This window comes from Pleurodeles waltl, chromosome 8 (assembly GCF_031143425.1).
Source record: "Pleurodeles waltl isolate 20211129_DDA chromosome 8, aPleWal1.hap1.20221129, whole genome shotgun sequence".
NCBI lineage: Eukaryota > Metazoa > Chordata > Amphibia > Caudata > Salamandridae > Pleurodeles > Pleurodeles waltl.
In genome coordinates this window covers 159497029-160073744 of record NC_090447.1, presented here as the reverse complement: position 1 = coordinate 160073744, position 576716 = coordinate 159497029, and the positions used below count along the sequence as shown (strand labels likewise).

Below are 576716 nucleotides of genomic sequence, written 5' to 3'. Positions count from 1 at the left end.
TTGGCTATTGTAGCGCTCAGGGGGGAGACAGTCTGAGTTAGTTTTGTAGGGCAGGCAGAGGATCCCTAGTGTCCCTGGGAGAAAGAGAGATGGTGCCTAAAACCCACATGCCAGAAAATACTTCAAAGTATAGGCAGTGGGTCACCACTGATGGGCAAATGGTGGAGGCTCTGCGTGACACAGGAGCCAGTATGACTACTGTCAAGAGTCAGCTGGTGTCAGCAGAGCAGATAGTCCCTAATACATTCCAACAGGTCATAGTCGCTGACAATCAGGAGAGTCACCTACCGATGGCTCTGGTTCCCTTTAATTGGGGGGGGTGTCACTGGTACTCTGAAAGTAGCTGTGAGTCCTGTAATGCCTGAAGATTGTCTGTTAGGCAACGATCTTGAGCATACTGCCTGGAAGGAGGTAGAGCTCAGATCCCACCTGGAGATGTTAGGTTTGCCTGAGTGGGTCTGCATGACCACAAGGTCCATGGCTGTTCTCAGAGAGATTGCCTCTGGATAGCGGGTAGCATGGTCCGTCAAAACCAGGATAAACCTGTTGCCCAAGGCAATTTTGGGGTCCAAGGGACCAACAATGTTGATGCCCGGGTAGGGAGTCAATGGCATCTGGAGCCTGGAACAATGGCCCAGACAGCTGCAAAGAGGAAGGGCAAGTGGCGTGGGAAACCCGCCTCAGATGGTCCCACGGTGGTGGACGGGGCCCCTGAGCCAACTGGGGAGGACATAGCTGACCTGGGCAACCTACCTGAACTTGCTGGCTGGCAAGTAAAGAGTGGGCCAACCAGGGCAGAATTCTGCAAGGCGCAGAAGGAATGCCCCACCCTTGATGGTCTGAGGCCACAGCCCAAGCAGCAGGTGAAGCCTCTGGCGCTCACCATATTTACTGGGAGAATGATCTCCTTTACAGTGAGCCTAAGGTTCCGGGCCCTGGGGCAGCACGTGTGCTGGTGGTCCCGCGTTGTTACCGAGCCTTCCTACTGGGTCTGGCTCATGATATTCCCCTGGCAGGACATCTGGGCCAAGACAAGACATTTAACAGGCTTGACACCCACTTCCATTGGCCCAGAATGAGGGTAGCCTCAGATAATTTCTGCAGAGCTTGCCCCTCCTGCCAGGCTAGTAGGAAGACAGGGAAAAAGATTAAAGCTCCCCTGATCCCGATCCCCGTCATTGGCACCCCTTTTGAAAGGGTGGGCATCAACATTGTTGGTCCCTTGGACCCCAAAATTGCCTTGGGCAACAGGTTTATCCTGGTTTTGACGGACCATGCTACCCGCTATCCAGAGGCAATCCCTCTGAGAACAGTGACTGCACCGGTGGTGACCAGAGCCCTGTTGGGAATATTTACCCATGTGGGATTTCCTAAGGAAGTTGTGTCTGACAGGGGCACAAACTTCTTGTCTGCGTACATGAAGTCCATGTGGGGTGACCTACCGGTTTACCACCCCTTATCATCCTCAATCCAATGGTCTTGTTAAGAGATTCAACAAGAATCTTAAAGGCATGATTAGTGGCCTGATTGGAGCCATGAGGCGTAAGTGGGATGTCCTCTTACCATGCCTGCTGTTTGCTTACAGGGAGGTGCCCCAGAAATGGGTGGGGATCAGCCCCTTTGAACTTATCTATGGTCACCCTGTCAGGGGACCACTGAGCATAGTTAAAGAGGGCTGGGAGAAATCTCCCAAGACACCTCCCCAGGATGTGGTCAGCTACATGCTAGCACTCCGCAACCAAACCCAACGCTTCTGGAAGCAGGCCAAAAGTAACCTTGAGGCCAGTCAAGAGGTGATGAAGGAGTGGTACGACCGGAAGACTACTCTGGTTGAGTCCTCACCTGGAGATAAGGTTTGGGTGATGGAGCCAGTAGAGCCTAGGGCTGTCCAGGACCGCTGGACTGGACCATTTGAGATTAAGGAGCGTAAGGGAGAGGCCACTTACCTAGTGGACCTCAAGACCCCTAGGCACCTCCTAAGGGGTCTCCATCACAACAGACTCAAACCTCACTTTGACAGGTCTGAGGTCAGTATGCTCCTAGTCACAGATGAGGGCATGACAGAGGAGAGTGAACCTCTCTCCGACCTCCTCTCTGCCAAGGAAGGTGATGGGTCAGTGGAGGGTGTAATTCTCTCTGATTCCCTGACTCTAGACCAGAGAGGAGACTGCTATGAGTTGTTAGAGCAGTTTTCTTCCCTGTTCTCCCTTACTCCTGGACTTTCCCATCTCTGTGTCCATGATATTGACATGGGAGACAGTCTCCCTGTGAAGAATAAAATTGACAGGTTATTGGATAAGGCGAAGGCCAGCATCAAGGAGGAGGTCTCCAAGATATTGACCTTAGGGGTTATTGAGAAATCCAGTAGTCCCTGGGCCAGCCCTGTGGTGCTGGTTGCTAAGGCTGCTGCCCATGGTGCAAAGCCAGAACTCCGATTCTGTGTGGACTACCAGGGTCTCAGCTCAGTCACAAGGACTGATGCTCATCCCATCCCCCAAGCTGATGAGCTCATTGACAGGCTCGGCGCTGCCAAGTTCCTGAGTACGTTTGATCTAACATCAGGGTACTGGCATATCACCCTGACTGAGGGGGCCAAAGAGAGATGTGCATTTTCCACACCTGATGGCCATTACCAGTTCCAGGTGATGCCCTTTGGGTTGAAAAATGCCCCTGCTACCTTCCAATGGTTGGTTAACGGGGTCCTCGCTGGCAAGGATGCCTACTGCGCAACCTACCTAGATTACATAGCTGTCTATAGTTCCAGCTGGGAGGAACACCTGTTACACCTCAAGGAGGTGCTTCAGGCCCTGGAACAGTGTCAAGACCCAGTTCCTCGGGATCTGGGTGTTGCTAGTCAAGGGGCCCTCCTCCAGGCAGCACCAACTCAGTTGCCACAATTGCGCTGAGGATTGGAGAGGCCAGGCGGGGGGAAGGGAAGGAAGGGAACAGCCAGGAGGGAGATCTGAAAGAGAAATTGTTAAGCACAAAATATCACTACATTATCATATGCTCAAAAGTAATGACATATGAAAACAGAAAACAGAGGTCCGAAAGGAGATTCAAGGATCTAATGATGGCACCCAGGCCAAAATCACAAGACTAAGCTACTATCGCCAAAAGCCTATCAAGAGCATATGTCAGTATCTCGAAAGGAGCACCGCTAACTAAATAAGAAGTAATAGCAGTTTTTTCAATCAGCAATGTCGATAAGCATGATCATCACACGATGATAAGAAATGTCTCTCTCAATGCACGATCAGCAATAATACTGTTTCTTAATAAACACGCAAACATTATAAAAACAACATAACAGTAACTCGCACATAAGATTACTATTATTCACATAGAGACAGTATTAATCTGAACTGTGCCAAAAGATAATTGTCTCTTCCCCTGAGCAAAACGCGTTACCAAGGGAAAAATGCCGACTGAAAGAATCCAGTTGCTATGACAACCAGAGCTCCGCTAGCCTCCGAGAATCCAGGAGAAGCGGATACAAAGTAGCAAGATTTCACAAATCCGGCGGGGAAGCCTCCATTGGAACACTCTTACCAGTGCGAGTCCATCCACTCGTTGAAAGAGAATCCTTTCTCCGGATGACAGGAGGGAGAGATGAAAAGCTCTTACCCAAGGAGGTTCCAGAATAGCAAGCACTGGAACAGGGTTGGGGCTGGCTTATATAGCCTGACCACACCCAAACCACACCCAAAGATGATTGCAATGTGGGACTGCTGGGAGTTGTAGTCCTAGGCTGGGGGGCAATGCAACCACCACTTACTATGGCCTCCAGGCAGATGGAACTTGCCACAAAAAGGGTGCGAACGGTGCGATCTGCAGCATAGAAGAGCTGGGCAGACGCGCATCGCATCAGAGAGATCGTGGCAAACTTTACAGGGTTTGTTGCTGAGACCGCGCCAAGGTGCGAGAGCGCGCTGAACCCAAGTCCTGACAGTACACCCCCTCCCCGGCCGCGGTCGTGGGCCGGGCCGAGAGGGTGAAGAAGGTGGAAACGTCTCACCAAACGAGGTGCACTGATGCGCGCTGCGGGCTCCCAGGAATTTTCCTCAGGTCCATAGCCTTTTCAGGCCACCAAGTACCACAAGGAGGAACCGTGGAGTCGGGAGTCCAGGATGGCTTGTACCTCATATTCCCATTGTCCACATACAAGTATTGGGGCTGGTCGAGGTGTGCTGGACGAGGCAGCGGGCTTTAATAAAGACGTATGGAATACTGGGTGTATTTTCAATGTGGGAGGCAATTTCAGCTTGTACGTTACTGGATTAACTTGGCCAAGGACTTCGTAAGGTCCAATGAACTTAGGGTGAAACATGTTTTTATCTTTGAATGTGAAATGCTTCGTAGATAACCAGACCCAGTCCTTTTCTTTATGTGAGGGGCCAGGTTGATGTCTTTTATCATACTGCAGTTTGTACTTGGTCTTTGCCTGCTGCAGATTTTTTTGCAACTGAGAGTGTATTTTGTGCATATGGGATAGTACATCTTGGACTGCAGGCATGGCTTGGTTTGCGATTGGTAAAGTAACCGGCAAGACATGTGGATGTCGACCGTACAGGCCACAAAAAGGACTTTGCTTTGTTGATGAGTGATAGGAATTATTGTATGCCAGTTCAGCGATCCAGAGAAGATCAGGCCATGTTGTTGGGGTGTCGGAGGCGTAACACCATAGGTATTGCTTTAGTGTCTGGTTTAGTCTTTCGGTTTGACCGTCTGTTTGTGGGTGGTAACTGATGGATAAGGCAGAGTCTATGTGTAGAGCTCGACACCATGTTTTCCAGAAGTGGGCAGAAAACCTCTTCCTCTATCAGATAAAATAGTTCTCGGGAGTCCATGAAGACATACAAAGTTATGAAGGATTAGAGTGGCCAAAGTACTAGATGTTGGGAGTCCTTTACAGGCTATGAAGTGAGCGTACTTTGTGAGGCAGTCTATAACTACCAAGATAGCATTCAAGCGATTTACTTCAGGGAGTCCGGTAATGAATTCCATAGTAATGCGTTCCCAAGGACTGGTGGGCGTTTGTAGAGGAATTAATAGCCCCTTTAGTTTGTTATGTGAACTTTTGCATCGAGCACAGGTTTCATATGATTGTACTAATCGTTTAATGTCCTTGGAGAAAGTGGGCCACCAGAAATACCTCTTCATTAGTTCTATGGTCTTTTGGGGAACTGGATGTCCTGCCATGGGGTGTGCGTGCAACCAATTAAAGGCAGTTTGTCTTAGATCTGTAGTTGGTAGATAGACTCAAGATTCGTAGAATGGCAAACCTTGCTGGATAGAATGTTTGGTGTCTTATTTTAACCAGTTCTGCCACTTGGTGATGTGAAAGTGAGTATGGATGAGGTCAAGAAAATCGTCGGCTGCTATATGACATAAGATCTTGGAGGGATCTATAATTGACTGTGGTTTTATTTCTTGGTGTGAGAGGGAAGCAGCTTGCCTAGTTAAAGCATCAGCTTTCCTGTTTTCTGTGCCGGGTCTGAAAGTTACAACAAAGTCAAATTCGGCAAAGAAGAGCATCCACCTTAGTTGTCTAGGAGTCAATACCCTAGCTGAACTCATGAACTGTAGGTTTCGGTGATTGGAATACACAGTGATCTTGTGCTCTGTTCCAGACAGGTAGTGTCTCCACTCCTTGAAAGCATCTCGAATAGCCAAAAGTTATTTCTCTGTGATGGTGTAATTTTGTTCTGCAGCATTTAACTTTCTTGACATATAGGCGACCGGGTGTAGTTGTCCAGTATGAGGGTGACGTTGAGACAATATGACTCCTAATGCTACATCCGATGCATCTGCTTCCACTATGAAAGGTTCTGTGACTCTTGGATGGGCTAAAACGGGTGCAGTAGTGAAAGCCTTTTTTAGCGAGGTGAAAGGCTCGTCAGCTTCTGCTGACCAACAAAAGGCAGTGTTCTTGCGCAATAGTCGGGTGATTGGTGCTACTTTCTCAGAGAACTGTTCGATAAATCGGCGGTAGAAATTCGTGAAGCCTAAGAAACATTGTACATCATGAACCGATTTAGGTGTGGGCCACTCTATCACTGCTTGTATTTTTCGTTGGGTCATCTGCATTCCTTTCGGAGTCACAGTGACACCTAGAAATTCCACTGTTCTAATGTGGAATTCGCATTTGCTCAGTTTGCAGTATAAGCAATGTGTTTGCAAGGTATGTAGTACTCTAGCTACATGTTCTTCATGGAGTTCATCTAAATTAGAGTAAATTAGAATATCATCGATGTAAACAGTTCCAAAGATGTCAAGATATTCCCTTAACACATCGTTGAGAAAATACTGGAAGGCCGCAGGGGCATTGTATAGTCCAAAAGGCATTACCTGGTATTCATATAGCCCATAACGGGTCTTAAATGCCGTCTTCCATTCGTCCCCTTCACGGATACGTACCAAGTGATAGGCTCCATGCCGATCACGTTTAGTATATATAACAGCATTTTTTACTTGGTCTAACAGTACTGGGATTAAGGGCAATGGGTACTTCTTCTTCACCGTAATTTTGTTCATTGCTCTGTAGTCTATGCAAGGTCTTAACTCTCCGTTTGCTTTAGGTACGAAGAACAATGGAGAAGCATCAGGAGAACGTGAGGGACGAATCAGATAGTTTGCTAGACATTGGTCAAGATACTTTCGCAAATGTAGATTCTCTTTTTTGGAGAGGGCATAAATTCTGCAGTTTGGTATGATGGTCCCCGGTAGCAGGTCTATCTGACAATTGTATGGTCTATGGGAGGGCAAGGTACTTGCTCCTTGTTCACTAAAGACGTCTGTGTACTTTGCATACCTGTCCGCCAAGATAGTCGCTTTTTCTACTGCAGTAGCGATATGTTGACAAGGTTTTTCCTTTGCAAAGTTCAAACAGTTCTCTTGACAAAACACAGAGGAGAAACGTAGCATTTGTTTTTGCTAGTCGATATGGGGATTATGCAGCATTAACCAGGGCATGCCTAATATGAAACCATACTGGGGTGCCTGGATGATATCAAAGGATAGTCTCTCCCGATGTTAAAAACCATCAACGTCTTGGCATTTGATGTGTGTTTGAGAGGTACACATGGTGACTGGGCCTCCTGATAACTCGCTACCATCCACTGCTTGAACAATTTCTGGTGACTTATTTTTAAGGGAAAAATGCCGACTGAAAGAATCCAGTCGCTATGACAACCAGAGCTCCGCTAGTCTCCGAGAATCCAGGAGAAGCTGATACAAAGTAGCAAGATTTCACAAATCCGGCGGGGAAGCCTTCGTCGGAACACTCTTACCAGTGCGAGTCCGTCCACTCGCTGAAAGAGAATACTTTCTCCGGATGACAGGAGGGAGGGATGGAAAGCTCTTACCCAAGGAGGTTCCAGAATAGCAAGCACTGGAACAGGGGTGGGGCTGGCTTATATAGCCTGACCACACCCAAACCACACCCAAAGATGATTCCAATGTGGGACTGCTGGGAGTTGTAGTCCTAGGCCGGGGGCAATGCAACCACCACTTACTATGGCCTCCAGGGAGATGGAACTTGCCACAAAGAGGGTGCGAATGGCACGATCTGCAGCATAGAAGAGCTGGGAGATGCCCATCGCATCAGGGAAATCGTGGCAACCTTTAAAGGGTTTGTTGCTGTGACCGCACCAAGGTGCGAGAGCGCGCTGAACCCAAGTCCTGACAAACAGGCAGGCCTGACCATCAAGGCTAGTAAGTGCCAGATTGGGCAGGGTTCTGTGGTGTACTTGGGACACCTAGTAGGTGGTGGCAAGGTACAGCCACTCCAAGCCAAGATTGCAACTAACAAGGCCTGGCAATCACCTGGAACACAGACTGAAGTGAGAGCCTTCTTAGGCCTCTCTGGATACTACCGCAGATTTGTCAAGGGCTATGGTACCATTGTGTCACCCTTGACAGAACTTACTTCCAAAAAGCAACCTAGGTTGGGGAATTGGACAGGGGCTTGTCAGAAAGCCTTTGATTCTCTGAAGGAAGCCATGTGCACGGCCCCCGTGCTCAAGGCCCCTGACTACTCCCAGGAATGTGTTGTGCACACAGACGCTTCAGAGCATCGCATAGGGGCTGTTCTAGCACAGCTAAATGAGGAGGGCTCAGACCAACCAGTAGTCTTTATTAGCAGAAGACTATTACCACGAGAACAGAGGTGGAGTGCTATTGAGAGAGAAGCATCTGCTGTGGTCTGGGTACTGAAGAAGCTGAGACCATACCTGTTTGGGACTCACTTCCGGGTTCATACAGACAACAGGCCCCTCAGATGGCTCATGCAGATAAGGGGTGAGAATTCTAAACTCTTGAGGTGGTCCATTTCCCTACAGGGGATGGACTTTACAGTGGAGCATCGCCTGGGGATTGACCACGCCAAAACTGATGGTCTCTCCAGTTACTTCCGCCTTAGCGTTGAGAGCTTCAAGGAGGTTGGGTAGCTCTCCCCACTTTCAGCTAGGGGGGACACATTAGAACTGACAGCTTTAGGGTGGGCACCCCTAACTTTTTGCCTTCCTCCCTCCACTTTTTGGACACTGCTTTTGCTGGTTTTAAGACTCTGCGCACTTTACCACTGCTAACCAGTGCTAAAGTGCATATGCTCTCTCCCTTTAAACATGGTAACATTGGATCATACCCAATTGTACTATTTAATTTACTTATAAGTCCCTAGTAGAGTGCACTATGTGTGCCCAGGGCCTGTAGATTAAATGCTACTAGTTGGTCTGCAGCACTGATTGTACCACCCACTTAAGTGGCCCCTCAACCTTGTCTCAGGACTGCCATTGCAAGGCCTGTGTGTGCAGTTTCACTGCCAATTTGACTTTCCATTTAAAAGTACTTGCCAAGCCTAAAACTACCTTTATTCTACATATAAGACACCCCTAAGATATGGCCTAGGTAACCCATAGGGCAGGGTGCTGTGTAGGCCTATGTAGTTTACATGTCCTGGTAATGTAAAACTCCTAAATTCGTTTTTACACTGCTGTGAGGCCTGCTCCCTTCATGGGCTAACATTGGGACTGACCTCATTCATTGCTTGAGTGGTAGCTGCTGATCTGAAAGGAGTAGGAATGTCATATTTAGTATGGCCAGAATGGTGATACAAAATCCTGCTGACTAGTGAAGTTGGATTTGATATTAGTATTTTAAAAATGGTACTTTTAGAAAGTGACTGTTAGAAATGGGGTTTTTGGTTGGCAGTCAGGTTACCCTCTGTCCAAGCAAGAATCCTCACTCTAGTCAGGGTAAGTCACACACAATCCAAAATTAGCCTGTGCCCACCCTCTGGTAGCTTGGCACGAGCAGTCAGGCTTAACTTAGAAGGCAATGTGTAAAGCATTTGTGCAATAAATCATACAATACCATAATATAGCACCACAAAAATACACCACACAGTGTTTAGAAAAATATATAATATTTATCTGGGTATATGCAGGTCAAAACGATCAAAGATGCAATATGAATTTGTAGAGATATCACTGAAAAGTGATATAAAGTGTCTTAAGTCTTTGAAAAGCAAAAAAGTCTCTTTCAAGCACAAAGTACCTGGTTTGGAGTGGAAAATCTCTGCAAAAAATGGTGTGTGCGTCGATTTCTCCCCAGCACACACAGACTTGCGTTGTTATTTTTCATGCGGGGAAGTTGTGCGTCGTTTTCCGGCGCGCGGACAGTCTCTTTCTGTGGGTCGCGGGGATTACCAGATGTCCCGGGTCTGTGCGTGGATTCTCCTGCTTGTTTTCCGGCTACGCGTCATTCTGCTGGGTTGTGCGTCGAAGCTTCGCTCTCACAGCAGGCGTCGCGTTGATTTCCCCTCTGGAAGTCGGACGGCAGTGTCCTTGTGAAGCCGTGCGTCGAAATTCCAGTCGCCCCGAAGGCGTCGCGTCGATCAGCGTCGGTGTGCAGCGTTTTTCTTGCTGCGGAACAAGCTGTGCGTCGAAATTTTCGGCGCACGAACAGTCCAAATGAAAAAGAGAAGTCTTTTTGGTCCTGAGACTTCAGGGAACAGGAGGCAAGCTCTATCCAAGCACTTGGAGAGCACTTTTACAGCCAGACAAGAGTTCAGCAAGGCAGCAGGCCATCAGCAAGGCAGCAGTCCTTTGTAGAAAAGCAGACAGGTGAGTCCTTTGAGCAGCCAGGCAGTTCTTCTTGGCAGGATGTAGTTTCTGGTTCAGGTTTCTTCTCCAGCAAGTGTCTAATGAGGTAGGGCAGAGGCCCTGTTTTATACTAAATTGTGCCTTTGAAGTGGGGGTGACTTCAAAGAGTGTCTAAGAAATGCACCAGGTCCCCTTTCAGTTCAATCCTGTCTGCCAGTGTCCCAGTAGGGGGTGTGGCAGTCCTTTGTGTGAGGGCAGGCCCTCCACCCTCCCAGCCCAGGAAGACCCATTCAAAATGCAGATGTATGCAAGTGAGGCTGAGTACCCTGTGTTTGGGGTGTGTCTGAGTGAATGCACAGTTATCAGTTCTGGTAGCAGAGTACGGTTTGGCCCTTGGGGGCCCTAGGACGAAGTTTTATTGTTTAATTTGTTTTCTTGTGAAAATACAATTTGGAAAGATGATGAGTTGCTAGATTCGCCATGGGCTTTCCCGGGATCTCGGAGCCTGCCTAAATGAGTTGGGAATGTTCTCGGCGCCATAGTATGTGTGGTTAGGGTCTTTTTTGCTTATTAAATCTTATGCACTTTGCAGGTGATTGTGAATATTTGAGTGTGATTAGGCCAAATTAAGTGTTGTTTAGAAGGTGTGGGCGTACTCCACAGTATGAGAGTAGGGAAGTCGGCGTACTTCATGTGAATGCAGCGCTTGTTGCTCAAAATTATCCACGTGGTTGGTTGTTGTATACGGACCTATTGAGGTCTAAGACTCCGGAGTATGATGTTAAAATGGTTTATGTCGTAATCTGTGCGGTTTAATAGGTCAATCGGGCGTGGTTGACAAGTCGAGTTTCGAGTTATGATGCATGTGTGTAATCTTCGATGGAGATTTGACAAGTTCTAAAGTGCACTAGAAGGAGTCATTGACAAGTCGAGAGTAGGATTTGCAGGTCGAATTCTGCTTGCGTATGAGGGAACTGAGAAGGAGAGAGTAGCGGCCGAGGCTTCAAGTGAAATCTCTGTAAAGTTCTGAAGCGAATGTGTTACCTTTCCTGTAGTAAACCGGCAGATTTGTGTTGTCATTTAAGTGCTAGCAATAATTCGCATTAGTTTGTATGAGTTGTAAGGAGTTAGCGAGGTGTGGACAAGCCGCAAGACTTTGTCAGCTGCAGTGTGTGTGAGTGTGACGTCAGTGGTGCCGCGCTGAGATAGGTCAGATGCTGAGAGGGGTCGCGCACGGATTGGCTGGCGTTCGTGAGAGGCAATAGGTTGAGAAAAGGGTAGGTGAAGAGTGTCCTGGGAACAAAGCTGTTTTCTGACTAAATATCAAATAAAATGAATTTTGTTAAGGCATTTAAAAGCGCTTTGAAAGGAGATGTGTATATTGTTGCAACTGATGGGGAACCTACACCACCTGAGGGTACACCAGCTTACACGGTTATGGAGGAAAAGGGTGTTGCACCATGTTTATGGATAAAACAATGGCGCAAATTAACTGAAAAAGAGGGGTATCTAGCGTTTCCGGAACATGGAACGTTCAATCAAAAGGTGTTAGAAAATCTGAGGTGGATGTTAAGTACGCAGAAACCACCTCCTCGACCAGCACAATATGAGGCTTTGGCAATTTGGGACCTGATGGCTCTTAAACATAGACAAGAAAGGTTTCACAGAAGATTGACAAGAGCAGAAAAGTCCTATGCAGAGGCTAGATGGGACAATGAGAATAAAATGTGGAGACAAGGAATAGTGGATGGGTTGAAGCTGTTTCCGGCAATAACCCAGGGAGAGGAGACACAGGGAAAGAAAGCTTCCTGCAAAACTGACAAAAAATTAGGCAAACACAAAGAGAATAAAAAATCCTGGGAAGAGGAGGATGATTCAGATGATGAGGCGTTTATGGATAGATTGTTACATGATCGTCCGCCACCATACGTGGTGAACGACAGTGCTCCAAGTACTAGCTTGGATCCTGGGAACCAGACGAAGGAGAAGGGTGTTACTGATACAGTGCAGACTAGCGATACAGCTTTGATACAGAATGGTGTCAGTGTACCCACTGCACCAGACTCGCCGATACAGTTACAGCCTCCACCACAGATAAAAAGAATTTATCCCGATGTTCCAGTACTCAAGACTACTACAAACTTGGTGGTGCCGCCAGACCCGATATATACAAAGCCAAGGTTAGTACAGATCGAGTCAACTCCACAGTTAGTGTCACAACCGCCACAACTGATACCTGGGTATAACCCAGTAGCGGGTCCTTTGAAAGAACCTGCACCAGGATTATTAGAGCAGACTTATGGTGTTGAAGCTCCAAGAAGCTTGGGAGCAGGCCAGACATCTGCCGCTATATCACTACCCATTACGGTTGGTCCCCCGGTGCCGTTATATGCACAGGAGAAAACAAGGACGTGTGAACAGGGAGTTATGACTCATGAAATGGTAAGAGGAGGGCCTATTAGAACTCCACAAATAATGGCCCAGGGAGGACAGGTTTGCGAACAATCAAGACCCTTAATGGACCTTAGTCCAATAGGGGCACCTCTTGAGGCAATGCGACAAGCAGGGTTCGGAGTCCTGACTCCCCAAACTATGAGTACAAATACCTCATACACTCCAATGATACATGCAGGAAATATTTCACTGCAGGGTTTTACAGTACAACAGTTAAATGAGTGGTTAGAGAAAACTTGCACATCACAAAAGACTACAGCGATTACAATCGAACCTGAAAAAGAAAAACAAGATGAATACCTAAATCTAGTACGACTAGGAGCAGAAGCTGCTGAGTTGGTGGATGGAACAATGGGAGTAAATAGGTTGGAGTCTTACACTGAGGCAGAATTAAGATACTTATGCCCTAAAATTACCAAAGAGGTAGGCAAAGTACACCAGAAATTAACGAATTTGACAGACAAATACAATATCGACATTGGAAACACGAAACATTTGAAACGAAGTTATAGGTTAGATTTTGACACGAAAGACTTCGAACACATGAGATCCGCAGGCATGAAGACACATTTGAAAGAGTTGCTGCAAAGCGCACAAATTTGGGGAGCACTAGAGAAATGGGAAGGCCGATGGATGATGAAAAGAGATAAGGGGAAAAGAGATAGTTCGAGATCTAATGAAACAACAGTCACACCTAATTTAGATACAGTAAAGATCCTACCTATGAGAGAAACAGCTGGTGGTGTTTTGGTGCATGTGCCTTGGTCCAGGGGAGACATTTTGTCTTTTACGAATGACTATCCTAGGTTAAGGGAAAAACCGATCGAGTGGTATCAACAGACAGATAGATTTGTGAAGCTTGCAAAATGTCTCTGGGAAGATTTAAATACATTGTTTGAGATTATTGTTCCGCCAGACTTGTGGCTTGAGTGCAAGAGAGGGGTAGATTGGCCCACAAAGGAACCGGCAAGGGATAAGGTGACTGGAGCACCTTCTGAAGAGGTGATGAAATATTATCATAAAGTAATTGAGTTTTTGAAACAAAAGGTGTCGCCGAAGGTGACCGATTGGCAGAAAATCGACCGGACCTCTCAAGAGGTTAAAGAGTCAATACATGCGTATTATGAAAGGTTGTTGAAAGCATTCAAACATTACAGTGGTACTGAAACAATTGAACCGAAGGACATGAACCATCTTGTGTTCAGATTCGTCGAAGGGCTGAGACCGGAGGTCAGCCAAATGATTAAAAATCATCTGATTTGTTGGCAAGCTAAACCGATTGATGAAGTATTACAGTATGCGAAATACTGTAGTGACGAAATTGAGTTGAAGCAGAAAAAGTTGAAGGAGAAAGTGATGGTGATGCAGATAAGGGCTGCACAAGCTGGAATACAGGGAAATGGTGTTCAGCAAATGATACAGCAACAACCGCAATTGAATGGTGTGTTTCAGGCACAGCCGAGAGGTAGAGGTCGAGGGTTTGTGAACCGTGGTTCGGACATGAATAATGTTGTTAATCAAAATGATGGTCAAGGAGTGAAAAGGATGTCACCATGTCATGCGTGCGGGGGCGTGGGACATTGGAAACGGGATTGTCCGAATATAATGCAGGATGGTACGGTTCAGCAGAGTATTAATGCCGGTACACTACAAAATTCACGAGGTCCAAGAATGAGACACCAGAATCAGAACTATCAAAATAATTTGGTGCAAATGTCAGGGGTGCAACCCATGCAGCAAATGCAGATGCCGCGTTTCCAAACAGTGCCAGTACAACCAATACAACAGCAGATCCCTATGGTGCCTAGACAGCAAATGCAGTTACCCCTAGCTCCGATGGGACAGCAACAGGTGACGCTTCCTCAGCAGGTCACAGGTCAGGTAACAAATCAAAACAACACTGTACAACAATTCCCATTACGAGGTGAAAATGATATGAGTGAGGATTGGTCAGATGACAGTTCAGACAGTGAAGAGTGCAGACTCGCAGCATCCCTAGAGGTAGACCAGAGAGGCCCATATGTGGAGGGAAAAGTAATGGGCTATAAGGTCTCATTTTTAGTTGATACGGGAGCTACACGCTCTACGGTTCGCAGTGCAGAGGTACCAAGATTACCTCTCTCGGGGCGCACCATACGAGTGGTTGGTGTGGCTAACCAGTACCTGACTAATCCAATCACTGACCCAGTGCAGGTTGAAATCGGAAATTTCCAGGGCCTGCATAGATTTGTTGTATGTGATTCAAGTCCAGTATCCTTATTAGGAAGAGACTTATTGTGCAAAACCAAATGTTCAATTACCTGTTCCAATGGTGGAATAGAGGTTCAGACAAACAGTGATGATGAGGCAGATGAGGGTCAACTCATAGAAGAAGGAGGAGAGATGAATGAAGATTACCCTCTAATTACTTTATTCCCAGTGTTTACCCTGATCGATCTACCTGCTGACCTGCAAGGATCAGTAACAGAGAAAGTATGGGATTTGACTGGAAAGGAAGTTGGATTAATCAAGGGGGTAGGTCCAGTCAAAGTGCAGATAAAGCAGGATGCAGCGTTCCCACAAGTACCACAATATCACATGACTCAGGATGTCCTTATTGAAGTGACACAGATAATTGCGGATTTTCTCAGACAGGGAGTTCTGAAAGAGGTCTTGAGCAGTCCATGTAACTCTCCTATTATGGATTTGAGAAAACCCTGTGGGAAAGTTCGAATTGTGCCGGATTTGAGAAAAATAAATGAAATTGTGATAAAATGCTGCCCTGTGGTTCCCAACCCAGCGGTAATAATGTTCCAGGTTCCTTGTGATGCTGAATGGTTTACCGTAGTAGACCTATCACAAGCGTTTTTCTCAATACCACTTCACGAAGACAGCCAGTTTTTGTTCAGTTTCAAATTCCTGGATAAGGTATACAGTTGGTGCAGAATTCCTCAGGGGTTTTCTGAGTCACCATCCATCTTCAATCAGATATTGAAGAAGGATCTGGAACCTCTCGTGTTACCTTACAATTCGACTCTTATACAGTACATTGTAATTGTAATTGTAATTGTAATCGTATTTATATAGCGCTTACTACCCCTGACGAGGCGTTGAAGCGCTTTTCGATGAGTAGCACGCTACTCCGGTACCCAACAAGAATTAGTGATGGATTAGTATAATTTAATAAGGAGTACAGTTTTAGTATTATTATGAGTTAATTTGAGTTGCGGATATGAGAGTTTGTTAGTTAGATTGACTGGAGTAATGGAGGGGTGGAGGAGGAAAGAAATCCAGAAGTGTTAATTGGGAGTTTATCCTTCATTTGCTCAATCCAAAGGCTTGAGATGAATAAAAGGGGGGCGGAGGGGAAAGAGGATGTGGAAGGGTTAGGGAGAGCATAGTAGCAGGGTGAGATGAATGCAGGAGAATTTAGTAGGGTTGTGTGGGAGGTCACAGAGGTAGAGTGAGGTTTGGTGAGTTAGATGTGGGGGTGGAGGGATGAGCTTAGGCAGAGATATTTAGGAGATGGAAGTGGTCGAAGGGATTTGGGATGAGTCCGAGTGAGAATGGAGGATAGTTTGATAGAGACATGACATAAGAGCGATGAGTAGATAAGTGTGATAAAAAGAGAGCAGAAATTCATAGAAACATGCCAGGCACAGAGACAACATATACACATATATATATATATTTATACACACACACACACATGACTATACACACACATCTGCATATACAATACATAATTAGAAACATGGGTAAAAAATACTTAGTCGTCCATCCATCATCCTGGTAAAAAGGCGGGAACTCCCCCACCTACCTCGAGGGTTGACGGGGCGTGGCCCAGCGGGCGGAGCCCACAGGTGCTCCACAAAGGGAGAAACCCTCCACTCTGTGTCTCCAGCAGAGGAAGACAGAAACCGCGCGTCCCAGTCAGACACAGACCACGCTCCAGCACATCATCAGCTCACCTCCAGGAAGGATTCCAGATCCCCTCCGCCATGGGATCTCTGAGCGCACAGCCCCGCCCCGCCCCATCCCTGCTAAGCCCATGAGCCAGGGTGGGCCGTCCTTTCCAGAAGGTGAGCTTCAATCCACATTGTACACTAGGGTACGTGATGGGCCACGGGGGCAAAACGTCTTCAGCAACCTTGTGTGCCCCCGGCAATGTCATTGCCACTAGTGCGTCCCCGCGGAGATGTCCTCGCGCCCCTGCGCATCAACAACGCACCACGCGAGTCGGCGGCAAACGCAGTGGGGTCGCATTGGAAAGCTGTCCATCATTCTGGCAAGAGGCGGGAATTCCCCTACCTACTTCGAGGGTTGACGGGGCGTGGCTCAGCGGGCGGAGCTTACAGGTGCTTCATAAAGGGAGAACTTTCTACTCTGTGTCTCCAGGAGAGGAAGATAGAAACCGCGCGTCACAGTCAGATACAGATTACGCTCCAGTACATCATCAGTTCACCTCCAGGAAGGATTCTGGATCTTCCTCTGCTATGGGATCTCTGAGCGCACAGCCTTGCTTTATCTTTGCCAAGCCCGAGAGTTAGGGTGGCTTGTCCTTTCCAGAAGCTGAGCTTCGACTGCGGCACCTGCTACGTTTATATTGGTAAGTGCTTCCTTTGAGGTTTAGTTTCTGTAAAATGAGCATCGTGGCCTACACAACCGGAGCACTTTCCACGAGCATGTCAGTAAGCGTTACCTAGCATGTTCTACATACCCCGTCCACACTGTACACCAGGGGTACGCGATGGGCCACGGGGCAAAACGTCCCCAGCAACCCCGTGTGCCCCCGGCAATGTTACCGTCACCAGTGCGTCCCCGCGGAGGCGTCCCCGCGCCTCCGCGCATCAACAACACACCACCGGAATCGGCGGCAAACGCAGCGGGGTCGCCCCGGAAAGCCGTCCATCATCCTGGCAAGAGGCGGGAATTCCCCTACCTACTTCGAGGGTGGACGGGGGCGTGGCTCAGCGGGCGGAGCTTACAGGTGCTTCATAAAGGGTGGAACCTTCTACTCTGTGTCTCCAGGAGAGGAAGATAGAACCCGCGCGTCACAGTCAGACACAGACCACGCTCCAGCACACCATCAGTTCACCTCCAGGAAGGACTCCAGATCTTCTTCTGCTATGGGATCTCTGAGCGCACAGCCGTGCTTCATCCTTGCCAAGCCCAAGAGCCAGGGTGGCTTGTCCTTTCCAGAGGCTGAGCTTCGACTGCGGCACCTGCTACGTTTATATTGGTAAGTGCTTCCTGTTGAGGTTTAGTTTCTGTAAATGAGCATCGTGGCCTACACAACCGGAGTATTTTCTACGAGTATGTCAGTAAGCGTTACCTAGCATGTTTTACACACCCTGTTTATATTGTACACTAGGGGTACGTGATGGGTAGAGTAGCATGAAGGACTGTAACAAGTATAATGAGGTTGTACGTGTTGTTACACTGGGTGTGTCTGATCGGAGGGATGTCGCGTTTATGTCGCCAAATATACTTTATGGAGTGAGCTGCTTACAGACGATCGCAGGCGCTACAAGAGACATCAGTTTCTACATGGCTGCATGACCAATCGTATACCGTGGAGCACTAAAAACCATCTATTACAACCTCCTCCCAACAACCCCGAGACTTAGGTGACTGAGCATAGCACCTTCCTCTCGCCCGTATACATTGTCCACTCTCACTTGTCCCCTTTCCTTAAGAAACGCTCCTCCCTCCCGCGCGCCTCATGTCCCCTGCATACCGCCGTCGCTCAGGTCCCGGGTCAGGCTCCTCTTGGGTCTGCTCAGTGGCACCTGGTCTATCCATTGATGATTTGTTGATTGCATCCAAAACCAGAGACAGCTGCAAATATGATACCATTGCATTATTGAATCATTTAGGGAAAAACTGACATAAGGTGTCACCTAAAAAGCTGCAGTACTGTCAAAAAGAAGTGAAGTATTTGGGGCATCTGCTTGAAAAAGGGTCCCGAAGAATATCAAGAGAGAATAACAGCTGTTTTACAAATGAATCCCCCAACAACAAAGAGAGATGTCAGGATGTTCTTGGGAATGGTGGGCTACTGTCGCCAGTGGATACCCAACTTCTCGATTATTTCAAAACCATTAATAAAACTGACAGGAAAAGAAGTTAAGGATGAACCATACACAATCACATTAACAAAAGAAGAGCTTGAGTCATTTTTAGAGCTGAAGGAATGCATGTGCAGGGCTCCAGCATTAGGAATGCCTGATTATGAGAAACCATTTCTGTTGTTCTGTCATGAACGTGATGCTTGTTCTTTGTCTGTTTTAACACAGGTCCATGGAGATGCAAATCGCCCTGTAGCATATTTTTCAGCTACTTTGGCCCCTGTCGCAGCAGCCTTACCAGGTTGTTTGCGAGCAGTCGCAGCAGTTGGTCAAAGCCTTTCACAATGTGAGGGCATAGTCATGGGATACCCTTTGACAGTTTTGGTTCCACATTCTGTTGAAATTCTGCTGACACGAACTAAGACACAACATATGACAAATGCACGACTTACCAAATATGAGACGATTATTCTGGGGTCACCCAATGTTACGTTGAAAAGGTGCACTGTGCTGAACCCGGCAACTCTACTTCCCAATGAGAATACAGAAATAAAAGATGGGGAAGAGTTTGAGCATGATTGTCTGGAGGTGACTGAGCTTAGTACCAAACCTCGCTCAGATATACGGGATACCCAGTTAAAGGAAAACGATTGCATTATGTTCGTTGATGGGTCCTGCTTAAGAGATTCGACAGGAACCTTGAGAGCTGGTTATGCAGTATGTACCATATCTGGCATAGTAGAAGCCTCCTGGCTCGAGAAAGTGTTTTCTGCACAGGTGGCAGAATTAATAGCTCTCACAAAAGCCTGCCATGCTGCTGTAAATCTGAAAGTCACAATCTATACAGACAGCAGATACGGATTTGGAATTGTACACGATTTTGGTCAACTCTGGTTACAGAGAGGGTTTATGACATCCTCTGGTTCACCAGTGAAAAATGGAGAACAAATAAGAGATTTGTTACATGCGATTCAGTTGCCTCTTGAAATTGCCGTGGTGAAGTGCAGTGCTCACACCAGATCACAAGATTTTGTTTCAATGGGGAATGGTTATGCAGACCAAGTTGCCAGAGTTTGTGCATTAAACTGTATATCTTTTAAGGAGCAGTGGGAACTGTTACCACAACCTGAGAATGACACAACCTTAAGCCTAGCATTACAAGTGGTTGATACCTTAGACGAATTAAAAACATTACAAAGCCACGTTGGTAGAGAAGAAAAACGTTCCTGGCAGAAGATGCAGTGTGTACAAAGAGCAGATGATATTTGGGTGTCAGAAGAGGGAAAACTGGTTTTGCCAAACAGTCTTCTGTCACAATTTGCCCGACTGTACCATGGGCAGGCACATTTAGGAAGAGATGCCATGATCAGATCCTTTAAGATTGATTGGTTCAATCCAAAATTCAGACATGCCGCAGAAATTACTTGTCACCGGTGCGTCATTTGTCAACAGATGAACGCTGGAAAAGGAACCGTGGTAACTTTGAGCCACATTGGGAGAGCTGGTGGTCCCTTTAATAAGATACAAATGGATTTCATTGAAATGCCTGTTTGCGGAGGTTTGAGGTACGTGTTGGTGATTGTATGTGTTTTTAGTCATTGGATTGAGGCATATCCCACACGTAGGAATGACAGTCTTACGGTTGCAAAACTACTACTCAGAGAATTAATACCCAGGTTCGGGTTTCCGGTTTCTATAGAATCAGATAGGGGAAGACACTTCGACAATGAGGTGATTAAACTTCTGTGTGCCGCACTCAACATTGAACAAAAGCTGCATTGTAGCTATCGCCCTGAAGCCTCAGGACTAGTCGAGCAGATGAATGGTACTCTGAAATCAAGAATAGCAAAAATGTGTGCAGCAACAAACATGAAGTGGCCAGATGCATTACCTCTAGTGCTGATGTCTATGAGAAACACGCCAGATAAGAAAACAGGATTGTCCCCACATGAAATACTCATGGGCAGAGCAATGAGGTTACCAGCAGTACCTGCAAACACACTAGTGAATATTACAGATGATATGGTGTTGGATTACTGCAAGAGTTTGGCTCACGTGATTCACTCTTTCTCTCACCAGGTGGAAGCTAACACGTTACCACCAATCGGCGAACCAGGACACTCTCTGCAAGCTGGAGATTGGGTGGTTGTCAAGAAGCACGTAAGGAAATCGTGTCTTGAGCCGCGTTGGAAAGGGCCATATCAAGTAATACTAAGAACAACTACTGCTGTAAAGTGTGCCGGGGTTCCCAACTGGATACATGCCAGCCATACAAAAAGGGTAACGTGTCCTGTTGAAGAGGAACTTGAAAATTCCGGTACAGCAACTTCAAGAGAAGAAGTCTCAGAGTCAGAGATCAGTCAAGAAAGATCTGAGACTGCAGGAGAGCCCGCTGAGAACAGCTGTGTCCCTCAAACTATCAGTGAGTTCGAGAGAGGTGACAGAGTGCCAATCTCAGTGGAGGCAGCAGGAGAACAAAGACAAGAAGAAGTTCTCCCAGAAGCAGACGATTACAATTCAGAATCTGAATACAGTGTCGAACAAGAAGGAGAAAGAGACGGAGAAGTGGTAAATTTTAATCAGAACGAATCAGAATCTCCCGAACAAATCCCAAGCCTATCAGAAGAAAACACCATATCACCAGAGGAGGGTGCTGTCCAAAGTACTGAAGGGAAACGCCGAAGTAAGACAAACAGAGGTGACCATTGGCCAGACAAATCACACTTTAGAATAAGAGAAATAGCAAACGAAACAATAATAGAGGAAAGCGATACCTCACGAGCAGACGATCTGAGTGAAGGAGAACAGCAAGGAGAATGAAAATTAAAAAGAAAAAGAATAGCAAACAGAAGATATACAGGTCCTGAATGGGCATATGCTACAACTTCTGAATGGCAACAAGAATTCTTAGCGTTCTGTTTTGATCGAGAAATACCAGGCCAGTACTACGGTACCTGAAGAATATACAACAAGAAAGCTGAGATAAAGATTGAAATTGTAAAAGCTGAAAAATAATAATTAAAGAGTCTTAAGAAAAAAAACTACCGGAAAGTGACATTAAACCTGGATTTGACTTATAGAAACCTGATTACGACAAGCTGCTAACCTGAATTGACGAAAAGGGTCCTGGAGTGAGTGAAGACGCTGTAAATTATGCAGAAAGAGTTTGCTGCTAGGAGTTGATTGTTGATCTGCTATCCTGATTCTATACAAACATGGCTTATAGTAACAAAGGGAGTAAAGTGTGTGGTTGGTTAGGACTTATGATAGGTGTTGTATGTGCAATAATGATTGTGGGAGTGATTGTAGGAATGCCATGGAGAGAGAGTGAAACCATTAATGCAACTTTAAAACCTGAGACTACTACTACAACTAATAAACTATCACCATGGGAGAAATTTGAGCAAGACGCAAGACATCTGCATGAGGGAACTAATACAAAAGGGGAACTTTCTACTAATGTTTTCTATCGCTTACTAAATGAGTATGTGGAAACTATGGATGCGAAAGACTGTTATGTATGTACTAAAATTCCTTCATCTGTGCAGGAGGGAGTTACTTATCATAGCCTCCCTCTTACGTATGGGATCAGCTGTAGCTTGCTACTAACAAGATTTTATGATCAAGAGCATGTGCAATATTTTTATTCAAACTTAGATGTTGTGTTTTCTTTTGTGCCTGTTATTGAATTCTTAAATAAGCTAGCTAAAGAACATGATATAAAATTAGTTAGAGGATTATTTGAGCCAACACTAACATTTGGAACTGCTTATGCACATCGCAACAATTTAACATGCTTACTGTCTCCTGTGGAGAAAAGCTTTTTAGATCATACAGATGATAGACGCAAAGCATTAAAAGAAAAATTAGAAAAAGGTTTAGAAAAACGCACTTATGCGAATGATTACGCTTATACTGCAATTAAAACACAAGGCAAGTTAGCTATAGATGCATTACACGTAGGTAGACTCTGTATATATAGACCAAAATCTGATCAAGATCATTTGTTTGTGGGAACGAGTGAATGTAGGCATGTGTTTTTGTTCCAGAGCAAATGGACCTTTATGTTAAATGGACAAGACCCAGCGATTCCTGGAATCTACTACATTTGTGGGTTAAATGCATATTACCGTCTCCCTAAGGGATGGTATGGGACATCTTATTTGGGAATAGTATTCCCAAAGATTTACCAGATTGATGACTTAAAACAACTACCTAAAACGTCTGAATTACAACATGCCAGACAAAAACGAGAATCAGTGGCGGCTGTCATTGGTGACATATTTGGAGCTATAATCCCTTCAGTAGGGGTTATCCTAAATTCTATGAAAATTCAAAAGTTGTCTACTATTGTGGACAACATGCTGACAAATTTTACAGGAGCCATACTCCTGATGGATACTGAACTTGCTGCAGAAAGAGCTATGACTCTTCAAAACCGGCTTGCTTTAGACATTCTTTTAGCAAAGAGTGGAGGTGTGTGCAAGATGCTTAATGAACGTCATTGCTGCTCATACATGCCTGATAACAGTAAGAAAATTAGAAACATGCTCACTAACCTGACTAAAGATAGTACAGATTTGAAGGATCTAAAAGAAACTGGTGTTTGGGAGAAATTTGGGAAGGGAATTGCCCGAGTGGGAAGCTGGTTTACCAACATTTGGAATGGGGTACTTGCAACAATTATGATGGGATTATTAATTGTTCTGTTTTGTTTATTGGGATTTAGGGGAATATGCAAAATTAATGACAAGGTGAAAAGAAATTGGACTAAAAGAACAAAAAGAAATGAAGAAAGTGAAAGAGAGAAAATGTTCAATTAAATATGGGAAAGCTCACATAAAGGAAAAGATGTTGAAATGCGTATTATGCGCAAGGTGAAAAATTAAGATCTAAAGATTGTGTGATGACGAGCGTCATCAGAGGAGGGACTGAGAGAGCGTAGTTTAAATATTACATATTATAGACGTGAAATGCTTATGTCTAACAATGCTGTATTAATAAAATATTCATTGAAGCGTATTCATAAATATGGAGAATTGTTCATATGTATAAACTAATGTCGACTGTAAGAAATAATCGTTTATAGTTTGCCTAACTGAGCACATTAACACGTATAAAACTGCATTCATTGGAACCATATATCCTAAGTTAGCATGAGTCGAGAACTAGCTGTGTAACTCTCATATTAAAGCATATTTTTCTGTTTCTCCAGTGTGCTGACTTGCAAAAGACCATGACCCAGCGATTGTTCTTTTCCCTTATTAGTTTGCAACATCACCCAACTCTCCCATCCGCATGCTACTAGCTTTCATATCGAATTATGCGCTTTAAAACATTATTGGACACTTCCAAGGACAATGGAGCGAGGAGAAGAGAACTTTTGACCTGACGAGTGCCAAGGAGATGAAGTAACCCCGGATATGCTACCTACGAAATACGTCAATTATGATGACCAATTAGAACCAAATAAAGTATCCAAAACGACAAAATGCATTACTTAATGTATAATGTGATAGGTTGACAATGGTAGGGTGTATTGACTGACCAATAGAATTTTGGGGGAATGAATTACGAAAAAGGGATAAAAACCCATGACACAGGAAATAGAACACATTAGGTAGGGAATGATATCGATTGCATCTCGAAACTCTGTCACTCTATTTGGTGACCTGAGACTTAGAGAAAACCATCCTTGCCCATTAGACTGCCCCTACACTTTTCTCCTTATGAGGAGAGTGTCTTTGCTTTTAAACTTAGATAGACTGACGGCGATCTAACTGATGTCCTGAAGACGAAGACTAATCCTGAATGCTGACCTAATCAGAGGAGGGTAATTATATGTTGCTAATGAACAATTCTTTATTTGCCTTTCTTTCTAGGTACCAACTGCTGTATGTTTTTTTTATTAGAGACCTTAGTTAGATGTTTTCCAAATTGGTGTTCAAAATTGTTTTGCATGACGCCCAACATGCTAATGCTAATTAGAGGTTAGACGAGGTATTCATTTTGACTGACAAACTGACGTGACTGACATGATGCTATGCTGAACTTGTATCTTAGAACATTTAATGTATTGTGATCTGGTTATACTCATCTGATTATCTATGCTTCTGATTTCTGCACTATCGAAAGCTTACTGTGGCTGTCATCTTGTAATTGTGCTTATATGCTTCTTGACTTTGAGATTGATACCTTTGCTACTAGATTGTAATCAATAGGGAATAAAACTCATAAAACTTCATTAAGGTGTGGTTATTCATGACTGAAAGGTCATGGTTGCGCCGAATGTTTATTAATGCCTAAAACAAGATATATCTTGGTGTTGAATATTGACAATGTTATTGACATATTGATTGGTGTTTTGATCAGTTATCTCGTCCTACGGTGTCTCACCACTGGGTCCAAAGATTAATTGGCCTAAAACGAGTCCTGATGTGTATAGATTAACATAGACGGACGCGTTAACAGTTCCATTGTATGATTTATTGCACAAATACTTTACACTTTGCCTTCTTAGCTAAGCCGGACTGCTTAGTGCCTAGCTACCAGAGGGTGGGCACAGGATAATTTGGATTGTGTGTGACTTACCCTGACTAGAATGAGGGTCCTTGCTTTGACAGGGGGTAACCTGACTGCCAACCAAAGCCAATTGCTAACAGTTGGCATCAGAGGTAGACTTCACCATCATTGTCCTGAAGACAGAGAGCAAGGACGGCCAAGGACTTTTGTCTGTCTCTATCTTGGAAGAATTACATCATTTTAATTTTGGGCAAGGGACTCACTTTAGGACTATTCGTGGATTTTTTACTTCGTTTTTTTCCCTTTTGTACATAGGCTACTTGTCCTAATAAATGTTCGTTATTTGCACACCCCCTCCTAATTTGCTTTTCCTCTCTGCCGTAAGATTACATTTTATATTTCCCTTTCCCCAGGACAGTTTTTGGTTTCCCTATAATTAATATATTGTTAGATACATGTAATTTTCATTCTCTATATAAAATCCTTATATTTCAAACATTACCTTACTTGCTGTTTACACATTTTGCAGATTAATACATTGTATGTCAGCCAAAATAAATATTTAGTTAGTTGGAAGATGCTTTCAATGTCAGAATTAGATGTTGGAATGGAATACACGTTGAAGGTAATCATAAAACAGAGCATACTTAGCACTTTCCTATTTAGTAAGTGCAACACCAAACGTTCAACACAGATAATAATTCGAAACATGTTTGTGGGTAAAAAAAGTTCACACATTTTGATTACTGAAAATTTATTAAAGTGCTTGACTTACGGATAGAGTTGCTATCTTTCACACATCAAAAATTATTTTGTGGGGTATCTTCTGCTACTCTGTCTATGGAATGCTGATTTTTAGATTGATTGAAACCTTGCTTGCATTGCGGGTGGTTGAGTTGGTGGTTGACTTGGAGGTGCTGGAGCTTTAGGTGGAGGAGGTGGTACAAATGATTGTGGAAGAGTTGTGAGTTTGGCCGGTGAAGTGTTTCTCCTACGTTGAGGTGCTGTACAGCATCTCCTGCATGTGTTGGCTTAGAAGAGTTACATTGGTATTTTTTGCTCATTGTCTCTATCATCTTTAGTGCCAAGGCAGGTTGCCCTGCACTCGTTTTCCTAAAAGTTGGGAGATGTTATTGGTGTAAGTTGCCATGTCTTGGTAGCATTTTACAACATTATCAAAGTCACTAGTCTGCCTGCCAGTGATCAGAGGGAGTCTTTAAAGGGAGGCAGCTGTCTCGCGTAGAGTATACCCCAAAGAATGAATATCCTCAGCACATTAAACTGCTGTTGGAAAAAGGCACAACATTATCAAAGGCACTGCTCTGCCTGTCAATGATCAGAGACAGTCTTTAAAGGGAGGCAGCAATCTCACGGATACCCCATTCATTAACATTATCCACACATTAAACTGCTTTTGGAAAAATGTATGTACCCAGATAGCAGCTTTAGATCATGCCACCCCCTCTACATTTACAGCCATCTAACATGGCCATCAGTATGGAGGATTGCCATCTGGGAAGTTGTGTGGGGGGGTGATGAATGGGGGATGCCTGCCCCTCACCCGGGGTGCTCTCTCCATTAGATCATCAGATGATTGAGAGAAGACCGGAGGTGCACCTTCATGGAAGGGGCTTGTAGGAGATTGTATAGAGATACCTATTGGTTGAGGGATGCGCCAAGATGAGTGTTGTGTAGGTGAAACACAAATTTATGGCTGCTTAGCTAATGTTTAGTGTAGGAAATCCACCTTTTCTGCATGGTCAGATTTTTCGCCTTTTGCTGGACCCAGAACTCTGTGCACTTTACCCCTGCTAAACAGTGATAAAGAGCTTGTCCTCCTCCTTTCAACATGATAGAGTTAGGATACTCCAAATTGCCATTTAATTTACCTCTAAGTCCATAGTATATGGTACAATTTGTACCTACAGCCTGTAACTGTAAGTTAAATGTCACTAGTAGACTCCATTACACTTTGTGCCATTCAATACAATGATAGTGCAAACATGACTGCAGGCCTATCCTCTGTCACCTGGCTATGCAGATTTTAACTGCAAATTTAACCTGTGATATAACTCCTTTTGACAGTCCTAAAGCTTCCTTTTAAATATTTATGTTACTCCTGTGTAGCCTTATTGTTCATAAGGCAGGCTACGTGGTATTTAAATGTAGGACATACGTCCTACAGTACAAAGGCCCCAAAAGCTATTTTCATTGTAGCAATGCCTGCTGTTCCAGAGAAAACACAATAATAAATAATAAGTACTAAAACTGTATCTCTAGAATGGGACTAGCTGGACAAATAAGATAACACCTATGTTTAATAGTTATTAAAAATCCAATCCAATGGTGAAGTTGGACTTTTGCTAAATATTACAGAAAATAACTTTAAGAAAGCTACCTCTTCCTTGCCTTCGGTTGCTGGAGGCTAATCTGAATTTTGCCAGTAATTAGTATTTGAATTAGCATTTTAATAAGTGTGAATTGGTATGAAAAGCATTCCAGGTGAGTACTATAAGCTGTCCTGAATGGGAAGAGGTAACACCTCTAAACATGACAGAATATATATAGAGTGAAACTGTGAGAACCCTTTTTGACAGTAGAGTGTCAAAACCTGCTTCAATGTCAAATCCTGCTTGACAGGTTTTTTGTTTTAGAGTTTTTAGTTTTTCATACAACACTTAGGGCATGCTCCAAATAGGTCCCCCTGTCATAGGCAAATGTTAGCTGGCATTTGGGCTAGGCCCTTGTTTTGCCCCCCAAGCTAGGAAGGCTCCAATCACACTGGGCCTGTTTTTAACATTACTGTGTAAAAGCCTGTTTGACAGGTCTGCTGGATTTACTTATAACACTTTGGGTGCATTTCAAAGGAGGAAAACAAGATGCCAAAACAATTCTTATGTATCTGTCTTTCTGCTGAAAATGCATCATTTTTTACCAGACGTCTGTTTCTGAGGTTGTTGTGGCTACAAGACCTGTCTCAAATTGGATATTAGTGTTAGATGTGGAACAACACTGCGAGTCCAAAAGTACATGCCCCACACACAATCTCAACCCTCAGAGCCCACGTTTAATGTGTTAGAAGACTTTTGCCATTTTGAAAATGCACAAGGTGGATACAGTGAGCTCTGGGAACCTTTACCCCATTGGTTCAGGCATCTACAGGGGACATTCCCAACCACTAGCTTATGTGAGGCACAAATGTGGCATCTCCAGTGACCCAGTTCATTACACTTCTGAACCTGTGGAAGATCAGAAAAGGACTGATCCTGCCGTCTGAAACTTGTGAAAAGCCTTGAAGGACTGGACCTGCTCTCCCTCTTGTATTAAAGGCTAAGAAGTGCACTCCAAGGATTCATACAGCTGACCTCCTGTTCAAGCTACGGGGATACAACGAGCTACAAGAGGCCTCTTACTCAGCTGAACAATGGCAACAGAATACTCATGTGGTGGATTGGGGCTTAAAGTACTAAGGGCCTAATTTATATGCTGATGGAGAAGGAACTCTGTTGTAGCGGTGTTCCCTCCCGCCAACACAGTTGCCCGTCTGCCTGATTTAAATGTGAGCGGTCATAGTTTGGCCATGACAGTGAGTACTCTGTCACTGACGTGGCCAACTTTCTCCAACGGCCGGATGGAGTAATGACTGTAGGAGAATTGCTATATCTCCATCCGCCCAATTAGGATGTGCAGACATATAGCTGATTTTACTCGCTATCACTGCCAGGCAAACCGTAGGGGGTAAAAGTAAAAACACAAAATTCCCCTCTCACCTACTTGGTTCTCATTTCTAAATCTGGTGGATGGTACCTCCTTCAGACTGAGAGATTAATTTTCTCCATCGCCATGGAAGAGAAACACACCATCCACTAGGGTCCTAAATTGGTTGAAGGTTACATTTCACTACAATTAAAAGCCATTTCAAATCACATTTTCAAATATAGTGTTAGGGTTTCACAAAACTAGTGCTAGAAGTCCTCTATAGTTTGTTAGTGAGATTATTAGCATAAGGACATACCTGTGTGTGTAGGTGGATTGTGTTGTGAGACCAGCCTTGTGTGTTGCCTTGCTGCACTTGCAATGACTCCTGCCCCAGGTGAAGCAACCAATCTACTTGAAAAAGTGACAGCATGAAACCAGTATAAAAACAATATTAATAAAATATGTAGGAATTTATAAGTCTTTTGTTTGAACTTGTTTATTGAGGGGTATATCTGTGATGTGTTCTAACTGTACATGTATACATGTATGTGTACAGACATTGGTGAGTGATTTTATGTTTGCATTTAGTGAGTGGGTTACACTCTAAGCTGGTACAACTTTAGTGTTGTCGGCAATATGCAGTCCACATAGCAGGTGAGGGTGTATTGTGGAGAGGACAACCCCCTCGAAGGGGGTGAACCAGTGACAAGATCTGGCTCAGAGGTACACATATACCTCAGCGAATTGTTCAAGTCTTATTAATGTACAAGAGTCATAAAATTGTCCTATCCTAGACATCCATGCACTGGACCATGCTTCCCGGCCTATTGTGCCTGCAATTGGTCTAAATATTGTCGAGCACTACAGTGGCACTACAGACGCGTATATTGCACGTTTGTGCCTGTTCCTATTCCAGCTGTCCTAGCCGGTCTTAGGCGAGTTGAGTTGGTCTTGGCCTGTGTTCAAATACTTTCGTGTTTAGGCACAGTGCTTCCGACAAGTTTTGGAGGAATCTTTTATGAGAGGCTATCAATATCTTTTTTACATTTCCCTGAAAACTTCAGTGTCTAATGACTCGATTCCTTCAGAACAAAATACAATTTCAACAGTCTCCTAAGAAGACCTATTCATCATTTTGACAACTCTTGTGGCCTAAATCTGATGTTCAGGGAGTGATGTTCTATTTCTCTTTAAAAAAGTTCAGTTCATGAATACCAGACATTGCCGAGATATTGGGTGATTTCGGATTTAGAACACTGCCTTCTGCTGCAACTCATCCGACTCTATCGCCTTCCTCTGTGAACTGATCTTTACCTACCCAGGCATGAGCTACAGCTCTGCTGAACAAACGTGGGAATGATTTGTTTCCTGCTTATAGTGAGGCACTCAATGTATTTTATTTTACCAAAGAAGGCAAATAAATTAGTTTCCTTCACCCGTTAGAATTCGGACCCGTGAGAATAGGACGCAACACAAGCCCTGTAGCCCCTTGCAGAGCAGGGGAGCCCTCACCCTTCTCGGGCCCCAACCCTCCAGGGGGGGCCATTTAGGGCAAGGTCAAAGAACATAATTGAGATAAATAAACGCAGGGGGCTTTCATCGCATTCTTTTGGGGGTGGGGGCGTCAATTTGCATTATGCCACTGTTTACATCTCAATATTTTAGGAGGGCATTTAGAGATGGGTGGAAAAGGGACATCCAATATAAATCATTAGATATCTGGGGCCAGATGTATCATCAAGGCCATTTGCGATTCGGAAATAGCGATTTTTAAGAAATCGCTATTTCCGACTCGCAAAGTGCCATGTATCACATTTGCGAATCGGTAATAGCGATTTCTTAAAAATCGCAAATGCTATTACCGAATCGCAAATTGCGATACCGGTCCCATTCGCAGCTATGGGCCTCTTAGCCCATATCTGCGAATTTTTTGCATTTCCAAAATTGTGATTTCTGAACCAGAAATCGCAATTTTGGAAATGCAAAACCCCAGGGTGCTGGGAGCCTAAGGCCCCCTCTTCTGCACCCCAATTTTTTTTGGGGGGGACGTGTAAGGTGCACACATGCCAAAAGGGCATGTGTGCTTTACATGTACAATTTAAAAATGCATTTTAAATGCATTTTTAAATTTTGCACATGGTTACCACCAAGTTCAACTTGGTGGTAATTAGCGATTCCTAAATGCCAAAATCGCATTTAGGAATTGCTTCATACATGTGCTAAGGAATCGCAAATAAGGAATCCTTATCTGCGATTTCTAATTTAAAGAGTCGCAATTTGCGACTCTCTAAACAGGGTCGCAATTTTAAGGAATCGCTATTTTAGCGATTCCTTAAAATTGCGTTCACAATGTATTTCATACATTCTGAAATGGCATTTTGCATTCGCAAACGGGCATTCGCACCGTTTGCGAATGCAAAATGCTTTCATACATCTGGCCCCTGGTTCCGCTCCCCCCTCAGTTTCCACACCTCATTTACAGGTGGGGATTCACTAACGTCAGAGCCTTAGTTCGAAACCCCTTGTTGGAAACTCATCAGCCACAGGTCTCCAAGCTCAACCAGATAGGAAGGCCTGTTCTATTAAGGAGAGGCCTAATTATTTTTTTCTGTTTGTGTCTGCCGTATAAAGCATGGTGGTTATGACCAGGAAACATGCAGAATTGTCCTCCCTGCAATAGGAGAAAACGGGCAGTGCATCAGTGTATTTCCTTTTCTTTTTTTACAAACAAACCCCTATTTGGGGGTATGTTTCTGAAAAACAAAAGCAATGCAGAGGATGCTACCATGATATGGTGGCTCACTCTGCAGCCCACTGGTCGCCAACACCTAGGCCTAAATGATCTACCTAACAATCTTGTGTGCCAGTAGCAACGTTAGTTTCATAAGTTATGTTTAAAAATCAACACACGCCTTTCAGCTGTATATTTACACCCTCTTGTTGCCTCAAGGTTGTTTGTCTCATCTGGTACACCCATTGCCACAATTCTTGCAAAGGTTCTGTATGTCTGGTAAGGAAGCTGCTCTTGCAAATTCTTCCCTGTAGTAAGTATTTCCTAAGATGCTGGTGCAGCAAACATCGTTAATGTTTTATTTTCTTGGGTGGTGTGGTCAATTCTGATCTTTTTGACCTTCACTGAACCTGGACGTTATCACCAACAATAACATTTATTTTTTATGGTGGAATTTATGTAGCACTTACTGCCTCTATGTGACAGAGCTGAAGCACTTACCCACACAAATAGGCTATACATGTGGGGTATGGGGTTAGAAGGGTGTCTTTTTTGTTTAAGCTTATTTGGGGAACATTTTCATTCTGTGCATGATCACCATTAAGGTGTGGTTTATTGTGTTATGGAATGCAGTGCCTGGTGGTATGATGGGTGAGGGTATATGAGAGATTGACTTCCAAATGATAATTGTATTAAGGACTAAAACATATAGGTAACTATACAGCACCAGCCTAGCCTAGGAGCAGCAAGTCGCCTTGCACCATCTGTAATAGCAATGATTGTTGCAGGAGGTTCCTCTATCCTTTTCTGATCAACATGATCGTTTTGCTTGTTTATTCCCACTTCTGGGATGCCAGCTGAGAATTGTGGCATGTGAAACGAGGAAAACCTCTGCTCCGTAATGCTTACTATTGTGAAATCTGTGCACTTTAAAACATTAGAATCTTGACTATAGTGAGAAAGTGTACTTTGAACAGAAACAATATGAACTTGAAAGGAAGTTGGAAGTAGGCACTTCCTACTTTGGAAAAAATGATCCTAAGCTGCATCAAATTCTAGATCAACATTTCATCTAATTTTTATTTAGGCAATTTCTATGGCCAACTATACTAATACAAAGCTTCAACCCATTGTTAATAATCTTTTTAGGTTTCACCTGCACAGCGCTTGTGCTGTAATTGTGAAATCTATTGTATTTAATATATCTTAAAAGGGGCTTGCATCCTGCCTTCAGTTTTTATTCACTACTTATTTTTCTGTGGGCTTGCCACTTTAGTTTTCCTTAGTTTCTATTGGTTGAACGTTGTACTTCCTTTTTAGGGTCGAGCCTGCGTTGCATGCGCTCGCGCATGCGTATCGCAGCAAGATGCTTTAGTTATTAGAAAAGGGCTCGGAGCCCTGCCGACATCACGTCAGTGTTTTTCATTGGTTCGTGGGCTTGCTTATTAAAATCCGCTTGCTTTCATTAGTCGAAGGCATGCACATGTCATGCCTTTTGCGGTGGCTAGCCCTCCTCGAGGCGCATCGACCAAGTACAGAAAACATGTGAGGCTCGCTGTTTTCTGTCCGGCTCGTGGACTACTTTTTCTCTATTGTATTAGCGCGATTTCGCTTGGCAGAAGTCGATCGCTTTACACAGTTAATTGCACTTTTTCGGGTTACGTACATAAATACACTTTTGCCGATAGGTGAAAAGTCGGGTTAGGAGTTTACAACGCTATCAGCTCTAACATGAGCAAACGCGAGACCGGTTGCATTACAAATGCTTGTTTTTGGTGTGTTTCTCTTACCAGTATCCTGAGGCCTAATTACTCATTCTCACCCGCTTTGATGGCTGAAATTACTTTTGCTGATGCAGTTGAAGAATTCTTTGTATGGCCGCATGCATGGCTACATTTGCCTGCACAGCGTTTTTTTTGTTTATCTTTTCCTAATCTTTTTTTTCTTTGTCCAATATCTTTTATTTAATGTCCTTGTGTCACCACGCATTTCAAGCATGCTTGTAAGCAGCATGGTTTTTGTTTTGTTGCTCCAATGCCTTTTAAGTAACTTTCTCGTTTTGTCTGTCCGATGTATTTTATATAATGACCTTGTGTCAGCATGCATTTCAACTGTTTTTTTTTTTTTGCTTCTCCTATGCCTTTTCATCAACGGGGAGCGGTGGGGGCTCCCAGAATGAGGCTGTCTTCTCTCCTCCCCAGCTCTCGAAGAGTCCGAGGTGCTTGGCTGCTTAGTTTACATTTCTCAACCAGCGTAGCGGGGATGCCATCTCTGTCTGTGAAAAGCTGCTGTTGCTGTGGTTTGCCTCTCTTCCATTTGCCTCAGAGGAAATTGAAGCTACTCCCCTCCCCTCTCCTCCATTGGTCACACTCGGAGATTGACATCTTCAATCCATCACTGACAGAACTGATTTTGTTATTCCTGCCACATGTTTATTCCACATGGGCCACTAATGTGACATTACCTTCTTTGAAGATTACGGGCTTTAAAGCTCCCTTCGCCCGTTCCCTTTATTGATGGCAGGGAGAGTTTTATTTTTAGTTTTTACTCCACAGACCTCTCCCGGGTCAGCCTTTCATGCTTTCATCTGCTAGTTTTATTTTATGTTCCAACATACACTCATTTGCTGCTCCTTCAACTGAAACCCTGGCTGCAATTTGATCCATGTCTCAGTGAGTTGCTGTACGGAGGGAGGTTTATGGTCGTTTCTGGCCCTCTAAACATCTAAAGTTAAATTCCAAGTGGTGCACTTTTAAGATGGAAATTGCCCTCTAAGCATCTAAAGTTAGAATCCATGCAGGGCACTTTTAATGTGTAGATTGTGCAGTGTCCACGAGGTGCCCATTTTACTGTCTACTGCTTATGGCCTGTGCGTGGAGGCAGGCTCACACAAGGAGCTAATTTATTTTGCTTTTTATCTTAATGACACTCAATTGCCATTAAACATGTTTTTTTCAACATTATACTTGATAAAGATTCTTTACATGTTATTAGCGTACTTCTTGTGTACAGTATTGTTTTCACGTTTTACAAATTATGCTTCAATTTTTTATCATTTACTTTGTTATTATGTAACAGTACTGTATCACGACACAAGCCTGGTGTCAGGGTGGAGTAAATATATTTGCAAACTTTTGCCCTGGCGCACCAGGAATTTCGCAATCCCACTGCTTGTGATTAAAGTCTCTCGAGCTCAAAAGCTATGGCTTGCAAAGGTCTGGGTTGCAACCATGCCTCTTTAAGTGCTCGCCTCCAAACATGGCTACATGGTGCAGAAATCAAGTGTTGTGCCCTTTCCTGTCTTTACATGGCTGCCTCAGTAGGGGAAAATACAAAGTGAATATTTTAGTGAACGCTATAATGGAAAAGTTAGCGCAATTGTTACACTACAAGAATTATCAATTTTTCTAAGTGAAATATCCAGGCGTTTTTGAGGAATTGATTTATTAATGTAATATGAGTCAAAATGTATTAGACTGTGCAGTCTTAAAGACATCACAAATCCGAAGGGTTTCAATGCTAGAAAGATGCTATTTTATCATCTAGTATATCATCACTGAAAATGGCAAGATATTTTTTGCTTGGCCCTTCCCCACCCCCCTGCCCTCATGCTGTTTTTACCCATGTAGCAGAGCAGGTCTGGCTGCTGTGCAACATGGCTCAAAGGCAAAAAAGCTCTATGACGCGGTCAATGCTGACTGTATCATAGCACTTTTTTTTTTGCTTAAAGCCATCTTGCACAGCAGTTCCCACTACTGTACAATGTGTAGAAAAAGGAATAGCAATGCCAATAGATCTTGCATTGACGAAACCTATTGGCTTTGCAGTGCTTGTTTAGAAGATTCCTCCCCTTTAATAAACTACTTACGAGAGTCTGGCTTACTCTGCTAATGAGGCCCCATGCAATATTTCCCGAGTGCCCCATTCAAATCAGTCTTTAAGATCTTCGCCTTTTTTCAGCAAATGTATTTGTAATACTCTGCAAAAGGCACAAAATGGCTAAACTTTTTTTTTTTCTCAAAAAAGTGTCAGGAGATCCTCCAAAACCCTTTCTAATGGCTCAGTTTAGCTAGCTTTACTCACGATTCGGTACAGTATTGGCACCCAGTCTGTTTGAAAGCTCACAAACCACACATGTCCTTTGGATATTGAAACAAAGACACCTCAATAAAACTAGGAAAACCGGGATTTTCCTACCAGTGGCAGTCAGTTTTCAGAAGCGTAGTCAAAAGTGTAAAGAGTGAACGGAGAGCCATGCGGGCTCTCCGTGTTTGTGTAGCGTGCTCAACGTGTCCGGGAGGGGCACTGAGCACTAAGGTATAAATAAAGGACGGAACTGTGGTGACGCAGTTCCGAGTGTGGCAGCTAAGATACTGGTCTGTGCGTGGTTCTTAAATAGCACTGCGCCGAAACTACAATGGCGACGAGCGGGATGCGAGTCATCGCGAAATAAGTGCCGAACATATAAGGTTGTAAGAAAAAAAAAAAAAACGACGTACCGGACGAATGTGCAGACAGCTGCTGTGGCAGTTAACCAAGCGGTGCGGTGTCAACCTCGGGGAGGAGCGAAGCGAAGCCCGTGGCCTCCTGGTGTGCCTCGCATCAGCGGAGGCTGGTGCCATCTGATTTCCCGATCGGGGAAATCCTGAAAGGTGAGCCCTGCCCCGCTCCGCCCCCAGAAGAGGATCGTGGGGGAGCGAATCGCTCCGAAGAGCGCCCTGCCCTAGGGCGTGCCCTTGCTGCCGGGAGAGCAGCTGAAATTGACGAGGCTCGTCAATTTCAGCTGTGCGCTCGCTTTGGGAGCGTCTCAGGACGGAGGAGGAGCGGCGAGTGAGGAGCGTTTTCCCCGAGGCTGGGGAAGGTTCTAGAATCGACGGAGCGTTTTTTTTTCCCGAGGCTGGGGAAATAGTTGAAATCGACGTGCCTTCAAAATAAAAGCTGGGGAAGTGTTAAATAAAGGACAGCAGTAAAAAAAAAAAAAAAAAAAAAAAAAAAAAAAATGGACACATGTGCTCTCCGAGACTGAGGAGATATATATAAAAAAAAAAAGAATAAAGGATAACAGAAGGTAGAAGACCTGCCAAAAGAGAAAAAAACCAGAAAAGGGCAGGAGATATCTTAACTTGTGCAAAGCACTAGAGTGAGACAGTGCAAATATGAGTGTCCCACCACAAGACAACGCGAATAATGCCAATCCTCCTCAACCACCAGGCAATCTTCAACTTCCAGCGCAACTAAATAATAGTATTCACTCCTCGCTCACTTCTTTACCACCGTTTAGCCAGCTGATTGACCCAGCCACAGCTGCGCCAAGGTGGCGTCTGTGGATAAATCGCCTAGAAAATTATTTTTGTGCTACCCGAGAGACGGATGGAGCAGTGCGCAGGTCTGTGATGCTTTTGATGGGTGGAGATGAGTACAGGAGCTTTTTGATTCTCTCCCTGATACAGGGGATAGATCTGATTTTGACGCAGCGGTGACTGCTTTGAATAGACATTTTGATCCTCAGCTTAACTCCGATTATGAACGTTTTAAGCTCAGACAGGCGCAACAGACCGAGGTCGAATCGATGGATATGTTTTATGCCAGGTTGAGAAAACTGGTAAGCTCGTGCACGGGTCTCAACCAACAAGAAGAGATCCGAGCACAGATCATTCAAGGATGTCGATCGAATGCGTTGAGGAAACTTATCCTTCGGCAACAGGGAATGTCCCTTGATGACATTCTGATTCTGGCGAGGTCGCATGAATTATCGGCGGTACGGGCAGATGCCATGGCGGCAGTGAGAGGTCAGTCAATGGCTGCAGCGTCATCGACTCGCATGGTTCAAGTCAAGGAGGAACAAGTAGATGCCGTCCAGACACGTCCGACAACACCTCGTAAGCAGAACCCCGCTAAACCTAGCGAGAGAGCCTGCGGAAGTTGTGGCTATGAACATCGATCGAATGCTGGGTGTCCCGCAAAAGGGCAATCATGTAACCGCTGTGGTAAGCCGAACCATTTTGCTAAAATGTGCAGGTCCAGGAGAAACAAGCCAGGTGAACAGAAAGGAAGAGAAACTAATGTCAGAGCTGTATCCAAATGTGCGGAGGAAGCGAGGGATCAGGCGACAGCGTGTGGTCCAGTGTTTGAGGAAGATGAAGATGAGGACATTTTTGTTATATCTTTCACGGGAGGAAAACCAGGGAGAAAGAGGCCGCCGCCTATGAGTGATGTCTATGTCAATGGCACGCGGGTTTCTGTACTTATTGACACTGGAGCGTCTGTCAATGTCATGGATGAAACCCTTTACAAAAAATTAGTACCTGCCCCGCCACTTATGTCAACAGCTACTAAAATATATAATTATGGGGGAAGAGAGCCACTTCCCCTCAAAGGAATCGTGGAAGTAGCCGTAAGCAGTGGAGATAGGTCAGCAGATGCAAAATTCTATGTCGTAGCCGGGGATCGCGGCACATTGCTAGGGTGTCACACGGCTGAAGAGTTAGAGCTGGTATTCTTTGCGCGTCAAATATATGACACTCAAGTGGAACGCCTCCTCCAGGAATTCTCACAGTTGTTTGTGGGACTAGGACGTTTGAAAGGAAAACGTATCAAGTTGCACATAGACCACACAGTGATTCCTGTGGCTCTACGACATCGGAGGGTGCCTTTTCATTTACGGCCAGTTGTGGAGGAAGAGTTGCGGTTGTTGGAAGAACAAGGAGTCATTGAAAAGGTGGATGGGCCTACGCCGTGGGTGTCCCCGTTGGTGATCGCCCCGAAACCGAAACAGCCGGGAGCGATTCGTCTATGTGTTGACATGCGCCTGCCAAACAAGGCCATTAAGAGAGAGAGGCACATAACCCCCACCATGGATGACATTATTGCGGATCTGAATGGGGCCCAATGGTTCTCCAAGTTAGATCTTAATGCAGGGTATCATCAGTTGGAGCTGGACCCTGAAAGCAGGAATATTACTACTTTCTCGACACATGTGGGGCTAAGAAGGTACAAGAGACTGAGTTTTGGAGTGTCGTCAGCCGCTGAAGTATTTCAGAATGCGATTCGAGAAACATTGTCTGGACTGCCCGGGGTCATTAACTTAAGTGATGATATCTTGATATACTCCAAAACGAGGGAAGAGCATCATCGTCATTTAAGGTCAATGTTGAAACGATTGATGGAAGCAGGGCTAACACTTCATAAGAAAAAGTGTGCTTTCTATCAAAACTCGGTAGAATTTTTCGGATATGTGTTTTCAAAAGATGGTTTGCAAGTGGACCCACGGAAAGCTGAAGCGATCCGTCAAGCCGCTGTTCCGCAAAATCCAACGGAAGTTCGTAGTTTTCTAGGGATGGCCACGTATTGTGGAAGGTTTATACCACAACTTGCCACCATGTCTGAACCTCTTCGACGACTCACAAAAGGGCAGCACAGGTGGGACTGGACCCCGGATGCGCAACAGGCCTTTGTGGACATTAAAAACGCGTTGCTGGATAAAGCGACTATGGCTTATTTCAACCCTGGGAGGAAAACTGAAGTAGTGGTGGATGCGAGCCCCGTTGGGCTTGGAGCTGTGCTCTTACAAGAACAAAGGCATCAAGAGTGGGTCCCTGTTGCCTACGCTAGTAGGGCGCTGTCGACCGTGGAATCCCGGTATGCGCAAATAGAGCGGGAAGCTCTAGCCATTCGCTGGGCGTGCCGCCATTTCCACCTATATTTGTATGGGCATGAGTTTCAAGTAGTGACTGACCACAAGCCGTTGGTTCCTTTGTTTGCGGGTAGTCCACGTTTGGCACCTCCCAGGATTGAACGGTGGGCTGTTCTACTTCAGCCGTATAGGTTCACAGTTGTATATCGGCCTGGGGTGAACAATCCTGCAGATTATCTGTCGCGACACCCGCCTCCGAAGGTGTTTGATGATCATCAAGAACGAGATGAAGAAAACACTGAGCTTTTTGTTAGCATGGTTGTGCAGTCGGCATGCCCAAATGCACTTCTTGTAACTGACATTGTGAACGCTACCCAGGAAGATGTAGTGTTGAGTCACGTCAAGGAGGCAGTAAGTCAGAAAAGGTGGAAATATTTCCTCGAGAAGACCAACATGTCCAGCCCTGATCAAAGAGTCGCTATGCAGAGTATTTGGAAGGTGCGGGATGAGTTATCAACTGACAATGATGGGTTGGTTCTGAGAGGAAGGCGAATCGTGCTTCCTCAATGTCTCTGGTCGAAGGTGATTGAGCTGGCTCATCAAGGGCACCAAGGAGCGGCTAAAACCAAAGCAAGACTACGGGCGAAAGTTTGGTTTCCAGGTATGGATGCACAGGTTGATGAGATGGTAGCGAAATGTCATTCCTGCATTATCACGTCAACAGAACCTTCTAGCTGCCCAGTAATAACGGAACCGGCCACCCTGAAACCATGGGCAAAAGTGAGCATGGACTTTGGGAGTTTCCCAGATGGCCGGCTGACTGCTGTTTTGATTGATTCATATACCAAGTTCCCAGTGGTAGAAGTGATAGCGTCAACAGCGTTTGAAAATGTACGACCCGTTCTACAAAAGACGTTTGGTTTGTTTGGTTTGCCGGACGAAATCCGAACTGATAATGGTCCTCCTTTCCAAGGTCAAGAGTTCAGATCCTACCTTGACTGTCTGGCAATTCGTCATCGTAAGATAATGCCTTACTGGCCCCAGGCAAACGGGGATGTGGAAAGGTTCATGCGAACTTTGAACAGAGCTCTAAGAATTGGAGTAGAACAGAATGAAAATAGTGAACAATGTCTACATCAATTCCTGAGTGCATATCGTCAAACGCCTCATAGCACCACTGGCTGTGCTCCCTCCTCTTTGATGTTCAAGGTGTCTCCACGTGATTGTATTCCTTCCGGTTCTAAATGGAAACCTCCTGCATTAGACGTGAAAGCCACTCAGAACCGGCGAGAAGCCACCAACCAACGAGCGAGTGTCCGACGGCGAGCGAAGTATCGAGGGTTCCAAGAAGGGGATCGAGTGGTCGTGAAACATCGACGAGGAGGAGGAAAATTCCGAACGCCGTTCGAGCCCGACGTGTGGGAAGTAATTGGCGTAAAAGGGTCCATGATAACTGCAGCAAAAGGGAGACAAAGGGTAACACGAAATGTTTCGCATTTTAAGAGGGCTGGTCGGAAAGAGTCAGCCAGTGATGATGGAGAGATAGAGGACTTTTCCGATGATTTACCACTACCGGCTGAGGAAAGGACGGATGCTACAGAGCCAACAAGGATTGAGCAAACCAGATCTCGTTGTGCTTTTGAACACGGGACTGGTAGCACCAGAAGTGGGAGGTATAACTTACGCCCTAATCCTGTGCCGAATAGTCAGCTGAGAGACTTTGCTTGTTGAACAAGGTGCAATGACTGCCCGCCATCTAATTTGGACCTTGTGAGTGACATGAAGGGTTAGGGTGCTAAGAAACAAGTTTGTAGTGTTCTCAGTTATTAATTCAGTGTGGTTATTCATTTAATTTTATATTGAGGGCGGTTCAAATGGACATGTTTTCGTTATTTGTTTAAGTTCATCTTGTTTGTCCCCTTCCCTGTGGAGCAAAACATGGGAGGGATGTAAAGAGTGAACGGAGAGCCATGCGGGCTCTCCGTGTTTGTGTAGCGTGCTCAACGTGTCCGGGAGGGGCACTGAGCACTAAGGTATAAATAAAGGACGGAACTGTGGTGACGCAGTTCCGAGTGTGGCAGCTAAGATACTGGTCTGTGCGTGGTTCTTAAATAGCACTGCGCCGAAACTACAAAAAGCATAGGATGTGTGTGGGTGCACTGCCCCTCTCGCACATTACCTTCCTCAACAATGTTTTCTATGCATTGGGTTAATTAATTGATGCCAGAAGTCAATTAAATAGCTTCTTAATTAGAACAATCGTCTTAGAGCTCCCCCTGTTAATGGCGTTTCTAACCATGTGGAATTTCGAAAGCCTCACTGTATCTACGATCAGCTGAAAAATAATTCTGCGCCGTCCCCGTGGAAGAAGCCATTTGCAAACAAATATCTTAACATCTACAGAGAGATTTCCTTTGCTATGTAATTAAAACAAGAGAGACACGTCCCACTGCCCATGACGGCACTCTTCGCTCCTCTTTGAAATATGCGTGTGCTTTGAACCTTAAATACAGGCCATCTCCAAACATTTGTCAACACTCTTCGGAAATCTGATTTATAGCATATCTGCTGAACTGTCAGCAGGGAGCTATGGCAACCAGGGGGAGAAGCGCTGGTAAGGGTGCCATGTTGCCTAGCAGCAAGTCTATTCCAGGTGTGAACAATTTCATAGTAATTTTCAGAAACAAAAGTAGGAATGGAAAAAGGCTGTCAAACCGATGATGGCCGGGCTGCTTGCTAGCAGAGCAAAAGAGTGCTACTAATAACGGTGCCCAAATTTCTCTTTGGATTTCTTAGTCTTCCCTCGTGTCGCTGAAGCAGATAAGCGACCTTGTCTTTTTTTTGTTTTGTTTGAACAATTCCTTAATAGTAGTTTCAAAGAATAGAGCACAATTAGCAGGCTAGGAAACAATCAGCAGGCTATCACCGCCATGGAAAGCCATAAGTAGGGCCAGAGGCTCACATGCACACTTTATTAGGAGACACTTTGCCTCCAGAGACTCGAGCTCTAATAGTAACACTTGTAAAGAGGCAGCCACATAGTGAGAAGAGACCGACATCAAAGTCATATGCAGATTATGTACGTATTTCAAGCACAATGGATGATCCTCCAAGAGTGAAACCTCTGTGGTCCCAGAAGTGCACTTCCACCACCACTAGACGCCCAAAAGTGCAAGTGGACTGTCTCCAGACAATATCACCTTTCAATCCTGTACAGTCACCTCTTTCTAGGGCACCATGAACTGCACAGTTGTAAGGATTTGTATTCAGCACTCATCCTACCCCATCCTACCAGGATAGATTATATCATAACATTCTAGACCTTCACGCGTCACATCCCACCTTAACACATCATAGCAGCTCACCTCCTGACGCAAACGTAGTAGGTCCCTCCTGACGCAAACGTCGTAGGTCACTTATTCAGAGTGGTGGTCCGTTGCCTAGGGAGCAGTTAGCGGATATCTGCTGACCAGGTTAATTCAGAGGTTTAATGAACGGTTCCCAGATTGCGTCTAGGAAAGGCATCTAATCATTAATCGTATAAATTATGTGCTTACATTCAGCAACACTGGTGAACTCCAAGAGCCATTCCAAAAGTGTGGGAAGGGTTGGTGCCCTCCAGTACCTCAATTTGCACACGTTAACCATGGCCAAGGCCATAGTCAGCCAATGCTGGGAATGTTTGTTGGGTATGGCTCAATCAGTCATGTCATGGATGAGAACTAGGTGTATCGAAAGGGGGATCTTCAGCCCAGGGGCAGGGCCTAACACTGGCCATACTACTGTCTATTATCAAATTAGTGTTGCACAATGCCATAGAATATGTGGTAAATCACTGCCCTCTGCTGCACTGCTCCAGCAAGAGTCATGAAGAAGGAGAACTGCCCCATTGAGTCTCCTTGGGAACCTATATTGGTTGGGGGGGGATTCTTGAAGAAAGTGAATTTTAATTTGGCCTCTTGAAGAAAGATATCATGAGTGTCTAAAAGGTCCATCCTTACCTCTGGGGCATTATCTTGATTGAGCCTATGTTGCCAAACAGCCCTAGCAACTTCCCTCGTGGGTGTCAAGAAGAGTTTACCAATTGGTAAACTGTACATCCTGGAGACAACCCTCTCATATCTACCACACTTCTCTAAGTAATGTCGAATATGAGAGCATTTAAGGTCATAGGGCGCAACCCCAAGTTGGCCCCTCGTGCAGTCTTTCAGCTACACATAGACCATAGTTGAGACTGAGGTGGGTGGAATTCCATACAGAGGTGTAGGAATGTCTTAAGGGTATCCGACAATATAATGGTCACAAAGGGAATCCAGCAAGTATGCCATGTTGGCCAGTGCACCGAGGACTTCCCTATTTGGATGCTGCAATTATGCAAGACAGGGGCAGAATGGTGGGGCCAGGGGCTGACCCCAAACAGTTTATGCACAGATTTCCAGATTGTCTCTGTGACGCTAATCACCAGACTATCTGCATGGGGTGGGGGCATGGTATGCAAATGGCCCCCAGAGATTTACCACATAGTAGCATTTATTTTTCCATGTTGATCCATAATGAGAGGTCTGGGTAGGTAAGCAACCAGTGGCCAAGCTGTGAAAGATTATAAAGTAGCTTGTGAACTAATATCCATACTTCAGAGTAATGCATGTACCACTTAGTTTGCAGGTTTAGATCCCATGGGAACAGCCCATCTTTTGCTCCTGATGAGGCTGATGAAATAAGTACCAGCAAATGGTAACACCTAATTTAATAATGTATTTTATTGCTTTGTATAAGGTGGATCATTCAATTAGGAGAATAATTTTGCAAACTGTAGTAGATGTTCTGGGAAGGCTCTGTGCAGAGAATGAAAGATGACAAATCTTGTAGAATACACCACAGAGTCGCTCAGGCATTTGACAAACAGCCCTAAACTGACCAGAATAATAAAAAAAAAACATTCAGATGACTACAGATCAAACATTAAGCTAGTGACAAAGAGGCTAACTCAGCCCTTTTCCAGTGAAAGTCTCCTTTAAACTGTGGAGTCCTTTGAGGATCATTTGTGAGCCATACCCTCTTGAACATTTACATGGTGCCACTCACCCATATCATAGGATCTAATAGAATCAACATTGTGTCCTACACAAACACAATTCTGCTCATCCTCTCCATCACTGACAATAACCACACCACTAGGACCAGTTTCAACACTTGAATGTCTAACGTAGCAAACTGGATGAAACAAAACAGCATAAAGCTTAGCACAGATAAAACTGAAGTCCTAATCTTCGAGAACAAGAGCGCTCCATGTGACTCATCCTGGTGGGCAAGGGACCTGGGACCCCCATTCACTCTCACTGACTACAACAAAAACCTCAGCATCATTGTGGACAACAGACTCACGATGGCCAAACAAGTGAACACCATCACCTCCTCCTGCTTCTTCATTCTACATATACACTCCAAATTATTTCATGGGCTCACCACCTACACCAAACACACGGTCACCCAGGCCCTCATCTTCAGCAGTGTAGACTACGGCAATGCACTCTACACCAGACTCTGAATCAACTCATACAAAGGCTCCAGACCACTCAGAACACCATCGCCAAACTCATACTCAACCTCTACTGCAACCCACACATCACGCCCCACCACAGAGAGCTAAACTGGCTACCAATCCAGGAGCAATGCCAATTCAAACTGCTCACCCACGCATAAAAAGCCCTCCACAACTTTGGACTGGCCTACCTCAACCACAGATTCAACTTCGACCAATCCACCAGGCAACTGTGCTCAGCCTTACTCCACACTACAAATTCCTTGCATCTGCAGGAGCAAGTCAGGAGGACGCTTCTTTTCCTATACCACTCCCAAATCCTGGACTAACCTTCCACACCATGTCAGGACCTTCCCATCCTTTCTTGGATTCCGCAAGAAATTGAAGACCTGGCTATTCATCTAGGAGCCCGATAGGCATACTCATCCAATCTAGTGCCAAGACACTCCTTGGGCGATAAGCGTGCTCTACAAATCCTCATAACATCTCTCTATCATACATTGAGTACTTGTTTACATTTCCAGGCTCCTAAAAAGGAATACCGCTTATGTAGCTTTTGAGTTTGCACATCTAGCATAATAAGGCAGAAAGATATTGACAACAACAAACATATTCTGACTCCATGATCCACTCCAAACTACCCATGATAGCCGACTATCCGTGGAGAATGGAACACCTGTTGTGTATGATAACCAAAATACAAAAAAAGAAACACGAAAATTGTGTCCTGTTCTCTATTTTCCAGTGACTCACTCGGTTATCAAATGGTTTAGATTTACTAAGCTTGGTTCAATGATGTGTGAAAGTCTGTAGTGCTGTGTTACCCCAACGGTAAGGAATTACGCATCAGCATAGCTGTTAAGTTGGGCATCCATAATGTCATCAGCCAGTTGTGCAAATGAAGTTGTTTTTGTGCATCGCTAATCTACAGTGCAAGAGAAACCCATCCTGGCATAAGATTTGCAATCAAGGTAAACCTCTTAGGAGAAATTTCAACGCAAGAGTACCCTTCCAAGGTTAAGCCATGTAAAATCTATAAATTCCCAGTAATGACACACTTTACACATACTGCTATCATGTGCTATACCACTTGGCCTTTGTGCACCTAGTTTCATTTTTTTGGTGGAATTTCACACAAAGACAGGTCAGGCTTGCACTAAAAGCTTTGGGTGTTTAGCTGTTCCCACCCCACTGCACCTACATTGTATTGATAATCAACTTTTCAGTGCAAGATATATTTTAAGCTGGAAAGTTGATGAACTTGCTATTTTTGCCAATGTGTTATTACATGCAATAGGCCATGGTACAGTAAAACTGGGCTTACCTGCTAATTGTGAGAGTTCCATTGATCTAACGAACATTAAGGCATTCATTACGAGTTTGGTGGTTTTCAGGCAAGACCACCATGCGAAATGGCACCACCATGCAGCCAGTTATGGCAGTATAGCAACCGCTGGATTACGAGTCACAAAACACAAATTGCCCAAAAACAGACACAAAACCAACCCCGCCAGGCCAACCCACGGCAAAAGAGTGACTGAACAACGCCACGCCGACACCATTCCGACCATCATATTTAGAGGCAAACTCCAGCACACCGGTACATGCACGGCGGTAAGCCGTTGGAGGTTCACTCCGCAGAGGTACGAAAAGACACCACCGAAAGTAGCCAACACCACATTGATCAGTTCGAATATCCTACACCTGAAACCCATACACACACCACGCACACCTGCACACGCCACCATATAACACCCCCACACACACACTCACAATTCATAGAGACAAATACAAGCAGACACACTCGACACAAAGCACACCCCAACCACAACAAAGACAATCACACTGCACACATTGTTCAAATTACCACCACAGCCCAGCCCAGCCCAGCCCAGCCAAACACTCCTGCATTACCACACACCCAGCACTGCACCTGACACGCACACTACATTTCACCTCACAACATGTCACAGCAGAAGCACCCACAGTTCACCGACAATGAGTTGTGGGTCATAGTGGACAAGATCACCAGAGTAGAGCCACAGCTCATTGGAGACCAGGTACAGCAAAAATCGATCTGCAGGAAAACGGAGTTATGGCAGAGGATCGTTGACAGGGTCAATGCAGTCGGCACCTACCCACTCACAATGGAGGACATCAGGAAGAGTTGGAATGACCTCAGGGGGAAGGTCCGTGCCATGGCGTCCAGGCATCAGATAGCTATCAACCTGACTGGCGGTGGGCCCCCACCTCCTCCCCTTCAGTTGACATCCTGGGAGGAGAAGGTCCTGGACATCATGCAACCCAAGGGCCTGACTGGCATCAGCGGAGGTCTCGACTCTGGTAAATCCACAGTACCCCCCAAGCACTAATAAACCCTTCCCTGCATGCATCCCCACGACACACCACCTACTACACACCACCCCACTGCACCCGTCCCAAACACCCCACACCACTCCTCTGCATGCCACACCACCCCTACTCACTTACTCCTAATGCATAGATGACAACTACAATGTGGAGAACCACAGCTCCCACAATCCTGCACAACCCACACAGCAACACACCACAGACCCACAGCACAGTGGAGCACCTGCATGGACAACCATACCACAGCCCACACCAACTGGCTGCCCTGACTTCATCCCAACACATGGCAATGACAGCAATGCCAAACGCCATCCACAATCCCACATGCCACATGGAACCCATGCCACAAACACCTACACCAAATCAATGTCTGCAGTGCAGCAGCTGTCATTGCCATCACTGGGAAGCAAGTCGAGCCACTGCATGCATCACAACAAGGACATGACAACTACAGTTACACAACAAATCTCTACCATTTACATCCACAGGTACCCCTGCCACCCTGCAGAGGATGCCAGGCTCATACAGCCCTCCCCAGGATGAAGGCCCCACTGGATGTTTGGATGGTAGAGACGACTTGCCTGGGCAATCTGGGGCCACTGGACAGTCCACCAACAGCAGACCCACCATGGACACATCGGACGCCCCCACCAATGTGGCAACAACACCCACCACAGCCAGCCCCTGAACCCTAAACCTGTTCTCCAGGGACCTCACAATCAGAGGTGTGCCCCATAGTTCAAGGGCCAGAGTCAAGGGCACACACCGCAGACAATGAAGGCCCTTCAGCTACTGGAAGTGGGCACTCTGTACCAGGGGCACAGTCACAGGGGGTCAGGGGTAGTGAGAGGGGGACTGTGGTCCAGGGCTCGGGCAGCCACACCAACTGACTGCCCAGAAGGCTCTCAACCAAGTCCTGGGTATATACCAGCAGACCCAGGACACAGTGGCCCAGATCCTCCTACCATGCTGGAGACCAAGAGGTTGCAGGGGGAATACCATCAGAAGGTCATGCAACAGTGGCAGGTCCACAATGCCACCATGGCCTCATAGCAGGGGTGCTCAAGGACATGACCACCATCATGGGTGAGTCCACCACCCACCAGCAGGCCTCTTCCACTGGCCACATCCCATCAGAGCCCTCCACTTCAGTGGCAGCCAGCGGTATGGAGGCCCAGCCACAGGACCCGCAGGACTCCAGCACCCCTACCCCTGTAGCTGAGGAACCCCCACACAAGCGAGGATGTCCAACTAGACATACAGCCAGACATGATGACCACGACCACCGCCAGGAAGTGACCCTCTCCTGAACATTCTCCTTTGTGTGTGACTGAGACACCCTGTCCACTGTCCACTCTCATAACTCTATTTTCCTATGACCAGCATACTGGACTATCCACAGCTGGCCTCACCACTCTGATGACCTCAGCCGACATGACCCCACTCATCACCCCTTGCACTTGTCCCTCCCAAAAAACAACATTGAGCACAGTTACTACCTATGTCTTTATTTGTCATGAGTACAAATGGAACTGCCAATACAAGTGCAACTGGCAACCCATCGCCTAGCACATGCATGGAAGGGTGACAGAGGGGGGAGCAAAATGCATGGAGATTGATCATGGAGCAGCCAGTGGCTGGAGATATGTGTCAAGGGAGGCAACAGGTCAGACAGGGACCACTACAATATCCTGAACATAGAGCAAGACAGGGACAATAATCACCGTAGGAGTCACAGATGCCAACTCAACACAAATGCACTGTAGGAGCAGTTATCCAAGGAGGATATCAAAGTCAAGCCCACAACCATATGGCCAGTACCAACACACAAAAACAACACATATCGACCCAATGATACCACCCTCACAGCACCCAGCTCCAGACCTGACCTCATACCCACTGCCACCAACAACAATGTAGCACTGCCACCCAGTGTTGACTCCCAGGATAGAGGCTGCACAGATGCAACAACCCTGTGTGGCACACATATAGCACTTGAACTGGCAGCTCAGGGAACATCTTACTTACACGTTGATGGCACTAGTGCACCAACACAACATCTGCCTGACTATAGGCCTGACCTGTACACTGTGACTACCTAAGTCATGGGTCCATGTGACACCTCCAACCCACCCAGAGGCCGAGCTGCAACCAATACCGACAGTGGTCACAGACAACAGGTTGTATCAGGGACAAGGCAGACAGTTGAGCGGACACATACCAGACAGTTGACACATGCATGCATCTCAGTCAAATCACTGTTGAATCAGCTCTGCCCTGGAGTCAGCTGCATCCTCATCATCCTCCTCTTCATCACTCCCCATGTCCCCTTCATCAGCCACTGGTACAGCTACCCCCTCCTCTGCATCCAGCAATGGGATGTGACAGCTCAGGCCTAGATTGTGCAGCATGCAGCAGGCCACAATGATCTGGCACACCTTCTGTGGGTTGTAGAGCAGGGTACCCCCGGAGATATGCAGGCAATGGAATCTGGCATTCAGCAGGCCGAAGCACCTCTCAATGACCCATCTGGTATGACCGTGGGCCTCATTGTAACAGTCCTCTCCATCTGCAGTTGAATGCCTCACAGGTGTCAGGAGCCAAGGCAGGTTGGGATAGCCAGATTCACCTGTGTGCCTTAGGTAAGAGGCATGTCAAGACCGGGAGTGCGATAGGGCAGGGACGCAAGAGTGCAGAGAATTGAGGGGCACACATATGCAGGGGTACATACCGATGATCCAAGCCCGGTCCCTCATAAGTGGTGCCATCATATGTGGGATGTTGCTGTTCTGCAGGATGAAGGAATCATGCACAGAGCCTGGGAACTTGGCCGTCACCTGGGAGATGTATTGGTCTGCGAGACACACCAACTGCACGTTAACCGAATTAATGTTTTTGCGGTTTCTATAGATCTGTTCACTCCACCTTAGTGGCATCAGGCCTATGTGGGTGCCATCATTGCCCTCAATGACAAGAGGGATGTGTGCCACTCCATAGAATGCAGCCTTGACAGTGGTCAATTTTGCACGTTGGGGGAACCAGATGTAGCTGCCCAGATGTTTGAGCAGGGAAGATAGTACATCCCTCAGGACATTGCTAAACATGGACTGCGACATCCCTGCTGCCAGGCTCACTGTGACCTGGAAGGAGCCTGAGGCAAGGTAGTGGAGGACTGACAACACCTGCACTGTGGGAGGGATGGCATTGGGATGGCGAATGTCAGGTAACAGATCTGGCTCCAACTGGCCCACCAGTTCCATGATGGTCTCACGGTTCAGGCAATAGGTCTGGATGACGTGACACTCCCCTAGGGTGGCAAGGTCAACTAGGGGCCTGTACACTGGTGCATTCCTCATCCTCAACCTTACATCATACCTGGGAACAGGAGAGAGTGGGTATTATGTTGTGCACCATAGACTGTGTAGACGGTGTTGATGTGCCCACAGGTCAACAAATGTCACATATTATGCACTGACATTTCACCCACAACACACATTGGACATGTAAAATGGCAGGTGCCTGTCCTGCATGCATGGGACAGGTGGAAGTGAGCTCATCCCGCCGGTGAAACATGTCATGGCGCTAGGCAGTCACGACCGTTGTGAAACTCACCATTGGTTACCACTGTTGCCTATTGGAGGCAGGAGCCAATGGTGATCGCTGCCAGCGGTGACTGTGATGTCTGCGGTGGCCGTGACTGCCATTTCATGTGCTCATGCTCACTTGACTCCTGAACCTCGTGCACTGAAAACCTCCACTGTGTGTACTGATGTGTTCTGACTCTGGTAGCCAAGATGCCATGTCCTGCAGGAGACAGGGCCCCGGCCTTCACACAGGAAGTGTTGGAGCGGCTCGTGGATGGGGTTCTGCCCCTGTATGGACAGTTGTATGGGGCACCAGAGCAGCAGGTGAGCCCAATGTCATTGTCCTGTATGTGAGTTGTGCGCATGGGGATGGGGACATTGGTGGGTGGCAGTGTGTGTGGAGCATGGACATGGGTGAGGGGCCTAAGGTTACAAGGCGTAACGATGTGTGTGTCCCAGAGATGCCACTCTACATGATTGTGTCCTTCTGTCTGTGTCTCCCATGCAGGTCAGCACCCATCAGAAGAAGGGGATTTGGCTTGCCATCGCCAAGCAAGTGCGGACCCTGCGGGTCCATGCCCGCCAGAGCACCCACTGCAGAAAGTGGTGGGAGAACCTGAGATGCTGGTTCCTGAAGACCGCTGAGGCCCAGCTGGGGACGTCCTCCCAACAAGGGAGTTGTGCCCATCAGACCCTGACACCCCCTAATGGCACACACATTGGGAGTGACCTACCCTGAGGTGGATAGGAGCTTGAGGGCAGCACAGCAGCCACATGGGGATAAGTACCCACTCTCACTTGCTACATGTATTGCCATAGTGTCTCTGGGTGGGCACCATTGGGTGGCTGTGGAATGGATGCTTGGTACAATGATGTCCACTATGGGTATGGGACCTCATTCAGCTGGCAGGCACTGCATGTGTAGTGGGGTAGGGTGCACCAAGTGGTCAGAGTGCAAATTGACAATAGCCATGTAGGCCTGCCAACTAGCCATGCAGGATTCTGTTGGGTGTGCAGTCCATCACATGCCTGTCTTAACGGCAATGGGTAGTGGGCAGGTACTGGACAGGTGTAGCTGGTATGCCACTCCTCATGTAGATGTTTGCATCAGTCAGACCATCAGTGGTTGACATGTGCATTGTTGTGGTTTCCCCCATGGTGTTCCCTAGTTGTAGTATATGCATGGGTGGGCATAGTGTATCATGGCATGGCATCAAATGCTGATGTACAACTCTGTGTTACTGTTGTGCTGGCATTGCCCGATTGCACACTGTCTCTCTCTCTCTCCTTCCCTCCCTGTCCTCCTCTGTCTTTGTGTGCATCAGCATCATCTGGCGAAGGAGAAGGGGAATCGGCGAGTGGGGAAGCTGCAGCCCATTTGACCCAGTTGGCTGACACCAGCAGAGCTGAGGGGGTCAGTGGGACAGACGGCAAGGGGAGTGCCATGTAGGAGACTGGATCGACCACTACATCTCCAGATTCCTCCTCTGATGGCGACTCCCTGGCGGTGGCGGACCCATCTAGGACCATCCCAGCACCATCCTTGTCCGCCACCTCCCCTTGCCAGCACCGCCCTCCCTGTAGCTCCCCACCCAGTTGCCCGTGCCCGCTCACCCAAGAGGGTGGGCATCTCCTTCGCCACAGGCACCTCTGCTCCTGCCCCAGTCAGCCCTGCTGCCCTCAATGAGGAGGGTATTGACCTCCTGAGGTCCATCTCTGTGGGGGCAGACAACTATTGTGAATGCCATCCAGGGACTGGCATCCCAGATCCAACAGACCAATGCGTTCCTGGAAGGCATTCACGGTGCCTTGTCTGGCCTACAGAGATCGTTTCAGGCTCTGGCCCCCTCCTTGACGGTAGCCAGTGTCCCTTCTTCTTCCTTCCCCCCACCAGCTACCTATTCCAATTCCCACATCCCTCTCTCCTCACCCTTCCAAGGCACACTTACTGACCCACATGCATCCACATCAACAAACACGGTACGCAAGGACAGACATATGCAGCACAAAGGCCACAACCGCCATGCACACACTCAAGACACATGCAGAGATGGCAACATCCACACCCTGCACCGACTCCCCAACCACCTCCTCCCTCACAGTCAGTACACCACTCACACCTGCAGTCAGCACCACATCAATCACTGATCTTGCCATGTGTGCCCTAACTGCCACCATCACCACATTATCTGACCCCCATTCATGCACCCCATACACCACTGGCACAGAGATCACGACTGTCAACACACCCATATGCAGCACATCCATCCTACCTGCAGACTGTCTGCATCTCCTCTCCACCTCCTCCCAGTACAGCTAAACACCTGCGGGTACCCAACAGTTCCCCCGAACACACATTTCATCCACCCATGCACCCGCACCCAAGGCACATCCACGTATACCCCTCTCAACCATACCCACTCCCTCTACTCCTAAACATCTTTACCTTGACCTCCCTTGTGTCCCCAAAAACGTTTCCTCCGAGAGTTTTCTGTGTTCCCCACCACTTCCTCAGTCCCTGTTCTCCCCCAGGGCCCTGCTACCCTTCCGAGGTCCCTGCCTTCCGCCTCTCAGTCCACCACTGCCCCTCTACCATCTGCCACTTCAAAACCTGTCACGCCCACTGCTCCTCCTGCCAAACCCAAGCCCATGCTTCCTCCCTCCACTTCCAAGGCCAAGCCCACTTCCTCCAGTTCCAAGGCCAAGCCCAAACCCCATCCCTGGCTAAACCCACCCCTCTCCAAGGGCAAGCCCAAGGACCCCGCCTCCAAGCCTAGACCAAAGGACCCCTCCTCCAAGCCCAAAGAACCCCCCCAGACAACCACTAAGGTACCTGCATACCCCATTGATCCCCCTGCCCTGAGGAGGCCTGCACTTTGCAGTCAGGAATCAAGTTGGGGCGTCACCTTGTGCCCAGTGTACTCAGGGCACTGTGGGACTTTTGGACCGACCCTTGGGCCTGTGTCTACATAGTTTTATTCAAGATTTTACCATTTATAATATATCAAAGCAGCACGACACCTTTGGTATCGATGGCACCTACCTAGTCCTGGCTTTCCTTCCACATGTATGTGTGGTGGTTGTGGGTATTAGCGTGTATGCATGTGTGTGTGTGTTGGTATGGGTGTTTGTTTGCTTGTGTGTGTGTGTGGGCGTGGCTTCAGTGTTGTGTGTGTGTACTAACTTCGTTCCCGCTAGTGTGTGCTAGGCTGGTGTACTTACGGTTGGTATCTTGGTCGCCGTCGATGGTCTGGGACTCGCATGGCAAGGTAGAGCATTAGGAGGAGTTGCAATTTGCATGCCATGAAGCCTACGGACATGCCAGTGTTCCAAAAGATGGGTGTTCCCTTTTATATTGTTCCTTTCTGCCAGGCTTTTGGTGCTGGTGGATCCGTCCCGGAAATCCTGGCGGTGTGCAACCTTGTAATGTGGTCGTGGGATACTGCTTGACCACCAGCCTGCAGATGGCTGCCGCCAGCCGCGCCAGCCAAATGGTAACTTGGCTGTGTTCTGCAGGTGCCTTCCCAGTACTTGTCATATGGCAGTCTTCACTGCCTGGCCCGTGGCTGTACGATCGCCAACTCCACTGTGGAGGTTTACTAACCACTGAACTCCTAATGAGGGCCTATGTGTATTCCATAAAAGTAGCATGTGGATGGAAAAAAATGGGTATTAATGTGGTTTTTGGTATTCTTATTGTTGATCCATTCCAAAGTGGTCATGTTACATCTAGATGTGACGTTAAGGCCGTCTTAGAAGTATAAATATTCCCAGGTCGCCACTTGCTGCAGTAGGTGTTGCTAGTGCTTGTGCCACAGTTCTACAAACAGTAGCAAAGCCATTGCTAGCAGTGAACAAGTTAAGGCTTCCTCCGTTACACATGCACGTTATGCCATTATTTTGCCAGCTCAGCCTACTTGAGAAAAAGCACAGGAGAATAATATATGCAGGCAGGCCTAACTGGCCTTAAAACAGCACAGTGGCTGTCAATACACACACATGAGCACACACATACACAGACACACATTCACACAGACACACAAAAACTGCCCCCCACGGCTACAGCAATGTCCACTGCAATGTAAGACCAGTGTCGCCCTTTTCCTGAGGGGCATTCACAACCTGGTGGAAGTTTAACAAACATCCCTTTAGTGTGTGGTCCACCTGACAATTGGTGCAATAGGTCAATGTTCACACGTTCATAATTTTCTTGCCCCTGTGGACCTTTATCACTCTCACAGCATGTTATCCGCGTGCCACTTATACATACCTGAAACTGTTTGGAAATTGTGGGGGGTTCTGCAGGGTATGTTTCTAACATCCATATTTTGTACCAGTTTGCAGGGTCCTCAAACCGTTTTTTATAAACAATTCTACGACGACAGGGCTAGGGCCATCAGTTTAGTCTTAGTTCTTTCTCGCTGCCCTTCCTGAGCCAACATATCTCTGTGGGAGTGGGAAAACCTACTCTTTCCAGTGGGTGCCTAAATATTGTGTTGCTACTCACTAGTTAGACTTAAGCCATGCTTCCTGTCAGTATTCAGGGGCATAGCTTCATGGTAGGAGGATCACACCCCCTAACACCCAATAAATGTATTTTCTGCCAAAAAGGTGGGTAGAGGTGCTTTCAGTCGGGCATGGTCACTTGTCTGTCGGCTTTCAACAATAATTTCTACATACACTCAGACAAAAACGCACATACACTTTCTTTTCCTCTCTGTTTTGAAAGTCTTCTACAAGGTTGGTTATTTTACAAAATAATGTATTCTCTCTCTTACCCCTACCAATTCGCATTTGCCTCCCACTGCCCCTAAAGCCCCTCTCTTGCACCCTGCTTGTCAAATAATGTATTTTAACATTGTATGCCAGTGCCACTGTTGGGAAATCTGAAGCTGGCCCCCCCTCCAATCTTACTGCCCAAGCTCCCTGTAGTACCCATGCCCGGCACACAGTATCTACCTGGCATCGGCTGTGATAGGTTTAATATACAGGGCACAAAATTATGCCTTTTGCCAACCTCTGTGCTCAATGCCCATTCACCAAGTACTAACCAGATATATCAAAACAGCCATGCCTAGTCAATAATCAAGAAATTACATTCAGAAACACTCATTGCCCATTACAATGTCCAAGTACCTGTTGTGCATGACCAGTGGACATCAACAACGTCTCTATGCATGGTGTGGTTTTTCCATGTACCCAATACCCAGTACCTCTACCCCAGTACCTTCTGGACAGGAGGTGTCTTCTTTGGTTAAGCCTTGTGCCCAGTAATTTTCTCCTTAAACGGCATATTCAGGGAAGCTTTTTGTTTTCTAGCTTTCTTCAAATTCCATTTAAGAAATATTAATGCAAAATACTGCTTGTGAAATCCCATCTGGTTCCGTCATCTCAAGAGCAATCCATATGCAACCCTCCCAAATCAAATTTAGATTGAGATATTTTATTTTTAGGAGGTTTTATGAAGGCATCATATAGGGCAAAGTTATAAATAATGTACTAAATGTTGTTTTGTACAAGTGCATGCATTATCAATAAATACTAGTACCAAAAATACTGGTAAAAGGGCCATGTGAGCAGTGCATGCTGTTAACTATGCAGAATTATGATTAGCATTATGATTAGAATATGGGTTATGTGGGAAATTAGGGCTAACCATTATTTTAAAGTCCAATTAATTTGGCACTCATGATACGTGTTTGGTGGATGGGGGATGGGGGTTACCAGCTATGTTCCAAGGCAGACTAGGGTCACACAATCATTACAGGTAGGGGCCATTGAGCAGCTTATCACAGTAAAAGCGTTTCATGGTGGCATATATAAAGATCACGGGCCATACATTGCCACATTGTTTCACACTAGAACCTTGAGAAGTGGGATTTATAGTACCTTCTCTTTATAGGCCCAGTCTCTTCTTTTTCTTTACACCAGAATATCTCTGAAGGCAATATGGTTACAGAAATGTTAATATGGTTATAGAATCAGGACAACCAGCTCCATCCATCTAGGATGCAAAACTAAGGCTTAGATTAAACTGAATAACTCTGTGGCCATCTTTTATTCAGCATGGGGTGAGACAGGACACACACTGTCGGAATATATTTGGTAGGTCAGTGAGAGGAAGGCTCACCAACATTACAGTCTGGGAACAATGTCTCCTTCAGGCCCTCAATATTGCATGGACAGACTCTGCGTAAAACAGCTTCAGCCTCCCAAACCTTTTGAAAGCCCACTCTATAGTTTTAGCATCTACACATTATAATGTAAATGCACTTTCCACAGTATTATACAATTTCCTCTCTCCACAGTCTTACTCGTGAGTGCATATTTTATGGAGGCTTTCCCTCCCATGTCTCACCTTACTCATGGATATAAACTTTGGGGTTTCTTTGTTCACAATTCTCGCTCTCCACTGCATACTTTCTGGACTCTCACCCACTCCAAGTCCCAAATACTCACAGGCGTAGATGGTACCTGATTAAGCTTTTCCTTCTTGACGCTCCGTGTCCTAAAATATTGAGCACACACCTCTGCTCCATAGTCCTGTAGTAGCAAATGGGATTAGGGATAGCTCTGTCCCAGGATCCCAGACTAGCACAAGCATTGGCAAAGCCAATAGGTCTCACATATGCAAGAGCTACTGGTTTTGCCTATGCATTTTAGCCTTGCTGTACACCAGTGTTCAGCATGTCTAAAAGTTAGTGTAATAGAGGAGAGTGGCATGGAATGTCATAGAGTGGAACGGCGAAGGGTGGAGTAGAGTGTTGTAGAGTGGAGAGGCAGAGAGCGTGGTGTGCTGGAGTGGCAAAGGGCCTGATACAGATTTCGGCGGACAGGTTACTCTGTCACAAAGGTGACTGAAATCCCGTCCGCTGAAATAGAAATCCAATTATTTCCTATAGGATTTATATTTCAGTGGACAGGATATCCGTCAGCGTTGTGAAAGAGTAACCCTTCTGACAAAATCTAAATCAAAGGCCATAGTGTGGAGTTGTGTAGAGTGGCACACACTGGAGTGGCATAGAGTAGAATGGACTGGTGTAGAGTGCATACGTTTTGCAGAGTATAGTAGCGTAGAGTGCAGTGATTTCAGCAGCATTCTACAGCATCGTAAAATGCAGTGGTGTAGATTAGAGTGGTGCATAGTAGAGTTCAGCAGTACAGAGAGCAGTGGGGCAGAGTGGAGGGGCGCAGAGTGGAGTGGCTCAGGCAGTGCTTGATTTGTAAAAGAATAAGTGTCGGGCCCACAATTTTTCAGAAGCCTGCCACTTCTCAATGCCTGGGTTGCCGAATGCCAAGCTATCTGGACTTGATTCCACTTCATGCCTTTTTATATCACCACAATACTCTCTAGTTCTGCGCCTTTATAAACATTCTGTGCAGCGCCGGCTTAGACTATTCTCAAGCCTGCAAGTTATAGGCACTGATGCACAATGAGATGTGTGAGGTGTTCAGGATCATATAGAGCCATGTTTACAAGGCCCTATTGCCTCCTTGCACCACACTCGCATCATTATCTTTATGCTAATGTGGCTCAAGGAGCCAATATTCACCTCGCTATATTTACAATGTGCCTACGTTCCGGCGTTAGGAGTCCCAGAAAAATGGTGCAGTGAAATCTACATGATTTCACTGCACCATTTTTGGTGTTATTTTTAATGCCTGTTCACAGCAGGCATTAAAGTGACGCACCCATTTTAATCAGTTGGCCTCCTTGCACTTTGCCACAATAGCGTCAACATTTTAGACACTACTGCATCAAAGTGCCACAATAGCATTGAAAATGTTGACGCTATTGGTCTAACATGTGCCATGGTGCACCGTATTGTAAATAAGGCGTACCCGTGGTGTTGTTAGATGGGGCAGCGGTGAAGCAAGAAAACTGGTGCATCAGTGCTGATGCACCAGTTTCTTATAAATCTGCCCCATAGTTTTGCCAAAGTGGGAAAGCTGAGATTCGTCTGCTGATTCCTCAGACCACAAATGAAGATATTGTTCATTTCATTTTGAATTCGGGTCCATCAGCAAATGATGAAAAAATCTCTAGACCTGGCCCTGTAAAGAAAGTTCGGGTGCTGAGCACTGGAAACCACTGGCTCAAGTTAAGCACTGGGCTCAGAGTGGAGTAGTGCAGAGTGGAGTGGCGTAGAGATGAGTGATGCAGAAGGCAGTGGCACATAGTAGAGTTGATGGCTTAGAGGGCAGAGTAGAACTGAGTGGCATGGAGTGCAGTGGCATAGATTGGTGCAGAGTAGAGTAGTACAGAGTGGTGTAGAGTAGAGCGTAGTGTCTTGGAGTGCAGTGTCAATGAGTGGAATAGGGTAGAGTGGAGTAGTACAGAGTACAGTAGTGTAGAGTTGAGTGGCGGAGAGTGCAGGGTTGCAGCGTTGCGTGTCAGAGTGCAGTGGTGTAGAGTAGAGTAGAGTGGGGTAGAGAGCAGTAGCATAGAGTACAGTGATGCAGAGATGAGTGCTGTGGTGTAGAGTGCAGAGACAGAGAGTGCAATTGTGAAGAGAGCATTGGTGTTGAGTGCAGTGGTTAAGAGTAGAGTGGCATAGAGTGCAGTGACATAAAGTGGAGTGGCATAGAGTAGAGTGGCGTAAAGTGCTGTAGTGTACAGGAGCTTGTTTCAGAGTAGAGTGAAGTGGTGTAGAGTGGAGTGATGCAGGGTAGAGTGCAGTTGGGTTGAGTGGCATAGAGTTTAAATAGCATAGGACAAAGTGGTTAGAGTGCAGTGGCATAGAGTGCAGTGTTGCAGAATAGATTAGAGTGGCATATACTGAATTGGCATGGAGTGCAGGGGCATAGAATTGAGTGTAACAGAGTAAAGTGCATGGTCTGTATTGGCATAGAGTGCAGTGCTGTAGAGTGCAGTTTTGCAGAATCACATAGAGTACAGTGGTGTAGAGTGAAGTTGTGCAGAGTAGGCTGGTGTGGCCTAGACTGAAGGTGAAGAATGCAGTGGCGAACAGTGCAGTGGTGTAGAGTAGAGTGGTGAAGCAAGCATTGGCATAGAGTAGAGTGGTGCATGGCACAGTGGAGAGGCATTGCAGAAAGTGGCATAGAGTGAAGTGACATAGAGTTTAGTGGTGCAGAATGCAGTGGCATGGAGTAGTGCAAAGTAGAGTGGTGCAGAGTAGAGTGTAGTGGGGTAGACTGGAGTATTCATGGTGTTGTAGCACACTGTCATTACAGGCAACACATTTTCAATTGAAATTACCATTATATTTGCACAGACATTCAATTTTACTAATAAAACTATACAGTGTACAGATGAAAAATGTGTGGAAATTACATTGATTTGTTTTGAACAGATTAAAGTATTTGTTTATAACACACTTCAGAAAGGAATAACAAATAATATACTTCATTTGTGGTCCTAATTCTGATATATTCTGAAATACAGAGTTTATTTAAATGTTGTGTGCTGGAAAAAAATATTTTCTACCCCTAGAATCAAGAAAGATTGTCACATAAACTATCTCACTCTGGAGTCAGAGAAAGAAAAGTAAACAAGCTTAGCCAGAAGACAGCACCTGAAATTTGACCTCGGCCTTTGAATGCACAGCAATGTGAGAAGATAAGAACAAGTTTTACAGGCCTGTTCACCGAAAGGAAGCACTCTGAAGGATACTGTGAATAAGATTTAGGCAAGGGACGGTAGGAACTCAAGTTACAAACCACAAAGCCAATGGAAAGGAAAGGACAGAATGCATTCCTAGATTGGCATTCCTAGGTCAGCCTACTGAATGTCCCCAAAATGTCTTTAGAAAACCAGAGAGCTGCGCTGTTTGGTAGGCTGCAACCTAAAAAAGGACTGGGGACAAATCTCTCTCTCTCTCTCAGAAGAGGTGACTGGAGACACAGTTAGTTTCCAGGATCCCACACTGGCCAAAGGGACTGTGTACAAAGCTCCCTTGTAGAATCCCTCACAAGCCAAAGGGTTACGGGACAACCTATCATACACTTGCACCCATATTAACAGGCTTACTCCTACTGGGCTCTGAGAATATAAGAATCACTGAAGTCCTGTGTACAGCCTGCATTGTACACAGTTTACAGGCAACATTTTCCTCTCTATTGTAGAGTCCAGAATGGCTTTTATCCAGGTGGAAAGTGGCTCCCTCACAATAGGTGCAACTATTTGCTGGACTAATGCTCATATTGGAGTGTCACAAAATATTTGACTCCACGCTATGCAGCATGGATCATACTTACATTTGGGGGTTAGTTTTCCATGTTTTGTTCTCCATTTCAATCCTTCCTAAATAGTAGGGCATTTATGAACATAGCCACCTTTCTTAATTGAGCACCGGTAACCTGGGATACACTAATCAGCCCGATTCCCAGATCACAGCATCATACCTTATAACTTTTCTGCTTCATGATACTTCTTTGGATACAAATAAAAGAAAACTAGATTAAAATGTTACATCATACAACTTTTGTAATAAACCCTTGCTGTTATCTGATGCGGATAACATGATGGTTGCCTTATCTGATTCCTAATCAGAGGGTCTACCTATACTACTTTCCCACTCTGAATCTGGGCAAATCCAAGAATTAGATGAGGTAGACTTACTCACATAGGCCCTCATTATGACCCTGGCGGTAAGTGATAAAGTGGCGGTGATACCTCCAACAGGCTGGCGGTAAGTACCGCCAAATTATGACCATGGCGGTGATAACTCCCATAGACAGCAAATGTACCACACCAACTGCCAGGGTGGACACAACACTCACCACGGCGGTAGCCACCAAGAGCCAGGCGGAAGACAAACTACCGCCCACCATGTTATGACACAGCACACCGCCACCTTTTCCGGGGCGGTACCAAAACCATCAAAAACCTGGCAGAAGAAAAAGGACTCATCATCGGAGACACAGGGAAAAACAACGCCGTCATAGAACCCGAACTGCAAGTTTTCCTGATGATCTTCTATGTTATACTCCACCTGGAACACCAACGCCAACAAAGACGATGACGGTGAGTACAGCCACCTAGCACACAAGGGAGAGAGGGAGGAAAACAAGAGCAACACACATACGCAGGACACACACCTGACACACACACACCTGACACACACACACCATACACACAACCAGCTACACCCAAAAAGAAATTCCCCTGATACACGGCAGAATAATGCAAGGACAACAGGAATGGACGAATGTGATTGTAATCAAATCAACAGCAAGATCAGCAAGCTGGGCCTCCAGATATGCCAAATCCCACCTTAACACCTTCAGCACACTGTGCTGTTTAGAGAGGCAGATCCCGCGGATTACTACCTTGAAAGCCTCCCATATGGTGCCAGCAGAGGTCACAGACCTCTGATTCTCAGCAAAGTAGTGTACGATGGCGTCACGGATCTCATCCCTAAATACCTGATCCCTAAGCGCACCATGGGGAAGCCTCCACATAAAAGCACGACTAGGGCCTCCAAGAACAGCCAACTCCAACATGACTGGCGAATGATCTGACATGGTACGGGCCCTATGCTCAATTCACTCTGTCCATAGCTCAACATCCCTGGCGCCGAGCCGTCTGTCTATATAGGACCAACTGCCATGCACATAACTGACGCAGGTACCTTCCCTGTCAGTTTCATACTTTGCCCTCCATAGGTCCACCAAAGCACCCTCAGCCATCACAAGAGACAAGACCCTGGCTGCCGCCATATGCTGTGGCCTAGCCTGGCTTTCATGATCCGCCACAAAGTCCAGTACCACGTTGAAGTCCCCCCCCAACAGCAGGGACCCGGGACCCAGTGAGCCAATCAGCCACCACACTTCCCCAAAAAGTTCAGGGTCACCGGTGTTTGGGCCGTAAATCGACACCAATCTGCATGGCCTATCTAGCAGCATACCTCGCAGCATAACATAGTGACCGTTCGGATTCACAAGTACCTTGTCAGTGCACCACTGCAGCCCCTTCCGAATCAAAATCGCCACACCTCTTGCATATCGCGATTACATCGCAGCATGACACTCACCGATCCAACCAGCTTTTATCCGGTGTTTTGTGGCTTCCACCAGGTGCATCTCCTGCAGCTTACAAATGTCAATCGCATGTCGCTGCATATAGGCAGACAGCAATCTCCTCTTACGCCCATCATTCAGCCCACGAACATTCCAAGTGAGGAGGCGCACAGGCGTCACGCTTTTTTGCGCCATCCGAAGCAACCTATCCAAACATATATCTCCCCATACCATCACAATAGAGGCATCGGTGGCATGCAGGGGAAGGAGCAGAAGTGAAAGAAAAAAGACAGAGGGAGTAAACCAAGGATAGAACATTACCAACCACCACCCACGCTGACCCCCCAAATGGGTCAGTACTACAATCCCTCCCAACCCCGAATACATATCCCACAACATAACAATAAACAATTGGAATAGACTCATCCAATGGGGCGTCAGCGAGGCCATCCGAAAACCATCTCAAACAGAATGGATGGGTGAGGGGACTTACAATGTAGGGTATGTAACACAACAGCCTGCACTAGCATTTAAATCAGTAACAGCAAATTTGCAGGCCACGAGGCACCGTGCAAGGCCACAGGGGTCAAACAGTAGAATGTATTTAGTCATTGTCACTTAGAGCATCTTCCTCTCTACCAGCAGCCCACAGGTACTCCAACGGTGCCTTTTAAGGGGCAGATTTAGCATATTTAGGAGCCAATTTCGGGTCAGTGAAGAAGTGCAGCTTCCCTTATGCTGCACTCGCAGTTTAGCTGGGTAAATGAGGGAGTATTTGGCATTGGTTTGGAGTGTGTTTGGCCTGCAAGAAAGCCTTACGGGACGCCTGCACTCCAGGCGTGTAGTCAGGGAAGCTACTCAGTTCTGTATTGTTATAAATCACAGGTCTATGCTCTCTGGCCAGTCTAAGTAAAATGTTCCTATCTCTGTAGTTCAGTAAGCTTACAATAATAGGGCACGCCGGAGCTCCCGGCAGAGGTCGCGGCCCCAGGGATATGTGAGCCCTCTCCACCACCAGAACACAAGAGAGCTCGCTGGGGAATAACGCAGAATGCATGGTTTTCACATAGTCCCCCATGCGCCCCATGGCCGTCGACTCCGGGAGGTCCAGTATGCGGATGCCTCAAGCTCCTCTTTCTTTTTCCTAATCACCTCCAGCACTCGCTCCATGCGCAGCAACTGTTCTCCGTCTCTGCGGTGACCATCCTCCAAATCCGAGGTGCGAGATTCCAGCTGCTCAAAGCGGGCGTCATGACCATCTACCCGTTCCTTTAGAGGATCCATTTGCTCAGTTAAATGGTCAAGCTTGGCGTCGATGCTACCCAGGCAATGCTTGAGGTCTAGGAACATAGCCTTCACGGATGATGTAGAAGTCTCCTCCTATAGCAGCAGGTCATCTGCCGACCGGCCGGACGCGCCACTTTTCTTTTTCCCACCATCAAAGGTGAGCTTAGGCTGTTTCTGGTCCGCCTTCCCCAACCAGGCCGGCATCCAGCGAGGCGCCACCGCACCACACCAGCAGAAATCACCTGACAAGTAGGACCATCGAAAGACAGAAGCTCCACGCAGGCACTCACTCAGCTCGTCACTCATATTACAGTAAAGCAGAAGGGAGGAGGGGGGGCGCCATGTACCAGAGCTAGGCCCACGTCCATCCTCGCACGACTGGCCACAGTCACAGAAGCAAATTACAGCAGCCCAAGACAGCAGCACTCCCATCCATGGGGCCACTTGGCTCGAGTCCCACCGCCAACCAGGCACTGCAGGTCGCTAATGGTAGGGCCCCAGCTGAGCCAGAAGGGCCAGGTCAGGTTCGCCGGCCGGCCACCACTAGGAAATGATAAAAAAAGGGGGTTAAATCCACACCTCATATGCCACAGAGAACGCCCCCACCGCCACAGGGCATCAGCAGCCCACCTGAGGCCACCAAAACAAGGGGGAGGGCGACAGGTGGCACCAGCCCCCAAATCCAACAGCACAAGAACTCCCGCAGGAGCCTGCGGCCCGATCCAGCCACCGAATGGGTCCCCAAGAGCAGGATGACAAGAGGTCATCCTAGTAGGCCGGGGAGGCCACCCACAGGTCTCTGGCCTCCGGAACGAGATGTGAAAAATAGGAAGGAGCCACCCCTGCGGCACTCACCAGCTTGGCCTCCTGCAAGCAGGCTGGCAAGCGCCACGGAGGCCCGCGCGCACCATGCACCTACTCAGGCCTCCCAGCAAGGCCGAGCAGGCCAGCGTGGCCCCCGGCGCCCGACCGGTGGTCAACTGCATCCAACAGGCTTAGAAGGCAGGTGGCTGTTCTGAAGGAGAATCATGTTGTTTAGGTCCCCCGCCGGGCAGAGCCTCACGGTGTGGCGGCCATCTTGCAGGACAGCTGGCCACACCCCAAGTGACAGTGGGCTTGGCAGCAGGAATGTCACAGCCAATGTTCTCAATTGTGCTGGCAAGAGTGTTGTGTGCCCTGGTAAAAAACATGTGCAGCTACATTGCTTTCCCCCCGGTGGATTATTTGGCCGCTGTGAAGGCCGGATTCTATGCAATGGGACATATCCGCAGTATTATTGGGGCGACTGATGGTACACATATTGCGTTTGCCCCCCCCGCCAGAATGAACAGGTGTACAGGAATCATAAGAGTTTCCACTCCCTGAATGTGCAGATGGTGTGCCTAGCGGACCAGTACATCTCCCACGTCAATGCTAAGTATCCTGGGTCAGTGCATGATGCCTTTGTTCTGAGGAATAGCAGCATCCCACATGTGATGGCCCAACTACAGAGGCACAGGATGTGGCTAATAGGTGAGCTTTGTTCCCCACCCACTGTATGTTAGTGTATGCTTCTGGTGTTAACCCCATAGGATTGTGTATGGTTAAATGTGCTCCCTGAATACTTGCAGGTGACTCTGGCTACACAAACCTATCGTGGCAGCTAACCCCTATGAGGAATGCCAGACAGGGGCAGAGGAACATTATAATGAGGCACATGGGCGAACCAGACGGACCGTCAAAAGGACCTTTGGCCTCCTGAAGGCCAGGTTCATGTGCCTCCGTCTGACAGGTGGATCCCTGTGCTACTCACCAGAGAAGGTCTGCCAGATAGTAGTGGCATGCTGCATGTTGCACAACCTGGCCCTCAGACACCATGTACCCTTTCTGCAGGAGGAGGAGACAGCAGATGCTTCTGTGGCAGCAGTAGACCCTGACGACAGTGAGGATGAAGAGGCTGAGGATGTGGATGAGGACAACAGAGCATCAGATATCCGTCAGTACTTCCAATGACACACAGGTGAGACAGTGCAACTTCACATTTCTATGACTATTTGTGTATTCTGTGTAGCTGTAGCATGATGGCATTAACTTTCTTTTACCTCTACTTACTGTCACCTATGGTTTGTCATTTTACAGATGGTGATATCACAACTGTTTACTGATGTGCAGACTACAGCCAGCTACAGGTCATTATTTCTATGCTCTCACAGTGTACAGTTCATTTGCAATGGATGTGACTGTTTTCATTAATACACATTTTCGCCACATAAAATACTAGTAGTCGAATTGTGTTCAAGGGTGTTTATGGTAGTGCTAAGAAATTTAGTGGAAAGTGCAATGGAATGGGGTGATGATGGAGGAAAGTCCAGGGTATTGTTCCAGTCTGTTTGTAGCACAGTGTCCATGTCCATGGGGCCATTGGAAGGGGAGCAACAGCAGTTCAAAGTGGACAAGGTGACTGAGTGGGTCAAAAGGGGGACAATCAGGAGAGTCTTATTTCCTGGTGGGGGTCTTGGCAAGTGTCTCTGGCTTCTGTCTGGGCCACAGGGAACGTTTGCGGGGTGGTTCACCTTCTGCAGGAGGAGGGGTGCTGGTGGCCTGTGGGTCCTGTGGTGTTGCCTCCTGCCCACTAGCCGCAACGGAAGTGGACGGCTGGTCAATGGACTGGCTAGTGGTAGGGGCCCACTGGTGTGCTGTTGCCTTCCTCATGATGTTGGGCATGTCTGCCAGCACCCCTGCTATGGAGATCAGGGTGGTGTTAATGGCCTGCAATTCCTCCCTGATCCCCTGATACTGTCCCTCCTGCAGCCGCCTGTTCTCCTGCACTTTGTCAAGGATCTGGCCCAACGTGTCCTGGGAATGTTGGTAGGCTCCCAGGATCTCAGAGAGTGCCTCTTGGAGAGTCTGTTCCCTGGTCCTGTCCTTCCCCTGGTGCACATCAGTCCTCCCAGTGTCCCTGTTGGCCTGTGCCTCTGTCCCCTGAATGGTGTGCCCACTGTCAATGACCCCAGGTCCCTGATTGTCTTGGGGCGAGATGTGGACTGGGGTCCCTGTACAGGTGGGCACACTGCTGATTGACGTGTCTTGGGGACAGAGGTGTGGGTACACTGGGTGGGTGCTGTGGTGTTGGATACTGAAGGGGGAGACTCTGTGGTGGTCTGTGAGTGGGCTTGGGTGACCGGTTGCCCATTGGTCCCTGATGGGCCATGTAGGTCATCCAGATCTTAAAGTCCAGAGTTACTGGGGGTATCTTCTGTTGGGGGACTGGATAGCACCTCCTCTCCACTGACATTGGCTAGGGTACCTGTGGGATTGTAAGGGGTGTATTATGCTTCATGTGTATGACATATTGTACTTCCCTGGCTTCACCCCTATCGTTGGTGTTGCCCTGCCACCTTTGATTGTTTATGGTGATGTATTGTGGGATTGTTAGTTTTCCTATGTTGTGCATGCTGTGGTGATGGATGTTCATGCAGGGCTGGGAGGGCTCTCCATGCATTGGTATTGCATACTTGGCCTGGCATTGGTGTTGGTCATATGTGTAGGTGCAGTATGCGGGATGGAGTGGAGTGATGGGAGTGAGGGTGAGGGGATGTGATGGCATGCAGGAATGGGAGGTGATAAGTGGTAAATGTTGACTTCTCAGTGTCCAGTCCTCCGGCTACTCCGGTGAGTCCCTCAGGATGCAGGATGCCAAGACTTGCTCCTCCCATGCTGTGAGCTGTGGGGAAGGAGGTGGGGGTCCACCGCCAGTCCTCTGTATAGAGACCTGGGGTCTTGCTGCTATGGAACGTACCTTCCCCATAGGTCATTCCACCTCTTCCTGATGTCGTCCCTTGTTCTTGGGTGCTGTCCCACGGCGTAAACCCTGCCCATGATTCTCCACCATAGCTCCATCTTCCTTGCAATGGATATTTGCTGTACCTGTGCTCCAAACAGCTGTGGCTCTACCCTGACAATTTCCTCCACCATGACCCTTAACTCCTCATCAGTGAAACGGGGGTGCCTTAGTGGGGACATGGGTGTTGTGTGTTGGTGAGAGCGTGTTGAGTAATGTGGTTGGGTGTGCGTAGTGGTGTGCGTGAGGGATGTATGGGTGTAAGTGATGTGTGTGCCCAGTTGTTGCAGTGGTCTTGGTGTCTTTGTGATTTTTATTCATACAGGTTTGTGGGTAATGTGGGTGTGTGTTTTATAGTGTTGTGAGTGTGTGGGTGTGGTGTGTGTATGAGTGTCAGGTGTGTGTTTTTAGTATTGGCCAATGTGGTGTTGTTTTGTATGTGAGTGTCCGTTCTGAGCGCAGCGGTTTGTACCGCCAATGGTTCACCGCCGTTTAATGTCCGCCGTGATGATTCGTGGGTCATAATGTGGTGGGCGTTGTTCTGCTGGCATAACGGTATAGGTGTTGGTACCGCCACTTTATCACTGACCTTTGGGCTGGCGGATTTGTGTATGTGCCTGTATTCTGTCAGATTGGTGTGTGTGTGTCATAATATGGCGAACAGATATTTGCCACCACGGTGGTATGTTGGTGGCCATCAGCGTGGCGGTAAGCAGCATTTACTGCCAATGTCATAATGAAGGCCATAATGTGGCAAGCTTCATCCTATGCCACCTCATTCCACCCTGGTAAGTTGATACTACCACAGCAGACTCAACCTCAATTTGGACTATCTTGAGGGAGTTCTTAGAAATTATTAATGTGGATAGTTATCTGGGATCCAGTTATCTTAGCTAAAATACCTTGGGGTAAACCACAAGAAATCCTCCATTAAGTAAGCCAACCTCATCCAATTCTTGGAATTGCCCATATTCAGAAAAGGAAAGTAGTATAGGCAGAGAAGAATTTCTGATTAGGCACAAATAAACATAGGTGTATCTATCCAACTTGCTACCACGTCAACGTCCGATGTGATGTATTATTTTAACCACTTTTCCTCCCATGGTGATTAATATGCCTTATCTGATGCCCCATTCTCGAGTGTGCAAGGATCACGTTTTGTTCCTACAAGCAAAACTAACAAGCATTTGCAATGAAATAGGTCTTGCATTTGCTTGAGTTAGAGCTATTGGCATTGTACATTCATATCTGGACTTTTCCTGCCACATAAATTGGTCAACCCTGCCTCAAAATTTCATCTTTTCCTGCCATATAGTTCCAGATAATTCATATAACTAAAACACTTCCATTTACCTTCTTCCTCTAGCTGCAGCAAAAAATGAAAATGTTTAGCATGCTTATTTAAATCTGCCTTGCTAATTCCAACAGAATACCACTTGTACCACTCAACCACCAGAGCTGCTGGTTGGTAACACAATTCCCCCCAAAAAGGCACAACACAGCCACAGAGAAGAAATAAACTAGAACAGTCACCCAAACATATCAAGCATGTAATAAGGATGTTAAATTGACCTGAATCATTGTCATAATTGTAATAAGGACAGATTATTAAAACATATACAATCATCTTATAAACCTTTATCGGAAATAAACTTTTGGCATTAGACTGTAATGCTCAAAAGAGCCTTTAGAGGGTACCATAACAAAAATATAATTTATGAAAAACATGGTAACCCTATAAAAAAAACAAGAGACTGTAATACAGTGTAACCATATAATGAGCCTCTGGAAGGCATTTTCATGGCTAGCAGGCTTACTGCAATGATATTACAAACAAGGTCATTAAAGCAAAACTTCTCCCAGCTGTAAAAAAAAAAAAAGGTTCTAGCAATGAGGAAGCTCACTCTAGTCAGGGTAAGCCACAAACAATCCAAATTATCATGTGCCCACCCTCTGGAAGCTTGGCACTGAGCAGTCAGGCTCAACTTAGAAGGTAATATGTAAAGTATTTGTGCAATAAATCATACAATAACACAGTATAGCACCACAAAAATACACCACACAGTGTTTAGAAAAATATATAATATTTTTTCTGGACAAATGCAGGTCAAAACTATTAAGATGCAATAAATATATGTTTCAAATATCACTGTAGAAATGAAATAAAGTGTCTTAAGTCTCTTAAAAGCAACAAATGTCTCTTGCAAGCACAAAGTACCTGGTTTGCGTTAAAAATCTCCGCAAGGAACCGCAGAGGAGGAGAAGCGTGGAAAACAGGGAGGTGTGCGTCAATTTCTCAGGCCGCACATGACGATGCGTCGTTTATTTTCCATGCAGGGAAGGCTTTGTGTCAAAATCCGGCGTGCAAACTTGGATACTCTTCGAGTTGCGGGGCTTTCGGACACCCCGAGGGCGCTGCGTTGAATTCCGGCACTTGCAGGATGAAGTCACAGAGGCTGCATCGATCCAGTGGGCGTTGCGTGGAAACCTCTACTGCAAGGCAGGCGCTGCATCAATTCTTCTCAGGAAGTCGGGCTGCTTCGTTCCGGCTCGGCTTTGTGTCAAACCAGTGGGCCGTGCGTCGAATATCCGGTGGCCACGTTGGCGATGCGTTGATCTTCTCCTTGCGAAGTTTGGGCTGTGCTGTTCCGGTTCGGCATTCAGTGAATTTTTCACTGGGATGCAGGCTGTGCGTCGTTTTCTGCATGCTGTGCGTCGATTTCCGCCGCACAGGGAGTTCTTCTTGCAGGAATTAAGTCTTTCTGGTCCTGAGACTTCAGGGAATAGGAGGCAGGCTCTATCCAAGCCCTTGGAGAGCACAGCAAGAGAGCAGCAAGGCAGCAGGGCAAGAGCAAGGCAGCCGTCTTTCTTAGAAAAGCAGTCAGTTGAGTCCTTTGGCCAGCCAGGCAGTTCTTCTTGGTAGGCTGCAGGTTCTGGTCCAGGTTGTTCTCCAGGAAGTGTCTGAGTTGGTAGGGGCAGAGGCCCTGTTTAAATATCCAAATGTGCCTTTGAAGTGGGGGAGACTTCAAAGAGTGGCTTAGAAGTGCACAAGGTCACCTTTCAGTTCAATCCTGTCTGCCAGGGTCCCAGTAGGAGGTGTGACAATCCTTTGTGTGAGGGCAGGCTACTGTCCTTTGTTATGTAAGTGTCAGGCCCTCCACCCTCCCAGCCCAGGAAGACCCATTTAATATGCATGTGAGGCTTTGTTTGGGGTTTGTCTGAGTGAATGCACAAGGGAGCTGTCAACTGAACCTAGCCAGACGTGGATTGTAAGGCACAGAAGGATTTAAGTGCAGAGAAATGCTCACTTTCTAAAAGTGGTATTTCTAAAATAGTAATATTAAATCTAGCTTCACCAGTCAGCAACATTTTGTAGTACCATTCTGGCCATACTAAGTATGACCTTCCTACTCCTTTCAGATCAGAAGCTACCACTCAAACAGTATATGAGGGTAGCCCTAATGTTAGACTATAAAAGGAGCAGGCCTCACAGCAGTGCAAAACGAATTTAGGAGTTTTACACTACCAGGACATGTAAACTACACAGGTACATGTCCTGCCATTTGTCTACACAGCACCCTGCCCTATGGGTTACCTCGGGCCTACCTGAAGGGTGTCTTATATGTAGAAAAAGGGGAATGACAAGTACTTTTAAATGCCAAGTCGAATTGGCAGTTAAACTGCACAGACAGGCCTTGCAATGGCAGGCCTGAGACATGGTTAAGGGACTACTTAAGTGGGTGGCACAAGCAGTGCTGCAGGCCCAATAGTAGCATTTAATCTACAGGCCCTGGATACATATAGTGCACTTTACTAGGGACTTTTAAGTAAATTAAATAAGCCAATTGCGTATGATCCAATGTCATCATACTTAAGTGAGAGAGCATATGCATTTCCGCACTCCTTAGTAGTGGTTAAGTGCGCAGAGTCCTAAAACCAGCAAAAACAGTGTCCAAAAAGTGGAGGGAGGCAGGCAAAAAGTTAGGGGTGACCACCCTAAGGCTGTCAGGTCTAACATATCTGTGGGTAAAGCCATTGTCAACGATTGTGACTAGCCTCAAAGTTGCAACTATTTGAGTTTTTCTAGTTCCCATAGTATCAAGAAAGAGAACATCCCTTTTCTGGCCTCCAATCCACACCTACCATTCTGGAAACCCTGCTCAAGTGCTAGATGTTTCACAGTAGTAAGTGCCATCTCCAAGTGAAAAAAAATCCAAAACCTTGTGGCATAATTAAGAAAAGTGGCGCTGCACACAATGGAGCACTATTTTTCTTGCACCGTTTAGTGCCCCCCTACCACCACCATGTGTGCGCTGTATTTAAAATACGGCTAACCATGGCGCAGGATAGGGGGCGATAGCGTAATTGTTTTTTACACTATTGATGTACTAAGCAGGAGTAGCGACAACATTTTGGCACTACTCCTGCAGAGTACATTAGGGCCCATTGTATTCAATGGCATGCCACTTTTTAACGCCTGCTCTGAGCAGGCGTTAAAAGTGCCCCAAAAAAAAAACGCAAGGAAATCTACTTGATTCCCTTGCGCCATTTTTTTGGACCCCCAAAGGGTACGCCCCCTTGGCATACATTATGCCTGGCGCAGGCATAATGTAGCGCAAACGTTACAAAGTGGCACAATGCATGCATTGTGCCACTTTGTAAATATGGCACAGCATTTTTGGCCTTTCAACGCCACATTAGCATGAAAAAAGTACACTACTGTGGCGTTAGAATGGCGCTAGTGGCTCTTAAATATGCCCCCTTGTGATTTTGTAATCATCTGCCCTTTTGTTCACAAACATTTCAGATAATTGTGTAAAGATTTTTAAGAGTAAGCGTCACTGTTGCTGCTTAATTCACTCCAGATCTAACCACTGAGTAGACAGTATCTTCCCTCTCCAAACCATTTGGCCAAATGCACAATCCCTTTTCCTCAAACTGCTCTAGTACACATAGAGTAAAATATCCTTGTGACATCCCAAAGGCAGCATGTAAGCAGTAAGCCGAACAAAAACATATCCATCCATTCAGAGAGCTACCCGCTTTATAGACTGTGTTTTATAAATTACAGAAATATAAATGAATACTTTAAATAATTATAGTAACACTGATAACAACACTAATAAAAACGATAATAATAGTCATATTTGTTTCTTGTTTTTGTTGTTATTATTTTACATTTGCATTTTATTGTTATAGTTTATTATTATTATTATTATTATTATTAGCTACAGTGCTATTAGCATTATTATTAATTTTCAGAACACTAATTATTATTGTCAATATTAACACTGCTTAATATCAACGTCACATATAACTATAATATTAGCATTATATTATTATAATTGAAACAAATCATGTAGATGAAAAGACTGAACTTCAATGGTGTCCCTTTCGAACGTTGTGCACTCAATCAATCAATCAATCAATCAGTGTATTTGTAGAGTGCACTACCACCCGTGAGGGTCCTAAGGCGCAGGGGGGCGGCTGCTACTGCTCAAATAGACAGGTTTTTAGCTGCTTCCTGAAAGTCAGCAGGTCTTCGGTCTGTCGTAGGGGCAAGGGAAGGGTGTTCCAGGTCTTGGCGGCGAGGTGGGAGAAGGATCTGCCTCCGATAGTCGCTCTTCGGATGCAGTGGACGGTGGCGAGGTCTGCTGAGCGGAGTTGGCGGGACGGGGTGTAGAAGGTGAGTCGTCTGTTGAGGTAGGCTGGACCGGTGTTGTGGAGCACCTTGTGTGCGTGGGTGAGGAGCTTGAAGGTTATCCTTTTGTTGACGGGGAGCCAGTGTAGGTATCTCAGAAGGGGAGTGATGTGGCTGTGGTGGTGGAAATCGAGGATCAGGCGCGTGGAGGCGTTTTGTATGCGTTGCAGTCGTTTGAGGAGTTTGGCCGGGGCTCCTGCGTAGAGGGCATTTCCGTAGTCAAGTTTGCTGCTGACGAGGGCTTGGGTGACTGTTCTTCTTGTATCTGTGGGGATCCATCTGTAGATCTTGCGGTTCGTGCGGAGGGTGTTGAAGCAGGATAAGGAGACAGTGCTGACTTGCTTGGTCATGGAGAGTGTTGAGTCGAGGATGATGCCCAGGTTGCGTGCGTGGTTGGTGGGTGTTGGGGCTGCTCCCAGAGCGGTCGGCCACCAGGAGTCGTCCCAGGCTGAGGGGTTGGTGCCGAGGATGAGGAGCTCTGGTCTGCTTCCTTTAGTCCAATATTGACCTGCAATACTTAAACTGAGCACTAGGTAGAAGAACTTTGCAATTATCTGCGCTACTTTGCTGTCGAAGGAAGTTAACGAGAGGGGTTTCTTCTAAGTAGTTGTTGTTTGTAAACGTATTATGCTCTGGTTTAGGGAACTGTGTATATCAGTGTATTTATGAACGATTTATATCGCTATTCTCCTATTCTGTTTGACATAACTTGGGCACAAGAGCCCTTGGTGTTCTGTACATTTATACATTATACGATATACAAAACTTAATAAAGAGCTTTATTACAAAAAAATAGCTTCTGTTGAAATTTCAAAGAAAAATGTCTGTTTATCAAATAGGATGTCAAATGACACATTTTACAAGGAACAATTTCTCTGCGTTTCAAGGGAGCCGTACAGTTGGCATGTTTTATATTTGTAATTAGTACTAATGCAGGCTGGCGGTGTAATTTAAATGTCATCAGGCAAAAGTACAGAGATGTGCAACCTATAGCAAGAAACACAGATTACTGATTTGTTGCAAGCACCAGGAGAAAAAGAAAATATGGAAAAGGTTCAGGACAAGATTCAGGGCTTGATATTGAGTTTGGTGGTTGAAAAACCCAGTTGCCAGACCTGTGGTGAGGAGACCGCCGTCGAGGTGGCGGTCTCCCCACTGGCCTTATTACAACTTTCCTACTGGGTTGACAGGCGGTAACTAAGGTGGGGAAAGTGCAGCAACATTGTTCCCGACTCATAATGGAGCCGGCAGCAATGCTGCTGCACAAAGGGTGCACCAGCATCCTTGAAATTTGCACTGTCTGCACAGCAGACAGCGCACATTTCAAGGGTGCTGGGCAGGTGGACCCCTGCACTGCCCATGCCATTTGTGAAACAGAACACTATACATAAAAATTTTTCGTATGTGACAGCTCGCACATATAGGGTCAGCGCCCTAACGCTCCTTAGGATAGGCTGCTCCTGCGCATTGCCCTGTTTTAGAGCAACTGTAAAGTGCTGTAGCCATGTTTTTGTGCTCATTACCTCTACGTCCCCGATCCTCATCCCAGTCATTACGACTTGAGGTGGTTCCACCTTTGAGACACAGTAAAAAGAGCAGGAGAATTTTCAGTTAGCCCCACCCCTTACCTGGCTGCTGCATAAGGGTAGCTTACCCAGAACAATCCTGTTCATTTTTTTCTGTCTCTGGGACGACAATGATGCAGGATGCAGAGGTAAGGATGAGGGAGGACTGCTCCCCTGCTGTGCTTGTGAAGTTCTCCTTCCCCACAATGAGAGATTGAATATTGGTCTGATTCACACCTACAGAACATATTGTGCTGGGAGGCAGTGCCAGTCCTACTTTCCTGCTCCTCTCCCTGGTTTGTTTATGAGCTGGAGGAGTTTCGGGCAGATGCCTTTGCTTGGCAGCATTCTTCTCGCACATGCCGGGCAGATCGGGAAGACAGTGGCCCCCATTATGACATTGGCAGTAAGCCTTGCTTACCGCCATGCTGACTGCCACCAACATACAGCTACCGCGGCAGTATACCGCTTCCCATATTATGACCAACACATAGCAATCCGTCACTATACAGACACACACACAAGTCCGCCAGACCAATGGTCAGTGATAAACTGATGGTACCAAAACCCACACCGTTACGCCAACAGAACTACGTCCACAACATTATGACCCACAAATCACCGTGGCGGACATTCAACCATGGTAAACCATTGGCGGTACATACTGTGGCGCTCAAAATACACACACACACATACAAAACAACACCACATCGGACAATTCACACACCTGACACACATACACACACCACACCCACACCACTATAAAACACACACACACATTACCCAGATCCCTTTACGACTAACAAAAATATACACTAGAGAGAGATACAACAAGAGCACCCATAGAACCAGAGCCACAGAACACCATCACCCATACACCATCCATGCACTGCACACACCCCAACACATCACCCCACACACCCTCACACACACCACTCACACTACACCCATGGCACCACAAAGACACACCAGGTTCTCAGAGGAGGAGCTAAGGGTCATGGTGGAGGAAATCATCAGGGTAGAGCCACAGCTATTCGGATCACAGGTACAGCAGACATCCATCACTAGGAAAATGGAGCTAAGGCGGAGAATCGTGGACAGGGTCAATGCTGTGGTACAGCACCCAAGAACAAGGGATGACATCAGGAAGAGGTGTAATGACCTACGGGGGAAGGTGCGTTCCGTGGTAGCAAGACACCAGATAGCAGTACAGAGGACTGGTGGTGGACCCCTACCTCCTCCCCCACAACTAACAACATGGGAGGAGCAAGTCTTGGCAATACTGCATCCTGAGGGCCTGGCGAGAGTAGCAGGAGGACTGGACTCTGGTAAGTCAAATCTTTACTACTTTCACCCCACCTATCCTGCATGCCATCATATAGCCCCACCCCTACCCTCACCCCCATCACCCTACCACCGCACATACACCCCACCATCACAACCCACCCATCCCAGTACCCAGCACTGCATGCATCACCAATGCATGGACACCACTCACAGCCCTGCTTGGACACCCATCACCACAGCATGCACACTAGAGAGAATCACCTAGCCCACAAAAAAACTACTCACACAAGGCAAAGCTGACAGGGCACTCACAACCATAGACGGCAACACACCCATGCACAAGATGTCACATGCAGAAACAATAACACTGCATTTACATCCCCACAGGTCCCCCACACAACATCAGCGGAGAGGAGGTGCCAGCAACTTCCAGCCCACCCCCCTAGAAGAGGCCCACAGTGATGACAGCAGCTCTGCTCGCCTGGATCTGGATGACCAACCTGGCCCATCAGGGACCTCTGGACAGTCGGTTACCCAGGCACAGTCCCATACCACCACAAGCCTCCCCCCTCAGGAAACACCACCACTGCGCCCACCCAGCGGGCCCATACCTCTGTCCTCAGGACACATCAATCAGCAGTGTGTCCACTACTACAGGGACCCCAGGGCACACCACAAACACAGGACGATCAGGGACCTGGGGTCAGTGGCAGTGGGCACACGGTTCAGGGGACAGAGGCACAGGACAACAGGGAAACTGGGAGGACTGCTGTGAGACAGGGGGAGGACATTCCCAGAGAACCGACTCTCCACCAGGCAGTCAGGAACATCCTGGGAGCATACCGCCATTCCCAGGAGACGATGGGCTGGATACTGGCCAAGTTACAGGAGACCCAGCGGCTGAAGGAAGGACAATATCTGGGGATCAGGGAGGACCTGAGGGACATCCACACCACCTTGGTCACCATTGCAGGGGTGCTGGAAGACATGGCCAACGCCATGGGGGAGGCAGTGGCACACCAATGGGCCCCTGACAGTAGCCAAACTGATGAACAGCCCTCCACCTCCTCTGACACTAGTGGACAGGAGCTCCACCACAGGAACAACAGGCCACCAGCACACCAACACCTGGAGAAGGATAACCACCCCGCAAACGGTCCCTGCGATCCAGGCACAAGCCAGAGAACATTGCGAAGACCGCCACCAGGAAAAAAGACTCTCCTGATTGTCACCCTTGTGTCCCACTCTGTCACCCTGTCCTCCTTGAACTGCCATTGCTCCACTTCCTATGCCCCCTCGGACAATGCACCTGTGATACAAATAGACTGGACTCTATCCTGGACTCTCCTCCACCACCCCCCAGCCTATAGCAATACCCAATCAACTTATTAGCACAAGAATAAACATCCTTCTAAAAAATACAAGTATTGAGTCTGTCAAGTGATTAAACTATGTATTTGTTTCACAATCTGTAGACATTGCAATTCAACTGTACAGTGATGTATACTTAGGTATGACCTGTAGTTTGCTGCAGTCAATACACCAAGAGCCAGAGTAGGGCACAGATATCTGTAAATAGACATGTCAAAGGGTACAGTAAGTGGCCATAGTGGTGGGAATATCAGCCTGCTAGTCAAAATTTACAATACAAAACTGCAATGGAAGGTGAAGTTACAGTGTCTTACCTGTCTGTCACTGGAAGTACTGTTGAATGATTGCTGTTCTGTTGTCCACATCCTCATCCTCTGCCTCATCTTCGTCACTGTCCACAGGATCCACCACTGCCACACGCCCATCTCCAGCCTCATCCTCCTGTGGAAAAGGCACCTGGTGACGTAGGGCAAGGTTGTGCAACATGCAACATGCCACGATGACCTGGCACACCTTCTTGGGTGAGTAGCACAGGGAACCACCTGTTAGATGGAGGCACTGAAACCTGGCCTTCAGGAGGCAAATGTTCGCTCTATAATTCTTCTTGTTTGCCCATGTGCCTCATTATAACGTTCCTCTGCCCTTGTCCTGGGATTCCTCACTGGGGTCAGTAGCCATGAGAGGTTGGGGTAACCAGAGTCACCTGCAAATACTGAGGGACACCTGTTAGCCAGACACTAACCCTCAGGGCCAACCCCATACCCATACACCAACATCCACTGGGTGGGGACCATTGGCTCACCTATTAGCCACACCCTGTGCCTCTGGAGTTGAGCCATCACATAAGGGATGCGGCTATTCCTCAGGATAAAGGCATCATGCACAGACCCAGAATACTTTGCATTCACATGGGAGATGTACTGGTCCACCAGGCACTCTATCTGCACATTCATAGAGTGCAAGCTCTTTCGATTACTGAACACCTGTTCATTTCTCCGGGGGGGGGGGAGGGGACAAAGGCAATATGTGTACCATCTATTGCCCCAAAAATGTTGGGGATATGTCCCATTGCATAGAAGTCAACTATCACTGTGACCAAATCCTCCACCTGGGGGAAAACAATGTAGCTGAGCATGTGTTTAATCAGGGCAGACAACACTCTGGTCAGCATGTTTGAGAACATTGTCTGTGACATTCCAGCTGCCAAGCCCACTGTCACTTGGAAGGAGCTAGTTGCCAAGAAATGGAGCACAGATAGGACTTGCACAAGAGGGGGGACCCAGTGGGGTGACAGATAGCAGAGATCAGGTCTGGCTCCAATTGGGCACACAGCTCTTGGATTGTGGTGCTGTCAAGTCTTTATGTGAGGATAATGTGCCTGTCCTCCATTGTTGCCAAGTCCACCAGGGGCCTGTACACTGGGGGATGTCTCCATCTCCTTTTCATACTCAGCGGTTGTAATCTAGAGGGCAAAACGATGAGCATCTGGTCAGTTTCCAACATTTCCTAAATGTACAGTGCATTGCAAGTTGTAACAGAAACAGTATGTTTATGTTTAGGCCCAAATTGTGCCTATGCGTTCTGTGACGCAGTTAGGTGCCATGGCCTGGCCCCCCCTGAAATGGCGGCCGCCTGTCCTGTGTGGATGGACAGGTGGAAATGAGGTAATGCCGCTGATGTTGTGTGCCGTTGCGGGAGGTGGTTGAGTACCGCCGTGCAACTCCTCATTGGTTAACATTAGGCCCTATGGGTACACTAGCCAATGGTGATGTACACCGGTGGTGACGGTACGCACCTCTGCGGATGTGACTGCCATTTTCTATCTGTTCACTCACTTGCTACCTGACCTTCAACAGGAGAGGACCTACACTGCAAGTGCTGCTGTGACCTGTGTCTGGAACCGACCATGGCTCGTGTCACTGGGGAAAGGGCCCCTACATTCACCGCTGTGGAGTTGGAGAGATTGGTGGATGGGGTCCTACCCCAGTACCGAATGCTGTATGGGCCTCCAGACCCACAGGTGAGTACACTGTGAGCAGGATGCATAGGGCATGAATGCATGGAGTGAGGGCCTTGTGTAAAGGGGGGTGGTTGAGGGGTGCTGGGATGCATGCTGCATGCATGGTGGACAATGTATGTGTGTAAGGGGATGGGAGGGATATGGTGGGCCATTAGTGTAACAGGCCGGACGGTATGACTGATACCCTTTTTCTATGTGTATTTCCACTGCAGGTCAGTGCCCATCAAAAAGGGTATATGGCGTGCCATCGCCAAGGACGTGCGGACTCTGGGAGGTCTACGGCAGGCGGAGCACCCACTGTTGCAAACCGTGGGAGGACCTGAGACGCTGGCCACAGAAGACGGGGGAGGCCCAGCTGGGGATGGCCTCCCAACGAGGAAGGGGTGCCCGTCGAACCCTGACCCCCCTGATGTTCCGCATACTGGTGGTGGCCTATCTGGAGCTGGATGGACGCTTGAGGGCATTACAGCAGCCACAAGGGGGTGAGTAAAGTTCCCAATATACTACTTGCACGTGGTGGGGTGGTCTCTGGGTGGGGGATGTGCACCTGTTGGTGCCCCTAGGCCAGGCCGGACATTTCAGGGTAGGTTCCATGTTGAGCAAGGGCTGCTGAACTCCACCTCCAACCAACCTAGTGGGCATCCACTACTGGGCCGGGTTTCTGTGGGTCTCAGGTATGCTGCAACTGGCGTTAGGTATTACTGTCCATGGCCTGGTGACTAGCATTGTGACTGGTAGTGCATTGCCTAGTGCGTAGGGCTGTTCCCTGTGTGTTGTGTACGTCAACGGTGGTGTTGTTGCTTCCATTGACCAAGTGTATCCTCTGTCTCTTCCCCCACTTTTTGTTTTGTCATCCTGTCCTTCTGCGCATTAGCATCATCTGGCGGAGAAGCTGAGGCACCGGTGACGGAGGGAGCTGCATCCCACAGGGCCCAGGAGGCTGAATCCACTGACGGTGAGGGCACCAGTGGGACGGAGGGCCACAAGCATGACACATCATCCCACAGGCACTCACACAAACACCATCCAGATGCTGACATAACAACATCCACTGCCTCCACTGTGTCCCCCTTCTCCTCGTCATCCACCTCCCTTCCAGTAGCGTCTCCACTCACACCTGCATGCACTGCATCCATACCCACTGCCTCCATCACCTTCACGCCTATCACTACACGCCCCTCACTGGCAGTCACCACCCCCACATCCATGCACACGTCCCCTGTGTCCTCTCCCACTGTGTCTGTGCCCCCTCCTCCCAAAGTACACAAACGCAATCACTCAGACACCAAACAGCCATCCACCTCACAACAGCATCCAGCCCATGCACCTGCCCCCAAACACAGCAGACAGACACCTCCTACAACCACTCCCTCTTCCTCCACTTCCAAACCTTCACCCTCTTCCCGCTCCAGTGTCCATAAGAAGCTTTTCCTCTCCGCTGTTAACCTCTTCCCTACCCCTCCCCCTGTCCTTCACGTCGGGCCAGGGTGGGCAGAACCGAGGCTAGCACCTCAGCCACCCAGTCCATGGCCACTCTAGTTTCGTCAGCTACTGCAGGTGTGAGAGGCTCCAAGGAGACAGCCATCAGCACTGGCAGTGTGCCTGCACCAGCTGCTAAGGGGAAGGGTAAGGATGTACCACCAGCTGCCAAGGGCAAGGAGGCACCACCAGCTTACAAGGGGAAGGGCAAGGAGGCACCACCAGGCGGCAAGGGCAAGGAGGCACCACCAGATGGCAAGGGCTTGGAGGCACCACCAGACGACAAGGGCAAATGGCCTGCCCCTGCAGGCAGGAGGGACAGGAGGCCTTGTGATGTGACTGAATCTGAGCCCCCAACACCAACCATGGTGCTTCAGCTGTCCGAGGCTGCAGGGGAAGGGCTGGAGCCTCCACCCACCACTGCCAGCACCGCCACCTGCACTGCCATCAGCACCGCCACCTGCACCACCACCAGCACCAGTGCCTGCAGAAGCAGCCCCAGTGGGCAGCTGTCCGAGGCTGCAGGGAAAGGGCTGGAGCCTCCCCCCACCACTGGCAGCACCGCCACCAGCACCACTGCCAGCAGCAGCAGCCCCAGTGGGCAGCCGTCCGAGGCTGCAAGGGAAGGGCTGGAGCTTCCCCTCACCACTGCCAGCGCCGCCACTTGCACCGCCATCAGCACCGCCACCAGCACCGCCACCAGCACCACTGCCAGCATCACTGCCAGCAGCAGCCCCAGTGGGCAGCCATCCAAGGCTGCAGGGGAAGGGCTGGAGCCTCCCCCCACCACTGGCAGCACCAACACCAGCAGTGGCACTGCCACCACTGAGCAGCCGTCTCTGCCGGCGGGCAGTGTGTAGTCCTGCCTCCATGGAGTGTAATGCATACTGCCCACTGCAAATCCTGTGGGTCTGACACACAGGTGACAGACTGTGACCTTGCACTCTCCAAGATCTGCATCACTGGGCACAAAGCCCCCTGCAGAACCAGTGGAAGAAGCCATCCACTCACCCCCTCCTTGCCAGGATGAAGCACACTGGGCACAAGGCCCCCTCCAGAACCAGTGGAAGAAGCCACCCACTCACCCCCTCTTTGCCAGGATGAAGCACACTGGGCACAAGGCCCCCTCCAGAACCAGTGGAATAAGCCATCCACTCACCCCCTCCTTGCCAGTATGAAGCACACTGGGCACAAAGCCCCCTCCAGAACCAGTGGAAGAAGCCATCCACTCACCCCCTCCTTGCCAGGATGAAGCACACTGGGCAGAAAGCCCCCTTCAGAACCAGTGGACGAAGCCATCCAATCATCCCCTCCTTGCCAGGATGAAGCACACCGGGCACAAGGCCCCCTCCAGAACCAGTGGGAGAAGCCATTCACTCACCCCCTCCTTGCCAGGATGAAGCACACTGGGCACAAAGCCCCCTACAGAACCAGCGGAAGAAGGCATCCACTAGAGAGACTGTGGCCTTGCACTCCCCAGGACCAAGCAGTGGGCAAACCACCCACTTGAGAGACTGTGGCCTTGCATTCCACAGGACCAAGCAGTGGGCAAACCACCCATTTGAGAGACTGTGGCCTTGCACTCCCCAGGACCAAGCAGTGGGCAAACCACCCACTTCAGAGACTGTGGCTTTGCACTACCCAGGACATTGCACAGGGCATGTTTCCCCCTCCAGGACAAGTGGTGTTGTACCATCTTCCGGCTGAGGTGCCCTTCCATTCCCCCTCCCCCTGAAGTGCCTGTGTATTTTCGACCTGATGCCCCAGCAGTGTTCTCTCCATGTTGATGCAGGAGTAAGGTAGGGCCTTGGCCTATGTGATGTGGCCCATGGACATTATGGAATGGGCAGGCTCCCTCCATTTGTATATCTGTAAATACTGTTTTGAATTTTGAGGACGTATTTCTGGATTTTTATCTTATTATACTCACTTTAATCCCTTCCTTTTGTCCTTGCATTATTCCTGAGGGGTACGGGGCGGATGTGTAATGCTGTTGCATCTGTTTGTGTGTATGTTGTTGGTGGTGGTGGTGTTGCGTGTGTATCACTCTCTTTTTCCTCCCCCCTTCCCTGTGTGCTAGGTGCCAGTAGTCACCGTGGTCATCGTTGCCGGCATTAATATTCCTGGTGTAGGAGGAGGTAGACCTGCAGTTCGGGCTCCATGGCGGCATGATTCTTCCCTGAGTCTCCGGAGGTGAGTCCTTTGACTTCTGAGATCTGTTTCCGCCGTGCTTTTGTTATCATTGGTACCACCCTGGAAAAGGTGGCGGATAGGCCTCTTGTAATACAGTGGGCGGTACATTGTCTTCCGCATGGCTGTTGGTGGTTACCGCTGCAATGGTTGTTGCTACCACCGTGGCGGTCGGTGTGTTAAAGTGGCTGTCTGTGTTGGCGGTTTTCGCTGTGGTCATAATTCAATTTTTTTTACCGCCAGCTTGTTGGTGGTATTACCACTGCTTTATCACCAACCGCCAGGGTTGTAATGAGGGCCAATGTTTCATTCTGTCACACGCGTGGTAGCGCCATCAGCTCCACTCGTTCACTGTCTTTCAATTTCTGCAGTTCCAGTGAGATTACTTCAGGGGAGCCTATTAAAGGGTGTCCCCTTCTCTTGTAATCATATTTCTGTTCTGTTTGACAATTGTTGTGACTTCAGTTGCTGGCCCCTCTTTTCCCCTGGCTTATTATGGGCAAACATACCTCACAGAAGAGGCATTTATCCCCTTTTAGTAACTATCTTCCTCTCACTCTGAGGGAGAGCCTTTCCCACCCCCATGACGCACAGACATGGAGAGGAGGAAGATGAGGAGAGGGTACTCAGAATTGTCCTGGAAACGTTCAAAGCCTTTCAAGACAGCACCAAGAAGGAGGCTTACAAGTCTAATCCAGGGTAAAATCTCCTTTTTTGCCTCTTCTGACAGCGAGGAGCTCTCCCTGCCGGCACATCAGAAAGATAAATACATTTCTAAGGAAGTACTGCAGGAGGTGTTGGCTCATGTTCAGAAAAACATGGGTTCTGCTCCAGCTGAAAAACTTTCTTCATCTCAGGATACTGTGTCACGTTAGTTCCAAAGACCTCCTTGTTCCAGATTACTCATACATCAGCTTGTTCTAAAGGTCATTAAAAATGAATGGAAAGACCCAGAAAAGATTTTGGTTCCTCAATTCATGACAAAGGTATATAGGCTTGAAGATATAGACAATATTTATCAGATAATGTTAATGTAGATTCGGTAGACGTCAGCTTGATGGGCTGGTCCTCCATGGCAGAGGAGAACATTTTAAAGGACTCTGCACATAAGAAAGTGGGTTCTTGCCTGAAGAAAGACTTCACTGGTTCTCATATTACTTTATGAGCTGGAATATATGTGTTTTATCTGGTGGAGTCTTTGATGTTGGACTTTAAGTCTAGTGTCTTTTTCATGTGGTTCAGGATGGATTAGATTTCTTCCAGCTTTTGGAATCCATTAAGTGGGAAATAGAGTTATCTGATATATTTCTTGATGTTGTTAGAGCCTACACTTTAGCCAGTGGGGTTTCTATCACAGTCAGATGTAATTTATATCTGAAGGACTGGAATACCGATTCTGCTCAGAGATAAATAGCACTGAAGATGGTGTTCGAGGGTTCCAAATTATTTGGAGCAGAGTTAGTAGGAGAGCTTAATTTTATTGTTAGGGAACAGAAGCAGTTTCATCCTTGAAAACGGATACTCCTACATCATCCAGATCCTTGATATGGAAGTCATTCAGTCAACTATCTCACCACCAGCAATTCCAATTCTTCTTCTTCCAGACCTCAGAGGAAGTCTACATTGTTGTTTCATTCCTTTTGCAAATAGAAGCACAATTCAATGTCTAAACCACAGAACGTCTGACTATGCCGGGTTCAACGCACCATTACCATTGGAGGTCAGATAAGAAGATATATTCTCAAAAGTAGGAACATACCATCAGACCAATGGGCTCTCTTTGTGGTCAGATCGAGTATCAGTCTTCCCCGGTCCCTTCAGGTTTTGATCCTTTCAAGAGGCAGGCTTTTAAGGAGGGGATTGCTGACCATCTAAAGAAAAGAGTAATTGTCCAGTTACTAGGAGGAAGATCGGTCTCAGGATTCATTCAATCATCTTCCTGGTTCAGAGTCATCTGGATGCTACCATCTCATAATATACCTAAAGAACCTCAATCAGTTTATCCCGAACATCAAATTCAAGATGGTGAGGTTGCAGAGATTTGTGATTTCACTTGACCTCAAGGATCTTCATGTTCTGGTGGCGAGGGTGGAATGGCAGTTTCTGAGTTTTGTGGTGGGAGACAGCCATTGCCAGTTCATGGTCCTACCATTCAGGATCAAATCAGCCTCCAGAATTTTAACAAAGATGATGGCTCCGGTGGTAGCACAACCTCGTCTGATGGGTATTCTAGTCTTCCCATACCCCTACGATTGGTTACTTCAGGCTCTGACTACTCAATAGATTTTCACATTTCTGGAGACCTCAAAGACAGTGATGAGGAACCTAGGACTTTTGTTCAACGTACCAAAATGTCAACTGACACCTTCAAAGGAAATCAAGTTTATAGGAGCCACATCCAAAACATAAGTGAGAAAAATCTTACGTCCCTTGGACAGAATTAACTGCCTTCAAAGACTGATATCTCTTCTTATCTCCAGTTCAAAGGTTCCGGCCTAGTTATGTCTGGCCATTCAGGGGCACGTGGCAGCTTCTGTCTTGACGGTTCCATGGGCACGTCTTCATCTTCTCCCTTTCCTGTGGCATCTACACAGATTCTATTCTCCAGCACTTCATCCGTTGGATCACCTCATTCCCTTATCCATTCAGGTGAAGCAGGAACTGATGTGGTGGAGAACTCAATCAATCTGTCGAAAGTCATGCACATGCATCCACAGGGGCTGGTAGTACTCACCATGGATACCAACAAGATTGGTTGGGCAGCACCAATCCTGACCTACTCTTACAGCAGAAATGGCCCCTTTTGGAACAGAGTTTATCATCTATGATTGCTTCAGACCCCAAGACCCTCCGAGCTCACCAGCAACCCTCCAGCTCGGATCCTCCGAACCTTCACAGATCTTGCACTGCTGGACAGCCCTCACCACAGATGAGGTCTGCTTCATCATGAGCAGCATCCACTCCAGAGCCCCTCCTGATTCCTGTCCCCACCACATTTTCAACAAAGACAACACCTCCATTGCACGTGAGCTCCGCCACACTCTCAACTGCTCCATGGAGACAGCTACCTTCCTTGAGGACTAGAAGCACACAGAGATTCGCCTGCTCCTGAAAAAAACCCACGATTGAACCCCTGGACCTCAACAACTACTGCCCATCTCTCTGCTGCCTTTCCCAGACAAGGTAATCGAAAAGGCCATCAACGCACAGCTCCGCAAACATATTGAGTATAACAACATCCTGGACATCTCCCAATCAGGCTCCAGGACTAACCACAGCACGTAGACCACCCTCCATGGCACCACAGAAGACATCCCCCACTCCTCGACTTCGGCCAAACAGCACCCATCATCCTACTGCACCTATTAGCCACCTTCGACACGGTCTCCCATCAAACTCTCTGCTCCAGACTCCATGCAGCTGGCATCCAGGGCAAGGCCCAGTGGATATGCTCCTTCCTGACCGGCAGAACACAGAGAGTCAGACTCCAGCCATAACTGTCAGAACCTATGGGGATCAGCTGCAGAGTACCCCAGGGCTCCTCCCTGAGCCCCACCCTCTTTAACATCTACATGGCCCCACTCATCGGTGCTTGAGATGAAGGGCCCAGCGGAGCGGTGCTTGAGATGAAGGGCCCAGCAGAGCGGTGCTTGACAGGAAGGGCCCAGCGGAGCGGTGCTTGACAGGAAGGGCCCAGCGGAGCGGTGCTTGACAGGAAGGGCCCAGTGGAGCGGTGCAGAGACGGCGGGGCCCAGCGGAGCGGTGCTTGACAGGAAGGGCCCAGCGGAGCGGTGCAGAGACGGCGGGGCCCAGCGGAGCGGTACTTGACAGGAAGGGCCCAGCGGAGCGGTGCCTGATAGGAAGGGCCCAGCGGAGCGGTGCAGAGACGGCGGGGGACCCACCAAGGGACCGCTGTTCCCACCAGTAACATCGTTCTGGATGGGCTGACGGTGGTCTGAGTTGTACTCCGCCACTGTGGTGCTGAACTCAGCGCCACAGTGCTGCTTACAACTCAGCTTTCCACCAGCCTTTCCATGGCGTGGACAACCATGGAGGCTTTGCAGACAATGTGCATTCTGATGGTGCTGGTGTGCTAATATATTGGCCTCAGCTCTCTTAAAGGAGCCAAGGCCAATATCGTAGAACTTTTCCCACCGGGCTGAGCATAATAAAATGTTCCAGCTGGTCAGCCTGGTGGGAACATTGTAATACGCTTGGGGGGATGCCACTGGTATGAGGGTAGCATTCTCCCTGTGGCTTTGGTGGTCCCGTGGTGGGACCACCAAAGTCATAATGAGGTCATAAGTGATGACAAAGTGCAAGTGACAAATAACAAAATGTTACATAAGCCCCAATTTACATGTACCAACAATCATAAAAGTAAAAGAACACTTACACACAATTACAAATATTTACACAGTTAGATGGGGAATCACTTTTCTGGGAAATAAGCCAGGGTTGAACCAGGGCTTCTTATTCCCTGGTCCCTGATTACTGGAATTAAAAACCTTTTAGAAAGACCAATATAAAATTGGTAAAAAAAGTAAAGTGCACTAAACTGTGGGGAGGATTCATCGCAAGGTCAAATCATAATTTTTGTTGGATCGAATTGACCAAGGGGGAAACCAAGGCACCATCTCACAAAGCCCAACCTAAAGCGGATTAATAATATTCTCTACCAGGTCCAGTCAATTCATTCTAGGCACTGCTCTAGGGCTATTTTTGCTATGAAGCACAACATACTCCCTAGCAGTGGGTTTTGTGAGTTCATGTTCCTCCTTTTGAAAGCATCTCTGTGAGTTAAAAGTGGTTGTCACCCAGGCCTAATCAGATTTGATCATGGTAGCCGGCATAGAAAAAAAAATCGGCCTCCCCAAATTTGTCATTTCAGTCTTAATATGATTAAGCCAAGGGATTTTCAGGCTTCTCTCACACAATGTGCAGTGATTATTAATCTTTCTATTAAACGAGGCATTTGGGTTCCCCTAGACTGATCACCACGAAAGCAGGGAGACCAATTTGATAATATCTTCCACATAGTCCACCCCAAGCTCCTGGCATGTAATGAAAGTTGAACATACAGGAGGAACATACAGGAGGAGCACCCAGGAGTTGCCTGAACACCCTATTTTGTTTACACTGGAGAGAGTTTGTGTTGGAGAATCCCCAAATACCTGCCACGTAAGTGAGGATTGGGAAGCACTTTGTTCTAGAAAAATCCACCAAAGGAGCCACAGTTTTTTCCCCAATACGACTGGCAAGATTAAAAATATACCCTACCAAACGTACACATTTCTGGCGCACTTTGGCAATGCACCGTCCCCAGTTACCTCTTCTATCAAAACCAACACTTAAATATGAAAAATCCTTGTTCAGAGCAACAGCGTGACCTTGTAGAGCTATACCTTGCATCTTATGTTGCCTGAGGCGACCCCATAAATGTAACAAATTATTAAAAGAAAACATTAAGACTATTGGGGGTTTTAGAGAGTAAAAATGTGTGATCCACATACAATAAAACTGGGACCTTCTTTATGTGTTTAAATAATATTTTAATTATCTATGTTTTATATTGTTTGTATAATTGATGTTAATTGTTTTAAATACAGTTTGTAATTTTAAGTTATTTATATTTTTAATTTAATTGTAAAATATTAACTTATAATGTCATTGTGGGTTGTGAGGTTTGAGGGAGTACAGGGAGAAAAAATAATTAGGTATAGTTAATTTATATATAATTTTTAATTAATAATAATTATTTATTTGATTATTAAGGGCCTGATTCTGAGTCTGTTGGTCCAAGGAGCTCCAGAATTGTGGTGACGGTCGGACCACAGTACACCAGGTGGACTGACCACCACATTGCGACCCTGGTGTTCGGACTGCCAGGTGACTGCCGTCACTGCCAGGAACATGGTTCCCGAAAGGCTGACGGTAGGTAGACTCATGATCATCCACAACGGAGCAGAACTCAGCACTGCCATGTTGACCATGACTCCTGTTTACCCCAGCCTTTCCATGACTGGGACCCCGCTATGGAAATGCAGGTGGAAACACAGTTCAAGGGGCCACAGGGGGACCCCTGCACTGCCAATGCTCATGGCATGGGCAGTGCATGGTCCCCACTGCAGGCAGTGCTCATTCCAAGGGTTCTGGTGTGCTACAGTATTGGCCTCGGCTCCCTTACTGTAGCACTATTCTCAATGGTCTGACCAGTGGGAATATGGTTATACGATGTTCCTGCTGGTCAGCCCAGCGGGAACATTGTATATGTCCAGGGGTGAGGCAGACCACCAAAGTCGTAATGAGCCCCTTAATATGTACATTGTTGAAATAATATTTTTTAAAGTTATAATTTAGGTGCGGGTTGTTGCGTTTGTAGAAAAATAGGGTGAAAAGTTAATTAAATAATAGTCAATTAATTATTAATTATTGATCAATTATTAATTCATTAATTGTTAACTAATTATCTACATTATGTAATTATTATTCTTTTTAATTCATATTTTAGGTGCAGATTGTTGGGTTTGTAGGGCTATAGGGTGGGAAGTTAATTATATGATAAAGTATTAATTATTTTTACAATACTAAATAATTATTGTTAATTAATTATGTAAATTGTGTAATTATAATTTTTTTATTTACATTTTAGGTGCGGGTTGTTGGGTTTCTAGGGATATAGGCTAGGAAGTTATTTAAATAATACTTTATTAATTAGAAATTATTAATTTATCATTAATCCATTATTTGTTAATTAATTATTTAAATTGTGTAATTATTATATAAGTTTAATGTAGATATATGTTTAATGTGTGACTATAGTGTGGGAATTTATTGAAATAATTATTACATACTATTGTTTTCTTGTATTAATTATTTTAAAATATATAAGTATTAAATATATATTTAATTTTATATTAATAGTTTTATAATTTTATGGAATTAATACATATATTTGAATAAAGTATGTGTTTGAAGTGTAGTACTTTCCCTATTATTGCACAGACTGTAGTGGGAATAGTAAATTTTACCCCTCCTGAGTCCAACACTTTCCCTACTGTTGCACCGACTGGAGTGTGAATAGTAAATTTTACCCCTCCTGAGTCCAACACTTTCCCTACTGTTACACAGACTTTATTGGCAATAGTAAATTTTACCCCACCTGAGTGCAACGCTTTCCCCACTGTTGCATTGACTGGAGTGGGAATAGTGAATTTGACCCCTCCAGAGTCCAATGCTTTCCCTACTGTTGCACGGACTAGAGAGGGAATAGTACATTTTACCCCTCCTGAGTCAAACGCTTACTGTTGCACAGACTGGAGGGGCAATAGTAAATGTTACATTACCTGAGTCCAATGCTTTCCCTACTGTTGCATCGACTGGAGTGCAACAGTTAATTTTACCCCTACAGAGTCCAGCATTTTCCTTACTGTTACACTGACTGCAGTGGGAATAGTAAATTTTACCTATTCTGAGTCCAACGCTTTCCCAACTGTTGCACCGACTGGAGGGAGGATAGTACATTTTACCCCTCCTGAGTCCACAGCTTTCTCTACTGTTGCACCAAGTGAAGTGAGAATATTATATGTATTATTGCTGGAAGTGTATAGTTTATATTGTTTCAAATTATATTATTATTATGTTTCTGTGTATTTTAAATTATATTTTTAATTAGTATTGTTTGTAATATATAATATATTTGAGTAAAATGTATTTTTATATTGTTTACTTTTTTATGTGTAAATAAATTATTATTATTTTTTCTATTTATTTGCTAAGATTTTTAATTTATTTTGTATATATACGTACATATATGTGTATATATAAATATATAACTCAGTGGCGATTGCCATTAGCATGTTATAATTAGAACCTAGTATCTATAGAAAAACGTTTTTTGTTTTGCTAATAACTTTGGTGCCATTTGATGAATCTACATTGTATTTTCCAAAAAAGTACTGATGGTCACATCAGCTGCTGTCTGGACAGTTTCGGGGTGATTCGTCAAGCAGGGGCCAAGAAAAAGCCAAGCCAAACCAAGCCGTGCAGTGAACCGCCACCAGGCACGGACCAAGGCCATGTAAGGCATTGGTTAGATTAACATATAATAATAAAAATTACTTTACATTAAAAAAAACATAGAAATTCACTGAAAAGAAGGTTACAGGGACTTTATAGTTAGAAAATAGGCTCAAAAAGAGCATAGAAATTCACTTAAAAAAACAAAGGTTACAGGGACATTACAGTTAGGCTCACATTTCATTTTAAATGTACCATACCACAGAAATTCACCTGTTATAGTTAGAGTTATCTAAAGTAACAATGGGCCCGATTATGAGTTTGGTGAATGGGAACACCCATCGACAAACTCCAGATGGGATGGTTGCCACCATGCTGGCTCCCTCGCGGCTGACCCCATTAAGACTTTCCTGCTAGGCTGACCAGCGGAGAAAGTGGAGGCAGCATTGTCGCCCGCAGGGGACACCATCATCCTGGTAATGCGAGGATTATGATGGTGCTGGGCAGGGGGATGTCACAGGAATGGGCAGTGCAGGGGACCCCCTGTGGCTTCTGCACCTGTTCTTTGCCAGACTTTTCATGGGGGTGCAACCGCCATGAAAAGGCTGGTGGAGAACTAGGTTATAATCAGCAGGGCAACACTGCGTTCAGCGCTGCCCTGGCTGATTGGAACCTGCACCACCGCCAGGCCATCAGGATCTCTGATCCCGGTGGAGATGGCGGTAAGTTGATGGGCTGCCCTCCAACCTTGCAATGTGGTGGTCAGACCACCACAACTGAGGTGGTCCGTCAGTCACCGTGAGTGTGGCAGTCCAAGGACCGCCACACTTGTAATTAGGACCTATAACTTGCGCCCTAAGATAACTATAACTCGTGCCCTTGCCATGCACTGCTAATTGCTCCAGATATTACAGCAATCATGGCATCTTTCATAACATTATTGAAAATATCACTGTAACATTTGTGGTGACATTTTTCATAAAAAACTGTGCATGGCGGGGGTGCAAGTTATAGTTACCTTAGGACACAAGTTATAGTCACTTTAGATAACTCTAACTATAACAGATGAATTTCTATGGATTGGTACGTTTAAAATGTGAGCCTAACTATAACGTCCCTGTAACCTTTGTTTTTTTAAAGTGTATATATATATAAATCTACATTTATATATATATACTTGTTATATTATTACATTTAAAAACAATTAGTATAATACAAATTAAAATTATTATTTTAATAATAGTTTTACATTATATATGTGTAAATAAACATACACACACACATATGTATGTCTGTGTTTGTTTATATATATATTCTTATATTATTTACATTTATTGAATTTGCATTATATTACTGTTACATGTTAATATATTTAATGTTTACTGTTCTTAACTATATATATCATAAAAACGATATTTTGTATATATTTTTCAATATTAGTGCAAACCGATATTTTTTTCAATATTTTTGTCTTTACAATTATATGTATAGTAAAACAATATTTTTATACTCAATATTTTAATGATATTTTTGTATCACAATATGTAGGGTTTCGATACTGTACCAGCAAACCAAAAAAAAAAAAGATCATGTTTACGAATGAGCTTTCTCCACTCCTCACAGCCCACTTTACTGGGAAGACCAGCGATGTTCCAGAAGAGAATATTAACATCATGAGCAGGATCGACAGGGATGGCTAAATTCACAATATAATCACTGAAGGTGTGGGGTAGTAGGGAACCAGAGGTAAGACTGGGTCAGTCTTATATCGGTGTCCAGTATTAGTAAGGTTGCTTTGAATCCTAAAGCAGGGGAGTCATTGTTGGAGAATATCCAGGCAAGGGGGGTGCTGTGTTGTCCTACAGGGGAAGGGGGAATTTCCCTTACGGACTAGGTGGTCTCACACACATAATAGTGTCATGCTTCATCATATGACCACCTAGCCCCACCCAAGCAAGATGATACTGCTTGGGCGGACTCGACCTCTTGGTTAAAAGAACCAGAGGGAGTGCTGAAATTAGACTGACTGGATAGTTACTTAGATCCAGATAAGGTGAGTAATAAAATTACCAAGCATGTCACTGATAGTTGCTGCTAGTTTTAATATAGGTGCATGCTGGTAAGACTAAAAACAGGGGGAGGAGGCTCGCTAGAGAGTAATGTCTCCTGGAGTCTAAAATGAAAAATGGATGACCAACATGTTTCTGCCCTCACAAGGTGCTGGTAGGTCAGGGGCATTCGTCAGGGTCGGAGCACACGCAGTAAGTGGAGTGCTCAAAGTGGATAATGAATGTCCTACCTGAACGGGTTGTTCACGGTGGGGTAGGTCTGTGATAGAAATTAAATACACCGCAATTTATTCAGAATCTATTTAGAGTGAGAAAAAAACCGTGGCAAACCACTGCAAGGCACACATCAAAAGGTGAAAACATGTCAAAAAGGTAAAAGGCAATCACACACGCATGCAGATGTGACTTACCAAGGGGTGGGGGGCGATTTGCCTCTGGTCTGGCTAATGCCGGGGAGGGGTTTTCCCTTGTAGTCACACTCTGAGGAGATTAGGCGTTTTAGGTGGGGAAGAAAGAGGGGAAGAAGATAAAAAATGTATAGAGAAAGTGCAGAACATGGGGACACGAGGGAGACCAAGAGAGGGAGGTAAGGATAGACAGAGAAAGCGAAAACAAGGACATAGGGAAAAGAAGGGGGGAAAGAAAGGGGGAGGGGGGGAGGAAGGGGGGTTGGCGAAAGAGAAAGGAAGGAAGAAAAAAGGGGGAAACAAGAGAAAAAAGAAAAAAGGGGGGACAAAAAGAGAAGGAAAAAAAGAAAAAAAAGAAAAAAGGGGGGAAAAAAAGAAGAAGGAAGAAAGAAGAAAGAAGAATGGGAGAAAAAAGAAGGGATGAAGCTAGGCAGAATGGAAGCAAAAGGAGGGAAAATAGGGTGAAAGAGGAAGGAAAACAAGAAATCCAAGGGGCCAGGGGGGCCAACACTTACCACTCCAAAGGGAATACCATGGGGGGTACCTACATGCCGGAGCCAGGCCGCTCTGGTACTGACTGGAGGGCTGATCTGCAGTGTTATGTCGATCAACAACCAATTGGCAAGAGGCTGGGGAGCCTGGGGGCGGGGTCCGGTGTAAGGATTATCAGGTGTGTTGGGCGTATTGCCTAAAGACTCCCGGAGCTCAAGGAGTATTGCTGCCATGCCTTTAGGCCGGCCGCGTCCCCGTGCGGGGTGCGCCGGTGCTTCAATAGGGATCCGCCCGCGGGACCTCAGTGAAACCGAGGCCCGCGGGAAGTACGAGGAGAGGATGCGGCGCGGATGGCAGGCGTGGAGAGCGTCCTGCCGTGACGCGTCGCGGGAGGCGCGGCACGTCATCAACGCTCGCGGGACTCTGGGAATTAGAGTCCCGTAGAGCGCGCCTGGTAGTCCAAGAGGACGCCCAGGTGGAGTAGAAAGGGGGGCGGGGGCGGGCAGGGGGAGCCAGGGGAACAAAGCGGGAAGAAGGGAAGGGGGTGGGGGGCGGGGGAAGGGGAAAAAAGGAAAGGGAAAGGGATCAAAAAGAAAAGAAAAGACTGCAAAAAAAGGGGGGGGGGAAGAGGGGGGAAGAAAAAGAGGGGAAAAAAAGGGGGTTGCAGTCAGGGAATGAAAAAGGGGAAAGAAGGAGAAGGGGGAGGGGGGGAGGGAAGGGAAAGAAAGAAAAGAAAAAGAGATAAAAAGGAGGGCTAGAAAAGGGGGGGGGAAGAGAAAGAGAGGGGTGTAAACAGATGAAAAGAGGGCAAGTGGAAAAAGAAAGGAGGAAGTGGAGGAAGGAACACGAGGGTCGGGGAGAGGAGACAGACAGGGTATATGCGGAAAGGAGAGGGTATAAAAGAGGGAGAGTGATGGGGGGGGGAGGAAAAGAAAAAAGAAGCAGGAAAAGGGAAAAGAGGAGGGAAAAGAAGACAGGGAACGAGAGAATAAAGGGGTATGTGCAGAAGAGGAAAGGAAGAAAATGTGAGAGAGAGAAAAAAAAAGCGAAAAATAGCAATAGGCGACAATAGCTCTGATGGCAGGAGAGAAGAGACTGATCTGGTTAATAGGGGTAATCCCCTGGTCACAAATTAATAGTAGCAAGCGAGTGGGTAGTGGAACCCGCAGTAGGGCATTATAAGGTCCCAGGGGGGGATCTCATGTGGGGAGGGAATCTTACAGGTATCTAGTCATCAACCTAGAGATGACCACTGGATATTGTCATTCAATCCTCTAGTGTCTGTTTGCAGCCTCCATATCCACCTCTGTTCATATAATAATAGTTTATGTTTGGCATTGATTGTTGTTGATTTCAATTGGTCCAACACCACCCATTGCATGTGGTCAGGATGGTGATTGTTGGAGATATAATGTTCAGTGAGTCTTGTGGCATCTCTCTTGCAACGGATGGTGCTCCTATGTTCGACGATGCGTGTGCCCACTCTTCTCGTTGTCATCCCAATGTATCTCTTGTCACAGGGGCATGTGATCATATATACCACGTTTTTACTGTTGCAATTTGTAAATTGTCTCAGTTCCCAGGGCGTCCGTAGTCCTAGATCAAGTGTAAAGGTTTTCTTGGTGAGTGCGCACACGCTGCAGCTGCCGCATGGAAAGTGTCCTTTGGGGGGAGGAAGGTCCCAAAGGGTCCTTTGTCTACTTATGGTAGGGTTTACCCGTGGGCGTGTATGTATGATCATATCCCTAATACTTTTTGCTTTTTTATAGGCATTCATTGGGATCTCAAAGGGAAGACCCCCAGAAGTGAGGATTTTCCAGTTTTCATTTAGTATCTTTTTGATCATATTAGACGCTGGATTAAATGTAGTGACACAGATCAATGGGTCTCCTTTACTGGCTCTGCTGCTAGGATGCAGTAGAGTGTCCCTAGGGCTCACACGAGCACGTTTATCGGCTCTTCTCAGTAGATGGTCCGGGTATCCTCTTGCTCGAAGTTTATTAGTGAGCTGCTGCGCATGTTTTTTATAGTCCGTTAGTTCGGTACAGTTCCGCAGGAGGCGGAGAAATTGGCCCACTGGCAGGTTTTCCTTGAGGGAGCGTGGATGGAAGCTCTGAAACTGAAGGAGAGTGTTTCTATCAGTAGGTTTGTAGAATACTTCTGTTGTCAGTGAGCCATATCTTTCTGTTATTAATAAGTCAAGAAAGGCGACCGCTGGGTCACCCAGCGTGGCTGTGAATCTCAGAAAGGGATTCAAGGTATTCAGCCAAGTGATAAAAATATTGGCTTCTTCCCTTGTGCCTCTCCAGATGACCAGGATGTCGTCAATGTATCTCTTCCATAGCCTGATATGGTTGACATATGGGTTCTCTTCAGTGAGGACCATTTCTTTCTCAAAGTGATCCACATATAGGCATGCCAGGCTAGGAGCGAAAGTGCTACCCATGGAAGTACCCTGGATCTGTAAGAAGAAGTTCTTGTCGAACTCAAAGAAGTTTCTAGTGAGGGCCAGATGGGCTAAATCCAGGATAAATTCTGGGGGGGTAATGTAGTTCCAGATACCCCTATTTAGTAGGTCACTGACCACTTCCAGAGTTGCCTCCTGTGGAATGTTGGTATATAATGATTCCACATCTAGTGTTATGAGATGTTCTTTGTCTTTATCAAATTCCAGGGTGTCCAAAAGGGAGAGCACATATGTTGTGTCTTTGAGGTATGTGGGAATTTGTTTCACGAGTGGTCGGAGGAACCAGTCGCAAAATTGGGACAATGGTTCTAGTAAGGAGCCAATCCCGGAGACTATTGGTCTTCCCGGGGGTGGGTGTTTATTTTTGTGAATTTTGGGCAAAATGTAGAAGTATGGGGTTTTTGGGTCAGATTGGTTGAGGAAGGCGGCCTCATGTTTAGTGATCCACCCGTTGTTCATACCCTTGTCAATCAGGAAAGTGATTTCTTCCCTGACCTCTTCTGTCGGGTCCCCTGCCAGTTTCTTATAATGATGGTCGTTGTTCAGTAGGCGTAGACATTCCGTATTGTACATCACTGTGGGCATTATCACTATGGCCCCGCCCTTATCGGCTGGTTTAATAGTGATGGAGGAGTCATTGCTAAGGTTCTGGAGGGCTGTGAGTTCTTCGGTACTGATATTGTGGAAGATCTCCCTTTGTGTGTTCTGTAAGTTGTCGATCCTCCTGCTCACTGATTTCTCAAATGCCAAGACTTCTGGTGGCATCAGGTGAGAGAAGGGAGTGAACTTGGATTTGGGACGTAGCCCGGTGTTCCTTTCTTGTTCTTTATTGGATTCGGGGTTCATAAAAAAAAAGGTTCTTAGTCTGATCTTGCGAAAGAACTCTGTTAGTTCTATCCTTAGTTTGAAGATATCAAGTTTTGGGGTAGGGACAAAACCTAGACCTTTCTCTAGGGCTTGGAGCTCGTTGGTATTTAATACTCTTGGGCTCAGGTTGACAACAGTAGTGGATCCCTTGCTTATACTCTGCTTGTACTGGGGGATTCACCTCACTGGCTAGCAAAGATTGTTCTTTGATGTTAGCAACAATCAGATTCCCACTATTTGCCAGAACCTAAGGTGTGCAGGGCCAGCAGCTGAAGCACCCACCTCACATTTGGTATTCGAAATGTTGCAAACACTGAGTCAGTCATTTTCTGACAAATCGTCCAAGAGGACAAAATGATTATAGGTAGAAATATTGTAAAAATAATGGCTGGGTAAACAGAGAACAAGTAAAACACTTCTGTGTTAAATAGCCAAAGGGTGTGATTTCAACATTGCCACTTTTGTTTCGGCCTTGGTCAGAGGCCCAAATGAGATCACCTGCAACCCTAGAACTTCTAAAGGTAACAATCCCCCATGAAATCTTTATGCATCTTCTGGATCCATCCCACCCTTTTCGCCATAAGAATCTCAGTAAATATTTTGCCCTGACATCTACTGTTCTAGTGAATCCAGTGGCTAGTTTTATTAATTAGCTCCACTGTAGAATCACTTACTTCACGGAGTAACATTGGTACGTTTGCCACAACTCTGACATAGGGGCATGCTGCTGGCAGGAGATCACATCTTGAGACACATCCTAGAGTCAAACCTACTTGCTCAGAGGGTAAATGGGAGTTTCCCAAAAACCCAGGGCTCTCGACTTGTATCCCAGGCACCTCAGGGTCCCTCATGCAAGTAGTGGTGTTAATGGCTAAATCAAGTGCAGAGGCTCTGCCAGGCAAATAAATAGACACTTGCCCACTCCCCCAATCCAAAATTTAAATGCCTCTGCCCAGTTGTAGTTTCACCCCCTCCAGCTATATCTTGTGCCAGCCTAACTTTCAAATCACTTAGGCCCTCATTATGAGTTTTGTGGATTTTAAAGCAGGGGACCGCCTGGCCTCCCTGCTGCCCCGGGGACTCCCACCTCCCCGGGACAAATACAATTATGTGTGAAGGAGGCCATCTGCCTCACCTGCAACCCCACGGACTGCCACCTCCCTGGGGCTATTATCTAATTTAATGTGCTATATTTAAATAAAGTGCAGGGGCGTGCACCCCTGTTGCCACCCTGGAGACAACTGACTTGGCCCAGACCTACAGGCCTGTCTGCAGCTTCAAGATTCCTGCTCCAAAAGGCAATGCATCCTGCAGGAACCAGCAACCTCTACAAACCCCTAGAGGACTGCCTGCCCAGCAGAGGACCAAGAACTCCCACGGACAACAGCCCTGTCCAGAAGAAATCACCAAAAGGACTCCTGAACCGCCCCGGATAGGCAAGCTCTGTCCCCTCTGCACACCACGCCCACGGCCTGAGTCCAGGTGGCCCACCGGTCCAGAGAAGGTCCCTAGGAGATTCTGATCCTGAGTCTATCATGGGTTGACCCCTCACGGCCACTACAACCATGCCTGACACCTGATTCCAGAGCATCCTCCTGACTGCGACCTGATCCGACGGAGATTCGTGACACCTAAAGGTACCCCTGCATCCACAGCCATCTGGCCTTGGGGAATCCGACTGACAGTCCAGCAACATCCAGTAGACACCTTTTCTTCCTGTCCAGCCTTTGGTTTTCCGGAGCCGACCCCCTGGACCCTTTTGTGACCCTCAGGGTTCCCTCATTGAAAAGCAGTTGGTGCCCGATGCTGTGTTTGAACCTTGCATGTGGATGCCCCTGTGCCGCTAAGGATGTGTGTTTGGTGCTGACCTGTGGCCCCCTGGTGCTGACTTAAGCCCCCCACAACCCTAGAACTTCTAAAGGTAACAATCCCCCATTAAATCTTTATGCCTCTTCTGGATCCATCCCACCCGTTTTGCCATAAGAATCTCAGTAAATATGTTGCACTAACACCTACCGTTCTAGTGAAGCCAGTGGCTAATTTTATTAATTAGCTCCACTGTAGAATCACTTACTTCAGGGAGTAACATCAATACATTTGCCACAACTCTGACATAAGGGCATGCTGTTGGCAGGAGATCACACCTTGAGACACATCCTAGAGTCAACCCTACTTGCTCATAGGGTAAATGGGAGTTTCTCAAAAACACAGGGCTCCTAAATTGTATCCCAGGCACCTCAGGGTCCCTCATGCAAGTAGTTGTGTTAATGACTAAATCAGGTGCAGAGGCTCTGCCAGGCAAATAAATAGGCACTTTCCCACTCCCTCAATCCAAAATGTAAAGGCCTCTGCCCAGTTGTAGTGTCACCCCCTCCAGCTATATCTAGTGCCAGCCCAACATTCAAATCACTTAGGCCCTCATTATGAGTTTTGTGGATTTTAATGCAGGGGATCGCCTGGCCTTCCCGCTGCCTCGGGGACTCCCACCTCCCCAGGGCAAATAAAATTATGTGTGAGGGGGGCCACCTGCCCCCTCTGCAACCCCACGGACTGCCACCTCCCTGGGGCTATTATCTGATTTAATGTGTTATATTTAAATAAAGTGCAGGCCGTGCGCCCCCGTCGCAGCCCTGTGGACAACCGACTTGGCCCAGATCTACTGGCCTGTTTGCACCTTCAAGACTCCTGCTCCAAAAAGGCAATGCATCCTGCAGGAACCAGCAACCTCTACACATCCCTAGAGGACTGCCTGTCCAGCAGAGGACCAAGAACTCCCAAGGACAGCATCCCTATCCAGAAGAAATCATCAAAAGGACTCCTGAACTGCCCCGGATCCGCAAGCTCTGTCCCCTCGGCACACGACGCCCAAGGCCTGAGAGCAGGTGGCCCACCGGTCCAGAGAAGTTCCCTAGGAGATTCTGACCTTGAGTCTATCCTGGGTTGACCCCTCATAGCCACTACAACCATGCCTGATACCTGATTCCAGAGCCTCCCCCTGACTGCGACCTGATCCGACGAAGACTCATGACACCTAAAGGTACCCCTGCATCCACAGCCATCTGGCCTTGGGGAATCTGACTGACAGTCCACCAACATCCAGTAGGCACCTTTGCTTCCTGTCCAGGCTTTGGTTTCCTGGAGCCGACCACCTGGACCATTTTGTGACCCTCGGGGTTCCCTCATTGAAAAGCATTTGGTGCCCGATGCTGTGTTTGCACCTTGCACGTGGATGCCCCTGTGCCAGTAAGGAAGTGTGTTTGGGGCTGATCTGTGGCCTCCCGGTGCTGACTTAAACCCCCCAGCCTGTGTCTTGAAACCACAGGAACTTGCCTGCAAACTCTTTTCTATTAGGTCCCCCCATTCCTCATAGGATTCCATTGCAAACCCAAAGCTAAATTTGACCCCTACAGCCAGCCGGCCCCGTGTTGCTGGTGGTGCACTTTTGGGCTCAACTTGAACTTTGACCTGTGAACATCCTAACTCCTGAAGACTGGAATTCTAAGTCATGTATTTACCTGTTTTCTATACTAACATCCCCCCACCCTCCCCAGGCTCTATGGACTCATATGGAACATTGCACTGTCAACTCTTAAAACTGAAAAGTGTTACTTACTTTCTTGTAAACTGCTTTATCTGCAAACCCCAAAGTACATTTGATACATATGCTTGATACTTACTTACAACTGTACTTACATGCAACAGAGATCCTTTGGTTCTAGTAATAAAATAACAAAATATATTTTTGCTCTATAAAAACAATTGGCCTGGAGTTAGTCATTGAGTTTGTGCCTCATTTCCTGACTGTGTGTGCACAACAAATGTTTTGCACTACCCTCTGATGAGCCTAACTGCTCCACATTACTCCCACAAAAGAGAGCATTAGTATTATCTACTTTAGACTCTGTGAAGGCTCTGGGAACACCCTGGACTATGTACAGACCATGACTCATTTGGGTATAGTATATACAGAGACAGCTTCCTACAGTGAGAATGTAGAGTTTGCTACATTACTAAATATAAACTCAATGGCAAAACAGACTACAGTACACAAACAAAGGAACCCATCAAAGGGATCACAGAACCATAAATGGCATTATGAATGGCAGTGAAGAGTGAACGAAAAGATGATACAAGGAATTAAGGGCCAGTTGTATCATTCTTCACAATAGCGATTACCTAATCACACTTAAGTAACCGCTATTGGAATGTATGAAACTCAGAGAGTTTCATAGTGCGATTCGCAAGAGCTCACAAATGGACCTACTTCATTAATGATCATAAGGTAGGTCGCAATTTGTGAGCCATTGCGAATGGCTACAATCACAGGGATGGTGGCCTGCTGGGCTCAGCAGACCACCATGTATGTGATTGCTTTTCAATAAAGCAATCTTTTTTTTTTTTTAATCCAGCCTGTTTTCCTTAAAGGAAAACGGGATGCCTTTAAAAATGAAAAATAAAAATATTTTTCTTTTCATTTTTTAAGAGTAAGCAGTGGTCCATGGGATCACTGCCTACACTTAAAAAGTTTTTGCATGCATTCACAAAGGGGAAGGGGTCCCTTGGGGAAATTTGAAATTGGTGGGAATTGCGATTGTTTTGTGACCGCATTCACAGTCACAAAACAATCATACATACCTGTGTGATTTGGTATTTGGAAGGGACGCCCTTGACACGCCCCTTCCTAATACCCAGTCGGTATGTAGTCGCAAATTGGACTTGTTACATTCCAAAATGCATTTTTGTGATTGCAAATATCCTGCTGGGCCATTTACAATCGCAAAAATGTTTGATACATCTGCCCGTAAGCAACTGCAGTGAAATAAATATAAATTGTTTTTCTATACATCCCTTCATACTGAATATCTGCTGTTTCTAAGCTCCACATGTACGAAACACTGGTCCCAAAATACTGGTCAAAAACTGCAAATTGTATTTTTGCAAACCATGTGATATTTTGTGAACCAACCTATGTACTAATAGGTCAGTTCAGAAAATGCCCATATCATAGTAGATTGCAATCCAATCAACCTACAATATAAGTTAAATGTGTCCTGCTTCAGAAAGCCTGTCAAGGTGCCATCTGATGCCTGAAGTAAACCTGAGGGCCACTGAACTAATTTGCCATTGCTAAAGTAAATGAACTGGTAAGTGAAATTCTGAGCGCAATGCTTGTAGGTGCGTTGCTTTGCTTGCGGACAATAACATACGAAGGGGCATATTTATACTCCGTTTGCGCCGGAATTGCGTCGTTTTTTTTTACGCAATTCCGACGCAAAACTAACTCCATATTTATACTTTGGCGTTAGACGCGTCTAGCGCCAAAGTCCATGGAGTTTGCGTCATTTTTTAGCGTGGACACCTACTTTGCATTAATGAGATGCAAGGTAGGCGTTCATGTCTAAAAAATTGACTCCGAGGCATGTGCGCCGTATTTACACGCCCGGGAGTGGGGGGGTCAAAAAAAATGACGTCTACCCTTGTTAGCGTCATTTTTTAACGCCTGCTCAGGGCAGGCGTTAAGGGACCTGTGGGCTCGGAAGGAGCCCAGAGGTGCCCTCCCATGCCCCCAGGGACAACCCCTGCCACCCTTGCCCACCCCAGGAGGACACCCAATGATGGAGGGACCCATCCCAGGAAACTTAAGGTAAGTTCAGGTAGGTATTATTTTTTTTTTTTTTGGGTGGCATAGGGGGGCCTGATTTGTGCCCCCCTACATGCCACTATGCCCAATGACCATGCCCAGGGGACATAAGTCCCCTGGGCATGGCCATTGGGCAAGGGGGCATGACTCCTGTCTTTGCTAAGACAGGAGTCATTTCAATGGGGGTTGGGAGTAAAAAAAAATGCCGCAAATCGGGTTGAGGTGAAAAATTTGCCTCAGCCTGACTTGCCCCATTTTTTGACGCCCAAACTCCATTTTCCCCTACGCCGGCGCTGCCTGGTGTACGTAGTTTTTTTCCACGCACACCAGGCAGCGCCGGCGGCTAACGCCGGCTAACGTCATTGATTAAATACGGCGCCCGCATGGCGCTTCAGAATGGTGTTAGCCGGCGCTAATTTTTTTGACGCAAAACTGCGTTAGCGCAGTTTTGCGTCAAAAAGTATAAATATGGGCCGAAGAACCTTCCCTTCATAAAGACTCATAAATGACCATTTGTAAATGTGGGTGTACTCAAGTACATATGATAATGTGGACGGAATTTTTACTTTATGGATTTCCAATAAGGACTTAAAGTGACGCTTACCAGAAGAGTTATAAAATGTATTATATGTGTGATTGAATCGTATTCTCTAAATGTGAAATTTATGGCTTATTATCTGAATCATGTGTGAACACTCTTTCCAGATGAGTATATGTTCGCACCGTTTCTAAGGGGATTTTACTGACATTCCGGTGGAAAGAATGCATTGCAAGGCCAGCGCTTTTGCCTTGGCAATATTCACTTTCAAGAAACTTTCCCTGGCATATGCACTTAATGCATTAAGTTATGTTGGAGGTCAATTGGAGCAAAATCGAAGATGACATCATCATTTGCATACATATGTTCATGCAAGTCATGAAATGCGATACTTGGAGAGAAATTCTTGAAATGTACAAATTGGGCTGGCAAATCATAACTATAAATAGCGGAAATGAGAGAGGTCAATATACAACCCTGTTTCAAGCCATTCTTTGTATAAGATTTTGGGGTTAAGCCTTTATTCCGACTCATCAAGATTTCGCACCGTGTAGAGGAGGGTAGTGCAATAATCAGCCTTAACAACTTGAGGGTATTTCCCGCATTACCAGTTTCTTCCAAAGAGTTGGTCCGTCCATTGCATTCAATGCTGTTGAGAAGTATCTGAAGACCCTATATAGGACTTGTGATTCTGACACTACGAGGCATATTTATAAAATTCTCAATGAATTTAAAAAACCTACATGCATGGAAGGAATTCATCCCACTACTCAAGATTTCACAAACAAATTGGCACCTCACTACACAACCAAGGCAGACACATTGGACTCCTATTTAAAACAGAAGAAAAACATCAGCACCAACCCCTTTCCTAAAATACCCTATAAGAATAAACCAACCCAACCTCTACACTCCTTCAAACAAATATCCCAGGATGAATTTATGGATTTGGTCAAAGTAGAAGACCTTCTGGTTACCCTACTGACCCTTGCCCACCACAAATCTTCAAGAACATTCTTCTATCTACTTCTGCTGCCACACCTGTAAGAAGAATCATCAACTCTTTAACTTCAGGAACTTTTCCTGTAGACCTGAAAAAGGCATACATACGACCTTTATTAAAGAAAACAAACCTAGACCCGCAAGACCCCAACAACTACAGACCAATCACAAATGGACCTTTCCTGGGCAAATTGATAGAAAGAGCAGCATTCGCCCAGATGTCGCAATTCATTGAAGACAATTCTATACTTTCAGACTTCCAAACTGGATTCCACCCAGGAAGAAGCACTGAATCGGCACTCATAGCAATCTGGGATGATCTTAAAAACACAGTCGGCCGAAATGGAGTTGCTGCACTACTTCTCTTGGACCTCTCAGCTGCCTTTGATACGGTTGACCATGACACCCTAATTCAAAGACTCCACGAAGCCGGCATACTAGGGATTGCTCTCGACTGGATTACTTCCTATCTTGAAAAAAGATCGAATATCATCCAATCACCCCCCTTCTCGTCTGAACCCTACCTCACAAAAGCAGGGGTCCCCCAAGGGTCAATCATCTCACCTTTGCTTTTCAACATCTACATGATATCTTTACCAGAACTGATCAATGATTTCCATCTCACATGCAACAACTATGCAGGTGACACACAAATACTACTTAAATTAGAATGCCCCAAAAACATTGAAAACTCACAAATCTTCAGTTGCCTCAGAGCCGTTGATCAGTGGATGACCTGGAGCCATCTCAAACTAAATACCTCCAAAACAGAATTACTCATATGTGGTGACTGGAAAACTTATGACCCTCTGTGCATCTGGCCTGACGATCTCGGACCACCTCCTCAATTATCCAAGGAAGTTAAAAACCTAGGAATCACCATGGATTCCAAGTTAACTATGAATGCCCAAGTGGACAAATTAGCACGGACAAGCTTCATCACCTTAAAAACTTTACAACGCATCTTCCCCCACCTCGGATTTCCACACAAGGTGCAAGCTACTATCTCGCTTGTACTATCCAAACTGGATTATGCCATTGGCCTCTACCATGGATCATCTCTATCTGTTATGAAATAACTACAACGTATCCAGAATTCCGCAGCCAGGCTACTATTACATGTAAAGCTGCAAGCCCACATCTCCCCTGCCTTGAGAGCACTACACTGGTTACCCGTTGACAGAAGATGCACTTTCAAGCTGCTTTGTATCACCCACAAACCTATACATGGAACAAGACTGCTTTTTATCAGAACCAAAATAACCAAATACATCCAACAAAGAAACCTCCGCTCAAGATTGGCACCCCTCCTTAGAACACCACCATACAAGAAAAAGACCACAGGTGGTACATCCTTCTCTGTTCAAGCAGCCAAACTATGGAATTCATTACCCCCAACTATAAGAGCCACAGATAACTTTCTTGTCTTCAGAAAACTACTCAAGAGTTGGCTCTTTCCTTCACAACCACCATATTCAAACAACTATGAACTGCATCTGCCTACGCTGATAAATATTTTTTTCAGATTATGTGTATATTTCTAAATATGTATAGTTTCTTTAGAAAATATGTATCACTACTATGTCATAACAATAAAATATACACACACTCTTTAAACCTGTTTGACTAAGTATATTTTACCCATGGTTCTAATTATGTATTGTATGTGCATATGTGTGTGTATTCATGTGTGTGTGTATGTATATATATATATATATATATATATATATACATATGTATGTATGTGTATATGTTGTTTCTGTGCTTGGCATGTTCGTGGGTCATTTGCATGGCTCCTGGGTGGGTTGTTATACTAGATATCTATGAATTCCTGCTCTCATCTTATCACACTTATCTATCCATCATCATATGTCATGTCTCTATTAAACTATCCTCCATTCTCACTCTGACTCATCCCAAATCCTTTCTACTACTTTCATCTCCTAAATAACTATGCCTAAGCTCTTCCCTCCGCTTCCACATCTAACTCACCAAACTTCACTCTACTACTGTGACCTCCCACACAACCCTACTAAATTCTCCCGCATTTATCTCACCCTGCTACTATGCTCTCCCTAACCCTTCCACATACTCTTCCCTCCTCCATCCCCCTTTACTCATCCCAAGCCTTTGGGTTGAGTAAATTAAGGATATACTCCCAATTAACACTTCTGGATTTCTTTCCTCCTCCACCCCTCCATTACTCCAGTCAATCTAACTAACAAACTCTCATATCCGCGGCTCAAATTAACTCATAATAATACTAAAACTGTACTCATTATTTCCCGATACTAATCGATCACTAATTCTTGTTGGGTTCCAGAGTAGCGTGCTACTCACCGAAAAGCACTTTGACGCCTGGTCAGGGGTAGTAAGTGCTATATAAATACGATTACAATACAATACAATACAATATTTACAAGAAAGTGGAACGACGCCCCTGCCTCAACTAACGACACCATGGTTGAGCCGTATTTACAATCCTGCACACCATGGCGTTCGTTAGGACAATAGCGTCAACATTTTTTACGCTATTTTGCCGATTTGCTGCAGTACCATGTAAAATGTTGGCGATAGTGCAACAAACACAGGGAGGCTCATTGATTAAAATGGGTGCGCCATTTTAATGCCTGAAATCACAGAAAGAATGGCACAGTGAAATGTTGTAAATTTCACTGCGTCATTTTTTCAGGCCTCCCTGTAGAAGAACGCTCCCCACGCATACATTATGCCTGGCGCAGGCATATTGTGACACAAGCATTGTGCCACTTTGTAAATACAGGGCAGGAGAAAGGCCTCCTTAATGCCGCCTTAGCATAAAAAAATTATGCTAGGGCAGTGCAAGGTGGTGCTAGGGGCTTGTAAGTATGCCCTCAGGTATTTACCCATCAGCGTTTCAATGATAGCATTATTGTCTGAGACTGAATATTTGGATTTAAAGTCGACTTGTCCACAAAGAATCAGTCCTTTGGCACAGACCCGCTCCTCTAGCCACAAAGATCTTTTTAGGCAGTGTTTCACTATGCTCCTATTTGTAGAGTACAGAATTGTGCTAGCTTCGTAGCAATATGCAAACAACAGTGCTTTGAGTTGGCCCATGCTTCAGGGACTTCTTTCAGGACTTTTACTGGAATCTGCTCTGGGCTCAGTGCTGTGAAAGATCTTGTTCTTTTCATATGTACCTCAATCTGCTTGCTTGTTGGAGGTTTTAGCTCCTGAGAGACATCTTTTGGGTCTTGCAAAGCAATTAAAACATCTTGTTTACATCTATGCCTGCATTTTCTGCATTAAACTTAGAGATGTAATTGAGCCAAACTGAGACTGGAATTAGGGCAGCAGAGAGAGTTTTCTCATTTTCATTAAATATATTATTATATAGCTTTTATTTTTTCTAAAGGTTTGCCTGGTGAAGATCAAGACAATTTTGCTCTGCTACTTTCCATTTAATTTCAAAGCAAATGTTTCTCCTTTTTTCCATAAAGCTTGGATTTTTTCCCTCCGTGGCCAATATTCAATAAATTGTAGCAAAGTTAGTTTGTTTAATATAGTGGAGAGTTCCCCTTCCATAGGATCATATTTTTCAGTGGACCAGGTCTCTTGTAGGCAGATGATTAAAAGTTTTAGGTTTGCTAAAATATTAAGTTTATTTTCATTTAACTTCCCGGAGAGCCAGGGTCAAGCAACCTCAGGAATCAGGGACTCAGATGATTGGTCATGGCTTTTGATGTGTCTCCCATCAGGGTCAACTTGTATATAGAAGAACAGGCAAATCCCGTATTTGTTGCACTGCTATTTAAGTTGACCAGAGGAGCCATTTTGTTTAACTCAACAGCAAGTTCTTGACTAGATTTCCCTTTCAGTGAATCAAATAGTATTGACACAGCTTACGTCATAACCGTTTTTTATGCAGCTCTTCACATCCCTTCACAATTGTTGATGGGATCAGATTGGACCAGAATTCAACCCTCATAATTGACTGGTCCAGCCAACCATCCTTGTTCATATTCATGACGCAGGTCGTAAACTGCAACTCACTACTCTGGGCTCAGCAGACCACCATGTCTATGTTTGCTTTTCTTTCATGCAATCTGTTTTCTTAAATACCCAAATGTGCCTTAGAAGTGGGTGAAACTTCAAAGAGAGGCTTAGTAGTTCAGTTTCATACTGTCTGCCAGGGTCCCAGTAGGGGGTGTGGCAATCCTTTGTGTGAGGGCAGGTAACTGTCCTTTGACATGTAGGTGTCAAGCCCTCCACCCTCCCAGCCCAGGAAGACCCATTCAAAATGTAGATGTATGCAAGTGAGGCTGAGTATCCTGTGTTGGGGGTATGTCTGAGTGAATGAACAAGGGAGCGGTCAACTAAACCTAGCCAGATGTGGATTGGAAGGCACAGAAGGATTTAAGTGTAGAGAAATGCTCACTTTCTAAAAGTAGAATTTCTAAAATAGTAGCATAAAATCCAACTTCACCATTAAGGAGGATTTTGTATCACCATTCTGGCCATACTAAATATGACCTGACTACTCCTTTCAGATCAGTATCTACCACTGAAACAGTATATGAAGGTAACCCAATGCTATCCTATGAAAGGAGAAGGCCTCACAGTAGTGTAAAAACAAATTTAGGAGTTGTACACTACCAGGACATATAGAACACCCCTGTTCATGTCCTGCCTTTTACCTATATAGCACCCTCCTCTTTGGGCTACCTAGGGACTACCTTAGGGGTGACTTATATGTAGAAAAAGGGGAGTTTAAGGCTTGGCAAGTACTTTTAAATGCCAAGTGGAAGTGGCAGTGAACTGCACACACAGGCACTGCAGAGGCAGACCTGAGACATGGTTAGGGGGCTACTTATGTGGGTGGCACAACCAGTGCTGCAGCCCACTAGTAACATTTAATTTACGGGCCCTGGGAACATGCAGTGCACTTGACTAGGGACTTACAAGTAAATTAAATAAGCCAATTGGGTATGAGCTAATGTCACCATGTTTTAAGGAGAGAGCAAATGCACTTTAGCACTGATTAGCAGTGGCAAAGTGTGCAGAGTCCTAAAGCCAGCAAAAATGAGGTCAGAAAAAGAGAAGGAGGAATACAAAAACTTTGGGGGTGACCCTGCAGAAAGGCCATTTCTAACACATATGAAATCAGTGCCTCTCCTGCTGCGCCGGGGAAAACAGTGATGCCACCAGAGTTGGAGCGCTGCACTCAGGGGTGCCCACACCCACTCAGAAACTGCCACACCAGGTATGGCTTCCTTTGTTGGAGAGTGGCACAGGGAGACCACTCCTGGCTGCTCCCACCAGCTCCTACACGGCCAGCACCTCTAGGTGCTGCCACAGGAGCTGACCCTTCAATTGGTGTCTGCCCGCTCCAGCAGGCTGATGCATGTCGCTGCTCCTGGGGGAGTTCAGCAGTACTCTCCCCCCTCTTCTGCACCATTGGGGCCCAGGGATGGGGTCCGAGGCCCCTCCTCACCATCCCAGCACTCCCCACTCTTCTCCTCTTCACAGGGCCCTGGGATGGAGTTCGGGCCCCTCTTGGCAGCTTCACAGCGCAACTTCATCCTCTGTGTGGAGTCCAGATATGGGTCCGGGGCTCCATTGGGTACGGTCACAGGGAGTGCGATGGCGCTCACCGGTTTCGTCTTTGCCTGCCGCCCCCTCCCTCAGCTGGCCGTCATATTAGCGGGGGATACAACAGCATCCCTCGGCTTTTCTGCTTGGTGGGGCCTCAGGATGGGGTCTGGGGCTCCTTTTACATTTTTCAAGGGAGCATGATGGCGCTCCCTGACTTAGCCTTCTCTGCGGGATCCTGGGATGGGGTCCAGGGCCCCTTCCAGCACATTCACAGGGTGACGCGACGGCACCCCCTGGCTTTACTTCAGGCCCACGGCCCTCCACATATTTGCAGGGAGTGCTGTAGCGGGATGCTGTCCAGGTCCCCTCTGCTAGGCTTTACTACTTTTTGGGGGGCAGCCCCCATGCACTGGCCCACTCCGGGGGCACCGTCTCGGGCATCGTTGGAACCCGGCATGCTTTGCCTCTAGCTCAGAAAAGGTCAAAGGTCACAGACCTTCTCCTCTGATATATCGGGCCCCCGTGTAACATCCCTGTAACCTTTGTTTTTTTCAGGGAATTTCTCTGTTTTAAAAAAAATTCTATTTCCTAACTGTAACGCCCCTGTAAACCTGTAACCTTTGGTTTTGGTGAATGTATCTATCTATCTATCTATCTATCTATCTATCTATCTATCTATCTATCTATCTATCTATCTATCTATCTATCTATCTATCTATCTATCTATCTATCTATCTATCTATCTGTCTGTCTGTCTATCTATCTATCTATCTATCTATCTATCTATCTATCTATCTATCTACATATATATGTATATAAAACACTTACCTCACTTATACTTGCCTGTTTAATAAAGCCATATGAGTGGTAAAAGGCATATGCATGGTAAAGGCATGCATTGTTGTAAGAAATGAATGGTAAAGGCATGCATGGTAACTGGCAGTGTTGTAATGTCATACTACCAACTCTGTTGGGGCTCTAGTTTTCAGAAACACCTTGGATTGTAGCTTTCTCTGACAGTCGGCTGACCCTCTGCCCAAATAGAGCATCTACCCCAATCCAAAAAACAGGTCCATGACAAAGTAACTTTGAGTAACTTCTGTGACTTTGGTTTTGACGTTTGGTGTCCTGGCCAATGGACCAACAGACACAACAAGGGCATTGTTTTTATTGGGATAAGTATAGAAATGATGGGTAGTTAGACTATGGATACTCTCCAAACATTCTGGAACTTTCACTAATAGATATGTTAGAAATGTATGTTATTTTATCCAAAGTTTGTTGTTTGCAGGGTATTTTGGTTAGAAAAAGTAGGTGAATGTGAGCAAGCCACAACACCAAGAACTCTGCAGGTGTCCAGTTTCAAAAAAATGTCTGATGTTGGCAGCTTTTCCCAGGTGTTGGCCACAATGGGCTAAGCAACCACAACTTCCTTCACTTCAAAAAATCATGTGCAAATATCAGTCAAATTCCAAGCAGCTTTGTTGGCCTCTCTGCGTTTTAGGTCTTGGACCTTTGCTGTTGGGACCAGTAGGCCTACCCACAAAAATGTGGGAACGGTGAGTGGTAGGATTTTTGATGTACCTTGCAAATTGCAAATCTTATCTCACCAGTTTTATGAGGAGATTCTGTGATTTAATCTAAAGTTTAAATCTTTCTAGGCATTATTGGTCAGACAAAATAATGAGGTCAATGCAAAGTACACTTCTTCCCCTCTTTTCCATTAACCAAGAGTGGAAGTAGGCTAATCCTGTACCATTACAATATTAAAGTTAACCCCTGTACATGCATTCAGGTTACAATTACCTCAGCCTCCATTATAGAAGTGATCACACTTGTCTGAACTCTTCACATTACAAAAGCAAATCTGCAGTCAAATACAGCACGGAGATTGCTAGATTCATCCAAATTTCTAGTCTAGACCAAGTATTCCTAACTGTAACCTGTCTGACAGATTCCTCCCATACAACACCAATTATGCTTGTGCCCCTTCACAATCTCCCTTTGGTGCCCGTTCTGATGGCAGTTTCATGATTGATTTATCCTTTGTCTGATTTTACACCGATAACACGAGCTGAGATTTTTTACCTCAACATTTCATGCGGAATGATTCAAGGTTTTCAAGTTCTCATAATTTATCTAAACTTTGGTACTGAAGAAAATGGAGTATGCATCAGGGTTGGTTCACTGAAACGTGTGTGTTTTTTTTAAATTGTCCACTAATTCAAAGGAAGGGAATCAAATATTTTTATGGACTTCCTCCTTAACTCTAGGACTGATAGTGTACAACAGTGACTTTGTTTTTAATTTTTGGGCTGATTTAGTTTATGAAAGGTAGCACTTTAATGGGGATAGCCTAGTGGCATATGTATTTGTGTTTGATTACATTATAGTTGTATTTTATATCTCTTTCATATCGGCCCCACCCCTGAAGTATCCATTTGTAAATGAAAGGGTTTTTTACTATTAACCCCTTCGCTGCCAGGCCTTTTCCCCTCCTGTGCCGAGCCTTTTTTTGGCTATTTGGGGCAGTTCGCACTTAGGCCATCATAAGTTTTTGTTCACATAAGCTACCCACGCCAAATTTGCATCCTTTTTTCCAACATCCTAGGGATTCTAGAGGTACCCAGACTTTGTGGGTTCCCCTTAAGGAGACCAAGAAATTAGCCAAAATACAGAAAACATTTCTTTTTTTTCAAAAAAATTAGAAAAAGGGCTGCGGAAGAAGGCTCGTGGTTTTCCTCCCGAAAATGGCATCAAGAAAGGGTTTGCGGTGCTAAAATCACCATCTTCCCAGCTTTCAGGAGCAGGCAGACTTGAATTAGGAAATCCCAATTTTTCAACACAATTTTGACATTTTACTGGGACTTACCCCATTTTTACTATTTTTTGTGCTTTCAGCCTCCTTCCAGTTAGTGACAGAAATGGGTGAGAAACCAATGCTGGATCCCAGAAAGCTAAACAGCAAGGGGTCATTTGTGTAGATCCTACAAGTGTTTCCTACAGAAAATAACAGCTGAAATAAAAGAATATTGAAATTGAGGTGAAAAAAACAGCCATTTTTCTCCATGTTTTACTCTGTAACTTTTTCCTGCAATGTCAGATTTTTGAAAGCAATATATTGTTATGTCAGCTGGACTCTTGTGGTTGCGGGGATATATAGGGCTTGTAGGTTCAACAAGAACCCTACGTACCCAGAGCCAATAAATGAGCTGCACCTTGAAATGGGTTTTCATTCTATACAGGGTATACAGCAATTCATTTGCTGAAATATAAAAAATGGAAAATAGGTATCAAGAAAAACTTTGTATTTCCAAAATGGCCACAAGATAAGGTGTTGAGAAGAAGTGGTTATTTGCACATCTCTGAATTCCGGGGTGCCCATACCAGCATGTGAATTACAGGGCATTTCTCAAATAGACGTCTTTTTTACACACTGTCTTACATTTGAAGGAAAAAATGTAGAGAAAGACAAGGGGCAATAACACTTGTTTTGCTATTCTGTGTTCCTCCATGTCTGCTGATAAAAATGGTACCTCACTTGTGGTGGGTAGGTCTAGCGCTCGCACCAGGAACTGCCCCAAAACACAACATGGACACATCAAATTTTCACAGAGAAAACAGAGCTGTTTTTTGCAAAGCACCTAGCTGTGGATTTTGGCCTCTAGCTCAGCCGGGGAAACCTAGCAAACCTGCGCAGTTTTAAAAACTAGACACCTAGGGGAATCCAAGATGGGGTGACTTGTGGGGCTCTGACCAGGTTCTGTTATCCAGAATCCTTTGCAAACCTCAAAATTTGGCCCAAAAAACCTTTTCCTCTCATTTCGGTGATAGAAAGTTCTGGAATCAGAGAGCAGCCACAAATTCCCTTCCACCCAGCGTTCCGTCAAGTCTCCCGATAAAAATGGTACCACACTTTTGTGGGTGGGCCTACTGGCCGCAAAAGGAAATACCCCAAAACACTATCTGGACACATCAAAATGATAAAATACAAAACTACCTGTTTTTGCAGGGGGGGGGGCACCTGCATTTTTGGTTCTGGGCTCAGCAGCCTTCTAGGGAAACCTCCCAAACCCAGACATTTCTGAAAACTAGACACCCGAGGGAGTCCAGTGAGGTGTGACTTGCGTGGATCCCCCAATGTTTTTTTACCCAGAATCCTCAGCAAACTTCAAATTTATTTCATTTGTGTAGTTGGGCCAAGTGATTGTGAAAGGGAAGAGTCAAAAACATGTCAATATTGAGGGGGAACCAAAGGAGGTCCAAAAGGGCAGTTTGCAAAAAAAAAATTTAGGCTGACAAGTGCAGCAGAAGTTTTATCGGTATAGATGAGACAATGCTGGGTGGTGGGAATTTTGAGGATTCCTGCAGATTCCGGAAGGTTCCATCACAAAAACACGGGAAAAATGTGTGATTTCCAGCAAAGTTGGAGGTTTGCAGGGGATTGTGGGTACAAAATGGTGCGGGTGCATGTGAAACACACCACCCTGGAATCACCCAAATGCTTAGTATTCAGATGTGTCTAGGTCTTCTGGATTTTTCTACATGGCAGCGTCCCAAAGTCCATAATGTGCAGTCCTCACCATTCCAGGTGGGACGATTTTGAGAGTTAGCCAAGCTCTCGTGCCCAAATGTAAAACTAAAACCCAAAATAATCAAATGCCTTCTTGTTTGCTGTGGGATAAGATGTTTCAGAGTGCGGGGAAGAGCTGAAAGACTGTTACCCCCTTCAGTTGGGGTGGGGGCGTAACCAGGGCCATGCTGGTTGGTAGCCACCACCCCAATATTTTTTGTTTTTTTTAAATTCCCATCAAGTAGACTTTCTGCCCCCCCCCGGGGTGTGGATCAGGGGTATTTGCCCCACATGTCCACTGGTGGGCAGAACAACTTTGGCCCCATTTATTTGGGGTGGGGGGTATGGCCTTACCCCCACCCTCTTATTGTTGAAACAAAAGCTTCCCTGGCCTCTGGTGGGCTTTCTTCCAAAAATAGGCCCATCTGCCCCCAAGGCGGGCAGATATGGCCAACAGTAATTTGCCTAACAAAAATCAGCCGAGCTGCCTCCAAGGGGGGCAGAAATGGTCTAAATACAATTTTCCCCCCAGGGGAGCGACCCTTGCCTAAGGGGTCGCTCCCCATCTCTAAAAAACTAAAAAAGAAACCCCAAAAAATGTGTCCCTGTCGCCTAGAGGCTTCTGCCCCCCCTGGGGGAAGATCGGCCTAATCACACTAGATGGATAGAATTGAGGGCTAAAGATGTGAAAACCTCCTTTTAACAAAATAAAGGCTCAAATACTTTTCTTGGTCTGCTGGATAAAAACCTGCTTCTTGGGGTTAATCGATCCTTGTCCTAGAAAATACCCCAAATGTTAACTTGATTGGCAGCTATCATTCTTTTTTTGGATTTATGCTCATCAATATTAGCAGCTGCATACTGTTTATGTTGACATAAACTGTTATATTCAGTGGCAGCTGCCCTATGTAAACCATAGGGTAAAGCAGTATACTGATGCTGGCTTAATGGAGTTAAAAGGGCATTTTTTCTTTGTCAATTTGTTGAAGAGGGATATGTCAATACCCTTTCTTTAAAGTTTCAGGGAAAGGGCTTTCGTCTCCCCTAGTTGTTCTTCTGGTTTGTCAATTTGAGGCATTTATAGCTTATTTGATTAGCTAGACTAAATACAGAATCAAATACTCCTATCAAGCTTTAGAACTAGTATGATGGGAGAGTTCCATTCACTGCTAGATGGTCAGTCACTTCCAACGGTAACATTTCTTCAACATCATCTTGTATGACCTCTGTTCTGGACTATGAAAGTCTCTCAAGTTCTTGCCTTTATAGGTTCAGTAGTAATATGATGGTGTATTGAATCAGTTTGCCCTGGTTCTCTGAGAAAAGAACTGGAAATTAGCTTAATAGGGTCATTATATCTAGTACGTGTTTCAGAGGTAAATTTTTCCCATTGGTACCTTTTTTCAGGTGAAAATATAGGGTCTGATAGGACCATAATTGCAGTGGACACCTCTGGTGCTGCCCTTTCCACATTTATTATTAAGATATCATGATGTATTTGAGTCTTCTGAATCTTTTCAGATAACTTAATTTGATACATGGACTCCCTAAGGGCCTGACTTAGAAGTCACTGAATGGGAATACTCAGTCACAAACATGACGGATATCCAGTCCATCTGTATTAAGATCCCGTTCTATCCTATGGAGATCGTAATACAGCAGATGAGATATCCATCAAGTTTGTGATGGAGTATTTCCTCCACTGACATCTAAATCAGGCAGAAGTCTTTTTATAATCTCATAATGTCCCTGTCATTCAGCTAACATTTTATTTTCACCAGAAGGCAATAACAACACAACTGTCATTATGTTTAAAAACCCTTATTTTGACAATATGGTCATCATAACTTTGCTGTTGGGTTTAAGTCATATTATTTCTTATTATCTGGGTAATCTTAACCAAATGGACTTTTAATTAAAATACAAAATCTAGCAAAGTTTTTTCCTTATTTGCTTGTTTCTGTCACTGTTTGTGGGCCACATCAAATAGTTCTGGGATTCTTACCAAACAATAATTTAAAAGGTGAAAAACTACTCAGAGACAATTGAACTGTGCATCTTAATGCAAAAAACGCTAAAGGTAAGCTATTATCCTAAATCTTACCTTCTTCTAACTTTTTTTAGGTTATTCTGTATGGTGGTATTATATCATTTTACTATTCCATTTGTCTGTGGATGGTAGGCTGATGTTCCTAGCTTGCAAATCCCAAGTTGAATTCATAATTGATGCACAAGGTTGGAAATAAATGACATTTACAGATCTGTTTAGTTTTCTAAGGGGAACTCTATCCTAAAAATGTACCTCCATCACAGTGTTGGCTACTTGCTGAGTAGTGGTTTACCACAAAGGTTCTGCAGAACAGGAAGAAAATGGTACCCCTGAGTAGATGGAATTAAAGGACCTACTATGTCCCTACCTACTTGTTGAATAGAATAGCAATAAAATAGGTAGTGGGTGAAGTGGGGCTATTGGAACATGACCTTGATTGACTTGTTGACAGCCAGTACTCTGCACATTAACATTTGATGTGAGCAAAGATTTTGAGCCAAAAAAAAATGTAGCCCTTTAAATTTTTTCTTCCCAAAGTGCCCATTTCATATGTGAGCATGAGTTAAATACAACATATGCTTTTGAAATTGTTTATGGGGTAGTAACTGGGTCTGTTCTTTGTTGGGTATTTGTCTCTATAATAACCCATTTAAAAGCAACGGCCCACCTGATTGGGGTCTTGTTCTTTTTAGGCCTTTTTGAATAATGTCCTTAAAGTGGAGGGTCTTCTTTTTGCAGCACTTGAACGCTTCTGTTTACTTCCTTTTTTTTACTCCCAAATCTGCCACTGGTATTTCATATGACTTGGAAAATAATGATGTTCCCTTCTATTCCATTTTTTCTTTTTTCTTTCTCTTCCAGCATTCTTATATTTTATGGGAACATCAGGTAAATCTGTACGAAAATATAAAAAATCATTGCCTTTCTTTCTTGATCAGGTACTTCGGATCCTGTTTAAAATGATGATTGCCTTTCCCAGGTGTACAACCCTCTTATAACTGTAGAATTATTTCCTCTCTGGCCTCTACAATCTGATTGACTGTTTGTAAGACTGTTTGCAGTGGGATATTTCTTTTCATCTCCTATATAAAAGTAATTTTTATTCCTAGTTGATCCCTTGTCTGATACAGTTCAATCAACTGGCTTTGTATGATTGATTGATGGCAACCTGTGTCAACCAATGGTTGCACAGATTTTCCATTAGAATACATGCGGTACTAAGAGTTTTATTTGATTTTTATGCCCCCCAATACACTGTTTAGCTTACAAACCCCTACCTATTTTGGTTCAGGAGACTGTGTTTTGGACAAAACCAACCAATATGGCTGTATTCTCACAGTTAAAACACTCTGGGACCTGAGACATATTTATCGGAGAGCTAGCCCTTCCATAACACATATATGAATCTTCCCAGTTCTTCCTTTCACAACTCTTTCTCCTCTACACAACTTCCTTTTCTATGTTCCTGATCCTTCATTTGGTTCCGTCTTCCAGTCTTTTTCTCATTGGTAGGTGCAGGTCAAATTAATGGCTTCTTTCAAATTAAAATAATGCTGATTTACCCCTCTCTGCATTCTCTGAGGTAATGAGTCCACTAAAGGTTCTAGATACATCTTATTAATAATCTCATTTTTTTAAGAGATCTCTGGTAGTAACCACCTTTCCACAAAATCTTTGAACTAGTAGTGCAAGGGTCCCAGGGTCTCCCCAGCATTGTGTTTTTCATTTCCAAGCTTTATCCAAAGCTTTCTCTGTCTAGTCACAATCTTTCTAAAATGATTGTTTGAATTTTCTAATGTGTGGTATTTCCTCCCTGGTTCTTTACTTGCTAGGCTGACAATAAATCTCGGTCTAAAACAGGAGCAATACTTTGACCCCATTTTCATTGGACGAGGCTGTATCTTGCACCACTCTTTCAAAGTTCATTAAGAAACAAGTGAGGTCTTCCCCAGCAGCATATTTTTGTACTGCAGCTCAATGTATAAATGCACCTTAGTAAAAGGAACCGCGTCTGCTAAACTAAGTATGGCATTGTCCTGGGTGGCTGCATTTTGTGTCAGTCTCTCATTTTGGTTCTGCAAAACTTGTTGTAGATCGGTCCACTCCTGTTTAGATGATTGAGCGAACAATTTTGAAACCCTCTGTAAATGGTGTGGAGTTGTTGCACTAAATTTTCCTTGATGGAAGAAATGCAATCTTAGTTCTGAAAACAACTTTCATTAGGCAAGTTGGTAACTGGTTGATGATTCAATCAACTAATAATTATACAGTTCAAAGCAAATGCTACATCTTTGTTTTAGACTCATAGAGTTCGTGCCTTTTCCCCATTCAGACTGCTGTACTACTTATGTCAGGTATAAATTTATGCTTTACCTCTTATGTATACAAAGAGTCTTTTAATTCTTCAGGCAAAACCAACCCAAGCTGCTAACACATTGCTATCTTCTAATGAAATGAGGTTGTTACTATTCTTTGCCTCAATTAGTCTAATTTAGTCATATTCACAAAATAAATTATTGGTCTGGTAGGAATTTGTATTCTATTTAGAATGGAAGTGTCGGCTTGTCATAACTATTGAAAGAAAAGAAACTGTAAAAACGTGACCTCACCCTTTTCCTTTCCCATCCCTTGCCTGTCCAGGTCGCATCTCTAGGTCATTGCATCTGGTCTGTGAGAACTACTAGTCTTCTCCCTTTTCAGCACCCTCTGGTTGCTCAGTGTCTTCCGCATCACTGGAGCCGACATCAAGTCATGAGTGTCATCTGCATAGTCAGAGGTGGATTTGCTTCCTTTGTTTTTTACTCATCTCCTCTTCTACTCAGCTGGCGTACTTTAAACCACTTCTCTCCCTTTCTCTTGTACATTTCTATTGTCTCTTCCTTCCTAATTTCTGTCCTCCTTGCACACTGTTTCCTTAGCCTGTAAATTCATCTGTTTCTTTTTTCAGGTTTTGTGCTGCATCAATTGCTGACCATATCTTCTCGCCCCCCTGACAAGACGACGCAAAGGCACCTATTGCAAAAAAAGAAAAATCCAATCTTATAAGAATCCTCTGGCTAGGACTTGCATTAAAAAAAAAAAAAAACTTGTTTCCTCAAATCTTTAGCTATTCAGAAGAAAGGAGACCTTTTATATGATAGACCTTAAATAGTCTAATTTAGTCATATTCTAAAAAAAATATTGGTCTGGCAGGAGTTTGTTTTCTAATTAAAATAGAAGTATAGACTAACCCTTGACCCCCGCCCTTTTACCCTCCCAGCAGTTGCATGATCATGAACCACTTTTTAAATATAAAATATTTGACTGAGATTCATCAGAATGGAATATAAATAGTATCCCAAATGGACATATGAAGGCAGTTACAATTACATCCTTCATTATTCAAGATAGCAGGTTAGGAAATCTACTGATTTAATAAGCTTACAAACTCACTCTTTCATCTTTTCAGCAGCGAACCTTGAAACCACCAAATTAGGGCTGTGGCACAAATGGATCTAGGAAGATCCCCCGATCTTGGCACTAAGAGTTCCAGATAATGGGGGTCATTCCAAGTCTGGCGGGCGGCAGTAGCCGCCGCCAGGCGGGAACCGCCATTTGGCCGCCATGCGGGCAAAATAGCACTGCCCCCATTCCGACATTCCCGCCGGCCCAGCGGGGATGGGGGCCGCAACACAGGAGCCGGCTCCGAAGGGAGCCGGCAGTGTTGCGGCGGTGCGACGGGTGCAGTTGCACCCGTCGCGCTTTTGACTGTCTGCTAGGCAGACAGTGAAAAGCTTCATGGGGCACTGGCATGGGCAGTGCAGGGGCCCCCAGGGGCCCCAGGACACCCCTTACCGCCAGCCTCTTCCTGGCGGTAAGGGGGTCAGAATCCCCAGGGCAGCGCTGCTTGCAGCGCTGCCCTGGCGGATTCGCCCAGCCGGGGCAAAATCGGCGAGAAACCGCCGGCCCCGATTTTCTGACCGCAGCTTTACGGTCAGAATGGGCTTGGAAGCACCGCCAGCCTGTTGGTGGTGCTTCCGTCATTCGTGGCCCTGGCGGTCTTGGACCGCCAGGGTCAGAATGACCCCCAATATTATGTTTTTACGGGCAACCCCATCATCTGGTAAATTGGTTTCAGTCACAGGATCATTTTAAATCTATTTGAGTCCCGGTCAAGAGTTATATATAAACTGGTCATCTTGGGGGTCTGCTGGTAGCCGTCAAACCAATACTTTGTACAAGACAGTAAGCATCACTTCCAGAAGGGGATGATAATATTATAGCGCCGTACTGTGTAGATGAAACCCCTATATGAGGTGCAGATCTTAAGCAGAGAGAATTTCCACACCCTAGGACAGATAAGGTAAGTGTAATGAACATGTTCAAATTTGATAAGATGAAATTGGGCTCTGATAGCTGAGTCTAGTGTTCCAAGTCCTTTTCCCAAGAGTTGTGCAGCTGGCAAAAGAAGTCTTGTATGTTTATAACTAAGGATCGATACATTTATATTATTTTGTGTTTCAATTAGCCCTGTAGTAATTACACCTCCAGTCAACTGAAGTCTGGGAGTTCCTCCAGGGTGGCAATGTAGAGGGTGAGTGCATGAAGTTAGCACAAGAACTGATTTTGATGGGGGTCATATTCTTTTTAATTCTGCAAAAGATCTCATAATTGTACCTGCCATTATGTTCCCCCAGTCGAGAAATGTCCTATGGTGTGCCATTGCTTAAATCCCTGCAATTAAGAGACGTCACATGGGGTAGCTGGGGGAGAACGGGTGCAGGGGATCCCGGGGGCGGCCCTGCAACGTCCATGCACTTGGCATGGGCAGTGCAGGGGTCCCGCTAACCAGCAACATCACATTGTTCAATAAAAAAAATTAAAAAAAAATAAACACAAAGGCCAGGGCACACCCAAGGTAGAAGCTCCATGTAGTTGGTCCAAGTGGTGTTTCAGGAATTGAGTCAAAGTCCGGCAAACAGGTGATACTGGATATTTATTGCAGATTAGAGACAGTGGTCAGAGTTCCAATCGAAATTGACCATACAATAACACAAGTTCATACAGCAAAACAAGCCGACACGTGTTTCGTCTTCTAGACTTTGTCAGGGCTGTGGAATAGACGGACGATATATACAAGTAGGTAAGATGGGAAATGTACAATATAGTATCAAACATACACGTACATTACACGCGAGGGGGGTGAAGGCCAGACCACTGAAACCAGTGTGATTTGAACAAGATCAAACTAATTTGGAGTGTGGGATGCACACCACAGATGAGAGAGCAAAACCTATACAGAGTACATGCTGTGAAAGTGACAGGCTAAACTACCAAAAAAATTGTGTGTGAATGATCAAGTCCCTTAGACAAAGTGATATGTGAGAGAACATAATGCGGATAAAACAACCGGTGAATAAACCGTGCCCCAGAGGAAAAGTAATAATGTGAGTCAAGGAAGCGCATTGTAGGCAAAAAAGGTGATTTGTCAAGTACAAACGTATTGGTGAGACAGTACATCGGAAATAAGTCAGAGGTTAAGTACCTTAAGATTTGCAGACAACATGTAGATATGGAGAAATGAACTGGAGTTCCGGAAAATTGGTAGGTGTAGAAATTGCAGTAGATCAATCAAGGGAAAAGTAAAAAGTAACAAAGATGACCATGATAAGCCTAATGGAAAAGAAAGAAAGAAATATACCAAAAATCCTGGCACTGGAAAGAGACCAAAGAAACTTAACATGACATGTGGAGTCATAAAGAATAGCCAAAAAAATTGGGTAATCTGGGTCGCACTGCCATAGGTATGGTGTGTGAAGACCCTATATTGGGCTGAAAGGACTGCGAATAGTAGTGTCAGGGTGCTGGGCAAAAGAACAGGGTTCCAAATATTTAAATGTATTTAACACATTAAGGAGCCCGGTCGAGATTTACCAGCTCTGAATTGTGAGACATAAGCCAGAGTGCGGTGCCTATGGATTAAAACTGTGTGGGTGGAAGCCACACAGACGGAGAACAAGTGAACCAAAGACTAAACAATATATAAAAAAGTAATTATTAAAGCGGCCCTACAATGGTGCAAATACCATATATCAGTGTAAAGGCGAACACGTATAGTCTTAAGGTGGAGTGCCAGTATTAGCACCGCATGTCGGTCGAGACTATGCCTTAAAACAGAAACAGACCTGGCATAGGTGGTCAAGCAATTAGAATGCCGGGAATGCTTTACGAAGAAGACACGTATAAAGGTGAGTACAAAATAGGGCAGTAGCGGCATTTAGAAAAATTTATGGCGTAAATAAAGAAATAATAACATGAGCGGAAATAACGCTCGTGATGTAACATAACAGGCTGGCTTCTTACCTCGTAGAGTGTGGTAGGGTCAGGCGCTGATCGCGTCAGTATCAAATTAAGTATGCCGTCTCCACGTGCGCGGCTGCAATTTAAAAGTCGGCATCGGAGATGAGTATAAAAATGTTCACTGTCTGCTTTGCGAGGGTGCTGGTGCACCCTGCATCCTACAGCATTGCCGCTAGATCGATTACTAGCCAGAGACAATGCTGTAGGGTGTTTCCCGCTAGGCCAGTGGGCGGAAACTCAGGTTTCCACCCGCTGACCTAGCAGGAAACTCTTAATGGGCCCGGGGATAGGGTAGCAACTATGGTGGCAACCTCACTGTTTGAAGTTCGGCGGACTGCCTAAACCGTCCGCCGAACTCATAATAAGGCCCATAGGGGCATATTTATGAGCCCCGAGTGCTATTCCAGCGTCACACTAGTGTCATTTTAGTGTTGCTAATGTGGCTTTGGAAGGGCACAAATGCAGTGCCATATTTACGAAGTGGTGCAATGTTTTCATTGCATCACTTTGTAACCCCTTGTGCCACGTTATGCATGCACCAGGCATAATGTATGCAAGGGAGGAGCATTCCGGTGCTAGGGGGGGCCGGAAAAATGGTGCAAAGAAATCTATGAGATTTCTTTGCATCATTTTTATAGGCATTTTTAACGCCTGCTAAGAGCAGGCATTAAAAAGAGGCTCCCATTGTTTTCAATGGGCCTCTGGGTGCTTTGTAGGATTAGTGTCATAATATTTAGCGCTAATCCTGCAAAGCACTGGACTATCATCAAGAAATATGACAATAGTCACCCTGACGACTGCCATGGTTCGTCGTATGATAAATATGCCGCCACATGGTGGTGTTAGAGGGAAGCTATGGGGTGAAAGAAAAGTGGCACTGCACTAGTTGCTGTGCCACTTCTCATAAATATGCCCCATAGTGTTTTGCCAACACACAATGGCGTTTCTTCTGTCAATTTTTGCTTCCACCCCCAAATCCTTATTTGTGTCTTTCCAAATCTTGACTACCAATTGCGTGGTGGGGAGAGAGAGGGGCTAACCATCTCTCCATATAGTGGATGTAGAATTTGAAGCTTATTCCTTGTCCATTTTTCAGGTGCAGAGGCTGGGTCACTGTCTGTGTCATGCCACCACACATTAGGAATAAACAAATGAGCTGCTCTACAATTAGAGGTGATGTTGGTAGCTGCCACCCCACCATCATATATAGATTTAAAGCATTTGGGGGCATATTTACAAGCCCCTAGTGCCACTTTGCGCCACCCTAGTTTAATTTTTTTAAGCTAAGTTGGCATTAAGGAACCATTTCTCCCACGAAGGGGACGTTTTGTAGCTGACATAGAAGCAGCAGAAAAGCTGGAATTTTAAAGATCACTGACCTTCTCATTAAGGACAAAGGCAGCACTGCCCAATATTTAAATCTCTAATTAGTCAATTAGTAGTTGAATATTTTTTTCCCAAACTATCACTGTTTCTTGGGTCAAGTAAAGCCCTAGATATTAAAACCTGTCCCTGACTACATGCTCAGTCCAGCCCAGCCCAGGCCATCCCAGCTGAGATCTTGTGGCCAACTGCTATTCGGAAATATGTTCAGAGTCCAGGAAAGTCACCAAGTATATGGAAAACATACAAAGTCTTTGGGTTAGACTATTCAGAATCCTGCAAAAAGGAGACATTGTTAGTGTTGAATGCCACTCTATCAGTGATACCCGGCACCCACTCAAACACTTTCATCTGGCCACCTACCCTTATCCTTTTAGTCAGTGGCTTTATTACAATATCAAAGAGAAGTGGGAATAGTGGACTGCCCTGCCTAGTACTCTGCTTCACCTTGAAAGGCTCAGACAATTCCTGTCTTTTCCTCACCCTTGCAGATACATCTGTATCTAACAGACAGACATATTGGAAATATTTGTGGCCAATGTTCAGTCTCCATAGTAGGGCGAATAAGTGATCCCATCCCACTGAGTCAAAGGCCCACTCGAAGTTGGCCTTAAGAAAGACTAGTCAGTACTCTAATCTGTCTACAGGGGGCAAAGGCATTATGGATGTGACTTATACTGTGTCTGATGGCACTTTTTGGCATGAAGTTTAATTGATCTGGTCAGGCCAGAAAACCTTTCACTTCTGACAACTGAATAGATAGGGCTTAAACCAGTAGTTTAGCTTCTACATTGAGGCATGATATCAGACAGTAAGAGGAGCATTGGTAGATGGCTCAGTTTGGGTCTGGTTAGGGCTTTACAACTATTTTCACCAATCACAAATTGGGTGGGAGTTTCCTGACAGGCAAGTGAATTCCGCATGAAATTCAAAACATGGTCATCAAGTTTAGACACTTGAAACTTGGAAAATTCAGCAGGGAACACATTGGGCCCCAGGGGTTTCCAAGACCGTAATGGGCCTAGGGTTTCTATTAATTATTCTCTGGAAATGCCCCCTTCCAGAGAAATATTTTCCTTGTCAGCAGACACCTCACCAGGAAATAGGTAATGAAACAAACTGGCAGCACATCTGTAGCCAGTGTGGCTGCTGGGGAGTATAAAATGGAGTAGTATGAGTTGACTATCTGTGCTATTTCCTAGTCACCCTTAACCCATGAGGTATGGTGGTTGATCAGTTGTACAATGAGGTTTCACTTCTTGGTGTTTCGACACAACCAGTGTGGTGTCTTTCTCGCCTTGTTGCCCCACTGATAAATGTGATTCTGAGCAGTGAGCCACGCTGCCCTAGCTTCATCTGCCAATGTCTGTTGAAGTACAGTTTTGGTATGGAGTACATTGCTGAGTATGATAGGTGATGAGGACCCTGTATAAAGAAATATGAGTTTGAGAAATTGAGTCTCCAAATCTGTGACATCTTGTCACTTCCTATTTACTCTTGCAGTCTAATAACTAATGCTGTGTTCTCTAATAGTAGTCTTGAAGGCTTCCCAGAGCATTCCAGGGGACTCCATGGAGCTCTAGTTGGTCTCAAAGCAAGCTTCTAAAAAGTCCATTATGTATAACCTGCACTCCATATCTTTCAGCCACAAGGCACTCAACCTCCAGCTGGCCTCGGCTCACCTCGGACCCATCCAGATCGTAACTTTGACTGGTGAATTGTCCAGAAAGCCATGCGCCAGTATATGGGTATCAGTGACTTTGTGCATCTCCAAGTTTGGCATGAGGAGTTAATCAAGCTGGGAAAAAGACCTATGATTCTCTGAGCAAAACTTGAAGCCTTGCTGTCATGGGAAAAATCACACCAAACATTCTTCACCCCAATGCACCTATAAATAAAGCAAGCAGAGAGGGGCACTGATGGGAGATACCAGACCTCCACAACCTTCATTTTTCATACTTATAGGCCACCCTTAAGGTAGGCTCTAAAAGCAGGTAGGGCAGGGAGTGTTGCATTTAAAAAGTAGGACATGTGGGACTGCCTAGAGAGGCTTCCCTGCATCTGCCCAGCTGACTTGCTGCACTGGACCTGTCTGAGCCCTGCTGGTCTCTGCTGATGAGTTCCTGATCCCCAAGAGGTACTTCACAAAGTGCTGGACCCTTGGCTGGCGTCCATTGAGCTTCTCTTGTTACGAAAGGTGAAATCCTGATGTTTAGGGCTCTTTGCAACCATGAAAAGGCCTGCTCAGACAGACACCCTGTCACCCATGACAACCGCTAATGTGAAGCTCTGGTGAACCAGACTTTTCATGCTACAGCGACAGCCAGTGACAACTGCCAACGGAAGCTGGGCACTTCACACTACAACAACGACAGCCCGCAGTGACCACCAATGCAAAGCTCCAGCAGTGACCGTCTGTGATACCTGACCAGATCTTTGCGCAACAGTGACCACCATCCATGATGCCTCACGTGCTCTTCCTGCAACCATCCATAACACTCTCTCTGCTCCTTGTTGTCTCTTACAACACGAATGGAACTCTTGGCGCTGGGCTTTGGGAAGGCAACGTTTTCAGCTAGAGTAACCTGGTCCCTGTATCCAGCCCGCAATTCATCTCAGTCAGCCTGAACTTGTGACTTTTCCCTGGCCTACCACAACCAGTTGACCGTGAGTGGTGCTATGTGCTATTCGGTGCCAGAGCTACCTAAAACGTTGAAACTGCATTTTCTCTGGTTCTTCTGATTGGATGTTTGTTATTCTGGTGTAATTCTATTTATTATAATTTACTCTATTTTCCTAAATTGGTTTGGAATTTGTAATTGCATTGTTTTTTATGTTATTACTGTTTGTGTGCTGCATAAATACTTTAAACTTTGCCTCTAAGATAAGCCTGACTGCTTTGTCTCAAGCTATCAAAGGGTTAAATACAGGTTAATTTAGTGACGTTTGTAGTTCACCCTGACAAGGATTGTGGTTGTTGTCTGAATGGTGCTTCTACCCCACTTAATCAACCTCCTCAATCAATAACCAAATTTCCTATAACATCCTTTTGAGCTTATCAAGCAGGCAATTTATATTCACTGTAGGAATGTGTAATCAGCCATTGTGAACTGTGGAGCCCAAATTAGTCATGGGAGAGGGAAAGATATATAGAAGTTTAGGAATCCCTGTGTGGTATGCCCCAATGCATTATAAGCTGCCATGGTAAACTAATCAAAGTTTTCCACCTGAAAACAAACCCCCCATCCTATGCTTTGGAAATAGAAAGTCTCAATCATGAAATACAGCAGAGACCACTGTAAAATGGGTAAAAAAAAAAAACTTGTTTCCTATCCCAACCAAGACCCATGCAGAACAAAGTGAAACCCCCCCAAAAATAAAAAAAGTGCCTACCCCCAAGGAGTCAGCTGTGCATTGGCTAATGCTGAGCACCCAGCTGCTCTGCAAGTAACCACTTTTATACAATCTCACACCACTAGCATTAGTCAATTCACTATAGTGTGCTGATTTCCCACAGTTTGTCTCAGCTAGGGGGGCGGTCTGTCACTCTCTGAATAGACCAGATCCTAATCAATCACCAGGTGTATCAGCAGCAAAGGAGACTATTTCCCCCACCCAGGCCCATTAGGTCCAACATCCTGTGGGCTTCATCTCAATCCAAACTAGGGGACAAGCTCTGTGCAGTCTGGAACTTGAGCATTTTCTGTACAGAGGGTAGTTAAGGTTCCTCCTCAATGTTGAGGCCTCGGCTGTGGCTAATGGATCAGCAGTCTGAGGGGAACATATGCATGGTCCCATATCATGTCTCTCCTCCACCCATTCCCAGATGGCCTCTGCTGTTTCAAAGAAGTATGTTAGAGATTAGAATATGACCTTCAGTTTAGTTGGATAGACGAACATGTAGGGAAAGTTAATTTCTTTTAAGTTTTCTGCTGGTCTCCTTAAATTAAATTAATTTCTTTGTTGTTGCATTAGTCTTGTGTAGTCCATTAAGAACAGACCTTGCCATTATTCATAAACAACCATGCCTTGGCCCCTGATGAAGCGGTGGTGGATTATAGATTTCTCTTTATAATTCAGAAAGCCAGCAATCATGAGAGCAGGGACCGTCCACAGGGTGCTTTTCAGAAGCATCCTATGTGCATGAATGTTTGCTTATGAAGCATGGGGAGCACCTACCTTTAGGCATCAGTGTTTGCAGCCATTGTTTTAAGAATCTCTCAAGTGAGGTGACCTCACAGTCTAATGGGAAACCCATAAAAAAAAAGACTGTTTCTGTGGGCTCGTCCCTGTGCATCCTCTGACCACATCTCTAGCAGACAATCACTGCAGGGAGTTTGGACACTGTTTCTCATAGAATTTTAATTGTGTCCTCTAGTTCTGAAACCTGGCCTTTTGCCTCTGTGAGCTGCTTGTGTTAGCTGTGCCTCATCAAAGTGACATCAGAGCTGACTGTACTGATTCTGGCTTCAAGGACCTCCCTGGTAGAATTGAAGGCCTGCAGAATTGTAGTCAAGTCTGGCACAACTTCAAGAGCAGCTCCAGAATGTGAGGACATAGCACCCACTGTGCTCCATGGTTGTGTTAGGCCAGCTCTTCCGAATTGTACATATTTGTGTATGGTGCCCTTTTTGGCTGCCTGATGGTGTTTGCCTTTGTGCATACCAGAGCAGGAAGTGCTACAAGGCTACCAGGCAAAATGTCCCCTGTAGGTACCCAGTGAGACATCATCAGTAACATGCCCAATCAATCAATGAGCTCCACTGACCCTCCAGTCCTCTGAGCAGGATTGTTCAACAGAAGCTGTGCTAGCCGTCAGATGGTGGCCTCTCCCAATTATGTGGTTCAGTTCCCTTTGCGAAATTTAGGAGCCCAGGGGAGAGACAGACACTACATGGCAGGGAGCGAGAGTTAGGCAAAAAAAAGGGAATGGGTCAATGCCACTTCAGCTGGTAAATTAGAACCGTCTTTAACACAGGGTAGCCTTTCAATGAGTTGTTGTTCTAGAGGGCACCTCTCTAGTAACAAGAGGATCATGGTAAGCTCTCGTTTTCTTCCTTCCCAATAAATCCTGGTCTGTATCCAATGTTGATTCAGGGTCTGCCAGCAAGGCCAGCGCTAGTGAAACTTTATCTCCCCATCTGAGCCCTTGCCTCTGTGACGGTCTAGTTCAAGATCTAGCAGGAATGGGTCCAAGTCCCTGGGCCTGTTTTCATCCTCTGGTCCATCACACTCCCAGTGAGTGCAAGGAAGTGAGTCAACCAACAAAGGTAGGAGAAGGGAGCTCCATTATCCATAGGGAATCCCTGCATACAGGCGTGTGGGAGCCCCTGCCTTCTCCTTAGGTGTCCAATCCCCTTGATACAATCTTTCATGCCCTCACATCACCATAAGGGGAGGGGGTTATTGCCTGATCCAGGCCCCCTTCCCGGCGGGGAGTTCAGAGTTTGGTAAAAGGGTGACTGTAGGTCTGGCAGTCAGGAGCCAATCATCCGTCTTCAGGCCTGCTTTGCAGCCCACACGTGTCACCAATCAGTCTTCTCTCTCACTGGGGCCCCACAATTTCAGGGAATCAAGTTGGGGGGATCCGACCTCCATTTTCATAGCCCCCTTCGAGAGCAGGAGGTCCCCTCCAACTCCTGGTGTCAGTACCACGCACCGGGAGGGGTGCACCTGCAGTAGAGAGCCATGGAACACCACGACAAGTCCCAGGGATCAGCCCAGAGGGCCTAAAGAGTTGCTTTAGAGGAAAGCATAGGCTCTAGCTAGTTTATTTTAATATTTTGCCTGAAAATGAAGCTTATGGAACATATTAGCTGTGGGCTGAGGAGTTCTCCTCCCCAAAAACCTATCCATGTTTGCTCACTTTGCTTTTTTGGGGCATCTTCAGGGGCCAAATACACACAGCCACTTACAATGGACAACAGTCACCGGTGTATCAGCTGGACTAATTAATTGTGCTTCACCAAAAACACATAAAAAGTGAACTATTCAGACTAACATTCGATTAAAAACTGTTGACATTGAGCAAGTGACCTCATACATGTTTCGATTCCTAATTTGCCACAATCATTGACAATAAATCCAAGCATATGAAGGTTCTGGAGTAGCCATAAGGCACCATGTAGCTGTCTATAAAACACCAAAATAAATAAATCAGTAAATACATAAGTACAATATTCTTTAATTAATTAAAATATATCAATTGTACTTGAGCTAGGCACAAATTTGCCCAAGGATATCATTAGCATAAATACTTTATACATTGTCTCTATGTTAAGCCTGACTGCTTTTGTGCCAAGCTGTCAGGGGGTTAAGCACAGGTTTATTTCAGGTTTGCATGGGTTTCACTCTGACAAGAATTGTGGTTACTGCTTGAGCAGGGTTTCCTCCCCTCACCCAGTAACTCAATTTCCTACATTAGTGTTCAGAGGTGCTGTTAGGACTTGTGTGTGCAGTGCAATACAGTGATTTTGTGTAACATTAAAATACCAGATAAATATTTTGATTCAAATTTGAGTTTCCTTTAAATTCTCCTTGAAAGAGTGTTTTTGCTTTTTCCAAATTCACCCTCATTCTTCCTGACTTTCTGTGCCTGCTGCCTCACTTGCAGGGATGGAGTCTTAGCTTGTGGCTGAGCTCAAGGAGTTCTACAATGAGAGGATACTTCCACTCAAGAGGAAAATCAGAAAGCTAGAGCTCCAAGAGGCACTCAGATCCATGGTGAAAGTCCACCAATCACTGCCTACAGCAGAAGAGGCGGATGATTCGGAGAGGCAAGATAAGGACCTAGGTACGGGTCCTGGAATATAGCACTGAGGAGAGGGGGGGGCTCAATCTCTCCATTTAAACTCCTTCCCAGAGCAGAAAGCACCATATCGTCACATGGCAAGAGGAGCTGGCAGACAGGAAGTATAAGTAGATGCCTCTTTTTGCATGATCGCTCCCAAGCTTTTAGACTGATGCTGCTGGGTTAAACAACTTTGAGAGTGTGTGAGGCCTGCAAACTGGACATCAGTCAGCCCTGTGGCAGGCCCATCGACTCATAAGGCAGTGTAAAACATATCCTATTGGCAGAACATTTAATTATACAGGTTCTGATAGCAAAAACACAAAACTGTTGTTTGTACTGTGGAAAATCTTGGTCGCCCAATTGCGAGTACAGAGATACATGCTGACTCCTCATCCGCACTACCTCTGAAACAGTGCGACCAAAGTAGGTCATCCAAGGTATCCGACAACTTGTTACATTAAGCTAGTCTTGATTCTCAGGTGGAAATTTATGAAATAAGTTGCAGTGTGCATCTTTACCAAAGTTGTCACTTTGTTACCTTTAGTCCCCATGTGCGCATACCAGTTGCACATGGGGTCTTGTCGCCGAGTCAACTTTCTGCCATCCTACGAGATGTGCTAAAGACTCCCAGGAAAGGATGCAACAGGAGCCTGCTCTGGAAGGCGGTGTCACCTCCATCCAGCAGGAAGCCACACAGTGTTAGCCCAAAAGGTGAGCTGCAAAGGAGAAGCTGCGTAGAAGGACAAATGGGCAACATTTGGGAGACAGTTTGCTCCATTTTCAGGCAGACAGACTGGCATTTGAGAAAGTAGAGACACCAGTTCCCACACTGGTTTTCCCACGGTATATAGCCCCCTTGGTAGCCACACCTCTGGGTTGGGTAAGGGAGCTTCACACGCTGGGAGAGGAGCCCTGCCATGTTCGAATTGGGCAGAATGGTGCGTCCTCAGATGCCCAGATGCCACACTTCTCAGGAAGTGATCATCAGGTAGGAGGAAACCTGATAACCCATTTGCTACCAATTTCATCCTGCCCTGATGGCATTTTCTGAGCAGTAGGGCACCCTTGGCACGTCAGACTCAGATCTTAACTGGACTGGAAGAGAGGCCAGTTCACAACTCAGGGACACAACAGCAGAAAAGCCTGCTCGGGCAAGTTGGTAGCCCAGAATCTTCAATCCGCTGCCGACCACCAACATGGTGCACAAGGGACCAGGACCTAGCGCACAACCCGGGAGTGTCATCGGAGTGTAGCTGGTTCCTCCACACCATGAGTAATTGACCCGGGAAGGATTAGCCCGTGACTACAATACTGGCCAACTGGTAGTCCAGTGGTGACTGGATTTTTGCAAGCACCAATAGGACTTTGAGGGACGTCGACTCTGTGATCAGGACCACCTCACCATCTTTGTGGAATGAGTAGTAGTTGCAGCAAGTAGTTGCAGCAAAACCCCATCACATCCACAGCATCCTTTGAGCATCTTGGGCAACTTTCATCCCTTGCATCAGGACCACTTAGCAAAGCCAGGCAAAAGATAGAAATGCCAGGAACTGACTGAAAACTGCTTCACCTGCAGAGGTAACTCTTTTGAGGACTTTGATGGTCCCTCTGACTGGCTCCCTACTGAAATTGGTCATCTACAACTAGGCCAAATGTTTCAATGAAAACCTTTGTAAGTGTCAAATTGTTGAATTTGCCAATGCTTGTTTGTGGTTGAGTGAAGATACCTTGATTAACTATACCTTGTAAATTCTTTATCTCCAGAACCCTCCAGTGGATCTTTTTCATTGTGATGTCTAAAAATACAGTCTATTTTTATGAATTGGTGTCTGATTTCATTGGTGGCTTGCCAATTTCACTTGTTCCATTGTGTAAGTCTTGCTGCTCAGAACCACAGCTACCAAGGGTTAAGCTAAAGGTTTGACAAATTAAAACTACTCACTTGTAGGCTGACAGGGAGTTGAGGCTGCAAATGGTCAAGCTTACGATGAGGGAACGAAATTGGCCATGGAGGCAGTAGAGAGAAAAATGTCTCATGAAAATAGTTTCAGAGGGCTCGACAAAAGAGCTATGGCTCCAAAATCCAAAATGTCTCCCCAGTAACCACCTTGGACTGCTGCTCCTGTGCTGACCTGTGACCTGCTGGGTCACTAGGAGGAACTGCCAACTGGCCTGCTGCTGGGCCCTGCCATCCTGTGCTCCATCTGTTGTGTCCACCAGGGACAGGTTGCTGTGGCCTCTGAACCCTGCAAGTGCCTGTTTTTCAGCAAGTGCTGAACTCCGTCCTAGTACTTTTCCTGGGATAAATATAGCACCTTGAGAGCACGTTGCTAGGATTATCTTAAGCGCCTTAAGAGCTCTTTCTTTTTGGGCAATTTGCGCTGTGTACGCGCTTCGACGCTTGTAAAATGCACCGCCGTGACCCGAGCATCATCAAGTTGACGCGCGCTGGAGACGCGCTGCCCCTCGGACCTCCCAGGGCACCACGGAAGCTAGGACAGGAGCGAGCGCTCTCCTAGCATGCCCCTGGGGTGAAGCATGCTCCGAGGAGCGCTCCCCGGTGCACAAGCAGACACCCAATTTGGTGCCTGCTCACCGCTGCGGCCCGAGCAGGCTTCTCTCTTTGTTTGGGAGACAGGCGGGGAAGGAAGCCTCATTGGAGGCTCCCTGCACCACCAGAGCCCTCATTCTTGTTCAGGAGACTGCAGGCGGGTTGGAAGCCTCTCCAGAGGCCTCCCTCACCGCAAGTTCCCATCGGTGGCCCCAGTTGTTGTGGCTTTGCACCCCCCTTCCTGAGAGCCAGTTGTGGTCCGGGGAGGGGCCCAGAGATCGCAGGAGGGGCTCAATATAAAAACCAGAGGGGGTGCATGCCGCTGTCCCTTCCCCCTAAAATCACCACAAAGCCCCTGTTGTGCGCAAGGAGCGCTGGGCCCCTTTGTTGTGTTTCTTGGTACTAGAGGTGCCTTCACCATGTGAACAGGTACTTTGTGAATGGACACATTATTTTCTCATGTTCCTGGTTTGGGTTTTATGAACTGATGTGTTTTCCTGTCTCTTTTGATAATGTGACATATGTGTGCTGATGTTCTTTTTATGGGCATGACATGCTGATATGTTTTTATGACTTGCCATATGTTTTATACTGTTCCTGGGATGGGCATTTATGATACCTTCACGACAAGTGCATTTCTTTACTAATGTGATTCCTGACTACTGCTTATGTTGCAGAATAATAAGCACTGTGTGTTATATGTGTGACTACTGCTGGTTTCTGCAGAGTAACTATTGTGTAAAGTTCTGACAACTGCTTGGGTAGCAGGGTATTACTGACATGTTATGTTTGGTATAATTATGTTTTGTGCAATACAGTTAATTTTTACATAACTGGTGTTGTGTTCGCTTTGTGGTGTATTTATTGTGTCATGTGTGTTATGTGTGGTGTGCAAACACTTTACACATTGCCTCTCGGTTAGGCCTGACTGCTCGTGCCAAGCTACCAAGGGGGTGAGCAGGGGTTATCTTGGACGCATAACTGCCTTGCACTGACTAGAGTGAGTGGGTTCTGCCTGGCTTAGATGAATTCCCTAGCCAATCAGATGTATAGGGTCCCTAATGAGGATCGGGGCAGTCTCTTGAGGCACATATTTAAGTGAGGGATGCCCTGCTGGCCCTAGAGAAGCAGGACAGGATGAGCTATAATCCCACCAATGAAGGACCCTAATTGGGAAGTATGCTTTCACTCCAGAAAAGTACAGCCAGAAATTCAGGTGCAGCCAGAAGCTGCCCCATCTGTACTGGGTGGGTATTGTAGATTCCTTTTGAAAGGCAGTGGATGGTTGGGTGAAGGACAGTGAAGTGAAAGATCACCAAGAGAGCACATGTTCAGCCTCTGCTTTGCAGAGCTGCACCAACACCTGATTGATAGTAAGCTCACTGACCCCAGGGAGCTTGCTAAGAAGGCAGACCACTGGCTCTGCACCAGGGTCCATAAGAAGGTCTCTGGGAGGGATCACCACAAGGGTGGGCAGAGGCCCCATCAGAAGAAGGGGGAAATAAAAATAAAAACAAGGGGTTCTCTAAAGGTCTCCAAAATAGTTTCATGGGGCAGAGCTTCAAATCAGCACCTGAGAAAAAGAAGAATGGGTTTCCCTGATCACAAGTCCTCAAGGATGTTCATCCCTAAGTGCCATGAGCACCATAATGTTGAGCACTTCACAGGTGATGCCACGTGTTCCAAGAGGGCACAAGACCCCGCTGGTGGGCATAACTGGTGCTGGCTGGTGTAGTGCTTGGGGAGGTGGTTTCCCCGTTAGAATGGGGAAGTACAGAGGTTACCCTAGTGTCCTTGGGTAACGAAGCAATGGTACCAATAACTTACCTGCCTAACAACTCTAAACGGTGCAGGCAGTGGGTCACCACTCTCACTATTATCTAGCTCCAACTTTCACTGTATTGGATGCACTTATTTATCATCCTACCAACGCCTCAGGAGTCACGTTACAGCTTCTTATTGATGCACTAGGTCAACTGTCCCCTCTCCATGAAAATTAGTTGGTAATAGGTGATTTTACCATTCATGTGTACCACCCTTACAAGAACTCGACCAGCAATTTTTGTCCACTGTAGAAGATTTTAAGTTATAACAACTATTTAAAGTGCCCACTAACAAGTAAGGCCAAACATTGGACCTGATTCTAGCTAATCCTGTCGCAGTCTTGGCCCAACCGGCCAAACCAGTTATCAAAATCACTTGGGGCCTGATTCCGACCTTGGCAGATGGGATACTCTGTCACAAATGTGACGGATATCCTGTCTGCCGTTTTACAAATTCCGTAGGATGTAATGGAACTTGCAATATGGTAGAGGGGATATCTGTCATGTTTGTGACAGAGAATCCCATCCACCAAGGTCGTAATTAGGCACCTGGTCTCACCAGGTTTTGGTTCCTTTTAATGCGGTTCCCACAGCTCCATACAGGGCGCAAAGTTTAATTAAGTCTTCATCCAGATCATGGCATAAAGTCTCTGACTCCCAGCTTATGGAGGCACTACAGTCTATACCCAGTCCCTGGACAGGGTATTTACAACGGGACCCAGTGTGCTTCAATAACTGGCTCTCTGATGCCATAGACACCATTGCCCTTTTTTTACTCCACTCCTTAAAAAAATTAAAACTTTCTGTGCTGTGGTTCTCTGGTGCCCTTATAGCAGAGGAATCTTCTTCTCAAAAGCTTGAAAGGCTCTGGAGATCCAAGTATGATAATTATGCTAAATTAATATATAAGACTGCACTTAAAAAATGCCATGGTGCTATTTGGACGTCTCAAAAAGCGTTTTTTGCTTCTTCCATTTCGTACGCAACAAATAAACCTCTAGAGCTGTTTAAAATTGACAATTAATTTCTCTCCCAGTGTAAAAAGGAATTCTCTTTCTCCTTCTATGGATTGATGTGAGGATCATTTCTCTTTTTCCTTTACGAAAATTCAATCCATTTATGAGCAAATTCCAACACAGACTCCTACTATGCAAGTAGCAATATCCAACCCCTATTCCTGTCGGTCACTTTCTAGATTTGTTCCCCTTTCTTTGGAGAAATCAGCAGCTGCAGTTGCAGATGCAAGTCAGCCCCCCTCCCTACCCCCTGGGATCCTTGCCCCCATGCTATTTTGAAACTAGCAACCCTTGTGGTGAACTCTATATTATTAAATAGACTATTAACTGATTCTCTAGACCAGACACAGGTCCCTTCCAGCTGGAAGCAAGCTTTGTACTCCATTTGCTTAAGAAGCCATTGGCTGAACCCAAGGTTTTAAGCAGCTTTAGGCCTATCTCATTTCTGCCCATGATAGCTAAATTACTTGAGAAAAATGTTTATAGGCAAATATCTCACTTTCTCAAATCAAATCACCTGCTGCATCCTTCTCAATTCGGATTTTGGCCCGGCTACGTTATGGCGTCAGCCTTGCTGGAAGTCTCTGAATATATTAAAGAACATTTTGATCAAAATACCCTGGTTATGATAATACTATAGGATCTTTTCATCAACATTTGATATGGTCTCTCATACTATTCTGCTTGAGAGACTAGAAAAGATTGCTATTAGAGACCAAGCCCTGCTATGGTTGAAGTCCTTTATAAGAGACCACTCGCAAGCAGTTTTTCTTCCACCTTTTACCTCTTAGACTAAACCATTAGAGTGTGAAGTACCTCAGGGCTCTGCCCTTAGCCCCACCCATTTTAATATATACTTGGAGCCATTGTCGAAATTAGTTGAGTCTTTGGGGGTTGAGAGTTGTATCCTATGCAGATGGCACTCAACTCCTCCTGGCCTTTCAACAAAACACTCCTGTTAGAAATGGGGTTTTTGGTTGGCAGTCAGGTTACCCTCTGTCCAAGCAAGAACCCTCACTCTAGTCAGGGAAGTCACACACAATCCAAAATTAGCCTGTGCCCACCCTCTGGTAGCTTGGCACGAGCAGTCAGACTTAACTTAGAAGGCAATGTGTAAAGTATTTGTGCAATAAATCATACAATAACACAATATAGCACCAAAAAAATACACCACACAGTGTTTAGAAAAATATATAATATTTATCAGGATAATTGTAGGTCAAAACGAATAAAGATGCAATGTGTAATTGTAGAGATATCACTGGAAAGTGATATAAAGGGGGTCATTCTGACCCTGGCGAATGACGGAAGCACCGCCAACAGGCTGGCGGTGCTTCCATACCCACAATAATTCCAACTAAGTGTGTCAAATGCTTTTTCTGTATCTAAAGATAGGGCCACTGCTACCGAGTTTGTATTACTGTGTATTATGTGTAAAAGTCTTCTAATGTTCAGGAAAGTGCTTCTGCCAGGGATAAAGCCTGATTGATCATGGTGTATCAAAGTCGATAAATAAGGGAGGAGGCGATTTGCGAGTATTTTACCTAATAGTTTGCAGTCTGTATTCAGCAAGGAGAGCGGCCTGTATGATTTAACATCTAGAGGGTCGCGGCCTGATTTTGGGAGGACGACTATCAGTGCTTCGCACACTGAGTCCGGTAATTGCAATTTATGGTGTGCTTCGTTAAATACTTCTGTTAGTGGATGTAATAATAGGGAAGCATGGGACTTGTAGTATTCTATCGGTAAACCGTCTGAACCAGGCGTTTTATTGCGTGCTATTTGTGATAATGCAAGGCGCACCTCTTCAATAGTAACGGGGCCATCTAGAGTGGCGGTGTTGTCAAGGATAAGTTGATTTTGGGGGACCAGGCTTAGTGTGTTGATAATATGTTGCTCTGGAGGTGGTGGAGGAGGCGTATATAGGGTCCGATAATATGTGGAGAAGGCATCATTTATACCTGCTTGGGTATTAACGATTGTGTCAGGATTTAGGCGTATTGCGCCAATGGGTGTTGGTTGTGATGGTTGCCAAGTTAGCTAAGCTAATAATCTACCAGATCTATCACCTTCGGCGTGTTGTCTGGTCCTATAGTGTCTGTAATCGTGCTTACACAGTCTGTTGTCTGTCTCCTTATGAGAAGCCCTAAGCAGATGTAGTGTTGCTAATGCGGGTTCGCTGTTATCGTTTGCATTTTCTGCGTTGCGGAGCTTTATTTCTAAATCTTGTAATTCCTTAATGAGTACCTTTCTGACCCCCACCGTAGCCGATAAGCAATGACCCCTTATCACCACTTTATGAGCGTCCCATTCTATGGCACGGGAAGAGGTTGTATTTTTGTTTGATAGAAAGTAATCGGTTAAGCTTTTGGAAATATCTTTTTGAAAAGGATGATCTAGGAGGGTTTCTGGTTGCAAACGCCATGTTGGTATCCGAGTTTGTATGTGTCCCCATGCCAACGTTAGGCATAATGGGTTGTGATCTGATATTGTGCGTGCTAAATATTCGGGTAAGCATATTTTGTAATTGACGGTGGTGGATACAAAGAATAAATCTATCCTAGTGTGTAGTTTATGGACTGGGGAGAAGTAAGAGTACTCGCGCTGAGTGGGGTGATGCACCCTCCATATATCACTTATTCCGTTATTTGACGCCCAATGCGCCAGGGATTCTGAAGCACGATTGGCGGGGGCTGCATTGAGTGGGGGAAATGAGCGATCCATGTGAGTGTCTAGGACGCTATTAAAGTCGCCACCCCATATGCTTTCCAATGTAGGGTCGCTGAAGTTGCCAGTAGTGAGCGTGGATAAGAAGTCGCGCTGGTTCGAGTTTGGGGAGTATAGTGCAACCAGGGCTAATGGGGACCCATCTAGGGTACCTTCAAATATTACATATCTACCGTTTGGATCACATTGCGTGCGGAAGGACGCGAACGGGACACTTGGTGCTATCCAGATTGCTACTCCACGAGCAAAGGATGAAGTAGTGGTAGCGTATAATTGTCCCTTCCATTTTGTACGTGTGGTGTCTAGGATAGATTTGATGAGATGTGTCTCCTGTAGGAATGCTATGTGTATTTGATGTCTTGTGAGAAAGGCGTGAACCCTTTGACGTTTCCGAGGATTTGCCATACCCTTAATGTTCCAAGTGAGTATTTTGTATTTTAGGGTTCCCAGGTGTCTGTGAGTGGCCATAGTGGTTTTGTGTGTATTATATGAATGGGGTTGTTCTTATCTGACGACCCGGTATTGACATTATTATGGGACTCAGTCGCTGTAGCTGGCCGACAATCAAGAAAGAAAGCTGTGAGCGGTATTTTTGTTGCTGCAGTCAGCAACCCTTGTATGTTTACTGCTGTTTTTATATTCGGCCCTTCTACTATAACTACGTGCTCCTAATATAGAGGTGCACGCTAAAACAACATACAACAAATGAACTATTACCATATAAAAAACAAAACCGGAAAAATCCAGTGTGGGGTAATTGTCCATATGGAGCAGGGGGGTGCCAATTGGCATTGGTGCAAAGGTATTATTTTGCCCGGGTTTCGCATATTTTAAGGGGCGAAGCGCGTCAGGCGGGGGACACCCGTTGACTGCTAGACCACGTGTAGGAGCCTCAAAGAAGCTGCGATGAAACTTTTAGGCTTCAAGTGAGCTGGACTGATCATTCTTCAAATGTCGTCTGCTGTGCGTGGTGTGAGAAGAGGGCCACATGTGGACTCAGCTGAGTCGGAGTTTAGGACTTGTTCCTGTTTGATTTCCGTTTGCGAGGGTGAGGCGGCGGAGGGAGCATTAACAAAACTGGATGTTGTTCGGAGGAGCCGAGAGCGCTCGGATTTTGCCTGCTCAGGTGAGGGTCTGGCTCCCTGTCTCCTGCGTTGCTTACGGTGCCTCGTGGAGAGAGATCTGTTGTCGATTTGAGTGCTTGCATCCGACGGATCGGCTAGGCCTTTGGCATGTAGCCAGGTCCAGGCATCTTCCGGAGTGGTGAAGAAGAAGGAGCGAGATTCATCCTGTACCCGAAGTCTGGCTGGGAACATCAGTGCATATTTGATATCGTGTCTGCGAAGGCATACCTTAACACTGTAGAAGGAGTTGCGTTTTTTCTGCACTTCTGCCGTAAAGTCCGGATAAGCTGTTAACGTGGCATTTTTGTAGCACACCGGGCCTGATTTGCGGAATAATTGGAGGATGAGGTCTCTGTCTCGATAGTTAAGGAGTCTTATTATAAGAGGGCGTGGTTGCGAACCCGGTGCTGGGGGTTTGCCTGGAATTCTGTGTGCTCTTTCAACTGAAAAGAACTTTGGGATATTATTTTTGAGGATTGTGTCTATAAGCCATTGCTCGATAAACAGTTCTGCGCTTAAGCCCTCAGCACGTTCAGGAAAACCGACCAGGCGTATGTTGTTGCGCCGAGATCTGCCTTCTGCATCTTCTGTTCTGCGCTTTAAGAAATCAACTTCTGTTGATAGTTGCGATAGCTGTAGTTGCAGGTCTTCCATAGCGCCTGGTAGAGGCGCTGTGTCTTTTTCGAGTTCGGATACTCTATCGGCTAGAGCGTGTTGATTGGTGCGGAGGATATTGAGGTCCTCTGTTACAGAGCCTATTTTGGCTTCCAAGGTGGTCTTAGTGTCTAGAATGGCTTGCAGGATTTTTTCGAATTGTGAAGTATGTGATTGTAAAGTTAGTTCCAGCTTCTGTAATGTTGATTGCGCACTGGTGTGCGCTTCCGGGTGGGATGTTGTAGTTTGGTCCATTTTGGTGAGGGGTGCACGAGTGGTTTTTGGCTTCACCATTTGAGAGTTGTAGCAGTGGCTGTGAATGTAGTGTTGCAATTGGGCCACAGCGGCAAAAGCTTATCTAATCAAGTATTGTGGTAAGCCGGTCGACCGGGGCTCGCGTCTGGCGATTGGACGGAAAAGGAGCAGCTGGAGGCGTTAACTATCTGCTTTGAAGAGGCTGCAGTTGGCAGAGTCAGCCGGATCCGGATACCGCGTTGTGGAAGAGGCGTAGATATGGCGTTTCCATATCAGGTGGAGGCATTATTTGTGCTGAATATTTAGGATTACTTGAAAGAGATGTTTAACTTGCTACGGGACTGCGAGCTGGCAAGTTTCGCCAGGGAGCACCTCTTATATTCTAGTTTGCGCTCCTTGTACTCCAAAGGATGTGTTCACAGTTTATTCTGACCCTGCTGCTTCCCTCTTGCACCTATTACATTGTCTTTGCTAGTAGTAGCACATTTGGTGCCCTAGGGGGGGCACAGTGGGGCTTGAGGTAATGTTCTTGTTTAAATGACGCCAGTCAGAGCCCCCGATATGCAGCACGTTTGAGGGGGGTGCTTGTGCAGTTTAGTTTGCTTTGCTGGCTGGTATAATCTCCCCAAGGTCAAAGGCACCTAAAATGGCGGCTGTCGATCCTTCGAGTGCTCAATTATGCCTTTTTTCCCCCCTCCGGCCGCCTCCTACGCCGCCAATAACGTCTGAGTTAAGTTACAGCTGACTCAGATATGGGGCATAATTTCAAATCGGAGCGCGGGCGTCTGATGGGTGGCCGCAGTAGGATTTCGATCTGTTCTAATATACGCGCGCTCCGGTGCTGCGTTCCTCGGAGCGAAGACGCCTGCGGGAGGACTCGGCTGGCCCTGTGCACGCCGAGCGGCTCCCCCACAGGCCAGCAGGCAGCTTCGGCGCGCACAACGAGGACGCGGCAGCGAGCCCTTACCTCTGTTAAGTGGCGGCTGAGACCAAACGCCGGTTCCGGTGAGCGCGGCTCCCGATCGGCTGGGCTAGGCTGCCCGCGAAGCAGGCGCCGATCACGGCGGTGTACTTTCTTTGTCTCGCAGTTCCGGAATTGGAGCGTCTCCAAAGGCGCAGGCTTGAACGATGGTGCAGCACCACGGGGTCCCACGAACGGCTTCCTCACCCTGCCCCAGGGAGGGCTAGGTGCTTAACCTCAGGATGATTGTATGGGCTGGGCGACGGAGCTGCGGTTTATGCTGCCGCTCTGATCGCCATCTTGGCCACGCCCCCTAGAATAGTAATATTAAATCCAACTTCAACAGTCAGCAGGATTTGGTATTACCATTCTGGCCATACTGAATATGACCTTCCTACTACTTTCAGATCAGCAGCTACCACTTCAATACTGTATGAGGGCAGCCCCAATGTTATCCTATGAAGGGAGCATGCCTCACAGTAGTGCAAAAACGAATTTAGGAGTTTTACACTACCAGGACATGTAAACTACACAGGTACATGTCCTGCCTTTCACCCCCACAGCACCCTGCTCTAGGGGTTACCTAGGGCACACATGAGAGGTGACTTATATGTGGAGAAAGGGGAGGTTTAGGCTTGGCAAGTACTTTTAAATGCCAAGTCGAAGTGACAGTGAAACTGCACACCCAGGCCTTGCAATGGCAGGCCTGAGACAAGGTAAAAGGGGCTACTTAAGTGGGTGGCACAACCAGTGCTGCAGGCCCACTAGTAGCATTTAATCCACAGGCCGTAGGCACATATAGTGCACATTACTAGGGACTTATAAGTAAATTAAATAGTCCAATCAGGTATGATCCAAGGTTACCATGTTTAAAGGGAGAGAGCATATGCACTTTAGCACTGGTTAGCAGTGGTAAAGTGTGCAGAGTCTAAGAGCCAGCAAAAACAGAGTCCAAAAAGTGGAGGGAGGCAGGTAAAAAGTTTGGGGTGACCACCCTAATGCATGTCAGGTCTAACATGTGTCTACCCCTGCTGAAAGTGGGGAGAGCTACCCGACCTCCTGGGAGCTCTCATTGCTAAGGCGGAAGTATCTGGAGAGACCATCAGCGTTGGCATGGTCAACCACCGGGCGATGCTCCACCGTTAAGTCCATCCCCTGTAGGAAAATGGACCACCTCAAGAGTTTTGGATTCTCACCCCTCATCTGCATGAGCCACCTGAGGAGCCTGTGGTCTGTCTGAACCCGGAAGTGAGTCTCAAACAGGTAGGGTCTTAGCTTCTTCAGTGCCCAGACCACAGCAAATGCTTCTCTCTCAATAGCACTCCACCTTTGTTCCCGTGTTAAAACTACTGGTTGGGCTGAGTCCTCCTCATTTAGCTGTGCTAGAACAGCCCGTATGCCATGCTCTGAAGCGTCTGTCTGCACAATAAATTCCTGGGAGTAGTCAGGGGCCTTGAGCACGGGGGCCATGCACATGGCTTCCTTCAGAGAATCAAAGGCTTTCTGACAAGCCTCTGTCCAATTCACCAAACTAGGTTGTTTCTTGGAAGTGAGTTCTGTTAAGGGGGATACAATGGTACCATAACCCTTGACGAATCTGCGGTAGTATCCAGTGAGGCCCAAAAAGGATCTCACCTCGGTCTGGGTTCTAGGTGGTTGCCAGACCTTGATAGTCTCAATCTTGGCCTGGAGTGGCTGCACCTTGCCACTACCTACTAGGTGTCCCACGTACACCACGGAACCCTGCCCAATCTGGCACTTACTAGCCTTGATAGTCAGACCTGCCTGTTGCAGAGCCTGAATCACCTCCTTAAGGTGGAGCAGGTGTTCCTCCCAGCTGGAACTGTAGACAGCTATATCGTCCAGGTAAGCTGCACAGAAGGCATCTTTACCAGCTAGGACCCCGTTAACCAACCGTTGGAAGGTAGCGGGGGCATTTTTCAGCCCAAATGGCATCACTCTGAATTGGTAATGGCCATCAGGGGTGGACAATGCTGATCTTTCTTTCGCCCCCTCAGTCAGGCGGATCTGCCAGTACCCTGAAGTAAGATCGAACGTACTCAGGAACATGGCAGTGCCTAGCCTGTCAATGAGCTCATCAGCTCAGGGGATGGGGTGAGCATCAGTCCGGGTGACTGAGTTGAGACCCCGGTAGTCCACACAGAACCGTAGTTCTGGCTTCGCACCTGGGGCAGTAGCCTTAGGAACCAATACCACACGGTTGGCCCAGGTACTACTGGATTTCTCAATAACTCCTAAAGTGAACATCTTGGAGACCTCCTCCTTGATGCTGGCCTTCACCTTATCCGAAAACCTGTAAATTTTGTTCTTTACAGGGGGACTGTCACCTGTGTCAATGCCATGAACACAGAGGTGGGTTAGTCCAGGAGTAAGGGAGAACAGATAGGAGAACTGCTCTAATAGCTCGTAGCAGTTCCCTCTCTGGGTTAGAGTCAGGGAGTCAGAGAGAATGTCACCCCCCACTGACCCATCCCCTTCTTTGACAGCGAGGAGGTCGGGGAGAGGTTCACTCTCCTCTTCCATGCCCTCATCTGTGACCAGGATCATACTGACCTCAGACCTCTCAAAGTGAGGTTTGAGCCGGTTGTGATGGAGGACCCTTAGGGGGCACCTAGGGGTCTTGAGGTCCACTAGGTAAGTGGCCTCCCCTTTACGCTCCTTGATCTCAAAGGGGCCAGTCCAGCGGTCCTGGAGAGCCCTCGGCTCTACTGGCTCCATTACTCAAACTTTGTCTCCAGGTGAGAACTCAACTAGAGTGGCCTTCTAGTCATACCACTCCTTCATCACCTCTTGACTGGCCTCGAGGTTACTCTGGGCCTGCTTCCAGAAGCGTTGGGTTTGTTTGCGGAGGGCCAGCATGTAGCTGACCACATCCTGGGGAGGTGACTGGGGAGCTTTCTCCCAGCCCTCCTTAACAATGCTTAGGGGTCACCTGACAGGGTAACCATAGAGAAGCCCAAAGGGGCTGAACCCCACCCCTTTCTGGGGCACCTCTCTATAAGCAACCAACAGGCAGGGTAAGAGGACGTCCCACTTACGCCTCATGGCATCAGTCAGGCCACCAATCATGCCTTTCAGGGTCTGGTTGAATCTCTCAACAAGCCCATTCGATTGAGGATGATAAGGGGTGGTAAACCGATAGGTCACCCCACACTCATCCCACATGGCCTTCATGTATGCAGACATGAAGTTTGTGCCCCTGTCAGACACGACCTCCTTAGGGAATCCCACACGGGTAAATATTCCCAACAGGGCTCTGGTCACCACCGGTGCAGTCACTGTTCTCAGAGGGATTGCCTCTGGATAGCGGGTGGCATGGTCCACCAAAACCAGGATAAACCTGTTGCCCAAGGCAGTTTTGGGGTCCAAGGGACCAACAATGTCAATGCCCACCCTTTCAAAGGGGGTGCCAATGACTGGGAGTGGGATTAGGGGAGCTTTAAGCCGTTTCCCTGTCTTCCCACTAGCCTGGCAGGTGGGGCAAGCTCTGCAGAAGTTATCTGAGGCTGTCCTCATTCTGGGCCAATAAAAGTGGATGTCAAGCCTGTTAAAGGTCTTGTCTTGGCCTAGGTGTCCTGCCAGGGGAATGTCGTGAGCCAGGCCTAGTAGGAATTTCCGGTAACAATGGGGGACCACCAGCACCCGGGGTGCCCCAGGACCTGGAACCCTACGCTCACTGTAAAGGAGATCATTCTCCCAGTAAATATGGTGAGCGCCAGAGGCGTCACCTGCTGCTTGGGCTGTGGCCTGTTTTCTCAGACCCTCAAGGGTGGGGCATTCCTTCTGTGCCTTGCAGAAGGCTGCCCTGGTTGCCCCCCCCCCCTACTTGCCAGCCAGCAAGTTCAGGCAGGTTACCCAGGTCAGCTATGTCCTCCCCAGTTGGCTCAGGGGCCTTCTCCTCCTCAGGGGCCTTGTCCACCACCGTGGGAACATTGGAGGCGGGTTTCCCGCGCCTCTTGCCCTTCCTCTTGGCAGCTGTCTGGGCCATCTTTCCAGGCTCCAGACGCACGTGACTCCCTTCCCGGGCAGCCATGGACCGTGTGGTCATGCAGACCCACTCAGGTAACCCTAACATCTCCAGGTGAGATCTGAGCTCTACTTCTTTCCAAGCAGTATTCTCAAGATCATTGCCTAACAGACAATCTACAGGCATGGCAGGACTCACAGCTACTTTCAGAGTACCAGACACCCCCCCCCACTCAAAGGGAGCCAGAGCCACTGGTAGGTGACTCTCACGATTGTAAGCGACTATGACCTGGTAGAATGTATTAGGGACTATCTGCTCTATTGACACCAGCTGACTCTTGATAGTAGTCATACTGGCTCCTGTGTCACGCAGAGCCTCCACCTTCTGCCCATCAATGGTGACCCACTGCCTGTACTTGGAAGTATTTTGGGGCATGTGGGTTTTGGGCACCATTTCTCTTTCTCCCAGGGACACTAGGGAAATCTCTACCTGCTCCCCAAAGCTATCCGGGTCCATCTCCCCCCCGAGCACTACACTAGTCAACCCAGGTGTCTGTCCGGTAGTGGACGGTGCCCTCTTGGAGCACTGGGGGTCGCCTTCATAGTGACCATACTGGTAACACTCCATGCATTTGGGGTTGGATTTCCCTGTCTTATCATATGTCCCTGGCTTTTTCCCAAATCTGGAAAAGGAATGGTTGCCACCCCCTCCCTGGGAATTCTTTTGGGGGCCTTTTGAGAGTTCCTTATCTGTAAGTTTATCTCCCCCTTCTTTCTTCTGTTGGGAACCCTGACCACCTTTGTGGGTGTCCCCTCCAGGTACCTTTTTGGACACTCTGGTGCTAACCCAGAGGTCCGCCTCCTCAGCAAGCTTCCTGGGATCAGTCAGCTTACTATCTACCAAGTGCTGGAGCAACTCTGTATAAGTAACATTGAGCATATGCTCTCTCAGAATCAAGTCATATAAACTTTATAAATATCTTCTTTGTTGCCCCGCACCCATCCATTCAGTGCCTTACTGGAAAAGTCAAAGAAATCTACCCATGTTTGTGTGGTTTGTTTGGTGCTGTCCCTGAACCTCTGACGGTATCCCTCAGGGGTCAGCCCACACTTGGCACGTAAAGTGGCTTTCTGAAGTGGGTATGTGTTTTGATCAGGTTGATCCAATCTGAGAAGTCTGTCCCTCCCCAATGGCGGCACATAACCGCACATAGCTACCCCCCATTGCCCTTCAGGAACCTCATGAGCCCTTAGTGCAACTTCATAAGCAGCTAACCATTTATCTATGTCATCTCCCACCACAAAACTGGGCACCACATTTTTGGGTATACAAACCTTCTTTTCTCCAGCAGGTCCTGTCTGTATGCTGCCACCATTACTGCTGGATTCAGACTGTCTCGTCTCGATCTCCAGCTCCTTGAGACACAGTTCATGAGCCAACAATAGTTTATTTTCAGCCAAAGCTCTTTCCGACTCAGCTTGTTTGGCTTCTCTCTCTGCCCTCTTGTCTTCCTGTTGGGCCTCAATTTTCAGTTTTGCCATTTGCAATTGGAACTCCCTTTCCTCTCTCCTTTCCTCTGCGGTCAGGCTTTGCACAGAGACACTGCTTCCTGGTCTGGAAGGGGGCACAATTGCAGTGGTAACATAATCCACTGATAGCAACAAATCCTCTGAGGGATCATTTTCTGGCTCCTCTTCCTCATCATCCTCCTCTAAATGGGCTTTGCCCAGGCCCTCAGCGCCACTTGAAAGCCCTCCTTTTTGGAGGCCCCTTGGGTGGGTACTCTCATCACCCTGCAGAACCCTCTTAGCTGTTTGACCATATATGTATCCAACAGGGCTAGGTCAAAGTCTCCTACTTGAGACCCAGTCAGAGACATGTTGAGTGAGGATTTAGCTTTTGAAAATTGTCAGGAAAAACTAATTTGCAAAACAAGAGATAAAAATCAAGTTGACCTTCAACTGTGGGTAGGTAGTGAAATACTTAGCTACTGTATGTCACTGCACAAATACAAGTCCTATCCTAACCGCTGATCACCAATGTTAGAAATGTTTTTTTTTGTTGGCAGTCAGGTTACCCTCTGTCCAAGCAAGAACCCTCACTCTAGTCAGGGTAAGTCACACACAATCCAAAATTAGCCTGTGCCCACCCTCTGGTAGCTTGGCACGAGCAGTCAGACTTAACTTAGAAGGCAATGTGTAAAGTATTTGTGCAATAAATCATACAATAACACAATATAGCACCAAAAAAATACTCCACACAGTGTTTAGAAAAATATATAATATTTATCAGGATAATTGTAGGTCAAAACGAATGAAGATGCAATGTGAAATTGTAGAGATATCACTGGAAAGTGATATAAAGAGTCTTAAGTCTTTAAAAAGCAAACAAAGTCTCTTTCAAGCACAAAATACCTGGTTTGGAGTGGAAAATCTCCGCAAAGGGCCGCAGAAGAAGAGATACGTGGAAAAATGGTGTGTGCTTTGATTTCTCCCCAGCACACATGGACTTGCGTCGTTATTTTTCACACGGGGAAGTCAGGCATCGTTTTCCGGCGCGCGGACAGTCTCTTTCTGTGGATCGCAGGATTACCAGATGTCCCTGGGTCTGTTCGTGGATTCTCCTGCTTGTTTTCCGGCTGCGTGTCGTTCCACAGGGCTGTGCGTCGAAGTTTCGCTCTCACGGCAGGCGTTGCGTCGATTTCCCCTCTAGAAGTCGGGCGGCGTTGTCCTTGCGAGGACCCGAAGGCATTGCGTCGATCAGCGTTGGTGTGCAGCGTTTTTCTTGCCGCGGAGCAAGCTGTGCGTCTAAATTTTCGGCGCACGAAGAGTCCAAATGAAAAAGAGAAGTCTTTTTGGTCCTGAGACTTCAGGGAACAGGACGCAAGCTCTATCCAAGCCCATGGAGAGCACTCTTACAGCCAGACAAGAGTTCAGCAAGGCAGCAGTCCTTTGTAGAAAGCAGTCATGTGAGTCCTTTAGGCAACCAGGCAGTTCTTCTTGGCAGGATGCAGGTTCTGGTTCAGGTTTCTTCTCCAGCAAGTGTCTGATGAGGTAGGGCAGAGGCCCTGTTTTATACCCAAGTGTGCCTTTGAAGTGGGGGAGACTTCAAAGAGTGGCTAAGAAGTGCACCAGGTCCCCTTTCAGTTCAATCCTGTCTGCTGGGGTCCCAGTAGGGGGTGAGAGCAGGCCCTCCACCCTCCCAGCCCAGGAAGACCCATTCAAAATGCAGATGTATGCAAGTGAGGCTGAGTACCCTGTGTTTGGGGTGTGTCTGAGTGAATGCACAAGGAGCTGTCAACCAAGCCCAGCCAGACGTGGATTGTAAGACACAGAAAGATTTAAGTGCAAAGAAATGCTCACTTTCTAAAAGTGGCATTTCTAGAATAGTAATATTAAATCCAACTTCACCAGTCAGCAGGATTTGGTATTACCATTCTGGCCATACTAAATATGACCTTCCTACTCCTTTCAGATCATCAGCTACCACTTCAATACTGTATGAGGGCAGCCCTAATGTTAGCCTATGAAGGGAGCATGCCTCACAGTAGTGCAAAAACAAATTTAGGAGTTTTACACTACCAGGACATGTAAACTACACAGGTACATGTCCTGCCTTTCACCCACACAGCATCTTGCTCTAGGGGTTACCTTGGGCACACATGAGAGGTGACTTATATGTGGAGAAAGGGGATGTTTAGGCTTGGCAAGTACTTTTAAATGCCAAGTCGAAGTGACAGTGAAACTGCACACCCAGGCCTTGCAATGGCAGGCCTGAGACAAGGTAAAAGGGGCTACTTATGTGGGTGGCACAACCAGTGCTGCAGGCCCACTAGTAGCATTTAGTCCACAGGCCCTAGGCACATATAGTGCACATTACTAGGGACTTATAAGTAAATCAAATAGTCAAATCAGGTATGATCCAAGTTTACCGTGTTTAAAGGGAGAGAGCATATGCACTTTAGCACTGGTTAGCAGTGGTAAAGTGCGCAGAGTCTAAGAGCCAGCAAAAACAGAGTCCAAAAAGTGGAGGGAGGCAGGTAAAAAGTTAGGGGTGACCACCCTAAAGCATGTCAGGTCTAACAACTCCCATAGCCTTGATTTCTTTCAAACCCTGTCTTAAAGCAGTTGTTGACTGGATGAAAGCAAGATGTTTAAAACTCAACTCTGATAAGAAAGGGATTCTTTTCTTTCATATCAAAACATTTCCTGAGCCCAGTATTTGGTGGCCATCAGAAATGCCCCCCACCCCCTCCTCCGGCTCCAGTTGTAAGAAATCTTGGTGTGAAATTTGACTCCAACCTTTGAGCCTCAAATCAAGGCTATATCAGCCACTTGTTTTTTACTCTCAAGCCCATAAGAAGGATGTTACATCTCATCCCATTGGACTTCCGGAAGTCCATAATTCATGCCCTGATTCCTTCGAGGTTGGACTTTGCCAAGAGTTTATATCTTGGGCTGCCTGCTTACTTGATCCAGTGTCTTCAAATTATTCCAGAATGCTGCTGTCGGGCTAATTCTGAAAATTCCCCCCAGGACGTCAGTGTCAGAATACCTGTGTCATCTTCACTGGCTTCCTGTGAATAAAATAATTTAGTTCAAGGCACTCATTTTGGCTTTTAGAGCCCATACTCCCAAGGGGTCTCTGTATCACAGGTGTCATTTCAAGCATTATACCCAGGAGAGATCTTTGAGATCTAACAAACTTAAACCCCTCCAGATCCCTTGCATTCATAAGGCCAGAAGGGGAGGTAGATTTTTTTGTTTTTCTTGCCTTGAAACTGTGGAATGCTCTTCCTTTGAATTTGAGAAGCACCCCATCTGAAACTGTTTTAAGAAAGAGCTTTAAACCCTTCTTTTAGATTCTTGCTTAAATATAATTTAAGTTTCTTGCTGTCAGGTTTCTTATAGGAGTTCTTTCAACCAGTGCTCTGAGATTACTGTATTGTATTGTATTGTATTGAGAAACACAGGAGCCAGTATGACTTCCATCAGGTTTCAGGTGGTGTCCTCAGAGCAGGTAATTCCTATTGTAGTCCACCAGGTTGTAGTAGTTGACAGCCATGAGAGTCACTACCCAATGTATCTGGTTCCCTTTGAATGGGAGGGTCTCAGGTTCCTTTAGGGTAGCTGTGAGTCCATCCATACCTGTGGATTGCTGCTTGGTAATGACCTGGAGCAGACCATCTGGAAAGAGGTGGAGCTCTGGTCTCACTTGGAGGTTTTGGAGGTGCCTCAGTTGGTGTGCCTGACCACATGGTCCATGGCCGCCTAAGAGGGTAGTCTCTCTACAAAGAGACTAATAAGATCTACAGGCTATCTAGAAGAATGGCCCAGGTACCTGCCGAAAAGAAGAAGGGGAAGGGGGACAGGAAACTCACCCCTGAGGCTCCCATGATACGGGTGTAGGCTGAACCTGAGGGCGACACACCTGAACCTACAGGGAAGGACATTGTCACCCTGGAAAACCTCCCTGAACTGTCCAATTTGCAGAAGGAAGGATGACCCACCAGGGAGGGGTTCTGCAGAGTGCAGAAGAAGTTCCCTACTCTGGGGAGCCTACAGCGGCAGGCCCTGGCAGCAACTCTGGTCATCACCAGATTTACTGGAATAATGATCTCCTATATAGCATACCTAAAGTTCCTAAACCTGGTGCCACTCATGTGTTGGTGGTCACCCAGTGCTCCAGGGTCTTCCTGCTGAAGATGGCTTATGATGTTCTCCTGGCAGGTCATGTGGGGTAAGACAAGTCCTTTGTCAGGCTTGTCATCCACTTTTATTGGCCCTGGATGAAGATGGCCTCAGATCACAGATGCATTTGGCAGGTCATGTCCGACCTGTCAGACCAGTGAGAAGTCAAGAGGGAAGCAAAAGGCTACCCTCATTCCCCTTCCAGGCATTGCCACCTTCTTTGAAATGGCGAGCATTAACATTGTTGGGCCTCTGTACCCCAAGACAGCCCAGGGCAACAGGTTCATCCTGTTCTTGGTAGACCATGCCACCTGGTACCTGGAGGCTATACCTCTGAGGACAGTGACTGCATCTGCAGTGGACAGGGCACTAATGGAGATCTTTACTTTTGTGTGGTTCCCCGAGGCATTAATATCTGATTGAGGTACCAACTTCATGTCAACATACATGAAGTCAATGTGGGACATGTGTGGGATAAACTACAAGCTATCCACACCCTATCATCATCAAACCAATGGTCTTGTTGAAAAGTCCAACAAGACCCTCAAAGGTTTGATCACGGGCTTGTTAGAGCACTTAAGGCAGAAGTGGATGTTCTCTTGAAATGCCTATTGTTTGCTTACAGGAAGGTACCTAAGAAGGGGGTTGAATTCAGCCCCTTTGATCATCTGTGATGGTCACCCTGACAGAACCTAGTAAAGGAGAGTTGGGAGCAAACTCCCAAGAAAGCTCCTCATAATGTGGCTAGCTACATGCTGGCCCTCTGCACCTACGTGAACCACTTTTGGAAAAGGTCAATGGGAAATCTTAAAGCCCACTAGGAGTTCATGAAGCTCTGGTATGACCAGAAGGCCACTCTAATCGACTTTCAGCCAGCCCAAAAAGTATGGGTGCCCAGCCCTTAAGAAATCAAAGGTCTGAGCCCTTTGAGGGGAAGGAATGTTAAGAGGATGTCATCTATCTGGTGGACCTCAAGACATCCAGGAGCCTTTTACTGGTCCTGCACATCAAGCGCCTCAAACACCACTTTGAGAGGTCCGAGGTTACCAAGCTCCTGGTCATGGATGATGGAGTGGAGGCAGAGAGTGGATCTCTCCCCCAACTCCTTTCTTCTAAGAAGCAGGATGAGTCAGTCTAGGGTGTCAACCTCTTCTCTACCCTGACCATAGAGCAACAGAGGGATGGTCACCAAGTGTTGGGGCGTTTTGCCTCTTTGTTCTCCTTAATCCCCGGGCTCAGTACAATGTGTGCCCATGAAATTGACACTGGGGACAGTAACCCTGTAAAGAATAAGATCTACAGACTTTCTGATAGGATGAGTGCCAGCATAAAGGTGGAAATCTCTGAAATGCTGGAACTTGGAGTGATTGAACACCCAAACTCTGGTTCTGCATGGATTAATGGGGGCTCATTGCAGTTGCTAAGATTGATGATCAACCCATCCCCCAAGCTGATGAGATCATTGATCATTTCAGGGTTGCCAAGGGGCTGCCTAGTTTCTCAGCACATTTGATCTGATGTCTGGGTTTTGGCAGGTCACCTTAGCTGAGGGGAAGGGGGCTAAAGAGAGGTCTGCACTCTCTACCCAGAAGGCCATTTCCAGTTTTTATTGGTGCCCTTTAGGTTGAAGAATGCCCCTACCACCTTCCAGAGGTTGGTCAATCAGGTCCTGGCTGGTTTGGAGAGCTTTAGCGCCACTTACCTGGATAACATTGAGCTCTTCAGTTCCAGCTGGGAGGACCATCAGTGCCACCTCAGAGAAATACTGCAGGCTCTGAAGAGAGCAGGCCTAAGTATCTACTACTGTTTTGAAGTAATGAATAAGGGCCATATGTACCAACACATTTTCCAACAGACATAGAATGGGTAAAACCTTTTGATACATCTTGCCCTAAATACTTTACACGTTGCCTCTAAGTTACGCTTGACTGCTTTTGTGCCAAACTGCCAGAGGCTTAAGCATAGGTTAATTTGGGGTTTGCTTGTGTTTCACCCTAGCAAGAATTATGTTGAGGGTTTCACCCCTCAACCAGTAACCCAATATCCTACACTCTATAAGCAATTATACTATACTTTATATTATTAAAACCATGAGGTCATGGCCACTGCCAGACCTAAAAACTGACTAGTATAGAAATGTTTGTGTACTGGGTTGTCAATGTACACGGACTTTTTGCCCTGGACAGCTGTTCTGCAAATACACTGCGCTGGTGAAATGATAGGCAATCTGAATTATACTGAATCCATAGGGAACATCTCTGTCCTATACCAATGTATTCAAGATGCATTCAAACCAGGCGTGGCGCTAAATAGCGTTACATATATTGTTTTTCAATAAAGGGTTTCTACGCTGTATTTACCAGGAGCATATTGTCACATAGTATTTAAAACATAACAACAGACCGTGTCGCTGGAATCTTTTTATGAAATGGGCCTTTTTGTGAGCTCCGCGGAATAAAAAGTGCCCTAGTTAGAAAGTTTGGGGTTTTAGAAATGTGTCATTATCGTTAGTTCTTTTCTCTGCTGAGTTTCCCTATACTTCCAGAGGAGGTCTCTCGTTTTCTCCCATGTTCTCTCCCTCTCGAGGCCTCCCTCTCCCTCCTGCATAATCAGCCCTCCCGCCCCCTCATTATTTCCTCCTGACCCTGGCAGGATTCCACCAGAATCAGTCTGCAGGACGTTCAGGAGCTAAGATGCAGAGCCACGACAAAGAGCACCTCTACAAGATACTGGTGATTGGCGATCTGGGGGTGGGGAAGACCAGCATCATCAAGCGCTATGTGCACCAGAACTTCTCCCCGCACTACCGGGCCACCATCGGGGTCGACTTCGCCTTGAAGGTGCTCAACTGGAACCCCGAAACCGTGGTGCGACTGCAGCTGTGGGACATTGCTGGTAAGTGGTCAGATAATTCTTCTGGAACCAATTTAGGCGCACTGTGCACTTTTTCTGTATGCTTCCCTATATAAAAACATAAATGCGAAGGGTGAAATTCTTCAGAAGTACGCAAAGTTGTATTGAGTTTGGGTTTACTGTAGAGTCTGGTAATGGGGAACTTCATTTTAGCGTGTCTGTTACATGTTACTATTGGTCTATAGAGTATATTCGTCAATGTTCTATTCTCATCTATGTCCTTCATAGACCATGTACCATGACATCATCTTTAGCGTCAGAAGATGTCAGGAAAAAGTGTGATCGCGAAAGTTTGTGCAAAAGTTTGCAACCCTGGTATTCTGTGTACAGTTAAACACGCCCTCTGTTACAAAAAAAAGTTAATTTGAGAGAAAAATTGAGATATGTAACACACTGGTTAATATAATTCAAGCAATGCCTCAAAAAAATTTCAAAGTTTTACCAGTTTCTTGCAGTTTCCAAAAGTGCAGCTTCGAATTAAAGTACTTAGGATGCTTAAACTGCGGTATTGGATTCGAAGTGTACACCAAGGATAGCGAGTGCAGCCCCCGACGTCAGAGCACTATCCCTTCCAATCCCTGCAACAAGTGTGCATGGCATATTTTGCGATTACTGACGTCACAGGGCATTCGTGGCTTTATTAGTCGATCTCATGCATTCACTGACCTATAGTACTAGCGTAAAAAAGTAGAAATGATCTGTTAAATATTAGCTCTGATTTTAGCATCCCACTGCATTCCCGTTGTAAAGTTAACACAGTGCTGTCTGTTGAATGCACTCACCTTCAGACGTATGTGACAAACCTTTAGTGGGCCAGTCGCATTCACAGGGGGCAGTCCGGGGCTGCTGTCATGAACATTCTCTTACATTAGAATGTCTGGACATAGCATAGTCCTGCATATGCACACAGCGCCGGGAACGCGCAAAGAAAATGATACCGAAGTGTTGGTTTTCACAGTCTACAGCGAAGGTATGCCTACATTCACACGTTGATGCAAAGGCTTTAATTAAAAAAGAGTGCAACATGTAATTATTCTGTTGTATCTATTTGTTGCATGATTAACGATCAACCTTGACCCTCAGTTCTGTCGATTGGCTCCCTGCCTCGTGGCTCCTCATCAGCCAGTCCTATCTTTTTGGCCAATTCATGATCTTGTACGTTAGTGGTCCCATCCTACGGGGCTACAAGTCCCAGAATGCTACTTGGTGCACGCTTAAAAGATTTGAACAGCCGAGAGGTACTACAGCCGAGATTTGAACAGCCGAGAGGTGCTACTCGTGCTCTTGCATCTGTGCCCTTTAATGGCGCTCTTTTTCACACACAAAGAATAAGGGGAAGCTCATGTTGCCAGTGACAATGGCTGTATCTTATAAAACTCCATTGAAGAATAGGCCGACTGAAAGCATGTGCTCTTCATGTGATCAATGTCTGCGCGAGCCTAAACCCTGATCTCAGAGAGTGCCCACTTGAAGACAAATGATTGCAACGCGTTGCGATCCGAGCTCGCCCCTGATGGGCTGGGAGGCAGCGGTCATGTGCTGCGTGACCATATGATGAGGCTTTCAGTTACCGAAGGACCGAACAAGAGCTGACAGTGTTCTGCAGAAGGATGCTGTCTGCTGGTAGTTTAGCTAATGAAACTGATGGCCTGGGGATCAGGAGTGACTTGCTAAACTTATTACAAGTATGAAAAAGAGAGGAAGCGTCTCTTTCATAGATGGAATTAAATGATTAGCTACAAAGGAGCCCTTTTACTATGAGTGGGCACCAACTTAGAAAAATAGGTTAAGGAAATCATATGCCAAACCACGTTATAGTGGGCAATAACCTTGCCCAGTAGTTAATACAGATTAGTGCATTCATGACGTGCAATAACAACCCCTATTAGTTTCATCCCTGAAAACCTAAGCTATAAAACGGTGACTATGGACGTCAAATCACCGAAATGCCAGGAGTAGAGGAAGTAACATCACACGCCCTTTGACCTCCACTTCACTCACACACACACATACTTGCACATAAGCACACATTTACACTTACAACACTCACTCACATAAACACACACTCACCCACAAGCACGCGCACAACATATGGCATCTTTACTTACCTCAGCTGCCATGGAAGGGCATCTTCCAGTTATTGTACTCCATTTTCATTACACTAATAGTAAATAATATATTAGTATTCGCTATTAGTGTGATACAAAGCTGTCAGAAAACGAAGAGAGTGGAACCCCAATTGAAGGACGAGCTGCCACTGTGTTCCTGGCACTGAATTTGCCACCTCTGAGGTCAGGGGTCGCAAAGGTGGTGCCAGGGTCGCAGCGGCGAACCATAAATGACGTCCATGTGTGGGACTAATATACTAAGGATTTGGTCTCAAACTCTCAAATCAGTCGCTGTTTTTCACAGCCTTGTCACTTTTCTTGCACTGCGACAGGTGTGCTAATCCTTTGCATCGTACATATGGCGATTCGATCGGATTTGCAGATTCCAGCCCTGTGTTAAATAATGAGACAATTTACCTCTGTGAACCAAGTGCAGAGATGGGGGCTTGCAAGAAAAAAGCAGACCTTCGTCACTGCAGTCACATTTGCAAAATGCCGCAATTGCAACCCTTATCCCTTAAAGTGACAGGGGCTGCTATAAAAAATCGTCATGATCCAAAGGGGCATGGGAGAGGGTGCTGCGGTTCCCTGGGCTTCCGTAATCTCCCTCCTTTACCAACAGCTAACACTGACAGAAAGGAAGCTGTGCCTCACGGACAATCGCTACTGTTGATATAGATACCATCCCTTTTGGTACTGGTAACCCATCAATGGGTCACCCTCTCATTCATATTTTTATGACTCTCAAGAGAGAGGTGCACCACTTTCAAGACCCTTTTTCCTGCAAATCGCACAGATCCACAATGGAGACATTTCAAGTCCTAACCCCATTTGCGCCCCATAATATCAATTTTGTACATTATGCCTCTGGTTTTTGCACTTTCAAAGCTTGCAGTTTTATGTAACACAGGCCTTGTCAGTGCAAAACAATCGTCAACATTTAGCAATTAGATATAGTAAGTTCAACATCAAAATATTTTACTACATATACATCAGTTCACCAAAATCGTAAGGATGGTGGAGGCGAGGTCACACAGTTTGTGAACCCTAAATACACCAGTGAAGTGATCTAATTTTCCTCCCTTAGCATCAGAACACTTTTCCATTTATTGCAGGTGAGTTTAGGGCAAGGACACAGTGAGCTTGACACCTAGAGCCGTATTACGGCCTGGACAGCTTTAGTTGCATTGCATTCTTCAAAACAGTACAATTAGAAAAATAGAGAGCTGGGGCTTTGGGTGAAACTCTGTCAGGCTTTGGCTTACATGCGTTTCTCCTGGGATCCATTGCTTGCATGCTATACCCATCAAGGCTATGGCATTTCGTGGATGGTTATGTTGTCCGTGGTTTCCTTGCTGAAATATACATGCAGATGTAGGAATGCTGCTGTTTGATTGCTCCAGGTGTTCTGGTCAGTTAGATTCCTCAGATCAGAGAGGCTGTGGCAATAAATAAACTCCTACCTTATTCCTGTGTTTGGAGTGGAAAATTACTACAAATGTGTACTCAAACTAGTGAGGGTCAAGAGCATACTATATGATGTGCATCCAGAGCTCTCCGTCCCAATGAAAATAACTATTCTGTGATAGAGAGCTACCTGCGTGCTGCTGGGCCATTGAGAGATGTGCTATTTGTCGGGAAAATCATTTCAATTGTTGACAGATCACAAGCCTCTTGTATACATTCTTTGCGGAAATGTAACTCAGGATCACACACGGAGAACTACCAGATTGTGTTCTAAATTGCTTCAGTATAATTTCAAAGTAGGAAACAGTTGGGAGCATCCTGCCCCACACTCCAGCATGCAGTCAGCCCCATTGCATCATGGTAAATGTAGTACAAGTTCATTCTTACTTCATTAAGTAGTCTGTAGTTTTTCACCTTAGTAGCTGCAGGTAGTGCTGTATATCTCTGGATACGTGTTTCTGGGTTTAGCGTTTCATCAGCAGGGAGCAGTAGGATTACCTCTGGGGTTGCTGTAAATGCTGCCGAAAGTCCTCACAGGTTTGAGTACCACTCACTGTCACGCAGGTACAGCAACCAGAGCTCATCCGCTCACTGGCTCAAGGGAGCCTTTTTACACCGGAAACAGTTGGGAGCATCCTGCCTCACACTCCAGAATGCAGTCAGCCCAACTGCATCATGGTAAATGAAGTACAAGTTCATTCTTACTTCATTAAGTAGTCTGTAGTTTTTCACCTTAGTAGCTGCAGGTAGTGCTGTATATCTCTGGATACGTGTTTCTGGGTTTAGCGTTTCATCAGCAGAGAGCAGCAGGTTTATCTCTGGGGTTGCTGTAAATGCTGCCGAAAGTCCTCTCAGGATTTAAGTACCACTCACTGTCACGCAGGTACTGCAACCAGAGCTCGTCCGCTCACTGGCTCAAGGGAGCCTTTTTAAACAGGAAACAGCTGGGAGCATCCTGCCTCACACTCCAGAATGCAGTCAGCCCAATTGCATCATGGTAAATGAAGTACAAGTTCTTTCTTACTTCATTAAGTAGTCTGTAGTTTTTCGCCTTAGTGGCTGCAGCTAGTGCTGTATGTCTCTGGACATGTGTTTCTGGGTTTAGCCCTTCATCAGCAGAGAGCAGCAGGTTTATTTCTGGGGGTGCTGTAAATTTTGCCGAAAGTCCTCTCAGGTATCAGTACAACTCACTGGCACACAGGTGCATCTACCACAGCTCGTTAGCTCACTGGTTCAAGGGAGCCTTTTTAAACAGGAAACAGTTGGGAGCACCCTGCCTCACTCTCCAGCATGCAGTCAGCCCCATTGCATCATGGTAAATGAAGTACAAGTTCATTCTTACTTCATTAAGTAGTCTGTATTTTTTCACCTTAGTGCGTGCAGCTAGTGCTGTATACCTCTGAGCACGTGTTTCTGGGTTTAGCCCTTCATCAGCAGAGAGCAGCACGTTTATATCTGGAGTTTCTGAAAACATTGTAAAAAGTCCTCTCATGTTTCAGTACCACTCACAAGCATGCAGGTGCTGCAACCAGAGCTTGTCAGCTAATTGGTTCAAGGGAGCCTTTTTAAACAGAAAACAGTTGGGAACACCCTGCGTCACACTCCAGCATGCAGTCAGCCCCATTGCATCATGGGGAATGTGGTACAAGTTGATTCTTACTTCATTACGTAGTCTGTAGTTTTTCACCACAGTAGGTGCAGCTAGTGCTGTATATCTCTGGACATGTGTTTCAGGATCTAGCCCTTCATCAGCAGAGAGAAGCTGGTTTATCTCTAGGGTCGCTGGAAATGCTGCCAAAAGTCCTCTCAGTTTTCAGTACCTCTCACTGACACACAGGTGCTGCAACCAGAGCTCATCAGCTCACTGGCTCAAGGCATGTGTTTTAAACAGGACACAGTTGGGAACACCCTGCCTCACACTGCAGCATGCAGTCAGCCCCACTATGTCATGGTAAATGTAGTTCAAGTTCATTCTTACTTCATTAACTAGTCTGTCGTTTTTCACCTCAGTAGGTGCAGCTAGAGTTGTATATCTCTGGACACATGTTTCTGGGTTTAGCCCTTTGTCAGCAGAGAACAGCAGGTTTATCTCTGGGGTAGGACATATACCTAGAGCTGATTTTTTAGCAAAAACTCCTATGCCTGTGGTTGATGACAGTGAAATTGCTGTGGATGACGAGGAAGACTGTTTGATCACTGCTATTGATGTTTGTCTCATGGGTGGAATTTCAGACGAGGCATTGTTTACTGAACTAGGGAAGAATGGAGTTTTGAGATTAGTTTCTGACTACATAGTCAATGGTTAGCCCCAAATAAAGAAAATAACTTTCCATATGATATTCAGCCATTCTCTAAAATATCAGATGAATTGTCGTTGGAAAAAAAACAAAATGCTGATGCAGGGTAGTAAATTTATTCCACCAGAGAGATTAAGATTGCGTATCATTTATTTGGGTCATTAAAGGTAATCTTCTCCAAACTGTGTTTTTGATGGCCTTCTATAGATACACAGATAGCAGAAGTGGTTAGGGGTTTAGGTATTTTGTTTGGATAGTGAAAAAAACATGAAAATATACACTCCTTCCTGTCATCAGTTGAGTTACCTGCTGGATCCTGGATAAAATTTGAGGTAGTTTTTGTTGGACCATTCCACATGTTGCTTAGGAAACACAAATTTGCTATTGTCGTGGCAGACTATTACAGTAAATGGTGGGAACCTGAATTAATGTCTGATCCCAACACTACAGTGGTCATTATATTTTTTTCATAAAGTATTTGTTAGAGAGAGTTTTCCCAGATAAGGAGTATCCGACAAAGAAGTACAATTTGTGTCAAGTGAGATAGTTAAATTTTTGAGACAGTCTAACATTGCACATCATAAAATTGCTCTGTATCAACCCCAAGCAGATGGCTTGGTAGAAAGGTTGAATTGTGTGTTAGTTGAAAGTGTGGCGTGGTCAGTGAGTTATGTATGTTGTAGAAGCAATTGAAAGTATGTTGTGGGCACATCGATCTGTATCTAGTCGTGTGAAAGGTAAAACTACTTGGATGAAAAAATAGGGCCTACGGGTCAATCATGAAAAGATCATTGATGCAGAAATTAGGCCACATGTTAAAGAGTACTGGAATGATTCAAAGAACATTTTTTATTCAGGGTATAATGGAAGAGGAAGTTTCCTTAAGGTGCAGGTCGGGGATTGAATTAGAATTAAACATTTAGTGTGACTACCCAAAGACATTTCTAAATGTAGCCCTTCTATGAAGGGGATAAGGTTAGGGGCAACGCTCTTGGACTCAAAAGGAAGGACTGGTACAATATCTCCAGAGTCTGTAAAGTGCCTTCAGGTCAACCAGTTGGTCAGTAGAAGAGTGATGGAAAAGCGTGTCAGCCGTATGGACTTAACAGGAATATTAGGAGGGTGAAAGCCTCCCAAAAGGTTGGGGTGGGTTTGATTTGTATTAATTTGCAATTCATTTCTGACAAATGTATCTGTACACTTTTTTGAATTTATTATGACACGTTTGTCATTTATTTTAAATATGTTGTATTGTTTATATGTTCTTGTATTTGAGGAAATTACTTTTTACCTTTATCATTTAGAAGTCTGTATCAATTAATTCATGTTTTTGTATTTATTGGTTATGGTTTTAAAGTTATTTTTGTTGGGCTGCAAAAGAATAGAGATTTTGCGGTATCCTTGCTGAAACGTAAATGCATATATAGGGTTCTATCTGGAATGTTTCCATTTGAAGGTGTTCTGATCAGTTAAATTCCTGGGAGCTGATAGATTGTGGTAAATAAATGAACTCCTACTTTATTCCTGTGTTTGGAGGGATACGCTACTGCATTGTCAGAGTTGTGCTTTTATTGGATATTGTAGATGTGGCATCAAGTATCCCATTCTTTAATCTGCAGATGTGTTATGACACGTAGCCTGTAATTGGGAACCAGCATGTTCTTTGGTGTATTTAGTTTGTTGACAGAACAGCATTTTAATTTACCTTGCTGTCATGATACCATGTTGTTGGATGTAATACTTTTTTCTTTAAAGTGTAAAGGCCTGCATACACACAGGTTTCCTAAAAAGACAACACAAACACTAAACCCTTCTCAAACATATCTATAATGCAATATTTTTGTATATGTTTATTAAGCTCATCATTTTGAATGAAATCTTCTGACTCCTTTCATAACACCCTTTTTTCAGAGTACAGCCTAATATTTCTGAGGCAGGCTATTAGGCAAAGAATGTCTTTTTCTTCTTATTATTATTTTTATTATCAAAAGGAAAAGTACAGAATAAAATTTTATTAATACACCATAGTTCTTTTTTTCTTCTGGGGGCTGAAACCTTTATTTTTAATGCTGAGAATTGTAAGAAATATGCATAAACACTTCACAATATCACATATATGAAAACCACTCATCTATAACCAAAGAGGTTTGATTTGGTAACAATAGCATGCTTGTGCTTCTTTTTAACAAAACTAAGAGTTATAAGCAAGAAGTTTGAAAATGCCTTTGATAGTGAAAATGTTTAAAATAACAGATAAACTTTATTGTACGTCCTAATGCTGGATCATTATGACTAAGACCACCACCATTACCATGACTTAAAGCATCACCATCACTAGTACCACTATAATCACTAACACCATCACCTTCATGCCAACACCACCACAATTCCCTTTACCACATCACCATCACTGCCACTATTATCTGCATGACTACATCACCATTGCCACCAACATCATGCCCACCAACACCAGAATTACAATCACCTCTCTTACCATCACTGTCATCATCACTATCACTTCTGTCACCAACATCACCACCTCCACGTCATCACTTTTACCTCCATCATCAACATCTCTACTATCACTAAAATCCCCACTACTACCACCACTACAATCATTGCCCTTGCCACTATTACCACCATTACCACCACTCTCACCACAACTACCATCAGCAATATTACCATCATCACATCTGTCTCTCAAGTGAGGGATTGCGATTTTGTGGCTACAGCAACACTACTACTACAACTACCACCAACAAGGCTACTACTAATAGCAATACTACTACAAAAATCATCACACTCATGTGTACTATCACTACTGCCCTACTACCACAACCAACACAACTACTACCAATAACACACCACCACCTACATCACCACCATCTTCACTACCAGCACTATCAGAACCATTATTAATAACATTTAGTGTCACCAACATCTCCAGCACTATTAGTGGCACTGTTGACACCTTCACCAGAGTCACTTCAACCAACATCACCACTATAACCATCAAGTCAACCAGGATAATCAACATTGCCTTCCGTGCTCCCTCCATCATCACCACTATTGCCACCAATACAATCACTGTTTCTACCACAATCCACACTATCACCATCATCGCAGCTATCACCACCACTATCATCACCTCTACCACTGTCACTACTGTCATGACTATGAGCATGAGTCACTAAAATATAAACACTGCTCTCACCACTAACAGTGTTATCACGTTTTGGTGCCACCTGCCCTAGAAACCCTACTGTCAACTTTCTACATGGCAAAGGCCTGGAGGCCAGGAGACTAAGGGCCTGATTACAACTTTGGAGGAGGTGTTAATCTGTCCCAAAAGTGACGGTAAAGTGACGCATATATACCACCAGACGTATTATGAGTCCATTATATCCTATGGAACTCGTAATACGTCTGGTAGTATATCCGTCACATTTGGGATGGATTAACACCTCCTCCAAAGTTATAATCAGGCCCTAAGAGACTAATGTAGCAGACCCCAGCTCTTCTACTCTCATCATCTCTAGGGCCAGGACATGTACAAGACAGTCTTGTATAGCTGCCTCTACTTCAAGAGCCCTATGTATAAAATAGAAACCCTCTGCAGCCCCTGTAGCAGGCTGCTACCATCATCATCCTCAGCATGTCAAAGAGCCAAAAGGAGAACAGGATATTGATACCACTACCACAACTCCTGTCACCATTCTGACAGGTCTCCATCACCTGTTACAGTCTTCTAGAGCCTGAGTGCAAGGCAGACTCTGCCTCAGATGTGGGGATTTTAGTGATAGTAAAGGACGCAGTGCAGTGCCACTTTTCTTGTGCCCCTTAGCACCCCCCTAACACTACTATGTGTGTGCTGTATTTAAAATATAGCACACCTTGGTGGTAGTTAAGGGACTAGCATCAGAATTTTTGATGCTAGTCCGGCGCTTTGCAGGATTACCGTAAAAAAATTCTGATGCTAATTCTGCAAAACACCCAGAGGCCCATTGTAATCAATGGAAGCCTCCTTGCGTTAAAAGTCCTTAGATTTCCTTGCGCCATTTTTTTGTCCCCCACTAACAGGGGAATGCCCCCTTTGCATAAGGTAGCGCAAAGGGTAATGCTATTTCCTAATATAACATCCCTGTAAGCTATTTTTTTGGGTGAATTTTTAGATTTTTTTTTTAAACATAAAGTAACATTTAATTTTCATATGATAACTACAGCCTGTTGCTATGTCCTGTGGCCAACTCCTTGCATGCAGCCAACTCCCCGCTGCAGATGGCCTCAGGCTGTGTGTGGCCAACCCCCTGATTGGAGCCAAATCGATGCTGGGCACAGACTTTGGCTAAATTTGGTGTAATTCTGTCAAACAGTTCGGGCTGTAGTCATGTCTAAAATGCCTATGGGAAATAGCATGAGGAAAATACATTTTGGGACCCTCCCTTTTTCTCGGCCGCCACTTAACGAATTACCCAGAAACTTTCCAGACAGCAGCAGAAGTGAGTGGCAACCTAGATTTGAAAATCTTGTGAATATTTGTCAAATGGTGCCAAAGTTATCAGAAAAACAAAAAAAAGCTTTTCCAATGGAAATTTGGTCCTAAATATAACTACCTACTGGCGACCACCAGTAGGTAATATGTGGATAATAATTATGCCTTTCACTTCACCTGCATAGGAAAGTACTCCTGATTAATTACTTGTGATGTAGAGATACTCTTGACGTTATTGCTCCCTATGTAAATACCTCAAAATTAATGAATTCATTACTTATGGGTAATTCTCATTACTCGGAATACCCAGTTTCTCGTCCCAATATGAGCTCAGAAAATGACCTGTTTTTGTATGTCTGCTCGGGTCCTTTGTTGTTCCAGTCAGGTAAGCACTGGGAGGCTGGGCCTCTTGGGGATGTTGTTTATTGGTTGACCCTGTTTAGCATTGTGCTGGGCGCTTTGCTGGGGTTTTGAGGAGAGGACCTGGACGTGCTTGGGGCCTGCTGTGCTTACCTGTCTACCCTCAGTCCTGCTGCCACTGCCTGTCATTTGTTTGAATGTGCTTCGCTCCACGCACTTGCTGGGTTTATGAGCACTGTTTTGCAGGGGCTGTTATTTCTCCTCCCCTCTGGCCTGGTCTTGTGTCATCCACCCAGGGCTCCCCTGCAGGCTTCAATCAGGGGTTTTCCCGCTTCAGATTTTGGCCTTGAGGGTGGTGTTGGGATGGTGTCTGTCTGGCCATTTGTTTCCCTGGTTTCTTCCGCGCTGCCTCACTTCTGGCCTTTCAGAGGTCAGGTTCGCGGTTCATGCGCCCTAGCTCATCAGCATGCTGGGCCACATTGATCGAGTGCCCTCGTGTGGCAGGCTGGGTGCATTGGCTCCCCCGATCTCCCTGGAAACAGTGCACAGAGTATTTTCTTTTGTTCTGTGCCACATTGGTTGCTTTTGCCTGTTCCTGTTAGCTATAAAATAAACATAGGGGGTCATTATGACCCTGGCGGAAGGCAGAGAAGCGGCAGTAGGACCGCCAACAGGCTGGCAGTCTTTTTTTTGTAGTATGACCATGGCGGTTACTGCCATGGTCATCCGCCGGTTCTCCGTTCCGCCTGCCAGGGCGGAGACAACCGCCGGGCTGGAGACCAGGGTCTCCAGCCCGGCAGCCGTCACTATACCGCCAGCGGTATTTGGACACGGCTGACCGCCATGGATTTCATGTGGTTTGCCACCGCCATGAAATCCATGGTGGTAAGCACTATCAGTGCCAGGGAATTCCTTCCCTGGCACTGATAGGGGTCTCCCCCACCCCCCACTCCCACCTGACTCCGTCCTCTAGCCCCCCCACCACCCCTGCCATCCCCCAAAGGTGGCAGGACCAACCTCCCCACCCCGACCCCCAACATAACATCACTCATACACACACGACACGCATGCAGGCACCACCAACACACATACACGCACACACACCGACATACATGCCAACATCCACACACACAGTCAGACACGCACACCCATATTCAAACATACACGCACACATCCATACAGACATACCTACAGACATAGACACACTCATTCCCAAACACACAACACCCCCGCAAGCATACACGCACTCACACACCCCCTCTACATACACACACGCACACCCCCATGCACGCACACAACACCCCCTGACCCCCATCCCCTCACGGACGATCGACTTACCTGGTCCGACGATCCTCCAGGAGGGGATGGGAGCCATGGGGGCTGCTCCGCCGACACCACACCGCCAACAGAACACCGCCACGCCGTAGCACAGGACGTGATTCGCTGGGCGGTGTTCTGTTGGCGTGGCGGTGGAGGTGGAGCAACCTCCACTTCCCCGCCGCCCGTAAGTATGGCTGTTGGCGGCTCTCCATCTGTAAAAGGACGGAGAGCTGTCAACGGTCATAATAGGCCGAGCGGCAAACCGCCACCACTGGCGGTCTTCTGCACGGCGGTCCCTCTGCGGTCTTGGAAAAAGACCGCTGAGGTCAAAATTACCCCCATAATATTATATAACGTTATTGATTCATTTCCCTACGCTGGTTTTTGTTTTTTCTTTTGCAGGCTTTCTTCGAATTGGAAGGAGCTGAGGGCAATTTTTCTGGCTCTGGTGCATTTTTCCTCCTTAATCAGGGGTCACGTGGTTCTCTTCCAGACTGACAACACTGTGGCCAAATCATACATCAGCAAACAGTCTGGCATGGGATTCCGCACCCTTCGGAGTCTCACCTTCTCCCCCTGTCGGAAAGACAACGTTCTAGCCTACAAACTCAGCAGGGTTTTTTCTTCTTCCCTTGAATTCTGTCTGAATCCAGATATTTTTGCTCAACTGTGTCACAGGTTCGGCCGTCCTCTGGTGGACCTCTTTGCTTCCACTGAGAATTCTCTCCTTCTGACCTTTTTCACCAGGGCCCCAGAACTTGGGTGTGGCGGGGGTGGATGCTCTGTCCCTTCCCTTGCCTCCTGTTCTCCTGTATGCCTTCCCTCCGTTCCCTCTTGTGCCCAAACTCTTGGCCAGGCGTTGGAGAGAGAAGGTGTCCCTCATTTTGGTGGCCCCATTTTGGCCTTGGATAGGGTGGCCCATTGTTGCAGTTGATGTCGACTGCGCCAGAGTAGGTTCTGCCATGCCATCCATGTCCTCTTCGGACACCTATTCTTCTGCCTGCCACTTGTCAACAGATGCATCTGACAGTCTGACTCTTGAAAGGGGGGGGTTGAAGTTGCACAGCCTCTACTCTTCTGTGGGGGCCTTCATTCAGCAGTCTCGTAAAGGATCTGCTAGGAAGGCCTATGCTCATCATTGGTCTTCTTTTGTTCAGTGGTGTGCTGCTCACTCTTTGGATCCAGCCTCGTGCCCTGCTTCAGGTGTTTTTCAAATTCTGCTGGATGGGTTTCAGAAGGGTCTGGCAGTGGCTATTTTGAGGGTTCAGTGGGCTGCTATTAGGGTCCTTCATTCCCTGTTCAATATGCTGGAAATGCTGTCTCTAGGTTCCCTTCTTTTGAAGGTGTTTTCTTTGTTGAAACCTTGGATCCGTTCTGTGGTTCCTGCTTGGGATCTGCCTTTGGTGCTTCATGCCCTTCAATTGGCTCGGTTTGAACCTCTGGATGTTATGGATTTGAAGTTTCTTTCCTTGAAAGTGTTCTTCCTGGTCGGCATCACCTCAGCGCAGCGCTTGTGTGAAATGGCTTCTTTATCAATTTGGCACCCCTAATTACAATTGTTTTCTGATAGGTTGGTTTTGCTTCTGGGTCCTGGGTTTCTTCCAACGGTGGTCTCCTCGTTTCACCAGTGTCAGGATATAACTTTGCCTTCTTTTTTCCACACCCTGCTACTCCAGAGGAAGAATCCCTCCACTCTTTGGATGTGGTTCAGGCCGTGTCCGTTAGCTCTCTCAGGCTTTTCACCAATGTGAGAACCTTTTTGTCAATTTTGGTGTCTTCCATCATGGACTGAAAGCCTCTACTCCCACTTTGAGTCATTGGATTCACACTTTAATTTCCCGGGCTTATGCTTCTCAACGAATCCCTCTGCTGGGTGGTGTGCAGGGGCGTTCTACAAGAGGCATGGAGGCTTCCCAGACGGAAGCTGAGGGCATTTCCATTCTGGACATTTGTCAGGCTGCCACATGGGCCATCACCTCTACTTTTGTGTCCAATTATAGGCTGGATGTCCTTGATCCCGTGGCCTTCGGCTCCCGGGTGTTGGCAGCGGTGGTTCCATGAATAATCTAGTCTCCTACTGTCATGACACACTGGTTTTTATTAAAGATGTGCTGCATTATCCAGTGGTTTGTGGCTGTTTCTTGTTGGAGTCAGGTTGTTCTGTTGTTTGCTTTGGTATATCCTCATTGAAGTAAGTTTTGGGATGAGAAATAGGGTTTAGGAGGTAATGAATTCATTACTTATTGGTAATTTTCATTATTCCGAATATCCTGTTTCTCATTCCAATACTTACGCCCCCCCCCCTCTTTTACTTCACGGTTACCAACTTGACCCCTGATTCAGCTGACTTGGGCTATATGTTGTTCCGGTCGTTTTCTAGGCTCCTTGCTCTTATATTGGTAAAGGGTACTTGGAGTAGAGGGGAGCAAGAGGAACATTTTGATGGTTCTGGTTAGGACACGTGGGCCTCAGGAGAGTTGAAACACCTCATTGAAGTAAGTTTTGGGATGAGAAATAGGATTGAGGAGGTAACGACTCATGGACAAAATCCAGCTCGTGACCTTTAGCATATAAATAGTCATTATTAATCTATGGTTTATAATAATTACCACTGTACCACTCTCATGGATGCAAATGTTAAAAAAGGTAGGTGTACAGTAGTAATTATTATATATAAATAGTATGTTTATAATATCTTATGTTTAAGATAAGGGAACTGTGGTACCCCTCCAGTTCAGGAGACCAGTAAATAATCGCTGCCAGGTGAACAAGGTCAATGCCTCTGTTAATAGGCGTGCATTTTGAAACAGGTTTCCTAATGTTGAGCTAGTAACATTTCTGATTCAGAAATGCGTTCCACTATCCAGTATGTGTGATGGCAAGTGCTTATTATGCCGAGGCTACCTTTTTTTGTTCTTTTTCATGGAACATCACAGCAGGTTGAGGGAGTAGTTTAAAAGGATTCTTTATCCTGTCATACCTTTCAAGAATTAATTGTTTCACCAAAGACCTATGTAAATATGGCTTTTGTCATTTGTCATCTTTCAAAACCTCTGCCATTGCTGTGAACATAACAAGACAACGATGTGCTTTAAACCATGACCACGGATGTTTAATTAGGAAGGGAATCACGGCAGTGTTACTTAATAAGATGTAATTGGAAGTGAGATGTGCAAATCTTCATTCTAAATGACCTCTGACCTTCCTCCTCCGCTTAAGAGATTTCTGAGGGACCCGATTTGATAAGAAACATTAGAGAGTGCTGTAGGCTGTGTTGGGCTCAAGGAGCAATGTGTCTCTCCTTAGAACACAACAAAGCCATTTGTTTCTTTTTGAGTTTGGTTATAATTAGGATGAGTTGTCATTACTTTATGCATCATTTCAATAATAAGTTGGAGATGAAATGCCCATGTTTAATGTTGCCCCTGATTATCCGTCAAAACGCACTTAAAACTGCAAATATAATGAAATTCTCAACAGAAGAAACGGTTTACTAGCAACTGGTATTCAGATTTTCACACTAAGGCCCATATTTATACTTTTTTAGCGCCGCATTTGTGTCATTTTTTGAGGCAAAAGCGGCGCAAACTTACAAAATATAATTGTATTTTGTAAGTTTGCGACGCTTTTGTGTCAAAAAATGACACAAATGCGGCGCAAAAAAAGTATAAATAAGGGCCTAAGAATCTATGCTACTGCACTGTTGGTAAGTCTTCCAGAGAGTTACTGTCAGTTTGAAAACTCCAAGTCAAAGGTGTGCCTCGACAAGCCAAGCCAGGGCCTTCTGCTTTTCGAGCGCATTAAAACGAGTACCATTGAATAGGCCAGGATTGTTTAAAGTGCTATGAAATGGTCAAATATAACCGTTTATTAAAAAATAAAACACTTACGGCATGGAATCTTTGCATGTCTCAACTATCTCACTGTACATGGCACTTTGATGCCTTATACTGTTCTTTTTTCGCAGGTATAGAAAGCTCAATCTCGAGTATAGAGTCATAGATTTTGAGTTAGCAACCTCGTGTCGCTTTTTAAAGTGACCACCCGGTGAATGATGCCATATACGTACAAGTCAAAACCCAAGTAGGCGTCATCAGACAAAGCACCGTTCTACAATGTCTGTTGTTTTTGTTTGTCAGAGATGCAAGACTGGTTTAAGAGAACACATTTTTTTCTTCATTGTGGATAGGCCCTTTAAACAATATTTCCTGTAAAGCTGCTATGATAGGTCGATAAAGACTCTATACTGCTTCCCTCAAGTGTGTTTGTGTTTTTTTATTGCTGTGGAGAGAATGCTCATTAGCAATATTAGGGTACGCCGTGCATGGATTCACAACTGGTCCATTAGACCATGAATGGAATCATATTGGGAGGTTTCGCAGTGATTGTCGAGCATTGAACAGTGAAAGCAGAACAGTACAAAGTATATGATACGGTACATACAGTGTGGTTGCAGGCTCTACCTTTACTCATTTCTGTGCACCTCGACTTATTTTTCATCATCAGACTGACCTAGAGTAAGAGATGGAAAGGAGAACGAAAGAGGAAGGTATTAAAACATTGAGAGAGAGTGAGACATAAACTTAGGAAGCCTGCCTAGGGTGGTGGAAGAAAGAGTCGCCCATGCCTTCTGCACGGTAACGGACTGACTCGAAGCTGAAAAGGGAGCTGTAAACAGCTCGAACGTAACTAGGGAACGGATTCTTCCGAGTGGGATAAGTTATTATACATTCAGGACATTAAGCATATAAGGCTCTATTGACCAAGGGACACAATAACTTTTTTGTCCAGTGCATTTAACTGGTCTCTTAATCATCCAATGAGCACTTTCAGATCATTGAAGTGTCAATATCCCCTATTAGTGCATACAATATCAGAGTGACGCCCTCTAGGGGATTGGATATCAATGTATCAAAACGAAAACGTTTTGTCTCATTACCGAAGAACATCAAGTCACCACCACAGGTAACAAGGCCCTAATTACAATTGCCCACATGCTTCAATGCTTTCACACCAGTAACTCCCACAGTGGTCACAGTCACTACTAAAACGATCAGATCTTACTATGCTCTTGGCCCTTGCCAGCTCATATTGTCAAAAAAGTATTAGCTACCACCGGCCCTGTGCTGTGAGTCATCATTAGGAGCTCCTAACCAGGTGTTGTCCTTGATAAGTGGACAAAGAGTCTAGCCTCCGCTCTGCTATAAAAGCTTGGCGCTGACCCTTCGATGTACTCCAACTTTAGGCCCATATCACTCTTGCCTTCTCTGCAAAACACAGGAAGCTGAGGCTAACAGGCAGTTACCAGCCTTTGCTGAGGAACCCAAACACATGGACCCATCACATTCTAGATTCAGTCCTTTACACAGAATTTAAAATGCCTTATTAGGTATTAGTGATTATCTAAATTTCAGTCTGGACAAAGGAGGCAACCTTTACCCTATTCCTCTTGACCTCAGTATTAGATCTCTCTGTCATCAGGTACTTTTGTCAATCGTCTATTTTAGAGAGGTATTGTGGTGTCCCGTTGAAGCGACATGACGTCTGTCTGTGTTCATTATTTAATCAATGACATATAGCAATTGACATTGACCAGTAATCTCAAGCACACGTATTTAGGTGCTAGCAGCCGATCCTGCACTGACCACTTAGGTGGAAATGAAATTGTCATCATTTTGCAGTGTGCTGTCTTGGAGCGTTCCACTTGCGCCAAGGCACAAATATAGGGATCAATTGTTTAATTTTAACGTAAACGCATTCAGAAAAAGACAATTATACTGTTTTAGTTGTCCATGCTTAAGGGGCTGCTGGAAGTGAAATAATTAATCTCGGTTCATCTGCATGAGGGATGGTAATAGCAACTTGGTTACATGATGTTACCAAACAGGACATACACAAGAATGGCCATTGTGCTGCTACTTAATTGCCAAAAAAGAAACGTCTATCATTTAATAAGTGGAATAACTCATAAGTCCTAGGAAAGAAATTCACTTTACATCTACTGTCAATTGCATGCAAGTAACAGATTGGGAAATAAATCATTTTACAACCATTTACAACCATAGCGATTTGCAAGTATACAGCACACCTGTTAGACCTGTCAGTCTTAGGGTGGTCTTCCCCCAAGCTTTGTGTCTGCTTGCTGCCATTTTGTATTGATTTTGCTCTGTTGGCCTTAGGACTCAGTGCACTTTACCACTGCTAACCAGTGCTAAAGTGCATGTGCTCTCTCTCCTAAACATGGTTGATTGGCATATACCTGATTGGCATATTTAATTTACATGTACGTCCCTTGTAGAGTGGTATAACATACACCCAGGGTCTGTAAATTAAAGGCTACCAGTGGGCCTGCAGCACTTATTGTGCCACTGTTAGAAATGGGGTTTCTGGTTGGCTAGGGTATGTCCCTCAGCCAGGCAGAACTTACCCACTCTAGTCAGGGCAAGGGAGTTACACGTCCAAGATAACCCCTGCTCACCCCCTTGGTAGCTTGGCACGAGCAGTCAGGCTTAACCCGGAGGCAATGTGTAAAGCGTTTGCACAACAAACACACACATGTGAAGCAATATCCCCACCACAAAGGAAACACAACACCAGATTATATGAAAATATACTGTACTGTACACAACACAATTATCAGACCAAACATCACATATCAGTACTATCCTGCTACCTTAGCAGTTGTCAGAACGTTACACATTAGTTACTCCGCAAATTAGCAGTAGTCACACATAACACACAGGTTACTCAGTATTCTGCAACATAAGCAGTAGTCAGGGAACACGTTATCACATTAGAACACTTGTCATAAGAATATCATAAAACGCCCATAGTAGGAACATTAGACAACATATGGCAAGTTAGGAAAACATATTAGCAAGCATGTCCATAAAAGGAACATTTGCATATGCACACAAAAACATCATAAAACAGGTAGGCAATATATAATGCAATAAAGTCTCTAATAAGAACTCCTGATATATATTGTCCCTTTGAAATACCTGGTAGATGATAGAGGCACCTCCAGTGCCTAAGAAACGGAAACAAGGGGGCCCCCGGCGCTCCCTGCGCAAAACGGGGGCCTCGTGATCTCCTGGGGTCAGAGGAGGATGACATGCACCTCCTCTTGTCCATGAACGGCCCCTCTGGGGACCGTAACCACTGGGGGCCCCCCGAGGCCTCCACGGCCCTCACGAGGGGGGCCCACATCAGCCAAACTGCTTTTGAAGGGAGGGGGGGCGCCACGCACTCCCTCTGTGTTACTACAGGCCCCTTTTAGGGACCCGCGATTTCCTGGGGTCTCCCCGGGCCCCCGCCGGCCCTCCTCTGGGAGGGGAGACCTCAGAAATGCCACAGGCCCACGAGGGGGGCCAACAAAGGAGCCTAGCGGCGCGGGGAACCTCCGATGAGGCTTCCACCCCGCCCGCAATGAATGGAGAGCCCTTCAGCGCTCCCGCAGGCGAGGGAGAGGCGTCCTCCTCTCCCTTCCCTTCCTGACTTCGTCCTGGCTCAAGGCAGGGCCTGCCGGTGCCCCGGGGGTGCTCCACGGAGCGGTCCTCGCCCCGGGGGCACCGATAGGAGCACGCTTGCTCCAGATCTCGGCAAGGAGGTTTTCTTCGTGCCCCAGGGGCACTAGATGGTGCACGAGTCTTGCGCTTTGTGAATAAAGGCTGCCCGGGTTGCGGCGGTGATCTGGGGCATCCAGGAAGCACTTTTCAAAGCGCCAAGGCCATATTTATAGCCGGGTCGCGGCGGTGATTCCAGCATCAATTCCAGAGAGATCGCTTTTCCCCAAGCGCTAAGGAAAAGATGTAGAGATCGGAGCAGGGGTCAAGGGCCACAGCACCCTGCCCTTGGGAACAGTAAAACAAGAAGAAGCACAGGGCTGGTGGGCCCAGCTACAGGCCAGCACAAGGGGTGCAGATGGTGGCAGTTCATCCGAGTGACCAGGCAGGTCACAGGTCAGCACAGCAGCAGCAGTCCATGGTGGTTTCCTGGTGAGTCCATTCATCAGCATTCTGTGTCCAGTTTCAAGTTCCAAGAATGTTCAAATTGTGGGGAAAATTCCCCTGTACTTATCGTCAGTTCTTACAGTGTATTTCAATGGTAGGGAGAGGAGGTTCCAGCCAGTTACAACTGGTTCTGGGAGTGCCCCCTCTCTCCTTTCAGCACAGGCTCCAAACATCAGTGGGGGGTTAACGACCCTATTGTGTGAGGCCAGGGCACAGTCTTTACAAATGCAGGTGTGCCCCGCCTCTCCCTTCTCTCAGCCCAGGAAGACTATTCAGTATGCAGATGCACCTTTGTGACACCTCCACCCTCCCTGTGTACAGGCTGTCTGAAAAGTATGCACAAAGCCCCAACTGTCACTCTGCCCAGACGTGGATTGGAGTCAAGCTGCAAAACACCAGAGCCATAAGCACAGATAAATGTGCACTTTCTAGAAGTGGCATTTCTGTGATAGTAATAAAAAATACACCCACACCAGTAGGCAGTATTTATTATCACCATCACAACCATACCAAACACGCCTACGCTACCCCTCATAAATCAGACAATACCCTTTACACATAAGGCAGGGCATTTCTAATGCAATCCTATGAGAAGGCAGCACTCACAGCAGTGAGACACCAAGTTAGGCTGTTTGTCACTACCAGGACAGGCCATGCAATATGGCACATGTCCTGCCTTTCTACATACATGGCACCGTGCCTGTAGGGCTAGCTAGGGCGTACCTTAGGGGTGACTTACGTGTAGTAAAAGGGGAGTTCTGGGCCTGGCAAGTAAGTTTAGATGCCAGGTCCCTGTGGCAGAAAACTGCGCACACAGGCCCTGCGCTAGCAGGCCTGAGACAGGTTTAAAAGTCTACTTCAGTGGGTGGCGCAAGCAGCGCTGCAGGCCCACTGGTAGTATTTAATTTACAGGCCCTGGGTATAGAGATACCACTGTACAAGGGACTTATAGGTAAATTAAAAATGCCAATTAGGTATAAGCCAATCATACCAACTTTAGATGGGAGAGCACCTGCACTTTAGCACTAGTCAGCAGTGATAAAGTACTCAGAGTCGTAGAGCCAACAGCGAGAGGTCAGAAAAACCAGGAGGAAGGAGGCAAAAAGACTGGGGATGACCCTGCGTAAGGCAAAAAGTCCAACACAACCCCCTACCAGCCAAAAGCCAGAGGGGAACAATCAATACCTTGATGTACTTCCCTGATTGGGGCGATAGAAGAAGGACCCAGGCCCACAACAGCAGGGGCATGTTCCAGTTCTACGCCTTCCTGACTCCACTTGGATCTCTCTGTCAATGCTTCCCAGGCAGCCTAGACCAACCCACAGGGATTCTCTAGCTGCCAATGGCCAGAACCAGGCCCCAGGCCATCTAGGAGCCCCTGGTCTCTGAAACCATAACGAGTGGGGGGCGGTAGCCCCAGGTGCAAAGCAACCTTTCTCCACTCCATTTCCAATCAGTTCAGGGGCTCTACCCTGCCACTGATCCACCAACCTACGGTCCGCACCGATAGGTTCTACAGGGGCTAGAGGCGAGCTTCTCCTCCCTCTACCCCTCCATCTAGGATCCCGCCCTCCTCTCCTAGGAGGGGTATCACCAGAATCCACACTTGCCAGGGTGCTGGGTACAGCAGCCCTGTACAACTCTCTCGCCAGCCCAGGATCACTACCTGGCGACTGACCACCCAACCTAGGGACGACACCCTTGGGTTGCACCAGGGTCCGGGGCGGGCTTCCCCCTCCCTGAACCCCACTTCCAGAGTCCTGCGTCTCCCCACCTAGGGAGAAGCCACCAGAAGTTTCACACGGGGGGTGAGCACACTAACCGCCCCCCCAACCAGGTCAGAGTTTACCCCCTGAACCTGTCTATCTAGTCCAGGGACGACACCCTTAGACTGGACCATTGCCCAGCGAACCAGGACTTCCTTGGGAGCACACCTACCCCCTACCAGATCAGAGCTTACTCCCTGAATCTGCCAATCCAACCCAGAGTCACTACCCTGCAGTTGAACCACTGCCTGGCGCACCAGGACTTCCTTGGGAGCACACTTACCCCCTACCAGATCAGAGCTTACTCCCTGAATGTGCCAAACCAACCCACAGTCACTAAACTGCGTTTGAACCACTGCCTGGCGCACCAGGACTTCCTTGGGAGCACACCTACCCTCCACCAGGGAAACACCTTCCCCAAGGGCCACACAAGAGTCTGGCTGGCGCAGGTCTCGTGACCTCTGCCCATCTGACAGAGTCTGGTTTCCCCCCAGCCCAGAAATGGTCTCACCAAGGTCATTCCTGGGGTGCTCTGCTCTCAGAGCTGACCTCTGACCCTCCAGGTTCTCCACTGGGGCCCGCAGCCCCCTCTCAACCCTATGCCTGGATTTCCGCCTCCTCCGCTGTAGAGCGAGACTACCAGACACCAGGACCGGCGGAACGCTATCACCAGCCACCTGCCCAAGTCCTAATGACAAAATGGGATCCTTCTGAACAGCTGGCCCTACGGCACAGGCTAGGCTCACCTCCTGGCGTTCACTCATGGAACCCTCCAGGACCTGGGACTGGAGCTCGGGTACCCTGTGCCTCAGCCCAACCCCATTCCCTCTCCTCTGAGACTGGACATGGGGTGCCTTACCCGCCCCAATGCACTGGGACCTACCTGGGACACAAACCTTTCCCACCACACCTGGTTGGGAAACACCTAGGCCACTCTCATTAGGAACACCCCCTAATGCCACACCAGACCCTCTGGTACGCAACCAGAAGTCTGCCGCCTTTGCAAGCTCCCTGGGGTCAGAGAGCTCATACACTGACAAGTGTTGGCGTAACTCTGAAAAACAACAACAAAGCAGATGCTCTCTGACAATTAGATTAAACAGCCCTTCAAAATTGTTTACTGTGCTACCCTTCACCCATCCATCTAGTGCAATGCAGCAATCCTCCACAAACTCCTCCCAAGACTGGTGGGACAGTTTCTTACCACCCCTAAACCTTTTTCTGTATTCCTCAGGGGAAAAACCATACTTCACAATCAGTGCATTTTTAACAGTGGAGTACCCCTCCCTGTTACTCTCTTCTAGAGTCAGTAGGGCATCCCTCCCCTCCTCAGGAATAAAACTCCCTAGGCCAGTTCCCCAATCCTTCTCAGGGATCCTGCGCTCTACCAGAGCCCTCTCATATTCCTTTAACCACTGACGTATGTTACCCCCCTCTTGGAACCTAGGTACCAGATCTATGGGTATGTGAGGAACATCTTTGCTACAGCACTCTACATTGCTGCCACCACTGGACTCCACCTGCAGCGCTGGTGAGTCCAGAACCTTCAGACTGCGTTCTAGAGCGAGTCTTTCTCTGGCAAAGGCCCTCTCCGCCTCTGCCATCTTCTCCTGTACTAAGGCCTTCTCTACCTCAGCCCTTCTCTCCTCAACAGCTAGGCGCGCTAACTGTAACTTCAGGTCCCTCTCTTCCCGCCTATCTTTTAGCTCATCAGGCGTCAAGGAATGAGAGGTAGCCCTGCTTCTTACACTGGACCCAGCAAGGGACTCTCTATCACTGGGGCCTTCCCTGTCAACTGGTGTCCCCAACCGGTCATTCTCACCCTCCTGATCAGTCTCTCTACCGCTCTCTAGGGATGAGGTCTGGGAGCCCTCCCATTGGGAATCCTCGCTACACTCAGGATCCTCTGGGTACTCCCTAAGCACACCCCCTCCCTGGGTATATGTCGCAAACCTTTCAAAGAAATTCAGAGATCTCCTGAGGTCCCCTTCTACAGGCAGCCCTCACTCTCTACAGAACCCCTCTAATTCCTCCTGCGTGTAAAACGGCAGGTCCTCTAAATCAAAGGTAAGCCCCATCTTGAAAAGGTACAAATAACTCAACTGTGACAACCACAATACCCAAGCTTGAGAATTGAAAACGGGAAAAATGGCCAAAGAGAGAAAGTTAAGAGAAGCCAAACATGTGATGGTCTAAACGCAATCCTTGTAGTGAAATAATGAGTCACAATGGTATTATGCAAGCGCAAGTCCAATCCTCACCGCTGACGACCAATGTTAGAAATGGGGTTTCTGGTTGGCTACGGTATGTACCTCAGCCAGGGAGAACTTACCCACTCTAGTCAGGGCAAGGGAGTTACACGTCCAAGATAACCCCTGCTCACCCCCTTGGTAGCTTGGCACGAGCAGTCAGGCTTAACCCGGAGGCAATGTGTAAAGCATTTGCACAACACACACACACATGTGACGCAATATCCCCACCACAAAGAAAATACACAACACCAGATTATATGAAAATATACTGTATTGTACACAACGCAATTATCAGACCAAACACCACATATCAGTACTATCCTGCTACCTTAGCAGTTGTCAGAACGTTACACATTAGTTACTCCGCAAATTAGCAGTAGTCACACATAACACACAGGTTACTCAGTATTCTGCAACATAAGCAGTAGTCAGGGAAAACGTTATCACATTACAACACTTGTCATAAGAATATCATAAAACGCCCATAGTAGGAACATTAGACAACATATGGCAAGTTAGGAAAACATATTAGCAAGCATGTCCATAAAAGGAACATTTGCATATGCACACAAAAACATCATAAAACAGGTAGGCAATATATAATGCAATAAAGTCTCTAATAAGAACTCCTGATATATATTGTCCCTTTGAAATACCTGGTAGATGATAGAGGCACCTCCAGTGCCTAAGAAACGGAAACAAGGGGGCCCCCGGCGCTCCCTGCGCAAAACGGGGGCCTTGTGATCTCCTGGGGTCAGAGGAGGGCGACATGCACCTCCTCATGTCCATGAACGGGCCCCTCTGGGGACCGTAACCACTGGGGGCCCCCCTAGGCCTCCACCGGCCCTCACGAGGGGGGCCCACGTCAGCCAAACTGCTTTTGAAGGGAGGGGGGCGCCACGCACCCCCTCCGTGTTACTACGGTCCCCTTTTAGGGACCCGTGATTTCCTGGGGTCTCCACGGGCCTCCGCCGGCCCTCCTCTGGGAGGGGAGACCTCAGAAATGCCACAGGCCCACGAGGGGGGCCAACAAAGGAGCCTAGCGGCGCGGGGAGCCTCCGATGAGGCTTCCACCCCGCCCGCAATGAATGGAGAGCCCTTCAGGGCTCCCGCAGGCGAGGGAGAGGCGTCCTCCTCTCCCTTCCCTTCCTGAGTCGTCCTGGCCCAAGGCAGGGCCTGACGGTGCCCCGGGGGTGCTCCACGGAGCAGTCCTCGCCCGGGGGCGCCGATAGGAGCACGCTTGCTCCAGATCTCGGCAAGGAGGTTTTCTTCGTGCCCCAGGGGCACTAGAAGGTGCGCGAGTCTCGCGCTTTGTAAATAAAGGACGCCTGGGCTGCGGCGGTGATCTGGGACATCCAGGAAGCGCTTTTCAAAGCGCTAAGGCCATATTTATAGCCGGGTAGCGGCGGTGATTCCAGCATCAATTCAAGAGAGAGCGCTTTTCCCCAAGCGCTAAGGAAAAGATGTAGAGATCGGAGCAGGGGTCAGGGGCCACAGCACCCTGCCCCTGGGAACATTAAAACAAGAAGAAGCACAGGGCTGGTGGGCCCAGCTACAGGCCAGCACAAGGGGTGCAGATGGTGGCAGTTCATCCTAGTGACCAGGCAGGTCACAGGTCAGAACAGCAGCAGCAGTCCATGGTGGTTTCCTGGTGAGTCCATTCATCAGCGTTCTCTGTCCAGTTTCAAGTTCCAAGAATGTTCAAATTGTGGGGAAAATTCCCCTGTACTTATAGTCAGTTCTTACAGTGTTTTACAATGGTAGGGAGAGGAGGTTCCAGCCAGTTACAACTGGTTCTGGGAGTGCCCCCTCTCTCCTTTCAGCACAGGCTCCAAACATCAGTGGGGGGTTAACGACCCTATTGTGTGAGGCCAGGGCACAGTCTTTACAAATGCAGGTGTGCCCCGCCTCTCCCTTCTCTCAGCCCAGGAAGACTATTCAGTATGCAGATGCACCTCTGTAACACCTCCACCCTCCCTGTGTACAGGCTGTCTGAAAAGTATGCACAAAGCCCCAACTGTCACTCTGCCCAGACGTGGATTGGAGTCAAGCTGCAAAACACCAGAGCCATAAGCACAGATAAATGCGCACTTTCTAGAAGTGGCATTTCTGTGATAGTAATAAAAAATACACCCACACCAGTAAGCAGTATTTATTATCACCATCACAACCATACCAAACACGCCTACGCTACCCCTCATAAATGAGACAATACCCTTTACACATAAGGCAGGGCATTTCTAATGCAATCCTATGAGAAGGCAGCACTCACAGCAGTGAGACACCATGTTAGGCTGTTTGTCACTACCAGGACAGGCCATGCAATATGGCACATGTCCTGCCTTTCTACATACATGGCACCATGCCCATAGGGCTAGCTAGGTCGTACCTTAGGGGTGACTTACATGTAGTAAAAGGGGAGTTCTGGGCCTGGCAAGTAAGTTTAGATGCCAGGTCCCTGTGGCAGAAAACTGCGCACAGAGGCCCTGCGCTAGCAGGCCTGAGACAGGTTTAAAAGTCTACTTCAGTGGGTGGCGAAAGCAGCGCTGCAGGCCCACTAGTAGTATTTAATTTACAGGCCCTGGGTATAGAGATACCACTTATAGGGACTTATAGGTAAATTAAATATACCAATTAGGTACACGCCAATCATACCAACTTTAGATGGGAGAGCACCTGCACTTTAGCACTGGTCAGCAGTGATAAAGTGCTCAGAGTCCTAGAGCCAACAGCGAGAGGTCAGAAAAACCAGGCGGAAGGAGGCAAAAAGACTGGGGATGACCCTGCGTAAGGCAAAAAGTCCAACAGCCACCCACTTAAGTGGCACCTTAAAAACGGTCCCAGGCCTGCCATTGCAGCCTGAAGGCAGTGTTGCACTGCCATATCGACTTGCCATTTAAGACTCCTTACCAAGCCTTAAACTCCCCTTTGATTACATATTTGTCACCCCTAAGTTAGGCCCTAAGTAGCCCATAGGGCAGGGTGGAGAGTAATGAAAAAGTAGGACATGTACTTTTTAGTTTGGCATGTCCTAGTAGTGAAAAACCCTCAAATTTGTTTTCTCACTACTGAGAGGCCTATCCCTTCCATAGGGTAACATCGAGGATGCCTTATGAAAATTATAATGGTGTAATTCCTAAACCAGAGGTGGTAGATATGTTATGTTTGGTACCTATGAACTTGTAGTGATAAACTCTCTTTAATGGTAAAGTCAGATTTATCATCACAAGTTTGAAAATGCAACTTTTAAAAAGTTGGGATGTTCATGCCCTTAGCCCTCTGTGCCTGTAACCTGCCTCAGGTCACATGACTGGGTGTAACTGACAGTTGGGAGATTGTGAATTCACCCCAGACAGCCACACAATAGGGGGATTAACAGAGTCTGAATAAGCCATTTACTGACTTGATGGGAGGTTAAGCAAAGCACAACTCCACTTATAACTGAATAGGCAGGGCTCTACCACCACACAATAGGCTTATCAGCCCTGTATTGTCAGTGCAGCCAGATAGCAGCCAGGGCAGGGGAGGCAGGAAATTCCTGGAATGTTAGAGAACCCTTCTGGAAACTTCTCCCAAATTCTAGGAGCAGGGCACCAGGGTATAAAAAGAGCACTCCCAGACCTGCTTCTCAGTTCACTACTGGACCTGTGGAAGGACTCTCAAAGGACTATCTGCTGTGCACTCTGCCAGACTGCTGCTGCACCTGGAAGGACTGCTTTACTGCCTCGAGCCTGCTTGGGGCCTTCAGAGACAGCCTTGCTGTAGAGCCCTGCATCACTACCTCCACCAAGAAATCCAGAAGTGATCCGAAGGGCTAGTTCAGCTGGTCTCCTGTTTTGAGCCACATGGACGTGACAGGCTCCCACCATCATAAACCTGCACATGACCCAGCCAGTGAGTCCTGCACCCCCAAGAAGTCTCCCTCATCTCCTGGACCCTTGATTGTGGTGCTAAAGGTGCCCAGGTGGCCATTTTCTAAAACTGAGGGCTTGCTATTTTGAACCTTAACCTTTAAAAATTCAGAACTCTGGTTCTACTAATTGGATTTCCATGGTTTTAGTGTCAAATAATGTATTAAAATGTTCTCTATTCCAAATTGATTTGGGATTTTTATTGTATCGTGTATTCACTGTATTGTTGTTTGTGTACGCATAAATGCTTGACACATTGTGTTGGAAAATGGGTTATTGATAGGGCAGGTAGGTACCTACACCTAGCAACAAGCCACAAACCTCCACAAAAGTACAGTTAGGTCTCAGTAAATTAATCCCAGCTCTACCCTTGGTAGCTTAGCATCGAGCGTCAAGGCTTAACTTAGGAGACAAAGTGTAAAGCATTCAAATATCACAAAACAGTAGTTAAATAAAACACAGGAAACAGTTTAACAATCCAAAACCAATTTATAAAAATAGTTTATATTTTTATCTTTAAAATGACACAAAAACGATTAAAATCGGTTCAGGGGAACCGGAGATATGAATTTTTAAAGTATTATTATTTTCTAGCGCTCAGAAACGAAAAGCGCCAATCGGGTCATCTGGTTGCACCAGGACCGGGACAAAGTCAAACTTTCAGGCCGACCGCGATGGAGCCCTGCTCGGCTACAGGTCGCGGGAGGCCTCGGTTAAAAAGTTACCTTCTGACTTAGTCTTTATTTTGAAGTTTTTCTTCACCGGGACGAACCTGCCAGTTGGATCCGACCTCCTGGAGCCCTTGTCCGGATACGCGAAGTCGGTTTCCTCGGTGGTGATTTCTACCTTCGGACTTAGTCGTTTTTTCGAGATGAAAATCCTTCGACCGGGGTAAACCTGGATCTTGATCCGACGTCCGTGGAGCCCTTCTCGGATACGATGGCTGGAAGGTCCCGGTCAACTTTTTACGTTCGGACTTAGTCTCTTTTTCGGATGTTTTTCTTGACCGGGACGAACCACGAAGTCAGGCCGGGTCGCGGTTGAGGCAAGCCGGCTAGAATTTCCGCGTCGAGTCGGTCACTTTATGGAGCTTTTTTCTAAAATTTCTCCAATCTTTTCCAAACTTCTGGGGCTTCACCCAGATGTTCTTTTAAGGTTCTTTTGGGGTCCACAGCTCACCCCAAGGGTCCAGAAGTTCTGTGATGGTCCTTGGGAAGTGCGGACTTCAACTCCCAGAGTGCACCTGGCGCAAACTCCTTTTTGGCCACTGGGCAGTGGTCAGCTGGTCACTTTTTCAGGAGTTGGTGCAGGGGACTCTGGATAGCAATTTTTCACCTGTAGCAAACAGGGAGTCCCTCCTTGAACCAGTGGAAGCCAGGCAAAGTCCTTCTTGTGGTGAAGCCCAAGTGTGCAGCTGGTGCAGTCTTTCTGAGTGCAGGGTCCAGGTGCAGGCCAGGGGTCCAGCAGGGCAGTCCTTCTTCTCCTTGTAGTTCTTTCTTCTTGAAATTTGGTGGGGATCTGAGGCGTGGGTGCAGGCCTGCCAGTTTTATCCTTGCTCCTGGGTGAAAAGCAGGGGGGCCCTGGTCCTCCAATCAGGGACAGGGTCGTCCCCCTGTGATGACCACTTCCTGGGAAGTGTGGCAAAAATCCATCCCAGAAGGCAATAGTCTCTAAAAATCCAAAATGGATGAATCTGATTTTTGGAGGAGAGATCTGGCTGAGCCCACCCACTGGTGTGGCTAAAAATCATAAACACACCCCTCTCCTGCCCTCTCCTAATCTAATCAAGGGGGCACCTAGCTGTCTGGGGTTGCAGGATGTGGGGGTGTTGCTGGGTGCTCCAGATGTCCTTCTCTGCCTTTGAAGACCAGTTTGGCAGCCCTCCCCCTTCCTGCTTCCCCATCTGCTGAGGGGAGATTCTCTCCCCCAAGCACATTCCTTTGTGTAAAGCCAGGCCACTTCACACCTCATTAAAGTGGCCTGGCAGAAGCTGCTGCAGGCTGGCCAATCAGAGCACAGCAGCAAAAACAATGCAGAGCTGAAATTGGCAACTTTTTAGGTAAAGTCTAAACTTTTTACCTGCACTAGTTATATTAAATCCAACAACTGGAAGATGTGGGATTTATTATAACAATCAATTTGATACCAAATTCTTGGTATGTAACATTTAAGGAGACTTTAAAATTTAAAATAAAGTCTGCCCATTCTAGCCTATGAAGGCCATTTACTTCAATGAGGGAAAAACGAATTTGGCTGTTTTTACCTCACCAGGGCTTATAAATCTATTTTTATAAAGTCCCTGCTTATAGTTACATGGCACCCAGCCCTAGGGGCACATAGGGCACACCTTAGGGGTGACTTATATGTAAAAATAAGGTAGTTTAAAACTTTGGAAGTACCTTTAATTCCAAAGTCGAATTTGCATTTAACTTTAATTTAAAAGCAGCCAGCAAGGCAGGCTTGCTTTTAAAATGACACTGGGCACCTCAGCAATGCACCTAGGTGTGCACCACCTATGCTGTGGTCCCTAAACCTACATGCCCTACCATATACTAGGGACTTATAGGTAGGCTAACTTAGCCAATTATAATTAGCCTAATTTGCATATCCATTTTACACAGAGCACAGGCCCTGGGACTGGTTAGCAGTACCCAGGGCACCATCAGAGTCAGGAAAACACCAGCATAAAGTGGAAAATGGGGGCAAAAAGTTATGGGGCCTCTGCAATCAGCCCCAGTTTCTCACACAACCCCCCCCCAGCCCACACGCCCAGGAGACTCAGCCCAACCCTGGGAGAGTCTTCCTGGCTTGTTAGGCGAGGAAGACAGTGAAGAAAACTGGCTGTCCCTTTGCAGGGCCTACTCTGCCTTATATCCTCCTGTCAGGGTCACTCCCTCTGGGTAGTGAAGCCATCCCAACAGTAAAAGGACCCAACTCAAACTGAAACTTCCCTCTAGGGGGGTCTTCCTCCTCTCTCTCTGCCAACTTGGGTAGTGAGGTGTCCACCTCCCCTACTCCAAACTTTGCTAGGGCAACACCTAGCTTACCCAAAGAGGTCACCCAACACTTGAGCAACCCCACCATGACCAATAGGGTCAGGGGGCCTACTTTGCTATTGGCCCTGGGGTCTGCCTCCCAGGCCAAGTACAGTGCTGCCAGGAAGGCTAGCACCCAGCAGAGGCTACTGACAGCTGTCAGTACCCAGAACCACACCCTAAGCTCTCCACTGACAGGTGGCTGAGCTGCTTTAGGGGCAACTTTGGGGTCCTGGCACCCCTCTTGCTGTCTAGAGTGGGGGGCTACCACCTCCTGTGGCAGACACCCTCCTTCCACTCTCCCTTCTGTCAGTGCAGGGGCAACACCTTGCATCTGGACAGCTGCCTGACTACTCAGGACTTCCTTGGGGTCAGGTGAGGCCTCACCAGTGCCAACTCTGGGCTCCCCCCCTACTGGGGCAGAAGGCCCTTGGCTCCCTGGAACTCTCTTTAAGAGTGGCCTACCCTTCCTTTTCTTCTTTCCTTTTCTTGGGGACCCCTGTCTCCTAACTGTAGGGACTGACTCCCCAGGACTTTGGGTTGGGGGGCCGCCCTGGGCGACCACCCCATCCGTGACCAGACTCACCTCTGGGAGGTCATTGCCCAGGATACAATCTAGGGGAAGGTCAGCACTGACTACCACCCTAATCCAGTCAAGGATACCCTCCCTCTCTAGGGGCACTATGGCTACAGGTTTGGAGGTGACCTCCCCTGTGGCTATCCTGACTTTCTTTGTCTTTCCTGGGACATACATGTCTGGGGTCACTAACCGGTCACTCACTACAGTGTGACTGGCACAGGTGTCTCTCAGGCCAGTGGTAGGGATCCCATTCACTTGAATGTGGTGGAAGTGCCTACTCCCACCCTCAGGGATCACCAGCTTACCATCTGGTCCTGTCTCCCAGCACAATGCTAGGAGGACTTCATCATCTGAGGAATCCTCCTCTATGGCTACACTGGACAGCCCAGTGCTAACCACCTTCTTTGGACAGGCTGCATCTCCTCTGAAGTGACCTGTCTGCTGACAGTCAAAGCAAGCCCTACTGTCCAAGAGCTTTTTTAACCCTGGGTCTCCCTGTCTCTGCATGTCAGAGTGGGAGTGGGATTTACTCTCCTCCTTCTTAGGGTTCTGGGGTACAGAGGGAGTCTCTGTGGTGGGCTTACCACCTCCCTCCTTAGGTTTTTGGGGACCTGTCCCCCCCTTCTTGGAGTCTCCCCCCTGGGACTTGACAACCACCCTGGTTCTCAACCACTCATCAGCTGCCTCCCCTAGCTCTCTAGGGTTGGTCAGCTTAGAGTCCACTAGATGCTGGCGTAACCTTTCTTGGATACAATTGGTCAAGATGTGCTCTCTCATGATCAGATTGTATAACCCCTCATAAGTATTTACTTTGTTGCCAATAATCCAGCCCTCCAGTGCCTTTAGTGAGGTGTCCACAAAGTCAACCCAAGACTGGGTACTGACCTTCTGGGTGTCCCTGAACTTCATTCTATATTGCTCTGGGGTCAGACCAAACTTCTTGACTAAGCACCTCCTCATACTAGGGTATGAATCTGCCTCCTCCCCCCTTAAGGTCAGAAGCCTATCCCTCCCTGAGTTGGGGACCAACTCCCACAAAAGGGAACCCCAGTATTGAGGCCTAACCCTTCTCATTTGGAGTGCCCTCTCAAAGGCCCCTAGCCACTTATCTATGTCATCCCCCTCTACATAAGCAGGAACTACCCCCTTGGGTAATCTGGGGCAAACTCCCCCACCCATGGACACCTCAGCTTCTTTATCGCTGCTTCCATCTCTTTTTTCTTTGTATGCCCACTTTTGCTTTTCTAGGGCCAGCTTATCTGCTTCCAAAGCTATGTAGGCTAGCTGAGCTTCCAGCTCTCTTTCCCTGATGGATGGGTTCTCTCCTCCTGAAAGGACCCTCTTCCTACCACTAGTTTTGGGTCTGCCCCTAGTGACTGTATCCAGTGAGGACCGTTCCTCCTCTTCCTCACTTGGGGTCTGATGCCTTTCCTCCCCTGAGTGGTTAGAGTTAGCATCATCCTCTTTTGGTTCCTCCTCTGGAGCTTCCTCTGTCTCTACCTCTTGGGCCTCAGCCCATGCTGTCAGGGATTTAATCAGGATTTCCTTCCTGAGATTAGTGGTTGCAGGCAACCCCCTCTCAATACACAACCCCCTAAGATGGACTACTGTCAGTGTGGGTAGGCTAGCCAGATCAAGCTCCATGGTTCCCTAGTTTTGTGTCAACAAAAACTTTTTGCAAAAATTGGAAACAAGAATTTAGAAAAATTACAAAAATTCAATAATTGAAATTAATCCAAATTAATTACAAAAAAAAAAAAAATTAAAATTAAAAATTAAAAACAATTTTTGCACTAGGACAATTTAAAGGATTTTTAATTTGTTTTATCTAAAACTGTAACGTGATATTGAACACAAGTACAGGATCCCGTCGCTGCTTCCAATTATGTTGGAAAATGGGTTATTGATAGGGCAGGTAGGTACCTACACCTAGCAACAAGCCACAAACCTCCACAAAAGTACAGTTAGGTCTCAGTAAATTAATCCCAGCTCTACCCTTGGTAGCTTAGCATCGAGCGTCAAGGCTTAACTTAGGAGACAAAGTGTAAAGCATTCAAATATCACAAAACAGTAGTTAAATAAAACACAGGAAACAGTTTAACAATCCAAAACCAATTTATAAAAATAGTTTATATTTTTATCTTTAAAATGACACAAAAATGATTAAAATCGGTTCAGGGGAACCGGAGATATGAATTTTTAAAGTATTATTATTTTCTAGCGCTCAGAAACTAAAAGCGCCAATCGGGTCATCTGGTTGCACCAGGACCGGGACAAAGTCAAACTTTCAGGCCGACCGCGATGGAGCCCTGCTCGGCTACAGGTCGCGGGAGGCCTCGGTTAAAAAGTTACCTTCTGACTTAGTCTTTATTTTGAAGTTTTTCTTCACCGGGACGAACCTGCCAGTTGGATCCGACCTCCTGGAGCCCTTGTCCGGATACGCGAAGTCGGTTTCCTCGGTGGTGATTTCTACCTTCGGACTTAGTCGTTTTTTCGAGATGAAAATCCTTCGACCGGGGTAAACCTGGATCTTGATCCGACGTCCGTGGAGCCCTTCTCGGATACGATGGCTGGAAGGTCCCGGTCAACTTTTTACGTTCGGACTTAGTCTCTTTTTCGGATGTTTTTCTTGACCGGGACGAACCACGAAGTCAGGCCGGGTCGCGGTTGAGGCAAGCCGGCTAGAATTTCCGCGTCGAGTCGGTCACTTTATGGAGCTTTTTTCTAAAATTTCTCCAATCTTTTCCAAACTTCTGGGGCTTCACCCAGATGTTCTTTTAAGGTTCTTTTGGGGTCCACAGCTCACCCCAAGGGTCCAGAAGTTCTGTGATGGTCCTTGGGAAGTGCGGACTTCAACTCCCAGAGTGCACCTGGCGCAAACTCCTTTTTGGCCACTGGGCAGTGGTCAGCTGGTCACTTTTTCAGGAGTTGGTGCAGGGGACTCTGGATAGCAATTTTTCACCTGTAGCAAACAGGGAGTCCCTCCTTGAACCAGTGGAAGCCAGGCAAAGTCCTTCTTGTGGTGAAGCCCAAGTGTGCAGCTGGTGCAGTCTTTCTGAGTGCAGGGTCCAGGTGCAGGCCAGGGGTCCAGCAGGGCAGTCCTTCTTCTCCTTGTAGTTCTTTCTTCTTGAAATTTGGTGGGGATCTGAGGCGTGGGTGCAGGTCTGCCAGTTTTATCCTTGCTCCTGGGTGAAAAGCAGGGGGGCCCTGGTCCTCCAATCAGGGACAGGGTCGTCCCCCTGTGATGACCACTTCCTGGGAAGTGTGGCAAAAATCCATCCCAGAAGGCAATAGTCTCTAAAAATCCAAAATGGATGAATCTGATTTTTGGAGGAGAGATCTGGCTGAGCCCACCCACTGGTGTGGCTAAAAATCATAAACACACCCCTCTCCTGCCCTCTCCTAATCTAATCAAGGGGGCACCTAGCTGTCTGGGGTTGCAGGATGTGGGGGTGTTGCTGGGTGCTCCAGATGTCCTTCTCTGCCTTTGAAGACCAGTTTGGCAGCCCTCCCCCTTCCTGCTTCCCCATCTGCTGAGGGGAGATTCTCTCCCCCAAGCACATTCCTTTGTGTAAAGCCAGGCCACTTCACACCTCATTAAAGTGGCCTGGCAGAAGCTGCTGCAGGCTGGCCAATCAGAGCACAGCAGCAAAAACAATGCAGAGCTGAAATTGGCAACTTTTTAGGTAAAGTCTAAACTTTTTACCTGCACTAGTTATATTAAATCCAACAACTGGAAGATGTGGGATTTATTATAACAATCAATTTGATACCAAATTCTTGGTATGTAACATTTAAGGAGACTTTAAAATTTAAAATAAAGTCTGCCCATTCTAGCCTATGAAGGCCATTTACTTCAATGAGGGAAAAACGAATTTGGCTGTTTTTACCTCACCAGGGCTTATAAATCTATTTTTATAAAGTCCCTGCTTATAGTTACATGGCACCCAGCCCTAGGGGCACATAGGGCACACCTTAGGGGTGACTTATATGTAAAAATAAGGTAGTTTAAAACTTTGGAAGTACCTTTAATTCCAAAGTCGAATTTGCATATAACTTTAATTTAAAAGCAGCCAGCAAGGCAGGCTTGCTTTTAAAATGACACTGGGCACCTCAGCAATGCACCTAGGTGTGCACCACCTATGCTGTGGTCCCTAAACCTACATGCCCTACCATATACTAGGGACTTATAGGTAGGCTAACTTAGCCAATTATAATTAGCCTAATTTGCATATCCATTTTACACAGAGCACAGGCCCTGGGACTGGTTAGCAGTACCCAGGGCACCATCAGAGTCAGGAAAACACCAGCATAAAGTGGAAAATGGGGGCAAAAAGTTATGGGGCCTCTGCAATCAGCCCCAGTTTCTCACACAACCCCCCCCCAGCCCACACGCCCAGGAGACTCAGCCCAACCCTGGGAGAGTCTTCCTGGCTTGTTAGGCGAGGAAGACAGTGAAGAAAACTGGCTGTCCCTTTGCAGGGCCTACTCTGCCTTATATACTCCTGTCAGGGTCACTCCCTCTGGGTAGTGAAGCCATCCCAACAGTAAAAGGACCCAACTCAAACTGAAACTTCCCTCTAGGGGGGTCTTCCTCCTCTCTCTCTGCCAACTTGGGTAGTGAGGTGTCCACCTCCCCTACTCCAAACTTTGCTAGGGCAACACCTAGCTTACCCAAAGAGGTCACCCAACACTTGAGCAACCCCACCATGACCAATAGGGTCAGGGGGCCTACTTTGCTATTGGCCCTGGGGTCTGCCTCCCAGGCCAAGTACAGTGCTGCCAGGAAGGCTAGCACCCAGCAGAGGCTACTGACAGCTGTCAGTACCCAGAACCACACCCTAAGCTCTCCACTGACAGGTGGCTGAGCTGCTTTAGGGGCAACTTTGGGGTCCTGGCACCCCTCTTGCTGTCTAGAGTGGGGGGCTACCACCTCCTGTGGCAGACACCCTCCTTCCACTCTCCCTTCTGTCAGTGCAGGGGCAACACCTTGCATCTGGACAGCTGCCTGACTACTCAGGACTTCCTTGGGGTCAGGTGAGGCCTCACCAGTGCCAACTCTGGGCTCCCCCCCTACTGGGGCAGAAGGCCCTTGGCTCCCTGGAACTCTCTTTAAGAGTGGCCTACCCTTCCTTTTCTTCTTTCCTTTTCTTGGGGACCCCTGTCTCCTAACTGTAGGGACTGACTCCCCAGGACTTTGGGTTGGGGGGGCGCCCTGGGCGACCACCCCATCCGTGACCAGACTCACCTCTGGGAGGTCATTGCCCAGGATACAATCTAGGGGAAGGTCAGCACTGACTACCACCCTAATCCAGTCAAGGATACCCTCCCTCTCTAGGGGCACTATGGCTACAGGTTTGGAGGTGACCTCCCCTGTGGCTATCCTGACTTTCTTTGTCTTTCCTGGGACATACATGTCTGGGGTCACTAACCGGTCACTCACTACAGTGTGACTGGCACAGGTGTCTCTCAGGCCAGTGGTAGGGATCCCATTCACTTGAATGTGGTGGAAGTGCCTACTCCCACCCTCAGGGATCACCAGCTTACCATCTGGTCCTGTCTCCCAGCACAATGCTAGGAGGACTTCATCATCTGAGGAATCCTCCTCTATGGCTACACTGGACAGCCCAGTGCTAACCACCTTCTTTGGACAGGCTGCATCTCCTCTGAAGTGACCTGTCTGCTGACAGTCAAAGCAAGCCCTACTGTCCAAGAGCTTTTTTAACCCTGGGTCTCCCTGTCTCTGCATGTCAGAGTGGGAGTGGGATTTACTCTCCTCCTTCTTAGGGTTCTGGGGTACAGAGGGAGTCTCTGTGGTGGGCTTACCACCTCCCTCCTTAGGTTTTTGGGGACCTGTCCCCCCCTTCTTGGAGTCTCCCCCCTGGGACTTGACAACCACCCTGGTTCTCAACCACTCATCAGCTGCCTCCCCTAGCTCTCTAGGGTTGGTCAGCTTAGAGTCCACTAGATGCTGGCGTAACCTTTCTTGGATACAATTGGTCAAGATGTGCTCTCTCATGATCAGATTGTATAACCCCTCATAAGTATTTACTTTGTTGCCAATAATCCAGCCCTCCAGTGCCTTTAGTGAGGTGTCCACAAAGTCAACCCAAGACTGGGTACTGACCTTCTGGGTGTCCCTGAACTTCATTCTATATTGCTCTGGGGTCAGACCAAACTTCTTGACTAAGCACCTCCTCATACTAGGGTATGAATCTGCCTCCTCCCCCCTTAAGGTCAGAAGCCTATCCCTCCCTGAGTTGGGGACCAACTCCCACAAAAGGGAACCCCAGTATTGAGGCCTAACCCTTCTCATTTGGAGTGCCCTCTCAAAGGCCCCTAGCCACTTATCTATGTCATCCCCCTCTACATAAGCAGGAACTACCCCCTTGGGTAATCTGGGGCAAACTCCCCCACCCATGGACACCTCAGCTTCTTTATCGCTGCTTCCATCTCTTTTTTCTTTGTATGCCCACTTTTGCTTTTCTAGGGCCAGCTTATCTGCTTCCAAAGCTATGTAGGCTAGCTGAGCTTCCAGCTCTCTTTCCCTGATGGATGGGTTCTCTCCTCCTGAAAGGACCCTCTTCCTACCACTAGTTTTGGGTCTGCCCCTAGTGACTGTATCCAGTGAGGACCGTTCCTCCTCTTCCTCACTTGGGGTCTGATGCCTTTCCTCCCCTGAGTGGTTAGAGTTAGCATCATCCTCTTTTGGTTCCTCCTCTGGAGCTTCCTCTGTCTCTACCTCTTGGGCCTCAGCCCATGCTGTCAGGGATTTAATCAGGATTTCCTTCCTGAGATTAGTGGTTGCAGGCAACCCCCTCTCAATACACAACCCCCTAAGATGGACTACTGTCAGTGTGGGTAGGCTAGCCAGATCAAGCTCCATGGTTCCCTAGTTTTGTGTCAACAAAAACTTTTTGCAAAAATTGGAAACAAGAATTTAGAAAAATTACAAAAATTCAATAATTGAAATTAATCCAAATTAATTACAAACAAAAAAAAATTAAAATTAAAAATTAAAAACAATTTTTGCACTAGGACAATTTAAAGGATTTTTAATTTGTTTTATCTAAAACTGTAACGTGATATTGAACACAAGTACAGGATCCCGTCGCTGCTTCCAATTATGTTGGAAAATGGGTTATTGATAGGGCAGGTAGGTACCTACACCTAGCAACAAGCCACAAACCTCCACAAAAGTACAGTTAGGTCTCAGTAAATTAATCCCAGCTCTACCCTTGGTAGCTTAGCATCGAGCGTCAAGGCTTAACTTAGGAGACAAAGTGTAAAGCATTCAAATATCACAAAACAGTAGTTAAATAAAACACAGGAAACAGTTTAACAATCCAAAACCAATTTATAAAAATAGTTTATATTTTTATCTTTAAAATGACACAAAAACGATTAAAATCGGTTCAGGGGAACCGGAGATATGAATTTTTAAAGTATTATTATTTTCTAGCGCTCAGAAACGAAAAGCGCCAATCGGGTCATCTGGTTGCACCAGGACCGGGACAAAGTCAAACTTTCAGGCCGACCGCGATGGAGCCCTGCTCGGCTACAGGTCGCGGGAGGCCTCGGTTAAAAAGTTACCTTCTGACTTAGTCTTTATTTTGAAGTTTTTCTTCACCGGGACGAACCTGCCAGTTGGATCCGACCTCCTGGAGCCCTTGTCCGGATACGCGAAGTCGGTTTCCTCGGTGGTGATTTCTACCTTCGGACTTAGTCGTTTTTTCGAGATGAAAATCCTTCGACCGGGGTAAACCTGGATCTTGATCCGACGTCCGTGGAGCCCTTCTCGGATACGATGGCTGGAAGGTCCCGGTCAACTTTTTACGTTCGGACTTAGTCTCTTTTTCGGATGTTTTTCTTGACCGGGACGAACCACGAAGTCAGGCCGGGTCGCGGTTGAGGCAAGCCGGCTAGAATTTCCGCCTCGAGTCGGTCACTTTATGGAGCTTTTTTCTAAAATTTCTCCAATCTTTTCCAAACTTCTGGGGCTTCACCCAGATGTTCTTTTAAGGTTCTTTTGGGGTCCACAGCTCACCCCAAGGGTCCAGAAGTTCTGTGATGGTCCTTGGGAAGTGCGGACTTCAACTCCCAGAGTGCACCTGGCGCAAACTCCTTTTTGGCCACTGGGCAGTGGTCAGCTGGTCACTTTTTCAGGAGTTGGTGCAGGGGACTCTGGATAGCAATTTTTCACCTGTAGCAAACAGGGAGTCCCTCCTTGAACCAGTGGAAGCCAGGCAAAGTCCTTCTTGTGGTGAAGCCCAAGTGTGCAGCTGGTGCAGTCTTTCTGAGTGCAGGGTCCAGGTGCAGGCCAGGGGTCCAGCAGGGCAGTCCTTCTTCTCCTTGTAGTTCTTTCTTCTTGAAATTTGGTGGGGATCTGAGGCGTGGGTGCAGGTCTGCCAGTTTTATCCTTGCTCCTGGGTGAAAAGCAGGGGGGCCCTGGTCCTCCAATCAGGGACAGGGTCGTCCCCCTGTGATGACCACTTCCTGGGAAGTGTGGCAAAAATCCATCCCAGAAGGCAATAGTCTCTAAAAATCCAAAATGGATGAATCTGATTTTTGGAGGAGAGATCTGGCTGAGCCCACCCACTGGTGTGGCTAAAAATCATAAACACACCCCTCTCCTGCCCTCTCCTAATCTAATCAAGGGGGCACCTAGCTGTCTGGGGTTGCAGGATGTGGGGGTGTTGCTGGGTGCTCCAGATGTCCTTCTCTGCCTTGGAAGACCAGTTTGGCAGCCCTCCCCCTTCCTGCTTCCCCATCTGCTGAGGGGAGATTCTCTCCCCCAAGCACATTCCTTTGTGTAAAGCCAGGCCACTTCACACCTCATTAAAGTGGCCTGGCAGAAGCTGCTGCAGGCTGGCCAATCAGAGCACAGCAGCAAAAACAATGCAGAGCTGAAATTGGCAACTTTTTAGGTAAAGTCTAAACTTTTTACCTGCACTAGTTATATTAAATCCAACAACTGGAAGATGTGGGATTTATTATAACAATCAATTTGATACCAAATTCTTGGTATGTAACATTTAAGGAGACTTTAAAATTTAAAATAAAGTCTGCCCATTCTAGCCTATGAAGGCCATTTACTTCAATGAGGGAAAAACGAATTTGGCTGTTTTTACCTCACCAGGGCTTATAAATCTATTTTTATAAAGTCCCTGCTTATAGTTACATGGCACCCAGCCCTAGGGGCACATAGGGCACACCTTAGGGGTGACTTATATGTAAAAATAAGGTAGTTTAAAACTTTGGAAGTACCTTTAATTCCAAAGTCGAATTTGCATATAACTTTAATTTAAAAGCAGCCAGCAAGGCAGGCTTGCTTTTAAAATGACACTGGGCACCTCAGCAATGCACCTAGGTGTGCACCACCTATGCTGTGGTCCCTAAACCTACATGCCCTACCATATACTAGGGACTTATAGGTAGGCTAACTTAGCCAATTATAATTAGCCTAATTTGCATATCCATTTTACACAGAGCACAGGCCCTGGGACTGGTTAGCAGTACCCAGGGCACCATCAGAGTCAGGAAAACACCAGCATAAAGTGGAAAATGGGGGCAAAAAGTTATGGGGCCTCTGCAATCAGCCTCAGTTTCTCACACATTGCCTCTAAGTTTAGCCTGACTGCTTTTTGTGCCATGCTACCCGGGGTTAAGCACAGTGTGTGGTTCACCCTGCAAGGGATTGTGGGGGTGATTCTAAGCTTGGCGGGCGGCGGTAGCCGCCCGCCAAGCGGGAACAGCCAGAAGACCGTACCGCGGTCAAAAGACCGCGGCGGTCATTCTGGGTTTCCCACTGGGCTGGCGGGCGACCGCCGAAAGTCCGCCCGCCAGCCCAGCGGGAAACACCCTTCCCACGAGGACGCCGGCTCAGAATGGAGCCGGCGGAGTGGGAAGGTGCGACGGGTGCAGTTGCACCCGTCGCGAATTTCTGTGTCTGCAAAGCAGACACTGAAATTCTTTGTGGGGCCCTCTTACGGGGGCCCCTGCAGTGCCCATGCCATAAGCATGGGCACTGCAGGGGCCCCAAGGGGCCCCACGGCACCCCATACCGCCATCCTGTTCCTGGCGGGCGAACCGCCAGGAACAGGATGGCGGTATGCGGTGTCAGAATCCCCATGGCGGCGCAGCAAGCTGCGCCGCCATGGCGGATTCCCATGGGCAGCGGAAAGTCGGCGGTACACCGCCGGCTGTCCGCTTCTGGCCGCGGCTGTACCGCCGCGTCAGAATGCCCGGCGGTGCACCGCCAGCCTGTTGGCGGTGCTACCGCCAACCTCCGCCCTGGCGGTATTTACCGCCAGGGTCAGAATGACCCCCTGTGTCTGTTGCTTGACCAGGAGTCACACCCACATCAACCAACAACCCAATTTCTCGCAGCACTTCATTGTGAAAGCCACCTAGCAGCAATTTGCATGATTGTCTCAAACAGATGCACACATATATACAAACCAAACATATTTCCTGATCTGTATGCAGACTATTCAGAAGTGCAATATTTACAACTGTGATTTGCACACAAATGGCACGTGATATGAATGTGAACACACTTCCCTAATTCTGTGATTTGCCCACTGCTTTCACCAGCACGACTTGCTAGATTATCAGGGAAGTTGTTTGAAATTCATTTTATGGTGAGGTAAGTTCCTGCGGGAAAAAACACACCAGAGCAGATTGTAAATCAAGATTATCCAATGAGGATGAAGATGAGCAAGATTGGGAGAGTGAGGTGGATGAGTGAATCATTGCTAGCATGGAAGATATTTCTGGATGTACAGAGAGCAGCGAGTGGTGAAAGGAACTGAAAAATGACAAACATTTGCAGGATGTGATAGCGCATGTTTAGTTTTGTTTTTAGTTTAAAAAGTCTCTATTCAACCTGTTTCGACCATATAAGAAAACAATGTTCAAAATGTACAGAACAGAACGTATAATAAACAGAACATCAAAAATAATGAAACAATACATATGGCCTATCTCAGTGCTCTCCACAAATAGATAAAACACATACCACCCGGGTTCCTCATCCAGACTGTCTGATTCTAATGGCAGACTTTAAAAAAGAACTCACACGGAAACTTATTTCGGGAGAGCTCAACTGTTGTAGATGGAATAACGCTTCTGTACAGTGATAATGGTATAGCTTTCTTAGTAATGGCAACAAAAAATGCTTACGTGGGGAATTATAAAAACGACAAAAAAAGAATATAATGCAGAAGTGACTGTTTAGTACCCTTGTCATATGGGCAAAGCGACATGGCTACTCCCACCAAATTGAACTCTCTTTGAAAGCTTATAGTCCTCCAAACAATATAGCTCTAAATCGGAAGAGAAGCGATCGCTCCCAAGGAGTAAGATCAAGGGTTAAATTAACCCCTACGGTGCCTTGAACGAGCTGGCCTTGCCCTCAGCAACGGTTTCCGTGTGCCGGGGATGAGATCAGCTCATCCTACACTGGGCCCACAGGGGGAGCGCTAGCGCTCCCCCCGTGAACCTCCCAACCATACCCCCGTCAGGGATGGAAGGGGAATCGTCTCCCCGGGGGGACAGAAGCCACTAGACACCAGGGATTTAAAAAAAAATGAAATTGGCATAAGGGGAGCAACCCCTTTGGCAAGGGTTGCTCCCGAGGGGGCGATTTTTTTATTAGGTCTTTTCTGCCCCCCCCAGTGGCAGATCGGCCTATATTGATTAGGCGGATCTGCCCCCGGGGGGGGGGGCAGAAGTCACTAGACACCAGGGATTTTTTTTTTATTTGTTGACATTGATAAGAGGAGTGACCCCTAAGACAAGGGTCACTCCCCTGGGGGGACAAATTGTTTTTAGGCCATTTGCAGATCAGCTTATTTTTATCAGGCCAATCTGCTTCCAAGGAGGGCAGAAACCAGTAGACACCAGGGATTTTTTTTTTGCGCCAATCTACACCTAGGCCCAACAGCATTGTCCACAGCTTGGTTCTATTGACCAAATCGAACACTGTGGACAAGTCCAAATCCATGAACGTCAAATAAATGGGTGAGCACCTGGTATGAGTGTATTTACTTATTATCAAACTTAAATTCAGGCACTGCTCAGACGTGCCTAATCTTGGATGAAAGCCAAATTGGAAGCGTGAAAGAATATCATTATCTTGGCCCTAGGTGACAAGCCAGATATAAACCACTCTACCTGTTATTTTAATTGAACTATCAATGATAGAGATGGGTCAATAGCATTTGGGGGACATACGAGCTCCGTTTTTAATTATGGTAGACAAAGTCCAGGAGCGCAGAATGTTTAGATTAAGTGTACTATTGAAAACGGTGATGCGGGCTCCCCATAGTTCTAGCATATATTTTATGAGGTCGATCAGGACCTCAACTGGACAGGGCGTTTTCCCACCAGTACTCTGCTGAATTGCCAACTCTACTTCGGTCAAGGTGACAGTGCATGCTGTTTAAGGTTGGCCCAGGAAAAAAAAACTTATGACCTGATTTGCCATCATTTAGGAATGTGGTAGATGAATTATCCATTGAGGAAGGTAAACCACTATGTGGTAACAAGATGATCTTACCTTCCTAAATTCAGAAAGACATCAAGGAGATTGCGCATGAAGGGCATTTGGGCATTGATCTTACAAACAAGGAACATCAAGAATGATTATTAGTGGCCTGGTATGAATGGAGAATTGAAAAATATTGTTAAAAGCATTGTGTGGTGTTGTAATTGTGGCAAAAGTTTAGTTGCTGAAGTTTGTCAGAAAGTTATTGTATATTGTCTAACCAGAGTAGATTCAGTGGGCCTTTTAGTCTGCTTTCACCTTGGATGAAGGACTTCATTGTTATAATTGACCATTTGTCCAGAAAGACTGTAATCAAATATGGTGCAGAGCCAACAATGAAAAGTGTAAGAATTTTTTTAAAGATGTGTTTGAGAGAGAAGGAATCTCAGAATAAATTCTCATAGACAATGAAGTTCAATTTGTTTCATCATAAATGAGGCAGTATCTCGGTAAATGTGGCATAAACCATACCAAGACAGCACAACATAACCCCCAATTGTAATTCAAAGTAGAGAGTTTTAATAAAGTGTTGGTAGAGTCTCACTCACAGCCTCATTGTTTGTTGGGGGCCGAGGTAGGGGCCCTCAAGACCCAGCAGCTATATGCACACACCTACTGTGTGGCACACAGCAGTGGCACATCTTCTGTTTTGATCTCACCTAGTGGGAGCAGTCTTTCTTCCGTTCCATCCCACTGAGAGAGCAATGCATGTACCCTGCCTGCAAGGAGCACAAGCAGGGGGATGAGAAGCTATTGTACCCTGCCCCCTGGATTCAGGCATGTGGGCAGGCACTGCACCCAGCTAGGAAGCTTCATCAGTACCGGAGGATGGGATCTCCTGAACCTTAACTTAATACACTGGCCCATGGGGGAATGGGGCCCCCCAGGGGAAAAACTGTGCATGGGGAGAAGATCTCACACATGACCCCTCCCCAATAATAACAAAATGAATGCTTCACCAACACCCTGGGTCATGGCCCATCCTTGTGAGATTTTCAAGAAATCACTTCAAAGCACCACATGCTTTATTCTCTATATCACGCTCTGTAGGGCCAATTTTCTCAAAGAAAGTGTTGTTTTGCTCCTAGGGCTAAGCACTAGCCACCAGGAGAAGTACCTTCTTCAGGCATCCTGGCAAGCAGCAGACAATTCCTGCTGCACTCCTCAGTCCCATGGTCTCCTGACCATTATGTAGGGCATGTGGGTCAGCAGTAAAATGTATCATCGTTGTTCACAGGTTCAGTATCTTCTCTTTTGTCTCTCACTTTGTAGGGGTTTTTAAGTGAGAGTAGAAAGTTTTAGAAGCCAGGACCCCTAGCCAATACTAGGGTGCAACTTTATCACTCCACTTCTCCTGCACAGCATTCAGGGGCAATCCCACATGGCACTTTCAAGTTGTCTGTGGAAAGCACTTCCCTGAGAACCGTATCACCATCCCTAGATGACAGAGCTGCCTGATCTGTTCCCACTAAATTCTCAAAGGCTAGCCCCTCCTGTGTTGGCTCGGAAGGTCTGGCCCTCATCCTTTGTTTTGGTGGGCATGGGCTATCCAAGCACAGGCTCAGTGTGATGAGCTATTTAACAGATGCAGATTTTAGCCCAATCCCTTCCTTCCCTAGGAAGTGTGTCAAGCATTGTTAAGTGCTCTAGTGAAGGGGAAGACCTTTTATCCTACTGAAGGGAAGTAGAGTACTTAACTTGTTTCAGTAAGAGGGAAGAGGCCTGGAATCTGAATATGAGCAGAGCCAGGAAATATGACAAACGTTTAAGTGGCATAAGGAGTGCATTTATGATGGTAGGGACTGTAAATCTACACCTGGGGTGCATGTTTACCCCCAGATTGGTACCTTACATGACCCTGTAGACCTAAATACTTCAAAACTGTACTTTAGTGCAGATTTCTCTTATGTAATACAGTGTAGGCAACATAGACATTTAATGAGTACTACAGACCTACACTATGAATGCCCACTCACATTATATAACCTATGCCAGGTCAGTGCAGTCCCTGAAAAGTCCCTTCAGCAGCATGCTACCTGTGTGCAGATATGATGTGGCTCAAGATCTAGTCTCACATGCGCAGCCTGCACAAGTGTGCTTATGTGTAACCAGCCTGGAACCTCTCACATTAGTTGCACAGCAGTGGCCTTATCCTAAAAGGCGGACACTTACGGTTAGCAGTCAGGCCATTTTTTGTGAATTTACCACGAGTGAGACTCAGATGGTGAAACTCGTTCAGTGAAAAAGTCCAAAAAATGGGAAGTCAAATGTATAAAATCCCGGGGGACTAAATGGGTGGAACCCATTTTCCACAGTACATATTAATATTTCAAAACATTTGTTCACTCTCACTAACATTATTTATATAACCTACTTGCGGTCACCAATAAGTAGGTAAAGTTAGGACCATGTTTCCATAGGAGAAGCATTTTTTGAATTGCCTATATCTTTGGCGTCATTTGACAAATCTTCACACAATGTTCCAGAAGAAGTGCCCTGCCAGGCACATTTTATTCGTCAAAAATTTACTGCAAATATTACACCAGTATTGTCAATTATGTTATCATGAGTGCTGTAATTTATGGGGTAATTAGCAGTGCATGGCGAGGGTGCAAGTTATATTTACCTTAGGGCAAGAGTTTTAGTAAGGCCCCTGTGGTCCTAGACAGCTCCTCAAGTCCTGTGGGAGCCTTCATTGCTCCCACAAGCAAGGAGCTGCATTTAAAAACTCCCTGCTTGCTGGATCAATGTTTTCATCTGTCTTCCCTGCACAATTATTTGCATGCAGGGAATACAGATGAAAACTCCACTTTCTGCAAGTGAGAGCTGTTTGACAGCTCTCACTTGCAGAGAGCAGAGTTTGTTTGCTTTTGCTAGGTGGAAGCAGTCAGCTCCCACCAAGCAAAGCAAACAGCTATGTCCCAGGGGTGGGCACCCCGGGACATAGCAGGAGCTGGCCTGGGAGGTGGTGGTACCCAGGGCCATCATTGGCTCCTTGAGGGGGACACTGCTCGGTGAATTTAGCCCCAGGTAGGAGGTGGTCCCCAGGTTTGAGGGTGTTGGAAATGGACCCCCTTTCCTTTTTTTCATCTTTGCCATGGGGAGGTGGCCGTGCGGCCCCAGCATTCAAATAGAACAACGCCCCAGGGAGGTGACGGTTCTGGGCCTGTGGGGGGCCACGCGGCCTTTATTAGCGAAGTAATGGTGGGCAGAGATATACAAATTTGGATTTCTTTAAATTTCAAAAGCTACTGAACTCATTTAAACCAAATAAGTGAAAGCGTAATCTGGGTACCAAAAACTAGCTTTCTGCCACATTTAGTGTAATTCCGTCCAGTGGTTCGGGCTGTAGCCTTGTTCAAAGGTCCTATGAGAATTAACATTTGACATGCAACTTTTTGACCCCTCCTTTTTCTTGGCCCCCACTTGACAGATCACTCCAAAACTTTCAGGTCACTTTTGTGGGAATATTTAGTGAAGATTCGCTATATGGTGCCAAAGATATAGGCAAGACACAAAATGCTTTTCCTATGGAAGCATGGTCCTAAGTATAACTACCTAGCGGTGACTACCACTACATAATTTTCAATCTTGAATTCAGTTAATTTATAAATTAGCTTCTATGGGATTTTATTGAATTCACTGCCTCCTTTGGTTTCTATAGGAGTGTCTTGCATTACTAGTGGCTGGCCATGTGTGGTGCTTGACTTGTTCCAAGGTTGGGCTGGAGTAAATTTGAAGATGTTTTAGCTCCTTTGAGGCTGTAGTAAAATAGTATTTTGTGAATTGCAAAAATGTAGCTTTTTTGTTGATGTATGTTTTGTATTAGCATTTTCCTCCCAAACCCCTCTTTCATTTTCCTAAACCCTTCACATCTAGTTGTAATTATTCCCTGTTTTCCCACCAGTCCCCTGTACCGCCTACATGTATTACCAACTTGTATGTCTTTGTATGCTAAGAAAGTCTGCTACCATGGCAGAGCTCCCAACAGAAAAAGATAGGAGCGGCTCGGGCCTTTGGCCATTTGTCTGTGAATTCGAGTTAAGCATTTCTTATGCTGTTTGTGTATCAGACCTCCTGTGTGAGTAAGAAGGGCGAAAATGATATAGATCAATTCTAGGTGTTGGAAAGAAAAAGGAAGGGCGAAAGGAATTTGTGTTTACTAAGGGGAAACTCCATCTAGGGAGGTAGGGATATGACGGCATCACAAAAGGTTTACGAGGCATATGGTGGAAACCCTAACCATTCGTCTACTGCAGAGGGGAGTCTCCGTGCATCACCAGCAGCTGTTATCGTTCTGTCAGCAAAATCAGAGGAAAACATGATCAAGAAATAGATGATCAGTTTCATTCTATCATTGCTCTCCTTCTCCCTCACTTGACTCAAGGGAGAGGTTACTTCAGGCCACTGGAGAATTTAAACTTCATCAAGTGTTATTTCAAAAAGTAATTAAAGCTGAGAGCTGTGAAAAAGCTATTAGCAATCAAGCTTTTTCAAAAATTACCGAAGGTTAACATGAAAAGCATATGTGCCCCCCTCCTTCGCCCTACTGGCTCCTTTGAATCCTGGTAGACATTGCTGGCTGGAAAATACCTCTAGAATTTGTTACGAAGAACATTTTATTCTTAGTTTTCAAATGTGTGTTTGTATACCAGTCTACGCCGATTTTGTTCAAACCTGCCATTGCATTTTGTACAGAATACCTGTAACGTTTTAATCAGCTATTTTACAACCTGTCCATACCTTTACAAACAAATATATTCTTCAGTTTTAGACACGTTTAATGCAACCCCACATATAGGCTGTGAGGCCTGCCAAGAAATAGATTTGTGCAGGGATCTATTTTAATTTGTGACAGAAAAACACGTGGTCCAGTGTCTTAATTTATGTGCTAAATGTTACATTCTGAAATACCAATGGCGGCAATGAAAAATATATATATGTATATATTTTAAATGTGTTGCTACCCTGAAAATTGCTACAGAATTTCACTAATGACAAATTACAGCGTTGTCAACTCTTTTACTACTGGCAAGTTCAAAACCTGACGACACAATTATGTTAATAAGAAATGGATAACACAGCTAACAAGTTCAAACAGTGCGACAAATGAAAATTCAAGTAACGATGACATACAGATGTTCATATTTTAAATGTTCAAATGACAATAAACTGAAATAACCTATTTGCAGCTTCTGAGCCACCTATTAAAAACTGCGTGTATCTGAGTTTACAGAATTATATTATAATATATTTGGTTTGCTTGCAGTGAGCAGTTGTTTTTCAATAAAAGCCATAATCCGTTTTTAATTCATATGAAGTCAGCATGTTAAGCACTGCCGGTCACATACAAGATTGCTTTATGGCAAGTCAACGAATACATACATTTTGTGGCAAGTTATTGGTTTACACAATACAATTATTTTTTGCTTATAGATACTAACCATATTTTTATGACGGCCATAAAACCTTAATTTAGAGGAGGTGTGTTGTGCGTAGAAAGCATGTTCCAACTCATTTGGTATTTTTTTATTTGAAACCTACCTATTACGCCATGTGAAAAACCATGCTTGTTAGCACGACCAAAACTGGGGTGATAATTTTGTACTTCTAAATTTGAAAAAGTCCTAGAAATACTGTTTGACATATTAGCTCCAATTTCAAGTTACATTTGCTGTATGTCCATGATACATGCTGCAGTAGCATAATTTCTGATTCATGGTTTAACTACAAATTTACTGCATATTCTAAGGCTTTGATTGTGAGTTATTCTATACTGGTGGTGGTGGGGAGGTACATCTGTATGCAAATGTACAGTTACTGTGATGTAAATCTGCAGCAGTAATGTGCAATTACAAATTAAGCCCCATAGAATAGGGGATTACTGTGTGGGACCAGATTTACCACACACAAGTCTCAATTTGGTGGAGTTTAACTCATATATTTATGGTCTGCTCTGAGCATGTGGTAAATGTGTGCTTCTGTCTCATGGTGGGGTGGTGGAAGAGAGAGGGTGTGGGGGGTAGGAGGTAGAAGAGAACGGTACGTTGTGGTATTGCATGCTCCCCCTGCAGGAAAAAAATGAAAGAGGCTTAGATGACGCTGCAGCCTACATCTCATGCAATTTTTTCAGACAAAAGTATGCTTGCAAATAATAGAGATGCAGGATTATCACCTTATTAGTAATCAGGACCTAAATGAGGGTCAGCACATTAAGGGTCTGATTAGGATGTTTGCGGACAGGATACTCCATCCCAAATGTCACGGCTATACTGTTCGCCGTATTACAAGCTCCATTATATCATATGGAACTTGTAATACGATGGATGGGATATCCATCACGGGTGTTACAGAATATTTCATACGCCAACATTGTAATCAGAACCTTAGTTACCTAGTATTCTGAAATAGCTAAAAGTGAAATGTTAGTGCTAAATATGACACATAAAATAATTAAATTGACCAACTGTGGAATTTGAAGTTTCTTTGCCTATTTGGAGTGGAAATTAGCACTTTTGCATCTCAATAATGTATTGAGCGTATTTATTCTTTCTTATTTAAACATTATCTTACCCATGTTCTCTTTGGTGTAATAGGGCTGTTACATTTGCTTCATGCAGGGGCAGTTGCACACTAGGACCCCATTACAAGTGGTCTGGTGTTTCGGCTAATATTTCTTGGATCCCCAAAAATCTGACCTCTCTGGATCAGAATTTATCACGTCTAAAAACATAACTCCCAATTACGAGTTTCTCCCTGATAATGGGAACTATCATGTAGATTTTGAGGTTTAATACACCAAAATCTGCATGTTCTAGTAATTATTGGACATTTTTCATGAGTTAAAGTGGCAGGTTTGACACTGCCTTCTGTTTTGTTAACTGTTTTCAAAGGGAAATCTTGACGCTTTGTTGCTCTCCAGGGACATAATCTGCAGAGAAGGAGCAGCCGCTCTCTTAATGTGGGGTGGGACCAGATAAGCGTAGATGGGATGTGGTTCTGCTTTGGAGAGGTATGTGAGGGGATTCTATGTTGATTAGATTAAGAACATTCACCAATCATAACTGGGATCACCTTATAAATATTAGCAACTACTTTGCAGAAAGAGAGCTGTTTGAGGAAGTAGATAAAAGATATCCTACTTGCAATAATTTCTGTCAGGCTTGTAGATGACAGGAGTGCTGACCTCATGTGTCATATTAAATATATGGAATTGAAAGATGTCTTTGAGGGCCAGCAAATTAGGCCTTTTGGTGCTCCCTAAAGCTAACAGGGGCAAAACCAAACCAAGAAGTAGGGTGCCTGGAAAAAAGCCAACAAGGTCAGTAGTGTCTGGACATTTGGGTGTGGTCCTGACTGGAAGTGACAGAAAACGTTTTTCCTAAATGGAACATCACCTGGTATCCAAGATCCTGTCCATATCAATCTGCACATTAATTGTTTAGTTTTGAAACAGCTCACCACTATTATATTACTGTATGTAGGGTAAGCAATAGGGTATAGTGTTAAGGCAAGTTTCCTGTCTTTCATAGCCAGTGACTTGGATAAATCAATGATCAAATGTCTTGATTGGGTTTTGAATTTCATGTCAGAGCTCTTGTTGATATTCCCATGAAATGTCCCCACAATTGTTTCATTCAAGTGCTGTGTTAATTCCATATTCAAAGGAGTGGTTCTCTTGGTAAGGCCACCCCACACAGTGTTACGGTTAGAAAATACTGTTTTGTATTCTCATTTTCTTAGTATAGTTGAAGGACATTCTGACTAGTATTTAATTTGGTTTGTGTCATTGAATGACCTTTTTAATTTATACTTTTTGATAGATAAGTAGTAAGTAATAGTCTTCTCCTGGATGAACTGCTATATCTTGCCCAATCTTGCACAATTACAAGTTGGCCTAGAACAATGCCTAGGACGTGGTCAATCTCTCCACATAGGATAACATTTGATCTTTGATTGCCTAGTGTTCTATAAGGATGCTTTTTATTATGTTTATAGCTATTGACACCTCCATACTATTTAATTTTTTTTGGTGCTTTTGTTAATAATGTTTACTCTTTTTAATGTAGTGATCTTGGGAACTCTAACATATTAACTTTATTTCTTAACTGTAATGTAGATTTGATGTTGCTGTTCATGAGCTATGTGCACATTTCTGAAAAGGAAGCCTTGCTTCTTGTGCCAAGATACCAAAGATAAGTTTGGAATGCTTCTCTCAAACCTGTTACCCTCAAGCAGTTAGACTGTTTTGACTTTTTGGGCTCGGCTATAGATAAACCAATAAGTACAGTTAGACCAAGGCACACAGAGAAGTAAAAGTTCAACAATGTTTATGGGACGAAAGTAGAGCCCAAGTACAATGAATCCAAAGGCGAAGAGTAAAGCGATGATTCCGGGTAGGTGTTATAGGTAGAGTATTTATTCACAGGTGTAGGTTTGTGTCGTCTTACAGGAAACAGCCAACACGTGTTTCGTCACACAAGTGACTTTATCAAGGCTGTGAAGAAGTAATAAAAACACACCAATATGTACAGTTGGTCTGAAGACATAAAATATACAGAATTTTACAATGTATATTAAACCCGTAATCAACAATGAGAAGATGCATGTGCGATTAGATGTAAGTGAGAAAAAAGTTATGCGGCATGGCAAAAATGGATGCTGTTATGTGGATCCAAACACAAGTGCGAGTTAAAGCAGAGACTGTGTTCAGTGAGTTCGGTGCGACGCGTCTATATTGGATACCTACGAATATGGTGATCTTATCGTGAAGTGAACCCGAATACTAGTAAGATAGAAAACAAGGAGGTAAGGTTATAACAGTGGCAACAGTGATTATGTTGGTAGAATAAAGTATAGTACCACGTGAGTAGGTTTGACAAGAGACAACGCTCAGAGAGAGTGGCAAGATGGATATGAGGTAGGTAGCCGGAAAGGAATTAAGTTCAGAAAAGGGGAAAAACTGAAAAAATGGAAAAAGAGGGGGGACGTGCTAGGGGGTAATGTAGGAATTAATGCAAAGGTAAGTCATGCTAAAACATACCTGGGCCCGTCCGGCCAGAGGCACAAGAAGACAGTAAGTTCAGTAAATAAAGAATCGATGATTCCAGTGGTCGAGTGTAGGGTGATATCAGAGCCCTGATAAGCCCAAATATGTGAACCTAATTGGGTAAACAGAATCGATGTCAAAGAAAGTTGAAGGGGTTAAGATCTCCAAAAATGGCTTAAGGTGTAAAGAGTGGGAAAAATTAAACCCCAAAATGGCCCGATTGCTGGCAGTGCGCATTGGACCGCTAATATATATGTTGCAAGGTAGTACTATCAATGCCCTGAAAAGATAATAAGTCAGAGCCAATGTAAGGCATTAGGTGTCAGCGTGTCCGTAGGTTTTGAAGTGAAAGCCGGGCAGAATCACCACATTTTATACTGGAGTATGCCTACGTTGCAAAAAAGTGGGTAACACCCCCTCGGAGAGTAAAAGCAAGAAGCTTGCTTGTATGTGAATCGAATAAGTCGATGACCGAGTTGTAGTGAACACGGAGTGTCAGTTTACATAATGCTGATTGACTCAGTATGGCGTATGAAATCATGAAAAATCCCCCCCAGCAGTATAAGCAACGTTAGAGGGGTCCCGAATACCTGATTGCTGGTCCGGGAGTGTCCTGTTCGGCGAGGCGAGTCAAATGCTCTACGACGCGCGTTCGTTTTGAGCTCATTTCAGAACGGGTAGAAATAGAAGAGGGACTATGCTAAACAGTGGTAGGGAGGTGGGTGGTTAAAACCATAGGAAAACGGAAGAGAACGAAGGCGGCCATATTGGGAAGGATACTAGTGTGAAAGAAATACAGTAGAAAAGTCTGAGAGACGATTATAAAAAATGGAAGTGCAGGAGAGACTGTGAAAGAAGCAAGTCAATGTAAGTGGACAATCAGAAGCAGCAAAGAAAGGAAAAAGGATAGTGTGTTACAAAAAGGTATTTGTACTCATGATCGGAAAGGAGACAGGTATTTTTCAATGTAAGTGGACAATCAGAAGCAGCAAAGAAGGTAAACGGATAGTGTGTTACGTGGGTTAAAAGAAGTGAAGACTGAGATAAAGTGTGGTGTGTGTAGAACACCGAGAAAGTCACACGGCAATGTGGAAACGTATATGTAATAAGGGATGGAAAAGTTAAAGCAATTAAAAAATGTTAAAAAGATATATATATAGCCCGTGAGTGCTACTGAGCTTATACAGGATTCATATTGTGTACCAGGTGTCATGTCGTATAGGGTGGTTACTCAATATTAGAAATAGAGTAGTGTAGCAAATGCAACTGCGAAAAACATTGGAAGAGTTTATAAGTTACATGGTGATAGAGAAGTTAGGGAAAACAGTTCATACTAGTTGTAGAAACAACAATGTTGAGATATTCTAGGCCAGGTTTCCCTGAGCCAGTCAAAGCGTAAGGTACAGTGTATACACAAATATAGTCACTTTCTGTGTAAAGCGGGTACCAGGATAGAGCAATGTGTAACAAGTATTGGGAAAGCTGCAGTGATATGTATTACACAATACAAAAAAACATTACAACCTAACATAACATTGATGGTAAAAACATTTTACGTGAGGAAGAAATGCAGTTCGTGGTCAGTGTTGAGTCCAAATTCAACTGCACGGAGTTTGAGAATCCATTTGGCCTCGCACTTGCGGAGGTCCCTGGTTCTATCACCCAGTCTAGGTGATCCTGTGACTTGAGCAATTCCGTGAAATTTGATGTTGAGGATGTCCCTCTCAGCATGTGAGGTGTTGAAATGAACAGCCAGCGGGTATGCAATGTTGTTGTTTCTGATAGCCCTAATGTGTTCCTGAACACGTTCTTTGAGTGGGCGTATAGTACTGCCAATATAGATGCGGCCACATTCACAGATGATACAGTATACTGTGTATCTAGTATTACAGTTGATAAAGCTCCTGACATTGTAGACCGTCTTAGTATTGTAAGAGAAAGAAGTAGTTCTGTTGAGAGCCATTTTGGCAGGAAATGCAGCCCCCACATTTGAAGAATCCATTGGGTTTCGTAGGAACCCATGTTGTGGGGCGTGTTTGTGTATGGGGCATGAGAAAGCTAGGGCATAAGATGTTCCTTCTCTGTGTGCCTTGGTCTAACTGTACTTACTGTTTTTGTGTACCCTGATACACAAATCTTTGTGCCCACCAGGGTAGTGGGGCACCCGACCAAGTGGCACCTCTTTTTGTCATTTAACTTATTGTGTTACCTTAATAAGAATTGTAACGGAACAGAAGTGCGGCATTCTTACCACTCACTACCCATGTTTATAGATAAATCAAGGCTGGGACCTCTTAAGCCCATAGTTTAAAAATCTGATTTCCTACATCCCCACAGCAGGCAAAACTGAGTATCTTCTCCCTGTTTGCAGGATGACAATTAGGCAAAATATGGGTTCTTAAAGTGAATAGGCGAGCATGCATTTGGCAGGGACCAATACACTAATAACTAGTTATCCTTCATAGCCCTAGCTTCCCCTTCCTTTTAGTGGAAAGTAATAAAAGGCCTGTAAAATGTGTTTTACAGACATGGGAATCTAATCGAACAGTTTAGCAAATGCACCAGGACAGCATCTTTTTTCTCTGCAAGTCCAGATTGCAACATGGACCCACAGCTCTCTGTCACTGACTACTACTGATGTGGAAACACTAGCATCAGGGACAGACTAGTCCACATGAGGCCAGTGAAAAATGAAAGAGACAAACACAACACACTTTGGGGTCTACCACAACTAAGGGTCTTTTTCCCAAGGGCAATGTCAAGTCTTCCACCTCACTTCACACACAAAATCGTTTGATCTAGGACACCTGGACACCTAGCCTGCCACTTGCCTGTGGCTTCCAGTTTCTGCTTGTTCCAAACTGATCAAGTGACACCGCAACTGCATGGGTTTTTGCACCAGGGTTTCCCCAACTAGGTTTTCCACTAACCGTTATTCCCGCAAAAAAAAGCCCCACCCACTCTAGGACCTATTTAATGCAGGCTGCAGTGTGACCACATCAGTAGGCAACGGGAGAGCTAGCATGCCATTTGTCTGTGGCCTCCAGTTTCTGCTTGTTCCAGACTGATCCAGTGACACTGCAACTGCCTGGGCTTTCCCACCATGGTTTCCCCCACCAGGTTTTCCCACTCACCGTTCTTCCCACCAACAGAAGCTCCACCCACCTGACCTACTTAATACTGGCCGCAGCATGACCGCACCAATTGTGTTAAAAGCAAGCCGTCTGCACCATTCTCCACCTGGACCCCTGGCACTCCCTCCCACTGAAGATACACCATCATCGTGCTCTACACCCTCGACCCCAGATGCCACAACAAACACTGCCACTGCGCTGACCCATGATATATGTTAGGACCTTTCACCTGCACCCACTGCTACTTCACCTGCCACAGTACACACACCATCCCATCGACCAGCCCCACCACGAACACACCACAGACACTGTCTGAACAAAAACACCAACTCAACCATACAGTGCACCATCAACAGCACCACCACCCCCATGGAACATCTCAACTTCAAGCTCCACCTGGATGACAGAAAAACCATCAGAGGCACCCTCGCATACCGACCCTCTGGCCCGCAATCTATCTTCTGCAACACAATTGCAGACTTCATTGTGCCCCTAGCCTTCTACTCAAAGGACTCAATCTTCCACAGTGACCTAAATTTCCACATCGACGACCCCAATGACAACAACACTGCACACCTCCTCAGCAGTACGAGCAGCCTTGGATTGACCCAGATCGCCCATGACCATACAATCACCGCAGGACAAATGTTGGACCTAATTTTTACTTCCAGCTACTGCATCAAATACAGCCATGTCACAGAACTCACATGGATCGATCACTCCATAGTCCACTTCAGCATCTCCAACCCCAAAATCTCCACCCCCAAGATGACCAGCGCCCCCCACCGGAGGTATAATAAAATCTCAGAGACCAGCTGGGGGGACGCTCTCAACACCTCTAACCCTGTTACAGCCACCAACCTCGAACAGGGAGAGAAAAACTTCAAGCCTGGATCACCAATTGCCCCAACAGCATTGCCCCCATCAATACCAACATCCACAGAAAGTCCTCCAAAAAGGCCAGCTGGTACACCCAAGAACCCACCTGGAACATCCTCTCCATCAAGAACATCACTTCTACCATGAAATCCATCCACCTGGGAGCTCCCCCAGATTAATGCCCGCACCACATCTTCCACCTTGGAAACCAAAGGATCAGCCAGAAACTCACCATCCTGCTCAACACCTCTATCACCATGCAACATTTCCCAAAACCAGGAAACACTCTGAAGTCAGATCACTACTCAGAAAATCCCCCCTTATATCAGCGAACCCTAAGCCTACCGGCCAAATCTCCCTGCTCCCATTTCCAGTGGAGGTACTGGAAAAGATCTTCAAAAAGCAACTCATGACATACTTGGAGCAGAACCAGTACTCCACGCCTCTCAATCCTGCTTCCACAGCTATCACAGCACCAAAACTGCCTGACCATAGCCACTGACAAAATGGGAACCCTCCTCAACTGAGGAAAAACAGAAAGTTTGATCCTCCTCGACCTCTCAGCAGCCTTCAGCACTGTATTCCACCTCATGCTGATCGAAAGACTCCACCACATCGGCATTCAAGTGGACGCGCTCAGATAGATCACCTCCAACCCCACCAGAAGAACCCAGAGGATCCACCTCCCAACTTTCACCTCCAAACCCAATAAGATTATCTACGGTGTCTCCTAGGGCTCATGCTTCAGCGCCAAGCTCTTCAATGCATATATGACCCCACTGCCCAGCGACACCCAACTCTCCCTCATTCACTAACGACCCCTCCACCACCAGAACCAACTTCCACAGATGCATGACAAGTATCATTGATTGGATAAAGAACAACTGCCTGCTGCTGAACACAGACAAGATGGAGGTACTGATCTTTGGCAGCAGCAGCAACACATGGAATGGTTTCTTGTGTCCATCAGACCTAAGACTCTCACGCACTCCCTCCGACCATGCCAGAAACCTTGGAATCATCATTGACAACAAGCTCACCATGAAATCACAGATCAACACCGTCTCCTCCGCCTGCTTCCTCACTTTACTTTACGAGTGCTACATAAGATCTTCAAGTGGCTACCTGTACACACAAAACGCACCGTGACACAGGCCCTCATCACCAGCCGACTGGACTACAGCAATGCCCTCTACCTAGGAATTGCTGCACACCTCCTATAGAAACTTCAGACCATACAGAATGCCGCAGCCAGACTCATCCACGGCCTTCCCCAATGAGCCCACATCACACCCCACCACAGGCACCTCCACTTGCTCCCTGTACAGAAGAGATGCCAATTCAAACTGCTCACCAACGCACACAAGGCTATACACAACTAATGACTGTGTACATTAACTACTGCTTGAATTTCCACCAACTGTCGACAAGACAAGACAAGACTACTCTCTGCCTCCCTTTCACTTGGCCATACTCCCTGCATCCCCTGGAATTCCGATTGGTCCTCAAGACGTGGCTGTTCGAATAAGCCTCAGGACCTGAAAGTGCCTCTATACCCTATCAGGTGATTAACCACTCTTTATAAATCCTGACTGATTGACTGAAATATCACTGGTAGCAGAAGAACCATACAAGTACCGACTTTACTAATGTGATCTACTTGATTACATGTCCATGTGGACAGAAATATAAAGGAATGATGACCAGAAAGTTATATTAGGAATCACTGAGCATCGAAGTAACATTAGGTGCAAACAAGAAACAACATAATTAACAGCACATTTCTCTCTAGCTGGCCATGCTGAGAATGACTTGAAATTGACAGCAATAGAGAAACATAAAAAACTGTAATAAGTCGTACGAGTCAACAAATAGAAATGCGAACATGGGGCACTCTTATTGTGTAATTCAATGTAAACAGGGATTAACGCACTCTCGCATTAGCCAACTGTCTATGATATCTCCCTAACACTTCCACTACTGAGAGAATACTAATGTTGATAACTGTCAACGAAAATAAAAGATGCTTGGAGGGATATTTTTCTTCATATCCAGGCAAGAAAGCCTAGAGGGACATCTTCTACATATGTCTAAATCAGCTCCGAGGGCTCTGCTTGAAAACGAACAAATTGAACAGTGATGCCTTATGTTAGGAAAGTGCAAGCATGCGCTATCATGAACAGTGGAGGACTACCCTACCCATGATTCTTTGCGGCAGCAGATGCGTGATGAAGCACCAGAAGGGGATAGCTCTGAATTTTGAGGCTGGCTGTACATAGACCAGGCACGCCAAGCTGTGTCATGAAAAGTGGGAAAGAGCAGAACGGCAATAGGTGAAGTTGCGCCACGATGCCCTCGGAGTGATAAGACAGGAGCAGAGTGATATTTAGAGAGAATATTGCAACTGAGATACTAAAGACAGGGTAACAATAGCCCCTTACTTTTGACTACAGGGACGTGCCATCTAGCCTGTTGTTATGAAAGGGGTGACATTGAATACTCCGTGGGGTTTTGGCACATGTGCATCAGAGTGCATGACAGTGTACAATAGGCTTTTTGGTTTCTCTATACCTTGTGCTACAAGAAATATCTGAAAGTTGTGTTTTATGGTCGATGTTCAATGTCCTTTGCTTACAGCATTAATGTGTTTGCGTTTTTACTTCCTTTTTGTACGACATGCATTTATCTATACTCCTGTGACAGGCATGTGAGCCTGCATTTTTGCTTTTTAAGTTTTTTGTACACCTAGATGTGTCTTTTTTTTTTTTTTAAACTGACTTTTAGGATATATGGGGAACAAGACGCAGAGAGGTAAGAAAGCCTCTGATCCCTAGGGGCCATTTCAGTGGGCTGAAATATGTTGACACAATTTAAGCTTTGAGGACATTATATCCCCTGTAGACATCTGCACCACCTAGGTTTTAATCAAACCAGAGGAACCCAATATTAAAAGGAAATTGGGCTATTCTCTATATATTTTTATCTTAGTATAACTAGACCCCCATCAGTGAAAATATCAAAAGTGCTCCTTGGTATATGGTCAAGCCCTTCCAGGTTTCAAGGGACCAGGATGAGACCCAATAATGAAACAATACATCAATAGGATGTGTAAGGGTCACAAAAACCCTTTTGGGGTGCCTTGTGAGAGACTAGTGAGTAGGTGTTGACATTTATTATTCTTGTATGGGTAAAAGGGTACAGGATACATTTTTGAGAGAGTATACAATTTGTGAGGCGTATCCTGTGATCACACAACACAGCTGTTGAAACCTCTTTTACGATTGTAAAGAGTGACTATACACACTCACCCTCACTAGTACTTGAGTATCTGATCAAATGAAACTAATGTCATTGTCAGACTAGTGGTAACAAATATAACAGATTTTAAACACAGTATGGTAGGTATGGCATCACACAAATAACTACATTCAGTAGATTTGGCCTCTGTGTCTGCCAGAGAGTTAATACCTAGTCTGTGCAAAATAGTCCCATGATTCATTAACTTCTCTGGCGAGGATCAGAAGATCATGTTTCTTCAGACCAAACCATTATTTGGTTCATGGTTGTCTACTGCATGGAAGTCTGCTTCCTAGGTGTTTGATGTGTTTATCTGGGTGTGGTGTTGGTACATGCAGAGGACAAGATATCTAGCAAAACTTGTCTGAGCACCGTGAGCATAGGAGCTCCTGCAATTTTCATTGGGATCATGAAAAAGACAGCAACATTGAGAAATTCCACGTCCCAATGTACTGGCTACCATAACGTTTTTATAAAACTGTGTCATTCATATTTCAAGTGGAGTGACTTTTCATTCTCCAAACTGGTTTCTGTCTTTTCAGTCATTAAAAAGAAATGAATAGTCAACATTCCACTGACCAAAGACACGTGAGAATTCACAATGTCAATCACAGTGTTATAATAGAAAATGTGAGAAAAATATATAAACAAATCGATGGTCAAAACATTCAGAAGTAAACAAAGAAACAACCATATATGTTTTGAAATTGGAAGCACTTCAGGCCCAAATATCATCCAATGGGAGTGCTTCAAATCACCGAGAACTGGTGTGACTAAATATAGAGAGACAGATATGTCAAAATGCTATGCAATGCAGCACAGCAAGATACCTTCCTGCGCTGTGTTGCATGACAGAGAGAGGCCAGAAATGCTCAATATTTAAAATTATATATTGCATTCCTGTCCTCTCCTTATGAACGGGCTCTATGTGCTGCCTAGCAAGAATGTAGGCACCTTTGCACCATGATGCAAGGGAGCCTGCATTGCAAGAAGGATTGTTTTTGTGCAGGAAGGGACATGTTCCTGCACAAAAACAATCCTAGGAGACTCTTTTCCTCTTTCTCTGTGTGCTGCAGAATGCATTACATGTGGAAGGAGGAAATAACGAGGAGAAATAAAGATATTTCTCCTCATTTACGCCTTTCCTGGGAAGGCATAGTATTTTGATACATTCTGTCACTCATGGTATATCTGGAAATGCGCCAAAATCCATGGGTGGCTCCACCGATGGAACACCTCCCTGGGGCAGAGTAACGAAAGACTGCCTTGCATTACTCGAAATTGCATGACCTGCGCTATCTGTCATTATTCCAAATTTACTATGCCACGCAGGGCCACACAAGCTGGTCTTGCATGGCTTTCTTTCTCATTCTAGGTTTTGCTTTGCCATTCGTCCCCTAGTGTGGTGCAGGGGGAAAGCAAAAACTTTGATAAACATGCCCAATATTTTTTAGTCTTGGAAAATGAGATACATTTCCAAACCTGCGGTCTAATAATATTATATATCCATTTTGCAAAATTGTCATGCTTTTTCATGCACATCAACAAAATTAATTCATATTGTTAAATATAACTTCCCAAGAGTTTTTTTGCAACAGTCCTTGGAATCATTGCATGAAAGAATAATCCTAACCCTGCCTACAGGGGTATTTAGAAAAGCCCTATCCAAGGAACACCACACTTCTATTAGCAGTAATCATCAACTCCAACATCGACTGAAGTTAGTTTTTTTACATACAATGAATTGCAATAAAGAAAATGTCTTTTGTCTTCCTGCTGATGCAGTGCCAAAACTTTGCCACAACTGGATCCAGAAGAAGTGAGTTGTAAATGGTCTGTTGAAATTCCAGCCAGGGACAACTTTGAAAAAACTAAGCAACACTAAGAGCTCCTAAAATGGAGAAGATCTCATACACTGGGAAAGCAGCACAAATAAGAATGCACTCATAAGTTTGAAGCACAGTATTTACTTGTAATATTCCTAATTACCATGCGCGCATTTCTATATTTAACAATATCCCTAAAGGTTCTTTGATTGTACATTAAAACAAGGTGTCTTTATTGTTTTAAAGAAATTACTAAGGGCCTGATTACGACCTTGGCGGAGGGGATTACTCTGTCCCAAACGTAACGGATATCCCACCCACCATATTACAAGTTCCATTATATCCTATCGAACTTGTAACACAGTGGATAGGATATCTGTCACATTTGGGACAGTGTAATCCCCTCCGCCAAGGTCGTAATCAGGCCCTAATTGTCTAATTTGAAGTTTGGTGGGCAGGTTACTTCATCACAAATGTGACCATTATTCCATTGAAAAGATTCAAGGTGAGTTTTATGGGATTTTACAAATAAATTTTAATCTCAACTAACAGGGAGGGAGACTTCCTGCCAACTGAAACATTTGCAGTTGTGTTCCAGAATCCCCACGCTTTAACCTTCTATAAACAGAAAGATTCCACATATCTCCCTCTTTCAACATTTGCAATAAAAGAAAATCATACCTCCAAATCCATATTGTTGCTAAAAGTGTAAAACTTGCAGAAAGAAACATATTCACAACAAAGTTATTCAAAAAACGATAAAACATGTGAAGAATAATAAAACTTCATTGCAGAGCAGAAATGCAAGAACGCTAAAACACATGTACATCAAAAGAATTAAAAAATATCACTTACAGTAAGCAGCACTAGGTTGTCCAGGGTACCTGTTACTGAATACAACAGAATTAATCACTGCCTGTTGTCTATTGCAACAAAAACTCACCAGACTTTATCGGAAACTTGATCTCTCTGTGATTTCTTATATTTACAGCTTTGTTCTCATCATTCAACAAACCTTTTGCATCATCTTCTCATGTTTCATTGTCTTTCAGTTCCTTCCCAAACAGTGCTTTTCACAACTTTCTTCAATTCCAAACGTTACCATCACTCAATAAAAGTGTAAACTTGTTTACCTTCTTCACTTGCAGAGGGTCGGTATACTTTGATTCACATTTCTTTACTCTGTTTCCTTTCAGCACATGGACCCAATCACCAATCATGTAATTACTTTCCCACATTGCCACTCTTTTGAAAACAGACTTACTCTGCTCCACTCCTGTAGGCATCATTTCTCTAGCCCTGCAACCTTTCATTTCCTCAAAAGACGATCTCCCCATCACACAATGAGGTGTGGTGTGATAAGACCAAACCAATTTGCTCATTGTCTCCCTCCAATCTTCTCTCCACTGAAAGTCAACTGCAACCCTTCTTTAAACGTCCTGTTACATCTCTTAACTAAACCATTGTTTTGTGGGTAGGGTACCAATGAGCAAATATGTTCCCTCCCTTCTCCTTGAGAAAATCACTGATGAGTACAGAAACAAATTGGACACCATTGTCTGATACAATAGTTTCTCGCACCCCTTCTGTCATGAACAATTCTTGCAGGAATCCAAGCACAGTCTCAGAAGTTATTTGCACTGTAAACATCACTTCAGGTCAACTAGAGAAATAGACCACAACTACAATGGCATACTTAGGACAGTTACTGATGACATGCAACAGACCCGTGACGATTGCAATTCTTTTCTATGGACCATCCGATTTTTCAATCACAACCAGGGGATAGCTCACTGTCTTCTGTGACTTGTTGCTCCATGTGCAGGGCACACATTTTCAAATGCTTTTCTCCACATCACGCTAAAGTCCAGGCCACTAGTATTCTGCTTGGATGTGTCTCCTAGTGACACTCAGTCCTATGTGTCCCTCATGTACCAGATTCACTACTCACTCCCTCAGAATAGCTGGTACCACCAACAAATCACCTTGCATCGACACTCCATCCACCAGTGTCAATTCGTGACTCACTAGGCGGGAACATTCCGCATCAAATGACCCCCTTCCTTTTGCTGGCCACCCTTCACAAAGATACTTCTCTACTTTGAGAAACACACCATCCTTCTCAATAGCATCTATCCATTCTTCATGGAATATCCTCCCTACTGTTATCACATTGACATTCTTCTTGAATAAACCATTCATTTTGCTCGCACTCTGAACTTGAACTCTCACCAGCAAGCAAATGGGAGAAGCAGTTGACTAAAATATTTCTCTTTCCAGGAACATATTCCATGCAAAAATTGTATTTTAACATATTCATCATACATCATGCTATTCTAGGAGAGTCTGTCACCCTCTTGCTGAAAAAACATCCACCGAGGGGAGGAGGTCAGCCCTTACTGTGAACTTGTTTTCCCATACATAAGTCCAGAAGTGATTCCACCCACCAAGGCAATGCCTCCCTAGCGATGGTGGAGTAGTTTTTTTCTGCATCCCTTAAAGGCCTGGAGGCATAAGCAATGGTGACGCAGATGCAGCTCCTTCTCTGCAATAACATTGCATCCAAACCACCAAACTAGCATCAGTGTTAATTATGGTGGAATCATTAATGTCAAAATGCTTGAGTGCCAGCATGGATGTGATGTTTGTGTTCGGTTCGTAAAACTCACTTTCACATTCCTCACCCAAAATAAACTTCTCATTTTTTAGCATGAGCTTGAGCATGTGTTTGGTTTTATCAGCAAACATTGGGACAAATCAAGAGTAATACCCCAAAAATGATCTTAATTGATCTTTAGATGTTGGGGAAGGATATTTTTCTATTGCAGAAACCCACTTCAACTTTGGAGAAATACCATTTCTTCTGATCCAGTGATCCAAATACTCCACCCCTTCCACTCTACAATTCCACTCCTCTTTTTTGATTGTCAACCCACTGTCTTGTAGACATCATGCTCTGTTACATTTCTCCCAAATATCAGGATATGGTACTGAAAATACATCACATGGGGTGTGTTGTTTAACAAATGGTGCATGCCCCTCTGAAGTACTGCAGCTGCCAAAGCTAATCTGAACAGCCTTTTCTTGTACCTGTATGCTCCTTCTGACTTAACAAAATATGTTAATAATAGGTGAGAATCAGGGTGCAGCACAATCTGATGATATGCTGAGAATAAGTCTAGGGTAGAAAACGCCTTTGCTGCCTTGATGGTAGTTAACATCTCACCTATATTGGGCAGGGGTTGTCTATCTACCCAGGCAGCTCCCTTCAAATCTTGTAAATCCACTGAGTGGCATAGATCACCATTACCTTTCTTAGCAATCACTACCTGAGCTAACGACTCTGATACTTCTATTTCCTCAATTATGCCTTCACTACACAATCTCTGTCGTTCATGATGCAATGGCTCCCTCATGACGAGTGGGACATTTTGTGACTTACGAGTCACTCCTTCCCTCAAAACAATGTTGTGCATGAACCCCTTCAGGGCTCCCAAATAGTCATCAAACACCTCAGGTGTATATCACATTTGCAACTACCGCACACGTACCCCATTTTACCCTCAGAACCTGATCTGGATGGTTGGGCTCCAACTTAATAAGCAAATATCTTTGTTGGGGCCATTCCTGTAGACATGAACCATACCTGGCAAAATAAACTTTAGATGCCACCACCACTTGCGGAGCTCTTAATGAGCTTCAATAAAACCCAACAGCGCAATGGGTTTCTTTCCGTACACCTCCCGCTGTACATCAAGAGTTTTGAGCTTGTGGTTTGGAAATTTGCTCAAATATTCCTCTTTTATAAGGGTGGATCTCTCCAGACTCTGCCATCACTTTCACACTCACTCTGTCAATCTTGATGGTGCAAAAAGGATTGTCTTCAAAGACCCTACTGGTTTGTTGAATCTGCACGCCAACTTGCTAGCTGTGGTGAAAACGGCACCCTATATACCCTGGACATAGGACTAAAAACTATCCTTCCAGTCTTCCCATGGTATGGTTGGTTCCCCTGAACTGTGAAAAAAAATTGGGTGTCAAAAACCCCTCCATACTGAGACACAAAATAAAAACAACTGCAGGGCAATTGTAAATAGCAATCAGTAGGAAGACAGAACTTCTGGCAAAACTCAAATTGTAATAAAAAAAACATACAGCAACATCAACTTCATGTACTGTTCAAGCATTGTACTGTTGTGGCTTAAAAAATTCACACATTTTGCCCGTTTTACTGCAGAGGGATCATGTGCTACTCCTGGGTTATTATGCAGTTGTAAGACACACAGCAATGCAACCAATGTAAACCTTTCCAAGACGCGCTGAGGCTAGGAAACACAACTTCAAAGACAGGCAGCGGTGAAGTGCACTGCACTGACCTCACCACCACACTATGGTTGCTAGGCAACACACACAATTCTTTTGGTGTAAGCAGAACAAACAGCAAGTGGTCCACATGGATAACACAAACAATTACTTTACATACAAAGAAATAAGCCTTCACAGAGCAAACTAATTGCTAATAGCTTGACTAATGGCAGAAAAAATAAACACACCCAAGCCACATGTAAATATAAAAATATCATATATATCAATACTCCATGACATACACTATAGTTTTAAAATACAATGATTGTTCCGTAATGTGATAAAAAAGTGATTGTGCAAAGTGACAAGCAGTGAATATTTGCAAATAAAAATAAAAGCACTGAATCATTAACACGTTGCACACTGATGACTGCACATAGGCTGTCTGCACTCATTCATACTCTAGTTACAAACTTGCTAGTTACAGGGTCAGCTGCTAATCCAACAGTTCCATACTAGTGAGTAATAGTACAGTCCAGGACCCAATTAAGAGCTCATCGAGGTTCCGACCCCAAGAAAAGGATGTAAATTCAGTGCTTTAGCAGAGGGTCTTCATCAGGACCATAAAGTTGCAGGGCAACCTACAGAGTTTGAGTCAATGATCCCTTAATTGAGTATTTAAAACTATACTGTGGGTAAAGAAAGTTACACACCACATCCAGGGTGACAAAAGGTGTCCACGTGCTCCAGAGAATTTCAAAGGTGCAGCACAAGCACATTAAAATCACCTCACATCACAGTGTGGATAGGGCATTGCCTTTGGGCGTACCACAAAGTGAAGAGCTCTTCCTGAAAGTTGTGGACTGAGCTCATGTTAATACTATGTAGCCTTTGCAAAACAATCGCTGCCTTTCAATGTAAATGGTAACCAAAAAGCTCTTCACCAGTAATGTCGATTGAGCTCACGCAGAAACATTGTATCCTGATTGAAATGTTCACTGTCTTTCAAAAAGTACATATTAATCTTTTCCCACAGTCAAAAAACGCTCTTCACAGCAAATTTTAAATGAGCTTCCACCGATCTAATGTATAAAGCTGAAGGAGTCTCCACATTGCACTACAGCACCGGATGATCCAAGGTGTTTGTCACATTTTGCCCAACCACATTATTAAAAAGCTGAAGTTTAGGATCATTCTGTGCAATCAACTTTGAAGGCTTCAGTGTAGGGAGATGTTAACGTTCTGTATTTGTGTTAGTTTATGTTATCTGGTACTTTTGTAGAGCACAACTGCAAATAGAATGGGACTGTGGTACTCCTACTGCTCAGAGCGATTACTGTGTGAGCTGCACGATTGGTTATAGAAATATGTGATTGTAGTATGATATTTGTGGGAAGAGTTGGTTGAGTTACAAGAGATCGTGTCACTTGGGTTCGTCATGTTGCTCAAATGTGTGCACATTGATGAATCGTGTACTGTTTGTATATCGTATTGTGTTGCAGTTACATTTATATAGCCCTTACTGGGCATGAAATCATAATGGTGGGTGTGTAGCACATTTCAAAGTAAGTGTGTTTGGTTGGAGGTGTTCAACTCCAGTTTGGCCTTTGCCGGAAACATTTTGGTGTTCTGCGAGATCGACAAGAATGGCTCTCTTTTCATTGCTTAGGTAACAGCACATATGGGAGTAGCTGATTAAAGATGACTGAGTGATGATATCTCCATATATTGAATTATAGATATATCTACTTGATTTTTGCTCCAGTCTTTCCTCTTATCTAGATGCCTGCGCATATATCATAGTCTAACTCGCTGCCCTCCTGGTTTTAAAAAGCTGCTAACTCCCAGCAAATGTTTTGAGCAGGGCGGATCCAATTAGAGACTCCCAGGAGATGTTGAATGGAAAAAGAAAGGCATTATTCATCTCTCTACTCAGGAAATCTGCTTTAGCCTTGACTAGAGGTTTCAGCAGTTTATAGTAGTTATAATATGAAAATTTAGGATAATTCTGCCACCATTTACATTTGTGCTGGTACAAGAACATATGTGCCTCTTTAAGGGAGCAGTGTAAAAAGACATAGGGGGTCATTACGACCCTGGCGGTTGACAGAGAAGTGGCGGTTTTACCGCCAACAGGCTGGCGGTAAAAAAATTGGAATTATGTCCATGGCGGTTACCGCCATGGTCATCCGCCACTTCTCCAATCAGACCGCCATGGCGGAGACAACCGCTGGGCTGGAGACTTGGGTCTCCAGCCCGGCGGCCGTCTCAAGACCGCCGGCAGTATCATGACCCGGCTTACCGCCATGGATTTCATGGGGTTTGGAACCGCCATGAAATCCATGGCGGTAAGCACTATCAGTGCCAGGGAATCCCTTCCCTGGCATTGACAGGGGTATCTGCCACCCCCACCCCCTCCCCGAGTCCGTCCCCGACACCCCCCACCCCCCTGCCAACCCCCAAAGGTGGCAGGACCTCCCCACCCCACCCCCAACATCACAACACAGACACACACGCTACACGCATGCAGGCACCACCAACACACATTCCCGCACACACACGAACAAACATGCCAACAGACACACACACAGTCATACATGCACACCCTCATTCAGACATACACGCACACATCCATACTGACATACATACTACCAGACACGCACACATTTCCATTCACACTACACCCCCACATGCATACACGCACTCACACACCCCCTCTACATACTCACACGCACACCCCCATGCACCCACACATCACACAACACCCCTCCACCCCCCCTAATGGACGATCAACTTACCTTGTCCGTTGATCTTCCGGGAGGGGTCGGGATCCATGGGGGCTGCTCCGCCGCCACCACACCGTCAACAGAACACCGCCACGCCGAATCACAGAACGTGATTCGGTGGGCGGTGTTCTGTTGACGTGGCAGTGGAGGTGGAGCAACCTCCACTTCCCCGCCGCCCGCCAGTATGGCTGCTGGCAGCTCTCCATCCAGAAAAGGACGGAGGGCTGCCAGCAGTCATAATACGCCGAGCGGAAAACCGCCACCACTGGCGGTCTTCAGCACGGCGGTCCTTTGGCGGTTTTGCACATAGAACATAATCAAGAGCCTATTTTGTAGCATAATTACGAATTAAAAGTGCTTCATCAATATTGTCTGACATTTTTATATTGCTGAATAGGGTCTCTAATTTCGATCAAAGCAGCATCTCATTTATTATAAACCAAGGACAAGCTCTCGTTCTGATTGGGCATCATAATTTCAAATAGAAATATATAATGATCTGACCAGGCTCAAGGTAATACTGAAAGTAGGTGCCCCATTCTGTAGGAGTAATTACAAGGTATGATCTGTTGCCTTTAAGGTGAAACAGAGACATTACTATTTGATTTGTACCGAATAAAAATGCGTGGTCACAAGGTTATTGCCAGTCTCATGTAACAAATCATCTATGTGCATATTTAATCCTCCTAGTAGGTCCGGGTTTGAGTCTGGAAGGCTGTCCTGACCTATTTTCTAATTTATATTCATAAAATGTTATTTCCTTGAAGGAATAGCTACGAGCCATAGGGGCCTCGTTCTGTATCGCTAGCAATTTGTGAAGTGGAAGGTCCATGCCTCCTAGTTAGAATACATTTTCATCATCTACTGGCGACATTGTGAGGTAAATAATGGCCTATAGGTTCGGTGTGAAGCATAGGTGTTGAAAAAAGGAGTGTCTGCACTATGCTGTGTGGAAGGCATTTCTTGTGACTTGGTTCACTTGAGATGTCAGAGACAGGTTGGAATCCATAATCCTTCATATGTTTCTTACTTCAATTGAAGCTGATGGTGGGGTCTCTAGTTTCAATGGTCACATCGTTGTTGGGTGATATTTTCTCCATTCTGCACAGGTTAAGATCTCAGTTTTGGGAAAGGTGCATTTTTTATGCTTTCTCGGTACCCATTCTTTGATAGTACAGAGGTAATGGGCAAGTTTATATTAAACGTGGTTGACATGAAACTTGTCAGTGCTCCAGGTCATGTAAATACACAACCAGAAATGTAAGATGTCCAGTGCCTACAAGAGGAAAAGGCATTTTGTGAATTTTCTGATGGTGGCTATTTTTTTTCTTTAACATGTGTGTTGTTTTGGGATATGGCTGATTTAGACCTAGAAACTCTGTTTTGGTCTACCATGCAATAAAAGATCAATGAACATAATTCCAGGTTCAAATTAACAGAAGTCAATTCCATGCTTCGTCTGAAAAAAACCAAGGTAGCAGGTGTACAAAGGGCGAGCCCATGTGCAAGTGCAGTGTGCCTAAAGGTTTAGCTACATTTCCAGATGCATGTTTCAACTTTGCCTATGGCATTTCATCTTCTGCAGAATAGGAATCCACAAACATACTTCACAAATATTGGAACTGCACCATTACTTGTCGTGTACATACTAAGGGGCTGGACAGAACAAGAACGTATTTATTTAATTGTGATTTTGAGAACGTTTTTTACATATTTTCCATGAGTGGGGAAATCGTAAAACACAACCAACACACGGGAACCTAAAACCCAAATAAAAGGCGATTCTGAGGTCTGGACATGAGAAAACTGATTTTGTCTAGTAAATCTGAATTTGGGGCCTGAATACTAGTTTGGCGGTTGGCGAGGTGGCGGTCTCCCCACCGGCCCTATTACAACTTTACCACTGGGCTGACAGGCGGGAACCAAATGCTGCTGCATGCAGGGGGCACCAGCACCCTCAAAATACACACTGTCTGCACAGCTGGGCTCTTCTGCTCTTCATCGCTGCCCTGGCTAATGGCAACCTGCACCACTAACATCCCTGTGGGGATCGGAGATTGTGGTGGGGACAGCAGCAGGTTGCAGGTCTACCCACTAGCCTTGTAATGTGGCAGTCAGACCGCCACAACTGTGGGGGTCCGACTGCCACCTCTAGTCTGGCAGTCTGGTGACCACCAGCCTTGTAATAAGGCCCTCAATGTTTCAAAAGTATGTGTGGGAAAGTATAAAGAAATATTTCAGTCTGAAAGAGATTGACAGGGAGTGCCATGCCATTGTTTCCCTACCTATACAACACTGGGACATGGCCATAGAAAATTTGAATAAAAGAATCTCTACAAACAGAATATCACTATGTCTACTGCTCCACTCTGCTTTTGATTTTTTTTTAGCTTTTAACCTAGTCAACCAGGAGTTTCCCGAGGAACTCCTTTAAAGGCCAGTGAAGCAATATTGTATCAATCTGACCTTAAATGGAAGCCAATGCATTAGTCAAAGAATTGTTATAAAATAATCAAATAGACCAGCCTCATCAATCACTCTAGATGCAGAATACAGTACCGCTGTCATATTGTAAGCAGATTCATGTACCAGTTTTGAAATACAGAAGATGCATGTCTTGTTGACAATCTCAGAGACTGTGCAGCATCCTAACTGTGTTTCACTAAATTGGTAGCCCTGGCCTGATGTACTATTGCTCACGTTGCAAATCAGATGCAGCTTTTGTGCACCAACTGCTTTGTAACCTCGCCCTCATTTTGTTCTCTGACAGATGTACTAATATGTTGCATCAGAAAATGAGCATGTACTAGAACTGGCAGAATCCTCCCAGATTCATATTAAGGAGGCAGACCTCCTACTGATTCCCTGTCGATGCAAGGGTGAAGGCCTCTGTGCCTCAGCAGGCTTCCACCCCTGTGCTCACTATCAACATGCAATATTTCCCTTATGGGGACAGGGACCAATTTCAGGTGAAAATGACATCTGGATGTGCATGCTACCCCCAATGTCGAGAGCTGGCATTCACAAATTAAATCCTGACCATTACAGATGGCTTCCGCTTTGCAAATGGGTACCATATGATTTTACAGGTTAATAGCTTACCAATGGCTTGCAATTGCAATTGGAGCCGCATGACATTGATATATTTTATTGCAACTCACAAACGTAACACAGGCCTGTTACTGCTAGTTCTGAGAATTTCTATTCCATTGAAAGTCCCTTTGACCTATTAAAATTCTAGAGAAGGTACCCAAAGGTTCTTTGATAGCTCAAACTCTATCTGAAACAACTCCTGAAGTTTCTTGTGACCTTTGTACTCAATTTTACATTTTCATGTAGATCGATCTGCAGGTCAGTGGTCCTTTGATGGAGTTCACTGCACTCTCAGTGAAACTCGTTAATAGGATGTAGACAAGTGCAAGTGGCCAGTGGTTTAATGCAAAAAAATTACTCTTGTTATTAAGACCCCAAAGTGTGGTCATCTGCTCAACTCAGAGGCCAACTCACCATGTTGTTTTCTAACAATCCACATGTGCAAAGAACATAAAACGTCTAAAGGTAATATTGAATGGCATCCTCAGTATGAACTCACATTTTATTGTATTCATGGCCCAGGACGTCTTTCTCCATTTATGCCAGTTTCAACTAATTTTCTATTTCAGCCCTTCAGATTAACATAAGACAGTGGCGAGGTACTCAAACTCAATATTAGATCAAGCAAATGCCGTGTTGAACTTTGCACATGAAGAGTGAAGATAGTTAATTGATTCATTGCAATCTAGACAATGTTAGTGAGCAGGTTTAACCACTCCTAAGTAACTTAAATTCTTTAGTGTCTCAAGTATTTTGGAGGAAAGGACTCCAGTATATTCCAATCGGGCATCACAAATCTTCTACAAATCCACAATTGTATACCTATATATATATATATATATATATATATATATATATATATATATACATACATATATATGTATATATATATATATGTATATATATATATATATATATATCTTATGTCGCAACATACACAGGGTGGAGAATTGAGGAATGATAATGGAAACAATATTGATCTAGTCTTGCATATAGGTAGACTACCTTATTTGCAGCCAACTGTTTCTGAGTCTCTCTATGTCACAGTCTAAAAAACTGTTACTAATGTCACCCTATACATTATTTTCTGATCCACCACCTACTCTTTTTTCACCCTAGTATATTATAAAGGTGAAATCCAAGTTCCAGGTTTCCAGGTTCATTGACAGATCAAACATAATAATTGATCATCAAACACTTAACATTTACCTTAATAAATCAGTGGAGAAATAGATAAAGAACAAGTTTCAAACCTACGATTCCAATAAATGATTACAAAACAATAAAAACATCAACAAAAGTTCAGTAAAATGACAAGAACAAACACTGCTCTCACTCATCGTGATACGATTAGCACAATCTGGCAATATAAAGTAATTTCATCAAGCCGAGTTCATAAGTGATCCCAAAGTGGGGGATTTGTAGAATCACTCAAAAACATTTTGAGACCACGTGCAATTTGTCATTCCCAGAAGACAACACAAGAGTGCAATTCACCTAGCTCTAGGTCTAGAATATTTTGGGCAGAAAAATAACACATTTCTCAGTCGCATCAAAAAGCATTCATGACTAGGCAAGGTAGACCCTAACATGACAAAACCTTATGTTGATGGAAACACAGTAATTGGAATTGGCAAAGTCCTGTACCTAAACTGGAAATAAAGTGAACATGCGTGTGCTGGTCGAATATCATTAGGGAATTCCTCTGCCTTTGGCACGTCTTATGAAGTAGAAAAAACCTCATGCACCTGCCTTTGGAACTAATTCATTCTGGGAAACAACCCTGTCCCAATATGTTGATTTGACAACATTAACCACAGTAGATATGATTGAGAAAGGCTCTTCCCAAAAGTTACCTAGGCCCAGGTCATACAATGATTTTTTGACATAGGGCATCCACTTGGTCTTTTTAGAGCTACATAAATTGAGAATATCAACAAGACCCTCTATAAAGGTTTACAATTTCTCAGTGGCCCATATGCAAACCCAATAAAGTAGCAGCCTTAGGGTGGCCAACACGGAAACAGGCTTATGTTTAAGGACCAAGTTAAACAAACCGGTGGGTGCCTCTACCCAATTTTGTTAGGACTCTTACAAAGTCGTTCTCACTGGACCCTAATAGCAGTGCCCCTATATTTCTATGCCATATAATGCTGCACCGCATGGTTGACCCTTATAAATCCCCACTGCAGGAAGAATCAAATAGCATGGTGCCTTTTCAGCAGATATAAGAATGACCCCAGCTTTAAGGCTTGACAAAAGTGAGCTTTTAAGAATCTTTAGGACCCAACATCCTGAGTGTGTCAGATGAATCACAAATAATTGAAAATTCTCGCCCCTTTCCTATACTTCTCTTCCCAAGCTTACGGTACCCCTTGCTCTCTTCCCCCCTACAATGAGTCACCAGTTTGGTTTTGGACACAATAATTTCATGTCCATATAAAATACAAAACAGGTTATACCTGTCAACAAGGGTTTTTAAACTAGCAAGGAGGAGAGTATCTTCAGCAGAGAAAAGGGCTAGGACTTTCTGGCCTGCTGAAATGGGGGAGACACAACCCTGGTGAACACCCTTACTAATAGCAATTTCCTGGGTTAGTTCACTCAAAATAGCTGAGAAACGAGCAGAAAGATTCCCCATATTTACAGATGAGGAATAAAACATCTTTTGATAGGGGGTCCTCAATAATTTGCCTCCACTCTCTGAGGGCCCAGAGACCATGCTGAGCATAAAATCTAAAATATCTTTAATGCTTTGTAGATCTTTTTGGAGTAAGTGGTAACTGACAAACCCATATTTACTTTTTGACCTGACCTGATTTTGAGGTATGTAAGCATATAGATGCAGTTCTGAAGTTACATCATACACATTTAGTACAGCAAAATGTCTCTGGTTCATGAAGTTTCATTTTCTAGAGTGCTTACTGATTACATTTTTACAAATGTAGATTTGTGAATGCTGCTTGCAAATGTTAGTGTAAGTCTGTGAGGGAGTGAGCTGATACAAAATTATAGTAGTTGATTGGTGAAAGTTTTTAATGTCCCTAGTAGGGCGTAAGGGGTTAAGGTGTCATGCACATCTTCAGTTAGGCATTACTGGTGATTCTACTTTTAGTGGTACATGTGATGGTGCTGGTGGTTCTGTTTTTCGTGGTGCTTATCGGAGTGCATGTCTTTGTGTTGGTTCAGGTGAAAGTGGTAGATTTGTGAGTATTTCAAAAGGGTTCAAATCATGGTTTGTGGATTGTGTGGTCCTCATAGGTTGTGGTGCCTCAGCTGAATCATTTTATTGCTTTGATCCTTCAGAATGACATTGGGACTTCTTGTCTCTGTCATCCTCGTAGTCAAGGTATGTTGCACTAATTTCTCTTTCCTCAAACTATGAAGATATTCACTGTGCTTTTTCTCCATGGTTTGGGAACACTTTACAACATTATCCAAGACACAAGGCACAGGTCTGCTTGTTGACCACCTAAGGGGGTCCTTACATTTGGTCTGCAATCTCATGCAGGGTTGCACCCTTGTCATGAATATCACCCTGCACAACAGACTGCTGATTGATCACTTCCAGAGGACAGAATTTGACCATGAAAAACTTCCTGCTTATTTGGCCACCTGACATTACTAGCAAGATGTAAATCATAATCCTGCCATCATCTGGGAGCTTGGGGTCGAGAGTCATAAAGGGGGAGAGCTTCTCCTCACCTGGGGTGTTCTGTCCCTCAAATGATTCAGAGATAACTGGAGATGCAGTGGAAGGAGTGTTTTAGGGAGTAACGTGGTATACTGGAAGTTGAGGGCTCTGTGGAAGCTAGTCCTGCATAGCCAAGACACACATATGTGGCTGCTTAGCTTGTGGCTAGGGACTAGCAGTGCTTAGGTGAGACCTTGGAGGAAGATTACTGACCAACCATGAGGTTGTCATGTCTGATGATTTCTATTTGGGGCCAGCAATGTTCTCCTCCTCTTTTACCTTTTTTTTTCTCCTTCTATATCTTCTTTGCTGACTCATCCTCCACTATCTCTTGCTCGTCCTCCTCTTTTTTTCTAGTGATTGTTACTTACTGGGAAAGCTGTCCTCTGCTTGTGGATAGTGAATCATCAGTGTCCACAGTACCTGCAGGAGATAGTCATAATGATTAAATTAATGGGGACATTGTAGCTGGCCTGGAAGCTGTATGTTTTTTATTGCTGGGTATAGGGTCAAGTAGTCCAAGGGGACGATGGCAGAGTATAAAATGTGGGTAGTATTTATGTTTCATTGAGTGAATAGGCATCATACATGTAGGACTTGAGTCATGTGTATACTGATCACTGCCATGTGGATGTGTTCAGCTAGGTTGTGGAGGTTTATACCTAAGCAACAGATGTGGTCTCTGTCTCCAGTGCAGAGGTCTCAACACCAATGGCGGACCTGTCCACCAACTAGGTGGAATGTAATATATAGTTGTAAGGGTAAATGTACCACCTCAGACCTTGCAACCACTGTGCCAAGCCATCCTGCCACTGCAAGTCCTGACACGTCAGCGCCAAGGGTCCTTCTGTGATTTGTCTCTTTCTGCATTGGACTGAGGACATGTTAGTGTCCATTTTGCAAATCCTAATCTCCACAGCCAGGTTCCTAGTACATGCCTCATGCAGGAATATTACATTAAAGTACATTTGCTTAAGTTACATTCTCAGAAATATTAGTGGCACATAGTTATCTCTAATTACTTATTTATTATTCAATAATATTAGTAGTGAAAATTGATCCTTCCTAATCCAGGATGACTAAAACTTAGTTTTGGTATTAGCTCACATTCTGTTCTGCACTTTATAAGGGAGCTTCAGTGTGAAGTCTAATTTAGTGTAATTGATCTCTACTGTTGCTCACTCGCTGGACTCTGTGGACTCTCCTTCATCCTTTTCCTGTATTCCGATATGTTCCTGTCTGTTGCTCAGCCTCAAGGTTTTTTCTGGTCTCCATTTTTTCCCCATCTCGCTGTGTTGTTTTCTGGAGCATTGCTGGAAGTCCTGTTTTTGTTTCTGGCATCTAGTACTGCCTCCGAAGATAAGCAGCCATTTCCCTTGGAACATAAAGCTGATCCAGATGTCACCCAAAAGGCCAGCCCCTAACAGTAAAGCTACCCATAGTAACTTTATGGTCATACATTTAGTTGTGAGTAACTCCACTCCTGTGTTTTAGAGCATGGAGACAACACCTAGGTATAAATATCCACTCAGAAAAAGTGAATAGCAATAAAATGGAGAGTTACACCTAGGTATGGGAAGTAGATCTACACATGCAAATTTACCTATTTTAATTGGACCCCTAGTACTTTACAACAGCAATTTTAAGTATGCCTAGGAACACTACAGAATGACATTGAAAACCAGTAAGTTCTGGATGTATAGGTGCTCTCAGATTACCAATTTAAAGAGGGTTGCTACAGTGACATGGTGCTTTAATAGATTACTTTTCAAGGATACTAATTTTCCTTTGCAAGCTCAGATGGGCACATTAGCCTGTCAAATCTATCTAATTGCTTAGTCTCTTTATTGTATCCTTTGTTCTTGAATGAGAATCACTCATGCTTTGGCTTTCAACCACTTCTCTTTTCTGGTAACAATTTCAGAACAGAAAGACAGTGTCAAAGTTTGTTATAGTTACAGTGGTATTCCCAGTACACCAAAGGGATAGAGATAAAATGTACATTATTTGTAGTACATCTGACACATACAAAAACATTCAAACGCCTCTACCCAACAGAGGTCTCAAAATATGTAGTGAGCTTTTGCATCAGTTTTCTAGTTCTTATGTCTCAAAATGCATACCATGTTTAGACCACTATAGCCATGACAACAAGTTGTAATTTTCGCCTGTAATTTGTAATGTCTTGTTTCTAAGGTCTCAGTGAACTTGAGTCTGATTCAGGTTTAGAGCCCCATAGCACAAGATGTTTTATATGACTTTGCACTTCATTACACAGTTGATGATTGTTTGGAATCATTATAAATGGTCTACAGAGTACTGAGAAATCTGCTCTTGCATTAAAGCCCTGATTACAATGAAGAAATGGATGATAACATCAAATATTTGGTACTCCACTTAATTTAAACAGTTCTGAGTTAACCAGCGGTTAATTGAATTTCTGATCTTTGAAGTTCTAACTCTACAGCTATGAGTAGTGCAAAGTCGGACTTTATAATAGAAAATACTGATGAAGCAAAAGACTAGGAATTTTTATTTTAATCATAAATTGCTTGTAATCCATTGAAATATCGACTTCAATTGATTGATTTCCCCATATATAGACTAAAAACAGCATGATGGCAAAAATATAATGGAGCAAAATATCAGAGGTGAATTATTTTTATACTTTTTTAATAATACAGTTTAAAATATTTTTTTATTTGCATTCTGTTGTTTTAATTTTTGAATTATGTCAAAAAACATTATTCTTATAATTGTAAAATCTATTTTTACTATATTTAAAAATATTATAGTAATATACAATGTTTTTACGGGCTGTTGAGTTTATTGGTGATTGGGCGTGTATTTTATTTAAATATAGATTGAGTAAGGTTAAATAATTGACACATTATTTTTTATTTTCATACTTTTTTACTAGTTTAATAAAATCTTAATAATGCATTTTCATTTCGGGTTGTGGGTGTTTTTGTGGGATTGGACAGGTAGTTTTTTAAATAAAATATATATGAATTTATATTCATTCACAATTATTTAGTTATTTAATTGGAAACTAGTTTTATATGTTTCATTAACTTTAAATTAGAAAACTATATTTGTGTATGCTGTTTTTTGGAATCTATTTTATTGTTTGTGTGGCATATTAGTGTTTTGACAAATAGTGTTATTTTTAAATGGTATAATAATTATTGGTAATTGTTTAATATTTTGCATTTGTACTGTTTTCACATTGTTACTTATTTGTGTTCATATTTTATAATTCTACATTATTTTAGGTAATGAGTTTATTGGAGGATTAGTTGTTTTTTATTCTTTTATTTAAAATATATAATAATTTGTACTAATTGATTAATTTATGGTAATTTTTATTGAAAAGGTTTGTATGTGGCATTTCTGTGTTTCACTTGTTTATGTAAGTATAAATATAATTCGAAAAACATATTAATAACATCCATTATATGGGCTGTGGTGGCCATTGAGGAATTTGTTTTTATTCAATGTAAAACATATATTATTCACTTACAAATAATTAAAAAGCAAAATATGACCAATGTAAAAATTGTACATTTTTTGGTTGTGAAAATATGTTTTTATAGATTTTATTGCTTTTCTTCTAGGTTTGTGTGTTTTATGGGTGGCTGTAAGGATATACCTTGAAAAGTTTATTACTGACCTGATATATTTGCAATGTTATTTAAATTATTTTAATGATTTATTCAGATTTTAAACATTTAATTGATTCTTTTAATATATGATGCAATTACTGTTATATTATTTGGAATCTTACCTATCCCCAATCCCCACTGCACACACTTTCCTCAAAGTTTATTGCACTGGAGTTTCAGGGGCTGTGGCTGTTTCATAATCATGTCCTTAAGGGCCAGACATGAAGTTGGTGCCCCTGTTAGACACAACCTCTTTGGGGAAATCCATGCAGGTAAAGATCCCAATCTGTACCAAAGTACAGCCACTGTCCTAAGAGGTATGGCCTCAGGGTGCCATGTGGCATTGTCAAGACCAGGATGAGCCAGTTGCCTGAGGTTGTCTTCGAGTCTAGAACAATATCAATAGCCACCCTCATCAATGGTGCTACCACCATAAGAAAAGGATCCAATGGAGCCCTAATATTTAATGCCGACCTAGCACTGCCCAGGTAGATAACAGAGGATCTACAGAACACATCTGATTTTGTCCTTATCAGGTGTCTATAAATGTGGGTGACCAGGTGGTAAAAGGTTTTGGTCTCACCCAGATGTCTTGAGGGGGGTGTCATGAGCCAGCTCCAGTAGGTAGGCCTCATAGCACTGGGATTCCACCATGACTCTGGTTGACTGAGACTCATGGACCGTAGGATCACCGGAGTTGTCACAACTGGCATTGGCCTCAGCCTGCCACCCTAGCCTTAAAAAGTAGGGCACTTCCTTCTGCCCCTTGCAGAGCCCTGCCCTAGATGGCACCATTGTAGCTTTCCCTCCTTCTACCTCAGGCTGGTCTCGCAGGGCAGCAATGTATTCTCGTGTAGGCTCAAAGGCCTCACCCTGAGATTCAGCTTTCTCTTTGACCGCGGGAAGTTCTGGGGTGGGTTTATGTTGGGGTGGTGACTTCAGGTATGGTGGATGTGCTGCATGTAGGAGTGTCAGTGGTTGTGGTGCCTGCGGTTGTGGTGATTAGGGTGGATGTCTGAGGGTCTGCTGTGGTTCTGTCTGTGGGTAGGATCAGTGTAGTGGCTGGATCTGTGAATGTTGGTGTGGTGTTTGCAGCAGTGTCAGGTGTGCTGTCTGTGATGTCGGGTGTGGTTGGGTGTCAGGGCAGGTTGTGACTGTTGCTGTGTGTGCATCTCAATGTTGCTTGTGTGCATGCCGGTGGAGTGTCTTGTGGTGCTTATGTTTGTCTGAGCTACCCTTGGATGTTGAGGTGGATACATGCCTGTCTGTTTGTGTGCTTTGGCTGGGTCTGGATAGAGGGGCTTGGGATTGGGAAGAGGAAGGTGGCGGGGATGGTAGACAAAGGGTGACTGGCAGATACCAGTGTGGTGGCCAGAGCCTGAAAGGATCTCTAAAGGGCAGCCAGTGCACCGTGAATGCCTGCCAGGATCACATTACTCTGTTGGATTTGAGCTGCCAGTCCCTGGATGGCATTCATAGTGGTCAGTGGTAGAAAGGGAGATGGTGGACAGAGATGGTGCTGGGTTGGTCCCAGATGGGTCTGCCACCGCCAGGGAGTTTTCACTGGAGGAGGATGCTGAAGATGATGACGTGGATCCTGTCTCCCCTGTGGCACTCCCTTTGCCCTCCTGGCCACTGGGTCCCTCGGTGTCAGTGGTATCATGACTTGAGGTCAGCAGCTTCCTTACTAGGCTGTGCCCTGGCTCCTTCACCTGCCAATGCTGATGCTGGAAAACAGAGAGAGGTAGGGTCATCATATACTTTTCAAGCACTAACATCACACAGTACACATCAATCACACTACAACCACTCGTACTACAACCACAGGTAGAACCAGGTTATTGCCAAGATCATGTCACAACTAAATACCATCTATACTCCTACATTACAACAATGTCACCCACCAGTTAAGCCACCTATCACAAAATTACTATAAAATCATACCAGTAGAGCTATCACAATAACCAATCCATGACAACCTGACTTGCACTCCATGAATCTGAGTTCCTATCCACAGCAACATAGTCAACCAACAACCAAGCAATGGGAAAAGTGGTAACATGAATTTCAACATCTCACATACAGAAAATCCACACATACCTACGTTATTAGCTGGTGAAATGTACCAGGAAGGAAACCTTATCATATGCCAATCACAAGACAGCATGTTGCCGACAAGCCAAAACCATTAAATGTCACAGATTACACAACCTTCACAATAGACATTTGCAAACATGCAACAACTATATTCGCCTTTTCATAAATTGGAGTATGATAGAGTCTAAACACATGTCACCAACACATGTCCCAATAGTCATGTAGGAAAGGATGATACATACTTTGTTGAGCTACTCATCTTAATAATTCTCCACCTGTAAACAAAGTCATGTACACGTATATGGGCCAACTTAGCCCACAGGAGTTACCCCCAAACAACCCCAGGTACCATACCAACATCTTAAATACAATGTACACCTGCCATGTGCATGGAGGTCACATATAGTACAACTAATCAAGATGAGTGGCAACATCAATAGCCCATTATTCAAGTGGCAACATCATATCCACACTTCAGACATGAGCAATCTTACATCTGCATATGAACATCACAATGCCACAACACACCACTGAGCTTAACAAGATAGAGACATACACCTCGAGGCAAGCCAAATGACTGACTACACATACCATTCCAACAACATGTGAAGGTGAACTACTATACCTGCAACACAATTAAGACAGTATAAACAATAGGATTCCATACAAAAAGCCTTCAAACATATCCACAATAGCAAAAGTAAGAATGTTTAAGTTACATCACAATGTTGATATATGGCAGAATCTAACAATGTACACATGATGTTGGCAAAAACCAGTGTAGATTGTAGCTATTTCTGAGATATTGTGGCCTATTTAGCATGCCCACAACACAATGGAATAGGAAGTTGCTGTGTAGCCACTTACTATCCAAAGAACATGATATGGGTTGCACTAGGAGTCTAGTTATAACACCATAGTTTCCTACATGCAGGATGTCCATTCTGATGAAACATCGTAGGTGCCAATGTTTAGTCCTCACTTACCAATAGGGACACAAGCTAACAGGTCTGAGTAAGCGTAGCAAATGTGGCATGTGAAATGTCTTATTGAGATCACAGTCTCACAATAAGATGACACTCATTGGAAACCTCAGGAATAGTAAGACTGTTTTCACCTTGTCAGACTCCATGTTGCACATAGAGATAGATCAAGGGGTGTAGTGTGGTTAGTTTTACGTATTCTTTGCGCTTTAGCTTCAGGCTTTAGGCCTTTGTGCATTTTGCCCTGAATATGTTTTATTCATTTGCTGACAGCTTAGAGCCTCTGTGCACTCTGCTCTACATGCTTTTTATTAGGCTTCGTACTGTTATTTTTCAAATAGCCAGTTCTACGGTGTTGTTTTTTATTCATATCACACTGTTTTGCCTACTTCAGCACTGGAGTTCTCCATAACATATTTACTCTGTGCTTCAGTCAAGGATACAGTCTGGTACATTGCCGATAGACGTGATAAGAGTTTAGACTTTGCATTCCTGAGTAGGGACATTTTGTGATCACAATGACATGTTAGTTATAAACTCACTTCCTTGTCCCAATACACGCAAGAGGGAGATTCCGACCAGGGAACCACAACTTGACGCTGACTGCCTCGTTGCAGATGCTGAACCAAGATCACAGGTCTTTGCTCAGGTATGAGGGCTGATATCCCCATAGTGATACTAATAGGCAAGCTAGAAGCTTAACATGCTGTGCTCTAGATAGAACAAGCAGAGGGAGAGTAGAAACTGTTTGACAATATGATAGCTTTGTTTTTATGTTTTACTCTCCTGGTAACTATCACAATCCTACTGTGTTGTATCGTTCTGGTTATTGCGGCTCACGCCTTAATATCTAAAATACAGTCGTTTTATTAAAACATTATATAAAACTTATACTGTCTTTGTCATTTGTATATGAGATCATATTGGAAATAAGAGAGTTGGTTTGGATCTGAGTAACCACGACTTCCCTGAGAAGTTCCAAAGATGTCATGCGCTCGGCTGCCAAATCATTCCTTCCACATGGGAGAAATGAGGCACTGCTAGTTAGCCGGAGCAAAAACCGGATTTAGGGTGACAGAGTTCTTTACACGTGGGTCAGACTCAGTCCCCCACACCGTTATCGATCCTGCTACCTAGAAATCCAGTAGTCTCATTTAGAATAATGAGAGCCCACGCGACATGGCGCCGCCAACGTTTGGTCTGGCTCTAATGATTAGGTCCGACTGACTCTCTTGGTCTCATATATATTTTGACTCCTCGGTTCCGTATACGGAGACGTCCGTGGGGCTGAGGGTTTCCGCCGCCACGGCATAGGTGCTTCCTATTGCTTAGTGGTCGGTTGTTCAAGCTTGAACTTTGAAAGGAAAAAACCCCGATATTGGTGTGCCTTCTCTGACCTGCAGCCGTTTTTTATAAAATGGCGAATCCTAATGTAGTGAACATAGCAATTAATATGCGACATCCGCTCACGGGACATCTATTGACACATGGACTGACAGTCCAGGGGGGTCCAGTCACTTTTGTGGTGGACGCCCATGCAGCCTATAGAACGGAACTTTTTTATTCTTGGGTCGCTTTTCCAGCAGTGGATGGGGGAACAAATACTTTTCACGAATACACAGTTGCGAATGCCCCTGGACAATACAGGGCTTACGCTTATTTAGAAATACCTCTATCTTATCAAGAACACCATAATTGGCTTGATGGCGCCCTCCCACACACAATAGCACAAGTAAGGTTAGGTCCACTGAGTAATGATGGTCCTACCTGGCCTTTATTGGCTACATATACACCACATCCTGCGGTTGCTCAATTGGCAGTGGTTGAAGTTCGTCGTTTATATACAGAATTAACGGCTACATATAGACGATTAGTTCAGTTTGTGATGCAGACATTAAATACGAATGCAGCGCGTGCTGCTCCAGCGCACCCACAGGCGGTGGTTCCGGGTCTTAATCCGGCCACTGTACACTCAGTTATGGGTAAAGCACCGGCTAAACGAGAGGAGACTCCGTTTTGGCTGGCGCAAAAAATTAATACGCTGGAAGCAGTATTTCCCCATACGGGACCTCAGGATAAACATAGAATTTTTACGATGTGTTTGCCGTATGGGATGGTTCCTCCGGTGGACCTTTGTAATACCTGGGGCACGGTGTTTGCCGCGCTCTACACTACGGCACACGGTACACCGACATTAGCTAATTTACCGGACGTACTTAAGCAGATTCAGGAAGAATATGGGGCTGCCCCTGCCTTGGATTTGGGCATGCAGTTGCTGGGCAATTTTGCCACAGTTTCTTCTATTATTTTGAGTAATCTCAAAGGAGAGGCAGTAGCACTAGCAGTGCGTATGCGTCTTCGGGATGTTCCGCTGCTTCAACAGGAGCAGGAACTTCCGAGAATAATAGCGGAAACATATTCTAGTATTGGTCGTGATAGCCTAGGGGCTAGACCACAAAAACCCCAGTTACAGGGTAAAAATAATAAAGATAATGCTAAACAGCAACAACCTGAGGGTTCGAAAAAGCGCTGGGAAAAGAAACAGCAAACACCTAAGAAGGATGATGGGCAGTCTCCGCAAACGGAGACCCCACAGAATAAGTATAATCTCAGGAATAGGGATACTTTAAGACGCCTGATAGATATCAATATACTGATACACGCCAATCTCGTTCCTTTCAGGACTCCTCGGAAAAGAGAAGTGAGAGAGGTGGGCGGTCAGAGCGGAGGACGGAGTACGTGAAACCGAGACAGGATTCACAACGCTCAGCAGAGGTTTCTATTAAACAAGAAGAGAAACCGCTGCAACAGAAACAGCAATTCAAAAAGAAGAAAGTGGCAGCTGTCTCAGTTAGACATGCCGCTCAAGAAGAGAGTTCTCTTGACGAACAAGACATGGGCGTTAGCACTGTTAGACAGCGCGGCAGAGGTCACAATAGTTCGCCGGAGTCTTCTAGAGCATCTGGAGGTGAAAGCAACTGATGACTTCATACAAGTAGAAACGGCGGATATGCGAGTCTCTGATCCTGATAGAGTATATGAAGTAACTATGCGATTGGAAGGGGACATTGACCGTGTTATAAACGCCATTTTTTGGGACCATGTGGTAAAATCATATGATGTTCTGTTGGCCGAACAAGATTGGCCACCTGACTTTGTTCGCGACTGTCCAGTTGGGGAGGAGGTTATTACACCTTCCTTCTCACCACTTGTTCCGAGAGAACTTGCGGAGTCCTATAGTAAATCATGGGCTCTAGCACAGGCTCCCGCCTTGTATAGAAATAACGTGGGGTGGGACAGACAATCACCTTATCATGTAATACCGATAAAGGGCGAACCTCAGCCACAACCGCAATATCCTATCAAATTTGAAGCTAGGGCATCGGTTAGGAAAATTCTTACAGAATTGGAGTATCAGGGTGTAATTGAGCCCTGTGTCTCGCCGATGAATAATCCCTTGTTTCCGGTTGCTAAACCGGACCATTCATATAGGATAGTGGTGGATTACCGACATTTGAATAGTCATACACGCACATATGCAATACAGAATTCACATAGCGCAGCGCTTATGAATAATATAGTGCGTAAAAAATACAAAACAACATTAAATATCTCGAATGGATTTTTCTGCCAGAATATAGCGCCCGAGAGTCGGGACTATACCTGTTTCAGTGCGTTTGGCTGTCAGAAATTTTTTTGTTGTTTGCCTCAGGGGTATAAGAATAGCCCAGGACTATTTTCGGCTCGTGTAACTGAAATGCTGCATGAGCTCGACCCTGAAGCATTATCATATGTAGATGACATATATCTGACAGATGATGAGATTCTGCAACATCTAAAGCGTGTATCGCGCATTGTTGTGGGGTTTGCTGATATTGGCTATAAGTTTAATTTTAAGAAATCAAAGATTGCCTTCCTCAGCGTCATTTTCCTGGGATATGAGTTGTCGAGTGAGGGCAAGAGCTTAGCGCCACATTTTTTGGAGAAATGTGCTTTATTGCAGCCTCCTAATACGGTTCGGAAGCTCCAGTCATTGTTGGGGTTTCTGAATTTTGGCAGAACTTACATTCCTGATTATGCAACGCGTATAAAACCCTTATACGAGTTGATTCGCCCGGATTTTTCGAGTAAACTTTGGACGATTGAACATACACACATTCTGCGAGAATTGCAGAGTGATCTCTTAGCAATTAAACACTTACACACACGGGACAATAAAACAGATTTAGTGATCAGGGTGATACCTGGGGCTGTTGGGTTTACTTATGTCACCTTTAATGAAGGGGAGACTGTCCCGATTGCATACAAGTCTCACTTGTATTCAGCTGCAGAGCAACGTTTTGCACAAACTGAGAAGATTCTCACTGCAGTACAGATGGCTGTTATTAAAGAAAGACCGCTGGCCCAGGGTCAACGCATAGTTGTCGTTTCCCCGGTTCCGGCCTTAGAGGCTGTTACAAAAGCGAGTGTTCCTAATTCAAAAGCTTTACACCGCGATGGATACAATGGGCTATGTCTTTGACAGCCACTGATGTAGATTATGTATTTGACCCTAAACTGCAGACTCAAGAATTTCTTCAATACGAAATAGAATACCCTGTTCCTGCTGGTACATTGCCTGTTGACCAATATGAAGTGGTCATGTATACTGATGGCTCTGCACAACCGGCGGTTGGGACTAAACAACAGTATTCTGCTGCATGTGCGGTGGTGAGCGGCACTATGGAGGGGGAAGTGTTCTGCCCCCGACATACTTATACTAAAACCTTGGGAGATTGCACGGCACAGCTGGCTGAGCTCAAAGCTCTATTGTTAGCGTTGGAGCATGCGGATCCGGCACTTCTAACCTTGCTGGTCTGTGACTCCTACTACTGTGTGCAGTCTTTCAACGAATATTTACACTATTGGAAGATGAATGGGTTCAGAGATTCTAAAGGCAACACCATTAAGCATAAAATGTTATGGGTAAGGTTGCGGATCTAAAGGAAACGCTTCCTAATGTCCATGTTGTGCATACACTTGGACACCAGCGCGTTGGAATACACGTTGCTGGGAATACTTTGGCTGATGAAGCCGCGAAATCGGCAGTGGCTGTCGCCACTGTAGCCGCAGTGACTCGTTCGAGTTCAAAACCAGACACAGAAATTTCAGCTGCCATAAAGGCTACGGCTGATGGCACGCCTTTTCCTAAAGGATTTCCTTCAAAATATAGTTACTGCTTGAATGGTGCGCTACATGCTACTGTTACAATTCCAGGCATTGGTGTACGTGAAATTCCCAATAAAATTGAGAGACCTCGATTGATTTCTGCAGCACATGAGGGGGTGGCTTCTGCACATGCTGGGTTGGCTGCCACAATTTCACTTTTACAGGCTCGTTATTGGTGGCCTGGTCTCTATAAAGAGACGAAACAGTATGTCCTTTGTTGTGACATTTGTCAACAAATTAAGACATCGTCGGCTAGACGCCCGCAGCAGACGCCCCTTCTGATTTCAAACAAACCATTACAGTGTGTGTACTTGGATCATTGTGGTCCGCTGACACCAGATAGTGCATACAAATATATATTGGTTGCTGTAGATTTGTGCTCCAGATTTGTATGGGTATGGCCACAACGCTCGGCTGACGCTCGCACTGTTATTAAAGATTTGCGCATCTTTGTCGATATATTTGCAGTTGCGGCTTTTCATTTGGACCAGGGCCCTGCTTTTGCCTCTAAGGCATTCAGGGACACCATGGCTTCGTTGGGGGTCCAACTCCAATTCTCGTCTCCATTTCATCCCGAGGGAAATTCTGTCGTGGAGCGTTTAAATCGTGATTTAAAGCAGTCCTTAACGGCCAGAGTTATAGGTACGGGTCGTGGTTGGCTAGCCCACCTATATGGAGTACAGAGAGCACTTAATAACTTGCCTAGAAGGTCACTGGGGGGTCGTACTTCATATGAGTGCCTGTTTGGAACACGAATGTATGTTCCTGATCTAGATGGTCCTGGTGTGGAGGCGGCAGATACGCCCTTTGACATAAATGATCGTGTCACTGTTTAGCAGGATTTACAACAATTCCGTGAAGATAACTCTTCTGCCAATGCTGCCTCCTCAGGAATTAAGGATGAGCCAGTAACACCTACTGGTTGGATACCCAGGATTGGGGATCTGGTGCGTGAAAAGGTCGCAGTTAAAAAAGAATTTGGTCCTTCTTATCGAGAACCTGTCCCTGTGTTAGGGGTAAGCGGCACGAGAACTGTGATTTTACCGCCGCTGCGAGGGGCCAAAGGAAATTGCTTTGTTTCCATTGATAATGTCAAGTTACAACATGTGGCCGATTCTGCACAGCAGACCAAGAGGGACACCCAGTAGTTCCGGAATCCCTCTCAATACTGGGGATGAGGTCCCGCTGCAGGTGATTTTCACCGACACTGTTTCCTCTCCGAGCTTGGGGAGGGTGGATGATGATCTTGCGATCGTTCCACCGACGGCGATTAATATGGAATCTTGTGATCAAATTGCTGTACGTTCTACTGAGGTTTCTGAACATGTGGTTTATAGCGTGCCACGGCGGGAGCCTCCGTCTACTTCTTCGTTCAGAGTTGCACCTTTTGCTAGAACTGCTTCTGGCTGCTTCAACGACGCTGATAATGATGGGTCCGGCTCCTCGTCTTCAATTTCTTCTGTCCACGGTCCACGACGGCTGCTGGGATGGCTTAAACGAACATATTTTGTTTTTCCTTGCAACTATTTTTGGCTGTTTTTGGCCGTGATGACTATTTTATTATGGTTGGGATTTGTGGTTACTTTTTTTCTGATAATACATGGTCATTTTCTTCCTGATCGATCTGACATTGAGCACGTGGAGACTGTGTTAAAACCACATTTTTCGTCTCATATGGTTCGAAGAGACTTGTCCACAGTGAACATTTCTGCTATACCAGTTCCGGATGGCATTGTGTGGGATAAAGTAATGTTTGATATATATGGTCCCACTGAATTGATTCAAATACCGTATGTCCTCAAATTATCAATGAATGATATTGTTATACCTGGCATTGTTTCTGATGATTGGGATGTGAAGACAGTAGATTCTATGCTAACGGATTTGCAATATTATACTGTCTATGACGATGAAAATGCTTACCAGTTTAGAGATAATCATGGTGACATGTTTTGTTACAACTATTATGGACACCACTTTATTCATAAAGCTAGTAGCCCTAAGTCCATGTTTAATTATGTGCAATGGGAACATTGCTCGACTCCTCCACAAGGGAGTTCAAAAACGTATTATGACAAATTTGCATATTTTACTGGGCATGATCCACGTAATGCTAGGTCCTACTATTTTAAAGTTACACTGCATTCTAATAAGCAAATGTTATTGACCGATACTAAATTACTGTATTCTAATTTGTTTGTATCTAAACTGTCGGTCGAGGGATATGAATACTGGTTCAAAACTGTTGACTTGAAAAGTGTTTGGGGTACGAAAAATTGGCAAATGCGAGGCAGGGACACGTTATTTAGAGCATGTATTATCCCTGTGCAGATGATTTTCCTCAATGACACAGTACAACAGACTAGCTGTTTGGGCTTAGCGACGATTAAGGAGTTAACTTTGCCTAGTATACCTGTCCCTTCTAAATTAAAAAATTGGCAGCACTATGTGAATGCTACTTTTAGTGAATTTACACATTGGGTCCAAAATGGTACACTTAACACTTCATCGTTACATCCAGGCGGGTGGTTATTATGGCCTGTAGACACTAATATGTGTCATCAACGTTTTGTCACCTCTTCAGGGGGGTTCAGGACTAGTAGGGCAGACCCTTGTTACGTTTCACCAGAACATGCTGATATTATAACTACATACAGTGTGGGGAAGCTTTGTCAGCAATGGTTGAAGTCATCCACGCTGGATGCAGTTAAGTCACATCTCATGTTACTGTCTAATAATACTGATTTACAAGATTTTTTGTCAGGTCCCAGAGTACCACGGAAGAAAAGGTTCTTATACGAGGTTTATAATGAGATTTGGAAGCTTTCACAACAAGAGGCTGCAGCCCGGTTGAGGCAGATTGATCAGGAAAATCTGATGCAGACCTTGTCTGTTGTTGATAATGGCATGCATACCCTTTCTGAACGTGTTTACACGATTGACAGCATTGTTTCCTCTGCCATTGACATTATTAAATCGGACATGTCTTCTTTATATCATGGGCAGAGTCAGACGCGGACCATCATGCAGCTGGGTTGGACTCTTCAGACCTTGAAGGCGGGTCGCGTTCCATGGCAGCACGTTCGTGCCAGAGAGATCTTTATGTCTTTTAATTTGACTCGTCAACAACAACTGATGGCTAAAAAGGAAGCGACATATGTTATGTTAAATATTGAAAAATTAGAGAAACTGCCTTTCACGGTAGCTGAGATTCCGTCAGCTGAATGGTTGATCCATGGGGTTATTAATTTACCTATCTCTACTTTGCAATTTACTTCGTGTTTGAAGCACATTCCGGTGGGTAGATATGAACTATTGGGAGACAGTTACATATACGAGGTGTGGGACCTTCCCTTTCAGTACAGATGTGTTAATGGTTTGAAGGAGGTTTTTCTTCGCGGCAGCGAATGCGAAGCTTCTGTCAGCCATTCAATGGTTTGTAAACAGCTGTCCTTGCACGGGGCGTGTAACGCTTCGATTGCTAACTTAGCTTGTTATCTGAAGGGAGTTCCAGTCCCGATTATTAAAAACACTTGCCAGGTGCTTTCTAACGGCAGTTACATTGTTCTTAACAGCGAACGCTGCTGTGGCATGCGTGCCGGAATAGTTTACATCGTCGTTGTCAACAAGGCCGTTACGTGCTGCGGGAATGTGTTGTTTCCCCCCACTCAAATTAGGGAGGTAGCGGACATCTGGCCTCATATTGCTACTTCCAAGGTTGATTTCGACAAGTTGAGTCGGCTAAAAGCTTTATTGTTTCAAAAGCATGTGGCCCTTACATCTGCTAGCGAGACCTACGCACTTCAAGTGGCAAGGTCATCGGCAGAGATACAGTCCCTTTTGAATACTAACTTTCCGACTCACTTCGGTGAACTTGTGGGACGTATATTTAATGCATCCAGCACTGCTGGTATTGCACATTTTTTCAAAGTCGTTGGTGTTGGTTTTGCTCATACCTTCTCTTCCATATTCGGTTTGATACCTTCGGCTATGCATTCTATTTTCGGAATCATTTTTGGGGGTTTCCCGATTACTTTGGCTTTATTGGCTGGAGTCTTGCAGTTATTGCTATTTTTTCGCAATGGCTGTCCCGTCACGACGAGATCCTGTACTGCTGCTCCCATCAGCGCAGCTGTGTCGTGAACGCATGATGCAACATTTTGGAGCGACACTCCTGGGACATTTGGAGTGCGACTGGTCTCTGTCATTCAGACCGGTTTTGGATTGTGTGCAACCCGTGTTTCGATGCCTTTGGTGCTCGTTTGAACATGCACTGGCTCTCTGTCTCTCATCGCAGCGCCCTCCAATCTTTGATACTGATCTGTTGATGTTCCCGATTAGGGCTCATTCCCAGACTTGTGCACTACGGATGCGCTTGCTTCGTGAGGCAGTTTATGAGATTCCCTTCCTGGAGGAAGATCGTATTGTCTCTTTCATAGGCCCTGCACGGGGTGCCGCCCTGAATGGTTTTGGGGCTTTGGATCACACCTGCTCCATGGTACTTTGTGGCGTGGATCTTCCGATATTGACATATATCGAAGTGGAGGAACTCCTGCGTTCTATTGCTTCTGTCTGACGATTGGATTTTTACAAAATTGACACTATATTAATTTTGGTTTTATGGCCACGTGTTACCTAAATTTATGACTTTGTTGTCTTCTCACCTTGTCGAAATACTTGTTTTAGGTATTGTTTATATTTAGGGCATCCTTTTATATTCTTGGAACCACTTGCTACCGACAAGGGGAGGGTGTAGTGTGGTTAGTTTTACGTATTCTTTGCGCTTTAGCTTCAGGCTTTAGGCCTTTGTGCATTTTGCCCTGAATATGTTTTATTCATTTGCTGACAGCTTAGAGCCTCTGTGCACTCTGCTCTACATGCTTTTTATTAGGCTTCGTACTGTTATTTTTCAAATAGCCAGTTCTACGGTGTTGTTTTTTATTCATATCACACTGTTTTGCCTACTTCAGCACTGGAGTTCTCCATAACATATTTACTCTGTGCTTCAGTCAAGGATACAGTCTGGTACATTGCCGATAGACGTGGTAAGAGTTTAGACTTGGCATTCCTGCGTAGGGACATTTTGTGATCACGATGACATGTTAGTTATAAACTCACTTCCTTGTCCCAATACACGCAAGAGGGAGATTCCGACCAGGGAACCACAACTTGACGCTGACTGCCTCGTTGCAGATGCTGAACCAAGATCACAGGTCTTTTGCTCAGGTATGAGGGCTGATATCCCCATAGAGATACTAATAGGCAAGCTAGAAGCTTAACATGCTGTGCTCTAGATAGAACAAGCAGAGGGAGAGTAGAAACTGTTTGACAATATGATAGCTTTGTTTTTATGTTTTACTCTCCTGGTAACTATCACAATCCTACTGTGTTGTATCGTTCTGGTTATTGCGGCTCACGCCTTAATATCTAAAATACAGTTGTTTTATTAAAACATTATATAAAACTTATACTGTCTTTGTCATTTGTATATGAGATCATATTGGAAATAAGAGAGTTGGTTTGGATCTGAGTAACCACGACTTCCCTGAGAAGTTCCAAAGATGTCATGCGCTCGGCTGCCAAATCATTCCTTCCACATGGGAGAAATGAGGCACTGCTAGTTAGCCGGAGCAAAAACCGGATTTAGGGTGACAGAGTTCTTTACACGTGGGTCAGACTCAGTCCCCCACACCGTTATCGATCCTGCTACCTAGAAATCCAGTAGTCTCATTTAGAATAATGAGAGCCCACGCAACAGGGGCATTGGAATGGACAGAGGGCAAAGACCAGGACAACTTGCCATCAGGATATTGTGAGTATAGGCACTGTAGGTGACAAGAAACAACCAGCAGGGTATTGAGAGTAGTATAGTGGTACACATATGACACAGTCACATGTGCATTATCATATGCCACTGCCAATATGCGGGCCATTAGGGAGGTCAAGGTTCCTCCTTGGGAGGACATCCCCAGCTTAGCCTCAGTGGTTTTCTGGGCCCAGCGTCTCAGTTCCTCCCACCGCTTCCTACAGTGGGTGCTCTGCCGGCTGTGGACCCCGAGGGTCCACACTTTCCTGGCGATGGCATGCCAGTTCCCCTTTTTCTGATGTTATTGATGAGGTGTGGGTGCTGTGATGTGAGTGGGACACAGTTATATTGTCTGGCTTGGAAAATTGTGTGTTGTGTATGCTGTGCAAGTGCTGAGTATTGTGTAGGGGTGTCTATTGTTTGTTTAGCTAGTTCTTATTTTTTTTTGCTAGTCTCTGTCTGTTAGACATATGAAATGGTTGAAAATATGTATATTTATCTGTAAAATAATTTTTTGAAATTCCAATTTTGTGCATCATTTTTAAAAATTGTACACTCCTCATTCAGTAGATATTTGCTTTTGTGTGTGGAGATTTACAATTTGTGAATCAGTCTTTATGAAATATTGTTTTTGAGAGAGAGAGCATTCCATGACAGTGAGTATAATTTACCATAATTATTTTGTGTTGTTGTTGATCTTATGTCAAAGATGTATACTGTGTAGTTGAATTGCTCAACATTACCTTTTGTATTTTTGAATAGCAGTTTTTCACAACCTGACCATTTGAAATTGACTTAGCTTTACTTTTTCTATTGTTATCTAGCTAACCACTCATTGGTTATAATGTGAAACAAATTCATGGTAAGAACCTACTTAGAGATAAGATGGAGACGCTGAAAAGCATTAACTGTAGTATGATACTAGACTACATATCTGTGTAGAGGTCCAAGTGGTGAATGCACAGGTCTGTATTTTGTTTACTTTATGTAATTTGTTGGACATGTGCAGAGGGAGATTTCACACTGTACACAAACTGTACAGTCATAGATGAAAGAATAGAAGAATAAAGAAATTCAGCAACATTTGTTCAGATATTTTGGACTATTCCATAAAGATAAGGATGTGTTGGATGGCTACTATAGCGTCACTGAGACCACAGGTTGCCTTTTGGAAAAACCTACTGTTAGCTCTGATATACTGATGACCATTAAAAGTTGGTGATGCTCCCCAGTTTGTCAATCTACTGGTGATGGTGCCCACAGCCATATTCTGTGTGTTTAATAACCTGTTGGGTGAGCTGATATGGGGAAAGTGTACAAGATGTGTTGCATTGGCAAAATTACAGGTCCCAACCGATAGGGTTGATTAGTAGCTCTGCACCTCTAACAATACTATCAGGCATACCAGCTTCAATGGCTATCACTTTGGCTGGCTGGTCAGAACACTGTAGAGCATCAGCAGCTCCTCCGTTAGGACATAGGAGCGTCGCCCTTTTTCCAGCAGCAGAAGATGCAAAACCTTTAACAAACAAAACGATAAAAAAAAATGTTTATTATCATTTCGTTTGTTAAAGGGGTGGGGCCATGGGGTGATGAGCAGTGAGGGGAGTGCACTGTGCACTCCCCTCAGTGAGCATGTATGTGTGGCTGGCCGTCTCGGGCCGGCCAAACACACGTGCACAGTAGGCTCTCTCCAGCCCAGTGTTAACGCATCCCTTTATGATAATTTATTACACACCAGGACTCGTTTTAGGCCAATGAATCTTTTGACCCAGTTGAGAGACACCTTAGGATGAGATAGCTAATCAATATGTCAATCAATACATCAATGATGTCATCAATATTTATCGCAACAATACATTTCACTGTAGTCAAAGGCATTAATCAATTTCAAGACACTACCATGACCTTGCAGTCATGAATAACCACACCAGTTTAGTAGAATTTTATGAGTTTTATTCCCTATTAGTTACAATTCTAAAAGCAGATGCGTTAATCTCAAAACCAAGAAACACAATAGCATTGTCACAATATGGCAACTTTGGTAAGATTTAATTAAGGCGAGAATCACAAACGTCAGAACATAACACGGCGTGAACATAGATCGATTTAGCAGAGTGTCACTAACGCGTCAGTTCAGCAAAGCATAGATTCAGTTGTTTGTCTATTTGCGTCAGTTTATTGAACACCTGTCCTAAACGCTAATTAGCATTGGCATGTTGGGCTTCATGCAAAACAATTTAGAACACAAATTTGGAAAACATCTAACTATGGTCCCTGTAAAAAGTAAGCAGTTGGTACCTAGAAAGGAAAAGCAAACAGACAAATCACAAATGCATTGTCATAATTACCCTCCAAAGTTTAGGTCAGTGCACAGGTTCAGTCTTCGTCTTCAGGACATCAGTCAAATCGCCATCAGTCAGAACTCAGCTCCAGGGCAAAATGAGGCACTTCCCTCATAAGGAGGTAAAGTGTAGAATGGGCAATCTAAGGATGAGGATTGGTTCTAAGCGAACCAATAAGTCACCAAACAGAGTGACAAATTTTCTGGATAAAATCAATAGCATTCCCTAACCCACCTAAATGGCTCCCCGTGTCATGGGTTTTTATCCCTTTTTCGTTGTACATTCCCCTAAAATTCTATTGGTTATACCCCACTATCTTTAACGTATTAGAAAATGCATTAGGTCATTAATCTTTCACCCCATATTATTTTACAAGTCTCTCATTGGTTCTCCTGTCCGATGTCTTCAGAGGTAGCACGTCCGGTATGATTTCATCTTTCTGAAATTCTTTGCACATCTTTTGGTCAGTAGCTCCATTGTCTTCACCGGTTTAGATGACCTTGTACATTACAATAATCTACACTGTTGCATTTTGTCTAATATCATTCTACAAGAAATGAAGAATTTGTGAGAACGGATCTACTATGGTTACATTCAGCTTCTAGCTTGAAGAAAATAAGGGGTCATGTCCTTTTGCGAGTCAGCACACTGCAAGATAGGAAAAATACATTTAATACGCGAGCCAAGCAGCTAAGCTTCGGCTCATGCTAACTTAAGGCCTACAAGGATTTCAGCACAATATTCAATAGTACAATCATTAATAATTAGTATAAACTTATTCAGTATAACATTTTATAAACATTTTAGTCATCATTATTAGTTTACGTATACATTGGTGGCCATTCCCCGTGGTCACACTTCAAGTGCACGTTTAAGCAAAATTCACTATTACAGTTTCTATGCGGCATTATCACACATTAATTCATAAACATCTCATGTTAATATAGATTATATAAGCTACTCTCTCTCACCAGCAACACAGTTCCCGGGCTGGAGAGAGCATGCACAGGCTCCCAGTCTGCCTAGGTGCTCCCAGCCAATCCTGATGCCACTCTGAGAAGTGTCAGAATTGGTCACAGGGCAGGCTGGGAGCCTCTGCCTGCCTGCAGCAACGAGAGAAGGAGGAGCGGTGCGGCGGATCAGTCAAGTTTTTATTTTTTTATTACATTTTACCCCATCCCACTGCCACAACTCCACCCTGACATGCCACACCAGCCCCTTGTGAGCAAAGAGAGCCCCTTGCTTACTTAGCATCTTCTATGTTACATACAGTATGGTCTACCCTAGCAACTAAGTGCCTGAGATGTTCATTTAATGAAACAAGTTTCTGTCATATATTTTGGGCATGCCTAATAATTGAGGATTAGTGGAAGCAGATCACGAGTACCTTAATGGTTCTTAGGCAGCGGATACATGTATATAGTCCAGAATATTGTCTATTGGAACTGTTTCCTCGCCCATCTGCCGAAAAAAACATCCACGGGTTTGTAGATGTCACACTTTTGTTAGAAAAGCTTCTCTTAGCAGTGAAGTGGAAACCCTTAACTGCCCCCTCCATTAAGAGTTGACAATCAGACCTGCTGAAATGAATAAAGGCCAAAACTATTCTATTGTATCCAGAGGAAGAAAAAGCCATAGGAAAAAACAAAAGCAGACCAGTGGGAAGAGGTATTGATCAACTTGGGTGGCATAAACAAATATGATACACTTTCATCCTACATAATTCAGTTCACATGAATGGCTGATGTAAAATGAAATAGTCTTGGTTGTCAAATACAATAAGTGACCAGCACCTGCAATACGCAATTGTCTTCATGGTACATGCTTTTCTAAACTAGCACGGAAAAGTTATGAAAGGCACATTGGAGGATCTCCAGCAAGATAATTATCAGCACGCTGAGCCCATGGCACTTAGGCAGCACCGTAACTTTAAAGTAAGGATGTAGCTCTTGTTAGGTTTTATTTTGTTTGCCCATAGTTGCTTGAGACCCGTAAACGAAGTTCCTCCTAAGAGGATAAACACAATACTTTGCCAATGGGCACTGATGAGAGAAACACACACAGAAGAACAGGAAATAAAACGCTTACAACCAACAGAAATAAGGGAAAGCAAAATGACGAGCACAAGGACCAATAAGAAGTGAAGGCAGGATGTAAGTACCTTTTAAGATATATTTCAAACATTATATTTTACAAGACTGCACCAGCACTGTGCTGACGAAACCTACAAATGGATTAGTGAATTAGACAACAGTCATAGCAGAGAGTTAGCCTGTACGTCTTTGTTATTGTTCCTCACTGTATCTCATATTACATATTAAACCTGCATGTTACAATGTACATTGGACAGTCATATGTGGCTTCATTGCTGGTTGTACATAGAATCCCCTATGTGAATATACTGTAATTCGAACAAAACAATTGGGTTAGATGATCTACCAAGACACTTTGGCAGATGCTAGACATTGCATAAAATATGTGATTGACACATGCAACTCTGAACAGTTCAGCTAAATGTCAATATAGTCATCACAGTAATATTGTTATTAAAATTAAAAACGATGTTAAAATAAAGACATAATAATAAGTAATTAATTTACATATACAATTGCAAATTAACAATTTCACGTCTATCAACATCCTTGGGCTCATCAGTAATAAATAGACATGAGTACTCTGTAAATATCCCTCTAAGTATTAAAGAAGACCATTCATGGGCACATAATCACCCTCTGGAAATGGAAAGAAGAATGGCAAATAAAAAGGATACCCTTCGGAGCCCCACTTGTCGGAGAAATAGTTGGGCTCCTCCCTCACTTTACTACCCAAGGTCACTCTGAATTAAATCTATGCTGAATAATAATTATAACACCATTGACTTAATTAAATCATTCCTAGAAACGCTCATGCATTTTTCTTTTAAAGCCGAGCTCCTCAACAATGACCCCAACTCCACATGTCAAAAAGCTGCAAGAGCTGTATTTCTCAAAAAATATAAACGATTTATGGGATAGCTAAAGAATGAATTATGAGCAGAATTAACCATGTAGCGTTCACTACCTCAAACTCTCACAGGCATTAGGAGAAAATGCACAATCGCATAAAAAATATACTTACAGCAGCAACCCTCAGTAAAAATTGTGTTGCTGAATAAAGGTCTTATTAACAAAGGTGTGTGCTAAGTTCGACTTAGGTGTTCAAACGGAATCAGGGTTCGTGTGAATTTGTCCTTGTAAATGGAATTAATCACAGAACCTTTTCTGACAAAATGGCGAAATTTACAAGTAAGATAACATGCTTTCATCGGTGGGTTTGTAGGTGCTTAAATATGATCCTCTTACACAAGTGGGTGAACACCGATATATACTGACCTGGTTGGTTTAAATGTAGCTTTGTATATGAAAACGGTATGGCATGATCCTGTAAAAAGCAGGTAAACCTTTTTTTCCAGGTGTGAATTAAGGGAGAACACCCCCAAAGAATAGTACGGATTACAGAAAGCATGCACTCATAAGAAAGCTGGAAAAAAAAGTTACAAAGTGGCTAAGCATTTTACTGTAATTATCAAGAACAATGGTTCTAATTAGTAGCATTCAAAACTCATTTACAATAAAAAGTTAAATTAGTGTATGCAATTAATGCCATACTTCAGATACAACACTCTTGAATTTGTATCAGGATAAATCTTTATCCTCAGGTATTCACCAAAGAACAATGCCAAATTACACAAGAAGACTGTCAATTTTTAACCAAGACAAGTAATTTATATGTGTCCCCAGTGTAGAGCACAAGGAAGTTGAATATGAATTTATGGTTTATGTTTCATTTCAACCATTTACATTTTGCACAACTAAACACCTCAGCTCCTAAAAGATAGATTATCATAAAAATACATAAGTCAATCAGGAAGGGTAAAACTAGTGCTTTAACTCTGCCAGTATTGTCGTTCTGAGAACATTTTTCCCAGACTCTGTAAGTCTCGCTTATTAATATTATAATATGTGACACAAATTTTAATGTATTGCCTTTAAAACAAAATAATAGTTCTGACATCTTCATCCTTGAAAATGGTTTTCAGGTATTTGCTTCGACCCTCTACCAATGATGGACATAAACATATAATATGTTCAGTAGACATATAGGGCAATTTACAAATCCTGCACAAGCTATAACTTTGCCCCTTTATAGTCATAGAGCCATTAAGGTCCTTTAAATGACATTACAGAAACCTAAAATGCATAAAACATTCTTCTCCCCTGCTTGCAGATTGTAATTGATGTAACATTGTCTTGAAAAAGTATAGGTTTCTATAGCATACTTATTAATTTTATATCTTACTGCAGACTCCATCTCATCAAGTAGACATTGTTCTTTAATACCTTTTTTTTATTACTTCCTTTGGAGCTAGTCTGGCCACATTTATTATAAGCCTAATGGAGGAAGATTATATTTATCCAGCTGCTTGATTATTGACCATTCAGGCATATTCGTCACCAGTGTATTTTAAGGATTATTTTTAAAGTATTAATTCCTGCCCCCTACAGTCTAAAAAGTCACTGATTATAATACTATCAGCCATGGCCACCAATGCGGTAGGAGCAAATTCTAGACGTAAGCGGCAATGTGAAGTTGACTACCTTAAATTAAATGGTCTTCTGATGGAGTTAAAATAAATTGTATTTAATTTTTGGATTATTTCACAATTCCATACCAAAGACCCATATGTAAGAACAAGAATACTCTTGGCCTTTGAAACATATAAAGTAGGACCTATTGCCCCCCTATACATCACTGAAAACCTATTTTTCATTGCCCCAGTTGCACTTACATTTCTACCTCTTAACGTCTCTATATAGTTTTCCCATTTTATGTTTTTGTTGAGACTTCTAGGTGTGTATATTATAAAACTTCTTCTAACTTAGTACCATCTAGTCTCAGAGCTTCACCGTCCGAAGGACATTACCTTGATTTTGTTAAAATAAATGCAGAGATTGTTTGCTATGTTAAAAGATTGAGGGCCAGATGTACAAAGCTATTTTGTGTTCGCAAAGTGCAAAATTCGCCTTTTGCGACTGCAAAATGGCCTTGTTGAATGTACCATCCCTATTTTGTGAGTCAGTATCCTGTTACCGACTCACAAAATATGAATTGCAACTCGCTATTAGGAAGGGGCATCCCAAGCGCGTCCATTCCTAATTGCGACTGTCAGGCCCATGAATGACTGTTTTGTGACCCTGAATGTGGTTGCAAAACCATTGCAGTTACCACTAATTTCAAATTGGTGGTAGCCCATTCGCAAACAGTAAGGGGTCCCCAAGGGAGCCCTCTGTATTTGTGAATGTTGGCGCAGGCATTTTTCAGAGCAGCTAGTGTCCCCACAGACCATAGACTGCTCTGAAAAAATTAAATGGTAACTTTTCATTTTTCTTTTTGTAAATCTATCTTGTTTTCCTTTAAGGAAAACGGGATGCCTTTTTAAAAAAATGCTTTATTGTCAAAGCAGTTACAGACATGGCTGTCTGCTGACTTCACCAGGCCACTATCCTTGTGATTGTTGCCATTCCCAAATGGGTCGTATTGTGTGACCTGCCTCATGAATATTGGTGTGGCAGTTCTCTTGCAACCCATTTCCGAATCGCAAACAATGTGGTTGACAATGTTGTACATTTTGTTCTGCGACTCGCAGTTTGCGATTCACAAAAAATCAAAAAACAAAATGGTTGTGTATCTGGACAAGAATTCTGCTCAGTTGTCTTTGTAAGCCTATCTGGGTAGTGGACAGGATGACAATCATCTACATATGCTGAAAGCTGAATTTTTGTTCCTGCCAGCTTTAGGGAGTCATCCAAAAAATGACCAAAATGTCAGTGAGGTCAGATATGTATAAACTAAACAGAAGCTGGGCCAAAATACATCCTTGTTTCAGCCCATTGTGTGTGAATATTTTCTGGTAGAAACCATTGTCACTGGACAGCTTAACTTTCACCCAGGTCTTATTATGTAATTCAGTGGTGAACTGTAGTAGACCAAGGGGGAACCCCACTTGCACATCTTTCCCCAGAGCCTAAATGATAAGTCCACAATATTATCAGTTGTACCACATTTCGGTCGAAATCCGGTCCAGTGTAAGGATAATCTATTTAATTGTTCTGCCCACTCTTGCAGATGTGTTAACTGATGCTTTGCAGATAATTTTCCTTCTGCAACTAATAGGGCTATAGCGAAGTAGCTACTGGGGGAATCGTTTTGGCCTTTCTTGGAGGTGGGATGCAGAATCCACCCTTTCCATGATGGTAGTGTCATCCCGAAAGAATGACCATCTTGAACATTGGGTTTAAATGAGCCCCCAGTTATCTGGTTTGAGCTGGATTAAACCACAACCAAAAAGTAGTAGAGACAAAAAGTGACTTTGATGCAAATGTTGTGTGTTCATGACAAACAACTACTTGTGTACCTTAACGGTCCACTGGTAGATTGAAGTATGTTGGTTAATATGCTGTTGGTGAAGTTTCAACACTCTTCAAGATGCAGGGGTCTCATCAGGACAAAAAAGATACCAGAGCACCTGAGGTGGCAAGTCTGCTAAATTAAGGTATAGGCTGGTGCTGTTAGAATTGTGGCACAGCACAAGTGATAATTAAATGAACAACATAATTACTAAGGGATGTGAGCTACATTCCCTAAGTGTAAACTCAATTGTGCCATCAGCACACCTCAATGGGTGTTCATGGGATACAACTGCAGCATCTGAGACATCACGCTGAGGTGCCCAGCTGGAGGTTTTTTTTGCACCCACAACAATTCAGGCCCATACCTGGAGGCTGCTTGTCCCGGTCCATAGATACCTGTTTAAGTGTTGCATTCAAGAACGGTTGTATCCGGTGAACACCCATTGAGGTATATTGATGGCATACTTGTGGTTGGGCTGAGTTAACCATCCCAGTGGGAATGGTCACACTGCAATCATCCTTATGGGGCAATTATCCTCATCATACATAAACTTCATAAACTGATTTTATTCCATGAGGAAACTGCTGGAAACAGTGTGTTGCATGCATTAACCAATCACCCCACTAACCTGAAGTGGAGTATCCTGTTTTGGGAACTGGCTAGAACAAAGAGAAACTGTTCCACTGTGAAGGCTTTCAAAAAGGCTAGGAAAGAAACAAGGGGCAGGTTCCACTGGGGCAGTTAACTTAACCTCTTAGTTTTACATTTCTAAGATTGAGGGGCACGTTTGAACTGACAAAGACGTAGAACCCAGAAATACACCATTGCAAAATAAGCATAGTAGAAATCATAATACACCAAAGTGGGTTACAGGATATTGTGCCCGGCACTTAGGCTCAGACCTACGGTTCCCCAACCGGTAGTAAGTCTGTATGGAAAAATTAAAGATATGATCCTAGGACTGGCATTCAACAGATGATCAAATCTTTGACAGTCAACATGAGTTTTTATTCCATTTCCACATCAACAACTAAAACGTGTGTTTCGTGACTCCGTCGCTTCTTCAGGGCTGGTAAATCAAAAATAAGAAAAACATCTTATAAAACAAATATTGTTAAATTGAAAAACAATAAATCCCTCAAGTCCAAGTTATGCTAACCCAAAGTGCAAGCATTCTGAAATAAGATCCTGCAACTGGAGTCTTGTTCACATTAACAAAACATAGGGGCTCATTACGAAGCTGGCGGTCATGAGACTTCCACCCTCGCAGTGATGTTCGGACTGCCTCACTCCAGGTGGTCCAACTGCCATATTAGGACTCTGGAGGAAAATGGTTCCCGGTGGGCTGAGGGCGGTCTGAGTTGTGGTCAGCCACAGCAGAGCTGCACTCAGTGCTGCCATGCTGATTACAATTCAGCTTTCCACAAGCCTTTTCATGGTGGGACCTCCACCATGAAAAGGCTTGTGGAAAGCCAGTGCAGGGGAATGGAGAGGGGACCCTGCACTGCCCATTTCCATGGCATGGGAGGGTGCTGACGTGCTATGGTATAATGTAGCACTGTTCCCGCTGGTCAGCCCGGCAGGAACATCATAATACAACGTTCATGTGCTAATCAGTGCAGGTTGGTCAACTATGTCAAAGGCAGCTGAGTGGTCCAAAAGAATCACATGTTAATGGTCATCTTTATCTGTGATCAATAGGGCATTGTCTACAATATGTAAAATAGTGGGCTCTGTGCTGCAGCATTATCTAGACTAGACTGATAGTTGTGCAGGAGATGGATAGCACTGATGTGATCTTTGAGTTGGACGTAAACTGCTTTTCCAATCATCTTGCAAACAAATGGTAGGTGAGTGATGGTTGGCAAATTCATTAGGGCCTAGTATAGATTTCCGGAGGAGAGGATCTTTCCTGTCTTGATTGGTTCTGGAAAGATGACGTGAGTGAGGTGAACATTGACAATGATAAGTAGGGGCAATACAGCATGGTGATGGTAAGACATCATCTTTATAAGAAGTGGCTGGGAGGGAGTTGAATATGCCAGCAAGATTTGGGAGAGACTGGGCTTTGAAGGGTGATCACTGCGAGATTCGACAGGCAAGTGTGGGTGTAAGAGATGAATCAGGTTTGGTATCATAGATGTGCTATCATATCTCCTTTGCTTTTTCACTGAATAAGTTGATGTATTTGCACATTTCTGTGGAGTGAGTAATAGGTGTTTCCAGCAGAGGGTTGATACAGTGCTTGGTTGTCTTGAACAGAGTTTTGCTTCTGATGGTGGCTTCATGGATGGTGTAGGTGTTGGTTTTATACTTTAACTTGGCTGATGTGATGAGCTGTCTGCATGTTGTATGGAGGAACTTCAGCAGCAAGAGTTCCTCAGGAGTTCTGCTTTTGTTCATTTTTTTTCCTTGTCTGTGGGTGAATCATATATTGTCAGCAAGGTTGTTAGAATACCACGTAGCTGAAGGCTTTTGCACTTGTATGTTGTAATAGGGCATGAGGTCACATAGCTTTCTAAAAAACTGTTGAAGTTGTTTAGAAGTGTGTTGGTGTTGAATCTGGAGCAGATAGGGTGAGAGGTGAATTCAAGCATTAGATTGACTATGGAGAAGTCTTTGAAGGATCTGAAGGTTAGGTCTTATCTTTTGTGTTGCCCTTGGTTTTTTGGTAGCGCACTGCACAAGGTGAAATGGATAGCAAGGTGCTAAGTCCAGTCCATCAGTGTGGGTGTCTTGCATTGGATTGTTGGTGATGTTGAGAAGACAAGGGTGAGGATGTGGAGTGTGTTGGGTGTGTGACATGCTGTAACAAGTTGAGTGTATCAGTGTTGAAGGCTGAAGTGCTTATCTTGTTATTTTTAGCTTGTATTTGTCTGAGAGGTTGAAGTCAGACACAAGGATGTGTGGGCATGTCATATGGATTAGGTAGTAATCTGAGACTTCAACAATGAACTTCTTTTTCTGCCAAAGAGTCCTGTAAATCAGGTGGAAGGTGATGGTCTTAGTTGCACAGAGCAGGAAGCAGGAAATGGCACATTGGAAGCTTCATGTAGCTGAGTGTTATTTGATTGCCCAGGGTGCAGGACCAGGAGGACTTAAGGCTGCTAGGGGGCCTCCTATCTTCGTATGTGCATGGTCAACACAAAGTTTGCTGTAGTCTGTTGGAAGAAGGATGCCTAGGATGTGTGAACATGTAGGGGTGAACCATGTTTCTGTGATGACGAGGGCATCAAGCTGGTGTTAGGAGATGAGGTCTTTCATGTCTGGTGTGGAGTACTGCAGAGCAAGTGTTAATGAGCATGAATATTCTGCAGTTTGATGGTGTGTGGTAGTTATTGCAAAATCTGTGAGTTTGGGTTGATGTGTTTTGAGGAATGGCAGTATGGGGTTCTGTGTGATGCACATGATTATATTTAATCTTGAAGGTTTCAGTGGAACATACGTTCTGGCCAAGGGCCCTTCCTAGCCCTAATAGGCTTAAACTAGCAATGTCCTTATTTGTATTTGCCCTTTGCTGGGAATGCCAGAGTGATGAGATGCCCTGAAGAGTTGATTGAAGTAGGGAGAAGGCAGGAAGTCTTCTAATTTCTTGTCTGTGCAGATGGATGGTGGAGAGTGCAGTGATGCCACTTTTTGGGCAAATAGATGCTGGGAAATGAAGTCCTCTTAACTTGACTTCTTCTTTTAAATACAGTTTTGCAGTGAACCAGTGATATCACTTCTGTGCTGATGGATCTTTGAAAATTCAGTGATGTCACTTCCTATTCAGAAGGATTATGGGAAAATTAAATATATTGATAATTCTTCATTCTCATTCAAATCCATTGGTTATTTGGTATTTAGAAACTGAAGTACTACAACAACAATACTTCTTCTCATACTCATACATGCCTTTGTGTGTCATTCTAGTAATCCCCAACTTCCTATTGCTAAAAGTGCAAAGAGGACATAGCCCTTTCCATTTGTACTAACGGTATATGAATACTCCATGAGTATTCCCATTTTAGATGCTTTGGGGCCAATTGAAAAAGGCATTTAGGATTATGTGAAGTAGTACTACAGGAGTTGTTGTTTTTCAAGATTGTGCAGTGCTGGCTCATAAATGCATTATTTTTATATGAGAATAAAAAAGGCAAATACGTCTACACTTGAGAAAGGCTGTGATAACAGATCTATGTTGTGTTGGCTTTACTTCCATTAAGCCCTGGGCTAACAGCTAATAGGATATTTCACTTATAGTGGGTAAAGATCATTGTGGTTCACTGACCCCGAAACCTAAAACATCTCTTTGGGGGTAAACTGTGTGTTAACTACAAAAGGCTAGTAAATCTAGCATAACATAGCATATAACATAAGATGACACAAACAATCACATCTCATAACACGTTTGTGAGAAGGAGTGCAAAATGTGTAAATTGAAGTGGGAAAATGTGCCTTAAGAGGCAGAGAAAATAGTAAGTGATTGAAAATACAGCAGTGTCTTCGATCAACTGCAGCAGGGTCCTTGGACATGTAATGAAGTGTTGTGTCAGAGCCAAAGAGCAGTCGCAATGAAGTGGAAATGCATGCATGGAGATGCCAGTAAATGGTTCACTGAGATGTCGAGTTAAGAAAAGATGAACAGGAGGTATGATATGGAGTCTGTTGCATAAAAAACCCACAGATTCAGAACTACTCGAGAAGAACATGAGAAACTCGGCATCAAGAAATGTGAATCAAGAGCTGAGTCAAGTGAAGGTAAGAGTTCAGTGAGATAAACCCAGACCTGTGAACTCACACAGTCCCACCGTGTGACACACGATATTGGTTCCCATCAAATGGTCGCCCGGTGAGGAGCCAATATCACACAGGGCCAGGGAAAACGACCTGAAAACCACTGTAAAAAGTGTTTTTTAACTTGTTTTCAGAGTCATTTAACTGCTGATGTCCATTAATGGGTGTGAAAACACCCCAGGACATGGCAGCATCCTCAGCAATCTTCTGGTTATTTTTTTAGAGCAGGGAGCTGGGGCCTTGGTGGGGGCAAAAGTGACTTTTAGGTGCTTCTCAGCACCAGGCCCCACCCCCTCCAAGGCCCCACCCCTTCTTACACTGTGAGGCTTTTGGTGAAGTTGGCAGGTCTGCAAAGTAGTGTTGAGCGGAAAGGTTGGTGAGAGAGCTTTTGGACACTGCACAACAGGTAGAGTAAAACAAGTAAACAGTTTATGCCCACAGCGAGTCCTGAAGACTTGGAGAAAAAATCTGAGGCTGCAAGCATGCAGAGGGAATAATAAACAGAGACTTTTCTTTCAGTGGCATTGTCATGATTTATGGTGGCAAGATGGTGCATTAACTTAATTCTCACCACTGATATTTCCTGTCACCTGGTGGTCATGAGTAAAGCACAGCTAAGCCAGCTCAGTCTTCTATCCTTCCAGGGTCTGTAAATTGAGTATTAATAAAGAGCGTAATAGCAGCACCAGTTATTTACAGCACTTAGGAACAATAGAAGTGCATTATGAAGCGCTATGTAAAAGATACGTTTTACTGTTATTGTGAATGAAGGGAGGACAGCGATTTAGATCTTACAATGCCACAGGCATCTATGAAAGACAATTGCCTCTTAAATCCTGAACTACAGCATCTGCGCATACTAGTCCTGAACTGGTGAGTTTTTTTTCATATGGGCTCTGTATTTACACCAAAGGCACATACAGTTTGATCAGTTTTTGTCTCAATGATAATGTGGTCCCAAAAACAAGACATTTCCACGCATAAATTCCCGTCCTTTTGCGTTAAAAAACTCCATTCTCTTCCTCACACAATTTCTTCTGAAGTTCAGGTAAATGGTAAGATAACGTGGGCTGGTAAGGCTATCCTACTTCCATCACTATTCGTGCATCCTTTCAGATGTTATCTTTCATCTTTTCTTTATTCTGCGCCTCCATCTTGAGTTTATATCTGCAGTAACCTATGGGGGAGAGGCCACAGTCTAAATGCGGGCTGACCAAACTCCCAGAAAGATCAAACTTACTCCTAATAAATATACCTCTTTCTTTGATAAATATATGATTCACGCATAGTAGCTACGCTCATACAGCAAAGCTTTTCCCCAAGAAATGCTGTAGAACGTGTGCAGAAACACAGTTGAGAAATAAAAAACTTAACATTTCAAAGCAATGTACCAAAACAACTAAGTACTTGATCCTTACAATGACAGAAAAACAACTCCATGAGTAACAGTGGAAAAAACACAGTTGAACTAATGTTATTGCTTGGTGAGTGCAGGGGCACGTGAATGCCCTTTTTTATCACACACTCCTTGTGCAGCTGTTGATGAAGAACAACAAGGTAGATGGAGTGCCCCTTTTCACATTCCACCCACACAAAGATGTGCAACTCTAAAAGTAGGGACGAGAGCGACACATTTTGGCACACGATAAAGAATCCTCTGGACAGTTTCAGCATCCGCAGCTGAAGCAAGTCATTACAATGTTTTAATTTTATTCTGCAAGAGGAATGGCCTTTTCATAATGTTTGTGATGTTCAGTCGAAGAGAGTTTATCACTGTGGGATCTCGGATAATGCCAACAGCACTCCAGCCATCTGTCCTGCTGTTGGTATTAAGGGCGCCCACGTTTCCCCGTGTTCAACGAGCATTGTTCGATGAAACATGATTGTGAGTTAGTTTCATACCCATTACATCTGCGTAATTGTTATGTTCTTATCCTTGCCAAGTAGTGGTGTTCCAAGTCGTATCTTGGCATGTGATGGATAGAAAACTAAATCTATGTTTTGCGGTGATATAGGCCAGTTTTGCTCAATGCCATCATACTTAAGTCACAATATTTGCTACAAATGTGCTATCTGACTATGTCACTTTAATTCACAATAGCTACCAGTCCCTCTCTACTACGTTTTACACAAGTTGAATTGAAAGACGCCGGTATTTCGTTCTTCTCACACAGCGCTTTCTAACCTCTGAGCACTGTTGCTATTTTTCAACCCACAAGAAGTTACTCCAATGGGAGCATGACATTCAGTTAAGCATCTCCTGTTACCAGCCTTCGCCATTCACGACGAGCTTGTTTTAATTTCCTCTCATATAGTCCCACAATTCTGCATTATGATGTCCTGATAGCACATTTGCAGTCACCCTGCACCACAGACAGCCAGTTGCAGTAATCTCTGTTTTGGAAAATGGGTTTGTAAAAATGCTACATGTGAACCGTGAAAACAAATTAAATGTACCTTATGCTCTATTACAAGAACACTGGACTCAAATGACATTTTGGCTTTGTTTCATTCTTCAACCGTATCGACGTGTCCCTTTCAGAGACCTGTGAATGACTTCTGTAGAACATGCGTTCCTTGAATTTTTATTTTTACTATCTCGTGTGAGTCCTAGTCCTTGCCACCACAGCCATTAATTCAACAACAAAAGTGATTTCTCTGGCACTAAAATTCTTGGTATAATAGTCTCACAGTAGAGCAAGGCAAGAGAAAACAAGGGATGTTTAACCCTTGGCCTTCAGTGTTCCACAAGAAAATTAAAACATTTGGGTGTCAAAGCTCTCTAAAGGAGCAAGACAAGAGGAAACAAGGGGTCTAAAACCCACGTGTATTGTAGCCCCCCCCAGGCTGCAACGCAATAGAAAGCAAAGGTCTAAAACTCTTTGTAGGTCCTACAAACATAACTAGAAAAGAAGATAAGTTTAAAATCCTTGCATATCACAGCGCTGCAAGACGGAAAAATAAGGGAAGATGAGGGATCCGAGTGTCCTGGCTATCATAGCTCTGCAAGATGGCAAAACAGGAGAAAATAAGGGGTCTAGAAGCCATGGGCATCACAGCTCTTTAAGATGTCAGGAAGAGAAAAGACAAGGGGTCTAAAACACCTGGGGAGTATAGCATCACAGGATAGCAATGCAAGAGAAAACAAAGAGCCTAAAACCCATGTGTATAGCTCCTCCTGACAGCAAGTATGAGAAGTCAGGGGTTCTAAAACCCATAGCTCCACAAGACAAGAGGAAGCACAGGGTTTAAAATCTTTGGGTATCATAGCCCCTTGATAGAGCAAGACAGGAGAAAGCAAGGTGTTTAAAACCCATGGATAACATATCTTTTCAAGACTGCATGACAAGAGAAGGTAAAGGGTCTAAAACGCATGGGTGTTGGACCTCCTCAAGACAGCAAAACAAGAAAAGATAAGGGGTCTAAAACTCATAGTTACTATGACTCTACCAGGCAATAAGATAAACAAGCATGTGCAATGCAATGGGTCTCGTGTTTGCTCGAGATAGAGCTATTAGCGTTCTAAATTCCTAACTGGACTTTTCTTGCCACATAAATTGAAAATGAAAAGTAAAACAGTTGACATACGTGAGCTGATTCAAAGCGCCACAGCCGCCATGAGCATGAACACGAAGGAGAGACACAAAAAGAAAAAGAAGTTCACTCGCAGTAAAATGTATTGACAAAAGTGTAATTATCCATGTAACAGGGTCAGTGGCCAAGGCAGTAACAAAACTGTTCCAAGGAGGGACAAACGTAAAGCATTTACCAATGATAACAAAGGATTTTTGTAAGGCAAACCCATGAACGAGTGATAATGATGGTTGTGCGGAGGGTGTGGATAGAAGCCCACAGATAGATTACAACATGTCAGAGTGCTTGCGCACTCGACTTAAAAACAAGGAGTTTGAAATAATAAATATTGTAACTCTGACAGTAAGATGAAGAAACAAGGGGTCTACAACCATGGGTGACAGAGCCCCCAAAGACAACAAAACAAGAGAAGGTATGGGGTCCAAAACCCACGTCTTTTACATCTGTGATACAGCAAGAAAAGATAAGAGAAGGGGTCTACAACTCAACTGTTTTATACCTCCACATTACAGCAAGATAAGAGAAGAGAAAGGTCTTGAACCCTTGGGTATCATACCTCCACAAGACAGCATAAGAGAATACAAAGGTGCAGGTTTATGAAAAGTGGCGTTGGAATGGCGCTACGCCCACATAAATCTGGGCCAAAGGGTTTTAAACCCCGGGTATCAAAGCTCCACCAGACAGCTAGGAAACAAGCCGAAAATCTGTTAGTTTCATATCTCCTTAAAACAGCAAGACAAAAGAAGACCAGGGGATAAAAAACTGTAGGTGGAATAGCTCCATAAAATAGCAAGATATGACAAGACACAAAATCTGAAACCTGGGATGTCATAGTTCCACAAGACAGCAAGATAAAAAACAGGGGTCTAAGGGATGTTTTTAATCTGCTCTTGAACTGCCTTTAAAAATAAAAACTAAGGGGAAGTCAATCCAAAGATTAGCTCCAGTGGTTTGCCACCCAACATAGTTTTTTAAACCTATTCAGCTCTAATCATTCTCTGGCGGGCGACCTCAGTGATCTGCTTGAGATATAGGATTTAGCTCTTTTTTTAATTTGTCAGGACATGTTGGTGAATGATCTTAAAAATAATGAAGATGGTGAGTGTTATAATCTTTTGGAATTAGGAGCCATTTAAGTCTCAGAGCCAGTGAACTCTGTAATGTAGGATTTAAAGGCTCACAGCGATTGAGCGCAGGCAATACTTAAAGATTTCATGTCTTTTAATTGTTTCAAGGTGACCCAAGATCTATTGTAGCAAGATGGCAGCATTATGTGATATGACTGGGGGGGGGTCCTACTATATAATACTAACACAATACTTAGAAGTGGACCTTGGGTTCATATCAGTAAACCTTAGCTCAGTCCTGGTAGAGTGTCAAACATCAGTCAGGCTACTTAGAGGAACATTTGTAAAGCATTTCACAACACCCACATGGACGATATGTAATTGAAAGGACTAAAAAATGTTTTAAAGCATTGAAAAATAGATGCACCTTTAGTTCTCAAACGGATACCATTGAAGTTAATGGGAGGAAAGCACAGAATGCAGTTCGTCACTTGTGGGGTGAGTTCAGTGGAACCCACCAGGAGTTAAGGTCTTGCGGGTCCCTAGACCAAGTTTCAACAGACAGTATCTCATTACCTTGCCCACAGAGTCTGGGTGCTGAGGTGCTCTGACTGTCCTTGGTGCTAATGGGATTCTCAGGTGCTGTCAAATTTGTGACATTTCTCAAAGACACACTTGGAGGTGGATCTATATTCTGCCCTCAGAGTGGTGGCCTTTGGGGTCCCAGGACCTGGATGCCACAGCTGGAACTTCGCTACCATGTCTGGCGGCTCCGGGTGCAGAGGCAGCCTTGCAGCTGTCAATCACAGGAGGTTTGTGCCAAAGATTCTTTGCCACTTGGTCGAAGTCACCTTCTTCAGGATGCAGGATCTCAGCAGTGGGGCCGTTGCTGATGTTGGTCACTATTGCTGGGAGTTGCTCTGGAGTCGGCAATGTCCGGGATGGGGTCGGTTACCTGGCTGGTGACCGACAGGCCGTGGCAGCATCAAAAGTAGCAAATAGGTACTTCATTGGAGGTTGACAGGAGTGGTGTAGTGGCTCAAAACATGGTGTGAGGCTCACTATAGCTCTTGGGGTGCAGGTCACCAACTTTCTTTGGGCTCACTCAAGAGGATCCTGAAAGGTTGCACTTCTTGTGACTCAACACTACGATTCTTCTGCAAGTTGCAGGTGACTGATTCCACCAGTCAGGGGAGTCTGCTTCAGTTTTTAGCATCCACTGGAGACCCTATTGTTGGCAGCAATGAGCTTTTGCCATTGGCACACATTGAAAACACAGTTCTATTGTATGGTATGCTCAGGGCTGTCAAGTGTCCTCTCTGTGCTGCGGCGGAGTCCAAAATCCTGTTATCTCTGACCTCATCTTTTCTGTGCCACTTTTCAGATGCAAAGTCAGAAATGAGATTCTGGTGCTAGGGGAGCCCCTTAATTCCTAGTTTAGAGGGCATTAAGGGTGTGAGGGACAGTAGCCAATGGGCTACTGGCTCTTGCGGTTAATCTGCCAATGAGGTGACAACTTCCTGTGGGAGTATGTCACTTTTCTTCCCAGAACCCTCTAATTTCAAGGATCGCTAACATGGCAGAACCTTTTCACAGCTGTACAAACCTCCTAGGCCACCCTAAAGGTGTGGATAGCCAGATTGGAGGTGTTCGCCTCCTGCATAACTATTTTTCCGGCCTGTCAGCCTGGACAGGGCGGGAAGAAATTTGACCTTGAGTGGTGGACCCAAGATTACATATCAAGGGCAGTAAAAGTCTTGAAGTTCACCTTCTTGATCACTAAAACACTAGCCATACTGGGAGGGCAGAGGTGTGACCTCCTTCCTGCCCACGTTGTTTGTGTCTGTCCTGGGGAAGTGTTAGCACCACCAGCAGGAGGGCAGACTCTTATCTTGGTGGCAGATGGCCAGGGGGAGCCCACCAAGGCAAGTGAAAGCAGGCAACTTGGTAGCATCCTTTAAGGATGCCACTAGGATATATGGCAGCTTGTCCTGGGCACGACAATGATGCTCAGGGTTAAGAAGCACGGTGTTTGACACCAAACATGGGGGAAATCGGTCAGGCCATCATGGAGCTGGACATGTAGGTTTTGCCTGGGTGCCAGCCCATAATATCCTTAATGCTATCACAGGGTCCTATATGCTCTTGCATATATGTCTTCACTCATAATATAGTGCACCCTGCCTCCTGGGCTATAGGAAGCCTGCCTTAGGGGTCACTGACCTGTACTATGGGCAGTGAAGGGGCTCTGCCTGCACTTCATGTGGGTAGAGCTGAACCCGAGCAGACAAACTGCTCATGCAGGCCGACATGGCAGCTCTGCAGGTTTTGTTTTTACTTGGGTCAAAGAGGACGACACAATCAGTGCTGCAGCCATGGTGCCCTGGGTACCAGTGGTACCATTTAATAGGGCTTTACAGGAGTGGTAAGTCCTTGCCAATTATGTTTACAAAATTACAGTACAATTGAAAGGGAAAAGCACTGGCACTGAGGGGGCTGACAATCCAAAAAGGGGACTTTACAACAGTCTACAAAGACAATCCTACAATAATTTAGCCTAGAGCTTCTCATAGCCCTCACTATAGTAACTCTCTTTTCTTCTGTCAGAATGGATATACCTTGTCAAGCAGGTGAATATAGTGGCAGACAGATTTTGTCAATTGATTAACCTAATTAAATGTTAGCTGTCAAACACTATTGGTAGGATTTTAACAAAGGGGGTGCAGATATCAGAGTTTCTTAAATGTCCGCAATTACGTGATTTACTCAGCTTTTTATTGATGTTGAGTGTCCCATAGCATCACCACAGTCTTGAAGGTATTAAGAGTGAATCAAAATCCACACATCCACTCAATGATCTCCTCTGCTGTGACAGAAAGAACCTTAGCATCAAGATAGTGATCGTCACTTAGATAAAGAATGAGCTCAGTGTCATCAGTGTAAAGGGCTTTTGAAAGAAAACACCCTCTTCAGACACTGCTAACTTGGATTATCTTCAGTGACTGAGTTGCCTCAAATGCATCTATCTTTGGTATGGCCCTATCAGTCTGCAAAGGAGTATAGAAGGGCCTCACCCAGTTTACACCTCAGGCTGTCTTACCTCTAAATGCTTTTACCCCAGACATGTCCAACTTTGGTTCAGGAGGGCCAGAGCCATGCCAAACTTTACGGATAACAGCTATGTAAATACGTTCCTGATATGTTGATGCCAAAATCACTGCAGTTAAAGAGCTGGTAAGTGAAAGTAAACATATTGGCTTTAAGAGGTAGAATGTCAAAAGCACCAACCTTACAGCAGGGCAACCAGATCTCCAATTGTCAACATTGTAATATAGATAAATACATATTCCCATGACATCTGTAATCTTTATGCTTCACTACATAATGATGTCACTGCCCAAGCTTGCTAACAGCTCAATCCCAACACATCTCCCTCTCTTTCTGAATAACTATAAATAGTAACTGTGATAATATATACACACAGAGGAAAGAAGAAGGGAAAGGAAAAATCCAAGGACCAAATGTGGTAATGCAGGTATTAACCAAGACAAACACAAATATTTAATCATCGTCATTTTGGTACATAATCTATCCACCACTTCGGTCTCCAGCACCTCCTTTTGCTCAATCCATCCCTTTGATCAGGAGATGTAGTGAAATTGTCGTGAACGCATGGGTCAGGAACCCCATGCGATTGTAGATTTTCATCAGACCTCACCAACCTCAACATACTCCACCCATCACCAATGTCAAGAACCACAACATTCCTCCGTACTTCCTTTATAATGAAAGCTCCCACATATTTGGACTCACCCTTTTGAGTTGACAGGTTTTTTCACGAAAACCACATTTCTTCACAACATCTGTTTCACACACTATTTGTCATCAAGATAGGCATTATTTCTTTTCTGATAATCTCTTCTCCTGGTAACAATGTTTCTTTTATCAATTATTCTGCTTCCTTGTACCGTTCTATTTTTAATATCCTGCCTGGCTTATGTTTTGACTTTGGTATCATACCTTTTTAAGTCAAGGAAAGGAGAGTTCAATGTTATGCAGTTAGAAGTATTGCTATGTGCCCTCTAAGTTTCCTCCATAGCATCCTTGAGTGGAATCATAGAATCTACTGCTCTTTGCACACATCTCTTTATCATCCTGTGCATTCATTCCACCATATCATTAGCTTGAGTGGACTACAGAGCAGTTATTAAATGCCCAGTCAAAAAAACCTTCAGAAATTCCTATCTCTCCAACATTATCTGTCTTGATAAACTTGGGATTTCTTTCATTAGCAAATTTATGGTTAAGAAATTGAAACACTACTCTGGTCTTTATTGACCTCCCACACTTGAGGCCTGATTCACAGACGTTTTCTAGTAAATAAAACAGTACTTCAGTAGTACAATCTATTTAATACAAAATGCAGTTCACAAACTTGCAAGTGTAAACCTCCTCGTCCACCTCTCCTCTTTTTTCTATGGGGTGATTCTTCTTAATAGTAAATGTGGGAGGGACTAGGGGAGTGGCTCAAAAAAGGATAATACTTCCTACTAAATGGAAAGGGTATAAGAAGGAGCAAGATGGGGTTTAGGGAAGGGTAAGGCGTGTAGTGAGGGACAGACAAAATAGTTGCCATTGTCATTCACAAACTGTGCTTCTAAAGTTGCAAAAAGAACCAAAAAACAGTACTGAATGTACTCTAGCTCAGACCTTGAGTAGTTGCAGAACCAAACATGGCCAAGCACTGTTACTACAATACTCTCCCCAGAAAATAATGGAGGCCGAGTCTTAAAACTGAATCCTATTGTAAATAACTACATTTGTTTAAACTTTTAAAAAGTACCTATAAATGTAATTAAATGTTTCAAAATTATATATATATATATATATATATATATATATACATACACATATATATATATACATACATATATATGTGTGTGTGTGTTTGTGTTTGCGTTTTGATAACGCTTTTCCAATAAAAATACATTGGATTAAAAAAAAATAGTTATACTTTTAATTATTTAATTAATGCTATACATATTTTCTGTTGTTTGTAATACATAAGTGAATTTAAACTATAAGTGGAATTTCTTTACAGATCTTTAAAAATTAACTTAATTATATTTAAACAGAATACATTAATTGAATTAAGTTATTAGTGCTGTGGCAATTTTAATGTTATTCTCCATTTTAAATAATACATATGAAAATTAGCTAAAGATATTTATATTTAAACAATTTCTACAAAGTTTAATAAACGTTTAACATTTTCCCTATACTTTATCATGGGGAGATCTTTGAACTGATTTCAGAAGACTACGAGTAGTCATGTTACACTATTAACTTAATCTTTTTGGTTTATGGGTAGATATTACACTTGGAAATTGTAATTGGAGTGCTCATCTGTCCACATTCTAATCTTCAGGGTTAGATTCTCTCTACTCCTACATGAACATACCTGCACTAAAAGTTGATGATCAACCCTAACTGTAAAAGGCAGCCCCTACTAGAAACTTTTAAATGCTGTGTTGCCCACACAAAAGCCAGAGCTGATTAACATTCTTTTGCCCCTTTCAGGGAGCGCAAAGCAAAAGCTACAGCTTATTTTTACCATCAACATTCTGAGAAAGCATGACACCTCACCAGGGGTGTGGAATTTATTAAAATATCTACTTGTCCAGGGGACAGGTTGCTTCTCAAATCTACTTGTCCTGTAAAAAGATCTACTTGTCCCTTTGGTGCCATGTAGTGTGGCGACAAATTATGGCAGCAATCTCATTATGTAAGAGCTCTGATAATAGCCTCTCTGATTATGCCAGGGCTACTACCTTAGTAGGGCTTGAATACTTGCAGTTTCAATCCCTACTGTAGCAATTTCCCTATTTTTCCACCTTTCTGCAGATCTGCATACTGGGGCTGGAGGAAGCAGTAAGCAATAGTTCCAGGGCTGAAATGCCTTTGAGTCTGCAAACCTACTAACCTGCATGTTTTAAAGATTTTCACCAGCTTCTCTCTAATATTTTCCCATAATAAGAAAGGTTGGACATTTACTCCTGACAATGGCAGAATTAGAACTTCTTCCAGGGTTGGGAAGAAAGTGGCTGGAGGGAAAATGAACTTGCAAATGCTCAATAGATTTTCACATGAGCAAATCTACACATCGTATTTACCCATGCTAAAATACAGTTCACAAATATTTTATAGGGTCACTTTTGTGACTTTCTTTAAGACTTTGGGGCCACATATCAGTAGGTTCAGATTTGCGACCCACAAATTACGAGTCAGAGAGACTCGCAATTTGCGAGTCGCAAATCCGAATGTAGGATGGCACCATCTGTGATTCGCAAGGGCTTCGCAAATGCCCACCTCATGAATAATCATGAGTTGGGTCGCAATTTGCGACCCCCTTGCGAATGGTGGCCCTCACAGGGATGGTGGCCTGCTGGAGACAGCAGACCACCATGTCTGTGACTGCTTTTTAATAAAGCTGTTTTTTTGTTTTTTTTGTAATGCAGTCCGTTTTCCTTAAAGGAAAACGAGATGCATTACAAAAACGAAAAATTAAATGTTTTCGTTTCATTTTTTCAGAGCAGGCAGTGTTCCGCAGGACCACTGCCTGCTCTGAAAAAATGTTTACATTGACATTCACAATGGGGAAGGGGTCCCATGGGGATCCCTTCCCTTTTGCGAAAGTGTTAGCACCCATTTGAAATGGGTGCAAACTGCGATTGGTTTGCGCCCGCATTCGCGTTCGCAAAACAATCCTACATTGCACTGCGAGTCGCAATTAGGAAGGGAATACCCCTTCCTAATTGCGAGTCGCAAACCCGTTTTGCGATTCGGTAACCAGGTTACCGAATGGCAAAACTGGGTTTGTGCATCGCAATGTGCTTTTTGCACGCCGCAAACAGCGAAAGTCGCTGTTTGCGACATGCAAAAAGCTACCTACATGTGGGTCTTGGTCCCTAATTAGGTCTGGTGTTAACAAAACATTTTGTTTTTATTAAACTTCTATTTCTCTCTCTTTCGGCTGGCTTTACTGTGAGCGATCGCATTCTGCTCTTCCACAAGGAGCATATTGGCACACAAAGTAGTTTTGTTCAGTGTCAGGAACTACAGTGGCAATCATTGACGTAACGAAACTGGAGGGTGCCCCTTTGCAAAGAACATGGAGGAGCCCCCTCTCCAGACTCACTCAGGCCAGGTGCTGTGCTGAAGGGGCCCCCAGGAGGGCAGCTGCGGGGCCTTTGTTATGCCACTGGTGGCAACGTGTGCTTTTAGAGTTCAAAAACGTTTTTTTTTTTTTTTCCCCAGTGTTTGTTACAGTGTTGAGGGCCTGATAGCTCCCACAACAATAAAGTGTTACAAAAGCCATGTCAAAACAAGACACGCATTGATGAAACTAAACGACTTATAAAAATATGTCAGATCAGATGGCTTTGTCAGTGTTTGTTTATTTTCATGCTTGCCATAATTGTGTTGAAAATGGTTACACTGATTTTCCATTAGAAATATTTTTGGGAAATACTAGCATGCACCAACACATTTTACTAAATGACACTTCATTTGCATCTAATCAGAGAGCATTCTGGGAGCATTATACTTAGCCTCATAGCCTAAACTTTTCAAACGTGTATACACGTTTTTTTTGTTTTTGTACTGGAACCAACATCAGTAGTGAAGTGTGACCTTAAAACATTTATTTACAGCACTCACCCTAATAATGAAGGATTTCAAATAATGAACCATAAATACAAGTTCGAACAGCATTATCTTTTGGAAACACATTACCTCAACTGCAGAGAGTTCCACTCTCTGTAAACAGGCAGCCAAAGGGTTTGTGCTGCAGAGGGTTGGGCCTACTTGTCCCAAGGACAAAGTAAACATAAAAACTTGTTGCCCTTGCCCCCAAACAAGATGTCCAGGGCGTCGGGCGATAGGAATTCCACATCCCTGCCTCACTCATGAAGACTAGCATCAGTGGTTAGAGTGGTTCTCTTTCATGCATTAAAATATCCCTGTATTGATAATCTACCAAAGCGTTTCTTGACAGACAGGACCTTCTATTAACATTTATTCAGCCACAAAAATTGAGCTCCCGCCTTAAGCAACAACCCCAAAGGTTGAACCCCCACTGGCAAAATTAGCTATACATTTTGCAGAAAATTCAGCGAGCCCCAGATACCCCCTGACCTGATTATGATCTTCTGGTGTGGGTGCGTCACTAATGCACTTATCTAATTCCAACTTGGGACTAATTCCCTCTCCTGAAATTGTGTGACATATGTAGGACACCATTGTAACCCTGAATTTACATTTACTTTTCTTTAGTCTGAGACCTGACATCTGCAGTTTCTCCAAAACACATATCAAAATTCTGTCTCCTTTCTGTCTCTGTGGAATTCCCTCAAGTAACCTTTTCATCACCATTTGGAAACATACAGCAACAGAAGCCAACACAAAAGCATCCTTAGAAATGTATATGCTCTCTTTCATGTGATGAAGGATTTAAAATCCCTGGATTTAGCGTCCAAAGGTACTTGATGCTAGGCAAATGCTAAATCCATTGTGCTGAATAATTTGGCCAGTGTATCTGAAATATTAGGAAGTGGTTGGTGATCCACCCAAATAGGTTTGATAAGGTTTTTTTTTAGATTCTTTTGTTTTTGCCACCATCCTTGGGTGAAAGATAAAAGTATACAAACAGTAATGGATGGATTGCTTGAATGAACTTTAGCCACTGGAAATTATTTGGGGCCAGTTCCCAGTTCACCATTATTTTGCACACCATGCCACTTCAGTTTGGACGATATGCAAATCAGTTGTAACCCTGCTCCAATGGGAACTGTCCAGCATGGACTGCCAGACCAGGTTCTCCCTAAACCAGCATCAAGCACCTAAGACTATTCCACCCTGATTAGGGCTCATCAGTCAGGTTTAGCTTGGTTCCAGTGACACATTGTGCATGGAACCAATGTATGGGCATACCCATCCCACTTAAGATGACAGATTATAGTATACAAAAAGTGATGGATGGAATGCTTGAATTAATCTCATCCACTGGTAACTGCTGAGGCTGCATCCCGTCCACAAATTAAATACATTTTTTAAGATATGAAAATAAATGTTTACTTATAGTAAATGTTTATATTCTCCTAATATGTATTAAAAAGACTGAAAATGTGAATAGGGTTAAATAAATGTATTTTAACTATTAAACAAAATATATTTTTTAATTAGAAAAGGGTTATTTTGCCCATCATGACACCACAGTTTGGTTTGAGTCATTTGAAAATCAGCCTTGACCTTCCTCCAATAGAAACAATCTAGACCAAATTGGCAGAGAAAGTGAGTACCAGTGTCTGAGATTCATTCAAGCATTCAATCCATCACTTTTTGTATAGTCTCCTTGGGTGCCACCACAATTGAAACAAACTACTCTGTGGATTCATTGCCTTAAATTACTGCAAGCTTCAGCTCTGCTTTGAGTAGATCAGACATCAGCCATCATATTTGGCATCTTTCTAACCTTATGAACACACGGTACACTTTTCTATTTCAAAACAATCTTGTGTTCAAACCCCATCAACAGCCCAACTCCTTTTCAATCACATCCGGGAACGCCTTGAAAATATCAACACCCTCACCAACATCAGACAAAGCTGGTTCTGGTATAATGGGTTTCAAAGTGATGGCCATGTCACCCTGGTGGTGCTGCACTTGTAAATTATCATCAAGTTTGGCAATGTATACTTTACCTGTAGTCTCTCTATCACAGAATTGAATTTTCATATTAATGTAATCCGGAACATCTATCATAGTTCCACCATGCCCTATGGGGTTGATATCAGAAGGTAACAGTTTAATTCAGTCCTTCCAAAAATGCTTGTTTCTATTTCGATCAACAACCATGTAATATGGCGAACCAAAATCCAATAATGCCATCAATTTTCCCGCTTCCCTTTAACTCACATAGTTAGTGGATAACAATCCACTCCTCCACATTCTATCACAGTTAAAATACTCCCAACAATTGAATTCTGTTGCTAAATCACACTTTGGCATAAATATCAGTTTTCCTAAGTTTTTTAGAAGTGTCTTTCTAAGCAAAACAACCTGGGTGATTAGAAAGATGTGTTGCAATACCACATCTGTAACATTCTAACTGTGACTCTTTTAAATCATTACTGTTGGAAATGGCCTTTCTATAGGGTCACCCCCAAACATTTTGCCTTCCTCCTTCTCTTTTTCTGACCTAATTTATTGCTGGCTTTAGGACTCTGCACACTTTACCACTGCTAATCAGTGCTAAAGTGCATATGTTCTCTCCTTAAAACATGGTGACATTGGTTCATACCCATTTGGCTTCTTTAATTTACTTGTAAGTCCCCAGTAAAGTGCACTACATGTGCCCAGGGCCTGTAGATTACATGCTACTAGTGGGCCTGAAGCACTGGTTGTGCCACCCACATACGTAGCCCCTTAACCATGCTCAGGCCTGCCATTGCAAGGCCTGTGTGTGCATTTTCACTGCCTCTTCGACTTGGCATTCAAAAGTACTTGCCAAGCCTTAAACTCCCCTTTTTCTACATATAAGATCCCCTAAGGTAGGCCATAGGTAACCCATAGGGCAGGGTGCAATGTAGGTAAAAGGCAGGACATGTACCTGTGTAGTTTATATGTCCTGGTAGTGTAAAACTCCTAAATTCATTTTCCACTATGGGAGGCCTGCTCGTTTTATAGAATAGCATTAAGGTTACCCTCATGAACTGGTTGGGTGGTAGATTCTGATTAGAACGGCATAAACAGGTCATATTTAGTATGGCCAGAATAGTAATACAAAATACTGCTGACTGTTTAAGTTGAATTTTATATTACTAGTTTAGAAATGGCACTTTTAGAAAGTGAGCATTTCTCTGCACTTAAATCCTTCTGCGCCTTATAATCCACGTCTGGGATGGGCTGGTTGAGAGCTCCCTTGTGCATTTCAACCAGACAACCACAAACACAGGATGCTCAGCCACACCTGCACAAATCTGAAAACTGAATGGATCTTCCTGGGCTTGACGGGTGGAGGGTCTGACACTTACATTTCAAAGGACAGTGGCCTGCCCTCACACAATGGACTGCCAAACCCCCTACTGGGACCCTGGCAGACAGGATTGTACTGAAAGGGGCTCTTATGCACTTCTAAGCCATTCTTTGAAGTCTCCCGCACTTCAAAGGCACATTTGGGTATAGAAACTGGGTCCCTGACCCTACCAACTCAGACACTTCTTGACAAGATAGCTCCTGGGAAAGAATCTCTGAACCAGGACCTGCAAACTGCCAAGAGAAGCTGCCTGGCTGTCCAAAGGACTCACCTTGACTGCTTTGCTGTAAAGGACTGCTGCCTTGCTGATGCCCTGCTGCCTTGCTGGCCTCTGGCTCTGCTGAAAAGTGGTCTCCAAGGGCTTGCGTTGAGCTTGCCTCCTGTTCCCGAAGTCTCAGGGCCAAAAAGACTTCACTTTCTGCAAAGAAATCCTTGTGCGCCTACAATTGACGCACAGCTTTCTAAAAACAATGCACAGCCTGCATTGCGACGAGAAAATCGACGCACAGCCGAAACGGAATGACGCAGCCCTACTTCCTGAGTGAAGATCGATGCAGCACCTGCCTTACGTCTGAACAATGCAGCACGACTTCTCGGACCAAAAATCGAAGCAGCACCTGCTGTGTGACAGAAAATCCGTCGCAATGCGCTACTCAAATGTAACGACACAAACCTGTGACTTCGCCCCCCCACGCCCAGGATTTCCACGCATCGTCCCGGGGTGCAACGAAGATCCCCGCACTGCAGTGTAGAACACGGACTGCACGCCAAAGAAACAACGCAAGTCCTGTGTTGGGGGAAAAGAAAAGACACATCGTCTTTTTCCACACAACCTCCTCCTTTGCTATCCTCATACGTGTAATTTTTGACGCACTCCAGGTACTTGAAAAACCAAGCATTAATTGTCTGTTTCTTAATCAAAGACTATTTTACACAGACATTTCAAATACATCCCGTGGATCACCGTCAGCAGAACAAATGGTTAATTCATCTAGACTTGTATTTCTTCTCTCTACTCCTAAATTATGCGAAAGTACTGCTTGTTTTCCGGCAGCCAAACAATTCTAACCACAAACATCAAAAAGATATGAATAAAGCAGTTTCTTCTGCTGCTTCCAGGGTAGCAAGGGATCACCTTTTCAAATAAAACACGGGTGACTGGGGCATACTTGCTGCAGTCATGTTTCAGGTGATGCAAATTGTTTAAACAATAGAATCTGCAAAGACAAACAATTATGACAAAATGCGAGTAAAGGTCAGTTGCACATTGCATGTGTCCTCTCGTACTGTATTGTTCAAGTTGTAGACATTGTTCAGAGACACCACAACCTCCTGGATAAGTATTCAGTAAATTCTGTGTAGTTCCTTAAATAGTGAATACATTCCTGTAAAACTGTCTTTCTTATACCTTGTTAATCTCAAAGTACCATTTTTTTACATTGAATGAACTTGCTGCTTCCCTATAATTAAATCATTGTTCAAAAACATTCATTGTGATCACTTCAGACAAGATCTTAACTTTTTCCACAGTTACCCTCAACATGGAATTTTTGGCACTTCCGTGTATGTAGCTATGCACTAACCAAGTTAATTTTCACTAATCCTATTAACTTGATGTGGCATATTTACAATAGAGTTATTCCACAATCTCAATAATCAAAGCTTGGTGCCTGATTTAGAGGTTGACGGACGGGGTTACTCCATCACAAACATGACGGATATCCCATCTGCCATATTAAGATCCCAAAATAGCCTATGGAGATCGTAATACAGTGGACTGGATATCCATCATGTTTTTGACGGAGTAACCTGTCCACCAAACTCTTTATCAGGCCCTTAGTTTCCCATTCCAAGCTGGCCAATGACATCACTTGTGCATGATACTGCATGATGTCAGAAGATGGCCTGCACTCTACCAGGCCTCTGTGTCATTGTAAACCTCAGAGCTTCCGGCGTGAAATGCCAGCTGTTCAACTTTTTTGTGATCCTTAGGCCACCTCTGCCCTGAACTATGCCATGCACTCGAGGCTGCACTCAGTGCTTGCCCTGACACCTTTCCAGGCCTGCAACTTCAGCTGTGAGGCCTCAAGCCTGTAAAACAGCAATTTTACCTTGATTAAAGGCCAACAGAAGTGTTATGCTGATTGTGGTGAGTTTTTCCTCCATTCACGGCAGCCAACACTCTCCCAGAAGTCTGGTAGGGTACACCACAGCAACTGTCCTTTAATCACAGCTCCACAGTGGACTGTTTGCAAGCCCAAAGTTAATAAATGTAGATTTATAAGTTCACCTGTTCTGTACATATTCTACTCATCACCATTGATATATCACTATCAATAACACTGCAGTTAAAGTGCTGATGTGCAGAAGTTAATTTATTGGCTTTAATCACTTACAGCGGGGCAGCCAGATCTTCAACTACCAACATTGAAACCTAGGTAAATACATATTGCAATGACCTCTGTAAATTCCAAGTTCTACAGCATAATTATGCCATGTCCCATGCTTGCTCACAGGTAAATCACAACAGTCCCATTTAGAATACATGGATGTAAATGTATCTTAAATTTAACTTATGTGGATATCCCTAGGGTATACACAATTGTGATGTAAAACTATACTTGCTGGGATTCTTATGCAGTGCTATGATAAAGCACATTTGGAAATAACTTTGCCACAGAACAGAAGCTTGTTAGGTATTTGATATAAAAAATACTTATTGACATTAATGTAATGGTCTAAATAAATATTATTAAAATATCACTTAATTGGGTGTAGATTTTCTATTATTAGTTGAATTGGATGGAATGTTCTATTGTTAGCTTCATAGGGGTGCTATTTTTGTAACTGATATTTAGGATGGACAAAAAACACTTCATTAGGCTAATAAAGTCACAACCATAAAAGGCACAGCATTAAGCAAAACTTTTATAACACTTTGCATCATACATTGTAATTCATAGCCAAGCATAAAAAATCATATTCTTTCTTTGAAAAAATCATAGCTGTTTCAAAAAAGAAGAACAATCATTAATGGCCAAGCAAATTGGCTGTTAAATCAACTAAAACATGCAATTTTATATAAATCAACAAACTAGATTATTAATCCCAGCAATACAATACAAAGGGACTACAGGAAAATGTCCTGATCCATTCTTACATCAGCATTGTTTCCCTTATTTATGGCCTCCTGTTTCAAATCAGTCATGACTGTGCAAACATACTTTGATTGAAGCATTTGTAAATATGAAAGGACCTGTCAACACAATTTAAATTTTAGTTTTTAAGCAGAAAGACCAAATTACGTTTCCTAGGTTCTCTAATCAGGTTACAAAAAGAATAAAGCGCAATGTGGACTGAACGAACGGCTGGTCTCAAAGGCTATGCAAAAGCACAGTCATCTATTGTCCAATAGGAGGAAAACCAACTAAACATATTTAGGATATTAGATTTTTGTTAAATGATATTTAGGACATGACACTCTGGTATCATATTGTTGTGTTGTGGTTGGTAGCCAGTGCACAAGAATGAGATGATGAGACATAGAGGCACGATGAGGAATTTCAACCAGGAAGCACACAGCTGCATTCTCTACCACCTGCAACCATTAATTAGACAAACGGGTAAGCCATGGTACAAGACATTGGTGTAGGCCAGTTTCAAAGCGATAAGAGCATGGACCACAGACTTTAGAGGGTGAAGCCACAAAAGAAAAAGAATCTTCTTAAGAGCCTGCCTGAGCACAAAACATGACCCGCCCACAGCGGCCACCTTGGGCTGAAATGTGAGCTGCTATTCAGCTTCGCTCCCAAATTCCTAGCCGTGTAGCAGATTTAGGGGGAGATGACAGGGTAACTGGCCAGCAGTTATCCCACCACAAGGAAGAAGAATATCTAAATAGCAGAATTGTTGTCTTAACTGAGTTTCTTTTAAGATTGTTGACTTGCATCCAATACAGCATCTTTACAAGACGGTACTCCTAGGCAGCTGAGACCCATTCTCAAATGAATGGAATAGCTGTGTGTCATCTGGATAATAAATTACCCTAACACCAAATGGCTCTACTAATGGGACCAATAAGGACATATGGATATTAAATAAAGTAGGTCTCAAAGATGAGCCTTGTGGCACACTGAGCTGAGGAGCACGAGTAGCAAATGAATAATGTGCCATCAACATAGCCTGCCCTCTATTTTGCAAAAAATTGTCAACTTGCCAGAATCGACCCCCTACATGAGTTCTGCCACAGGACTGTGGTGAGGCCTAAAACCCAAATGGGATGGAATCAATAATTTAGAATGCTCCAAATACTCCGATAGCTGGATATTTTATTAACTTCTCCAACACTGTGGAGGCAGTATGCAGGAGCAAGATCAGTCTGAAATTGGACAGCTGAGCATAATCTGCCTTAGGGTTTTTTATGAAAGGAATTACTTTTGCTTTATTCAGCTTGCTGTAACCTGCACAGTCCGTAAAGAGGTGTTAAATTGTTGGTTAAAGACTCAATTGGCCACCTTAATGGCTATTACCAAATCAAAGGTAGGCAAGGATTAGTTGGGAACTCTACAACTCAAGGTGGCCTTTTCAGACTCCTCTAGGGAAATGGAATTGAACTGAAACAGCACAAGTAGCCTGATGAGTTGGGCCAGCCTAAGCGATCTCAGATATGGGATTCTCTAAAGCGACCTATAGATTAATCTGAATTTTTACAATTTTAAATTGACAGCTTGTTACACAATTCCACAGAAGTTGAGAAAAACTGCATGCATTCCCTTGGATGCAGTAAATCCTTAGTAATCTAAACATTCCAGAGGCCTATTTAATGTGCAAGAGATTTTGGGGGTTATTCTAACTTTGGAGGAGGTGTTAATCCGTCCCAAAAGTGACGGAAAAGTGACGGATTTACCACCAGCCGTATTACGAGTCCATTATATCCTATGGAACTCGTAATACGGCTGGTGGTATATCCGTCACTTTACCGTCACTTTTGGGACGGATTAACACTCCTCCAAAGTTAGAATAACCCCCTTTGTCCTCGAAATGGGAGGCTTGTATTATCTTTATCAGGGCATCATATTTTTTAGGGTATCTTTGTAAATGGCCTTGTCTACTGGCTAATAAGGTCTCCTACATGCTCTTTGAAGTTTCTTGCAGCTTCTTCTTTCAGTGGCAAGTGAAGCTGAGAACCAAGGCACTGAGGGCCTATGTTTCTGATTGGTGTCCGATTTCAAAGTGGCCAATTTGTCGGAGGCTAACTGAAGCCATTTCTTAATAGCCTGCACACCCTTCCCTATATCCGCATTCAGACCTAGAAAATAGCAGGAGAACAGATTGCCCAAATCTTGGGTTTTAATTTGTTTCCAAGCATGAAAAGAAAATGATTCTTTTAAGGTTTCCTACATTGAATTGCCGTCACCGAGCTATGAAAAGGGAGAAGTAAGTGCTCGGACCAGGTTACAACAAGTGGGTCCTCCATTGATAGTGTAGTACTGGAGAATATGAGATCACATAGTGTGAAGGGGCACAGACCCTTTTGAAATACATTTAATTATGCCAGGTCCTCTAACAATGCTGCAGCAAGAGAATCACTGGACATGTCAATATGTAAATTAAAATCCCCTAAAAAAGTGTAATTGTAATAGTACATGATCAGCCCAGCAAGCACTTCATATAGCAAGTTGATAGACTCTCCATCATAACCTTGGAGCCCCCCACAAGCATCTGGGAAGAGACTGCGTTGTAGGAACCGAAAGCTAGAGTAACAATGGTGTACTTAAAACTCTGTTAAAAGCAAACTGCTGTCTTTCTTTTCCTGCTCTGTCCAAATAGACACAGGCACAGCTGTCTGGAAATGGTAGCTTAATGTCAGATGACAACAACTCACTCAAGCAGGTTTCGGTCATAAAAAGAATGTCCTGCTGATACTCACGGAGAAGGGTGTAAACGTGTTATGTCCAGTGTATTTGTGAAGAGCACAATCACCCGCGCCTGGTGCATACCTAATTTGGTTACGAATACATTAGTTAGTGTCCTACTACCTGCCCCTACTTGCCTGACGGTAGAGGTTTAATGGGCAGTGAAACTAAACTGTGCCTACATGGCCGAGGCAATTCCACATAGAAAGCTCACCCATACAAATTTCATGAGGCCTGAAACTGCATAGCCCCTGGGCTGAGTAACGGTATTTGGGGCCAGGAACGACATTAAAACAGGCAACATGGCTGTCACCTGCCACGGAAAAGACAGGGATGGGCACAGATAGGCTTGTCTTCTGAGCAGATTTGGCTCACAGGAGGCACACTCTCTGCAAGTGTCCTCTGTGTGTCCACACTGCAGCCTTCATTTTAAGGGGGTGTAATCATTGCACTCCGTAGTCGACTGGACGACAGCAGAGCACAAAATGGAGCCTCTTGTCAGCTCTGAGGAAAAAAATGGCCAACCTCCTCAGCGATTAGCAATTACAGCTTCAAATATAATTTAAACTTAAGTGCATGTGTAGAAATCGAGGTTGGCCGTAAAACTACGACTAAGTTACACAAGTAAAACATGTAGGCTCTGATTTATACTTTTTGACAAAACTGCGCTAATGCAGTTTTGCGTCAAAAAGTATAGCGCCGGCTTGCGCCATTCCAGGACGCCAGCTGGGCACCATATTAATGGAATGGCGCAATCCGGTGTGAAGGGTGGGCTAACTTAAATTTTTTTTACATTTGCCGCGTGGGGGCGGAGGTATGGGAGAAGAGGGTTTTGTACAAAAAAATTATGTTAGGCTGCTTAGAGTCAATAAAAAGGATTCAAACCTGCCTAGCATCATTTCTTGACACAAAACCTACCATACCACATGACTCCTGTCTTATGAAAGACAGGAGTCATGCCCACCACCCCAATGGCCAGCACAGGGGACAAGGGTCCCCTGGGCATGGCCATTGCACCCAGTGCCATGTAGGGGGACCCGTTTCAGGACCCCCAATGGCACTTTAAAAAATAAAACAAAATACTTACCTCTACTTTCCTGGGGTGGGGTCCCCTATTCTCTGCTGTCCCTCTGGTGTTGGTGGGGGTGTCCTTGGGGCCTGGGGAGGACACCCGTGGGCTCTTTAGATGGTGTTCCACCAAGGAAATGGGCCCACAGGTTCCCTAACGCCTGCCTTGACCCAGGCATTAAATAATGGTGCTAAGCATGCTTAGCGCCATTATTCAAGCCCGCCTCCCTCCCATGCACCATTTTTGCACCGGAGGATAAATAAGGCGCTAGGGTGTTAGAGTCATTTTTTGGTGGGAACGCCCACCTTGCATCTCATCGACGCAAGGTAGGTTCACGCATCCCAAAAATGACTTTAATTTCAATATTTTGGCGCTAGCCGTGTAGTTAGGTTTGCGCTGAATTAGCGTAAGAAAATTGACACTAATTCAGCGCAAACAGAGTATAAATATGCCCCTTAGCATGGTAAAAACTCAATAAAAACACTGTCAGCAAAATAAATAAGGTCCGGCAATTACTGTTTTCCTAGCCACCCCTACGTCGCAGCCCTCCTTTTAAGAGTAGTGATCATAAAACTCCTAGGTCAACTAACGGGCAGCTGAGGCCAAAATGGAACCTCCAGCTGGCCCTGAGCAGGAAAAATGGCATATCTATTCAGCGCTTTCACCACAAATTCAAGAAGTGGACCAGTGGGACAGCTGATGGTTAATAAAATGCCCCCTGATCTGAGACAAAAATCTTGACACAAGAAGTGCAAGCGTGCATAGGTAAAATCTGTTTTTAGCAATTACAATGTCAATTATAAGTGAGAATAAAATCCAGGTTGCCAATAAGCTGAGATTAAGTTAGACAAGGAAAGCACTTCACAATAAAAACTCAACAAAAATACAGTCAGCAAAAAAAAATAGGTCTGGCAATTACCATTTTCCAATGTAAGAAAGTGGGTTATTAGTTTAGAAGTATGTGGTCCTTCTTAAGTAATATGTTTTCAGTATTCCTTCTCTTGGAAACCAAGTACTCTGTTGTAGCTCTTGAGTCTCTCAGGGTAGTGAGGCCGAGCATTCCAAGGCCTACTCAAGGGAGTTTGCTTCAGCTAGTACTCCAGTCCTCATGCATGCAACAAACAACACCCAATAAATCATTGTCCAGTGCTTCTATGTATAAAATTGCTAAATTCATTATTACACTAACTCTACTCAATGCTACACATTCATTTACAAATATATACATGCTGGCAGGTGGAAATACCAATGGCAACACCCTAACATTTCTCAGCCCTAGTGAGCTCTGAAACATATACCCAAAATACCCCACAATATACTGGATACAATAACATGGGGTGTAGAGGTCAAAAGGATGGCCTCCTGACTTTGTCAGTGTGTCAGCATATATTAATAAAAGCTGAAATTTGTAATAAACCAATCAAACTCGATTAAAACCACTATGGATCATGCTATCGTACAAAAATGTTCATTTTGTCATGCATTGATTCACTGTCATCTTTGTCATTGTCAAGACCGAATTTCAATGACTTTCATTACTATGTGGAATGAGTCACTGAGAAAGTTGTTCTTGTTGATAAAACATTACAATGACCTTCATTAATACAAGTAATGATTCACTGTTAAATTTTCCATTAAAGAATTTCAATAAAGTGTGTGCATGATTCTTTCTTCTACATTTATCCATGCTGCAGTGCAACCCTACAGCCCACCACAGGAGTCCCTGCACTCCAGAGCCTTTGGCCTAAATGCTCAAACTCCATGAGCCTTCTAGTGTCTCCTGTTCTTACTTTATCCTCATGATGGCCCTGTTCTAAGTAAATGTCAAGGGATTGAAATGTCGACAGTAATATATGTGGACTCTTTTTTTTAAATAATTCTGATTGTGGTCTTCGATAAACATAATATCAGTGCCGTTCATAACAACACATTGGCCCTCATTCCGACCCTGGCGGTCATAGACCGCCAGGGCCGCGGGTGACGGAAGCACCGCCAACAGGCTGGCGGTGCTTCCTTGCCCATTCTACCGCCGCGGTCAGAAAACCGGGTCCGGCGGTTTCCCGCCGGATTTCCCCCGGCTGGGCGAATCCACCATGGCGGCGCTGCTGGGGATTCTGACCCCCTTCCCGCCGCCAGGAACAGGATGGCGGGAACGGGTGTCCTGGGGCCCCTGGGGGCCCCTGCACTGCCCATGCCAATGGCATGGGCAGTGCAGGGGCCCCCTAACAGGGCCCCAGCATGCTTTTCACTGTCTGCCTAGCAGACAGTGAAAAGCGCGACGGGTGCAACTGCACCCGTCGCACACCTGCAACACCGCCGGCTCCATTCGGAGCGGGCTTCAGTGTTGCAGGCCCCTTTCCCTCTGGGCCGGCGGGCGCTACCTTAGGTAGCGCCCGCCGGCCCAGCGGGAAAGTTGGAATGGCCCCAGCGGTCTTTTGACCGCGGGGCGGCCAAATGGCGGTTCCCTCCAGGCGGGCGGCAACCGCCGCCCGCCGGGGTCAGAATGACCCCCATTGTCCCAGTCACATGTGTGTATTTTTGTATATAGCACAACTGCACCTTTTAATCACTCTGTTCACTTTCACAGTGTCTTCACTTTGTAGGACCACCTTATCTTTTGAGAAATATAAATTTTGTGTCATTTTATTATGACCCGTTTTTGCATTACATTAATGGAAGTGGAAAAATAAATGCACTTATCGCATAACCAATAAACCTTGCAGAGGAGTTTCTTTGTGACACTGCTGCTCTGGATGTGTAAGCCTACACTTCCCCCATAGGGACCACTCCTTTTTAGATCATTTTCTGACCCGGGTTACTGGGTTGCCTTCTTTTTAGGTCGAGCATAGCAGCGTGCAAGCGCTGCTTTTCTGAAGTGTTGGTATGTATCTGGGCTTTTAACCTCGCCCACCGCATGCCCATCACTATCATTCGTTCATGGGCTTGCCCTTCAAAAATCCTTTATTTTCATTGGTAAATGCTTTACGTTTGTCCTTCCTGGGGACGGTTTAGTTACCGCCTTGGACATCGCCCCTGTTACACTGCTAATTGCACTTTTGCGGATATGTTTGACTGCGAGCAAACTTTTTTTACCTTCTGTGTGCTGCTTCACGCTATCCTTCTGTGCGCTTGAATCGGCTCGTTTATGTAAAATGTGTATTACTTTTCACTTTCAAATTACGTGGCAAGAAAAGTCTGGTTAGGAGTTTACAACGCTAATAGCTTTAACTCGAGCAAATGCGAGACCCACTGCAATGCAAATGCTTCTTCTAATTTGGCATTCCTCCTTGGGCAACCTGGCCATGGCGAAGAGGGCCAGGTTGTGCTACTCTCAGCAGCTGCACCGTGAGCATGTGGGCAGCTGCACTGTTGCAAGAGATCTTCCCACCCATACTTACATGTGTGCACACCCCTGGAGGAGCACACCGGTGGGCATTTGTTCTCTTGCCTTGCAGGGCACAAGAGTCCCGCAAAAATGAATTTCCATACCTAACCTAAGAGGAACGCGGTTTTCTGGCACCTTATGATTATCTGTGGTGATGTATGTGTTCTAAACCCTTTTGTTTTACCTGGGCTAATTATATAATTGATGTCATTTTACCCCATTTCATGTTGTTTAACAGATAAGTTATTCACTTGCAGTACGTGTACCTGTTGTTTAATTCATGTAAGTTTACCATACGTGCTTTTCGCTGACAAGCCTGCCACACTTGCACAATCACACTAGAATTGTGTCATTGGGGACCATCACACATTTACTGTGATATGTTACAAGGTATATATGTGATTTCTATCACTGGAACTTTGTGTCCCTTCATACAGTAAGTACGCTTTTGGAAATTGCATATATTGAAAAGCATGTATGGTACATAAGTCGTTTTGGGCTTGTCTAATTTATATAATAGAAAGCCTACTTTTATCTAATCATGTGTGGAGTCTTTTTTGTGGTGTATTCATTGTGTCACTGGTGAGACTGTGTTGTACCAATGTTTTACACATTGCCTCTGAGGATAAGCCTGAATACTCTGCGCCAAGCTACCAGAGGGTGAGCACAGGTTATCTTTGGTGTGTACCTTACTTGTCCTACCCTGAGTGGTGGGTCCTTCCTGGCTTAGGTGGATGCCCTAGCGAACCAGAAACCCCATTTCTAACACTCTGCACATAATATGGGGCACCTAAGATGGTCCAACCTGAGGGCTGTGCAAGGGTCCAAATCTGCATGACCTCGGCCAGCTCCTAGCTTGGGCAATATTGTCCATTGCCAGCTAAGAGTAAGTACTCTGCTTTATTCCCTTGTTTTTCCTGCTGGGCTGCACCTCCCCACAGGGAAACAGGAGCTGGCACAGCCAGGCGATCCTGGTGCTCCAGTCTCCCTGGAAGTGAATGTTTCAGGAGTGTGGTAGCATTTATTTTTCTACGTATGTCCTTGGGGAGATCAAGGCCCTCGGGGACATTTTTGGACAGAGCACAGTGGCATCACATATGTTTCTTGGTCCCTGTCATCAGTGTATTCTCCTGGGGAGATGGAGCCACCAGGGTAATCTTGACCACCTAGAAGGGAGGAAATGCACGTACCTCTCCAGCCCATTTCTCTGCATCAATCTCTGCAAGGAGAGGGGGGGGGTCCCAGGGACATTTCCCAGACAATGCTGGAGGTCATCATATGGTCCTGATCCAGCAAAGGGGACCGTGTTCCTTTCCTTTTATTCTCAGGACCTGGTTATCAAATTTTGACAGGGAAGGTCTTATTTCTCTCCTGTTGGCAGCTTCTAGTCACCAAGAGTGTTTTTTAGACCTCCTGGCCTCTACATTTATATATTCATTGGGGAGTCTGATTTGTACTGTTGTCTCTCCTCACACAGGACCTGAATCCCATCTGAGTGCCTGGCACTTCTCCTGGACCTGGATTCTTCCTCAGGAGCACCCCAGGTCCACAAGGCAGAGCGCCCACCCTGCTTGTACCCTCCAGGTCCTACGGTCTCCTTTGGCCACTTGCAGAGCACTTAGGACAGCGGAAGTAAGGGCCTCCCTTCTTCTGGAGTTCATACTCTTGACTAGGCCCTTCCCTCCTATTATAGGATTGGTCCATCAACTGAATTTCTAGGCCTAACTACAGAGAAACTGTAGTTTAAGATTTCACTTATAGTGTGCAATACAGTGAATCAATCTACATATGTCAGTGAAGCACTAAAGGTTTATATGTTTGCACTATTAGTTCCTACTCATATTTTAAGGCCTGCCCAGGTCATAAACATTGTAGGAAGGGTCCCCTCTATGACAGGCTACATGCGTGCAGGTATTAAGCTGAGTTAGATGGTAGTGTCACATACTCAGCCTCGACACGTGTGCACACACATGTGCATGTGTTCTTGTGCAACCAGCAGAGAGCCTCCTACCCTTGCTGCGCAGCAGCAGACCTTATCCTAAAAGGCAGACACTGGCATTAACACTCCAAATCCGTTATAATAAAGCTTATGGTGAGTTAGACACTCTTTCTCTTTTGAAAGTGAATACTCACCTTAAATATCTTCAACTTACATAATGTTCTAGTTCTGACACGCATTTTAATATACGACCAGTAGGTGCCGCTTGCTTTCTAATGAAGAAAATCTAAATACCTTGCAGATCCTCAGTAGACAATTTAAGCAAAACTTCCCCGAGGGGCTGCCTTTGTGAAGTAGGAGACAGTTTTGATTGCAGATGATGAACATTTCCTGTATGTAAATCTGATTTATGCGTGAATTAACTTATGTAAATCAGCTGCTATTTTCGAACGATTAAATAACAATTACCACATTTTGCTACAGTAAAAGCAACGTGTAACTAAAATTTCACCGGTGGCAGGACCTTTCCTATATCAGAGAGACACTTTCGAGGCCAGGCAATAACATTGAAGCGCCTAGATCTCCAACTGAGAGCCTGGTCAGACCGGACATACAATCAGCTAATATAGCAAATAACCGGACAGGGGCGGTGCTTCCAAGAGGTCAGAACAAGCACTTCCCGTCGAGCATCATCTTGCGGTGGAGCAGAATTATTGACAAGGGCCTGAGAAGAATCCATGGTGAGGGCTCCAGGGGACAACATTTGCTTTATCTTGAAGGCTGAAAATCCTCACATCCTTATTAGAATCAGGTAGGCAAGACATGTAGTTGACACTTCTCCCAGGGTAGTAAAAATCCCCAGTGGCCTTTTAAAATATTTGTTCTAAATTTATTGATCAAATAAAGTTTATGATTATCAACAACATGCTCGCGTCTGTACTTGACTGACAAGGCAATAGATTTGATTCAATTTCCTTTCATTAAATACTCTGTGAACACTTTTGCTGATATGAAATGTAATTTATTTTAAGTTTGTTAATACATTAACATTTCTGTAGAAATAAAAGCTTGCACAGTGGCAGTTCAAAGGTTTCCCTCATTGTTCCATGGTTAATCGCGCTAGCACACATAGCTTTGCACTAGAAGCCATGCCTTCATTTTCTCGTAAGTGCTGAATGTTAGTAAAATATATAAATTTCACTGCCGAAAATCGTGAAAAAAATCAAGAGACTCGTTATTTAGCTTCTGACACCTTTGAATAAATGCTCCAAATGTGCTTGTGATTCATAACCGCTGTAATACATTTAGTGGAGATACATTCACAGACTCCCCAGCTACAATCTGTGATAATCTCCAGCAGAGACCAAGCTCACAAAATTGATATTTTTATCGTTCTTGGAAAATCGTTTACAATACAATAAACTGTGTGCTAAGTGATGTAATAGTTTCTCAAAAGCTGTTGCTAAAGCCTGAGAGTTGAATGTGGGTGAAGTAAGAGTTATAAAGAAAAATTGAAACCGTAAGCACATACAGCAGTTTAATATCTCTGGAAGACGAGGGAGGCACAATTTCATAAAGGCTGTGGGGAGACAGGCCTTTTCTGCAGGATTGCAAAATCGAGCATCTGTAGCTTTTTAATCATTTTCTGAATGTATGGATAGAAACTTAGGGACCCTATTCATGTAAGGGGAAGTGGGTCGGTTTCTCCTTTAGATGCTGAGGAGCTCCACCCCTCTGAAATGCCTACCCAGTTATATGAAAAAATAATAAATAGATTGATTTGTTTAGAGATACAATCGCAGCCCACACTCTTGACTATGCCCCACGTTTCTCCATTAAGCTTGCTTGCTTCACACGCTACATAAAAGTCATACCCAACTTTACACCCCTCCACTTTCAAATGTCACCAGCCGCCACTGGATTCTAATCATGTCATCTTTCACTTTGTGTTGGCTGCACCTCTGCCACATACTACAACCTCCTATGCTGCTCCAATGACTGCACCTACTTATAGACTGGCCTCAGATACCAGACTGATGGCAGATCCTGGCAAGTCTACAACCAGGTCAATTACATTCTATCTAAGCATAATTCCGTCTGCACAAGTGTGTGAAAGATAATTATATAACAGAACAGTGACCCTCTTGTTCAGAATGTCTCTGTAACAGGTCTAATGGGTGAATTTATGCTCCTGACATCTGTGTTTACATCCGTGTCTGTTGCCTAATCTCATAATTTATAACCTTTCATTGTGATATCTCACTGATAAATATATGTGTGTCTACTATTACCCGCTGTACCTAGCCATATCGCCATTGCAGACAATCATTAAGTGATATATCCTTTATAACAGAACCTACAATCTTTCACATCACGTCAATGTCTGTCCATAACTGATGCATTTCTCCAAGTCCCTGTCACCCAGGAGAGGAGACTGTTTATTTACTGGGTAACATTAGAAGGTTACTATACTGTCATAATATATGTGTTTGGCTATTTCAATACACTGTATGTGTCGCTTTCTACAACTTAAGTGATACAAATGCCAACTCTCTTTGGTCACACTGGTAGAACTCTAAACCTTTTAATTTCTATTTCTGCAGCTGCAGCATCAAGGGATATATGTCCAACATCATCTTGTAGGACACTTATACAGTAGTTGACTTCATGGGTTCCATTCACAAAGCAAGCATCCGTGGCAGGCTCATCTAGTACTTTAACATATCTCAAGTATATGGACACACATCAAGCAACAATTATCGTTATGCATTAATGGAATGTATAATTTTTCTTTCCAAATGTAATCATTTCCTTAACCCTCATGTTTAACATGTCTCACAACGAGTCTGAACCATCTTTAATGTCTAGCAGCTTATATTGCTCTGTCCTTACAGCACTCGGGGACAAACAGCCTGCTGATGATGCCATACTATCCATGACTGGAGAAAAAAGTACAACCCAAGGCAAAAACGCTATCCTCATACAAGCTGCCAACTCTTCAGCCTGCACTGTTGAAGAGGAAAAGGAAACAAATTGGCCCTACACAGGATTACACTTCAAGGCCAGCCAATGGTCTCCCTTCTAGGGATGTCCTATTGATTGCAGGCCTCCTGACATCAACTTAAAGCCATTCATTTATCAAACAAAAAGGAATACTACCACCCTTTCTTCTGAGCTTTAGAAAGTGCATCCGAAGGATTACTTCTCACTAATTGATGCTTCCCCCTGAGAACCTCTTTGATGTCAATCTTCTACATGCTGGGCACTTCCTTTTTCCTTCCAAAGATGTATCTGATTTCAACACAAATTAAAATATTACATTGCCTTCCTTCCTTCTTCTCTAATCTACGAGACCTTGTCAGACAGCCATGCATGCTCTGGGCGTTGGCATGAGAAAAAGCTGTCATCTCAGATTATTTATTCTTTGAGCAGCAGTCTGATGTGTTGGGTGAGATTTGTGAAATTGGGGGGACCGTGATGAACAATTCCACCCATCTAGAAGACTTTCCAAAGTTGATAGAGAGATGGAGAAGTTTGATAAATGTCTTCAAGGCATGTTCAAGTTGGACCTGGATCATCTCGAAGGAGGAGGATGCAAGGTGACATTCCATGGTCTTGCAGATTATCCAGGACCTCTCACAGAGGGGCCTGTTTCATGCTGTAGGGCCAAATCAGGTGCCACAGGCAATTGGGAGTCACCAACCACTTCAAGTGCCCAACCCACTCATTAACCCTTCCAAAATCTACCTGCTTCCCCACCAACCAAACCCAGATGCTTAACCTAATCTGGGCCCAATATTACGTAATTAGGGAAGAGGATGACCCCTTGCTCCCGGCATTTATTGTGGACAACAGCCACCACCACCATGAGCAGTTCAGTACATAGGGGGTCATTCCGACCCTGGCGGTAAAACCCGCCAGGGCCGTGAACGACGGAAAGCACCGCCAACAGGCTGGCGGTGCTTCAGAAAAGGGGATCCAGCGGTTTCCCGCCGGATTTCCCCTGGCTGGGCTGAACCTCCATGGCGGTGCTGCAAGCAGCGCCGCCATGGGGATTCCGACCCCCTTCCCGCCAGCCTGTTTTTGGCGTTTTTTACTGCCAGGAACAGGATGGCGGGAACGGGTGTCGTGGGGCCCCTGGGGGCCCCTGCACTGCCCATGCCACTGGCATGGGCAGTGCAGGGGCCCCCTAACAGGGCCCCAGCATGCTTTTCACTGTCTGCCTAGCAGACAGTGAAAATCGCGACGGGTGCAACTGCACCCGTCGCACCCCTGCAACATCGCCAGCTCCATTCGGAGCCGGCTTCTGTGTTGCAGGGCCTTTCCCGCTGGGCCAGCGGGTGCTTCCTTGGCGGGCGCCCGCCGGCCCAGCGGGAAAGTCAGAATGGCCTCCGCGGTCTTTTGACCGCGGAGCGGCCAAGTGGCGGTTCCCGCCAGGCGGGCGGCGCCCGCCGGGGTCGGAATGACCCCCATAGTCACTAAGCTGCTTCACAACAGACCCCAGCTTTTGTATTCACCCATCCCACCACAGATGTGTAGAAAAACTTGTTTTGTTAACATGTGCAAATAAAAAACAATTGCACACACCTAGCACCTGTGTGGCATCTCAAATGAGCCTGGGAATAAAGGGAATGGGCATATGCAAGTAATGTCATGGGTTGTGTTTGACAGTCTTAATCATGTGCTACTCATCTTTAGGTGAACACACTCACAATCATATACAGGAAAGCCCACGCACACTGATCAGAGTCACAACAATTAAGTTAATTTTCAAATGAAAAACAATAAATGGGACTTGGGACATTGGGGTTGTATGTCAACTTTTTTTCTGGACAAAATAGTTTCTGAGTACAGGGAGGAAGAGTCAACTTTGAGTTAGTTGGGCAACAGAAAAACAAGGACATTGTCCAAGGGAATAATTTAAACTAACGTTCAGACACCACAAATTAAGGTTAAAGTCCAAACATCCATCCAAAATTAGTCTGTCTTCCTACCCACAGGCTGTCCCAGCTGTCCTGGGTTGAGGCAAGAATTCCTGTCCGTTCTCCTGTTCGCTACACATTGTAATATGGTAGATGATTATCTCACTGAAACACAACATATTGCTTTCTATGTTTACAGCGGGCCATCAAAACTGGAATAGATTTATGTGTACTGTCTTGTGTTTTCCCCCTTTTGAAATGAAATCGTATTTTTGAAATGTTTTTTATAGGGGAATATTATTGCACAATAATGAAGATGAATATTTGATTATGCATTGTACTATGCAATTTGTTATGTGATTAAAGTTCTGTGCAAACTGTATGAGGATAGGGTGCTGATTTATGGTTGCTAACAAATTGGGGATATTAGAGTACAGTGGTGTTTGCTGGATGAGAGACTTGCATATTCGTGACTGGAAATATCTTGGATATGAGAGAAGAGTGGTGTTTGTAGTTGTGATAGATCTATGGATGTTTGATTGGCTTTTCCAAGAGTAAATTTGTTTTTACTGCATCCTCCAATTTGGACAAGAGGACCACTTCTTTTCTGGCACAGGCATTGCGGGTTGCTGGAGAGTGCATGACACCTCCTGAGGTGAAGCACACACTGTAGAAAGTTTAGAGGCAGAGAGGGAAGTCAATCTTGGAGACACAATTACAGCGGTGGGAAAGAATGGGTGTCTGGATGAGATATAATAACTATAGTCCAGGAGAGGGGAAGGCAGCAGATTTCCGTATGCAGGTCAGCCTTTGCCATCAGACTTGCTGGTCCTTCACCATTGACAGCAAGAGTGCCTGCTGGACAGCAATGAATTTCCTTATCACATCCTGAAAAACAACTGCAGTGTCAGACTGAGGAGGCAGGATGAGGGCTGTGAAGCGTCTGGGGCAAATGTTACCTGTGAAAAATGAAAGGTGAGAAAAGCTTCGCCCCATTTAATCACCTGGAGTTTTCACTACTTGCTTTATGGATGTAGGCACAAAGCCTCAACAGATTCCATAATTTGTGTTTGGCCATGCCGTGAATACAAATGAAACTGGAACTGCGAATTGAGCCCTTGAAATTGCACCTTTTCACATTTAGAACTGGTGCAATCTACATTACAGAAAGGGCTGTTGTGTAGCCATTTTAGTTATAGCTCCATGTACGTTAGTTTAATACACTAGGCCGATGTGCACCTTGACCTAGATATATTTTATTCAGCTTTGCATTGTTATTTTTACAATAACCAGTTTTACAGTCTTGTTTTAATTTCTTCTATCTAACTGTTTTGCTTAGCCCAGCACTGTGTTCTCAAACAACACATTCTTGATCACTCTGCTTCAGTCAAGGCTACAGTTTGGTACATTGCCGGTGAACGTGGTAGACGTTTAGTCTCCAACATTGGTAGAAAATATACATCCTTACGTAGGGACATTTTCTTAGAACATCAGCTGTGTTATTATAAAAACACTTCTTAGTCCCATTACACGTCAAGAGGGAGATTCCAGCCAGGGAACCACAACTGTATGCTGAATGCTTCGCTGCAGATGCTAACGCAGACTACAGGCCTGTGCTCAGGCATGAGGGTTGATGTCCTCCAGGGGAAACCTGAAAGGCAGGATTAGAGCTTAACATGCCGTGCTCAAATTTTGATTCAGATAGAAAATAGTACATTGGCTTTAGTAGCAATATGATAGCATTATTATTATGCTTCACTCTCATCGTCACCATTTAAATATTGTTATGTTGTGTCGTTCTGGTTATTGCAGCTCACGCTTTGCTATCTATCTATGTCTTCCAAAGGGCTTGCATACTCTATTATGACTTAACATATATATTTTTTTCCAAATAAGGTTTCAGAACATTGGGCCAGATGTACGAAGCCTGTTTACATTTCTTAATGGTCCGAATCGGTATTTTAGGCTGTTAAGAAATGCAAACTGGGCTTTTCTAATGTACCAAGCCCTTTAAGGAATCGTAAATTGAGATTTCTACCCTGTAGAAATCACCAGTGCATTTCCCAGAAAAGGAGATGCAAATAAGGATTTCCTATTTGCATTTCCTATTCTGATGTACCATGCATTTCCAAAATGCGATTTGGGCATTTTGGAGATGCAATTACCATTGACTTGAAGTCAGTGGTAACCAGTTGCAATCTTAAAAAAGCACCCAAGGTGCTTTTAAAAAAAAATTGCAATAGAGCACACACATGCCTCTTAGGCATATGTGTGCTCTACAGGTGCACCCCTATTTTTGGGGTGCACCAAGGGGGGCCTTTTTCCCATTACCATCCTGGGTTTTGCATTTCCTAAATTGCTATTGCTTAATAAAAAAGCGCTATTTAGGAAATGTAAAACCAGCCCATTGACTCATATGTAATGGGATTTCTTAATACCGATTTCCTATAGCAATTCCTACTTTGTTCCTACTTTGTAGGAATCGCTATTAGGAAATCAGTATCTTTGTACATAGCGATTTGCATTTCTTAAATAGCAATTTCTATGAAGCCGCTATTTGAGAAATGTAAAATTGCATTTTCTTACATCTAGCCCATTGAATGTGCAATATTCTTCCTGCTATCACGCAGTGTAAAAATTATTAGTACTCTGCAATGATTGACAAAGTGTTTTCATGACCGTGACTTACTGCTGGACACTGAGGTGAAAGTCGAAACTATATTACAAATAAGCCATACCTACTCATAGAAGTCATCTTTGAAAATCAGCCCCCTGCAGTGTGTAACAGACTGACTAAAATGTACCAGTATCCTTGTCTCATCAAACACACTCTACTGACCAAGTCTACTGCCTGTGTCTGTTTCACATCCATCTCGCATTCTCATTACAAATGCAGGTACACAACAGTAGCTAAGGCCCCTTTTCTAAGCATTCCAAGTGGCTAAGCTTATTCCAGCATTCCATAGAGGGTATTACATTTTCTGTGCCTGGTTTAGAAAAGCCAGTAAGAGTGCCCATGACCAATAATTATCAACAATATGTACACTTGCAAGTTTTAATTCAGAATACTAAAAGAAACATAATATCGAATGCCACGCAATATGATTACTATAAAAAGGAAAGAAGGGTTGATTGGTTAAAAGTACTTAAAGTTTCTTTTTTCCTTTGGAAAAATTGGCTGTATGCTTGTTTGAATAAGTGGTAACAAGAGCTTCTAAAGGGTCATAAACTGTAAAAAGCAAAATGAAGATGAATATTTCAGGTTTTAATGATTACGTAGTAGTATTGCATGAGTTAGTTAGTTGCGCAAAGCATTTCCTTTAAATATCATATCTTCCCATGTATGCTGAACCTGCTACAATGGACAAGAGGAACCTAAGAAAACTATTACAGAAGCCTATCCTTAGCACTTTAATTCAGGCAATCTGTTTCTAGAGGTTAGGGTGAGTCTGGGTCATACTCAGAACCAGGGAGTGAGCTAAGGTTTGGCACAGTCATCCTCAAGTACCTGACGGCATACTGTTAGGACCCTTAGCCATGAATCTGGTATCTTCTCTGAAACACCACAATAGTTAAACCACCCAAAGATAGGAGGTCTACTACTGTGAGACTGAAAGTGTTGAACGCTTAACATAGCTATGGAAGGCAATCCATCTGTTTCATTTTTATTTAAGGATCATAATTTTATTTGGAGTGTGCACTTGTGAGGATATTGACCTTTAATCACTGGGAGATAGCGCTGGGGATTAACCAGTCCCTCTCGAATAATTTCCAATTCAATTCGGAATGTATAAAAATGCTCAAATGACGTACATATTTAATTAGAAATACTGCCCACAGTTTCTGACCCACTGTTTGAAGCTTAAAATAGCCAGATTATTCCTCAAAACCGCATAGGCTCACTATGATCTAACCCTATATTGTGATGGTGGACAAATAAGAGGGGAAATCCCAGACAGACTCACATGCTGAGCTAGTGAGCTCTAGTTCAATTCATTCAGCTTCATCTGCATACAGAATCAGTGAGAACCAAATCATATCTACAGCACTATACAGGGCGCTCAATTTGCCAATTGCACCTGAAAACTCAATGGAGTGGTTGTTCTTTGGGATTTCCGCTACAATTGTAATTAGCCTTCATTGAATGAAACAACCGTCTTTCTGACTGCCAAGCAAGATCACACCAATTTGATGAGATTGTTTCCTCCTTGACTAACCCCCTGGACTGACATCAAGGCTACCTTTGATTCTAGTGCACCTAGCGGCCGCTCCTCCGCAATGGCAAAGGAGCGTCGTCCCACTGGCTAATAGCCAGCAGCTGAAAAATAAAACAATATTTTTTTATTTTCCAGCTGCTAGCTGAGCCAGCGTGTGCAGGGAGGGGGGGCTGGGCCATGGGAGGGGGGAGGAAGAGTTGAGTGCACTTAAGCGCACATGTTAGCGAGAAGAGGAGCGAGGTGGCCGGCAGCGTGCAGGACAGGTACGTTTTATTTTTTTTATTATTTACAGTGTACCGCCTCTCCCCCCCTTGAGATTTGTGGCAACCGCCACTGAGTGTACTTGCAGTATTTCTGTAACTACACCTTTCTCTGCATTTGATAATTTTCATCACCCTATTTTGCAGTGCAACATAAGTATACAGGGCACTGTCCTGCAGTGGAGACACCCCTTTCTCTCTAACATAGCCTTCATCATATCATGTCCCTCTTTCTACTCTGCATCTTTCCCCTGCACATTCAGGACACTTCAAAGCTCTCCGATTTCCCCCTCCCCTTTATCATATACTTTAGGCCTCTACCTGACCTCATCTCATCCTTCATCCTCAGCTGCTACAATTATGCTGCTGACATGCATATCATGTTGGAGATTTAAAATCGAATCCTGTGTCTTTAGCAGATGCCTCCAAAGTGATTGAACACTGGATACAAACCACCTTAAGCCAAATACATAACAAACTGAGATACCAGCTACCTGGAAGTAGCCAAACTACTGCCTGTTCACCATCTGGTTTACAAATCCTGGGGTCTCTACTAACCCCATCAAATTAATTAAAGAATTTTGGGTGTGATGATGGACTGTAATCTTGCCCTTGAGGCACATACTTATGAAGTCACCATAGGATAATTATACATAATGCAAGAACTTTGTTGAATTTTTCATAACCTTGGGTTTTCTCAGTGTTTTCTCTTGTCTGATTTATGTTATGGTAGCTGTCCTTGCTCTGCCTTTATGCACATCTCCACTTGATTTTCAAACTAAAGAGTATCCAAAACACAGAACAAAAAGAGAACTCCTTAATCTATAAATCTGAAATCACTCTTCACCAGGCTTGTAATCATTACACTGCCTGCCTGTTGCTAGGCATGGTAACTTTAAAGCACAATGCATTGCACAAAGAGACATCCCTGGTGCTGCATCACTCTTTCTTTAGCATAAAGTCTCTACCTACACACCAACTAGCTAATCTTAACTTGACATGCGCCACATTTGTAACCATCCTTTGTTTGAAAAAGTCTAAAGTCTATTGGTGAAATATCCTTCTCAGTTCAGACTGCTAAAATATTGAACTTGATACCCTATACAATTAAATGAATTGGCAACCACCTCCATTTCCAAAAAGCATTATGAATGTGGCTGCTGCCATGCACATAATCTGTTATTAAATAGAACCCTCCTAAACCAAGCACTGACAAAGCGAATCGGGGTTGGTTTGTCAACATTGAGTTAGCAAAGCTATAGTCTTTGGCAATACCTGACCCACATGCAATGCTGTACATAGATCATGTAACTGGTAAAGGGTGACTTGATCTCAAGGTGCTGCATGTGGAGCATCAGGGGAGGGAAGGGGAGAGGAAATGGAAGTTCGGCATTACAACATTTAACAAGAGAGCACATATAAAATTTCATATATGCAGCATGTAAATTACAGTACTGAAAATAGCCTACTTCATGGGTCACTGTGCTAGCTGGACCTGACAGGAGAGAGTGGCACTATGTACTGAAATGTACTCAGAAGGATGTGGTATTTGAGGGTCCCCATTAAAGAGGTATAAAAACAGAGCTCCTGAGGGAGGACCTTCAGTTGCCATGGTGTAATCAGAGCAAACCACCTGAACCCAGAAGACACATAGGCCCTCATTCTGACCCTGGCGGTCTTTCACCGCCAGGGCGGAGGACCGCGGGAGCACCGCCGACAAGCCGGCGGTGCTCCAATGGGGATTCCGACCGCGGCGGTAAAGCCGCGGTCGGACCGGCACCACTGGCGGGGTCCCGCCAGTGTACCGCGGCCCCATTGAATCCTCCGCGGCGGCGCAGCTTGCTGCACCGCCGCGGGGATTCTGACCCCCCCTACCGCCATCCAGATCCCGGCGGTCGGACCGCCGAGATCCGGATGGCGGTAGGGGGGGTCGCGGGGCCCCTGGGGGCCCCTGCAGTGCCCATGCCACTGGCATGGGCATTGCAGGGGCCCCCGTAAGAGGGCCCCTACATGTATTTCACTGTCTGCTGCGCAGACAGTGAAATACGCGACGGGTGCAACTGCACCCGTCGCACAGCTTCCACTCCGCCGGCTCGATTCCGAGCCGGCTTCATCGTGGAAGCCTCTTTCCCGCTGGGCTGGCTGGCGGTCTGAAGGAGACCGCCCGCCAGCCCAGCGGGAAAGTCAGAATTACCGCCGCGGTCTTTCGACCGCGGAACGGTAACCTGACGGCGGGACTTTGGCGGGCGGCCTCCGCCGCCCGCCAAGGTCAGAATGAGGGCCATATTGTGTAACTGATATTAGTGATTAAGAATGTACTCGAAGTTGTGGCAGCCAAGCAAATCTGGGACAAAGGTAGGCATGACAAACAGGATTTAGTACAGGTTTAGTACATTATATCAGATTTTTGAGTGTTCTTTGTATATTAAAGGCATGGATAACCATGATACACATTTTGTAGCACACCCAAAACAAAGCTTGCTTTATGGCCTTGTTTGTTCTCTCAGCAGTTTCGTTTGTTTCCTGACAGAAGAAATAAAAGAATCACAATTGCACCCTCTCTGTAGACAGAGCTTCAGCTACAAGTTTTGCAGCATAGCAGAATGAAAACCACAAACTCAGATAATCGTTACTAAAGACAATAAATTTTCTGTGTTACTGGGAACACCTGCATTGTATTTTGGCTAAAACCATAGGAATCTTGACCGATAAATTATAGCAACTGACATGTACTTGTAGTGGTTGAACAAAAACATTCATCCAATATGGTCTAAAGAAATCAACTTGAAACCTGGAGGAGTCTTGATTATAGGAGTGAGAATTGGTCTTAAAATGCAAAATGGTTTGATTAATATAACCTTGGCAGATATATTTCAGTCTCATTTGTCATCAATGGTCACCAGAATATTTGATGAAGCAGTGTTAATATGAAAGTTGTTGAGCACTAAGGCTAGCCCTTAGTGAACTGCATTAATCATATCCTCCTTTTTATTTTCACTTGGAAAACATGAGCCCCTGAATCTAGGGATGGAAACAGTTGGTTTGCCACCAGGTCCCAAAGTATCTTGTGTATGTAACTGCAGAAACTTTAGGTAAATTATTTACTTCTGAAGTAGTCTGAATTGCTACTGTGATATCTAAGTCCATTTTTGTTTGTGGTCTAGTTATGGTTGTATCCTTAAAGGTTCTCAGTCCATTTTTGTTTGTGGTCTAGTTATGGTTGTATCCTTAAAGGTTTCCACAATTGCTACTGTGATATCTGGGTCCATTTTTGTTTGTGGTCTAGTTATGGTTGTATCCTTAAAGGTTTCCACCACCATTTTAACAGCTGAAGCAGCTTAGATCATTAAAGCATATGCCTTCACTCTGATGTCCCAAACCGAGTTGCACATTCATTCAAGGTTCACTGTTCTTCAGTGAGGCTACATTTCTATATTTTGTTTACTTTAATTGATTTCTCATTTTAGTCTTTCTAACAATTTTGATACTTTGATACCACACTTTTAAGTAAATTCATTCTTTGTACACCAAAATCAGAATGTAAAGCTGTCAGTGTTGGAATACCTCATACCTCGAATGCCTGGGTTGTATGCTGCTATCACTTTATCAGCAGTACAGATGCAAGGGCATAATGTGTTTTAGTCACTCATACTTTTGCCAAGCACAGCATTTTCCTCTATAGTTACTCACTAAAACACATGATATTTATAGTTACTAAAAACAAATGAACAGGCAGTTCTTACAAAAGCGCAAGATGCAATGGCACTTATTTCGCAAAATATTTTTGCCAAGTCACAAGAATGACATGTGTTGAATACAGATACTATCAATGCGGCTGTCTTACCTGAAGTGACCTATTCATGTGGATACTAAAAAAATCATTTCTCAATTACAAAAAATACACAAATAAATACACCTATTAAAAGAGTGCAAGTGTATATAGAAACAATCGCAAGCATGCAAGCTTTTATAGCAAATAATTCAGAAATCAGAAATACACTAACATAGAAAGGGACGAGAGCAAAGTTTATAGTCAGAAAGGATCAGAGCCCACAACATGTACTAAAAGTCACCCACCTTGATATTGAGGGCATGCTGAAGGTTGAACAGTGTACCGGTAGCAAAGATAAGGGCATTTTCTAAGGGAGACAGGGAGGTTGGGGAAAGCTGATGAACATGCTTTAACAACAATCAATGTAGCTCAAAACTAGAATATTGATCATAGGGAAGCAGGGTCTTCATAGAATTCATTAGGAGATTGATTAGGATCATATGAAGTTTAAAAGCTGAATGCAGTGGAAGCAAAGCTAGGGTTTATAAAGATGGATTGAAACGTGGTTGTCAAGGTCTACTCCCCGACCAAAATCTTGTTGTGCTTGTTCGCTGGTTTTGAACATTTCTCACCCTACCACTGAATTTAGATAGGGACTACAATAGTCAAGTTGTCACATCGTGAACATTTCAGCATGTAAGCATATAGAGAAAAATGGTGTAAAAAACACACACACACACACACACGCATGCACATACACACACATAACCCCCCCAATCTTCTCTGAGAGCGATGTGAACTTTGTAAATTTTTTCTTGTTCACGTGTTGAAACACAGGATGACCCTGGACTCAAGTAGCAAACCTGATTAACGTTGGACACCTAACTTCCATGCAAAGGACAACATTTCTTTGCCAATATTACTGAAAGTTTAAATTGGTGAAAAAAGCTGGATAAATAAATGTTGCATTGTATTTATGCTTGTGTAGTAGGGTATGGAGCATACAGTTGTCCTCCAGACCATATTATAGAACATATTATCCACAAAGGCACAAAAAGTGAAAACAACGCTAAACATAACACATTTGGTGATTTAAAATTATTTTAGACACATAGAAATTTTAACGAAGATAAATTGGTCTACAAGTAAGCTTATTGTTTTGTAAATAAATAATTGAGCAACATCATTTTGCTCTATTGTACTTATTTAGTGGAAACATGGAACAAGCTGCTTTTGGCTCAAAGGTAATGCTAGTTTCATTTTTTTGGAAACTGAACAAATGTATTTTCCATATTTTAGAAAGTAAACATGGCACAACTAGTGTTTGATGAATTATTCTATGTTTGCTATTGTGTAAAGTTTTGGTCCATTTGCTTCGTTCCCTATTACACATGTAGTGGAAATCGCACACATAGATACCTCATCATTCTTGCATCAATACAAAGCTTCTGTGATATGGTTTGTAGCAAGCGTTTTATAAGCTATGCCGAGCCCATGAGGAACATTATTTAGAACAGTGTGATAAAACAATGATGTATAATGAAATGTTTTTTGTCAATACTCAAGAGTAAGACTGAAGGGCAATGTTTTTAGCGATGTGAAAACAAAGAATGTCTGGTAAATTCAGAAGGAATTGCAAAATAATCACAGCTATAAAATATTTTATTGAAGATGAATGATATTAGGCACCTAAACTGAAATGATACAGAAGTTTCCAAGCTGTATATAAATATTTGGTATAATTAGATGGGCATTGTATATAGTTTGTGTTTCAAGGTATGCATACTTAAGAGCACTGCTAGACTCTGAATTAAGTTCCACACTGGTAGCAGGACTCAAACCATCTACAGCATATGACTTTTTTTGATAGTCTTCAATTGCCACCATCAAATCTATAGCCTAGCCAAATGCTGGTAGGATGCTAGGGTTCTGCATGCAAGGCTAGGTTCAGAAAATCCTACAGCTTTGGGCGTTGCACTCTCAGGGATCAGCCTCCTTATATTTTTCTTGAACGTTTGTTGGGTGATCCAGTGTGCTGTAGCTGGATGGAGATTTCTTTTTGGGATGTAGTTAAGGGTAATATTTTGCATGCACCACAGGCCGTTTTCGTTCAGTATGCTTTATGTACCACACATAAAATGTTGAATTTGATTTTCTCTTCTACCAATAATCAGTGAAGTGTTGTCAATTTAGGCTTTTCAGAACTTTAGGTACAATCTTGCTGCATGATCCTGCAGTCACTGTAATATTTTGGTCAGTTATGGTGGGAAGCCCTATATAAACCACATTCCAATGGTCCACCATTGATGTTACCAAGGAACTTGTCAGTTCCAGCTGCTGGATGCCCTAAAGTAAGTGAAGGATCTTTCAGATCAAGGACAGCCACAGGTCTTCACCCCTGACCACAATGTTGATTTGAGTTGAAAAATACATGCTAATATCAAATAGAACTTGGAAGTCATTTGTCTTCATAAATATGTAGGGTGTGCATCCCTGGTTTTGTGTCCATGCAGAGTGGATGGAATTATTGCCTCTTCCTATAGACGTTATTTAGGGGTCACTTGAGGGAGCAGCTGTGACCACTGGCTTTCCCTTTACCAACATTGCCATTGTCCTTGCGGCCCAAGCATTAGAGGTTGCAAGTGAACATCAACTGAAAACAAACGTGACACGTTTTCATCCCCACTCACCTCAGCGCGGCAGAGTGATAGATGAAGAGGTGAGAAAAGTAACTTTTTCTCCGTCAGGAGAAGGAAAATACAGGGCTGGTGAGACGATCTACCCATGGCTGTGTCCTCTGCCATTAATTTAAACTCAAGGTGAGAGATCATGGAGAGGTAGGCGTGGCTCATATTTATACTCTAAACATGGTGCAATGCAAAGTAGCTTACAATTTCGAAACCTTAAAATACAGTTTTCTCGTGCTATTAGTTACGTACACAGATGTTGAAGTTCGTTTAAATCCCACCTCCTTCTTGAAGCACAAATATTAATAAAAGCAAAGGCCACTAGATGTTCGCACTTACTGCTACTAGTGAACTGCTTACCTCTTAAAATCAAGAAGATAACTTTTTAGACCTGCAAACTTGAAAAAAAATGCTCATGAAAACTGAGCGTTGGGTGCAATGCTCTCTGTTTTCTCATTGTTCGGTATGCAGCAGCCTAAGCATGACATTAACAGGAATTAGGCATAGCCCTCAACCTGTCTGCTTTACTGATGGTCCTCCTACAAACATTGATTGGCCACTATCATATAAAACAAGCAACTGCATGGATCAAGAACATTTTGCTGGGTCAGTGGAGCTAATATGTTGTGCTTATGAAGTTGCATTGCACAATTTTTAAATTATGTATCATGCCATATGCAGGCACACTGCATTGTGGCATACTGGGATGTTCAATTCAACTCACTTCAAGCTGTTTTGTATATACCACATAGCTACCCGACCAGGCCTCCCAGCACTTATTGCAGCAGTCTCTCTGGCATACCGGCAAGGGTCTATAATGGCTAGAGCTTCTACTTTAAAGAAGGTCAGTTTTAAGAAGTTTTCAAAAACCAGCTTCTGACTGTTGGCTTTTAAGGGATACCGGAAGGGAATTCCAGAGCTTGAGGACAAGATACGCAATAGAGTGTCCATCGCTTCTAGCTCTTTTGACCTTAGGCACCACCAAGAGCCATTAACTGCTTGATCTCAGAGTTCTACCTGGAACGTAAGAGGTGAGTAGGTTCTGAATGATAAGTGGGCCCTTCCCATGGATGGCCAGATGTGCAATACAGAGGACCTTAAAAATGATTCATTTTTGGGCTGGGAACCAGTGAAAAGCTGCTACAGCTGGTCTGAATGATTGATGTTTAGATATTTTGTAAAGGACACTAGCAGCTGCGTTATGAACTATTTGGAGTGTCCTTATCACTTATTTAGTACTCCCTAGATAAAGTGATTTCCCATAATCTTACCATGAATTTTTGTGACCGTGCACTACTGTCCTTCTGGCGAAATTTGGTAGCATGTGTATAAACTTTCTGAGTGCTCTAAGAGACCAAAAACAATATCACACAAGTTTCTGGCCTCCTTCTCCATCGTGAGCTTTTCTTGGGCAGGCAAAGGTAAATCCCCAATTTGTTCTTGCCATTCTAGTTCCATCCATCTTGACCTATTGTTTATGATAACAAGTACCTCCGTTTTGTCGCTGCTGAGTTTACGGCTACTTTAGGACATCTAGTCTATGACCTCCTTAAGGCACAAATTGAGTTCTGAGGAGGTTTGGCTAACACCAGGAATCAGGACCAAGATGATTTGAGTGTTGCCAGCATATGACACCGTGGCGTGTCCATGTGACCGAACAATTTCCGCTAGGGGACATTCATATATATTGAAAAGTGTCATGCTCAAAGATGAGCCTTGTGGAACTGCACATTCCTCTATCCCTCCATTACTCTAGTCAATCCAACTAACAAACTCACATATCCTCTGCTCAAAATAACTCATAATATTACTAAAACTGTACTCATATTTCCTTATCCTAGTCCACCACTAATTGCTCTTGGGTTCCAGAGTAGCGTGCTACTCACCAAAAAGCTCTTTGACGCCTCGTCAGGGGTGGTAAGCGGTATATAAATACTATTACAATACAATACAATACATTGTAATGGATGGGTAGTTGAAAAAAACAAGCCTTTGCACACCTGGAAGTTCCTGTTTCCCAGGAAGGCTCGCAGCCACTTACTAGTGGCACCTGAAATTCTCACTTACTTTTTCCTCTGGATGAGGGTAGGATGAGACAGTGCTGAAAGCCACATGGAGGTCCAGCAATATCATTGCTGCTGAGCCCCTTGATCAAGAATTGAGCAGAGTTCCTCCATCGCTACTAGTAGCGCTGTCTCTATGCTACAGCCTGATCTAAAACCTATCTAGGTGAAGTGAAGAATGTCATGTGATTCCAGAAAGTTGGTTACATTTTTATTGACATGTTTTTCTAGTAGTCCGATCACTGCCGGGAGCATGGAAATGGGTTTTTAGCAGTCAGCCAGAAGGGGATTCTCTGTTGATTGTTTTAGGAGTGGCTTTACGATAGTGTGTTTCCATGCTTGAGAGATTTGTCCACTTACTAGGGAGTGGTTGAGAATGTCCATCAGCATGGACAGGAGAACATTGCCACCTTGACCTAAAATATTGGGCTAGGCTGGAGGTAAAGGGGATCCTGATTTGATTGACTGTAGTGTAGATTCAAAGAGTTTGTGAGTTAGCTCAGGGAAAGCTGACAATGTAAGACCTAACAGCTATCTGGCAGAGGCACTGACAACCGGTGAAGGGGATATCAGAAGAAGGCTCAAGATTTTGTTAACTTTGTTACAGAAAAAGTTAGCAAGCATGTTGCAATGCTGAATTGAAGGTGGGGGGGCTGTTGAGCATGAGGGAGCTGTCATGAAGTTCTTCACTACTATAAATAGTCCCTGAGAGGAGTTGGATGCATTCTATATTTTTCCCGAAGTGGAAACTTCTGGGTTTGTCTTGTGGCACGTTTATAATTATTTAAAGATGCTCTATAGTAGATTTTACTATTGTCACTGTAGTTTTTCCTCCATTCTCTCTCTCCCTCTTTTCTGCTTCTCTTTTTAACAAAAACAGCTCTGGGGTATACTAAGGGTCCCTATCTTTTGACTGATTTGGTCATTTTCCAGCGGATTCGACGTTCTAGGTTATTATTAAGCTAATTCTAAAAAAATGTTGTATCTTTTCTTTGTGTCACCATTTAGAGTGGGGACATATTCAGTGAGAGCCTCTGTCTATTCCCTAACATTGAGTTTGGACCATAAACCCCTAGGCTTTTGGAGGGAATAATGTGTGGCAACTGTTTTAGGAAATTCAAGCCACATGGCAACAAGGTAATGGTCATACCAGAGAATGGGGATTGCATCATGTGTTGCAAGATTTTTACAATTCGTAAAGACCAGGTCTTATAAATGCCCTCTATTATGTGTGGGTGTCTTTACAATTTGCTATAACTGTAGAGTTTCTAGATCTTGGGTGAGTGCTTTTGCAGTCACATCCATTATGCTCAAAGTGTAGGGTAAGATCCCCTAACAGAGTGAATGTAGCCTTTTGGAATCTATATTCGCCACCAAGTCTGGTACGGCTGCAACAAATTGGGAGGATGTCCCAGGGGAGCGAGACATTAAAATACCTGATAAGGAAAAGGTTGGAGTGAGCTCCAGAGAGAATTGCTGATTCTCACAGCCCTGCACGCCAATGGGCGTAAAGTTGGCAGTGTACTCCTTCTTGAAAATAATGGCAAACCCTCCAACTCTTTTGTCTTCCTTATTTCTACTGACTGTTAAGTAGCCCGGTGGGAAAGCCATTTCTATATCAGGAGTTGACTAATCTTTTAGCCAGGTCTCAGTTAGGAATGTAATGTCTGATCTCTTCTCCTCTAAAAAGATAAAAAGCTCAGAGCTGTGTTTGGTGAGAGATCTGCAGTTTAGTAGATAAATCTGCTTCTTGTGGGAATGGTAGGAGGGGTTCATCAATGTAGTCCTAATGGTCGGTGCATTGTTGTGGCCTACCTTACAGTTACAAATTGAGTAAGTTGAAGGGATGTTAAGTACTGGCATTTCTTTCCCACATTCATTAACGTAAAGTTTGTCTTTTTTTTTGCAGTGTTTCTGATGAGTAAGTTAGGCGCATCATACCAAATTAACAGGGCCTCTGTCCCCGGCCTCACGCGGTCGGGTGCAGATGGGCTTGCATTTGCCACACCTTCGGCGGGCCATCGGGTGCACCCTGTGTGCATCTGCGCCACGGTAAGCCTTAAATACCGGGCCGGATAAAGCAGAAACAATTAACCGCGCTTCAAATTCGCTGGTCTAGTTTCTGATAATGGCAAACAAGAAGTGGTCTCCTCAAACAATTAAAAGATTCCCCCAAGTTGTAGAACGAATTTATACCTAACTAAAATTGGCAGACTTATGCAGAAAAGCAGTATTAGGCGCTGTTTACTAAGGTTCCAAAATTTTAAGTACCGGCAACCAGAGAGATCAGCAAAACAACTAGACTATGCTTCAAAATGGCAGGTCTATTTTCTGATAATAGCAAGTAGGAAGTGGTTGTAGATGCAATGACTAAAGCAGGAAATGTACTGATTGTTATTGAGTATCATGCTTAGGGCTTTGTATTATTCATCTTTTTAAACTGGGCAATATGTCAAGTACTTGGGGTGTTGGATTGTACAGTTCTATAACTGGGGACTCTGGGTGTCTCTCAGCTGTACTGGGGGTACTTCTAATATTGAATTGTTGGTCCAATTTGAACTTATTTTTGAGAAGCATTAAATTGTGCAATGTCTAGTTGAGGGCCTCGGGGAGTAACACAAATATTTTTGACTAAAATTAAAGCAAATGGTTGATAAGATAAGAGTCATACAACGAAAAAGGGGTAACTTGAAAGCAAGCATGTCATGTGCATCAGATGGTGTACCATACCTACTTCACAAGTGATCAGATTACATTAAAATGCACCAGTCCATAATATGGTCACACCACACACACACACACAAACACACACACACTCACTGGGTTATGCGATGTCACTTTCTATTATGCAATTGGGTCAATGATCCTAAGATGCTACTTGCTGTGATGTCATCAGTGGGTCAAAGCACATGTGATGTCATGCCCGTTAGGTCTTGCATTTTGGTGAATCAACAGCTATGCCTGTTCCCCCAAACACAAGGATTTCAGTATTTGTCCCAGTCTTCTGTATCGATGAAACTTTGCACTGGAATAAAAAGCAGGGAATATTCATTTACACTATTTTACTTGTTGGGCCATTGGAAATTAAACAAAAAAATCATGTTCTAGTCCATAATACTGAAATATTAATACACCAAGATAGAAATGATGGAAATTAGATGTGTAAGCACTGCTAAACTATATAGCTCACTTCCTGTCCCATCACTGTACATGTGTAATAGAGATTTTAGCAAATAAGTCCTAGATAAGTTTAAAATGAAATATTTTTTTCTCATGTTACCCCCTTCTTAATTTCACTTTTCAAATTAGAACAGTGTATACATATATTTTCACCATTTCCCACGTAAATGCAGCAAAATCACGTGAAAATGTGAAAATTGGTTTGGAAGTGTATTGTATTGTTTCTTTACAGTTGTTCTCTTTCAGTACTCTTGAAGGAAAACACAGCGACACAAGCTACCAGATCATAGTTGAGTTATTTCGATATTTACAGTGGGCGAAGGACATTTTTTAATTGGGGTTGATTGATAAACAACTCCCAATAATTCTGAGGCCAGGCTGTCATTGAAACCTAGTTTGGTATCGCCACAAGTAGAGGAAACTCCATAAGTTGCCTACAGTATGTTGTGGTCACACTTCAGAAGCGGTCAAATTATAGATGCAATTTTATGTCAAAACAATCTATGGCTTTTTGTGAGCCAAGGGCTTGTCATTTCGGCATACTGATTGCTATTTAGTCAAAGTAAGAAAAAATATATTGAATGCAAACATAATTTTCTAATAATAAAGAAATACAACTTTTCATCGTATATTACGCTATTGGTGCAAAACTGTCATACATTTGCAAAAAGAATGGAAATTTTAAAAAAATAGCAGAAGGGGTATGGTAAATGCAAAGAAAGACAAGTGCAAAATTTCAAAGTGGAAAATAAAAAAAAATAAAGGAGGGAACAATGAAGTAGGAAAAGTAATTAATACAGCTTTAAAGTTTTACTAAGGTAAATTAAATATTTTAGCATAACACTCTTGAATATAAAAAATTAAGATCAAGGACTACTACTTTAAAATGTCTCTAATGTTTTTACTACAAGCGCATTCTTGCTTCAGTAAGAAAATGTATTGTACCTTGATGTGGGGAACAGTGCAATCTCATATACAACCAGAGGTCTCCCTTAAAATATCAGTTGAACATTTTTTTTAAATGTCAAGAAGATATTTTGAAAGCCATAATTATTTTTTTACTATTCTTTTTGCAGGCCAAGAGAGATTTGGAAACATGACACGGGTATACTACCGTGAAGCTGTCGGGGCATTCATCGTTTTTGACGTGACGAGGCCAGCTACGTTCGAAGCGGTGCTAAAATGGAAAGAAGATTTAGACTCTAAATTGACTCATTCCAATGGTGCACCTATATCAACTGTGCTATTAGCAAATAAGTGTGACCAGAGGAAAGATGTGCTCATCAATAATGGCATCAAAATGGATCAGTACTGCAAGGAGAATGGATTTGTGGGCTGGTTTGAAACATCAGCAAAGGTAGGTTAAGCTTTTTATTGGAACTTGGACATCTGTCAAAGCTGCACAATCTTTCAAGTCTAAAAAGAAATGGGTTCAAGTCACACAGAGTGGCATCTAGATTGAAGCTAGTCGGTCTTTCCTGAATAGGATGACACATCTCTTTATTTGGTGTCCACATTTTAGGGATGGTTATTGCCTTCTGGACCAAATAACAGATTTTGAATTCCATGCTTTGGATTATGAGCTCCAAGTGAAGGGACCCCAGACATGGTTTGTTGTGGTTCCATCTTTGGAGTGTCATCAGCGTAGATCTCAGAGTCTTCTAATGTTGTTTAAGGATAGCACCTCATAGATGTTGATCAGTAGTATTGCTTGTGTAACTAGCGGGCTAAAGTATACACTTTGCTTATTAACGTCAAAGGTTGTATGAATGCCTTATCCCATTGAATACAATTGGTTGTTCTTTGCAATTAGACTGTGTGTCAATTCAATTTGAGAATTACATTATCTTGGTCATTTGCCTATTGAGACATGATCAGTTGCATCTGATGCAGCGTTCCATAAATGTTACTAATTTCTCCAATTGAAAGCTCTCAGTGCTGTTTTTTGCTCTTGTTCACTTTTAATTGTATACCTGTATGTGTAGAATTCATGAAGGTGATAGTCTAGATAGCACACTGTATTCAAATACGTAAGGGGTTACTACAACAAAAGAATGATATCATGCTGATCTTGCACATGCTACAGGACAAGGGTCATATTACGGTAGTTTGACACCAAACTACTATAAATCAATTATTGCAGAGTTAAGTGCCTCATATTGATTTATTGAAGATCTTCTTTATCGAGAGAGGATAAAGTGCACTGGTGTTTCCTGGTGCATTATCCTAAATAAACTATTTTATCCACAAACTGGAGTGGTGTTTGGGCCACACCTACCGTTATCTGGATTATCATATAATTTAAGGCGAAAATCTTACTTTGAAAATCACTTTTCTTCCTCTTTGTTGGCATAACATTAGGAGGCGGAAAGTTAGTATTTTGCATTAAAGTAGAACAATAGTTGAACATTTGTAAGTTGCACATTCAGTCTCAAAATGCCTGCACAAATGTAAAAATGGTGTGGAGAAATATAAAAGGCTTATTTGAATACAATGTGATTATCCATGCTGAAAAGTTCTGGAGAACCTGAGGTTTCTTTATTTAAGTGTAGTTTCAGCTCTATGGAGTAGTGTTGCTGTAGTTAGGTTTAGAGTAATGAGCGTAGGTGTGTTGGTCATGAGGTTCAGTGCCAAATGCAGACGTTTCAGGTTATTTATGCATTTCAATGTGAGATTCTGAAATCCGATCTGTAAAGTGATGACAATGAGGGAAGTGAGATGCTGCTCATGATTCACAGCAGGGCTGGCCTTGAAACCAAAATCATCCTTGCCAAAAGTATTCCTACCAGCCCACACTTCTGGAGGTGTGACCAGAAAGGGGATATGAGGTTATTCATGGATAGATCACAGCAACACATCCACCCCTGAAAGTAGCCCCCTAACACATCAGCCTGACAGAAATGTGCCTGAACTGCACAAGCGGCAATTTGACCCAAATAACAGCAACACTCTTGGCTTTTGCATTGTGAAAAATATGACCTATGATGTTTTCAAGTAACAAAATTGTCTGTGAACCAGTCTGAAGTTAGGATCTAAGTTACTCTGGCTGTACATTCTAGATGCCTGATTTGCCTCTTTGTAGTTTTAGATAAAGGTCAGTGTTATTTTCATGAATGTGAAAGTGCACTAAAGTGGCTCTTAGCACTTTTTTTCCAGCAGGCTTATGTAAACATTGAGCTGACTTGGGATTGATTAGATTTTTTGTGAGTGTCGGGCTGTGTGGTATCTAGTTTGAGGGGCTGAGTGCTTTCCAGTAATGTCTACTAAATTACTTTGGAATAGTCTTTCCACATACCTTGTGGTATCAGTTAGAGTGCTGACACTTGTTGCCCTGCATCTTTCAAAATAGTTATTTATTTTTGATACAGATATGATTTTATCTGACTCGTTCCTTGGCATCTTCATCAAGTAGATGGATGCAGCATAATGGAAGAGTTTATCTTGCAAGGTGTATTTATACATAATAAAAGTGGACCTAATACATGTATATATCTAAAGGAGATAGTGAGAAAAACAAAAGTTGACAGAAGAATGCTTGAATTAACGTTAGCCAATAGTAAATACTTGTGGCTGCATTCCAGTCCATTGTTTTTTGCACAATGTACCACCTCTGAGGAGAGCATTTTTAGGCCTCATCAGTGAGATGCAACTTGAGACAGGGTAGTGAGAACAGAACCTACCCATCACACGTAGGACGTCTCCAGGAGATAAACTAAAAAGTGATGTGGAATATCAAAAGTAATCCCAGCCATTGATAATTGCTAGTGACTGCATTCTAGGTCATCATTGTATGCCCAGCATGCCACCTCTATTTGGTCCTCATGAGTGAGGAGCAGCTTAAGCCTATGACACAAGAAGCATGGGATATACATCAAACTTATCGTACTTAGCAATGCCAAAACAATATAATATTCAACACAACAAAAACCCCACAACAATTTCTAAATGTTAAGGAAAATGTAATGAGAATAAATGAAACAAAAATCATCAAACTCCAATAAGGGGAACTTGAGATATGTTTTTTACAAATTTTAGGGCAAAAGTCACAAAAAAAACGAAAGCGCTAATAAGAAGTCACTGTTCATATGTGACTCAGACATAATCACAATTTCATGCTGCCCGTAATGGAGAAAAGGTAAGTATACAGATTTAGGTGGTCATTCTGACCCTGGCGGTCCAAAGACCGACAGGGTGGCAGTGGCGGTCTCACCTCCGACGGGCCGGCGGTGGAGACCGCTACATTGCGAGTGTGGCGGTTTGGCCTGTACCAAACAGTTACTTTTCCGTGCTTACTGCCACGGCGGTCAGACTGGCGGGCCGTAGATAAGCATCTCCAACCCAGCGGTCCACCCAATACCGCTGATGGTATCACGAGCTCCCTTTCAGCCAGGGATTTCGTGGCAGTAGCACTGTCACAAAATCCCTGGCGTAAAGGCTACTGGTGACAGGAATTTGCATTCCTGTCACCGGTAGATGACTCCCCCACCTCCTATCTACCCAAGAGCTCCCCATCCCCCTACAATATTCTCACCCCCACCTCCCTGAACATCTCTTTAATCCCCCTACTACCAGTAGTGACCCTCCACCCCTGCATACATGTACTTACTCTCCACCCCGATCCCTGTACTTACCCCCGCATACATGCACGCACCCACACGCACTCACAGACACGCACACCCTGACACTCACTCACTCACACTCACAACATCCATACACTCACCCACACACACGCCACACCCTCCAAATCCACACACACATACATGCACACACACAACACCCCACTCACACACGCACTCACTACAGTCTTGCCATTGACACGAATACACACTCCATCCCCCACCCCTTCCTTTCCTCAACTTACATACACACACAACCCCCACCGCTGTCTACATGCATGCACACACGCACGCTGACCTAGCATTCACATTCAAGCACACACGCATCACCATCACCACATTTACACTTAGGCATATGCACGCACAAACACTCCGCCTCCTTCCCCCCATTCATGAGATGCATACACACACACACACACACATCCATTCACATACCCACTCACCTCCCCTTGCGGAGGACACCTACCTCATCTGATGAGGTGGTCGTAATACGGCTGTCTGAGTCCTTTTGGCGGGGCCGGTGGTGGAACCGCCTCTGCACCTCTGACCGCCAGCATGACTACTGCCGGATTTCTGCCCAAATTGTTGTGGAAATCCTTCAGTACTCGTAATATGGGGGTCAGAAGACTGCCAGCACTGGCGGTTTTCTGGCGCCCTTTGGCTTCGTCAGTCTGAGGAAAAGACCACTGAAGTCAGAATGACCATCTTAGTCTTTTTTAAGGAAATTAAAATCTACACCAAACTAAGTATTTTGTTGGCTATTTCATTCTTTTGTACTTTTAAATGCAGAGACATATTTAGAATCTGGTGGATGGGATGATATGTCACAAGCATGGTGGATGGTGCATGCATGCTATTACATGTGCATTAGACCCTAATGCACTTGTAATATGGCAGATGGGATATTGGTCACATTTTGACAGAATATCCCTTCTGTCAAACTCTAAATAAAGCAGTTAGCCAGCGTCTCTTTTGGAGATCAGAAACCTCCTGCAGGGCACGCCTGAAGCTGTATCTAACAAAGCCCTGTCTAAATTAGATACCTTTGTTGCCCAGTCCACTAAATCTCCGGGGCTCTTGAAAATCCCACTTTGCACAACTTTCTGGAGCAGCTCATCTTGGTCACTCATATGGCTCCCAGGACCTCAAGGGCTGCAATAGGGAGACAGGACTTAATTCAGTTCCACAGAGGCCACCAGCAGAGTCCAGTCTAGGTCCAGTTGTAAATGTTCAACTGATGACTCCAGGAAAAAAGCCTCTTGTACCTTTAGGTGTTTTTGTAGCCACACCGCAAGACAAACTTCCGCTTCTTAGTCTTGGGTACAAATCGAGGATGATTCTTCCCTTTGTCTCTTCACACAGGTCACAAATAGCTGGTCCATTTCTCTATTGTACTTCCACAGGTCTGGATATGTTCTGATGAACTGGGGGTGAAGTGACACTTTTGTTCAATTCACTAGGAAATGGGTGAGGATGACTCATGTACACTGCCTAAACAATGTGTGAAAATATCCCAAGGGCACACCTACCTCCTTTCGCAACACATCTTATGTGTCTAACTATGACCTATCCCACCATGGAATAATATAAGTGAAATCCAATAAAGCAGAACCTTTCTACCCCTGGTGGAGGCTGGTGGCCCAGGCACAGGTGAGTTTAGGGAAATAAACAATCCCGTCTGTCTCAAATACACCAGACTGGTTCTGGAACTAGTTCCTCCTCCCACTGAGATGGAGCAAGGCTGACAATAGTTGGCCTTGGGATCTACAACCCTCTTTCTCTCATCTCACTTTATACATAACTATCAATGGCAGGCTTTACCCTGGTCTCTTTCAAGTTGATGAAGTTTCTAACCCCTTCCTGACTGCCCTCCTGAACGTGGATTCATCACATTCCTCACACCCAGGCCTTCGTGTCAAAAGGTACAAGCCATTGTTTCTGCTCTGGTAATAGTTTTCATACCTTATCCAGGAGAAAGCACAGACAGACAGGCACCTGCTGGCAAGCTAATTCTAATTAGCCTACTGGAACTTTAGGCAGGCCCAGTCCAACCTTTTAAAACTTTTGAAAAGTTACTTTTCCTGTTTATCAAAACCCATCACCCTTAAATTAGGTGTTCAGTAAGTTAAAGCAGTGGTTTAATGAATCATGTAGTTTATTTCACACCAAAGTTCGCAAAAAGTAGTATTTTAATTGTATGTTCATTTTTCTTCACAGTAACAGTTACATCCCTAAGCAGTAAAAATTGTGTTCGGGGCTTGTCACTGTAGAAACATGTCAGCATGACTTTCTTAAAAGTTCCACTCTCAAATACTAGGCCCCAGAGCTTGTGGGCTACAAGGTCTACCTAGGGGTAAAAGAAGGGCTCCTTCCTATTCCTATCAAAAAGGATTATGCAATTTTACCTGTAGTTATAAAAACTAAATAAATATGGTGATTGGTGACTAACCGATTTTACCATGTTTTAGGGATCAGGATCCATACACTGAGGACTAGGCAGCAGCCTTCATGTGTTTTTAAATTCACCAAACTGAATCTTCCCACCAGTGTGAAATTACCTTAAAAAGCATGTTAATAAAACGTACTAATATGACTATTTGGGAGAGGGGCAGCAAAGGAGAAAGGATCCGCAGTCCGTGGACACGACTCGAGCATAAGAGAACTGCTGCTGTAGGTGTCTGATTGTAAACTGCAGCTCACAGGTTCACTTTCCAAAATGGCCAACTCAGATTTTAATCCTTCTGAGGCTAACAAATTAAGTTCTATCGACTAATAAAACGTCTTGTCAATAAAGTTTAATACATGCTTAATTTTGGGGCGTGTTTTATATACACATTCCTGATTGTGTTATGCTTTTAAATTGTGCTCTGTCACCAGTAATATAGAATTTTAACACCATCACATCTATGTTCTGCAATTTAATATTTATTTAAAACATGGTGGAGTTATGCCAGTAAAATCCCTTGAGGTGTATTTCGATGATTTACAACCATGCTTTCATGGGCACATTTAATTACTATCCTCTGTGTTCGTCTGTATGAGGTTTTGCTGTGTGTGCTTTTATCTACGTTCATTATGTAAACAAGTCTCTGTGGAAAATGTAAACTAGCTCTGAACATTGGTGAAAACGTGTTTTACATAATTGGTGTACTCAAGCATAGCTATTTATGTCTCAAAATCTTTGCAAACCGCTCATTATCAGTTTACATCTTTTAGAAGCAGCCGCATTTTGCCATACTCAAGGCAAGATATGAAAAGTGCATGCGCCTCTGTTCTCATTTGATCCAGAATCAGGGGATATTTGATTGTCCTCAGGGCATGGTAAAATAAATTTTAGGATTCGGCACACTTCATTTTATCAGATATTAAAGTCAGATTGTTGGCAAAAGTGATACCGAGGGACTGCACACATTGGTGATATAGCTGCATTCATTAAAGGAGAGTTCCTACGGGGTTACTTAGTCTAGTTCAGTTTAGATCACCACTTAATTTGAAAAAAAAAGTGTAGGTATCCAAAATGTTTCTTGACAGGCCACCACCTGCGTTCCCCTCTGGCACTGCCCACTACCGACATTGGCGCCGACCACTGCCTCCACAGTCAATTGCAGCAAGTCAGTTTCGATTAAAGAAGGTTCAGGGAGAGAGTGGATATTTGGCCCTATAAGAAAAATAAATAAATAGCAGACCTGCCAAGTTCATCAAAAACCTCACAGTCTGAAGAGGGGGCGGGGCTTGGGAGGGAGCATGGCCTCCTGACAAGAAGTACCTGAGAGCCATCGTTGCCCCCTCCCTGGCCCCAAAACCTCTTCTGAAAAAAACAAGCTTGTTTAGGCTTCTGCCGATATCCTATGATGTTTTCACACCCATTAATGGACATTGACAGGTAAAATCCTCCGAAAACGAGCTGAAAACCACTGTTTCTGGTGGTTTCCAGCTCATTTCCCCTGCCACTTGGTGATATTGGCTCCTCACCGGAAGACTGTGTGAGGGGAGCCAATATCGAGTGTTACATGGAGGCCCTGTGTGAGTTGGCAGGTCTGAAATAGCCAGTGTAATGGACACACTGGAAGGGGACTCATGAAATATTCTGTAATTTCATTGTCCTGGTTAGGGACGGCAAGGACTGGAGACTACATAGAGGTGCTTTGTGAGTAGTCACATTACTGGAGTGCAGGTATCTTTGGGGGACGTCAAACTGCGTGGGTGTTAGTGTCTGTGATTCTGCTATTGAGGGTACTTATATATGTGAGCCCTGGCACTTGTAGGCAGGTTTACTACAAAATATAGGGAAAGTGTGTGTGCGTGATGTCAAGCATGGGTTTTGTACAGAAGGGTACCTATATAGTACAGCATATATATATGCTTAGACATAGTTTAACACTTTTTTCCACTTTCTATGTCTGCTGTGCCATTAAGTATTGATGTAACACTTGGAAATGTAAAAACATTTCTCAAAGTAAACACCAGCCTAAAAAAAGGATGATTTTGGCACAAAAGCCCTGTCTACACATTTTAGTGAAATGGGTTTTCTCTCAAAAGCCATAGGAGCTTGCATGGGAATGCCCATGTGCCACCTATAGAGTGCCCCATTGATGCAAAGTGTTGTTATGTAGTGAAGAGATCTTTTAGGACTACTTTTTCCCTGGAAAGTAAATCCCAGTTCTGCACTTTGCATTGGTATGTGTCACTTTTGTGATGCAAACCAAGCACAAAATGATAGCAAATGTGCCTGATAGTGTATGTATTGCTGATAAATAGCATCTACTTTGTCTTCTCCAAACCATTCAAAATGTGCTAGGAGGTATCACATGATGTGGAATTCTTATATCTGAGAGCAGGAAAGGGACATAACTCTGCATGCTGATTTTCAAGCAGAAACCTTTGTACCTAATTAAAATGCCATGAGAAAGGGGTGGACATAAAAATTCTTAAGGAGACTTATCATCTGCATCTAAAAATCTTCACAACAATCATGTAAGCATGATGCTCTCTGATCAGACAATAAGGAAAGTGTTTATTGCACAGTGACCAAGCACTGGCTACTACCACCCCACTATGGCAGAGCCCAGCCACCCTGGCATGAGTCTGTCAGTTTACTAACCTAAAAGATATTGCAGTCGATCATTTTGCATTTTTCCTATAGCATACCTCAAGATTGTGAATGCTATAGGCGCTTAAAGCATTTTACAGCTCATTTAGACAGCGACAGTCAATCCGCCATATAGCAATAAACCACTGCAATACATCAGACTCCCACGTCACGATTTAAACACAAACAGGAACAGGAACAGATGTTGACAAGCAAACTTTCAGCACTCAGAAATGAGTCCCAGCAGCACTGACAGAATGACATGGGTGTTGTATCCTCAAGGCTCAGGAATACTAACTATGATGTTTGGGTGGTGTACCCTCAATGAATGAATGAATGAATGAATGGATGAATTATCTTATTTCTAAAGCGCACCAATATCTAAGAGCATCTTGGCACTAAACCACTGTACTTACCACAGGATACAAGAAAACAATGCACAAAGTAAAGAGCTTTAGTAAGCGACCAACCAGGTCTTCAAGGCTGAGGATCTACTAACTACGATGTTTACAATTCTGCCTCAGAGAAACATTTCCCACATAGTACAGTCCACTGCTTCAATCACTTCAGGGTTTGGTGAGCAGAGAAGGTCTCAGCTCAGAGGAGGCCAATGCTGGTCTGGGATCTGCTCTGCCGCTACCTTTCCCAATCACAAAGGTTGCCCCTACAGAGGATAGCACACATTTTGGGTATTGGCGTGCCATTCCCTAGTGACTGTATATATCCCACCAAACGTATGGAGCATGCATATACAAACACATACATACACACAAACACCATAGGTGACATCTTTCTTGGGGGTGTAACGAAGGTCCCAGCAGCTCTTGAGGTTTAGGGGTCCCCAATCTTTCAGGGGTCTCCCATCCCTTTGGGTGGACCAAATGAGCCCAAGGCCCATGAAAACTGTGTGATATGGGAGGCTCAGGGCCTCTTATCTGAATACAGCTCAGTTGGCCACTTGCCTGAAATAATGCTCTGCTTTCTTGAATCTTAACAGCACTTACAAATCAATGTGCAGGTGAAGTGGGACCTGACCTTTACATGTGGAGGCAGCGAGTCACATGGCAGGCAGTGGGCAACTCAGAGAGGCATGTACTGAACATGCCTCACACAAAATGTAATTGTGATGCTTGACTGCAGCTTTATAATTACTTAAATATATAATAGAGGGTAACCAACTTTCCATTATCACTTCTTCACAGGCAGGCCGCACAGGTAGGTGCTTTCTGAGTGCAGAGACACTTTTCATGTGCAGACATATCAGAAGACGTTTGTCAGGGAGCAGGGGAGAGATGTCACAGAGCACATGTAAGGAATTTAATTCCATACCCCCATCCTTTCTAAATCAGGCTCACTCAAACAATATCACTCGGCCAGATATAGAGCTTATTAAGTCTAATTTCTGTGTGACACTGTATTTGTGTTCCAACTCTTTTACAGCCTTCTGGAGCAAGACTTGACTCCTTGCTGTTGGCACTTCAATAATTCCATCATGCAGGGGGAATAACATAGTCTTGAGACCTGAATCACCAGTGGCAAACAACAGTATCCACCAGGCACACTGCTCGGTAACCATTTACTGTCCCAGAACCTTATGAAAAGATCTCACAGTCTATAGTCTCCATTTTCACATCATATTATATTTTGGGGGTGCTTAGAAATAGGCACAACATAGGTTGAACTTGGAGCTGGAGTTGGAGGAACTCTCCAACCCCAGCTCCAACGCCAATGACATCCCGCCATCCCAAGACCTCTGCGACTCCCTAGCCTCCTACTTCCACCCCAAGATTGTAGACATCTATGACAGCTTCAGCACCCAGACCCTCCGGCAACCACCAACACCACAGATTCACCTCCGACCAACCTCCTGCTCTCGTGGACCCCCGTCAACGACAACACCATCGATATCATGAACACCATCCACTCCGGCTCTCCATCTGACCCCTGCCCTCACCACGTCCTCAATAAAGCAAGCTCTGTCATCGCACCCCAACCACGGAAGATCATCAACAGCTCCTTCGAGGCCGCCCCCTTCCCTGAGAGCTGGAAACACGCCGAGATCAACGCCCTCCTCAAAAAACCCAAGGCGGACCCAAAGGACCTCAAGAACTCCTGGGCTATCTCCCTGCTCCCCTTCCCAGCAAAAGCCATCAAGAAGGCTGTCAACAGACAACTAACCCGCTTTCTCGAGGAGAACCCCCCCTGGACCCTTCCCAATCCGGATTCCGCAGCAACCATAGCACCGAAACCACCCTCAGCGTCGCCACCGACGACATCAGAACCATACTGGACAGCGGCAAAACCGCGGCCCTCATCCTCCTGGACCTCTCAGCTGCGTTCAACACTGTCTGCCACCACACCCTACACTCACGCCTCAGCAATGCTGGAATCTGCGACAGAGCCCTGGACTGGGTCACCTCCTTTCTCACCGGCAGAACCCAGAGAGTCTGCCTCCTCCATTCTGCTCGGAGGCCACCAAAATCATCTGCGGCGTACCCCAGGGTTCGTCCCTCAGCCCGACCCTCTTCAACTTCTACATGGACCCACTCACTAACATTGCCCGATCCCACAACCTCAACATCATCTCATATGCCGACAACACCCAGCTGATCCTCTCCCTCACCAAGGACTCCGCCAAGACCTACCTCCACAATGGAATGAAGGCAATCGCCAAATGGATGAAGAGCAGCTGCCTCAAACTCAATTCTGACAAGACGGAAGTCCTCATCTTCTGCTCCACCCCCTCCACATGGGATAAATCCTGGTGGCCTGCCACTCTCGTAACCACTCCGACTCCCACCAACCACACACGCAACCTAGGATTCATCTTGGACCCCTCACTATTCATGACCCAGCAAGTCAACACCATCTCCTCCTCCTGCTTCAACACCCTCCGCATGTTCCGAAAGATCTACAAATGGATACCCACCGAAACCAGAAGAACTGTCACCCAAGCCCTCGTAAACAGCAATCTGGACTACGGCAATGCCTTCTATGTAGGAACCACGGCCAAACTCCAGAAGAGGCTGCAACGCATCCAGAACGCCTCTGCACGCCTCATCCTGGACACCCACTGCCACATCACAGACCACCTGGCTCCCAGTCAACAACAGAATCACCTTCAAACTCATCACCCACACTCACAAAGCACTGCACCACACCGGGCCAGAATACCTCAACAGACGATTCTCCTTCTACACCCGACCCGGCATCTCTGCTCCGCCGACCTCACCCTCACAACCGTCCCACGCATCCACAGAACTACAACCAGTGGTAGATCTTTCTTGCACCTCGCCGCCAAAACGTGGAACACTCATCCCACCACCTGTGCCAGGCCAAATACCTCCTTACCTTCAGGAAACTTCTGAGACCCTCACAGGTGAGTAGTACACTTTACAAATTCATGATTGATTGACTGATTGGTTGGTTGTATGTGCTATTTAAAAACACCTTGTCAAAAACCTACCAAGGTAGGCAATTTACTAACAGACAGCACTGCTACCCTTAACATGTTATCCTGACTTAATGATATGCTGGAAATAAATATAAAATACAAATTTGAGCTAAGCTTACAACACAGTTGTATGTACAGTGGATGTTAACTCCTTGCCGTTTCGATAAGAATCACTTCCTCCCTGGTTGAAGTCCAGTAGGCTGCTTGAAAAATGCAGAACAAGAAGATGTTTTTTAATATCGGTCTATGCACTTGGCTAAATTATGTGCACTTGGGAAGTCACCTTTTGAGCTTAGTCTTCTGTCCCATTTTTGGACAAAATTGGGAGTATTTAGAATCAATCCGAAAGCTTTAAGAAAGTTTGTGATAAAAAATCACCCTTAAACTGTGCATTAGCTAAAGGAAGGAAGGATGTCTTTCATGGTTTGTTTCTGTCCACCAAATTGTAATTTGGTGGAAAAGCAATAGCCTTTTAAAATGCTCTCTTAAGCACCCAAGTCCATCAGAGTATGTGTGTAATTATGTTTTGTAAGCAGAAGAGAAGTTGTTGGTATTGTTTCGAAATGGCTTCACTTTAAGAGATAGAGAGAATTTGGTTGCAGAGCCCCATTCTGTGTTGAAGTACATTTAGTAGGCAGCCCACATGGAAAATAAGGACTAAGTACAAACATCAACCATCTATGTTTAACTCCTATAGGAAAGATGAACAAAGTTTATGACGGTGTGCAGTACAGGGCAATTATGTAGTAGGATTAAATGGGCACATGGCCTTGGAATACAGTCTGATACATTAAAGCGTAAAGGAAGCATTGAATTTGTCATGAAATGTGTGGACATAAAGTGCATAAATTCTGGGGACACTTAGTAGAAAATGCTTTTCAGACCTTGCCTTCTTTTAAAATGGGATCTGTCAATCTTGAACGAGGCATAATCTTCAGATGCCTAAATATTACTCTCATAACCGGTTCAAAAGGCCACCACGCCATTAGGGGCTACTAGGCTCCAACTACGTTGGGCGAGGTGTTTTGCCACTGATTTCTTCGGTTCTTTCCTATTATGGCTCTGCAAACTTGTCATACAACATCCTTTCGGCATTTCAATCACAGGGTGCAGGGGTGAGAAGCCAATGGTTTCTCAGGGAGGTAGTGAAGGTGGCAGGAGTACATACCTTTACAGTCAACCAATCAAGACAATAACATATTGTCCAGCTCAGTGCTTGTCTTTTGAATGAAAGGAAGCAATTTAATCACGGAGGATTATTCAATTGTACACAGCACAATAAGGGGAATGTGACCCAGTTGAAATTCTGTCATCCTAATTGCTCTGCTAATGGAGTTCTCCTGTGTCTGTGATCCCAAACATCTAATGTGGCATATGACACTGTTTGCATATGTAGGCAGTTGAGTCAATCACCTGTAGGGCATTTATGCACCCAACAGTTCTGTTCACATTTCACTTCTTAAGGTTCTGGGTAAAAATTCTTGGAGACAAATTTAGCAACACATTGTGCTAGTGCAAAGTCACCAAAAGAGATGTCAAATGGGTGCAAAGTGTTGTTTTGCGATTTACCTTCACACGCAAAACCCTATTTTACATTGGAAATTAGCATTAGCTCTAAATTAATGCAAAGGAGTGCTCTATTTTGCACCACTTTACATCAAGCGGGCATCCCAGGGGGGTGTATGGACATCCCCATGCACCCACTCATAGTTTTTAACACAAAGCCCTGTCTACTAACGTTTGTAGACAGGGCTTTGCAACAAAATGTTATGCTTCCTTGATGCAGGCGCAAAGTAGAAGAGTTTCTCTAAAGTCTTCCAACTTTTCATGTATCCTGCACTGTACAGTACATATACAAAGTGGGCAATTTTTTTAGAGTATGTCTTAACATAATATATTCAGCTGCGGTTTTCTTCAGCTTTGAGCAGATGGGACGCTGGTATGGCCAGGACGGGGTACAAAATTTCTCCAATGACTGGATAGTGCACAGGAAAGACTGGTCCCCCACCACCAACTCCTCAGAACATTCTTGTGCTGGGAATCCACCAGAAGAAGAAGGCCCTGCTGTAAGAAAGAAGATTCCTGACATTTGTTGGACAAAAAGGATTCAAAGACTTCTGACTACTGCTGCCACCAATGGACAGGAACTATTCCGTAAGGCTCAAGTGGTTTGCCTCCTGTTTCCTGTTCCAAGGACAGATAATTAGAAGGGTGTGTTACTCCAAGATGCAACAGCTGAACAAAAAGGACTGAATCCTGCCTGGAGATAGATTTAGTGCCGAGACCTGGATGTTGTAGGATTGACAAGAAAGATCTTTTCCAGCAGTTGGAAAAAAGCGGGTCATTTTTCCACCTTTGAAGAACCACAAAAAAAGTGCTGTGACTTTCCCAGGGAGACTCCAGCTTAACCCACAAGGAGCAACTTTTGCTACTTTTTAAGTTTACTTATTGTACCATTCAAATTGTATTTTTTCCATCTCCTTTCCTGTCGCTGTCCTTAAAATTGACAATTTAGGATCAAATATTTGCTTTTTCAATTTCACATCGTGCCTGAAAATGTAGTTTGGTATGTCCTTTTCCCCAACATAAAACATCCTATCACAACAAAGTATTTTAATTTTTCTCTTTGTCTGTTTTCTAGCCCGAATCCAACAAACATTTCATGTGGAGTATTTTTTTCAGTCATAGCATACGTTCTTTTTTCTCAAATTGTTTTTAATAGTTGGATAAGTTAATATAATCACAATGTGAAGACACCTCAAGACCATATTCAGCGACGTTGCCATAGTGCAGAACAGTATCATATATAGGCCCTCATTCTGACCTTGGCGGGCGGCGGAGGCCGCCCGCCAAAGTCCCGCCGTCAGGTTACCGTTCCGCGGTCGAAAGACCGCGGCGGTAATTCTGACTTTCCCGCTGGGCTGGCGGGCGGTCTCCTTCAGACCGCCAGCCAGCCCAGCGGGAAAGAGGCTTCCACGATGAAGCCGGCTCGGAATCGAGCCGGCGGAGTGGAAGCTGTGCGACGGGTGCAGTTGCACCCGTCGCGTATTTCACTGTCTGCGCAGCAGACAGTGAAATACATTTAGGGGCCCTCTTACGGGGGCCCCTGCAATGCCCATGCCAGTGGCATGGGCACTGCAGGGGCCCCCAGGGGCCCCGCGACCCCCCCCTACCGCCATCCGGATCTCGGCGGTCCGACCGCCGGGATCTGGATGGCGGTAGGGGGGGTCAGAATCCCCGCGGCGGTGCAGCAAGCTGCGCCGCCGCGGAGGATTCAATGGGGCCGCGGTACACTGGCGGGACCCCGCCAGTGGTGCCGGTCCGACCGCGGCTTTACCGCCGCGGTCGGAATCCCCATTGAAGCACCGCCGGCTTGTCGGCGGTGCTCCCGCGGTCCTCCGCCCTGGCGGTCAAAGACCGCCAGGGTCAGAATGAGGGCCATAATAATGAATTCCGTAAATCGTTTTATAGTCCAGGTTGTCTTGTTGCTTGTTAGAAAGGGAAAAGGAATATAGTTCGACACAATTTTCCCCCTGGCATGCGTTCTTTTAACAACAGTATCAAGGGCACAGAAGAACAAAAACTGTAGTTTGGAATCAATGTTAAGAAAGAGTCGACAATACTGCAGCCTTAGCAAGACATTATCCTTTCAAAACAAAACAGCTAAAACAGTTCTGTTTGTCAGCATCATAGACAGCATCCATAAGTTGGAACATGTTTCATCCATCCACCCACCAACACTCCCATCTATCCATGTATCTGGCACGAGCCATGATTCTTTTTAACCATCAACCCACACACTTGTGAAACCATACAAGCACCTATCCATACATGCGAGTATTTGGAGTATCAATGACTTCCTGTTCGTTGCCCATGTGCATAGGTGTGCCTCAGTCTTACGGCTTTTGTGTGACTGGATATGTCTGTGTCTATGTGAGAGCATGCATGGATGTGTAGTTGTTTGCATGCATGCTGTTTATGTGTATCTTTGCTCCTTTTGAGCATTGGCTTCTATATGCCTGTTGTGTTGCACGATATGCATGCATGTAGCATATCGGTTAAAATTCTCATTTTCTGCAGTCAAACCCGTCTGCTTTGTTTTCACACGAACAACACAAAGAAAGAATGTTTGCTACAGGTTGACTCGGTCAATTTCGGGCCTTTTCGAAAATAAATGTCTCCTGAGCCATGAGTTGTAATTTAAAAAGCAAACCGGAGCATACCTCGGCCCTCGCAAATAGCTCCGAGATTGCAGTAAGGGATAAGTCGACGTAGAACAAACATAAAGATTGCCTTTTTAAGTGTGGACCGCACCTTCAAGTCCATTTTTATTTGGAAATTATTGGGGCCAGTGGTGCAGCGTGAAGCCATCGCCTTTTATTTTGCCACTGGGAACAATAACATGTCGCCAACTTCCTAGCGTGTGTTGTAGGCGTGTAAAGGTTCTCAGGGAGAAAATAAAATGCTGCTACGGCTGCCTCTCCTCATTAGACACAATGAAAAGCGATTTCCAGGGGTAAGAAAAGGAAGATGTACTTCTGAGTCATATGTGGCGAGGTCAGAAGCATCAAAGCAATCGTGTTCATAAACAGCAGACGTGCATAATTCAACAGCCTCAAATCACACATCGGAGAAAAGAGCAGCCCATTTTCCAAGCCATAAAAGAGCTCCTTAAAAAACATGAAAATACGACAGTGTGATTGTCTGAATTGAGCATATTAGTAATAATACACAGTTCAAGAGTTGGTTCATTTTATTGGTGTGCATGGCTCTTATTGAGAGACATTAGCGGGAATAACCGGATTATAAATCTGGTAAATCACTGCTGTGACGTAACAACAGTGGGTAACAGAATTTGTAACTCACTGTTCATAAAGGAATTCCAGGCTACTGTGGGTGGGCTCTTTGAAGACCTGTCAGAGCAGCTGGAGATCTGGAAGAGGGAAGGGAAGGCAGGAAGAGTGGTGAAGTGGGTGAGTGGAGATCAACTTTTTTTTTTACATTGGGAACATGGTGGTGAGTCAATGTGTGTATGGCTCCCCCACTAATCATCTGGCCCTACTAGCAGATAAAAGCAGAGGCAGATGATTTTGGGGTGGGGGGACATACATAACAACCTAGGGGTAAAACGTGAATCACTGGGATGTTTCTCACTTCGGGGTGCTGGATTACATCATAGAAAACTCCAGCTTTCTTCTCTTTGTCTATTTCATGGCATTCAGAACACCTGGATGAAAAACATCCCCGTAATTAATGTTACAAAAAATGTCTCTGAGTAGCATGCCCTTGCTTCTAGGTAGTCTAATTACTTCCAAGAAAAGCCTACTAAGGGTTCAGAGGCTTAGGAGCACTATTATGAAAATGGGCCTTTCCAGGACAAGTAGTGCAGACTCTAGCACCAAATTATCTTTGTGTTTGATTTTTTGATTCTATTTGTAAAGCACAATCAGGTCACAGGACATATGGCTGTATTTAGAGTTTTGCGAATGGGATACTTCATTACAAAGACAACAGATATCCTATCTGTCGTTTTACATGTGCCATAGGCTATAATGCACTAGTGATAAGCTTGATGGGATATCAGGCAAATTTGTGATAGAGTATCCCATCAGCCAAACTCTAAATAAGGACCTATTTCAATGAACTTTGGATCACAGACCACTAAAAAAATAAAATGCTACATTAAAACAAATAGCAATATTCAAAACGCACACACACAACAAAATTGACTAATAAAAGTAGAAATTAAAATATGTCACATATATCTCAATACAGAATATAGTTATGAGCTCAATCATTATCAGAACACAAAACATCTCAAGGCCCCCCAAAAGTATCAGAAATACAGCATAATGACATACCTAGTTGATCAATAGATGACTCCTGCCAATTCTATGCACTTTCATCCTGCTTTCATCTCAACTGCTTAGGACATCACCTGGGAGCACATCATAGGGTTGTTAGTTGAAGAGTATATGCACTTAGTCAGGTGTCTCTGTGTGGACCGTCTCCTATAGTATTCAGAACACTTTAAGCCTGACCTGTGTCTCCACACACAGTCTTACCAATAATGTCACTTGGTTAGACTCATTGTTATATTTACTAAGAATAAATATGCTGCCAGATAGCAGTATGGAAACAGGAATCACTTGGGCCACTACTCTTCTATGCCGTACCCCTAGAGAATATATTTTCGAAAAGGTAAAGATAAATATTGGCTGGCTTTGTGACAGACACTCTCTGAAGGGCAGAAGAACAATCATTGTGGAAATGTGTCCCCAGAGGCCGTATCAGGTAGCACTCTCAAGCACCGATCCTGCCAACATGTGGCTAGGACTATTGGGAATGGCAATTGTCATTGATCACTTTTTTCAGAAACATAAAGTTCCCGCACCCCACTGGGCCCAAGAGGTTGGACATTTGAGGCAGCGAAGAGATAAATCAGGAACTTCAGATCAATAATAATTCAACATTTAAATAATTTGCATTTGGATAGAAGTCAATAATGAAAGCTGGGCTATGTTTAAAGTCTTTATGAACTCTTCTGGTAATCAGTTTTTTTATTTAGCAGTTCATCACTAAGAAATCAATTACAGAACAATGCGTAAAGCACGTTCCATAAATCTAATCCTTGTTTTAATCTAATTTTAGTAAATTAAAACATTCACAGAAGTTCTCTAGCCTCGAGGTGTGAAAGCATAAAAACTGCAACAGAACTTCCCACGTAAAGGGGCCCAAGAAAACATTTTAAATCCTCAATAGCATAGAATCAGGAAGAAATTTAGTAGCCCTCAGAGTGAATGTGAGTTGCAGCAGCAAAGAGTCAAGTCAAAAAGTATCTAAGTCATAGTCCTCTCAATAATCTGTAATTGGGACCTTCAAGCAGTGTAGGATAAAGACTGTTTCTCTGTATCTCTAGTCTAGGAACACGCTTTGACACAATTTCAAGAAAATAAAAAGTTGCAAGTCTCGGGTAAATAACTTTTGATTTCAACCAATGAAATGTCAGTGTTTTCATGTGAACAGGACAGCTTCCGCTGATTTTGCAAGTTTTAACAAAGAATATTATAAACACACAGAGAGGGGGCACAAGGCTCTAGGGGTAGAATTTCTTTTTATCTCCCCCTTTTAGAAAAGTGGTGAAAGTACTGTTACCTCTAATTTCTCTAGTCTAACTGCCCTGGTTTCTGTAAGAACTCATACTTCAGAGTCTTGGTTCTGCACTGTACCTTGTTAGTTCACTTCATCAGTATTTGCCATGATTTAGTGCCGGCCAGTACTGGAGCTCTACCCCTGGACGACTGCATATTCACACATAATGTTACAGGTGCAGCAGTGCTTTTCTCTGCCCTGTCTGATAGTCTCTAGTATTTTCCTCAAGCAGTGATTTTGTGGCAGACACACACCTTTGCGTCAGGTGGGGAAAAGCAGAGTGGATACAGCTAACAAGTGCTGAAGCTCACAAACCAAAAAAATGAAGAGCTCAAACCGGGTTTCAGCAATTCACTTGTAGAGGTGAAAGACCACCAAGTGTAATTGTGATGTGCAGTAGCATAAAGCAGACAGATGCTTCTCTGAACATTTCTGCGATCACGGTTGCTTTCCCACAAGACTCTATGGACCAGGTAAGGGGAGTGATGCGTACCCAATGAAGCACAGTCTCGAGAGCAATCTTTCTTGCTCTGAGACATAAGACCTCACAACACAGCATGGCAGGGCAAATCTTCCCTTTCCCACACTTGACTGTCTTCAGAAGGGCACTTCTAGAACCACTATTGAGCAATCACTGGCCTCCTTCCTTCAAGGTTCTTTTAAGGCAGCTCTTCTTGGCAGGATTGAGAACTTCTAGATTTCCTTTCCTCAACCTGTCAAAAGAGAGTTGGCAATCAACTCAGCCTGGGAGCAAGAAGTCTTTCACGATCTCCACTGGTGTGGACTCCTGTCACTGGTCAATGAGAAATCCTGGGATGCGGACTCAGGTTTCAGTCCCATACTTATGCCAAGTTTGCAGACAAAGATTGTGTACCCCACAGGTCATGCTCTCAGATTGATGGTCGATCCACATACCCACTGCCAAAAATGTAATGTTTAAAATTGTACTGTATATTCATGAAGGATCCATGCATCCACAGTAAAATGTGAATGTAAAAAATAAAAACAGGTGGGTTAATGTTTAAGGGGAAAAAACAGGTTGGGCCAGGCCCAGGGGTCATCAAAATGCATTTGATGTGGACCAGGGCTTGTGCCCCTCTCCTTAAGCCTCCTTGAGGCCCTGGGACCCCATCCCCCGGGGGCAATTGGTTTATTAAAGGAGAGGGGGCATGCAGGCAGTTACATATGACTGTGAAGTCTTTCTGTGGTCTCTGGGTGTTATTGGAGCATTTCTCTGATTTTAGGGAGCTCACTTCACTTTACTCTGTCATTACCCATGTCCCCCCTAGGAAAATACCTTGGTGACAAAAAGGTTTGCACATCACTGGCCATTACCCTCAGAACGTGTCTACCTCTGCCACTGCTGCCCTCCCATTGCGGTCATGCTGTGGTATTCCGGGCATTTTGTGAACATTTTTTTATTGTTAGTATTTAGCAGGTGCCCAAGACCACCTCAAGATCACTACTATATGCATAGTGGGCCATAGAAATCACCATGCACTCCATTTTAAAATACAAGCATGGTATCTGGCTTTTTTCTTTTTTAAATAAATGCCTTGATTTCAGAGGTTGTTGGTATAGGTGGAATTGTTGATATGAACAGTAAAATGATCCCCTCCTCTCTTGTGGATGTGGAAATCCTCCAGGCAACTCCAGCTAGTGGAATTATCAAATTGTCCACTAGGTACCACACAATTTTGTATTTCATTGCTAGGATTTACAAAGCTGCAGTGGAAACATCCAGTTTTCAACTGACCACCAAACAATTCTGTAGTTTGTTAGAATTTACAAAGCTGCATTTTCCAGCTGGAATCTGATAGCAACCCATAGAAATGTTTATGAACATCATTCTACATATGCATCACAATTTCCGTCATTTTATAAGTGCTAGGATTTGGAGTGGGGCGCTTCCGGTGCAGTGTGGCTATGGGAAGTTCACTGGACTCCTACACTCTCCCGTGGAAATACAAAGTTGTCAAATTGTGCTCTGGCGCACTGTAATTCTTTATCGACTGATCAGTATAAAATGACATTTATACCAGACTATTGATGGAAAAACAACATTTTTGTGCCAGTCAGTTTGTACAAATGTTTTGCTTTAGTTGTTTGATGTGAATACCAGTACACAATCTTTCTGCAAATGTGCAAATTGTATGTAATAGGACCCGACTCATCCTTATTTTAATTGATTCGACTAGGACAGTATCCTCCCCCTCCCACACACTTGAATAAGGAGTGTTCGCAGCATGATTACTACAGCGCCTGTCTCTAATTTCTGTTTTTCAGTTCCTGACACTTGAATTCAGAGAGCTGTTTGAGTATGCCACACCTGCAAGGAAGGATTTCCCAGCTCCTTCAATTATACATTTTCTAATGTCGCACCTAATTGAGTTCAGAGCCACTCACTGGGGATGTCACAGTCTGGCAGCCCGGGCAAATAGGATTTGCTGAGCTGCTTCTAATTATAAAAAATCCCGGTTCTCCCAGAGACTGGCTTTTCTAGTACAAATGTTTCTTCCACCAAATCGAGTCTTACTCAGAAATAATGTTTACACATTTCATTTTATTATTCCCTAAAAAGTGAGAGGTCATGGATTTAACACTAAAGCAGGTTGTCTGAGCCTGACAGTAGGTAATCAAAAGTAGGCAAGGCAGTATTGTTCTACTGAGACCACTTTTCATCCGGTCCTAAGAGATCAGAAAGTAAAATTATTTGCATTGCGCAAAAAGTGCATCTCCGTGTGTCAGTAGAAACAGATACATATTTATGTTAAGCATTACAGCATACTTACTGGTGTCTCTTTCATACAAAATGCATTGTAGGCATTAAACATGTTTATGAAGCATTCAGGTAGGAGTTGCACTGCTTGCGAATTTGTACGTATTTTCATATAAAATGTGGTTCTTAAAGTCAAAGGGCTTGCTTCAAGCAAAACCTTTCTATCGTACCTGGATGCCTTGTGCTTCTGCAAGTAAAAAAGATAACATGGTGAAACTACACACTAAGGCCCTCGTTTTGACATTGGCGGTAAAGGCCGCTTACCACCGCCAACATACCGTCACAAAGGACACACACTAAACCAACAGAATACTGCCACAAACACAAATCCAACAGATCACAGGTAAGTGGTAAAGTGTTGGTATGAACACCCACACCATCACGCCAACAAAACAACGCCCTCCACATTATGACCCACGAATCACCACGGCGGACATTCAATGGTGGTAAACCATTAGAGGTACACACCGGCGCAGTCAGAATGCCCACCCAAAAACAATACATTACAACATTGGCCAATACCAAAAACACACACCTGACACTAATACACACAACACACCCATCTACCCACAGCACTATAAAACACACACCCACATTACCCACAACCCTTTATGAACACAAAAAACAGCCAAGAGACAGACACGCAAATCACAGACACAACTACACACACCACACATCACGCACCCCACCATATTATTCAACACCCACTGCACAACACACACCACAGAACACCCGTGTCCCCACAAAGGCACCCCCATTTCACTGATAAAGTGTTGCGGGTCATGGTGGAGGAAATAGTCAGGGCAGAGCCACAGCTATTTGGAGCACAGGTACAGCAAATATCCATAGCAAGGACGATGGAGCTATGGCGGAGAATTGTGGACCGGGTGAACGTTGTGGGACAGCATCCACGAACAAGGGACAACATCAGGAAGAGGTAGAATGACCTACTGGGGAAGGTACGTTCCATGGCAACAAAGCACCAGCTCACCATCCAGAGGACTGGCGGTGGACCCGCACCTCTTCCCCCACAGCTGACAGCATGGGAGGAGCAAGTCCTGGCAATACTGCATCCAGAGGGACTCACTGGAGTTGCCAGAGGACTGGACACTGGTGAGTCAATATTTACTACCTATCACCCCCCCATACGTGCACACCATCTCACCCTCTCACCCTGACTCCCAACACTCCACTCCATCCCACACAGTGCACCTAAACATATGACTAGCCCCAATGCCAAACCCTGCATGGCATACCCACTGCATGTACAGCCCTCCCAGCCCAGCATGTACACCCTCCACCTACGCATGCACAGCATGGAGAACTAACAATCCCACAATCCATCACTATACACAAACAAAGGGGGCAGGGCAACAGCGACAATATAGTGGAAAGTAGGGATGTAGAATATGTCACAGACATGATGCATAATACATCACTTACATCCCCGCAGGTGCCCCAGCCAATCCTAGCGGTGAGGAGGTGCCACGGCTATCCAATCCCTCAACAGAAGATGCCCCTAGTGATGACAGTAGCTCTGGACATCTGGATGAACTTCCTGGCCCATCAGGGACCACTGGCCAGTCGGACACCCCAGCCCACTCCCAGTCCACCAAAGAGCCCCACTCTCAGTATCCAACAGCACAGCACCCAACCAACTCCCCCACACCTCTGTCCCCAGGACACAACAATCAGCAGTGTGCCCACCTGTACAGAGACCCCAGTCCACACCTCATAGTCGAGACAATCAGGGTCCTGGCGTCAGTGGCAGTGGCAGGGGGCACACCATTCAGGGGACACAGGCACAGGGGGACAGGGACACTCGGAGGATAGCTGTGCACCAGAGGAAAGACAGGCTCAGGTAAACGACTGTCCTGGAGGCACTCACTAATGTCCTGGGAGCCTAACAACAATCCCAGGACAAGATGGACCAGATTCTTGACATCATGCAGGAGAACCAGCGGCTGCAGGAGGTACACCATCAGGAGATCAGGAAAGATTTGCAGGCCCTCAACACCACCGTGGTCTCCATAGAAGGGCTGCTGGCTGATATGGCCAACATCATGAGGCAATATACTGAAAACCAGCAGGCCCCTTCCACTAGTCAGTCAAATGAACAGCCCACAACACCTGCTGCAGCTAGTGGACAGGAGACTCTGCCAGAGGACCTACAGGCCACCAGCACACCTCCCCCTACAGAAGGTGAACCACTCTGCAAACAGTCCCTGCGACTCAGACAGATGCCAGAGACACTTGCCAAGACCAAGAATACCGCCAGGAAATGAGACCCTCCTGAATGTCCCCTTGTGTCCCACCTTGTCTCCGTGTCCACTTTGAACTGTCTTTGATCCCCTTCCTATGGCCCCTTGGACACTGGACCTGTGCTGCAAACAGATTGAACCAATACCCTGGACTTACCTCTACCATCACCCCATTCCATTGCACTATTCCGTCTATAAATGTCACTACACTAAACACCCTTGAACACAACTTGAGTGATAGGCTTTATGTGATGAAAATGTGCAATTATGATAACAGTTACCTCTTGTGCAAATGACCTGAACACTGTGATATCATACAAATAATGACCTGTATCTGTCTGTAGCCATCATATCAGTACACAGTTGTTAAAACCAACATCTGCAAAATGAGAAGGCATAGGTGACAGTAATTTGAGATGCAAAGGAAGTGAATTACATCCTGCTTCAGCCACACTGAAAACATAAATGATCACAGGAATGGTCAGTTCCACTGTCTCACCTGTGTGTCTTTGGAAGTACTGATGTATAACTGATGTTCTGTTGTCCACATCCTCATCCTCTGCCTCCTTATCCTCACTGTCCTCAGGGTCCACTGCTGCCACAGTGGCATTTCCAATCCCCTCCTCCTGCAGAAAAGGCACATGTCATCTGAAGGCCAGGTTGTGCAACATGCAGCATGCCACTTCTATCTGGCAGACCTTCTGGGGTGAGTAGCACAGGGATCCACCTGTTAAATGGAGGCATCTCAACCTGTCCTTCAGGAGGCCAAAGGTTCTTTCAATAATTCTCCTGGTTCGCCCATGTGCATCCTTACAATGATCCTCAGCCTCTGTCATGGCATTCCTCACAGGGGTCAGGAGCCACGATAGGTTTGGGTAGCCAGAGTCACCTGCAAGTATTAAGGGACAAACATTAGCCTTACACAATGGTATGGGGGCTAACTTCTGAAGGCATACACTGACATACATTGGGTTGGTACTCTGGCTCACCTATTAGCCACATCCTGTGCCTCTGTAGTTGTGCCATCACATTTGGGATGCTGTTATTCCTCAGGACGAAGGCGTCATGCACCGAACCAGGATACTTGGCAGTGACGTGGGAGATGTACTGGTCCGCCAGGCACACCATTTGCACACTGAGTGAGTGGAAACTCTTCTGATTCCTGAACACCTGTTTATTGTGCCAGGGGAGGAGGTGGTAAGGGAGGGGTTGGTGGTGAACAAACGTAACATGTGTTCCGTCAATCGCCCAAATAATATTTGATATATGTCCCATTGCATAGAATTCTGCCTTCATAGTGGCCATATCTTCAACTTGGGGTAAAGTGATCTAGCTGCACATGTGTTTGACCAAGGCAGACAAAACCGTTGCCAGCTCGATTGAGAACATTGGCTGTGACATTCCTGCTGCCAAGCCCACTGTCACTTGAAAAGAACCAGTTGCCAGGAAATGGAGCACTGATAAAACTTGCACAATAGGGGAATCCCAGTGGGATGATGGATAGCTGATATCAGATCAGGCTCCAATTGTGCACACAGCTCTGTGATGGCCCTGTCCACTCTATAGGTGAGTATTATGTGCCTGTCCTCTAGTGCAGCCAAGTCCACAAGGGGTCTGTATATGGGGTCTTGTCTCCTCCTCCTATTACTCCGCAGTGGTAGGTATGTAAGGGACACAAGCGTGAGTAGGGTGTCACAAATTGAACAAGGGAACCACCACCTCAGTGTACATAGAGCATTTATGTGATGGGACAATGTGAATGGCAATGTATGTGCAGTTTACAGCAATAACGCAGTTTCTAATTTCTGAATGTTGTCCGCCACCATAAAATGGCGACCACCTGTCCTGTAAGTATGGAGAGGTGGAAGTGAGGTAACTCCGCCGCCGCAGTCTTGCACTGCTGTGCTATTCCTCATTGGCTAAAATGGGGCTCTATGGAGTACAGTGGCCAAAGGGGATCACCGGCAGCGGTGACGGTGTACACCGCCGTGAACAAGACCGCCATTTTCTGTCTAAAACCTCTCTTGATTCCTGACTTTCCACAGGACACCTCCACTGCGTCTGCTGCTGTGACCTGTGTCTGGATCCTGCCATGGCCCGTGTGACCAGGGAAAGGGCCCCTGTCTTCACGTCAGAGGAGTTAGAACTCTTGGTGGATGGGGTCCTACCCCTGTATGAACAGCTGTATGGGCCTCCAGACCAACAAGTGAGTACACCGTGGGCAAGATTCATGTGACTTGCATGTCATTTGGGTGGGGGGTATGTCTGGTGGTAGTGTATAAGGTAGGCACTGGGTGATGTGTGTGCCAATGGAGATGGAAATGGTATTTGTGGGCTATGTGTGTGACAGGCTGGATTGTATAGTTAATGATGTCCTCCTTTCTGTATTACCTCTGCAGTTCAGGGCCCATTAGAAGAAGGGATTGTGGCGTGCCATTGCCAAGGACGTGCAGACCCTGGGGGTCTACAGCAGGCGGAGCACCCACTGTAGGAAAAGGTGGGAGGACCTGAGATGCTGGGCCCAGAAGACTGCAGAGGCCCAGCTGGGGATGACCACCCAACTAGGGTGGGGTGCCCATCAGAACCTGACTGTCCTGATGGCCCACATACTGGCGGTGGCCTACCCAAAGCTGGATGGGTGCATAAGGGCAGCACAGCAGCCACAAGAGGGTGAGTACAGTGAGCGTGACAACAATAATTTTTGGGTGGCATGGAATCCTGGTGGTGGGTTTCAGTTAGTGGGTGCCCCTTAATGCCATCTCAGCCATTGCTGCGTGATCCAGCTCAAGGTAAATCGGTGTATAGCAAAATCTAGTAACCTAGCTAGGTTGTATTCCTTGTCAGACAGGGCTTAGTGGGTCCTAAGAGGGGTGCAGTTGGCAGTGGTTGGTTCTCATTTTGCTGTGGCACCTAGCCAATGGAATGCCACTGAGATGCATACTGCACAATCCTGATCCCTGTGTGTGATGGTAATGTGTATTCGAACTCTGTTGCTGGTGCTGTAATTGACCCAGTGCTCCCTTTCTCTCCCCCCCTATTTTCTTCTGTCATCCTGTCCATGTGTGCATTAGCATCATCTGGCAGAGGAGCAGGGGCACCAGTGACTGAGGGAGCTGCATCCCACAGGACCCAGGAGGCAGAGTCCACTGACACCGAGGGGGCCAGTGGGACGGAGGGCAAGTGGAGCACCACATCGGACATAGGAGGTCACAACACTGTCTCTGATTCCTCCTTCGATGGAAGCATCCTGTTGGTGGCGGACAATTCTGGAACCACCCCAGCTACAGGTACAGCCACCACCCCTGTATCAGCACGCCGTCCCGGTAGCCCCCCACCGAGTTGCCCGTGCCCGCTCACCCAGGATGGTGGGCATCTCTTTTGCCCCAGGCACCTCAGGCCCTGCCCCAATCAGCCTTTCTGTCCTCGGTGAGGAAGCTATTGACCTCCTGAGATCCATCTCTGTAGGGCAGTCTACCATTGTGAATGCCATCCAGGGACTGGCATCCTAAATGCAGCAATGCAATGCATACCTGGAGGGCATCCACGATGGGTTGACGGTCCTACAGAGATCATTTCAGGCTCTGGCCTCGTCTCTGATGGCAGCCAGTGCCCCTGTTCCTACCGTCCCCCCTCCAACTACCACTTCCCAGTCCCAGTCTCCTCAACCCCAACCCATCCCAGGCACAGATACATACAAGCATGCACACAAAACATCACACAAGAATAGCACAGTCAAACACAGGCAGCACACTTCAGTCCACAAGCACTCACACAAACAACAGACAGTTGCACACACAACCACATCCACTGACTTCACTGTCTCCCCCCTCCTCCTCCTTCACAGTCACATCCGCACTCACACCTGCATGCACTGCATCAACAGCCACCACCACCATCACCACATCATGCAGCACACACACCTCACTTGCAGACACCTCCGCAATACCCATCCACGCGTCCCCTTTGTCCTCTCCCTCTCTGTCTGCCCACCAAAGGGACACAAACGGCCATCCACCTCACACATGCACACTGCCCATGCACCTGCACCCAAGTCCAGCCGACATACACCTCCAACAACCATCCCCCCAACCTCCACTCCCATCCCTCCTCCCACATCCCACCCCAATGTCCCTAAGAAGCTTTTCCTTCCCCAACTTGACTTCTTCCCTCACCTTGCACCCCCCGGGCCTGCCTGTAAGGGCAAGGTCCCAATGACCCAGCACAGCACCTCAGCCAAACAGTCTGCCACTGCTCCCATCAAATCATCAACTGCTGGCACGAATGGGTCCCAGAGTGTGCCACCAGCCACTCCTACTGAGATCACACCTCTGGCTCAGAAAGAGAGGACTAGGGTGGTGAAAAGCAAGGGACAGGAGACGGGGACAGTGGAGGCAACTCCTAGTCCTGGAGGCAAGGCACAAGTGACATGTCAAAGGCCAAGGGGACCCATCACAAGAGGGGACACATGGATCCCTCTCCACCACCAAAGATTGCCAAAGATTCCCCCTCCACCAGAAGGAAAGGGAAGGTTCCCACTCAACCACCAATGAAAAGAAAGGTTCCCACTCAGCCACCAATGAAAGGAAAGGTTCCCACTCAACCACCAATGAAAGGCAAGAAGCCCACTCCACCAGCAGAGGGCAAGGAGCCCCCACATCCAGCACAGGCACAACAGCTCTCACCTCCAACTGAGACACAGGAGCCCTCACCTTCAGCACAGGCACAGGCACATTAGCCCTCACTTCCAGCTGAGGCACAGGAGCCCTCACCTCCAGCAAAGGGCATGTAGGCCACCCTCCAGGGACTGTTGTACAGGGAGCCCCCTCCAGAACTAGTGGGCAAATTCCCCACTTCAGAGTCTGCGGCCTTGCACTCCCCACCAAAGACAGATGTGCATGGAGCCCCCTCCAGATCTAGTGGGCAAGTTCCCCACTTCAGACACTGTGGCCTTGCACTCCCCACCAAAGACAGATGGCATGGAGCACCCTCTGGAACCAGTGGGCAAGTTCCCAACTTCAGAGACTGTGGCCTTGCACTCTCCACCAATGACAGATGGGCATGGTACCCTCATTTCATCTGAGGTGCCTCCCCGCCCCTACCCCTTCCCCCTGAGGTGACTGCCTATTTCCAACATGATGCCCCTGAACAGTGGATTCCGTAGTGTGTCAGGAGTCAAGCTGGGCCTTGGTCTGTGCCCTGTGGCCATGTGGCCCTTTTGTACTTTGGACTGGCCATTGGCCTATTCTGGACATTTTTGCCTGCATTACATTCGAATGGACAAAATGGTGGCTGTTGGCATCAAATTACAGTGTTTTTGATAATCATTGTAGTCCATGTTTCATTTTAACTTGTGTCCTGTGACATTGGTTTAACTCTGCAGCTGGTTCTGTGTATGATGTGCTTGTGAATGGTGTGTGTTGTATGTGTGTGTGCCACTCTTCTTTTCCTCCCTCCTTCTCTTGTGTGCTAGGTGGCTGTACTCACCATCGTCGTCTTCGTCGGCATTGGTGTTCCAGGAGGACCATGGCACAGAAGAGCATTGGGAAGACTTGAAATTCTGCTTCCATGGCAGTGGCGGAGTCCTCTGTGTACTTGTTGGTGAGTCTTTCGTTTTCTGTGCTCTGTTTCCGCTAGGCTTTTGATGGTGCTGGTACCGCCCCAGAAATCCTGGTGGTTTGCTGTGTCATAATATGGAGAGCGATACCTTGTCTTCTGTCTGGCTGTTAATGGCTACCGCCGTGGTCAGTGGTGTTAACGCCCTGGCAGTTGGTGTGGTACATTGGCTGTCCATGGGTGCATGGGTGGGATCACCACCATGGTCATAATTTGGTGGTATTTACCGCCAGCCTGTTGGCGGTATTACTGCCACTTTAACAATCACTGGCAATTTCATAATGACCACCTAAGAGCCTAATTATGAGTTTGGCGGTTTTGAGACCACCAAACTTGTGGTGGTCAGACCGCCGCACTCATGGCAGTCTGACCACCTGCTTACGATCCTGGCAGTCAGACCACCAGGAGACCCCCACCTCCACTGGGATTAGGGATCCCAACTGGGTTCCAGCGGTCAAAGTCGTGATCAGCTATGGCGCTGCCAAGTGCTTTGCAGAAGCCTTTTCATGGCAGGATCCCCGCCATGCAAAGGCTGGTGGAAAAGCAGTGCTGGGGGCAATGTGGGGGCTCCTGCACTGCCCACAACATGGTCCCTCTGTCAGCACCCTCGGAATGTGCACTGTCTGCATGTTTTCAAGGGTGCTGTGTGTGAGTGCATTGACCTTGGCTTCCTTATGATGCTGCACTATTTCCACTGGGCTGCCGGCGGAACCATAATACAATGGTTTGCGACAGTCAGCCATCGGATTGATGGCTGCCTCACCACCATCATATTGGGGGTCTCAGCGGCAATGCTGCCGAGATCGTAATCAGGCCCTAACTCTAAATCACCCCCTAAGGGCCTGATTTAGGTTGGCGGACCTGTTGCTCCATCACAAACATGACGGTTGTCCAGTTCATCGTATTACAATTCACATAAGATATAAGGGGATTGTAATTCGGTGTATGGGATATCTGTCACATGTGTGACGGAGTAACCCCATCCACAAAACTCTAAAGATCACGGCACATGGGTTACTCTGTCACAACGGTGACGGATATGCCGTCCGCCAAACTATAAATACCATGGGATCAAATGGGATGTATAGTTCGGCGGAAGGGATATCCATCACCATTATGATGGAGTAACCCATCTGCTGAGATCTAAATCAGGCCCTAAGTCATGAATGAATGCAGGTATAGACCCTCCACCTCCGTTCCTTATCCTGTGCCTGGGTTGTTCATGTGCAGGCCTGGTGTTGGGAAGTGAACAGGGAAGCAGTGTTCTAATCCATGTATAATTATGCTCGTGCTGTGCATATTTATGCATGTTTCCTTCATCCCTTCTCTATTAGGGGTGAAAAGAAAAGATATGATTTTAAGGAGACGTGGCTATGTCAGATTAGGCCTCCAGAATGTGGTAGATTTGGAGGATCTGCACATTCCTTGCAGAAGTATCAACATAAAAAGATTCCATGACCTCAGTACTTATGCACCGCTGATGGGAACACCCAAAACTCCTTTTTGTCTTTGATTCCCAGGGCATAGCAGGCTAACCAGTCAAAGTTCACTTCTGGGAAGCGATGGATGTTTAGAGAGTCAAAAGTTAACTTGGGAAATGTGTGTGATAAATGGAGCCTCAACTCAATTCTATATTGCTAAAAGGAGCAGAAATGTTAAAATTAGGATTAAATAGTTCAGTAAAATACTACAGCTCCTGAATAAACAGTTCTCCACCAGTTGTCTCAGTTCTTTTTGTGCTTATTATAGCGCAGTAGGTTTGCCATAGTAGTGTGGTTGTGCACTGTGTGTTTAGTTAGGTGGGAGCAGATCAGAAATGGATTGCAAGCATTTTTATTTAAGCCTTTCCTTTTTGAATGGCAAACATACGTTCACCATGATCATAGATAGCAGGGGTGAGATTTAGATGATCTTTCTGGAAGTTGCTTGAAACTCAGGCAGCGGTGGTCAGATGTATGTTTTGTGTGGGCTGGGCAGGGGTCCACCATACTTGGGAGGTAACCACAGGATGATGCAGAGCATGACAACATATTTGTTAGTAGAGTCAGTTTGTAGGCATTGGGTAGATGGTGTGGTCGTCATTCTTGGCAGTTTTAAGCAGAAATCCCAGCTGTTGTTGTTTGAAATATTCTGGAAAGATGGACACAGCCACAGGTACTGCATATCGAGTTCACAGCGGAACACTAGCATATGAAGCAACTCCCACTACAAGCAACAATTCAATGTTAAGGTTTCTTGTGCCCTTTTCTTGACAGTTCTAGCTTCAGAAGAGAGATCTAGCTCCTTGGGAGAAATTGAGAGAGAAGCAGAAAAGCAATGTTTGTGGTGGCTCAGTTGAACTTGGAAGGGGTGATCCGAGTCAAAATTGACAGCTCTCAGAGACAGCAGGTCCTCATAACCGACTTGACACTGCTGGGCATCAAGTATTTCAAAGTGCATTTGGGCTGTTTCACTATTCTTCTGTCATTCTATCCTTTCTCCTCAAGTTACATTAACAGCAAGTTAACAGCACCTTCCTCATGTCTGTAGCCAAATCATGTTGCAAAAGTAATTTAACAACACAATATTGGTGCTGTGGCATCCCACTGTACAGTGTTTAAGAACCCGTGGCAATTTGTAACATCCAATAATATGTGTGGTGGATATGAATGCTCGCCACATTCATATTTATCAAGGGAAGTGATGGTTCCTATTCATGAGAAACATCAGGAAGAAATGGATATGCCCCTTAAATTATAATCTTAATGCAAAATGTGGTGTAATAGTAGGATAAAATGTAATCACCAATACACCAGTGAAACTCTAAATCAATCACTGGAAGAGCAATTAATTTCTACATTTCATTTAATGATATTTAATTGAAGAATATAACAGCCTACATCAAACAAATTAGACATGTCAAAGTACTTCTAGACAAAAATTACATATCATACTAAACACATAGATCAAAACATAGTTATACATAAATCAACACAAATAATTATTCAACCATTTCAATTCATCAAGAATACACTCCAATCATCCTTTCACTCTCAAAAAAATGTGGTTATAAACTATGCTTTATACATTAATACACATGCGAGATGGTTGCATCATGGTCACATCAAAACAACTAATATTGTTAATCTTTTATAAAAAAAAAAAGATGTGTACCATAGACATTCATTATAGGTATTATTTAACATTTCTAGCAACCTCTCCCGAAGGGAAAAGGTTGACGCACTTAGGCTCCTTCTAATTGTGGGCCTCTTCAGGACCATAGGAGAAAGAAGTACCTGATAAAAGAACAAAGGACGAATTACAAAAAAGAAACAAAAGTTTAAATAGTTTAAAAACTTAAAAAAACATTTTTTGGTCTCAACAAACTGACCCTCATAGTGTCCCAAGTGAAGCTCATGCTGGAAAGAATGAAAGTCACTAAACCAGAGATGCACCTTTGTGATAGCACATTAATTATACTCAATGTGAGGATAGCTTTTCAATCTACTCGAGTGGCACCAAAGCAGAAAAAAGGCCCAAGTGCCCAAACATGAGTCTAAAAACACTTATTACCTATTTGGGCCAAGGGCTGTCAAAAGTGCAGAATATCAGATTGGTAGAATTCAATTAGGAAAACCTAAAAGATAATACATATCTGCTTTTTTTCTAAATGTCTAAATTAGGTTAAATCGAAACTCATCAAATATCTTCTGTTAATTTTGCTTTGGCAACTTACTTAGATAAAGAATAGCTGTGTCCACTTAAATGAAACCTTATCATGGCTCGCTTGTGACTTCTTTTGTAGTTCTTCTTAAAAAGCAGAGCGTTGTTTGCTTGTACGAAATCCAAAACGAGCGCCACTTACTAGTGTGTCCGACCACATCCAGACAGAAGCGCCCGCGTCAATCACAACCGCCCGGGTCAATTGCAGCCAGCATTCCCAGCATTCATCTCACGCTCCCACGATACAAAGGAGGGACAAAGTTGTCGGCAGCGCCCTCAAGCTGAAAATAAACGCACACTGGGAAATCCTCCATGGTGACCATCTTTAAAAGGAACTGTATTGCATATACTCATCTCACAAGCTAACACTATTCCTATAGCAAAGTGGAGTTAAATTAGAGGAAGAATAAAGCTATAGGCACCATCCACCACCAGAGAATAATCATTTGACAATATAACATCAAAGGTGGCCATCTTAAAATGATAACAGTGAGCACACTCCCAGCTTGTATTTGAGTTGGAGATTACCGGAAGGATTTCCCGAATACCAAGGGAGAATGATTTGTTGAAGAATTTGGGATCACGGACTAGTATGGTTTTTAAGTGTGATACAGAGCAATTTGGAGAGATGGAAACTAGGGGCGGGGAGCTCTTTGACTCCAATTTGTATGGAGTTTCCTTTATACAGCTCTGATGAAGTCAATGGGTTACATCCCAGACGAAACACATGTTGCCTGGAGTATGAGCTGAAGATGAATATGAAAATAAAATGTGAAGATCACAATACAGTGTTGGACATTTCAGGACGTGTGCCTTAATTTGTACTTATGCTTTTTAACAATCATTGATTGTTGGTGTATGGGGTTTTGGGTGTATTCCTTGTAAAGAGCACTGGCTGGTAAATAGTTTTGGGGTGAAATACAGAGTATAATTTAATAAAATAAATTTTGCTTCAGTGTGAGTGCCATTTCTCTCTTTAAAACACCCATTTGTGGTATAGTTATCTTAAAATGGAGCCATATCAGAAGTCCTCACCTCGTAATCGGCACCCAATCATACACTCATCTCATTGCATCATAGTATTTCAATCAAGGAAAGAGCAATTCTTCTAGACAAATGTAACACATCTATAAATGAAAATCTATAAGAGGAAAAGAGAAACCTATAGTAAAGGCACCAATAACATTTGTTTTAAAGTGGAATTGTATGTAATATATTCACCTAAAAATCATTTGTCCTTCTAGAACTCGCTTTATCATAGCATACTAATTCATTTTAAAGCAGGTAGCTATCCATAATGTCATGTGCGTCTATTTCAAGGGTCATATATAAAAGCTCAGGTGGAAGAAAGGCAAGGACACAACAGTGTAATAGAATTAGATTGTGAGAAAGGTGTTACCCATACAAATGACATTAAAACTTGTTCTCCATGCCGCATGACAGTAGAATTCAATTAAGAAATACTAGCAGGTAACAATCAAATCATACACTGCAGGCTTGGAAAGAGAGCTGAAACCTCCTAAAATATGGTTAAAAAAAAAACAAATTGTACATTTTACAACATCTCCTTGTAGAATGGAGAACAAAAGGGACTAGATTAAAGCCCACATTTCATCCAGATCATTGAGACCATGTCCGGCTGTCCCATATTTCTCAAAAGCTCGCAACCATTATATCCAAAATGGTTGTTGCCGATTGTTCACTTTGATATGCATGTGCTACAAAAAGCACTATCCACCAAATATCATCTGGCTTGCGGTTCAATTCACTGTAATTTTCCACTAATTCTCGATCTTTGTTGGATAATTCTAACTCTCTATATACACTTTCTCTCAAGGACATTTCACACAATAAATCACATTTTCAGTATTACAGTTAGAGAAGAATTACTGGTAGTGCATTCTCTCACTCAACAATACTTCTTTTGTTTCACTGGTGAATTGACAAGCCACACAATTTTTGCATTTATAATGACCATTCAAGAAGGGAACCTGAAGCATCACCCTAAGGTCCTATTTTCTATGGGAAATGCAGCTTTAACCCAGTGCTCTCATAGGTTTTCTGCCTTCTTAAATGCAAAGAGTGGTTTCTGAATAACCAATGGGGTCAACATTCTCCAGTTTTTTTCAATAAAGGATTTAACTTTATTAGCTTTTGGACTGAATGTAATTTCACAGGTCAAAGGCGTTTCTTTAGTGTGTTGTCTGGGGGCTAATAAAGTGTCTTAGTGTGTAAGCCACGCTCTCTCGGATGCTGCTTTAACCAATTTCTTCAGATTTCTTTGGCTAGTTTTTGCTCCAGCTCATTAGCATTTTCAATATAGTTATCTCTCTTGGTGCAATTCCTCCTGATGCAAAGGAATTGACCGTAGGACAATTTTCTTTCATGGTTCTAGCTTGGCCACTTGGAAAATGCAGCAAAGTTTTACGATCTGTTGGCTTCTTGTATAGGTCAACTTCCAGAGAATCCTCATTGGACATGATCCAAAGGTCCAAGAAATTGATTTTATTGGCATCCTAGTGCAGGGTAAATCTTGAAAGGCTGACAAAATCGTCATGTCACCTTCCCAAATCATGAAAATATCATCAAGATACCTATACCATCATATGATATTTTTTCTAAAAGCATTCAAGGTCTCAGACACCCATTTCCTTTAAAAATAAAATCCATAACTAGATTGGCTATCTCTTGTGCGAAGCTACATCCCATTGCCACCCCCTTAATTTGTAAATACATAAAATGATCTTTATACATAAAGAAGTTATTTTTCAAACAAAGAGTCGCCAGAGTTATTAGAAAGTCTGCAGGGATGTTAGAAGTGGGCGGTCTGGTGTCCAAGATGGTCCTAATTACTTCTAAAGCCTCATCCTGTGGGATATATGTGTAAAGGGCTTCAATGTCAAAAGTCAACAAGAGCTGGTTATCCTCATTGAATGGTAAGCTTTCTACTTTTTTGATAATGTCCATGGAATCACAAACATATGCTTGTGTTTGAATCACAAAAGGTTTAAGAAAAGTGTCAATATATTGGGCCAATGGTTCTAGAATGGAACCACATGCAGAGATAATAGGTCTCCCAGGATTTTCAAAGTTCTTATGGATTTTTGGAAGGATATATATGAGAGGCATTCTACCTTCACTTTTGCTAAGGAATTCAAATTCTTTCTTACATATCCATCCATTCTCGAGAGCCTCAGTGGTGATATCACCTATTATGTATTGAAGATCTCTGGAAAGGTTTTCATTAATTAACTGATAGTGATTACGGTTATCTAGCTGTCTCATCACTTCTTGATCGTATTTGTCCTTATCCATAATGACTATTCCCCCTTCTTTGTCTGCAAGCTTTATAATAATAGATTGATTATTAACCAAGCTCTGGATGGCTTCAAATTCAGTTATGGTCCAATTCTGTCTGAAGAAAAAATATTTACTACTGAGGTTATCAATTTCTCTTATTACTATGGCCCTAATTACGACTTTGCCGGTCAGCGTACCGCCACAGTGGAGTTGGCAGCCACACGGCTGCGGGCCAGGTGGTGAAGACTGCCACATTATAAGTCTCGGAAAGGCAGAACACAGCCAAGTAACAGTCTGCATGCCAGGCAGCAGCCATATCCAGGTTGGCGGTCACGCAGCATCCTATGACCATATTACAAGGTTGCACACCGCCAGGATTTCTGGGGCGGAACCACCACCACCCAAACCATAGCAGAAACTAACAAAATAAAGGGAACACCTACCTTCAGGAACACAGGCACGTTCGAAGGCGGCATGGTACGCGAATTGCAACTCCTTCTAATCTTCTACTAGGCCCTGAAACTCCCGGACCAGCAACAGTGACCATCATACCAACCGTAAGTACACCAGCCTATCACTCACTGGTGGGAACGAAGTTAGTACACACACACACACAACACACACATGACACATGAAGCCATGCCCACACACATGCAGACAAATACCCGTACCAACACACACACCAATACCCATAACCACCACACATACATGGAGAATGAAAGCCAGGACTAGGAAGGTAACAACGACCCCAACGGTGTAGTACTGCATGAAAAGCTATTATTAAAAACAAATGTGATAAAACGCATGCACATACAGGCCCACGGGCCTGTCCATAATCCATGGGCCTAGTGGGAGGGCCCTTAGGGGTGCCCTTAGATGGGGGTCCCTGGGCTTGTCCTTAGATGGGGGGCTTAGCAAGGGGCTGCGGTTTGGCCTTGCCGTTGGATGAGGTGGGCTTAGGAAGGGGGTGTGGGCATGGTCTTGGCCTTGGAGGTGGAAGGAGTTGGCTTGGCCTGGGATGAGGAGGGAGTGGGCTTGGGTTTTGCAGTGGGAGCAGTGGACATCACAGTGGAGGAAGTGGCAGGTGGCAGAGGGGCAGGGGCAGTGGCAGACTGGGATGCGGAAGGCTGGGCCAGAGGAAGGGTAGCAGGACACTTGGGCGAAACAGGGACTGGGACAGCGGTGGGGAACAGTGAAAATTCACACAGGTAACATTTTTTGGGAACACATGGGAGGTCACTGGAAAGACGTTTGGGATTGGATGGAGTTTGTGTGGTTCTGAGGTGTGTACTTGGGTGTGCGATGGTTGCAGGTGCATGGGTGGATGAAATGTGTGTGCTGGGGGACTGTTGGGTGGGTGAGTGTGTGCATTTAAATATACTGGGAGGAGGTGGGAAGGAGATGCAGGGAGATGGCAGGGGGGAAGTGTGAGTGTATGTTGGGGTGGTGTCTGCAGGTAGGGTGGATGTGCTGCATGTGGGTGTGTTGACAGTTGTGGTGTCTGTGGCAGTGGTGTATGGGGTGGATGAATGTGAGTCAGAAGATGTGGTGACAGTGGCAGTGAGGGCATATGTGGCAGGAACTGTGACAGGAGATCAATAGTCTCCTCAATGAGGGCAGCAGGGCTAACTGGGGCAGGGGCAGACGTGCCTGTGGTGAAGGAGATGCCCACCTTCTTGGGTGAGTGGACACGGGCAACTGGGTGGGAGCTACAGGGAGGGCAGTGCTGTTTTGGGGGGTGGCAGTCAAGGATGGTGCGGGGGGGGTCCCAGATGGGTCCGCCACTGCCAGGGAGCCTCCATCGGAGGAGGAATCTGAAGATGAAGTGGTCGATCCGGTCTCCCCGTGGCACTCCCCTCACCCCCATCCTACTGGTCCCCTCGTCTCTGCTGGTGTCAGCCTCCTGGGTCCCGTGGGCTGCAGGTTCCCCACTCACCGGTGCCCCTTTTCCTATGCCAGATGATGCTAATGGACACAAAGATAGAGGACGACAGGGAGAGAGGGAGAGAGAGACAGGGTCAATGCCAGCACAACAGTCAAACAGGGTAGAACATCTGCATTTAATGCCATGCCATTATGCATTATGCACACCTCTAAACATCCTACTACTTGGTGACACCATGGGGGAAAGAGCAACAAAGCACATGTCAACTGCTGATGGTCTGACTGAGGCACAGCTCTACATAAGGCGTGTCATACCCACCACACCTGTACAGTACCTCCTCACTACCCATGGCCTTTGAGACAAGCATGCAAAGGTCTGGACACCCAAGAGGATCCTGCATGGCTAGTTGGAAGGCCCCCTTGGCTAATGTCAATAAGCACTGTCACCACTTGGTGCACCCACCCCACCATTCATGCAGTGCCTGACAGCTGACTGAGTTCATGGATACACCCCTGGCACAGTGGTTGGCCAGGTCCAATCACAATGCCCTGACACCCTAGTTCTAAAGATCCAGTAGCCATGTGTTGGCACGCAGATCTAGCAAGTAGGTGGCCACACAGTACGTCATTGAAGGTGTCTGCCCCGCTACCACTGACTGCATGGCATTACTCACACCTGTGATGTCAATCCTGCCCAGTTGGACACAACCCATCATGGAGAACAGTGTACCTAGCATCCATGCTACAGCTATCCAATGCTGCCCACCAGAGCCACCATGTCAACACATGTCACAATTGATAGTGAGTACTCACCCTTATGTGGCTGCTTTGTTGCCCTTAAGATCCCATCCACCCCAGGGTAGGCCACCGCCAATATGTGGGCCATTAGGGGGGTCAGGATCCGATGGGCACCTCTCCCTCATTGGGAGGGCGTCCCCAATTGGGCCTCCGGGCCCAGCGTCTCAGGTCCTCCCACCGCTTTCTGCAGTTGGTGCTCCACCAGGCATGGACCCCAAGGGTCCGCACTTGCTTGGTGATGGCACACCAAATACCCTTCTTCTGATGGGCACTGACCTGCATGGGTGACACAGACAGAAGAACACAGTTATGAAGGATGGCATTCCTGGGACAGCAGTGAACAGCACACATTACACTTCCACAGCCACATGTTATCAGCCAACCCAGCCCTCGGCCCCACACCCATGTCCATGCTCCATACACACTGCCACCTACCAAGGCCCACGTCCCCATGTGCGCAACTCACATACAGGATAATGAAAATGGCCCCATCTGCTGCTTTGGTGCCCATTACTACTGTACATCCAGGGGCAGGACCCCGTCCACAAGCTGCTCCAACCATTCCTAAGTGAAGGCAGGGGCCCTGTCTCCTGCAGGACAGGACATCTTGGCTACCAGAGTTAGTACACAGCAGCACATTCAGTGGAGGTCTTCAGTGCATGAGGTTCAGGAGTCAAGTGAGCATGAGCACATGAAATGGTGTTCACGGCCGCCATGGACATCTCCGTCACCGCCGGCAGCGATCGCCATTGGCTCCTGCCTCCCAATGGTAACAGTGTCAGCCAATAGTGTGTAGCACGGTGGTTGTGACCACCTACCTCCATGACGTGTTATGCAGGCGGAATGATCTCACTTCCACCTGTCCCCTGTATGCAGACAGGCGGCAACCATTTCACATTTAGGATGTGTGATGTGTGTGAAATGTACTGCGTCATACTTATATGCTGTACAACATTTTACCACTTATTCCCTGTTTCCAGGTACATTGCACGGTTGAGGATGAGGAATACACCGGTGTTCGGGCCCATAGACGACATTGCCACCGTGGAGGAGCGTCACATCATCCAGACCTATCGCCTGAACCGTGGGACCATAATGGAACTAGTGGCCCAGTTGGAGCCAGATCTATTGCCTGCCATTCTAAGTCCCAATGCCATCCCACCCACAGTACAGGTGTTGTCAGTCCTCCACTACCTTGCCTCTGGCTCCTTCCAGGTCACAGTGGGCCTTGCAAGTGGGATGTCGCAGCCCATGTTGAGCAACATCCTGAGGGTTGTACTGTGTGCCCTGATAAAAAATATGGCCAGCTACATCTGGTTCTCCCGACAATGAGATTTGCCCACTGTCAAGGTTGCGTTCTACAATGTGGCACACGTCCTACATGTCACTGGTGCCTTTGACAGCACACTCATTGCCCTGGTGCCACCCAGGAGAAATGAATAGGTATACAGAAACCGCAAAAACTTTAATTCGGTCAATGTGCAGGTGGTTTGTTTTGCGGACCTGTGCATCTCCCAGGTGACAGTCAAGTACCCAGGCTCTGTGCATGATTCCTACATCCTGCGGAACATCAGCGTCCAACACATGATGGCACCAATCCAGAGGAACTGGGTTTGGCTCATTGGTATGTACCTCTGCATATATGTGCCCCTCAGCTCACTGCAACCCTGTGTCCCTGCCCTATTGGCCGCCCAGTCTTGGCATTCCTCAACCCTCTATGTACACAGGTGACCCTCGCTATCCCAACCTGCCCAGGCTCCTGACACCCGTGAGGCGAACAACCTCAGCTGCAGAGGACCATTACAATGAGGCCCACAGTGGTCCCAGATGGGTCATTGAGAGGGTTTGGCCTGCTGAAGGCCAGGTTCCGCTGTTGGCATGCCTCCAGGGGTGCCCTGCTCTACAACCCACAGAAGATGTGCCAGATCATTGTGGCCTGCTGCATGCTGCATAATCTGGCCCTGAGGCATCAGATCCCATTGTCGGATGCAGAGGAGGGGGTAGCTGTGCCAGTGGCTGATGAAAGGGAAATCGGGAGTGATGAATAGGAGAATGATGAGGATGCAGCTGACTCCAGGGCAGAACTGATTTGACATTACTTCGGCTGAGATGCAGGTATGTGCAAACTGTGTGGTATGTGTCCTCTACAAGTGTCTGCATTGTCCCTGCTGCTACCTGTCATGTAAGACCACTGACACTATTGGTTGCAGCTCTGACTCAGGGTAGGATTGGGGGGGTGTCACATGTGCCCATGACTGAGGTAGTCGCAGTGTACAGGTCAGGCCTATAGTCAGGCAGGTTTTTTGCTGGTGCACTAGTGCCACCTATGCGTAAGTGGAATGTTTCCTGAGTTGCCAGTTCATTTGCTATGTGTGTGCCACACAGGGTTGTTGCATGTGTGCAGCATTCATCCTGGGAGTCAATTTTGGGTGGTAGTGCAACATTGTTGTTGGTGGCAGTGGGTATGGGGCCCGGTTTGACACTGGGTGATGTGAGGGTGAGAACATTGGGTTGGTATGTGTTGTGTATGTGTGTTGGTACTGGCCATATGAGTTTGGACCTACCTGGCGTGTCTGCCTTGGATTTCTGTTCCTACAGTGCATTTGTGTGGCATTGGCGTGGGGTTCCTCAGCTACAGGGGTAGGGTAGTGGTGTCCAGTGAGACCTGTGGCAGGTTCTCCATGCCACTGGCTACTGCTGACGTGGAGGGCTGTGATGGGATGTAGCCAGTGGTAGGGGCCTGCTGGTGGGTGGTGTGACACTGGGCAGGTCCTTGAGTACCCCTACAGTGGAGGCCATGGCGGTATTGTGGGCCTGTCACTGTTGCATGTCCTCCTGATGGTATTGCCGCTGCAGTCGCTGGGTCACCTGCACAGTGGCGAGGATCTGGGCCACTGTGCCTTGTGTGTGCTGGTATACACCCAGGATTTGGTTGAGGCCCTCCTGGGCAGTCAGTTGGTGTGGCTGTGCTGAACCTTGGGCCACGGTTCCCATCCCACTAGCCCTATGCCCCTGTGCCTGTGCCCCTGGCACAGTGTGCCCACTCCCAGTATCAGCAGGACCATCATCATCTGGAGTGCCTGCTGTTGGTCCTGGCCGCTATACTACGGGGCACACTTCTGATTGTTGGGTCCCTGGGGCACAAGTTTGGGGTTCAGGGTCTGGCTGTGGTGTTGTTGTCACATGGGTAGGGTCTTCCGGTGTGTCCAGGGTGGGTGTGCCGTTGGTGGACTGCCCAGTGGCCCCAGATGGCCCAGGCAAGGCATTCTCTTCCAGACATCCAGTAGAGCCTTCATACTGGGGGAACTATCTGAGCCTGGCATCCTGACATCGTCTGCAGGGTGTCAGTGGCAGGGATACCTGCAGATGGATACGGTAGATATTAGTGTTGTTGTTGGGTCCCTGTTGTGATGCATGCAGTGGCTCCACTTGTTACCCAGTGATTGCAAAGACAGCTGCTGCACTGCAGACATTGGATTGGATTGGATTATGGGAGCTGTGATTCTTCCACATTGTGCTTGACATCCATGCTTTCGGGGTGTGTGAGTGAGGATGGTGGGAGTGGGGTGATGTGGCATGCAGAGGAAGGGCATGGGGTGTTTGGGACGGGGTTAGTGGGGTAGGTTGCATTGGGTTGGATAGTGGTGGGGAGGCATGCTGGGCATGGGTGGCTGGTGCTTGTGGGATATTGCTGACTTACCAGAGTCAAGCCCTCCACTGATGCCAGTCAGGCCCTCAGGATACATGATGTCCAGGACCTTCTCCTCCTAAGTTGTCAGCTGGAGGGGAGGAGGTGGGGGCCCACCGCCAGCCTTATTACTGGCTATTCTCTGCCTGGATGCCATAGAACAGACCGTCCCCCTGAAGTCGTTCCACCTCTTTCTAATGTTCTGACTGCATTGACCCTGTCGACGATCCTCTGCTATAACTCCGTCTTTTTGGCTATTGATGTCTGTTGTACCTGGACTCCCATGAGCTGTGGCTCTACTCTGATTATCTCATCCACCATGACCTGCAACTCATTGTTCATGAACCATGGGTGCCTCTGGCGTGACATGTTGTGGGTGGGTATGTGAAGTGTGTGTTGGGTGAAGTACGGAGTATGTGGTAATATGGGATGTTTGGCTATGTGTACTGCTGCGCTGTGATGTTGAATTGTGCAATGTGTGCAATGTGCAAAGTGATGTTTGTTAGTTGTGTTTGGGGTATGCTTGTTCTCGGTTTTGGCTGTGGCTGCTCGGTTCTGACGCAAGAGATTGTTTGTGGTGGGGGAGTTATATGGTGGCGTGGTCAGGTGTGTTCATGCTTATCAGGTGTGGTTTATTTGAACTGGCCAATGTGGTGTTTGGTACTTTCTGTGGTGCTTTTTTGTTCCGCTGCGGTGTGAGCCCCCAGCATTTTCTGCCGTGCATGTTCCGCTGTGCTGGAGGTTGCCTCACAATATGGCGGTCGGAAAGGTGTCGTTGTGGCAGGGCTGTCGGTTGATCAGTCACTCTTTCGCCGCGAGTTGAACTGGCAGTGTTGGTTTTGTATCAGTATTTGGGCATTTGTGTTTTGGGACTTGTAATATGGTGGTTGCTTTACCACCACCACTGCCGGTATGGTGGTGGCATTTCGCATGGGTGTCTTGCCCGGAGACCGCCAAACTCGTAATGAGGGCCTATGTCTTCAAAGACTGCTATTTCTAGGGGGGAGTTAGTTATGTCCGGGCAGAATATAGATTTGGGTCTAAGGCCCTTTTCTGCATTGGTACCACTGGAGTAAATAGAAAAGCTATTCTCACATGGAGTGTAATGAATGTGCTTCACCTCTATCACAAAGGGGCGCCTCTGGTTTAGTGACTTTCACTCTTTCCAGCATGAGCTTCACTTGAGACACTATGAAAAAATTTGTTTTAAAGTTTTTAAACTCTTCAAGATTTTTGTTGATTTTCTGTAATTCATCCTTTGTTCTTTTATCAGGTATTTCTTTCTCCTATGGTCCTGAAGAGGCCCACAATTAGAAGGGGCTGAAACACGTCAGCCTTTTCCCTTTGGGAGAGGTTGCTAGAAATGTTAAATAATACCTTTAAGGAATGTCTATAGCACACATCTTTTTTTTTAATAAAAGATGAACAATATTTGTTGTTTTGACGTGACCACGATGCCACCACCTCTCATGTGGATTAATGTATAAAGCTTAGTATATAACCACTTTTTTTTTAGAGTGAAAGGATGATTGGAGTACATTCTTGATGAATTGAAATGGTTGAATAATTATTTGTGTTGATTTATGTATAACTATGTTTTGATCTATATGTTTAGTAAGATATGTAATTTTTTCTAGCAGTACTTTGACATGTATAATATGTTTGATTTAGGCTATTATATCGTGCAATTAAATATCATTAAATGAAATTTTGAAATTAATTGTTCTTCCAGTGATTAATTTAGAATTTTACTGGTGTATTGATGATTACATTTTTCTACTATTGCACCACATTTTGCATTTTGTTGTAATTTACCTGGGAATAGCAGGGTTATTAGGGTAAACCTCCTTCTGTTTCATATACCTTACATTATAATAAGCTGTCACTCTCTGCCAGTAATGTCATAGCCTGGTACCTTCCTGTATCAAAGGAGGCACTCTTGGGGTAGACTCCCATTTACAACATGATTGAGTACTTTGCTGAGCAGCTCCACCTACAGTAATTGTAGAGTATCTCTGACAAAATGTGTGAGCAGGAAATTATACTGGGTCTGTCGAAATTCTTGAACAGGGTGCTGAAGAAGTACTGCCAAGTTAGGAGGTGGGACAAATTCCAACTTATGTTATTAGTTTATGGGCTTTAATGAGAATCCTATGGATGGAAACATCTGTGGTAAACCTAGATGATTGAAGATGAGTTGAAGGGTTTGCATGGTGGAGAAAGCGCTTCTTGTGACTTGGTTTACTCGAGGAACCACATCAATACTAGATTATATGATCATTTCCAGATTTGTTACTACAGTCAGTGTTGCAAACTTTCTGCAGCCAGATGGTGGTGCTTGGGCAAAATATATTTTTTAAAATACCGCATGGGAAATTAAAAATTGTGACTCTCAAATATCATGATGCACAAATATCGTTGACAAGAATAACATTTTTGAGGTAATATCATTGAAAATAATACTAATGTTTCTAATATCTTATTCTCTAATATCATTTTCTAATTATTTTAATGTGTTTTAGTTGATATATTAATTTTATATTATGTATTACTATTGTTTATACAAATTGTATTATTTGTTTTTGAGATGCAGCTTGTAAATATAAGTGATTTCGTTTTTTTAATTAATTATTAATAGCAGTTTACAGTGTTGATGCAATTTGATGGGTTTGTTGGGAGATAGAGTGGGAAGTTAGCTAGGTAATAATTAAGAATTATTTTATTGAATGTTATTAAATTATATGATTGATATTTTTGTAATTTTTGCAATGTTGATTTATTTTTGTTATATGTTATTTAGGGGCTGTTAGATTTGTAAGAGTGCAGGGTGGGACGTTAATTAAGTAATAATTATTAACAGTTAATTATTAATAGTTAACTAATTATTTAATTGGTTTCTAATTATGTAAATTTAGGATACTTATTTATTTCACTCACAGTTTAGGTGTGGAATGCACCTTTTGCATGGGTACAGGGGGTAAGCTCAATTAGCAATGATTACTTAACTATCTATTAATTATTATGTGTGCATTATTTAAAATAATTTTAAATGTGTAAATCTTGGAATAAGTATTTAATTTAATTTTATTTTAGTTACAGGATGTCAGTTTCATAGGGGTCAAGGGTGGGGAGTTAATTAAGTAGTAATTAATTAGCAATTATTAATTATTTAATTTATTTTAAATATGTAAGTTATTGAATAGCTATTTTGTAGGTATATTTTAGGTGCTGGCACCTCAGTTTGTAGGGGTACGGGATGGGCGGTTAGTTAATTAATAAATGAATACCAATTATTTATTAATTGATAATTAACATTTTTATTGTATGGTAATTATGTAAATGATATGTTTTGGTTTTTAATACATATGTATATTTTATGTTAATTGATCTTTTTATTTTTTCTACTCGTACTCATACACGAGGTGTTTGAAATTAAATGTTTTCCCTGCTCTTACTTACTCTGTAGTAGGAATAGTAAAATTAACCTGTTCGCAGTCCCTACCGTTGCACTGTTTGGAGTGGAAATAGTCATTTTCATCCCTCCGAAATCCAACACTTTCCCTACTGCTGTGCTGACTGGAGTGGGAATAGTAAATTTCATCCCTCCAAAATCCAACATCTTCCCTAATGTTGCACAGACTGGAGTAAGAATAGTAAATTTTACCCCTCCAAAACCAAAGGCTTTCTCTACTTTTGCCCTGTTTGGAGAGAGTAGTAAATTTCACTGCTTCAAAATCTAAAGCTTTACTTACTGTTCCAAAGTCTGGAGTGGGAATAGTAAATTTTACCCCTTAAAAATCCAGCACTTTCCCTACTGTTGCTCTGAATTGATAGGGAATAGAAAATGTTACCCCTCTGAAATCCAATGCTTTCCGTACCTTTGCCCTGTTTGGAGTGAGAATAGTAAATTTAAGCTCTACAAAATTCAGCACTTTCCCTAATGTTGTGCGTTTTGGAGCTGAAATAGTACGTCACCCCTCCAAAGTCCAACGATTGCCTTCTGTGTGTTGTGTAGCGTGGGAATAGTAAACTTACCTCCTCCAAAGTCCAATACTTTTCCTACTGTTGCTTAAATTGAATTGGGAATAGTATGTTGTACCCCTCCGAGGTCCATGCCTTCCCTACTGCTGCACTGATTGGAGTGGGAATAGTAAATCTAATGTCAATGAAGTCCAACACTTTCCCTATTATTGCAGTGACTGCAGTAGGAATAGTAAGTCTAACCTTTCCAAAGTCCAACACTTTCCCTACCATTGCATAAACTGGAGTGGGAATAGTGTATTTAATATTCTTAGATTCAAATAGTTTCTGTAAAATTGATTAAATAGATTTTATAGCATTAATTCTTTTATTTTTTCTATTTTATATTGTGTATTTGCATTTTTAAATGTATTTTAATGTTTATAATATTTATTGTAAATCTGTTCTCTAGATTTTTCAATTTTTAATATTTCATTTGTTGTCTACATAGATTACTATGTTTTTTTGTATTAAATTGTTTATATTGTTCACGGTTTTATTGAGCATTTTAATACATACATATATATATATATATATATATATATATATATATATATATAGTCACAGAGAAAAACAAAGGTTACAGGGACGTTAGTTAGGTTCTGAAGTTACTCGTACAAAATCATAGAAATTCAACAGTTATAGTTAGAGTTCTTTCAAGTTACTAAAATTTGAGCCCTAAGGTAACTATTGCACCGATAATGTTATTGCAAGCGTTGCAGTGATATCAAAGATGCCATAACAATCTCTCATCAATGGCATAAAATGTGGAATAATTAGTTGTGCATGGCTGTGCATGCCAGTCTGCAAAACCGTACAAAATAGCATAATACTACAAACCATGCGCTACACAGGATACCACTTCACAGTCTTTATCTAACAATCATGGACAAGTTTGCATACTAGACAATGAGCATACATAAAAACCCATCCAAACTATAAATTCTCTGCCATTTATCAGTTTGTAAGCAGCAGTAATAAAAAAAAGAAGATGACTGTATTCTCCATGTTTTTATTGAACTTTGGAATGTTGATGACTTCTGTGCTCTTTAAAGGAGCTACTGTGATTGATTGTAAGGAAAGAGGGATTGCATAATGTTAGCCGATTAAAAGACTTAATGAATTGAGAGGATCTTTAATAGTACTATTGTTTTATTTAAGAAAGTGAGAGACTTTTTTATGAGTTTGCTTTGGCCTATATATGCCTATGACGCCCCTTTGCTTCCAAAATTGTGGTGGAGGGGTTAGAATGAAGACCCACCCTCACACTATCTAGAGTTTACTTCTGGTGACATTATGGCCATCATTACAAGTGCTCTCGTAATTCAGATGGAGTTGGTAATAGACACCAGTCCTATCAGAATTACGAAATCTGCAATGCTTCCACAGATCTTTTAATTTTTGCACTGAGATGTCAGCTGCTGATAGCAGCAAAAACCTTTATTGCGAAAATTCATTTGAAAATGAAGAATTACCGGGAGAATTGGACCCAGAATTACTAGTTCCTTTGTATTCCTCATTTCAGAAAATACGTGTCAAGGTCCTACTTGTAGGGGTCCAGATTTTCCCCACCCAGAGTTACCAGTGCCTCTGATATCAGTAACTGCAAGAGTGGGAAAAATCTGGGCTATTTTCATAGCCACTCTTAAAGAAGGCCTTCTTAGTGAAGTCAAGAGGACCTACCTACACATGATTCACTAGAGTAGGCTACAGTGGAAGGGAATGTCTAGAACACAAGGAGTCATGAGAAACATCCTCATCCTCACAACGCAGTTGTGTGTCATTTTTTTAATGCCGGCTAACTCCATCCGTGTGATATATTCATAAAATGACGCAAAGTGGCGCTAAGGAATGACTACTGTCTCAAAAAAAGACGCTAGCCGGTGAGGGATGGCGTCAGGGGAAATGGCACTAGTGGGTCAGAAATGATGTTAGGCTGGTTAGCGGCAACATATCTGCCACTAGTCAGCCTAGTGTCATTTTTTGATGTTCAAGCAGCCAAAAAATGACTCCTGTCTAAGTATAGACAGGAGTCATTACCCCAGGCCAATACCCACCATAGGGGACCAGTGTCCTCTGGGCAAGCCCAACATACTCAGTGCCAGGCAGGGGGCCCCATGTAAGGGACCCCCAATGTCACACCACACACATACACAAACACTCACCTGCAACTTTTGGGATGGGCTCCCTCCTCCTACAGTGTCCCTGTGGTGTGGGCATCTTTGTACCCATTCCATGGTGTTTCCTCATGGAAATGGGCTTACCTGCACTTTAACGCCTGGTCTGACCAGGTGTTAAATAATGGCTCTAAACGGGCTTAGTGCCATTATATAGGCCCGCCTCCCAGTTGAGCATTGTTTCTGCGTCGGGAGTTAAATATGGCACTCGGGTGTTAGCGTCATGTTTGGGAAGGGAATGCCTACCTTGCATCTCATTTACGCAAGGTGAGTTGTCGCTTCCTACAAATGGAGCTAACTCCATAACTTTGACGTTAGACGGGTCTAGCGTCAAAGTATAATTATGGAGTTAAGTTAGCACCGCTTTAGCGCCAAAAATCTATGGTGCTAAGGCGACGCAAACCTTCCATAAATATGGGCCTTAGTTTGGCCACAGTGCGTGTTTGACATTTAATGGAAATGGCTTATGTATTTTGGAGAATCAGCGGGGTACAAGGCAACGGTGCACTGAAATCTTTTTCACCAAAAATATGCAAAGAAAGGTGAATTTTCTGTTTTCTATCCCATCATAATGTTTTTGGGCAAAGTGTTCAGAGCCGGGCTGTCAACCTAGCAAGGGGGAAACTCCTGATCCAGATTCAATGTCCCTTTTTTGCCCACTCTCCGTACGTCTTCACTCATCACCCTGCTCACTCTCTCAGCATGCTACCCACTCATTGCTGCATTTTTGTAATCCTTCTGCAAACACCATGGCCCACTTTACCTGCCACAACTAAAAGATCATACTAAAAATACATATAGTTGTAAATGGGCAATTATTAACACCATGTTTATTTTAAATTGACCGGCCCTGAGTGGCAACTAAGTGAAGTTTCAGGTGAAAAACAGCCGATTATTTCCCGTGTTGTATATGTTGTGTATGGTTTGTGTGCCCCCGCCCCCGGCCACTTCATTCTCAGTTCCAAGATCTATTTCCAGAGACAGTAAAGTCAGGAAAGAATACATTTGTATCATGGCCGTCATAACAAGAAGAGTTGGCACTTCCTTTTACCTTGGCTCACAATGATAATGACCTCTTCTCCCAGAAAATAATGTGATTGCCTTCCTGACAGCCATCCTTTCTCCCCTTTTAGATTATGAAAAAATACTTAACATTCAGCCATCCAACAGTGTTTTCCTCTGCATACTGAAAAATAGGCCTGGCATTCCACCCTTCTCTGCCACCTCAAGGCTGGCTTTCCCCTGTTTAGAGGCACAGTGGCATTGCACTAGTGTGAAATCAGTTTCCTTCTCAATAGAGTGATTTCACAGAAATAGACAAGCACCACAGCTATCTGAAGTTTGTATAATGGCTCTCCGATATCTTTCAGACTGACAAGAGAGTTAAGCCATCAAAAGGCATAAGGTAGACTAGTGATAGGCAGAGTGATAAAAAATACAATGAACCCGAAAGTGTTAAGACCACGAGGCAAAATGCATGTCCACCATAACATGTGAAAAAGAAAAAAAACTTAGTTAACCAAAAAGACGTGATAACGATTTCGATTCAACTAAGAATTAACTTTAGTGATCTGATAAAATAAACCGTAACTGGAGCATATTAAAAGGGGTATATTGTAAGTGGGTGAAGAGTACTTCATTTATCTGGTAAGGAATCCTGAAATTCCACTTCCACACAATCAGAGCTGTGTGTTTGTGCCCGCCATTTGCTGGACTGCTGTTGTTGAAAGATGTGGCAGCGGTATCATGGGCTGTCTTGTGACTTTTCCACTCTGCCAAGTAAAATGCCTCGCTTCACATTTTTCAGATATTTGAGAACATTTCTCTGTAACAATCCAGGCTTAAGGGAGAAGCCAGGTCAGATGACTTACACATGTTAAGACAGCGAGCATTCCATTGAATTAAAAACTACACGACAAACTGACAAGGCAGTGCCTTTTTACTTGTGCTCAATTACAGAGTTAGTAATGTTTACGATAATCCCATACAATGTATTCAAATGAAATGAAGTAAATTACAGACCTCACTAACTTTCTGTTGGAATGTTATCATCAACATGTAAGACTCTAGCTGATAACTTTGTACAAAAATGTCAAACAAGCTGTGGCAATGTCAATAAGTCTGGTTTATGAATAAAAGTGCCATTTGTGCCACTGATGGGTGTAGACACTCAATAGTTCATCATACACACACTGTCATTCATCTTTGCACTCAGACATCCGTTCATAAATTGGCTGACTCATCCTTTCATTCACCTTCTGACACAACCACACAGACTTAACAACAAATACAAGATACATTAAAAGAATACAAGTAAAAAAAAGAAAATATACTGCCATCTGAACATGGTGAGCATATCTTTGCAAATAACAAAACTAAACATGACAACGGCTGCCTGTCTTGCAAAAGTATTGTAAATAGATTATCATTGTTTGAAGTTTATGCATAGCCACTATATTCAGCAGCTATGTGTTGGCCATCTTGGAATGGTAAAGCAATAATACACTATGGACGACAGCATTCCATAATAATCTCCTGGTTTAGAGAACTGGCCATGTGGAATGTGGTGCACTGTAATAAAAAACCTGGTAACACTGCCTTGAGAGCTGTAGTAGCCTCTTAAGGAGCATTAAAATAAAAAAATAGGAAGCTAAAAAATGAAAGTGGAACTGTTAAAGGAGAAATTCAAATCTAAAGGACTGGTCAATGAGCCCTGATACAGACGCACACTCATTTCCAGGTGGATGTACACATGTGATCAGACAATTCCATCATTCACAGGGCCAATGAGCCAATGACTGATTCAGACTGAACCATTACACCTTACAGTTTCCATCACCCATCTATGCAGAAAGTGACATCAATGGGTTTCCATGCATCCATCTGCACAGGAAGTAACACCATTGGATTTCCTATCATCTATCTGCAGAGGAAATGTAATCATTGGTTACCCACAACATTGTATTTAAAAGAAGTCAAGCAAGAGGACTTTTTGTCTCATCACCCATCTGCATAGGAAGTTAAATCATTGGATTTTCCGTCATCCCTCTGCACAGGAAGTGAAATCAGTGGATTTCTCATCATCCATCTGCACAGGAAGTGACATTAATGGTTTCCCACCAAAACTGTCACTGAACAAAGTAGCCAAGCAAGAGGACACATTTGCCATCATCCATCTGCACAGGAAGGGACATCACTGGTTTACCACCACAACTGTAATCACTTAATGAAGTCTTCAGTGTGGGCTCTGATGCACCAAAGGCCCATCCACCCCCCTTCCTGCACAAGGTGACAGTTTCCCTGGTCCTCCTACCACCCACCTCCACTCATGGCTACTCCACCATGACCCTCTGTACTCTAACCTTTGGATGCATCTTCCAGTGCTGCTGCCAGGCCTCGCCGCCCAACACTGAAGGTTCTGCTAAACCACCTGCCATTTCACATGCACCCTTCCGCAGCCACCTAACTCCCCCATGCACCTCACACACCCAAGACACACAACACACAGACCACACAAATGAGATCCCTGACTACAACACACCCATCCATGTCCTGGACACTCCTCAACACTCGCTTCCTCACTAAACACACCACTGAAAATCGAGATCTGATACATGACCACTGACAGGACTTGCTTTTCCTGACCAAAACCTGGCTGGTTTACTTGTCAGCCCTCAACACCCGCATGCAAGATTGCAAGACAGGACAGAACAAACAGACCCAGAGGTGAATCACATCCACTATACTCCTGCACCTCGGGAAACCCTTAGCAGACTCAAAGAAACTAGCTAACTACTAGCCTATTTATCTGCTATACTAACTGTCAAAAGTCATGGACAAGTATAAACAAAAGCCTAGCCATCCATCTCACTGACAACCACCTCCTTGGCACAACTCAAGTAAGTGGTTGTCAGTGAGGTGAGTGGCTAGCGTATGTGGGTATGACAGTACATAGATCACCCTCATCACAGAGACAGATCCCTGAATATCATATATAGATGTCCCCATTCTACTGGTTTTTTCGTCAGCCTCCTCAAGGATCTCCACTCAGTCCAGCTCTGCTCAATGCCTATATGACCCCTCTCACCAGCATCATCTGTGCTAGGAACATCAACATATTCTATGCTGATAACACCAAGCTCATACTGTCCCTTTCTGAAAAGCCGCCAAACACCTGGACCAAGTTCTCCACCTGCTTGACCAAAGACCTCAGATAGATGAAAACCAACTGTCAAGCTAAACACAGACAAGATGGAAGTAGCAATCTTCTGCAAGGATACCTTTCTCTGGGATTCCACCTGTTGACCTGCCAAAATTGGACCCACAATCCTCCCGGCAACCCACACAATTAATCTCGGAATAGGACTCAACAACAAATTCACCATGGCTGGCCAAGTGTATACAATATCCATCTCCTGCTTCAACACTCCAAATGTTCAAGAACATCTTTAAATGGCTCACCATAAACACTTGCAGAGCTGTCACCCAAGCCCTCATCACCAGCAAACTGGACTACAGCAACTCACTCTGTGCTGGAATGAACACTCAACTGACCAGAAGACTCCAGACCATATACAACTTAGTGGCCAGTCTCACCCTCAACCTCCCACCCTTCAGTTACATCACCCGCACCACAAAGTGCTCTACTGGCTCTCAATCCATAAACATGCGCTCTTCAAATTCCACATATACACATAAAAAGCCTTATAGAACATTGGCCCCACATAATTCAATAACCACGTAAACTTCCACAAACCTACCAGTCACCTACATTCAGATGGACCCTTTCAATCACCCACCCCCCTGCAAACATCAATCTAGAGCGAGGAGTAGTGCATTCTCCACTGCACTCAAAAATCCCAGAATGACCTGATCCTGCACATCAGAGCCTCCTCCTCAGTTTCTGAAGTCCTGCAAGAAACTTAAGAACTGGTCCTTCACCTATCTTGAACCTGCCTCGGCCCATACAGGTCCTTTTTCAGCACCAGGCTACCATGCCAGCTGAACAGTGCGTGATATGAACAAATAAAACAAGAAGAGTGTACTCTTAGGCAGACACTCACACAGACCAGTGACAGAACAGTGTGGACACAAAGGTCCACAACGTATCTATATGGATACATATTTATGTCTAGATTTATGTATTATTTAATGCACTTGTTTTACAAGATCCTAATATATATCTAAGAAGAGATTCTAGCAAGAACTTTTTCAGTCCAAATCTTCTCACCTTAACATTTGTCAGGGGCAATAACCAACACCAAAAACATTCCCTGCAAAGGTAATTTACCACAAGACAACAGCTAAGCATACAGTCATTTGGCAAAACAAAATATTATGTCTCCTAAGAGGGCCTCACAGCATATTGACCATATGAATCTTCTATACACACAATTTCACAAAGGAGGTAGCCAGCACCAAAACCCTGGCCTACAATATTTAGGCTTAAATTCAGAGTACTAACAGGTTATCTTAAACAGCTATTGACTTTATACTATGTGTTTCACAATCAATATGACAGGCCTACTGCCTTTATTGTGACTTTTCATTATAAACAATCAAGATTATAAACTTTCATATTGGCTTCTCAACATTCGCAACTGGGACCTACTGTGTTTGTTCATAAGCCTTCCGACAAGGCAGCCATCAGCTATACTGTTTTAACATTAAAATGATGGCAAAACAATGCAAAATCTCTACTAATAGAGCCTGACAAGGATTACTGTAGTGCAAATTGACAATCTCAATGACTTGTTCAGGTGGGTCACTAGCACCAAATCCCTTGCCTACTGCAGTACAGTATACTAGCAGATTCCTTTTAACCAAATCCCTGCCTACAGGCTTTAGCACATTGTAATATCGATCCACTCTTAAAAGCTGTTTCCTTTAACATATACTTTTCACAATACTTAAGTAAGGCTTATTTCCTTTGTCATAACGTTTGATTATACACAGATCACACCTAAGGAATTTTCATACCTTTCTCCAGTGAACTGAGAAGGCCTCTACCCTAATCAATGGCTTAACACAATATATAAACAAGGCTTACAAAAGTGAGTAGACACTGGCAACCATCAGGCATACATTTAAAAAATTACAAATATATGCAAAATTACAATTGGCAAACAATATACAAATCCTCTCAACAGGGCATAACAAACATCATCACACTGGAATCCTACTCCAGGTGTTTGATAGAGTGAGCGACCAATACCACAACCCTTGGCTATTATGGTGATCTGTTAGATTACATTTAACCAACTACTTTTCTATGTCCTGTAACAAATATGACAATAATCCATTGTTACCATATGCTTTTCACAGTAAATGAGGCGAACCTACTGTGATTTTCAATAACTGCATAATAAATAGACCAGCACTATTGCTTCTGGCACAACATTTCCTTGCACACTAATCAATCTTGTAGCTGTTATCATTGGTGTGCCACCATAAACAACTCAGACCTCCTGTAATGAGCACAAGCTTTCCCACAAGGCAACCATTAGGCATACTGTCATAAAATTGCAAATGTATACAAAATTATAGGGGCATATTTATACTTCTTTTGCACCGAATTTGCGTCATTTTTTTAAATGCAAATTCTGTGCAAAACTAACTCCATATTAATACTTTGGCGCTAGACCTGTCTAACACCAAATCTATGGAGTTAAAGTCATTTTTTGGACGTGGAAACCTACTTTGCATCAATGAGATGCAAAGTAGGTGTTCACGTGCAAAAAATGACTCTAAGGCCCTAGTGCCTTATTTATCCTCCCGTGCAAAAATCACGCACGGGGGAAGGAGGGGTCACAAAATGGTGCAAAGCTTGCTTTGCACCATTTTTTAATGCATGGGACAGGGCAGGCGTTAGGGGACACGTGGGCCTAAGCCCACAGGTACCCTCCCCAGGCCCCAGGGACACCCCCACCCACACCAGAGGGACAGCGGAGGATGGGGGACTTCATCCTAGGTAAGAATAGGGAAGTACAGGTACGTTTTTTTTTTTCAAGTGCCATTGGGGGCCCTGAAAAGGCCCCCCCCTACATGGCACTGGGTGCAATGGCCATGCCCAGGGGACCCTGGTCCCCTATGCTGGCCATTGGGGTGGTGGGCATGACTCCTGTCTTTTCTGAACCAGGAGTCATGTGGTGTGGATGGTTTTGCGTCAGAAAATGACTCTAGGGAGGTTAGAGTACTTTTTTTTACTCTAACCTGCCTAACATCATTTTTTGGTGCAAAACCCCCTTCTTCTATACCGCCAGCCAAACCCGACTAACGTCTTTTTGTTTTACGCCAGCCTACCCTTTGCACCGGCTTGCACCATTCCATAAATATGGTGCCTGGCTGGTGCACAGAAATGGTGCAAGCCGATGATAAACTTTTTGGTTCAAAACTGCGTTAGTGCAGTTTTGCACCAAAAAGTATAAATCAGGGCCATAGTTTGTAAAGCAAACTAGCATCCCTTCTAACAGGGCTTAATATGGATTCTAATGGTGCAAGTTTTCTGCAAAGTTAGAAAACCAAGGGCCATATGTACGAACACATTTTCCCATTGACACAGAATGGGAAAAACCCTTTGCTACATCTGGCCCCAAATTTCAAAACAATATGCAATCCCTTTCAACAGCACCTAACCAGAATTATCACAGTGAAACCCCCTCTGATTTGTCCAAATCCTTTCCTACTACGATAATCTGTGAGATTCCAAGCAACTAAATACCTCTCTGTAGGCCTTAATATAGAGTAATAAGAATCAACATCTAAATTCCTATTGACTCTAACATTTTTGACAATAGATACGCCAGACGTAGTGCCTTTATCAAAACAGTACATAATAAACAGATCAGGCCTATTGCCATGATCACTGGCTTGCCACCATAACCAACTCAGTCCTGCTGCATCGAGTTTAAACAACAAGCCAAATAGTAAGATCCATGCAGTCATTTTAGTGTATGAACCCAAATTCAGCCTAATCAAATCCTGCAATCAGTGGGACCAATATTTAGGTATAGTTTAAGCCCCTGTCTCAGTATGACTCTGAAAGTTATTTTTTGCTGATCACATAAGGCTAGGTGAGAGTTTCACTGTCGACGCAGGCCTAAAGCTGATGTAAGTTAATGACTGCCCTCCTCCCACCTATCCCGATGCCAGAGGAAAAACACCATAAATGATCTAGTTATTTAGGGCATTTTAAAAGAATTACAATGTCAGGTGTGTTCCTGTAAATTCAAGCTCGGGCATCCCAATAAATAAACACAATCATCACAGCTGTATGGATGGCAAGCACTTTCTTATGGAAGCACACAACGTTTGCCAAATCAGAACAGGGACACCTAGCTCACCACAAATGGGCAGAGCCAAACTCCCTCTCCCTCTGAGTCTCACATAATTATCTAGCTACAGAAAAAATACTTCAGTACCAATAATATAAACAATAAACCTGTTTTGCTGGTAAGTATGAGTCAAATTAACTTTAAAGTAGGCCTGTGTGGGCAGAGTTACATAAAACATCTGTGAGATACCACAGAGTTCTGCCAATGGGTGGAAAAATGCATGTCAAACTGCTCGTGCTGCGATTTAGCACTGGTAGTGTGGTCCGTGAAGAGTCAGCTCAAACAGCACCACATGGTGTGCAAACGTGTGGCCAGTTAATTTTGCTACTTCTTGAATCAAAAATCTGCTTGAGAAGCAGCCCTCTGACTCCAACTGGTCACAACTTCCCACGTTAGAAAATTATGCTAGAAGTCGTCCTTGTGACCAGAAATCGCACTGAGGAAGCCAAACCTCGATCATGCTCTCCAGCTCCCATTCTAGAGCCTTGCATTGTTTCCCGTTGTTATTGCATTGCTCAAACAGGAAAAAAAATCCACCATGCGGCAATTGACTGAATTTCTCTGGAACTCTGCATTGTGTCACAACTCCCTCCTGTGCCAAATGTGCTGCGGGTTTCACTCGTCTGGCTCATGTCACCCTTACCTTGTGGCACCTCCCTGTCCTGAGCACTCCAAGTCATGCTTCCAATGTGGCACCGTCCTGTCTCTAGCACTCCATGACTTCCCTCCCAGGAAGCCTGAATAATTGACCCTCCTGTTCTACTGCTAAGCAAATTTTGCATCTGCAGATTATCACGTGTCTTTTAAGGATAAGTTACGCTTTCATTGTGATCCATTCAACTATACTATCCCTTATATTTGTTAATTGTTTCCAGTTGCCGTTTGCAAATACCACCTGCAAGGCCTCATATCCGTTCTATGTAACACGTGATTTTCCCCAGGTTCATTGGAATATTCCACACTCCCACGTGCGATGCATGCCTTCTGGAACACTTTTCTTCCAGCATAAATACCCCCTCTGAACCGGCATCAGAGCTTAGCCTTGTTCCAGTCCTGCACAAGCATCTTCCCTGTACTCACCTCCTGAATTGCCCAGAACTTACCGCTCTTAAGTCTTCCAAGCCTTCCTGATGATCCTGTGATTCTGTCTTCTGCAACAACACCTTCTGTTGAGCTTCTTTCACCTAGTCTCCTGTCATCTTCAGGTTCCGGTTAAAGTACTCGACAAGGCTAAGTACTTTCCCTTTAGGTTGGTGTGCACTAATCCATGGGTTAGCGAACAATTCAAAGACTGATTCCTTTGAAGGTGTGAGCAAATGTTTCGAATTTGGACATTGTTTGAGTATTAACCCACGTGAGGCCCGGCACTCTGGACTCTTTCATTGCAGCTCTCTGCACTTTATTATATTTGAACTGAAAGTTTGCCGCTGTGTTTCTTCACAAGTTGTACCTAATACTTTGGAAGAAACTTCCTGAGCTAGAAGTTGTATTAAAGTTTGAAACTGACGCATGTATGTTCTGGAGTGCCAGAAAATCTCCAGTTTATTCCTGAAATGGTTTCTGCTGTCTCTCGTGCAATATTTATGAAGTTTTTCACACCTGCATAAGGATAGAGAGGTTAGGGGAATCCCAATCCTACTAGGCAGTGCACATGACAGCAGAACAGTCCCCTTCAGTAACACAAGTTAGGCTTTTCTTGTTTATCTTGGAGGAAATGAGTAAATAAGAGTTGACTGTGTCTTTGTTTAGTCCCTGCCTCGTGTGCGATTGGAGATCCAGCATCACCCCATGGTTGGAACCAGGTTAGTGCATGTCATATTGAAAGAGTAACTTGGAGTCACCAATTTTCTCCAATTCCACAAGCAGAATTACAAAAATCCTTCCGGGCCTACTGTGAAGTTGGTAAAATAACTAGATAACACTACATGAAGAAAAGCAAACTAAGGATGCATCAACATTTTGAAAAGCAATGCAAGAAATAGTCCTAAAGTTATATTTCTAGGCCCCACCAAAGACAGCTTCAGCTGTTTTTGGGATCTCATGTTACTAATACTTTTAACAAGTACATACAAGTGGTAGTCAGAGAGAGTGTGTTTTGGGTTAGTCATTGACTCCAGTTTTCTTTCAGTGGTCTGCCATTGCTTGGATGGGCTGTGCATCAATCACATGGCACTTAGTGGAAGGTTCCATTGTTCCATTATTGTTCCCATTAGTTTTTGGTGATAAATCATGATGAAATATTCCACACACCGTTGTTAACTGTGGTCTCCATGGCTTTGCCTTCCATTTCTGCATCACCCTCCCTGTCCACTCTACATTTATTTCTTTGTGTCTGTCCTCCTAGTTTTGTCTTTTCACACCTTCTTTGCTCCCCAGTCTTTGTGCCCTCACTTATCCTTTCCTCCCCAACTCTCTCATTCTTACTAGCTCCTTTACTCAACATGCTCACACTTTCCATTTCTCACTCCTGTTGCCACTCTTTACTTAAACTTTCCCTGCCCCTTAGTTCTTAGCTTGTGTCAGTGGCCAGCTACTGCACATATAGCCACTCTGCTCCCTGAGTAAGTGTGAAGAGGCCTGGGGATGCAACAATACAGCCATTTGATGGGAGGGCATCTCTTTCTAGGGAGAGAAAGGGGGCTGGGAAGATAATCTGGACTTCAAAGGCAGGGGCCTCTGCGGATGTCACAGGACCCAGGCCACCCCTCATTTCCTTAACCTTTAGCCAGATGGTAGTCCCCCTAATTAAATTAGGAGAGGGCCTGGAAGGGGAGTGTCATCAGTTGTTAGCCACACCTCTGGGTTCGGATACACAGGCAAACACTCCAAGGAGAGATTTCTCCAAGTTGATTTTTAAGAGAATGTTGTATTGTGGGCTAGAATTTTTCCACACTTCACAGGAAGTTGCCATAATAGAGGGAGGTATCTTAATTCCTTTTGGTTAGTATGTCACCCCCCCAAGCTCAGAAAGGACAGATAAATGAGGCAGCTCTGCAGAGTTCACCAGATCACTGCTTGGAAAAGAAGAAGAGAAGAAGGACTGCCCTGCTAGACCCTTGAACTGCACCAAAGAAAGCACTGCACTCTGAAAGACTGCACCAGCTGCACACGTTAAGACACCACAAAGAAAGAGTTGTGTCTGACTCCAAAGGGTAAGGAGTGGACCCCCTAACATGCAACAGGTACAAAAGAACTGAAAAAGTCACCTACAAAGCCAAAGAGAGGGAACCCCAGCTGACCAGTTGTAACTGGACTTGTCTTGGACTGGTCAAGTGCATTGTGGGAGATTGAGTCCTAGCCCCCAAGTGCCAACTCTGTGTCTCTGAACCTGGCCAGTGCTAAAGGACATTTACCTTCCCAAAGGAACCAAGCAACAGCTGGCAGTCTCAACAGAACCAACGCAGGTCGTTATGAAGCCTTGCAAAGCCTTGCTGCACAGCTTCAACAGAACAGACTCAAGCTTGTGCGCAAGCACACCAATCTGCGGAAGCCTCACCGCACAGCTTAATCGCTGTTGATGCAGAATGATACTATGTAATGCTGGACCTTGCATCTCAGCTTTTGTAAATCATCGGAACAGATGTCAGATGACAAAAAGACTCGCAAAGCACCACAGGACAGACCATGCATCAAGGACATGATACAATAGTGAGCAGGCATAACTTTGTACTGTGCCTGGCCTTCCCTACATCGCAGTTAGCCTGATCTTGTGACTTTCTCCCAGTCCAATGCAACCAGACGCCCTCAGTTGGCGCTTTGTGCATTTTAGTGTTATTTTTAACTAGATGTTTGGAAATTTCTTTGGTTCTCATACATTGGATGTTACTAATTTTCATGTAATTCTAAAGATAAAATATCTCTTATATTTCTAAACTGGTGTTGAATTTTTATTGTGCTTTGTATTTTACTTATTTACAGTTTTGGTGAAACTGAATGCTTTACACATGCTAATCTCCTCAATTAAGCCTGACTGCTCATTTGCAAAGGTGTCAAGGATTAATTTACTGAGACTTGACTGGACCTATTACTTCTGCCATTTGCCTGAGTGGTGCAAATGTTTCTGCATTATAACATAAAAAAATCATGCTTTTAATGACCAGAAATTCTGAAGGGGTCATACATTAGAGAAGCCAACTGTGCATTTAGAAACTGACCTGCTGCCTTCTTTCAACTCAGTGATCAATAAATAGGGGTGGGTGGAACTTGTGAAGTTTCACACTGCAGAAGTCTTTGAAGTTATATAAAAGGTCTGCAAGATTCTGCAAAGTTCTGCCAACAGACAGAAATATGGATGTTGCGCTGCTCATGCTGCAGTTTACCTCCACTAAGGAGAGCAGCACTGAAAAATCAGCAAGAGCGCACCATGCAGTGTGCATACATACATGGCCATTCGAGTTTATTTTGCTGCCACTTGAGTAGAACATCTACTCGACCAGCAGCAAATCTACTTGAGAAGCTGCCTCCTGACCACGACCGCTCATGACCACTCATTACTGCCAGCATTTGAAAATGGCACCGAGTGGGGCAAATTCTGCAATATAGCGATTGGTGAAATTGGCCAGAACTCCGTGTAACAAGAGTAATGTACAGTAACCAAATTCCGCCGATTCCGCGGGCACATCCATATCAATAAATACATTTAGAAATTGTTTGTTACATTGTTGTAATACAAATGAAATGTGTATCCACCTTAGGGTTTTCAGTTAAGAAATTATACTCTTATATTAATTATATTTGCATTCTGGCACTTGTCGTTTTTAGGTCTGGCTCAGCTGCACAGCTATCGCCAAATCTTATGTGATCAATATGAAAAAGATCTTTAAGAAGCGCTACTTAGAAAGAGGCTGCTACTAAGAGAGAGGCTTTGACTTCCCCAGCATGTTATTCTTCCTCCATGCAGGATTTGATTGAGCAGACATTGTGTGCTTCTACCGGAAGGGCTTGTATTATGCTCTATAGGACTAGCCTAAATTAGCTATGGAGACAAGACAATGATCAAGGATGGAGGCCTGAATGATCAGTTTTTCTGTAAGATACTATAGGCCTGCTCCCTTTATTATAAAATGTTATGACAAAGGCAATAGGCTTGAATTATTTATTGTGGAATGCACATGTTAAAGGTAATAGATCTTGTGGGTGGATTTTTATTACACTATGTTTAAGCCTGTTGACAAGTATTTTCTAACATAGATGCCCAAAAATTAGCATTATAGGCAACACCTTTGGTTGCACCCTTTGATAGAACCCTTTTTTGAACTGAATTATTTCCATGCCAAGCTTGACAGTGTACCTGTGTAACATGACTTACATGATTACCAGAAAATGTAGTTGTAAGAAGGAGTATTAAAAAATGGGTGTGGCTTAGCTCACATGTTTCATCTTCTTCTCTATAAACATTTGATTAAGAAATTGTTGCGTTGGTCCTCCTAAGAAATAGTTCCATTGCTCGTAGATGCTTAGGACATTGGCAACACAGACTCTAGGCCAATTACAAGAGGATGGGGCTCTGCATGATGTACATTCTTGACCAATACATCAGGAAGAGTCTATACATTGTGAGGTTTTTTTTAAAAATATTTTTTTATTAACATTTTGTGTTTAAGAAACAGTGTTTCGGTTGCAGAATCAATTTGTGTGCATTACATTTATGCATAGTAGTCTTAACATCACCATTGTATCCATTGTTTAGTTGTTCTGCCTCGTTATCAGTTAGCCTATATATTTTAGGCTTTTTGTAGAAACATAACATTGGTGGATCATCTTCTTTGTGGGATGTCCCATAGGTTGGGTGTTATAACGCTGTGGAGCTCTAGTAATTATGCAACACAATTAATACACATTCAACTATTATTAACCTAAACTTAAAACTTGATGGTACTGTAAAGGGTGGTGATTGTTGACGCAGGGGTTGCTGTGTCTTTGTCCTTTTTTTTTTTTTTTTCCCTCATCTCCCTTCAGGGGTTTATATGGTATCAGTACTACTAAACTTTGTCTGATTTCAAGTGGGTGGGGTTCTCTTATGTCCAATCTGTCTGTTACTCAATGTCTTGGGCTCTATATGTTAGTGGTTTGCCTCTTTTTCTGTTTCAATCTTCCTCTTGCCCAGTCTATCTGTATTTTTGTGAATGTGGTTGTGTCTCTTTTATCTCATTAATTACCCAGTTTTCCCTCCTGTCGCTACGTCTGTATTTGCGTCTGTCGCTCTTACTATGTCGCTCCATTTTGTCACCGCTATTTCCCATCCCTGTGCAACAGGGTGTCGTCGTAGACCCTTCCCATCCTCGCTCTTAAGTACCTGGAGCTCAGCCCTGGCCCACACTGTAACGTCCTGTCTCCACTTGACCCGGGGGGGGGGTTGAAACAGTGCTTTCCAATTCTTCGCGATTTGTCTCCTGTACAGAACTAGAGCCAGGTTCAGGAAGCAGATCTCAGCCCTTCCCTGCGGTAGGTCATCCCCGTAGCCCAACAAGCACACGTTGGGAGTCGGGCTCAGGTTCACATTGAGCAGTCTTGACAAGTCAGAGATCACCTCGCCCCACCCCTGCTGAATCTCAGGACAGGACCATACCATGTGGTCAAAGTTTGCGTCTATGTTTTTACATCTAGGACACTTCCTAGGGTCTCCCCCATAAATTACTGTTAATCGATGTGGGGTGAGGTACGTTCTGTGTAAGTAGTTGTATTGTATATACCGCAGACGCGTGCTGCGAGCGACATTCCGAGGATATGCCAGGGCCCTATTCCATTCCGCATCAGTCGGCTCCCTGCCAACTATCCTCCCCCATCTTTCTCTCAGTGGCCCCAGGGAGTGTAGTGCATCCTCAATTTGAACGCGGTATAGTTTAGTGATCAAATGGGTCTCCTCGCCCGATGTCAATAGGAGATGCAATATTCCGTGGGTGGGGGGCTCTGCATTGACTGTGGTCCAGTGCGTTTTCAGCGTGTGTATCAATTTATTTATACATTGTGAGTTATGTGACAAATATCTTAAGGAGGGGGTTTATATTGAACTACATGCCAAAAAAGTGGTTTAGATCATAAACTCTGTGACAAATAAAATAGGAAGTGGTTTCACATTGTGAAACTAACAAATGCAATAGGAATGAACTGTACATTGTGACCTACGTGATAAACACCAGAGGAATAGGCTTTACATTTTTAATTAGTTGACAAATATATTAAGGAAAGGGTTTACATTGACAACTCACTGACAAATGCAATGGTAAGGGGTTTGTTTGATACATATGTCACTTTTCTCTGTCTTCCACTGCAAAACCTAGGATGTCTCAAAAGGGATATTTAGGCCTCCTATCAATGTAGAGCTACGTCACAGTTTGGAACTATAAAGAGTTTATCATTAGGAGATCTCTGACACAGAGGTCGATTCAAATGGTGCTTTAGAGGCCTCACTTTCAGCTGGGTGCAAATAAAGTGAAAACACTGAACATTGCTTTATTAAGATTTATTTAAGGTTTGTGGTGTACTTTAACGTGTATTTACCACTTTATCTGATTTAAACTTTTCTTTTGGCTTTATTTTTTACCGGTACTGTTCATATTCACTTTCTGGTAGGACAAAATAGTTATAACACTTAATTCCCCTTCAACTTCGAGAATGTCTTTACTTCCATTTTGGATAACCAACAACCTTTTGAAGATAAATGAAGATAAAACTGAAGTTTGAGGCCTAGGGTTTCATTCTGAGACATGAATCTTCCTTTGGTAGTCACTGACTTTGGCTCACTGCCTGCACCTGCTATTGACCAAAAATGTTGGTGTTAGTATCTAGGTTGATCTTATGTTCAGCCTTTTTGTCTACATGATTGCTTGTTTGTCTTTGAGTTGAGAGGCACAGGTTGTTGATCCAGGTAGTCATCTTATTCCATTTGGATTGCAGGAATGCAGTCTTGCTCAGGTAACCTAAATGTTTCATCTGTCAGCTTTCGATGGTGCAAAATGCAGCTGCCACTCCTATTACTTAATGTACCGCGGCATGCATCTGTTAAATTCTTCCACAGGTTACCAGTGAATACATGGATCTTGCTTAAGACACTTTGCATGGTGCACAAGGCACTTGTTGACACGTCCTAACTACCTCGGCTCTTGCCTTCCTGCTTCTCCCCCCTTCTTATACACTCTTGGTTGTGCCCATTTTACTTCACACCAGAGTAGGGAGGTGCTCTTTGTTGGTTCTGGCTCCTAGTCCCAGTACATTAGAGTTAAAAGGGTTGGCCATTGTGACTGCAGGTGAGCTGAGTGCCTTTGACAGTTCAGAGTGCAGAACATTAAAGCTGAACTGCTTGGCATTGCCAATGATTGTTGCTGTTAACATGTGTAAAAGGAAAATCCAAGACTGGATGCTCCGCATCTTCTGTAAGCCACACAAATTGAACCACATTGGCTGTTTGAGCATGAAATGTTGTTGCTTATATTTAGTGACACATCCGCTCATTGTTGCAGTACTGACAAATTTGTTGGATGACATAAGGCCATCCCAGAGTGGCTGCTCTTGAAGTATATAACACGTAAACACAGCAAGGCATACATTCACTAAGAACTGCTAGTAAAATAAATATGTATTCCAATGAAGTGATATTTTTTGTCTGATGGTTTCTAGGACTATTTTACTGCAACTTCCCAGGTATTTTTAAGAGCTCCTTAGAGGTACTTAATACCAGTCTCTTTTTATGGTCTTGAGAAGCTCTGCATTAGGGTAGCGCTTCTGGAGAACAGGCTCAGATGCCCATTTTCACTGAGCAGGTTATAGAGTATGTTTATGCAGGTAATTACATGATGAGATAAAACACCTGTTACCCTCAGCGATTCAGAATCACAAAAAAATGATACAGTAAACAAGCCGCATGTAGAAATTAGCTAATTAGAACAGATTAGCTGTGCAGCGTCTCACTTCAGCACTTAAAAATCGGTAGAGACTAGATGAAAATAAATTCTATGGCCCTTTGCCCAAATTTAAAAGTGTTATCAAATAGATTTCCAGGCCATCTGTCATGCCTTTTAAAAGAAATATTCAATAATATGTAATGTTAATTACATAGTTATTGCAAATCCGCGTTTCAGCTAATAGTAGAAGCAAGTTTTTCTTGGGCAGGCGGAGAAAGTGTGCAAGTGAATTTCAGAAGAGGCAAAAATATTTGCACTGTTCCTACACATACATTGGGGCAGATTTAAAGAATGTTGCGCTGCCCCAGTGTAGCGCCACTTTTGCTTGCTCCCCTAAGCACTCCCCTACCGCCACCATGTGTGCACCGTATTTAAAAATCGGTACAACATGGTGCAGGGTAGAGGGCAATAGCGCAATTTTTTTTTTTACACTATTGATGTACTGTGCAGAATTAGGACCAAAATTCTGGCGCTACTCCTACAGAGTACACAGGGGCCCATTATAAATAATGGAAGCCTCCTTTTAATGCCTGCACTGAGCAGACGTTGAAAGTGGCGAAAAAAAATGGTGCAAGGAAATCTCTCATATTTCCTTACACCATTTTTTCTTTCCCCCTAATGGGGGAATGCCTCCCTTGCATACAAAATGCCTGGCGCAGGTATAATGTGGCGCAAGGTTTTACAAAGTGGCGCAATGCACGCCTAGTGACACTTTGCAAATATGGCGCAGGGAAAATGACACATTAGTGCTGCCTTATTGTAACAAAAATGATGCTATGTCGATGCTAAGGTGGCGCTAGGGGTTCTTAAATATGCCCCATTATTTGTAAGTGTGGAAAGAAAGTTTAGCTTTTACTGCTGATTGGCATCTACAAAGTACCTGTTCATGGTTCACACATGCTTGTGTTGATGCAATCCGAGCCATAGGTGCTTCATATGTGGTTAACTTGCGGAGTGTTTGATTTAGGATCCCTCTGTGTGTCGAATGGAGACGGCGCACTGCTCCCTGTGCTAAATGTGTTCTGTGTGTTTTGAAGCTTTCATTGCCAGTGGTACGGTTTTTGTCCTATGTGTTTCATGGTGATGCTTGCACTGTTTCCGCCATCTTTTCTGTATGAGCAGAAGCTTGTGCTACTGACAATCAGTACAGGTGTTCTGTGGATTAGGTAAGTGTTTAGTGATCCACCCCACACTGTACCTGTCCAGTAAATACCCTGAAACTGCAGATTCCCAAACTATCCACCTCTACTCTGAGTTTCCCACTGGCAATTGTCTATTCATGATCTAGGAAGAGGCAGCTTTTAAATTATGTGCAAGTGCCCAGAGCTTTAATTCAGCCTTTGCCCTCAACGCGTAATCTGTAAAAGAATAAGTACCGGTTCCCTAAACTCTAATGAGAATCCCACGACTGGCAGGGCCGAGCCGAATACCAAGGCTGCGCAGTCTTGATTCTGCCACGGGCCTCTTTAATCCTCTGCCAGACACTCCTTGCCCCTTCATCTCGAACTTGTGGGCTATTGTTTTCTCCATCTGTGACAGATTTTGCGTATTTCTCTTCCTACGTCTTTCCTCGCTGTGTATTTTGCCTTTCATGCTCTCGGAAAATGTTTGAATAGGAAAAATAAGTGCCGGGCCTCAAAAAGGATAGTCATTGTCCTCCCACGGCAACCATCGGCTGAAATTAAGCACTACTTCCCCCGCTATCATTTGACTTACCTCTTCGAGCACCATTCACATGCATGGCTTCTGTTCTAGCAAACTCTTGAGAAGCACCCTCAGGATCACCTGTAAGTAATTTGAGTTTTTTTTTTGAACATTTATCACGAAATGCACTGTTAGGTATGCTTTTTTTCAATAGGGCACTGTCACCGTTTGTCACATTAACGCTAAAGTAACACTGTAGGTCTGGATAACAAGCATTGTCTTTATTCTATTAAATTACATGAGAGATGTCACATATTTGCCCAACCCCAGAATCCTCATTTATGAGTCTTTCTAGGGCTCCTGTCCCAGAATTCATTATATTGACAGATTCATCATACTATAATATCTCTATCTCCCTCTATCTCTCTCTCTAATAGTTCTGGTTAAATAAGGTCCTAGTGTTTTCCTTTTCCTGAGGTTTGCTGTATGTCATAGATCATCTGAGGCAGTCAGGGACCTGTAAGAAAGAGATACCAGTCGTACTTCATCTCCCCCACCCCCTTTTCTCCTCCACCGCACTACTGCTACTTTGGGAAACTGAATTATTAAGTGGGGTGGATGGTAGCCCACCATAAGTTATAAAATCACTATCTTTTTATGGCCCTGCAAGGTATCAATATTTTATATCTGAGCTCAACTCCTGAAGGCTATGGCACAGAGCAGACAGGCTTAATTTAGAGAAACTGTGCAAAGCTTTTAATACCATGAAAAATGTTAAAATATAAAAAAACACAATAAAAATCCAGCTCCAATTTAATGAAAGAGGAAACATGAATGCCCTAACGAACACCAAAACAACAAAAATCCAATAAAGCGGACCAGAGATATGAATTTTAGAACAATTAAGGAAAAATAGCACCAAAAATCTTAAAGCACCAATTATATTGTGTCGTTGCAATAGACCAGGTTCTAGGCTAGAATTCAGGCCAATTACGATGAAGTGCAGGTAGGATACTTGAACCAGGATCTTCCTGATTGGAGATTTTACCTTGGGACTTAAGCCCTCATTTATGGGGATTTGGGGTAGGGCAGCGCAGCTGCTCTGCCCTAATCCAAAGTTAAAGGGCAAGAATAGACCATATTTATTCAATATGGCACATTCCTGTCCTTTCTTCCTGCGCTGGCGCCATTTCAGCAGCCTAGTGCCAATGCAGGCACCCTTTCACCATGGTGCAAGGGTGCCTGATTTGTCAACATTATTGCTTTTCTACAGGAAGGGGCGCCTTCCTGCACACAAAAAAATCCAGAGAGGCGTTTTCCTCTTTGTATGTGTGCTGCAGAATGCAGCCCACATGGAAAGAGGGAAAAACGAGGAGTAATACATTTATTTCTCCTTGTTATGTCTCACCTCAGGAGGTGTAAGGTTTTGGCACATTCCCAGGTTTACATGGTTTTGTAAATCTGAGGACGCGTCAAAATCCATGGGTGTTGCATGGGAACACCCACTGCAATGCCCATGGAACACCTCCCAAGTGCAGAGTAAGGCAACCCAGCGATTTGTGCCGCCTTACCTTATTCCATATTTATGAGGCCTTTCAATGTCACGTAAAGTGGCTTTGCGTAGCCTCATAGGTATGGTTTTTTAGTATGCGCTGCTGGAGCGTCACAAAAAGATGCTTCAGCAGCCAAGTACTCATAAATATGCCCCTTAGTCTGTAAAATGAAAGTTGAAATCTTCTAGCTGGGCAAGGCTGCAAGCTGTTTCTGAGATGTGTTCCAAAGGACTGGATACTGTCTCACCAAGTGCCTACTGGAACAGATTTGCAGCTCCAAGCAGGGGAATCCTGTTTCTTCAAACCAGCAAAGTCATGCCTTGCCATATCGACTTGGGTGGTTGGTCCCAGTCTTCCAGCATCTGGATATCCCCCAGCTTTTTGGAGATTCTAAGTCAAACTAGACAAATCCAAGGTTCCCAGAACCTCAGTGACAGCACTTCTAGGATCCAGTTCAGGTCCATTTACAATTGGTCAGGTGAGCACCTTATGGAAAAGACTGTTGTCTTCCTGTAGCTACACACGATGTGAGCCAACTGACCCTTGGAATCCACTTCTTTGTCCCATTTGAAAGTAGAAGCAGGTCCATGCCTTCACGTCTCTGCACAAGTCACAAACAGCAGGTGCAGGACTTGTTCTGTTCTTCCACAGAAGCAGAAGGTTTTCAGAGAATGGTGCCTGGGGTGCCATATTTATTGCTGCCACTAACATGGTTGGGGGTGACTTGTGGCTCCTCCTTAACCAATGGGGTAAACGTTCCTGGGGCACAACTACCATTTTAACAACAGTCCTCTTTTGTTCTACTGTATACAATCCTGCAGTGCACTTTACTCTCAAAATCTAAAATGGGAGAATCCTTTCCCCTTGTGCAGTGCCTAGGTGCCCATGCAGAGGTGTGGATAAGGAAACAAACAGTCTACTCCTCTAGGGTCCTCTGAACCTGTTTTTGGGGTAGCTTTCACTGAGATTGTAGCTAGCATGGCTGGTGGAGCAACGAGTTGTTCTCCAGGTCTCACCTTACATTTACTTGTGATGAGGCAGTCCCTCTTGCTATTTAATGAAGTTCCTGGGTCTACCCAAACTGGTCTTCCTGAAAGGAGATGAGAATAAGAAAAACACTGCCCTATACCCAGGCTATTGTCTCTTCTGTGGGAGCAGTTCTCACACCGCAAGCAAAATTAGTTTCTAGAAGTGTGAGGCATGGAAAAGCTTAACTTCCTAAAAGATAATTTTCTCAATATTGATTAAAAATCACATTTTACATTTGTATTGAATTTTTAATAAATATTAAAAATAAGTGTTGAATCATTTTTTAGCTGGTGCAAAGCTTGAGAAAGCAGTGTTCATATTTTATTCTCTACTCTAGATTTCACATAGGACAGCCATGGCCTTCTATGCTAAATATAGCTTTTGGGGTCTTGTCACTGTAGTGACATGATAACATAACATTTCTATATTTCCCACTTTTAAATGCCATGCACCCAACCTTGTGGGCTACAAGGTCTAAAAATGGGTGATGTTTTAATGTTTGAAAAGGAAGTTTTTCTCCATCAAAAAGGGTTATTTTGGCAGGTCAGAATGCAGGTTTAAACTGCAGCAGGTAGGCAACACTGGTAGGCCTGTAGTCACATTTGCCTTAAAACGCAAGTGGATAGCACAATATGTGTTACAATCCGCTCATGTCATTTAGCTCTCATTTCCATGGATGCAGTTTTTACATCATATAAAATGAAGAGTTACATATGGAGAGTTAAATATTGCAATCAGGAATTAGCCAATTTCTACCTTATAGCAGTGCCCCAGTGTGCAGAGACTAAAGACCAGTAATAAAATTCAGCAAAAGATGGGACGGCCATGCAAAAAGGGGCATTTTCTCATAGTGACCAAGTAAGTCCCTTGAAACTTTCTTCCCTACTTACATGGAAGAAAGATGGACTGAATCAATACTCCTCCTGACAGTCCTATTATATTTCTCAAAATGATAGGTGAGGGTGGTTCATACAGGGATATCTTTATCGGGAGCCCGCCTCCTACTGTCCTTCCTCCTGATGTATTGAGTAAGTCCTTTCCCCAGCCTGCCATTTGATTTTCACCTAGTCCATGATTAGAGAGCTGGAAACATGGACCTACGAAGCTCTGTCCCTTTTACCTACTGGTTTCCTTCTGCCTCCCTCTACCCTAGAGCAATAGTGCATTTCGCATTTCATGCATGCAGGCCCTTATGCTATGGCCTTGACCAGGTATGTCTGTGAAATAAAAGAGGTAGAGATCTAATTGCGAACTCTGGGTCATTTTCCTGTCGCCCCTTATCTGCCACAATCCCTACCATGGGAGACAACATTTGCAGAAGACCACGTTCCTCCTGCGAGGGACCACTGTCTGGCCATTGTTCCTGTGGTGGGTACTGCTATGTAGTGTTTAGACCTGGCTGTGACCAGCATAGTCTATGGTTCTGTGTTCCCTTAAAACACCCCTCCTTATCATCACGCTGACCCAACAGTTGTAGTCCTTGCTGTTTGATCGGTTTTGACTCGTAACATTTGCAAACATTTTCTTTGTGGTGAGGGAGTTGGCTTGTTTACTTCACTCACAGGTGCGATTCATTGTAAGCATTTATGCCCCTCATGTCTTAATGCTTACCAGCCACCACTGGGTTTCTTGAAGCGTGCCAAGTAAACAGAAGACGTTGCCCCTCCACCAATGATTTTGAAGGTGCTTTGTGACTATGCCATGTGGGTGGCAGACCCCAAGGCCCTGTGACTTTCATTAAAGTGAATTCTGGCTATCTAATTATTAGTACGACTACCTAACTTGTTTTTAAACTCTATTGCTGCTGTGTGCTGTGTGACTATATGTTTGAGTCTTCTGATTTACTGTATGTGCTGTGCTCTTCTTGCTTGTAACTCTATGCATCTACTTCACCTGTTTCTCACAGCTTACATGCGCTTGCTTTTATGGTCTGATTACTGTGCTCTTAAACAGTGTCTGTAAGTTTCAGCTGTGTTACTATCTTTGAGAGTGTTGATGCTGTGATTTCATGTGTGAATGTTGGAGTGTGTCTGTTCATTGTTGCTTGTGTGTCTGCACTGTTACATTTTGTGTATGTCTGAGTATCACACCTATGCAGTGCTTAATTTGTGCTTGTTGTTTCCAGTGCGGAGCACCAGCACTTATTTTTGAGGGCCGGCGCTTATTCTTCTTCCTCAAGCATTTGCTGAGGGCAAAAGGCACATATGGGGAAAGACAGAGGAAGAGAAAAACGAAAAAACGTCACAAAGGAGAAAAGCAGAAAGCTGCAAGAGTGAGCTTTAGGGGCAAGGACTGACTTTAAATGGATGGAAGAGGCCCAAGATGGCTTCAGGATTACGCTGCCTCAGTATTCCGTGTTCCCACATTTAACTGCAGCAGCCACGTGTTTAAGAGGAGGGCTTTGAGCACCAGCACGTTTTTATTCACAAATTAAGCACTGCAGCTGTGGCTGCTTGTTTATTTGCTGTACGACTGTCTATATGTGCCTGCACTGTCACTGCTTGGGCGTGTGTGCTAGGTGCCTTCCTGGGTGTCTCTGCTCTGTGACAGCCTCTGTACCTCTGCTCCTTGGCTTCTTGTGTGTCAGGACTGAGGCTGTTTGTGTGACTTCTCTGTAAGAACTGACAACGCGCCCCAGCTTTGATAATTTACTTACAATGGGACTAATTTTAGGCCCATGAATCTTTGGACCCTGATTGAAGACTCCTCAGGACGAGATATCTATTTAACATCCCAACCGACAGATCGATAACCAAAATCAATATTCTCAATAACTAGTCAATAACACTAATAATTGACATTTAATATGAAACAAACCATGACTTTTCGGCCATTGAATGACCACACAAATCTAGTAAGGTTTTGGATATTTATTCCCTTTTAGTTACAACCTACTAGCATATTCATTAGTCTCAATACCAATAAGCACATCAATAAAACTACAATATGGCAACTGGAATAAGATTTTATCAATGCAAAGATCATGAACATTAGAACAAAGCACGAAGTCAACATGAATCAAACTTTAGCAAAGTATTATTAGTAAATTATTCAACAAGGCAAAGATTCAGTCATTTGTATTTTTGCAACCGATTTTGGTGAACTCCTTAACTAACCTCTAATTAGCATCAACATGTTGGGCTTCATGCAAAACAATTTAGTAACACGAATTTAGAAAACATCTAAGTACCTAAAAAGAAAAGGCAAACAGAAAATTACAATTTATCATCAGATAGTTACCCATCCAAATGGGGCGGCATACAGTGACAGTCTTCGTCCTCAGGACAGCAGTCGACTCTCCATCAGCCAGGATAAGCAGGTAAGGCTCAGCAAGGTCTAGCAAAGGACTCTTCCCTCATAAGGAGGAGAAGTGCAAACCAGGCCAGGGGGTACGGCAAGGATGGTTTAGGGCATCGAACAACTAAAGGCAAAGAGTTAATTACAACCCTGGGGGTCCAAGACCACCAGGGCTGTTCTGGAGGAAGCACCGCCAACAGGCTCGCGGTGCTTCCCATGGCATTACGACCGTGGCAGAACCGCTGCGGTCGCACCGCTGGGGCCGTAGGTTTTCCGCCACAATGGCCCCAGCAGTTTTAATCTGCCAGGGCAGCGGTGCTTGCAGCGCTGCCCAGTGGATTACGAGTCCCCTACCGCCAGCCTTTTCCTGGCAGATTGAACCGCCAGGAAAATTCTGGTGGTATTGGGAGTCGCGGGGCCCCCTGACAGGGCCCTGTGCAGCTTTTCACTGTCTGCTATGCAGACAGTGAAAAGCGCAATGGGTGCAACTGCACCCGTCGCACAGCTGCAACACTGCCAGCTCCATTTGGAGCCGGCTCCTGTGTTGCAGCCGAGATCCCCGCTGGGCCGGCGGGCGGAAACTATGTTTCCGCCCGCCGGCCCAGCGGGGATCTCCAAATGGCCGCGGCGGGAGTGCGGCTGCATTGGCGGCCGCCCGGCGGTCCGCCGCCCGCCAAGGTCGTAATGAGGGCCAGTGTCTCTCAGGATAGCTAAGAAGAATAATGGCTTCAAGAGTAGCAGGGTAAAGGCGAGTAATGGCTCAATAATGGCAAAGTGATAATGGCTTGGTAATGGCAGAGTAAGTATGGCTGATTTCTCATTGTGTCACGTCGTTCTCTTAAAGTTGCGGCAATATTTGGTGCATCGTTATCTTTGTCTAATAATCCGTTGCTCACCTCACTAGAATTGTCACCTAAGACAGTTCTCATGCACTTTATTGGCTCCTGTGATTGACATCTTCAACTGGTAGAATGTCAGGTAGAAAAAGTTACACTAGTCACTCCAGTCAGTAGTTCCATTGTCTTCCCTTAGTTTAGTCAACCTTGTACCTGTTGTGAATTACACTGTTGAATTCGACAAGAATGTCTCCTTGAGCAAGTCGGGTCTCATGAGAAAGAATTTACTACGGCTACCCACACATCTCTCTAGCTTCTGGAAAAGTACAGCTTCACGTCCTTCAGGAAAGCAGCACATTGCACGTTAGAAAAACACAGTTAATATGAGACCAGGCAGCTAGGCCCAGACCCTTGCTAACTAAGGCCTAGTGAGTAATTTAGCAAAACCTTAATACATAACTCTTAATGGTAATACAAAATCACAGATGAGTACATCATGAATTCATTATTAGTCAGTTTCATTAGTCATCGTATACATTGATGGCCATCCCCGTGGGCACATTTCAAATGTGTGCATTAGTATTATTCGAACACATTTTCTATGCAGCTTCATTGTACATTATCTGAAAGCTTTTCACGTTAATATTGATTTTAAAGATCACACTACATCACTGCTTGGTCCCTTCTCCTATTGCTGCTTGTTTGTGTCTGCTCCGTGGCTACTTGCGTGCTCATGCTTTGTGACTTCTTGCATGTGCCTGCCCCAACACTTTTGTGTGTCTGCCTGGTTGTGTAGGCACGGAGGACACTTATGTGCATCTGCTTGGGACTGAGACTCCCTTTGTTTATAGTTATCAGGTAACTTTAAAAAAGTCCTGTTTTTTTCAGTAACCTTCATTCAGTTTGCAAGTCCATATTTATAAACGTAAACATGTAACTACAAATTTCAGCACATTACTGATTGGCCCCAAAAGCAGGAAGGGTTCAGTTACTCTTATGCCTCCCTGTACATGACCACTGCTCCCACATGCCCTTACGCAGTGCACTTAGGCCCATGTGGCTGCCCAGTCTGCTGGTAGGCAAGAATTAGACACACTCACTCTTCATTGAACCTCCTCATCTCAAGATGTAACTTTCATTCAGACAAAAAGAAAATGAGATGACGTTGCAAGAAGGGCAGCGTGTTTGAGAACCCTGAGACTGTGCCATGCATGTTAAAGTATTCTTTTGTGTATGTGAAGGGCTGAATAGCATGTTCGTGTGCATTCAGACTATGCCTGCTACTGTGATATGTAGACGCTCAGCAGCCTGCCCCAGGCAACATATTGGCCCTTGTACATTGGTGTGAAATGTTGGAATATTGTGAAATTCCACTGCTTGATGGTTTCCCCTTCTGAAAAAATGAGGCCTGCTGTCACTTCCCTGTGGTGTCCTGCTGGTCCTGGTGTAGCGTTTTATCCCTGGCCTATTGTAGACATTTGGCTTTATGATGCCCATTTTTCGTACACAACTGCCACTTGATAAGGTAAAGATATGTGCAGGCATAGACTTTCCTGAAAATGCAACAAAAATACATGCTTTTTTCCATTGTTCCGCTCCTATTGTCATGTCATAAGTAAACAACCAAAGCTACTACCTGTCTAGCATAAGATTCCAAATACTAATTCATAACAACCGCCCCGCCTGAAACCATTTATTTTGCACACATAACATATAGTAATACTGGCACAAACGTTTTTTTAACATATCAAAAACATTTTCACCTTCACAACAACAACTAGTATACTAAAACATCACCTTCCTATTACAGCCTTGAACATAATACCATTGCATTACCACTTTATAAGTACTAATTATATACCACTTTCAAACTGTAATACACTGCTAATTACCTCCCGTATTACAGCACTTAGGACATGTTTGATGACATAATTGATGACATCACTGCAATATCTGAAGCTTTGCATGGTTGGGCAGGAGTTATTATTTTAGGGCATGAGTTATGGTTACTTGAAATAATTATAACTGGTGAATTTCAGTGTTTTTTTCATTTAAAATTACTCCCAACTATAATGTCACTCTAGCCATTGTTTTTTTCAGTGAATGTATACATACATATAGTCAAGATGCAAAAGTCCCTCACATGCATAGTGACGGATATGTACCCCTGATCTGAGCGCCCCAACTGCAGTGATTTCTGGATCCCAGCTGCTGATTTGTGTTGTCATGAGTTAATACGGATCCTGCATGTGCTCCGTGACATATGCCTGTCTCATGGACTGCAGTCTCTTTACACCGGGACGAGGGGGCACCTTTATAGTGGTGAAAGTCCGTTGCCCTTGCCAGGAGTTAAGACTCATGAGCATAGTGGTGGCAGCATACCCTGTAGTGTAGGAGTTAACAGGCCCTTTTACATGTTCATGGGAGTGAAGCCTACAGGCTCAGTCATGTAAAGTTCCACTGCTGTGTGCTTAACTCACACTTGCCAACATCACATTAGTATGTAGAGCTGTGCAGCACACGTGGGTGCATGTATGTGCTATGTGTATGTGTTCCTGTGAATGGTACAATGCATGGGGACTCTGGGCTCCATTTTAGGAGACCCATGGCTGAATGGAGGACCATGAGTTGGTAGAGGAATACCCCCAGACAGATTAGTGGATTACTACATTCCTGGGAGGTGGGCAGGGAACACAATGGAGGGAGGACGAGACAGACTCCTCAGTGCACTTGAAAGGGCACTCTTTGATTCAGAGAGAGGTCTCTGGAAAGGGGCCCGAACACGTCCCAGAAAGTAGACAGGGCTGAAAAGAGAATCATATGGGGCAGGGCTGGGGTCCAGGTGTGATCCTTTAGTACTCTCATGGCCTGTGTTGAAGGCCTATCAGAGTTGGAGTTACTCCTGTTGGACAGAATGGAGGAGTGGGCCCTTCAAAAGAAAGCACACACCCAAAAACAAACTTCAAAGTCTCAGACCCTAAATCACATTTTGTGTTTGGAAATAGCTGATAAGAAAAGGAGGTTGAGGCCCTCAAAATTGTCAACTGCCAAGCAACCAGTTGGGCTGTATGTCAAGGAGGAGAAGCTCTGCAAGACTTCTGTCTGTGACCATGACTGGGGGCTATGGCCTGCCAGTCTCCTAGCTGAGTGAGGAGACATCACCGAGGGAAATCCAAGACTACCTGCCCCTGGAGTCTGGGACACCAGTTCCAGCATGTTTGCCAAGACCAGCATGCCCTTTAAGGAAGAGGTGAGCACTTGGAGGGAGTGAGGCCCAGTGGGGGGATCCTGGTAGAGGATCTCCATAGCGAGATGTGAGGAGATGACTGCTGCACCAATCAGGTCACTGCCAGTGTGCACTTTCCAGTTGGCAACCCAGTGTGCCAAAGAGGGCTTTTGTGAAGATTGCATCACTGCCATGCCGATTCAGATGTAGCCCATGTGCAGATTGAAGTCAGGAACTCTTTACACCAGCTGCGGCTTCTGTGATGAGTAAGTTACTGCTGTGCAGATCAAGCAATAGCTCATGTTTGCAGGAAAGTAGGTGACCTCATATGCTAGAGGGCGCCACCATGAACAAAAAAGGAATTTTGCCTGGTTCTGCTGTCATCAAAAGGACAGGATGCCATGGTGACCTGTGTGTGCCTGAGCCCCAACCGAGGATTTGAACCCAAATGATGGCCCCCCAATTGTGGGAAGGATCAAAGGAGCTTACCGTCCCACCAGAGAAAGTGCTGTGGGCACCCAGCTGCTGCCCCTGCAGAGCTGCAAGCGCTATTCAGTGCTAACAGCCGCTGCAGCCCTCTGAGAGTGAAATGTTCCCAATCCCTGCAGGAGTAGATAAGACTGATCACAGGGCCAGAAGGCCCTATAGGAACATGTTCTGCCATATAGCACTTTGTGAACTGGAAGACATTTGACTTTAGAAGAGTTGGAGTGGAACTCTTGAGACTTGGACTACCAGTGGAGCATAGCTTGAATGTCGCATATAGAGAATGGGGAATAGCCACTACCATTAGTGAGAGGGAAGTGGGACTGGGAAACCTGGCTATCAAACATTAAAGTCGTTAAATTGTTTGTGTATGCTGTATTTCGCTTTGTGTTCATAGATAAATACTACTCTCTTCATAAAAGCAATTATTTGATGAGACAATCATTTATTGCTCCTATTTAACATGCCTTGACTTGTGACCCTGTGTTTATCCCCATGCATCTATCTCTCCCAGGAAAGATTGGACTGCTCAAACCATGCTACTACTGAGAGTAAAGTGCTGAAGGGGTACTTGGCATAGTAGATCAGGACCAATAATATGTCCGGGCCAAGGCATCAGGAGTAAAAGACCTCTATCTTTGGACCCAGTAGCTCCTGCTTAACCTCGTGGCTTTTTGAAAGGGATTCTGTTATATATATATATATATATATATTCATATACATAGATAGACAGATATAGATGAATATAGATATCTATATATGTAATAATAATATATATATATTTACATATATATATATACATGTGTATATGTATTTCTATATATATGTGCACATATATATATATATATATATATATGTATCCAAACATACCCAAAGAGAAAAACGCTCACTCAGGTGGAAAGTAATAGGGATTTACTTCCAAATGACGCGTTTCAGCTGACTACGCTGCCTTGATCACATGACCTGTGCACCATATTCACTGTTTCACATACTTGTGATAGACATAAAGAAAGGACTAATATCAACAAGTGAACATTGCTGCCATATCAGAATGGTAAAAATGCCAATGTAAGTAACAAATAATATATAGAAGAGCAATCTTTGACCAATCCATTCATATTCTGTTTCTGAAATATACAATGGCCTAAACATGCATTTGAAATCCATGTGTATAATATAGCAAGGAAAAAACATACTGTATTATCAGATTTAAACACACATATGGTAAGGCGGTCATCCGTTATGTACAAAATTAAAGTATCATGGTCATTATTGCTTTCAAAATCCGAGCACTACTACACACTGTAATTAATATTTGGCCGACTACTTCTTATACTCCATTGGAGCATTATAGTAACCCAGGCTACATCTAGCAATCAAGCCTAAGTGGGCAGATCAGAGATTTAAGGTCAAATAGGCGACAATCCCCTTTCTTCCAATTCAACCATATGAAAAAATACAAGATAAAAAACCACCAACTGGTTATCTGATGAAGAGTGCTGGTTTCTGAAAAAGAAGAAATGGTAGGGGAAACCCAGTAGATCCAAGGACCCCCTACTTTCCTCCTTTGAAGAAAAAAAAACACATTATATAAATAAGTGCCATCAAAATCATTTTTTGTTGTACATGGTAAACCACATATTATGACATAACTGTAGTAGTAATAAACTACTCTTATATCACAAGTTATATAATGTAACACAGGAGAAGTGGCAGAAAAACATGACAAAAGACAGTATGACACAGAAATATAACAAAAATAATGTGACAAGCCCCATGGACAAAGAACTGGTGCCCGAAGAACCCAACCTTTATGGACAAGATACATATGCATACTGGCTGTATTAACATCATAAGATTATGTTCTCCCAAATGGTATATGCTGCTCCTACTGCAAATGAATGCTCAATTTCTCATCCAAGTTCAAACCCCCAGGACCTAAGGTCTCAAGATCAATAATCAATTCAGACTCCCTTTGCCTTAACCATAGGTTCCGACTTCCTCCTTTCGGATTGTGCACAATTTGTTCAACACCTAAAAAAGATATTTGTTGCTATTGCTGCCATGTTTTTCTTGAAAACGTCTGTCCACCGGTTATTTTATATCTCCATGATCGATGGCTCTTAAATGCTCTTGGACTCTTTTCCTTACTGCGCACATTGTACTACCTACATATCTTAAGGAAGAGGGGCAGGTAAGAATGTACATCACAAACTGAGAGCTGCATGTGAGGAATTGTTTGATCTTCTGTTTCCTGTTGCCTACCATCTTAAACTCGCTTATATTCAAGCTATTCCTACATGCTTTGCAATATCAGCAGGAAAAGAAACCCTTGAGCTCATGTTCACTAATGCCCTTATTTAGTGTGATGTCATTGCGTATTAGGGACTCTCTGTCTGATTTGGACTTCCTAAATGTAATCAAAGGTCTTTCACCAACTTCCCTTCCGATAATGGGGTCACTCCTGAGAACCTCCCAGTGTCTAGTTAGTGTCCACCTGATCTCACTTGAATTACCATTGAATGTCAGAATGACTCTCTTAGTAGTGGCTGAGGTAGCTAGTTTATTCTCAAAAAGTATGATTTCCCTGCTGGTTTGAGAGACATGTTTAACGGCCTTTTTGAGAACCCAAATGGGGTGGCCTTATTCTCTGAATCTAGCCTGCAATGTGACAGAAACTCCGATGCATCGCCCACCAGATCGACGCAACACCTGTGACTTCGTCCTGCATGCCCAGGATTTCTATGCATCGTCCCTGGGTGTCAAAAGACCCCGTATCGCAAAGAGCGGTCAAGCCTGTGCACCGTAAATTCAATGCAAAGCCCTTGTCGCGTGGAGAATAAGCGACGCATCGTCTGTGTGCACCCGGAAATCTGACGCACAATGTTTGTTTTCCACGCATCTGCTCCTCTGCGGTCCCTGTGCCTGTCATTTTAACGCATACCAGGTACTTTTTTCTGCAAGAGACACTTGTTGTTTTTCAAAGACTTAAAACTATTTTTGTGGTGTTTTCACTGTGTTATTGCATGATGTATTGCACAGATACTTTACACATTGCCTTCTAAGTTAAGCCTGACTGCTCAGTGCCAAGCTACCAGAGAGTGGACACAGGATAATTTGGATTGTGTGTAACGTATCCTGAGTAGGATTGTGGTCACTATATACCTCTGCCAACTAGATACCCCATTTCTAACATTGTGACAGCGGTAGGCTAGGACTTGTGTTTGTGCAGTAACATACAATAGCTATGTGTACACTACCTACCCACAGTTAAAGGTCAACTTGATTTTTTCTCTTTTTCTGCAATTTCGTTTTTCTGTTTCACATTTTAAACTAATCCTCAATCAACATGTCTCTGGCTGGGTCTCAAGTAGGAGCTGGAGATATTGACCTAGCCAAGCTGGAGACATACACTGTCAGCCAGCTCAAAGGCTTTTGCAAGGGGATGGGAGTACTTACCCGGGGTACCTCCAGGAAGGAGGAGTACCAAAAGGTGCTGAGGCAGAAGCCCGTTCACAAGATGATGTGGAGGAACCAGAGGATGGCCCTTCAGAGGATTTGCCATGGGGGAATGTTTCACTGGCATTGTGCCCCCTGCTAAACCAGGGAGCAGTATCTCTAGCCATGGCCTCACCGCAGAGTAAAGGAGGGAGGAGAGAGAATTTCAATTGCAAATGGCAAGGTTAAACATGGAAACAGAGGAGAGGAAGGCTGAGAGAGAAGCCAAGCAAGCTAAAGGTGAGAGAGCCTTGGCTGAAAAGAAACTTCTTCTGGCACATGAACTGAGTCTCAAAGAACTGGACCTCAAGTCTAGACAGTCTGAGTCCAGCAGTGATGGTGGCAGCATAGATGCAGGACCTGCTGGGGACAAGATGGTTTGTATACCCAAGAATGTGGTGCCAAGGTAAGTAGAGGGAGATGACATTGATAAGTGGTTGGCTGCTTATGAAGTTGCACTAAGGGCTTATGGGGTTCCCGAGGAGCAGTAGGGTGCAGGTTTGTGGGGCTATGTGCCAGTTGTGGGGAGGGACACACTCCTCACATTAGACCCAAAGGATCAAAACACATACTCACCCCTGAAAACCACTGTACTTTCCAAGTTTGGGCTGACCCCTGAGAAGTACCATCAGAGGTTCAGGGACAGCACCAAACTCTATACACAGACTTGGGTAGATTTTTTTGATTTCTCCAGTAAGGCACTGAATGGATGAGTGCGGGGCAGTAAAGTAGATGACTATGTGGGGTTGTATAATTTGATCCTGAGGGAGCAGATGCTCAGTGTTTGCTGTACAAAGTTGCGTCAGCACCTAGTTAACAGTAAGCTGACTGATCCTAGAAAGCTTGCTGAGGAGGCGGACCTCTGGGCTATCACCAGAGTGTCCAAAAAAGTATCTGGGAGGGATACCCACAAAGGTGGTCAGGGTTCCCATCAGAACATAGAGAGGGGAGAAAAACGTAAAACTAAGGAGTTCTTGGAGTATTAGGAGTCTTGGGGCAAATATGAATTACATTGTGTAGTAGTGCTCTGATTTTAAAATGCATAATGACCATGATACATTAATTTTGTACATGATGGATGACCGCCATAACATGGGTGTATTTAAATCTGATAATATGTTTTTTCCTTGATATATTACACATATGGCTTCCAAATGTATATTTAGGCCATTGTAGATTTCAGACACAGAATATGAATGGATTGGTCAAAGGTCTCTCTTATGTATATTATTTGTTATTTACATTGCCATTTTTACCATTCTGATATGGTGGCAATGTACACTTGTTGATATTGGTCCTTTCTTTATGTCTATCACAAGTATATGACACAGTATGATGCGCAGGTCATGTGATCAAGGCCGTGTAGCCAGCCTAAACACGTCATTTTGAAGTAAATTCCTATTACTTTCCACCTGAGTGAGCTTTTTTCTCTTAGGGTACATTTGGATATTATTTGCCGGTGTGATGTGCCAGCTTACACTACACCCCCATTGGGGAGAGGGCCGATTTGGAGCAAAGGTTGTTCTGAATATATGTATAAAAACTAACAAAGTGGTCAGAATCACAGTGCACTCTCACTGCTGGTGCACATGTAGGGCTTGACCGATATCCTTGAATCATATATCAAACAAGAATTGGGCGCCCAAGAAGTTGGATATCCTCAATCATACTTTCAATCCAAAGTAAATAGCACCAACATGTTTTGAGTTCCATCTTTATCATAGTGGTTAGTCAAGTAATTAACCATGCGAAAGTGCCTTCTCCCATATACTGAAACATATACCAAAGCATTGTGCAAGTTGAAGTTCACAATTTTTTAAATCTTCAAAGCAACTCAAAGATTTAACACAAACATAAATAACCGTAGTTTCACATAGTAATGATGTCAACATATGACTATACATCGTGCAATTCGAGCGCTGCCCAATAATTGTAGTTGCTGTAAATGTCAAGTCGAAGTGGCAGTAAATTGCACACACAGGCCCTGCAATGGCATACCTGAGACAGGATTGAAAGGCTACTTGTTAGGTTGGCACAATCAGTACTGCAGGCCCACTAGTAGTATTTAATTTACAGGCCTTGAGTATATGGTATACCATTTTACAAGGGACTTTCAAGCAAATTAAATATGCCAATTTTGTATATACCAATGTTATGTTTAGGGGAGAAGCACATTTACTTTAGCACTGGTCAACAGTGGTAAAGTGCTTAGAGTCCCAAGACCAACAAAAATAAGTTCAGAAAAAGAGGAGGAAGGCAAAATGTTTGGGGTGACCCTTCAGAGAGGGCCTTTTTCCAACAACTCCTGTTGGGATCTGAAGTTTGAAATATATCCTCTTGCACAAAGCTGTAAAAGCAATTTCTTATTTCCTTCCTAAGGCTTTCAAATTTTGAAAAGAAACAATTGTTCAAGCTTTAATTTGCAAACCCATGGAAGTTTGAATGCATTAGCACCATCATGCCAGAACTCTTCACTGTCGCATAGCCTATTAATCTAGATAATAATGTTTGACCACACTAAAAACCTGCACTGAATTCTGGGGACTGTTTATTCATACGCATCTGGTTCCCATTTCTGCATATGAGAGCTTCATGTTAATTACTTCTCATATAGAAGAAAAACTGCCTGGCAAGTTTAAAACAAACTTTGCATGATGTTGGAGAATTCATCAGCTTTGATACTGTTTGTGGTTTGGTGTAAATCTGATAAGGAGGATTTAAGACATAGGACATTTTCATTTATTAGCAATAATTTAATCTGTACCATCTAGTTTGTGAAGCGTTTTGGAAATTTTGGTTTAGTAATTCAATTTGAGCTAATTGACTGAGATGATTTCATAAATCCACTGAGTTTTACAAAACAAGATTTCTCCAATAGGGTTGAAGTATAAGATTTTTCTCTTCAGCTAAATAGAAAATGAATAAACCCAAAACATCAGTTCAGGAAACAAAGTCTGAAAATCATTTTGTAGAACCTATTTTGGGTAACTCTGAATAAAACTTCAACTCCAAGTGGGTGGGGGAATCCCAGAGATGATTGGAAACCCACTTATTTATCAGGAAAAAACACTGGGAAATCAAGCATGGCGGGATCACAAAATGATGGTGCAGACCATACATGATTTTCAAGTTAGTGATTCATAAGGGAAAGTATGATGGAAATAACTTGAGGTTCACAAACTACCTTGAAAACCAGGTTCACTAACTACTAGCATAATTACTATGGTTACAATCAGTTATGGTACAATCGAAATCTGGGCCTGTATTACTGAAAGGTCGCACCTTCACTGTTTGCGCCACGGCACATCTTTAGGCAGGTTCGCGGGTACAGACAGGGAGAGTGCACCCTGTTATGAAGGATGTGCTTCCCTGAGGGCAGCCGCAAACTTGCACTGCTCTCAGTGCTGCGCATTAATGAGAAATACAGAGTAGCTGTTTAAATGCTGCACTGTGCTTTGCTGTGCAGGCAGGATCCTGGAAAGGGATTAGAGATCCCCTAGCAGGTGGGTGCAGTGAGTCACTGCACCCACCTGCAAGGGGGGTTTCTGGGGGGTCCATGGAACCCCCTTCCATCCCCCGAGAGGGCTTCCTTCAGGGGCTGCACCGAAAACGCACCACATATTTGTGGTGCACTTTCAGTGTGCCTCCTAAGGGCATGTTTGCCTCTGTGCCTACATTGCTAATATGGTGTGGGCCCACAGGCAAAATTATTCATTTGTATGGGGTTACTTCCCCATGCAAATGAGGGCATGCCCTCTCTTGATAGCGTTGGTTCTACATGTGCACTGGCGCTATCTGTATTACTGAAGGGGCCGCACAAGCATCTACAAAATCAAACTGCCCCAGGGGCACACAAAGCAGGCTCAAACTCCCCAGAAGGACCCACATCACACCTCATTTCAAGAAACTACAGTGGATCCCAATTCAGAAGACATGCCATTTCAAGATGCTGACTCATGCCTACAAGGTGCTGCACAACAAAGGACTAGCATGAATCAACAAACGCCTGACCTTCCACCAACTGACCAGACACTTCCAATCAACTTCTCTCTCCCTCGCAGACACCCCGTGGATCGATCGAGACAACAGTGGGGGACGCTCCTTCTTGCACCTGGCAGGCAAGACTTGCAACAACCTCCCCCTGCACCTCAGGACTGCACCGTCAGCAATTCAGAAGAGAACAAAAGACCTGGATGTTCAAATAATCATTCCTCCATCCAGCAGTGTACTTGCGCCAGCTACCCAAGACCCTCACATGTGATTTACAGTGCTCTCTAAATGTTTGATTGATTGATTGATTGAAGCTCCTGTTACTCTCCCACACACTTTGTGTAAAAAGGCCCCTGGTTTATAAACATTAAAAAAATAAAATAATAAAAAATATGATTGAAAAACCACAAATGTGCATTAAGCTAAATTGCAGTTTAGACATACAAACTAATAAAATCACTGAACTGGTCTAGCAGTAGTTATCAGCACCACGTGTCCCATAGCACACCAATGGTCAAATTCAACCACAAAGAAGCATCTACTTAGAATGAGTAAGTTTGAAGCTGATGCTGCCAACTAGAAATGGCTATTTTCTGTACTTTATCGATTTTTGTGTCTCAACCAGAAGATTTCCCAACACACAAGTTATTTTCCACACTATATTTATGGTATATATGCAGATGCACTGAGTGCAATGCCCTACTTATTACCATTAATGAATGTGTGATGGGGCCATGACTCACAACAGACAAAGCCTTGAGTGTGTCATGCTGCCCCCACTTCCCTCAATAATGGTAAAAAATAGCATTGCTACTTTAAATGGATCTCACAATATGGTGTATGCCACGCTGTTTTTCATATGTGCAGGTTTAAAGCAGAAATTCCTCCAGTTCTTTGTTGTGTAAAGTGATCCTGCATGAACCATGAGAAGGGATTTCTCAAGATAGCCAGACTATACCGTGTAATAACAGCGAATATGATCCATACACTTTAATAACACCTGAAAATGCCTGCTTATTACTACAGCTGTTCAAAATGCTTCTGGGGCCGGATTAATGTCACTGGCATGGCACAAATATGTGTATACAATTGTGAATAGCAAGCACAAATCATATTTGCAACTTAACAAGGGAAAAAAGAGCCTGTAGCTGAGACCACTGTAAAATGGATGTTGACAAAGGGTCAAAACATGGACGATCTACTTAAACTTGTCAAACATTTGGGGGGTCATTCTGACCCTGGCGGTCATTGACCGCCAGGGTCAACGACCACGAGAGCACCGCCAACAGGCTGGCGGTGCTCTCAAGGGCATTCTGACCACAGCGGTTTGGCCGCGGTCAGAAAGGGAAAACCGGCGGTCTCCCGCCGGTTTTCCACTGCCCTCAGGAATCCTCCATGGCGGCGCAGCTTGCTGCGCCGCCATGGGGATTCTGACACCCCATACCGCCATCCTGTTCCTGCCCGTTCGCCCGCCAGGAACAGGATGGCGGTATGGGGTGTCGTGGGGCCCCTGGGGGCCCCTGCAGTGCCCATGCCAATGGCATGGGCACTGCAGGGCCCCCCGTAAGAGGGCCCCACAAAGAATTTCAGTGTCTGCTTAGCAGACACTGAAATTCGCGACGGGTGCAACTGCACCCGTCGCACCTTCCCACTCCGCCGGCTCCATTCGGAGCCGGCTTCCTCGTGGGAAGGGGTTTCCTGCTGGGCTGGCGGGCGGCCTTCTGGCGGTCGCCCGCCAGCCCAGCGGGAAACACAGAATCACCGCAGCGGTCTTCAGACCGCGGAGCGGTGTTCTGTCGGGGGAACTCTGGCGGGCGGCAGAGTTAGAATGACCCCCTTGGTCTCTAGAAGCTGACAACTTGAATTTGAAGAAGGTAATAATATCACTGATTACAAACTGTGGCATGAAATAAGAGATGCCTTCTGCCATCAGAATACAAAGTACTCTGAGTAACGAATGCAGCAAAGCCCAGCACATAGTTTCGAACGATTCCCTGATGGAGAATGGGCTTCTGATGCAAATTACATTCCATTTCTGGTGAGACAGAAGGTTATTAAAAGGAAAGAGTCCACACTGCTATCAAGATATGAAAATGTTGCTTAATTTTCTTTTTCATAAAACATCTAGCTCACGCGTTTTAAATACATACTGTTAACCAGTTCAACAAAATAATCTTTTCATAGTTCACGTCTTTTCCGCGCATGTGCTACAACCCTTTGACTTTTATAACGCACTGCATTACATTAAAGGTCTTTACAACATAAATATTGTTGGTGTTATATGTGAGTGTATGTGCATGTGTGTGTGTGTTTGTATACACACACATATAACCTTCTTTTTCGTTTTCCCTCCTAACCTCCCCTTACTTCTTCCTCGTCCTGAAACCTTAAAATCCCCCACCACCCTTTACTTCTGCCCATCCCTTAACCCTAAAATACCCTTATGGCCCTTCAGATCTATCCCGTCCTAAACCCTACATTTAGCCTGAACTTCCTTTGTCTCTATCCACTGTTAAGCCCTAAAATCACCCTTATACCCCTTTATCTCTACCCACCCCTAAACCCTAATGTTGGAAAGTGGGTTATTGGTAAGGGCAGGTAGGTAACTACACTTAGCAATAGGCCACAGTACCCCACTAGGTCCAGTCAAGGTTTCAATAAAGTAATCCTTGCTCAACTGGTGGTAGCTTGGCCAGGAGCAGCTAGGCTTAACTTAGGAGACAGGTGTGTAAATAATTTAGGGGGGCATGTTTATACTCTATTTGTGCAGATTTTATTTCAACACTAATTCAACGCAAACTTAACTCCATATTTATATTTTGGCGCTAGACATGTCTAGCACCAAAATATTGTAGTTAATGTCATTTTTGCCTGCGGAAAACTAACTTGCTTCAATGAGATGTAAGGTAGGATTTCCTGGGCAAAAAATGACGATATGGCCTTAACGCCATATTTATCCCTCCGTGCTAAAATCAAGCATGGGGGTATGGGGACCTTAAATAATGGCGCTGAGTTTGCTTAGCACCATTATTTAACACCTGGGTCAGGGCAGGCGTTAGTGGACCTGTGGGCCTTTTTCCATGGTCAGAGACCATGGAAAGAGCACAAAGGTGCCCTTCCCTAGCTCAAGGGACACCCCCACCCACACCAGAGGGACAGCGGAGGATGGGGGACCCCATCCCAGGTAAGTATATGTAAGTAAAGGTGAGTTTAAAAAAAGAATTGCAGTGCCATAGCGGGCCCTAACTTGGGCCCCTGTGCATGGCACTGGGACCTGTGGCCATGCCCAGGGGACATATGTCCCCTGGGCATGGCCATTGGGGTGGTGGGCATGACTCCTGTCTTAACTAAGACAGGAGTCATGTCCATGGGGTTTTAACGTCAGAAAATGACGCTGGTCTGGTTAGAGGCATTTTTATTCCTCTGCCCGTACTAGCGTAATCCTTTGACGCTAAACCCCCTGTTCCCACTACCCCTCCCGGCTAGCATCCTTATTTATGACGATAGCCAGGCCTTACCGCCGGCTAACGTCATACCATAAATATGATGCCCGTCCGGCATTTTGGAATGGCGCTATCTGGCGGTATACTTTTTTACGCTAAACTGCGTTAGTGCAGTTTACCGTCAAAAGTATAAATCAGGGCCTTAATATCAACAAAACAGTAAATAAGCACAACACAACACACAATAAAAATCTGACACCAATTTTTTTAAAATAGGAAATAGCTCTATCTTTAAAATGACAGCAAAACAACAAAAATCCAATGTAGGGAATCAGTGATATGAATTTTTGAAGATTAAAAGTAAAAGTAGCTCTTAAAAGGAAATAACGCTCAAAGTGTTAAAAAAATAAAAAAAGGTCGCACTGGACAGGGACAAACTACAGAGTTCAGGCCACCCATGATGTAACACTTGCTTTCAGAAGTGTTTCTTCATTCTGAAACGTGTTCAACAGCACCAGAAAAGGCATAAGGGGCTCTGATTTGCCTCTTAGGTCCTGGAACTACAAGTCTCACAATGAATCTCTCCAACTTATGAAGCTTTTTACAACAGGTGCTGCAAACTTCTCCAATTTTATGGATCTTCTTCTTCCAGAAGTCCTTTGTAGGTCCTTGAAGTGTCCACAAACTTGATCCAAGGTTTCAGAAGCTCAGAGTTGCTCCTTGGAAGTTGGACTACAGTTCCCAGCATGCACCAGGTCAGAATCCTCAAATGGCTACTGGATACTGGTCAATTGGGCTTTTCATGCACACATTGATGCAGGGGAATCTAGTTAGCTCCTTTGTACCTTTAGCTTACAGGGAGTCCACTCCTGAAGTTGCAGAAGCAAGGCAATGTCCTTTTCTCAATGAAGCCCCAAGTGTGCAACTGGTGCAGTGCTTGTGGGTGCAGTCCTTCAGGTGCAGACCAGGGGTTCAGCAGGGCAGTCCTTCTTCTCCAGTATCTTCTTCCAGCAAGGATCTGAATTGTTGGGCAGCTCTGCCATATTTATCCGTGCTCCTGGGTGGGGAAATCGGAGGGTGCTCTTGTCCAATGGGATGCAAGTCACCACCTTCTGGGGTAACCACTTCCTGTGAAGTGTGGCAAAAATCAATCCAAGAAAGTAACATTCTCTAAAAATCCAACATAGAGAAAATTCCTCCTTGGAGGTTAGATCTCGCTGTATTCACCCACTGGTGTGACTAAGTCTACCTAACACACCCTTTCAGCCTGTCTCCTAATCTAATTATTGGGGCTTCCATCTGGCAAGGGAAACAGGAAATGGGGGAGGTCCAGTTTCTGTCCCAGGTGGCTTTCCCGCCTTTGAAAACCAGTTTAGCCTCTCTCCCCCATTCTGCTCTGCCTTCTGCTGCAGCAGTTCTCCTCCCACCAGATGCTTCCTTTGTCTCAGCCCATGCCACTTCACACCCCATTAAGGTAGCTTGGCTCAGGCTGCCAGAGGCTGACTAATCAGGAAAGGGCACTACAAGGGCTGAATTTAGTAACTTTCAGAAAGAGTTCTAAAACTCTTTCTCTGTACTAGTTATAATAAATTCACCCGTGGCAAGTTGTTGAATTTATTATAACATGTAATTTGATACCAAATGTTATATATTTGGCTCCTCTCTGCCAGAAATAATACTTTAATATTTTAAAATAAAGTCCCCCAATGTTAGCCTGTGGTGCCCTTTGACTACAATGGGAAAAGATTACTTTGGCTGTTTTTCCCTCACCGGGCTTATAAAACATCTTTTATAAAGACCCTGTTTATATTTACACTGCACCTTACCTTGGGGCACCTAGGGCAGACCTTAGGGGTGAATTATATGTAAAAATAAGGTAGCTTGAGACTTTGGAAATACTTTTAATTTCAAAGTTGAATTTTGGGTTAATGTTACCCTAAAAACAGCCAGCGAGGCAGGCCTGCCTTTACAATGACACTGGACACCACAGCAGTGCACCTATGGGTGCACTAACTATACTGAGGTCCCTAAGCCTACATGCCGTACGATGTACTAGGGACTTATAGGTAGGCTGTCAGAGTCAATTATAATTAGGCCTAATTTGTATATACCATTTTAAACAGAGCACTGGCCCTGGGACTGGATAGCAGTGTCCAGGGCACAGTCAAAGTCAGAAAACACCAGTATCAGCAGAAATGGGGTAAAAAAGTGAGGAGGCTTCTGCAATTAGCCACATTTTCCCGAACCTAAAATTACCTTTATGTCCCTTTACTACTACCAACCCTTAAATGCTAAATCATTCTTAACTCTCTTTACCTCTACCCACCTCTAAATGCTAAAATGACCTTTCCCTCTATTTCCTCTATCCACCTCTAAAACCTATATTCATCCTTACCACCCTTTTTCTCTACTCAACCGTTAACTTTAAGGTAACCCTCATCTCTACCCACACCTTAACATTTTATTTTAAATTACAGAAAAAATTGCTATTTATAAAAAACCTATATATATATATATATAAAAATATATATATATATATATATATATATATATATATATATATATATATATATATATATATATATATATATATATATATTTATATTTCTTTTGTTTAATGCTTTTGTGATGCTGTTTGCCCACTGGGGCTTTATTTCTGTTGATTTTGATGTGGGATCACCTTGTGGTGTGAGGTGGCCCTAATGGGATGCAATTATTCGTATATCATTATTTACAGTCTTTTTGGGCCGTAGTAAGCTGTTCTCGCAAGCATGTTATACCAGCATCATTTTGTTAGATATTTTCATTTACTGTATAGTATCAATGAATCAGATCTAACAGTTGTTATTCGCTGGGTCTCTGTTTTAAATATGTTAATACATTGCCCAACTGGGGAAGCGATTTAAATCGTTGACAATCATTTGACATTTAATTTGTTCATTTCATTTTTTGTTTCACATGAAAACTTGTAAGTCTGTATGTTAAAAGGCTTTTCATCAAAATGTCAATATGGCGCCTTATTTTGCACATCTCCGCAGTCCTTCATTTGTGCTGTTTGCCATTTTCACTTGATTTAATGTCTGCCCTTCGTGCTCACTATTCACTTGCAATCGAGACATCTTGCATGTCAAAACGTGTTGAGTGCATTGCCAATGAAGTGTGCACTGCCAATAAACTGTCACTAATATATATATATATATATATATATATATATATATATATATATATATATATATATATACACACACACACATTTATATTCCTGCATAGTAAAGTACCATGTGGGAAAAGATAAATGTAAAGGTTAAAACCTATACTATGTACTTAGCTCTGTGCCACCTACCTGTGCAGTATGATGGGTACATCATTATGATACTCAATATGTCATAAAATGAATCTTGGAAAATATTCAAGGATATATGGTCCTGAATGTTGGAATCGAATAATAAAGACAATTAATACGTTTACATGTGTTTTGCATGTATCTTAGACCATTTTATCTACACATCTAATTTGTAATGTTTTCATTGATTTCTCATTGTCAGAACTGGTGTCACACCGGTGTGTACCTACATCAATGTTTATTGACAGGTGCTGATCTCCATTCTGTCCAGATCCTAAACTGACAAGCATAAAATAAGTAAAGTTCCAGTTTATCTGCAATGGACAAATTTGAGGCCACTGCAATGTCTCCATTAAACATTAGAAGTAAAGTCTTAAGCTAGATATGGAATTTTTAAAGAAACCGAGAGCTGGAATACACTAAGCTTTATTTCATTAGGGTGGGAGAAGAATGCTTTTGTCTGCTAAGAAGAAGTAATCACTGCACCTTAAAACCGAATTCCTTTCAAGTGGCAGGAGCTTAACCCTCTAATGATTCATTGGCGCCATTACTTGATGAGATGTATGAGCGCTTTCACTACTTCTGCACTTTAATTCTATTAAAGTAGCTGGAGGAAAAACTATGAGAATTTAATTTATTTGGAGAGGTTTACCCCACCAACTTCTAAACAAAATTAAACTATAAAGGGAACATAAAAAATAAAAAAAAACAGATTCAATACTGCAACTTTTGCCTTAACCCCTTCGTAACCAAGGATGTAACAGTTATGTCCTTGGCTGCGGCGCTGTGGCGCCAAGGACGTAACCGTTACATCCTCGGACTGGCTCTTGGAGGGAGCGCTAGTGCTACCCGATGAGCCTCGTCCCCAGGGCAGGGATGGGAGAAGAATCGCTTCCCCTTCCACCCCGACCCCTCACCCCTCCCAGTGACGTCTGGGGACGTCAGCACGCAATCGTGTGCTGACCTCATCAGAGGTCGCCTCCCATTGTGGTGGAAGCTCAGCTTTCAGCGCGATCGGAAGAGAAATGCAAAAGCAATCTCTCTTCTGATCAGGAGGTGGGGGCAGGCAGAGGCATGAAAGGAAAGGAAAGGCCTTTCCTTTCCTTTCATGTCTCTGTAAGCACTTCTGCAGCCCGATCATAAAACGATCGGGCTTCAAAAATGCCCACTAGACACCAGGGAGGTTTTTTAAATATATTTATGCACAAGGGGAGTGATCCCTTGAGCAAGAGTCGCTCCCCAGGAGGGCTATTTTTTAAGGCCTTGTCTGCTCACCCTGGACCAGATCGGCCTATTGTCATTAGGCCGATAGGCCCCCGGAGGAAGGGGGGGCAGAAACCTCTAGACACCAGGGATCATTTTTTTAAATTGTGTTTTTTTTATTTTTCAGATGTGGGAAGCGACCCCTTAGGCAGGGTCAATCCCCTTGGGAGAAAATCTTTTTAGGCCATTTCTACCCCTGTTGTGGGCAGATCAGCCTATTTTTTTAGGCAGAAACCACTAGACACCAGGTATTTTCTTTTTTTATGACAAATTCTTCCTTAGGCAAGGGTTGCTCCCCTGGGGGCAAATTTATTTTAGGCCATTTCTGCCCCCCTTTGGGGGCAGATTGGCCTATTTTGATTAGGCTGATCTGCCCCTTAATGGGACAGAAACCACTAGGCACCAGGGATTTTTTTTTTAAACATTTTTTACAGATGGGGAGCGACCCATTAGGCAAGGGTCACTCCCCTGGGGGCAAATTTATTTTAGGTCATTTCTGCCTCACCGGGAGCAGATCAGTCTATTTCTATTAGGCCCACGTGCCCCACGTGCCCCCAGGGGGACAGAAACCACTTAGGCACCAGGGATTTGTGTGTTTTGTTTGGGGCAGCCCGTTGGGCAAGGGTCGGTCCCCATGGAGACATATTACTGTTGGCCTTTTCTGCCCCCCTGGGAGCAAATCGGCCTAGTTTTGTAAGGCCCATCTGCCCCCAAGGGGGCAGAAAGCCCACCAGGGACCAGGGAAGATTTTTTTTTTTTTAAAAGAGGGTAGGGTATTGCCATATCCCCAACCCAAATAAATGGGGACAACGTTGTTCTGCCCACCGGTGGGCATATGAGGCAATTACCCCCGATCCACCCCCTGGGGGGGGCAGAAAGCCTACTAGATGCCAGGGAATTAAAAGAAAAGAAAAATAGTGGGGTTGTGGCTGCCAACCAGTATGGGCATAGTTATGCCCCCCCCCCCCAACAGAAGGGGGTAACAGTCTTTCAGCTCTCCCAGCACACTAAAAGCTGTTATCCCAACAGCAAGCAAGATGACATTTGATTATTTTGGGTTTTGGTTTTACATGTGGGCCATGAGAGCTTGTCTAACTCTCAAAATCGTCCCACTTGGAATTGTGAGGGCTGCACTTTTTGGACTTTGGGACTCTGCCATGTAGAAATATCTATGAGACCTAGACACCTCTGAAAACTAAACATCTGGCTGAGTCCAGGGTGGTGTGGACCATTTTCTTGCCCACAATGCCCTGTAAACCTTCAACTTTGCTGGAAATCACAAATTTTTCCCACATTTGTGCGATGGACCCTTCCGGAATCTGCAGGATTCCACAAAATTCCTACCACCTAGCATTGTCACATCTATACCGATAAAAATTATCCCCCACTTGTCAGCCTAAAAACGTTTTTTTCCAAACTGCCCTTTTGGACCTGCTTTGGTTCCCCCTCATTTTTTACATGTTTTTGGCTCTTCCCTGTCACAGGCACTTGGCCCACCTTCACAAGTGGGTATCATTTTTACCAGGAGACTGAGGGGAACATTGGATGGTAGGAAATTTGTGCCAGTGTGATGATCCCACACAGATATGTGGGAAAAATTTGATTTATTAGCTAAATTTGAGGTTTGCTGAGGATTCTAGGTAGGAAAACACTGGGGGATCCACGCAAGTCACACCTCCCTGGACTTCCTTGGTTGTCTAGTTTTCAGAAATGTTTGGGTTTAGTAGGTTTCCCTAGATGGCTGCTGAGCCCATGACCAAAAACGCAGGTATCCCCCCATAAAACAGGTAGTTTTGTATTTGATCATTTTGATGTGTCCACGTTGTGTTTTGGGGCATTTCCTGTCGCGGGCACTAGGCCTACCCACACAAGTGAGGTACCATTGTTATCGGGACTCCTGTAGGAATGCTGCGTGGAAGGAAATTTGTGGTTCCTCTCAGATTCTAGAACTTTCTCTCACCTAAATGTGAGAAAAAAGTGTTTTTTTTGCCAAATTTTGAGGTTTGCAAAGGATTCTGGGTAACAGAACCATGTGAGAGCCCAACATGTCATCCCATTCTGAAGTCCCCTAGGTGTCTAGTTTTCAAAAACGTATAGGTTTGATAGGTCTCCCTAGGAGCCGGCTGAGCTAGAGGCCAAAATCCACAGCTAGGCACTTTGCAAAGAACAGGTCAGTTTTCTTTCTGAAAATATGATCTGTCCATATTGCGTTTCCTGTTGCGGGCATTAGGCCTACCCACGCAAGTGAGGTACCATCTTTATCGGGAGATTTGGGGGCACACAGAATAGAAGAACAAGTGTTATTGTCCCTTGTCGTTCTCTACACTTTTGCCTTCCAAATGTAAGACAGTGTGTAAAAAAGACATCTATTTGAGAAATTCCCTGTAATTCACATGCTATTATGGGGACCCCGGAATTCAGAGATGTGCAAATAACCACTGCTTCTCAACACCTTATCTTGTGCCCATTTTGGAAATATAACGGTTTCCTTGATACTTTTTTTTCACTCTTTATATTTCACCAAATGAATTACTGTAAACCCGGTATGCAACAAAATCCCATTGCATGGAGCAGCTCCCTTATTAGCTCTGGATACCTAGGGGTTTGACAAACCTACAAGCCCTATATATCCCCACAACCAGAAGAGTCCAGCAGACGTAACAGTATATTGCTTTTGAAAATCTGACATGGCAGAAAAAAGCTACAGAGTAAAACGTGGAGAGAAATGGCTGTTTTTCTTTTACCTCAATTTCAATTTTTTTATTTATTTTGGCTGCTATTTTCTGTAGGTAAACCTTGTAGGATCTACACAAATGACCCCTTGCTGAATCCAGAATTGTGTCTACTTTTCAGAAATGTTTAGCTTTCCAGGATCCAGCATTGGTTGCACACCCATTTCTGTCACTAACTGGAAGGAGGCTGAAAGCACAATTAATAGTAAAAATGGGGTAAGTCCCAGTAAACTGCTAAAATTGTGTTGAAAAATGATGCTGATTCAATTCTGCCTCTTCCTGAAAGCTGGGACGGAGGTGATTTTAGCACCGCAAACACTTTGTTGATGCCATTTTCAGGGGGAAAAAAACACAAGCTTTCTTCTGCAGCCCTTTTTTTTCAATTTTGTTTTTAAAAAACAAACCTTTTGCTGTATTTTGGCTAATTATTTGGTCTTCTCCAGGGGAACCCACAAACTCTGGGTACCTCTAGAATCCCTAGGATGTTGGAAAAAAGGACGCAAATTTGGCGTGGGTAGCTTATGTGGACAAAAAGTTATGAGGGCCTAAGCGCAAACTGCTCCAAATAGCCAAAAAAAGGCCTGGCAGCTGAGGGGGAAAAGGCCTGGCAGCGAAGGGGTTAAAGAGAAAAATAAGAAACAGTTACCAATAAATGGCTGTGCCTCACAGAGATGAGTCCGTTAACTATCATGTTGATGCACTCAAATACTTTCAAATTTCCTGGCACAATTCTGTAGGAATTCTGTCTCAGCTTCATGGGTGAGACTGGTGTCTCTGCCCTAACTTCCTGCTAGGGCGAAGAATCCCAGTTTCTTGATGCTATTGGAAAATATATTTCTCATCACTCATGAGGATATAAAAGAACAGGTAGAGACTTGCAGGATCCAAGCCAAAGGGCAGGAGTGAGAGAGAGGTTCAACAGTTGCACTTCCAGCACAGAATCTACTGCAACCCAATCAAGTCAACTGCCAACTGGTAAGCTTGTTCTTCCACGATTAGGGCCCTCCCTTTAAGATTTTATTAGTAGAAACTGCTTTTAACAAGCAATCATTCTTCATACTCTCAGAAGATAAAAACCCACAAAGGTTGTATTATTGCACCAATGTTACTCAATTTGTATATTGCAGATCTTTTTGGATACTTGAAATATGTGAATTGCGTTCCTCAAAAATTAAGCTTTGAACTCCCTGCTATGTTAGCCTATGCAAGAATGTAATTTCTGCTCAAAAAGACTATGGCCTCAACTGTTATTACCCTCATGTTTGGAACATATTATGCATTTTAAGCTTCAAAAGCAAAGTAGTATTATTTGGAAATAGAGAACGCTAATTTTGCTGTAGGATTGATGGTGGTTCCATTTATTTTGTATGTGATTTTTCTTTGCCTTTTCAAACTACAGTGTTAGGTGGCAAGTGTATGAGAACAGAGAAGAGGTTCAACACCTTCCTTGTATATGTGGCATAGCACCCACTGTACATATTCTAAGGGTGCTAAACAGTGAGGTTAATGCCATTTTGCTTTGCTGCCCCATAGACTATGGAGTCAAACACACAAAAGGTGATGGGAGGAATGCTTGCAATAAGTCTAACCACTGGCAATTGCTCATGGCAAAATTCCAGCTCATTGTTCTTTTGCCCGCCATGATACCTTAGTTTAGCCTCTGCTCCAATAGAAACAGACATCCCAAACTCCCAGGCCAGGTCCTCCCTGCACTTGAACAACCCAAGACTGGTCTCACCCTCATTGGGGCTCTTCAGTCAGGTGTAGCTTGGTACCTGTAGCACAGTGAGCATAGGACCCACGTTAGGCTATAGTCTGTAGGGACATTATAATAATTTTCCTTATCAATTTCAAAGTACTGAGTCAAATAGAGTATCTGATCTAAGATGGGAAACCCCCTATCCCATTGTACACTTAAAATTAGGAATAGTCACAGCAGCCAAATTAAATGATTATCAAATCTTCCATATTATTTCAATCTACCATGATCAAAGTTGAACAGTAAGTTGAAAGTTTCTTCCCTTTTGTTGGACATAATGCTACTGTCATAAGAGATTTCTTTGAGGAATTGTAGCTTTTAAAGGATTGGGAAGATAACTCATCAACCCTAGTTTCTTTTGAACATTATAGCTTGAAAAGTCTTGGAAAGATATCTCATCGCCCTCAGTTTCTTTTAAAACCAGAGTTAAGATTCATCTGAAATCAATACGTTTTGAGGTTGACTATCAACAAGCCTTATTGATTTAATTGGGACTAACTCTGGCTTCCTCATATATTTTGCTTAAACCACAGCAATTCTTAATAGAAACAATGAAACCTAGATTAAGACAACAGTTTCTGTTGTATAGAATGCAATTTAGGGACAAAGATGTAACTGGTGTGTAGATCTGTGTTTCAAAGAACGAAACATTTATATTGTGGGCTTTAGGTGATAGAATCTTGGTTATGCATCCTACATATTTGTACAGCAATAAGCCGATCTCAGAAATATCTACCTATAAGAAATAGTTAAATACTAGAACATTTCTATAATAAATTATGCACTTTTCATTTGTTTACAGGGTGCCACTCTAGGCAATTGTTCAAATGTGATTATATTTTTACAGTTGGTAAAGCTTAATTTGTCTTCTAATAATACAGCCATAAAGTTGCCTAATTGATGTTTACTAGAGATTTTTATTTGGTGAGGAACAAAGGTGTGGTACTAGAATACTATGACCCAATATCATCTGACAAAAATGCTGTGTGGTACGTAGTTTACAAAAGTATTATCCCATCAAAGTTAATAATAGAAAATATGCACCCAATGAAGGGAATATTTATGCCATTACAATTCTGTCAGACATTATTTTTGTTATCAATATTTTGACATACAATTGTGAGCAACATGGTTTAATTTATGTGTAGATGGCCTACACTTTAAGGACATAGACCACAGAATATGCTGACAGTTTGAAATATATAATTAAGGCACAGGCACAGTTTATGATCCATCAAATAGTGGAATACCTCTATTAGCCAATCTGTATACCTAGAGAGCCGCATACAATATAAAAGGCATTTCCATTGCATTAATAAATAGCATGCATTTTTGTTTTGTTTTCTCTCACAGCCACATGTCTTTAGGGTAATCAAAGTTGTTTACTGTCTTAGGTCTCATGAAAGTAGGTATGGCTAATTTTAATATATTGAATGTGAAGAAGAAGCGTTTCTTGTGCTTGGAAAAGCAATCGCACAACTGTTAATAATCTAGCCATACTATTAACATTTATGGTCTAATCAGAATCAACTGAAAATATTTAAAAAAGAACATGATGAAAGTTAGACCTTTTAATACTAGTCAAATATTAAATAAAAACAGTTATCAATGTCAATTTTGGCTTTACGTTTATAGTTAAATTTGTGTAAGATCATCATACACCCACTATTGAAACCATTTTTTAGACATCATTTGATACCATCCTACTGTACCGTGGCCCCAATATGTTCCACATATTAAACCAAATTATAAGCTCATACCTCACTGGGCACACTTCTAATATCTATACAGAACCCCTGGGAAAAAGGGAAAGAAGAAGTAAGAGAAATATGAGTTTGTATTGTTGTGTAGCCATTTTAGCTATAATTTTAGACACGTTATTTTAGCACACTAGGCCTGACACTGTGCACTTTAACCTAGATATGTTTTATTTGAGCTTTGTTATATTATTTTAACAATAGCCACATTGGCGGTCTTGTTTAATTTTTCTCTATCTAGCTGTTCTTCACCTAGGCCAGCACTGCATTCTTAAATAAGACATTTCTTTCACTCTGTGCTTTTTCAAGGCTGCAGTGAGATAGGTTGCCGGCAAAAGTGGTACACTTTGTCTCCAATGTTCACAGAAACATACACACTCTTATGTGGGGATCCTTTCTTGGAACATCAGCTGTTTTATTATAAAAACAGTACTTTGACCCATGTGCGTTAGAGGGAGATTTCAGCCAGATGACCACGACTGTATGCTGATTGCTGAGTGCTTCGCTGCAGCTGCTTATGTAGACTACAGGCCTCTTGTTTAGGTATGAGGGATGATGTTTAACATGTTGTGCTCTAACATAGCCAGCCTAGGTAGGAACTATTCTTAACGATCTTAGTGACAATATGGTAGCGTTATTTTTATGTTTCACTTTCCTTGTCACAATTGTAATCTTGTGCTTCATCGTCCTAGTTATTGCAATACATGCTTTATTATCTAAGATGCAGTTACTTCAATAAAAACGTATTAAACTATACTCTGCCTTTGATTGTACTTGCATATGTGAGACTAATGTGACTGAGAGAAACGGATGAGATCTAAGTGACCACGATTTTCCTGAGGAGTCATTTGTGTCATGTGCCTGGTTGCCCAATCATCCCTGCTCTTGGGTGGAGATGAGGCACTGCTAGTTATCCGGAAGAAAACCTGCATTAGGCCGACACTTGTCACCTGGTGTGGGGTCAGACTCAGTCCCCCGCAGTACAAGTGATTCTGCTACCCAAATCCAGTAGTCGCATTAGGATAATGAGAACCTACGCAACAGTATATTGTTAACAACCTTAGGTTGCCACAAAGATCTGTAGGCCGAATCGTTATCAGCAAGTATATTAATTAAACTGAGCCAAGCTTATTAGATTTAAATCTTAAGTGACAGTTTGAGGATATGAACTGTAGTATATAAGAAAAAAGAAGTACTGATAGACCCAAGTTTAGTTGCCTTCTTCCCCATTCAATTGAATCAGAATATTAGACCACTATAAAGTTTTGAGACTTGGAATTTCTCTTTTTGACAGTTACAGTTTCCACAGTTAGTCACATATTTCAATTGACCAAAGCAAATGTTAACCTGAGGGGTTCAAACTTTTCTTATGGTTTGGCAATTGACAACTGGGCTACTTCCAAAGCCGGTAATAAATAACTTGAATGGTAATTGGTAAGCCAATTTACTTCAATCCTATCCAAAATAACACTAACATTGTTTCAAATGTTATTTGCTTGCCAATGATGCGAAAATGGGGCACACATAAAACATGTAAAAAATGCATAGCTTTTGTCTATAATTCATCAATAGCACCAATATTCTATAGTTGAATTATTTCTTGTTCCACTCAGTCTAAACTTAAATTGCACTTTTTCACACCAATGGAGTGCTAATAAAAATTGGATATCTGGCATGCAGACTGCCCAGTAATAATTCTTAAAATATAGATGATTCAGGCCCACTTTTTCTAGCCTTCCATATAATTATTTCTACAAGTGTCCACTCCTCTTTATAGCTTGACAAAAAAGTAAGCAGGAGTATATAGGGGATTGCTAATAGAGTTAAGGCAATATAATTAAATATGCCTTTGATTGACACTGGGAGTGTCTGGCTTTGGTACATCCCCTGTTTGATCTCTGCCCATTTACTTAAATAATTCACTCAATAGATTTGTTCTATATTATTATAAATTTCCATGATGTGCTGGATGTCTTGATTAATATAAAACTTTTGCTCTTCATTCAAACAATTTGTAATTCAAATTCAGATGTTTGAATCAGGATCCAATGACTGTAGAATGTGTAATTTCAATGTATCCAGCTCTGTGTATTTTGTATTTGATTCCTCACAATATAATCAGTCTTGGGAAGGTCTTTGTACTAGTCTCACCTCTGGAGTATATGTGTTGAGCCAGAACACAATTTGAAATTAAATTAGTCTTTAACTTAGATTTGGACAAGTACTCTACATCCATCATCATGGACCTATCAAACATCCAGAGAAGTGTCTTGTTAATAACCATCAGATTATATAATGGTGATGAGATCTTCACATGGACAGAAGTGTATCGAGGTCACACTATGAACCCATCCAACTAGTCTGCCATGGATGTTTACGAAAGAAAAATATTACTGTGAAATAAATATTTTTATGAAAAGTAAAAAGTATGACCTGCATTTGTGGGGCACATCTTTCTGTATCTAAAAATGGAGCCCCCATCTCCATTGTTCAGTTCTGCTGGAGCATTTTCATCCTTTGCAGGAATCAATGTCCTTCGAGGTGAATGGATCTTTGAACCCTGCAGCAGGGTGTGTTAGAACTACTAATACAATTTCAATACAACCCATTAAGGTTACACACCATGACCAATGAAGCCATGGAAGGAAAAACTCCAGTCAGGAAATAGAGTTAAGAGATTTATTACAAACTCAAGTTCAAAGTCATTTCGACAATTCGCAGTACAAGGTTATAAATATATATAATCACCAAGGGTTGCTAATGGCGATAAAATAGGTTCAGGCAGAATAACATTAACAAAACTAGACATTCAAGGAGAATAATACATAACATCAAAAGAAATATCTGAGGTACAGAAATCACGCACTGCTCAGTATTAGTAACTATCAATCAATTTAATTTAGTTGGTCACTGGCCAAATCAGGGAAATTCATGTGTGGGGCAGACACATGTGGGCAAATGACAAAAAATATAAAATGGGCAAAAATAACTTGGAAAAAGATAATGTCGCGCTGCAAGTTACTAGCTCAGGTGGGCAAAACATAGGTAAAAAAGGAAAGTGTCAACATGTCAGAAGCCCGATTCTAAGTCTCAAAGGGTCATCTCAGAGGAAGATACCTCTCTGAAGGACACAGCATACAGGGTTCTTCATCAGTGGGACTCTGGAGAATCTGAAGATCTGAACAAATTTCATCTGGTCATCGATATACCACAATTCATACAGCATTCTGATTCGCAAAATGTAGCTTTCCATTCTACATTGAAGGGGCATCATCCAATGGAATCGATCACAAGACTCCAATCTGAAACATCAACATCTTTTCACAGGCCTGTCATGGGAACATCTTCCATCTGTATGACTCCATGCAAGATTGAAACAATTTCAAACAATGGCAGTCCATGTTCCACGATGTACTGTACTCAAGGACACTTACACTTTCTCTCTATGTCTAAACAATAGGTCCTATTTCCAAAAGCTAGTCTTCTCATTCAAACAAAGTCTGAAAGAAAGCTCACATTAAGGAATGAATCAGCATTTCCTGCAGTCATGAATTACAAGCTTAGCAGGCCTCATTAGGTTAACACAAGATAATTATAACAATAAATTGAATTCATACATTTTAATAAAACACATTTAAAATGCAAATCTATGTCCTCAGCATTAATAACACTTCATTTACTACATTCACTTTTAATGGGCAAAAGACTTTGTTAATGCATTTCATTGAGTATAATGGATAACTACATTTATATTATTTTTGCCTGCATATTTAACTCATGAATAATTAGAAACTATATTGTTTTACTATATTCTATTAGAGTCTAAATTATATCGAAATGTCAGTTTAATCCTTCTAATATTTTATTTAATTCAAATACCACCTATGTTGAATTCTACAGTGTATAAAAGGAATGCACATTAATAAATATGTGTCAGTGCAATTTCTACATTCAAACCATTAATGCCTTGGTTAACATGAGGCATAAACTGCCACATACTGATGACGTTTGTGGCATTAGGGAGAGCACTAAAGTTTAGACTACATCAATTCTCTTTGACTTATATGGTCTAACAGGGATCAATTTTCCAGCTTGACAAAAAAGCAATCACAGATATATATATATCGGAGGTTGCCAATAGAGGTAAGGCAGTTTGCCTAATCATTCTTTTTTCAATTTGTGTCACATTTATCTATCATCTTTCAATTTAAGAATGTTGAGTTGTCATCTCCTCTCCTTCTTGCACTTTAATTTCTAATCTCTTTGTGGTTAATGGTAAGTTTATCTGATATTGTGTTTTGCTTATGTGATTCACAGTAGTGTGCAAACTAGTGGGATGTAGGCATTCAATGCAATGCTGGTGGTTTTTTCGCTTTTTATCTAAACCAGTGGTTCCCAACCTGTGGTCTGGGGACCCCTGGGGGTCCGCGAAGCCTTCTCAGGGGGTCCGCGAGAGCTTAGAAAATTCAAAAATATTAACAAATATTGACAAATTAGGTCCCCAACTTCTAGTAATGACTCAGGCGGGGGTCCCCGGATTCCAATAATGATTCAGTGGTGGTCCCTGGGATCCATTAATGTTAAAGTGGGGGTCCATAGAAATCAAAAGGTTGGGAACCACTGATCTAAACCTATTCTCAATCATCTGAAGACCTTTCATGCAGAGATTGATTGCAAATTTAAAATTACATGAGCAAGTCCTTACATGGGTGCCCAGGAATGATATTCATGAAATGCTATTTTATCACTTTATTTCCTTGTGTCCATCTTGTCTTCATGTGAAATCATGGTTCTCTTTCGATCAAGGCATGGATTTTTATTTGTCCTTCAAAATAAAGTATTCTGTTTTTCCCCATACCTCCATTTCTACATAGGTTTTGTTCCTAATCTACTAAGGCAACATCACAAAATAAAATTATAGACGGAGTGTTGAAACTTTTCAAACACTCACCCCCAGTCACAGATCTGGGTTTAATCGATCATTCTTTTGCTTGCCACATCACCTCAGTTCAGACCCAGCCATATGCAAATCAGTTTTGACCCTGCTCCCTATGGGAGCAGTCCAGCCCGAACTGCCAAGCCAGGTCCTCCCTGGACAGGATTTAAGCATCCTGGGACCAGTTTTGGGGTATCACCCTTCATCAGCAGGTTAGCTTGAATCCAGTGGTGCAGCAAGCAAGGGACCCACGTCTGGGCATACCCTAGCCACATAGGGTGCACAAGGCAACATCACAAAATAAAATGATGGACGGAGTGTTGAAACTTTTCAAATATTCTCCCCAGTCACAGATCTGGGTTTAGTCCATTGTTCTCTTGCTTGCCATGTCACCTCAGTTTGGACACAGCCTTATGCAAATCAGTCTTGACCCTGCTCCCTATGGGAGCAGTCCAGCCCAAACTGCCAAGCCAGGTCCTCCCTGGACAGGATTCAAGCATCCTGGGACCGGTTTCAAGGTATCACCCTTCATCAGCCAGGCTAGCTTGAATCCAGTTGCGCAGCAAGCAAGGGACCCACGTCTGGGCATACCCTAGCCACTTAAGGCGCACAAGGCAACATCACAAAACAAAATGATGGACGGAGTGCTGAAACTTTTCAAACACTCACCCCAGTCACAGATATGGGTTTAATTCATCGTTTTTTTGCTAATCAGTCTTGACCCTGCTCCCTTTGAGAGCAGTTCAGCTTGAACTGACAAGCCAGGTCCTCCCTGGACAGGATTTAAGAATCCTGGGATCAGTTTCAGGGTATCACCCTTCATCAGCCAAGCAAGCTTGAATCCAGTGGTGCAGCAAGCAAGGGAACCACGTCTGGGCATACCCTGCCCACTTAGGGCGAACAAGGCAACATCACAAAATAAAATAATGGACAGAGTGCTGAAACTTTTCAAACACTCACCCCCAGTCACAGATATGGGTTTAATCCATCATTCTTTTGCTTGCCACGTCACCCCAGTTTGGACCCAGCCATATGCAAATCAGTCTAGACCATGATCCTTATGGGAGCAGTCCAGGCCGAACTGCCAAGCCAGGTCCTCACTGGACAGGATTCAAGCATCGTGGGACTGGTCTCAGGGTATCACCCTTCATCAGCCAGGCTAGCTTGAATCCAGTGGTGCTAATCTACTGAAGCCATTTCAATCTTTTCTGTCATTTCTGATGAGTCAGAGGATAGTTTCTCATCCAGTGTACTTTCTAATGGTGAAGGAATTTTAGTAATCAAATGTGAAGGTCTGCACTGAGCATTTGAGTCCCAGCTTTTATATTACCACTTGTCCTCCCTCTCTCTTTTACTACTCGTTCTCTCTCCCCTCTTTTTTACCGTTTTCATTTTCTGCCCTGGTTTATTTTTAGAATTTTTGTCAAAGTTGTGCTACGGTCTTCGGTACAACCAGTAGCATTACGCTGTTTCCTCGGGGTCAGGAGAATACTGGTCAACATGGTCCATCAGCCTCCTGCAGTACCAGCAATACCTAATATAGGGCCTGACATATGGTCACTATACTGCCAGTAGCCCATGGAGCCAGAAGCATACTGCTAGTCATTTACCCTCATATCAGCCCAATAGACCTTCAGTTCAGACAGTTATGAGCTTTCATTTCACCGTCCTCAATCTATAGCACACTTTAAACATGGCAGCAACCACTTATTCCAATTTCTCAGGTTGAATGGCTCTTTAGTATTCTCTGTATCTCTTTGTCTGCCTTACCGGGCTCTGATCTCCCAGGCGATGCTACTGCTGCACTATTCGCCTACAGTGTTGCTGCCTTGCTGTTGCCTTTTTCCTCTCGCCTAGACCAGGGTTGTGCAATGTCGGTTCTGGAGAGCCGGGTCCATGCCAGATTTTTAGCATATCCACATTTAGAAAAAAGATGCTTCCGAAATCTACATTTTTCTTAATGTGGATATGCAAAAAATCTGGCATGGCCCCGGCTCTCCAGGACCGACTTTGCAGAACCCTGGCCTAGACCATCTCAGCCGAGCATCAAGGCAGAAATCAGCATCACCAGGATTTCAGTAGAATAACCTCACCTCATGGGAACAAAGTGAAGAAAGAAAATAACACCAACAATTAACTACATTGTCAAATAAAGACTTACACCCTACAACTCAACATAACACAATTGAGATTAAATGTGAGCCTGGCCACTGTCTTTTGCATAGTCTGTCTCCTGGTAAGTTGGGTGGTGATACTGATATAAAGTGCATTACTGTAGTACAGTTTACTGGTGATAAGGGTCTGGGTGATGGCTCTGCGTGCGTTGATTGAAAGTCCCTTGAAAACTTTTTAAGGTTCCTTAGGATGAGGTGAGCACGCTGATTTGGGTAGTCATTCTATCTTCTATTAAGATGAAAACTTTGTTTTTATGTGAGGATTAATAGACAGTTATATTTGAGGGAGAAGGGTTAAGACTATCACATAGTTGATGAGTGTAAGCTAGATGTTTATTTAAACTGCAGCTAAATCTAGATTCAAATTTGGGAGAAGAAGTACTATGGCCCATATTTATACTCAGTTTGCGCTGAATTAGTGTCATTTTGTTTGACTCTAATTCAGCGCAAACTTAACTCCGTATTTATATTTTGGTGCTGGACCTGTCTAGTGACATAAAATAGGAGTTAACTAAATTTTTTGAATGCGTGAGACCGCCTTGCATCAATGAGATGCAAGGTAGGCGTTCCTGATCAAAAAATGACTCTAAGTCCCTAGTTCCATATTTATCCACCCGTGCACAAATGGTGCACGGGTGGGAGGCGGACCCAAAAGATGACATTAACCCCGATTTACACCAAATATTAACACCTGGGTCAAACCAGGGGTTAAAATGAGGCCCACACACCACTACTTGAGGAAAACACACAGAATCAACATTGGCAACCCACAGGACAAGATGGAAGTGTTACTGCACCAGCTTGGGTGATGATGCAGAAGACAACAACCACAACAGCAACCATCCCCACCACTTCTGGAGCAACCACAACCACCATTATGGCACCCACAGAGGCAGCGCAGAAGACAGGAGAGGATATTCCGGAACAGGGCAATCCTCCTTGGCCTCAGGGAACAAGACCTCATTAGGACTTACTGTCTCAACCGGCAAGCCTTGCTACACCTGCTGCACCACATTGAGCCACAGATCACAGCCAACCTTCAGATACCCCATAACATACCACCTGTCACAAAGTTGCTAGCTGTCCTGTATATGCTGTATATGCTGGCAAGTGGCTCATTCCAGACAACGGGTACACTGGTTGCTGGTGTGTTACAGCTGTCTTTCTCGGTCTTCCTGCCGAAGGTATTAGACGCAATCATCTCCCTGACACCCCGCCACATCTGCTTCCCCAACACCCAGCAAATGCAGCAGGAGATAAAACATGACTTTTACCAATTTGCTGGCTTTCCACTTGTGCTGGGTGCAATGGGTGCACCCATGTCTGACTTGTCCCACCTACAGAAAAAGAACATTTATACAGAAACCAGAAACATACGCATTCCATAAATGTGAAGGCCATAGTGGGCCACCGTGGACTATTTACAAACATTTTAGTCAAGTATACACCTCAGGCACATCAGGATCAACAAACACTTCCAGGATGGCCAATATGGTAATGGCCTACTAATGGATAAGTCAACAAACCTACCAATAAACACACAACACACCAATCCTGTAGGACACACAAGACATACACCACTCCAAAAACACATGGCCAGGGTAACACAGATGTGCAGGTAACAATACATATGCACCAAGCTGCAGTACAGCACAATCATTTCACAGCACAAACACATACATCCACATGTACGTAAGACACCCACAACTTGATAGGCACACCACGTGATGGACAGGTGGAGCTATGTTCCCTTTGCTAACAGAAGATGTCCACAAACCACTACAAGTGCCCACAGGTTGGCTATTAAATACACTTCACACACACCTTACACCAAACAAAGAATAGCACAGCAATGTCAATGGCATACAACATGGTCATGTAACGAAATTCACACATATGCACAGACCCCTTAAATTATGCTGTGCATGTCTCTGCCAGAATATATATTAAATGCCAGACAATTGGTGCCAGTGCCAACTACATCTCATCAACACATACCTGACTTACCTGTAGTGTGATTATTCATCCCCCTGATGCATTGGGTCACACACACATAGAAATACGAAATTAACACCATCACACACCATGTGTCAGATTTGTGAGAAGTGACACCACACCTACTGTAGTGCCACCTCACATGCACCACTTACTGACCCACAACACCATCATGTCTGTACCGTAAACAATAAATGGCCTACCATGGGGCAAAGTCACTGTTAGACAGTGCAGATCATGGATGCTATAGTGGGACCCTGTAGGAGTACTTAGGACATCATTGACCTTACATGCACTGTGCTAAGGGACACATTTGTAAAGTATCTGAGCCCCATCCCATAGCCTGCACTGTGCATGTGTTGACAGTCTAAATGCTGTTTCATGTGTTGGAAGATAGGAGAAACGCTGGTAGTAATGTTTATCATCCTGAAGCAATGGGATACATACCCTTGGACAAATGATGGCTGGCACAAACATGAGCTGCCACTCAATATCACTAAGAGGCATATGTAAGAGCCCTTAGTGCCATTGTCATGGCCTGCACTGTATGTACAAGTTGGCAGATGACCACTCTTTTGTGACTTGATGCCACATTGTAAATAGTTCCCCCTCCCATGCAGCACTTTGCGTGGAAGGTGTGTGCAATGTGTGTTGCCGTAGGTGTGTCACCGCAAGATACATAGCATGATGACACTGATTCAGATGTAGGAGTCAACTAAAACCTGAGACAGTGCCAACATCAAACACCACCCCGGGGGTGGCGTTTGCAGGTTGCAATAAGGAAATAGACTGTGATTTGACCTCATATGAATGTGTCACCTATGCGTGCTGCTACCGCTGCACACACAGAAAAAGCTAATTGCCCATGAAAATAGTATATGTATAGGAGGGTGTCCTCTCCTGCACAGATTTATCCACCTCCACAGGGCAGCCAGCCAAGCACCCTGGTGCAAGGTTGGCAGTGTTGGTGCACGGCTGCATATTTGGCCTTGGCACAGAGGACAGCAAAGGGTTGCCTTGTAACATATTACACATGGTGCATTCCTGCATAGTGAAAATGATGCAACACAGTGCTGCCAATTTTGGAGCTGTGTTGTGCACTGTCACTTACTCCTTAAAATGGGCCAAAGTGTTGCACTTCATCTGTACTGACACATGTCAAAAAGGCTGGGCTGTCCAGGCTTTGTAGGGCTACCATGTTGTCACCACATCTGAGCCCATTGTGTTGCAAGGATGTGCCATGTCCCCTCCAGTGATAACGCACCGCTACAAAGATGCACTGCACAACACATGGTACATACATACTGAGCATTAGTTAGGAATCCAAATTATGGCCCTCATTACAACTCTGGCGGTAAAGTCTGCTGACCGCCGTGCAGATGGCTGCCAACATACCGTGTCTGCAGCGGAAATCCGCTACGCGTATTATGACCCACACTTAGAAATCCTCCACAATACAGACACCCACACACGTCCGCCACACCAAAGGTCAGTGATAAACTGGCGGTACCAAAATCCACACTGTTACGCCAACAGCAATACGCCCACACTATCACAACACACGAATAAATGCGGCGGTCTTCAACCGCAGTAATCCATTGGTGGTACACAGCACCGCGCTCAAAATACACACACATTTACAAAACACAAACACATTGGACCATTCAAAATACACACACCTGATACACATACACACACCACACCCACACACTCACATCACTATAAAACACACACCCACATTACCCACAACCCCTTACAATGACATTTTTGGAAGAAGCAGAGAGACAACACCAGCATCCAGAGGCATACCACACCATCACCCATACACCATCCAAGCATCTCAAAGAACACACCCCAACACATCACCCCACACATCACTTCAACCATCACCTCACACATCATCCACACCACATCATGGCACCTCAAAGACACCCCAGGTTTTCTGAGGAGGAGCTCAGGGTCATGGTGGAGGAAATCATCCGGGTAGAGCCACAGCTATTCTGATCACAGGTGCAGCAGACATCCATTGCAAGGAAGATGGAGCTATGGCGGAGAATTGTCGACAGGGTCAACGCAGTGGGACAGCATCCAAGAACCTGGGATGACATCAGGAAGAGGTGGAACGACCTACGGGGGAAGGTACGTTCCGTGGTATCCAGACACCAGGTAGCCGGACAGAGGACTGGCGGTGGACCCCCACCTCCTCCCCCACAGCTAACAACATGGGAGGAGCAAGTCTTGGCGATCATGCATCCTGAGGGCCTCGCAGGAGTAGCAGGAGGACTGGACTCTGGTAAGTCATATCTCTACTACTATATCCCCCCACCCTACCTGAATGCCATTACAAACCCCAACCCCTACCTTCACACCCATCACCCCAACACCTCACAGATACCCCACTATCACACCCCACACATCCCAATACCAAGCCCTGCATGTGACAACAATACATGGACACCCATCACAGACCTGCATGGACACCGATCGCCAAAGCATGTCCAAGGGAGAGACTCACCCTGGGCACACAATCACCACTCACACAAGGGCCAAGGCGTGAATGCAAGCACAGTAGTAGAGGGAAACACACCCATTGCACAAGATGGCACACACAGATACAATAACAATGCTTTTACACCCCAACAGGACCCCTACACAACGTTACCGGACAGGAGGTGTCAGCCATATCCAGTCCCCCCACAGAAGAGGCCCACAGTGACGACAGAAGCTCTGCAAGCCTGGATCAAGATGGCCAGCCCGGCCCATCAGGGACCTCTGGACAGTCGGTTCCCCTGCCACAGTCCCAACCCACCACAGAACGTCCCCCCCTCAGGAAACACCAGCACAGCACCCACCCAACGGGCCCATGCCACTGTCCCCAGGACAAGTCAATCAGCAGTGTGTCCACCACTACAGGGACCCCAGGAAAACCCACTAACACAGGACGATCAGTGACCTGGGGTCAGTGGCAGTGGATACACGGTTCAGGGGACAGAGGCACAGGACAACAGGGAAACTGGGAGCACTGCTGTGCGACAGGTGGAGGACAGGCCCAGGGAACCCACTCTCTACGAGGCACTCTCAAACATCATGGGAGCATACCACCATTCCCAGGAGACCATGGGCACTGTACTGGCCAAGTTTCAGGAGACCCAGCAGCTGCAGGAGGAACAGTACCTGGGGATCAGGGAGGACTAGAAGTCCATTAACACCATCCTGGTCACCATTGCAGGGGTGCTGGCAGACATGACCAACACCATGAGGGAGACAGTGGCACACCACCGGGCCCCTGACACCAGCCCAAACGATGAACAGCCTTCCACGTCTGCTGGCGCTAGTGGACAGGAGGTCCCGCCACAGGAACAACAGGCCACCAGCACCCCATCCCCTGCAGAAGGAGAACCACCCCGCAAACGGTCCCTGCGATCCAGGCACAAGACAGAGAACATTACCAAGACCCCCACCAGGAAATAAGACTCTCCTGATTGTCACCCTTCTGTCCCACTATGTCACCCTGTCCACCTTGAATTGACATTGCTTCACTTCCTATGCCCCATTGTACAATGCATCTGTGATACAAGGAGACTGGACTCTACCATGGATATTCCTCCACCATCACCCCAGCCTATTGCACATCCCCCTCTACTTATTAGCACTTAAATAAACACCCTTGAATCACAAAACAATCTGGAGTCAGTCTGTATTTTCACAAATGTATTATTACAACCTCTTACACAAATATCAATGTAAATGTTAATTTGCACATACCAAAGTATGACAGTTGTTGGGCAGCAGTAAGCATAGCAGAAGGCAGAATGTGGTACCCAGATCTGTGAAAATGAAAGCCAAAGTGAACTGTCAGGGTCCACACACAGAGGTAAAAAGGCAGACTTATACAATGCCCTACAGCAGTCACATATAAGATGAGCAGTGCCAGTCTCTAACCTGTGTGTCACTGGAAGCATTACATGATGATGTTGTTTCGGTTGTCAATATCTTCTTCCTCTGCCTCCTCTTCCTCACTGTCCACAGGCTCCACCGCTGCCACACGACCATCCCCAGGCTCATCCTCCTGCAGAAAAGGCACCTGGCATCTCAAGGTCAGGTTGTGCAACATGCAACATGCAACGATGATCTGGCACACCTTCTTGGGTGAGTAGTACAGGGATCCACCTGTCAGATGGAGGCACTGGAATCTGGCCTTCAGCAGCCCAAAGGTTCTCTCAATGATCCACCTTGTTCATCCATGTGCCTCACTGTAACGTTCTTCTGCCGTTATCCTGGCATTCCTCACTAGGGTCAGTAGCCATGAGAGGTTGGGGTAACCAGAGTCACCTGCAAATATTTGAGGGATACCTGTTAGCCAGACACTCACCGTTAGGGCCAAACCCACACCTATATACCTACATCAACTGGGTGGGGACCATGGGCTCACCTATTAGCCACACCTGGTGCCTCTGGAGTTGAGACATCACATATGGGATGCTGCTGTTCATCAAGATAAAGGCATCATGCACAGAGCCAGGATACTTGGCATTGACATGGGAGGTGTACTGGTCCGCCAAACACACCATCTGCACATTCAGAGAGTGAAAGCTTTTCCTATTTCTGAACACTTGTTCATTTCTCCAGGGACGGGAACAAATGCAATATGTGTGCCATCAATGGCATCAATAATGTTGGGGATATGTCCCAGTGCATAGAAGTCAGCCTTCACTGTGGTCAAATCCTCCACCTGGGGGAATGCAATGTAGCTGTGCATGTGTTTCAGCAGGACAGACAACACTCTGGTCAGCACGTTTGAGAACATAGGCTGTGACATTCCTGACGCCATGGCCACTGTCGTTTGGAACAAACCAATTGGCAGGTAATGGAGCACTGACAGGACCTGCACTAGAGGGGGGGAGTACCTGTGGCGTGGTGGATTGCTGAAATCAGGTCTGGCTCCAATTGGGCACACAGTTCTTGGATTGTGGCCCTATCAAGTCTGTAGGTCAGGATAATGTGCCTGTCCTCCATTGTCGCCAGGTCCACCAGAGGTTTGTACACGGGGATGTCTCCATCTCCTATTCATTCTATGAACTCTAGGGTGAAAAACGGTAAGCAGAAGGTCGTATTCACATATGTCGAGATTAATATGCAATTTTTCCTTTACAGAAACAGTATGTGAAGTCGTAAGTCAGTTGATGTGCTAAAGTCTGCTGTGACACAGTTAGGTGCCATGGCCAGTGCCCCCCTTAAATGGCGGCTGCCTGACCTGTGAGGAGAGACAAGTGTATATGAGGTAATTCCGCTGGCGTTGTGCGCCATTGCGGTCGGCGGTCGACGACGGCCGCACAACATTGCATTGGTTAACATTGAGCCCTATGGGTTCCAGGAGCCAAAGACGATGTACGCCAGCGGTGACGGTACACACCGCCGCGGACGTGACCGCCATTTTCTATCTGTGCACTCACTTGCTACCTGACCTTCAACAGGAGAGGACCTACACTGTAAGTGCTGCTGTGACCTGTGTCTGGAAGCGACAATGGCTTGAGTGTCTGGGAAAAGGGCCCCTGCCTTCACTTCGGAGGAGTTGGAGAGACTGGTGGATGGGGTCTTATCCCAGTACACTTTACTCTATGGTCCTCCAGACAAACAGGTGAGTACACTGTGAGCATGATGCGTGGGCCATGAATGTATGGATTGCTGTGTGTGTAAGCCTCGTGAAGGGAGGGTGTGAGGGGTCCTGGGCAGAGTGCTGCATATATGGTTGGCAATGTATGTGCGTAAGGGGATGGGGGGATATGGTGGGCCATGAGTATAACAGTTCGGACGGTATGACTAATACCTTTTCTGCTGTCTTTTTCCTGCAGGTCAGCGGCCATCAGAAAAAAGCTATTTGGCATGCCATCACCAAGGAGGTGCGGACCCTGCGGGTCTTTGACTGCCGGAGCAACCACTCCCGCAAACAGTGAGAGGACCTGCGCCGCTGGGCAAGGAAGACGGTGGAGGCCCAGCTGGGGCTGGCCTTCCAACGAGGAAGGGGTGCCCGTCATACCCTGACCCCCTGATGTTCCGCATCCTGGCGGTGGCCTATCTGGAGTTGGATGGGCGCTTGAAGGTATCACAGCAGCCACTAGGGGGTGAGTACAGATTCAGAATCATGACTTTGCGTGCGTTAAGGTATTACCTGGGTGGGGGGTGTGGGCTGTGGGTGCCCCTAGGCCAGGGCGAACATGGCAGGGTATGTTCAATGATGGGCAAGCTCAGATGCATTCCAACTCCAATATTGTTAGTGGGCATCTACTACTGGGCAGGGTCCTGTGGGTTTCAGGTGTTCAGCTAATGTGTTAGGCATTGTACCCCATGGGCTGGTGACTAGCAGTGTAACTGGTAGTGAATGGTCTAGTGCATAGGGCTGTTCCCTGTGAGTTGTGTACGCCAACAGCAGTGTTGTTGCTGGCAGTGACCAAGTGTATCCTCTGTCTCTTCCCCCCCCGTCCTTGTGTTCATTAGCATCATCTGGCGGAGGAGGAGAGGCACCGGCAATGGAGGGAGCTGCATCCCACATGGGCCTGGAGGCCGAATCCACCGATGGTGAGGGCAACAGTGGGGCGGAGGGCGAGGGGAGCACCACAACGGAGACAGGAGGGGACACTACCGACAGCGACTTCTCCTCTGATGGAACCTCCCTGGCGGTGACGGACACCTCTGTGCCCACCCCAACTACCGGCACAGCCGCCATCCCCATACCAGCACCGCCCTCCCGGCAGCCCCCCAGCGTGTTTCCCGTGCCCGCTCACCCAGGAGGGTGGGCATCTCCTTCGCCTCAGGCACCTCAGGCCCTGTCCCAGTCAGCCCTGCTGCCCTCAGTGAGGAGGCTATTGACCTCCTGAGATCCCTCTCTGTTGGGCAGTCAACCATACTGAATGCCATCCAGGGTGTAGCAGGCCATTAGCAACAAACAAATGCATACCTGGAGGGAATTCACTCTGGCGTGGCGGCCTAACAGAGAGCATTCAAGGCTCTGGCCAACGCACTGATGGCAGCCATTGTCCCTGTCTCCAGCCTCCCCCCTCCAACTTCCTCTCCCCAGTCCCAATCCCCTCAACCCCAGCCTATCCTAAGCACACCTTCAGACCAGCAATCACCCAAATCAACACACAGAAGTGGCTCAAGCAAACACAAGCACCACACTTCATCTCACAGGCACTCACACAAGCACCATCCACGTGCAGACACACCAACATCCACTGCCTCCACTGTGTCCCCTTCCTCCTCGTCGTCCACCTCCCTCCCAGTAGCGTCTCCACTCACACCTGCATGCACTACATCCTCATCCACTACCTCCATCACCAGCACGCCTATCACTACACGCCCCTCACTGGCAGTCACCACCCCCACATCCATGCACATGTCCCCTGTGTCCTCTCCCACTGTGTTTGTGACCCCTCCTCCCAAAGTACAGAAACGCAAGCACACAGACACCCAACAGCCATCCACATCACAACACCCCAGGCACCTGCACCCAAACACAGAAGACTGGCACCTCCTACAACCACTCCCTCTTCCTCCACTCCCAAACCTTCACCTTCTTCCTGCCCCAGTGTCCCTAAGAAACTTTTCCTCACCAACATTGACCTATTCCCTACCCCTCCCCCCGTCCTTCACCTCAGGCCAGGGTGGCCAGAACCCAGCCCAGCACCTCAGCCACCCAGTCCAGGGCCACTGTGGTTTCTGCAGCTACTGCAGGTGTGAGAGGCTCCAAGGAGGCACCCGCCAGCCCAGTCAGTGTGCCAGCACCACCTGCCAAGGCCAAGAAGGGTCCACCACCTAGCAAGGGCAAGAAGGGTTCACCAGCAAAGCAAGGGGAAGGAGGCACAACCAGCCAGCAAGGGCAAGAAAATGACATCAGCTGGCAGAAGCAAGGAGGCATCACCATCTGCCAAGGGCAGGAAGGGGCACACAACACCAGCCATGGCACTTCAGCCGTCCGAGGCTGCAGGTGAAGGCCTGGAGGCTACCACCACCACTGCCAGCACCGCCACCTGCAGCACAACTGGCATTCACTGAGCAGCCGTCACTGCCCGCGTGCAGTGTGTAGTGGTGACTACATGGGCTGCAGTGCATCCTGGCCCCTGCAACACCTGTCGGTATGACACACAGGTGAGAGACTGTGATCTTGCCCCATCCAGGATGAAGCACACTGGGCACAAGGCCCCCTCCAGAACCAGTGGAAGAAGCCATATACTCACCCCCTACTTTCCAAGATGAAGCACACTGGGCACAAGGCCCCCTCCAGAACCAGTGGAAGAAGCCATCCACTCACCGCATCCTTGCCAGGATGAAGCACACTGGGGACAAGGCCCCCTCCAGAACCAGTGGAAGAGGCCATCCACTCACCCCCTCCTTGCCAGGATGAAGCACACTGGGCACAAGGCCCCCTCCAGAACCATTGGAAGAAGCCATCCACTTGAGAGACTGTGGCCTTGCACTCCCCAAGACCAAACAGTGGGCAAACCACCCACTTGAGAGACTGTGACCTTGCACTCCTTAGGACCAAGCAGTGAGCATGGAGCCCCCTCCAGGACCAGTGGCGTTGTACCATCTTCCGGCTGAGGTGCCACCCCACTCCCTGTCCCCCTGAGGTGCCTGTGTGTTTTCGACCTGATGCCCCTGCAGTGTTCTCTCCGTATTGAGGCAGGAGTCAAGTGTGGCCTTGGCCTATGTGGTTTGGCCCAGTGGGCCACAGATATTTTTGAGTGGGCATTGTCACTCCTTTTGTATATATTGTATACATTGTATATACTGTTTATTGCTTTAAGAACACATTTCTCAAAATTTCTAATATTACACTCATTTTACTCCTGTAGTGTAGCCATATTTTAATGTAGCTTTTGCACATTTGCTGAAAATATTAAGCCTCTCTGCACTTTGTCCTAGATGCATTTTATTTAGCCTCGCCCTGTTATTTTACAATAAACAGTTTCACTGTCTTGTTTTATTTTCTTCTATCACACTGTTTAGCTTACTTCAGCACTGAAGTTCTCAAACAATACATTCCTGCTCGCTCTGTGCTTCAGTCAAGAATACAGTCTGGTACATTGCCGATAGACGTGGTAGAAGTTTAGGGCCAGATGTAGGAAGATTCCAAATTGCAAGTTGCAATTTGCGAGTCCCAGTGACTCGCAAATTGCAACTCGCAATTTGGAATGCAGAAAGGTGTCTCAGACACCTTCTGCGAGTCGCTATGGGGTCGCAAAGACCCACCTCATTAATATTAATGAGGTGGATCGCAATTTGCGACCCCATAGCGATTCAGGGCACTCACGGGGATGGTGGCCTGGTGGAGACAGCAGACCACCATGTCCGTGACTGCTTTTAAAGAAAGCAGTCTTTTTTTTTCAAAGTGTAGCCCGTCTTCCTTAAAGGAAAACGAGCTGCACTTTGAAAAAAAAACGAAACCTTTAGTTTCGGTATTTTTCAGGGCAGGTAGTGGTCCCTTGGACCACTGCCTGCTCTGAAAAATTATTTTTTTATCCAGACACAAAGGGGAAGGGGTCCCATGGGGACCCCTCCCCGTTTGCGCCTGGGTTACCATCCACTTCAAGTGGATGGTAACTGCGCTTTCATATGCGACCGCAATCGCGGTCGCAAATGAAAATGCATAGCATTGCAAGTCGCAAATAGGAAGGGAACACCCCTTCCTATTTGCGAGTCAGAAATGCATTTTGCGAGTCGGTTCCGACTCGCAAAATGCATTTCTACATAGCAAAGAGGCTTTTGCGACTCGCAAAGGGCGTTTTTCGCCGTTTGCGAGTCGCAAACGCCTTGCTACATCTGGCACTTATTCTCTAGGGTTTGTAGAAAGTATACATTCTTACGTAGGGACGTTTCTTAGAACATTGGTGTGTTAGTTATAAAAACACTTCCTAGTCCTGATACGCGTAAGAGGGAGATTCCGACCAGGAACCCACAACTAGACGCTGACTGCCCTGTTGCAGATGCTGATCCCGATTGCAGGCCTTTGCTCAGGTATGAGGGTCGCTGTCCTCCCGGGGGAACCTGAAAGGCAGGCTTAGAGCTTAACATGCTGTGCTCAAAATAGAGCTTAGGAGAGAGAACGTCATCTAGTTGCATTATGATAGCGTTATTCTTATGTTTCACTCTCCTCGTTACTATTTCAATCCTACTGTGTTGTATGGTTCTGGTTATTGTGGCTCACGCCTTGTTATCTAAAATGCAGTCGATTTATTAAACCAATCTTTAAAACTCAAACTGCCTTTGTCATTTATATATGAGACCACACTATGTATGAGAGAACTGGTTTGGATCTGAGTGACCACGACTTCCCTGGGAAGCACTAAGATGTCATGCGCTTGGCTGCCCAATTGTCTCTTCCCTTTGGGAGAGATGAGGCACTGCTAGTTAGCCGGAGCTCAACCCGGATTTGGGGTGACAAGGGTCCTCCGCCGTGGGTTAGACTTAGTCCCCCACACTGCGAACGATCTTGTCGCCCAAAAATCCAGTAGTCTCATTAGGATAATGAGAGCCTACGCGACACTCCATTCCTTTTGTCCTTGCGTTATTCCTGAGGGTTACGGGTGTATATGTAATGTTGTTGCATGTGTTTGTGTGTATGGTGTTGGGGGTGGGGGTGGGGGTGTTGCGTGTTGTGTCACTCTCTTTTTCCTCCCCCCTCCCTTGTGTGCTAGGTGCAGTACTCACCGTGGTCGTCTTCGCCCGCGTTCATGTTCCTGGTGCATGAGAAGGTACACCAGCATGGGGAGCACCTGCAGTTCGGGCTTCATGGTGTTGTGGTTCTTCCTTGAGTGTCGAGAGGTGAGTCGTTTCGCTTCAGAGTAGTGTTTCTGCCATGCTTTTGATGGCGTTGGTACCGCCCCGGAAAAGCTGGTGGATAGGCGTGTTGTGATGCAGTGGGTGGTACATTGTTTTCCGCCTGGCTGTTGGCAGTTACCGCTGCGGTGTTTGTTGCTACCGCCGTGGCGGTCAGTGTGTTGAAGTGGCTGTTTGTGTTGGCAGTTTTCGCAGTGGTCATGATTCCAATTTTTTTACCGCTGGCCTGTTGGTGGTATTACCGCCGCTTTATCACCGACCGCCAGGGTTGTAATGAGGGCCATAGTGCTTAGCAACTTCTACTAGGGTCATAATTTATTTCACTTAGTTTGTTTCGCATTAAGACTCATGGAAAAGTTTTAATCCTAATTGTATAATATCATTTCACCCACTGCGTCCTAATTATCAACATTACAACCAACTCTGGGGCCTATTCACAAAGGTAAATTAAAACATGATTACATCTACACATGTAAATGTACTCTTGCACTTTCATGTCCCACCCCCTGAAACAGTGGTGGAGCAGTAAATAAGACATATATGATGGTAAATCTACTAGTAGTAGTGACTTTTCAATCATATTTGACATCCCACACATATGGCAGAAACCCCCACAATTGGGCAGAAATCTCCTAACAGTAAAGTTTAGGAACATTTGGAATAGTTAATTAAAGGTAAACAGATATTTAAAATATTTGTGAGTTTATTTTATGTATGTATTTTAAATATACAATATGTTTACAAAATGCTAAACCACTATTAACAATATTTTAAACTAAAAAATGAATTCAGTATGTTAAATCAAATTAATATTGTGGTTTCTAAGTTGTATTTAAAAAATAACACCCACCTACATTAAAATATTTAAATGCATTTATTATATATTAAAAGCTCCTAAAAGTCATGTTTAAAATTAATTGAATTTAATTTAAATATTTTTTCATAAAATGTAAGTAGCATTTATTTCTAAATCGAAATGGTCATTAAGTTATATTGAAATCAAATAATATTCATTTATGAGGTATATGTTATATTTAACATTAAAATTATTGTTTTAATTTTTTTACAGAAGTTTAAATAAATTCACTTATTTTAACATTATTCCCAATGTAGTTTTATTTTAAGCCCTACCTCCGTTGTTTTCCATTGGAGGGTGTTGCAGTACCTTTGAGTGGCCTGGGGTGATGCTGGGCTTACTCCAGGTTTGAACTGGACTATATTTAAGACTCTTGTTGTCTTCTTTGCTATGGTAACTATAGAAGTGCACTTCAGTTGTGAAAAGGAAGGGGCCTACTCTGTGTCCCTCCCTAGCACTCCCTTAAGCCTTCCTTACTGCTCCCAACACCCCTCCTCTTTAGTCAGAAATAGTTTCCATTTTTCAGCTACTCTCCCGTTACTCCCACATTCACTACTAAAATATATATATAAGTGTGCAGAAATCTACGCACATAAAAGATATGAGATGGGAAATGGACACCTCCTCGTAGATTTGTGAATAGCGTTTTGCAGTACATTTGTGCTACTGTTGTACTACTAAATGTACTACAAAATACATTATGTGAATAAGCTTTATGAATAGGTGTCCTGTCATACTGCAGAAGTACCATAGAAATAAAAGTTGTTGATTTATGCATTAACTGGCAACAAAATGCCATAAGGCAGATTTGTTATTGGAACTGGTCTTATGCCAAATACAAGACGGGCTGTCAAGTGCACCGGTGAGTACCAGACTCTATTACATCTCACTTGTCTGATACATTCTTTCTGAGACTCCTAAAATTAGAAGAGAAAACTAAATGTAGAGTGAGAGTGAATAGATATAATTGGGCTGGAAAATGCCAGTCAAACTCACATATCCAGAATGCTTAGAAGCCATTTTTGGATTTCTATTTCTGAGCAACAGTCTGCTTATGTAAAAAAAACAAAAAACTTTTGGAAGAACATTTGAAATGACATTCTGTTTTCCTCCTAATGTTTTATGGAGAGTCTTCTTATGCAGCAAGTAAGTGCACTTCGTATGAGGTAATGTACACTTATGTAAATACCAGCGCAAAAATACACCAACACAACTAACATTGACAATGGGCATCAGGTGCTACTTGTAGTCTACAGGACTTAAGTTGAGCTTGCTTTGTGTGTTAGTGCCCCTGACATACTACTTGGATGATCAGTTATCCCCAGCTAAAGGCTTGTGGTAAAGGCTTTTGGGAGCTGGTGCTAACATTGGTTTGAATTCTATTTGCATCCACTTTAACACTACTACCAGTGTCTAAATAATACTGTAAATGTCCTCTGACAAAATTCTTCTAAAATTAGCTAGTTGTAGGTTCTTTCTCTGCCACACTTGGTAATAGTCATACGAATCTATCATCTCCAGCCCCAAGAGGAAACATCTCTGATGAGTCCATTCATGTTTTACCTGTGAAATGTGCTCTTTATTGCAATTGATATAAAACAATGACAGTCACTGAGTCAGACTGTGTGCTCCTTGTGTGCAGGATGTGAAGCAATCAGCCAACGTGCAACCTGAAGAAAACCTGGTAAAGGTAAGCTGATGTCAGTAGCATACCGAAACTGAGGAGAATGAGCGACTTGTGCTCTCAGTACTGGGATGCTGACTCTGCGTGCAGACACCGCAGGATTATAACTCATATTGTAGCCTAATAAATTTGGGGACATGTCTAGGCTTGCCTAACTCATCTTTGTCTTAGTCTCTCAACAAGGTCAAGCACCTGAGAGGTGTTACAGCCCAGCAGTGGATGCACTTCAGTTCATGGTTGGAGCCATTAGGGGTGTGCCTGTTCCCAAAACTAATTGGTTCAGACACCCGTTACTACTATTGTCATAGATATCTTATGTACTATGTTGTGCCCTGTACCCAGCCCATAGTCAAAAGCAAAAGGGTGAATCTTTAAAAGCAGGAAAGGCTGAACCTCAATACATGAAAAAGCAATGTACAATACTTGCCCAGTGGATTCAAAGTTAGGGCCCGATTGATATGTCAGTGAAAAGGGTACTCTGCCAAATTTAAAAGGTGGAGGACCATACATGGATGAAGGCGGAGACTACTTGATCTCTGCTGAGGTGAAACTTCTCCAGTGGCCCGTTGGAGTAAGGGCCGATGTTGAATTGGCTCTGTTCTTGTCTTCCAAACTTAGATGGGTGGAGATATACCTGTTTTTAACTGCTCCTCACTGCCAGGAAAACCCTTGCAATAAGGGGAAGTAAAAATATGAGAATGTGTCCTCGCCATGGAAGATGACTCCTAAGGCAAAAAGGGAATTGCTTTATATTTTCAAAAATAAAACCCCATTTTGGGGTTTCGTTTTTGAAAATAAAAATAACTTTGTAACTTTTCCGTACAGCTCTGTCATGTTTGATTGAGCCATAAGTCAACGATACAGAGCATTCACAGGTCCTGCCTTGACTGTCATTCCTGTGAATCCTAGAATTGCCCATCAGCCAGAAAGACATTTCTAAACTAGGCAGGTGGGACCTTCACCAGGGCTATGAAGTAAAATACTCAATCGCCCCGGTGGAGGACGGCCTGCCCTCTAACATCTAAATCAGGCCCTTAGTTTGGACAGAGAACAAAAGGACATTCAGGTGTTCCAGGATAATATTTTATATCCAAGAAATGTGTTTAAAAGTGATCCATAATAGATATCTTATACATTACAAATAACAAATGCCCATAAGGCGACAGTGAACCTCACTTTAGAATGCAACATTTAGGGGCTGACGAGAAAGAAGACTTTTGCCCCACCTGTATCATTTGTCCCTCATCCCATGCAATATTCAATATTCCATTCCCACTCATGTTTATGGACAGGTGTCCCGCTCCAAAGACTTGTTTATGTGAGATCAAACCTCTTTCTTTATGGGCTACTTTAGCTCCTTATGGGAGTAGGGTTTCCACTTAATTCTGATTGAATAAGTCATTTGACTGTATCATATTTTAACAATTTAATCATAAATAAGTGTGTTTATGCCTATGAATAGGCTGTCCTACTCAAGTACCTTTCTTATTTGTCATGTATAAAATATGTATTATGCAGTGGTGGCCTGTTAGTCAAACGGGGAGGGGGTGGGCGAACCACACATGCACACATGAATGCTCAATCACAGCCCTGTATTCACACTCACACACCCATTCACAACACACTCACAAATGCACATACATACATTCACACATAGATGCATGCACCAAGCACTAAAAAAACATAAAACTTACCAGCTGCAGCAACCTTAAGTCAGCCAATGAGAGGTTGCATCGGTCTCTTACTCGTCACAGAGTGGATGGGGTACATTTAGACTGTTGGCGTACCCCACTTTGTGATGAAGTATCACTGATTGACACTCAGCCATGGGCACTTTAGGGCTTAAAACTAAATTGCCCAGGTCCCAGGTTATCAGTGACATTCCCCCTCATCAGGAGGGGCAGGATCTAGGGGCCACTTGGTGAGCTGAGGAGATCACGCCTACAGGGCGGTGACGTATTCAGCCCAGCAAAGTTCAGCTCAGGCAGTCAGGTGCCTCCACATTGAGTATGTACAGCACTCAGTTGCCTGATCTGAACATAAAGAATCTATGTCCCTAGGATTACCTTTGCTTAGCTTGGCGACACTCTTCATGTCTACCTCCTCACCCTTAAGGACACATATGCATAGTTTTTTTTAAAGGGTATAACTGCTATACATTTGATCCTCGATTAACTGCATGCCCTTTTGTTCTGAGTAAAAAATGTAGAGCCTGATTTAGAGTTTGGCAGATGGGTACTCCATCACAAATGTGGCAGATATCCTCTCCACCTTATTATTACAAGTGCTGCAGTCCTATCCATCGCACTACAAGCACATTATACCCCAATGTACTGCAGTCAGCAGGCAAGGTATTTGTGTGGTTTATGAATGATTACTTGCCGCCAAACTCTATATCGTGCTCTATTTGAATCCACTGAGGAAGGTAGTTTGTAGCCAGACTTTCCTGCACGCAGTGCAGCCCCATTTCTGCTTCAAGCCTGTATGCACTGAAAGCACGATCTTCAATATTACAGGACCGTACCCAGACACGAGGTGACAGTCAAAGGAATTTCACTAACCCTGCTTGCGCACCAATCCTTTACCATCATTTGCTAATAGTAAAAGCTGACGTTGGAGGGGCAGTGGTGTTTCCAAGCATGCTTTGGTTATGTGTGTCACATCATTTTTTTCCAATGGTTGTTTTTATGTGCTTTTGAGCACTAACTGAGCCTCTCCTACATGCAAACCCACTTTCTTTACACCCAGCATAATGCCATTGTTCAAGATACTGCTAATGTGCCCGAGTAAAACTGCATTGACGGCAAAGTCTTCCATCAGTGATATTTCAGCAAGCCCTCTCTTCAAACCTGATTCCTAACTCCTTTTGCCCTGAAGGTTTACAGCCAGGAAGCACCCATTTAGGAATGTGCTGCTCTCAAAATACCATTTATACACCTCACTGGCCGCCTCTCAAAACTCCTATGTAAGAAAGCACACACTTCATGACCACGAGTACATGCGCATGTAACTACATCAAACTCATGTTCAAACCTCGTCTGGGCCAGTCTAAGGTGTCTTACAACCAAATGGCAAAGTACACAGTCCTAAAACTGTAGTGCATAACACATGCAGCTTCAAGTGTGGCAGTCCACAAGCACACAGAGAAGCCACTGTTGGTAGGGGTGTTACGCAGATCCCTGCAGCCTCTGTGGTGCAAAAGACCCCCAACACTTTAGATACCCCACTCCTTCAAGGAGCCCCCAATCAGGCCAAGGGCAATGGATGTCTGTGAGATATGAGAGACTCAGGTGCCCCTCATCACATTTTGCAGGTGACATCAGTTTGCGTTATGCCACTGGCTGTTGGCAGACATGCACCATGCAAAAAGTATTTCAGTAACATACCTGGCATAGTCCTGGCCTAAAATGAGGATCTTCAGGCGAAACACGACACTCCGATTTGTCCTTTTCCGCATAAGAAATTATTATTGTACTTATTTATTTTAAGGTCGTAGGAGATGTGTCTTTTCCAGTCCAGTGTTTCGCATTTTGAATAACAAATGCATTTCCTTGATTGCCTAGACAGCAAACCAAAGCAAAATTACCTTCACAGGGCAGGATCCTGCCCTGCAGTGCACTTTTGAATGGCATGCTTAATATTGACCTTTTCTAAGAGCTGCGTACAGACATTTGGGCCCGAATCGGGATTTGAACGTGTGCAGTAATATTTTACTCACCATGAAATTTTCTCCTCTCAAAATTCAAAAGGTGAAAACCTGGCGAAATTTGTAAAGAAAAAACTTCAATATTCAATATTTTGCAGCTGAGAACCAGGAGAAAGCCACAGTATTACAGCATTAGCCCTCCCCCATTCTGTTCTAAGGAACTTTGAATGACATGGTTATACCGAACGCAGAAAAAACACGTGTCGGTAAGTTCCCAGGTGGCATTACCCATTTGTTTTCAAGGAACTCAAGATATGGTCTCAGCTTCGTGATTAGTGCTGTCTCCAAGGTAGGTGGCTAAGAGATCAGGTGGGTTTTCACACACCCAGTAGGTCAAAGGCCAAGTTAAATAGACGGGTATTCAGTCACCCCCGAGGCCCTAGGATGAGTTGAGTAGGTTGTTTTCTGAAATCACACGAAGTTACTGATTTGGTTGAGATAATGGGTGTGTACTTGGTAAAAAGGCAGGCAGCAAAACGAGCTCTCTGAGAAGACTTGTAGGTCCTTATCTACCATCTAACACCATGCTCCTGTTAAAAAAAGAACAATATTTCTTTCTGTAGTAACGTATCAAAACAACAATTCCTATATAGAATTAAAAGATTATGGGCCACATGTACAAAAATCGGATTTTGCGACTCGCAATTTGCAAGTCTCAAAACCTGATGTACAACAGTGTCAATGACACTGTTTGTGATTCCCAATGGGGTCGCAAATGACCTACTTCATGAATATTCATTGGGTAGGTCGCAATTTGTGACCCCACTGGGAATGGCCGCCCTCACAGGGATGGTGGCCTGCTAGAGACAGCAGACCACCATGTCTATGACTGCTTTTAAATAAAGCAGTTTTAAAAAAAAATGTTGCTCGTTTTCCTTAAAGGAAAACTAAATGCATTTCAAAATTAAAAATAAAAAGTTTTATTTTTATTTTTTCAGAGCAGGCAGTGGTCTGTTAGACCACTGCCTGCTCTGAAAAAATATTTTCACTACCATTCACAAAGGGGAAAGGGTCCGATGGGGCCCCTTCCCGTTTGCGAATGGGTTAGTACCAGTTTGAAACTGGTGCTAACTGCGATTGTTTTCAGACCGCATTCGCGGTCACAAAACAATCATACATACCATCTGGATTCGGTATTAGTAGGGGACGCCCTTGTCACACCCCTTCCTAATACCGAATCGCAAAACCCAAACTGCGATTCGGTAACAAGTTACCGAATCGCAGTTTGGGATTTGTACATCCCAAATAGCATTTTTCAAGTCGCAAATAGGCTGATTCGCCGTTTGCGACTATCTGGCCCTATATCTGGTAGATTGAATTAATGAAAAAATATAGCCTGCAACAAGTCTTTATAAGCCTCCTGGCTGGAATTCAGTTAGAAAGCAAAGGGTAATAAAATATGCACACGCACCAACAATGATTATTTATTGTCCCTGAAGTCAGATCCAAACTCATGAACAATGCCTAATGGTTTATTTCCTATTTATTCTTCTTCCACGCTGCAGCACACTCACTCAGCTGTCCATTTTCTGAGTGAGGAGACTGCTGCTGGATGCCAGTAAGTGATTACGTGTAATGGTGATTTTGCTCTTCATTTGTATTAAGTGTCCTGGATGCGCAGAGCTGCGTCCCTTTTAAGAAGGATTTTGTTCTGTGCACCACCTAGGCGCTGCTGTGATGGTATTATTTTCTTATTGGCCATTTACTCTAATTAAATTTCACAGAGCTTTGTAAATGGCTTGTGACATAGCTGAGGAATGTTTTACTTAAGTCTGAGAGGCCTCGTGATGCCGTTAAGGTCTGGCGGGTCACAGGCAGTTTTTTTTGATTCCCAGTCCTGTGTAACAATTCAGCTAATAGAAATGTCAATACATCCTGGGATGATCTGTTTATTTACGAGCCCATGAGGATCATGATTCTAGCTTATGCAGAGGGCACATCTAATTTGAAAATAGAAATATTACCACATTGGCCTGCAACAAAACTGACATGACTCATAGCAACATGCGTGAATGCGTTACAGATCGCTCTGGTTGTAGCTGAAATATTAAATAATTGGCATATCGCACGTTAGTTGCACACCAGCGCATGGAAATCACATTAGGGTGTGGCTATCATCCGCAAAAGACTGGTGGTTCTTAAGTGCCAACCACTTAGAAGCTAAGTCGAGTGCGGCTGCTTTGAAGTCATTGTATTACAGTTTCTATAGGCTACTTCAGGATTTAAAGCAGTACTGCTGCAGGTGGGTATGGTAAGAGAAAATACTAACTTGTCCATATATACTACATTGATTCAAAAGTTCGGCTGAAGCAAAACATAGTTAATAATAGAGTATTGTGTATGCCATTTATAATAAAATGTAAAACCATCTGTACTCCCACCACTGTTCCTGGCAAACCAAATGTCTAAATGTCTTGTAGACCCAACACCCTACCCATATTTTTGACTGCGGCTCTAACCTTAGGAAGTCTATCATACTTTGCAGGGTTTGTATGACCCCACAAAAGTAGAGAGGGCTTTGGCCAACTTGCCAGCTTCAAAGATAAAACATTGAACAGTGAAGGGTCGTCATTGGAAGTGCTATAGACAGAGCAAACTGCAAACCTACATCCATTACACTCTAAAGCTCTAATAAACCAGCGACCATTCTGATCACCTGACTTTCTTCCATAGCTTACTCCTCGTGACTACTTTTTTGAGGCTGCAATAACTAGCCCCTTAGTGTTTGTAGCCTGAGAGGTACATACAACTGAATGCAAATCTAATTGTTGGAACTAAGCCCTATTTGCATATGCCAAATGAGTTTCCTGTAGCTACACTATATTACCAGCAAAAATCTAAGTAAGATATAGGGGGTAATTCTGACCCTGGCGGTAGATTACCTCCAGGGCCAACGACCGCGGATGCACCGCCAACAGGCTGGCGGTGCATCCCAGGGCATTCTGACCGCGGCGGTACAGCCGCGGTCAGAAACGGAAAACCGGCGGTGTCCCGCCGGTTTTCCGCTGCCCTGAGGAATCCTCCATGGTGGCGCTGCAGGCAGCGCCGCCATGGGGATTCCGACCCCCTTACCGCCAGCCTGGTTCTGGCGGTTTTGACTGCCAGAACCTGGCTGGCGGTAATGGGTGTCGTGGGGCCCCTGGGGGCCCCTCCAGTGCCCATGCCAATGGCATGGGCACTGCAGGGGCCCCCTAACAGGGCCCCACCAAGATTTTCAGTGTCTGCATAGCAGACACTGAAAATCGCGACGGGTGCAACTGCACCCGTCGCACCCTTCCCACTCCGCCGGCTCCATTCGGAGCCGGCATCCTCGTGGGAAGGGGTTTCCCGCTGGGCTGGTGGGCGGCCTTCTGGCGGTCGCCCGCCAGCCCAGCGGGAAACTCAGAATTACCGCGGCGGTCTTCTGACCGCGTAGCGGTATTCTGCCAGTGGAACTTTGGCGGGCGGCCTCCGCCGCCCGCCAAAGTTAGAATCACCCCCATAATCTGCTGCACTTCCTATGAGCATTCAAACCATTGACATTCCCGCTTAAATTCTGTAGTGACAAAATGGCATTAAGAATGAAAACCCCAAGAATACAAAAGCTAAGAATGTAACTAAGAGTGAAATCTTTATCATGAGCTTAAACAAGCAAATACAAAAACAAAAACAACCCTTCTCCTTACCTAACCTGCCAGCATCCCTCAACCCCTCCCAAGGTCCTGGCACCCCCCCCAGTCTCCAGACCCCACCCGCCCTGCGAACAGGTGATGTCACCCAATCCACCCGACAGTGGTTAGAATATCATGCACCCCAACAGAGCCAGGTGTGAGTGCATTGACTAGTCAAGCATCCAGTAGGCTCCCAAACCAACAACCAATTGTAAGACCCAGTATTCACCCTTCTTTGATTTTAGATACAAAATCCTGTGATTCTTCTCCTGAGTACAACACCACAACCTCCCCCTCCACAGAACCTTCAAATTAGCCATTTGAATTATTTGTGCCTGCCCCGACAATTATCTGATTTCAGGGATTAAAGGAGGCATTGTGCTGCCATGTTGCCCAGTCTCAAATTACATCCTCTGAAATACAATATACCTGGCCATGCCTCAAAGTTGCATTTACTACTAGTTATTGAAATAATCCTTTCCATCATGAGATAATCTGGAAACAGGCTAGTACAGTGCGTGGCTTAGTGCTACGTTGGGGCCTCCAGTACAGTGCGTGGCTTAGTGCTATTTTGGTGCCTCTGAAAAGGCATGTGATGTGATGTGCTCTGATAATGATAACATACCTATGTTTCTTATTCAGAAGAACAGCTTCATTAATTAATGATCCCAGAACCTCCAAAAGAGAGGACCCGGGCTCTTTGTCTTCTGGAATCCCAACAAATCATAGATTACAGCAACATGACCTATTTTCCAAGTCTTCGTTCGTTCTCTGCAGTTCAGTGATATCAGTCCTCAGCAACAAACCTTGCATTGCACTCAACAGAGTTTTTGGTTACTGCTGTTTCTATCTGTTCCAAGAAACTCTGAAATTATGTTATTCTAGGACTGACAGCCTCGTAATCAGGCCCTAAGTCTGAACATGGAAATCTTCATGGAGACTTCGTGCAATGGCTTCCTGATGAAGCCACCTCCTCCTCAGACACCGCCTGTAGTCTTGTCCCTCTGAACTTACCTTCTTTGAACATTTTTGTTGAAATGTCTTATAAGTCCGATGGTAAGCGCTGATCAGGCCCAATCCACTTCTAGTATCTGACTTGTGTTCCATCGCAGTCCGCCATATTTTTTTACTTTAACCCGATCTCGCGCAACTAGATGTTTGTGGACGGCACGTTGATCTTTTAGGCACTAGTTTTTACCCTCAACTTTAAAAATTCGACTAATTCTATTAATTAGATTTTTGTTGTTTTGGTGTCAAATAATTCTCTATTTTTCTAAATTGGTGTAGGATTGTTCTTGTGTTGTGTTTTTACCTTATTACTCTTTGTGTGCTGCATAATTCACTTTATACATTGCCTCTAGATTAAGCCTGACTGTGTTTGTGGCAAGCTACTAGTGGGCTAAGCATAGGTTAATTTAGTGTCTTTTGTGGTTCACCCTAACAGAGATTGTGGCTATCGCTTGAGCTGGATTAACATCTCACTCAACCAACAACCCATTTGTTTAATTAATCAAATATAAGAGGCTTGTACAGCATACTTACATTTAAAAAGCACTCCTATGTGATAATAAAGAAAAAGTATGTTCTGTTCAATAAAATATTTACATAGGATAAGACAGTTTTGATAAACAGGAACACCAGTGTTGATTTCCGTTTAAATGGTTTCACATTTTGCAATTTAGCTCTATCGCTCCTTCTTTCTTTTTCTCTTTCTGTCTTTCTGCTGTTTAATTGGAAGGTTACTGTTTAATTGTCTTTCATTCTTGCCTCACAATGATAAAAACCAAGAGCGATATAGCAGACTCAACTTTGGGCGCCCAACCTCAAGTATCCAGCTAAAAATTCATTTTTTGGGAGTGTCACACTTCAAGCTCCCCTCTAAATCCACTCCCTTGTCTTTTCCCAGTGTGAGGTGTAATAAGATTTAATCAGCCATACTTTTAGGCACATCTGCTGTCACTAGTGGGTGTAAATGGGCATCACGAGTGGTGAAAATATTAAGATACTATGAAGTGGTACAGTTTATACAGAGTATTAGTGTTTTAGTCTGCATTATTGAGGATAGTATATCCATTGTAGCAAAATAAGTAGTACCAGTACGTCTTCTAGGTCTGCATATGTTTCTCATCAGTGGTGGATGTCATCATCATCATCATTTGTAGAGTGCATGGCTGCCCAGAGGCTTCCCAGTGCTGCAGTATACTGCAGGTTCAACTTAAGAGGCGAAAGTGCAAGGTTCAACCTCTAACATAGACAAAACCAATCAGAGTGATCAGGTGAACACCCAATTTTTAAGCTGTCTTCGAAACAGTGATTCAGAATCAGAAGCCCATAGGGAAAGAGGTATGGAGTTACCCAAAACCAAGAGTTTGGTTTTCTCTCTATTCAGTTTTATGGCTGAGTAGTTCATCCAGTTGGCCACCGGCGTGATGCAAGGGCCCAGGGTTGTTGCAGGGAAATCCTGCCTATGACTGGTAGAAAAAAACAATTGTGTATCATCACTATATGATACTATTGAGATCCCAAATGCCATCACCATCTCTGTCAAAGGGCGCATATATACATTGAAAAATGTAGGACTTAGGGCCAGATATAGCAAAAATAAAAATTGCGACTCGCATTTTGCGATCCGATTTTGCGACTCGCAGCCGGACTCGCAACGCAGTGTGCGAGTCCGCAGATTGCGAGGTCGCTTTTTGCGAGTGTGCAAAAAACGAACTCGCAATTAGCGAGTAGGTGTCGCAAATTGCAATTTCCTTGAAAATTGGTTGCAGGTGCAGCAGAACACTCCAGAAACCACCCCAGAACACTCTGGAAACACTTCCTGGCACATGATGATGACATCACAGCCAGGAAGTTTAGAAATACACCTGGGAGGAGGGAGGACCACACCCTTTTATAACTGCCAGTCTTCACACAGAACAAAGCAGCTGCCATGGAGGGAACCCCAAGAAAGAGGAAGCTCAAATTTTCTGAGAGGGAGCTGGAGGTGCTGACAGAGGAATGCTGTCAGCACCATGATGAGCTTTTTGGGAGAGCGGCCCTCAATGTCCCAGAGGCCACAAAAAAACTACTCTGGCAGGTCATACAGGATAAAATCAATTCCCTGGGTGTGAGCCACAGGACAATCGAGGACATTAAGAAGAGGTGGTATGACCTCCGCTCCCGGGCCAAGGAGAGGGTGGCAGAAAGGCTCCGGGAGATGAGAGGCACAGGAGGGGGACCATCATCTGTGCCACCACCCACACCCCTGGAAGAAAGGGTAGAAGGAACATTGGACCAGGAGGCAGTGTGTGGATTTGGGGACCTGGACACCTCAGAGCCCGGCACATCAACCGGTGAGTACCATGTGATAAGCCTGTATCCCTATCAATGCCATACCCCCACCCACCATGTACACAGGTGCATGCACAACCAAAATAGCTCCATTTCAGGGTAGAAATTGCCAGAATGATGCATTATGGGAAATGTAGTCAAATAGGCAGATCATAGGCAAATGTTTATTAGGATGTGTGCAATAGATAGTAGACACTGACAGTCTGTTCCCCATGTCCCACAGGTCTCCAGCAAGACACCCCCAACACCCCAAGCACCCAGGCCCAGGAGGACACCCCAGGACCCGCCAGCACCCCCACCTGCACGGTCAGCAGCATCCCTGCAGTAGCAACACCTGCTGCAACAATCACGCCAGAAGCTGCCCCAGCAACAGGCAGGGAGGACACAGGTGGGAGCACAGGGCAGCCACCGCTGCGCAGGCGTCGCAGGACAAGACCATCTGGGCTGCAGTCTGCATCCGGGATACTTCCTCCAACCACCAGTGAGGCACATCTACTGCGTGGTCAGCGCCTGCAGAACAGAATTTTGGGCAGGATCAGTGGTGTGCTGCACCGCTTTGTGCGAAACAACCATGCAAGCATGCAGCACCTCAACAGACGCATGGACATGATGTGCCAGAACACTGGGGACCTTGCCCTTGCCATTAGGGAACTGGCGGGAGGACTGCTGGCCCAGGCAGAGGCTGGGCGGCGCAGAGGTCGGCAGATAATGCACTGACTGGACAGGATGGCCACATCGATCAGCAGGCTCGCCATTAATACAACAGGCCTGTCGAGGAGGACAGTTGGGCTGCAAGTAGAGATGGGCCATTTTGCTGGGGATGTTGCCAGGGGCCTGGGACGTCTCACCCACATAATCGAACTTATGGAGACACGGGAAATGTCGAGGGCCACAGGGGAAACACCCCAAGACAGTGAGGAGGGCTCAACAGTGAGCAGTGTCTCTGCCACTGACAGCAGGGTGCTCAGGAGTGGTAGGCAGAGCACCACGGACGCAGCAGGGACCAGCCAGGCTGGCAGGAGGGGCAGGAGATCATAGATAACACCCAGGACCATTAAATGTGGCACATGGCGTTAATGTGCCACATGACTGGTTGGCATTTTCCTGCCCATGGACAATTTCGACTTGTATATAGTTTCTTAATTACAGTAATAAAACAGTTATTTTTGTTCCACTTAACAATATACTCCTATCCCCATGATGGCGATGTGGTTGTTCTTGCTCTTCATCATCCGGATCTGGGTCTGCAGGGGTGAGAGGTAGCCCACGTCGGGTGGCTATGTTGTGGAGGATGGCGCATGCGACCACAATTTTGAATGGGGTAATGGGGGTGTATTGGAGGGCGCCTCCACTGCGGTGGAGGCATCTGAATCTTGCCTTCAGGAGTCCGAAGGTGCGCTCTATCAGGTTCCTGGTCCTCTTATGCGCACTGTTGTATTGCCTCTCTGATTCAGTGCTGGGTGTTAAAAACGGAGTCATGATCCAAGGCCTGAGAGCATAGGCACTGTCACCTGTTGGGCACAAAAGTACACTGTTAGGAAGTCCAGATAGTCGTGCACAGTGACCTGTGTGTATGTCTGCAAGTGTCTATGGCTCCACCTAGGAGGTAACCGTCTCCGAATTCCCCACGTTCCAGGTGTTGATGTATCCCACTATGCCTAAAAATGTATGAGTCATGGGTACTGCCTGGAAACTTAGCTACGATGTCCGTGATGACATAATGGGCATCACAAACAACCTGTATGTTGAGTGAGTGGGTACACTTTCTGTTGCGGAAAATGTGTTCCAGATTTGCAGGGGGGCATATTTGAATGTGTGTCCCATCTACACACCCTATGACATGGGGAAAGTGGGCAATCCTGTAAAAGTCCAGCTTGGTGCTGTTCATTTCTGCCTCATTCCTTGGTAAGTATATGAAGTGGGACATGTGCGTGACTAAGGCATCTAGGAAGGCCCTGAGGAACCTTGACACTGCACTTTGGGTTACCCCACCTGCCACAGCAATGACCCCCTGATAGCTCCCTGAGGCCAAGAGGTGCAGTGAGCATAGTACTTGCACATGCGTAGGAATGGCGCAGCCACGCAGAGTCTGGTGTTCTAGCTGTGGTTTGAGTAAATCTATTAATTCTAGAATGGCTGCGCTGCTAAGGCGGTATTTGTCATAGATCTCCTCTTCAGTTTGCTGAAAAAGAGTCTGCCTGGTTCTATATATCTTCTCCTGTCTGTGGCACCTCCTCCTCCTCTGCTGGGCTGCGTAGACTCTCCTCCTCACTGCTATCAGGTATATCTCAGCCATCTTGAGTAACCCAGATGGCTTCTGGGTCCCCTTTTATACTTTGGTAATGGTTACCACCTGCTCTGAGTTAGTGGTAAATGGGACATGCAAACTGGGCTTTTTGCGACTAGTCGCAATTTGCGAGTTGCAATTGCATAAGGTTTGCGACTCGCAAATTGCGACTTGTTATTTGCGGGTCGCAAAATGGGGTCGCAACGGATGCGACTCGCAAATGGGTCCCATCGCTTTTTGCGAGTCGGAAATGGGCTTTTTGCATCCCATTTCCGATTTTGCACTGTCGCAAATTGCGATTCTGCCTGTTTGCGAGTCGCAAACCTTTGCTACATCTGGCCCTTAGTGAGGAACCTTGAAGGACACCACAGTTGAGAGGAAAGGTGCGTGAACTGCAGTCTCCCTCAAATTCTTGGAAAGTCCTATTGCTAAGGAATGATTGGATCCAGAGAAGAGCTTGGCCTGCCATAACCACATTCTGAAGTTTTTCCCCAAAAACTCATGCTTCACCATACTGAAGGCCAAGCTGAGGTCAAGGAGGACAATGGCCGCTATGGCTCCCTGATCCAAGAGCATTTTGGTCTCTTCTGCTGCCGCCAGAAGGGAGGTTTCCATGCCATGCAAGGGTGTAAAGCCCGTCTGAGTGGGATGAAGGATGTCATGCTTCTCAAGAAGATCTGAAAGATGTTTATTAACATGGCTTTCTATAATTTTACTTGGACTAGGCAGAAGTGAGATGGGCCTATTGTTCCCTGGATCATGAGGGTCCAGGTTTGCCTTTTTTCAAGAGAGCCTTTACCTTTGCCTGTTTTTATGGTATAGAAACAATTCCTTTTGCCAAAGACTGGTTCAGAACACCCAACAAAATTGGCCAAATCTGGGGGGGCAGGGTCCTGAGAGGAACCTGATTTAGGCTTATTTAAAAGAGTTAAAAGCATCTCTAGAGTTATGTCTGGGAAGCTTGTGAGAGTCACATTGGGATCCAAATGGACCTCATTACGAACATTTATATGGGGATCTGGATTAGAACACTGGAGAGAGAGGTAAGTATCACCTATTTTATTCCTGAAAAATTTAGCAATATCATTACATTGTGTAGAAGAAGGTTCCAATCTGAAATATCTCTCTCAGCCCGTTTAAGGCCATTTTTATCTTCTCATCGTAATACGATGATTTAGCAACCCTAATTTTGCCATGGTATTTCCCAATGATATCCCTATTTTTAGCCTTGCTAGTCAAGGAGTAATCTTACCGGGGGCTAGTAGGGTGTGGGATTTCCTAATTTGCTTGTATATAACAACTACTGAGTCAAGTGATTGAGCAATCCATTGCGTAAGATCAACATATGCCAAAGAAGGGTCTGTGTTTAACACTGGTCTTGTATTACTAAAAACAGAGTTTAGAACAATCAAGTTAAGTGTAGAACATAATTTTTTGCACATGACAGATGGCCAGTGATAAGGGGAGGCTGGAAAAGAACTATACTAAAAGGAATTTAAAAATGGTCCGACCCAAGGACCGGGACAGCGTCCAAAGTTTTTTGCCTGTCTTCATTAGAGAAAATTAGATCAAGCAGGTGTCCCTTTGTGTGCATGGGGCCAGATACTGTTTGAGAAAGACCAATTGGCAAGAGATCCTGTAAGATCATGGTGGCTTGCCTGTTTGGGGTATCATCTATATGAAGATTTAAATCTCCCATCAGAGTTAAGTTAGATTTATGAGTGGCCAAATTGACGGCCATCTCAGGGAGGGCGTTTCGAAAATCTTTGCCTAGTCCTGAAGGCAGGATATGCAGATGGGTAAGCTGCCCTTGTAATAGGAGGCCCCCTGCACTTGTCTGTTTTTCCGCGGTGTTTATGGAAGGTGCGATAAAGGGCGTCAGGTCATTAGTTACTTGCCAGACAACCTTGAAGCCGATTGTGCCTTCATTACCTCTTTGTAGTGGCCCAATGGCATAGTTGCATATTATACATAGAAGCTTTTGTGTCTATGGTCATGCGTAAGTAGATTTTTATTTGGGTTGTGATGATGTGTAAAAATTTATTGAAGGTTGCTGATTGTGAATATTCGAATGCCTATCGAATTAATATTTATTGAATGTTGTTGTTTGCTTGAAGCTCTTTTACATGTGTACTTTCCTTCTCCTTCTGAGGTTTCACATGATTATGTATGGCAGAGTTTCATTTCTAAACAATACAACTACAGCACTCAGTTAAACAAGACTACTGACAATCATAAGGTCATGTGAATCTCAGACCAGTCCTTCTTGTACTCCAAAATCTTCTTTTATTGTGAATTGTCAATCCTGTTCATATTCCAATAATCGTTTCAATTATTCACACTCGACAGCCAACACATGTTTCATCACCAAGTGACTTTCTCAAGGCTGCAAAGTACAAAAATGACCGTGTGTACCTAAGTCTGATATACTTAATTTTTATCAACCGTGTATCATGTTTTGGCAAAATGGTGAAATGCCTACACCAAGTGCGACCATATATCATATTCCAACAAGATAGTGGAATGCCTACACCAAGTGCCTATATCAGCATCATCCTATGTTTATAACTTACGTAAAAACAAGTAAGAAACACCCATAGTGCCAACTTTGCCAAAAGAATTGTGAGCTCAACCTAGTAAAAAGAATACCTAGATCCACCAAACACTGTGATATAGAGCAGAGAAAAAGTATCTCCAGATCCAAATTACTAACCAGCAAATCATCAAAAGACCATTATCATATGTTCAAATCCGTAATGTAGCTCCCCTGCACATCAATATATGCTTAGAATCAATTATTTCTCAAAAGTGGGTCCAAAACTGTTTACCATTAAAGGAAATACTGCATCAAAAGTTATAATTCAAGGGCCATGATACGTCCAGTGACCTGTCAATGAAAAAATGTGTGTATTACTGACCACCAACACCTAACGGTAGCATATATCACATATCATAAACCTCAGAGTAACTGGCATGCCTCTAGCAAAAACATAACTAGTCTGCAACAGGTCAAATAAAAAGCCTCTAGTAATGAGCAGAGAACCCGTATCATACAGTACATACACAAGTCATTATGTGAGTTCGTGTGACCCCACATGTATCTGAACTTTACTATACTACCCTTCATGTAGTCTAAGCGTACAGACGCCATGTCTTAATGTGTGTGAGTCTTCCTGTAAGGCTCTACGACATCTTTCTGGAACCATTACAAACCAGGTTCCCGGTACGTGCTTAAATAGATTCATCCACTGCAATTGAAATAGGACTACTAATCATATCAAGAACGGTGACCATCTTGAAGTGGGTAACTTACACACAGTACCATCAAAGCGCTATCATTAACTACCCCTGTCTTAGTGCAAGCAACCAAAATCATGTATGTGCTGCAAATTCCACTGCATCTAATTGCAAATCATTATGAACCAGGTCCCCAAAGCGTACTTAGGTAAACCTGTCTGCGGAAATTGAAGTAGGACTACTGATCATATCATAATGTTGGTCATCTTAAAGTAGGGAGATTGTCCAAGACATCACCAAACACTGTCTTTAACTAACCCCGTATTGGTGCGAACCACCAAAATACCATAGGTGTGTGCAGCATGCAGTAACTAAGTGCTTTATTATTTATCAACAGTGATGTGATACACTCCAAAGAAGTCCCAAGATCACTATACAGCACATATATACTGATCTTAAAAACTACAAATATGTTCTTTTTAGTGTACACTGAAAAGGGGGGTACATTGTCACAATAATACAAACATATTTCAGGAGAGAAACATCATGGAACATGTTGAATGTTCAATGTGGCAGATAAATATATCAACGTAAACATTAGCAATCTACTTAATTGCAAATTCATATACCCAAAACACAAGGTTACACAGTTCACTCAATAAACATATGGAACCCACTTATCCAGAATGCACAATCAATTATTCCAGGAAAACATGCAATTTCCTTTCCACATTTAACCCCTGATCCACAGCCCGTAATTTAGTAAATCATCTCACTTCGTGTTTCCTAAGTTCCCTATTTCGGTCGCCAGCTCTTGGATGGCCAGAAACATGTGTAATACCATGAAATCTAATGTTAAGGACTTCCGAACTCTGATGCATCATGTTGTAATGAACAGCTATGGGATAACTATGATTGTTATTACGAATAGCTCTTACATGCTTTTGAATCCGTTCCCTGAGTGGACGGATGGTGCTACCCACATAAATCTTTCCTCATAGGCAGATAATACAATAGACAGTAAACCTAGTGTTGCAGTTGATGAATTGTTTAAGATGATGGACCTCCCTAGTATTGTAAGAAAATATTAAAGCTCTGTTCAGTGCGAACTGACAGGAAATACATCCTCCTCGTTTGTAAATACCCGTAAGTCTCGTAGGTAGCCATATGTCCAGTTTCTCCTGTGTGGGAGGAACAATATAACTGGGACGCAGTCTCTCCCTCTCAGGGTAATCCCCCTACTATGTCATTGAGGGTCCCTTGCTGAGTACCTTGCCAAGGGTGGCATTCATTAATAACAGGTGCCAGTGCGGTAAAAACGCGGTATACTGATGTACTCGCTGAACTGTATCTGGTGATCATAGACAACCTCACCAGATACAGTTCGGCGATTACATCCTGAGAGAGAGATTCTCACCCTCATAGCTTCTTCCCTTCCTTCCCCACCCCTCACCCATTGTCTTTGTTGTTTATTTCCTTATCTCTACTTCTGTCCATGTTCAATCAATCAATCATTCAGGATTTGTATAGCGTGACTGCTTCACCTGTGAGGGTCTTGAGGTTTTGAGGGCTTCACAATGCCTGTTCCTGTTAGCTGAACATCCAAGATTTGATGTCCCTTCTGAGCTGTTGGAGCAATGGTGAGGCTCTGAGGTGCAGGGGCAGGTTGTTCAGGTCTTAGCCGTCAACTGGGAGAATGAGCAGCCTCCGCTGTTGGCCCGGCAGATGCACTGGGTAGCTGCCCTAAGAGTGGAATCCAGAATAGTGTCCTCTGGTCGGTTGGTGGAATGTCAGTCTGTTGTTGAGGTTCACTGGTCCTTCGTTGTGTAGTGCCTTGTAAGCGTAGGTGAGCAGCTCAAACTGGCATCTCTTTGGGACTGGTAGCCAATGGAAATTCCTGAGGTGAAGGGTGATGTGCACCCTTCTGGGGAGGTCTAGGATGAGTCTAATACTACAAGGGAAATAAGCAGTAAAGCACCTATTATGTACATACTCTTGTTTGTCCTGTTTAGCTCCATTACATCTTTAGAATCAGATCTGTTAACAAAGAAAATACTGCAGCAGCAAAATATATAATTGTTGGTTTCAACAATGTGAACATCAACAAAGTTCAAAGTTCATTGAGCAACAGCATACAATTCTTTGTCTGTGACTGTGTGCAAAGTAAGTCCACTCTGGTGAAGAAAACCTATTACTAAAACTTGTTCTCTTTGATCTCCTTGATACCACACCTTTTCCATCACTTTCACTCAGATCAGAGCTTTCTTCTTATTTGGCCTTTTTCCTCACCCTTTCCCAGCACTAGTTCCTTCTTCGGAGTCTGATCCTGAGTCATCGCAGGGCAATATTCGATTGTCTCTGTTTCGATCTTAGATGTTACTTGTTCAAGACCCCCCTCAGCTTGTTGAAATGTTGTTTCTAGCTCAGTCTGGTCCCAGGCAGCCTGCATGTCTTGTTCTTGTTGATTCTCTTGTATCACTTGTTCTTCTGGGTCAAGTGCTGTTGTGTTGAGGGGACACTTAACACTGCAAGTTTTGGAAGCATGTATCCAGTCAGGGGGACCTCCTCACTTTACAGCAGTTGTCGTCACTAGGATCACCAGATTCTGTCCATGCCAGCAAGGCTCTAAACACATCTTCCTGAAATGTTTCTTCACTAAGGCCCAAACACCTGGATTGAAGTCAAGGCATTGTTTTTGAGGTGGAAGTGTTGTGGCTGCTCCAACCTGATGCGACAAAGAACACACCACATCAGCTAGTCCTTTGCAATAGTCTAGGACCATATCATCAGTGATATTCACAAGTGCATTTGCAGGAATCGAAGGCAGCCTCATAGCTCTCCCCATTATTATTTTGTGAGTGGGGGGAAGGGCAGTCCAGTCTTATGATCCGGTACAGTCTGCAAACTCATTAACACAAGAGGCAGAGCATGGCGCCATTTCAATGATGTTGAAGTACACATGTTTGCCAGTCTGAATTTCAAAATGCCATTGACTTGCTCCATAGAAGCCGAACCCTGAGGTGTGTAACTGCAATGTAATTGATGCTCCATTTGCAAAGCTGCGTGCAACAATTTCAGCACCTCATTGTTGAAATGAGTTCCTTGATTTGGAAAGCCAAACCTAGGAATGAGATCCTTTGGTAACAATTTAGCTACAGTGAGACTATAATTTTGCCTAGTTGGGTAAGCCTTAACCCAGTGGGAAAAATACACACTACAACCAAAACATATCTCAATATGTCGCAAACAGGCATCTCAATTGAATTAATTTGTATTCTGTTAAAAGGTTCTCCTGACCTATGTGACTCAATGTAACTGCGGTTCCTTTTCCAATGTTGTGCTATTGACTCATAACACATCTATGAAACATTGCTTCAGCCATTAACTGAAAGTTAGGATTGAACCAAGTCTGTCTAAACAATCTCACCATTGCATCCGTTCCAATATGAGCTGGCCCATGGAACTGTCTAGCCATAGGAGGCAATAGACTGTTAGGCAATGCCGGTCGTCCATTTATTGAAACCCAAATGTCATCATCTCTCTTGACACAACCTGCTCTAAAGCAGCTCTGTTGTTCCTCCTCAGACACTTCCTCCTGAAGTCTCTTTGCCTCATCCCAGGTATCAACTTTTGTCAGCAAGAGGTTAAAGTTAGTCCCATCAATTCCTTCATTTGTGAATTCTCCATTAAATGTGCAAACATTATGTGTATAGTACTTTGCAACCTTGTCAGCGTCCCTATTGCCCAAAGTCACATGATCATGTCCAGAACGATGTGCAGGGCACTTAACCACTGCAATCTGCTCAGGCAATTGTAGTGCGTCGAAGAAGTTTCCCACCTGTTTGCCATTCCGGATCGGAGATCCAGAAGACATCATAAAACTTCGCTGAGACCACTGTTGTCCAAAGTCATGAAAGGCACCAAAGCCATACTGACTATCTGTAAAAATTGTCACCCTCAATTGATCAGAAGCACAGCATTGTCTGGTAAGAGCAATCAATTCAGCTACTTGGACAGAGAATATTCCTTGAAGCCAGGAGACTTCATCCTCTATCTCTTAAGCATGACCCATCAACATAGAGGACATAATCAGATTCAAATAATTGTTCATCTTAGATGTCTGGTCTCGGTTTGGTGCACAGTTCAGTAACATCAACAAAATCGTGCTCTCCTTCACAATCTTCAGCGAATTCCGATTCAATATTGGCAACATGGTAGCCGGATTCAAAATCCTGCAATGTTTAATAGTTGCATTCTTGTCAGATGTTGCCTTCTAGTTCGAGTCAGTAAAAGCTGTATGAGTGTAGAACTTGCACAGTTAACGGCTGACCCATAACAATAATTTCACACCTCTATCTGCTTGTGCTGACTGCTGCTACTGATTAAAGGCTGCTGGGTAATACAAAAGCAACAGGATCTAATATAGGGGAAAAACAAGCCAGGGGTCTTCTAGCATTTCTATGCATTTGAGTTAGCACTAAGAGAGCACCCATCCCTCTCACTGCAAAAAAGTACTAAAGATTTATTATAATTGGGCATCCCTAGAGCCGGGACAAGACAGAGATATTCTCTCAGCCCCAGAAATGTAAAAAGACAGTTGCTGTCCCATCATACCGGATTGGACACATCCTTGTTTATTAGCCTCTGTAAAGGCTTGGTCATCAGGGAAAAGTTGGGTATCCACTGTCTACACTAGCCCACCATTCCCAAAAACATCCTGACTACCCTCTGTGTAATTGGCAGACTCATCTTCTGTATGGCTGAAATTGGCTCCTGTAAGACTTTCCTCACTCCCTTCTCAATGTGGTGTCCACGATATTAAACTGCTTTTTGACAATACTGCTACTTCCTGATGGCACCTTATGTCTATTGTCAGCCAGGTGGCTCTGTATTGGAAGATAGTCTTGTTTGCAAGCTTCTTGAGTATTTGACGCCACCATGAGGTCGTCAATATGTTAAATCAAGACTGAGATACAAGGCACGACTAAAGATGCCATGTTTTTCTTTAAAATCTGATTAAAAATAGATGGATATTCAGTATACCCTGGTGGGACCCAACACCATGCTAAGACCCTATTTCTGAGTCAAAATGCAAAAAGAGACTGTCTGTCCTTATGCACCGATATCGAACAGAAGGACTGGCAGACATAATTGACTGTGAACTACTCGGCTTCACATGGAATTTGAAACAATATTACAGTGGAATTCGGTACCATCGGGTAGCAAGGAACAACAAAGTTATTTATTTTCCTCAGGTCCTGTACAATCCTATATTTGCCACTTGGTTTCTGATAGTCCACTATGGGAGCATTACAAGGACTTCCATTATCACCTGCAGAATTCCATGCTGTATCATGGACTCAGTCACAGGAGTTATCCCAGCAATTGTTTCTGATGTCAGATTATACTGCAAGGTTCTTGGGAATTCAGCATTAGGCTTGATCGAGATTTGAACAGGTTCTGCACCTTTGATCAGTCTGATATCCTTCCCCGTAAAATCTCACATCTCATGTTTGTTGGTTTTTCTCAAGTCTGGTGGTAAATCAAGTGTTAGCAATGGCGGCATCATGCAACACAGTTCATTTTTCATTAGCTTAAAAACTGTGTCTTCATCATGAATTTGCACTTCTACTTCATGTGGCGTGCAAAAGATAACACAATTAAGTTTTGTAAGTAAATCTATTCCCAAGAGATTTTCTGGACTACGATCACATATGATAAATTTATGTTTGTCTTCAAAAGATCCTATTTTCATCTTAACCGGGGCAGTTTCTTGAGCAGTCATCTGTTTATTCTCTACACCAACAACTTGGATTGTTTTTCATGAGAGGGGTAGTTTTGGGATTTCTACTGTTCTCAAAGTAGAATGGGTTGCACCAGTATCGACAAAAACTGACACGGGATGGCCATCCACCTCACTGTCAATAAATTGTCCACTCTGGTCCCCCTCTAGGGCTGCACCAAGTATGCAGTAATCTCCCCCCTCAGGCACCATTAAATTGACTGATCAGAGCTATCACCCTCATTTAAATTAAACAGGGGAAATTGTTGAAATGGGTTATTATCCTGTGTCAAATTTGTGTTAGTTCTCAAATACTGATTCGTATTGTGATGGGATCCAACAGCATTTTGCTGTGGCATATGAGGTTGAGGAATTTGCATCACAGGAGTTTGGGTCACATTAAAATGTTAACTTTTAGGTCTCTGAACTCCCTGCATCTGATTGAAATTGTTATTCTGAGAAAGTACAAATCTAGCATTCTGAACTTGATTGGCTGGATTTAAATGACATTCCAATTTCCAATGTCCCACTCTATTGCAAATGTGACATGGAGTTGATCTTATTAGACTATTTACATATATCCCTGAACCTAGATCAATAGGGACTCCTCAAACTCTACCTTGCATGGGATTTTTTTGTTGCATACACCTTGCACTGTACCTACATGGTTTACAACAAGGGATGTATGGCTAATTCTATGTGCAGCCTTCATTTGAGCAACCATCAGTTTTTCCTTCAACTTTATCTGCTTCATCTCTATGTCAGCATGACATTGTTTTGTGTAGCGCAGAATATCCTCAATAGACTTATTCTCCCAACAGATCAAATGTTGTGGAAAGATCATGCTAATTTCTGGCCCCAACCCTGTCACAAACCTTGACACAAAATGTCCCATACCTTTTGCCTCTAATGTCTCCATACCACTGTAATGTTTGAATGCCCGCAACAACCTCTCATAATTAACACGTATGGACTCTTTTGATTCTTGAGTTGTTCTATCAATTTTGACCCAATCAACATCCTGAGGAGGCTTTTTCCCTTTCAGGAATGTTAGGACCTCCTGATATTTCTTCATTGCCAATGGTGAAGGACCCTTTGTTAATGTGTTTCTAGTCCATCCCATCTAGGCCATCGAACAGCTATCTTACACTTGGTCCACAAGTCACCCGAGACGAAAATACCAAACAACGTATTCACACCTGTGATATTTTCTCAAATCTTTCAACTTGTCGATACCACTTCACAGGCTTCTCTCGTAATTTTGGGAAATCATTGATGAATGATGCATGGTCACTTCTGCTCCATGGCACATATCCTCCACCAGGCACTTCTCTCAAAGGGAAGGTCGTAACACCTCCCTCTGCTCCTACTGGAGGCGGCTCACCTGAATGCTTCATTACCTCCCTTTTTTAATGCATTTATTCTCCCATTTATCTAACTCATTCAATTTCCTAACATTTCTAATTCATTCTTTAATCTGGGTTTTCAGTCTTGGTGTTCTTATTTCAGCAATATTTTTTTCACGAAAACACACTCAATACCTCTTCTGGAGACCCTTAGTCTTATCTACATCAACCTCATATTTCTGAGTCAATTCTGCTAATTTATCATGAACTTGACCCATTCACTTAGAAATATCCCTACACATAAATGCAAGCTCATCTTTTTGATAAGTTTCCAATCATTCTAAACCAAGATTTCTGACAATCATTGCGTCTAATTTTACTGTCAACTTTACCACATCCAGAGTTCTTTCTCACAGTGTTGGTGGAAGTGTTCCTTGACTCACTTCTGTACTCATACTCTCTTTCGATGGATTGTTTCCATAAAAAAATGTAACTATTTGTCTATCTCCTTCGCACTAATAGTTCTAGTTACAACAGGGATCTTGGGTGCAGAATCATTTGCCTAAGCACCATTTCCCAAATTCAAAGGTGGTTCTCGTACAGGAATGGCATGATTGGGAGTCTTCTGGTACGAGCCCATGGAAGTGCGTCCACTGCGTCCACTTCTCCTTCATGAAACCCACCACCAACAACACACTACACCCTCCCGCAAGTGGAACAAGATCTCCAAAGAACACCGGATCGCCAACCTCACACAAGCTCCACCTCCCACCACCAACGACCCCAACACCGCCGCCCACAACCTCACACAATGCCTAACAACCTGCGCAGACTCCCTCGCCCCATTGAAAACAAACAACAACAACCCACCTCGTCAAAACCGCCCCCTGGTTCACCACAGAACTCCAGACTTCCAAATGAGAATGCAGTAAAATCGAGAAAGCCTGGCCCCAAGAACCCTCAATGAGCAACTTCTCTGCCCTCAAAACAGCCATGCGCAAAGACCACCAACTCATCCGGACCACCAGACGGTCCTTTTACAAAGAACGCATAGGCAACAACAGACACAACAGCAAGGAACTCTTTGCCATCATCAAAGAACTCACCAAGCCCAAATCAAGCACCATCGACCCTGCACACTCCTAAAACCTCTGCAACTCCCTCTCCAACTACTTTCACTGCAAAATCGCAGACATACACAACAGCTTCACAGCACCAGCTCCCACCATCACCACCACCGACACAACCAACAACACAACACCCTCCCACACCAAGCAACTACACACCTGGACCCCCACCAATGACAAAGAAATCTGCAAAACCAATGAACTCCATCCACTCAGTCTCCCCTACAGACCCTTGCCCCCACCACATTTTCAACAAGGCCAGGCAAATCATGGCTCCCTAGCTCTGCGCCATCATCAACAGTTCCTTCAACACCGCAACATTCCCAGACGTCTGGAAGCATGCCAAAGTCAACGCTCTCCTCAAAAAAACCAAAGCAGACCCGGAAGACCTCACGAACTACTGTCCAATCTCTCTTCTCCCCTTCCCCACAAAGGTCTCTAAGAAAATAGTCAACGCCTAACTGTCTCACTTCTTAGAAGAAAACAACATACTTGACGCCTCCCAGTCTGGATTCTGCAAGAACCACAGCACTGAGATCACCCTCATCGCCTGCACAGACGACATCAGGACCAGAGTGGACAAGGGCGAGACCGTCGCCCTCATCCTCCTAGACCTCTCCGCAGCATTCGACACTGTATGCCACCAAACCCTCCGTGCATGCCTTTTTGACGCTGGAATTCGACACAAGGCCCTGGACTGGCTCACCTCCTTCCTCGCCGAAAGAACCCAAAGAGTTCGCCTCCCTCCTTTCCGGTCTCCAGCCACCAAGATCATCTGCGGGGTCCCCCAAGGATCCTCCCTCGGCCCCACCCTCTTCAACATCTACATGGCCGCTCTCGCCAACATCTTCCGCCCCCACGGAATCACCATCAGTTCATACGCAGACGACACCCAGCTCATCATCTCCCTCACCAGGAACTCAGCCACCACCAAGATAAACCTGCACGCCGGACTCCTCAACATCGTCAAATGGATGACAGCAAGCCACCTCACACTAAACTCAAACAAAACAGAAATCATCATCTTCGGCCCCAACAAGACGGCATGGAATGACTCCTGGTGGCCCACCACCCTCGGACCACCCCCAACACCCACTGCCCACGCACGCAACCTTGCCATCGTTCTAGACTCATCTCTCTCCATGACCCAGCAAATCAACGCCACATCATCCTCCTGATTCAACACCCTTTGCATTATACGCAAGACGTTCAAATGGATTCCTTTAGAAACAAGAAGAACGGTCACCCATGCCCTCATCAGCAGCAGACTGGACTACGGCAACGCCCTCTATGCAGGGACCACAGCCAAGCTTCAAAGAAAAGTCCAGCAAATTCAAAACGCAGCTGCACTTCTCATCCTCAACCTCCCTCGCCACGAGCACATATCCACCCACCTCAGATCCCTACACTGGCTGCCCATCAACAAAAGGAACATCTTCAAAGTCCTCGTCCACGCTCACAAAGCCCTCCACGACACTGGACCGGCCTACCTCATCGAACGAGTAAACTTCCACATACCTACTCAACAGCTCTGCTCCGCCGACCTCACCCTCGCTACAGTCCCCCGCATCCAAGGCACCACCTTCGGCGGCAGATCCTTCTCCAACCTCGCCGCCAAGACCTGGAACTCCCTCCACACCAACCTACGCAAGACCCAGGACCTCCTAACCTTCAGAAAGCACCTTAAAACATGGCTTTTTGAGCAGTAACCGGCAACCCCCCCACAGCGCCTTGAGACCCTAACGGGTGAGTAGTGCGCTTAAGAAATTATTTGATTGATTGATTGAAGTGCATCCTGACATACGCAGAGTCGTATTTGCACTTGTTGCATGTGAAGTGCTTGTATGTGTAGAAATCAGAGGAACACATTCTCTTGTATCTGAATTATTTGCAGCATTCGTTGATCCTGCAACATTATCCAGTACTGCCAGATTGCAGGTGTTCCTCCCAGATACTTCTGATTTATACATAGGAACTAGGGGGCCAATAGGAACTGGGCCTGTGAGAGTATCAACAGTACTCACGGTAGAATCAACCCGGACACATTCTCTCAAACCCTCATTTCTTAGTTCACACAAAACATTAGTGGGAAAAAGTTCCACAGGACTAAGAGCTGTCCTATCTGGGACAGTAGGGAAGGTAATTGTGCCACTTCCTCCAATATCATTATTAGCACTTCCACGTCTAGCTTCATCATACGGTTTTGTTGTTCAGATATTAAAACATCCAAAAGACTACCTCCAGAATCGTCATCATCATCTATACTCATGTCATCCTGCTCTTTTTGTTTCTTCTCCTTTCATTTTCTAATTATCTTTCTTTCCCCTTCTTCCTCAGTCAAATCTAAGGTCAAAGCCAGATGCAGCTCAACTTTTCCATCAGACCTATCCTCCACCTCTTCTGCTCAGCATCCCATCTAGCATCTGCATAGGAATGCATAGCTTTCTTGCTCTACCCTGGTATTGCTTCTCTTTTTTTGGCATGAGCAGCACGTTTCCAAGCATTAAGTGCTTTGCATTGTGCAGGTCTAGGAGGTGGCTTCATTTCGTACAACAACCTTCCCAAAGTTTTGATAATTCTCAAATTAAATGTTCCATACTGTGGAAATCTCAATGGGCCATCCTTTGCTGTGATCTTGTATCATTGACCAAGCCAAATACACATATGAATCCCTACATTATTCTCCTTATTGAAAGGAAGACCCGGCACATCCAAGTACCCATTAATATCCAAAGAAGTATTATCCCATATCTTCACAAATCACATTATTCAGGAATAATTTCTTATGAAATCACTTGTTCTTTATTCATCCAAAATGACAACAATTTGCCGATTTGAGCTGTGACTGTTTGCGTCTTTCTTGAGCCCTGAAGAAGTCCGTTAGGACGAAACGCGTTGGCTATGGATATGGATTAGCTATTGTCATTTTGGATGAATAAAGAACAAGTGATTTCATAAGAACTTATTCCTGAATAATGTGATTTGTGAAGATATGGGATAATACTTCTTTGGATACTAATGGATACTTGGATGTGCCAGGTCTTCCTTTCAATGTTATGAGCCTTCTGGTTATCTGAAGTCTAGGGGGTTGGTCCTCAAGACCTGCGCACCTAAAGTGCCATAAATCATATATATAGAACTTAAGATGAAGGTGCGGTACTAATCACCTTGACCCCCTTTTCATTTTAAAATAATTATTCTCCTTATGCTGACCAGGAGTACCTTCCAGAGGGGCTGCTTCACCCTTTCTATTAGGAATATGAGCATCACCTCTGAACAGGTCTCACAAAACTTTAAAACATTTCATTTTTCAACAAATTTTCACAAAACTTCAATCACAATTAAAACAATATTGTTTCCATAATTTCTTGCTTCAACGCAGCCAATTGCAGCGCTCCACCATATGATGATCACCAATAGCAGCACTACGCCAACTGACCTATACCAGCGTGGCGCACTACGACATAGACGTAACTCCTCACGCCAGTCCCCCTCCATCACAGTCTGCAAGCTCTCTCCGGAGTCTCACACACACACACACAGAATACAAACCTTTGTCTGCTCTACTAGAATGAATAGTTTCAAACACACAAGAAAATTCTCAATCACTTCTGGTGAAACCTTGACCTGCGGGTGTCATCAAGGCCAGTATGACTTCACTGTTCCAGGATCTTAGGCCATGTCGGACCCAAAAACCTCTTCAATGTCTTTATGAATCATCGCACTCACACATATGTAAAAACATCGTTGCAAGACACCACTTTTCATATAATCACCACAACCTACACACAACTGCAGCAATCTGCAACCCTGTAAATACTCACTCATCTGCTTCCTTACAACTTTCCTCTGAATCACCACGATTCCGCTGATCTTCCATGTCTGGATACAAGTCTCTAAATTGGGTACTGGGAAATAGCTATTTTAGCACCTAATTCCAGTTCTCCTCATTTCAGAAGGGGAATCATCCTTGCTTGCTGCCATCTATCCAGCTCTGGGCCCTAATTCTAACTTCTGGGGTCCGATGCATTTTGCTTTTCTGTTCTGAACGGTGAGGACACAATAAATCAAATTACTGAAAATATTTTCAATGTAGCACAATAGTCACAGATCCAAATGTTAAGACCAACTGATAGTTCAATGGGCTTTTTTTATACTCAAAGTCAAACATACATATGTGAGTCTCAAAATCATTGTATAGATAAACAGAATACACAAAGGCGAATCAAAAAGACGCACAATATGAAATTTAACTAACATGTAAAGGACCACTAATTCAATAGGAATAATGCTGAAAATAAGGAAAACAGTTGATGCATTGAGTATGAATACAAATTTTCCTGTCTAACCATTTAATCTAAAATCCTAACTATGCTAAAATTCTAGAGGTTCAAGAAAGTAGTCAGCATGGCAGAACTATCTGGAGAAGTTTTCATCAAGAGACTTATGGTGGCATGAATCCACTTTGAAATTCAGTAGAAGTATCTACATAGGTCTGCTCTCAGCTAAGGGCAGAGGGTATCTGAATCTCACTGCTAACTAAACCACACTTAAATCTTGTTTGTTTAAAGAATGGTCTCATGAACAAAATCTTTCCTTGTTCAAAAACATGCCCACAAATCAAACATATTTAATTGGCTTTTCGGCCTTCTGGATTTCAGTGTTGACTTTGGTACACTTTCACGCTGTGGAATTTCACAAGAGTTACAGCTGCCACTCTAGGAATTGCCTCACATCCTCGATAAGCATTCCGTCAGGCTTTTCTTATCTTCTGAAACAACTAACTCCCTTATTAACTCAGTCTCTGATCCTAACACCTGCTGCTTCAAAAAACATTCAGGAACAGACTGCACAATGAATGTTAAAACACACAAAATATATGTATAGGTCTTCACTGCGGTCAATTTAACCACACACAAATACTCTTTTAAGTCAACTGAATTATATAAGTCTCTTAAGTCAAATATATGGTGATTATAAAGAATGTTGATTCAAAAAAATTCTAACATACATACTTTTGAATAGTAAAATATAGCATACATAACACATTGCATTATTTTATGCACTCTGATCATACAATTTTCAGAGCACCACGTTAAGATAAAAACATTTATTTTCGTTAAGCAGAAAAACAACCACCCTTTCATTTCACATTTTAAGAGGCATAATGGCTTAGCCAGACTATTCTCTCTCAATACTTCAATACTTCTCAATATTTCACGTTACACATGTTGTATGATTTTTTGATCAGGTGGAGTGAGATTGGATTGTTGAGATAGCAGACCATTCCTTAACACACTTTCCCTGTTGTTCATCTTCTTTAAAAATATTATCTTTGTGTATGGAGATATATGTGTATTTTGGCTGTTTTATGCCTTTTTTACTAGCACAAATATGTTTGGATAGTATTTTTTTATGATTATGCTTTTGTATATATTATTAAAGATCTAATATTTTTTTAATTTTCACCGAGGCATTCTTCTCTACATTTTCTTTTCACTATGTATTGTATGTATTAATAATCATTTGTTCAAGAGATTTTTCTTTGGCAGCATTAAAGCCAGATACTCATTAAGTGCCCCGCTTCCCTAGTGTTATTGAGCTTCCCTTAATGGTGCAAAAAAGAAAGGGAGCATGCATTCCATCAGTTTATCCTCTCACCCTTTTTACACAAAGCAGATTGAAACAAATTGTTCTCCTATTAAACTGTGAGTGCTCAAACATAATGAAATACCAACATTTTAATGGTCTACAAACTGTTCCCAATAAAGTTTATTTCCCCAAACGGATTGCATCTGTAATACTGCCTCTAAACATATTTCGATGATGTAGCCATTTCTGTGACCATGGAATTGGCCGCACTGCTAACAGCTCATTTGGTGCCTTTTAGATTTTGCAGGTGTCCAAGTGGAAGTGCAGTTATGCAGTTCTGTTGTGCGTACATATGGTGCAGTATTGTTATTGCTCAGTTTCATGAGTCACTTTGTGTCCATTTATTTTTGTCAAATGTAGAGTAATCTGCCCCTACCAACTGTTTCCTCCAAATGCACTTAGCTTAATGCTGAAGTAGATATTATGATTATGTTGAGCATGTAAGTACATTTTACCTATATTTGGTGATTTTGTATTTGCTCAATCAGGCTATTTTTTGACTAATGTACGAAAAAAGCTATATGCTGCAATTGGTTCACATAGTCATTATCTGCCTCGGGAGAATTGGAATTTAACAATGCAGATGATCGAATTCAGAGATAATTGATAAGGCAGCCCATACCTAAGTCTTCATCTCCACTGAGGTCTGGACTGAGCCATACAGGTATATATGTTATTACGCTTCACACTAAATGCATGCCACTGTATGTGCTGTACTGGACCTGCAGTCCATTAAAGCCTGGTTCACAGCCCTCAGTGTAGGGAGGTTCCACAATTTAAGAGATCATCCTTGGACCGGTTGTGTGTTTGTGTGTGGGTGTGTGTTTGTGTGAGAAAATATATCAACTCCTAATGAATCAAAGTGGCACAGGTATAACTGAGACAATAAACTACTGTTGCAACATCACACAAAACAGGCCAGTAAAAATGCATATTTTTGTCATAATATTTTCTGACAAACAAATTGTCCTAAATGTCTTTTACAATAAATTCCTCCCATGCCAGCTAATAATAGAAAATATACACCTAAAGGGAAGACATTTTTGTAAACAATATTTAGGACATGATTTGCAAATGAGATAGTATTTAGGTATATGATATTCTGAAAATATAAACCTGAAAAACACTCAGCCAGAGTAGTAGCTGGTCATACCAAATTCTCCTATGCTCTGGGAATTTTCCAGACAATTCACTGGCAAAAAATGTGAATTTTGGGTTTAGGTCTAAACTATTGCTACACTGCATATAGTAGGGACAACAGGTGTCATTCAGAGTCATTTATAGTATGTCACAACCTTGCTTGCCACCAGCTCCATTTAGAGGTAGGCGACCAACTGGATTTCTATCAGTGAAGGCTAAGCTTACTCTCACAGAAGAAGCCCTTAACCCAGCTCTCCTTGTGTTACATGACTGTTCTGAAACACCTTATTTAGCATAGGACAGCGTGGCAGTCCTATGGATGGAATTTGATTGATAGCCCTGTTGCACTCTCAGCACATCAGGCTCGTTGTTCAGTTTTGTCTGGAACAAACTTCTGATTTTGAAGTTTGTTTCAGAAAACCAAGAAAGAATACTGAGCAAGACCAAAGGCACATGGTGCATGCTTACCATGCTCCTCTGCATTCAGTGCATGCACCTCATCAGAGAATGCACTGAAAGCATAGAATTTCCCATAGGACATATGGGGATCTCTAAGTAAGTTTTTTTGGTGAGGACAGAATAGGCCAGAATCTCTGCTGATTGATCAGGCTATCGTTCCATCTGTCAGTCAAGGTTGTAATTGAAATTGTAAATATATTTATATAGCACTTACTACCCACGATGAGGCCTTGAAGTGCTTTTTGGGGAGTAGCACACTACTCCGGAACCCAAAAAGGATTAGTGGTGGATTAGTATAGGGAAATATATGTTGTTAATTTAGTGGTGGATAGCATAGGGAAATGTAAGTTGTTAATTTGAGCTGTGGACATGTGATTCTGTTAGTTGATTGAATAGGATAATGGAGGACTAGAGGTAAAATGAGGTTGAGGTGAGTCAAAGGAGAGATAGAGGAGGGAATAGTCTAGAAGAGGATTAGGAAAATCATAGTAGTAAAATGAGGTTTGGGATGAGTCAATGGGGGGCTAAATCTAGAAAGGGTTCTTTGGGAGATCATAATAGTAAAATGAGATTTGTGGTGAGCTAAGGAGGGATAGAGGAAGGAAGGGTCTAGAAAGGGTTATTTGGAAGATCATAGTTGTGGAATGAGATTTGGGATGAGTCAGACAGTTGAGGTAGAGGCTGTATCGAAAGAGGTATAGGATGAGATATACAGTATTGCATAGAAGAGAGTTAAAGGTATTTTCCTTCTTTTTTCCTTCTACAATAGAAGTAAAGTAATAAATATATAGATACATAACCACATAGAAAGGGTATACATGTATAAGGAAGATAATATATTTAGATATATACTTTTATTTTATAAAATACCATAAGCACATGTGTGAACAGATAGCCAAAACACAGACTGTTAAGTGTTGCTGTATGTGAAGCTAATTTATTTGTGCATTTTTATATATTTGTTATTTTAATAGTGAAGCACCTAAAGATTCAATTGCTGTAATCACATGAACATATTGTGATAGATAACATTAAATCGAGACCCATAAGAATCTAATCAAATAACTTATATGAAAACTATGCAGTGGCCTATATATATTTTAAGTGTAAAACAATATATGCACATATCTAAATACATACATATAATTAACTAATAAATGTTTACAGACACAGGCATAGGCTATAAATTTGTGTTTGAGTATGGTGGCTATGTAAGAAAGAGTCAACTCTTGAATAGTCTGAAGATGAGATAAATATACATGGATCTTATGTTTAGGGATATTGAATTCCTTAGTTTGCTGCTTGACCACGAAAATATGTCCATCTATATTTTTTTGTATGCTGGTGTTTTGAGGCCAGGTGCCAATCTGGAGCCAAGGTTCCTTTGTTGTGTGTATTTGGTGGTTTTATTCCTAAATATGATCACTCGTTCAAGTAGTATTACTAACAAACTGTGTTGGCTAACTATATAGAGCAAACTCTTCCATATTTGTGGCCCTATTTGCTTTGTGAATAATAGCTGTATTTGTGGTACGGCTATTTTTATGGAGGAAAGTTGATAGCATTTGACAGTCAACATAATTTATAAGAGGGAAATCACCTGTGGCTTACAAATCCAGGGGGAAGTATTATGCTCTCTGATGATGGATTGTAACTAGCATGAAACACATATCCAGGGATATCTGGCACGTCCTACTTTAATAATTGATATCAAACAACGTTACTTATGAGCACTAACACTACAATGAATTGGCTGTACTTATGTTAAATTGCAAACAAGTTTACTTATGAGAACTAATGCTAAATAGAACTGCATAAAATATAAAACACTTGAGAGAATTGGTGTGAGTATGCTTGCCCTATCTTTTTATGTGTGGAGTATTCCGCCCCAAATGCAGAGTCTACACAGTCAAAAAGTTACTATTAAATTGCAGTTTTGTGACTACCGATAAAGAATAAACGGACACAAATGTGTAACTTTACCTTTGTAAATCAGGTCCTTTGAGTGATGCATTTTTCTACTACCTTATGCATCATTCTCCTCCCATATCTGAACAAGGTATGTGTGTCCTTACCCAATAACCAGTGTCTCCATTCTTTAAACTCTAAAAATCCACGCTCCTTCCACTAACATTAGGAATACTGATTTCTTTAAACGATTCTCTCCAAATCGCAATTAGACAATCGGTATTCCTAATGTATGAAAGTCTTTTGAGTTTCATTAAAAATTCCTAGTGGGTCTCAAATGCATATTCTTGAGGTAGGTTGTAATTTGCGATCCAGTAGGAGCACAGCCATCAGACCACCATGTATTTGATTGCTTTTAAATAAAGCAGTCTTTTTTTAAATGCAGCTCGGTTTCCTTAAAGGGACATAGGATGTGTTTAAAAAGAAAAAAATAAACTTTGCAGTTTCATTTTTTAAGAGAAGGCAGTGGTCATTTTTTTTTTACATTCTCAAAGGGGAATGGGCTGCCATCAGTTTAAACTGGTGGTAAAGCATAACTGTTTGCTGCCAGTATTCGTTCGCAGAACAGTAATACAGACCATACCGATTCGGTATTTGGAAGGGACGCCCTAAACATGCCCCTTCCAAAAACTGAACTGCATATGCAAAATGTAATTCAGTTACAAGTTACCAAATTGCATTTTGAACTTAGAAAATAAGAAAAAGCGCGTTTCTGGTCTCAAACTGCCGGATTCTCGGAATTGGGCCATTTGCCTCCAGAAAAATGCTTTGTACATCTGGCCCTAAATCTGCTCTAGGCGTATAGAAAACTGTAGTCATTTACTTATGCCTTCATTAATGTCGGTAAAGTGAAAAGACTTTCACTAGCTAACTTTAACACAGGCTGTTGTTCTCTAGCAGATTACATACACCCTGATGCATGCCGGAAATATTGTAGGAAACGCACACAGATTTAAGGAGCAAACCTGTGTTCCACAGTTAACTAACAATAATTATGATTAACTAATGAGTGATAGGTATTTTGCTGCTATTGAATATATAGAAATGTAATCCTGCTTTCCTTTTTGCCTCCTTCCCTTGTTTTTGCCTTCCTCCCTTGCTTTCTTCCATTCTTTTAGTTCCTTCCTTGCTTCAGTACCCTCCCTCTCATCCCCACATACCCTCGCTCCCTCATCCATCCCTCTTCCTTTCAGTCCTTTATTCATGTCCGTATTACCTTCATACATCCTTCCTCCCTCCCACTTTTCTTTCTTATTCCTTAGATTCATCTCTCCTGCTTTTTACATTTTCTATTCCGTCCTACCTTCAGTACATCTTCCTTCCCGATTTCTACCTTGCCTTCTCCTACCCACGCCTGTTTATCCTTACTTTCCTCTTTCCTCCCTTCCTTTATCCATCTTTCCTTCCTTCCCTCATTCAATCCTCTCAGAATGTCTTCAGTCTTTTCACCCGCAGTTCTCCTTTTCATTCATTAATCCATCCATCATTCATTCTTTCCTTAATTCTTTACTCTCTACCCATCTCTCAGCCATTCGAGTGCAGTGCGTATTGTGTAAGTTTTGTAGTTTACCCTAGCATTTTACCAATGTCAGGAAACATCTCAAGGAACGTCAGCAGTTTTCTGCTAATGAACGGGTCTCACCATATTGCTCAAGGACTCATTCACGTATTCTTTTGTCTTCCAGGACAATATTAACATTGATGAAGCTTCCAGATGTTTGGTGAAACACATTATCGCTAATGAGAGTGATCTGACTCAGTCTGCAGAGCCCGACGTTGTAAAACCACAAATGAATTCCTCCAAACTTGTTAACTGTGCTTCCTGCTTCAAATCCTAATGGAGCTTCATCAAGAATAAAAATTATAATAAAAACATAAATAAACATACTGTGGCTGTACGTTGTTGATTGTCCTGCGTGTCTTATTTTTAAGTGGCATACTGTCTCTGGATCAGATGATCACATACAGTGGTAGTAGTCATTTGTTTATCTCGGATATTTCAATCCATAGAACATTATAAAGACACCAATGTTATAAATATGTTACATTCAGTAAAAATAGCAGTCTTTTTTAAAACCAGCCTAAAAGAAAGTGGACTTGGTAATCAATAATAACACAATCCTATTGTACACAACATTCCATATTAAAGTTCCCTTAAAAAAAGTTCACGACACAAAGTAAGAATTAGAGCGAAAAAAAATAAAATAGCAGCTCCCATACTAGTTCATCATCACACTAAGTACAAGCTGGAGGCTCTGAGGTAATGGGATCACATGGAATAATCAAATAATCAAAAACGACTGCACAGTTCTTGCTTGGCTCATCTGGGGTAACGCGAACTTCTATTAGGCAGCGTTTGAGTCACAGGACGATCGTCCATCACTTTGCGAATAATCCAGGCAGCATGCAGAAATTTGTCTAAGCTAACATCAATCACCTATTGTGTATCTGCTTTTAATAGCCTAAGGGCTGATCCAAGGGTCCTTGTACCCAGACGTTTACACATTGGAATAATCCACTTTCTCCTTGGATACCTATATGCCACACAAAAGAAAACAAAATATGGGATTGTTTCAGGGGCACTGTCATAGGATTGGCAGGAAATATTGGCCATTCTATTTTTTCCCCATCGAACTGAGCTCACGCGTTGAGAAAATCCCATCCCTAAACTTCAGACATAGCTGTCTACGGAAAGAACCCTGGATAACAACTAATACAGGTTTGTAAACTGGAACAATCTTATGATCTAAAAATAAATCTGACAGATTCACTGATTTACAGTTCTTGATTGTTTCACCCCGGAGATAGTCCCTACATCAGTCCTTGATCAGCTGCCGGGGTATCAGATGAGGATCATCTGGACTGTCCCAAAGACTCTCAAGGGGAGAGATTTAAACATTTTCTTAACATAAAGCAACTATGGGATCCTTAGATGTTCAACTGTACTTAGAAGTTCTCTAAGAGGAGATCTATAAAATTCAAGTGTTGACCATAATCTCAGCCAAAATAGCAGAGGTCTCAACTGAATGGTAAATATGATTGGATCTTGCCTCAAAGGAAGTGTTGGGGTGCTAAGAGGAAGGATTAGTTAACAACTTAATAAATATATTCTCAGCCATAGATAGCTTGTTTATGGGTGAGTGGCCCCAGAACTCTGCACCGTAGATGGCATTGTTTTTGCCTTTACCCTGTATCGCTTTAGCGCAGGTGTTATGCTTGTTGATTTTACATTTCTCGCCATATTTAAAATTGCCCCAGTCTCCTACTGTAGTGTCAGTGCACTTCTGATTATAACGGCCTTCCAACTATAATTGTGGGATAACGTCAACCTCAAATACACAAAGTTGGATACTTGCTAAAGTGGGGTATTATGGGCAATTATTCTTGTTAAAACTGGTTTATAGGGGTAATAAACCATATATGTAGTCTTGCTTGTATTCAGTTATAATGTACGGTCAGCACAGAACTGTAAAAAATGATTTAGAATATCTTGCAAGCCTTTTGAAGTTTTTGAGATAAGGAGGGTATCGTCCGTGAATAATGACTTTGGTATTTTCGTGGCACCGATCCTAGGGCATCATGATTTGACAAGTTCAAAGTCTCTGCAAGATGGTTAATCAATAGAGAGAAGAGGGTAGGGACTTAAACACAGCCTTGCCGTACTCCACTCTCTATTTTGAATAAATCAGTTTGTTCCCCATTCCAGCCATATCACACTCGTGCTTGATTATTCTCATGGATTTTTATTAGGGCATCTATGATGTTTGTTGGTACTTCCATACTGCCAAGCACTTCCCACAGTTTACATCTTGGGACAGTGTCAAAGGCTGACTTAAGCTAAAAAAAAATAAAGTAAGGGTGGCCCTTCCCAAGCAGGACTGTTTTCCAATAATTTAGGTTAAACCTGAATATTTGCTCAAGAGTACTTACCTTCCGGTCACCTGAGGGACCTCCACTGGCTCCTGATCAACAAGAGAATCACATTCAAGCTCCTCATGAATGCATACAAAGCCCTTCACAACATCAGAACTGACTATCTCAACCACTGCCTGACATTCCACATGCCCACCAGACACCTCTGATCCATCCAACTGGCCCTCGTCACTACCCCAAGGATTGCAAGAACTCAGCTGGAGGAAGATCCTTCTGTTACTTTCCAGCAAAAAACTGGAACAGTCTCCCACTACACTTCAGGCATTCGCCCTCATTACCTCAATCCAAGAAGGACCTCAAGGCCTGGCTCTTTGACCAAATCCATTCTCTCCCCTCAGCGCTTTGAGACCCTCACGGGTGATGAGCCATTCTCCATAAGAAATGTGATTGATTGATTGATTTTCAGGGGAAAACCTGCTTGCAATTTTGTAAATAGTTTATTTAACTGAGCCCAAACAGATAATGTACCCAGAACCTGTCACAAAAAGATGTTCTGGAGCCCATCTATTAAGCTCCTCAATCTATAATTCACAGGTTTGTCGCCTTTCTTATAAATCGGGAGGATCTCTGCACTATGCCAAGATTCAGGTATTGGGCCCCGTCTCAGGATTGCCTTTGATAGTAGGTTTAAATAAGTAAACCAAATATCAGTTTCTGAAGCATAGAGGTCTAGGTGATACAGTCCGGACCCAGCGCTTTATTGGCTACAATTGATTTCAGTGCCTCAAGGGAATCAGCGTAAGTTATTTCAAGTATCTCTGATTGACCCAGTAGAGTAATAGGGGGAATATTGCTTCTCCCACCACCATCTCCAATGCTATCCCTTGCAGAATACAACTCTGCATAGTGTTTGACCCACTTGCATGGTTTGATATGGAAGGCTACTGGGCTCATTGCAGAGCGACTGCCATGCATTACAATGGCCCGGAATGCCTTGTAGTCCCCCATCCTTGCTGCAAGTATTAAGACTGCCCAAACCTCCACCTCCGAATGCATTTTTGGCTGATTTAAGCTCGTTCTGATATATTTTCCAAACCTCTGGGATTCTGCTCAGGTATCCTGCTTTTATGCAACCCAAAAGTGAAGCTTTCACTATCCTACACTTATCACTATACCATGGGTGCTGCTTAGGGCCACACCTTATTGGCTTCCTAGGTTCTCTAGAGAATAAATCCCTCATAACACGAAATATATTTTCATGGACATTTGTAATATGGCTGTGGGCTACACCTCCTACAAGCAGTTTATTCATCAGTGCCATGCATTGACCACATTTACATATACTTGTTGTAAAATGTCAGGGTGTGCCTGCACATACTCTCATTTTAGCCCATTTTTGTTATTAGAGAGGACTGCATTTCCCAGAGGACTGGGCTTTATTTGTGCTGAATGAGGCTCAGGTATGACTAAGAGTTCCAGTTTCAGGGCATTGTGGTCGCTGTCCCCCCTTTGCATTACAGACATATCCCCCATGTGGGCCCAAAAGCACAAGGTTAAGAATATATAATCAATCCTACTTGGACAATACAAATGATTATAGGTCATGGCACCTTCATGATCAAACAAGAACCTCTCATGACTAGCCCTTAAGCCAGTTCTCAATGTAATACCCACAACTGTAATGCCAAAACTGAACACTTCTCGCCTGAGAAATACCCAGTTTTGGAATATGCCATAAGGCATCTTCCTTGTCAGATATAGACGAGGTACACTTCTCCAATGGTTCCAGCATTACATTAAAGTCTCCAGCCCTATTATTAAAGATTTATTGCGCAGGGTACTTTGCTGATTATCCAAGAGTGTGAAAACAGAGGATTCCTTATTTGTTCCCAGGGGCCTATGAAAAACATTATGAAGGTAAATGCAAATATCATCTTTACACAGTTGGGGACCAAGGAGATCAGGTGTAGGTCTGCGAAGTAAAGTAGTTTTCCATCTCAACGAGTTTTTTACCCAGATCAATAACCACCCTGCTAGACTACCTCTTTCTTGAACTGCTGAAGAGCAGAAAAAAACTTGAGTAACCACACCTATAATAAGGGTCAGGATTCCATGATCCCTGAAAAACACATATGTCCTGCTCATCAATGTATAGTCCGTATTTGGGATCCAATGTTTTTTCCTTTATCCCGGTTAGATTCATGAAAGGATGTTCCACATTGCTTTAGCTGCATTCATGGGGGTACTCAGAGGGGCCCTCTGGTCATCTATTAACTCATTGAGCGTCCGCGCAACGAGTCAATCACAGGCATCCAATGTGGCTAACGGAACAAAACTATTAGAGGTAACCACCCTCTTATGGGCTATAAGCTCATCCTCCTTCTCCCCCACAGGGTTCCTAATAAGATCTAACCTTTAAGGCTATTATGACAAACCCACCCTAGTTGGTCTGTAAAAAAAGCCAAGGAAGAGGGCTACAATGGAGGTCAAGGGACAACCAAGGCCGAGATGATAAACAGAAGCAAGAACACTTCCTGCGGCCTGGGGTCAATTTAAATGAATATTCACACAATCTCTTTCAAAGGTTTTTGGACCCCTACCCATCCATCTCACCTTCCTAACCAGGTTCATCCTTCCACCCTCCCCCCTCCCTAGTGATGAATGTAGATTGTATCTAGTGTGTGAACTTATTCCTCAACTGGTAATCATTTTCCACCACCCCTGCTTTTAATGGTAATGGTGGCCATTGCCCAGAACAACAACATAAGGTGCCTCTTCCTGGGGCAAGTTGATATGCGCCAACTTCAAAGATGGAAAAACTCTACCCCCGGACGTAACAAAATCGTTAGGCACCTTGGTCTCCGAGCTATTTCTGGGAACAGGGTTGATAGTTTGACTGCTAACTGACCAACCCGGGCCCACAGAGTTTGCATTGCGTGACCAGCCCTCTGTATTGTGACTTTTAAAAGTTATCTGTTTTGAACTGCCTGAGCTCGGCTACTACAAGATACAATCTTGTGTGACACTACATGGTCCCGGGATGACTGACTCTTTTCCCCTGTACATCATCGCTATCATGGATGGGTCAACAGACAGAGGTGGAGGGGGTAGTACACAGGTAAGAACAGATAGCCCCTCAGAATTTAGCCATGGTATTCAGCTGAAGAGTTTTTTTTTCAATGGCAGCCTTACAAATAACAGCCCCAATTTTTCATCCAGGGCAACTTCCAATTTGTTGCCAAAAGAATCTAATAAGGCATCCAACTTTTTGGACTCCCTAGAACCCACGTCAGAACCACCTGGGGACTGGATATTATTTCCCTAAGGGTGTTTGGACTTGCTGTTAAGATTCATCCTTTTCCTTCTCCTGAGGACAACCTCACCTTTATCCTCCACCACCACCATTTCAGGGTCCAGAGATACTAAAGACTTGGGAGACCCCTTAGAACGTTCGGGTTCATGAGTAGGGGTAAGAGTCCTCAGGACCTCACTCCCCCAAGACACCTCCTCAGACCCCACAGCCTCAACATGGCAAATGGGATTGTCACTAGCAGGGGAAGCTGTAAAAAGCAGATCAGGAGAGGAGACGGATAGTTAGCACTCGGCCAGTTCAATTTCTATACTGATGACTCCCACAGCCATTTGCAGGAAGCCATCAAAAGACATGGGCAGGAGTGTATGGGGTTTAGAGGAGCTTACTGGGTGCTTCCTCTTTGCCATAACTCTACAGGGGTTAGGTAATAGTGACAAAGGTCTAGAGTCAGCCAAACCAAAAAACACAGAGTACATCTTGTATCAACATTGGTGGTATGGCCCAGCCCCAGCCTCCTACGAGCAATGACAGGAGAAGGCAGGCACGGCCTTTGCCCAATCGTAACCCGGGCATGCACACAGGCACATCTCGTGCATGTCCGTTGCCGTGGTAGAAACATGCTTTAACAGTGTGTGGTGCAATGAGAATGAATGCATCACCCCTTCCTCTCCTCTTACTTAATAAATATATTCTCAGCCACAGATAGCTTGTTTATGGCTGAGTGACCCTAGAACTCTGCACCGTAGATGGCATTGTTTTTGCCTTTACCCTATATTGCTTTAGCGCAGGTGTTATACTTGTTGATTTTACATTTCTCGCCATATTTAAAATTGCCCCAGTCTCCTACTGTAGTGTCAGTGCACTTCTGATTATAGCGGCCTTCCAACTATAATTGTGGGATAACGTCAACCTCAAATAGACAAAATTGGATACTTGCTAAAGTGGGGTATTATGGGCAATTATTCTTGTTAAAACTGGTTTATATGGGTTATACACCATATATTCAGTCTTGCTTGTATTCAGTTCTAATGCACGGTCAGCACAGAACTATAAAAAATTATTTCGAATATCTTGCAAGCCTTTTGGAGCTTTTGAGATAAGGAGGGTATCATCCGTGAATAATGACTTTGGTATTTTCGTGGCACCGATCCTAGGGCATCATCATTTGACAAGTTCAAAGTCTCTGCAAGATGGTTAATAAATAGAGAGAAGAGAGTAGGGGCTTAAACACAGCCTTGCTGTACTCCACTCTCTATTTTGAATAAATCAGTTTGTTCCCCATTCCAGCCATATCACACTTGTGCTTGATTATTCTTATGGATTTTTATTAGGGCATCTATGATGTTTGTTGGTACTTCCATACTGCCAAGCACTTCCCACAGTTTACATCTTGGGACAGTGTCAAAGGCTGACTTAAACTAAAAAAAAATAAAGTAAGGGTGGCCTTTCCCAAGCAGGACTGTTTTCCAATAATTTAGGTTAAACTTGAATATTTGGTCAAGAGTATTTACCTTCCGGTCACCAGAGGGACCTCCACTGGTTCCTGATCAACAAAAGAATCACTGTCAAGCTCCTCATGTATGCATACAAAGCCCTTCACAACATCAGACCTGACATTCTCAACCACTGCCTGACATTCCACATGCCCACCAGACACCTCTGATCCATCCAACTGGCCCTCGTCACTACCCCAAGGATTGCAAGAACTCAGCTGGAGGAAGATTCTTCTGTTACTTCACCGCAAAAACCTGGAACACTCTTCCACTACACTTCAGGCATTCGCCTTCACTACCTCAATTCAAGAAGGACCTCTAGACCCGGCTCTTTGACCAAATCCATTCTCTCCCCTCCCCCAGCGCTTTGAGACCCTCACAGGTGATTAGCCGTTCTCCATAAGAAATGTGAATGATTGATTGATTTTCAGGTGAAAACCTGCTTGCAATTTTGTAAATAGTTTATTTGTCTGAGCCCAATCAGATAATGTACCCAGAACCTGTCAGGAAAAGATGTTCTGGAGCCCATCGATTAAGCTCATTGGTCTATAATTCCCAGGTTTGTCGCCTTTCTTATAAATCGGGAGGATCTCTGCACTATGCCAAGATTCAGGTACTGGGCCCCGTCTCAGGATTGCCCTTGATAGTATGTTTAAATAAGTAGACCAAATATCAGTTTCTGAAGCATAGAGGTCTGAGGTGATACAGTCCGGTCCCAGCGCTTTATTGGCTACAATTGATTTCAGTGCCTCAAGGGAATCAGCGTAAGTTATTTCAAGTATCTCTGATTGACCCAGTGGAGTAATAGGGGGAATATCACTTCTTCCACCACCATCTCCAATGCTATCCCTTGCAGAATACAACTCTGCATAGTGTTTGACCCACTTGCATGGTTTGATATGGAAGGCTACTGGGCTAATTGCAGAGCGACTGCCATGCATTACAATGTCCCAGAATGCTTTGTAGTCCCCCATCCTTGCTGCAAGTATTAAGACTGCCCAAACCTCCACCTCCGAATGCATTTTTGGCTGATTTAAGCTTGTTCGGATATATTTTCCAAACCTCTGGGATTCTGCTCAGGTATCCTGCTTTTATGCAACCCAAAAGTGAAGCTTTCACTATCCTACACTTATCACTATACCATGGGTGCTGCTTAGGGCCACACCTTATTGGCTTCCTAGGTTCTCTAGAGAATAAATCCCTCATAACACCAAATAAATCTTCATGGACATTTATAATATGGCTGTGGGCTACACCTCCTACAAGCAGTTTATTCATCAGTGCCATGCATTGACCACATTTACATATACTTGTTGTAAAATGTCAGGGTGTGCCTGCACATACTCTCATTTTAGCCCATTTTTGTAATTAGAGAGGACTGCATTTCCCAGAGGACTGGGCTTTATTTGTGCTGAATGAGGCTCAAGTATGACTAAGAGTTCCAGTTTCAGGGCATTGTGGTCGCTGTCCCCCCTTTGCATTACAGACATATCCCCCATGTGGGCCCAAAAGCACAAGGTTAAGAATATATAATCGATCCTACTTGGACAATACAAATGATTATAGGTCATGGCACCTTCTTGATCAAACAAGAACCTCTCATTACTAGCCCTTAAGCCAGTTCTCAATGTAATACCCACAACTGTAATGCCAAAACTGAACACTTCTAGCCTGAGAAATACCCAGTTTTGGAATATGCCATAAGGCATCTTCCTTGTCAGATATAGACGAGGTACACGTCTCCAATGGTTCCAGCATCACATTAAAGTCTCCAGCCCTATTTTTAAAGATTTATGGTGCAGGGTACTTTGCTGATTATCCAAGAGTGTGAAAACAGAGGATTCCTTATTTGTTCCCAGGGGCCTATGAAAAACATTATGAAGGTAAATGCAAATATCATCTTTACACAGTTGGGGGCCAAGGAGATCAGGTGTAGGTCTGCGAAGTAAAGTAATTTTCCATCTCAACGAGTTTTTTACCCAGATCAATAACCACCCTGCTAGACTACCTCTTTCTTGAACTGCCGCAGAGCAGAAAAAAACTTGAGTAACCACACCTATAATAAGGGTCAGGATTCCATGATCCCTGAAAAACACATATGTCCTGCTCATCAATGTATAGTCCGTATTCGGGATCCAATGTTTTTTCCTTTATCCCGGTTAGATTCCATTAAAGGATGTTCCACATTGCTTTAGCTGCATTCATGGGGGTACTCAGAGGGGCCATCTGGTGATCTATTAACTCATTGAGCGTCCGCGCAACGAGTCAATCACAGGCATCCAATGTGGCTAACGGAGCAAAACTATTAGAGGTAACCACCCTCTTATGGGCTATAAGCCCATCCTCCTTCTCCCCCACAGGGTTCCTAATAAGATCTAACCTGTAAGGCTATTATGACAAACCCACCCTAGTTGGTCTGTAAAAAAAGCCAAGGAAGAGGGCTACAATGGAGGTCAAGGGACAACCAAGGCCGAGATGATAAAGAGAAGCAAGAACACTTCCTGCGGCCTGGGGTCGATTGAAATGAATAATCACACAATCTCTTTCAAAGGTTTTTGGACCCCTACCAATCCATCTCACCTTCCTAACCAGGTTCATCCTTCCACCCTCCACCCTCCCTAGTGATGAATGTAGATTGTATCTAGTGTGTGACCTTATTCCTCAACTGGTAATCATTTTCCACCACCCCTGCTTTTAATGGTAATGGTGGCCATTGCCCAGAACAACAACATAAGGTGCCTCTTCCTGGGACAAGTTGATATGCGCCAACTTCAAAGATGGAAAACTCTCCCCCCGGACGTAACAAAATCGTTAGGCACCTTGGTCTCCAAGCTATTTCTGGGAACAGGGTTGATAGTCTGACTGCTAACTGACCTACTCGGGCCCACAGAGTTTGCATTGTGTGACCTGCCCTCTGTATTGTGACTTTTAAAAGTTGTCTGTTTTGAACTGCCTGAGCTCGGCTACAACAAGATACAATCTTGTGTGACACTACATGGTCCCGGGATGACTGACTCTTTTCCCCTGTACATCATCGCTATTATGGATGGGTCTATAGACTGAGGTGGAGGGGGTAGTACACAGGTAGGAACAGATAGCCCCTCAGAATTTAGCCATGGTATTCAGCTGAAGAGTTTTTTTTTTCAATGGCAGCCTTACAAATAACATCCCCAATTTTTCATCCAGGGCAACTTCCAATTTGATGCCAAGAGAATCTAATAAGGCATCCAACTTTTTGGACTCCCTAGAACCCATGTCAGAACCACCTGGGGACTGGATATTATTTCCCTATGGGTGTTCGGACTTGCTGTTAAGATTCATCCTTTTCCTTCTCCTGAGGACAACCTCACCTTTATCCTCCACCACCACCACTTCAGGGTCCAGAGATACTAAAGACTTGGGAGACCCCTTAGAGCGTTCAGGTTCATGAGTAGGGGTAAGAGTCCTCAGGACCTCACTCCCCCAAGACACCTCCTCAGACCCCACAGCCTCAACATGTCAAATGGGATTGTCACTAGCAGGGGGAGCTGCAAAAAGCAGATCAGGAGAGGAGAGGAATAGTTAGCACTCGGTCAGTTCAATTTCTATACTGATGACTCCCACAGCCATTTGCAGGAAGCCATCAAAAGACATGGGCAGGGTGGTACGGGGTTTAGAGGAGCTTACTGGGTGCTTCCTCTTTGCCATAACTCTACAGGGGTTAGATAATAGTGGCAAAGGTCTAGAGTCTGCCAAACAAAAAAACACAGAGTACATCTTGTATCCAACATTGGAGGTATGGACCAGCCCCAGCCTCCTACGAGCAATGACAGGAGAAGGCAGATACGGCCTTTGCCCAATCTTAACCCGGGCATGCACACAGGCACATCTCGTGCATGTCCGTTGCGGTGGTAGAAACATGCTTTAACAGTGTGTGGTGCAATGAGAATGAATGCATCAGCCCCTCCTCTCCTCTTACTTAATAAATATATTCTCAGCCACAGATAGCTTGTTTATGGCTGAGGGACCCCAGAACTCTGCACCGTAGATGGCATTGTTTTTGCCTTTACCCTATATCGCTTTAGTGCAGGTGTTATACTTGTTGATTTTAAATTTCTCGTCATATTTAAAATTGCCCCAGTCTCCTACTGTAGTGTCAGTGCACTTCTGATGATAGCGGCCTTCCAACAATAATTTGGGATAACGTCAACCTCAATTAGAAAAAATTGGATACTTGCTAAAGTGGGGTATTATGGGCAATTATTCTTGTTAAAACTGGTTTATATGGGTTATTCACCATATATTCAGTCTTGCTTGTATGCAGTTCTAATGCACGGTCAGCACAGAACTGTAAAAAATTATTTTGAATATCTTGCAAGCCTTTTGCAGCTTTTGAGATAAGGAGGGTATCATCCGTGAATAATGACTTTGGTATTTTCGTGGCACCGATCCTAGGGCATCATCATTTGACAAGTTCAAAGTCTCTGCAAGATGGTTAATAAATAGAGAGAAGAAGGTAGGGCTTAAACACAGCCTTGCTGTACTCCACTCTCTATTTTGAATAAATAAGTTTGTTCCCCATTCCAGCCATATCACACTCGTGCTTGATTATTCTTATGGATTTTTATTAGGGCATCTATGATGTTTGTTGGTACTTCCATACTGCCAAGCACTTCCCACTGTTTACATCTTGGGACAGTGTCAAAGGCTGACTTAAACAAAAAAAAATAAAAAGTAAGGGTGGCCTTTCCCAAGCAGGACTGTTTTCCAATAATTTAGGTTAAACCAGAATATTTGGTCAAGAGTATTTACCTTCCGGTCCCCAGAGGGACCTCCACCGGCTCCTGATCAACAAAAGAATCACCGTCAAGCTCCTCATGTATGCATACAAAGCCCTTCACAACATCAGACCTGACTATCTCAACCACTGCCTGACATTCCACATGCCCACCAGACACCTCTGATCCATCCAACTGGCCCTCCTCACTACCCCAAGGATTGCAAGAACTCAGCTGGAGGAAGATTTTTCTGTTACTTCACCGCAAAAACCTGGAACACTCTTCCACTACACTTCAGGCATTCGCCTTCACTACCTCAATTCAAGAAGGACCTCAAGACCTGGCTCTTTGACCAAATCCATTCTCTCCCCTCCCCCAGCGCTTTGAGACCCTCACAGGTGATTAGCCGTTCTCCATAAGAAATGTGAATGATTGATTGATTTTCAGGGGAAAACCTGCTTGCAATTTTGTAAATAGTTTATTTGTCTGAGCCCAATCAGATAATGTACCCAGAACCTGTCAGGAAAAGATGTTCTGGAGCCCATCGATTAAGCTCATTGGTCTATAATTCCCAGGTTTGTCGCCTTTCTTATAAATCGGGAGGATCTCTGCACTATGCCAAGATTCAGGTACTGGGCCCCATCTCAGGATTGCCCTTGATAGTATGTTTAAATAAGTAGACCAAATATCAGTTTCTGAAGCATAGAGGTCTGAGGTGATACAGTCCGGTCCCAGCGCTTTATTGGCTACAATTGATTTCAGTGCCTCAAGGGAATCAGCGTAAGTTATTTCAAGTATCTCTGATTGACCCAGTGGAGTAATAGGGGGAATATCACTTCTTCCACCACCATCTCCAATGCTATCCCTTGCAGAATACAACTCCGCATAGTGTTTGACCCACTTGCATGGTTCGATATGGAATGCCACTGGGCTAATTGCAGAGCGACTGCCATGCATTACAATGTCCCAGAATGCTTTGTAGTCCCCCATCCTTGCTGCAAGTATTAAGACTGCCCAAACCCCCACCTCAGAATGCATTTTTGGCTGATTTAAGCTTGTTCTGATATATTTTCCAAACCTCTGGGATTCTGCTCAGGTATCCTGTTTTTATGCAACCCAAAAGTGAAGCTTTCACTATCCTACACTTATCACTATACCATCGGTGCTGCTTAGGGCCACACCTTATTGGTTTCCTAGGTTCTCTAGAGAATAAATCCCTCATAACACCAAATAAATCTTCATGGACATTTATAATATCGGTGTGGGCTACACCTTCTACAAGCAGTTTATTCATCAGTGCCATGCATTGACCACATTTACATATACTTGTTGTAAAATGTCAGGGTGAGCCTGCACATACTCTTATTTTAGCCCATTTTTGTAATTAGAGAGGACTGCATTTCCCAGAGGACTGGGCTTTATTTGTGCTGAATGAGGCTCAAGTATGACTAAGAGTTCCAGTTTCTGGGCATAGTGGTCGCTGTCCCCCCTTTGCATTACAGACATATAACCCATGTGGGCCAAAAAGCACAAGGTTAAGAACATAAAATCGATCTTACTTGGACAATAAAGACGATTATAGGTCATAGCACCTTCTTGATCAAACAAGAACCTCTCATTACTAGCCCTTAAGCCAGTTTTCAATGTAATACCCACAACTGTAAGGCCAAAACTGAACACTTACCGCCTGAGAAATACCCAGTTTTGGAATATGCCATAAGGCATCTTCCTTGTCAGATATAGACGAGGTACACTTCTCCAATGGTTCCAGCATCACATTAAAGTCTCCAGCCCTATTATTAAAGATTTATGGTGCAGGGTACTTTGCTGATTATCCAAGAGTGTGAAAAGAGAGGATTCCTTATTTGTTCCCAGGGGCCTATGAAAAACATTATGAAGGTAAATGCAAATATCAACTTTACACAGTTGGAGGCCAAGGAGATCAGGTGTAGGTCCGCGAAGTAAAGTAATTTTCCATCTCAACAAGATTTTTACCCAGATCAATAACCACCCCGCTAGACTACTTCTTTTTTGAACTGCTGTAGGGCAGAAAAACCTTGAGTAACCACATCTATAATAAGGGTCAGGATTCCATGATCCCTGAAAAACACATATGGCCTGCTCATCAATGTATAGTCCGTATTCGGGATCCAAAGGTTTTTCCTTTATCCCGGTTAGATTCCATGAAAGAATGTTCCACATTGCTTTAGCAGCATTCATTGGGTTACTCAGAGGGGCCCTCTGGTGATCTATTAACTCATTGAGCGTCCGCTCAACGAGTCAATCACAGGCATCCAATGTGGCTAACAGAGCAAAACTATTAGAGGTAACCACCCTTTTATGGGCTATAAGCTCATCCTCCTGCTCCCCCACAGGGTTCCTAATAAGATCTAACCTGTAAGGCTATTATGACAAACCCACCCTAGTTGGTCTATAAAAAAAGCCAAGGAAGAGGGCTACAATGGAGGTCAAGGGACAACCAAGGCCGAGATGATGAACTGAAGCAAGAACACTTCCTGCGGCCTGGGGTCAATTGAAATGAATAATCACACAATCTCTTTCAAAGGTTTTTGGACCCCTACCAATCCAACTCACCTTCCTAACCAGGTTCATCCTTCCACCCTCCACCCTCCCCAGTGATGAATGTAGATTGTGTCTTGTGTGTGACCTTATTCCTCAACTGGTAATCATTTTCCACGACCCCTGCTTTTAATGGTAATGGTGGCCATTGCCTAGAACAACAACATAAAGTGCCTCTTCCTGAGGCAAGTTGATATACGTCAACTTCAAAGATGGAAACTCTCTCCCCCTGACGTAACAAAATCGTTAGGCACCTTGGTCTCCAAGCTATTTCTGGGAACAGGGTTGATAGTCTGACTGCTAACTGACCTACCCGGGCCCACAGAGTTTGCATTGTGTGACCTGCCTTCCGTATTGTGACTTTTAAAAGTTGTCTGTTTTGAACTGCCTGAGCTCGGTCCCAGGATGACTGACTCTTTTCCCCTGTACATCATCGATATCATAGATGGGTCTACAGACTGAGGTGGAGGGGGTAGTACACAGGTAGGAACGGAAAGCCCCTCAGAATTTAGCCGTGGTATTCAGCTGAAGAGTTATTTTTTCAATGGCTGCCTTACAAGTAACGGCCCCAATTTTTCATCCAGGACAACTTCCAATTTGTTGCCAAAAGAATCTAATAAGGCATCCAACTTTTTGGACTCCCTAGAACCCACGTCAGAACCACCTGGGGACTGGATATTATTTCCCCAAGGGTGTTCAGACTTGCTGTGAAGATCCATCCTTTTCCTTTTCCTTAGGACAACCTCACCTTTATCCTCCACCACCACCACTTCAGGGTCCAGAGATACTAAAGACTTGGGAGACCCCTTAGAGCGTTCGGGTTCATGAGTAGGGGTAGGAGTCCACAGGACCTAACTCCCCCAAGACACCTCCTCAGACCCCACAGCCTCAACATGGCAAATGGGGTTGTCATTAGCAGGGGGAGCTGTAAAAAGCAGGTCAGGAGAGGAGAGGGATAGTCAGCACTCAGCCAGTTCAATTTCTCTACTGATGACTCCCACAGCCATTTGCAGGAAGCCATCAAAAGACATGGGCAGGGGTGTACGAGGTTAGAGGAGCTTACTGGGTGCTTCCGCTTCGCCATAACTCTACAGGGGTTAGATAATAGTGACAAAGGTCTAGAGTCTGCCAAACAAAAAAACAAAGAGTACTTCTTGTATCCAACATTGGAGGTATGGTCCAGCCCCAGCCTCCTACGAGCAATGACGGGAGAAGGCAGGCACGGCCTTTGCCCAATCTTAACCCGGGCATGCACACAGGCACATTTCATGCATGTCCGTTGCTGTGGTAGATGAAATGTGCTTTAACAGAGTGTGGTGCAGTGAGAATAAATGCAGCAGCCCCTCCTCTTCAAGCAAAGACTTGTGGGGCAGGAAGTCTCCACACGCACCACCAGCTTCACTCCAACAACTGCGCATCCCATGCCACGGTAGATGAAACACGCTTTAACAGCACCCAAAGCGAGGAGAAAGAATGCAGCAGCGCCTCCTCTTTAGGCAAAGTCTTGTTGGGCAGGGAGTCCCCAAACACACCACCAGTTCCACTCCAACAACCACACATTTTGTGCTGCGGTAAATGAAATGATCTTAAACAGCATGCAGCGTGCAAAGAATGCATGCAGCAACGCCTCCTCTTCACGGAAAATCTTGTGGATCTGGGAGTCCCTAAACACACCACTTCAACAACCGCGTGTCACATATATATTTTGCTTTCATTTGCTAATCTAGGTTTATGCATATGTGATAACTATATGATTGACACCTTAAACAAATTGTGAATTGATGGAGTGGAAAAAAAGGAAAATAACAAGACGGTGTAACAGATGTAACATTGGAATTATCTGAGCCACATTGCAGTAATTGATTTATTTGGATTTTGGTTGTTTTTACATCATAATTAGCCAAGGTGTATCCTGTAGTCAATGATATGATGCAAATAGACAGTGGGCCTGATTTAGAGTTTGGCAGAGAAGGTACTCCATCACAAATGCGATGGAGTATCTCCACCGCCACACCTTTTGTGCACTCTTATCATTATCATAGACAAGCAGAACTTAAGTTTTAAATGGGCAGAGCACCCATTAACTCTGTCGTAGGAAACCTTCCTCTGACGGCCTGGTCATTCATTTTTTTTTTTTCAGAAACAAACTTTTCCAAAGTTTTTGTTTTCCAGAAACAAACTCAGTGAGAGTTTGTTTCTGAAAACCTAAAACTGGAAAATGTTGGTGAATGGTCATTTAAACCAATGTGAGTCATCCACCAAACATTTTGTTTGTGACACTGGTTACTATCAATATACAAAGATGAGCTGGGATAATAGAAATCTTTAAATATGGCAGATGGTTGCCTGTCAGTGTGGCTGAGGTACCGTCCTTCACCCTCATGTACTAACTGCTGTCTGGCAAACCTTAAATGAGGCTCTAACGCTCACATTTTAGGGGTAATTGCAATGGATTGCAAATGAAGGCTTGTGCCCAAATTGGGATTAACAGGAGGATAAAATACTGAGCTTTTCCTCCTTCCAATTTTGACAGCGAAAACCTGGTAGTATTTCAGTGGTGCAAACCCACAGTATTGAAATATTCAGCTCGAATTAGGAAAACATGCAGTATTACAAAGCTGCAATGGTCAGAAATTCAGAACAGAGAAATGCTATTGCACTCATTAAGTACTGTATCCTGTGAAATCAGTGTTTACCGGGTGCAGTAATTACCACCATAAAATAACAGGTTCATTTTAATGAGCACCTAAACAATAACTTTATGACATTTCAGACATGTTTGTAATCATGGAACAGAAGACAGGACTAAGGAAATGTAGAGGGGAAAATTTATTTTTTAAGTAAAGATCTGAATTAAAAGAGTTTTGGGGTAAAGTTGGCAGTAGACTAAATTTCGGGTTCAAACATGTGGATGCATTTAGGGAAGAGAAGGAGGACAAGCCTATGTAAAAGACGGAGTTAAAAGGGTCTTGAGGAGCACCAAATGGAAAAGAATGAAAATATGATAAACAATTCAGAGTTTCCAAGCTTTAAAAGATGGAGCTTTTCTTCCTTAGTGATCCCCTACATTTTATAGCAAATTTCCTACTTTGTTGGGTTTCATATAGGATATCAGATGTACTAGAGGAAATCTAGCACAGTTGAATGTTTCCCTAATAACTGAAATCCCTAAAGGTTCTGCATATGAATTTTCCATCTAGTGGAAAACTCTGCATGCATTAACTTTATGCCCCTTTTACCATGATCAGCCTTGCTTTGCTAACAACATTTTGTTGCTAGCCCAATTTGCACCTTATTATAGAGCGGTGTTGATTATCTTCTGATTCCCACATATTTGTTATACAAGACTTTAGCTAACTTGAGATTCATTTGAATTTAAACAGTTGAAGTATATTTCAAGATTTGGAACACATAAGAGATCCACAAGACAGAAAAATACAAGCATCACAAATAAACATTAACAGAAAAAAAAAAAAAAGATTTCATGTTCAATTGATTTCAATAGGTGATGCATTACATCATATCATTAACTGATAAATTTAGCATATTATTAAGTACAAAAGTAAAAACATTTAAAAACTAAAAAAAAAAAAAACTTATATACAAAACATTCCATTAAGTGAGTAAAACAATAAGCTAATGGGCTACAGCTGCTATTTGAACATGATATTTTAGAAATAGGCATCTCAATCTAATTTATGATGATAAACAGCAGTGTACAGTATCCGTGTTTGCTGAATGACCCCAAGTGGTAGTTAAGGCTTTTAAAAGCAGAATATCACAGCACACGACTGTCACCATGATCAATGTTCTGTGTTAAATATGCTGTGGCTTTCTCGCATTGGAAGAATTCATAATCACATTAAATTTGTCTTTTTTACCACAGTATTTAGAGTCTAAGTGAAAGCCTAGTTTTCAAGAGGCATGCTTGATTAAAACATCTAATTGCTGTTCTGAACAAGAACATTAACATTCTTGGTTTAGCTCAAACATGCTTGATGCATAAAGAAAAGTTTTATAGAACAAAGTCTTTTCTTTTTTCACCTCATACATCTGAATACACAAGAAATTCCTTAATGACACCACTTCACTACTCAGAAGCCAGTAGCCCCAATCTATCACTAGCACGTGGCCTTGTACAAAAGCACTCTTGAACCCAAATTCTAATCTGATTGCCAATAATCTGCATGTGTTTTAAAACCACAAAGATTCCTTAAAATTAACCCACTGTTTTATTGAAAAAATCCCAGTTCCTCAAATCAATTATTTCGATTGTATATGGTATGGTCAGAGACTTTTTTGCCCTAAACACAGAAAGTATCTGCTCAAAACACCTTCTACTAACCGCTTTTCATAAAGACCTTAGCCCTATAGCCTGTGATTTAGCCTTACAAATGCTATGAGAAATATGATCAGAATCATTCAAACTACTGGACATAAGTTTTCCCGAAAAAGGATTCAACTTAACTACCTCTAATTTTAATTCACCAAGGTGCCATCTATAGTTAGGATACTTCTGAAATTTTGCTTATGGATATGATAATTTGCAGAAATGTGTATCTGCAAATTTCTGAAGTGACATAAGGTTACTGTTCAAAACCTCAGTTATTAAATCCAGGATCACAATATCATCTGCATATAGTGGACAGGGCATGGGGCAGCCCCCAATGTTTGGCAGATCACCAGGACTATTTCATAGATGGAAAGGCAAGTCAGAAATTTAAAGAAAATGCAACATTGGTGCAAGGACACAAACCTGTTTTAGGCTGCTTTATGTGGGGATTATAGAGGAAAACCCCTTGCCCCCCATCAACACTTGAAAGGAGGTAGCAGCGTGTAGAGCAATAGTCAAACGTAGCAGGATCCCGGTCATACCAAGACCATGCAAGTATCTCCACAGAGTGGGATAGTCACCTTTGTCCAACACTGTGGAGAAATCAATAAAAGCTGCATACATCAGAACACCTTTAGTTTTCACATATTTATCTGTTAAAAGTTAAAGAGCAGAAAGAGCAGAGAAATTATCTATTGTCGAATTATTTTTCCTAAAACCAGATTTCTCTAATGGAATGATCAATTCCACCCACACCTAAGAGTGAAAGTGTTCCAATGTGATTTCACAAAAATGTACCTACTGTGTGTACTAGGGTAATTTGCCATAGTTTTTTGACAAATTACGGGATCCCTTTTTATGTACTGGGACAATAAACACTCCCTAAACAGGATGGAGGAACTATAGTGAGAGTCTAACAGTGCTCAAACTTAAAAGCCCAAAAATGTGCTCAAAGCTTGGTTTACTTTTTATAAGATCAGGACTTCAACTGGACCCCTCACCACTGAGCTTCTCATTGATTAGATGAAGTTCTCAATCTGCTCCACTGGGGGAGGGGGTAGGGGGTTGTAAACTGCTAGATCCAAATCTGAACTGGACAAAAAAATATTTTTTATGTGGATCCTTCTCATCATTAGTCACATATAACTTGGAAATACAACTACTCCAAAGCTCTTTCTTAATAAGGATGGGACGTGACCTCACTTTCATCCCACAGCATTATGAATTAATCTCCCAATATTTTCTTATGTCCTTACTGACAACTGCTGTTCTGAGTTCAATCCATTTATGGTCATTCTCATCTTTTTTCAGTCTCTCCTTCAGTTGTCTTCGTTTCCTCCTTAGAAGAGTTATTATTTTCTCTCTTTCCACTGAGAGGGAGATACATTGTGTTATAATTAACCTATTTATTTCTTTGTCCAAGGCTGGGAGTAGTTGTTTGTGGATTTGTAACGAGTGATATCTCTTTGAACATCCCAACTCTCAAATTATTATTGGAACGGCAGTTGTCAGTAAGGACATAAGAAAATATTGGGTGATTATTTCGAAATGCTGTGGGATGAGAGTGCGGTCACGTCCCATATTGCATGCTCGTTTCATGACGTGGCTGATGATTTTCAGGGGGTAGTTCCTAGCCACCAATTTGGATGCTAGGTCCTGAGCTTTCTGCTTGTAATCAGACACCTTGGGGCAGTTTCTCCTGAGTCTGAGGAACTGGCCAAAGGGGTGGTTGTCTCTCAGATGTCGAGGGTGTGGGCTGTCAAAGAGCAGCAAACAGTTCTTGGCTGTTGGTTTCTCATGGGTAGTGGTTTTGACAGTACCATTTGTTGCTATGATGTTTAGGTCAAGGAACACCAGCTGTTCTTTGCTCTTTGTTAGAGTGAATTTCAGGAACTGATCCTGTGTGTTTAGCCACGCAAAAAAAAGGGGTTATCTGTGTTTCCTCTCCTTTCCAAATGACAAGGGTGTCGTCGATGTATCTCTTCCATAGAGTAATATTTTCCCTATAAGGGTTGGTGGCTTTGAGAATTATTTCTTTCTCCAGATGGTGAACGTAAAGACCGGCTAGACTTGGAGCAAAGGTGCTTCCCATGCTGGTGCCATGTTTTTGTAGGTACAGGGTGTCTTCAAAACCAAAATAATTTTTGGTTAGTGCCCAGAAACAGCACTCCAGAACCTGGTTGCGTGGGGTCTGATATTCCCAGTCTATATTGAAAATGACTTCTTCTAGGATATGTAGAGTGTCCGAGTGGGGTAGACTGATGTATGGGCTCTCTAAATCTAAACCCAAAAGTGTCTCATTAGTGGGGTTGAACAACCTTTTAGGAGACATAGTACATCTTTTGTATCCTTCAGATATGTACCTGTGTTTTGAACTATAGGCCTTAGGAAAGCATTGGTGAAACGGGACAAAGGATCCAAGACTGAGTTTATACCGGACACAATGGGTCTTCCTAGTGGAGATTCCAGGTTTTTGAGGATTTTAGGTATAGTGTAAAAATATGGGGTCACTAGGTTCTTGTTTATCAGGAAATCATCCTCTTTCTGGGAAATCCAGTCATGTGCCAGTGCTTGCTCAACCATACTGCTAATCTTTTTTTGCAGGAAACCCATGGGGTTCTTCCTGTAGTTTTTCATAATTCCGTGTGTCACTCAGCAGTCTTAAGCATTCATTCCTGTAGTTGTCCGTGGTTGAATGACCAGGGTGCCTCCTTTGTCTGCTGGCTTAATAACTATGCTTGTATTGTTGGCCAGGTCTTGGAGCGCTTTCTTTTCTTCCCTAGTGGTATTCTGAAATACCTTCAGAGAGGTAGGATCAATGTCATTGATATCCTTCATAACTGCTTATTGGAATGTCAAGATCTCGATTGTAATAAGAGTACTTGGTGGTGTGAAGGAGGATTTGTTGCATAGACCAGTGTCACCCGTATTGGGGCCTTCACTAGATGAGCGGTCTCCAAAGTAGGATCTCTGTTTGATCTTCCTTATAAAATCGTTGACCTTCATACATAGCTTGAATTTTGCTAGTGGGGCAGTAGGGACAAAGCCTAAACCTTTCTCCAGGGCACTTGTTTGTTCAGGGGTAAGGGTCAGGCTACTTAGGTTTACAATTAGGCTGTGTGGTTGCTCAGGCCTGCCTGAATGTCCCGACCATGTGAGGTTTCCATTGTCATACTGTGGGTCAGCATCCTCCCCTGCTCTGCATCCGGTGCCCGACTTGTGACTGCTTCTTGGTACTGCCCCTAGGACGTCCCTGGCCCATCCCTAAAAAAGGCTGGTATTGTGGTCTCCCTGGGGGCCCCATTGTTTTAAAGGGAGAGGATACCTGTGAGATGGCATGGGACCTTGTGGAAAAGGGCCCGGTATAAAAGGGCCTTGCATTACATGTGGGGGGTATATGGGATACATAGGCCACCCCCTCTCAGAGCTGAAACCTGTTCTCCTAGCTCTCCTATTACGGCCCCTGTTTGAAAAGAATGATTTTGTGTTAGTGTCAGAATTACTAGAACCTGAGTCGGATGAGTCTGAGTCAGTGTTGTACCCTGGGTTCCTCCCTGAGGAGATGTAATCCTCTCTGATGTAAGGGTACACCTTTTCATCGGAGAATTTGTAGATATATTTCTTAAGTTTTTGGTATTTTGTCTGTTGTAAATATACATCATACTCATTGATGGATTAATTGAGTGTTTCTTGAGAGCCCCTGTTGACATAGATGCTTTCAAGCGAACCTCAATAGTGAGGATTTTGCCTTTCAGCACTGCGAGACGTGTGGCTATTTTTATAAGCATAATCAGCCAATCGCGAGTGCAATGCCATGATATAAGTGACCAATCCTTTTTAAAGACCTTGTCATTTTGAAAAATGAAGGGTTCGTTCCTCACTATAAGGCGCTGTGGTGCTGCACTTGCCCTTAAATATTCAGTCATCATGATATCATGGATCATGGTCTTCACCCGATTACATTTAAGAGTGTTAAGTTCATCCCAATCTTTGCTATCGCCTGTGATCCCAGATGTGGGCGTATCGCCAAGCGAGGTTGATGATGCTAGGATCCTTTCAACCTCCTCGATTGAGAAAGTGAGCCCTGTGATTTCCACTGTTTGCGTTCTTAGTCCTAAAAGTGTATGCGTGATAACGTCTCTAGAGAAAAACTCCTGCAGCTGCACGCTGCCTAAATATGCTAAACAAATGGGGGAGAAGGAGGATTGAAGGGGAGGGTCTATCCTCCTTAAAGATTCAATAAACGTATTTAGAGACCCAACCCAGAAGGGAAAACTTCCACAGAAAAAAAGTTTTTTGTTAGAAAACCCTAGCCCACCAGGGTTACCCCTTGGTGGCATGCTTCATCATTGGGTTTCTTCCCGTTCTGCTGCAGAAAGAGGCGTGCTGCGACTGACGGAATACGTGGGAGCACTGTTGGTATCCGTGATGCGGATGCTAGAAAAGGATAGGACCTGTGCGATGAGGCTGAGCGGTATGCGTCGGTTTCATGCCTGGTGCAGCAGCGGAGCAGGCATGTCAGGGGCCATGGGCAAGCAAGGTGCACTGCCCCGTGACTGCTGTTGGGGTAGTAAAATGTCGAATTATCAGAGTTCAGTGAGTACTGTAGGGCTCTCAATCCCGGTGCCACTGCATCTGCTGCACCAATGATATCTACGCCGCTGACATGGTGAGGGAGAGGGGGTTGAGGCTGCTCTTTGGGGATATTGTGTTTTTTGACTGTTGATTAATATTCTCTTGGAATCAGGGTGTCTACTGTGTTATGGGGTCCTCTGAAAAATACAGGTATCTGGGTGTATCTCTGAGGTTACACATGGCTCTTGTCTGAGGTGTGTCCCTCCCCTCCCCCCCCCCCCGGGGACCAAAGCCTCTTCAGTTGATTCTTTGGAGGATCTCTATTTTTGGGGTGATGGGGGCACTTTTATTTACCCAGGTTCTTCTTCTTCAGCGAAGTATTTTTCGGCCAAGTGAGCACATATAGCTATAATAATAATATTGTTCTTCAGAAAATGTTAACGTTTTTTTGTTCCCTAAAAACACTGCTTAGCCGTGTCTCCTTCACTGATAAAAGATGTATTTGCAAAGCCAATAGTTCCGGTCTCTACCATCAGGGCCGGTCTGGAGACCCAAAGCAGCCCTGGCAAAATTTGTCAGACCAGCTCCCATAGGGTGCATAGCGAGCGAGCCTGACCACTATAATGGGGTTTGTGTGGTTCCCCCCTCCCCAAGACAATTTGGGAAAAATGGCAACAACGGTGCATTCTATAACACTTTTCATTATACATTCAATTGTATTTGTTTTTAAAGCATAGTAAAAGAAGACGTTACAGTTCACCAGGACACAGCAATCTTCTTGGGGGTTCTTCAATGATTCTCTCACAATCACCATCCAACAGTGTCTCTCCCCTCTCCATAGCCCCCCTGCACGTATTTCATTTGTTTTATAGCATCTCTCTTACCAGCGTAGGGTGTTGTAGCATTTTACCTCACACACACATAAAGAGGCAATGAATCATACGTGTGTAAATCAGTGTATAGAAAATGTTACATAAGACAAATGGAACTACAAGGTGTAGGATTCACATGTCATCCATACTGATATGCATTTATTAAGAGTGCTTAGTATGGGAAAGCATAAACTCAGGATTCAGAATGTAACACAGTGGTTAGGGTTGATTTTATTAATAAAAAATATTTCTATCTACACAAACCCTTTTTAGCCAAATTAGGATAATCAAAGACTGGGAAAAACATAACTTTCTAACCTGTACCATGCAGTTTGCATGCAGCTCTTTGATGACACTTCAAAGCTCACTGTGCTAGATTATGATTGGGACTTATGAACTGCACAGTAGCAAAAGGATCTCTGTGACAAAGCTGTATCTCACTGAGCTATGCACATCAAATACTGTTATGTGATTTGCATAGTACATGTTCTTTGCAGCAGGCATGTTAACCCTCTGCGCTACCTTAGAATGAGTCAAAACTGTCACTACACAAAAAACAATGATCTCTCTTCAGCAGGTACAATAATCACCACAGTTATCTTGGTACTTTTATTGTTGCCTGAAAACTGCTGGATGTATAAGGGACTCTGCACTGCTTTTAAAACTGCTGCTCTGCTATAAAACCACCACCAGTAACAAAAGCAACCTCCAACCCTTCCAGCATCCCAGGGAAACGCCGGATGCCAGGTACAGTCAGTGCGGCCTTGGTTACCACTTTGGCTTTGTCAATGCTTCTTTTTTTTGTCACATTTTTGTAAAACGTTACTTTTTTTGGGAACCTGTTGCGTCATTTCCAGTAGAAAAATAATGGCTAAAAGCAATACATTTTTTGGTCTCAAAAAGCACCAATTGCCACAATAGTGCCTTGCAATGAAGAGAGCTACTTTATGTAAAGATGTGCACCTTGTGAATGAGCAGCATGCCTAACTCACACTGAAATTAACCAATGGCTCCCCCACTGTTCATGCTTTATGCTGGGCAGAAGGAAAATGTGAATGAAATAACAACAGGCTAACGGATGAAGAAGGCTGACTGAAATACCCTATAATCAGTGCCTCTGGAAGTATGCAACAGGAAAGATCCAAATTATGCTGTAGGGTTGACTAGAATATGTACCAAGAAAATGCAAATAATACAGTACATTTCTGAAAGTATTACTTCATTATTTTGTCTATTTCACACTAGTTAACACTGTCTGGGAATGGGCTGCACCTCAGTTTAATACCTAAGCGAAACAGTAAGCAACAGGAAGGTGACCAGTCAAAGTTTGCAAAGGACCGTCCACTGTGCTGCAATGCATGTAACTGCAATTTTAGTAACTTTTGAACCGTTTTTAGCTAGAAACTATTTTTGTTGTTAAAATCTTCAGCTTATACAGCAGATGGTGGATTATGTGGCAAATGCATCAGATCAATAATTATGTGAAAAATGCAGCAGCTGCACAATCACATAATTCTAGTAGCCCTGGATATAATTTAGTATATTATGTACATATCATTTCAGAAAGCCAGAAGGTCATGGCTCACACCATACCTAAACATGTAAGAGGCAGGGGTTTGCAGTGAATGAGTGCAGTGTGAGCCCATGGTGCAGTCATGAAGATGGGCTGAGCCCATGAGGGGCAGTCATGGGTCAGAGATAAGTCATGGTTAGCCCTGCAGGGGGAGTTATGGCAGCAGTGTCAACCTATAGAAGAAGCCATTGAGGCAAAGTGGGCACACAAGGGGCAGTGATGGAGATAATGTGAGCTCCTAAGCAACAGTGTCATGGAGAAAGCATGAGACCATGATGGGAAGTCATGGAGGTAGGGTGAACCCACTAAGGACAGTCATAGTAGTAGTTTGAACCCATAAGGGCCAGAGTAAAGGAGGCAGGATGTGCCCATGAGGGGCAGTTATAAAGGCAAAGTGAGTCTGCTAGCAGTTCTAAAGGGAGGGTAAACCTATGGGGCATTCGTGGAGATACTGTGAGCCCATGGGGCCGGTCATGGAGGTAGGGTGAACACATAAGCAGCAGTGTCACTGGGGCAGGAAAAGCCCATGAAGTAGTGATGGAGTCACGGTGAGGCCATGGGGGAGTCATAAACTCAGGGTGACCTCTCTAGGGGAGTCATGGAGGCAGGATGAGCCCATCACGGCCCTCACAAAGGCCTGATGAGTGCATGAAGGACAGTCATGGCGGCAGGATGAGGCGATGGGGTAATCCAGGGGTCTAAGCATGGAGGCATGATAAGCCCCTTGGGGAAATCGGCATGTGGGAACTATTAGGTACGCTTTGGAGGAGTGCAGTAGTAGGAAGGGCAGTGAGTGCTCTGCAGGAGAGGGACCTTCTAGGATTGAGCATACAGTGGAGTCTTTGGAAGGCTGAGGAAAAGGGAGTTGGACATTATTGGAGGGAAGCAATGGGTAGTGGGGAATCTGGGCCGATTGGGGGCAGCATTGAATATTGGATGAGGGAAAAATGGGAGTCAATAGAGAAGCACAACGGTGGTGGCTGGAGAGTAGCTTGCATGATCCACAAATGTCAGTTTGTTGCTAATCTGATGTTAGTATAGTGCTCATGGCACTTGATAGCTATTTCAAAGTGATAACAGTAGAAGAGAGGAGTCACAGGGGACTCTTTACTCCTGGACAGAAACAGTTGGTGACCTTTATCTGTAGACTGAATGCAATGATTTACAGGCTGTTTTCGCGTTGTCTCGAATTTTTCAGGAAACTCCAAGTCTGAACTGGAAACGAAGGGTGTTTCAGAGGGTGGATCCTTGTGTTGTGCTTATGTTTAGGATGACAAGCAAGTTCTAGGAAACCGCCCTTGGGCATCTGTTTGCCTGATGTTTCCAGAAGACCATTTAGAGATGAGCAGAGACTCTCTTGTGTTTTATGACTGTTGCACAGATTTGCTTTCTTACTTGTAGCAGGCCACAGAGCATTAGCATTAGCAGGATGTGTTCTACGTTCCTCATACTCTGGACTTAATGGAGGAAAGGGGCAACAGTATTAGCTAGTGGGCAGCCAGGTGACACAAAGATGGGCAGATTGAGGAGATCTCCGAGTTTGATCTCCATTTTGAGTTATTGAGACAGACTTTATTCAGTTCCCCCCACCTTGAGACAGTTTGATTTTGGCTCCACTGTTCTCTTGTACTAAGAGATGTCTCTCATTGTCTAAGGCATTCAAATATGCTTGTCTGCAGTGCTAGGTGTTTATTAAACAAGCGTTGGGTAAAGCCAGCAAGTCTCGCCTATATAAAAGCTATTGGCTTTGGCAATGTGTTTTGCCATGTTGTACACCAGTGTGGCTGCGGTTCAACTTGGCTAAAAATTAGTGGCGTGGTGTGTCAAAGCAAAGTGGAGGAGTAGAGAGGATTTGTTTGAATGCTGTAGCGTTGTCATAGAGTGGACTGGAGTAGAATGGGTGGATTGGATTGGGGTGGATTATAATGGGGTGAAGTGGTTGGGATTGGGGTGGATTAGAGTGGGCTGGATTAGATTGGATTGAGGTGGGTAGTTTGAATTGGATTGATAGGGCTGGGGATGGGGAGAGGGGATTGGAGTGGGGTGAATTAGATTGGACTGGAGTGGGGTGGATTGGGGTGCGGTTTATTGGGGGTGAGGTTTCTTACATTGTTTTTTTTCTTTTTGGATTGGGGTGGATAGGAATGGAGTAGATTTTAGTAGAGTGCAGTGGATTGAAGTAGTGTGGTGGAATAGGGTGGGGTGGATTGAAATGTGGGGTGGATTGGATTAGGGTGTGGTGGGCTGTAGTGGGATGGATTGGAGTGGGGTGGATTGGGGTGGGGTGTCTTGGATTGGAGTGGATTGCATGAAGGTGGGTGGATTGGAGTGGGGTGTGGTGATTGGATTGGAGTGAGGTGGACTGAGCTGGGATGCAGTGGATTTGAGTGGGATGGACTAGAGTGGAGTGAGCAGGTTTGGAATGGGGTATGCTGGATAGATTGGATTGGAGTATGGTGGACTGAAATGGGGTGGGGTGAGGTGGATTGGACTGGGGTGGATTGTAAGAGGTGAGGTGGATTGGATTGGCATGGGGTGAAGTGAGGTGGGCTGGAGTGTGGTGTATCAGATTTGGGTGAGGTGGATTGGATTGGAGTGGGGAGGAGTGGACTGGAGTGAGGTGAGGTGGATTGGATTGAGTGGGGTGGATTAGGGTGTGGTGGGATAGAATGGATTGAGTGTGGTGGAATGGATTGGGGAGGATTGGGCTGGGGTATTATAGTGAGTGGGGTGGAGTGGATTGTGGTGGATTGGAGTTGATTGGATTGGAGTGGTGTGGGTGAATTGATTGGAGAGGGGTGTACTGGATTTAAATGGGATAGATTAAGTTGGTATGGAGTGAGGTGGATCAGACTGGAGTAGGGTGGATTAATATCGACTGGATTGGACTGCAGTGGGGTATATTAAAGTGGATTGTATTGGAGTGAGGTGGACTTGATTGGAGTGGGGTTGTTTGGATTGGAGTGAGGTGGGGTTGGTTTGGAGGGGGGTAGGTTGGATTAGGGTGGGATGAATTGGAGTAGGGTGGATCGAAGTGGGGTTGATTGGGGTGAGTAGATTGGATTAGAATGGGGAAGATTGGACTGGGCTGGATTGGGGTGGATTTGATTTGTGTGAGGTGGATTAAATGTGGTGGATTGGAGTGGGGTGAACTGGGATTGAGTCAGTGAATTGGATTGGGGTGAAGTGGATTGAATTGAAGTGGGGCAGATTACTTTGTATTGGAGTGGGTTGTTTGGGATTGTAGTAGAGCAGGTTGAAGTGGGGCAGGTTAGAAATGGGGCAGGTTGTTTTAGATTAAAGTGGGGCTGATGGAAATGGACTGGAGTGGTGCAGGTTGTTTTGGATTGAAGTGGGGAAGATTGTTTTGAATTGGAGTGGGGCAGATTGTTTTGGATTAAAGTGGGGCAGATGGGAGTGAGGTGGACTGGAGTGGGGCAGATTGTTTTGGATTGGAGTGGGACAGATTGATTTTGATTAGAGTGGGTGAATTGGGAGGGGGGAGCAGATTAGATTTAGGTGGGTTCGAAGGATTGGAATGGGGTGGAGTGGTGTGGGGTAAAGTGGGGTGGATTGCAGTGGGGCAGATTGGAGCGGAGTGGATTGGGGTGCTGCCCGATTATGTTTTAAAGCACCATTTCAGAAATTTCACATAATAAACAATGTCACTTTGCAATATTTCGAACAAGTTAATTGTCATCTTTTGAGAAGAGTACCCACGAGCAGAAACAAACAAAACATGAGTGGAAAGTGAGAAAAGACCTCTTGACAAAATAAAAGAAAATTAGCTTTAAAAAATAAAACTTTGCAATTTTGTTTGTCCTGCATGGTACGTTTTTGCCAGTCACAACACTTCTGTTTTCAGGGCACTAGAAGTAAAAAACAACAAAATAGTACCTCTATCACATCTGGAGCAACGGACAGGCACTAATTAAGTTGAAACAATCAGTGCTTGGCCCCTTCTCCACACAGAGGAACAGAAATAATGTCAGGCCTGCTTTGACGGATTACCAGGCTCTAAAGAAGAGTGCCACGCAAACCAACAAATGGTGAGAGAGAGGGGGGCTCCAAACCCTTTACTGTACACAACAGTCTCGAAAGCAGGCTCAGCCCTAAAAAGTCTTGGTAAAAGAACATGACATTTTTCGCTTCCATTGGTTATAATGGTTGTTTTAGAGAGGAATGTAACGAGTTGGGCTTGATGAGCCTTGTTCTTTAGAAAGTACATGAATCAATTAAGAGGAGTGTTTTCAATTCTTAGGTGTGTTGCTAGGCAGGTGAGTACCACATTAGCAATGTATTTAAAGGCCAAGAACACATGTCACAGTATCAGAATGAAAGTTTGACTTCCATTCTTCCATTATATTGAACATTGGTGTTACTGTTCCTTTGGGAAAAGAGAAGGTGGAATGTAGACCACTGGGAATTATAAATGGAAAGATAAATACCGGTTGGCACCATCTTGACAGCCTTAGCTGCATAGGTAAGACCTCTGTGAGTTTGAAGTAAGCAGGGTATTAGCCTGCCTTGAGAGCACTACACTGGTTACCCGTTGCCAGATTATGCACTTTCAAGCTGCTTTGTATCACCCACAAAGCTATACATGGAACAGGACCGCTTTTTATCAGAAACAAACAACCAAATACATCCAACAAAGAAACCTCCACTCAAGATTGGCACCCCACCTTAGAACACCACCATACAAGAAAAAGACTATAGGTGGTACATCCTTCTCTGTTCAAGCAGCCAAACTATGGAATTTATTACCCCCAACTATAAGAGCCACAGATAACTTTCTTGTCTTCAGAAAACTACTCAAGAGTTGGCTCTTTCCTTCATAACCACCATATTCAAACAACTATGGACTGCATATGCCTATGTTGATAAATATTTTTTTCAGATTATGTGTATATTTCTAGTCATGTATAGTTCTTTAGAAAATATGTATCGCTACTATGTCATAGCAATAAAATACACACACACTCTTTAAACCTGTTTGACTAAGTATATTTCACCCATGGTTCTAATTATGTATTGTATATGCATGTGTGTGTGTGTATGTGTATATATATATATGTATGTATGTATGTGTATATGTTGTTTCTGTGCTTGACATGTTCGTGGGTCATTGCATGGCTCCTGGGTGGGTTGTTATACTAGATATCTATGAATTCCTGCACTCATCTTATCACACTTATCTACCCATCATCATATGTCATGTCTCTATCAAACTATCCTCCATTCTCACTCTGACTCATCCCAAATCTTTTCTACTACTTTCATCTCCTAACTAACTCTGCCTAAGCTCTTCCCTCTGCTTCCACATCTAACTCACCAAACCTCACTGTACTACCATAACCTCCCACACAACCCTACTAAATTCTCCCTCATTTATCTCTCCCTGCAACTATGCCCTCCCTAACCCTTCCACATACTCTTCCCTCCTCCATTCCCCTTTACTCATCCCAAGCCTTTGGGTTGAATAAATTAAGGATATACTCCCAATTAACACTTCTAGATTTCTTTCCTCCTCCTCCCCTCCATTACTCCAGTCGATCTAACTAACAAACTCTCATATCTACGGCTCAAATGAACTCATAATAATACTAAAAATGTACTCATTATTTCCCGATACTAATCCATCACTAATTCTTGTTGGGTTCCAGAGTAGCGTGCTACTCACCAAAAAGCGCTTTGACGCCTCATCAGGGGTAGTAAGCGCTATATAAATACGATTACAATACAATACAATAGGAGTGGTGGGGTCATGGTAAATTAAAAATACCCCCCTCTGGATGATATTACAAGTTTAATATGTCTCACAGGGGTGGTATAATTAAAAAGGGGTGTCAGGAGGGTGGATATATTATGTACCTGTCCTCCTTAGTGGACTACAAGTTTCGGAGTTTACCCCTAAACTCCTCTTCAGGACCAAAGTGATCTCCCTATTATCACTCCTTGTGCGCCTTACACTAGCAGAAGTACTTTAACTATTTACTGTGGTAAAGTGATATATACAAATAAAATAAAATAAAATAAATAATACCCATCACTGTCAATGCTCTACTGGGCAAATCTGTGAAAGAAAAGAGAAAATAATACAACGTGAATGCATCTCTCAGGGGTGTGGTGGAGTTGTCACCCTCACCCAGCCAAATGGCATCAATAGTTCATACATAAAAATGAATACAAGACGTACTACATATAGGAAACACTACAAAACACTTAATACACATGAGTCACCTCTAGGAAACACATGTGGTGCATGCGTGACCTACTTTCATTGTTTATGCTAATTGCATCATAGGTCCTCCGGAAGGGTGTGTGTGCTTGTTGTCACATGCTGTAAAAATAAAAATATGATGAAAGGCAAGCTCAACGTGCGCGTCCTAATCAATGCAGGTGGTCTAAGGCATGCAGAGTACTTACGTCTTCAAAACAACACTCCCGCCATAAAACCTACTCCTTACCTTCCCGTGGCCCGAAATGAGACCGCAATCCCCGTAGGGATCCGGTTTATGTAATGGGGAAGTGCTCATGCGTCCAGGTTTGCAGGCGTGTGAGAGCACAAGAGAGACACCCTTCCAAAATGGGGGTCATCGGTGGCCCGGAGAAGGGCTAAAAGGGTCCTGAATGGGGGATGCCCCTTAGGATGCTGGTATCTTTAAAAATCGACATATAAGGAAATGTCACAAGAGGTTTGGGGTGGAAATAAAGGGGTGGGGGGAAGGGGAGGATAAAAATCGAGGGGAAAAAAGGGGGGATATAGAAAAATAAAAATAAAACAGACAAGAAAGTTTCTAGTGTTGAAAGGAAAGAGAAGAACAAAATAAAGTAGAAATTAAATACTGAATGTAGAAAAAATAGAACAAATCTGAAAAAATATTAATAAATGAAAAAAGGGATACAGAAATTATTACTGAAAAGGGTAAAAAAGGAAGAAATGAAAAAAAAGAAGAAAAAGAGGAGGGAGGACAGCTGGGGGACTAGAGATTGAGGAGAGAAAATAAAAAATACATCACATTAAACAATCCAAATGAGAGAAAGAGGAGGAGGTAAAGGAAAAGAGAGGAAGAAAGGGAGGGGAAAGGGGGGAAAAAAGGAAAGGGAAAAAGAGGGAGAGAGATGGAGGTTTATGCAAGTAACAGAGAAAATTGTCATTCATTATGGCTGGAAAAAAAAAGGGGCTGGATGGTAAACGAGGAATCCACAAAATTTAAGACCACATGTGGACGTCTAGGTGTCTTGCTTGGGGAGCGTGACCAATAATTAATGTTGCATTAGTTGTCACTTTCAACAATGAGTCCACATAGGAAATCAAGAGTTTTACCAACTGTAACACCTAAGGAGTAGTATATATGATTACATGCCCAAGCAACCTACACTACATTGGAATGACTACCCACAAAGCAAAGATCCGCATAGGGGGACATCGCAGCAACTTAAGGTGTGGCCACGCTATGACAAAAATGTCCTCCCATTTCATCGAGAACGCCCACACAGTAGATGACTACCAGTGGGTCATCCTCAAACATCACAAGGAGGTTAAATCTGAGTCCTTCCCCCTTGAAAGGGAACAACACTGGATCTTCAAATTACGCACTCATCAAGATGGGCTCAACAAAAACATCCCATGGGGACAACTAATGCAACAATAATTATTTGTCACCCTCCTTGAGCAAGAGACCTAGATGTCCATATGTGGGCTTAACTTTTGTGGATTCCTCATTTACCATCTACCCCCCTCTTTTTTTCCAGCCATAATGAATGATGATTGTTTTCTGTTACTTGCGTAAACCTCCATCTCTCTCTCTCTGTTTCCCTTTTTTTTTCCCCCTTCCCCTCCCTTTCTTCTTCCTTTTTCCTTTTTGTCCTCCTCTTTCTCTCATTTGGATTGTTTAATGTTATGTATTTTTTATTTTCTCTCCTCAATCTCTATTCCCCCCCCTCTGTCCTCCCTCCTTTTTTTCTTCTTTTCTGCGTTTCTTCCTTTTTTACCCTTTTTAGTAATACATTTTGTATCCCTTTTGTCATTCATGATTATTTTTTCAATTTGTTTCTATTTTTTGTACTTTTTTCTACATTCAGTATATAATTTTTACTTTGTTTTTTTTCTCTTTCCTTTTAACACTAGAAACTTTCTTGTCTGTTTTCTTTTTCTTTTTCTATATCTCCCCTTTTCCCCCTTTTCTTTTCCCTCATTATTTACCCTCCCCTTTTACCACACCCCTTTATTTTCCCCCCAACCTCCTTCTTGTGACATTTCCTTATATTTTGTTTTTTTAAAGATACAGGCATCCTAAGGGGCATCCCCCATTCAGGACCCTTTTAGTCCTTCTCCGGGCCACCGACGACCGCCATTTTGGAAGGGTGTCGCTCTAGTGCTCTCACACGCCAACAAACCTGGACACATGAGCACTTCCTCATTACATAAACCGGATCCCTACGGGGATCGCGGTCTCATTTCGGGCCACGGCAAGGTGAGGAGTAGGCTATATGGTGGGCGTGTCGCTTTGAAGACGTAATTACTCTGCATGCCCTAGACCACCGCTATTGATTAGGACGCACTCGTTGAGCTTGCTTTTCACCGTATTTTTTTTTTTTACACTGAGTGACTACAAGCATACCCCATCCCCTCTCGGAGGACCTATGATGGAATTAGCATAAACACTGAAAGTAGGTCACACATACACCACGTGTGTTTTCCTAGAGGTCCTGCACATGTATTTAGTTTTTTGTAGTGTTTCCTATATGTAGTACGTCTTGTATTCGTTTTTATGTATGAACTATTGATGCCATTTGGCTGGGTGATGGTGACAACTCCACCACACCCCTGAGAGATGTATTCACGTCTATTATTTTCTCTTTTCTTCCACAGATTTGCGCAGCAGAGCATTGACACTGATGGGTATTATTAATTTAACAAATTTAATTTGTAGATTTCACCTTACCACAGTAAATTGTTAAAGTACTTCTACTAGTGTTAGGTGCATGAGGAGTGATAATAGGGAGATCACTTTGGTCCTGAAGAGGAGTTCAGGGGTAAATTCTGAAACATGTAGACCACTGAGGAAGACAGGTACATAATATACCCACCCTCCTGACACCCCTTTTTAATCATACCACCCCTGTGAGACATATTAAACTAGTAATATCATCCAGAGGGGGGTATTTTTAATTTACCATGACCCCACCACTGCTATCCTTTTCTAGCATCCGCATCACAGATACCAACAGTGCTCCAATGTATTCCGTCGGTCGCAGTATGTCTCGTTCTGCAGCAGAACGGGAAGAAACCCAATGATGAAGCATGCCACGGAGGGGTAACCCTGGTATGTGAGGGTTTTTCTAACAAAAAAAAATTTTTTTCAGTGGAAGTTTTCCCTTCTGGTTTGGGTCTCTAAATACGTTTATTGAATCTTTAAGGAGGATAGATCCTCCCCCTCAACCCTCCTTCTTCCCCCTTTGTTTAGCATAGTTAGCAAATCAGCAGTATTCCAGGAAACCACCTTTAAGCCAATTTTAACTATGTCTATTAATCCTGTGTCTCGGCACACAATTACTATTCAGAGTGACTAGAAGCCATCTCTATTTTATCAATTCATCATCCAGTATGGGATGGAACCCTTTCTACTTTGGGTCTAGCAGGGAAACCCATCTCTCACCGTCCCCTGGGAGTAGTAATAGATGTTCAAAGTTTTCCCCAGACAACTCTTTCATCATCAAAGGGGAGCATACTTCTTAAGAAAAGTTTCCTTCCTCGCAGGAAAACCTACTCCTACCATGATCCAAGAATAATGGAATTGTATCAATCTCCCTACAGTGAAAATGATCGCTATTTTGTTGAATCAAATTTGACACCACTTTTGACTCGAATGACACTCCTGAATTATTAACCAAATGAGAATGTATGATATTCACTAAAGTAATAACGCTGCTTTGCACCATTTCCAATTCCTATTTATTCACAAAGCAAGATAATCAAAAAGATCTGTTTAGAGTTCCTTTATATCTCAAAAGCTAATATTGGTTGTTTTTTGGAAATTCTCTGCTGTCTTTTTTTTCCTGCTGATTATGATTTTTTGGATTTACCCTTTATTCAGCACACCAGTGGGAGATCTAGATGTATACCTAGAAGGAATGTCTTTACTCTTAAATGTAGAGAATACGTCATGTTTCAAACAGAACAACCCTCGTATGGTTGGATCTAAAGTATTCAAAGGAGGAAGCTCAAAAAGATTTTTTAAGGGTGTTTTAGTTCCCTTTAAATGCCATTGTTCTTTACCCACCTGCATGCTGACATCTCTAAGCAAGGGCTTGGCCTGCAGGCTTGAGATTAGATAACGTGTGCTAAAGCCACGGGGCTATCTAAAACCCTCTCCATTAATATCAAGGTGCACAATCATGTTTTTCCTATTCTCCACTCCTTTTTTGACTACTAATAAATTTAAAATTGCTAAGAGAGAATCTAGCACATGGTTTGAGTTACTTACTGATTTTTACAGCAAGGGAACGGAAGTATAGACAACAGGATCCTTTCCAAACATTTAAGTGATTCATAGTATTGAACATAAGTTTCTGGCAAATTACAGGAGAAATTTAGAGGAAACTATAGATCTGGGGTAACCAACATTTCTGATTTTAGGAGTGACATCTCACTAGGTGTGCTACTAGCTTCAGCATAGACTTTTAAGTATTGCACTGAGGGGCTCTGAGTGTTGTAGAAAAACGTTGCTGCACTCAATATATTTATCTTATCAATATCCACATCTGGTAATGTGAAATCCCCGATAACAGGAGGCATTTCCTCTCCATCAGATGGTGCCATTCCTTGGGACTGCACTGGTACAGTGTAGGGAACAATCTGTACAAGGCACTGTTCTGGCGATCGGAAGGAGAGTACTCCTGTTTAGATACTTGATGAACAGTAGCACAGTCCACGGTGTACTCCTTCTGAACAAAAAGCGAAGAAGGAATTGCAACCTTTGATGGCATTCGGGTGCATAGAGTTGTTTCTCAATGGGTTGGATTTATTGTTTTTACAAGCTCTTGTGGGAATCTTACTCCCAGACCAACCTTTCCGTATTCCCTTTCAACCAGAAGGGCTATAAAACCAGACACAACAATAGGAGTATAAGAGGGAAGGACCAGGTGCACAGGAGGCCAAAAACACCAGACTTCATTCACCACAAGCTTGCAACCTTGCACAACCTATCATTTTGTAAAGAATTTGAATATGTGACGTAGAGCGAACCGTATCCACTCGAGACCTTTATGAAATACTCCTTGATTCTCTGTGATGCCCACCAACCTTTGCTCTATTTCTTGCAGGGTGCACAAAGAACCATACAATCAATTTCAATGCTTCTGCTGCGAATCCTTATTGAGCTCTCCATGAGGACCACATCATTTGTAGAAAATATTTGCAGAGTTTTGCAGGAGGCTATTCAGTTTGTAGCAGCTCCAAAGGATACATACGCTGGAAATACTGGAAAATAACTGCTAGGCAGGACGAGGCCGTATTGAGGGTATAGGAATGTAGAAACAAGCCCTCTGCTGTAAGCTGCACCAAGCTGCCAGCTGGCAGGAGCAAACCAGACACACCAACACCACTTCAACCCGAGACGGTGTTGCACCTTCAACCACAGCCACCACCCTCTCTCAACACTCTCTGGTCTCACTCACTTAGTGTCAGCAGACCCAAACAAAGAAAACCCCGAGTGCAGAGGCAGGAGGCATGCCGAGCAGCACAACTTGGCAGAGTGGAGCTGGGGCACTGCTCCGCTGCGGCATGAGTGCCCAGCTGCTTCTGTAGCCATCTTCCCCCTTGCTTGCTGCAGCCACCGACGGCCTTGGGTGCTCTCCTGCCCACCGGGTACCTCCAGATACCTTTTCATTCTCTTCAGCTGCGCATGGACCTCTGTGACATGCTCCTCCTTCCCCACTTGCTTATGTGAGCTCAGTCTTTGCCTGTTGCATCTCTCTCATTGAGCCAATGTTTTGTAAACAAGAATATGAAGAATCTAACTTGATGTTCATTTGTGAAGGAATGGGGAGCATCTTGATGTGGGACCCAGTGAAATTAATAAATAAGAGATGCATTTGGCAGCAGGGAGAGGACTGGTGTAGAAAGTCCCAGCAACCGCCACATTTGCTCAAATGTGAGAAGCCTGAGTGAGAGGCCAGAGGGAGATTGAAGTGTAAATACAGCACTAGAATCTCTTAAAGGCAATCTCTCTGCTCTTCAGTTTGACAGTGATAGCTAGAGAAGAGAAAGATTTTGAGTTCCAATTTTTACTGATTGTTTTCATAGCTGTGAGGTGATTTGAGACTCTACATCAGAGAAAAGATCTTCAGGAACTCCATGGTTCTTTTAGCAGTGAAATCATGTGTCTGTGCATGGATAGTATGCTTTTTGTAGGCATGAAGTGACCTAAATGAGTTTTGGGATCCTGTCACAGCTATTGTAGAATTGTACTCCCTTTCTCAAATAAGTTCACTTTAAAATCTAGACTAATTGTATGCCTCAGACATAGTGGTATTGGTCTATGTTTGGTAGTTTAAATACTAGTAAAAATGTGCAGTACGGAAAGCGTTCATAAATCAATGTTAATGGACAGCAGGCAAGTGAGGGTCTGACAATGCACGGGAGACATGACTGTTATTAGACATAGGCCCTCATTCTGACCCTGGCGGTCGGTGATAAATCGGCGGCCAAGCCGCCAACAGGCCGGCGGTCTAAAATATGCAATTCTGACCCTGGCGGGAACCGGCAACACAGCCCGCCAACTTAACACTCCGACCGCCACAGCGGTACAAACAAACAGCGCGGCGGTTCCCGCCAACAGCCCGGCGGCAGACAAAGTACCGCCCACCCTATTACGACCCACCAATCTGCCACCTTTTCCGGGGCGGGAGCACCGCCGATAAGAACACAGCGGAAACAGACTACGAACGGGAAAACGCTCACCTCTACGCACTCCACGCGAGATTCCGGCAGTATGGAGCCAGAGTTGCAGGTCATCCCCGCACTCCTATTCCTGCTCATATACCAGGAGCACGCCCGGCGGCGCGGAAGACATCGGTGAGTACGGCACCTACGACACAGGGGAGGGAAAAGATTACCGGCACACACCCACCCACCCACACCCACTACAACACACACATCAATGCATTCCCACAGATCACTGTCACAACCCACAAACCACCCCCCTCCGAAATAATGCAAAGACCAAAAGAAGAGATCATAAACGGGCAGATATATTGAAATATGTACACCAGTAATCCCAATAAATAAATAAACTATGTACAAAATATATACAGCTACTAAATGTAGTCCAACCACTGTCCGTGGATCACAGGGGTCCTGTGCAAAGGGGCAAGGCCCAGTCCCACGACAAGAACTCCACGGAGAGAACACTGCAGGGGCATCAGAAAGAAAATAGGACAGGCACCTCAGGGGGAAGGGAAGGGGGGGCACCTCAGCCACTTGAGTACACGACGCCAGATCCACGAGGGGACTCCATGACCACTGGGCCATCCTGGGGAGAGCAAAGCCACAGTCCATACAGTCCATACAGTGGGTGGCCTGCCCACTGGGCCATCCTGGGGAGAGCAAAGCCACAGTCCATACAGTCCATACAGTGGGTGGCCTGCCCACTGGGCCATCCTGGGGAGAGCAAAGCCACAGTCCATACAGTCCATACAGTGGGTGGCCTGCCCACTGGGCCATCCTGGGGAGAGCAAAGCCACAGTCCATACAGTCCATACAGTGGGTGGCCTGCCCACTGGGCCATCCTGGGGAGAGCAAAGCCACAGTCCATACAGTCCATAACAGACCCCACTGCCACTGGAGGAGGCAAGTTGGCCAGAGGACATCCTGCAGCCCTGCCCGAGATAGATCCTGCCCTGCCACGTCTGCCAAAGGGCCAGCGGTTCTTGCCCTGAAGGGCCCAGTTCAGCGGTTCTTGAGACGGCGGGGCCCAGTTCAGCGCTCCTTGCCTTGAAGGGCCCAGTTCAGCGCTCCTTGCCTTGTAGGGCCCAGTTCAGCGGTCCTTGCCCTGAAGGGCCCAGTTCAGCGGTTCTTGAGACGGCGGGGCCCAGTTCAGCGGTTCTTGCCCTGAAGGGCCCAGTTCAGCGGTTCTTGAGACGGCGGGGCCCAGTTCAGCGGTTCTTGCCCTGAAGGGCCCAGTTCAGCGGTTCTTGAGACGGCGGGGCCCAGTTCAGCGGTTCTTGCCCTGAAGGGCCCAGTTCAGCGGTTCTTGAGACGGCGGGCCCAGTTCAGTGGTTCTTGCCCTGAAGGGCCCAGTTCAGCGGTTCTTGAGACGGCGGGGCCCAGTTCAGCGGTTCTTGAGACGGCGGGGCCCAGTTCAGCGGTTCTTGAGACGGCGGGGCCCAGTTCAGCGCTCCTTGCCCTGAAGGGCCCAGTTCAGCGGTTCTTGAGACGACGGGGCCCAGTTCAGCGGTTCTTGCCCTGAAGGGCCCAGTTCAGCGGTTCTTGAGACGGTGGGGCCCAGTTCAGCGCTCCTTGCCCTGAAGGGCCCAGTTCAGCGGTTCTTGAGACGGCGGGGCCCAGTTCAGCGGTTCTTGCCCTGAAGGGCCCAGTTCAGCGGTTCTTGAGACGGCGGGGCCCAGTTCAGCGGTTCTTGAGACGGCGGGGCCCAGTTCAGCGCTCCTTGCCCTGAAGGGCCCAGTTCAGCGGTTCTTGAGACGGCGGGGCCCAGTTCAGCGGTTCTTGCCCTGAAGGGCCCAGTTCAGCGGTTCTTGAGACGGCGGGGCCCAGTTCAGCGGTTCTTGAGACGGCGGCCGGTCTATGGCCAACTGCTAATTGCCTGGTGGTGCCCTCCTGGGCAGCGGGGATGGTGCTCCTTCACTGCCCACCTGGGCTGTGGGTGGTGGGGCCCTCCTGGCCAGCTGGGCTGGGTCCTCCCTGGGCAGCGGCTATGGTGGTGGTGGGCTCTCCCGGGGCAGCTGTGCCGGTTCCTCCCGGGGCAGCGGCTATGGGGGTTGTGGGCTCCTCCTGGGCAGCAGGCCTGCTGCCTGACCTCTCCGACTTGCTGCCCTTGCCCTCCTTAGTCGTGGGCCTGTGGCCCTTTCCTCCCTTTGGAGCTGTGGCTGGTGACTGTCTCTGGGTGGTGTCCGGGGGGGATGTAGAAGGCGGGCTCCTGCGGCGACCCTTCCGCCTTCTGCTCCTCTTCCCAGGGGGTGGGCTGGCTGTCCCCTTGCTGCTGGGCGAAGATCCAGACATGCGGGCTGGCAGGCTCCAATACCCCTGCACCCTTGTCAAGGGGGCTGCAGGGCTGGTGGTGGCTGAGGTGCTCTTCTTACCCCGACGAGAAGGAGGGGGGGGCTCAGGGTCAGGAAAGAAGTTAGTAGTGGCGAGGAAGAGCTTCTTGGGACAATGGAGAGTGGTAGGTACAGTGGGAATGGGAGTGGAGGGAGAGGATGTGGTTGTAGGTGAGTCACGTTTGCTGTCTTTGGGTGCAGGTGCAGGAGGGATAGGCTGTCGTGAGGTGGATGGCTGTTGGGTGGGTGGGTGGCTGCGTTTGTGTGGTGTGGAAGAGGGGGTGACAGACACAGTGGGAGAGGACACAGGGGACGTGTAAATGGCAGTGGGGGTGGTGACTGCACGTGTGCGGACTGGAGTGGAGGGTGTGCTGGTGATGGAAACATTGGCTGATGGTGAGGTGAATGGAGGTGTGAGTGTAGACGTCACAGGGAGGGAGGAGGGAGACGAGGAGGTGGGGGTCACAGAGGTGGTAGTGACTGTTGGCATGTCTGCATCGGAATGTTGCGTGTGTGAATGTCTGCGTGATCTGTGGTGCTTATGTTTGGATGAGCTTCTCTTGGGTGTTGAGGTGTGTGCAGGCTGGTCTGATGGTGTGGGTGGGACAGGCGGAGGAACAGGAGACTGGGAGGAGGGAGTTAGTAGAGGCAGGCAGGAGACAGGGACAATGGCTGCCGTCAGTGCTGAGGCCAGAGCCTGGAACGATCGCTGATGGGCAGCCTGACCCGAATGAATGCCCTCCAGGTACGCATTGCTGCGATGAACCTCCCTCTCCACCCCCTGGATGGCATTCAAAAGGGTAGTCTGCCCAACAATGAGCGTTCGGAGGAGGTCAATGACCTCCTCACTGAGGGCAGCGGGGGTAACAGGGGCAGGGCCTGAGGTGCCTGGGGCGAAGGAGATGCCCGGCTTCCTGGCAGAGCGGGCACGGGGCGAACGCTGAGGGGCTGCTGGGAGGGCGGAGATGGTGCGCTGGGTGGCGGCTGTACCTGTAATGGCGGGGGGCACGGATGGTGCCACCCCCGCAAGGGAGCCCCCTTCCGAGGACGTGTCCGTGTCGCTGCAGGGTCCAGTCGTCCCCGTCGTGGAGCTCCCCTCGCCCTCCGTCTCACTGGTCCAGTCTGACTCTGTGGCATGGCCCTCCTGGGCCATGTGAGATGCAGCTCCCTCCTGCCCCGATGCCACTTCTCCTCCGCCTGATGATGCTGATGCACACAAGCACAGAAAGACAAACAAAAAGGGGGGGGGAGAGAGAAATAAAGGGATATTGAGTACATGGATCTCCGGTACAGTTAGCGGACATGACAGACACAGATGCCCCCTGCACTAAGTTGCGCACTTGGGGTACGCTACGCATTACGTGGAACATGCCCTACACGCCTAGAGTTGACAACTGCACCCATGGATGACACGGCCCAGGGATGGCTGTACTGACAAACTACTGAGGGTGGTGGCTGGGGACACAGGGGCTTACGGGGGTGCCCAGCCTACAGATATCGCCCTGGCCTAGGGGGACCCCCAGCCCTCCTCCCCCACCCAGAAATCCTCCACTGCGCGACAACAGAGTAGATAATGCTTGTACTCACCCCCTTGTGTCTGCTGTGCTGCCCTCACGCGCCCATCCAATTCAGGGTAGGCCACCGCCAGGATCCGGAACATCAGGGGGCTCAGTTGACGGCAGGCACCCCGCCTACGTTGGGAGGCCATCCCCAGCAGAGACTCGGCGGTCTTCTTGGTCCCGCGGCGGATGTCCTCCCACCTCTTGCGGCAGTGGGTGCCCCGTCAATGGTGGACCCCCAGGGCCCGGACTTCCTTGGCGATGGCACGCCAAATCCCGATCTTCTCATGGGCGCGGACCTATGTGACACGTACAGGGAGGGAGAAATACCACGTTCAAGTTTCTCAGCATTTTCCTTTCCAGTGGCCCAACGCCCCCCATCCCCGCCAGGCCCCGCGCCATGCCCCCCGCCATGCCCAACATGCCCCCCATCCCCGCCATGCCCCCCGCCATGCCCAACATGCCCCCCATCCCCGCCAGGCCCCCCGCCAGGCCCAACATGCCCCCCCATCCCCGCCATGCCCCCCGCCATGCCCAACATGCCCCCCATCCCCGCCAGGCCCCCCGCCATGCCCCCCGCCATGCCCAACATGCCCCCCATCCCCGCCAGGCCCCCCGCCATGCCCCCCCGCCATGCCCAACATGCCCCCCATCCCCGCCAGGCCCCCCGCCAGGCCCAACATGCCCCCCATCCCCACCATGCCCCCCGCCAGGCCCAACATGCCCCCCATCCCCGCCAGGCCCCCCGCCAGGCCCCCCGCCAGGCCCAACATGCCCCCCATCCCCGCCAGGCCCCCCGCCATGCCCAACATGCCCCCCATCCCCACCAGGCCCCCCGCCATGCCCCCCCGCCATGCCCAACATGCCCCCCATCCCCGCCAGGCCCCCCGCCAGGCCCCCCGCCAGCCCCAACATGCCCCCCATCCCCGCCAGGCCCCCAAGCCAGCCAGTGGCCCCAAATCCATATTGAATTAAACTCACTTGTTGGTCTGGAGGACCGTAGAGTAGCGCATACTGGGGGAGGACCCCATCCACAAGTTTCTCCAACTCCTCTCCAGTGAAGGCAGGGGCCCTTTCCCCAGGCGCTGCAGCCATTGTCCCTTCCAGACCGAGGTCACAGCAACACTTGCAGTATAGGTCCTCTCCTGTGAAAGTTCAAGTCGCAAGTGGATAAGTAGATAGAAAATGGCGGTCACGTCCGCGGCGGTGCGTACCGCGGCGGTGCGTCCCGCCACCGCCGGCGCCCTTCGCCATTGGCTCCTGAAACCCATAGGCTTCAATGTTAACCAATGCGGCTTCGCGCCGCGGTCTTCGCCCGCCGCCCGCCACGGTGTGCCACGCCAGCGCATTGACCTCACATCCCATTGTCACACTTCACAGGTCAGGCAGCCGCCATTTCCAGGGCCCACATGGCTCAATTTCAACTGCGTCACACAGGCCTAGGCCTTGCATAGCCACTCAGACACGCCATTCACTGCATAGAGAATCGTATACTGTGCTAGCTGTGAGTACGTACCTGTGGGTTGCTTGACTGTGTTCTCCATGTTGTCCTTCCTAGGCACCGTCCGCTGGGTTGGGCGAGGAGACGGATGAATCCTCCCGTGTACCGACCGCTGGTGGACCTGTCGACAATGGAAGAACGCCACATTATCCTGACCTACCGTCTTAACCGTGCCACTATCCATGAACTGTGTGCCCAGCTGGAGCCCGACCTGATGTCCCCCATCCGCCAACCCACAGGGATTCCCCCTCTGGTGCAGGTCATGTCAGTACTCCATTTCTTGGCAAGTGGGTCATTTCAGACAACCGTGGGAATTGCTTCCGGGATGTCTCAGCCCATGTTTTCGAAGGTGTTATCCAGAGTGTTGTCTGCCCTGATGAAATCCGTGAGGAACTACATCATTTTCCCTGAGGTGGGCGAATTGGCTACAGTGAAGGGTGATTTCTACGCCCTTGGACATATTCCCAACGTAATTGGTGCCATTGATGGGACCCATGTGGCTTTGGTTCCCCCAAGAGACAGGGAGCAGGTGTACAGGAACAGAAAAAATTACCATTCAATGAACATCCAGGTGGTGTGTTTGGCTGACCAGTACATCTCGCATGTAAATGCCAAATTCCCAGGGTCAGTGCATGACGCCTACATCCTCAGGAATAGCAGCATCCCTTACGTGATGGAACAGCTACAGAGACACCGTGTATGGCTAGTGGGGGACTCTGGGTACCCCAACCTGTCGTGGCTACTGACCCCAGTAAGGAATCCCCGGACCAGGGCAGAGGAACGGTACAATGAGGCCCATGGGCGTACTAGGAGGGTGATCGAACGCACCTTTGGCCTCCTAAAGGCCAGGTTTCGCTGCCTGCATATGACAGGTGGATCCCTAATGTACTCACCTAAGAAGGTGTGTCACATCATCGTGGCCTGCTGCATGCTTCACAACCTGGCTTTGCGCCACCAGGTGCCTTTCCTGCAGGAGGATGGTCGAGACGGTGGTGTTGTGGCAGCGGTGGAACCTGAGGAGAGTGACGAGGAGGAAGACGACGGGGCTGAAACAGACAACAGGGACAGAATCATTGAACAGTACTTCCAATAGGACACAGGTAACATTTCAAAGATAATTTAGTAAATGTTAACTACTCTCCAGCATCTCTGCTGCCTGTCTATTTGCCCCAGTGTATGATGACTGAGTTTTGGCTTTTCCCTCGCTATTTCAGATCTGGGGTCCCCACTACGAGTCCTGTGCTTCGTTTCCCCATGGACTACAGCTTTGTGGCAGCTGTTTGTTGACTTCACCATGTACAAGGACATATTTGCACTGTCATGTCAATTACAATCTATTGAAATCACAGCCAGACTCCTGATATTTTGGTGCAAAATAGGTGTTTATTTAAGTGCTCAAAATGGGATGGGTGGTTTCAAGTGGGTGGGGGCTATGGTGAAGGAATGTCCATGGCAGAGTCCAGAGTAACAGTCACACAGGTGCATTGTCCAGAGGCCTGTGGAGAGATGAGCATGGGCAGTTCAAGGATGGACAGGGTGACAATGTGGGACAGTGGGATGACATCAGGTGGTATCCTTTGCTGGCGGGGGTCTTGACATCCTACTCTGTCTTCTTGCGAGATCTCAGGGCCCTCTTGCGGGGTGGTTCTTCTCCTGCAGGAGGTGGGGGTCTGGTGGGCTGCTGCTGTGCGGGGGCCTCCTGTCCACTAGCGCCGGCGGAGGTGGTTGGCTGTTCTTGGTCCAGGCTAGTGGCAGGGGCCCTTGGGTGTTGTTCAGTGTCCGCCCTGTTGTTGACGAGGTCCTGCAGCAGCCCTACCATGGTAACCAGGGTGGTGTTGATGGCTCTGATGTCCTCCCTGTACCCCCGATAGTGTTCCTCCTGCAGCACCTGGATCTCCTGGAACCGGGCCAGTACCGTCGCCATCGTCTCCTGGGAGCGGTTGTATGCTCCCATGATGGTGGTGAGGACCTCGTGGAGAGTGGGTTCCCTGGGCCTCTCCTCCCCCCCCTGTCGCACAGCTGCCCTCCGAGTTCCCCTGTTTCCCTGGGCCTCTGCCCCCTGGCCGGTGTGCCCACTACCACTGCCCCCAGGTCCCTGGTGTTGTTGGGGTGGTGGGTTATCCTGGGTGCCCTGTAGTGGTAGACACACCGCAGATTGACGCGCCCTGGAGACAGAGGCATGGGCCCGCTGGGTGGGAGCTGTGCTGGTGTTCCCAGAGGGGTTTGGGTCTGTAGTGGCCTGTGCCTGTGTGAGGGGAACCGACTGTCCAGAGGTCCCCGATGGTCCGGGCTGGTCATCGGTGTCCAGGTCGACAGAGCTGCTGTCATTGCTGACAGCCTCTTGGGTGGGGGGTGTGGAGAATTCTGGCCCCTCCGCCGCGGTGTGTTGACGGTCGGGTCCTGCAGGGGTATAGAGGTATGGTTATAGTTTCAATGTGTGGCATATGGGTGTATCTGTGGGTTCTCGTGTCCCCAAGTGCTGGCATTCGTGTGTGGGGGCTTTGGTGAGGGTGGCTTGTGGGGGGGATGTGTATATGCATTGGGCATGCTTTGGTGATGGGTGTCCATGCTTAGTGGACGCATGCAGGCCTAGGTTTTGGGATGTGTGGGTTGTGATGGTGAGACATTGGCGGGGAATAGGTGTGCTGGGGGTGGGGGTGAGGATGGTGGTGGGGGTGAGGATGGTGGTGGGGGTGGGGGTGAGGGTGGGGTTCGAGGATGGGGGTGAGGGTGGGGTTCGAGGATGGGGGTGAGGGTTGGGGTCTGATTTGGCATGCAGGTGGGGGGGAAGCAGTATTGAAGCTTCAACTTACCAGTATCCATTCCTCCGCCGACTCCTGCGAGGCCGTCAGGATGCAGGATGTTCAAGACTTCCTCCTCCCATGATGTGAATTGTGGGGGTTGAGGTGGGGGTCCTCCGCCAGTCTTCTGCACGGCGATGTTGTGCCTGGATACCATGGAACGCACCTTCCCCCGTAGGTCGTTCCATCGCTTCCTGATGTCTTCCCGATTTCTGGGGTGCTGTCCCACTGCGTTCACCCTGTCGACAATCCTCTGCCATAGCTCCGTCCTCCGGGCAATGCTGGTGTATTGTATCTGTGTGCCGAACAGCTGGGGCTCTACCCGAACGATTTCCTCCACCATGACCCTGAGTTCTTCGTCTGTGAAGCGGGGTTGTCTTTGGGGTGCCATGGGGTGGTGTGTATGATGTGTGGGGTGGAGTATGTGTATTTAAGTGAGTTGAGTGTGGTGGTGTGTGTTGTTTTGTGTGTGGATAGTGTGTGGGTGATGGTGTTGAGTGGCTGTGGCTGTTATTTTTTGGATGCTGGTGTCTCGCTCTTGCCTTCTTGACAAATTTTTTAGCGTAGGGGTTTGTGGGTGATGTGGGTGTGTGTTTTATATTGTATTGTGTGTGTGGGAGTGGTGTGTGTATGTGTATCAGGTGTGTGGGATTCAAATCGTCCAATGTGGCTGAGTTTTGTTCGTTTGTGTGTATTCTGACCGCGGCGGTGTGTCCCGCCAATGGAATACCGCGTTTGAATGACCGCCGCGTGGATTCGTGGGTCGTAATGGGATGGGCGTATTTCTGTTGGCGTGGCGGTGGAGGTTTGGTCACCTCCACCTTTCCGACGACCGCTGGTCTGGCGGTCTGTTGTGGCGGTCGGATTTTCGGAGGTTTGCCTTCTGCGGGTCAGAATGACCGTGGCGGGTTTCCGCGACCGCGGCGGGATTATGGAGGATTTCTGACCGGCGGTAGGCGCCTTTTACCGCCGAGGTCAGAATGACCCCCATAGTCAAGGATTTCATCATGATATGGGATGGATCACATTTTAAAAACAATGTCTTCTCATTGGCAGCTTATTAGGTAATCCCCTGTGGGTGGCCATCCCACAGCAGGATGCCTTCTGTGGTCAGCTTTCTGCCCCTACCCTACCTCCTCTGCCTGCTCTCCATTCTCTAGCTGAGTCATCAACATTGTACCATAATTACATATTTTAGCACTCTAGTTGTTTGTTTATTAGAGCACTGTGAGGAGCTGCACTGCTGCTGGTTCTGAAAGTAAAAGTTTCTTTCAGCAAGTCAATGTTTAACTGACATATATATGAGATACATTTGAGGACACATTTCTATGACAAACAATACCCGTCATTTTGTTCATTTTGCAAGGTAATGCCTTAAGTTTTACATATTTGACACAATCAGTATGGCTTCAGGTGTGCCACACATCTGTCATACACAGACAATGTTAGCACTCTAGTTGTTCATTAGTACACCGGTGGAAGCTAAAGCATAACACTGAGGAGTTAACTGAGAGACTGCTGCTGGTGTTGAAAGTACGTTTCAGTCTGCATGTGAGAATGTTTTAGTGACATCGATGAGAAATACATTAGAAATTTTAGTAAGTTAGCTTTCTAGTCCGCTAACCATAATAACTAGGGCAACAAATCCTCCTCTTTTTGTGTATATCTAAAAGAAATGCTTTATGTTTTCCTGCTTTTAATTCTTCAAACATCCATCAGAACACTGAAGGAGGCTGCAGTGAAACTCTGGTGAATCAAATGACAGGCTGCTGTCGCTGTTGGAAGTGCATGTTTTACTTAGAATATCAGACTTTGGGCCAGATGTAGTAAAGGAAAGTTTTGCGACTTGCAAATTGCGAGTCTGACCGACTCGCAATTTGCAACTCGCAAAATGGGATGCAGAAAGGTGTCTCAGACACCTTCTGCGACTTGCTATGGGGTCGCAAAGACCCACCTCATTAATATTAATGAGGTGGGTCGCAGTTTGCGACCCCATAGCAGGTCCCTGCACTTACAGGGATGGTGGCCTGCTGTAGTCAGCAGACCTCCATGTCTGTGACTGCTTTTTCAATAAAGCAGTTTTTTTTTCTTTTTGCAGCCCGTTTTCCTTAAAGGAAAACGAGTTGCAAAAAGAAAAAACTTCCGAAACCATTTGTTTTTGTTTTTTTCAGAGTAGGCAGTGGTCCATAGGACCATTGCCTGCTCTGAAAAAATTTTTTTTTTGGCATTCACAAAGGGGAAGGGGTCCCATGGGGACCCCTTCCCTTTTGCGAATGAGTTACCACCAGTGTGACACTGGTGGTAACTGCGAGTTGGTTTGCGACCGCATTCGCGGTTACAAAGCAACTCAGCATGGCGATGCGGTCGCAAATAGGAAGGGAAAACCCCTTCCTATTTGCGAGTCGCATCCTCAAATTGCGAGTCGGTACCGACTCGCAATTTGAGGATGAGCATCGCGTTCGGCCTTTTGCATGCATGCCGCAAACTGCGTTTTTCGCAGTTTGCGACTTCAAAAGGCTTCCTACAGCTGGCCCTTTGTTCTTACATGACTGATGAATATAGTGCAAATATATAGAAAATGTTTTCTCATTTTAGTTTGTGGAGCACCTATCATAACCTCTATAAGGAAATCATAAGAAAAAATAGTTTTGTTTTGGACACTGTTCATCAAATCCCAGCAGATGATCAACATTTGTCACAGATTAACATCACCTTAGAACACACAACAATTTCTGAAATTAGTATAGTACTGCCAACAAATTATTTAAATTGTAACTCAAATCTGTTATCAGCTCTCATATGTACTTCATATGTATTTTGTGACCCTCAACACCTGGCATTCAATATAATGCATTTCAATGGGGACCATGAGATGACGTCTATTCAGCAAAATGCCATAGGTAGCACATGTGACATAACACTCATTGACTCTTGCCCTCATGACTTCACAGAAACTGACCTCACTTTACCTTTGAACCCGATGGCATCAGAGTTATCTATGACACTTAACTGTTGTTGACACTGTTGATATCACAGAAATTTATATCACTTAACTTCAAAAACACGTACCATAAAAGCAATATAAATTAAATAACCTTTTGGCCAGCAGTCCAGCCATCACATTCCCAAGTGCAACCTCATATGACCTAGCTCCATCATCATTTGCTCAGACACAGTTCTCATACCATCACTTGCTCAACTGTAATCACATGAGGTTAAATGTGCAGGCTCTCTACCCTCTCACAACTAATTTGTGCACATGTTAAATGGGGCCTCAGGTTACACAGTATGTGAAATCCTAGATGTTATGCCCCTAACCGCTGAGTGTGTGCTCAAGAAACCCTTGTCTCTATTCTAGTAACGTCATGGTTGATGGTTTGATGCAACTGATTTGTATAAAATAAACATAGAAAATGTCCTTTTTTAGAACTGAAAGATGGGTAGTAGTGGTAAAATTATCGCAAATCCTAAAGGGGCTAGTTATAGGGGGTTTGTTCTGAGAACAGGGTAATTTGTATTGGTGCTCACTTGGTATGAACTACCCTAAAACCCCAGGGTATATGTTTGAAAATGAACCCATAGGGTCTATCATGCTATTAATCTTAGAAATTGGGTCTTTTTTTTGGCATTCAGGTTACCCCCTGTCCAAGCAAGGACCCTCACTCTAGTCAGGTTAACCCCTGCTTACCCCCTTGGTAGCTTGGCACGAGCAGGCAGGCTTAACTTCAGAAGCAATGTGTAAAGTATTTGTACCAACACACACGGTAATACAGTACAAACACTACAAAATGACACAACACAGGTTTAGAAGAGCATATTTATCTAAACAAAACAAGACCAAAACGACAAAAATCCAACATACACAGGTCAAGTTATGAATTTTCAAAGAATAAGAGTCTTAGGGCCAGATGTAGATAGCTGAAAAATTGCGAGTCGGAAATAGCGATTCAATGCGAATCTCAATTTCCGACTCGTAAAATGGAATCCAAGAAAAAAGTGCGACACCAATTTGCGACCCGCATATGTGTCGCACCACAATTTGCGAGTTCACTTTTAGCGAGGTCGCAAATTGCGAGAAGGGTGTCGCAAATTGCGACTGACTCGCAAATTGCCTGCAGGTGCTGCACAACAGTTTGGAAATTCACTTCCTGGCTTTTGGTGATGACATCAGAACCAGGAAGTCATCAAATACACCTGGTGGAAGGAGGACCACACCCTTTCCAAACTGCTGTGCAACACCCAGGAGAGAGGACCTGCTGCTACAATGGAGGAGCAAGGCAGTGCTGGAAGGAGAAGGAAGCTCAAATTTTCAGACAAAGAACTGGAGGTGCTTACAGAGAAATGCTGCCTGCACCATGACAAACTGTTTGGGAAGGCAGTCATGAGTGTCCCAGACACTGAAAAGAAAATGATTTGGCAGCAAATTCAGGAAAGGATTAATGCCATAGGGGTGAGCCACGGCACCCTTGAGGAAATCATGAAAAGGTGGTGTGACCTGCACTCCAGGACAAAGGAGAGGGTAGCAGAGCACCTGAGAGAGATGAGGGGTACCGAAGGAGGCCCATCCAATGTCCCACCACCAACAGCCATGGAAGCAATGGTCGAGCAGACCCTGGAGCCTGAGGCCATAATTGGAATGGGAGAAGTGGACAGTTCTGTGCCCGGGACATCCAAAAGTAAGTACCATGAGATACTCATTCACACCCACAAATGCAGTATACACACTCTCCCAGTACACAGCAGCAGGCACCACCAGACTAGCTCCATTCTAGTCTAGCAGCCTCTAGAATAGTGCATTATGGGAAATATAGTCAGAATATAGGCAAATGTTTATTATGAGGCATAAACAGATGTGAGAGACTGACAGTGTATTCCCTCTGTCCCACAGATCTCCCACAAGACACCCCCAGCAGCGACACCAGGCAGGGAGGAGGGCATGGGCCAGAGACAGTGCAGGAGGCTCCTGCAGAAATTCCTGGGCCCAGCAGGACACCACCGGAGTCCTACCAGGAACATGAACATGAAATGGGGGCAGCTGATACAACCCCAGGGCCCAGCCCCACAGCAAGTCGATCTGAGCCAGCAGCAGGACAAAGGCGCAGACGCCGACGCAGAGTTCTGGCGATGCCCCATGAGGAGGTAGGGGAAGCAGGCTTTGCAGGAATGGAGGCATCCCTCATCAATGGTCAGTGTCTGCAAAATAGACAATTGAGGTCAATCTCAAGAACCTTAAACAGGATGCAGAGCAGCATGACCACTGGGCTGGCTGAAGTGAACACGCAGTTCACTAAAACGAACGAACATATGGGGGATCTCACCGAGGCCATCCTGCAACTTGTGACAGACAGTATGCAAGGTGCAGGGAGCGCCACACAGTGGCACGATTTGACTGCATGGGTGCTTCCATTGGGCGTCTTGCAACCAACACAACTGGCCTGTCTAGACGGACAGTAAGCCTACAGGTTGAACTTGGGCACTTTGCGGGCGATGTGGCGCGTGGACTTGGCTGCATCAGCCACGCTGTGGACTTGATGGAAGGTAGGCAGGTGGCAAGGGGCACAGGTGAGACCCCTCAGGACAGTGAGGAGGCGTCTACAATAAGTAGTGTGTCTGGCAGTGAGTCCTGTGTGCTAAGGAGTGGAAGTGCCCTCCACTTGGCAGGGCAGGAGTCTCAGCAGAGAGTCCAGCTGCTGACAGGGGAAGTCTTTGATGGCCCTGAGACTTCAACAACAGGAGGCAAGCTCCGTTCAAGCCCTTAGAGATTCTTCACAAGCAGGAATGCACAACAAAGTCCAGTCTTTGTCCCCTTTCACAGACAGAAGCAGCAACTGCAGGACATCTCCACAAAGCACAGTCACAGGCAGGGCAGCACTTCTCCTCAGTTCTTCTCCGTGGCAGAGGTTCCTTTCAATTCCAGAAGTGATCCAATTTTCAGGGGTTTTGGGGTGCTCTTCTTATACCCCTTTCTGCCTTTGAAGTAGGCCTACTTCAAAGGAAAGTCTCTCTTGTTCCTGAGATCCTGCCTTGCCCAGGCCAGGCCCCTGACACACACCAGGGGGTTGGAGACTGCATAGTGTGTCGGCAGTCACATTCCTTTCAGATGTGTGTGAACTCTCCTGCCCTCCCTTCTAGCACAGATGGCTCATCAGGATATGCAGGCTACACCCCAGTTCCCTTTGTGTCCATGTCTAGAGAGAGGTGCAAACAGCCCAACTGTCAAACTAGCCCAGACAGGGAATCCACAAACAGGCAGAGTCGCAGAATGGTTTAAGCAAGAAAATGCCTACTTTCTAAAAGTGGCATTTTCAATTACACAATCTCAAAACCAACTTCACTAAAAGATGTATTTTGAGTTCAGAGACCCCAAACTCCAGCTGTCCATATACTCCCCAAGTGAATCTGTGATTTAATAATATTCAAAGGCAGCCGCATGTTAACCTATGAGAGACATAGGCCTTGCAACAGTGAAAAGCAAATTTGGAGGTATTTCACTGTCAGGACATATAAAACACATTAGTATATGTCCAACCTTAAACATACACTGCACCCTGCCCATGGGGCTACCTAGAACCTAACTTAGGGGTGCCTTACATGTAAGAAAAGGGAAGGTTTAGGCCTGGCAAGTGGGTACACTTGCCAAGTTGAATTGGCAGTTTAAAACTGTACCTACAGACACTGCAGTGGCAGGTCTGAGTCGTGTTTACAGGGCCACTAATGTGGGTGGCACAATCAATGCTGCAGGCCCACTAGTAGCATTTGATTTACAGGCCCTGGGCACCTCTAGTGCACTGTACTAGGGACTTACCAGCAAATCAAATCTGCCAATCATGGACATCCAAATACACATACATCTTACATAGGAGCACTTGCACCTTAGCACTGGATAGCAGGGGTAAAGAGCCCAGAGCAACAAAAACAATAAAAACAGAGTCCAGCACACATCAACAACCTGGGAAACAGAGGCAAAAAGTTAGGGGAGCCCACACTAAGGATGCCAAGTCTAACAATAAGAAAGTACAGAAAGATACTGAAGCACTGTTATAGTAGTCCCCAAAAAGAAATCCACAAAGAAGAGTATGTAGAAAAAAACAATCCAAAGGTCTTTTTTGAGATAAAGTTGGTAGTAAATTAAATTGTCCGTGTGTTTATGAAATAAAAAAACAGCCAACACATGTTTTTTCACAATAGTGACTTTTTCAAGGCTGTAAATGTACACATTTTGTATGACAGGGTTAGAAATTGGGTTTCTGGTTGGCAGAGGCATGAACCCTGCCCAAGCAGGAACCTCAATCCTAGAAAGAGAAGTTAGTTACCCACCATAAATTAACCTATACTCACCCTCTGGTAGCTTTGCACAGAGTAGGCAGTCTTAACTTAAGAGGCAATGTATAAAGTATTTGTGTAACACTTCAAACAGTAAAACAGTGAAAAGACCACTCAACAATAATTCATACCAGGTTAGAAGAATAGATCTTAACTCAATGAGCAAAACTAGACCAAAGCAACAAAAATACAATAAGTAGAAGACAAGATATTAATTTTTAAATAACATCAGCAAACATAGTGCTTAAAATCATTAAGTGCCAACCAGGGCTATCTAGTCACCCTAGACTGGGTGAATTCTAAAAATCAGGTAAACCACGATGGAGTGCAGGTCAGGCATAGGGACCAACCTTGCGCTCCTGAAAAAGTGCCTTGCTGCTCTGTTGACAGGGCCTGATGTATGGTGCAGAGGAGATGATGCATTATCGTCGATCTGGCTAAATATAGGCGATGTGTCAATTCCTAGTGCCGCAAACCGAGACGCTTTGTTGGTGGTTCCTTAGCAATGTAGGTGATGCGTCAGTGCGAGCCACGCCAGTCAAGGATGCAATGTCCTGAAACCAGCATCAGCTCCGAAGAAGATGCATCGGTTCCTAATGGCGCGATGGGGTCAATATACAGGTTCTGGCAGCTGCAGTACTTTATACCCATTTTTAAGGGCCTCTGACCGAATTGGTACCACTTAGCAGGGCAAGACGTGCAGCAAGCAAAGTCCAGGTGCTGTTGCATGATGAAGTGAAGTGGTTGATGTCCCTGGAGCTTGAGAACAGGAGGCAAGCCAGCAAGCCCTTAGAGTCACTTTGGTTCTGGGAATGTAGAGATGCAGGTCCAGTCCTCACTCCCAGGCAAGCAGGGCTGCAAGCAGCAGGGCAGGCACAGCAGAGCAGGAGTCCAGCAAAGTCCAGCAGAGGGACTGTCCCTTCAGCAGCACTGCTGTCCTTCTTCCTGGCAGAATGGCCTCAGGTCCAGAAATGTACTGGTTTGGTGGGGTCAGGAGTCCAGTTCTTATACCCAGTGGTGCCTTTGAAGTGGGGGAGACTTCAAAGAGAGACCTTTGAAGTGCACAGAGTCCTTGCCCCTTCTATTCTGGCTCCAGACACACTACAGGAGGTTATGCTGCCCTTTGTGTTGGCTCAGGACAAAGCCCATTCAGGAGTAAGTGTCAGCTCCTCCCTCCATTCCGGCCCAGGATGGGCCATCAGGATTTTGAGGATTCATCAGTCACACCTAGGCTCTCTTTGTGTGTGGCTGCCTGGAGGGAATGGACAGGAGTCCAGCTGTCACCCACTCAGACGTGTATTTGGAGACAGCAAAAGATTCTAAGTGGCATATTTATACTATGTTTGCACCGTTTTAGCGTCATATTTTTTTATGCTGAAACTACGCAAACTTAACTCCATATTTGTATTTTGATGCTAGGCCCGTCTAGCATAAAAACATTGGAGTTAATTATTGGATGCGTAAACCCACCTTGCTTCAATGAAATGCAAGTTAGGCATTCTCATCCAAAAAATGATGCTATCCCTTTAGCGCCATATTTATCCATCCATGCTAAAATAACACACAGGTGGGAGGCAGACCCAAATAATGGCGCTAATCTAACCTTGGTCAGATCAGGCGTTAGGGGACCTGTGGACCCATTTCCATGGCTAAATGCCATGGAATGGGCCCACAGGTGACAACCCCAAGCCCAAGGTACACCTCCACCCACACCAGAGGGACACAAGCAAACAGGAGACCCCATCCCAGGTAAGTAGGGTAATTATAGGTAAGTATTTGTAAAAAGAATGTAAGTGCCATTGGGGGCCCTAACATGAGGCTCCCAGCCTGGCACTGGGTGCAGTGGCCATGCCCAGGGTACACTGGCCCCCTATGCTGGCCATTGGGGTGGTGGGCATGATTCTTGTCTTCTAGAAGACAAGAGGCATGTGTTATGGATGGTTGTGTGTCAGGAAATGACGCTAGGCTTGTTAGCGGCATTCTTTTTGCCTCTCACTAGCCTACCGTCATTTTTTGTCACTCAACCTCCATCTCCTCTACCGCCACCACCACCCAGCTAGCGTCTTTGTTTTCAATGCTAGCCCAAGCTTAGTGCTCACTTGAGGCATCCCATAAATTTGGTTCCCGGCTGGCGCTTTGGAATGATGTAGTTTTGCACCAAAAAGTATAAATATGCCCCTAAGTAAAAAAAAAGCCAACTTTCTTAAAGTAACAATTTTCAGAATTACAATTTAAAGTCTGACTTCACCATAAGTTGGGATTTTAAATTGTGATTCCAGAGACACCAAACCTGGGGGTCCCTTCTCTTCCTAATTGGACATTACACTTATAAAATGTAATAAGGCAATCTCAAAGGTATCCTACGGGAGAGATAGATAGGCCTTGCAGTAGTGAAAATCTAATGTAGGAGTGTTTCACTATCTGGTCATGTCCAACTTTTTTAGATACAACGACCCCAGCCCTTGGGGCTATCCAGGGCCTACCATAGGCGTGACCTATATGTTTAAAAAAGGAAGGTTTGGGCCTGGCAAGAGGGTTAAGTTGCCAGGTCAACATGGTAGTTTAAAACTGCACACACAGGCTTTGCAATGGCAGGCCTGAGTCATGTTTAAAGGACTACTGAAGTGGGTGACACAATCAGTGCTGCAGGACCTTTGGTAGCATTTAATTTATAGGCCCTGGGCAAATGTAGAGCACTTTACTAGGGACTTATAAAAAAATAAATATGCCAATTGTGAATAAGCCATTGATACCATATTTTAAGTAGAGAGCGCATGCACTTTAGCACTGGTTAGCAAGGGTAAACTGCCCAGAGTCCTAGAGCCAGCAAAAACAATGTCAACAAAACAGGAGGTCAGAGGGTAAAAAAGTTAACAGAAACCACGCCTAGAATGCCAGATCTAGCAGACAGGAATTATTAATCATAATATTTTTCCCATAAAGAGTTTCTCAAAGTTACATAGGGAGCTGAAACACCAAGATAAAACCCTGAAAAATAAAAATTGTCTGAGTAGAAAATTAGAGAAGTTAGTGTGTATTGAAGGCATAGTGTGAAACCTAAAGCCAAATATGCCACTATCCTGATGATCTATATACAAGTGCCTGACAGTAGAGAAGCTAGAAAGACAAGTTTAAAATGATGTCATATAGGCGAGCAAAAACCTCAATGCTGATTTGCAGAAGAAACATTTTAAAGTGATGACATCAATCCCGGTAGTCACTGGATCAGCTGAATTGTTAAAAAACACCGTGGATTAACACCTCAATAAAGAGCGACATGACGTAAACTATAAGTTGGTCTTATCATATGGTATACTGTTTCCACTTAGTAGTAGTTATAAATACCCTAATTACATCCAGTCATCAAAAAATTGAAATTGTTTTGATAGTGTGGTTTGATATAGGTGTTGCATACATGTAGCAAACATCCTCAATTATAATGGTGTAATTTTACATGCACCACATATGGAAAGTATGTACACAGCATGCACCACAAATCAAATTACCTTCATAATTATAGTAAGTTGCGTGAGATTTATAATTATTGCTACACACCTTTTACACAGGTTCCTTCAGCCAGCGTTCACCCTGCTAAACTATTGTTCCACCAACAAAGTTCTAGAAATGTTGCTAGAATATGCCACTGAGAAGGTCAGGTTTAAAACAGAGTAAATTCATGGAGGTCTGCACTTTAGGGCTCCTCGTGCCAGCAGCCACTTTTTTAATTAATTAATTATAGCTGCAAAAACCTGCACTGCATGAAGAGCAACCCAGATGTAAAAATGTATTTTAGATTAATGGATTATGGAGCATTAATCACTGTTAGAAGAGTGGCTTTTGTGCATCTCACAATGTTGATGATTCTGGCTGTTTATAATAAGCAAGTATGTGCAGCAAACAGATGTGGACCCGACAGCAGTCCCGCAAAGAAGGTTGGTTAAAACATCAGAAGGGTTATTTAATGTTCGAAATAGAGAATGCAAAAAGTGTACAACGAAATAGGCAAGAATGACAAGCCACAATGTACACAGTAATAAAATATACTTTGAACTACACAACTGTATACATTTAAAAATCACCATACGACCGAGTTGGCCCAAGAACATTTATTACGGAACAACTGAAATTTCCATCATGACACTTATTTAAAAAATATTACTGCTCTCACCCATTGTTTACATTTTCTATTTACCAGCTTCATTTTCATATACGTTTCGAAACATAGGGCCAGATGTATGAAGCCTATTTGCATTTCTTAATGGTCATAAACGCTATTTCGGGCCGTTAAGAAATGCAAACTGGGCTTTTCTTCTGTACAAAGCCCTTCAAGAATTTACAAAAAGGGATTTCCTATTTGCGATTCCTATTCTGATGTACCATGCATGTCTAAATGTGACTTGGACATTTAGGACATGTAATTACCATCGACTTGAAGTAATTTAAAAAAATCACCACAAAGTGCTTTTGTCACTGCAATAGAGCACACACATGTCTCTTAGCCATATGTGTGCTCTACAGGTGAACTCCTATTTTGGGGTGCACCAAGGGAGGCCCATTGCCATCCTTGGTTTTGCATTTCTTAAATTGCGATTTCCTAATAAGAAATTGCTGTTTAGGGAATGCTAAACCGGCCCATTGACTCAAATGCAATGGGTTTTTATAACAGTGATTTCCTAATGGCAATTCCTACTATGTACGAAGAGGATTTCGTACTAGCGATTTCCTAATAGCGATTCCTACATAGTCATCTTAGTATATTGCATTTTCCATTTCTTAAATAGCGATTTCTATGAAGTCAAAATTGCATTTTCATATACCTGCCCCTAAATGCATTAGATACAAATGCATACCAAGCTAAGGGGCATACATTGTTATTTAATACTTTAAAAAAGAAGAATTCAGTGTGTCAATCTATGTTTCTTTTATTGCTGCATAATGGGGATGGGAGGGCGGAGCAGCATCTGAACTTCTCTCGATTCAGTGGTTTATATTTTACAGTCACAAGCTCAGTTTGGCAGCTACGTTCAGCTGGCTAGTGGAATTGCAGCCACTGACTTTAGCACAGACACATTCACAGGCCATATCGTAGCCACCTGCATGCTGTTCAGCTCCTCTCATAGCACACGCCTCCATCACCCCAGAGAGCAAATATAACACCTTCTGGACACTGAGCAGCTGGATTTCTTTCATGGTGTAAACCAGTGATGACGCAGAAATGAAGGTTTTACATTTGTTAGCGCTTAAACGTAGTATTGCAATAATCAAGTGTGACTTTAACCGAACTAATAAAGATTGTACGGGGACAAATGTGCCCTCAGAGTAGTTCGCCAACATTTATAAGCGTGCTTTATATAACGTGTTGTATTAGAATTGTACGAACCTGACATAATCGTAAACGTGTGCTATGATTTGCTTGTTAGAAATGTTTTAGCTTAGCATAACTTTAGTGGAGGCTTTGGCCTAGTTGCCTGTCTCACGGTTTAGATGCTCGTATTTTTCCAACGTGCTAATAAAAGTGTATTCTTGCTTGAAGCTGTACTTTTCCAGTGGGATCGTTCACATGCTTATCTTTAAGGTTTCGTGCCAGCCTGGCATCTTCTTCTTCGCTCCAAGGTCAATCTGCAGGTGCAGACAATGGACGCTCTGAAAGTGAGTTAATTGGTAAAATATGTTGCAACTTACGTTCCCGACTCCAAGGATAATGTATGCTTAGGTAGAAGCTTGTGAACTGTAGTTTTTGATTGGACAATTTGAAGCCAACCTATGAACCCTCCAATGGAAGACCCTACTGGATTTGAACTGTTGTCTATTTAAACCAGGTGCACGAGAGGAAAACAGCCATTACCGGTTACTATTATTGGACATCGCCCATACCCGCCATTTTGCAGGACATTGCAGCTATTATGGCCCACTTTGCTGCGACGCCATTTTGAAAGAGACTTTGATGCTTTCTCTAATCGAGAGAAAGAGACTTTAATTAATTCTCGCCCTAGAGACTTTAACTTTGATTCGTCCCTTTGCATGAAGTAATAGTTTTGTCCTTTTGCCGCTGAGAGGCAATTGCCCCGTCCACCCTGCCCCTTTGCCCCGTCCCATGCTGATCGAAACCGGTACCTGTGAGACGAAGATTTCCTTGAATGCTGATTGGATTTGGTAAATATGAAAGGAAATTGTACAATTGCATTGTGTTCTTTTTAGGTAACCAACTGCTGATTTTGATAAGAGCCCTAGTTAGGAGTTTTCCAAATTAATGTTGCTAAATTGTTTTGCATGAAGTCCCACATGCCAATGCTAATTTGAGGATAGATGAGGATTCATCTGTCGCACGATGCAATTTGAGACCTTGTTATGCTGACCAATGTATGCTATTAGCTCATTACAGATTATAGTTTTAGTGGTTTGCATTGCTATTATCGAAGGCATTGTTATTCAAATGCTGCATAGACTGCATCTGTTTCGCCGTTATGGACAGCTATTAATGTTCATTTACATATATCATTTGGTGTTGAGACACATTTATATTGTGCTAGCTTTGTTAATATAGGGAAATAAATTCACTAACTTTGCAATAAACTGGTGTGGTTATTCATGACCGAAAGGTCATGGTTTCGTCGAAATGTATTCTGGATTAATTGTGAAATGTTATGTTGATCAGGGTATTGCCTATGTACGTTATTGATTATTGATTTGATCGAATTGATTACTCTCGGGTGAGGAGAGCCCCACTTGGTGAAAAGATTCATCGGCCCAAGAGCGTCCCAATACAGGTAATTTATTAGGTCCGGGAACGCTCTATCAGTAGATGGTAGCAGAGGATGGTTACGCCCTTTTGGGACCCCTCACTCTTAAAGTATATGGTGTTGAATTAACGGTTTCGCCCTTTGGGACCCCATTCGAGAAGTTGAATTAGATTTTTCTTGGGTAAAACAGATTGAGAAAATGATGATGGGCTAAGTCCCCCGCGACTTTCCCGGGATCTCGGAGCTTGCGAATGGAGAGAATGGAGGTGTGGAATCGGCGTTGGCGGTACTAGTGATGGTATGAGTGAAGTTAGAATTTTGCGCTTGCACAGCTTATTGCCGCAGATTGTGTGAAAAGGTTGCGAGGATTTTAGAGAATAGCGGAGGTGCGACTCCGAGTATAGGAGTAGAGAAGTCGTCGAACTTCATAGAAAATAGCGGAGGTGCGACTCCGAGTGTGAGAGTAGGGAAGTCGTCGAACTTCATGTGCATGTGGCGCTTTGTGCAGAAAAAGGTCCACGTGGTTGTTGTTGTTGAGACGGGCCCTGCGAGGTCAAGAGACTCCGGAGTATGTTGAAAAGTGTATGAGACACTTGTTTTATGTTGTGGTCTGGGCGGTTTAGTAGGTTGATCGGGCGTGGTCAACGAGTCGGTACGTGTGTTAAGGGAGTGAAAGAAACTTCGACTTCGGGCTTTGACAAAATTCTAAGTGCACTAGAATAGATCATTGACAAGTTGAGAGTAGGTCTGCGGGTCAGATTTGCTTGCGAAAGTGGGGACCGAGAAAGATGGAATAACTGCCGAGGCTAGTGAAAAATCCCTAAGGTCCTGAAGCGATTGTGTTACCCTTCCTGTAGTAAACCGACAGATCTGTTTTATTATTATTTTGGTTGCTCGCAATACATGCTAGAAGTTGTTACGAGAGGAGCTGACTGAAGGAGGACTAGCCGCAAGGCTTTGTCAGCCGCAGTGTGTGTGACGTCACTAGGAGCCGCGCTGGGATAGGTTGGTTGTAGAGAAGGGTCGCGCACGGATTGGACGCAGTCCGTGGGGCTCGATTGGAAGGGGAAAGGCAAGCGAAGAGTATTCCGGGAATTAAAGTCACCTATTGATTACAAACTTTGTGAAATAAAAGACGAGAAAATTAAATTTTTTAAAGCATTAAAGAGTGCGATGAAGGGGGAGTCTTACATTAAAGCGAGCGTAGGAGAGGAGACGCCACCCGAAGGTACACCAGCTTACATTGTAATGGAGGAAAGGGGGGTAGCTCCGTGCCTTTGGCTAAAGCAATGGCACAAGCTGACAGAGAAACATGGGAGCGTAGCGTTCCCGATCCATGGGACATTCAATATAAGGATCCTAGAGAATTTGAGATTCGCGATGTACGACATGAAGGTACCTCCAAGGCCAACCCAGTTTGAGGCTCTAGCGATTTGGGAACTAATGGCTAGACAGCAACAGCAAAAGAAGTTCGAGACCAGGATAAGAAAGGCAGAAAAGACACTAGCGGATGCTAGGTGGGATAATGCACAGAAGGTGTGGAGGTCAGATATGTTGCAGGGGATAAAATTGTTTCCCGCAATTACTAAGGAAGAAGAGGCGACAGGCAAGAAAGCTACCTATAAGACAAATAGGAGGTGTTCCAAAGATAGGGAGGACGAGTCAGATGATGAGGAGTTCATCATGCAGTTGCTGAACGACCGTCCACCACCTTATGCAGAGAATGGACAAGGTCCAAGTACCAGTTCTGCCCCTCCGGCACCGGTACAGAATAATGAAACTCCGAATTCAGAAACGCCATCGGGATCTAAGGACCCGAGTTTACTGTTCACCCCGCAGATACCGCAGGTCAGGAGAATATATCCAGATGTGCCTACATTGAAAGCAGCAGAAAATTATCAGCCGCAGGTCCCAAGGTACTACAGCAGTGACAATGGTACGGGAATGATTCTAGATCCAAACGTGATGGGAGTACAGAATGGCCACAACCCAACATTGGCACAAGCTGAATCGACTCAGTTTTTGATGCCTCAAAAGCAGATGCAGGGGGGAACAGCACATGCTCAGATGACAGGGAGTCAGACGGGCATGCCGGCAATGATGACCCATAGTGTAGGAATGAACATGCCTCAGAACATGGGGAATGGACAGAACCCAGATGCGATATCCCTACCCATTACTGTAGGTCCACCGGTACCTTTGTACGTTCAGCCTAACTCAGGTATGAGCGGTCAAGGATCAATGGTGCAGAATGGGACGGAAAGGAGGTGCATAGAACACACTCCAGAGATAACTCCGATAGCGGCTCAGCCAATTGGATCTGGGTCCTTGATGGAGTTTAGTTCATATGTGCTCAGTCAACAGTGGTGAGGTCGAGTCCCCCATTGATGATACCGCTATCATCGCACACTGAAAAGTTGCCACAACCATCGATGGCGGTTGATGTGAATGCTACATTGATGGGGCTGAATGCGCAACAGCTGACACAGTGGTTCAACAGTCTAAATTCCACGCAAAGCTCAGCCAGTGGGAAGGGAGAAGAGGACTATCTGAATAGGATCAGGTTGAACATGGAAGCAGAAGAATTGGTGGAAGGGACTATGGGTGTGAATAGGTTAGAGTCCTACTCGGAAGAAGAGCTGAGGTATCTGTGTCCCAGGATTACGAGAGAGGTGAACAAGGTACATAGAAGCTTGCAAGAAATAGCTGACAAAAACGGGATTGACATAGACAAGACAAAACACTTGAGCAGGAGCTATAGATTGGATTTCAGGTCCACAGACTTTGAACACATGAGGTCAGCAGACATGAAAACGCACCTTAGAGAATTGCTGCAGAGTGCACAAGTGTGGAGGTGCTTAGACAAATGGGAAAGCAGGTGGACAAAGAAAAAGGAAAAGAAGAAAGACAGTGTCCCAGAGCACAACGAGAAAAGACCACAGAGTAGTGATGCAATAACCATGTTACCAATGAGGGAGACAGCAGGGGGAAAATTAATACATGTACCGTGGCACAGAAGCGACATTCAGTCATTCACGGATGATTTTCCCAAACTGAGAGAGAAACCGATTGAATGGTATCAACAGACTGATAGGTTTGTGAAGCTTGCAAAAATGTCTTTGGGAAGACCTGAACACCCTCTTTGAGATTGTGGTTCCGGCAGATTTGTGGGAAGACTGCAAAAGGGCTGTAGGTTGGCCGACAAGTGAACCAGAGAGAGACAGGGATACGGGTGCGCCATCACCTATGGTGATGAGCTTGTACTATAAGGTGATTGAGCATTTGAAGACGAAGGTTGCCGCGAAAAATGTGGATTGGCAGAAGATTGATCGAACTGCCCAAGAGGCTAAAGAGTCGATTCATAGTTACTACGAGAGGTTGTTGAAGGCGTTTAAGAACTACAGCGGCACGGAAACAATAGAGGCGAAGGACATGCTTCATTTTGTGTTCAGATTTGTGGAAGGGCTGAGACCAGAGATAAGTCAGATGATAAAGTCGCATTTGATTTGTTGGCAGTCGAAACCGATTGATGAGGTGTTGAATTATGCGAAATACTGTAGCGACGAAATTGAGGTGAAACAGAAAAGATTGAAAGAGAAAGTGATGGTGATGCAACTTAAGGCAGCTCAGACAGGTCTGCAAGGTTTGCAAGGGTTGCAAGGGTTCCAACAGCAGCCGCAGCCGCAACCGCAGGGAAATATGGTGTTTCAGCCACAGGCGAGAGGCAGAGGAGGTTTTGGGAGTAATGGTCCGGATTTGAACACTGTTGTGATTCCGAATGGTGTGCAGGCAATGAAAAAGGTGATGCCGTGTCACGTGTGCGGGATCGTCGGACATTGGAAACGCGAGTGCCCGATGGTGGTGCAGGAAGGTGCAGGTGTTGGTCAGCAAAACAATGATGTCAATGCATTCCAGACAATGAGGGGACCGAAAATGAGAGGTCCAAACCCAAATTTTCAGAACATAAATCAGCTGCAGGGATTACAGCCTATGCAGCCGCAGCAGATGCAGATGCCCCGTATGCAGATGACGCAAATGCAGCCAATGCAACAGCAGTTACCAATGGTACCTAATCAGCAAATGCAAATACCTTTGGCACCAATGGGTCAGCAGCAAGTGATGCTTCCTCCACAGGTCTCGAGTCAGGTGATGAGTACAAATGGCACAGTACAACAGTTCCCATTACACAGTGAGAATGGAATAAACGATGCATGGGAGAGTGAAAGTTCAGATGAGGAAGGAAATTGTGTGCTTGCAGCATCCTTGGAAGTTGATCAAAAGGGTCCATATGTAGAGGGAAGAGTCATGGGTCATCGAGTTTCATTCTTGGTTGACACGGGAGCCACACGTTCAACTGTTAGGAGCATTGAAGTACCAAATTTGCCACTCTCAGGGAGAACAGTTCAAGTGGTGGGAGTAGCAAACAGGTACCTGACAAACCCAATCACAGATCCAGTACCAGTCAGCATTGGGAACTATCAAGGGGTACATAATTTTGTGGTATGTGACTCAAGCCCGATAGCACTGTTAGGGAGAGACCTATTGTGCAAATTGGGATGTTCGATTATGTGTTTGTACGATGGAATCAGAATTCAGACGAGCAGTGATGGGGAAGAAGAGGACAGTGTAGAAGGGGATGAGATGGAAATTGTCGATTAAAAACATCCTCTGATTAACCTTCTTCCGATGATAACTGAAGAAGATATTCCAGCTGAATTACGGGAAACAGTCGGAAAGGAAGTGTGGGATATGACAGGAAAAGAGGTGGGATTGGTGAAAGGAGTGGAACCAGTGAAAGTGACTGTAAAACCAAATGTAACTTTTCCCCAGACCCCACAATACCACATGGCACAAGACACCCTCATGAAAGTCGCCCAACTCACTGACGAGTTTGTAAAACAGGGAGTACTGAAAGAAGTGTTAAGTAGTCCATGTAATTCACCAATCATGGGACTAATAAAGCCGAGTGGAAAGGTCCGAATTGTGCAGGACTTGAGGAAAATAAATGACATCATAGTCAAATGTTGCCCCGTAGTACCGAATCCAGCTGTGATTATGTTTCAAATACCTTGCGATGCTGAGTGGTTCTCAGTCATCGACTTGTCACAAGCATTCTTTTCGGTGCCTCTTCATGAGGATAGCCAATTTCTCTTTTGTTTCAAATTCTTAGACAGAGTTTACAGTTGGTGTCGAATTCCTCCAGGGTTTTCCGAGTCACCGTCAATTTTCAATCAGATTCTAAAGAAAGACGTGGAAGCGTTAGAACTGCCATTCGAGTCTACTCTAGTACAGTACATTGATGACTTACTGATTGCATCTAAGACAGAAAATGGCTGCACGGCCGATACCATTGCTCTACTGAACCACTTGGGAAGGAATGGACACAAGGTGTCTCCTTCAAAGTTGCAGTTCTGTCAGAAGAAAGTGAAATACTTGGGTCACCAAATAGAGAAAGGGTCACGGAGAATAATGAAGGAAAGAATAACAAGTGTACTTCAAATGAGTCCACCAAAGACGAGGAGGGAGGTGAGGACGTTTTTGGGGATGGTGAGCTACTGTCGCCAGTGGATTCCCAACTTCTCAACTCTAGCAAAGCCTTTACTGAAACTGACCCAGAAGGATGCATTGGATGAAATTGAGTTGAAAGGAGATGAAATGGATGCTTTTATTGAATTGAAAGAATGCATGTGTAGGGCTCCAGCTTTAGGTATGCCTGATTACACAAAGCCTTTCACAATGTTTTGTCATGAACGTGATGCATGTTCTCTGTCTGTCTTGACTCAAGCCCATGGTGGCGTAAACAGACCAGTAGCGTATTTTTCAGCTACTTTGGATCCGGTCGCAGCAGCACTTCCTGGGTGTTTGCGCGCCGTAGCAGCAGTTGGTATCAGCCTCACTCAGAGTGAAGGAATAGTGATGGGACATCCAGTAACAGTCATGGTCCCTCACTCAGTTGAGATACTTTTGACCCGCTCCCGAACGCAACACATGACTGGAGCAAGACTCACAAGGTATGAAACGATAATTCTGGGTTCACCGAATGTGCAGCTGAAAAGGTGCACTACGTTGAATTCAGCAACCTTGCTTCCTGGTGAAAATGCTGAAATTGAGAACGCTGAAGACGTCGAGCATGACTGCCTTCAGGTGACTGAATTTTGCACAAAACCCCGACCTGACATCAAGGATACTAAGCTTGATGAAAATGACCAAATTGTTTTTGTTGATGGGTCATGTTTAAGAGATGCATTGGGAATTTTGAAAGCAGGATATGCTGTATGTACTGTCACAGGTGTCTTGGAAGCGTCCTGGCTTCAAGGAGTCTATTCCGCACAAGTAGCAGAGCTTGTAGCCCTTACAAGAGCATGTCAACTGTCTGCATTGATGAAGGTTACCATTTACACTGATAGTCAGTACGGGTTTGGAATTGTGCACGACTTTGGGCAACTATGGTCACAGAGAGGTTTCCTGACTTCTTCAGGGTCCCCAGTGAAAAACGGTGAAAGAATAAGGGAATTGTTACATGCCATTCAAATGCCAGCCGAAATTGCAGTGGTAAAGTGTAGTGCTCATACAAAAGGACAGGACTATGTTTCCCTGGGAAATGCATATGCGGATCAAGTCGCAAGATTTTGTGCCTTGAACTGTATATTGCTCAGGGATGAATGGAATTCGATAAATGAGCCAGAGCTCGAACCAGCTGAAGCTTTTGCTTTGAAGGTCGTGGATACAATGGATGAACTAAAAGCATTACAGAATAGCGTCAGGGAGGATGAAAGAGTTTCCTGGATTAAGGCACAATGCACAAAGAGACCAGATGAGATATGGGTTTCAAGTGAGGGAAAATTTGTCTTACCAAATTGTCTCTTATCGCAGCTTGCGCGGTTCTATCATGGGCAGGCTCACCTAGGGAGAGATGCCATGATGAGATTGTTCAAAACTGATTGGTTTAACCCCAGATTTCGTCAAGTTGCAGAAGCAGTCTGCCACCGATGTGTCATTTGTCAGCAGATGAACCCAGGGAAGGGAACGGTTGTGAGCGTGAGCCACATCGGTAGGGCAGGCGGCCCGTTCAGTAGAATGCAGATGGACTTTATTGAGATGCCTGTGCATGGAGGTCTGAAGTATGTGTTGGTGATTGTGTGCATTTTTAGTCACTGGATTGAAGCATACCCCACACGTAGAAATGACAGCCTTACAGTTGCAAAACTATTGTTGAGGGAGTTAATACCACGTTTCGGATTCCCGATCTCTTTAGAATCAGATAGGGGAAGTCACTTCAATAACGAGGTGATAAAGTTACTTTGCGCAGCGCTGAACATTGAGCCAAAACTGCATTGTAGCTATCGCCCAGAAGCCTCAGGACTGGTGGAGCAGATGAATGGTACACTGAAATCAAGAATGGCGAAAATATGTGCATCGACAAATTTGAAATGGCCTGACGCATTGCCTTTGGTGTTAATGTCAATGAGAAACACCCCTGACAGAAAGACTGGATTGTCCCTGCACGAAATTCTCATGGGCAGGGCCATGAGACTTCCTGCAGTTCCCGCAAACGCGCTTTTGAATATTACAGATGATATGGTGTTAGACTACTGCAAAGGTCTGGCTGACGTGGTTCGCTCTTTCTCTCACCAGGTGAAAGCAACCACCTTGCCACCGATCCAAGGTCCAGGACACACACTGAAAGCAGGTGACTGGGTCGTGGTAAAGAAGCACGTGAGGAAGTCGTGTCTGGAACCCCGTTGGAAAGGCCCTTTCCAAGTGATCCTGACGACAACTACCGCTGTGAAGTGTTCGGGAGTTCCCAACTGGATTCACGCCAGTCATACAAAGAAAGTGTTGTGTCCCACAGATGAGGAAGTTGAAGCGCTGAAACTGCCAGTTCCTGATAACAAAGTGCAAAGCGCTGAGACAGAGCAAAACGGAACTAGAAGCGAACAGGCAGAAATAGAGGAGAGAGAGATATTTTCTGAGGATGAAGCAACCGATTCACTTGGGGAAGGCCAAGGAGAAACCTCAGACAGTGACGAAGAAGCTGAAGGTAACAAAGAGCCTGAAGCAGCTGAAGGTAACAAAGAGCCTGACGCAGCTGAAGGTAACCAAGAGCCTGAAGCAGCTGAAAGTGACAAAGAGCCTGAAGAAAGTAGCGGTGACAAAGGGCTCGAAAGAGGTGAGAAAGCAGGAGAGCCTGATCAGAGGAGGGCTTTCCCAGAAGCAGACGGTACAGAGAAAGAAAAGGAAAAAGTGATTGACTCCCCAGAAGGAGGGGACAAGGTAGAACAGAACGAAACTGTTCAAACTTCATCAGGAGATATCGCAGGTCCATCAAGTGGACACAGTGCAAAGAAAAGACCAAGTATATCACCAGTAAAAGTGAAAACGAGAGAAACGCTGAACGACAGTGAAGGGCCAAAAGTGAAAGAGAAAAGAAAGGAAGTGTCTGTCGTGTTACCAACAACAAGTGAAGAAAAAGATTTTGCCAAAGAGGAAAGTACCAGTGAGGCAGAATCAAAGAGAGAGGCAAAATTGAAAAGGAAAAGGATACCAAACAGGAGATATTCCGGTCCAGAATGGGCATATGTAGTTAATGACGATTGGACTGATGAATTTGTATCTCTTAGCCTCGAGAACGAAGAAGAAGAGATACCAATAGAAAAGAAAAGTTTTATGGACACTGTTGATTGAAAAACTGGTAAATGACATTGCTTGATTAATATAACGTGATACAACCAGCTGAGACATTGCTAAACCGGATGAGACATTTGCTAACTTGATAAGACTTTGAAAACCTGATTGACTCTAAAACCCGATTTGAGACGACGTTGCTAACTGAAAAAAAAAAAAAAAAAGAGAGAAAGAGGTGAGAAAGCAGGAGAGCCTGATCAGAGGAGGGCTTTCCCAGAAGCAGACGGTACAGAGAAAGAAAAGGAAAAAGTGATTGACTCCCCAGAAGGAGGGGACAAGGTAGAACAGAACGAAACTGTTCAAACTTCATCAGGAGAGATCGCAGGTCCATCAAGTGGACACAGTGCAAAGAAAAGACCAAGTATATCACCAGTAAAAGTGAAAACGAGAGAAACGCTGAACGACAGTGAAGGGCCAAAAGTGAAAGAGAAAAGAAAGGAAGTGTCTGTCGTGTTACCAACAACAAGTGAAGAAAAAGATTTTGCCAAAGAGGAAAGTACCAGTGAGGCAGAATCAAAGAGAGAGGCAAAATTGAAAAGGAAAAGGATACCAAACAGGAGATATTCCGGTCCAGAATGGGCATATGTAGTTAATGACGATTGGACTGATGAATTTGTATCTCTTAGCCTCGAGAACGAAGAAGAAGAGATACCAATAGAAAAGAAAAGTTTTATGGACACTGTTGATTGAAAAACTGGTAAATGACATTGCTTGATTAATATAACGTGATACAACCAGCTGAGACATTGCTAAACCGGATGAGACATTTGCTAACTTGATAAGACTTTGAAAACCTGATTGACTCTAAAACCCGATTTGAGACGACGTTGCTAACTGAAAAAAAAAAAAAAAGAGAGAGTGAGTTATTGAACTTTGAAAAAATAAATAAAAAAGACTGAGTTATTGCCGAATTGAGACAAATGCTGCTAACCGATAAGTGACTTGGCCTCCTGAAGAAAACTGTGTGAACATTGCATTGCGCTCGTTCAGCTTTGTAACTGAATTGCTAAATCGTTTCTTTTTATAGGTGCTTCTAGCTCTCTGATTCTATACAGACCATGACGCAAAACAGTAGAATGAAATATTGTAAATATGTGTGTATAGGCTTGATAACTGCATGTGTACTAATAATAATGGCAATAGTGCTTGGAATGCATGGTAAGGGTGAGAATGAGAAAATTGATGCTTCTACTTCTGTTCCTGTTACTGTCACTGAACTAACCGCATTGAAAAGACTAGAATTAGATGAGAGACACTTGCATGATAAGAAGGAGCTTTCGTATAATGTTTTCTATCGCTTGCTAACAGAATATGTTGAGACTATGGATGCGAAAGATTGTTATGTGTGTACACAGATACCGACATCGGTAAAGGAAGGGGTGACTTATCATCACATGCCTCTTACATATGGGATTACATGTAGTATAGTAACTTCTAGATTTTATGGTCAAACCAACATACAGTATTTTTACTCAAATTATGATGTTACCTTTGCATATGTTCCTATAATTACGCAGCTAAGCCAGATTGCTAAAGATTGGGATGCTAAAATAATGAGGGAATTTTTCGAGCCAATGCAACCTTTTGAAACAGCTCACGCTCATAGGGAGAATCTTACCTGCTCGCTCACTGCAGTAGAAATAAGCTTTTTAGATCGCACAGATGATAGGAGGGCTCAAATGAATGCAAAATTGGAAAAGGAGCTACATAAGAGGACTTCAGTAGATCATTATGATTTTGCCGCAATAAAAACACAAGGGAGAATAGCTTTAGATGCTTGGCATGTAGGGAAGTTTTGTATATATCGAGGTGAATCTTATTATGACAACATTTTCGTAGGAGCGAGTGAATGTAAACATACGTTTATCTTTAAGGCCAAATGGACATTCATGCTGAACGGACTTGACCCTGTCATACCAGGTGTATATTACATTTGTGGGCATAATACCTATTATCGTCTTCCAAAGGGATGGTGGGGGAGATGTTATTTGGGTATAGTGTTCCCAAAGGTTTATCAACTGGATGACCTATCGGTGATTCCAAAGACGCCTGGATCTCATCGTATCCAGAAAAGAGAGACCGCAGCTGCTCTGGTAGGAGATATATTTGGAGCCATGATTCCTTCATTGGGTGTTGTGTTGAATTCCATCAAAATAAGAAAGTTGTCTACTATAGTGGATAACATGTTGACAAATTTTTCAGGTGCTATAATCCTGATAGATGCTGAACTTGCAGCGGAAAGAGCTATGACTCTTCAAAATAGGCTTGCCCTAGACATTCTTTTAGCAAAGGATGGCGGCGTTTGCAAAATGCTTGGTGCGCGTCACTGTTGTACGTATATTCCAGACAACAGTGTGAAAATTAAAACTATGCTTGCAAATCTAACAAAAGAGAGTGCAGACTTGAAGGAATTGAAAGAGCCAGGAGTGTGGGAGAAAGTTGGAAAGGGAATTGCTTCAGTGGGAAATTGGCTTGGTGGCATTTGGAATGGAATATTACTAAAAATAATACAGGGAATATTAATAGTACTGATTTGTATATTAGGAATTTGGGGAATAAAAAGGGGAATAATAATGATCATGGCAAGAATTAAAAGAAGGAAGGAAGAGAAAATGATGAAAAGGATGGCAGAAGAATACAAAGCAAGAACAAGGGGAATTAAAAGGCAAAGAGAACTGACAGAATTTTAATGGAATAAAATTTGTGGGAATAGTTTTGTGTGATGACAAGTAGTCATCAGAGGAGGGATTGATGACGCAGAAATGAAGGTTTTACATTTGTTAGCGCTTAAACGTAGTATTGCAATAATCAAGTGTGACTTTAACCGAACTAATAAAGATTGTACGGGGACAAATGTGCCCTCAGAGTAGTTTGCCAACATTTATAAGCGTGCTTTATATAACGTGTTGTATTAGAATTGTACGAACCTGACATAATCGTAAACGTGTGCTATGATTTGCTTGTTAGAAATGTTTTAGCTTAGCATAACTTTAGTGGAGGCTTTGGCCTAGTTGCCTGTCTCACGGTTTAGATGCTCGTATTTTTCCAACGTGCTAATAAAAGTGTATTCTTGTTTGAAGCTGTACTTTTCCAGTGGGATCGTTCACATGCTTATCTTTAAGGTTTCGTGCCAGCCTGGCATCTTCTTCTTCGCTCCAAGGTCAATCTGCAGGTGCAGACAATGGACGCTCTGAAAGTGAGTTAATTGGTAAAATATGTTGCAACTTACGTTCCCGACTCCAAGGATAATGTATGCTTAGGTAGAAGCTTGTGAACTGTAGTTTTTGATTGGACAATTTGAAGCCAACCTATGAACCCTCCAATGGAAGACCCTACTGGATTTGAACTGTTGTCTATTTAAACCAGGTGCACGAGAGGAAAACAGCCATTACCGGTTACTATTATTGGACATCGCCCATACCTGCCATTTTGCAGGACATTGCAGCTATTATGGCCCACTTTGCTGCGACGCCATTTTGAAAGAGACTTTGATGCTTTCTCTAATCGAGAGAAAGAGACTTTAATTAATTCTCGCCCTAGAGACTTTAACTTTGATTCGTCCCTTTGCATGAAGTAATAGTTTTGTCCTTTTGCCGCTGAGAGGCAATTGCCCCGTCCACCCTGCCCCTTTGCCCCGTCCCATGCTGATCGAAACCGGTACCTGTGAGACGAAGATTTCCTTGAATGCTGATTGGATTTGGTAAATATGAAAGGAAATTGTACAATTGCATTGTGTTCTTTTTAGGTAACCAACTGCTGATTTTGATAAGAGCCCTAGTTAGGAGTTTTCCAAATTAATGTTGCTAAATTGTTTTGCATGAAGTCCCACATGCCGATGCTAATTTGAGGATAGATGAGGATTCATCTGTCGCACGATGCAATTTGAGACCTTGTTATGCTGACCAATGTATGCTATTAGCTCATTACAGATTATAGTTTTAGTGGTTTGCATTGCTATTATCGAAGGCATTGTTATTCAAATGCTGCATAGACTGCATCTGTTTCGCCGTTATGGACAGCTATTAATGTTCATTTACATATATCATTTGGTGTTGAGACACATTTATATTGTGCTAGCTTTGTTAATATAGGGAAATAAATTCACTAACTTTGCAATAAACTCGTGTGGTTATTCATGACCGAAAGGTCATGGTTTCGTCGAAATGTATTCTGGATTAATTGTGAAATGTTATGTTGATCAGGGTATTGCCTATGTATGTTATTGATTATTGATTTGATCGAATTGATTACTCTCGGGTGAGGAGAGCCCCACTTGGTCAAAAGATTCATCGTCCCAAGAGCGTCCAAATACAGGTAATTTATTAGGTCCGGGAACGCTCTATCACCAGTAGAGATTGGAAGGCAACACACTCCTCTAAAACTTCAGAGAACTATCTATGAAGTGCCAAGGGACCTATCTCCTATGCTCTTTCCTGCCTAAACGTGTCACCTGCTTCTTTTTCCTGCTCTCAACATGTCTGCTAGAGCCGGAGCTGGCTTTACAAGCGGTCTCCAATAGTACCTTTCATCTCACATTTGTTTACTTAAAAGTGTTACATCCCCATGTAGAGTGTCAGAGCTCTCTACATCAAAAACCTATTATACAGAGACAATGACTCATGCAAATGTGCAAATCAATGGATCACAAATGTTACTTGAGAAAATAAGGACTACAAGGTGGAGGAATCACGTCATCCATACTGATAGGCATTGCATTAAATGTGATGGGGGATGTTCTGAAGAAATAAAGAGGTCGATTACTAAGTTTGCTGCACTGTGTTGTATGAAAAGGAAGCGAGCACAACAGCACCATAACTACTTAGCTGTGGTGCTGTTGCACTCTCCTCTAGTGCCGGCATACCTTAGGCTTCCTGGCGCCTGTGCACACACCCATGTACCCATGCACCATAGCTCAAGGGTGTGTTTGTGATGTCAAGTATAGGTTTTATACTGCAATGGCACACTTGCAGCTCCAAAGTATGTGCTTTGACAAAGTTTAATATTTTGATACATCATATGCATGCTGTTTGGAGAAAATAAATATTTTCTAAATGTTACACCTGCTGCAAGGTGTGATTTTTTTAAACAAATCCCTTACTACCACTTTTAGTAGATAGGGATTAGCATCAAAATCTATGTGTGTATGCATGGAATCATCCACGTACCACACATGGTACACCTCCTTGATGCACAATAGGGCATAGCGCAATTTATCTTACTTCATGGTTATTTTCCGACACCATTCCGGATTTGAGCTAAAAATGAAACCTCAAAACAACACATGTTTGTGTCACTTTTGTGATGCAAACCATTTACAAGGAGTTAGTAAATTTGCCCCATTAATTGTGATGTGAAATGTAACACATGGCAATGATTGTGGTGCCATGGTGATAAAATTATATAACTTCCCAAACAAGCCCTTTTTACTAAATTTAGAATAATGAAAGATTGGGGAAACATACAATAAGGTTCTAAACTATGCCTTGCATGCAGTCACATGTACAACTTTGATGCAATTAATAGCTCAATGTGCTATATTAGACGTATTGTAACTTTTGAACTCCATGTCATCAAGACTCTCTTTGATGAAAACTGTAAGTTAACTCACTGAGCTATTTACATAACATACAAACCTGTCATCTGCATGTTACATGTTCTGCTTTGCAGTGGGTCCATTAACGCTCACTGATACTTTCTCATGAGTTGTAACAGTGAATAGTCAAATCACAGCTCTCTCTGTCAAGTGTAGTACCCCCCAGAATTATCACGCCATTGCTATTGCCCTCTGAAAAATGAGGGTCACACTAAGACCTTTGCAGGCTGCTATCTTGTGAATAGCCTGTCACGCAAAGGGCACCCCCTTGAGATTCACACTGAGTACGACAACAACTCCCGAAAGCAGGCAAAATTGAAAGCAAAGCCTAGCCTAGTTGCATGCATTGGAAAACCATAAATATATCCTTTCGGATAACAGATCAATAGTAAAATAAATCATAAATCTTTATTAAGATATTTAAAGACAAGCTGTTCTGCATGTTTTCACTTCAGAAAACAAATATAGCAATATTTGTTTTTTGAAAAGCAAGTTCTTATCTTAACTGAAACCACAGACATCAGGGACACTGCAAGGGGCCGCAAGGAGTAAGCCAGGGGTTGCAGTTGTGACCCCTGACAATCCCTAAATGACATCAATGGGACCATGTCCTTGAGTCATGTAATGGCTGCTACAACAGGCTGTCCAGGTTGTGGCCAGCAAATCAGTCCACCCACCACCAATATACACCTTCGGATTATGGTGTGCTCATCTTGCTCTCTTGTACCTTTTTAATTCATGTTTAGAACACAGTGACCATATATCTGAGTCCAATAAACGCTAATATAACATATTGTTCAGGTTGTAGCCTACAATCAGGATTGACTAATCTCCTTTAAAGTGGCTAATCATAGCATATCTGGTCACCAACAGTTCAGATATAGCTATTGTTTTAAACTCTTCATGCCCACCTGAGCAACTCCTTAACTGCAAATTTACTGTTAAACAGTTGAACAGAGTTTCACCATAGAATGAAAAGCACGCTTTTCTGTACTACCGGGGAGATACTGTGATACTTAAAAAAAACATAAAAAATTAAAATACACTGTTCTACATTATATTGCACAATTATCGTGTACTGCAATGTCTTTTCAGTGTATTTCATTTTTTTACATATTTAATTCTTTACAAAATATTTATGGATTATCGCAGTAATACGTACAAATTATTCTACTACTGACTGCACTATTTTCTACTAATATAGTGTATTACAGTGTATTTTGGGGTATTTTTTTTGTTTCTGTAACCATTGTGGAACCTTCAATGTACTATTGTGGTACTCTGTAAATATTTTAAAAATATATAGAAAAATATAAATACATTTCCCTACCTATTACCACTTTTATAAAGTGATAATAGGTAGGGAACAACAAGATAACCTGCATCTTAGCTATGTTTAAGACCCTATCTAAGACCTTAATCCCAGGACATAGCCAAAGTGTGGTAAAAACAACATGGCTGCCTTTTAATTATGTAAAGGCAGGCATTAGCCAATCATGTACCACCTTATCATCAGCATGTAAAGCAGTGTAACACAAGGCTACTGTGGTAAAATTAAGGTCTAGTTTATAATTGCACTGTGTTGCCTTTGCATCATGCATAGTGCTGCAAGGGCAACACAATGCTGAAGTCATATTTACCAAGCAACACAAGGTATTGGTTGTTTAGGGTGTGAGCCCTGGTCAAGCAACAGGGTGAACCACAAAAAGTTGCTAATTTAACCTGTGCTGAACCCTGAGTGGCATGGCACAAAAAAACAGTCAGGCTAAACTTAGAGGCAATGTGTTAAGTATTTTTTACAGTGAAAACGCAACAAAATAAAAATCCCAAACCAATTAAAAAAAATAGGGAGCATTTTAATAAATTATTTGCCATCAAAATCCAATTAGTAGAACCGGAATTAGGAATTTTTAAAGTTTAACGTTCAAAATAGCAAGTCCTCCGTTTTAGAAAAGGGCTACATGGACACCTTTAGCACCAGAACAAAGGGTACAGGAGTGGATGGAGACCTCTTGGAGGTTCACAACTTACTCAGGCTGGGTCAAGATGTGGGTTCAAGATGGTGGAAGCCTGTTATGTCCCTGTGGCTCTGAACAGGAGGCCAGCAAAACTAGCCCTTGGAGTCCCTTCTGAACGTTCTGAGTGCAGGTGAAGATGCAGAGTTCCATAGCAGGGCTGGCCTCTGGAGGTGCAAGCAGGCTCTAGAGTAGTCCTTCCAGGTACAGCAGCAGTCTGGCAGAATGTGCAGCAGGCCCCAGCAGCAGGCAGTCCTCTGAAAGTCCTTCTGCAGGTCCAGTAGTGAACTGAAAAGTGGGTCTGAGAGCCCTATTTTTATACCCTGGTGCCCTGCTCCTAGAAGTTGGGAAACGTTTCCAGAAGGGTTCTTTGAAGCTCCAGGAGTTTTCTGCCACCCCTGCCCTGGCTCCTAGGTGGCTGCACTAATGATACAGGGTTGTTAAGCCTATTGTGTGGTAGCAGAGCAAAGCCTATTCAGGTGTAAATGGGGCTGTGCTTAGCTCTGCCCCCATCAAGCCAGTTAATTAGGCCATTCAGGCTCTACTAATTCCACTATTGTGTGACTGTGTAGGGTGAGTTCACAAAGTCTCAACTGTCAATTACATCCAGTCATGTGACCTAAGACAGGCTGCAGGCACGGAAGGCTAAGGGCAGAAAAAAGCCAACTCTCTAAACGTGGTATTTTCAAACTTGTAATAATAAATTCAACTTTACCATTAAAGAGGGTTTATCATTAGAAGTTAATATATACCAAACAACACATAGCTATCACCTCTGGTTTAGGAACTATAGTTGATTAAATATAATAATTAATCCCTAATGTTATCCTATGGGAGGGGTAGGCTTTTTCAGTAGTGAAAAACACATTTTGGAGTTTTGCACTACTAAGACATGTAAAACTTAAATGTACATGTCCTACCTTTTAATTACAAAGCACCCTGCCCTATGGGTTATCTACGACCTACCTTAGGGGTGATTTAAATATAATAAAAGGGAAGTTTAAGGCTTGGCAGGGGGTTTTAAATGGCAAGTTGACATCACAGTAGGACATAGTATTCAGGCTACAATGGCAGGCCTGGGACATGTTTTAAAGTGCTACTTAAGAAGGTAGCACAATAAGTCCTGCAGGCCACTGGTAGTATTTAATTTACAGGCCCTGGGTGTATGGTATACCACTCTATAAGGGACTTACATGTGAATTAAATATGCCTATCACGTATATGCCAATCAAGGCATGTTTAGGGGCGTGAGCACAAGCACTTAAGCACTGGTTAGTAGTGGTTAAAGCGCACAAGAGTCCTAAGGCCAAGAAGCAAAAATCCAGCAATTAGTGGGAAGAGGTAGGCAAAAGTTTGGGGTTGACCCTGTAGAGAGGGCTATTTCCAACAGCGGTCTTGCACTGCTTGGCATTCATGGAGGGTGGTGCTATGGGTCTGACTAGAGGCATGTTCTTATAGTCGATCTCAGCTGCTCGTGGCAGAAAGCCCTGCATAGCTGGGATTGAGCCCTTATCCATGGCGGGACACTGGATGTGACCAAACAACAGTTCCTGTGCCTACCCCTATGGATGGAATTACTAACACTTTTCTTTGCAATAAATGTGATCCATGATTCCTCAATGCACCCATCGATGAACTGACGGAAAACCCATGATCCAAAGAGGTCCTGTAGATCCAAAAATGTAAAAACAAAGTTTTCATTAAATAAAGGTGGTCCTGAGAAGAGCATTATGCTTATAATGTGTTTTGTGATGACCTATAAAAAGAATGGAATACACTCCTTCAGGTTGCTTAGGAAGATCCAATTGCACTCCATCTCTTAGGTAAGGTAAAGGCATGCAAACCCGATGCCATTATTGAAGGTCTTCCAATGCCATGGTCCCAGAGGTATACAGAAATCACTGTAGTGATACATTTATAGGATTTGTCCAATGGCCTGACCTTTTCCACTTTTGCCTTTCACAGATGATTGAACATACAAGGGCTGCATGAGGAAATAGATTCAGCAGCTTTCCAATGGTTTCTTTAATTTCAAAAGATAAAGTAACCCCAGCAACTGCGCATAAACCATTCCCTCCACAATGCAAATTCATTACATCTGGTTGCTCATATGTCAAATTACTTTCCACCAAATGGAAAAAGGAGATGCCATTTGATTGAACGGATATAAATACAGTTAATTTTCATATTAGGCAATCTAATTTTCTTATCAATACTGCATGATTCATTAAAACCATGAGCTCAGTGGACAAAGGAGTGACCTAGTCAGGCATGAATCATGCTGCTGGAGTCCCTATAAACTTCAGACAATGAGCTGCAGAATGAAATAATCATCATCAAGGAACAGACATGTGAATAGAAAAATTGTGATTACTTTGAGGTAAATGCATTGTGATTAGCTGCTGCCTGTGAAAAAGAACAAAATGGTAGCTTCCAAATAAACATATAATGAGAGGTAAGTTAACGCATTTTGTCTCTCTCTTCCTAAAGAAAACAAAGTTAGACCTTCTTGCAAAATTATAGAAGACATTATGAAGTACAAACTGTGCAGTAATTGATAAGGTGATAAGAACTACTAATAGATTTTCAGTTGCATTCTTCTGAAGCACAGATTATGTATGGTGAACTTTTGGCCTGATCGGAAAGTAGAAACATGCTTCTATCTGGTAATCTTGGAATATGATGTACAGAAGTAACAGACCTTTTATTTTTGTGTAAAGCTATTGAGGTTATGTCAAATCTAACCTCTGCCTTTGTATACAACAAATAACTGAAACAAACGTAACTCTAATTAGGTCTTACAGCCTGACCTTGGAAAGTCAGATGTGTCAAGAACCTGCAATCCTGCAATCAGGCGACACTTCTGTGTGCCTGCTCCCATCATGAATACTAATTTTGAACCTGTGCTAAACTTTAGTATTCAAAACCTCTCAGAAATCAGATCCACTCCACATTCCATTCCAGAGTATACTTATCAACCACTAATGCATTATGGCACCTGTATTTCTTATCTCATAATGAGCGCTGGAGAGGAGACTTTAGCTGAATATTTTATACTTGGAACTCTAGCTTACTACTTCTAGCATGCCCATGTGCTTCTTTGCACGAAACCCTTTCATATTAGAAAATAAGATCCAATCCATGTTCCACTCCAGATTTTCACTCTGCCTCTGGCTGCTTCCTGGAACCTCTGTGCACTCCTTTAGGTAGAGAGTTAGAGGAGGGATGTTGCCTGCTCTCACCTGCACTGTGCTTTAGCCTGCTCACACCTGCTCTGAATTCCAATCCTATGTGGCTGTGAGGAGGAATTTTAGCCTGGCGTCTGCTTTAAGAACTCGTGCTTCAAATGCTGCTGCTGGATGCACCTTCTTTCTTATCCAGTTGCCTGCACTCCTAAATCTTGAAACCTTGAGGTGTTCATGATTCCTGCTACTACTTTTTACAGTGTCCTGTTTTCCTGTGGCTGCCCTGAGCAGCATTGTCTTATGTGTTTTCCTTGTTTCTCAGTCTTACCTTCCTTTCTAGCCTGATATCCTGATTTCTCTGTTTTCCCTGTTGGGCTGCTGACCTCGTATTCACTGAGTTGGCAGCAGTTCTCTTTATTTCCTCATTCTGACTCTCTGTCCTATCCTTGTTCCGAATGCCTGTGTTTAGCCCATGTACCTGCAGGATATAACTTGTTTTAGTGCCTGTTGGGTACATCCTCGAGTTCCTCAATTCCTGTCATTGCTCTGAATTCCTATGTTTAGCCGATGTACCTGCAGGGTATAACTTGTTTCGGTGCCTGTTGGGTACATCGTTGAGTTCCTTGTTCCTAGTTCCAGCTTCCCTGTACTAATGAGGCACTTCTTGTTCCAGTGCCTGTTGTGTACAACCTTGAGTTCCTTTCTCTGAATCCTAGTTCCAGTTTCCCTGTACCAACAGAGAATTTCTTGTTCTACTGCCTGTTGGGTGCAGCCTTAAGTTTCTTGCTCTAAATCTTAGTTCCAGCTCCCTATACCAATGGGGCATTACTTGTTCCATTGCCTGTTGGGTACAGTCTGCCCTTGATCCCTGTATTCCTGTTCTTTATCTCTGAAGCCCTGTTCACAACTCATTTTCCTGTTTATCTCCTTGTCTGATTGTTGTCTTGTCTGTCCACTGTTCTGGTTATTCTTCCACTATGGTTTTCTGTTCCATTCCAAATTTGGTCGCCTGTTTGTTACAATACCTATCTGTTTACACTGTGACCTCTGGCTTAGTCTCCATTCTGATCTAGTAAGGGAAAGGCTTTTGTTGTTGCACCCAGGTCTTTTCGAGTCTTAGCTGTGTCAGTGTTATTGTCAGTCTCAGTTCACCTGGCACTGAGTACAATAGTCTCTATACAGCAGGCCCCAACATGACTTCGCTGTATGAATGTTGTTAAGAGTAATATGCTGGTGTCAGTCCAAAGAGCTTTCTCGAAGCTACTAAGAGACCTCTTGTTCACATACCAGTACATCCCTTACTTTGATCATACTTTGTTCTTGTCGGTCTCCTGTCCTGTGTTCTTTAGTGGCCGCAGTTATACCTTGAGTAACCTGGTATTACTTTGCCTTGTCTCCTTGAATCCTGGAATCACTCGACCCTGCCTTCATGGCCTGACAATATGAGTGTAGCATTCCATATTGAAACTGAGTTTAACTGACAGAGTGATTAATGAGATATCTGTGGCTGAATATGATTAATATTTATTTCTGCAAAGGGTTAGAGAATCTGTAGTTTGATTATTAATTATGTTTTGCACAAATGTTTCATTTTAATGCAATGCTGACTGGGGTATATGAAGCATGTAGAGATCTGAGACATCCCACATATAGAATCTTTTTAAGAATACCCCCATTTTCTAGCCATGAATGCAAGAAGCGTGTATACAAAAAGAAAACAAAGATAGCGCTCCCTATGAACGTTGAGAGCATGCAGTATGTCGGAAAGGGACTGACTAAAACGAGTGAGTACTCCATAAAACAATGTTGCATATATGATTCTAAGTAATGTCAATAGAGTTAGATAAGCCGCTCCTCTATGGACTTGTTTTACTATGTTTATGTATCAGCATTGTGAAGGAATCATAAAAAAGAGGGCTTTCTCTATAATGCACCCAATACAATCATGGATAATATACAATTTTAAGTAATGTCAATAGAGTTGTCTAGATCATTCCCCAATGGACTTTGCTATGTCTAAGTACCAAATGAAATTGCGCTGGAATCATAAGGATAGGTATCTTCTCCATAACACTCTCTTTATAAACAAGGAGAGTATACCATGTGCTACAATGTATTTCATTTGATTATATGTACAAATGACTGTATTTCTTTCCGTGAGTACGAATGGAAACAGATTGCTTCTCATGGTTTACATCAATTTTTACATAATTTGTAAGCACATGATTCAGGATTTTCAGTGCTTCATCTAATAATTTGAAGGTGGAATTGGAGAAACCTATATCAGCTTTTGTGATATATGAGTGTATTCTGCAGGGTCCTTGAATACTGTAGATATGGAGATACAATACTTTGGCCCTCTTTACTACCCTGGCAGTCGGCGGTAATATGGTGGAAAGTACTGCCAACAGGCTGGCGGTACTTTCCACCATACCGACCGCCACTGCGGTAACGGCCGCCGGGCTGGAGATGTCAATCTCCAGCCTGGCGGCCATCACTGTACCACTTGCAGATTATGACCCCGCATACCGCCATGGTTTTCATGGCTCCCTTACTGCCACGAAAACCATGGCGGTAGGCACTATCATTGACAGGGAATCCCTTCCCCAGAGTCCCCAGCACCCCCTTCCTCTCTAACCCCCTCTACGTTCACACCCCCTTCACACACGCACACATGCATACACACACCCAATCCCACATTCATCCACGCATGCATATATCTATTCACACACACATCTGCACACACTTTCGTACATAGAAGCAGACATGCATTCACAGAACACAACATAAATGCACTCACACCTCCATACATGCACACACATACAACACGTGACACACACCCTCATAAATGCACGCACAAACATTCACACACACCCACAAACACACACAAAACACCCCCATCCCCTCCCCTGTTGGAGCACTCACTTACCTGTGTTTAGTGGGTCCTCTTGCCGGAGACGGGATGGGGTGTTGCTGCCAGCAGCAACATCCGCAAGTAGAACACCACCAGGCCGTATTATTGGTCATAATACGGCCTGCAATGGTCTTCTGGCATGGCGCTACTGCTGGCAGCAGCGCCACCTAACCGCTGCGAGAGTGTGAATTTTCTAACATGTTTATTAATGATTTTGGTATACTAAATGTATAATTAATTAAAGTGTAAAATGGGTTACTTTTGGAAATGGTTGCCACAGTTCATTATCTGTTTCTAACGGAGCAAAATTCTAACTAAATGATGTGGTTATTTTCCATAATTCAATGCTTATATAAAAGTGCATTCGGTGTTTTAATAGATGTGTCCACAGCTACCCCTAGTGGGTTGCTGCATTATGTCTTACAAGGCCATGTTTGAACTGAGCATTGCATAAGTTGAATGTTCTATTGTTTGAGAATGTTACTAATACGTGATTTTTTCCTCAAGGATGGAAGTGAAGTTTGCAACTGTAAAAGTTTCTTCATGGTAAGAGAAGTTTAGGTGAGATGTAAAAATGGAGCTACAGACGAGATTGAAGAGGAAAAGTTACTGTTGAGAAAATGTTCTATTTAATGTAGTACTGTCCTATTTTAGGTTATCAAATTAAATTTTCTATTGGCTGAAACGTAACCATCCCATGAACTGACCAATCATACGTTTTTTAGAGATTAGTATAACAACCTAGGTAGGATTTTGTAGAGGCAGATCTGATGAGAGGAGGCAGAAGAGATTGAAGTCATTAGATTCTAGTGTTCCTGTAGCAGTGTGGATTTAGCTGTTATTAGGCCCGATTCTTCTGAAGACATACCTGATGGTGTCCCCTTGCTGAAGTAGTCTGCATGTTATGGTCGAATAGGGTAACGTATGACATTGTGATGTACCAGCTGCAACTTCGAATTTGATTGATGCATATTAATAATATTTTTATTGTTAACCCAAGTTGAAGAGTTTTTCAAAATTTGTGTTTCTAAATTCTTTTTACATGAAGCCCAACATGTTAATGCTAATTTGTGGTTAGTGAGGGTATTAACTTGAAATGCTCATGATTTTAACTGACATCTTTTGAGTGTTGTACTAATGTATACTTTGCCATTATCACCAGTTCTAGTATTATTAATAAGTGTAATTCTTTTGGAGATTCAACCACTATTGATTCTAATGCTTACCATTTGTGTTTGAGAGTTATTTTCTTAACATTAGCATTGTTAATCTAGGGAAGCACATTTTATAATTCTTCTTAATAAACTGGTGTGGTTTGTGGTTTAAAATCTTTGATTATGCTGATTATTTTTTATGCTTACATTACAAATTGATGACATCCCCTCAAACCTATGTCGCTTCAATCCATTGACCTCTAGCGCAGACTCCACTATTCAGTTAAATAATAGCTAGGATTCTGAGGTGCTGTAGCAGTTTTTGGTAGCAGATTACAGTTACATCATTGTTTGATGATGTCATAATAAGTCAAATGTAAGGTTCTCTTTGTGAAAATAAAATTTGTTGGGTTTTCTTTTTCTAAAACGTTATACGGATTTAACAAGATGAGTTGCTAGTTGCTTTAAGTGACTTTCCCCGGTTCTTGGAGACCCTCTAGGTTGAAGGGTATGCTCTAGCGGTGTTCAGTTGAATTGAGTGGAGTGATTTGCGCTTGCACAGCTTTAGCAGGTGACTGGGGTGAATATGAGTTTAAAGAAGTGGAAATACTCAAGTAGATTTTAGATGGAATGAGCGTACTCCTATAGACATGAGAGTAGGGAAGCAGCGTTCTTCATTTGAGTGTGGCGCTTGATGCAGGAAAAATTATCCACATGGTTGTTGATGACAGACCTAAGGAGAGAGGTCTGGGACTCCGGAGTATATTGACAAGTGTAATGGCGTGATTGGTAAGTTGAGTTTGTGAGAATTGGTGTGATTGGAATTATACTGAAGACTTGGTGAGTACCAAGTGCACTAGAACGACAGTCCAAGGATCATTTGAGAAGTGGAGTTTGCAGGTCGAATTTTACTCACGATTGTGGGAACTGTAAAAAAGAATAGGTGAAAGCTGAAGGTTACTTTGGAAGGTTCTGAAGCGATTGTATTACCCTACCTGTAGTAAATGAGCAAATTTGTTTTCTTATTTTCTTTTTATTTAAGTTAGCTCGCAAATTAATATTGCATTGATTTTATGTGTGGGTTGTGAAAGAATCAGTACGATAGGCTTTCTCAGTGTCTCAGCGAGTGAGCTGAAGAGGGGTGTATGTGTTAGTGTGAAGTAAGTGGCGCTGCTCTGGGATTGGTTGATTAGTGAGAAGGGTCGCTCACGGATTCGTCGATCAGTCTGACAATAGAGTAATGCGATTGGAAGGTGTGAGGGTGGAAGGGGATTGTGGGATCGTAGTCACTTTTCTTGATTGGTTGTTCTTTTTCCATTTGATTTAATATTTGTCTTTGCTTAGTATAATAAAGTTCGTAAATAATTTTTGTTGTGGACATCTGTTTAACAAAAATTCAGTTGAAAATTACATTTTTCAAGGCTTTGAGTAGCACGCTGAGAGGTGATGAGTATATTCCAGCACTTGAAGGACAGGTTTGTCTGCCAGAAAACACTCTGGCATATATTGTGTTTGAGGAGAAGGAAGAGGGAGCATGTCTTTGGTTGAAACATTGGGTCAAAATTACAAGAAAAGAAGGTTGTTTGGCTTTTCTGGAAAATGGAATGTTCAATTTGAAAATTTTGGATAATTTGAGGTCAAACATGCACAGTTTAAAACCTTCACCGAGGCCAGCACAATACGAAGCTTTAGCAATTTGGGAGCTGGTAGCCAGAGAGCAACATTCATTAAAATTTGAAAATAAAATGAGGAGAGTATAAAAGACGCTAGTGTAAGCGAGATGGGATGAAGAGTAGAAAAGGTGGAGAGTAGAAACATTACAAGGGATTATTTCTTGTAAGAACAAAGGAGGATGAGGATGAAACAAAAGATGGGAAGAACAAGAAAAAGGGTTCAACAGAGACTAAAGAACAAAATTTGAAGGACTTGAAACAAGTCATATTTAATGATGACAAAGAGATGGGGGAAGATGAGGTAGTTTCTCAGATTTTAGAGACTTATCCTCTACCAAATACGAATCGGAGAAGTGATAATGGATCAAATGGGAGTGGAATTAGTAATACAATTCCTACTGCACCATCCACATCAGAATTATCAAGGGGTACCCTGGACAAAGAGAGAGTTCAGATGCAGAGTAGTTTCAATGATTCATTTAACAAACGGGCAGCAGTTCGAAATAAACATTCCTGAAATACTGCCAGATTGTGAGGACAACTACTAATTTAGTGTTGCCACAAGGTCAGCAAGAAATGAACATAAGAGAGCCTGTTCAAATACAGATTCCACAAATGCAGAGCATGGGTGCAGGACAGGTGCAGAGGGCTGGATCCTTAGCTAATCCAGGTGCAATTACTGTACTATTACGATGAGTCTGATAACTCCATTATATGCACAAGTAGACAATAGTGGAGTGAGTTCATTGATCAATGTTCAGAATGGAGTTTTGGAAAAATCAATTCCTAGAGAAGGACCAAGCTTGAATGAGACTAATTCTTTAACAGATTTGTATCCTGTTGAGAATTCTGGGACTATATTCTATAATAATCAGGGACAGAGAGTAACGGTTCCGCAACAATGTGTGAGTTCAGGACAAGAGTGAGATTTATGTGCACAAGCTAATGGAGTTTCATTGAAAGGTTTGTCAGCACAGGAAATAGCAAAATGGGTGGAAGATTTAAGTAATTCAAAAACACAAGAAAGAAAAGATAGACGGAAAGAACCAAGAAACAGAGCGAGATTGAACATGGAGGGAAACAAACTCTTGGAAGGGACCATGGGTGTGAACAGACTTGAGTCCTATACTGAAGCTCAATTGAGATATCTATGTAAAATAATTACTAGAGGAACAGAGAGAGTTTACCAGTAGTTACAAGAAGTAGCAGACGATTATGATATTGATTTGTCAAAAATGAAAACTTTGAAAAGAAGTTACAGATTAAACATGGAGGAGGAAGATTTTACACACATGAGATCTACAGGGATGAGAACACATCTTAGAGAATTACTTGAGAAAGTACAGGTTTGGAGAGAATTAGACAAATGCGAAGGCAGATGGGTCAAGAAAAGAGAAAGACTGAAGAAAGATGATGTGACACAGGCAGAAGAGCCAGTGAAAATGCTGCCAAAGGGAGAAACACTAGGAGGGAATTTTATACATGTACCTTGGAATAGGAGTGATATTTTAAGTTTTACAAATGATTACCAGAGGTTGAGTGAGAAACCAATGGAGTGGTTCCAGCAAACAGATAGGTTTGTTAAACTTGCGAAGTGTCTGTGGGAAGATCTGAATACACTTGTGGATTGAATGCAAAAGGAGTGTTGATTGGCCAACGAGTGAACCGCAAAGAGATTTGAAAACAGGTGCGCCATCTCCTGAAGTAATGAAACATTATTATAAGGTCACTGAGGTTCTGAAAACTAGAGTTTCACTGAAAAATGCTGATTGGCAACGCTTAGATAGAGCATCATAGGAAGAAAAGGAATCAGTTAATGCGTATTATGAAAGGTTGTTGAAGGCGTTCAAACAATTCAGTGGTGTGGAAACGATTGAGAAAGAGCATGAATCATTTCGTGTTCAGGTTTGTTGAAGAGGTTAAAGCAAGAAATAAATCAGATGATTGAGAATCATTTAATTTGTTGGCAAGCAAAGCTGATTGATGAGGTGTTGCAATATGCTAAATCTTGTAATGATGAAAATGAGATGAAGCAGAAAAAGCTGAACGAGAAAGCGATGGTGATGCAGATTAAGGCTGCACAGACAGGATTCCAGGGACATTTTCAACAGCTTCTACAGGGAAATGCTTCGTTTCCGAGTCAAGGTTGAGGCAGAGGTCGAGGTGGAATGATGCTTCCGGTAGTCAATAGAAATGTGGATTTAAGTTCAGTGGTAATGGAGGGTGAGCAGCAAAGGCGAAAGCTGCTACCTTGTCATATTTGCGGAGTAATTGGGCATTGGAAGAGACAGTGCCCGTTGTAAAATCAGGGAGGAATTGTACAGCAGACAAACAGTGTCAATTCATATCAGAGCATGAAAGGACCTGGCATGGGGGGTCAAAATAAAAATTTCCAGAACAATGTGAATAATATGCAAGGTTTCCAGCCTTTACAGTCAATACAACAGGTACAGAATGCACACCATCAGGTACATCAGGTACAAATGCCACAAATGCAACAAATGCAGCCACAGATGCAGATGGTGCCCGGACAGCAAGGAGCTCTTCAACAGCAAGGAGCTCTTCAACATCGTGAAGGAACTCTCCAACCCCAGCTCCAGCACAAACGACATCCCACCATCACAACACCTGTGCAACTCCCTCGCCACCTCCTTCCACCACAAGATCACAGACATCCATGACAGCTATAACAGCCAGACCACCCCGTCAACCACAGACTCCTCAGACTCTCCACCCACCTTCAACTATGACCCCCTGCTCGTCTGGGCCAACGTGAACGTAGACAACACAATCAAAACCATGAGTACTATCCACTCTGGATCTCTGTCAGACCCATGCTCGCACCACATCTTTAACAAAGCAAGCGCCACCATCGCACCTCACCTCATTAAAGTCATCAACATCTCCTTTGAGACCGCGACCTACCCTGAGAGCTGGAAGCATGCTGAGATCAAACCCCTACTCAAGAAACCCATGGCGGACCCGAGAGACCTCAAGAATTTCCGTCCCATCTTCCTGCTCCCATTCCCGGCCAAGGTCATTGAGAAGATCGTCAACAGACAACTGACACACTAACTCAAAGAAAAAAACATCCTGGACCCATCCCAGTCAGGGTTCCGCAGCAACCACAGAACTCAAACTGCTCTCATCGACGCCACCGATGACATCAGGGGCCTGCTTGACAGCGGTGAAACTGCGGCCCTCATCCTCCTGGACCTCTCTGCCGCCTTCGACACCGTCTGCCACCGCACCCTACGCACGCCTCCACAATGCAGGGATCCGGGACAAAGCTCTGGAGTGGACCACCTCCTTCCTCTCCGGCAGAACCCAGAGCGTCCACCTCCCCCCTTTCCGATCTGAAGCCTCCAAGATCATCTGCGGCATCCCCCAAGTGTCGTCCCTCAGCCCTACACTATTCAACGTCTACATGGCCCCACTCGTCCACGTCGCCCGGCTACACAACCTCAACATCATCTCCTATGCCGACGACACCCAACTGAACCTCTCCCTCACCAAGGGCCCCCACACCACCAAATCCAACCTCCAGAAAGGAATGAAGGCTGTCGCCGAATGGATGAGGAACAGCAAACTGAAGTTGAACTCAGATAAGATGGAGGTCCTCATCCTCGGCACCAACCCCTCAGCCTGGGACGACTCCTGGTGGCCGACCGCTCTGGGAGCAGCCCGACACCCACCGACCACGCACGCAACCTGGGCGCCATCCTCGACTCAACACTCTCCATGACCAAACAAGTCAGCGTCGTCTCCTCGTCCTGCTTCAACACCATCCGCATGCTCTGCAAGATCTACAGATGGATGGAAGAACAGTCACCCAAGCCCTCGTCAGCAGCAAACATGACTACGAAAACACCCTCTACGCAGGAGCCCCGGCCAAACTCCTCAAACGACTGCAAAGGATACAAACGCCTCTGCATGCCTGATCCTCAACACCCCCCGCCACAGCCACATCACTCCCCATCTGAGAGACCTACACTGGCTCCCAGTCAACAAAAGGATAACCTTCAAGCTCCTCACCCACGCACACAAGGCGCTCCACAACACCAGTCCAGCCTACCTTAACAGACGACTCACCTTCTACACCCCATCCCACCAACTCCGCTCAGCCTACCTCGCTCTCGCCACCGTACCCCCGCATCTGAAGAGCGACCACCGGAGGCAGATCCTTCTCCCACCTCGCCGCCAAGACCTGGAACACCCTTCCTTTGCTCCTATGACAGACCAAAGACCTGCTGAGTTTCAGGAAGCGTCTAAAAACCTAGCTATTCGAGCAGTAGCAGCACCCCCCCTCCCCTCAGCACCTTGAGACCCTTACAGGTGGGTAGTGTGCACTACAAATACATTGATTGATTGATTGATTGACAGCAAATGCACATGCCGAGACAGGTTCAAATGATACAGAGTCCTATGGATCAACAACAGGTAATGCTTTCACAAGTGGTTACAAATCAGGGTAAGAGCAGAAGTGTAAAAACAGCTGAACAGTTTCCTTTACAAGGTGAGGATGAAATAAAAGCTGAATGGCCATTGCATAGCTCAGACGAGGAGGAGTGTATGATGGCTGCATCATTAGAAGTGGATCAGAGAGGTCCTTATATGAAAGGTGCAGTACATGGTCATGAGATTAAGGGCCTTATTTATACTTTTTGGTGCAAAACTGCACTAACACAGTTTTGCACCAAAAGGTTTTGCACCGGCTTGCACCATTTTTTAGCACCAGCTGGGCACCATATTTATGGAATGGTGCAAGCCGGTGCAAAGGGTAGGCTAGCGTAAAAACAAATGACGTTAGGCATTTTAGAGTCAAAATAAATGACTCTAACCAGATTAGCGTCATTTTTTGATGTTAAGGGGCATATTTATACTCTGTTTGCACTGAATTTGCGTCATTTGTTTTTTACTCCAATTCGGTGCAAAACTAACTCCATATTTATACTTTGGTGCTAGACCCGTCTAGCTCCAAATTTATGGAGTTAAAGTCATTTTTTGGAAGTGGAAACCTACCTTGCCTCAATGAGACGCAAGGCAGGCGTTCCCATGCAAAAAATGACTCTATGGCCTTAACTCCATTTTATACTCCCATGCAAAAATGGTGCAAGGGAGGGAGGAGGGGTCAGAAAATGGGCAAAGCTTGCATTGCCCCATTTTTTAAAGCCTGGGTCAGGGAAGGTGTTAGGGGACCTGTGGGCCTATTTCCATGGTTGAACACCATGGAATCAGCCCACAGGTGCCCTCCCCAGGCCACAGGGGCACCCCCACCAATACTGGAGGGACTGCGGAGGATGGGGGACCCCATCCCAGGTAAGTACAGGTAAGATTGCATTTTATTTTTGAAAGTGCCATTGGGGGCCCTGAAATTGGCCCCCATACATGGCACAGGGTGCAATGGCCATGCCCAGGGGACCCTTGCCTCTGTGCTGGCCATTGGGGTGGTAGGCGTGACTCCTGCCTTTTCTAAAGCAAGAGTCATGTGGCATGGTAGGTTTAGCACCATAAAAAGACGCTAATCTGGTTAGAGTCGTTTTTCTTTTACTCTAACCTGCCAAAAGTAATTTTTTGGTGCTAACCCCTCTTCTTCTATACTGCCAGCCTACCCTTTGCGCCGGCTTGCACCATTCCCTAAATATGGTGCCCGGCTGGTGCACAGAAATGGTGCAAGCCGGTGCTAAACTTTTTGGTGCAAAACTGAGTTAGTGCAGTTTTGCAGCAAAAAGTATAAGTAAGGGCCAAAATTTGTACGTTTGCACAATTTTTGCGTCAAAAAATGACATTAATGCGGTGCAAAAAAACTATAAATCAGGGCCTTGGTGCTAGACGGGTCTCGCACAAAACTATAAATATGAGGTTAGTTTTGCACCGAATTAGAGTAAAAAAAAATTACGCTAATTCGGTGCAAACAGAGTATAAATATGCCCCTAAATATGGCATTAAGGCCATAGAGTCATTTATTGCACGGCAATGCCTACCTTGCATCTCATTAAGGCAAGGTAGGTCTCCACTTCCAGAAAATGACTTTAACTCCATAAATTTGGGGCTAGATGGGTCTAGCACCAAAGTATAAATATGGAGTTAGTTTTGCACCGAATTAGAGTAAAAAAAAAATACGCTAATTTGGTGCAAACAGAGTATAAATATGCCCCTCATTTTCTGGTCGATACAGGAGCGACACGCTCAACAGTAAGAACCGTAGAAGTTCCAGACATACCGATTTCAGAAAACACAGTGCAAATAGTAGGAGTTGCAAATAAACATTTAGTCAATACTCTTACGGAACAAGTTCTAGTGAAAGTTGGAAATTTTAGGGATTACCATAGCTTTGTTGTTTGTGATTCTAGTCCAGTGTCATTATTGGGAAGAGACTTTCTGTGCAAAATAAATTGTTTGATTTTGTGTTCAATGAAAAGGATTGAAATTGAGACAAACAGTGATGAAGAAGACGATTTGTCAGTTGATGTTGGAAAAAGAATGGTGTCTCAAGAATTTGCTTTGCTAAATCTCGATGATCAGACAGATGAAAATGAGCAGGCAAATGCAGATCACAATTCTGTAGACTTAATTAATATCAGACAGATGAAAATGAGCAGGCAAATGAAGATCACAATTCTGTAGACTTAATTTCTTTCCAGTTTTTTAATGAAAGATCTGCCGATCGATTTACAAGAAAGAGTTAAGTCAAAAGTTTGGGACTTTTCAGGAAAAGTTATTGGTTTGATTAAAGGAGTCGAAGGAGTCAAAGTAACAGTGAAAGAGAATGGAGTGTTTCCGCAGACTGCACAATATCCAATAACAAATGAGGCAATTGAAGGGATAAGATCTTTGATAAAACAGTTTCTGGAACATGGAGTCTTGAAAGAAGTGATGTCTGTGAAATTCACCAATAATGGGTTTGAAAAAGCTCAACAGGAAAATTTGTCTTGATTTATCTTGATTTGAGGGAAAGAAACGACATTGTGGTGAAATGTTGTCCAGTTGTTCAAATTTAGCAGTGATAATGTTTCAGATTCCATGTGATGCAGAATAGTTCACAGTAATTGATTTGTGCCAAACCTTTTTTTCAGTGCCTCTACATGAGGACAGTAGATTTCTCTTTTGTTTCAAGTTCCTGTCCAGAGTCTATTGCTGGTGTAGAATTCCTCAAGGGTTTTCAGAATCACCATCAATTTTCAATCAAATTTTGAAAAGGAACCTGGAGTCATTGGTAATGCCTTGCCAATCAACATTAGTGAAGTACATTGATGATTTTTTGATTGCATCAAAGAAAAAGGAAGGTTGTAGAGAGGATACAATTGCATTGTTGAACTTTTTAGGAACAATGGGCATAAGGTATCTCCTACAAAACTGCAGTACTGTCAGCAGGAGGTGAAATATTTGGGACATTTGATCGAGAAAGAGTCAAGGAGAATTTCAAGAGAAAGAGTAGCGGCAAAAATGAAAATACCACGTTTGCAGAAAGAGTTGAGGATGTTTCTGGGAATGGTAGGATATTATCGCCATTGGATTCCAAATTTTTCAGCTATTTCTGAGCCACTGCAGAGATTTTCACATAAGGATGTTTCAGATCCCATAATGATGGATGAGGAGTGCATGAGAGCATTTACTGAACTGAGAGAGAGTCTGTGTCAAGCTCCAGCTTTAGGAATGCCTGATTATACAAAACCTTTCTTGTTGTCTGTCTTGACACAAACACATGGTGGTGTCAATCATCCAGTAGCATATTTTTCAGCTACTTTGGATAATGTTGCAGCAGCCTTAGCAGGATGCTTACGAGCAGTTGCAGCAGTTGAGCAGAGTATAACTCAAAGTGAAAACATTGTGATGGGTTATCCTCTGACAGTGATGGTACCTCATTCAATAGAAATTCCATTGACCAGGTCAAAAACGCAATACCTGACAAATGCAAGATTGACAAGATATGAGACAGTGATTCTTGGAGCATCAAATGTAATGATCAAAAGGTGCACAGTGCTTAACCCGGCAACATTGTTACCAAATGAGGGAGAAGAGCCAAATAAAATAGATGACATTAAACATGATTGTTTGGAGGTGACAGAACCATGCAACAAACCAAGAGATAACATTAAAGACACTTGTTTGGATGAAAATGATCAAATTCTCTTTGTTGATTGTTCTTGTTTAAGTGATAACTAGGGTGCCTTAAAAGCAGGATATGCAGTGTGTACAGTTACTGGCATACTAGAAGCTTCACGGCTTAGGGGAGTAATTTCTGCACATGTCGCAGAATTGGTGGCTCTTACAGGAGCATGCCTATTGTCAGACGGGATGAAAGTAATGAACTACACTGATAGTCAGTTTGGATTTGGTATTTTACACGATTTTGGGCAAATTTGGTCTTAAAGGGGGTTCCTGACTTCTTCAGGTTCACCTGTGAGAAATGGAGAAAGAATACATGATTTGTTACAAACTGTACAAAAGTCTGAGAAACTTTCCATGGTTAAATGCAGTGCACACCAGAGAGGACAGGATTCTGTAACATTGGGAAATGCTTATGCAGACCAGGTTGCAAAATTGTGTGCTCTGAATGGGATTTTATTCAAAGGAAATTGGGAATTGATGACTGGAAATGATGAGGTGTACGCTAACTTCACAATGCAGATTGTAGAGACATTGAAGGAGTTAAAAGCCATACAAAACAATGTTCCAAAAGAAAATCGTAGGTATTGGATAAAACATAGTTGCATTCAAAGGGAAGATGAAATTTGGATGACATTAGAGGGGAAAGTAGTCTTACCAAACAGTTTGTTGACACAAATGGCTAGATACTATCATGGTCAGACACACATAGGGAAAGATGCGATGATCAGGAGTTTTAAACAATTTTGGTACAATCCAAAATTCATGCAAGTGGCTGAACTGGTTTGCCATAGGTGTGTAATTTGCCAGCAGAGGAATGTCGGCAAAGGAACAATTGTCAACATTGCACATATAGGTATGGTGGGAGGTCCATTCAGTAGAATGCAAATGGATTTTATTTTTTATTGAGATGCCTGCATGTGCTGGTATGAAATACGTGTTTGTGATTATGTGCATTTTCAGTCACTGGATTGAGGCATATCCAACAAGGAGAAATGACAGTCTTACAGTAGCTAAGCTACTGTTGCGAGAACTAATTCCACGTTTTGGTTTCCTGGTTTCTATTGAATCAGATAGGGGAACACACTTCAATACTGAGGTGATAAAATTGCTTTTCTCAGCATTAAACATTCAGCAGAGACTAGTAGTTATTACCCAGAAGCTTCAGGACTCATAGAGCAAATGAATGGAACAATAAAATCACGATTGGCAAAAGTGTGTGCATCGACAAATTTAAAATGGCCAGATGATTTACCACTAGTGCTAATGTCAATGAGAAGCACCCCTGATAAGAAGACTGGGTTGTCTTCACACAAGATTTTGATGGGGAGAGCAATGAGATTGCCAGCAATACCTGCAAATGCACTTGTGAATATTACAGATGATATGGTGCTAGATTATTGCAAAAGCCTAGCTGATGTGGTTCGGTTTTTTTCTCAACAGGTGGAAGAAACAACAGCACAACAAATGCAAGGTCAAGGCCACAGCTTGAGAGCTAGAGACTGGGTGCTCATACGGAAGCTCATGAGAAAGTCTTGCCTGGAACCATGGTGGAAGGGTCCATATCAAATCGTGCTCACTACAATGACAGCTATAAAGTGTGCTGGTTTACTGAATTGGGTGCATGCGAGCCACACGAGAAAAGTGCATGATCCAACAGAAAAAGAAGAACTGTTGAGATTACCAACAGTTGAAAACACTGGGAGCAAAGAGAAAGAAAGTGAACAGCACATTGAAAACGAGAGAGATGTGCCTACTCCTATAACAGACTAAAAACAACAAAATACAGAAGCAGTTGAGCAATCTGTAAAAGGAGTAGAAGAGTCAAACTGTGAAGAAAGTGAAAAGACTGATTCTGGCCCGAGGAGGGTGTCCTGAAATGAGAGTGATCAGAAAAAATCAACTGAAAGAAGGTCTGCTCTGAAGCAGGTGGTTTGACTTACCAAACTGAAGAAAACGCAGACCCTATTGGGAAAGGAATTGAGGGTAGTCCCTCCCAAGTGGATTATACTCTTCCTGAACCAGTTGCAGGAACGTCAGAAGAAAAAGGTTCAAAGGCAAGTGAAGACTAGGGGCATGATTACGACTTCGGCGGAGAGGGTTAATCCGTCCCAAATGTGACGGATATTCTGCCTGCCGAATTCTGAGTCCATTATATCCTATGGACTTGTAATAGGGCGGGCAGGATATCCGTCACATTTGGGACGGATTAACCCTCTCCACAGAAGTTGTAATCAGGCCCTCAATCTTGAGAAAATTGTTGACGAAAAAGGCATTGAATGGAGACAATTGGTCAGAGAAAAGCTCAAATAGATGAAGAGTTAATGTAGTTCCACCAATTCAAGAGGAAAAGAATAGCATGAAGGTGAAAATACCAGTGGAGTAGAAGGTGAAAGTGGCAGAAGACCGAAAAGGAAACGAGTTGCAAGCAAGAGATATGCAAGGCCAGAATGGGCGTACTTAGTTACAAATTACTGGCAAGAAGAATTTTTGAGCTATTATTTTGACAGAGACATTGACACATGAAGATTGTGAGAAAAGACTTTGGGAAAAGATATTGGGAAAATTATATGAAGAGTTGTGCTTAAGAGAGACATTAATACTTACTGGAGAAGACAAATAAATAACTGGATTTGACAGCTGCTCTACTGAAATTGACAAGGAGACTGTCCAGAGTAAATGAATGTTTGAAAAAAAAAATTAGGAGGGATTTTTGATTGTTTGTTTTGAATTTTGGAAAATTTTTGAACCATTTTTGTTTTTATTTTTTTTAGACTATGGAAAATATGAGAAACTCTCATATCCAAAACAGCAGAATTAGTTGTTGTAAAGTTTTAAGTATTGGTTTGACGATAGAGAGTGTGTTAATGTGTTTACTGTTGTTCGTAGGGGTGACTGTCTATGAGATGAATGGAGCCAACCAGACTATGAAGATTGATAGTAGATGGTAAATACTTACATGAAGAGAAAGAGCTTTCTTCTAACGTTTTCTATCGCTTACTGCATCAGTATATTGAGGTGATGGGCGCAAAAGATTGTTAGGTATGTACACAGATTCCGACTTCAGTGGAAGAAGGAACTACTTACCATAGTTTGCCTGTTACTTACGCTATAAGTTGCAGTCTTTTACTAACACGTTTCTATAATCAAGAATATATTAAGTATTTCTATTCGTATTATGACATGGTATTATCATTTGTACCTATCATAGGTTATTTGAATAGAATAGCCAAAGATAATAACATAGTTATTATGAGAGATTTCTTTGAGCCCACTTTAACTTTTCATACTGCTTTTGCTCATAGAAATAATCTGACGTGTTTACTAACTCCTGTAGAAAAGACATTTTTAGCTACATTTTTAGCTAACACAGAAGATAGAAGAAGAGAAATTAAGGCAAAGATAGATAAGGAAATAATAAGTAGAAAACCTGGAGTTGATTATGCTTATACTGATATTACTAAACAAGGAAAACTAACAATAGATGCTGAACACGTGGGAAGGTTTTGTATATACAGACCTTGGAGTAAGAATGATAGAGTGTTTGTGGGAAAGAGTGAGTGTAGACATGTTTTTATGTTCAGGAGTAAGTGGGATTTTATGATGAATGGACAGGACCCACGGGATTTATTATATTTGTGGGAGAAATGCGTATTATCGTCTTCCTAGAGGATGATATGGAACATGGTACTTGGGAATAGTTTTTCCGAAGATTTATCAGTTGGAAGACTTGAGTAAGATTCCTGAAACAATGAAATTTCAAACGAGACACAAGCGAGAATCAATTTCTAGCATTGTGGGAGACATGTTTGGGGCTATAATTCCTTCAGTGGGAGTAGTCTTGAATTCAATCAAAAAACAGAAGTTGTATACAATAGTGAATAACATGTTGACAAGATATTCTAGAGCTATTTTTCTTCGAGACACAGAATTGGCTGTACAAGAGCTATGGCACTTCAGAACCGCCTTGCATTAGACATTCTTTTAGCAAAAGAGGGTGGAGTTTGTAAGTTACTTGGTTTGAATCATTGTTGTTCATTCAAACCGCCATCCGTCGGCATGGCCACAGCCGGATTTCTGCCATCCTTCTGGCGGAAATCTGGCTGTGGTCATAATATGGCAGATGGCTGGTAGCCGCGACGATGGTCTTTTGGCGGCCGTCGCTACGGCAGTAGGTGGTTTTTACTTCCACTGTCATAATGAGGGCCTTTATTTGGTGTGAAGTATCCTATGTAGTATCTTGGAGGGCCACAATGATAGAAATACTCATTGGAAGGAACTTAACCATATTGCTCACTGAGTGACATGTTGATATAACATATGTTATGTTCTCCACTTACAGATTTTTAGTGACTAGAGGCCAAATGTATGACCCTTTGGTACTGCAACTTGCAATTTGCTTATCTTTGTGATTCGCAAATTGTGAGTCACAATACCAAATGCACAACAGTGTAACTCACAGTGTTCCGACCCAGTGGGGTCGCAAATGACCCACGTCATTATTATTCACGAGGTAGGTTGCAATTTGCGCCCCCATTGGGAATGGCCGCACTCACATGGATGGGGACCTGCTGGGGATAGCAGACCACCATGTCTGTAACTGCTTTTAAATAAATCAGTATTTTATTTTTTAAATGCAGCCCATTTTCCTTAAAGGAAATTGGAATGCATTTCAAAAACTGAAACAAAAAGTTTTCTTTTTACTTTTTCAGAGCAGGGAGCTGTGCACGACTGAAGGCCGTGCGCGGTGGTTGTTGGATTAACGTATAGAAATAAAATTTACTTTACTTAAAAAAGAGGTAGAATTAAAAAACCTTAGAAATTCAATTAATAAACAAAGGTTACAGGGTTACAAAGGTTACAGAGACGTTATAGTTAGGTTCTGAATGTGAGTAGGTTCAGAATGTACTCATACAGAAATATTGAGTTGACAAAGACTATTTTTAAGAGTTAAAAACCTCAGAGTGTTAGTTCTTCACCTCTGTGTCCCAACCAAGGTAATAAAACTGACTAAGCACTGCTTATTATCAGGCCCACTATCTGCAGCCTGATGATAATAAAGTAAAGCAAACACAGCTTCCCTTAACTTTAAAGGGAAAATATGACTTTGTGCTTATATAAAAATGAACTCAAGGCTGGGAGCTACTCTGGAGGTGTCTACGAGCTACCGGTAGTTCACAAACGACTGGTTGGAGATACCTGCCATATAATGCTCTCAAAGCGGCACTCACGAAAGATGTTTGATTGGCATGTTATAGTAACATTTAGATGCAAAGCAGAACAGAGTCATGTCTTGCCTACTTGTAAAGTTTTTGGATGGTGACTCCGGAGGTTGAAGGTTCAAATCCTCATAGCAGTGTGTCTGTTTATTTACTTGTGTTTAGAATGTTAAACATTTCTAGTGATGTAACATTTACCTCTTTGTCTCCATCACCATCTTTGGCTTGAATGTCATAGAGATGTCTGGACACTGCACATTAAGGAATCATCTGTTGCCTAATGGTTAAGTTCTCAGACCTCACACAGAAGATTGAGGGTTCAAGTCTAAGTGTGTCAGTTATCATTGCTCAGATTTAAATTATTTTTTACTTCAAAATGACCAGTAGAGTTATTTCATATAACTATAACTTGCGCCCCAAGGTAACTGTAACTCGCACCGTCGCCATTCACTTTTAATTACCCCAGATATTACAGAACTCATGACATCTTTTATAACATCATTAATAGTATCACTGTAACATGTGATGTAAAATTGTTCATAAAAAAACTGTGCATATGTGTATGTGTTTATAAAACTATGGGGGTCATTACAACATTGGCGGTAAAAGGCGCTTACCGCCGTGCAGAAGACCACCAATACACCGCCGCCGCGGCGGCATTCCGCCATAGCTATTATGACACACATCTTGGAATCCGCCGAAATTCAGACACCCACACAACACCGCCACACCAAAGGTCAGTGATAAACTGTCGGAAACAAATCCTCCACCTCCACACCAACAGAAACACGCCCATGCTATTACGACCCACGAATCCACGCGACGGTCTTTCAACCGCGGTATTCCATTGGCGGTACACACCGCCGCGCTCAAAATACACACACATCTCCAAAACACCGCCACATTGGACAAATCAAAATACACACACCTAATACACATACAAACAACACTCCCACACACCAAACACAATATAAAGACACACCCACATCACCCACAAACCCCTACGACCAAAAATTAGACACAAAGGCGACAGAGAGAGAGCACAGAATAGACAACCCCACTACACAGAGGCACACAACACCATCACCCACACAACATCCACACACAAAACACCACACACCACTACACTCACCACACTCATCACCACATACACCACCCCACTCATCACCCACACCACCCCATGGCACGCCAAAGACACCCCCGCTTCTCTGAGGAGGAGCTCAGGGTCATGGTGGAGGAAATCGTCCGGGTAGAGCCACAGCTATTTGGCTCACAGGTACAGCACACATCAATAGCCAGGAAGATGGAGTTATGGCGCAGAATAGTGGACAGGGTGAACGTCGTGGGACAGCACCCAAGAAATAGGGAGGACATCAGGAAGAGGTGGAACGACCTACGGGGGAAGGTGCGTTCAACGGTATCCAGGCACAACATCGCGGTACAGCGGACTGGCGGCGGACCCCCACCTCCTCCCACACAACTAACAACATGGTAGGAGCAAGTCTTGACCATCTTGCATCCTGATGGCCTTGCAGGAGTCGGTGGAGGATGGACACTAGTAAGTCAAATCTTAACTATCATATCCCCCACCCTACCTGCATGCTATCACACACCCCCTCGCTCATCCCCTCCCCTATCACTACAACTCCTCACTAATGTACCCATGACACAAACCACCCATCCCAACACCAAGCCCTGCATGACACAACTAAGCATGGACACCCCTCACAAAAGCATGCCCACTGCACATACCCAGTACACCCCCCCAACCATCACCACACAAACTCACACACAGGAATGCATGCACTGGGGTACACAAACACCCACCCATTGCACACCATTACACACACACATGCAATAATCATGCTCTTATGCCCCTGCAGGAACACGAAGGACCATCACCACACCAGAGGGTCCAGACAACACCACTCCACCCCCGAAGAGGCCCACAGTGACGAGAGCAGCTCTGCCCTACTGGATCCTGATGACCAGCCCGGACCATTGTGGGCCTCGGGACAGTCGGTTCCCCTTGCACAGGCACATCCCAACACCGACCTTCCACCCTCTGGTAACACCAGCACAGCACCCACCCAGCGGGCCCAAACCTCCCTACCCAGGACAGGTCAATCAGCGGTGTGTCCACCACTACAGGGCACCCAGGAGAACCCACCACCCCAACAACAACAGGGACCTGGGGGCAGTGGTAGTGGGCACACAGTCCAGGGGACGGAGGCACAGGAACACAGGGGATCTGGGAGGGCTGCTGTGCGACAGGGGGCGGACAGGCCAAGGGAACCCACTCTCCACGAGGCCCTCTCCTCCATCATGGGAGCATACCACCACTCCCAGGAGACGATGGCGACGGTTCTGGACAAGTTGCAGGAGACCCTGCGCCTGCAGGACGAACTGTATTTGGGGTTCAGGGAGGAGCTCAGGACCATCAGCTCCGCCCTGGGCACCATCGTAGGGGTGCTGAAGGACATACAGCAGACCTTGAGGGACACCGTGGCACTCCAAGGGGCCCCTGACACTAGCCAGGACGATGAAATGCCCACCACCTCCACTGGCGCTAGTGGACAGGACGCCCCGCCACAGGACCAACACACCAGCACCCCATCCCCTGCAGACGGACAACCACCATGCAAGCGGTCCCTGAGATCCAGGAACAGGACAGAGGAAGATGGCAAGACCCCCGCCAGGAAATGACACCACCCTGATTGTCCTTCCACTGTCCCAGTTTGTTACCCTGTCCATACTTTAACTGCCCCAGCTCCTCTTCCTATGCCCAGATGGGCAGTGCACCTGTGAGACTAATAGACTGGACTCTGCCATGGTCATTCCTCCACCATCACCCATCCTCATTTTACAACCCCCTCCCATTTCTGAGCACTTCAATAAAAACCCTTGAAACACAAAACAATCTGGAGTCAGTCTGTGATTTAGTAAAAATGTATTATCAATGACAGTCTAATAATGGGTGTACCATTCTAAAGCTAACATACCTATGTCACACATCACAAGCCCTTGAAGGATGCAAGCAGTTGACACGTAGGTAACCACACCTGTGAAACCGTAATGGAAGGGTACAACTCAGTTACCAAATGTTGACTTAAATCGAAAAACAGGATAGAGGTAGACGTGTGAAAGTTAATGTAATGCTAAAAATGAAAATGTTCTCACCTGTGTGTCACTGGAAATATTGCTGTATGACTGACTCCCTGTTGTCGTTGTCTTCCTTATCAGCTTCATCCTCATCACTGTCCACAGGCTCCACAGGCTCCACAGCTGCTACAACACCGTCATCTGGATCATCCTCCTGCAGAAAAGGCACCTGGCGTCGCAATGCCAAATTATGGAGCAGGCGATGATGATGTCGCACACCTTCTTCAGTGAGTAGAATAGGGATCCACCTGTCATATGGAGGCACCTGAACCTGGCCTTCAGGAGGCCAAAGGTGCGTTCGATCACCCTCCTAGTCCGCCCATGGGCCTCATTGTAGCGTTCCTCTGCCCTGGTCCTGGGATTCCTCACTGGGGTCAATAGCCACGAAAGGTTGGGGTGACCAGAGTCCCCCAAAAGCCATACACGGTGCCTCTTGAGTTGACCCATCATATCAGGGATGCTGCTATTCCGCAGGATGTAGGCGTCATGCACTGAGCCAGGGAACATAGCATTTACCTGCGAGATGTACTGGTCTGCCAAACATACCATCTGTACATTCATGGAATGATAACTCTTCCTGTTCCTGTACACCTGTTCACTCCTGTGGAGGGGGGCCAGAGCTCCATGGGTCCCATCAATAGCACCTATGACGTTGGGGATATGTCCAAGGGCATAGAAGTCCCCTTTCACTGTAGGCAAATCCTCCACCTCAGGGAAAATTATGTATCTCCTTACGTGTTTCAGCAGGGCAGAAAACACTCTGGACAACACGTTGGAAAACATAGGCTGGGACATCACTGATGCCATGGCCACTGTTGTCTGAAAAGACCCACTTGCAAGGAAATGGAGCACTGACAGCACCTGCACGTCAGGGGGGATTCCAGTCGGATGGGGCATTGGTGACATCAGGTCTGGCTCCAACTGGGTACATAGTTCCTGGATTGTAGCACGGTCAAACCGGTAGGTTACGATGACATGTCGCTCTTCCATTGTCAACAGGTCCACCAGCGGTCGGTACACCGGAGGATTCCGCCATCTTCTCATATGTCCCAGCAGACGGTGCCTACGAAGGACAACTGCATTGGTTAACATTGGACCCTATGGTCCGCCGGCGGTGATGATGCGCACCTCCGCGGAAGTCACCGCCGCGGACGTCACCGCCATTTTCTATCTGTTCAATCACTACATACCTGACCTTCGACAGGAGAGGACCTACACTGCAAGTGCTGCTGTGACCTCGGTCTGGAAGCGACGATGGCTGCTGCGTCTGGGGAAAGGGCCCCTGCCTTCACTGCACAGGAGTTGGAGAAACTGGTAGACGGGGTCCTCCCCAGTACACGCTACTCTACGGTCCTCCAGACCAACAGGTTAGTACACAGGGAGCACGTTGTATGGGCTAGGCCTGGGTGGAGAAGGCTGGTTGGAAGAGGGAAGGGGGCAGAGTCCATAGAACATTAATGCATGGGAATGAATGGGCCACATGGCCAGAGTTGGGAGGGGGCCACTCACATTGACGATGCAGTAGGTAATGACTGTTCCTCTTTCCTTGTGCATGTCATGTAGGTCAGCGCCCACCAGAAGAGGGACATTTGCCGTGCCATCGCCAAGGAGGTCCGGACCCTGGGGGCCCACCAGAGACGGGGCACCCACTGCCGTAAGAGATGGGAGGACATTTGCCGCTGCAGCAAGAAGACGGTGGAGGCTCAGCTGGGCATGGCCTCCCAACGTGGGAGGGGTGCCTGTCGCACCATGACCCCCCTGATGTTCCGGATCCTGGGGGTGGCCTACCCGGAGTTGGATGGGCGCTTGAAGGCATCACAGCAGACACAAGGGGGTGAGTACAACCTCATTCTGCGGACTTTTCGTGCAGTGGAGGTGTCTGGGTGGGGGAGGTGGGCTGTGGGTGTCCCAAGGCCAGGGCGAGTTAGGTAGGCAAGGCCCCTCCATAATGTAGCCCCTGTGGTACTCTACCCCACCTCAGCAGAGTGCCAAGTCGAGGTATAGTTGCCCCTGTGGCATCCATGTGCGCCGATGTCCACCATTGCTATATAGGCCATATCCCAGAAATTGCATATGCAGAGGGCAGGGGCACGGCGTAATGCAGGGGGCATCTGCGTTTGTCTTGTCCGCCAACGGTAGCGGTATGCCATGCACTAAAACCCTCTTTCTTCTGTCTCCCCCCTTTGTCTGCTCTCCCTCTCCTTTTGTACATCAGCATCAACAGGCGGAGGTACAGTGGCACCGGAGCACGAGGGAGCTGCATCCCACATGGCCATGGAGGGCCAAACCACAGACTCTGAATGCACCAGTGGGACGGAGGACGAGGGGAGCTTCACGTCGGCCACCGGATCACCAAGCAGCCCCCCACCTCTACAGGTACAGCCGCAACCTCCCCTACCAGCACCGCCCTCCCAGCAGCCCCTCAGCGTTCGCCCCGTGCCCGCTCACCCAGGAGGGTGGGCATCACCTTCGCCCCAGGCACCTCAGGCCCTGCCCCAGTCACCCCTGCTGCCCTCAGTGAGGAGGCCATTGACCTCCTCAGGTCACTCACTGTTGGGCAGTCTACCATTGTGAATGCCATCCAGGGTGTAGAACGAGTGTTGCAACACGGTAATG

The 576716-nt window shown here is 44.4% G+C and overlaps 2 protein-coding genes across 3 annotated transcripts; one reads left to right on the top strand and one right to left on the bottom strand.

Moving 5' to 3' along the window:
- Positions 1–49362: 49362 nt before the first annotated feature.
- LOC138249503 (putative nuclease HARBI1) lies at positions 49363–62178 on the bottom strand. Its single transcript, XM_069203457.1, has 3 exons — positions 61928–62178; positions 49839–50482; positions 49363–49736 (listed from the first exon to the last, which is right to left on the bottom strand). Exons 1-3 carry the CDS (start codon positions 62176–62178, stop codon positions 49363–49365), a joined length of 1269 nt encoding a protein of 422 aa, XP_069059558.1.
- Positions 62179–155045: 92867 nt separating this feature from the next.
- Positions 155046–471711, top strand: RAB38 (RAB38, member RAS oncogene family). 2 transcript variants are annotated; one of them, XM_069203999.1, is made up of 4 exons: positions 155046–155294; positions 313097–313377; positions 436082–436129; positions 471499–471711. In XM_069203999.1, exons 1-4 carry the CDS (start codon positions 155093–155095, stop codon positions 471649–471651), a joined length of 684 nt encoding a protein of 227 aa, XP_069060100.1. In that variant the 5' UTR covers positions 155046–155092; the 3' UTR covers positions 471652–471711. The 2 variants fall into 2 exon arrangements, with proteins under 2 accessions (XP_069060100.1, XP_069060101.1); XM_069204000.1 differs by lacking the exon at positions 436082–436129 and having other exon boundaries at positions 155049–155294.
- The last annotated feature ends 105005 nt before the right edge of the window (positions 471712–576716 follow it).

What these genes read in the sequence shown, in the direction of transcription:
- LOC138249503 (XM_069203457.1), bottom strand. Translation starts at nt 62,178, where the DNA reads ATGTCAGATCATTCGCCAGTCATGTTGGAGTTGGCTGTTCTTGGAGGC. An exon ending in AGTGTGCTGAAGGTGTTAAG is followed by an intron (nt 50,483 to 61,927) that starts GTGGGATTTGGC and finishes TCCTGTTCCCAG; the next exon opens with GTATGATGTAAGGTTGAGGA. An exon ending in GGACCGGGCTTGGATCATCG is followed by an intron (nt 49,737 to 49,838) that starts GTATGTACCCCT and finishes TAAGGCACACAG; the next exon opens with GTGAATCTGGCTATCCCAAC.
- RAB38 (XM_069203999.1), top strand. Translation starts at nt 155,093, where the DNA reads ATGCAGAGCCACGACAAAGAGCACCTCTACAAGATACTGGTGATTGGC. An exon ending in GCAGCTGTGGGACATTGCTG is followed by an intron (nt 155,295 to 313,096) that starts GTAAGTGGTCAG and finishes TTCTTTTTGCAG; the next exon opens with GCCAAGAGAGATTTGGAAAC. An exon ending in GGTTTGAAACATCAGCAAAG is followed by an intron (nt 313,378 to 436,081) that starts GTAGGTTAAGCT and finishes CCTTGTGTGCAG; the next exon opens with GATGTGAAGCAATCAGCCAA.